A 576716-nucleotide genomic window follows, 5' to 3' on the forward strand; every position below is an offset into this window, starting at 1 on the left:
TTTTAAACTGCTTTCTGCATCTTTTTTTTTTTTTTTTCCTCCCTTCCATATTAAATTTCAAAGTACTTCCAGCAATGCTGACTAATAAGTTAGGATGCAATTCCCAGTGACGGCACGCCACTCCTCTGTACTGCTAGCCACCCTCTGCCTCCTGCTTTCCTTGCTATCTGCTAACCTGGTAAGCAGCAAGTCTCCAAGAAGCGTTTCCAGCTCTGTCATGGGCAGCTGAAAACCCCCCCGAGGCTGATCTGCTCTGCAGCAGAGCAGCCCTTACCACTCACTCACCGTGGAAAGAGGGGCACTGGCAAGCAAGGGCTGGCTGCCACTGAAGCTCCTGGGACTGTTTGGGTGGCAGCAGGGGATACCCAGGTTGTCCACCTCCCCTGGGCATCCGGCTGGGAGGCTGACACAAGGAGCGACATGACCTAGGGGCAAACCACCTATTCCACCAGCAGTTCAACGGCATAGGAGGAGGAAACATCATTGGACCTCTTCCTTCCTCGCGCCTCAGGAAAGATGCTGACAGCATTTCGCAGAGTTCTGGGGACATGGTGACATTTTCTGGTCTGCTGCTCAGTTGTCACCTGAGCCCCCCAGGTGCCCCCCGGAGGTGTTTCCATGCGGTCCCAGGTGCTTTTGCTGGGCGTTGCTGTTGGGTCTGAACTACACATCCACAGCAGAGGTGCCTGCTGCTTTCCAGGGCGTTTTCCCAGCCCAAAGCCTCCCGGTGTCCCAGTGAGACAAGGGAGGAGCCGGGGGAGCACGGCACCTTCCCTGAGAGCCACGCCAGGGCTACAGTCTCCATGGTCAGGGTTGGAGGGCTGTTCACAGGAGGAGGGATCAGGGACTCTTAGGAAAGCAAGAAAAAAAAGGAGAAGCAGAAGTAGTCAGGGTCACCCAGGCAGGGCAGGAACAGTGGTAGGGCTGAATGGTCCCTGCTGCCCCCCACCCCAACCATCCCTGCTCTCTGGGCACCCCCAGTTCAGCTGCCCCCGGCCATGGGTCCCTCTGGGTCAGCCCAGCAGGAGCGGGGCCAGCCATGGCCCCAGGGACAGGTTGCATGAGGGAAGTGACCATCCTCAGGGCAAAAGAAGGGTGTCGCTTTTGGGGGATGAGGCAAAACGTCTCCCCAGAGTGCACGGGCACTTTCCAGGGCCAGTCACACCAGGCACACGTGTGTGTGCTGGTGTGCCCTGCTGAGTCGGGCACTGACCGTGCGGGAGCCAGCGGCACACAGCAGCACCAAGGGCACCTCACGCACCTGCAGAGCTCTCACCCCATGCGCCCATCACCTAGAGAAAGCTCCAGTTTCACTGGCAAGGCTGACCAGCCTCTCACTACAAAATTTTTGCCGTTTCCATCCGTTACAGGAATTATTTCAGCAGCAGGAGCCCTCGTGCAGACTTGCAGCCCCCCCCCACGCCCCAGCAGAGCCTGTAGTGATACACGTGGCCCAGGGTACCGTGGAAGCTGACTTCCTGCATCAGCCCTTGTTTTCTCTACATGTCCAGGAATAAGGGATATGACATCACTGCACACATTTATGAGGCACCCCCTTCCTCACACACAGTCCCTGTGAATTACCAGCATGGGACGTCTGACAGAGCAGTGTACAACTGTTCACTGCTGCTTTCAGCCCGTGGCTTACACCTTCAGAGCTTGTTGACCACGTCCCATCATCCAGTTCAACAGAAGTGGGTGGAAGGGTGACCAGGAAGGTGCATCAGCTGCACCAGCCCTTTGCAGGGGTCCTGCCTTTACAGAAATGGCAAAGCCCAGTTATGGCCAACAGTGCTGGGGTCGGATGTGCCACTCGCTATGCACCGAAGCCACCTCTGCTTCTTCACGTTTGCCTTGCTGAGGTCACATCAGCCCATAAGGCCCCACCGCATCCAAGACTGCAGACATCAGAGCCTGCCTCCCCACGCAGCATCCTTCACCCCGCCGAGACCAGCAGCCCACTGCCACCGCCCTGTGCCGAGGACGCCGGGCAGCAAGTCGCTTGGGCACTTGCCAATCTTTTTAAACTTTGGCCCTGGGTCCTTGCCCTCCCGCGGGGAGGTGGGATAAGCTCAGCATGCCACAAACAATTACAGGGAGGTGAGGGAGAGACAAGCACCGCTCGGCTCTGTAGCAGTCAGCAAGCAGATGGCTCTCTCAGCTTGTTTCGAGCCTGAGCTCCACGGTGCGGAGGAAGGCCAAAACCCATCCGCTTTCTGGGGAGGGGGAGCAGCTGGGCTTTTGAAACCTGTGCTTTATGCACTACTGTAGTATAAATCTTAGACTTGCTCACTTTCCCACTTCCAGGCCAAGACCCCCGAGCCGAGCGGAGGCAGCCCCCTGCACCCCCCGGCATCCCTGGTACGCAGAGCCCAGCTAACACATCCCATCTGCCACAGTGAATCAGCAAAATCCATCAGTATTTCCCAGCAGGATTTTGGCACCTGCTCACAGAGTGAGTCGACAGCCGAACCTGTTATTCCCTGCTGCAAGAATAATAAGCTTGCATTTTCACAATGCTTTTCAGTGGAAAGTTTCCCAAAGCGTTTCGCAAACAGCACGAAGCATAGAAAAAGGGGCTGTTCCTGCCAAAACCTGAAGCACAGTCATTCTGTTCTGGAAAACAACAACTGCTAAATAATGAAGAGAAACAACACAGGGCTTTTTAGGAAGCAAAAACAAGTGGCTGGAGGAGCGTGGAAAGACATCTTGGAAACTTAGCTAGAATTAATTTGAAAAAAAAAAAAGCTGTGGACATGTAACTGTCTTGGCTTTAATTTTTATTTCAAAAGGCTTCCTTTTGTTATTTGTGTGCCAGTCATAACCAGGGTCCTGCTTCTTTGGAAGACAATCAGAAAAAAATTTTCTGCCTTTATTAAAATAAAACAATGGTGAACAACATGTAGATCACTTAGATGTCCTCCAGTCAGCAGAGCAGCAGGGTCCGATGAGCACTGCTCGAGGTACAGAAGGGAGTTTCTGGGGTAATCTCAGAAGCGATAGCAATTATCTTTGAGTGCTCACACAGGCACAGGGAAATTTCAGAGGCACAGCTGGGGTTCAGGTTCAGGCTAAGGTCTCTGACAGTAGGTCTTCACATCAGAGCTGGGTACCTAAATTTCCATTTTCATCAATGGAGAGACAGTCAATGGAGGGTAGGGAGCAACGTGCCTCATCCCACACTAGACATTTGATGGTCAGCTTAGATTAACTCCTCTCCAGATCATACACTAGTGTCTAAACTTGGACACCTTGTGCCATCTGGGACTCCCCGGGGTGTCCGGGGTGTTCATATGGGGCTGACATAGGAGACGTGGCCAGAGGTGCCTTTCTGGAGTGGCAGCTGGAAGCCAGAGCTGGACCTCAGGCATCTCAAAGGCCATGGGACAGCCGTGTTTGCCAAACTCCCTCCCACTTTGGATCCCCCCCCATCTGCAATGGGAGTGCAGAAACCTCATGCCTGCGCAGACTCCAAGGTGGGCGCACCTACAGTTCACTGCCTTCAGCTCAAGCTGCCTTCTATGCCTCAGTGCTGTTAAAGCTAGAAACAGAAGGACCTTAGTGGATTTTAAATGAAAAGCCCTACCAGCAGAAAAGGGCAAGGAATATCTGAACTTCAAATGCTCATGTGTGATTGCCGGCTTGAGCTCCAAGCAGGTAGTCACAATTGTCTGACACGCACTTGGTGCCTACAGAATAGAAGCACCGATGAGATATGATGGAACAGCGGTTACTGAAAATATAGCTGGGTTTGCCAGCAACTCCCTCAATTCAAGTAGAAAATATTCAATCATTCTATCATTATATATTTTCCAGTGAATTTAATGTCAATAATATCTCGTAGCACCTTGTAGGGGTTTTAGATTATTTATCTTTTTTTTAGCAGGACTGATGCTCCTGGATCTGTAACACTCCAAGAAGAGTCATGTGAGAACACATATTGAATGCATTTTTGCATTTCCTAGAGATTATCAGATTATAGTTATCAAATCACAGGTTATGATTTAATTACTTTTCATTATCTGAGCTGCGGAGCTCTTGAACCTGAGAAACGCACTCTTTCAAAAGCTAAACAAAAATAAATTGTTAAAAAATAGTATGCTCTGTAACCATTTCTATAAACCCTTCTGGAAAAATCCTCTGCATGCTCCCAAGGCTGCAAAATAAACAAGTTTTACTGTTCAAGAAAAAACAACCTATCTTTCTGAAATAAAATTCTGAGTTCTGTTCCGAGGCAGGAACTTTATCCTGAAATGCAGTGGATTTCCATACTTATGTGTAAATTTTTCTTATTTCAACAAGACCTCACCTTTAATACTGCAGTGGAGAAGGTACCTGGGAAAAGCTGTTTAATAACTGACAAAATGTCAAAGTACATTTCTGCAAAACAAAGAGATTTATAACAAAATGTGTGTTGCAGCTTTTATTTCAAATTCTTTATTAACATGTTCAAATATTTAAACTACTCCCAGGGAAGAAGGGGAATGGAGATTAGATGCCAAATTAATTGATTGGCTTAAAACAAAGACTACACTGAAAAAAATCCCTGTCACGTGCCCCTTTGTATGTTTACTTAACTTGTGTAAATAATTGCAGATGCAACTAATTAGCCCTAAAATATTACCAACCAATAGCAACAGTGGAATAGCAAGCATGCTCAGAGATAATGGTTTGAGATGACATCTCTTTTGGAAACTGCCTTATTTTGATTTTGTAGAGTCATACAAACGTAGGCTTAATTTAAACCTCAGGAGGTCAGCTAATTTTAATCCATTCTCCTGTCCTCAGGCAGGAGTGAACATCCATTACTGAGATGTGTTTCTTGTATAGCCTTAAAACACTCCACAGTCAGTCTCAGTAGCTCATGCCAATTCTTAACAATCATTACATTTAACCTAAATCTCTCATGTTGCAGTTTAAGCTGATAATTTCTTGTCTTGCCTTTGGTCATGATGAAGAAATGAGCATCATCCTACTTGTAGCAAGTTTATACATATTTTAAGACACTCTTGAGAGCCCTGTCGTCCCTTCAGTATTCCCTTTCAGGAAACAAAAAACTCAGTCTTCCCTCCCATCCTGCTTCCCTCCCTCCCTCCCTTCCATCCATCCATCCACCCATCCATCCAACCATCCATACACCCACACACCCATGCTGTATTTCCCAGATGTCTCACAGCTCTCTTTTTTTTGTCCTTTGTGTTCTCTGTAATCTGTCTGTACCTTTCCTCACCTGAAGCTCCCATCCCTGGAGACAGATTTAAAGTAAGTTTGCTAGCCAGATATGTATCCCTTTTCACGGACACCATTTAGCCCATGTCTCCCTAGTATTCTTATGAGCATAGATGCTCCCACTTATTTTGGATGGGAGACTCTCTGCTGTTTTCCTTCAGAGGCAGATGGTCTGTCTCAGCATGCACACCTAACTCCACACCAACAGAAAGGTCAGGGCTGAGCACAGCACAGTGTAGTCACCCATCTCCCCTGAGATGAACACATGTGCTGGCTGGAGGAAACAATCACAAACACAAACACAAACACTTGTTTGACAGTCTTGTCAGACCCATTTCAAATGCTTGAAGAAATCAGTGCTGGAAATAGAAGAGCATGAAAAACTTAACCAGGAGACAATGGGAATACAATGACCCCTTGGCAAAGAATCACACAAGCACGTCTGGGGAAAAGAAAGTCCTAGGCAAAATCAATAGTGGTGTACTGTGTACCTACCGCCATTTCTAATTGTTTACAACATTGTGATTCAGGTGGATTTTTCTTAAAGAGCTGCATTTACAAAATGATTCCTGAGGAGAGCCTGCTGGGTTATCTAGGCCAGATTCTGCTGAGCTATGAAACCTTAGACCTTATGAGAATATCAAAAGTTGGGTGTATGTGGCTCTGAGAAGGGAGCTACAGTGAATGTCAGGAAGTGGGTTTACATCTTTTGGGAAGCACAGAGTGACAAAATGAGTCTTCAGCGCAAGTGTCCTAGTTTTTTTTAGGAAAAGTGTAATTTCTTTATCACCTTCTCAAGGTCAGCGTAATCCCCAGAGTGTTCAGCTCAACCCATTTAATTTCAAAGTAATCTTTCTTTGTTTTGCATTTTAAAATCAATCCACTCTTTTAGGAAGAAGATATTCATGGAGTAGTCAAAAACAGGCAAGCTCTGAAGTACAGTTTCATATTGCAGTCTTGTAGGACTCAAATCTGTCTCCTATTAAAGTCAAGTGAACAGTAAGTTTAATGAGAATTGAATCCTGATTGTACAAGATCAGGATGGTGAAGTGAGGGCTGTTCAGTGTTGCTGAGCAGTTTGGCTTTAGCAGGCTCAAGGGCAGCCTTCACTCGCACTGCGGCGGTGAGGCATTAGATGGAAAAGCCGCAGGCTTGCTGCTATAGCAGGGCAGGGAATTAGCTTACCCAGCCCATTAGAAATGGAACGTCTGCTTCAAATGAACTTTCCCATCACCTGCCTTCTTCCTCTCCCCTGAAATAGATAGCCATTTAAGCATAAAAAATAATGTAAGGGAGAGAGAAACATTATGATTTAACCACTGGAGGCACTTATCTTCCCATGCAGTATAAAGTGCCTTAACAGTCACTTACACTAGACACCCACTAAAATCAGGCAATGTGAATCCTGTCATTTGTGCTTTCTTTTGCATTTCCAATTAAAAAACATGATGGAATTCCACAGCTTGATAAATTTTAATGGATCCTTTCCACAGACTCCAGAGGCTTGAGACAGACCAACCAACCCCACTGTGTGCCCCATGGCACACAACACCTCGGGCTGGAGCCACCAGACAGCTGTTCACCACAGAAGTGGCCGGTGGGCTTTAGGATCATACCCACTGAGTGCTAGAGGTGTGCCAGAGAGCCTGCAGAAGCAAAGATGTGAGAGCACGGGTAATGCCGAGGATAAGGGAGCCCAAAGTTCAGGGCTTTGCTTCACTTGATTCAAACAAGAGCCTTGAAACAAAGGATGCATCTATACCATGCCACAAAACATGGGGTGGAGAGCCCCAGCCCAACAGGATCTACCTTGCTGCCAGAACGGGTGGGTTTTACAGCTGTGTCAATAGAAAGCTGCACCCAAACTGCTGGCCCTGCTGGGCAGCAGGGCTTGCCAAGAGAGGCACATCAACAGGTTTGTGTTTGAGACACAGGTGTGCCTACAGCAGCATTTCAGACCGAGGTGGTCTAACTTCAAGCATTCTCATCAAAGTGTCTAAAAGGCAGCAAAAGTCTCCACTCTTATCTAAGCATTACTGCTCATTATCAGTGGAGATGCCATAGGGACAGCAGGAGCCCAGCTGTTTGGATTTTAAAATCAATCCACTCTTTTAGGAAGAAGGTATTCATGGAGTAGTCAAAAACAGAGGCAAGCTCTGAAGTACAGTTTTGTATTGCAGTCTTGTAGGACTCAAATCCGTCTCCTATTAAAGTCAAGTGAGCAGTAAGTTTAATGAGAATTCAGACAGAGCTGTGCCATGTCCAGAAGGGCACAGATCACCCACAGAAGCGTTGCCACCTCTGTCGGTCTCACACGGATGTCTCAGGCAACTTACGATATCACAAACGGCTTTAGACACCCTTGGTTAGGCAACTGTACCAGGCCCTGGGTCACCATTGATTAAAAATGGGAGTTGAAATATCCAGCTCGCATAGGTCTATGTGACAATTTCAAAGCAAGTCACACCTGCTGTCTCTACAGATACTCTGGAATAGCCAGTTTAGGATGGCTTTGGTACCATCTGTTGCTCACTCCATCATACCAACTAGAAATGACCTTAATCTCACAGGCTGTTGACCCTTCATGGTTTGGGCAGAAATTCCATCCCAGAAGTGGCAGATTTCACCTCCAGATCTTTTGTTTCAGCAAAACATTTCCTAATAAAAATTTCTGTAATTTCTATATCTGCATTTCCTTGGAGATACTTGAGAATGGCACTGATCTGTTAATGCAAACACAATTTTAGCTGTTGCCTTTTTAATTTGGAGGCTAGAGGCTTGTTTTTTTATAGATTTTAGAGGTTACTGCCCATGTTGAGATTGCCATCAGGATCAGTGCTCCATCCCTCAATTGCTCCCTTCACCATGTTGTTTCAGAGGGGTGCAGGAGCTGGCCAGAGCCCCGGGTCTTATCTTTCCAACAGCCCCTCGGCATCCCCCATGGGGGTAGAGGTAGGGGAGAAGAGACAGAGACACTGGCTGCTTCAGTGAGCAGGGTTCTCCTCGGGGACGAGAGGGGTGGCTTGGGCAGAGGACACAGACAAGGGACTTGTTTGAACAAGAGCTGCTCAGAAAGGGGTGACTCTCACACTGCCATCCTTGCTGAAACACCCAAGAAGTTTGCTTTTTCCTTTCAGCTGTAACCTGAGTGTTAACGTTGTTGTCTGCTAATGAACTGTATCTTTTTTCATCTTGCAGATGCCCGGAGATGTAAAGTTGCTCCTTAAACTGCTCCCGAATGAATAGGTTGGTAAGTGGTTACTTCCTTAGCACTTTACATTCCTCGGAAACCAATTATTTTTATTTCAGAAGCTGTGAATCCTAGAAAGCCTGTTCCTTGCTCAGAAATGTAGCTGAAAGCATCGGTGCTCTAAATTAGGAGCATGATCTAATTGATTAGTTTAAAAAAAATATGAGTTCCAAATTGAAGCAAGGTGGAAGCTTTCATTGCTTTGACTGCTTTAAAGCATGAATGTTTCCTTTTTAACATTGCTTCTCAATAAATATTCTTTTTAATGAATTTCAGTGATGTCTTGCGTATTGCTATAATTTTATCAGGCTACGCTGAGACATTTTTGTTTTTCTCCTTGGGATGCTGACATGGGTGTTCAAGGTATTTGATCTTCAGGAAGGGTGATTTGGGAGGCCATCTGAACTAATGGGCTGGGCACTAGACCAGGACTCTAAAGACCCAGGTGCTAATCTCCATTCCGTGACCTTGGGCAAATCATTTCATCTTCCTGCATTTCTCTCCTACCTTTTATCTTTCTTTAACACTCTTAATTAAGCTGGAGTGCTACAGATAATACAGATAATAACCAATTCTTCCCTTTCATGAATTAGACATGCTCCTCTTAAAATGCCACAGAGGTTGGACTGTGGTGAATGTGTGCAATTACTTTTAGTAAAGACAGTGGTTGTTGCACACAACGGCCCTGGATTCATATAAGCATCTGGATTAATTATATCCTGTCTTTGGTAATCCTCTGGAGAATGAAAATAATGAAGGGTAAATACCTTTTATTAATACAATTATGGAGTGTAATATGAAAAAAAGCTGAATGCATCATACATTTCAGTAACTACTTAATGGAACACGAGGATACAACTAGAACAAATACCCTGTCCTGAGACACGCTCCCCGCTGGGTTTCAGCCGATGGGCCTTCTTACAGGGAGGCAGAGCTGCCAAGCTTCCCATGCCACCAGCAGCACATCCCCAAACCCCACAGGTTTTGATGCAGAGGCACAACTGGGTGGGCAATCGGTGGGCCCTGTGACAATGAGAGTGTGCAGTGAGGAGCTGGAGCTGTGTGCCGAGCGAGAGAGGTTGTCCCTCACCTGCCACCATGCTTCAGATGGGGGGAGGACTGGGGTCTGCAGGAGTCCCAGAGGACCATGAAGTCTCCGTGAGCAGCCATGGTAGGCTGCATATTTTGGAGGGATGAAGGCAACTGCCAAGCTTCTAAGCCACAATTCAGTGGCTGAGGATGTGTCTGTGAAAGTCACTCAGCCATGATTAGGAAAGTAAAATTTTCAGCAGAAAATAATATCCCAGTTAAGCACTCTTAGTGCCTACAGTAAACAGTGACATCTTTGTATTAAAAAAAAATCAGTGGGAGAAATCTAACCTGTGAAAACCATCTGGAGGCACACAATGGAAAATGGATCACGACAGTCTGAGTGCAAGAGGATGTGATGAAAGGTATATTTTGTGTTCAAACAGATAAGGTAGATGAAACGTAAAAAATCCAGAGCCCTCTTAATGCAGCGCCAGTGCGTTTAGCTGAAGATCACAGCAGTCGGGCATTCAAGCACTCAGAGCCCCCCAGCAATGTTAATGCATCCTCCTTGCAGAGCCACACCACCAATGGTCAGGTGGTCCTTCCTTAATGCCAGCTCTCAGACAGGCACCGTACAATGCATGGTTATTACTTGAGAATAGCTGTAGCAGCACCTTAAGAAGCCACTTATGTAGGACATTATTATCCGGGAAAGAATTGAAAAAAGGAGGCAGTGTCTGTATAAAAGAGTCTGGAGCAGAGAGGCAGTTCTGCCCCCTGTCTTCAGTGCGGTGCTGCTCTGCTCTTTTATTCACTGAATACAATTTGCTGCATACAGTTTATGAGGAATACGTGTGCTTTACAATATTTCAAGGAATGGCTAGAATTCCGCCCTCAGAGGAATCTTTAGGACATAATAAGTTTTTCAGATTACAAAATGGGCTCTGTCTGCTTCTCGTCCTTCTGGTAGAAAGAAAGAAAAAGTAATGTATTTTGCAAATTGGAGGGGGGTGTCTTTCTTTTCTCCCTCTCAGCCCATGTATTGCTAGAGCTTAAAGCCCTGCAAGGTGAGAAATACACACCTAGTATCAAAAAAGCCATTTAAACAAGAGGATTGGGCGAGACAAGCTCCAGAGGTGCTGTCAAACCTCAACTATCCCATGATCCTCTGAAGAAGTGCACAGTCTTGCTGCCAAATAGGCCCCATAGCTTTGCTATCCAAATACTGCTATTCCCATGTCAGCAAAGCACATCAGACATGTAGTGTCAGTTCAGTCATCTCTGGGGGAAAATATGGTGCCTCTATACCGCAGAACCTGTTGTGCTGTTCTTTGCTTATTTTTTGGCTTCCTATTACCTGAGCAGCAATTAAGAGAAAAGGAATTAGCTTCAAGCCAGAATTGGCTTAAATACTTTACAAGGGAATCAAAAAGACCTTCAAAGTCACACTGACATGTCTAGCTCCAGCCATTGCAATGCATGCCAATATTTTACATGCTGAGTACTGGATGTAGCAATGGGACTGCTGGCTTTTATTTTTTTTAAGAAGCACACGTTCCCCAGCTCTGCATTGATATAAACCCTCCATGTCCATGTAATTTTTATTTTCCGCTCAATTAAGTAAAATGTAGTCCCCAGTGAAATATTCAGAGTGTTTGGACTGATAACCCCTTACAGAGGCAATCACAGCCTTCTGAAGACAGGGGAGGAGGATGTCTCCATGTCCTTCACCCCCCTCTGCAGCAGACAGGTCTGTTTAGTGCTAGTCCTCAATTGTCTGCTTCCCGGCCCACGTCTAGGCATCCAGCCCCTTCCAGTTATCCCTCCTGGTCTCTGTAGCCCTCTAACGTGAAATTTCCAGGTGTCTCACTCTCTAAATGCCTAAGGCCAACATGACCCTCAGGGGCAAGTAATTTCCCTGCCGGGAGGGTAATGCATGTTCACACACTATCATTTTCTTCCTTAGCCTATGCTGCTATCCTCGTCAAACATACACACACACACACACACGCGCTCGCACGCGTGCACATGAACTTTTTAAAAGCAACGTCAAGACTGAACGCTTCATTCACATCAAAGGACATAAAATAGGTTTAAAAAGCTATCAAAATTAGCATTAAACTGAACAGAATATGTGTCAAGGAACAGCTAAGGTACCCAAAAAATCCTAATTCTTACCCTGCTGAGAAGCCAGCCATCTGCCATCTCTGATTTTGTGGGCAGATCGCTGAAAATACATGCCACAAAACACTAGGTCTGTTTTTGTTTACATATATATATGTCTAGTCTACAGTACTAAATGTAGCACTTTGTCGTCATGCCAACCTTTGTATTTTTCATGTAAGTACTATAATTTTATGATCTGGGCCCATGAGATCAGTATATAGGAGAGCAGAACTGGCAATGCATCTAATGGCACTGGGTAATTCCCAGGAACAGGCCAGGTGCTTGGCAGCCTGGAGAAGCAGACGAGGAGGAGGAGAAAGTAGTACCTGCCTCCTGAGGGATGGGTGAGGCTGTAAGCCACTGGCTGGCCTCATGAGGAATAAATGCCACAGGTCCACACTCCCTCATGATGTTTTTGAATTCTGCAACAACCTCCACCTTTTCAATCAGACCAACCAGAGCCACACAAACGGCACATATGGCTTCAATGGAGCTGTGTCTGAAATGTTTTTCAGAGTTTAGATGGCAGTGGCAGAGAGAAAAGATCCAAAATGACAGACAGAGGACATAAAGGAGAGGAATCTGCAGGGTAAGGATTAGGCAACGACATATCAGAGACTCAGGTTCAAACCCTTGTCCTCCACATGGGTAAGGTGACGAGTCTGCAGACATCCGCACCTGTGCCTGAGCGCCATGCCTGAGGCCAAGTGCACTTCCCATCTTCATTGCTAACCTCTGCAACAGAGAGGCAACAGAGAGGGCCTGGCCTGAGGTTTGGTGTCCCCAGGGCAACCACCCTTTCAGGTGCAGGACATCAGTGCTCTTGTAGTACTCCCTGAGTGGCATGTGCCATCTCATCCAGAAATTCCCAGTCCAGAGTGGACAAATGGACCAAACCTTATCATGCTATCTGCTGCCCCTAGCTTGCATCTGTGCCTCAGCAGCACCGCTGTATGACTCTCAGACAGTTGCTCCCACAGCTTAACACCAGGGACTGGTCAGCAGCAAAGCACAACACACACACACACGTACAGGGGCAAGCATCACCTTGCAACAGACCCCTATCTCAACAGGGAAGCTGGGAGGTACTAACAAACCATGTTTGACAGGGGTATCACGGCCCTCACTGAATGTCCTGAGGCCATTTCCCTGCTGACTACCAGTTTCTGTGACATCCCAGACAGGGTTCAAAGAGCTGCCAGTGGGTGTGAGCCCTGCTACAAACTGACAGGAGCAAATTTTCCCAACCACAATCCACTTGGCCATCTGGGTTAGCTACTTCAGAGCAACAGGGTTGCACAGGACACAGTTAAGAGGAGTCACAGGCTCTTTCTGGATTTCATTGCCACTGCTCAGCTTCTGCTGCAATGACCTGCCATGCAGCCCCTCAGAGGTTCCCTCTGGCAGATGACACCCTTGCTTGGCCTCTTGGTAAATGGGAGGCTACTGACTGTCAGAAATGCCATTATCATTGAAAATGTTGGTAAGTGGCACCTTCAGGCAAGTACAACAGAACAGTAATGAGTGTCTTCCATACTCACATCCCTTCTGCTTCTCAAATACTACACATGATGCTCAAACAACAGGGGCTAAAACATGCCCCATGGCCAGAGCACCTGCACTGAACTCAGATATTTTGGAGTCACTGGGAGGTAGTGAGTAACACCACAGTGAGTAAGGTAGCTGATTAAGCTAACAACCCCATCTTCAAAATAACTGTGAACTATAGGCTGATGCTGTTTCAGACACACAAAGCCAGTCAAGCATCAGCTGTCCTCAGCAAAATACGAAACCCACTCACTCTTCTGCTATGCCCAGCACATTGCCATATACCTGTCATGAATTTTCCATACCCAAACTAGTCAAGCAAAAGCCATGACAGCTTCAAAGCCGCTTCAAAGCCACCCTTGTGACTTGCATTCAGTCTGTTTGTCATCAAGTTGTTCCCTGTCACTCCTAGACATGGCGGTGCATTCAGGATATATCTGGTGATAGAGGCATAGCCTCTGTCAGTAGGAACAAAGAAATACGTGATGTCAAGCCTATTGTTTGTCCCCTGGATTTCAGTCCACTCTGCTTTATATTGCTCTCACTGAGCAGACTCTGGACCACCTGAGGCCAATACTGGCAGCCCCCATGGAGGAAAAGAGACAGAAAGAGCTACCTAAATATGTGGCCAAATGCAGACGCCAATACCTATCGTCAGTAAATCGTTTCCATCCAGACCCTGGAGGTCTGAGGACACCCAACACAGCAAATGTGGAAGCCACTCTTGCTCAGTGAAATTCATGTCCGCTGGAAAAGAAGGCCTCAGCAGCCAGCATAAATCGCAGCAGCCCGCGCAGCCTGCATCAGCTCACACCAGGGAATAAGACCAAAGTATCTTGGCATAAATCTTCCCCAAGATATGCTCCATTGCTTTTCACTTGCCAACAAGGATGAGGGCATAGTCATTTTGTTATCTGTCATTATCTGTTTTCGTGTTCTCACAAACAAATGGGTAATATTCCCCCAGCAGGTAGCACTCTCCAAGGCTGGCCCCCGGGAATAGATGAATGCATTCATTGCGGGGACCTTTGCATTGAAACTGAACCCGGCTGATCTCTGTGGCGCTGGGCTGTAAAGACAGGCTAACAAACACAAAAGGGGTCAGTGAAGTTATGCCAAACATACGCTGTGTAATTGATTTCCAGATTTGGTTCGCTATCTGTATTACCAAAGAACAAAGGAGGAGAAAGACTTAAAATATGATGCAAGACATAAATATTTCTCAGTGGGATGTTTTTAAAGTTTTCTGTAAGGCATCATCTGCTCTTTAAGCCTTGACTATTATTCCATTTTCAGAATTTATAGCACAAATAATAACCACATTTTCTTTCTTTTAGAAGTATCCATACAGGTCCTCAAATAGTTGGCTATCAATCTGAGGAATGAACATCTTAGAGATGGCTCTCCCAGCCAAGGCCTCAAGAGATAAGAGGATAATAACACTAGGCATTAGCCCTAAGCGTTCCTGAAAGCCACAGTTCCCCCGCAGACCCAGTTACTTCCCAGCACAGGGTTAGTTTCTTGGTAGCTGGCAAAGTTCACTCCAGCAACTTGCGCAGCATTTCCTGCCGTCCCCTTCCCACTTTCTCAAGAAAACCGGGATGGAACAAAATAGCTGTTGAGGCCAGAGTCGATTGCCATCCCCAGATGCTTTACATTCAACATGCCATCTGTGTTTTGTTTTCTTGTTAAGAGGGTTTTGTAACAGTTTTTATTATCTACTGTAACTAGAAACAACAGCAGGAAATCGTGTAGTGCAAAGCAAGTATCAGGAGTGATTTGGCTGCACAATCACCGGCCATCAATCCTCCACTTGAAACCTCTCCATTGCGAGCCTTTTCCATCCTCCTTACATGTGTGTGTGAGAGAGAGAGAGAGGGTGTAAGCGTGGGGCAAAAGCATGCATTTGGCAGCAAGGCAGAAGAAGGGTGAAAAGGCCTCCAAAAAAATCTAAGGCATAGCAGGGTTTAATGCTGTTGCAAATAGACATCATTTGCACACAGCATGCAAACCGGTTTGCTCATTGCTTGTTTTTCTGAGGGGATCGCAAACTTTTCTGCATCTTTGGTCAGCCCAAGACATTATCCGGCTGTCCAATTTCCTCGGTCCTGTGCTCTCAGCAATTTGATTAACAGCTTCATTGATTAATAGTGATTAGTTTAACCAATGGAGTTAACCTCAGAATTAATGTGTGGTCAGTAATTTAAGTGACTTGTAAAAAAATCATCCTGATTGCCGTCTTGCAGCCTATTTCCCATTAAATCTTTCTTTTCATTTGTAACCTTCGGCTTTCTGTACAAACCCACCATCTCACACAAACTCCAGTTTCAGTGTTTGTACTCCTCTGCATACACTAAGTGGAGGAAAAGGGAGGAAGCAGCATGGATTATGATATCCTAGTAGAGGGTTATTGTGAAATTGCACTTGCTGCATACCAAGGAATAGGAAATTTCATTTTCAAGGGCTCCCTGGGGGTCTGAGATAAACTACAAAAGTCACAACTTGTCATAATTAAACACTCATGCCCATTACACACAAAGGAAATTATGCACATTTATCTAGGTCATTGAAACATTCATATGGCAATACTATACATGAATGTCCATTAATATCCTGTAAGAATTTAGTGAAAGTGTTCTCCCAGAAGTGATGCAAGGCAGACTCGGATGAAGGTGCCGCAATAGCACGGAGGAGAGAGGGGGAAGCATTGGGAATGGTTAATGTATTTCCAGCAGGAATGAGAAAGTGCTTAGATGGGTATACCCAGCATTCCCTCTCGGACAAGTAAAGCATAAATATGTTAATTGGATAAGCTTTTGATATTGTTATTTTGTATGGCTATCAAGCAACAGTAATGGGAGTGGTTTAAAGACAGATAGACAGCAAGCCTTATGCCATTTGAAAGTCAGCTTGGTTCACCTAAAGAAATTCGGTTTATTGGAAGTTGGTAGCTCTGAAAATATGTCCCACATCTTCTCTCAGATTTGCATTTTGAATATCCACTTGCTGTGGTAATGTGTGCGGGGGCTGACAAATAAGAAAAAAATTTCCTATAGACACCGTTGTAGTCATCCATATTCCCTTTATTCTTGTCATCTCCTCAATGGTAAACTGTAGTAATCTTGCCTAACCTCTGGTACTTTCCAAAACTAAAAAAAAATATGTTTTTTCCCTATTAAAAAAGCAGCAAGGATTGTTAGAAACAGCCCTGATGAGTTTGGCACTAGCATCTCCTGGGGAATTAATGGCCAGGTGTCGCTAATGGCTCTCAGCTTTGCGTCAACACTCCAAGTCACTCCTAATCCCCAGGACGGGTTCTGCTCCTTATTGCTTAATTAGAACACAAACAGCTCTATGAAAATAACACTGACAGTCTGACTCAAACCCACAAAATAAGATAAAATGCAGGAGTTAAGGGTTAAAAAAAATAAAATAAAATCCCAGAAGGACTAACACACAGCCATCTGTGTAAGTAGGTTTTGTTTTACAGCAAACACTGTTAATAGAAATGACTGAAAATGTATTTTTTCAGAATCTGATCTGTAGATGTTTTGCAGCTAAAAGACTTGCATTCAATTGCTTTTATTCCTAGATTATGTTTTATGCTATTTGGACCACTGCCAAGTATGTGACAACCCTTGTGTGGGAAAGTGGCATGAATTTTAAGAATGAATGAGTATTCCTCCAAGTGTTTGTGCCAGAAGCACCTCATTCACTAGTGGTGTTTCTTTCTTTCTTATATAAGGCATTTTATTTATCCAATCAGAAAAAAAAAAAAATCTTACCATATGACCCATGAAATTTGTGCAACACGAAGAGTTGTCAGGCAGAAGAACCCACAATTTTGATATTCCACCAAAATATTGGGTAAAACTTCCAGCCAATAAACACATTCATAGAAATCAGTAGTAAGTCATGAACCATTTTTTAATCCAAAAGGAAGGGAGTTTGTGATAACATTTGAAGAAATTTTACTTTCTTCTGCTTTCAAAATGCTTTTCAAGCTCAGATATGTACAATCATTTGATGTTTGAAGAAGTGTCCCATCCCCAGCTCTACAAGTAGAAAGGTAGATCAAATTAGCCATTTAAGTTTATTCTTCTAGATTCAAACTTTATTGTTGGAATGATCCCAGGGTCATGTTTGTGAATATATATAATTTTTTCTGTATGGACAAAGCAATCCAAATTAAGCCCCATGCTCTGTTTAAAATATAGGACTTGCAATGTATGCCTGACTGTAGGAGAAATTTCCAGACCTGTACTAGTAAGATCCATGTCTGGATGTAGATGCAAACACATGATTTTGCTTAAGACACTTTGTTCCAGCTGCCAAAGAAAGAATTTTTATTCTTTAGCTTTTTGTGAACCTGGATATACACCAGATATAGTCCTATAGTAAGTAGGAACATGACCTTTAGACTTTTATAGAAACCCAATGCTAAAACACAATTCAGATAATTGTTTTACAATGCATTAAAACAACCTTTCTCTCCCAAATTAGCAGACAACTCTACACTAAGTCACATTTCCTTCAAGAGGATGTTAGTGAAAATAAAGTATTATTTTATAGGTTTTCATTGGTGTCACTTGAAAAAAAAAAAAAAAAAAAAGAGATGCAGCCATCAGTACTTTGAATGCATTTGGAAGATGTGCCATACCTATTAGCAGTGCTATTATCCCTGTCGGCAGCACTGCTATGCTTCTGCTAAGCTGCCTTGGAAGGCTCACATACATACAATGTATCCTGTTTCCCCTCAAAAAAATCACTTAAGCTGACTTCTGCTAATCCCCCTGGCCACACAGAGCGGGCTCAGTCAGTCCAGGGAGCAGAGCCAATTTATAATGTGAGCTATAGTATCTCCTGCAAGATAGAAATTTAGCTTCATGTTTGGAAAGTGAGAGAGGAGGAGAGGATGTCCGAAGATTTTCACAGCTATCCTGGTAAGAAAATCTGAGCGAGCTGCATACCAGCAGTAATAACACAAAGCATTTACTGAGCAATGGTAGTTACTCTGCTTTTTGTGTCTCTGTGTGTAGCAAACTGGAAGTACAAGTTTCATCAATTCATATGTATTAAATACTAACAACTTTGTACAGGCAGATTCAGAACTTTTGAGAGATGTGTTGCTTCATTTCTTTCAGCCAGTTCTAGCTTTAGCTTTTTTTTTTTACCCTGAGATATACATTTTATATATTGTAAAGTACACCACAGGCTTGCACTATAAATTATTTCTCTAGGATTTCCCTAGGGTAGAAGGGTTGCTTTTAACAATGCACCTATCCAAATGTGGCTGTGTGCATTTATCAGTCCAGTGTTCAATTACTTGGAAACTCTTGAATAGCCATGTCGGACCTGAAGCTTTTGTCCAGCTTATCCTGTTTGGCTACATTTCATGTGTTGGCAAATAATTACTCTTTTGTGCAAGTGGTACCGTGTGAGCAGAATTTCCCCAAGTGACGGAAAAAAAATGAGTGCCCTCATTTTACGCTCTGTATTGTCACCATTTTGCTAAGCATGATGTGTTAGGTGTTGATCTTGCAGTATGTCTCCACGGCAAAATGAAGTTATGAATGTAGCATGGCTGGGCATTTCTATGCCTCATTGAATCTACTTAGCCCGGGTAACAAGAGGAATAAAAGGATGGTGTACGGGAATCAGAACGGCTCAGCAACCCAATTGCTCTCCTGAGATTTGTCATCGAGGCCTGAATCCTGTTCCACCACATCTTTGATGCTCTTGTACATCTTTATAATCACACCTATGGCGCCAAACCCCTAGAAAAGGAGAGAAGGCATGACTTGTTTCTCTCCTAAGAGATTAGGCGACACCACCTCCTTCTTCCTCACCTTTCTTTTAAATCGATATATGTATGGATAGGATTCTGTGGAGGAATATTGACAGAAGCAGGTCTTCGAGAAAGAAGGCAGCAAAACAGGTAAGCAGTAAGAGCGCGGTAGTATCCCGCAGGAAAGCTGCACCACAGCCTAATCACCAAGGACCAAAAGACTGTGGGGGTGACACCCTGGCAGCTGAGTTGGGATGTGCCTGCAGGGTGGAGGCCACAGGTGGACATCATAACTCAGACATACACCAGGTGGGAAAGAGCAGGGCTGTGCAGTGCTTCAAAAGTGAGTGTAAGGCAACTCCAGCTGAGAGGAGTCAAGAGAGAGCGGTGAGGACTGAGGCGACAAGCAAAGAGGACAAGCTTTGCCGCAGCACATTTCCCAGGCTGGAAGGTGCAGTGCCCGAGCTGCAGAGCAGTTGGTGCTGGGACTGGGATAGCACTGGGTGTCTGTTTTCCAATAGCATTCCCTGAGAGTTAACATGCAGTTATAACACATACACTTACATGCTTTAATACATCATCAGTTGTTTAAGTTATATCTGCATAAAATGAGTGTTCAAAATACTGAGCGGCTGTGTAACCAAGAGTTGAGCAGACCTAAACACTTCATGAAATACCAACAAAATAGCTGTAAATCTCAAGCTTAAAATGCTCTGGTCAATATGAGCACAATATTTAATCTTACTTTTTCTTCAGGACACACATCATTAACTGCTAATCAACTCAAGCTTCAGAAATCCCTGAGCAGTCTTCTCAGTTTTCAAAAATGCAGTCAAGAAACAAAGTACTTTTTATCCCACCCTCAGCAATGGTAACAGGTCCCAGAGGTGTCCAGGTGCACACGACATCACTGCGCTGCACAGCAAACCATGCTGAGCTGGACATACTTTGCCTGTGTTTTATAGGACTTGCCCAAAGCCCTCCAGGTTGACAAACATAAACTCTCCTCGGCACATGGCGTTACACACACCTTGGCTGTCAATTAGGCAGGGTTTGGGAAGCCAAGCCAAGAAGCCGGCGGAGCTCGCCTGCTCCCATGAAGTCTGGGCAGGCGGATGCAGGTTTGGTGAGGGCAGCGTGCTGCGCAGCTGCTGCGGCTGGGTGGGAGGCGGAGGAGGGTTTGCTTTGCTGAGTGAGCTGAGCTGTGGCATCAGGGGCAGAGCAGATCCCTGTTGCTGGAAGTTTTTATTTCCCTGTTGGAGTCTGACCTGGGAACGGTTGCCCTTTGTGCACAGGGGCTGAGCTCATGCACACGCACTGCAGTGCCCTTATTTGTAAGGGAGGGGTTGCTAGTTAATTAGCCCGGCGGGATGTGCTGTGCGTTTCCACAGAGCGAGAGAATGCTGCTTTGTTAAAAAGCATGCTTGCAGGTGCTAACAGGAGTAATTGGTGGATTCCCCCCAGCATAACGTTTCTGTTGGAGAATTTCTGCCCTGGATCCTGGAGCCTCTCACATCCCTGAATAACTGCACTGTGTGTGCCCCTCAGCCTTGATTGTGCAGGCTTTTACTCCGGAGTCTTTTCCCCATCTCTCTGATATTTTGGGGATATTTACATAACATGACCACAGTCCAGAAAGCAGGATGCCTTCATTTGAGTTCATGTTGTGTGCCAGAGACCTTGGCCACTTCCTTCCTCTTCATCTTCATCCTCCTGCCTTTTCTCCCCCAACTTTTCATTCCACAACTGTTATTACAGGAGGCTGTTGCTAAAGGTGCAGGCTTGGGAGTCAAAACGTGGCAAGAGTCTACTCCACCCAGTGCAAGGAGCCCCAAACTTTCTATGATGTGGTAGATAGATAGGCACAGGATTAGATATACAAGAGGGGCACTTGTGCCAGACTTCCCCAGCTCCAGAATCAAGCTTGGAGGAATTGCCTTCCCATTACCCCTATGTTAATAAATCCTGCCTAGTGGGCTCAGCTGTGTGGGCAGCACATGGGTCTGAGCTGGCAAACCTCAGCTTCACCATGTGGATGGACTAGCTTAGGTCTCCATGACCTCGGACATCTCTGTACCAGGCTAACACTCAGAGTAGATGTGCCTCCCTACACTCTGCCCACTGTTCTGCTCTTGGAGGGGTCTCCCATGCCCAGGATCCCACCTGGTGTACGCTCTCTCCGAATAGATAATCATAGAATCATAGAATGGTTTAGGTTGGAAAGGATCTTGAAGATCATCAAGTTCCAACCCCCCTGCTCTGCTAAGGACACCTGCCCTGCCAGCAGCCCCTGGCCTCCAGGCCAAGTATGATGCAACATCTTCTGCCCACACTGCTCCAGGTCGGCTCTGTCTGCAGCAAAATGGCTGAATCTACACTATGCAACACACCAGACTGTTCATCGTTATTACTGGCGTTGCTGGGGAGGTGGGGGGCAGTCTGAAGTGCACAAATCAGTGAGAGTTATGTTGCAGCCCTCCAGAACAGTGGCTTTGTAGCCTGGCTCCAAAGGGATGTGAGCAGTAGGGATGTGGATGTGGTGTGAGGGGAGGTGTAAGGTGCCAGGCCTGCCTGGGATGGCACTGGAGGACTGTGCAGCAGGGACAGACCTGTTACGGTCTGGTCCTCATAGCGTGTTACCCAAGTTTTGACAAGTTTCGAGAAAGTTCAGGGCTGGCTGACTCCAAATGAGTTGTCAGGTAGCAAACAAGCAGGAACCCCATGATGTCCTGGGCACCTGGCTGTGGGTTCAAACAAAGGAGCCAGGCTATTGAGTCTGATGTCTCTGCACCAAATGCTTCCCTAGTAATGGCTGCTCTGTTGCTCAGTGTGGAGGAGGCAGCAGGTTTCTGAGGTAAATTGGACCCAAATAATTAATGGCCTGGATTGATTAGTAACAGGTACTTGAACTGAACCCTCATCTGAAGAAGGAGCTAGTGGAGGGCTCTGGAGGGCTGTGCTAGTTCTGCTGAAGAGAGCTGCTTGGTGTGTAGCTTATTTGGGGCTAGAGGACATTACCATAGCTGGCTTTTATTTTTCCTTTCTAGAGGGACCTTTTAATGAGGAGGCTTTGCCTCACAGACATCCCCTCCTCTGAGTCAGTCTGGTGTAAGAGAAATAAGGATATGGCCCAGAGGGACTAATCATATAAATAAGATTTTAGGATCTGACTCAAGTAATAAATGAAAGACTAGCAATTTCGTGTTATGAAACCCCAGCTGCACGAACTCTCAACTCCAGCCTAGTGCCTCTGCCAGCTTCCAGCTGGCTATCAGAAATCGTTTCCACTTCAGCGGGACCAATGTTAAAACACCCCCTAATCCTTTTCCAAACTGTGCCCGAGCATTCTAGCCGTATTTATTTTTACTACAATTTGAGCAGAAAAGGTGGCCTGACGTCGCCCTAGGATAAAGCAGCAGTGTTGGTTTGAGGGCTTCAGCCCGGCGTCCGCCCTCCTTCCCGGCCTGGGAGGCTCAGGGCTCTGCACGGCCCTGCCCAGGCCCCTTCCTCGCAGCCCCGACCCACTCAGGCACGCCGCACAGGGGGGCCGGGAGCCCTAAAGCAAGAACAAAAAAACTAAAACCAGAATGGATTTAAAAAAAAAAAAAAAAGAGCCTATTTCACAGGGTTTTTTACCACCCATTGCCAAGGTTTGTGAGGTACGGCTGTGGCTGGGCCTTCTCACCTTTTGAGTGTGTTGCAGCTCATCCATCAGGGGAAGATGGCGGGTGGCCAAGGGGTAGGTTTTGCTGAGCCGCGTTGGCTCATGCTCACCGGCTGGCCTGCACTTTCTGGAGAGGGGGAAAGAAATTCTCCGCCATCCCCCCGCAGTCCTGTGAGCCCTGATCAGCGACATTTCAGCTTTCCAGCTGAGTGTGGCTTGAAGCAAGGAAGGTGGCGTGGGCTGGGTGCACAGGCACCCTGCTGCAGCTCCCTACCCCCGGCAAGTGCCGCTGGAAACAACTTTTTTTAGAAATTCCTGGGTGACAGCAGCTGCAGGACAGCTGCTCCCGAGGCGGCTGTATTTCAGTCTGTGGGGGAACCATACCTATGTAGGGGCGTGGGGAGAGAAGCCTTGGGGAAACCCTTTGGAGTGGGTGGCTCCCATGGCCACTGAGGGTGGCTGCCACTGCACAGGCCAGCATGGGCACCAGGCCTGCGTGCATGGGGCTGGGGATGCTGGGACCGCTGTCACTCCTGTCATTATTAATAATAATTTCATGTGGCCCTCAGTAATCTGGGGGAGAAGCCGCCCTTAGCGGGGTGTGGGGAGACATTGATGGCCAGGGGGCATGGGAAGGCTGGCCCCGCAGCACCCTTTGCATGGCAACTTGCAAGACTGGGGGCCTTGGCCAGAAGCCACGGCTGCCATAGGAACCTGCTGCTGGCTTTATTTTTAAACAAATAAACAATCCATAACTTCTGACGGGGGGTGTCAGTGCTGCAGGGGGAGGCTGGGGGGCTGGCACAGCTCTTGCTGGGGTGGGAACCGCTGGGCTGGGTGGGTGTGAGTGGGATCTACTCCTGCTCTGTAGCGAGGGCTGGGCTGTTTCGGAAGCACAGTGGTCCAGACCAAGGTCAGCTTGGTGAGCACAGGGGCAGAAGGGACACTGGCACCCTACAGCTTCTGCGGAGACTCATCGGCCCAGCCTCTCAGCAGACCCAGGCTTTCCAGAGAGGAGTATGGCTGCACATGGGGTACCTGTGGCTCATTGGGGCACTCTGGGTAGGCAGCTCTCTGCAGTCTTGGCTCATTTCAGTCACTGGGAACCCAAAATCATTAGTCACTTTTGAGAAGTTTGGCCATCGTGCATGGTCACGAATCAGTGTCAGCATATCCTCAAGTGCCAGTCCTTTCCTTCCCTAAAATCTGGGTCACAAACAGTAGGGTTTTTCAGTATGTTTTAGTTGGTCCACATTTTCCTTTTCCCTTCTCTTATTATTTTTCTTTTTCATTTCTTTCTCTTTCTTTCTTTCTTTATCCCTCTCTCCTCTCTCTCCCTTCCTTCTTTCCTTCCTGCCTGCCTTCCTTCTTTCCTTCCTTCCTTCCTTCCTTCCTTCCTTCCTTCCTTCCTTCCTTCCTTCCTTCCTTCCTTCCTTTTTCTTTTTCTTTCTTTCTTTCTTTTGTCCTTTCTTTCTTTCTTTCTTTCTTTCTTTCCTCCTTTCTTTCCTCCTTTCTTTTCTTCTTTCCTTTTCCTTCTTTCATTCTTTCTTTTCCTCCCTTCCTCCCGCCCTTTATTTCTCTCTCTCTGTCTCTTTATTTCTTTTTCCCTTTTTTGTTAAAATAAGAAGGGTTTCCTTCAGGGGCTGTGCAGAACTGGAGACCTGTTTGCAAACCAAAAGTGTGATACACTGGCAAAGTTGCCTGTGGAGAAGAATACACCATGAACACTCATATCATTGCTGATCTTTTTCCAGTGGCTATAAAAAAATCCTTCAGATCAGATAGATACTGCTTTTTACTAAACCAACAACTGTCTCCCCAAACAACCTGAAAATAATTCAGCCTCTTACTTCTGACAGGCTATCACTGCTGCGCACAGAAGCCCAAACATTTGCTGCTCGTGCACGCGTGAAGATGGCAGCACGGCAACAATGGCTGCACGGCCATGCCACCTGCAGGGTTTTCTGTACTGCTGTTCAGGTTGGCCTAACTTCGTGGTAGAGCTGCCAGCAAGCTCTCCTGCCAGCTGCAGCACAGCCCAGTCCCAAAGCTGTGCTGCAGCTCGCCTTTGAGCACTGTGACAGCTTCCCCTAAAATCGATCAAAGGATCAACAGCATTTTAGGAATGGTATTGTTTCTGCTGAGGGGAGCAATAGGCTATTTCACAGCACTCGGAACAGGTTCTCCTTCACCACCCTCATTATCCATAACACCATTAGCTACAAAGCAGTATCTCGCTAATAACTGGCTTTTGCTTATTACTATGAAATTATTCTTCTGTGCCATATGCCATCTATATTCCTCTTCCAAAAACGTGCTAGGGACTCCATTAGTGGCATCCGCTGTTTATTGGGATCACAGCAAGCAGATAGTGCTTGAAATGTTCCTATTCACACGGGCATATCACATTAGAATTCAGAATAAACTTCAAAACAGACAAATAAACAACAACAAAGGGGAAAGAACACTCCCTTTATGCTTTAGTATTCACTCATTGACAAATGCAAATTCATCCATGGTGAGCAGCCCTAAGGAGGCACAGCCACCAAACCAAGGGTACTAACACTAAACAGGAATTTTCCCTACCCTTATTTGCCTGCGACTAAGCCCTGCTAAAACGTTTAAAGAGCCGTAACCAAAAGCAAAGCCATAACCATTGTGGTGTTGTAAGAGTCAATATCTACTGGGCAATAAGGAGCACAAAGACATTAAAGTGATTCGATGCCAGGAAGTTTAAAGGGTCAGTACTTAAAAATTGTGACTCAAAGAAAAGGCTTCAGCTCTGATGCTCAACAACCAGCAAGGGAATTGTGAAACCCAGGAATGTTCTTCCGCCTGCGGAGGAGTTTGGGAGCCAGGCTGATTTACACCACAGCCCCCCCTTAAAAACAAAGAAGCAGATTCATTCCGCTGCAACACTGTATGGACAGAGCTGTTGTCCGCCCTATTTTTCACTGGCAGATCTCCAGGAGGAAATTATTGTGGGGATCTTTGATGCTATCTGGCATCTATACGTGCTCATGCATATGGAGAAAGCAAAGGGAGTGCAACCATTAAAATAGGAACAAAAGCAGGACGAGCCCTGAATAAACCAGGTGGGAGACTGGGAGGAGGATTTGGGTGGCAGACTTCAGTAGCATATGCACTCATTTTTAAGACATATGCTCACAAGCAGACAGACATGCACACACATTTATGAAAAAGAACTTTAACTGTAAGCTAATGAAGGTTAGGAGGATATGCCCCCCCCCCCCCCCCCCCAAGTGAGAGTTCCTGTACTCTAGGCCCTGATGAGGTGGACACACACTTCCTGAACATGTCTCATGCTCAGCGCATATGTCCCCACGCTTGGCACATGCATTTAGCCACCACACTTCCTTTGCAAACTTCTGCCCACCTAGAGGCAAGTACTGTCCTCTGAGGGACAAGTGAAGGAGCTGGCTAGTCTTTGGGGTTCTCCCAACTCTTTCTGCACAGCTCACACAATTCATAGGCAAGGGCTGCCTTAAGCCCTGGTAAAGCTCCACTGCCCAGCCTGTAGTTGGCTGGCCACTGAGCAAGCTTTGGCTAGAGCAGAGCAGCTTGACAGATGCTTAGGTGCTAACAGAGCCAGAGCAGCCATTTTGGTAGCTAAGTAGGCGTAGAGAAGTTTGGATTATATCTCATTTCTTCCAAATGACTCGGCCACCATCTCCCTATTCCTTTATTCCCAGAGTACAAGGCTGATGATGAATGGCCAAAACCCTTCCAAGGAGTCCACCATCCTGAAAGAAAACCATGTTGCTGAGCAGCATGAACGTAGTCAGAATGGAGATCAGAAGATGGGCTCTGTTTTTTCACCCATTATCAAGAGTATGGTATGAGATTTGCAAGCTAATTTTGTGCCTGGGATGGTAAGGTCTGTGGGAGCCTTCAGTACACACCAGAATGGCAGATTACTTCTTGTGAATGAGTTTGGGGGGCTTATTAGGGTGTAAAGATGAGATATTGTGTTATTTGTTCATATTTTCTATCATCCTGTGCACACACATAGGAATATCCTTATCTAATAATGTAAAATCTAGGTGTCTAATCTAACCTAAGAGTCCTGGTTCCCTGACTAGACAGTGAACAGAAACAGGCACCTCCAGAAGGTGACTCAAATCCCCTCAAACAGGTATTCACCAAGGAGCTGCTTTCTCTCCTTCCAGTAACAATAGAGGCTATTAAATATAAATAAGCAGTCCGAGTGCCCAGCTTTCAGATGGCTGAAGTGGTCAGACAAGGTGAATTCCACTCACAAGAAATAATATTTGTATTACGGTGGGGGCATGTGAAAGCATAACCATACACACAGAGTAGAGGGGTGGAATTACTGTGCAAAGCTAAGGCATCTCAAGCCTCCTTCCTCCACATGGGTGCTGGCCAAGGCACCCATCAGGCATTGAGGGGCTGTGACCACCCTGTACTATGCTGTAGACTTGGCCATAGAGGTGTTTTCCTGGTCTGCCTGAAATTAGCTCAGGGCCTGCCACAGGGACTCTAGCGTTCTTATTTTGAAATATTTTCTTTCTTCTTATGTCTTGGTTTTGTGATAAATCAAATTATTTGGCTGTTATCTCAATCCTTCAACATTAAACAATTCATTTTAGTGTTAGGCTTTTATGATCAATGGAAAGCTCTTAATCAGAGCTGCCAGCAGTGCTGCTTTTATTTAAGGCTAACGATGATTAATGAAAATGTATATGATCTCAGTTGTGCTAATTTTTGCTAGCTATGCCAAGTACTCCCAACAGCCAGGGAGGGTGACCGGCTCTAGTCCACTTTATACATCACCGTGGCTGTGCTGAGTGACTCTCATGGGCAAGGACATAGTCCCAGCTCCACACCCACCCATCATGTGAATGCAAGTACTTGATGAGGACCATGGGCTGTTGGGCTCTAAATGAAGCCAGGATCTGGCCCTGAGGGAACCCACATTAACTGAGGGTAAGTCAATAAACCAAAAAAGGAAACCCGGCTGGCAACCCAAGCCCAGGATAAGTTTGCACATCTGGTGAACAGAGTGGGAGTAAAAAGTAGTAAAAAAAAATTTAATTGGATTTATTCATATATTCCCATGGAATCCAGTGAGAGACTAGAAACGTGGGACGTCATGTGAGATAAAGCACATTGAGCCCATTTCTGCCAGCTTGTGTGGCAAGCAGCACTACTAGTATTAATAAGTAGAAGGTTCTCTCAATGTAACCCAAAATAGCAATGACCAAGCAGCTCAGAATAACTTAATACCTCTTCACTGGATTCTTTCAAGTGAAAATTCCAATTTAAATTTCACCTGTTTCTTCTCATCTTTGGGAGTAAGTCGCTGAGTACACAACCAAAGACAGAGAAAGATGACCTTACCACTGATTGAAGACAACGATAAGCAGGGCTGGTCCTGCGAAGGAGCCACCCAGGATGGGTCAGACCACAAGTTCACATACATATACTGCAGCTGAACTCAACTCCTGATGATGTTTGATGAAATTTGTCAAAATCTACTCTGGAAAGATGAAAAAATAACCCTGTGTCCTAAGAAGTCATTGAGCTTTGGGGAAAAAAACCACATTTGCAGCTACTGTGTTTGTGGGTACCCTCAGGCTTCTTGAGGCATTACCAGGTTATCAAGTTAAATCTGAGCACTTTGGCATGCCAGCACATGGTGTTTTGTACTGCTGCTGCTATATTTCCAAGGAGGCACACACTGCCATCCATTGGTATGAATCTATCACTTCTGTGGGATTCCAGCCTCATTTAAAAAATTTGAATTTAAAAGACAAAGATACAAGACCCATGAATGGAACAACATTCTGGTTTCCATTTAGATGACATCATCAACATCATCAGCTAAAAATCATACAAGAAATCAAGCAAAATCAGAGGCAAAAAGTTTTAGAACTAAGTGGCTGGGTAGCTACAAGGCATGAGTAGATGTCATGCAATCATTCAATGAAACTGCCATGTAGGTTGATCGGAAAAACTGGCAGGTCTTGGAGAAAAAAGGCTTCTGAAGAGAGTAACATCAGGTCTGCAAAGTGAGAGAGAAGATGGGGCTGTATAATACACAACGCTGACAGCAATTTGGGTATTTTTGTTTGTGCCAAAGAAAATTAATTTAGCTTATTCTGTCCACTGACTTCATAGAATGAGGAGAAAAAAAAATCAGTAGTAATTCCTAAGGAAAGACGATGATCAAGCATGTGAGTGGAAGCGTAAGTGTTATCCATGAAGACCCATCCCTTCTGAAAAAGAGTAGTCGTCTAATGAGTAAAAAGGATGCTTTGCAATAAGGTTATTAAAGCAAAGAGAGAGGAAAACTATTCTCTTTTTTTAAAACAGCTTGGCCACTGACTCGTTGTGTGGCCTCGGGCAAGTCCTGGGACTTCTTTGCATCTCAGCCACTCCAGCAATTCAACTGGATGAAAGCAGAATGGATGGCAGTATGCTCCAATATTCAATATGCTGCAGATGCTGCTGCTGAAAGAAGCATTCCTGGCTAAATAAGCTTACAATGCAAACCCAAAAGAAACCAGCGATAGCTGGGGGTACCAGTAGGAACAGCACTGTTTGTGTTGTCTCTTGAAGCCTTTGCGCTGTTGTAGGTCTTAATGGTCATACATGCTTAATAGCTCAAAGTGCAATGGATGCGATTAGATGTGATTGCTTCTATCCTGTTTTTCAGGTATTCTTTATAATAAATCCCATATATATATATATATATGTAAAATGATATGAAACTCTGATTAGTTTACTGTACATATAACCCCAGAATGTTTTGATGTGTCCATAGCCAAACCTACAAACATGCTGCTGCCTCGAATGGTCTTGAAGTGGTTAATCAAGACATTAACCTTATTTTTTTATATAGGTATACATAAAACCTTATTAATTATCCCTATCACAAAATAATTCTGCAAGTTGGAATCATTAAAATAGCACGTGTGACATATTTTAGAGTAAATCCCTCTTCATGGAAAAATATCTGTTAAAGTAATAAATATTCTCTGCACTAAACTGAGGTGCACAGTAGACAGAAATATAGGTTAAAATCCTGTACAGCGATGTTGGCTTTGGGACCCAGTTCAGCACAACGTTTAATTGTATGCAGGTACTTAGATCCTAATGCAGCAGAGCACTAATGCACATATTTAATTGCCACAATGAATAAAGACCTAAATAGGAATGGGATTACACATTTTTAGCATTCTTGGTAGTTCTTCATGTTCAGCAGATGTTTAATGCTCAATGTTTTACGGAGCTGGATCTAGGCTAAATTTATTAACAGAAAGATTTTCAATTTATTCAGGAAATTTCAAGCACCTTCCTGAGAAAGGTCAGAGTTTTTTAGCTTTTGAAAACACTGTGTAAATCCTGCAGATCCTCTGGGCTATGGCTGGAGAGCAAACTGTTCCACTGATTTTTGATTATGCTTTTGAGGCCAGCTTGCTTTGTAGCACGTGGAATCACTGCCACCTGATCACCTCCTCAGTGACTTGTCATTACGAATCAAGTGTCCAGGGAGCATGTACTAACACCACAAACTTGCAGCTTCTTCTTTCAGGACCAACTTCCATGAACAACCTCAGTGTGTGAATGGGCACTGGAGGACAGACTACGCACTTATCTCAGAAGATTAGCTTTCAGCAGCCTGAGAAATACACATTGTTAAGGCAGGGTGGAATAATTAACATTCTCTTGTGCTGTACATCTTCAGGAGGAATAAAGTAAGAAATGTTGGTGCAGAAATGAACGGAGCACACACATCATGGTTACCATATGCAGTTCTGGCAAGTCATTTCCAAAAGGCATGTGTGGGAATTAGCGAAGGTAGAGAGGAGGATGAAGTGAGTGATCAGAAGCGCAGGACGATGAAGAAGGACTAAAGAGACGAAGAGTCTTCTGTTCCCCTACAGCGGTAACAGACATGATGGAGGTAATTTATGCCTGAGGGCTATATGACCACAGATGGCATGGGGAAGGTGGGCAGAGATCAAATTTTGTTCTCTTACCACAAGAGTTAGGAGGCACCCCATGATATAAAGAGGTAGCAGATTCGAAAACCAACACAGAGAAGAAGCTGGTTTCATACTGTGCAGAATCACAGCTGTGCAACTCGTTGCCATAAATGGCTCAAAGCAACTGAAAAAGGGATTAGAAAAGTTTCCAAGGGGAAGTCTATCGGTAGTCTATGAAACTGAATCACAAACACAGCCTCCGGCTTGGGAAGTCTTGCAATAGCTGGCTGGTGGAGACTGAAAAGGTGTGCTGGGACAAGGGTGACACTGCACTAGCCTTTTTTTGCATACTCTTCCTAGGTGTCTGCTTCTGGCCACTGTGGGAGATCAGGTCTTGAACCAGATAAACCTTTGGTCTGGTACAGTATTTCAGGGAGGGAGTGGGAGTTAGGTCCGCATGCACTGCTTAGATGAAAAAGGATCCCACCTCCACTCCTGCATTGTGGGACCCTGGGTACAATGCCCCAAGAAATGGCAAGAGGTGGGGTTAATGCCCACGTTCTCCTCTTCTTTAATAAAGTCACTCCTTTTTCCTTTAATAAAGCCACTCCTTTTTTCTTTAATAAAGTTCCTCAAGAAACAATGTCTCCCCACAGGAAAAACACGCTATTGTATGACCTGTGGCTTCATTGTCTTGTCTTAAAATGGAGGAAAAAGGCAAGGCGTGCCAAATCATTGCCAGTTTGATGGAAAAACTGAGTTTACACAGACCAATAGCAACTAAATTAGTATGCTGTAGTCACTAACTATGGTGATTTGGAGGAGGAAGCTGGTGTCACTGACAGAGGGTCCAAGTGTCAGCCCATAAGGGACACAACAAGTCTTCTGCATAACTTTCTGCACACAGTCAGGTCTCAGAAGGACATTATCATTGCAGATGCTTTCTACTCTCCTCATTTTTTTCTCAGAAAAGATGCCATCTGCCTGTTTGTTTTTTTTTTTTTCCCCCAGTCTCTGAAACACAGGATTTTTTGAGGAGCATTTTATTAAAATTGTAGCAGCAATAGTACCCCAACTATTTGGGCTGGTGCAACCAAGAAACACAAATTTGAAATAGGAAAGCATATTGTGAAACCAGAAACTAAACTCCTGCCCAGGTAACAACGTTCTAATTTCGGAGGGGAGAGATGTGTCTTCAGTCTTAAGTCAAGGGAGATTGAGGGGGAGGGAGTGTGATGGTGGGAACGACTTACCGGTGCATTGATTTATTTGCAAAATTCACTAACATCTGATCTGAAGTCCCCATTCCAGCTTAGTTTCCTGCTCCTGCAACTGCTTCATTACCCTCTTCCCTCATTGAAGAGATGGGTATTTTGTGCTCTGCTGAACTGCTAAAGGACAGGACACGAGTCATCACGACTGAGCAGATTTTCCCTCTTCTTCCATTGCTCAGCTTTGCTCCGAAGGAGTGTTACGCCAAGAGCTGTTGACATTAAATCTGAAAACATTTTGCTGACTGTTGCAGAGTGCATGGGCGGCTGAAGCAGGCTCACAACTGCAGATTTGAAGAACAAGCTTAAGGGAAACCCTCCTTTAATCAAGAAAGGTGACTGCATACTCTGCATCTGATTTGAGCACATCGCAGGTGATTTACTCAGGCAGGACTGAGGGGACATGTCTTCAAGTGCACAGCACCTATGGTCAGGATGAGACTTTACTCAAGGAGCTCAGCTCCCACAGAGGCACCCAAACAAGTAATGCTCATGCTTTCAGCAGCGCAGGCTTTCACAGGAACCAAGCAGGAGAGGAGCCGACTCCCCTGGTGTTTTGCCCCCCCAAAGCCCAAGCCAGGGCCAGAGAAAATCCTCCTATTTGTTCAAAGGCCTGGGATCAGGTCTGATGGATATGCCTAGAAGGGACCAGATGTCTTGAATGTCTAGCCATGTCTGTGCAAGTTGTGCCAGTCAGGAACTTCTGTCCTGGTCTAAACAGTGTTTGCTGGCAGCAGAGTATGAAAGAGATGTCTCCAACACATCCATTGCTGCCCTGTTGCTGTCATGCTTCCTACCTCCCCTGCTAGTGTCACCGTCTTTTCCCCGAGACCAATGCATGTGCGGTCCTCCTCCCTGTGCTGACATGAGAAAAAGCCATTTAAATCCTCTGAAGACTGAATGAAGAGCATAGGAGCTCAGTGAAAAGCTAGCAGTTGTTCTTTGGCAATTACATTAACAGAGCCCGGTAACAGAAAAAGAAAGACGATGAAACATATTCTGATTAATTGTTCTGTCCCTATCCACAAGGGCAGCAATGAAACCTTTCCATGCTGCGGGGTTTGTGCTCCTCATGCTGTGACATTCCCAGACAATGCCATTTGCAATAGGGAAGAAGGGCCTTAACTTTGTTGGTGGGCCCAGAGGGAAAGCCGTGTTTCAGGAAGTGTTACAGGAGGCATCGTGATAAGGCGATGGTGAGGAACGCATGGTAAGACTCTCAAGCTCACAACACTCTATTTAACAGCCTGCATTCTATCCCAGCTTTGCCTTTCATTTTAACCGGAGATATTTTCTGTCCAAATGATATTGGTGGAGAGAGGCATAACAGATGAGACAATGCTGTAGTGGTCTTCTCCTCCTGGGCTAAAATAAAGTACAAAAGGCTCAGAAACCAATAAGGAAATGGGAAAGAGGAACCTCCTTCCTCTGTTTCAAATAAGCAAACTCCAGCAGTGCCGTGAAAAAACAGCAATTTGAGGGTCAGCAGGAGAGGAAGTGAAAACCCTTCCTACCCACAGATCTGAGGGTGATAGGGAAATAGGTCAGAGCTTATTGGTATCCCCCCATGGACACACGGCATGTACATTACTGAGCATGAAGATACTGCAGGGCTGGGGGGCCAGCATGATCATGGAGGAGCTCTGGAGCTGGGGCAGAGAGCTTGCCATGAGCTAGCAAGTGGGAACAGGGAGGGAGCATGCAGCAGCTCCTGGATCTGAATCTGTTTTCAGGGGGTGGACAATCTGTCTTCCTGAGTCAGGCACAAGCAGCACAGCTCCCAGGAGGAGCAAACAGAGAGCAAGCTTGCTGGAGGCAGGATTCTGAAGCAGCCAGGCTGTGATTTTAGCAGTGCTTTCTGCTCAACTAGGCAAAAGCACCTCTGTCACAGACCTGGATGGTAACATGTATAAGCACAGCATGTGAAGGGGAAGGTCGCTGAAATGGCTGCTGCACTGCTGTCGTGGTTTAACCTCAGCCAGCAACTAGGACCACGCAGCTGCTCACTCATTCCCCGCAGTTGCGATGGTGGAGAGAATCAGAAGACTAAAAGTGAGGAAAAAGTCAATTTAATAGGTAGAGCAAAAGCCACGCATGCAAGCAAAGCAAAACAAGGACTTAATTCTCTACTTCCCATGGGCAGGCAGGTGTTCAGCCATCTCCAGGAAAGCAGGGCTCCATCATGCGTAATGGTTACTTGGGAAGACAAATGCCATAACTCTGAACGTCTTCCCCCTTCCTTCTTCTTTCCCCAGCTTTATATACTGAGCATGATGTCATATGGTATGGAATATTTCTTTGGTCAGTTGGGGTCAGCTGACCCAACTGTGTCCCCTCCCAACTTTTTGTGCAGTCCCAGCATACTCACCAGCAGGGCGGTGTGAGGAGCAGAAAAGGCCTTGACTGCTTAGGAACAACTGAAAACATTTGTGCGCTACCAACACTATTCTCATCCCAAATTCAAAACACAGCACTACATCAGCTGCTAGCAAGAAAGTCAGCTACATAGTGACGTCGGTACTGGAGATGCCAGGATGGCAGTGTGACCTCATCTCTCCTCATCCTTCCACTGCTGACTTGCCATGTGGCCGTGAGTAAGCCCCACAGCTTCCCTGGGCCCCCAAGAGCTTCCCAGCTGAGCTGAGCATGCCCCCTGCCACCAGCAGATGTTGTGACTTAGTGGGTTTTCACGATAAAGATCTTCAGGCAGAAAGCCCTATCTGCTGCCATTGGGCTTTGGGTCCCAAAGGCAAGGGATTTAAATCCTGGATGAGAAGGTAGCTGCCTTCTGCAAGACTGCTTTTATAGAGATGCAGGAGGGGGCATCCCTATGTGACCAGACCGCCATGGGGAGCTTTTACTTGTTTGGGTTTCATAAGGTCCAAGAGAAGCATAAAAAGCAAAGCCATGTGTAAATATGCCCAGAAACAGCCTGCATTTTTTGTCCCCAAAGGCTGTGGGGGTGGGAGGCAGAGAGTGGTTTCTCCAAAGTTCTTTGTCCCATGTTTCTAGACACTTTGATGCTCAGAGCTCTTCAGTGGCTGACACACCACCTGATCTGACTCCACATAGTTTCTCTTCACTGTCTGTATTGTTCCATCTCAGATAATGGCCAGAAGGGCTGGACTTTCCTTTGCCAATGAATGGGCTCCTGGGAAAAGCAGACTCTCAGCTGGAAGAATCATTTTAACCAGCTGTTCCTCTGTCAGTCCCTTACTGGTGCATCTTCCCCCAGCTCCACTGCATGCATCCAGGTCCTTGTCCTTATGTTGCTTCAAACTGACTTCCCTTGAGGATGATAAATGCTCCTCTCCTTTTATGATGATGTCAAAAAAGGGTACTCCATATCCCAGATGTCTTTTAAGAAGTGCCAAATGGTCTGATAAAACCTGACCAGCCCTACTCACTAGTCTCTTGTCCTGATAACACGAGAAGCTTTAATTTTGGCTGATGTTACGTGGCACCTGTGGCCCCATCATTCATCCCAGCACTGCCCTCTTGCTTGGTAGTGACCAAGGTGGCTGCTCTTGTACCATCAGTGCGCTACACAGGCTCTAAAAGGGATAATTCCCCACTCAGAGGGGTCTCAATCACCTCCATTTCCTCTATCGTCTAAAATCAATAGCTGGGTTTCATGACGAGCAGGTGCCTGGTGTATTTGCGTGTGTGTCACCCGAGGGTGTTGTTCAAAGCAGCTAGGTAGGGGGGTGCCTGAGCTGAGAGCAAGGGGGCTGCAGCGATGTATCCCCGCAGGGATGCCCAGGCAGAGGCTGCTCTGCTCCGCTGTCCTTCGGGCATCTCTCGTTTTTATGAGCTCCACATTCCAGTCTAGCTGGCTGTCGTTGACCGCACACTTTGCTTTGTTTTATTTTTTTTTCCCCTTGCCAGCACACACAGCTTAGGCAAAACACTTGAACATTTTAAGTATTTACTTCCTCAGAAGCAGCCAGCCTGGCACCCAGTCAGATTCCCAAAATAATCCAGTAAGGACTTAAATAAACTGCCTGCAGGTGTTGCCCAGCTGCTTCATTGTAAAGAAGCCTTGAACTCTGCACCGGCCCCTTAGAGACAGGGAGGGATGGTGCAAGACTTGTTTTTTTGCCTGCCCTTACAGCCTGATGCTCTGCTTCTGTTCTGGGGCTGGGACAGGGCTGCCTAGCCCTCCTCCTTCTCCTCCTCCTCCTCCTCCTCCTCCTCCTCCGCCTCCTCCTCCTCCTCCTCCTCCTCCTCCTCTTCCTCTTCCTCTGACTGCCTGCTGCTGCTGCCTTTTTTCCACTTGCACTCTGAGATCATCTCTAGCATTGCCATCTCAAAGATATTTTGTCATCTTCCCCCACCGCAGACAATGGAAGAGGAAAATGAAGCATTTCACAGTGGTTCCCTCCAAAAGCCGCCCTAAGCGGAGGAAGGGGGCACAGGCACGGGGGCCCACGACAGAACCCTGGGAAAACCTTAACAACGGTGGGTTTTCACTCCAGGAATGAGCAAAATCCAGCCAACCAGGCTTGGCATAGCTGACAGGGGACAGAGTTTAGCCCCAGGTCTGGGCAGCCTGTAGCATACCCAGGGATACAGCTGGTACGGTGCTGTGGACCTATGCTGTGTTTGGCGTGCCTGGTGTTTGGCAGGGTGCTGTGCCAGCCCCGGCTCAGGCTCCATGCAGCTGTACCAGCCCGACCTCTTCCTGGGCTTCAGCTCACATCACCCGGCACCGTCCCGTACCGCCAGGGCTGGCGGTGCAAATTAAATCCGGGTTGAAGGAGAGCTGTAAGCTGCTGCAAACCTGTGTTCAGCCCCATCTGAGCTGTAAACCTGCTCCCGCTGGTGTTCATGGTGGGGAGTTGGGCCAAGGGAATAGTTCTGAGAGGCCAATCTCCAAAAAAGAATTTTTCGACATGAAATTTTACATGCGCCTGTTTGTGTGTGCCTGTGAGATATAGAAATAATGCTAACCTGTTCTATTTCTACGTGCAAATAATTGATGTACATGTTTTTTCTGCCTGTGCAGATACACACATCCATGCACAAACACACACACACACAGAGACTGGGGAGGGGCCTTGGATTAAACTGACTGCATAAACGTAAGAAGCAGATTTGATAATGACCCCAAATATGGACTCAAATGTTCCTTCTTCTGCTATTAATTGATCTAATGAATTTCATATTTGTAAGCAGGCAGTGGTTTGTATTGTAAGTTTCTTTTTTTTTTTGCTTCTTTAGAAAAAGTAAGAACTACTAGAACATGACACACACCATATTTGCAGATGTAATTGTCATGAAACACCCCCCCATCACCCCTCTCCCCCCCCCCCCCCCCCCCCAAGCAATTGCCAATAGTGGATTACAAATAGTTTGGAGCAGTTGCACTTTAATTTATGATGGCACACTCTGGGGCAGAAATCCTCAGTCACTATGTACACAAATACAATGATATATATGCATATTAATCTATTTTAACAGCAACATGATACTCTAGATCCTCAATCAGATGCACAGTACTGTCAGAAAGGAAAGCATGATTTGCTTTTATTTCGGGGTGGGGGAGTTTTGGGGGGAGAAGTGAGACAACAGATTAGTGTCTGAGGTGGGAGTAGGTCTGCCATCTCACTGGATGCACCTAGCTGCTGCATGGTCCTCTCCCTCTTCGGAGGAGCATCCTTGCCTTCCTCAGTAATGCTTCACTTCATCTCTGTCCATCCACACTCTCCCCCTTGCACATTGCTGTCCCTATTACTTCTCCTTTCCTTCTCCCTTTGTTCCCACCCAAGTTTCAGTCACTCTGCCACCTTTTCCACTTGAGGGACAAATTTGAGTGAATCCCTCTGTCTTTTTTTTGAGATTGCCAGGAACAGTGGGAAAGCTAATAACACAGCTGCTTATGCCACAGTTGTTCTGGCCACTTAAAAAAAAAAAAAAAAAAAAAATTGGATGCTTTACATCTCTCAAACTGGCACCTTTCAGGAGTGCTAAATGGTCTTAATAAGTAAATAAAATGCACGGTATTTATCAGAGAAATCAGAATGACACCTTTGCAGCTGTTCCTGTCTCTTGAGGAAAAAGCTATGATTAGGTAGATTATTTTTTTTTAATTAAAAACCCACTTAATTTGGAACCACTCCAGTCTGCTGAGTAAGAGTGTGTCTAGGCAACTTTAAAATACATTTTCTGTACCAGATAGATAGAAGAAAATCTCAGAAGAAGCCTCCCTGGTTTATTGGATGGGTGTGTGTTGGGACAGGTTTAAAAACGTTTTAGTGCAGCTGATGGACCATGACCTTTTAGTATCAGTTAAATCCAGATTTATTTTTTTAAGAGGTATGCTATTGAAAGGCGCTGGCAGCCGAGTTAGAGAAGTCTGCCATAGTATTTTCACAGGATCATTCCAAGGTATTCTGCTGCTCATGCCAAGCAATAAAACCTTTCTTTTTGTGTGCATTTCTGGACACTGCTGTGTTCTCAGCACATGCAAATTATCTCCAAAAGGTACTATTTCACAGACAAAACTATGTTTTAAACAATAAAGTTTTGCTTTTCCTTATTAAGATAATGAAACAACAAAAAAAAGATGATCGATTTACATGTGTTGTACATATAAAATGAGAGAACAGGCATGTACTCAAATATTGTTTTAATTATTTTTCAGTTGTAGTCCTCCATATGTTTGCACCGCAGTAAGTGAACAATAGAAGAGCTCTCCTGTGGTTAATTTTACACCTGTAAAGTCCCCTGGATACAAACCAAGATTGCGTGGCCAAGTGGATAAAGTATCTGGCTTATCTTGCCAATGAATTCATATGCTCCAGGGGGTTAGAGAAGATGGGGAGAATATAAGGAATTCTATTATTTTCAGTCTTCAGCAGATGTTCATTACTTTTACCCTTTCTATCTCCAACACCTGAGGAAAGACACACCCCCCAGCTTCAGGTCTTCAATGCAAACACTGGGAAAAATCCCCTCAGTGGCTCTGCTCCAGGCAGGCAACAGGGGAGGAATCCAGGGCTCCCTCCGTGGGCTCCCCCATGTTCCACACTCCATGCATGGGAGCGAGTGGATGTGCACGGGCAATGCCCCACAGAATCACAGAATGGTAGGCGTTGGAAGGGACCTTTGGAGATCATCCAGTCCAACACCCCTGCCAGAGCAAGTTCACCTACAGCAGGTTGGAAAAGGATCGCATCCAGGTGGATTTTGAATGTCTCCAGAGAAGGAGACTCCACAACCTCTCTGGGCAGCCTGTGCCAGTGCTCTGCCACCCTCAAAGTAAAAAAGATTTTCCTCATGTTCAGATGGAATTTCCTGTGTTCCTGTTTGTGCCAGTTGCCCCTTGTCCTGTTGCTGGGCACAACTGAAGAGTCTGGCCCCATCCTCTTGACAGCTGTCCTTTAGATATTTATAAGCATTGGTGAGATCCCCTCTCAGTCTTCTCTTCTCCAGGCTAAACAGACCCAGGTCTCAGCCTTTCCTCATAAGAGAGATGCTCCATGCCCTGATCATCTCTGTAGCCCTCCTCTGTGCTCTCTCCAGTAGTTCCGTGTCTTTCTTGAACTGGGGATCCCAGAACTGGACACAGTACTCCAGATGTGGCCTCACCAGGGCAGAGCAGAGGGGGAGGATGACATCACTTGAGCTGCTGGCCACACTCTTTTTAATGCACCCCAGGAGATAATTGGCCTTCTTGGCCACAAGGGTATATTGCTGCCTCATGGTCAACTTGTTGTCCACCAGGACTCCCGGGTCCCTCTCTGCAGAGCTGCTTTCCAGCAGGTCAGGCCCTAACCTGTACTGGTGCATGGGGTTATTCCTCCCCAGGTGCCCCAGCAGAGCCTGGTCCCAGCACAGCCTGGCCAAGGCTGTGGTGTCCCCCGGCTACGCAGCGGCAGGGAAAGCCACAGCTTGGGCACACTTCAGGTTTTTGTTCAGCCCCACCTGTCCCTTTGATACTGCTTCTAATGACCTGCCAATTATCATCGCTACAAAAGCAATCGAGGCATTCTAGCAATTTTTCCCTACCAGCACACAGGCTGAAGACCGCTGGGTTTCCAGGCTGAGCCTTGCCGCAGGCTTCAGAGTGACCCTGGGCAAGGCACAGAGCCCGCTCCTTACCTGGGCTAGGCTGACAGTGCTGCCTGTTGAGGACTGGCTCTTCTGCGCGTCCCTAACCTTCTGCAGCAGGCTCAGACCTCCGCTGTAGTCACTACACATTACCGTAATAGAAATTAATAGAAATAGTTAGTGCTTCACAATCATGCAGATTTAATATGCCTGGGAGTCTGACACCAATATATCAATAGCACAGTTTACAGTACATCGTTGGTATTCTTTGGGAGCTGCGACCTATATTCTGATATAAAGGATCTTCAAGGTACCTTTGCAAATAAAAGTAAATGTTAATTAAAGCACTTTTCTTCGAAAGGCTTTCTTCAAAATGACCTACAGTTCCAATATTTGTTTTACGGCGCGCACAGATAGGAGGATTCACAGTCTCCCAGGAAATGTCACATGAATGTTCGAAGAAAAAAGAAAAAAACCCGTAAGGAGCTTAATTCCCTTCTACAGCACATCAGGATACAGACTTTGGCGATGGGCTACAAGAAGGCTGAAGTGAGGAGGGTACCTATTACAGATGGCTGAAACACTATGTTTTTAACTGCGGAAAAGGTTTGCATCAATTATTCTTTTTACGGAAAGGGATGGCTAGGACACACAAAAATGAAATGTAGTCTAACATTTGCATTGCTTTCAAGATAGAAGCTTGGAGGTATTTTATTCTCCCTTTCATAAAATTTTCTCTCTCAAAGAAAATTCTCTTACATAGCTTATTTGAGGTTCTATCTTTCTACACAATCCTTTACAGTATACTTTCAGTCACATTCACAATGCACTTCAGAACATGAGATCACATACAAAATGCGGCGCCTTTTGCAGACATAAAAAAATGTTTCTCTTTTTGCACAGAACGATTCTTTTTTGTGCAGTCCTTCCAGTTAGAAGGCCCACTAAAGCTCAGCTAAAATACATGATCTCAGTGTAATACCCCAAGACATTCTGATCACCAACAAATGTTCTTGGCTTTATTAAAAACAAAACCAAACCCAAACCCACGGAGTCCCCAGGGAGTCAGCCTCTGCTATTGTTCTTCCATTTCTGATGCAAGTCAGGAGATACCAGACAATACAAATTACTGAGTCACCACTCCCGAAAGCTGCATTTGCTTAAACAACAGCTCTCCCAGCTGACCTTCCCAAGTTAGCAGAAAGCATACACAGAGGCAAAAGTGCTGAGCGTTCAAAAACCCAAGTGCTTTTATGTAGCCAGGTATGCTGTTGAGCTGGGAAAGAAGGGAATGAGACGGTCATCCCAGCAGGGAACCCCTTGGGCTGGAGCTGATTTGGACGGGTTTGTTCTGCGAGAAAGAGGGGACAGAGAAGTGTGGCTCCCGGCTACGGGGTGTAGGCAGAAAAGGGGGAGGCAGACTGAGGAGGCACTCGGTAAATAAAGGAAACATCTACATTCTAGCACATAGGATAGTTAACTCAGTCCTAACATAAGGATAAGCAGGGCTTCACTAGTCAACAGGCACATAGGACTCGGAAATTGATTCAGGACAAGGCGTACAGCCGCAGTTTGCTTCTTTCAGCACTTTTTCTTTAAATATCCTGGAACTCACCAAACAGAAGATAGATTACGCTTTATAATATAAGCCTCCTGAGGGGATGCTGCTAAAAGGCTGTCAGCAGAAAGAAAAAAAAAGTGTTCAAAGTGTGCACGTAGGGTTAGGGACTCCACATTTCAACTCATCTGCAGCTGGAGGTGAGATGCATTTGCATTTGTTCCCCTGGCTGCAGACCTAATATTCATTACAAAAGCTATTTCAAAATAGTTCTCACTTAAAATTTTTTATTCACACCTAACCCGTAAAAATTAAAAATTTTATACAGCTACACTTCAAACAATTGTGCCCACCTGCAGTAAGATCTGCAGAGAGATTACTTTCAGTTTTGTTTGGGTTTGAGTCAGGCCTTCGAAGAAAGGGCAGAATTCACTCACTGCAGCGCTGATGGGGTCTCTGCTCAGAAACCCCACTGCACAAAGCATCGTGTATAGAAATAAAAATAAAGGGACCCTCGGCCCAGAAAGCTTACTTGTCATGGTTTCGGCATCCCTCTGCTCTGTGAATGAGTGGCTTTTGTTAATGATCACTGCCGTTTTCCTGACATTTAACTAAATGGACTTTCTTTGGAGAAATTAAGATAGACCCGGGAAACATCTCCATAATCCAAAGCACTCAAGATGATGTTTCGGCATTTTTCAAAGCAGCTAGGATTCACCGGTTGCTACTGTGACCATATTCTTAGGTCCCAGTGACAGTGGGGAAGCTGGGGCTTTGGCTGCCGTTCCCTCAGCAGAGATTTGTGGTAGCCTAAGGCACTGTCACTCCTCTTGGTCTTTCTTTCTGCCTTCACAGAGACCAGCAGAAGAGCATTTGGGCAAGCATTGGCCATTGCTGTCCAGAGTCCCTGGTCCCTGTGCGAGCTCCTGCCCCTGCGCAGTGCGAGCTCCCACGCCAAACCATGAAATGGAGTTGGGCGACTTACACAGTTGCAATGAGGTCAGTAACCCTCAGGAGAAGGATGGAACAGCTAAATTTACAAAGTTTGTCTGAGCACCCACAACACCCATTTCCTACATTTGTTCCTTGTAATGATTTAATGAGTTATTATAATTTTTTTTATTATTATTATTTGAACGAAGCTCTTATTTGCTAGCCTAGACCCTGATCCTTCAACCATGTCTCCATATGTTAATCTTTCCTACCTTAAGCATAAATAGGATGGAAGCTACACACCCAGATGCTGTTTGCAGAATCGGGCCATAGGCTCAATTATCACTTTAATAAATTCAAAGCCAGGCAAAAGCTTGAATAGATCTGCTCCCAGACCAAGCAAGACTAGGTTTTGCCCACCATTTCTAAGAAAAGGCTTTCTTAGGACAAGTGCATATTTAAAATGAAATTGAGAAAAGACACAAAATACAAAAGGTCTCAATGCTTGGGGTGGTCTTTTTTTTCCCCTTTTATAAAAAATACGCAGTCTTTGCTGGCTTGTCATAGGAAAGGTATCTATTACTGTTGCTACAGTAATAAGAGGGAAAAAGAAATTACATTCCGAAGTAAGATCTCCATATAAAAACAACTCACTGGCTACCTGGAGGAAAGTGAAGAATTTATCTCTGTTTATCTCTGCTTCCAGTGAACACTGAAAGCAAAGCAATGAGAACCAAAGTAGGATGTGGTACAAAAACTGCTCTCAAAATCCAGATTACTAGACTCATTCCTTGCAGACCCCTACACATTCTCCAGTGGTAATGCAGACCTCAGAAAGAGAACTGATGTGTAACAAAACAGGCCTGCCTTTCTCACCACAGAATCATAGAATGGTTTAGGTTGGAAGGGACCTTAAAGGTCATCTAGTTCCAACCCCCCTGCCATGTGGGACACCTCCCACTAGACCAGGTTGCTCAAAGCCCCATCCAGCCTGGCCTTGAACACTAACAGGGATGAGGCATCCACAACTTCTCTGGGCAACCTGTTCCTGTGCCTCACCACCCTCTCAGTGAAGAATTTCTTCCTAATCTATTCTAAATCTCCCCTCTTCTGATTTGAAGCCATTCCCCCTTGTCCTATCACTACATGCCCTTGTAAAAAGCCCCTCTTGGCTTTCATGGTTTGCACAGGTGAGACAAAACATGGACTGTGTAAAAGAAGCGAACAAGGTAAATAATGTAATGTTGTATAGAAGTGGGTGCTTCACACAGCTAAGCAGGTAGGAAGCTCAGTTGACTAGAAGGGGTCTGCTCCAGATGATGTTATTCATGTCCTTCCACCAAACCCTCAAACAGCCTTCAGAGTCAAAGCCTTAGAGGGCAACTTGAGTAAGATAATGGTCTGCATTCCTACAGACACTCAGGCTTTGCCTATGTGCTCTTTAAAAGGTGTGACATTAGCAGGCATTCACTGGCCCAAGAGGAGCGTACCTCAAACAAGCCACGTTTGCAGCAACCTGAGCTTTAACTCCTTTGGCTTCAACTAACTAGAAGCATGGACTGCCTTCTGCACACTGAAAGGCATTAGTCAGCAAATATTGGACATTTTATTCTGTATTAGTCCATACAATACCTAAACTAAGCAATTTAGGGCATTCAATAGAAAAGACATGCATGGCATCCTATTAGCGGTATAGGTTTGCATCTTTGGTTGGCAACCTCAGCTCCCAAACAGAACATCTTGCAAAAGGTCACATCTAGTTAGGTCCCTTCCTTTTCTCAAGTCTTTTTGGCACTTACTCAATACACTTTCACTGCCACGTCCTCCTGAAGTCTTCCCGAAGCTGGAACACCAGTTTGTTTCAGCAAGTTTCACCTGTCCAAGTACTTTGGGATATAGTTACCTCCCGCATCTGAACCCCCCCCCTCAATTTGGGCTGGGTTTTTACTCTATGTCACGTAACTGCAACCTTCCTATCTCAAAGTAGGCACCCCAATGATATTTTTAAATAACTTCTGGCCTACAATATTGTTATACTGCCTTCTGAAACCTGATACTACAAGCAGAAAGATGTCCCCCTGGACAACCTGTGGTCCTTTCGCAGACTTTTGGGAATTTCCCAAGCCTCATGCACTTGGCTGCCTGCTAGTGGCTCTGGAGTTCTCTCCCTTGACGGGGCTTACGAAGCAGATGCCACCCTTGGAAATGTCACGTTAGCAGATTAAATGCCAAAGAATCCACTAAGACTGTGAGAAGAGAGGATACTGATCCCGGTGTTCCATCACCGGGAAAAACTCGTGGAAAAACTGGCTTCGCACGGCCTGGATGAGCATACGATCCGCTGGATCAAGCACTGGCTGACTGGAAGGTCCCAAAGAGTGGCGCTCAATGGATTTAAATCCAGCTGGCGGCCAGTCACAAGTGGTGTGCCTCAGGGCTCAGTGTTGGGACCATTTCTGTTTAACATCTTTATTGATGAACTCAATAAGGACATAGGGTGTATCATCAGCAAGTTCGCAGATGACACCAAGTTAAGCAGGAGTGTTGATTCCCAGGAGGATAGGGAAGCTCTACAGAGAGACTTAGATAGATTGGATCATTGGGCCAACATCAATGGTATGAGTTTCAACAAGGGCAAGTGCCAGGTCCTGCACTTGGGCCACAATAACCCCATGCAGCGCTGCAGGCTTGGGGAAGTGTGGCTGGAAAGCTGCCTGGCCGAAAGAGACCTGGGGGTTCTAATTGACAAGTGGCTGAATATGAGCCGGCAGTGTGCCCAGGTGGCCAAGAAAGCCAACAGCATCCTGGCTTGTATTAGAAATAGTGTGGCCAGCAGAATTAGGGAGGTGATTGTGCCCCTGTACTCAGCACTGGTGAGGCGACACCTCGAGTATTGTGTCCGGTTTTGGGCACCTCAATACAAGAGAGATATCGAGGTGCCGGAGCGAGTGCAGAGGAGGGCAACGAAGCTGGTGAAGGGCCTAGCAGACAAATCACATGAAGAGCAGTTGAAGGAGCTGGGACTGTTTAGTTTGAGGAGGAGGAGGCTGAGGGGAGACCTCATCTCTCTCTACAACTATTTGAAAGGACACTGTAGAGAGGTTGGTGCTGGTTTCTTCTCACAGGTAATTAATGACAGAACAAGAGGGAATGGCTTCAAGCTCCAACAGGGTAGACTTAGACTGAACATTAGGAAAGAATTTTTCACAGAAAGAGTGGTCGGGCATTGGAATAGACTGCCCAGGGACGTGGTTGAGCCACCATCCCTGGATGTATTTAAGAGACATTTAGATGTGGTGTTGGGGGATATGGTGTAGGGGAGAACTTTGTACAGTAGGGTAAATGGTTGGACTCGATGATCCCAAGGGTCTCTTCCAACCTAGACAATTCTATGATTCTATGATCACCTCTGCATTTTATTACTCATACAAAACTGTATGTGAACAGGTGCTCCATGTGTTAGAAGATGTACAGATGATGTTAAAAGTAACTAAAACAGTAACAGCATCTCACTGAACAAACAAATCCAAACTCAAATTAGACCATTTTAAAATGTAAAGACTTAGCTTAAAAGGATGAAGCTCAGCTAAAAGTGAAACTTCAATTGTTCAGTAAGACCACCAAAAGCAAATTCTCTGAACTGCATCATTCTGTCAGAATACTTAATATTTATTTCAGTCGGGGAGGATTTTGGTTTCTCAAAACAACTTTTGGCCTTCGGTAGGTGGTGCTACTGCCCTTCAATCTAACCAGGAGTAACAGACAGCCCTGTTTCCAGTGCAGAAGTGAGTTTCATGGAGTACTGTAATCAATGTCACCTCACCACTTAAGGGGGTGGGGGAAGGAAGGGGGAGGAGAATATGCTGAACTTTTTAGTTAAATACTTCCATAAGCTCATAGTTCAGATGGCATTTAAATTCATCAGTTCCCATCTCACTCCATGATATCATCATACCATATATTGAACAAAAGAAATCAGTGATTATACAAGGGAACTACAAAATTATCACATTGCCATATCTATGCAAAAAAAAAAAAAAGGACACAAGTATTTAGCCCTTTCTACATCACATTCTGAAATCCTATGAGCACTTCCATCAAATGATCTGAACACTTGAATAGAAAATAATGGTATTGATATTGTTCTCAGGCATGAGTTCTGCCTATTAAAGCTGAACATGTCTATGAGATAGGTTATATACGTATGTGCTGTGAAATCTGCAAAACTTACAACCAGAGCCCCAAGGGGCACCAAGAGGCCTCAGCCGCCCTGAGCAGCCTGCCCCCGTCCCTCCTGGCCCTGCCTGCATGTGGGTCTTGGACCTCCTGGCAAGCACAGCCCTGACCTTGTCCCTGCAGGGCTGTGCCACAGGTGGGCTGTGCCCAGCCCTGTCCCCTGAAGCATCCCTGACCAGGCAGGAAGACCAGGGCATCCTGGTCACAGTCACATCCCCAGTCCTGCCTGGCTCCACCTCCTGCATGAACCTCAAACCCACATCGCAGCAGCGTCTCTACTGCTGCTGACTGGACTCCAGACCTGACTTGCTACTCTGTCTCCTCTGGGGCTGTCGGTGGTCCCTGCCAGCCACCACTGTGGGGAAGGGGATGGTGCTGCCCGTGCTGTGGGTGCCCTCACAGGGGGAGCACCACTCAAGCTGCTCCCTGGCATTAAGTGCAATGAGTAACTGTATTCATTTGTTAGACAAGAGCATGCAGTGATCCATCTCAAATTCATAAAAGACATCCACGCTACAACAGACAGGTAAGGAAGAACAGAAGTATTCATGGAGACTTCTCTCCCAACTGCTACAGGAAACCCTCTGAGGGACTGCCAGGCTCAGGAAGACAATGAGTATGTGCTCTGTTCATTTCCCTCGCTCACATATCAACCTATCTTCTCCAGCAATCTGGGAGCAAGCGCTCAAAAGTCTGCTGGAAAAGTGTCTAGCAGCATATCTAATTTGAAGCAACACTGCTAGATCTGATACAGAGAGCTTATCAGTCACCCAACAGCTACTCCAAGGATCTAAACTTTAAAAAACAACAACACAAAAACACAAACAACCCACCCCAACCAAGCCTCCAACCTCTTCATAGTGTAGAAGGAAGGGAAAGGCACTCCCTTATAATTTTTTTCCAACTACTGTGGAAGTGCTATGTTGGAAACGGAATCATTAAGGTGTAGCTCTTGCAGGAAGATTTATGTATAGGAAAAAAGATCCGACCACTAATACGGCAAGAGCCAGTACTGCAGGTCTGGCAAACACAAAACTTCCGCTGAAATCCACAGCAGCTCCAAGTGAGAACTGGAGGTCGGGCTAGAATTTTGCCATAGTGTTTACTTCCATATCACTGCCGATGCCTAGGGTCAATCCTAAAATGAAAATTAATACTAAAGTATTTTAATACTTGTGTAATATACATATTCTTTTTGCATACCATAATGATACATGTAATTATTAAATTATTAATGTACCATATGAAAAGACTGTATGTACCACCACTCATAAGGTAAAAAAGCATATTTTATGTGATATCAGGAAACACACACCAGATCCTGGACATGAGCAGTTCTAGATTAGAGGGCTGCAAGGCTGATGCCAGACATACCAGATAAACTGTGAAAGACTATCTCAAATCCAGAGATGTCCATGGTGGATGAATAAAGCAGCCAAGCTCTTACGGCACAGAGGAAGGACTTGCATTGCATTAGGGACAGTTATTAGGACTACACAGATAGGAGGACAGGTGGTGAACTCTGACTTTCAAGTGATCAGATCACCTTCCAGTCCTGTTGTATCCCTTGAATAAGGACTAATACTTATTTTCCACTGTGTAAATAAGGCCTATTCTACCAAAAATGCACCAGTTTAAAGGAGTTTCTTAAAAATTTTACTCAACTCCTACCCTTATGTGGAAATCTCCGTTTCAGATAGCTCACACAAAACTGTAGCTGACAAGCGAAGTCCAAAAGAGTTTGCCTTGGTTTACTGAATCAGTTAAGGTAGTTTAAATTTGGAAATCATCTCACCTCAATCAGAACATCTCCTCAAAACCCTGGTTCTTGAAAGGAGACTAGAAGAATCTTTTCAGATTAAACTGTACCTGAACTGTAGATCCACGGTGCAAGAAATTTAAGACACATGTATGGAATCAAGGAGCTATATGCTAGTTTTATTTGTAAAATACTTTATTCCTAACAGCAAAATACTGTAATTTTATTTTATAAAAGTTAGCAAAAATTGATACATTTGAAACAGAAACAAGAAAACTATTTATATTTTTCTTCAATTCTCTTTTCAATATGGAAGCTATAGGTATGCACCACACTAACAGATTTCAGTGCCAGACAGGTCATTCAATAAATATATCATTCTACCATTAAATCTGTGAAGGACAGTGAAAAAGTTTCATAAAACTACTGAAAAAATATAAGCATTTTGGCTTTTTTTTTTTTTTTTTTTTTTTGGAGGTTTGGAACTAGTAATATCTACACACAAAGTTCTTGGCATTTACAAGAATATTGTTAGAACAGTAACAGCAGAATTTGTTAGTAGTAAACCAGAAAAACCAGATTTGCAGTACATTTCTAGTAAAAAAAAATAGTGAGAAATTCAGGCTATTTCTTAAATCCTACAGAAGACTTCTGCAAGGAGGTGGCGGGGGATTTCATATCTGATAAGGCCATTACATATCCTAACTTGCAATAAAAAAAGCTGTTCCTATATTTTATATAATAAACACTGCCCGTTTGTTATGAATAGAAGTTAAATTGAGAACAAGTACCTTCACTACTTTATCTTATTACTAACAAATAATCAAAACGATGAAACCTTTGCCTTGGAGGGGACAGATTTAGTTAAATCTTGTTCTGTTGTGTACATAGGCATAATTTTGGAAGCCACAGTTGTCATCAACTTTCAGAGGTGAAATTGGTTCCCTGTGTCAGCCTTCTAAGAAGCTTCTTTCTGTGAAAGAGTTGGACATCTGAGACTACGCTCAGACAATGCAAGTGGCATGGCAAGTTCACGCACCAGTTAGCCAATACATAGACAGCGAGAGAACTGTGGGACTGATACTGGAAAACCAAGTGACAGAAAGGCATAATACCAAATACTTCCTCTTTTGAGAGCAAACAAAACAACTCCCCCGAAAAACACAACCAAAAAACCCCAACCGACAAAGAACCCACCCAACAAAAAAAGTCATTAACGTCTGTACATTTACTGCTGTTGAATTTCAACTTACCAATGAAACTGAGTGGGATGTAAAAATGAATATAGATAGTCATTGATTTTTATTTATTTTTATGAGTTCAACATCCAAGTAATTTTGAAAATTTGTTTGTTTGGTTTTGGGATTTTTTTTTTTAATATATAATTCAGTGTACTAATAAATCTTCAGTGTTGTATGGGCAGCAAGGAAAGGCAAGGTGGTGAGTACTTATTATTGACAACAACTTCTTCCTCCAGGTGACAGAGAAGTCAAGGAGCCAACAAGGAGAGGTGCTTTGCTAGACTCATACTCACCCACAACGAGGGGCTTGTAGAGAATGTGAAGGGCAAAAGCAGCCTTAGCTGCAGTGACCATGAGATGGTGGAGATCAGGATCCTGAGTGGAGGGAGGATGGTAAAAAGCAGGCTCACAATCCTGGACTTCAGGAGAGCAGGCTTTCATCTCCTTAAAGATTTCCTAGGAAGAGTCCTATAGGATTAGAGCCCTGGAGGGAAGATGATACTTGAATTTTAACCAACTTTCTTGGGCCCACCTCCTTCAAGTTCCAGAGAGATCCATCTCAAGAAACAAAGAGTAAGGCAAAAATACCAGGAGACCTGTGCAGAAGAACAAGGAGCTTCTGGACACCTCGAACACAAAAAGGAAGCATACAGAGGTTGGAAGAAAAAGTAACCTGGGAGGAATGCAGTGACATTGTCTGAGCATCCAGGGTTGAAGTTAGGAAAGCTAAAGCCCAACTGGAATTGAATGTGGCCAGGGATGTCAAAGACAACAAGAAAGGCTTCTGTAAGTACATAGGTGACAAAAGGAAGGCTAGGGAAAACGTGGGCCCACTGCTGAAGGAGATTGGGGACCTAGTGACATAGGACACGGAAAAGGCTGGGGCACTTTTCAATTACTTTGCCTCAACCTTTACTAGCGAGACTGGCCTTCAGGAATCCCAGGGGCCAGAGACCAGGGAGAAAGGCTGAAGCGAGGAAGACACACTGGGTGGAAGAGAATCCCGTCAGGGAATACTTTAAAAAAAACTATTTTTTTTTAAACTAGACATACGTAAATCCAAGGTGTGCCCACAAGTGGTGAGGGAGCTGGTTGATGTCATTGTGAGGCCACTCTTGATAACCTTTGATTGATCATGGTGAACAGAAGAAGCGCTCAAAGACTGGACGAAAGCAGGTGTCACTCCTATCTTGAAGAAGGGCAAGGAGGACGCAGGGAACTGCAGGCCAGTCAGCCTCACCTCCATCCCTGGGAAGGTGATGGAGTGGTTATCCTGGAAACCATTTCCTGACACACAAATGACAAGAATACCACTAGGAATAGCCACAGCATGGCTTCACCAAGAGCAGGTCACAGCTGACCAACTTGATGAACTTCTATGATAAAACAACTGGCCTGGTAGATGAGGAAAGCAATGGGTATTATCCACCTGGACGTGAGGAAGGCCTTCCACATTGTGTCCCATAAGGTCCTCACAGACAAGCTCTTGATGTATGGGCTGGATGAGCAGACAGTGAGGTGGACTGGAAACTGGACAAATGGCTGGGCTCATGGGTGCTGATCAGCAGCACAAAGTCTAGTTGGAGGCCAGCAACTAGTAGTGTATCCCACGGGCCAATACTGGGTCTGATACTGTTTAATATCTTCATTAATGATCTGGATGATGGGGCAGAGCATACCCTGGGATGTCCTAGCGGACACCAAGTTGAACATAAGCCAGCAATGAGCCCTTGCCACAAAGAAGTCTAATGGTACCCTGGGCTGCATTAGGAGGATATTGCCAGCAGGTTGAGGGAAGTGATCCTTCTCCTCTCCTCAGCCCTAGTGAAGACACACCTGGAGAGCTGTGTCCAGCTCTGGGCTCCCCAGTACAACAGAGGCACAGACATATTGGAAAAGTCCAGCAAAGGGTCATGAAGATGAAGGGACTGGAGCACCTCTCCTGTGAGGAAAGGCTGAGAGCTGGAACTGTTCAGTCTGGAGAAAAGAAGGGTCAAGGGGGATCTCAATGTATACGAATATGTGAGGGAGGTTGCAAAGAGGACACACAAAAGGATAGAGCCAGGCTCTTCTCAGTGGTGCTCAGTGACAGGACCAGAGGCAACGGGCACAAACTGAAACACACAAGGTTCCCTCTGAACATCAGAAATCAGTTTTTTACTGTGACAGTGACTGAGCCCTTGCACAGGTTGCCCAGAAAGATTATGGAGTCTTCATCCTTGGAGATATTCAAAAGCTGTCTGGACATGCTGGTGGACAACTGGCTCTAGGTGGTCTATTCTGTGAATAATCACAATTCTCAACTCTGATTCAGGATCCAAATCCTGTAGATGAAAGCTGTAGCAGATTTGCATCTTGTGGACATCCACACTGGTGGATGAGACATATGCCACTGAACAGCAGACCAAGCCACTGAGGAAATACTTTCTTTAATTTTCATCAAGAAAAAACAGAACCAACCATCAGGCTGTTATTTCTAGATGCTTTTTTTGTGCTTTCATAGAACTAAATCAGAGCAAAGAAAATATTACCAACTGTACTTACATTGTCATCTGCCTCCTTCCTTATATCCTACAACAAAGACTGCTACAGGAGACAAAAAAAGTGATATAACGTTAGCTAGATGCAATACAAACATTCCCCCCTCCCTTTCTCTATTAGATATTTTTGCTTAAAATATCCAATTGTCAAAGCAAATTTAATTCCTCGTGCATAATGAGATAATTTAGCTGGCTAGGAATCTTCCTCCAAGAAGGACCATTCTTTCCTCTCCATATTTCTATGTGCTTCTGCTGACTTGATGTGCAGTGCATCTTTTCTAATCAGATTAATCTTTCACAGTCAATGAACCATGAGAAGAAGGTGCTTTTAGGGGAGCACACTGGACATGCTACAGGGAACAGCGGAAGTAATTTCTGAGGAGCGCAAATGCTACTTATACAAGGAGTTAAGGTTCCCAAGTCTTCTGCTAACTTCGGTCTCATGAAATAATACTATTTAGTGCTGCTGACAACTCAGTATAATAGGACAGTGTACTCATTGCAATAGGCTTCTACGTGGGATTTATAAAAAACTGCTAAATTAAGATTTGAGACAGATGTTAAAGAGCTTCAGTCTGTGAGATTGATAGTGTCACTTTCAAATGGCGTTACTAGAGTGGGACTCTGTGGAGGACTCTTTGCACGCAGTGGTGGCACTGCTAAGACTTTCCGTCGGATTCCAACTGTAGCCTTTTTATGATCGTGTCTGAGACTGCGGATTGTGCTGTTTATGGCAGCCACGCATGCCTTCCAATCATATCCAGTTTCCTTCAGATCAAAGGATGGATAATTTTCTTGAAGAAAGTCTGAAAATAAACAAGTATATAATAATGAATTATCAATTATTTATGCAAGCTATATACTCTTTTTGGATATAATTAAGCCAAAACAAGTGCATACTACCAAAACAGGACAGCTAGGCATATTATGAGGCTTGAAGAGCAAAGCTAGAGGGTTGATATTTCCCCCCACCCCCCTTTCTGTTTACTTTGAAAATGAGTAATAAAATGTCTAAGCATAAAAACAAAATATGCAAAGAAAGCATGTAACCATGTATGTGGGCTTGATCCCTTGAAGTGCTGAATAACTTCAGCTTCTAGTGTAGTGAACCAGAGCAAAGAAATCTCATGGTCCATTTCAGAATGACCAGTATTTAGCAGGACCAAGCCCTCCTTCAGAGGATCTCCGACAACTATATTCACTAAAATTAAACACAGCAACTCAACATAATGCAGCTGTAGAGGAACAACAGTGATAGAAAAACTGCAAGAGCTTGTTCCTTACCATACTGCAACAAGATCAGTAAACAAAATACTTGAGTTCAGTAGCAATGGGATATATAAGGTAAGACTATGGCACCTTTCTTCCCTTCAATAAGTAAAAAGAGTAGTTTTAGAAACAGATTTTATTTTTTTTTTTAAATCACTGAGGACTGATTATCCTTCTTAGCTTAGCTGAATGACGTTTTCTCTAAGCAAGCCCCTAAAAGGTTTAAATAAGCACCAAATAGGAATTCTTAGCTGTAATTTCAAATCAAAGGCAATACTATTTTCTACTTCTCCGATTAACATCTAGATTTACCTTAGTAAAATGAAAGGTATAGCTAGTTGATATTATGTCATTCTTCCACTGCTCTCACATATACTAGCAAGTAAAAATCTAATATGGTATCATTGTTTACAGTTGATATTTTAACTTGTAGTTCCAAACCTGGAAACCTATTTTGCCAGAAAAGCATGGGTCTCAAGGAAGAAAATATATACAGAAAAACTTGTGCTCTTGCAGTTTACTCTGCTCCAGGAAGGTGAGGCAGAGAGTGAGAGTGCCTTTGGTTCTTTCATTCCCTGGATGCTCCTGTAATAAGTTATGCTGACAAAGGATACACAAGCTGTTGGCTGAAATAGCAGCCAGGCTCTCTTCCCCTCCATGCCCAACAGCAAATTCAAGGAAATGCTTGGCCTCAGAGCTACAGCACAGAACAGGAATTCATACTACCAGGCCTACAGAGCCTTTGTACATGCCCCAAGAAACAGCTTTTAAATTATGCCTTTTCTTTCACAGAAATTGACCAAGTGTTGGGACTACGGTAAGGGTACACAGGGCCCCTTTCTGCTCTGTAGGGTTACATTCAGGGACACCCAATCAGGCTATGTTATGATGTTAAAGACGATAGGGCCAGGGACTGCTCTCTGGCCCCAGAGCCAAGTGCCACAGCCTGGCTGCAACCACAGCACAGAGGACTATCTCTCATCTGCTCTGGAGTCTACGTGGTGTTTCTGCAGCCCTAAGACACACTTAATACATCTCTTGAATGCTTCTTAAGCTCAAAGAGTCATGAAACAAGATATGTGTACTATGGGACTACATAGAGATGCTTGAAGTGGTAAAACTTCCCAGGCTCGTGGTGAAGGGATATGTACAGTTTGGAAAAGCCCACTCTTACATACAGTCTTGCCATATTGGGAATGGTTTCTGGCATGCTCTGTCCCTAAAGCCATGCCCAGACATCACCCCAGAGATCACCTCAGAGAGCACAAGTCCCAGCTCCATTTCATTTAGCACTATTGCTGTATCCTCAGAGGCAATCTTGCCACACCTGTGGAGCTGTTACGTTGCACTGTCCAGATCTTAACAACTCTTTCAACCTCCCTATACTCCAGACATGGAGGAGAAGCAGTTTCAAGATTTGTTAGGAGATGCACATTGCAAAAAAGTGTGATGAATCATAGAGTATCTCAAGTTGGAAGGGACCCATAAGGATTGAGTCCAACTCCCTGCTCCTCACAGGACTACCTAAAACTGAATCATAAGACTGTCGTCCAGACGAGCATAACTAGTCAAATATGCAACCTTACTAACCCAGTGAACACTATCCCACAGTGACATCATAAGGACACAGGAGGAAGCAAAACCCTACATCAAGCCAGTGGTGTTGGGAAATGCTGAAGGCACTCCACTATTACATTGCCTCCAGCCTGGGATCCAGCCCAGTAAATAACATCCCACAAGCAAAACTTAAGAATTCCTGGCGGAGTATTTTCTCTTCAGACTTCTCATAGAAAAAGCCAACTTTTACAATGAAAATATGGCAAGAACACAGAAAATTAAAGAAAAAGTGGAAAGATTTCTATATTGCAGGACAAAACCTTTTCAAATATGTTGAACTCTAGGATACTGCAATAGCCACGGAGCAAATGGCCATCAAAAACCTGCTGATCATTCCCCTGATACCTTTGTTTGTGCTGGCCATGCTTAAATCTTACCAGATAATGCCAACTTTTCTTCTGTGTGATAAGCCATACACCTTTTCTACCTACAACCTGCTTCACATTAGTCCTCACTTGCTACATAACTGTTATGCTAATTCTACTGTCACAGTTCTGCTTGCTTCATCCAGCCTTGCAGACCGAATGAGACTAACAGAAGACTCCCTCTCAGGAAGGAGCATGGATCAGTGTTTTAGAAGTCTTACTGCTGAAGCAAGAACAATGCAGAAGGCAAAACATCTGCTACAACTCCAACAATAACATACCCTCCCTCTGCTTCTGGAACAGCATTTGCAAATAGAGTAAGTAATACCAATTTCCTGAAGACATCCTGGATTCATGTAAGCTGAGAAAACTGCAGAACTGTCCATATTCATACAGTGGAATAGGCTGTCACACGTTGTTTGAAAAGACACACTTCAGTACAGATTCATTATTCAAATAGCTCAAACTGGTCCAGTTCAAAATACTGCCTGTTCACTTGGCAGCAGTCCTTATCCCACCTGTAGCTTCTAAACAACTAAATCATTTGCCAAGACCTTTTCTCTCAATGGAGCCTCTCAGGTGAACAGGGACAGCTGAACTCTGAGCCCTTAGAGGGGCAAGGCACTTGTACCTGCTCCTTTCCAATCATACTCACTCAGGCCATAAGGAACCTTGGGAGATCTCTACCCTAACCTTCTTCCCAAAGCAAGGATAACTCTGAGGCTGTTCAGGTTGCTCAGGGCTTTGTCCACTGAGGTGTGGAAAAAGAGACAGAGATGACACAGCCTCACAGGGCAACGTGCTCCACTGCTTGACTCTCCTCACGGGGAAAAGGAGCTGCTTATACCCAGTCTGAACCTCTCATTTCCATGTATGCCTGTGGTCTCTCATCTTCTCACATTCAATGCTGCAAACAGCTTGGCTCTAGAAGGAGTTTACTGAGAAGACAAATAGTGGCAGGCTGGTACTATGTCCCTTTGGAGCCTTCTCTTTTCCAGGCTAAATAAGCCAAATTTCCTCACTGGGCAAGTGCTCTAGTCCCCAGTCCCTTTGGGTGGCACTGCAGCTTTATTGGCATCTCTTTCTTGCACTAGAGGACCTAATATGGGATGCAGCAATCCAAATGCACACTCATAAGTTCTAAACAGAGGCAGATAATCCTTTCCCTTGATGTGCTGGCTGTGCACCTGTTAATAGAGACCCAGCTTGCTATCAAATGCAAACCTGGTGAGTGTTCTCCACTGTCTCCAAGTCATAGATATTAAACAGGCCAGGCACCAGGACAGACCCCTGCAGTACCCCATGTGTCGGTCACACAAGCAGAGCATGACCCACTACCCTCTGAGCACAAACATCCATCTAGTCCTTTAACGTTGTCCACCCATCCAAACTGTAACATCCCAAGGTCAATACCAAAATGTTGTCAGAGGCAGTGTTGAAAGTTTAGCTAAAAAAATAATCAAGCTAAGTGACAGGTGCTGCTCTCCCTTCATCCACAAATCCAATAATTTTATCACACAAGGCAATCGGATCAAACATGATTTACCCTAGGTAAAAACATCCTGACTGTTCCCAACCACTACCATCACCCAGAGGCCTGAGACACCTTCATGGTGAAGACTGAGGTAGAGGAGGCACCAAGCACCTCAGCCTAATCTGACTCTGCTGTTACTAAGTTACCTGCCCCATTCAACAACAGGCTCACTCTCCCCTTGCTCAGTCTTTTGTGATTAACATTGTGGTAGAAGCTCTTCTTGCTGCCCTTGACATTCCTTGCAAGTCTCAACTCCAGCTGAGCTTTGGCTTTCCTGACACCATTCCAACACTCCTTAGGCACAGCTGCTAAATTCCGCTTCACAAGCTGTCCTTGCTTCCAATCTCTATATACCACTTTTTTGCACTGGAGCTCAGCTACAGATTCCCTACTTAGCCAAACTTTTATCCCCATAACTCTATCAGTTCTCCTAAATGTCAGGATGGACTCTCTTGTGCTGGCAGAATGATGTCCTTAAAGACCTGCCAACTTTGCTGAGCTTCTCTCCTTTCCAGAGCCATCTCTCACAAGCTCCCACCTATGAGTTTCACAAATAAGCCAAAGTCTGCTCTCCTAAGCTACAAGGTCTGTACTCTCAGACCTTCTAAATTCTACTCAGGATCTCGAGGTCCATTATTTCATAGTCTCTATAAGCAATACTGCCAGCAATTATCACACCCCAACCTTTTTTGTGAAGGGCACCATAACCTGCTGTGCATTACCTCTGGTTAGCCTACCTAGTCCCTGTATCAGGAAATTATCCCCCAACATCCCAACTCTGGAACTGCTTCCATCTCCCACTGTGTTGGCCTTTGAAGCAGATGCCATGGAGACGGAGTTTCCTCATATGAGCCAGGTTTGTGATCTGTAGCTTTCCTTGAGTTGCCTAAATATAACTTCATCTACTTTCTCTCAACTTGTTCCACTACTTGCACTAATACCTGTCAAAACAGTTTCACAGACTTATTTCTGAAACTCCATGGTTTGCTCATAGGATACAAAAGTTAATCACTCTTGTTGATTTCCCCGCATTATCATTTGAACACAGATTTCCTTACTTACCTCTGAGAGCATTAATTCTGTTGCAGTCCAGTGGGCTCATGCCACGCTCAAGATTACCATATACATTGCTTTTTACCAGCACATCTTCAGTGAACATATGACGAATTAGGTAGCGAGCTGACAACTCTGGCCGAGACTTCCCCTTAGCTACATAAATGACTGAGAAAGGTAACTGAACGTTGCGCCATGGACTTCCAAGGAGTTCTAGAAAGGATGCCAGAGAGAGAGAAACAAATTTTACTTATCCAACACCGACCATGCTTCAAAGTGGTTGTGTATTACATTAAAACTAGGATGCAACAAGTTCTCCCTGAAACTACTGTACTTGCTTGGAAAGACCAGAGTAAAACCATAATGCTACAGCTAATACTAAAATGCAACATACTGCAGACAAATGTCCAACCAGCCAAAAAAACCCTGCCTGTTTTACAACAATGTAACATCACTTCCGATATGCTTTCAGCAATGCTAGCAATGTAACCTGTATTATTAATGATTGCTTCCTAAATTGTTTTCATCTCACGTGAAAAGATGATGCTATTCCAATTACATAAGTAAATATAAGTTCTGCTATTTCAATGATGCTTAGATCCTGTAAGTGGAAACTGAAAACCGGAGTGAATATTTTAAACTACTTCAATCTGACTCCACTGCAAACATTAAAAAAAATAAATGGTAAATGTATAGTAAATCAGGAAGTCTGTGGGATAAGACTAACAAATCTTGGGTGCAGGAGCAGATCTGATAGAGGCCCAAAGTGATACTAATCAAATAAATTATTTCCAAGGGCAACTAATCTCAGCTCATTTTCCTTGAAGCTCTCTAGAGGCATCACAAGCTGTACATGGAATTTTTTCCAATTCGTTTGAATATTGTGCATTTTTATTAAAAAAAGAAATTATAAAGGCTGCTCTAAGATTTTTTTGCAGCCTTTCAGTGCTTAAACGGGGCTCATAAGAAAGATGGGGACAAACTTTTTAGCAAGGCCTGCTGCAATAAGACAAGGAGTAATGGCTTTAAACTAAAAGAGGACAGATTTAGACTAGATATAAAGAAGAAATTTTTTACAATAAGGGTGATGAAACACTGGAACAGGTTGCCCAGAGAGGTGGTAGATGTCTCATCCCTGGAAACATTCCAGGTCAGGTTGGATGGGGCTCTGAGCAGCCTGGTCTAGTTGAGTATGTCCCTGCTTATTGCAGGGGGGTTGGACTAGATGGCCTTTAAAGGTCCCTTCCAACCCAAACTACTCTGTGATTCTATAATTTCTGTTGTCCTGAATTGTCAGTTTTACAGAAAGGTGTGCAATACCTTCTGAAGTTGCAATACCATTCAATAGATATTCTGAGCTAGCTTACTCCATTAAGGTCGAATATCTCCCAAAAAAACCAAAACAAAACAAAAAAAAACCACCAAAAAAAACCCCAGGGCAACTGTGAAGTAATCCCTGAAAAATAATTATTCAGAGAAACTGAACAGAATATCTTACAGCTGAACTTTCCAATCTTACAGTGGATATCCATTATGGGACATTGGTAGATACAAACACATGTTCTGCTAGCTAGATATTGTTCTTGTTTGCTCCCATGAAGTCTTACTATTATACACCAAGTGATTGCCTTAAGAAGAAAAGAATCACACAGTTCAGCAAATCCCTCTACTACACAATTTCACCTACAGTAGCATCTTCTGCCTCTCCCTGACCATTTAAAATATAACACACAAATCCAGAAGATGAAAATTTCTTAGTTTACCCATAGGCTCCAAAGACTGTGGTTTCTTGACCGAAGGTGTGTGGAAAGCTTCAGCAAACTTATCCAATCCTGAATTCTGCAATGTGTCAGTTACCGAGCTGGTCTTTTTCTGAGAGTTTTGAGAATTGCCTTCACTATCTTCATTATAATTTAAATCTACACAATGAGATGTATCTGGAGCAACAGCCGCTTTTTCTTTCCCTTCAGCTGTCTCCTGAAATATTAAATGAGGTTAGCACATGCACTGGGAGAAGCTTACCAGTTTTCTAATTAGTGTTCCAGTTCATTTCCCATTTAGTATAAATTAGATTCCAGATATTTACAATATAGTTACTTCTGAATTTTAATCATGAGAACCACAGGTGAAACAGATACTAAATATTCACAGATTGGCACAAAGCTTTTTAGAAGCAGAGGTAAATGGAGTTACAGGTGCTTTGGGAGTGATGCTTCAGTCAATGTAAAGTTGAAATGCATGGCTGGATATATCTGAAGGAAAGGCTGTGAAAATAATGCTAGCACCTACATGTTTAAGCTTGCAATCAAATTTGATGCTATTCCTGGGCAACATTGACAGTGCCTTCCTTTTAGTACCCTATGCTTACACATCTCTTAACTGAATGCTGGACAGAGGAGGAGGAAAAGGCAGAGCAAGAGGAAGGGATATGCTTCCAGTATTCCCCATATGGAACTAGTGCTGCAGTCAGCAAGCCTATGCTGAGCAATGCAAAGACAGAACTCAAGGAATTTCCAACTACAGCACTCATATGATAAGAAGTTCAAATAATTAATTTGAGAAAGAAGCACAAACTTAGTACTTAATAAATTACCACCTTGAGACAACTTACTGGGTTTATTTTTGTTTCAGAGCGTAAACAGCGGATCATAGCATTCACATTTGTGATACAGGTTTTCCAGTCTTTTCCATGCTCGCTCAAATCATAGTTTGGGAAGTTAGTTGCAAGAAATTCTGCATATAAAACGTAGAAAAGTTTTTAAGCTTCGTGACAGAAAGTGGTATTTAAAAGTATTCTAATTTAGAAAGAAAGAGAGAAAGCTAAGAAATATTTCACATTTACTGTTCTCCCTTTAGAAGCTTTAGATTTCCAGCTTTAATTAAAGAGAGATAGTAAACTCACGTTTTGAAGGTAAGCAGCACTATGAATTTAAGCTTTTGTTTATTGGAAGTTGGCAGCTTTTATTATCAAGCATTTCCTGGTACAATTAGGGGAAAGGTGTGATTTATTATGCTAACTTAAAAAAAATAATAAAAAAAAACGCAAAACAACCAGAGACACGGTAACGCTGATGCTGCAACTACTTAACATGGCTTAAACAATCTCCAACCCTTGACATAAGAAGGGGATGTAGAGGTTCACACATACGTGCCATGGGATCTGTGTAAATGGCTTGACATTTAAAAAAAAAAAACACCCTCCTCATCTTCACCATTTCTCAAACAAACAATAGTAGTGAACTTAAGAGTAGAGCATTTAAGAATCACCAGTTAACATTTGTCCCAAGTATACCACGGCCATAAAAACCCCAAGCAAAACCCCAACCAAATAAACAAAAAACCCCACAAAACCCATGCCACGCACAAACACAAAATAAATTGTAATGAAAAATTTAGAAACACTCAGCATGACTGAGTACACTAAACTAGGATAAATCAGAATTGTTTTATCCACACTGAAGAAAAACGAACACTGAAAATTACAAAGCAGGAATTTCAAAACCAAAAGACACAGCTGAGTGGAGCACATCCACTACTGCATTTATCAGTTCACCACCTGCTAGACCATGATTATCAAAAACATACAGAAAATGGCTCCTTGTAAGCTAAAAACTTTGTTAAATATTAAAGAAGTAAATCTGAGCATTTTGAAAGACAGCATACCTCTTATTGCAGCAATTTTGTTTGGATCCAATGTTCTACGCCCTCGTGCGCTCACTCCCATAATGCTGCACAATAATGTTTCCTTGGGGAACAAGACACGAACTAAGTAGCGTGCTGCATACTTTGGTTTAGTCTTTTGCCGAGCTTTCATCAAATAGTTTCCAAGAACTTTTACATTTCTCACTGGGTCACCAACAAACTCTTTTGTAAAACAAAAAACATTTTAAAAAAATTAAAAAAAAAAAACCCAAGCAAGTCGTTAAAAAAAGAACACTTTTTCAAACTCTCTTTCTTGACCTCTATGGTACTCTCAGGATATGTTCTCTACTACAGCTAATTCTTTGTATTATGTATCTTTGCTCTTACAAAAGCAGTTTTAAACTGGAATAGCAACAGAAATACCCTTGAGTCGCATTAACCACCGACATAACTAACTGAAATAATAACATCCAAGAAAATACATTAGACACATGAGAGTCCAAAAAGTTCAGACTGGCCTATTTTACACATGTGTAGATACCAAGTATGTTTTCAAGACTGATCCATGACAATGACCCATGAAAAATGGCATATCCATACATAGTACTGCTACATCATACACTGTTTACAAATTCACAGAGAGATATCGGAGTATCTCACCTGCTATTCATGCAGCTCTTCAGCTGTACGAATTTATTTTTTAGACCAAAAGCTATCAAAACTCGTAGCTCAGCTTTCCACATAACTCTGGGCATTTATACTTCAGAAATAAATGCATTAGTTTTTTAAAACATGGTGTTATTTTATACGTGCTTGTTTATTATAACACAATGATCTATGGAATTCTTCATTTTCTGTGGAATTAAGTATTTTGAAAGAAACCAAACACTGGAGGATTTGAGGATAGAAAGCATTTTTCACTGATAAAATCCTCCACAAAACAGGTATTTCTTTCACACAAATCAGGTAAGTTGCTTTCTTAAATGCAAAACATGTATACAGGCATATGCCTCACTTAGCTTTACTGGCAATCTCTTTTGTCTTTTTAAACATATGCATAGCATGCATACATTACTTATGAAATATTCACAGGTTAAAAATAGGTTACATCAACAGTATGAAGAGAGAAAAAGAGGGCCTAGCCTTAAAAGAACCCAAAGCATGTACTGTAAATCAAAGGCTTGTTGTCATCTATACAACTATATATACACCGCAGAAGTTTTTAAAGTCAGCATATTAAACGCTGATATGACCTTTGTTTCAAGAGTTTTAAACAGTATTCCATTATAGAAATGCTTATATGACAGCCAGTCCTGCTCCTTTACTTTTAGTAAATAACGCTTGAGATTTCTTTAGGCACATTTCTTTATACCTGCAGCAGTTTTTTAGCCTTTTATTACAAAGGAACTCACCAAGGCTAGGATTAATGGAGACTGAAGAAGATGGTAGTTCTTTACTAATGTTTACACTCCCAGATGCATTTCTGTAGTTCATCACTACAGCATTATTTCCCAAACCGGTCTCAGACTGTGCTGGCATTGATGATGACGCCACTGGTGAAGATGCAATGTTGACAGTACTTTCCACAACACCGGCTACAAGATTTGATTGTGGAGAAAGGTCAGGCATCCTGTTATTTGCTGTGTATGATGAATGCAATGAATGCGTAGAAACTATAGTGGGGAGGGGTGGGCTCTGCCTCTGAACAGGCTGCTGTGACTCAAGCTGAAGACTCTGCGGAACATGTTTTATTGTGGAATTGACCTGAACATGGCCATTTTGTAAAGCAACCCTTATGACTGGGCTATGCCTTCCCTGGCCTGGTGAAGACAGATGAAGACTTGATTCCTTTTCCATGGATCTTTGTAGTCTTATTTTTCCTTGGGGCAAATGACCAGAACTTCTGTATGTAAATCCAACTGGTTTCTGTAAATGTGATTCAGAAAACAATTAAAAGGTTAAATTACACCTATCTGGTTATTTTTTTCTTTTGCAAACCAGGAAGACTAGATTTTAGTAATTATGCGATTGGCAACAGACTTTTTACTGAAGCAGTCATTGTCATGAAGCCAGTGCTCCTACTTTTTAGCCTTCCCTCTACTTTCTTTTATTCTGACTTGTAGTTCCAACAGTAAGAGTTTATCTGGTTAGCTTCAATGTTTCTCAAGTTTTTGCCACCTGGGGTGCTGGCACAATTTCTTTCTAAAAAGCCAGAGAAATATATAATGAGAGGCAGCTTTGTAAAGGCTCTTAAAAAAAGCTCCATAAAAAAATTAGCCATTGACCCAGTCTGCTGAATTTTCAAGAGTTGTCTCCACTTCCGTGCTAGCTTCCTTTTAAACAAGAAAAAAAACAATTCACTTTCTCTCCTGGCTGCCTCTTCATTCTTTACTTGCTACATGAAAACATTAAACATTGGAATCTTCCATTGTAGATGAGAACTGAAAGAGACTAAGACAGACAAACTGAGAAATGGGCTATGCCTTCCACCATGTGGAGTACTTTTATTAAGAAACATAACCACCCTAAAGCATGTATTCTAGTTCAAAATACAAGTCACTGAGCAAGAGCTACCAAATGTAGCTGACATATGTGGGTTTGGTTTTTTGTTTGTTTGGTTTTCTTTTTGTGTTTTGGGTTTTTTGTGTGGGTTTTTGTTTTGTTTTGTTTACAGAAATCTGATTATATTCCACCCTTGTAACCTTTAAAAATCTATGATCTGAAGAAAGTTTTATGTGCCTGAAAGTTTGTCCATTTCTCCAGCTATTGGAGTTGAGCTAATTAAAAAAAAAAAAATAAAAAAAAAATCACACCTTTACAACCAAACTTTCCTTATTTATATCCTTAGCCCATCACAGATACAATAGTGATACAGATATAAAAAAATCTACAGCATTCCTGATGGTTTTAAAGATAAAGTTCTAGCAGAATCTAAGAAAATGGTTGGCAGGTTGAATTTGCTGGCTTCCCCCTCACACCTTATAGCAATAAAAGCCTTCTTCAAAACAAACAAAAAAAAAACCAACCCCAAAACAGTGCAGGTCACTTTTAATCTGAACATTAAAGCAGCTGCCATCCCACATGATCAGATGGGAGGGTATGAGCACAGAGGTCACAGGGTCCAAGCATAGCTGACAAGACCAGTTCGTTCCCTGAATCTCATATTTTTGGATGTGTGGACAGTATAAGCTTAGAGTTGTCAACAAAAATGCATTCCCAAATAAAACCTAGTATCCTACTGATAACTGACATGCACAAGAATGTCATCGCTTTTACCCACCCTTAAAGCAAATGGCCTTACTGATGTCTTGATATCTCCTGACAGCAGGATCACCTCTGCCACATTAAAAGCTTTGCGGTATTGTTGACAAGAAAAGATTTTATTACCTTCTTCAAAAATCATCTGTTTTCCTTTTAAAGAGCATTGTTACAAGTACTGATATTCCGTCTCTTTAGTTAACACCAGATTGACCATTTAGGAACAAAATGGATAGTGTGTACTCAATATCAAACCTTCTAAAAATTTTGAAAAAAGGAGTTTTATTAAAAAAAAATAGAATTCTATACCATAATGAATACGACACCACACTGCTGAGAACTAAAAATCAGTCAGTCAATTGAACTAGCCTATGTGAATGACGCCTAAACTCTCCTAAATGCAGACACCAATGGTCAATAACAACATAGCAGACTGAAGCTGGCGTATAGTAAGAAATCTAGAATAATTTAACTGAAGTGGATTTTAAGTCTACTACTATTAATCTTTGTGACAGGAGAAGTTTTTTTTTTTAAATAAGCAACAGAGGAAGTGACAGAATTAAAGGAAAAATGAACATCTCAGGTCTTTAATACTCACAGGTTTGAGCAACAGTGGCTTTAGACGAGTATGCTGCATTTCTGAGACCTTCCGATGGAGCAGGTCAAATTTTTTATCCAATTTCTGAATGGCATCATACATGGCCTGACAACAAACGTAAGAGTGAAAACAGTATTGTTTCACAAGAACCGATTTAAATCTGGAGAAATCAAGGAAGTTCAATTAAGGGCAAAATTCCCTCCTTAAAACTGAGTAAGATCTGCAGATAATATATACATTCTGTAACCATATTAAAGATCAACTTAGATACAAAATGCAAATAACAATGGTAGATATCACAATAAAAAGAATTCTCAGAGAAGCTTACTCTTGCAGCTTTAATGTGGCTGGCACTTAAAGGTTGTTCTTCCTGCTTCCAGCAGATATTTATTTTTACCTATTTGGTGTGTTTTGTTTTACATTGGAAAGCTACTGACAAGCTCCAAGGTAAGTTAGGTATTACGATATGCTATTTTAAGTAAGTTTCTAAGTATACAGGTAAAAGGCTCATAGGCAGCCACCAAAATATTGATCTCTGTATTACCAATGAGAAATATATTTAGAAAAATACTATCTGTAAAATAAAACAAGGGATGTCAAAGACAAGAAGAAGGGCTTCTGTAAATACATAGGTGACAAAAGGAAGGCTAGGGAAAATGTGGATCCACTGCTGAAGGAGACAGGGGAGCTGGTAACCCAGGGCACACAAAAGGCTGAGGAATTCAATGCCACCTTTGCCTCAGTCTTTATTTGCAAGACTGGCCTTCAGGAATCCCAAGTCCCACAGACCAGAGGGAAAGGCTGGAACAATGAATACACTCTGGGTGGAAGAGGATCTGGTCAGGGAATACTTAAGCTAACTGGGCATACATTAAGTCCAAGGGGCCTGATGGGATGCACTCATGAGTGCTGAGGGAGCTGGCTGATGTCATTGTGAGGCCACTCTTGATAACCTTTGATCGATCGTGGCAAATGGGAGAATTGCCCAAAGATGGGACGAAAGCAGGTGTCACTCCTATCTTGAAGAAGGGCAAGGAGGACCCAGGGAACTACAGGCCAGTCAGCCTCACCTCCATCCCTGGGAAGGTGATTGAGCAGTTATCCTGGAAACCACTTCCTGACACACAAGTGACAAGCCACAGCATGGCTTCACCAAGGGCAGGTCACAGCTGACCAACTTGGTAAAATTCTATGATAAAATGACTGGCCTGGTAGATGAAAGCAGAGCAGTGGATATTGTCTACCCGGATTTAAGGAAGGCCTTCAACATTGTCTCCCATAAGATCCCCACAGACAAGCTGCTGATATACAGGCTGGATGAGCAGACAGTGAGGTGGATTGGAAACCGGACAAATGGCTGGGCCCAGAGAGTGCTGATCAGCAGCACAAAGTCTAGATGAAGGCCAGTAACTAGTGTTACTGAAAGCAGCACAAAGTCTAGATGAAGGCCAGTAACTAGTACCCCAGGGGTCAATCTTTTCAAAAAATTAAGTATCTGTAGACAAAAGAATCTATAAGTCTTCCCAAAATTCAGAAATATCTCAAGGAAGCACTAAAAGACCTTAAATCAGTGTGGACAGTACAGGCATTATTAAAAGGCTTCATGTAGTCCTAGGGCAGATTTACTGGGAGAAAGGGTAACAGCAGGGTGAAGGAGATGGAAAGGGCCTAGTAGGCAGCAAAAGAGGCTATAGCTTCTCGATAGCAGTACTTGCTACAGCACACATTCCCAGACTAATGGTAAGAATGTTAGTCACACAATCTTATTCAATTTCTTTCCACAGCATTGCTGGATATATCCTTAAGGAGACTTAAAAGACATTAATACTTGGCTACAAACCACTCACAAATTATCCTCCTTTAGCATGGCCTGAATGTCCTTCACTCTACAGAATACTGTGACTCCAGAGTTACATAAGGGCTCACTGAATAAATTAGATGCTTTCAATTTTCAGTGCAGTGATTTTCAACCTTGCCAGCTACTGCTTCAGAAGTCAAAAGCAAAGAACTTGCCAAAACAACACTACCAGGATTTTGGCAAGCCTTGTGTATGTTCAAGAGCTGGGTGTGTATGACAGTCAGATCTTTCTCATGACTGTGAAGCCCCTACCAATAAATCACTACACTTTACATTTTGTATTAAAGCCAAATATTCAAAAAGTATTCTTGCCAGCTATGGTGTGAAAAATTCAGAGAATATGAAAAAGGAGATTATTTTTTCATCAAAAATATTGAAGTGGGCAACCAACAAATGAACAACTGGAAAGGATGAAGTCATAGTTTCACAAATATAGAACACAAATCTTGTGAAATTTAACTAAAATTGTTTAAATGCAATTTCAGAGATAAAGAAAAAAAAATACCTGGCAATAACTGAGGACCTCCATAAGAGTTTTCTGCTGATCTCCAGCGTAGGAAGCTTCAGTGTAGGAAGCTTCAGATACAATACTCCCCTTTTCATTAAAATAATAAAAAAAAGATATATAGACAGACTTAGGATATCACATTAAGCCAATAAATCCCAATTAAAAACCTCATGTGTTATTCTGATCTACCCCAAAACATGCACTCCCAAAGCAGCTCTTCAAAGTCAGTCAAACAAAAGAAAATTAACTTACACATTCGTACTCTGGTTCATACTCATAAATGACGCTGTCACTATCTTCATATTCTCCTTCCCTTGTTCTCATCTGGGAAATAACATAAAGCACTTTTAATGTTTTGAATAATGAAATAATTTGAAATATAAACTACAGAGAGAACCTGCTAGGAATCCAACTTGAACACTTTCAGTTGTAGCTATATTCCCTCCCCTGGCTACAAAAGGGCCCAATAAAGTGAGACTTAACACAGTCATCTCATTTATGTGCCTGTGGTTATATGAATACTCACCTCACTTTTGTTTTAAGAGTATCTTATTCTGGTTTAACATAAACCTCTTGCTAATTTATATAATAATAGGTATTTTTATTTGGTTATTTCTAAGGCCAGAACTTTCTCATCTAACTACATACATACTATATAGCCAGGCTTCTGTAATTATGAGACTCCATGTAGATTTGTACACTAATTTAAATAAATCAATTTGAAAAAAAATGTGTATTTATTTCAACAGGTATTACTCTGCACGCAGAAGCTGTAAAAATATCTAAAAGATGCAATTTTCTTATTGCTTGAAAAGTGCTTTTAGAAACCAATCAACAGTGCCACCACCTGGACAATTCTGGTATTTTTATTTTACTGGATGGAAGCAATTCCTGTCCACCGTACATCACGGATTTCACGAGTCTATTGTTGTTTTGTGTTTGGTGGGATTTTTCTGTGTTTTGGGTTTTGTTTTTTTTTTTTTTTTTTTTAAAATGAAGTCATCTTTAATCACGTCTTGTTTTTAAAAAAAAAGGAAGGTTAGAGGTGTGGCAGGTGTTGTTTTTGTTTGTTTTACAACAGGCAGAATTAAACAGAGTGGAACTCCTTTTATACCATTAAAGACACCCCAATTGCTTGAACTTAAGAATTAAATATGGTGATGTGAACTAAGTTTCAGACTGCCTCCAGTTAAAAATATATGTAGTCTACCTTTGGGCAGAATTGTTCACGGAGGCAAATCCTTATTCAACACGAAGTTTCAACTCTTATTATCCTAAATCGCACAAACAGATTTCTACTGAAGACAAAAGAGCATCTACATGGCAAATCAGTATAAGTTACTCTCTGCTGTACACTAGCTGTTGTTATACGCATGTACAGTATCCAGCACAAGTTTTTACTCTTGCTAGAAGCTTCCATGCACTGCATGGATATCCCACCCACACTCCTTCACTGGGACATCATCAAATGAACATACAAAAGTGAAGGAAAATTGACATTCCAAATAACATTGAAACTGGCCTCAAAACAAAGGGGTACTGTTTGGCAAAACATACCATGTTCTGTCCCACTAGAGTAGGGGCAAGTCGTTTTCTTTTATTATGTGAAAACACAAAATCCATTTTTTCTGGGCTGTGACCATTTCCTCTCTGCATACTTGCAGAATGGCTCATTTGTGATGCCACTCGTTCAGCTAGCACTGATAAGCCTTCGCTTCCTGTAAAAGTGGAGAGAAAGCAAAGCACATCAGCAGGTTTCCCATTGCATTAAACAGTTCACTACAAAAAACATGCGGTCACCCTTTTTTTTTTTTTTTTTCCACTTTCAAACAGCTCGGTTATTTGAAATTTGTTTAACAGCATATTATTAAACACTTATTAATCCAATTTATTTAGATATGAAATTATAAACTTTCTAAATTCTTTGTTCCAAACTCTCTCCAGCCTCCACTTCATTTGCCTTGTTTTTTACTGTTGATTCTCTGTTCTCATTTCCATGTCTGATTGTACAAAGTCACAGAATTCAAAACTCCAACAAAACCAGTTAACTGAAATTCAGGCAATACACACACAATGTAAAACACAATTTCCTTTTGGTTAGTCCTCAGCTGTCCACTTCCCTACTGGGGCTGTCCCCTGTTTTGTCAATGAAGCACTGTGCAACAAAAAAAGATTTGCTCCAGGTATCTCCTCTTTTGAGACAGTGTAAGTCAGGTGCTACCAAACACAAATGGTACACGAAATGCCTCCACCTCCTCATGTATGGGCCTGGCACACAGATAAAAAAAACATTACCACAGCTTATCACTGCTCTCTCCTAAATCCTAATTCTTTTGAAGCCCACAGGATTGCCGGACCTACCTTTTGAAGAACGTTAAAGGATTTTCACAGTTAAGAGAAAAGGCGTATCTTGTCTGCCTAATCTGCCTGTCCAGCATTTACAGGTTTCTACCTCAAATTTCAGGAAAAGGCTATGGCAGCTCTTTTAAAAAGAAATAAACGAATTCTTAAGAGAGGAAGAAGAAGAAAAACAACCTCAAAACCACCTATTTCCCCTTGAGTTCTATATATTTTAGCTATAGACAGGCCAAGGACTATACAGATAACAAGATATAGATAAGAGAAGATACTAAAAGACAAGTAAAGCTTAAGAAGCGAAACAAGACCTTGGAAAGTTTCTGAGAAATAAGGAGAAAGACTTAGCCTGCATAAAGAGGCAACACCAAGTCTCCACCATACTATCTGCTGTGAAGGCACTTTTTGGAGCTTAGGCCGAGCTGAAAAGGTATGGTAAGGAAGTTTTGTGGATACCTTCATGTCGTGGTTTGGCCTCAGCCAGCAACAAAGAACCACGCAGCTGCTCGCTCGACTCCCACAGCCGTGGGAAAAATCGCCAGAAAAAGGCAAAACTCGTGGGTTGAAATAGTGTAATTTAACAGAACAGCCAAAGGGAAGAAGAAAGAAAAACAATAACACCGATAAAGGAGCATAAGAACGCGATTACAGTACCGCTGCGCAGCGCACTAACGAGACCTACACCTCCACAACCCGCCCCCGAGTGGCGACTGCCCCCCTCTCCCCGGCTAGCGCCTCTTATAGCTGGGCATGGGTCACGTGGGATGGAATACCTGCCCCCCCCCCCCGCCGGCTCCTTGGGGAAATTAACCCCATCCCTGCTGGAACCAGGACACTTCAGTGACTTCCTCCCAAGTAAAAGGGGCTGCATGATGAGAAAAGTTACAAGCATACTTCATACTACTTTTGCAAAATAATGGAACTAATTTCATGGCCCAACTAGAAAGTAGAACTAGTATCTCAGAAATTAAGAAAGAGAAAACGAAGCCAATGGGTCAGGGACAAGCTAAGAGATACACTGACAAACAAAGACAAATGCTTTTCTTTTATGCATTAGAAGAGGAGGGGTGAGGGGTAGGACAGAAAAGTAGCAATATATTCAGTATCATAAGCCAGAAAATAAATATTTCTTTGCATTAAGAACCCAGACAAATGCTGTAGCAGAGCTGACAAATGCTACAGATCTGTGGTAAATTTAGATTAGTGTAGTTAACACCATTTTGAAATCACAATCAATAACTAGGTAATAAAAATACATATGCAACTACTTAATATTTGTTCTCTTAGGAGAAGATTAAAACCTACCTACCCTCCCACCCAACTCCAGATTTTGCTTCCTTTCCCAGATCACCTCATCCCTCTACCCCCACCATACTTGGTCTGTGTGGCTAGCACTCATCTAGCACTCATCTCCCAGCACTAAGCACCCCCAGAACTGAGAGCCTGGGAGGTGGCAGCATTCTGTGGGACCAACACCAACACAGGCAAGAGGACATGTTGAAAGCAGAATGGGTGCAGGGCAGCAGGATTAACACAATGGCACAATGTAGTCCCTCAGAATTCAGACACTTTTTGCAGCCAAATCAGAATGCCACTTCACCTGGAGAAACATTAGGTCATTGGTTTAATTACATTCTAAACACATTACGCTTATGTTAAACAAAGTGTCTTTCTGACTAGCTTCCCAAAATTCGATTTAGACACAAACACGATGACCAAAAAAAAAAGCGCCAGCAAAAGTGATACAGAGTTTGTGGGCATAAATGAGTAAGTAAAAAGCATAATATAAAGTGTTCTGCAGCAGGTGGGGAGAAATAAATACCTAGATCTGTATCTTAGTATGCTGAGCTTGCTCTGCCAGCTAAGTATCTGTAGGCAAGAAGACATGAGACAAAAGTAAAAGAAACTACTTTGGACAGACAGAATCAGATCTGAAGAAAAGGCACTGCTCTACAAGATACTGGCCTAAGATGATGGTTGAATAAAAACAGTCAGAGAGAATTTCAGTTCAAAGAGTCAATTTCAACAATATACTCAAGATAAATTTATGTCGTGTTTTGGTCATATGTCTCACTATACTCAATTTTAACTAGACAGTACCTAATGCTAACAATCTACAATAGAAGCTCTAAGCCCAAAGATGACAAAACCATCTTTTACCTTTTAAAAAACAATCATACACACTCATCATGATACCTGTGTTGATAATGAAATAATTACTCATGTCCTGAAACCAAGGTCAGCAACTGTCTATGACAGTTTCTTGGGCAGGAATTTTTATTTTTATTAAAAGCAGAGACAAAACCCAAAGTAAACCATCCAAACCATCCTCCTCTCCCAAACATGTTTTTAGACATAAATGTACAAGAAAAATACAGTATACTGTCAAGTTGAAGACCAAAAAGATTAAAAGTTCTCAGAAGTACCTAACAACACTAGGAAAGAGAGATGTAACTTGACTCTGCTGAAGAGAAATACTGATGAGAATCTCGATAAAGTCAACTGGCTGAATAAAAAAACCTAGTAAGTGCCATCACTTAGTTACAGTCATTTTCCTTGCTAACTTGGTAACACTGCCACTGGACTTACTGAATGCTCATAACAGCTATGATTAATTTTTGTCTGGGCCAATGGAGAATTGGGTAAGATTTCTGAGAGACTTTGATCTTGCACATTAAAATGAATACAATGAATTAAAGACAATCACCAATGGCTACTTACAGCTCATAATTTATCACCTTAAACAGTCATCTTACTATCACCGCATATCAGCATGCCCAGTGCTCCACTAAGTTACATTGTACAGTTTATCTGAAAACTTCATTTTTAGGTTAGGTTCTTCCATGACATTAATTTTCCAAATTGTTTATTAATTCATTCCTAGGTATGCTTACTTTATTAGGTAAGTTGAAAACTGTCTTTTAAAACACACTATTTCAGTGGGTTTGCTATTAATAAAGACCTCTAAAGTAATAACTAAAAATGTCCCTCTTTATAAAGGCATTGCCAAGCAATTTCTATAAAGTAGCTTTCCAATAAAATATGTTTTAAAGATATGAGTAATACAGAAAGCATTCAAGACAGCAGCACTGAACATACAGCATTAAAGCTAGCCATTACCTATTAGATGACAATAAAAATGAACAGTAATTACCATAGGCAAGCTGAGACACATGGTGAACACTGTTTACTTCAGAGTTTTGTCCCATTGACACGCAGCTTTGTGTGGACAGTCCATTTTCTCCATGGTCAATCATCACTGCTTCATCATCATCCTCAACATTCACAGATACATAACCTATTAGCATATGCAGAAAGAGAAACAGGTAAGACTAGACACCACTCTGAGTATCAGATGACAACTGTAGTGCTTGTATCACATCTAGCATTATCTGAATTGTATCACAGGCTAATTTAAAACCAGTTTCACATTAGCATCTAAATGCAAAGTCACTTTTAAAGACAGGCATTGAGGTTTTAACATACACTAGAAGGGAAGCAGCTTACTATTTCTTAGTTGGTGGGATTCCTGAAACTATTCAGTACCAACTATTCCTACAGTGTCCAGTTCTAACAGAAACAGTTATAACCCAGCAACAAGCACTTCTGAGAACTCCACTATTTACATTCAAGTGTATGACAAGACATATTAATTTTGCTTTGAAATTTTACTTTCATAAATAAGAAACGCTTAATACACTTGAAACAAATCAGCCTTAAAATCCTAACTGCATATTTGGTATTTAAACCAATCATCAGCTCCCAATGAGATGCTGTGCAGAAGCACTGAATGGCAAATCTCCAGTACCAGATTTTTTCCGATTAAACACACTACATCAAGAAAAACATGTCCTGGTTTCAGAATAACTGTAGTAACTGTAGTATAACTATTATAGCTAGTTCTGGTGGTTGTGTTTTTTTTTTTTTTGGGGGGGGGGGGCGGAGGGGGGAGAGGAAGAAGGGATTGGAAGTTATTCTCGATGAAACAAATAAATGGAAGGAATCATACCATGAACCATGAAAGTTAGGAAATAAAACTTAAATTCAGCCAGCGCACATGCATAATGACACACTAACTATACGAACACATGCCGTATTTTCCACAGAATCTCTACCCTATTCAGGGCACAGGATGGACTGAGCTCCGGGAATGAATCAGAGCTGTATGAGTGCAACAGTCATCTGGTTCTTTACTCTTACACAAACAATTCACTCCAAATCCTGCTCTCTTCCTTCTGTTCCAATTTCTTAAGAGACCAAAAGGTGGGAAAGAAGCTGAATTCTGCAGGTCAAAGTTTTCCCTCTGGCCAGTAGTCCCATCTAATCCAGAAAAAACAACACAGCACGGTTTGGACTTGGCTGTCATCAGATTAGGAAACACTTCATCACATTGAGGGCCTCTTCAGAAACTTCCATCGATTGCCATGTAGTCAATAGCTATGTTTATAGTAGTAAATGAAGCCAAAAAGCTAGTTGGGGCATAGTTGCCCCGCAAAAAGGAATTTAGCTGACTGGACATCAGCTGGGATATACCGCTTAGGCTCAAAGTCAAAGAACAGTTTGTGGCCAGTTTTAATTAGCTGTATAGCAGTAAATAACAGGACTACTCATGAAGTTAATTTAAGGACAGCTTTTAGCAAAACACTTCAGTGATGATCACTGACTGAAATTCATTGCCAGGCTAACATGAGTTATTTGCATGTGTCAAATTATTTAACTGCCTCACAGGCACAAATTTTTTTGTTGACATTAATTTAGTATTCTACCTACTTTGGAAGCAAGTTAACTGAGAGTCAGGAAAAGTGCATCTGCAACAAAGCAGGTGGGAACAGTATCCTCTCTGCCAATTTCCCCAACAAGTATGCCAGGTTACTGTATGGCCTGACAAATGCCCTACTTAGAGCTGAGCCTCTGCTACCCTGCAATCATCTTTCTACCCCTAACTAGAGGGAGTGACACAAGTTGCACGCTACCTGTGCAACCCTACAACACATGGCGTTTACCCGTATATTCGTAATCTCTGCCACGAATCTCATGCCTCACTGGCCCACAGGAAATAACACAGACAAATAAAGCCTACCTGACCAGCATGTCACTCAAACCTACAGCAGACAGAGCAATGGGTATAGAAGAGGGAAAATTCTGTGGAACCAACACATAGCAAAGAGAGCAGCTCCATCTGGACTAGAGGAAGGCCCGTATAATCAGAAGTCAGGAGAGTTTCTACAACTGGCTGATACTGAAAACAAAGCTCAGTCTTCTATACTCTCCACCACCATCCCTTAAATAAGTTCCAAAAATCAGAATTTCAACAGTGCAATGAAGTCTGGGCAGAAAGTGTTTCCAAAGTCTGTAGCTACAGCAACTCACAGCTGGAGGATAAACATAAAGCAAACAGGAAAATACAGAAAAGGGAGACATCTCACTTCCAAAAGACATCTAATTAATTACAACACATTTCTACAATGATGCTTGCTGCTGCATTGCTTCTACAATAGTCTCTCAAAGTTTTTAACCTCTAAGATGGTGGTCAGGATCCTCCTCATCCCCAGGGCTTTTAACCCATTGCTGAACATGGCTGCTCTCATACAGGAAAAGGAAATTACTCCCTCTTTAGAATGGCAGTCTAACATGGACAGCCAGGAAATTTTGAGATTAGACTGGTCACTGCAACAATTAGGAAAGCTGCTCCAAGAAATGCAGACCCATCTGCTTTAATACCAAGCACTTCTTCCTTTTCCTAATGTATTCTAGTTCCCTTGCCTCTGAAGTCAGTGGATCAATTTAAATGTTTTTGCTGTAGATTGACTACATTCATCACCAAGAGAATGTCTGCTCAAAAATATTTTGTTTAGATGATTTCTCAACAAATATTAGCTAGTTTAAAAAGAAAAGGGCTAGCAATATGGAATAATACCATATATGCATTAAACAATATGAAATATGTATCTGTTTCTCTCAAGTAGAAACCACAAACTGCCAGATCCCATCATTAATTTGTGGTCCTGAAAAAAAAAAAATTAAAATGAAGCCATCAAGATAATTTTACTTGTAGTTGCATCTTCATTCAAGTCACATTTCTTGTGCCAACTTAATAACTTCATTGCATTAATTAACTCCACTGACAAAAAAGATCAGGACATAGATATTGAGATGTCTCCAGTAAGTCTTGAAAGGAAATTAAAAAAATGTGATTAGGTTTCCATATTTCAAATAAGGCTTTTACTGTGAAGTGAATTGCACATTACACTAAGAGTAAATAGGAGAGTTTATTCAATCATTGGAACAAGTTATCTATCAGTTTAAGAGAACTCTGAATTTCTGTTTGAAAACTGAAGTGACAATTGTCTAAAATTAGAAAACATCACCAAACTAATTTCCTTCTCAGACTCAGTGCATGCTCTGGGTTATATGGTATAGACTATGACTTACTATTTTCAGTAAGGCAGCAGGATATTCTATATTATAAGGTATTTTTCATTAAAAAAAATGCACTGTACAGAAAGACAGTTGTAGACAGAGCAGTGCTGTGAAATGACCAAATCAGAAACCCAAGACTGGAGGTGCTCTTTCTAACGTAAAAGCTGTTCACTGTTCAGAATTCTTTCACCAGGAGCTCTTCTTTGCTTCTACACAAAATCATCAGGTAGCAGGTATTTGTAGAAAGTTAAAGGCACTTAAACTTGAGCCCCGCTTTCATAATGATTTACATGCAAAAATGTCCAACTGCGTGATCAACCCCACATCAGAAGTTACATTACTAAGTTACAGTTTTTTATGCAGCAAAGTAAAACCAAGCACCATAAAGAATTTATTTCCAATAACCAACAGAGAAATATATTTCAAAGTCATTATGACTTGAAAAGTTTCTCTCTTCTTTGTAAACTCTTGTCATTTGATCAACATACTCCAGCAACCTAAAGACTGCTTATCTTTTTACTACTGGTTGGTCACCTATCCCCAAATAGGACAGTGGTATTGGCTTTGGTGAAAAGAGCTGAAAACAGAAGAAAAATGTGGAACATAAGAATGAAAGACAAATAGAACCAAACTAAAAACCCACAACACAAAAACAAAAACCCAAAACCAAACATAAGCTCTTTCAAAGCCAGAGTTAAAAAGAAAAAACAAACACAAAAGCCCAAAAAATTCTGTAGCAGAGTTACATACCAAAGCAAATCAAGCAAAGCAGCCCTACCCAAACAAACAAAGCATATATCAAGGAACTTACCTAGGTTTAAACTAAGTCACAAAAGGAGAGCCAGCTAGCATTAACTTGGACCACAACTAGCTCCTGCTCTATTTATGGCCTGACAATTATACTAACATACACAAAAAAAAGGAAGCAACACAAGGGAGAACACAGGGACAGCAGTGTCATGATGCCTTTCAGGGGTAGTATCATCCCATCCCAGCTTCAAGTAATCATTTCCACATTAACGCAACCTTATTGCAGACATAAGAGTTTTAAGCATGTTTCTGCACACTATGATAATCAAAGCTACAAGCACAGAAATACAGCTGGATCTGATGCATCAGCTGAAGCCAAGCTGAGAAACTACTTTTCTTTCCCCAAGTATGTTACTAATTAAATATACCACATAAACCAGTGGGATAAGGAAGGACTTGTATGAGTCAGACATTACCTGATGAATGCTCTCACTTATTGAGGAAACAGAAACGAAGGTAACCAGGAGGTATGGAATGGTAAAGGGAGATGGATGAAACAGCTGAAAGCACTAAGTAGTACTAAGTCCTATCCCAACTTCTACTACAGAGTTCCTGGGGGCTGCTAGCAAAAAAACCACTAAAACTAAATGTGGTGTTTTTCTTCATTTTCTACAAGTTCAGTTAGATACATCTCTGTATGTCTGCAAACATGATCTCAATACTCCCAGGTGCAACAGACAGCCATGGCAGCTAAGAGTAAGACAAACCAGATTTTATAAAGATGCTTAAATGATGCACTCGGAAAACCTGGGTACCATCCACCTCAAGTATCATCCTTTAATTTAGCATACTTCTGATAATTTCGCCCTTAATCTAGATAGGTTGTCACAGATGAGAGACACCAGAATACTCTACCAGAGTTAAAATGCTTATCAACAGTCTCTGAACACTGAAACAATAGTTAATTTAGAATGCTGTAGTCAGAATTTGCACGACTGAAATTTGCAACAGATTAAGACAATGGGATCATATATTGAGCAAATACTAACCAATTACTATGGTGAGAAGCAGAATAAAGAAACCAGATTTCCTGTGGCTTTAGGTCTCAGATTTGGATTACTGAGATGCTAATAAGATCAAAACTCAAGGTAAAACAAGTCTCACAAACAGGCCTCTGATATTTAATAAGATTTGAGCTCATACTGCACCTTTTGACTGAGGAATATTATTAATGGTACCTCTTTCTATTGCCAAGGAATTTAGCACAGTTGTAATATTCGTTAAGATTACCAAGTTATAGACGAAGCCAGTCAACAGATCAAAAAATTGAGGACAAAGGAGAAGGAACAGACACCCAATGTGTTACCCTGTACATGTGCTTAATCAGGATCGCTATGCTCCTAGCCTTCCTACTGCTCAATCCTGCCCTTTTACTTCATGCTGACGGCTGTATCTGTATCTGCACAGTGGTCTCGCCAATGCCTAACACCAACAAAAAGAAAATAATCTTTCAGCCAGAAAAGCTCCCTGAACCATGAAGTCACGCAACAAAACCAGGCATCTGAGCAAGAGACAACTGGAACTTCTTGAGTGGACAGAGGTCTGTAACAGCAATGACAAGCTAAACGAGCTTAAACTGATGTGAGACTGTACAAACATTACTCCTTGGAAGGGCAAGGTGAAGCATGTAACTGACATAAATACACTTGTTTTGATCCTAAGTAAACGAAGCCCATATACCTCTAAGATACAGAAGTCACACTATGCATTATGTCTTTGAATGGAAAGATCATTAAGTCAGGCATCTCACTTTAGCAGCATTACTCATCTCTGCTGGTACTCGAGTTTTGTACCGGAGTTATCTGCAGCACTCAGGGACTTGTTAGGGCCCAGACACCACTGTTGCACAGCAAAGTCTCCCCAACATTTCGCCACTACCCTCACCCACCATTTGAAGACTGAGGAAAGTGAAAGCTTTCCTCACCGCAAACCATGCAACTGCCGCTGTCACCCTCTGGCCCCACACCATGAAGTAACCAAGCTGTGACTACTACTAACTTCACCGAGAGAGCCCTGCCGCCACCTCCACGGCAGCACAGCCGCGCACGGCTGCCCCCCTGCCCTTAGCTCAGCTGTGGAAGGGAGGAGCGTCGCTGCAGGGGCGCCTCGGGAATACGCGTCCCCGGGGAAAAACCGGCCGCCGCGGACAACCCGGGAGAAAGAGCCTGTCAGGGCACGTACGCCCGGCCCCGAGCGCCCAGGACGGAGGAGAGCAGCCTCCCCCTGCCCGCCCGCCCGCGGGGACCCTCAGCCCGCCGGCTCCGCGCCGCGCGCGGAAACCGTTAACGCTGCCCCGCCACCCCCACCCCGCGCAGCGCCTCCAACCACCCGCCCGCCCCTCCAGCCCCCACCGCCCCTGACGCGCCGGCGACGGACAGCAGCGACAGCGAATGGCGGCGTCTCGCCGCGCCGGAACCGGCGAATAGCGACGAGCGCGGTGGGCGTGGCTTGGCCGGCTCGGCAGAGAGCGTTGGGGCCGTTGCGAACGATGAGGGAGCGTTCTCCGCGCTTCAGCGGCTCTCTGCTTCCCGTCAACCCTCCCTCGGGGGAGCGGTCGGGAGCCTTACCCTCGGCGGACATGGTTCGCTGGGGCGGCAGAGGAGCGCGGGGTTCCTTCTCAGGCGGGTAGGGCGGCGGAGCGAGCTGGGGCTCCGGCACAAGCAGGTGTGGCCGGAATGCGGCGTTGGAAACGGAAGCGGTTTCTCCGACGTGAGCAACAAAACTGTTTTGAAGCAGTGCGGCTGCGCGCTGGGCATGGGGGCGCGCCTGGCAAACGGGAGCCGGGGAGGCGGGAGGCAGTGCCGCCCTCTCCCTCAGCCGACCCCCCCCGCCCACCGGGCCGCCGCCTTGTTGCTAGCGGCGGAGGTGCGATGCCGGGGGCCGGTTCTCGCGTTACGGAAAGTGACCCGGCTTTCTCTGCCCGCATCTTAGTTGTGTGGTGCTGCTGCGCTCCCTGCTAGCCAAGGCCTGGCTGAGGGTAGCGGGTTCAGTTTCATGCAGGCTTCTCCATCCCCAGGAGAAGGGAGGGCTGCCGAGCTGCTCTCTGAGTCTCTGCTGGAGGGCAAAGCTGTGGGTAACTTCAGGTCCGGCTTCCGTGATTCTCAAACTGCAGAGCCTCTTGTGTGTGCCATTCACAGCCCCAGATTTCAGCATGCAATAATGTCTGGTTATCTTACCACACCATCAGATTTGGGTTTGGTTCTTTGCAAACTACTCGTTGGAATGGGAGGAATCCAGTTACAGAGGAGTATTAACGGCTGCAAAAGGTTGTCCTTAGAATTTCTAACTGTACAGAATCAGGTATCAGGGCTGTAGTTCATACAGAAACACTATGGGCCTTTGGGAGGGACAAAATGTAGAAATTTCAGCCTCACCTACCTTTATAAATGATTTTTTACTTTTTGCCCTACCTCCTTTGTCTCTACACACCAAACTCCTTTTTTTTAATTCAGGGGTAGGGGTAGGGGGGTCGCCAGGGACAGGACATGCTGCCCAGACATCCCCTGGGTGTGCTCACACTCTCCTTTGGAGGGCACAAGGACATCTCGGGGGGGGGGGGGGGGGAAATATGTTTGGGGAGGGATTGGAAGATCGAAGGTGGTGATGGGACCTGCTCATGGCCTGGGGTAACAAAGTGCTCCGTGACAGCCAGCCTGTAGGATCAAAGCACAGCTCAGCAGCATTGTGGAAGTACTAAAGCAAGGTAACAAAAAGGCCGTCCCTGCAGTTCCAGCCAAGAGCCCTACCTACCAGTAGGTAAAAAAGATGTCTGGGAAGTGCTGCGCAAGGAGAGATGATGGTGTGATCCTCTCTGGTTGTATCTTTAATTGCATAACCTAATATTCCCCCCTTGAAAAACTGGTCTGCACACCCTCAAAACAGAGACAATGGCAGGGGGAGCCCAAATTCACACCCTGTTCTGGCTACTCCCAGGCCCATTCCAGGGGCCACTGGCCCATCAGAGGCCATTCTTCATGAACCCAGAGGAGCACAGGGGCGCAAAGGCAGGTGGGAACCTGAATTAAGGACTCAGAGGAACAAACACCCTGTTGGGGCCCCTCCCAGGTCTGCCCCAGCAGGGCCTCAAGCCCAGTGTCCAGGCGTGAAATCCATCAAATGAATCAAAACTAGAGCACTTTTTGGACTGGGGGGGTTGTTGCTGAGGGGCATGGGGGACATTAGGCGGGAAGAACATTTCAGGAGTGCACAGGACTTACTATGAGATGTTTAGGGGAGGAACTGGAAGCAGGGAAAGGCATGGATTGAGGTGAATTGGGGAGGAACAAATGTAGCATCATATTAAGTTTCTTTTCTTGCTCTTTCCTGGGATGAGAGTTCTGTATTCTGTGAATGTATGTGTGTATAGGGGTCTGAGTACAGCACTGGGAGTCAGACAACATGTCAGGGCCCGTGGTGCAGCAGCTGGAGCAAGTGCGGGTGTGCAAACGAGTGTGCGAGCACTAGCGAAGATCAAGGTGGACTGCCCACCTAGTAGGTGAAGTGTCCTTGCAGCCAGGGCTGTCTATAAAGGTGAGACCATGGGGCAGTTGGCTACTGGGGCCCAGGGGAATCCTGGCTAGCTGCCGGAGAGACCGTAGAGTCTGGGGAGTCTCACGGGGTGAGAGGGAGCATGCGTGTGTTTAAGGGCAAGACCAAAAGGTGGTGGCTACTGGGGAATCGGGGTGTCACAGCCAACACTGTGAGTGGCTGAGTGTCCCTAAGGATGTGGCCATGGTGGGGCTGGCTGTTGCGGACCAGAGGAGTTCCAGCCAGCGCTGCATGGTTGGGGGGGGGGTGGGGGTGGCGAGGGGCTGAGGTGGTCTGTGCCAGCAACTGCAGTGGGGCTGCAGCCTCAGGGACTTGTATGTGCCAGCAACTGGGGAGACTCTGTCTAATCCTAGCTGCTGGAAGGATCCACGTTGTTCATATGCATATGTGCATATGTGAACTAGTGGACCTCCAACCTGTTCAGCTGGAAAGGGAAGTAGGATGAGGCTGTTGGTGTTGTCTCTGTTTGTGTGAGGGATGTGTGTGTTTGTCTGTGATCAGTGTGGCTGGTCACGTATATATTTACATATGTGGCATATGTACGTGCTCTTGTGTGCGTGTGCCTGATGGGAATCCACCCTCAGCCTTGCTACTGATGGAATCTGTGGACATGGAGCTGCGTCGGCTTCAGCATTCTCAAGTGTTGGATCTGGCATGATACATTTTCCTCCAACATACATTCTGTTTCTAAAGTTTAAAGCTTTTATCTGAAAGATTCAAGGCAGACAGAACTACTAAAGATTTAAAAGCTGATAACTGTATTGGTGAGAAAGGCATAATGGCTATATAGCGCGCAGATAATTGCTTATCTGTCAGAAAGCTTGTGCAAGAATTACACACATATATAAGGACTATTTAAAGATTTAACCTTATTTCCTCACAAGCATTTTGAGAGAACCTGAAGAATTAGTCAATGCTTCCTTTATTACTTTCTAATCTTTAGCAGGTTTTAAAAGCCTTTACTCTGTTTGACATAGGTAGCAAGGTGGAAGACGAGCATCTACAAGCCCCATCTTGAACTGAATCAGTGCAGTACATCCAGTTTCTTGCACAAGTTTCTTCACCAAAACACATTGGAATTTTCTGATGTTTTCCAGTTAAAGTACTGGGCTGAAAGAGCACTAAGTAAGCTAAGATTTTCCATAAAGCTCAAGGTGATGGGAGAATGCCTGAGTACTAGGGAGCCCAGTCAACAGTGTGTATTCAAAATCAGCTTTTATCTTCCCTTTATTTTTTTCTGCAGAAACAGAGGAACTTCTTTTATGATAGGGCTACATTTTGTATGGATGTAAGGAATGCAGTTCAGGATGCAATCCCTGAATGATTTGGGAACAGGTAGGTCTTGGGTTCAGGTAACATTGAGAGGCCACAGAGGCTGAATTGGGGTACTGAGGCACAGACTAAGTAGTGAAGTACCAAAGTGAGGGATAGGGAATACTGTTGAGTGTGGAAAGGAAGTGCTCAGGGTAAGCATACAGAAGTGTTGTGTTTGAAAGGAAACTAGTTGAAAACATTTGTTGGATATCTGATTTCCATAGTCTTGTGGGGGAATGGTATTTGGAGGAGCTAAGAGAAGAAAGATATTTAAGGTACAGCTAAGAGGTGTACAGTCTTTAGGAAGTGAAGCTAAATTAAAATAAATGATCTGATAACACTAGAGGCCGTTAACTTCTCTGTTCTGAGTTATAGCATGCTGTTTCAGAAAGTTTTGTCTTGAAGATATAAGGTGGTAGGCATTCCTCTATATTTCTACAATTATTGTTTCAGTGGCCTACTAATATAGAAGGCGGGATGCATTTGAAAAGAAAACTGAAGGAATTGGAGGTAGGCGGGAGATTATTACAGGGAAAGGAGTCAGCAGTTAATGCATTTGAATGCAGAATCATAGTTTCAGCAGGGAGAAAACCTGATCTACAAAGAGTTTCATTTTCTTGGATCAGTTTTCACTGGAAATTTCCTGAAATCAATTTGTTGGCTGTCTTTCCTGGTACGTATGGTTATTGGATCAAATAAAATCAAAATACAAGTTTACCTACTTTATCCGTTTCTGTAATGTCTTCATTTCAGGTTTGAAACTTGGTATTTTGTAGTGTTGGGCATTTCAAATGACAAGTGAAGTTGTGGACTAACTCCATTTACACACTTGGTCTTCATTGATCCCTGTGGAAAAGTAACGAAAGATTGGCGAGGAGAATTGTAAACACTCTCAAGTGACTCACACCTGGGGTGCTGGACAACACATATATCACACTAATTGTTGTTCAGCCTTGTGTGCTCACAAGTAGAATATCCGCATTTAGATGATGTAAGCCTGGGATGGACTCAGGGACACCTTATCTAGCATGCATGGGATCACTGCCTTGTTGTTGAAGATCAAAGCACAGTGGAAAACTACGCCTGATTGAACCCTTGAAAAGCAGGCAAGAACAGCAAGTCAGAGCTCACACGCTCCTACTAACAAGGATTTTCTCCCGCTTGGCGGTGCCTGCATCCCCTGCTTGTGTCCCTCTGCCCAGGCATTGCTGCAGAGACTCCCCAATTCGCAAGGTATTGAGATTAAATTTGTTCTTTGTCTTTCATCCGTGGTCTTGTGGTCATTCCTGTATCCTGCCCGAGTCGGCTCACACAATCCCAAAACTTGTTTTGTGCATTGAGTTGAGGAAAGTAACAAAAATTAAAGCCTAAATTTACATTATCAGGATTCGTTTGATGGTTCAGCTGGCTTGGCAAAGTGAAATGCACAGAAATGGATCACAGTATTAGGATGATATGGTTTAGCATCAGTACTTAGAGGACATGGTCTCTATTTCATTCACTTTGCTTTGGGTCAGCTCTTAATTATCTACCAAATCCAAGAAAGCAGTGAAAGTGTGAAGCCCAATCTAGACGATTCATTTGTGAGGCTCTACCATTCTTAAATGGTCATAAAGCTATCTGTTTTCATTACCCATAATGAAGAAACTATGTGAGGGGTGTCTGACTGCTGCTGAGCAAGCCTTTAATGAATATCAAAAGGAGGTACTTTTCAATAGGAGAACATTGAAGGATGAACACTAAATACTAGTAATAATACAATAGTCCTGTGCCGGCCTTTTAAATATATAAATAAACTTGACCGCTTAGGAACTGAATGCCATGTTCCTACAGATTTTGAATGTCCTTTACTCATTAAAATGTTTTTATGAGATGTTATTTTTTCAGCCTTGGAGGCTTGTAATAAAACTAAGCCACCCGACCTAGATTCAATGTGACTTGTTAACAGACTGGCCAAGCCACAGGTTCAGTCATGTCACTTAATTTTCTGAGTCTTAGTGAAAACCATAGTGTGAATTTTCACAGAAAACTCATTGGATTAATGCTTATTTTGGAGATGCATGCTTTTTGAGTGATATAAAAAAAGAGCAGCCTAATGTTAAATCAAAACTATCGCAAGACCATTATTAGAGGGCAACGCTTCTCTTATTTGCTCAAGTGCCATAAGCAAAAAGGCTTATTTTCCTGCCTCATTGGTATCTCACTGCTACGTATGAAGAATGTTGCTGTAATATGGATGAACACACTGAATTAACCTATGAGTTGATCCTTGGCCTTTGTTATTCTTCTCTTGGGACTGAGGGAGCAGTTCCTGCCTCTGCTCTCACCCCAGCTGAAGATGCCAGTGAACTAAAAAGGGAGATGTAGGGGCAGTTGTTTCCTGACGGGAATAGCTTATGGTTTACAGCCTTTTTGTGAAATGGCAATAGTAAGAAGTATTTGTATCAGAGCCCGATAATCTTCTGTCAAAAAAGTAAAAATAAAGTTGGCGGCAACCTACTTAGAGTGAAAGTGCATGAGAGCTAACGCTCCTATCTGTGATGCTGTTACTACCATTGCTGTTTTGCAGAGCTTTTTAATTTATCTCTAAGAAATCAGTGAACTTCACTGGGAATGCCAGTGAACATCTGTTATAGGATAGATTTCTCTTAACATTCATTTTCTGATTTTCCAACTCTGGGGAAGTTTAAATGGCAATCCAAGTGAGTCTAGCGAGAAAGACTGTATTTAGCAGCTTACCTGATCTGTTGTCCTGACCTTGAGCCTATGTTGGAGGATATGGATTCCTTATGAATACATTTTCTCAATTTTCTCTTTGGGGAGTACAGATGATATGATTTAAGACCTCTTCCATTCATAATGAAGTAATTAAAGACAGACAGCTTTGGTCAGCAGAGCTGGATACCTTGCATTTAAGAAGTTAGGAGAGTCCATTGAAGGATTCTTATGACCAATAATGTTGGGCACTAGAAAAGTTTCATGAGAACGCTGATGTGCCAGTAGTTAAAAATACAAATGGGACAAGCTGGGTAATTAAAAACCTGTTAGCCTGACTTTAATCCCAGGAAACTATCAGAGCAGTTAATACATGCTTCTGTCAGCAAGTAGAGAATTAAAAGAGGGAAATATAATTAATGCAACCCAAAATAGGTTTATGGAAAACAAAGTCTGTCAAGTAAGTGCCTGTAGAAACGTGGGTAGAAATCAGTACTAGGATCGCAGTCAGAGCTTGGCTGCCCTCTTCCCAGGAAAGACGCTTGCCCCAGGGCCTGCCGGGCCCTGCGTCCAAACAAAGTCACCAAAACACCTTTCCTTCTCTTGCCCGGTGGCTGCCCTGTGCTGGAGGTTCTGTCACCTTCCCAGGCATCCCCACCCAAATGCCCCTGGTCACTGTGCATACCCTCAGGACTGCAGGGGCCTGAGGGGCCATCAGCCTGACTCTGCACAGCCAGCACTTCCAAGCGCCTCCTCTTACTGATGTGATAATGTCAGCACCCCACACTGGGAAGGCACACAGCCTGAATTGAAACCAGCGACATTGCAACATCAGCCCTGGCCATTGCTGCCCTTCATTAGGACAGCCTGATGGCCAGCAACCTGTGGGGGTGGTGGGGGCTCAGCCCAAGGGCTGCCCTCCCCGGGGGACAGGGCGGCAGCTGTCTGCGGAGCCTGCCTGCTGTCCTGCTGCCCACTGTGCAGGGCCGCACCAGGCAGGGGGAAGGGCCAGGTGCCAGGAGAAGAAGGTGGATGGCTGCAGTCCGGTGATCAGAGCCTGTACTTCAGAGGATCCCTTGCTTCCCAGGTTGTATCTGTGTTGCACAGAGCAGCAGATGTGCTCCAGCAGTGCTCCCGAGAACAGGCACTAACATGCAGTACTTGCAATGAATGCCTGTGCTAGTCCTCTCTCTGAAATGGGATTTCTGTGGTGGATCAGTGCCTCTCTATTTCCGATAAAAGCTCCAGCAAGAGATGGAGATTAAGATATGCTTCCTGCTTGCTGGCTCAAGGAGGACCCCACCAGGTTTCATGTGGGCCCGAGTTGCCAAGTCTCTGAGAACACTATAGGAAGAACGTATAGGAAGAGTGCATAGGAAGATTTGTTGGGTAGGGGTTGAATTGCACTCTGGGAAGAAGGTGCCAAAATTTTCAGTGTTGCGTCTAAGTTTTAACATCCACATACTTTATTATTCTCCCCTCAAAACACCAAACCCCGTAACTCTTCCTATGCCTGGTTATATACGTTCCTTATATATATCTACACAGCACAGTGGGATGCTTTGCTGAGAAGCAGGATAGTACAACCTGAGAAGAGCTTGTATACACAGTGATGCTACTTACAGTAGTTTATTTTATCACTGGAGGGACCTGACGGTGGTATGCCATGTACAGATACCCAAAGGTATGCACTGAAGCCTGGATTTTAGAGACTCACAAAAGCCACTGTCTTCACATACGTTGTAAATAGTTACAATGGTTTCACTTTGTATATATAAAAAATCAATGAGTATATTTTATGTAGTCTAATGTTTCATCTTCTCTTCCACTGAGCATGAAAAAAATACACAGGTGGACAGTGGGCAGATGAAAACCAGCTTGTGCCTGCCTCTACCAGCTAAGCTCTTCCTATAGATCTTATCTGTATTTCTGGATTGGGAAAGGCACACAATCCAACAGGAAATTATCTACATAATCTTTAACTGCTTTACCATCTGGTTAAACCAAATGTTACGTGAACCGATTCCACTCGGAGACTACTCTAGGACTGCACCCATTGGGGCAATCCTCATATCCTTGCAAAGTGTGATTGCAGATAGCCCAGTAGCACTCCCCACAGCTGATTTCTTCCACTCACTCTAAGGCACCAGCCCTATGCATTTCACCTTTATTTTTTCCATATGTGTTTTTTAAATACCAAGTGCAGTGTTGCAAAGCTACTGACAAAATGACAGCTGAAACCAGAGTTTCACAATGCCCATCTTCCCCTCCCCTTTTCCTGCAGGTATGCAATTTTCAGAGAGACCTGCAGAGGCTATCATTTAAACCACTTAGCTTCCACGTCCTGACTTCTCAACCTCCTGATAACCATTTTAAAATAGTGTTTGCACTTCTAAGTTTGTGTTCGTAATTTATGGCCTGCCTTTTGCCTATGGCTTGCTTTATCTGATAAGGTTTAGTCACTGGATTCTCTATGCCTTGGGTCTGAAGTATTGCAATTTGTTTTGTTTTCTAGCTGAAGATAAAGTAGCCATCTTGCCACCGGTATTCATCCCAGGTTCCTTTCCCTTACCTTTTTCTTACATGTAAAAGACGTGTGGCAAATTCAGCAGTCTTTATATTCTGGCAAAATTGTACTTGTGGGGAAAATTCCACTTAAAGTCAATGACAGTTTGGATACAGATTCCCCCTTACTCAGTTTATAACAAAATGTAATTTTAAGAGAAAACACGACTACATGGTTGAAATGTGTAATGCACTGAGACTTACCTTTGGAAATAGTGTATTCGTAGTCTGTAGATCAGACTTCACATTTCATTACAAGATAGGAGAGAGAAGGTGTGATTTAATTGCAGTCACGTTTATTTGCAGTTTCTATACACACTTTCTAGGTAATCAAACTTTTCCGACACATTTTTTGAGAGGGGTTCACAATGAAACTGTCACCGTTTTTACTAAAAATAAATACAAGACTTAAAGTGTTGCACAGCTCTAAAATATACAAAGGCTTGGATTTAATGTAAACTTTGAAAACATTTTACAAAAGAAACCATCTTTGCAACAATTTAAAAAGTTCGTATTTACAAATATTACAAAAATACAAAATGGATGCAAGTCCATAAACCATTGTCTTTTCTGCCAGCATGAACTGGTGCTAGTACCAAAATAGTTACACTGTAACCTTCTTAATTTTTTTTTTTAAATTCTTTAAGTCATAACCTACAGTATTTCTCTATCTGCCACCATTGCAGCAAATGCACTCAATTACTGACCTTTGGCAAAAGCAAACATATGCTTTATTTGCTACAACTATTCCATGTCCTCTATGCTGCCACAACAAAACAAAAAAAGAAAGAAAAAAAAAGGGGGGTGGGTGGGGGGGGAAATGTTATTTTTCAGAACACACAGCTGTATAACTTCAGAAATCATTTCCATAACATCAGTGCAAACAACGGAACAGTAGGTTGAAATGACGGTTCAGCAGTTACCTGATGCACGTACCGTACCCTGTCTCAAGAGGTGAGTGATGTTCCCTTCTCTCTACAGCTTGTCCTCCGGTGCCTTAATTGCACACCTGCAACACTATGGGAGTCCCTGACATTCGTTTTCCTCTGACTCCCACGTTTCTTACGAACTCTTTTCTTCAGAGTGGATTTAGAATCTGTCTTTATTTGGGTTTCAATCTGCTAAATATAAACTAGGAAATTAAACACAGGAAGAAAGACTACATTTTAATGGGATTGTTCTGTGGCCATTTCGTACATGAAGTATTGCCTCACCATTCTAGTCAAAATTTTTTTTTAGTGTGTATATATATTTATTTATGGTCTCTATGAAATCATTGATTGGTAATAAAAAGTGATATCGTGAAAGTAATTCAGCTATTCTCCTTACAGTTTTGAATGACTGTTTAACTCAGGACTATTAAACATATTGTAAAAGGGCTCCTGGTAAATTTTTTAAGGAAAATGACTGAAGATGACAAACTAAGGATTTTCTGCCCAATATTTAAACTTCCTTTACTCGTGTTCTCCAGAAAGTGGCTTGTTATATTATATGCTGAACGTTTCCTCTTAAAACATTCTCATTCATTCATTTCACTTGTGTTCAGACTTATTTTGTTAACTAACCTACGAATGTGATTAGCCTTTTGTTTCCAAAACTTTGCTCCCATTACCTTTTTGAAAACTATTTTAGACTTTTAGATTATTTAGACTTCCCGAATTTGCAGCTCTTCAGCTGACGGACCACCCCTCTTCCCAACGCACGTACCACATGCACAGCGACTTGACCTCGCACACTGAACGTAACCAGGCTACACAGGAGGACGGTAGGAAACCCTGAATAATATATTTCTTGTGGTAAGCGCTAGACAAAATCAGACGTGAACCTTATGGGGAATAACATTTGGGATTTTTTAAACCGTTCTGACTTGCTCAGACTCTTTAAAATCGTAACAGTTTTAGGTAGAACCTTCCTCTTTAAAACACGCTTTTCCCGCTTTTAAAAACTCTCAGCTTTATGCATTACATGATTAAAAGCTAAAAAAAACTAGTAAAAACCCATTTCACACATCCTGCTTCCCTATCCTTTACTTATGCTTAAAGCCAGCTTTTAGTTGATTTCTTTAGTACCAAAGTACGCTCTTTCTGCCATCCTACTCGACCTGTCCCACTGCACACCACATTCCTCCTCGCACTATTTTCTCTGCACTAACCTTTCCTCTACTCCAAACCATTTCCTATGGCAATCAACACCAACTGCATCAATTTTGGACAAAGAGGGCCTTCTTCTCCGCGTAGCACGGACGGGGCTACATCAATGGAAACCATGGTGGCTCAAAGCCCAAAGGAGAATCAGGCCTGTTAGTTTTATTCTGTTTAAAAATTAAAAGTATAAAGCGACTCACGGGTTAAGTTTTAAAAGTACACGTTCTTGCAGTTTTAAGACAAGAAAATTCAAGTAACTTCAAGTAATTCAGCTTTTATTTCCCTGCCTTCATTGGTATCAAAGCAGCTGCTTTGATTTGTCTCCTTTCCCACCCCACCCCAGTCCCCCACCCTGTTCCGCATTTCTGGTAAACCCAGACAAGATCCCAACTGTACGTGGCTGGCACAATGAACCAGAGCTTTCCCCTTCCCAGCTCAGCAATGAATATAAATAATGCATACACATACCTATTTCCCAGCTACGTTTTCACAGTGTCATTTTGTAAATATTTAGGTAGCATGAATCTCATCAGCACAAAGAGAAAGCTTCACTGAAAACTCATCGCGGATATTTACTGATAAATCGAAAGCGCTTCTTGCATGCTTATAATTTATTTGTTTCCTTTACAAACCAGAAACTAATTGTGTTTAAAGATTATAGTTACCAGGTTATGACCGTGTTATGCATCCCAATAGCCTAATAGGGATATGAAAGTTAAGTACTATTTCTTCTCGCCTCTCTCCTCTCTGAAGTGATCCCTGCTAGAATAAAGGCCCAGGGGAGGCTGTGGGATGGGACCCTTTGGGGCTTTGCATCAAACACGACTTTGTTCTGTCGGGAGCACGCTCGCCTTCCCCACCGATCCTCACCATAACCCTCCCGGCTGCGCTTTCCAGTTAGCTTCTTTGGAGCTGCCTTAGAAAGACAAATGGTTACTTTAATCCCATCAGAGTCAGCCTTTCCATTTCCTCACCTAAGGCAGAGAATTCCTCCTTTCCACTGCTCAATGTCATCTTTCGGGCTTGTCGCACTGAAAGTGGTTATCGGTGGCCATGTGAATTTTTTATGTTTGATATGAAAATGGTATTCACAGAATACAGTTATTACATTTGACTTCTTTTGTCTTCTATAAACAAAGTTGTTATGCAGTAAATCGTTTGCCACATGTCCACTTCTTTGATAATTCTATTTACAAATTTTTATCAAAAATATGGTATTTACATATGTTTTCTTAATTTCTTCTAAATTTTGTTTCAGCTCATTTTAGTGTAGAAAAATACCAATCCTCAAGAGCATTTTCTTTTTTTTTTTTTCTCCCTAGGGAAGCACTACAGTGAGGGATTTGTTTCTAGGTGGGCAGCTTTGAGAAAAAAAAAACACCCAAAAGTCACTTTTAACTCTATGGAACGTGTATAGCCTTGAACTCTACAGTGACAACAGAAATGAGAGTGGGACAAACCAAATGAAGCTAAAAGAAAACAGAGCAGACATTGCATATCTTCCTACTTTAGAAAATGTAACTTAATAAATAGCTACAGCTGTAGTCCTCTGTTTCCCCAGCGTCTTACAAACACAAACACATTTAAGCATCGATATTGCCCTGCAATTTTTTTCTTTTTCTCTTTTTTTTTTCTTTTTTTTGACTGCTACAGCGTTGGCCTCTTATATTCACATCCTTACAGAGCCCCAGTGGTGTCGGCAGCCTGGCCCTGGTGCCTGTGCAGCCTATGTTGAGCTCTGAGAAGACCGATCGTCGTGGGGGCTGCCGTCCGAGTTCTCTGTCTCTCCTTCGGAGATGGCCTGCATCGGCGTGTTGTACAGCCTGCAGCGCACGCTGTACCGGCTGCTGCTGGCTGCCGGTGGTGCCCGGGAGCGCCCCACCCTCGAAGATGCTGACATGGGAAAGCTCTTGGAGGAGAACCCTTCCGTGTTGACCCTGGGGGAGCAGGGGGAGAGCGGAGACAATGCATCGGGGCTCACCGCAGGGGGAGACTCCTCTAAGCTTTGAGGGGCATCCGCCGTCAGCTCTCCGGGAGACTTGGGCAAAATAGGACTTTTCAGAATTTCCGTGGCAGACATCCTGTAGCTGGAATCGGATCGGCTGCCCTTCTTAAGGAGCAGTAGTTTAAACTCCTCATTGGATGTGTTGGACTTTTTGGCATTCCTGTATATAAGCCCAGGGGACCTCTGACTGCTTATGGGAGTGCCCACGCTGCCGGCTGGTGGCACACTGCTGGTGGGCAGTGTGCTGCTGGCAGGGGGCTGGCTGCTAGTCCCAGATGAACCTCTTAATCTGTTCCTTACAGAAAGGTCTCCAGAATCTTTTCTCCCAAGAACTTTCCTTTTTGATCTGTAAAAACACAAAACAGCACTCCTTCATATATTATCTTTGTAGAATAACACTTAATGTTGGTCTGGAGTTTCACAGATTACCGTGCTTTCAAAGTAGTTAGAGTTCTCATAATTCCTCTATCAAATATTGGAGGCTAGCAGTGACTAACAGCACTTTAAGCTGTGATAGCTCTTGGGCAATGAATGAGGCACTGAGCCACACAGTCCCTCTCAACCTCACCCAGCTCTTCCAAAGCAATGTGTGCACAATCAGCTCTTTACAAAGATGACAATGCATACAGAGTCTTAGAATCACAGAATAGTTTGAGTTGGGAGGGACCTTTAAAGGTCATCTAGTCCAACCCCCCTGCAATGAGCAGGGACATTGTCAACTAGATCAGGCTGCTCAGAGGCCCGTCCAACCTCACCTTGAATGTTTCCAGGGATGGGGCATCTACCACCTCTCTGGGCAACCTGGGACAGTGCTTCACCACCCTCAGCGTAAAAAATTTCTTCCTTATATCTAGTCTAAATATTCCCTCTTTTAGTTCAAAGCCATTACCCCTTGTCCTATTGCAACATGCCTTTGTAGAAAGTCCCTCTCCAGCTTTCCCCTCCTTTTTCCTTAGGTACTGGAAGGCCACTACAAGGTCTCCCTGGAGCCTTCTCTTCTCCAGGCTGAACAACCCCAACTCTCTCAGTCTGTCCTCATAGGAGAGGTGTTCCAGCCCTCTGGTCATTTTTGTGGCCCTCCTCTGGACCTGCTCCAACAGGTCTTTCCTCTGCTGAGGGCTCCAGAGCTGGATGCAGTACTCCAGGTGGGGCCTCACCAGAGCGGAGTAGAAGGGCAGAATCACCTCCCTTGACCTGCTGGCCATGCTTCTTTTGATGGAGCCCAGGATATGGTTGGCCTTCTGGGCTGCTTTTAGGTAATAATAATACTCAATGTAACCTATTCAATATCAGAAATCTGTAATTTCAGCTGTGATTGCAAATTTCAGCTGAATACAAAATACTCTTACATTGAAGAGATGCCTTCTCATCATTCTCGCTACAACAACTCACTGACCAGAACAGAGCTAGTGGGCAGAAGGCAGGAACCACTGCGGGTAGTTTTCTTTGGAGACACATATGTTTATGTTAGAGAGAACGGCCTGATGTTGTTATCTGTAAAGCATCCTACACATGGCATGGGGATATACACCAGAATATAATAAAGCTGCCTTTTAGAAAACTAAACCCAATAAACTAAAGAAGGTAGTTTCAGGACAAGACTTAACCATCGAATAACCATCCTGCAGCTATTGTTAGTGGGCGACTGTGCAGGGCTGCATGTTACCATTCCCCATTGCCGCAGGGTTAGGTCACCTGTGAATGACTGCAAACAGATCCTCGGTAGTGCGGGGTTTGTTTGGAGACACAAAGACGTCCTCAGCATCAGCCTGCAACTCCTCACTCAGTGGAGACATGATGGACTCGTCGCTTGGAGAAGACTCTTAAACAAGGAAAGAGGCCACACCATGAGTCAGACCCTACCACGCTTTGCAACAGCACCACCCACACTAGGCTCTAGCTCCGTTCACAACCGAGCAGCCAATACCTCCGTACAGACTTCATCCTCTAACCTAAACATCATGTACATTGCATGTTGGAGCCCATAATGGGGGCACCGCTAGGGACTGAAACCAGGGTCTCCTGTTTACTGTGTGGCTGTGATAATAAGGCTCCTCTGTACCCAGGGTTAGCGCTCCTCCCTTTTCTCTTTTCATCTGAAATGCAGCACAAGGGAGGCAATAAACATCAGAGAAATACGCTCTGAATACACTGAAAGAGCGTAAAATATCTTTGGGCTGGCTGGCCAGCCAGCTAACAGATCGTGGCGGAGGGGGGCTCTGTCCTTAAACCTACATGTGGATTTGCACCTCCAGCCTGCTTCTTGACTCCACCACCGCTCACGCCTGAGGCCGCGTGGTTGGGTATAACACAGAAAGAGACCACAACTGACCTTTCAGTGAAAGCTCCTCCACGCTGCCCGCTGTCTCGTCCACCCTGCTGTCATCAGAGGCACTTCTGGTTGGGATACCTGATGTGATATCGTTTTCCTGCTTGCAACTCGCTTCGCCGGATGAATTCGCTGCCGCCGCCTCCGCTTCATAGCCGATATTCCCAGGCACATGGTGGCTTACATTGGGTTGGTGCTTAAGCTGACTGCTGATGGCTGCCCCCTCGGCTTCACCAGGGCTTTTGCCCCCAGGCCCAGCTTCCAGCCTCCCCTCTCCGCCTATGGAGAGCTCTGGCTGAGCCTGTGCTTGCAGAAGGTTGTGCTCTGTTTCTGTTCCCTGGCTGGGTTTCTTTCCTTCGTCGTCACCTGCGAGGACAGCTGAGCCCTTCTGAAACCCATCCGCAGAGACAGCACACATCTGATTCAGAGTGCTCTCCAGCAAGTGCTCGGCGGCCAGCTGTGTTTGGTCCTTCCTGGGTTTGATGTCAACCAGACCCACGTCCGCTGAAGCTACAGCTTCTCGCTCACAGCTATTCTGCCCACTGAAAGAGGAGCTTTTCTCTAAAGGCGGCTTTCCGGGCGCTGCTTCTGCTGGGGAAGCATCGATGTACGACATTATGGCCTCCTCTGTGGAGTACTGGCGCAATACTGGTTTCTTAGCTAAGAGTGGCCTCATTTTGCCCGGAGAAACGTCGGTCGCCATCAAGGCGGTCTCCTGTATGCATAGCAGGTCTGGGGCACTGCCTTTCTGTTTCCCTCCGTCAGGCTTGTTGACTGCCCGCAGGTGGACAGACTTGAGAACGGAGGGCGTGATGGCGAGGGCAGAAGGAGGGCTGGGGTGCAGGGCTTCACCGACGGCGCTCTGCTTGCCGTGGCTGAGGGCATGCAGCTGGTGCCTGTGAGCGAAGGGCTTGCTCAAGACGTTGTGAAGAGCACTTAGGTCGAGGTGAGTAGGAGGTATAATCGGAAGTTCGAGGTCTTTGCTCACCGAGGCGGTGACATCTTTCGGGAGCGGCTGCTGTAGCGACGACTTCCTCTCCGGTACTTTTGGCTTCCTCTTGCTTCCCCCTGGAGACAAGGGTCCCGAAAAGAAAGCCGTCGGAAAAGAAGAGGTGGGTGTCTCTGACTGGCTGGAGTATCCACTGGACGGGGAAGCTAACCCTGCCAGCTTCTCAGGGGAGGCCAGCTTAAATTCGTTATCAACAGAGGGGAGGGATGGGGTGGTAGCTCGTGACCCGGACTGGGACGTCTGGGATTCGGAGCTCTCCGGTGACTTGATGCACTCTATGACTGTAGTACCCGTAGCGGTGCTGGAATTGGACAAGGACCTGTAAGGATCGCTGGATTTCAAGTCGTTCAGAAGCCAGAGGTCTGCATAGTGAGGTTGTTCAGCACCTTCGTCTTTAAAGGAGGGCATATCGGCGGTGTCGAATGGAGTGTCCTTTAACCCGCCATCACCCTGGTTTGCCCAGGGCAGCTCCTGCTTGGCCGGCAGGTTGGGGCCTTCCACTCGGGAAGGTGTGTTTGAAAACTCAAGGGGCAGCTTCATCTCCCTGGTGGTGTGAGAGACATGCTGCCCACTGCCGATCTTTGGTTCTTTCTTGTCAGGAAGGTCGGTGCTGCTCTCTGATTTCCTCAAAGATGAGCTGCGTTTTGGTGGGGCTGGCTTTGCCTTTGGTTTCTTCAGCGAGATGCTCTGCCGTCCCTGCCTCCTGTGGCTCACGCACTCCTGCCAGGCACAGTCAGCCAGGCTGGAGGTCACACTGCCGGTCTGGCCGCTCTCGGAGCCCGCAGCTGCATAGTTGCAAATATAGCTTTTACTACCCTTGAGACCGCAGTCAAAGTGCATGGAGGTATAGTATCCTTCGGTATCCACAGAAAAGTGTGAGCTAGTGTCTGCCTTGTCAGAGGGGGTCTTTTCGAGGAAGCTGTCGTAGGTGGCCATGCTGGTGAAGCTGGGGCATCCCAGGCTGTCGGCCTTCGGGCGCTCGGGGCTGAAGTCCTGGCGACAGGAGGCGTCATGGTGATGGTGCAGGTAGTTCCACTCACTGTCACTTGTGTTGCTGTTGTTGGGGTCATCCAGTAAATCTGCCACGGTGGAGGTGAAGGAGCTTGCCCTGTGGCCCCTGACCTTGTCCACGTGGTCACCAAACTGCTCTGTGATGAAGACGCTGGAGTCCTCGTTGGCATTGGGAGCGGTGTTGAGCGACAGCTCGGAATCACAGTGCGAAGAGCCTGTCAGCGGAGGAGAGGCGGCAGGAGGAATGGTTTCAGACGTCTGGGAGGGACACGTGGAGCTGCTCCCGCTCCAGTTGCCACTGGAGGACTGGTGGTCATCTTTCTGGTCCATGTGGCTGCTGAGCAGCACTCCTGCCGTGGAGATAGAGTGAATAGGGCTCCCAAAGGTGTCCGAGTTGGACGAAATCTCACAGCTGCCCGAATCTGCCATCCTTGACAGCCGCGACCTCCCCCTCTCGCCGATGCTGTGTTCGGGGCTGTGCAGGTGCTGAGGACAAGTTAAACCAATGGGCTGGTGCTCTTGTGAACCCTGCTTGCTCAAGACCTCCTTCCCCTTTTTCGGGATCCTCTCCTGGCCGGCTAGGAAGCGCTCCGCTTCGTACCCTGCACTCTTGGTGGCGGCATCCTGATGTCCCTCACTGGCCCGGGCGCCCTCGCGAGGAAGGCTGCGCGAGCGGATGCGGTTGCTGACAGCGGCAGCGAAGACGGCATCCCCGTTGTCCGCCAGCACCAAGATGTTGCCGGCGGAGTGGGAGAGGGAGGCGACGACGCTCTGCCCCCTCTGGGCACGGATCCGCCGCCGGGAGGGAGCAGCTATCAGGATTTCTTCCGTCTGGCACTCCGAGTCCCGGGTCCCCGACCTCCTGCTGCTGGAGCCAGAGAAGTCTGGGTTTGCATGCACAATCACATTGCGCTCTCTCGCCACCGGCGACTCATCTGAATCTAGGACACACGGAAAGCCGGGTGAGCAGGGGTCAGCTCCACATTTCCTGGCGCGAGACGACCCGCGGAGCAACCCAAGAAGCATTATCTGCCGTACTCTTTCTTTTTTTAATCTTGCTGAGCATTGGACCAAATTTAACTTTGCTATAAAGGCAGACCTCATCCCAGTGAGGTGGGGAAATTCTCCCAGTCCTGCAATGTGATCTCAGTTCTCCTATTTCTGCAATGTGATCTCACACAGAACTGATCTTGCTGTGGTAAATATTAAGATAAATATTAAGTTTTCCGTTTTTGTCACTATATTTGAACTAGTTAAAGGCAGTTTTCGGGAGTGGCTGCTGGACAAAACACTCCCTGAGCTTCTAAAAATAATTCTATTTTGACCACCTGTCTGTTCAGAATTTCCATTAGCTGCTTCTTTACTACCAAGAATATTTGCAAGGCAACAGGATCTTTCTTTCATAGGTTCTCTGGTTGCTTATTCCCTATGACAAACACATTCCTTCTGCTTCCCATCAAGTTTCACAGCAACGGATCGAGATACCAGAGCCATCTTCAGGTGCAGATGAACGTTGAGAAATAATGATCCCGTTAGTTTTGTTTTGGGTTAATACCAATTTTACACTGGATTTGCCCTCAACCGAGTTGCTCCTAATTTACCTGGGACAAAACCTGAGGTAAGCCACTCAATTTCGGGCAAATATCCTTGGCAATAAAGAATGAAAGGAAGGAATCAAGGGCAAGTGTGATAAATAAAAGGAACATTTAGCAAAGTTTTCTGTAGGGTACCAGCAGCTGTTTGTAAGACGGATATCCAACTGCTCATCTGACTGAGTTATCCAGCTGTTGTGACAGCTCATCATCACTTTGCTGAGCAACATCTGTCAGTTCTTTACCTTAAGCTCCCCTCATGCAAGAAAAAACTTTCACTTAATCTAGTTACTTTTTATGCACGTAACTATGGGTTCATAACAGAAATAAAATGAAAAAAAAAAAAGAACTGATTAACATTTACACGATAAGAGCTGAACACGTACATCTATATTACTCGGTAAGGCCCCCGGTCCGTCAAGGCCGTATGGAGTAATATAGCTTTGCTTACTGTAGTAAATCAAAAAAACAAACCACATCATTCCCAAACTCCACAAGCATTTACACTTCCGAGGTTTTGTTTCTTTGGAAGGCTGGCTACCAGCTCATATCCCTGCAATTTAAGTTGGTTAGAAAGCTATCTACGGAAGATGTGTATTTATACTACACCTATTTCTTGTTGCACTCTTCTGGGGATGCCAGAGATGGTTTTCCTCCTCCTCAACTTTCGTCTCCGCTGTAGTACAGATTGTGAATGAACAAGAGAGCAGCGTATACTAGCCTCTCTGTCAAAACCAACTCCTGCAACCCATAAATAGGTCTCATTAGCCTTTAGAAATAGTAAACAAATTTTCATGGCTGGAACACAGTGGAGGTATGTGAGCTTGGATTAAGCCTGTGAATAAACATAAGGGAGCCCTTATGTAGCTCTTATGTAAATTATATCACAGTATATCACAGTTTTACATCTAATTCCAGCTCCCCCTCAGCAGCCTGGTCTGCCAAAAAAAACAGAAGGAGTAAAAAAGAAAAAAAAAAGGAAAAGAAAAAGAAAAGCAAATCAGAAAGGAAAATAGATTTGAGAGCTCTTGGTAACAGGGCATCTTTCTTATAGCTATTTATCCATCTGTCATAGCGACAATGACAGTAACTTGTCTGCAGAGAGTAATCTGTTCAGCTATAGCCTGACTTATTTCAAGCAACTAAGCGTATGAAAACAATTTAAGTGTATAACACCATATTGCAGTAGTTGGGTGTTTCTTAGGAGACCAATATGCCAAGGGGGCTAACATTTCAAAAAGGAAGGAGACAGCTAAAATGGGGCCAAGTCCCCGTGCAAGTTTAGAGAGCATTCTTCATGATGATCACACATGGCCGAGGGTAACATAAACGGGCAGCTGCTATTTATCTGCGTGCATCAGTAAGTGGCCTGATTTTCCCAAGTGCTCAGCACTGTGCGGGAGTCCACTCTGGGAATGGGGTCACGCAGTCAGTCAAGATCCTCAGTTTGGATTTAGGAGCCCAACTTCATGGGCACCCTTATTTATGACCACGGCCACACAGAATAGGCAGGAATTCCTCATTTTCTTTATGTTTCCATGGCATTAGCACAGGGAAGCGTCTTTCACTTTGTTTTTTACACTGTATTGCCAAAGCAAAGTTAAAAGGAGGCCCACCAGAAGACTAGTGCCCATCTGCGCTGGCTTTTCACACAACTGTACACCTGTGCTCTCTAAAGTTGACGTGGGACAGGTTGGAAAAAATGTGCCAGGTCCATAAAAACACTAACATAAGGATTGCTGGTACAGTGGTTTGTAATCTTAAGAAAAACAAACAAACTAAACCGAACAAAAGGAAAACAAAAAAAAAAAATCCTGATAAGAAGCTCTATTTTAATAGCGTATAATTATAGAAAACATAATTATACACAGACATACACATACATATTACACTACATAACAATGTAAAACATTAAAAAGTAACTTTCTTGTAAAAGTTCTTCTTGAAATCTACTACAGTGAAATAGAGGCTTCAGACAGATGTCCTGTAACCACCAATGCCCCTGGAATAAGCAGAGGAAGAACTTTCTTTAATATGGAACGAAAGTGCCGTAAACTCCAACAACAGTCATTTTCAAAAAAGTGAACATTTCTCAGGGTTGGGAGAAGCTTAAAAAACAAAAACAGAGAACTGAAAGCAAACTGTTTGAAACAAAAAAATCAATCAATCAATCAGCATCATTGCTGGTTTTCCAGCAACCGTGAGTTAGCCGAACATGCTCTGTGCGCCAGATGCACGGGGGTCATCTCCAAGAGGAAAGTGGAAGAGGGTATATCCTCCCCGTGACGCATACAAATTATTCCCATTAGTGCTAATGAGAATGATACACATAAACATCCAGAAGATTACATACCATTCTTGATCTGTAAAACTGATCAGTGGAAATTTGGTTCCAATGTATGGCAGGTGGAGTCTAGGCAAAAATGGCTATTACTGGAAAAGTTAACATTGGTCCCAGACCTAACTCTCCTCTGAACTGCATTAGGTGACATCAGCCATGTTAGAAAGCCTACAGCAGCGGTTAGGGTCCTATAGTCAATCTAGAAAGAGCATCATTTCAACACCAGCTTTACTTCATGGAAACGTGCCACACTATCTATGACTTTCTGTGGGGATTTCTATCGGCAGTGCCCAACCTGCCACCTCAACCAGCCGGGCTCCCCACCGGCAGGGTCTATGCAGGCAGCTCTGCTGGGTGGCCTCTTTCCTCCCACGCGGCCCCGGCTGGCCAGAAGCACCATCCTGGTGGCGGGGACACCCGCTCCTGGCTGCCACCTCCCCAGGTGGGCAGAGCTGGCAGCACGGTGTAATGTCACCTCCGCTGCTGGGGCGGAGGGCAACCAGGACTCTGCTGCTGTCACCAGGAGGATTCATGCAGCTGATGGGGACTTGTCACTGTGACGCTGTAGGACAGACGTGCTGCAAGCCCAAAAGCCCAGAGCCCCTCGGCTGGGGGTTGAAGCTGGACTGTGGGCATACAGCCCTCCCCAGCACCGCGGTGAACCCCGCAGCCAGTCTCGCAGGAAGGTTGGGCACCACGGATAGACACGGGAACAAGCAACGGGATGTGAGGGGTTGTGACCTCCACCCCCTCCCCAACCCCCCCCCCAGTCATTGGGAAAATAGAATTAAATGCAAATATTTTCTCTGGGGGATGAAGGCTAACTGAAAGCTCCCTGCTTTTTTCCTGATTGTTCATATTCAAGTCCATAATGGTGGAAATCAGCCAACTTTATGCTCTTACATTAATCAAAACTTGGTGCGAAATATTAGTGAGGAAAACTCAGATCAACTTTATGTTTACCATAGCCCTCTGGAAGGAGAGAAAGAGAAAAAGAGAAAGAGAAAAACAGCCTGATTTTTGATTCTGGAAATAAGTCATCTATCACATTTAATAAGTGATATACCTGCTGCTTCTATAAACAATTTCTCTTTCAAATAAATCTAGTCAAACGTATCCAAATGTTATAGAAACAAAAGAAAATGCCATTACTATACCTTCAGCATAGCTGCATGTAAAGAGATCTCAGAGCGATGGTTTGCATGCTACACAGTCATGCCTCACATGTTTAAAGCACTGCAAATAGTAGCCTACATTCTCTAGTTTCTCTTCTCCTGCTACACATGATAATCATATGATTAATTTTGGTGGCTTTCTGCATTATTTCAGTCAGCTACATTCAAAAAGTTATTTGAGGTCTTTGTAAACACAGACTGTAGGTTATATACACAACAAAAGTACATTGTTTATACAGGGAACCAGTGTTATGTTATACTGTAAAACACGACTCTGAAAATATGGGCCAAATTAATCCTAGATGCGGCTTCAGTGACTCCAACGGTCGCGCATGAGGGATGAATTTAGCCCACTGTCTTCCAGAAACTCAATCCTCAAGCTAGGGTCTTTGACCCCAGACTGCACAATCCCGTGACTTCAAATAAATTAAACAAAATAAGTACTTGACCTCCCTTGAACCATGCAATAAATACAAAAAGAAATAGAAGAGATTTGTACCAGTGACATTGATGGGGATAATGCAAGAAGAAATCACTTGGGCATCTTGTTTCATTTTCTCCTCTGGAGTTGGGAGAGGTAGTGCTTTACTCCAATTGGTTTGTTTATCCAGTGTAGAAGGGATATTATGTATTGGATTTTTCGGCCTCTGCCCTAACATGACATCTGTATCTTCGTCCTCTGGTGGATGGGACTGCAAATGAATACATTCAAAATCAGTGTCTCCCACTCCGGCACACAAGGCTAATTTTGAAACAAAGCAGACACACAGATCAGAAATCAATTACAGGGATGCAAGAAGGAACCGTTCTAGCTAAGTCACACAGCATAAGCTATTCTCCAATGGAAAAATAACATCCTGCTAATAGGAGAAAAATACCTCAACATACTGAAAACGAGTCAGCGTATTCACAGTGCCATTTATGGGACATCTCCTCCATCAGACGGGGCATGTCCTGCATTCATGGATAGCTGTTGCATGCATGCCCTCAATTACCATCAGCGTTAGACATGTGGGCCCTCATTTGCATCCGCAACCTTCTGAACACCCGAGTCCGCTAATTACTAGCGAGGACTGGCCTCATACAACCGTTCATCGGAGGACAAGCATCAGAAGGCCCAAAGTTTTAAAGATGACCCCTCCGTACTTCAGCAAACCATTTGCATTTCGTTTTTACAAACTCAGACCGTGAGCAGAGAGAAGTTACAGCCACCCAGCAGCTATGTGGTGGGAAGCGGCAGGCGTTAACAGTGCCAGGGTGGTGGGACAGTGGCCAAAGAGAAGAGTAGCCACCACCAGAAGAAATACAAAGACTTATTTAGAAACCATGCACATTTTTACAGCATGCTACGAGAAGCGCTAGATACAGAAGATAAAGAAATGGAGAGAAAAGTAAACGGCGTGGAAGAAACACAGATGGTTTGTTTTCTTTTGGAAGAAATAATAAATCCCCCAACAAAACCCTGTCTCGCAAAGCCGCTATAATTTCATCAAGTAAAAGAGAAATAAATTAAGCACGTTTCATGTGGCGCTGACTACCCGCTCGGGTTTGGGAGTCTCTTTGTTTGCAAAAAAAAGTTTCTGTTTTGTTTGGAAGGGATGGAGGGGAGAAACACTTACCTTTTTCAGCCTAATTTCCCTCCCTTTTTCCATTAATACATTCTTCTATAAGCTGTGACAACTCTTCGTCCAGCCCAGGACATCCGTCTGCCTCTCGGTTTTTAAAAATGAAGCGCAATCCCTGTCAGGCCGGCTTTCTCTTCAGTCCTGAATTCCCAGCTGCTTAACTACCAGCCTTCCCCCTCATGCCTGCTGTTTACACTTCATTTGCCAGTTTTAGTTTCGGTAGCAAACACGGCGAAGATAAAATATTGCTCCCCGGCTCCTTGGCAGGGCGTTGAGCAGGCGGGTGTTGAACACCGCAGGATCACGCCCGGGCTGCCATTGTACTTCTGCCATTCCTCCGCCTGGGCTCCTCACAAATCCCGGGGGAATTAACCGTCTCAGGCTTGCCAAACAGCATTTACGCCCCGGCCCCAAAAGCATTTAAGATCTTAACTCGGCAGCTACTATTTAAACGGTTGGAGGGCACTTACTTACCTCGCCAGCGTCACCTCCCGCAGCACCCCCAGACCTGAGACAACACACGCTTCCTCCTCCTCCCGCCCGCAGAAAACCCCCTTTTCCCACGTAGGATCTCAGTCAAACATCGCAGCCTTCTTTCTGCCTGCAGCTTTTGTGCCGATCCCCGGCAGACGTGAATAGCTCGTATAAACTTCAAGCACAAAAGACTTTGTTTCCTAGGTAACTCCCCCCCCCCCCAAAAAGTTTGATGCATGCATGCGAAAAAAAAAAAAACCAACCCTTGCACACACGCACAGACACACACACAGACACACAGGCTGCATTTGTTGCCGATTCCTCCCCTGGATGACAATGAAGCGCTGGACAAAGCAGGCAAAGTGACCCTGGCTGCCAGAGCTCCTCCTCTCCCAACAGTGGCATCACCAAATGGCCAGAGAATAAGTACCCGCTGTCGTGCTGGCATTACCCCAACGATTTCTTACCGTTTAGGTGGAAAAAAAAAAAAAAGAAGAAAAAGGGCACTTCGGCAAAAACATTGCAAGAGAATGAAATGCAATCGCTAACGCGATTGAGTCTGTCCCGGTTCAGGCCTTCTAAAGGAGGCGATAGGAGGAGGCGGCCTCGTGGCCACGAGCTCCTGAAACCCATCCAAGGTAAAGAATGAATGAGGGGGGGGAGGAAAAAAAAAGTCATTATTGTGTCTTACTGACATGAGAAAAACAGAAAAGGCTTCTTTTAGCACAGTAAAGTTAGCAAGTGAAAAGCAAGCAAGAGGCAGGGTTAGGATCTGGAAAGGAGAAGAGTGGGACAGGGCTGTTAGTTGAGGATTGCTTGTTTTTCCAGTACCTTTCTACTCCAGGGGGTCATGTGGCAACACTCAATTGGGGAGGGCGAACGGGTGCTGTTAAACTACAAACGTGAAATGTAAAAAAAAAAAAAAAAAAAAAAAAAATTAAAAACATACACAAAACGTTTCTGATAAAAGCACATCATTTTTGTTTGGATAAATTAGCATCAGAGGCAAAACAAGCTGAGAGTTCCACCCTATTTCCTACTGATGGGTTTGTTCCCCAGAACAGAAAACTTCTCTACAAAATGCAGTTCAAGCAACTGTGCCCACAGAGTGGTTTGGACCCCTGTGAAGTCTGTGCTGATTTTGCTTACTCGGATTAGACAAAACTGCAGTGAAATTGGTTCAATCTCCTTGTACAGACATGCTTAAATTGTCCCAAGAATGTCTTGTATTGATTTGGTAACTCGAACTGTGTACTGCCTGGAGCTGAAGCAGTGCAAAGTACGTATCCAATTACATTATAAATGATCTATTTCATAATATAAGGGAAATTTTTTGCATGAGGTATTTGAGCAATATAAATAATGCTGGTCCTGAGGGTGATTTATCAAATACATTGATTGCTAAGGTTTTCTGATGTTATCATTACATCTCTAAGGTTGCGACCGTTGTGTCAGGGTAACAACGGCCAATTGGCTTTTTGTCACTTTTTATAAGGCTTGAAAGGAAAAACAGTGATGCCCACAGCATCCTGGGTTTCGCTGAATCCCTGCATCTCCAAAACCCTCTGGTGAAACTGGGTGGTTTGCTGCAATGTCCTGTTTTCAAAACCAAGGAGTGAAGGATGACTTCTTTTGAAATGGGAAAGAAAACAGAAGAGGAGATAAAGAAAGCAGGCCTGTTGATCACACTGGAAAGCTCTAGCAGATGTTTCTCAGTGGGGGTTATTATCTCCCCCTGCATTAGTTAGCAGACCTGCCAAATAATCCTATGAACATTTTTCCTCTCAATCATTACCAACACTGACGTAATGGATGAACCCCAAACCTGTTTGAAAGACTTTGCATTAGATGGTCTTCTCTCTCAAACAAAACAAACAAAAAAAAGCTGTGGTGAATCTCAAAAGGCCTAATTCTCCATCTTGTCCTACTCTCTTCCTAGATAGGCAACACCTCCTACTTTGCCCTGGTCCCACGGGCAGGACTAAAACCTCGGGAAGCCTCCAAATGAGGTGCCCCTAAGCCTTACAGGAGAGCAGAGGGGGGAAATCAAAAAAGGTCTGTTTCCAGTGAACATTTCCAGCAGGTTAGTTTCTACCCAGGTCAGTACAAAACCAGTTCTCCCAAGCTGGGAAAAATCCTTATCACAGGAGAAACACCTCTGTTCATGCAACAAAGGCTGTGGAAATACTGAATACATCAACCAGTTCAGTCTACTCTTCAGATACCCAAGGATCATTTCACCCTTGGTCCTCTGGCCGAGTTTCCAGTCACCTGCTATGAGCAGATTGAGTGCAGTTAACGGGATCAGGATTTGAACTGAAATTCAACTTCCCCATGGAAGGTGTCGGAGGATCTCTGGGGAGGGTCAAGACAGGGGAAGACAAATGCTGCTGAGGTGACAAGAATTCGGGATACGAATCTCTTTGCCATGTCCCACAAAGGCCTGTGATGGTCCTAGTCAGCGCTCAAGTAGAAGAGGATGGGAGGGACCTCCCACCCCAAGCTCTAAGCACAGCTACACGCACAAGCCACGCAGGGGCAAACCTCCCCAGGAGAAACAGTGGGACCTCAGCTTTGGTCTCAAGCAAGGTCTGGCTACACATCTGTCTGTCCTGTCTGTTCAGGGCTTTCCTACCTCCCCTGCATGCTGCTCTGCCTGATGCCTCCGAGAAAACACCCATCTGGTTACACGTACCCCCGGCCATCACCTGATGTACCGAAGTCTAAGGTCCCTGTTTAAGCACAGCAGGAAAAACTTCCTAGCTAGGTTCCCACCATGAAGAGGTAGGACAAAAATGGAGGTGAACAGCAAAATTTCAGCTCCTGCTGTCACAGCAATGCTCCTGAGAAAGCCAGTGCCACCACTACCTTGCCAAGGGGTCCCGAGGTCACCTACTCCCTGTTCCTGCGTGGTGCCTGCTGCTGCGCAGCCGGGGCATGCTGGGATATAGCAGCAGCCCCAACATTTCGACACCTCCATGATGGGGGAGAGAGCGAGCTGCTGCTCTTCAAATGTTCTCATTCACTCAGAAGACCAGAATATCTCTAAATGTCCTGAGTAAACACACAATTAAGCAAGAAATTATTATTATATACCCAAGGCTGTTCTGGTCTGATGGGCAAATCTGCAGTTAGGCAGTTTTCAAAGTGAATTTCCTTTGTGTGGGTGTGCTTGGCAAACAGCAGTGGTGATAATCAATCTGTTAAATACAAAGCCAGAATACTTTAAATAGGCATTTTCCTTTAATGGGCTAAGACTGCTTTGAAACCAAACTGATGCGTAATTGCTTGAATAGGGATTTATTCTGCAGTCACTGACAAATGAGAGCATCTTTATTTTCTCAGCTATCCCATCAACTTCAGTTGCAGAGGTGCCATTGTGCTCGTGAAACTGCTTTGCAGTAAAAATCTTCGTTGCATATGCATGTGATCTGATTTCTCAATGCTCTGCGTCTCTTCAATGTGAAAGTCTTTGGTTTCTGTGCACTACAGAAAAAATGTCAGATGCCCAAGTCTGAACCAGTCAACAAGACTTCCCCCATAGAGGAAGAGAGAGCAGCATTGCCACAGGGCAATTCAGCTCACTTTCCTTCAGCACCTAACTTGGGGTGAGATGAAGCACCCCTGAACACTCTCCCCACTGATTTTAGGAAGAGCCTAGTGTTACTTGCAGGTGCCTAAGTCAGGACACATGATTCACCCTCCTAACGAATGAAAATCTTCAACACCACCAGTGCAGTGACAAAGAAGTGATTTAGCAGTTGGCAGCCTCGCCAGCCTGGCAATTTATGGGCCTGCCCCATTTATTGTCCCAGAGCTGAGATCCGGAGGAGGAAATGAATGCACCAGTAACAGGACAAAAATGCCACTTAAGCCCCTCTTCTGTTTTCCAGCCCCCAAAGCTTTGAGATGTTGTTCGGGATCTTCATGACATAAGGGAAGACTAGTGCAAGAAGCATCATTTGCGTTAAATCATGTACCTAGCCTGCCTTACCTATAGTGATAGCACTACTGGAGATACTGGGATTTCAAAGTTAGTCCACAGGGCGTATTGAACACAGCATAATGGTGAGGGGAAAAGCATAAACCCAAGAATAAAGAACAAATTTTTCTTCAGGTAAAGATGGCTTGAGAATGCTAAAGCCTCATCAAGAGCATTTATCCTCAAGATGTTTGTCAAATTTAGGGCTGGCTGAGTTGATTCCTTCCCCCTCAGCTGTGTTTGACCATGTCGGCAAGATGTTATCTCACAGGATGTCTCGGTGGCTGAGTCACAACCCCCAGCAGCACAGGACCGGTGCTGGCAGTGCCGACATAGCCTTGGCAAGGGCAGGAGGCAGCTAGCAGCACAGCGGTGTTCTCCAGAGGACTATTTCTGACTCCTGCTGCCTAAAAGTTGCAGCCAACAAAACTCATAAGGCATTGGTATTATTTCTGACTTCAGGCTTCTATAGCACCAGGTGGGGGAAATTTCCTTCCCAGGATGACCTCATGAATAAAATGGGTGATATCCACCCGAGCAGAGCATCAGCATGTAGCTTCAGCGTCAGCAAGCTTCAAATATGGTCCATTTCCAGCAGCAAACAGAACATATATATGCAAGATGCTTTCACCCTACATAAGCACAGAAATAGTATGTAGTTATTAACAACACATCCTGACTTCATGTTAGAAAGCAATCATTCACATACTGTAAAGGTAACACAGAATAAGTGTGAACTAGCGTTTAATCCCACATTCGTGTGAGTCAAGTACTGACTCCTTTCTGTGGCCCTGGGTGAAACCTCCCTGTTTCCATTTCCTGCTGCTTCATTAACTTGCAGGAGTTAAGGAAAATCGTATTGATTTACATGTTGGAAAAATTAAAGGTCTGGTAAAAGGAGAAGAAATACTAATAAAAGGTTAGCAGCTTTCTGGTGTTTTCAGAGCACAGTTGACTACTTAATTAGAAATTAAAATTTCTATCTGTATAGCAGCTTTCTTAGGCAGTCAACTGATGCTGAAGAGCAAACAACGGGAATACTTCTGGCCATGCTATTTCTGCTGCAAAACACAGCCCTGCTCACCTGCTTGCTCCCAACATTTATATTTCCATATATTTTATTCTCCTCGAGTTTTTGTTTTACCTGCTTGTAGGTGTTTTCTTTTCTTTTGGAGCATCACAAATGTGATCTGTTAAAATACTGACAATCCTTTAACGATTAATGTACTGCTCCAATGTTTTGACAAGATAAAGACCAAAATCAGATGTGTTTTCTGACAGAAGTCATACCACACACGGCATTCCAGCAGAGGAAGGCACAAAATAATAATCCCATGATACAGGGTAGTAGGTATTAGGCTCATTGCACAAATAGCACTATACAAGTTCATTCTGATGAATAATGCCAGGCAGGTTTTATTTTTAACAACTACGGGCGGGATTTGCTCACAGAAAGTACATAGCCCAGCTCGTGCCTGGCCCTTAACTCAGTTATTTTTTACTGAGGCTTTGTACAGCTCCAGCACAAAACTGTCTGAAAGTTAGTACATTCAGTTGTGTTCCCCTTTGCTGTACAAAGCACGCGAAGGCAGACCATCGAGAATATTTTTGAAATGGCAGGGAGATGGAATAAATTACCTGATGCGTTATTTTCTCTTCACGTTTGCTCTAGCTGAGGTCTCAGGGAGATGCAAAGCCCGATTGGAAAACAACCTCCTGCTTCTTGTCACTTAGATTTATCCCTGGTTCTTTGTCCCTCAGATTTCTGCTCAGAGTACAATTATGAACAAAGGGACACTGAACTTTGTCCAATTGTGAGTATGAATTTCCAAATATCATTAGTTTGTTGCCCAATCCCCCTTGTTTTATTATAACAGCTGTGCCAGGAGGGGTTTGAGAAAGTATCACCCCATGACATTCTGAACTTGAGCACTGAGATTTCAGAGCCTGGCTGGGTGGACATGGGGAAACCAGAGAAAGTAAAAATGCAGAGAAAATGAAAGAGAAGGCTGAAATGCAGTTGGAATGACACAGCATCTTCACACTCACTGACTGGCCTCAGCAGTGCTACAGGCAGGGTTGTCATGGGAACATGTGTAAAGACTATTTCCCTCATTTTCCCAAGTCCACACCTTCCTCGTACTTTCCTCAGATTATTTTTGGTTGTTTTTTATTTTTCTTTTCATTTTTTCTTCATTGGCAAAAATCCCTAAATGAGTGACACACATAAATGTGTTTGGTTGTATAGTTCTTCTGTGTAGAGAGAGACTAAGTATGCTAGAGTTTTTCAGCTTTAAAAATGAATGACTGGGATGGATAGGAAAGTAAAATCATGTCTTCAAATCATGTCTGCCCTCAGGAGAAAGGGAATGAGGAAGCAGTGTTCACCATTTCTCACAGTCTAAGAACTAGAAGGGACGTGGTGAAATTATGAGGTATCAGGTATGAAACAAACAAAAGATACATTTTCATACGGATTGTTGAAGTCATTGTCACAGGATGCTGTTGAGGCCAAAGGTGTAAATTTGCTAAAAAAAATGATTAAACAAGTCTCAAAATCAACACAAACAGGTTCCTTGGTGGCTGTTACTCTGTATTTGATCTCTGGCTCAGGAGCTCTGTAACCAATTTCTGTATGAAACTGGAAGGATAAATCATGGGGTAATATATGGCATAAATCCTGCCCTGTTCTTATACTCTTTCCTGAAGGATCTCCTTCTGGCCTAAGCGGACCTCTCATCAGATAAATCAGGGCAGTTCCTGTAACAAGAGTAGACTATAAAGCTAACTCCAAACTTGGCTTGCCCAGGACACAAAAGATCCTATGATACACAGTCATTTCTAGCTGTCTACTTCTTCTCCATCAAAAAATGACCTTGTGATGGATCAGTCCAAAATGGCCCTTCAGACCTGTTTACACTGGCGTTAGTCGCTTTGGACTTGAATTCATTTGGTCTCTCTTGCAATCTGTGGGACTTTGGCATCTTCCTCCCTATAAAAATAGTCATGCTTAAAAGTGAGTCTTCGTCTATTGTGGTTGATTTTCTCTAGGTTTACTCTACAGTATGCAAGATCTTTGGAAAAACTCATAGCCGCCTAATTGGTAGCAATAAAAACAGCAGCCAAAATGGACAAATGTGGAATCTTTGGCTGGTCTCAGACATAGGTGACCTGTTTTGCAGTAGCTTTCAGTAGTGATAGTTCTGACAGGTCTCACAGTAGTCATTTGAACACTTCTCAAAATCAAGCCACTTATTTCAGTGCCTGAATGCAAGTGTTTAACTTAAGACGGTCATATTGGAAAAGTCAGATCCTGTAACTTTAAAACAATTTCCAGCTTCTCATTGATCCCTTGCCTAATTTATAAGAAGCAATCCCTTTCCTAATTCTTAAGAAACACAGAAAGGGGCTTTTATTGTTGTTTAGTATTGCTTTCACCAATACCTTCCCAGTGCATCAGAAAAGTGGAATACAGAATAGACTGCTATGCCACGAATAAAAATTCTTGTGGGATTTAATATCTAGAGTTCATTGACAAAGAGATGATACAATCAACTGGAATCAGATATTGAACATTACCGACAGCCCCTGAAGCAGATATGCATTTGCAGATGTCAAAAAGCTTATGCCAAAAAAGGGTGAGCTAGCCAATAACAGCACTCTCAACTTTCTCTGGTAATGATATCATTAAGTCGTGAACGCTGGCACAATATCAATTAGTTATTCATTGTTGTAGTGTCTTGTAAAAATCCCTGATTAACCTTCCGCCAGACAGAGCATTCATCTGCAGCTTCATCGTGCCTTGTTCTCTCTTTTTACAGTTGCCCCACAACCAAGGAGTTCTCGCAGAAATGGGTCGAGGCACTTTGAAGTACTCTGGCCTTGGCGTATTTGCAATTACCAAAGCAGAACATTGCCAGATGCCTTGAAATCGATAGGATGACAACCTCCAAGCAGCTCTTGTTTCCTTCTCCTCAGGGGAACACTGAGCCTGGTCAGCATCCAAAAAAGGGCCCAATATGGGTGGGCACAAAGCTTAGTATTTTCCCTCTTGAAAAGGCAAAGGTGGACTTGCTGATAAAGCCAAGACATCTGCATTCAGCATGACTTAATTCTGCCAACTAATACAGGACTCAGAGGGTTGCTCACTATTTATTATTATTTTGTGTTCTGCAGATGGAAGTAATGTCTAAAACGTACTGGTTGTTTTCCAAACACAGCAAAGATTCAGGCCTTGCGCCACTGCGTATACAATTTCAAAAGACATGCCTCGCTCCCTATCTGATACTAACTAAGAGAGCTTTGTTCAATATACTGTCCAAACTATTGTCTGTAACTAACTCTGATGCATAACGGGGGGTCACCTCTCCTTTACCTTTCAATGACACTACAATAGCACTCGCTTTGATGGTGACTTATAAAGAAGTAACAGGTAAGCCTGTTTCTCCTTTCTGTCTTCCAACTCTTTTCTATCTGTCAAGAGGAAACGGGTTCGAGTTATGTCAGGGCAGGTTTAGATTGGATGTTAGGAAGCATTTTTTCACTGAAAGGGTTATTAAACATTGGAATAGGCTGCCCAGAGAGGTGGTGGATTCACCATCCCTGGAGGTGTTTAAGAAAAGGGTAGATGAGGTGCTTAGGGACATGGTTTAGAAGTGGTGGTGTTTTTATCAGGGTAGGTTAACGGTTGGACTTGATGATCTTAAAGGTCCCTTCCAACCTCACTAATTCTATGATTCTATGATACTTTCTTCCAGTTGAATCCTAAGGCCTCCAAATTTAACCAGTTCAAAGCCTGCAGTGCTGGTGATGCTTGCCTTGAAAATATGCGGATAACCAGCCAAAAAGCCAGAACAGTCTAACTAATCGAAACCTTGTCATGCATTTTATGCTTTCAAATGAGAAACAGAACTTTTTCTGTGGACTGACTAGCCAAAGTTTTGGTCCCAGGACAAGTGTTTTACGCTGTGACTCCTTCACCTTTACAGTATTTCCATATGGTTAACGTAATAGATTAGGATGAATGTACTTGGATTTTTAAGCTAAATAGGTGACGATTCAGTGGCTACACGCTTATACTGTGCTCACAGGTGTAGCATCTCTGCGGATGCCAATGTCCCTGTACCAGCAGATGCAGGACAGATCCACCCCTACGCTGAGGGCTGGCATTAGGCATATGCATCACTTACAAGTCAAATCCGGGGCTGATCTGTGGAGTTTAAACTTGTTTGAAGAATGCAATGGCTCTTAGCGCAGGGCAGAATTTAGCTGCTATGGCACTTTCACGGGTCAAACACCCAGGGCAACAGAGGTACCAAAGTCCCGCTGAAACTCATGGGAATTAGGGACACAATCGGAGATAAATTTCTGGGTCTGGTACGTTTCCTTTAACAATGATAAATACCATATTGTCAACACTAATTTGATTTCAAATTAGTGCAGCAGGGGCAAGTCAGCACAGACATACAGGACCAGATCTTCAGCTGGAGTTCCCGCTTGGCTGGCTGCAAGGACACGTGTGAGAAATGAAGCATCTGAAAAAACCTGCATGGAGGTGGACACAGCAGAACAGGACCATTGCCCATACATACGTGGAAACTGTAGTTCCCTGTAGCTGGAGAAATGCTGCTGAGCCTATCTGCGTTCACGTGAACCTCAAGCCAGCACTCAGAGCCCTTGAGTTCTTGGCTTCTGGCAATGCTAATGCCAGGGCTGAAATTGCAGCACTTACTGAAAATACAGGAGGGTCCTGGAAGTGCTACCTACAGCAGAAGTGGAGAACGTGATGGGCTGTGGAGGAGTGTGTGAACGACTGCATATGTGTGCTGGCCACGGGTGAAAAAGAAAAGGTTTATAAATGGAAATGTGCACCCTGGGACTGGCTGAAGGAAGCTGCGACCTGAGTTATGCTACTGATCAGTCTTTAAGGTCAGCTGTATTTTACCTGCACAGGTTGAGGCGGGGAGGTAGGGGCACTTGGGAAGCACTGTCACACTTATGTCCCACAATGCTGATAACATGCTGGTGTATGATAGCCCTAACAAAAGACTTACTGGTAGCAAGTGCCGGTCCTTTATCGCTTGCCTCTTTTGACTGCGGATCGCAGGGAAGGGAGGAAAGGGGGGAGCCACCACAGCGATGGGGCCTTGGACTTTTTGCTCTCTGTTATCACCTCGGCTTCGATGTTCTGTTTTGGAGGAGAAAGAAGACATGAATCTTTTAGAGTGTTAAAAACACATAAAGATCTCTATTATCAGCACAACAGAGATGCGGACAGGATGTGGACTCCAAAGGTGAAGGCCCTCCTTTTCCCCACTGACCAGTGCCCACCATGATCCCTGTTGCAACTGAAGGGGAGAGGCACTTCCTGGACATCCAAGCCCCTGGAAGAACAACGCTCATACAACACACCCCAGCATGTGCACTGAAGCTGAATTCCCCCAAAATGGGATTTATACCCTTTATCCCAGGTGACAAAGGAGCTACCTTCTAGGTGCTTGGGACCCGAGGCCTGATTCCCAATGGGAACCTACTGCTCCTGTTGCCCTGAGATGTCGGGATGCGGTAACACCTGCACTCTACCCGTACAAAATATACCTCTCTGAGGGGAAAGAAGGAAACACAGCCCAGGTAGGATTTCCTTCCCTGGCTGCATGGCAGCACCATACCCTCAGCATTGGCTTGATATCATGAAGGTTGTTGCAGCAGCAGCTCTGTGTCCTGGCATGGAGGAAATCATCCTGGAAAAGTGAAGATCTCTCCGCCCCAGGCCCAGAGGAGACTGACTTCCCCACAGGCTCACAATACTCAGTCCTTTTCCAGCATCAGTCCCGTCTCTGAAACCTTCCAAGTGAATGGGAGAATGCTCATGGACTTCCCATCTCTAATTTTAGGTGACAGTCAGATAATTACTGTTTGCAAAGAATGCTGCTGGAAGGGGATGATGGATTCACCTGATGCACACCGCTACAGTCCAGCCAACAACGTTTGCTGCTAGCATAGCTGTTTTCTGATCTAATGTTTAGTTTTAATTACTGCTGGTTAAAGAGATAAAGAGATAATGAAATTCTGATAGAAGAAATAGGTCAGGCGCAATAAACATGTTTAGGGTAAATTTCTGATTATAATTTCACTCCACTATACGCCGTTATTTGCAAAATAAATAAAGCAGCACATGCCAAGCTGCCCGCTGAACCTGCGCAGCTGCCATTAAATGCGGAGGGTGGGAAGTTGCCAAAACTGAGATTTGTAACTTTAAAATGATGAGGCATTTTCTGACAGCTGCCTTCCCATGCCGCTGTCAGGATTTCTCCTGCCCACAAGATGGCAGGCAGAGATCAGCCTGGTCCTGGGACAACTGCACAGCAGAACTGTCAAGAACAGAAAAGCCAACTTCTGCTCTACTCCCAACACTACTCTGATTGCAATTTGGCTGTATCGCTCTTTGCAGTGCTGTGAAGACATTCTGCACCCACGGCGTGTTCCTGAGCTAAAATCTGCAGAGAGGGTCAAATGCAGTAATTAATTGGAATGTTTTATCCAGCCAACAGATGCTCTGCAGATCCGCGTAATCGATTATTATTATAACCTGATAACAATAATAAATGAGCAAGGCAACGATAGCTGTTGGTGCAAAGCACTTCCAACACAGGAGGCTGCTGTTCAGCATTTTAAGGGTGACCTGCATCAATTTTCTCCTTCCTTATGGCACAGAAAAAAAGGTAGGCTTGTTTGTCTACTTTTACTTGCTTCCTGGTAAGAATTTTCCCTTGGCTAGGTTCTCAGTGAAAATGGACCTTTCCCCATCTGTTGCCTTCCCTGTAGTGTGCTGTAGTAGGACCATCCAGACGTTGGCACCTAGTAAATTCCCTTTATGGCAGGGATCCAGGAGCCTGGTTATGACCTCGATTCCTCCTGCTCCCTCCCTGTGTTGCGTGATCTGGTTTTGAGGCTACAGGTCTCCAGTTTGTTAGGAGGTGTTCCCTGGCCTGGAGCAGGGACACCTGCCTGACCCTTCTAAGTTGTCCAGGGTATCATCTGGCTTTCAGCTGCCACCCTTGAAGGATGCAGGTCTCCTCCAGTATTGTGCTTGGAAACCCCATGCAGACAGCTCAGTTTCTGTGGAGACTCAGTAATACCACTGGGCTCCAGTTTCAGCCCTTGGGAAGTTAAACCTTATCTGTCCTGGAGCTGAGGCATTGTTTACCATCTGTTTAGCGGAGGGAGACAAGATGGCCTTGCTGAAACACTCAGTGCCTCCATCCTTTTGGGGCCAGTGCAGAGATTTGCTCACACAATTGAGACATATCCACTTTAATAGAAAAACAGATAAACAAAGAATGTAAAAAGGAAGAGTAAGAAGTCCTTTTCAGCTCTACTCTAGTCTCTAGTAACCATAAACAACCCAAAGAGGGCATAAGTCTTCTCTACAGCTAAAATTGCATCTTCAGCTTTATTTCTTCTCCTGAGTCTCTAAGTCCCAGTGGAGACCAGTGCCTACAGCCCTGTGCCTGTGGCTGAGCACCCCACTGCTGCCTGGAGGGGACCGTGGTGAGGTGTCATGTGCGTGGAGATGGAGATGGAGATGAAGCCAGAGCGTGAGTGGGCACCTACCTCTGCGCAAGGCTCGCAGATGCTGCTTGGCGTGGTGGTGCAGCTCCTCCACACAGGGCGGTCTGGTGGAGGGGAGGAAGATGTTTCTTTGCTGATGCCAAGGTGCTCGGTAATAGACACTCAGTTTGCTCTCTGCATCCAGGTTGGAGACAGCTGTAGGATAAAACCAGAGTGGAAGGTAAGACTCCTAGCCTCTCTTACATCAACCTAGCCGAAAAGCAAAGGCTCTCGCTTGGAACAGCAGTGCCAAGAACAAGCACTGGGGATGTTACAGCACCTCTCCTCCCACCAAATAACAGTGACCATTATCTTCTCTGTGTTTTCACACCACATTACACCACTTAGCATTTAGACAATGCCCTTTCGCCAGATTGCAGATGGCTCTATAGAGGCAAGTAGGTGCAAGGCTACTGTATTGGTGTTAAATATACGGACTGAAGGGATAATAATTTTATAGATAGCAAAATGAAAAGGCAAAGAAGCTACACAACTTTCCCACAGTAACATTTTGAGCAAGGGCAGAGGGAGGAATGGGTCCCTTCTCCTGCCAATATGCTCTTTCACTGCATCATGTTACACATGACTAATTTCTGACACAGGTTGCGAGCTCGTTGCCTTCCAGCGCGTAACGACTGAGATTAACTGCCTGCCCTGCTGAGCAACTCTAACTGTCATCTATCAAAAGAGGTCCCCTTAATACACAGGCACTTCTGAGGGACAGGAAAACTTCAATTCCTCTGCAGAGAAATCCCAGAAGTCTGCCTCTGAAAGTAACATGAACCAAGTCCGCTAAATGTTTGAGAGAATATCTTGGGAGCACTGGGGCCTGGAGGAGATGTGCCCAACCTCAGTGTACACAGTAGCCAGATTTCCAAGGGACAAAGCGAGAGAGGAGGGCCATGGAGGAGGCCAGCACTCTGTCCTGGCTGGCCGCGTGAAGCAGGCTTGTCCCATCTAGGGTACACAAGAAAAGGGGAAGGGACATGCCGCTGTTGTACGACACCACCAAGAGGGAGGCCAAGCCAGAGAAAGGGGTTGGCAGCAGGATGTACACAGAAGTATGTTGTCTCCAGCCAAGGAACTAGCATGTTTTGGGGCTCCCATCTACTTTGCATGCTTTGCACTCTCTGACCTGCAGGAGCAATTGCCCTTTTTTGAGGGGGAATCAGTGCAACATGTCAGAGAGCTGCTCTCTGTTGGAGATGCTTTGCTCTTTCTCATTTTGTCACTTTCCTTAATGCAAAACAACGTTCACTCGGGCTGAAGGCATACCAGTGTTTTGTATAGAGAAAGAAACTGGGAAAGTACAGTAGGAGAAGAAGGAGGGAGCAGACACAAGGGGAGAAACCCAGGAACCATGCTGTCATGTGCGGGGTGCTGACAGACTATCAGTTTTCATAAGAAGAAAAAAAAAAAAACAGTTCACAAAACTTTGTGGGTGTCACAATGGAAGTGGTAGTATAACATGGTGATAGACTTGCTGATCTTTGGGCTCTCAGAGCTTCAGCCCCACTGAAGGGACCCAGAACTCTGTGTGCAGTAGGCAGCCTTGCAGGGTCTCTCAGTGGATTCTTGCAGGTGGGGTTTCACTCAAGTTACAGCGTGTTCGCAGCGCTGCTCCATGCGACTGGCCATGGTGTCAGTGCAAGGAACGGCACCAGACTGAGAAAAAAAATGAGTGATAGTAGGGGGGGTTGTAGAATGAATGATGGCAAGCTGTAGGTGTTTGTTCATCATGAGGATTTACTAATTAAATTATCGACATTGTAATAACATCATGTTGCCAAATCGCAAGCAGAGCTTTTGATGGCTTGTCTGTCTGTCACCACTGCAGTAGGTGAATATCTCACTAGCATGAGCTGATTTTTATATTTCTTTTACCCCTTGGGGGTAAAAGAAATATATGCACTACATCTATTTTGCAGACAAGGTACCGAGGCACAAAGCAACCTGCCCTGATCCTGTTCTGAGCTGCACTGCCTCCTTGGGAAGCTCATCTCAGGACAAAAATTTTTAAGTGATAGTAATGATACCCCACCCATTCTTTATATTGCTGAGGATATGTGATATTCATGATCACAAATTGTACCCTGGAGGCTAATGAAATGGCAGGCACAAGCAGTTCCTTCCCACTCCCAGAAAAAAACCTGTCTAGACTGCAGGTCTAGTAGTTGTCTGTGACAGAGCTCAGTAAGTAAGGCAAAAGTTTTACCTACTTATGAAATGTTCAGATACTTCATTAGACTAGAACAGATTTCGCTGCAAAAATTAACTTGTAGAAAGCTCTTCTGGCTTTGGCAGCGGTGTTTTACAAATAAGAAGAGTAGGAGTTGGGTTAATACACTCTGCATGAGACTTAGAAATGAAACCAAGCTAATACAATTCTGCTACGCACTTGCTGATGTAGACACACATTGCTGTTCACAGATAAACCAGCATGACCTCTTCGCCATCCAACAAGTCTCCCTTAGCCAGCAAACCCGGCAGAGCTGTGCATAGTGCTGTACCAGAAGAAAAATAAAGCACAAATACATTGCTTATCTTCAAATGATAGGGCACTAAGAAGCTTACAGAACCCTGTGCCACGGCCCCAGCCAGCGCACATCCATATCTTCTCGCCTTTCCCTGCAGGAACTCTGATTCACTGTGTCAGGGAATATGCCCCACTGACACCAAGAAAGCAGAAATATTGCACAATACGCCCCGAACTGAACGGTCCTTTAAAATACTCAAAAGCTGGAGTGGATTTTCTAGACGTTCCAGAATAGAAACTAAAAGAGCTGGCAAAAAAGCCACAAGGGCATGAATGTTCTCAGCCTGCAGTGGGGAGAAGCTCAGAAGGAGGGAGAAGTGCCGGGTAGGGTAGAGGACAATGCTGGCCCAAGGACAAATAAGTATAAACCCGCCGTGAATGCAATTAGGCTGGATGTTAGAAGAACAGCATCCCAGCCTCAGAGCAGCGAAGCTCTGGAAAAACCTCCCAGAAAGGGGAAAGAGAGGGAAGAAGCTCACCGGTAAATGAGTGAGCCTGCACCGTTTCTGAAGGGAACTACCAGATGCGATTGCCTGCCAAAAGAGGGACCACTTCCACTTCGTTCCTTGCACATTGTCCTTCGCGCGTGTCCCTCCATGTCCTTTGCACATTGCCTGTGCTCCTGCAATGGCATCTCGCCTGGCCCCCGCTCTTCGGGCATGCACCCCTGGGAGCTGGGCACCATTGCTACGAGCTGAAGAGGATGCAAGCGCAGGAGCGGACTGTGAGCTTTTGGGACCACTGCACATCTGATTTTCTGCACAGGGCTGAATCTCTTACCTCCACTAAAAGAAAAAAGCCAACCCTGTGGTGGGGAATTCATCAGTCAAAGACCACCGGACTGACAACCAGAAGACCTGTTCAGGCAAAGCTTCACCATGTGCTTCTGCTAAAAGCCTGGGTTAAATATTAAGACTCCCTATGTCTTGGTTCTGTAATAATGGGGATAAGGTATCTCTTTCAGCCAGCACTTCCTTTCAGTCGGTGTTTCACGCCGCAGGCTGTTTTTACAATGCCAAGCCTGTGCGTGGCTGTAGCCCCTCAGCATCATCATAATACGCATAATAAAGCAGTACAGAAACTGTAAAGCCACACTGTTTAAATTATTAACAGCTGGACACCACAGTGAACGGGAAAAAAAGCCTGTACAGATATAGGAAAGGCTGCATTTCAGGCATCAGATATAGATTGTTAATATATTTTTAGCGTGCGCTTTGATCAATTTAGAACATACAAGTGAATCATATAAACTATCGTGTTCATTTCATTCCCGAGTTAAAGTAATTGTTTTTTTGTCTTGTGGGATGACAAAACGACAAGAGACCATTTAAATGGATTCTCCATTACATTCTGCGGATCCATTAACATTGGCTGGTTTCCTGACAACCAATGTCAAACAGACATACACTAATGGCTGTTCTCATGAGAAGATTTTTTGAAGGTTTCCAAATAGCTGTTTTATCAAAGTTGATCATATTTATCATTGACAGACCCTTCTCATCTTCTCATCCTCTCATTCACTCTCCCTCCCTCGTTTAGCAAAGCAGAAAAAGGATCCTGCCGTAGCAGAGCTGGATGTGGATGCTTGAAGGTTGCGCGGCTTTAGTGCACTCAGGCGTGGTTGTTCTAATAATAACACCACAAAGGCCAAGCAAGAAAGATTTCTGCTCTATTTATTTGATAGATCCAGGGGTTTCCCCTCCCAACTCCGTCTGCTTCTCTAGACACTTGCCTCCCCCCTCCGCAGCTCCTTCTGCTTCTCAACTTTAATATTAATTTTTTCTATATTATAGCTGCCATTAGGTGTCGGGGGGCAGGGGGGAGAGATAATTTCTTATGTTTCCTGTTTCAAAGAGAAAACAAAATTTGGTGTAAGGTGTGAAAAAGTGTGCAGCCCGGAGGGGATTTGAGCGGCGAGTGAGAAAGGTGCCTACATGCTAAGGGACAAAGCCCAGAGCTGTCACACCGTGAACTCCTGCACAAGCGAAGTTGAACCAGAGGCTGCTGAATACTTATGAAAGTACCTGGATTCCAAAAGACAAAATGAACAATTAAAAAGGATCAGACTAGCGACTAAGCCTATTCCGGAGCCCAATTACTCTTATGAGAGGCTCTAATGACCCAAGCCCTTTGCGGGAGGCAGAGGAGCTGGGGGTTGTGCACCCAATGAAACTCCACTGCTTCTCCCCGCTACACCGCAGGGATGCAGGATGCTCTTGAAGGCTGCCGTGGCCAGCAGCACCGTGCCAGGCTCTGCTTGGGAATCCCTTCTTCTCCAGTGTTAAGGTGGTTGACCTGTCATTTTAGCAAATGCCATTTTTTCTAGCCATTCCAGGTAAAAATGGTGACTTTTTTCTTGCGTGACTCAATGTCACAAGAAAGCTGTATGTTCACCCAGTTTTGCATAAACAGGCCTATGCCAGCAGCAGCAGAGTTCAACCTAATCATACTCTTCCACACCTACTTCCCAGGTCAGCAGTGAGTTACTGTCTGCTAAGTTTGTGTGCAAAACATTGCAAGAAAATGAATTCTGAGGAAGACCAGATTATCTCAAAGACTAGGCAGTCTGGCAACACATCCAACTTCATCAGGCATTTTAGTGCATAAAAGTTTCATTGAGGCAAGTGCTGAGTCTGATGTGAATTTTATTTATAGCCCTGAATGTCTCGAATGTGTGCTTCCCCCAAGTACTCGTGTCTCCACTGTAACACCCAGGGGGCTTAAGCCTACAAGGCTGGTAAAAATCTACACTCGCTTCTCTGCTGTACATGTCCCACATTTTGTGCAACGCATCAGCAAGCTCAGTACTTTCAAAGCAGCTCCCTCTGCGGCTACTGCTTCGCAGTGATGGCACGCTGGGTGCCGGGGCTCACCCAGCAGGGACACAGGCGCCTGGAGCTCCTCGGAGGTGGGTCGATCACTCTGTTTTATACAACTGTGCTTGCTCCCGACCATGCATGCACCCAGACGTTTCCCCCAGTCCTGACCGATTTGCCAACGGCAAACCCAACCAACTGGAAATGCAAATAGCTATTTGGATGAGCTACCTTCCTATCTCACCTTTATTAAGGACTGAAAAATGCCCACACAAAGGGAGCGTGTCGGCGCGGCTGCTGCTCCTTACAAAGAATCGTGCTACTGGCTCTTCAGTATTTGTCACCCTGCTGAACAATGGCAACCTCACCATAACTTCAGCGACTGTACCTACAAGCACGGGCATGCACACAACTTCCTTCACACCTCTAGATAAAAATTTTCAAGTGACTGGAGCCAGAAACTCAGACAAACCCTGATGCGCTTGGGAACCCAGTTCACCCTGGCAGGGGCAGGATGCCATGCTCTCTCCCCACCAAGGGGAAGCGATAATTTCTGTCCATGTCAGTGCCACAGCAATACCTGACAGTGATGGCTTTCTCTTCTGAAGCCCTTTTGCCGGGGGGGTGCATCAGATAATGGGAATGGGACAGGTGCTCCTGTGCCTCGGCACCATGGGGGCTACTGAGGACCCTGCCTGTACTTCCCTGTCCTCCTCTTCCCAGGCAAGCTGGTGTGTGGTCCAGCTCCCACAGGAGATGTGAGAGCTGATGAAGGTCCCACCTAGGCCTTGACAGAGCTTTCTAAGCATGCTTCTCACATAAGACAAGAGATGCTCAACTCTCAGTGAAATAGGAAACTGCATACCAAAACCCCTGTCTCCTTTTCCTCAACGCTTCTGTGCATCTTTGGGATTTGTTCAGGATCTGGATGGGATTCCCCCATCCTTGGTCATGTCTTTTGTTACTCCTTTCCTGGTGCACTCGGACATTCGTGAGGGCACTATTCAGTGTGGACATTTCCCTTTCAGTCCTCGCAGCGCCCACTGTCACAGGGCCATGGGTGACTGAGGCCCCATTTTGGATGGTCTGTTGCTCGATTACTTCTCTCGGGGAGCCCACCCTGGACAACATGGTTTGTAATGGCTCTGCGCGTCATTGTATCTTATTATTGCTATTACCAGGGCAGAAAACCAAATGGTTTCTGAAGATTTTTCACCCTGTGCAACCTGAGTCCAGGATGGATGTGAGGAGCAAACTCCAGCAGCACAGACCCCGAGACATGGCTTGGGCGACCAGTCTGGACCACCACGTTTGCCCTGCCACTGGCGCTTGCGCATGCAAATCAAAGCCAGCGCGACTGCGTCTACACGGGCTGCAGCTGCCCTCTGGACAAACATGAGGAGAGACATGCCAAAACAAGTTAAGCCTTTAGCTACGTATGGGCAACAACATGAGCACAATTATTATTGTCTGCACTCATGGATTTAGCAAATTCTTCAAACTCAAGCAAAAAGGCAGAAACCTCACTGGCAGCAGAAACTGTTGAGAAAGACCATGATCTTTTATGCTCTTTGTATTGTTTTATTTCTTGACAATACAGTGAAAGTTGTCACATTTCAACCACGGTTTCTAAGCACATCCCTGTGACATTTTTCTGCCTTCCACTATGCCACACGTGGAAATATCAGCTATTCAAGAGAAAAATGGACAAGTGGACAAAATCCCATCCGTATTTGGCAGTCAGCTATCTGGAAAGATTAAAATACTGGAAAGCATATGATTTGAATGTCATTTCCATGTGCAGATCCTTGAATTTTGCATTTACCTGCTATTCAGTTAACTGGCACAACAACAGACATAATTCAAGAGGGCTGGGAAGTGTGTGGTTCTTATACACGTAAGAAGATTAGGCTGTTAAGCAATATGCACTTATGTGAAGAGTACCACATGCTAATCCTATTCTTGGCTTTGCTGCTTTCAATCACTGCTGGCGGTGTTTGAACATATTTTTAACTGCTTTTCCTAACTCTGTCAAATAAGTTATGGTGGCCAGAATGGGACTTGGTATTTCTAAGTATTTCAAAGCTGTCACTGCAGGATAGACAATAACCTCTCAGAAACACACAGTATTTCATACATTCAAGCCTTCATTCCTGTGAAGCTTCTCTCGCCAGCGATTTCTTCCTCTCCTTTTATTCCTGTTCTCCAGTCTATGTTTTACATGGCTGGAAGAGAAATATCTTCACGCTCTCAGCTACGAAATAGCAGCAAACATAGTGACAGACAGCAGGTTTCTGTTGGAGGGTTTCATTAATGGAGTTGCCCTTCTCACCCAGGAGAGGTGAACGGCATTTTTTTTTTAGATGCACATGTCTACGCATTATACATAGCCATGAATATGTGCAATTGTGCGTACGCCCCCACCCCATCACACCCAGCTCTGCAGCAAAGAAATCCCCCCTGGTGCACGTCTCTCCTAATGCATGGTGACAGAAAGTACTGGAGGGAGTGCAACACACTTATCTATTAATAAACATCTGAAATGTTCAATAATGTATGTGTAGCCGTGGTGTTTCTATGGTCCTTGTTCAGTCAGAGATAGCAGGAAGCCCATCAGGGAAAGCAGGTTAGTAAGCAAAAAAGAACAGCCCCAATAAAGTCGGCCTTTATTCCCAGGGCAGCTGAATACATATGACTAGACAAAAGTTTTCGCAGTTGTGTATGCGTAAAATTAAACATTTAATCCAATTCTACGTCTTCAGAGACCACAACCCAGCTGGGGAGTGACTCATGCCCCACCTAACTGAGTGGAAGTGATACAAAAGGCAGCATTGGTGTTGCCTGCAGGGCAATGGGAAAGAAGGCAGACAGCACGTGAGTCCTGCCTGGCAAGCTTAAGGTTGCCGTCAGGTCAACTGTTCTGCAGGATGAGTCCATATCCATTTCAGTTTGCTACCATGCTCCATGAGAAAACAAAAAGCTAATTAGCCAGTAAAACAGTGAAGGCACAAACAGTGTTAAAGAAAAACCCCAAACCCCAAACCAAATTAGTTTAAGGTTACTGGATCTACTGGTAAGGATGAATTGTTATAGCAGGGATGATAGGACATCACACACATGCACACACATACACGTGTTTGTGTAGGCACACCCCAGAGCACGTAACTGAAATCAGTGTCTCAAGAGAGCCCTTTCAATCCTACGTGCTTAATTAGTTGAAAGCACTTCTTTCAATCTGATGTATTGTCAGTGCTTGTCAACAGATTTCTTCCCATGTTGACCCTTCACATTACTCCCACTCTCGATAGGCAGCAAGATAAAGTCTCTTATCTCCGGCAGTGTAGTGTGTGGTCTCTATAAAACACTTTGTAAGCCTGCTTTTAGACATCCTTTGCAATTTCCCCTCACTGCTCTGCTATTTTTCTCCTGTACTGACTCGGCCCAAATCGCTACTAAGCTTGCCCGAGTTGCTCCAATGGGTCACCAGAACGCCCTGCCTTTTATCACACAGAAGTGTGCAGTTCACTGGGATGTTGGTCTCAAATCAGTCACCCTGATTTCATGTGCCAGCACTCAAGAACAGACCTTCCTCGGTTAATGCTTACCTTCAGGATCCTGTGAAAACAACACCCACGCATTCCTCGGCCTATAGACATCTTTGTGATAGGTCAAACAGTGTTTTGGCAGCGGTTTTAATACATCTGGCCTATTCTCTGACTCAAAACATTAAATTCCCCTGCATATTTCTATCTGAACATTTACACCTAGTGGTCATTTCTCAGTAACAGCCTTTTCAGTCTATGCTAAGGATCCTCTTTTCAAGAAGAGCCGAGGCTTGCGCATTGGAGCACCTATTTCCACATCAGCATCCACAATACAAACATCCTCTCCACATTTGTGATCGTGCAGCCCAGCTGTAAAACACTGGGAGCCTTGAAAAAGCACTCTGGAAGATGACACTCCACACAGAATATGCTGTGTTTGGCATGTTGGGAGATAAGATTCAGATGACTTATTCCAAGTACAGCAAATATATTTCCGTTTTCCTTTAAATCTTCATAAACTACAACCTTCCATAAAAGCTCTAAAAATTAGTCTCCATCAATTTCTGTGCCTTCTCCATTCGGCTCTCCGAAGTGGCATTTGGCATCAATTACACCAACGGTGCTGTGATACACGTGTCTGTCTCTTGGGCTGCAGATCGAGGGCACCAACTTATTTTACACAGGGCATCAGAAGGCCATCAGCGGGTGACAGCGTTTTGTTTACTACTGACCTACCCTTCATTCAAGGTGATAACCTGTAAGCAAAAAAGCCCTTTAGCCCCCCTGCTAAATCTTGTTAGTCCCTGATGTGGCTCCCCATGGGTAACGACAAGTCACTGTGTTGGAAGGGCAACGCATATGCTATAGCGGAAAAACACCACGAAAAGCAAAGAGCAAACCCAAACCAAGACATGGGTTACATTTTGTATCTAGGATAAAAGCATCGCGGATGTTTTTCTGTGAATGTCTTTCCTCACTGGCATGTGTTTGACCCTCTTGCCTTCACCAAACCGCATGGGGAAGCCAGAATCTGAGGTCAGAAGCTGCTCCCCAGCAAAAAACCAAGACCAAAGAGTTTATGCAGACAGCGAACAAGCAGGGCCCCCTCTTCCCTTCCGCTGGCACCGCACATAGGCTGAGAAATCAAACCCCCAAAAGTCAGGAACAAGCCATGTGTTAAGACTAGCGACGGTAGTTCATATTTCACACTTCTTCCTCCCCACTCGTCTTTTTCAGCGTGCTTGGCTAGACGCCCTGAACGCCGCCGCTTAACTGCAAGTTGAGGTAAGTAGCAACAGTTCCTTCCAATTATATTTAGTAAATACTATGCTACTATTGCTACACGCGTTCCTTCAAATTACTCACAGGCATCCGGGGGAAGACAGAAAGTCAATCATCTCAGAGAGACCAAAGGCAACTCTTTTTTTTCTTCCCTTGGGGAAATATTCTTGCCGCTCCTGCAGCTCCATCAGTCCTTTCTTGCAGAGGGACTGAGAGACTTGGCTCTGTCTCAGGTCTCTAATTGCTCTTGAGGTCATGCCTGCCCCGCGAAGCTTCCTCCGCATAATGGCGAGGCAGCTTGTTTCTTGGGTCAGGCAACAAAAAATCACGTACACGACTCCATGACGTTACTCCCGTGCCAGCCTGATGGTGGCCCAGGGATGGCTGGGCACAGAGGTGCGGTTAAAGACACGACCAGTTCACTGTGTAGCTCCTCCGGGTCCTTTCAGTAACATTCTTCCCCAAACTCAGTGAATATCCATCAGCATCCCTCTCAGATGTTTCTTCTGGCCCTGGCCTCCCAAGTGGTTTACTTGAAGCCCAATTTCAGACAACTGGCTGTGAACTGGCCTTGCGGAGCCCCCAGCCCACGAAGGGGCTCTGGGCCAGGAGGAAGGTCCTATTTCGGCACTGTCCAGCAGTATCCTTCTCCAGTCCCACTTCTGACAAGACACTTGGGTGAAACATTAGAGCCAACAGGGCTGTGAGGGTTGAGAGAGCCGTAACGAGGAGCCAGCTGGGAAGAAGTAACACGGCTAGCTGCCTTGCTGAGTTTCACTTGATGAAAAAATACTCAACAGAGTCCTCGGTGTTTTGTAAGAGGAAGGAGAGCTGCCCGAAAATATAGATTTCCGCCCCCTCCCCTTCTATACTTTCTCAAAGGAATCGATTTTAATGAAGAAACCTGCTTAGGGGTGGATTCTTGTTAACTTTGCAAGTCCCCTCCACCCTGCCCAGTGCTGCCCTGATGGGGGCTGCTGCACCGCTATGGTCGTGTCCCAGCACCATTCCCCGCTGGGGCTCCAGCTCCTACCCAGGTATTGCAGCCTCTCCCTTCCAAGTTTTAGGGCTCAAAATTAGCCCTTAATCCATAAAGCACACACATGTCATGATATATGGCATGGACTGTATTACTTACAGTACTTGCTATTCACGTGTATACAAAGCCACTGAGATACACTGGATTACTTTTTAGAAGGAACCCATCCAGATCATGTTTGGAAACTGTCTGTCTTTGTCAGCAATATTGTATACCTAGACTGCAGGATGAATAACTTATGTCAAGATAAGTTATTTTCTTGCTGTTGTTGTTATTCTCAGCTTGCTCACCTTAGGCATTAATATTTTTTCTGCAGAGTTGCACTGTTTTTTTTTCTACTATATTTCAGGTGCTTGCTTACCTAAAATGGTCCCCAAGCCTCAAATATTAAAAGCCTAGTTTGCAAATTTAACCGAGGTGAGCCCTGTTAGCTGTATCCCCTCGTATGTCCCCGCAGAGGATGCAAACCTGTTACCGTGTCAGCTCAGGAGCCCCTACAGCTCATGCCAACCCGCTAACCCCCACTTTGAATTGAGACATCATGGTTAAAGGCAACTAGCACACAAAATGCAGCATGAAAACATTCAAGCTAAAATCAATTTTAAAACATTTTCTTCTTGCAAAGTGTCATAAGGTGTTAATAAAGACCATAACATAGACTATCCTTTATTGTTATGGCTAGTGTAGCTTTATGAGCCAAAACCATATCCTATTGTTTGTACTCACATTTATATTACTAAGCCACATTATTTATGCAGAAAACCTAATTGAGTTCTGATGGGATTTCTGAAAAGCCACAACTGCTGAAGAGCTACAGGGTTTGTCAGATGCTGCAGGGGTGGGGACCACTCTCTGGCGAGAGTCTTCATCCAGAACATAATAGCAAACAGCAAATTCTTGCACATTTGTAACTCCTCTGTCTTTGTGCACGCATTGGACCGAGCACAAGGTAGTTTTCAACACGTTGGCTTTAGCACAGCAAATACAGGGAGCGGCAAACAATTGTGCGGTTAATGTACATATAAAATGATTACCTTTTAAGCGTGGGCAGACATTTTATTATGATTGTGTACTGACTACTGCACGTGAAGAAGAAAAACAGAAGGCGCAGCAAAATGGGTATGTTCTGCTGCATCCAGTCAAAACCAGAGCAGAAATGTCAAGTGTCAACGCCTACTGGTAACTATCAGAAATACCACTGCGGCATGGCACTGGCTGCAGCACTGGACAGGAAGCCTTCAAGCTCTCGATTGTAAGCAGTGATGAAAATAAAATAAAAATAAACTGCAGGAAAAAAATCCACAGGAAAAGCAATTAAACCAGGAAATACTTTCAGGAAAGGAAAAAGCAAAGGAAAGGAAAGAAGGAGAGGGGAGGAAAGGGCATCATCATTAAAATTATCATGCAGAAAGTGTAAGTAAAAAATGGGGCCGTCAAGTAGCAAACAGTGTTTGACCTTAATATATCACATATTGAGTGGAATGGTGAATCGAGGGAGAGAGCACTCCTGGGATGCTTGGATTTGTTCACGGGGAGCAAAGTTGACAATATTTCCAAGCATACAGAAGCAGACAACGGAAAGCAATCACAAAAGCAACTTTCCCCAGGAGAGATTTGTCTCCCTGGAGTGTTTCTGTAGCTAACAGATAGGCTTCTCGCTGATTTCTTGAGTAAGAACGAGCCTCAGAGAGCTACAAATACTCCTCTGGCAGAGCCTGTGCCCCTCTGTTCATTGTGGCAGGACCACGAGAAGGTGGACTGTGCTGTGCCAGCGTGTCCCAGCACCACTGGGCACCGAGAGGGGAGATGCTGCCTTTACAGGGGAGCAGGATCGCCTACTTAGAAACAAATGTGTGTTTGCAAAGCCACGGATGGGTTCCCGCTTTTACTTGTTGAATATATTTCATGGCAAAATAAAAAGACAAATTTGGATGACAGCCAAGCAAGCTAGCAAGGCATAAGGTGACTTTTAACTCAAAAGGTGAAGGACTGCCTGAGAAACTGAACAAATACATTCATTTTTACGAAGAGGGGGGTAAACACGCTCAGAAATGTGACACAGTAAGCCAGATCAGGTATCATATTTTGCTGTCCTTGCTCTGTCCTTTCTCAGTCGCAGCTCTGCCCGACTTCTCTGTCCCCTTCGGCTACGCTGGGACATCAGGTCTGGTCCTAATTACCTCCCTCCCACTTTACTGCCTTCTCCTCTCAGCCTCTCTTCTTACTGTGTGGATTTTCCAAGCGGCATTAAAAAAAGAAGTGCTGGAAGAGGTGCCAGACTGCTCTAGAGGCTGAGATGCTCTACACGCTGCACAGGGAAAGGCAGACACCCACAGATATACCCCATTCCTGATCTGGCAGGATGCTGTCTGGGGAGAGGTGGCAATCAATCTTCACATCTTGTCAACTCCCGTAGCATCTGCCAGCCCAGGGGGAGGGGGAGCCGCCCCAGCCAACTCTTTTTATAATATAGATATTGTTCGTTAAGACATTTTATATACAAATACAGATCAGTTCACAGCCATCTGCTTATTTTCTATGTAGTGTCTAAAGTATCGTAAGGGTGTTACAGAGAATATGAAAACAAGCTCTCATCCCTGCCACTGAGCTTAAAAGAAAAAAAAAATAAAAAGAGAAAAGAAGAAGAAAATATAGGAGTTGGTATGCAGCGAAAAGCAAAGAAATGAGACAGCATTTTCAAATGGTGGTTGCCTGGGCTGCTGTTGTTTGGAGATGCAATTTGGCCTGGTAGGCTGGCACATCCCCACTCTGGCCCGAGGCAAGTCACCTCCTGCCCTTCAAAGCCATCTCTCAGCCTTCCAGGCACCTCTTAGCCCTTTCTATCTTCTTTCCACTTTCGTGTCTTAAGGGCAGAAATCATCCTCTGCACTAAGAACTTACACAATAACAGGCCCCGCATTTCATGTGCTAGTCCAATAATATCTTATTGGTGGGTTTGTTTAATGTTATATTCTTCCAGATGAAAGTAGTCTTGCTTATCCCCTGCTCGGGCACGCTCCAAACCTTTGCTGATGAGCTGAGGTTTGTATTGCCCAGGCTGCGGTTTTCGACCCACAGGCACCCGCAGCACAACCAACCTCTGCCACGTACAAGCAGCTCCAAATCGCAGGACCGGATAAGTAAGAGGATGTTTGTCATTCAGAATTAAGCTGCCATGGTCCGTAAAGAAAAAAGAGCCAGCCTGATGCCCTGGTTGATTCCCACCGGAGCCCAGACCCACACAGCACGGGGAGACGCACGGATTCACTGACAATCTGCCAGATTCATTATCACTCAAGGTTTTTTAACCACTGCATTTAAATCACTGCTAATTCTGATAAATCAAGATTACTTCCCCGACTTGCCTGTTTGATAATTTCATCTTCATGTTTGTTCGTATTAGTAAGTATTGATTTCCTGTGGGATGCAGTACATCTTCACGTTGTGAGCGACGGTGAGGTCACTGCTTGGCAATGTTTCTGTTACGCAGAGTTATTTCTGAAGTTCGGGTATTGGCATACTTAACACACTTTGATTTTATCCAAAAATGGGATTCTATGCAACAGCAGAGAAGAAAAAAAATCTAAAAAGTGCAGCCACTACTTACCTATGAAAAAGGCACTTAGGCAAAGATTAATTTGGATGCTTTTCATTCGGGTTAGCCTTTTCCCCGTTTATTAGCATCCTGATTCCTTTTGTCTTTGTAATATTTGCACAATAGTAACATTTTACAAATACTGCAATGCTTCTTCACTTTACGAGGGCCAGAGCAGCCTCCCCACAGTTAGTACAACTCTCCTTACTTTCTGCAAACTTTTACACGCACTTCTAGGATGGAAAAGCTACAGCAAAACTTCAGCCTGTCAGAAGAAAACATCTAAACTTTGAAGACTGTCATTTTAACCCAGAAAACAATTTATTTTGCAGATACTTCTACAGGACAGTGGAATAATTTTCAAGCCTTTAGGAAATCCCTGTTCTATCACTACTGAAGTTACAGCCACATCCATGATAACTTAAGACCAAGGGAAATATTTCCTAAAGGGATGGCTAAAAGATACTCATTTTCCTTCCCCTTCAATGCCCTTCTATCTGTGGACACCCAGTGAGCGTAGGATGATGTTGCTCCAGAAGCAGTGCAGCTAGAACAAAGCAATGATAACCGAAGTGCCGCACATCACTCACAGAAACAAGCCTCGAAGTAGGGTTGTGGGCAGAAAACCCTTTCTCATTTCATTCATGACCCACTGAGACAGATATGTGCCCGGAGCTGAGCTTATTCAGCTAATCCTCAAGGTAACTCTTTGTATTCAGAAATTCTTTTTTGGGGGGCAAACTGAAATGAATTTGTTGCCTACTGCAGAGAGCACAGCTTTGCAGCAGCACTGTTGCTGCCTAGTCTGTGACAATTTGTTCATCCCAGGAGGGAGAAAAGTCTCTTCGTCCAGCCAAATCCCCACTCAGCCCAGACCCCCACGAGGCAAAGCCCCAACGAACCACAGCTTGAGATTTTCCAGACTTGTCTTTAGGCTGCCATCATTGCCAGCCGTGTCAATGGAGGCACGGATCACCAGGTAATTAATCCCCCTTCAGCATGATGAAACCAGGGAGACTTGGGGTGCACTGTCCATCAGGTACATATCTTAGTGGTACCTAACATTTCCAGCCAGGTGCCTAAGTAACGTAACACTGGTTTTACAATTACAGCTGATGATGAGCAGAGTTTCATCCTGAGTTTCGTATTAGCAATCTACCATGCAGGACAGATGATCATGGTAGGATCCTTCCAACTGAAAATATTTCTATTCTATTCTATTCTATTCTATTCTATTCTATTCTATTCTATTCTATTCTATTCTATTCTATTCTATTCTATTCTATTCTATTCTATTCTATCCTGTCCTATCCTATTTTTTCTACCAACATGATGCTGAACGGTCATGCTTCACGCTGCTATTTTTTCATCTAAGCTTCAAATTCACAATATCTCCCAGCCTGACAACTCTTCATGCAGGAACTCTACATGTAGGCGTTGGGAGGTCCTGAGCAGTACAAGGCAGTGTATTGCGCACATGAGCTAACTAACCTATGGAAATAATTCGGGGTCTAGCTAACTCCAGCTGTGTTACATGGGGTCATTTTCTGCTCTCAAACGATGAAGCTTCTTCAGGTTTTAACACAACAAAATGAGTTTTGTCTCCCTACAGTACATTATACTGGCAAAGCGGCTGCAGCCACACTGACAGAACTGCATTTTAGCAGTTAGCCTACTCCTCGCACCCCCACATTCATCAAAAAGACACGTTTCGCTGATAAATGGTAGTAATGGCTGTGGCTGGCACAGTTTTACTGGTCAAAGATCACACACACTTTTCAGAGCTTTGTCCCATACCTCTGCGCAAGCAGAAATGAGTAGTGAGGAAAATTAGGTTCAGTATGTTCATTCAGACTTGTCATGGGGAACACAACCTTTTAGGTTCAGGCTATATGAAAGGGATTTAAAAGTGTGAGACTCTGCTGCACTACGGTTTTTACTCCTACCTTTGTTGACTGCAATTTCATCCACGTTGATCCTTCACCCCTTGAGCTACTGAGTAAATACTACTTCTGCCCAGGAAGTATGAATTTCCACCCAGCAAACCTGAAACCCCTTTCCTGGGGTCATAAGCTCTTCAGGGTTGTTTTGTGTACCAAACCCTATTCTGATAGCCCACGGACCACAATTCATAATATAAATAATGTTTATTGCATCTCTCGGAGGTATCACGAACCGCACAGTGCCTCTGTTTAAACACTGGCTGCCAGTAGATGAAGGCAGGGCTCTGCCTGCCTCCAAAGAAGTTTCTGATAATCCCGAGGAGACTTCACCATGACGCTGGCACCAGACACAACCTGGGACCTGCAAGGTTACTAGGCCACAGAAACAACCATTTCCTTCCTCCATTTTTCAGCTAAGAGGATATGACAAGGCCACCCGCTGCAGAAAGCAAGACCACAAAGACCAAAATAGTTGCTCTTCTCCTGCCTGCAGCACCGCTACGACGCTTCTGCACCTATCACCCCTTCTGCTGAGGCTGCGATAAAGGTCTGGGTTCCTTTGCTCTTGCTCCCGTTCCTTTCCCAACTTGCTTTCCTATGGAAAATGCTTCAAGGAGCAGGCAGGGAACACACTGCCTGCTCCTGGGAGAAGAGCTGCTCATCCCTGGGCGCTGGGGTGGTTGGAGAGCCCTCCCCCACACCGGTGGAAAGAGCAGCTTGGAGACCCACCTCCAGCATCACCTTCCTGCAGAGGGGCTCAGAGCCTGCGATGAGGCCTACCCGGTGGGGATGCCTGGCTTGGAAAACGAGCAAGGCTGACTGAAAGGATCAGGGCAGAAAAGATGACTTTGTGAAAAGTTACCACTAGGTGTAGGTGTTATGAAGAGGCACCGTAGAGCACGCAGAAGAAAAACTGAATGAAATATCAAATTCACAGGTGCATTAAAAGAGATCCAATGCAATCTCAAGAGAATAGGGCTGGAGTAAAACAGACACATCAGCCAGCCGCTGAATAGGGCAACGCATCCACATTGGCTAAACACTTTTTGGTATGTTTATGCAGTGATGTACACCTTACAGGTTTATTTATTTTTTAATTTTGCCTCATATGAATAGGCCAAGGCAGGAAAGGTCAGCAGTCAGTCATACACTGACATAGAAACAACTAGAGATGAAAGATTTTATCAAACCTGGGAAAGTCAGTTTCCTCTTGGGTACTTGCTGGACTCCTCCAAAGTTGAAAGAATAAAAAAAAAACAAATGGGGGTTTAGGCTGTAAGACGGAGGACAGTCCTGGACTGTCCCCAAAGAAGCAGGACTCAGCCTTCAGTATATGCCAGAACTGGGGATCCCGAGGCACATTTCCAGGATGAACAACCTTTTCCCAAGCCCTGCAAGAGCCAGGCTGAAGACACCAAGACAACAACCTAGCCTCTTCCCTGGTCAGTCTCAAAGCTTACAGCAGGTTGAATTTGAGGAGACTAGGAGACTACCATTTAAGCAGTGCACACCTCATGCTGAAAAGACCTTTCAATGTATTACGGAAGGGGATGACTCGTTTGTCTCATATTACAGCGGCAGCGTCTCCCATGGACTCTGCCTTCCTAAAATACTCATTAACCCCAGCCTCCTGAATCACATCTGCTCCACCTGCCATTCAAAATGCACTGCCGTTAAGTCAAGTCCCTTTCTCACAGATCATGAAAAAACATCTTGAGAATAAAATTTAGTCACCAAAAACCCGGGAGGAATTCAGACCAGCAGGGAAGTAAAACCATTCACTTTGATGAAGCTGACATCCCACCAGAATTCTTTTTTTTTTTTTAAATTGTTATATGACACACTCACTGTTTCACAGTTAAGTGAAAAAAAAAACATAAAGTCACAGAATTGTTCTGATCTGTAGTAATAATACAACCATGTGGTACAATTAAGTCCCTAAACCACTGCTGAACAGAGTAGAATAATTCTTGCTGGCTGACTTAACATTTGGGGTTAGACATGGAAATAAAAAGGCATTGGTAGGGCGGAGGAAGTCTGGGACAGACTAAGTGCAAGGGAAAATAGATCTTCCCCGTGCCAGCCCCCCTTACCATGCCCGTATTTGAAGCAGGCTGGAGCAGAGCTCTAGCAAGGTGCTAACACAAACCACTCACTGGCCTCGCTGCTGGCCCGTGGCACAGCAGAAAGACCGGGAGACCGGCGTGGGTTATCGGCTCAGGGCTGCAGGGCGCCAGGAGCGCCGGAGACCAACCCCTACGAGGTCTGCAAGTGCTTCCACAGCACAGGCAGTAAATAATACCTTGTCAGCTGGCCACATTATTGAATAGCAATAACTTTCCGTAATAACTAATCAGTGTCACATAGAGACAAGACACTTAAAAGAGAGAAAGTGCTATAGCTCTTCTTCCTTCATCGGATTGCAGCGCTGAGGTCGGGCTTTACTCATCTGTGGGACTGGCACAAGAAAGTACCTGCACGTGAGCCAGGACCTTCCCTTTGGCAGCCGTGGGTTGAATCACACGGTTCGTCACCTCCCCTAACTCTACGGCGCCGTTACTTCTGTGGCCATCCTGCCTGGACAGCAAGCTCTGGTGTAGTTGCTTGTCCCACGCTCATCCCTGAGACCTCCTCCAGCTCCTGCTCCCCAGTGGGGACCTGGTTTTGTCGAAGGAGGCTCCCAGCAGCACCCATCTGGGGCTGGGCTCACGCCGCCCAGGAATGGGCTCACTCCTCCTGCAAAGGCTCCTTGGCATCCCCAAGACCTGGGGAAACCTCAGGAAAAGTTTTTGGCAGGGTCAATAACGTGGGCATGGTCAGCACTCTATTCCCCGACTTTTCTTGCGTATCAAACAGGGGGACATATCTGTGTCGCTCCATGTCGAGCATGTCGCCTTTTCATTCATAAAAGGCAGCCTGTATCTTTAATCACTTTGTCAGAATAATAGCAAAGAAACAAGCACTTGATTGCCTGTGTTATCAGACACTATTGGAAAAGTCTAGATAAGGATGCTGAACAACCTTGGCTTATTAGTATTCCACATGCAAACGCTTCCCCATAACCCAGAGTCATCTGTATCCCGGCAACCCTTAAAATTTCATTCTCACTGAATTGCCAGATCTTTATCAAAATATAATTACAGTCTTAATTTGGAAGATAAATTTTGATTGCCTGTGCTGTGCCAAAGAAAAAAAAAATTGTCAGGTACATGAGAGCTGAGGTACAACTGTGAAACGTGAATCTGCATATTCTGACATTGGTGCATCACCTTTCCTCTTATCAAAAGTTGAGCTCTGATAGCTAGCAGTGAGGTTATGTAGAGGTAAATAGGCAGGGACATGAAAAACCAGTCTTCTGATGCCATCAAATGAAATTTGCGCTAAAACCAGGGAGGAATTTGAAATCTGCAGCTGCATACGAAGATTATCACTATTATGAAGATTATATACTATTATCATTATGAGGTGAATGATGTGCAGCACTGCTGTGCAAACCTGGAAGAAAACACCAGCCCTTCCTGAAACGGGAGGAGATCGTGCAGAACTCGCCTCTTCTCCCGCTGCTTTTTTCCCCCCTCCAAACACTGGCAAAAACCAGCAGTGTTTTATAGTTATATCCAGAGGGTTCTCCAAATGCAAGGGTCACAAAATGGCTTCAGATTTCAGCAAATTGTTCTAGCGTTCTTCTTAACTGTCAGCTTCTAAAAGCACTCTTAAGAACATCCTTTGTGGTTGATTCATTCTCGTAAGATCTTCTGGCATTAAGACCCTGACTGTTACGAGTCTGAAAAGGGTGCCGTTTTCCAGCAATGATTGTAGAGTCGTATGTATATAGGCTGCCAGCCCCTAAACTCCTTGTGTCTGCACACTCCGTGGGGCACAAAATAGCTCTTCCTTCACTTACATGCCTATGTGAGCTAACATCTTTTATTCCTCAAAACGACTGAAGATATTAGGATTCATGGATGCATCACGAGAGACCAGAATCATCTGTTTTTACTATGTGCTCTTACAGTGGTATGTTATATTTGATCCCACTCCCACCTGCAGCAGATGCGGAATCAACCCCTACATACAATCGTATGAGGATACAGTTGGAAATCCCATCAATTCAATGGAGCGTTATTACCAAGGACATACCGCTGTGTGGGGAGGTACTCTTCTACCTTCCAAGAACTGATATGATTGCAAAGATTTTTCCAAACTTTAACATGTAGCCTAAAAAAAAGGTATCCCAGAGGAATGTAACCACTGCCTGCTCTACCAACAGAGGCCAAAGGAGAGGAGGCAGCCTGGCAGGCAAGCCATGGAGGTTACCTAGTTTCTGATTTATCAGAATACAGCAGTAGAAACCCACTTCAGTTTTACCCTGTTGAAATGCCAGGGGAAAAAGATAATTACTCGGATGACAATGGCATAAACGCAATTAGATGCTTGACCTTAGTGTTTCTTGGTCACATGCACAGAGTTGAACTCATTGCTAAATTTGGAACTGGGAAGTTCTTCTTCCCCCACCCCAACCAAGTTATTTGCACTTTCTCTGCAGCCCTGGTAAGGATCCTTTCCTAGGACAGACGTGATCTTATCCCTCGAAAGTGATGTTCTCACCTCCTGGGGGGGCTTTGGGTACCCAGCCTCAGTCCTCTCTGTTATCTGCTTCCGTAAATTTGATCACCATTGCACGCACCATAAAATACCTCTTTGACACACTTGTTAGCTTGAATTCACTCCCATGGAGCTTATGTTGTCCACCCCTGAGAAGACCATGCGAGGTGAGGACAACTGCAACAGTAAGTAAATTCTACCACATAAACATAGAGAAGGATTACACTGTAGATTGAAAGCCATACTGTGTTACAGTATGAAAAATGTGCTTCCTCGTGGGCAGTGGTAAACTACATCACTCAAGTGAAGTCTGTTTCCTTCATGCTCCACTGCCCCAACCCTCTCCAAGAGACCGCTCCAAAACAAGTGCATTTTTGACCAGAGTCCAGTGTAAGCAAACATAGCTGCTAACTAATGATAAGACCCAAAGCTCAGCAAAATCCAGAGAGATACTGCAGTCACTTCTGTGCACTGGTTACCATTTCCTAAAAATCATGTCCATCACTGACACAGCAGTGATGCTTTTGCTGACAGTAGCAGTAGGAAGTTTTATAGCTGAATGGGTGCAGGGACTGAACCACTCTTGTCACCTTTGTGGTAGGACCTCAACGGGGTTAAGTCATACTGCGGTAGAAATGGAGGGCAGGAAGGTACCATGAGAGAACTGTCTGGTCCATGACTTTTCCAACCCTGAAACACAGCTAAAATGCTATAAACAGCAAATAAGGCACCCACCCCCAGACACAGAAGATGCTTCCTATAGTGAATTTTGACTGATGCGTGACCAAATCTGTCCAAAAAATGTCAAAATGCAAAGCCAAGTGTAATTCCACTGCTCTGAAGTGGACTGAGCATTTCTAGTCCACCCCAATTTTATTCTTACTTGTTCTTATAAAGCCTAAAAAAGGACATCCCTTAAGCTCTGTAGGATGTCTGTCCCAGTGCTTTATTTCTCTTTGCACTTGGAAAGGTCTTCCTAACCTTCCCTGCTGCAAAGTCAGCTGGTTCCTAAGGGGGAAGGCTGCAGAAGCGGGCACACCGCCTGCAGTCACATGCAGCTCCCCTCTTCTTTGGGCAGCGGACTCCATCTCTAGTGCTGTGAATTTGCAATCACTCACCTCAGATGAACTGAGCTGAGACAAACAAGCCAGAACTAGTACCCTGGAATACTCCGGGCAGGGGGCAGGGGGAATATTTGAGCGCCCAAAGGAGGAGGATGAAGGGATGCTCACTCCAGATGCAGAGTTCTTCGCTCTCCTCTTTTAAATGCACTGATTTCCTGCTGGTGAAGGGTACCACACCAAAATCAGAGGAAACCCAAGTTGCCTACCCACAGTAGCAGATTCAGCCTAGCACTAGAGAGATGGAAAGCTTCCATAAGCCACGGTGACTAGTTCAATACAGCCTCTTATCCATCCCCTCCCCCTGCCAGGCACACTGCCCCCACATCAACACTATCAGTGAAGGCAAGCATGCATCTGGAGGAAAAGCACGCTGATATGAACATGTAGTTGGCTCTGAGTTACATATTCCATCACTAAGGCTAACATTGTGAGGACTGGCAGAAGAAAGAGGTTGCCAGATTTACTTTCCCTCTGCACCATGGTGTGTTGCAGGGGGAGGAGTATAAAATGGCCCCTGTGACAGCTGCCAGCATCTTCAGGACAGCTGGTAAAAGAGAGGCTTATTCCTCCCAGACACTCTTCACTGAGAGCTTTCTCAGGGGGAGCAACGGATTCCCCAAGCCTTTATCATCAGCAGAAACCTCCTGAAGGACCATTTCCTATGCAGAAGGTATCACAATGTTCCCGTTTCTCTTCTGCCTCTTTCATTCTCGAGCCCAGATCTCCCAGCTTTGAGCTCACAGTTGCCATGATAGGCTACAGCAGAAGGTATTTGGCTACCACATATGTGGCCCAAGTTCCTAGTAAGTAAAACTGAGGTCTGGCTTCCTCAGCTATCTCGGATGTTCTCCTGGTGAGAAGACAAGCAAGTCTCACCATTGGCAAATGGGAGCCTGGAGAGGATTGTTATGAGCCTTCCACAGCCAACAGAACTCTCAGCGTTACAGCCTTTGCCTTCGGACCAGGCAGCACCACAACAACCACAAACCTAAACCGTGCTAGTGATACCAGTAGCTGAACACTTGGAAATAGAAACTGGGGATGCTCTTCCCCGCGTGCCATTTTGGCGAAGACACTTTACCCTTGATGGACCTGCCTTGACCACCTTATCTATCTAAAACTGCCTTGACTGCTGCTGAGGCTCCAGGAACCATCGAGCAGCATAACCCTCTGTGCTGCCGACGTCCACGGTGCAGCCTGGCAGCCCACTGATTTCCACGGCAGACAGCAACAGGGCAAGAGGAGTGGAGGGAGCAGCAGGCAAGTGGTTAATGCATGCCGTGAAGAAATATACATGCATATACTGCCTCAAACAGCCAGATCCTCTCATGTTGACATTTTCCATTCAGTTCCACTAGAATTAAAGCGCTCATAATAAAAACCTGGCAATCAAAAGCAAAGAAATTGTCACCAAAGCAAGATTAATTTCTATCTATATAGTTGATCAGAAGTCTTTCTGCCTCCTACAAGCAATGCTAAATGCCACCCATTACAGCAACAAATGCCAGCCAAGTCCCTTTCTTTCCACCTGTAATTTTAAAAGTACATCTCCCGTGCAGAAAGCTGTGTGCTTGGCAACCTCTGCATCTCCCCGCCTGACAAGTAGCAAGAAATGCTGCATGCTAAACTCTCTCCTGTAATGACATGGATTCCCACACCAGCGACAAATTCTCAAACTACCCAGGCAAAACTTCAAATAACCTGCAAGGTATTTAACAAACCGGAGGCAAAAGCTGAAGTCAAACCCTCAAAGCATACAGAGAGAGAGAGAGAGAGAGAGAAAGAGAGAAAAGAAAAGCCCTCTGCTTGACCCAAAATAAAGGTCTACCAGAACAGTTCTGCATAGGAAAGAAAATGAATTACCATTGTGGGGACCCTCAGTCATTTAGAGTCTCCAGTCAAGGCTGAGAGCCATTCTGAGACTGCAGGTTTTTCCTCTAACTTCACTCCCCAGCTCTGTGAGGAACTAGTTAAAAATGACATCACTGCTCATACTACCCTCCTCCCCCTCCCCATTCACTTGCTAAAAAAGCTGAGGCTGCTCCTCTCCCCCTGCATTGGCTCCAGATTTGGTCCTTGATCCTTGCCAAGTTCCTGGTCTGCAGTTGACCGTGCCGGCTGGGTGTCAGTGCGGGACGGAGGATGCACCGTCTCTGCACGCTCTTACAGCATCCCCGCTGGCACCCACTTGAGAAATAAAATAGCCTTTCCCTTAAGAAATCAGAAGAGGTCTAACCTCGCGATGTATAATGCATTACACAGCCAGCTCCCCTTACAGAAGGCAAACAGTCTTCCTCTGAAGCAGGAGGGAGAGAGACCCTCCTAGAGGCTCTGCTTTTTCCCTCATCTTCCTTAAAGGAGAGGACCCTCTCTGTGGTTTGCTGCATCCTCCTTGCGTTAGGACTGCAATCTATCTTTTTCTTTTTTTTTTTTTTTTATTTCCCTCCCCCTGAGCGTGACATCATCAGACACCAACTCTACTTCTGTAATAAAAAAAGGATCCTGAGCAGAGCTACCTGGGACGAGGTCATCTGGAGGACCCAGGCGATGCTGGCTCCTGAGCAATTGTCGCTTCTTACAAAACCCTCCGCTCTTACACAGTGTCATCGGGATGTAATAACCCTGCGCTTGCTGCGGACCAGGACGCCCAGCGGCCGGGCTGAGATCACTCTCGTTACCATCCCCGCTGACTCCACCGGCGTCGACAGCTAGCAGGTACCTCCGGAGCGCTCCCCTGGTACCCACGACTCCCGTCGCAACTCCATTTGTTCCCCTCCCCTCACCGCTGGGAAGGATGCCGCAGCAGAATCCCTCGGCCAGCACTCCCGGCTGCTACAGAGCAGCCAGGCTGCGAGCAGGCAGCGCACAGCCTCCCAGCCCTCCTCCGCTCTCCGAAGGTCTCAGCCGAAAGCATCACCGAAGGGAGCCTTCTCAAAACGCTCTCACCCCTGACTGACGGCTGCGGGAGAGAGCAGCTCACAGCTGAGCAGGGGGGGGGGGGCAGCCCCCACGCAAGGCCAGTTTGCTGTTGAGGGCGCCCACCACCTTATTTTCCCTCCCTGCCTCTCCTCTCCTGGGGTAGTGCTGGGGCTTGTGCTGAGCCGGCACCGGGGCGGATGGGGTGAGCCCCGCTGCTGCTGATGGGGTGCGGGACGGACGGCGACCCCCTGGGCTCCGCAGCCTCCCTTGCACGCTCCTATGCTCACGGCGGCAGCCACAGCACTGGCAGGAGAGAGGAGTCTGTGTGTACGTGGATATGTGTAACATATGCCTTCCTATACCTATTATGTACACAGAGAGCTACATGCAGATATAAACACAGACGTGCATCCTGCATCTCTCACGGCTACCAGCAATGCTGCCGACGTATCAAAAATTGCACAAGTAAGAGGATTGATGGGAAAAGGCTGCATTTGCAAACATGCGCAGAGTCGTTTGTGCGCTACCTGTCCATAGAGGCTGCACACAAATACAACCCTTGCTGCTCTGTTGATTACAGGTGAGTATTTGCCACAGAGCTGTGAAAGCTTCACAAAAGTCATGCAAGCTCCTCCAAAAGGTATAGTGATGTGCAATACACACGTCATGTAAAGGTACTTCTTTGCACGCTAGAAATGTCTTACATGGGGGGACTGCAAAAAGTCTTTCAGCAATTAACCCCCCAGCAGCCCTCTGAATTAGGAACGTGCCGGTGCGTCGGGTGCCATAGGAAATCCCTGCTAGTGACAGGGAGCCAGCAGGCAGCTGAAGGATGTCAGTCATAATCCTGCCCCAGGGTTTATTCATAACTCCATCCCCCTTCTCTCCTTCTTCAGAGCTGTGTTTTGCATGCGGGCTGGTAACACATTCGTATCAAACACCAGAGCCCTTCTGAATGAGCCAGGGTTGAAAACCAGACATCTCCTGTCAGCTGGGACACAAGAACATTACACACTCAGCAAAGAGCAGGTGGTGTTACCCTGGGATGGGATTCCCACTACAGGGACTCTCCCTCTCCATCTTTTAGCAAGTGCACGGCCCTGCAGGTCCTCTTCTCCAAATCACAGCCCTGCCAGGCTGCACACATCTCCTCCGGGCAGGCAGCAGGCACAGCCCTCTGGCACAGGCAGGAAAGAGCCCAAGACTGAGGAGGGATGGCTCTGATGGATAGGGATGTGGGACCATCCTTGAAGCTCCTCCGGTGCCAACCTTCAGATGAATGCAGAAGAGCGTGTCCTCTGCCACCACTCATTAATCAAACCTCAGTTTGCTCACCGCTCTGATTGGGATATCACAGTCATTAGCAAAGGGGGATCCTACGTACACGTAGCAGCATCAATAACATCTCTGGAGTAACATCGATTATACATCATATACTAGATCAAAAGAGAAAAAAAGCAAAAAGTGTGCCAAGTCACCAGATAAATCTCTGTACTTCCCTTCTGAATGAAGTGTTTAACCCAGCTTCTTAAAAAAAAGCAAACCTGCTGCCTGTCCTCTGCACTCCATCCCCATAATTTTTGAGTTCCCTGCACAAATTTGCCAGAATAATTCGATTACGTTCTATATAGTTACATTCCTACAAATTTTAGGTGGAAAAAATAATAATAAAAAAAACAAATAACAGAAAAAAACCAAAACCCCCAAAAAACAAATCAGTGCTGTCCCCACTGAGGGCAGCCAGCTAAAATTCATTTATTGCACTTTCTCCTGGGAACGTACTGGCTTTCTGACTCTGGGCTAGCAGTGGTGCCCTTGCCCTGCGAGAGGGAAGGGTGTCCTGTGGCTCTTCTGAGAAGGCAGAGAGCATTTCAGACAGTAAAAGACAAGTTGACAAATTTACAGCAAGTCCTTACTTTTTGGTTTTCTTTTTAGTAATGGGACAATTTGTTTATTGTTTCTGTTTTCTCTTCCTAAATCTGCTTCTCCCAGGTGTATCAGCACTTTGGAGTTCAAATGCCTATGTACTTTATTCCCCGAAAAAAAACACAGAATGTCCCCTTCGCATTTTACTTTGGTTCTCCTAAGTGATGGCATTGTTTTAATCTGTAGCTGGGAATGTTCACAGACTGCCGACTGGTTATAATGGCTCCCAAACCCAACAAGTTCCACGCTCGTTCCTGGTCATGAGATGTTTTTGTAGGAAGGCAAACAAACCCATTCCTGTAAGAAGGAACAGGCTAACAAAGCGCGGGACTGGGAGGGTGGAAAGAACCCAACATAAATAAATGAGGGCTAAAACTACATCCAGAGCTCCCAAACCTCCCGAACAAAGAGGAAGAAAACCTTCCAGCCAGAAGAAAGAGGAGCTTGCCCACCTCTCCCATCATTTCCCCTCCTATTATACTGATATTAACTAATAGTTTCACTTGGCAAACGCAGATTGTTTCGAGTATTTGGGTGACTGAGTTGAAGATCAGTGCTCAAATAAATGAGCATCAAGTAGCAGCACTGCCTTAATGTATGCATTTCAGTGTACCTTGGGGTATCTCCAAAGTAAATGGGGCAGAATATCCTCCATAGTATATGAATTCTCTACTTGCCTTAGCAAACGCACCTCATTCAGGATTTCCAATATCCTCTTTAATCCAGCACTATGCCTCCCACGAGCACAGTTTAACAAATGTATTATATCATATAAATGGGTGTTTCTCATTTTGAGAATCATTCAGAGGTGAGCTGAGAGTCCCGGACTACTTTCCTGCTTTGACCAGTCTTTAAACGCAATCAAGTCTGGTAACAGACATGAAGAAGTCAGCAGATGAATGCCACACATCTACATCCTCTGCTATTTTTAACATTACAGAGTGTACTGAAAGGAAGAACTGACAGTCCTCTTCTTTAATGATGTCCCTACAATTTTCAAAAAAATTGTAATACTTTTCCATTTCAACCCAAACTGTTACAAAGTAAATTAAGGTCATGGCTGTCTGTCACTTCCCCAAATTACTCTTGAGTAAAGACTGCCCTCAGCCAAATAATATCAGTCTAAATAGGAACTCGGTCTCTCCTGTTTCATTATCCCAGGGAGGTTTCAATTTCAAAGCTGACTTGGACTACATAAAAGTTAGCTTTCAAGCAGAAGCAGTGTGACTACTTCTCCCTCCCCTCTATTTTACCTTCTCAAGGAAAGAAAGAAGAAAATAAGACCCAGTACCAGTTCTGCTGACCTGACACAAGAAGAGGAGGCAGAACAGCGTGGCATTCCTCTGAGACGAAATCTCAATGCCATTTTTTCATTGCCTATTTTCCTTCCTGCTCCACTTGGTACCCTTAAAACCAGGCTGCTCCAGCCTGCTGCTCCCGTTTCAGAGCGCTGTCCTCGGCGGGGGCAGCTCTGAGCGTCCCGCCATTTGGCAAGTGACGACAATTCCATTGACCGTGGAGATCCTTACCGGGGTTATGCTTCTTATTCGGTCAGTCCCTCATACACAGACATAGCCCAGCACGGTGCCACTGGAAAGTGAGAAATGGAGACAAAAAGGAGAAAGGAAAGAGAAATCTGGGAGGCAAAGACACGAGGGAGGAAGGAGGGGGGCTATCACCATTTTCCACCTTCCACATGCCCGCCACACGGTTCGAATGGCAGCCATGCACCGGGCACATGACACAGCTCATGTGTTCACCGCGTCACCTTTGCTGCACTTAATTCACCACTCAGTGACAGTCATACACCTAATTCCGGCCTCCAAGTCTTCACGCCAGGCTCCTTGCAAAGGCTGGTGTCAACTTTAACATTCCCCTTTTAAGCTGTTAAGACTCTTAGGGGAACAGCCCTAGCACAGCTATTCCCTCTTTCTTTTACTTGCATGCCTGAAAAGCCCGGCTGCATCGATGACCTGTCCCCATTTCGGCCCTGACAGCCCGACCAGGGGCACTGCAGCCCCATGCCGGGGTCTGGAAGCAGGACAGGACACGGGATCTGGAAGCAGGACAGGACACAGGAAGGCCTGTCTCACACTTCCCAGTTCCTCTTAACCCTGACCTTTCCTGTCTGTGACTGGACATCCCCATCTACACTCTGTCACACACTCTGGAGCTGTGAAATGACTGTTGCAAATTCAGGTAGCTGTTGACATTAGGAGAGGAGATGCAAACTGGGGAAAAAGAACAGTAACAGATAATTATACACTAACAAATAATTGTACTGTAATACAGAAAATGCAGTGTATGTTGGATGTGCCGGGCTGAACGTTTCTGAGGATGCAGGAGGGGAAGTGTCAGAGTTGGAGCAATGGGGAGGGACGACGGGAGGCAGCAAACACACTTCAGGGTAGCAGTATCATCTCTAAAGCCTTTCCTTGTTTGCAGTACCTGCGCTCTGGGCTAGTCTTCTAGCTGCCATCCTTGTGAAATGGGTGGTGCTCTGTCACAAACAACACAAAACACATTGCGGATGCTTGTAGCAATGGAAAATACGAAAAGTAAAGTTCAAGAAAATGCAAGTGGTAATAACTCCTAGCACGCTCACGCCTGGAAGTGAGATTGTCACAGCCCAGAAGGGTCCAGATATGCACTTTCCATCAAGAAAACCACTTGGCTTTGAGAATCTCAACTCCCATCTTAGGACACTAGGGTAGACGGAGGTCTCTTGGCATTTGGGAGGCAAGCAAATGGTATTTCGGAGACAAAACAGCTCATGTATTATTAAAATAATTAAGAAATAGAAAAGAATGCAATGCAACAAAGATGCATCTTGAGGTTTTGGGGGATAGCACTTGGAGTATATTGCCACCCAATGGGACTGGATTCCACTATCAGGTTTCAGACCATTCCCCATACCCATCTGCATTTGTAAGTATGTTCACGTGGCCACGGACCCACATTCTTACCCTCACTGAATATTATGTTAAAACCAGAAAGCATCAGACTGATCATCTCCTCATTGTGGTTCTGTTTTTTAAAAGGCTGCATCAAATAGCAGGCATTTTTCTCACACATCTTAAAAAATCATTTTTCAAGGCTACAGCATCATTGACTCAAGGCCCGTTCGTAACATCAGCTCACAAAGCACAACTCTTCTGCTCTTTCTTATATTCAATTATATGTCCTATATCCTGTCATTTCTCAAAACAGAATTAATGAGTCTCTGGTAAAAGACAAGTACTGTTCCTCCACCAGTTTTGATGCGTACCTGTCATAGGGGATGAGCACTGCCACCAGGAGGTAACTTTTGGCCGAAGCACCTGCAAGGTGCACTGCGAGCCTTGACACCACCTTCACAGCTGTCCTTCCTCGTATCTGCTCCTCTTTCTCCCCCTACACCCTCTTTTCCACAAACAGGGCCCCGGCACACAAACCAGACTCTGAGACTGGTTTAGACAATTATTCTCATTTTCCCATACTTTTAGCACTGGTTTTGCTACAGCGGTAGTAACCACGCACGTTGGAGCTAACAAGGGCAAAGCTTCCACAACTGTGTCAGAAGATTTTAAAACTTCCCGGCTGCTCCTTAGGCCAGTTTGCTTTGTATCTAATGCCGATATTTTTTAAAATTGGAGGCATGTTTGGAAATATCAGGAGGACACATTCTTTTTCCCCACCCGAGTTTCTGCATTTAAGTTGTCTACTATGTGTATTTTGGGGACTTGTGCAAACACTTAAAAGGTGCATCATTTCAAGTGTCACAGATACATACACATACACATGCGTATGTATACGCACGTAAAGGTACTACATTCGACTCGGTAGCGGGTCGCTCCAACACCGGGCGGGAAAGGATTGAAGCACCCGCTGGAGCAGGGGCTGTGGCAGGGCTGCCCCGGCACCCGCTGCTCTGCTCCCGCAGCCCCGGGGCACCGGCCTCCTGGGAGGATGCTCCCGTCCCGCGTTACATGGTCACCTGAGGGAAAAAGTGGCCCCTTCCTCTGTATGCGGCCATCCAAGCACGGGGGCCTTGGTGGCAGCAGTAACACGACAGCCAGTGCCTCACCTGTCCAGGGGACTCCTTGCTACCTGGGCTTCCTGCGTGGGGCTGTAAGGAGCATCTTTGAGCATCTTTTTTTCTCACTGCAGAGGGGAGAAGCCCTCCTGGATGCATTTCTCTGTACCTCCAGGCTACCTGGGTGCGCAGCCCCTGCGTGGCCGACCAGGAGAGACCCTCCTCGAGGGTTCCCCGCTCTGCCCCGGGCTGCCCGGCCACGCTGGCACCAGGGGGACAGGCGACAAGCAAAGGACACCAGAGCTACATCTGTTTGCACCTTGTTTATAAAAGGCCAGGTCCTAAATAAGCTGTATGTAGCAGCAGCTACAAATTATCAAGGTACTCGCTGGTGAAGATTATTACAGGTTTCTGCTCATCTTCCTACCATGATTACAGGGTGCTGCTCAGCCGCACACGTACACCACACAAGCAGCTTTTAGCCTCGTTTCCTACAGAAACAAGCAGGATGGGATCACGCTGCCTGCTGCTTGCCCATCCGCGCAGTTCCCCCCTCTCCCCGGCCACCACGGCCCCGCTTGCCAACCGGGTCAAATCCACACAGGGTAGGTGACATCGGGGTGCAAAATAACAATTCAGAAAATTCGTTTTTCTCACAGATTGAAGAAAGGATGGGATTTTTCATGCCACCCTCACCTAGTGAAAACTGTATTCCCCCAAGTCTCCAGCAGGGCAGTGACCATACCACTCTACCTAGAGCCCAGGAGACACGGATGCAAACTGTCCTCGGAGGGATGTGATGCCCTATTTCCTACCTATGAGAACAGTGTGTCATTCACTGTGCAATACACCACTGTGGCATTGGTTTTCAACACTGATCCTGTTTTGTGTTAGGGTCTCAAAAACTAGTACGAAGAAATAAAACTTTCTACCGACCAGGACATAAAGTTTCTTTCCCTTAAGCTCATGCATCAGGCTATGAAATGGAATGGAACCTGGATTGCCCTGGAACTGAAAAATAAAACCTTGAACTGAATCTTGGGTCCTTCCCCTGGTAACAGGGAAACTTTTAACCTGTTTACTAATCCCACTATCCCATTGCATTTCCATTCCACCCTGGGGTGAGAGGGTGTGCAACCCATGCTTTCAGAGAATTAGAATGGGGTTTACGAGTCTGATAATGATAAAAGATGTTGTAGCAGGATCAATATATTTGCCTGCTTTTTTTTATCATCAGGAGCAGAGCGCAAGTGTTTTTAAACAGGAATTTTACTTGTATAAATATCTTGTGTTCGTAATGTACCTTTCACTCGCAACTTACTAATTAAGAGATGTGAGTACGTGGCTCCATTCATTTCTACGTAACCCAGTAATGCCTTGACTGCCATGCTAGCTGGGTACCAACTACAAACTCAGGGTTGCAGAAAAGGATCCTCTCCCTTCTTTGGCCCAACAGCGCATCATTCGCTTTGTCTGTCTGAAGTCTTTGCTTAGCCACAGGTGATCGTGCTGGGCTTCTTAGAACGAAGCCCTGAGTTATGTGGGTTTTATTTTGCAACTACATTATGTTTATTGTCTCTCAGTAGCATTTCCAGCCTTCCCCATCCTTTTTCACTAGATTTTCTCCTTGCTTATTTCAGAAGAACTACGGACTGTGTCATAAATATTGATGTTTGACTTAATATATTTTGCTTTTAGCCTGGCAACTCTATATTTCTGCTTGCCAGGGCTCTGCTTTTCAAACAGCCAAAGACACAGTTGTTTGTTATAATACAGATTAATAACTGCTTGGAAAGACTGTAAGGTTTTTCAACATGAATAGAAATACAAGTCACATTCAAGTAACCTACTGCCTAAAATAGTAACCATGTCATCGTCGAAGCACAACTTGTATCTGAAAAGCCTGCAAACCATTGAGCAAGAACTGCCCTATTCTGACCTGTTATAACAAGGCAGAACTGCAATAAACCCATAGTATTTATCACGCGGTTTGCAGCAAGCTCTACCCGCAAACCCAAATAACAGCCTAGGGAACTATCACTCCATACTGACTGCGTTGGTACAAATCACTATTACTTATCTAATAATTAATATCACTTGATGGAAAAGGATTGAGGAGTCTGATTTTCAGGGCTATATTTTCAGTGCTGCCTTTTTGCTTTGATATCGAGTTAAACCCTGAAGATATATCTGCTGAATTTTACTGACAAATTACATTCATCATCTATGTGCCTGTCTTGTCAGAGTCTGAGATGTAATACATATTAAAATACGACACATGATTTTCCTGTTAGAGCACTTAGCACATACCACTCTTACATACTGTGTTTGATTTCCAAAATCCAAAACAACGCGTTTAGTGACCCCCAGGGAGAAGCCAAGCTATGGGATTAGTGACCTCTATAAGCAGTGACCACAAAACCAAGAATCCGACGGGAATTATCCCCAAGTGAGTTTGCCATCTGCTGCCCCAGGAGAACCACCCCAATTCCTTTCAAAACACACGGAATTTAAGACGATCGTGGGAAATCTATATTTATTCCTCCATATCTGTTTGCTTCATCTGTCAGCTACGAAGGAATCGATCATCATTTGCCCCATGAGCTAGGAGCGCTATATTTGTGCTACGAGCAGAAAAACACCAGCCTGCAGCAGTGGGGCTGAGCCATCTGTCTGGAGCTTGGGGCTCCGCTGCAGAGGGCAGCCGAGGCGGTGGGCAGGAGGAGCAGGGATGGACATGGTCATGGCAAAGGCCAGGGAGAAAAGAGCCCGGAAAGGATACCTGCGACCCCGTATTTCTCAATCTTATCGCAGTTGGCTATGTGTCTCTAAAAGCTATACCTGCGACTGAAATTTCCCTTCCAGACTGAAAGTGGGAGGAAGAAAGCACCTGAGAAAGTGTCTTTGATTGAGGGACAAGGTGTCTCTTCTGACAAGCTTTGACCGCCTGCTTCTTTTAGCTAAAAAATAACTTAAAAGGCCGGTGTCTGTGCTTGCCTCGGTGACAGTGAGAGGGGAGAACAGTTGTATTTCATCCCTGTCCTCGTCACTGCTTCGGGAAAATGAGGAGAGCGACGTACATAATCAAATGGGAGAGAGAGATGAGTTGAAGTAATTCCACACGGTGCCCGTAACAGCCACAAACAGCTCAGAGGAGGGAAAAAAGGAGGAAACCTTGAGCCTTCAAGTCCTGGAAATGAATGGCTGCTTTTTTTAGAGACGAGCTGCCTTAAGCCAGGCGCCTTCATAGGAAAGGAAGATGGGCCATGACAAAGCTTTCTCCGCAAGAGGCCCATGGTGGTCACCTCCAGCTGGAAATGGTGCAGCGGTGAAATCCTCTCCCAGACGGAGCCAACAGCAAGGTGCCCAGTTGCACCCGGGCGAGGCCAAGGCTGTGGACACCCCAAGTGCCTTCCATGTACCAAATGTCTGAATCGATGCTGAAAATGCTTAGTCTGGAAGACAGCAGCCTACTGGGGCAGGCTGGTGTCTGAGGCTGATGTGTGCAACAGCAGTGGCCGGGCTGCAATAAGCAGCGGTGGTAATCCTCTTTGTGGATCGATCTTTAAAAAGCCCCCCAAAAATGTTTGCACAGAGACGTGTGACACCATGACGACATGCAAGGGAATGTCATCGTGCAACCATTTTCCCAGAGTTTCATTAGACAGCCCTGAACCTTTTGGAAGTATTGATAGGTGAAAGGAAAAGTCCAAGTGCCATTTAATTTTGACAGATGGAAAAATAATGCCTTCTACAAAGCATAATAGCCTGATGGTCTGCTTTGTCCCTTTTCATCAGGGACCAGCTCCCAGAGGCAGTAGCCAGGATAAAGCACACATCAGATATAAGGAACCAGAAAGGCAGAGAGATTTTATGATTAAATATTTACAAGGGAGAGTGGAAGCGGGGGGGAGGGGAGGATGTACATAAAGTATATGAAGCAAATGGTGCAGAAGAGACAGACACGGCGATACGGAACTGCCTGATGTGAAACTGAAACCCAGGCTGCTGGGGAGGCATGACCTACCTCATTTATTCACCACAGTCTACAATTGGAAGTCATCCCAACAATTCATCTCAATTCCTTACTCAACTACATTGCTATTCGATAGGAAAATAGCTTCTCCCTGCTAGCATCTAGGGGACCTGGCTAAAGTCCTACTCATAGTAAATCTGGGACTAATTTTATTAAAGCCTTTCCTTGGTCATTGCACTCTTCCTGAAAAATACCGTGCCAACAACTACATAGACAGCGTTAGCTCATACAGACCTACTGCCTTGTGATTCGGTATTGGCAACAGGGACTGAAGCTGGTTAGACAGATGTGGTTGGGCTTTGCTGTTTGTAAATGAGCAGTGCTGCCGACTGACTAGTTGCTTTTCTGTTTCTGCCCCTCCTCCGCTTCCAAACACCCCCGTCTTCAGCCGCTTTGGCTGACTTCACATGGGTCAAAACCTGCCCTGGGATGGAGACCCGCTGAGCCGAGCCAGTCTTTGGCATGCTGCTCCAGCTGCATACTCTATCTGCTGTGCAATGTTATCGCACAGCCTCCGTGAGGTAGGAACACAAGATATCATGAATGGGAATTAAAAGAGGTAAAATCATTTCTCTTTGACAGCATTTAAAATCTGCTTCCCTGGCCCTTTGAAATATGCTTCTCACCAAAGCTCCCTGTTCAAACAAACCAGTGCACTGTACAGTGGATTGGTCACAGGCATCTTTGTTCTGCACCCACACAAAATTGGAAGTGACACTTTACTTCCACTGCAGGCCAGACATAAAGCGGAGTCGTGTCCCCACTTATAGTTTATTTGAAGCCACAGTTGGCTTTTTAGGGATCAAAGAGAAGTGGGCATGGGAGGGGGATGCTGTTCAGGGGAAGACTGGGAACAAACAGTACAGTTAGTCATACGTGTCTTTGACTGCTTCATGTTTGCTTTTTAAATTGCTGAAACGTACTGTGGGAACGAAATTACGCAAAGCACGAGACACCGAGTGGTGGCCCATGCAGCTTTTTCAGTTTCTTAGTACTTTGGCTCTCTGCAGTACTTGTTGCAAAGGCAAGGGATTAGAAGGGTGTCAATCAGTGCCGTCCCACTAAGGGCAGCCGCAGTGGGAAGCCGGGCTAAATGCTCAGAGGGCTTCACAAGCTGAGGGTACAAAGCACCACGGGGGTACAAAGCACGCTGTCAGCATCCAAGCCCTGGGACAGGACATTTGGAAAGGGCATGTAGTTTTTTTATCACGACTTGGACTCTTTCAAAGGATTCCCATTTAAACGTGCAGGGCTCTCTGCAGCTTGCCTCTCCCCAGATCGGTATGTCTGCGTCACCAGCAGCTGGATACCCCAGCGCTCTCCCCTCCCCGTAACTGGGTTTCAAGTTTACAAGTATCACAAATGAGTTCATTTCCCCTCATTAACTCTCACAAGTAGTCACTGCTCCTCTGAACTCTGTATTTCTCTGCCCCCAAATCCCTCGGGAGCTGCTGGGCCTGAAAAAAGCCCTTCTCGACAAGAACGGTTTCGGACGGCTGCCCAAACGAGAAGAACGAAGGGGGCCTCATTAGACCGGACACGGCACTCACAGAACGGATGGGGAAGGGGATTAAATCAACGGAGAAACTTATAAAGCAGAAATCTGACCAGCTTCATTTTTTCAGATAATTGTTTTCAGCAGGTTTCTTATTCGATACAAGCCTCAGCCAAAGTGGTATTACAAACTACTGATCTCATGCTTCAAAATTCAGTTTATACCTCTCTCTCCATCCCAGGTCTCTAATTTTCTCCCTTCTCTTAGCAGGCCAGCAAGTCCTCAAACAGGCAGCTGAGATCCTAGACTCTCCCCACCATCAGCTGTTGCTTCAAGTATGCAGCACCGCAATCTTTTTGCCTGCAGAAGGCCCTGCACTGAACGGCCGGTTTGAAAACCTTACTGCACCTTACTGCATGCACTTTTGGACTTTCTCGTTGACACTCCCATCAGGTCTTCTGCCACACGTGAGGCTGCTTTCCTGCATCCCACCTCCCCGTGGATTTTCTTTCGGTCTGGGGTTTCTCTCCCTCTCGCTTTGTCTCATGTGATTTTCGTACTATAGGCTCACACGGACATCTTCTTGAATCGCAGAACAAAGCAGTTAGGGCAAATAATGAGCTAGGGCAAGACTCGGCACAGGGATATTAAAACAGCGTGTGCGTTTCCCTCCAAAACCCAGCACAGAAGACACAATAACATCGAAGGCTGAAACAAAATACAGAAAGTATAATAAGGTTAGGTGAAAGGACTTTCGCCCCTTCCCTGGACATGATGCACACTGTGGAGAAGCATTTGTCATCCACTGCAAAACTTCCTTTAATGACCCTTGGCTAGTCAAATTACTCCAAAATGAGGAAAGCAAAAATAAATCCAACCAAACCCACCATATGGATATGTTCATTCCTGTGACAGGGCACGTTCCAGTGATCAAAATGCTGGATAGCACGTGAAGAGGTCTGGGCTTGGGTCCCAGCTCTCACAGAGGCTTTATATACGATCTTGAGCAAACCACTTAGGGTGGGATTCAGTTGCTTAAACAAAGGTGTCTGGTAGCATTTGAGATGCCCTAGGGTATCCGACACATCTGTAAAGGGCTGGTTGATACAAAATAGGACCCTGGGGCAGCAGCTGGAGGCTGGGAAGGGTTTAGACACCTGTACTGCATCCTGTGCCACTTTCTGAGTGTCTGCTACAGATACCTCATGCAGCTTTCCAAGCCCCACAGCTTCTAAGCTAATGCGCCCATTACCCACCTCTCCTGAACCCTGATGTCCTGTATGGCCAATGACAAGCTATAATAATGACCCATATGTGGCATTAGAATATGGCTCTTCTGGCCAACTTTTTCACTGAAAAAGCATATTTTCATCCCTCCCTGCCCACAACAGTCTGCTTTTTGCTCAAAAGGAAGAGTTTAAAGCTGGTTATGCTCTACCAGGATGGGCGCAGGCAGTTTATACCATCTAGTCCACTTACTTACACTTGGCTTTTGGACTCGGTGCTACAGCCCCTTTATTGGCCACGAAAGCTGTCGTCACCTCATGCAACGTAACAGCCCATTTCTTGTCTTTGTCACTGCAGTCACCCATTAGGCTTTATTAGGAGTGCGAGGCATAAGCTACAAAACCCCAAATGGGGACTGCATTGTGATGTGTGACGTTCTGCAGCATTTGCCAATCAACTGTGATGTCACAGTCTCTTGATATCTATAACATCATAGGTTGACCAGCCACTACATGGAGATGCTGGGCAAGCTCAGTGTGAGGCCCCATTCAAATACTGGTCTGTTTTGCTGCTTTGGGGGGCAGGAGGGTGGGAGCTCACACAGCCGCTCCCTACAATCCCTGTGCCATGATCTGGACATCCTGTGATGCTGGCAGAGCAACTGGGGACTAATGACCACAAACCCTTTAATGTAGTCCGGTTATCACAGTGCACCGAAAGCCGGCTGCCCAGAAAAGGATGGAATAGGTTTATGCCCCCATTGCTCATTTTGAAAAAGCAGCAGCAGCCTTGGCCACATTAGATAATTTGAACAGCTTCATAGCTTAGGGACCCACTGTTGCTCCTGCTGCTTGTATATTTGCTGAGATGAGTCTTAGATGAGAAGGCTGCTTTAAGTCTGTCTCACTGCAGTCTTCACACCTTGACAGGACACCTTTAAAGTTGCTTTTCTTCCAGCAGTATGTTTTTGGAACAGCTGGTGCCATATTTTAACATGCTGATGCCAACAACCGTCACAACAGCTATTATTTCAGTAAGTGACTGCATCTCGCTCACAGACTGCAAAACAGACAGAGAAACCCCATTTCCCATCCTTACAGCAGCAGATAACCTACCCCGTTATCTTCCCTTTCGGTTACCAGTGCTCTCCCTTGTCACCCCGACGGCCTCATTTGCCCTATTACCCTCATGCCCCAGGACCTGCTGCACACTTTCATATTCCTCATTGCTGGAGCTGTGTCACTTGGTAACAGCTGTGCCTGAAGCAAGCTCCAGCCAGGCTCTGTGCTCCCTGGCCCAGGGTACTGTTCCCACCAGGCAGCAGCTGGCGGGGCTGGGAACACCCCACAGCCCAAAGCCGGGGACTGCAGGCAGCAGGACTCACTCTCCCCCAGGGGCAGTGCTGCCCACAGGGTTTGCCCGCGGATCGCACCGGGACTGGAGTCGCTGTCAGATTTGCATTGTTTTCCCAGCACCTTCCGTACAACACCTATGTAGAGGCCCATGGACCCGTTTATTTAGTCCACTGCACTTCCCCCTCTACTCTGCCCTGGTGAGGCCACATCTGGAGTACTGTGTGCAGTTCTGGGCTCCCCATTTCAAGAAAGACAGGGATCTGCTGGAGAGGGTCCAGCAAAGGGCTACAAAGATGATCAAGGGACTGGAGCATCTCTCTTATGAAGAAAGGCTGAGAGACCTGGGTCTGTTGAGCCTGGAGAAGAGAAGACTGAGAGGGGATCTCATCAATGCTTGTAAATATGTAAAGGGTGGCTGTCAAGAGGATGGGGCCAGACTCTTTTCTGTGGTGCCCAGCGACAGGACAAGGGGCAACGGGCACAAGCTGGAACACAGGAAGTTCCATCTTAACATGAGGAGGGACTTCTTTACTTTGAGGGTGGCAGAGCACTGGAAGAGGCTGCCCAGAGGTGGTGGAGTCTCCATCTCTGGAGATATTCAAAACCCGTCTGGATGCATTCCTGTGCCACCTGCTGTAGGTGACCTTGCTTTGGCAGGGGGGTGGGACTAGGTGATCTTGAAGGTCCCTTCCAACCCCTACGATTCTGTGACTCTCTATTCCCTCACTACAGAGAAAGCCTCCAAACTCCCCAATACACTCAGCAAAGTTCACATGTCTATACCCAGGTGTCTTTACAGCACTGAGCATACAACCTCCTCCCAAAATATCAAGGCTTCATCCCTTTAGTGGCTTTCCAAGCCCAGCAAGGCATGCACGCATGGGTGCCACCAGCCCGGCAGCTGTCACAGGTGGCCAGGACCTGTGGACAATCTCCTCTAGCCACGGGCTGGCTGTTTGACTGCATATGCTCCGCACAGGCTTTACAGCACAACCACATTTCAAAATTAATCACCCAAGTCCAAATTGCCAGTGAGTCTTTCAGAGGCAGAAAACTTTGGCAGTTGCGGTTGCAGGTGGCCAGAGGCCATTCCCGGTGAGCATAACACAGACAGGGCATTGGCTCTCGCAGTGACTGACTGTGCACTCAAAACCTAAATCACAGCATCCTCCTGACCACTTGTGGATGTTATCATGTAAGAAGGGGAATGAAGCATTTCCATGGACGACTCCTTTCTCCCAGTTTGCAAAAACATTTGTTTTTTCCATCTTATCAAAGTCTGATATTTGCGCTCCACTTGAGCTGTTGAGAAATTGCGACTGGGTTTTGGAGTCCAGCCCAAAGCTGGGGGGACTCCTGCACACCCCTCTGTTTCTGTGCTTCTGCCTTACCATGAGGTGAACATGAGTACCGTGTCCTTTTCTGGTAGCTTCGCAGGGGGGAAAGAACATAAGCACCAGCACTCAGGATGTCCACCCACAGCCACTTCCTCCCAGGTCTGACACTGCTACTGTCCACGCTTCACCCTCGGGTTCGTGCCAACCTCTGCATCCCCCACTTTAGGTAAGTGGAAGCTGTAGCTGCGAACTACGGGCTGTAAAAGGCATCCAAAGGCCAGACACAAAGATTTCAACAGGTGAGAGGATGACTCCATTCTGCATTTACTGCTCATTTACGAAGGTGAGCACAGATCTGCCGGTCACAAAACTGAGACCATCGCTAGCACTCACCGGCTGAGGTGGCCCAAGCCACCAGCACTGGGACAGGCACCCATCTTCCTATTCCGCACCCAGCATTACAAAAGCTCCAGAGGGCACTGTGTAGGGCTGAGGAAACTGCCTCAAAGCCCCACGGAGTAAGAAGACCACAGCTGGGGCTCTTGCTGCACAGGGATTGCTATGAAGTGGAGACCTTCCTCCACACTGTCCTTTTCCTTGGATACCAGCAGAGCAAAAGGGTCCTGCCCATGCCCTGCCAGGGGTTGCCCGGGCAGCACAACCGCTACCCGGCTACTGTGCCTGAATTAATACAAGATCCACCATTACACCAGCTGCTACTAGCTCTCTGCTATCCAACAACAACCAGGATAGCTGGCAACAGCAGAGTAAAATATCAGATCAACTGTGTTTTTGAGGGACTTCATAAGAGGCCAACAAAAGCAAGGACGCTCAAAGCTCTCGGCTAAGCATAGCAAGAGGTCTCAGTGGAGCGTCAGATGACGAGAAACAGATTTGCTGCATTACATAGTTATGTCAAAGGGCTGTGCTGGAGCTTTAGCTGACGGCAAGTCTGAATTTCTTTGCACTCGCAGGCTTGAGCCAGACAGAGGACCCCGCAGACTCATGTTTCATATTTTCCCTATCTTCTTTCCTAATTTCATTGATCAAATTCTGATAGCTCTTTTACAAATCTTATCTTACTCCAGACTAGTCCCACCGTTTTTGCCATGGGGATGACTTCAGCACAACTCCTGGAAGAGCAAGGCATTTCTTGTTAGGATTAAGGGATAGTCCAGAGATCAAATTGCACCAATTAACATAAAGATACATTATTAAATGGTAGGTAGTCATGGTACAAACCCTTCGTGTTAAACTGAGATGCAGTTCTTGCTTGGTTTGGAGCAAAGTGATTTCAAAAGCCTGTTTTAATATGAGGAATTTGACCAGCACACGGTATGTGTAGTTTCCCGTGAGGACTCTCTATTCCATAACAAAAGTAGATTTATCCAAGAAGCACAATGTTAATCATTTCTAAAACCCCTATTTGTTCTGGAAGACAGTCCATAAAGGCAGCTACTCCAAAGTAGCTATCATCAAAGCACGGCTGCGTTCGCTATATGTCAGCTCCACTTCCTCAGGAGGACAGAACCTATCCCATTCCCGCTGAACCCAAAATGAGCTGCTAAAGAAAAATAGCTCAGTCTGTCTGTCCTAGGGTCTGCATCCCTTTTATGTAATTTTTTTTATAATTACTCCTTTATTTAGGTGAGAATATATTTTTGACATACACAAAGACTTAGAACTGAGCTCAGCTGAACCAAAAAAGTCCCTGTTACACAAAACAAAAGTGGCCTCACGGGCTGTTTCTACTTAGGGGCACACCCACAACGAGCTTGCAACGACTTGGCAAGCAATCTCTGCAGAGATGCTTCAGTGGGTGCACTACCATACAAATACTCATCCACACGGTACGTAGTGTTACTTATAAATCAGGAAAAGCCATTAAAAGAGGAAAGTTTTAAGCTGAGGTAAATGGAGACCACAGAACACAGTGATGTGGGGAGGTAGCTCTGCTGATGGTGGGGAACTTGGCAATTTACCATCATTAGACCTTGTCTGTACCTCCCTAAGTCCTTTTTTTTTTTCACGATTTAGGAGAGTGAGACACGTTTAAGTTGCATATTGCAGGTCTGTGGAGTCCCCGGACGTTGCTAGCAGGTGTTGCACACCATTACACGAACAGAGCACAGAGATTGCTCTCACAACACGAACCCATTAACAACAGCAGCAACATCTGGAACAGGACATTGTTTTCTGGAGCCACAGGACATGGTTAAGTTCGGGGAACTTGTACCATAATGCCAAATTGTTGAAGACATAATTAGAAGGCACTTTTTAAATTTTAATTACTAATTAGTAGGGGACCCAAATGTTCGGGGGAGGGACGAATGGGACGATTTCTGTAAAGAATGTACCCGCAAAGCTAGATTGCATTTTATAAGGCTTCATTTGCACAAATAAAGCACTTGGTTTCATAAACCTGTCAAGGAGCAGTTCTGTACGGACTTCAGTGAAATGTTGCAGAGCGCCACTGGGAGGTGTCACTATATAGCAATAGCGTCAGGCCAAAGAAAAGACCTGCGTGGAATACAGCAGAAGGCACATGCGTTATTTCCAGGGGGACCATAAACAGGGGGAATGGGGAGGAAGGGGTGTGATTACATCATTAACACTTGGATGCCTGACATTTTTGTCAGCAGTTGCCATCCATCCACTGACAATACTTTAAGATGACCAACGCTGGCCACAGAGCTAAGTGATATATGTTGTTGACCTCCCCTTTGATCCATCGGGATCAGCATTTGCCAGCAATACAGCTGCACGTGCATGCACACACATACACAACCCCCAAAGGCTTACACATTAGCATAATCTTTACCAGGCATTGATAGATTTGACACTAACGAGGTTTAACAACAAAACCAAACCTTATCCTACCGACCCTCCAAGTTACGGAGAAATCTGCCGAAAGAGCTAACTGCCTCGCTAAACACATCAAGCCTCATCCTGCTACTCCCTCTCGAGCCCTCTCTCCTCCCATCTCCCTCCCTCCGAGCATTTAGCTGGATCTCCCTTATTACACTGATCATGCATCTGATGCAAAAAAAAAATGTTTGACTGAATCTGCATTTTGCCCAGGGGCTTATTCACTTATTTATTTAATTTGGTGTTTCATTTGACAACAAAAAAAAATCCTGCCCAGTCTGCATTTTTTTTCTGCAAGGAGCAGACAAATAGTTATTTCTCCATGGTAGAAGAACCGAACAAATCAGAAAGGGTTTACAACCTTCTTCTACAGATTTTATCACCGAGCCAATTAGGTGATATCAGTGCTGTCATTTAAAAAAAAAAATAAATAATGGAGACCCCCACCCTGCTCCAATGGATGCTTTGCAAGGAGAGGAGAAAAAATAAATAAAAGCGTATCAGCTGGCTTTGAAGGCTGGCTGAATTTCAGATAAGGTTATTACACGAAGACCAGTCCCATCTTTCTCCACTGTCCCGTGAAGCTATCTGTAGCCGGTTAGCCGTGTTTGACAAACGGCTAACATCCACCCATTAACCACCAGCCCTGGGGAGGAGGCACAAAGCCAGCTAAGAGCCCAGTGCTACCCAGCTCCCCGCTCCCGCCCCGCAGCCCGCCGGCTGGCAGGGCACGGCGCCGGGTCCTTCATGAATTTCCCACTTGGAGAAGTCTCCAGGCCACATGCAAACAAAAAATAAAATCATACAAATGAGATACTGGGGCAGGCTTGCCAACAACTCACGGAAAGCAAGGACAAACACCGAAAAGCCTGAGCACTCTCTAAATCAGGTTTGATAAGAACTACCTGTTACTGAAAGTTTTACTGCATTCTTTGGCTCCGGAAATGGAAACAAAAAAAAAAAAAGAAAAAAAAAGGGAGGAGGCATCCTTAGAATGACATGCGACTCCATGCAGGAAAGAGAGCTCTGCTCCCCAGGAGTTTGGGGAAAACATCCTCCCTCCCCAGCGGTGCCCACGAGGAGCCCTGGTGGAAAAAGGACTCTGCCTGCGCTCTTCAGCCCACAGCAGCTCCGCGCCACGGCTGCACGCTCTGCTACGCCTCTGAACAAAGCAGCCCGGTGCACAAGGGGCTCCTCTGTCCTCCACGGCACCCACCGAGTCCCAACCACGCCGGGACACTGCGGTGCTCACCCCCGGGGAGCAAGGGGAGCGGGGAAACCCAGCCTCTGCCCAGCCTCCCTGCCCCCCTTCCTGGCACGCAGATGGTCCAACCCCAGGACTCGGTCCTCCTAATCTCCCCAGGAAGGCAAAGGGGAGTGGGGAGCAGTAATCCCCCTCCCCAGCTCCTGCTGGCCATCGCGGGAGGGGGTTAACGCCTTCCTGCCCTGGAGAAACTTGGCTTTCTTACTTGGGTTTTGCTCTGGCGTAACAGCAAAGTCATCGAGGAAACATTCCTGCCGTGGTTGGGAGAGGTGGGAGTGCTTAAGAATTAACCTGGCCAGCAAAGGGGAAAAATCACCACTGGTAAAATTTGCTAGGAAGAAAAAAGGAAAAACCCCACAGACGTGATTAAAACCAGCCATTCCTCGCCAGCGTGCGCTCAGCATCTCCTTCTGCCCCAGCCCGGCGGCTGCAACTCACTGTGCATTGAGCAATTCCTAATTAGAGCAGACACGTGCCGCTCTCCTGGCCGGGTCAAGGCCAGCAGAAGCTGACCCCACGTTGCACTGCTCACCCGGCTTGGCATTGCAATGCCGGACACGGAAACTGCAGCAAAGAGGGAGAAATGACCAGTGTCCCTCTGCAATACTTCCTTAGGTTTCCTGAGCATCATCAGCTGGGTACTTCCAGATTCTTAGTTTCTGATCCCCACGTCTGGAGGGGATGCTGTACGTAACAGCAAGGAGGAAAAAGTCATTTTCGGCTAAGGAGCAGTCCCTACCCCAAACCCACTGGCTGTTCCATAGGCTTCTCCATCACATAACGGCACCTCCAATGTTGTTATCACTGTGCAGCAGAGAGAAATGTTCTCCAGCAGCATTCCTATTTTCATTTCCTGTGGGTCTCCATTTGTTCTCTTAAAAGTATTTTTTAATAATAAAAAAAAAAAAGTTCTAACTGTCTCTTCTGGTTCACTGGATATGATCGTTGATAATAGTAACCGGGCTATGACACATGGAAACCAAAAAAAAGAGAAAAGCCGGGAAAAGAGATTTAGGGAGAGATTTCAAAGATTTAAAAATAACGATGACGACGGTACAATGAGAAATTTTCTTCCCTGCCTGGAGAACCAGAAAGGCTGTGATTAATGCTCGAGTTCCCCTGGTCAGGTTACCCACCTCAGCGATTACAAGAAGAGCTGAGTGATGCAGCTCGAGTTCAGAAGGGGAGCTGAAGCATAGCAGAGGCTCTTTGATGCATTAAGACAGCCCAAGTCAACAGCAGGTCTGGCTGTAAGGGAGGCAGCAGCCTTGGAGAACGTGACCTACATAGGGGCTTCAGCCTCCCAAGCAGCAGTGAGGGGAATCAGCGGCTTATACAGCCACGGACATTTCCTAAAATACTTGTAATTGTGGTACTCGCCGGCTGCTCCATCCCTTCCCTTCGTGTGTGAGCCCTGGCACCAAGAGGGAGCGGAAGACAGAAAAGCAGACCAAACATTTCTACAGGGTTTTATTGAGGTATGACTTATGAATGAGCATTTTCATTAAAAAAAAAAAAAAAAAGAAGAAAAAAGGTAAATTAATCCCTACATTTATTCAAATCCCCTGCTATGATCCCAAGTCAGGCACAAAGCAACGTTTCCTTCCCAAGCCAGCAATTTTTCCATAAAAATAACCTCACAAATGGAAGGAAGAGGTGCTTTACATTTTATTTTCTCTAGGAAGTAATAATAATTTTTAAAGGGGCGATATACCTCCAGCCCTGTTTTTCCCTTAAAATGACCCCAAGCTGCACAGGAAAAATATTTGCTCTCAGCGCTTGAACAAACCTCAGTGAATTAAGTTTTTGTTGTTAATGGCAAGGCTGCTGTTTATCTGCAGAGAATCAAACCAGATGTGGAAAATCACTGAGGGTTTGGTGGCTCGGCAGCTCACCCTTCCACCTCGGCGAGGAAGCCCACTGCCTAAACCTGGTCAAGGTTGCAAACAGCCCTAAAGCCTGGGAGATGGTCGGGTTCGTCTGCCGCCGCCATCGGTGCCTAGCCAGTTCCCACCAGGGGCTGGGGGGTGAGAAATGGGAGCCCCAGCTGGGCTCCAGAGGGAGCTCCAGAGGGAGAGCCCGGCGCTTTGGCACCTCCATGCCCTCCTCAGGGAAACCTTCACATGGGGCAGCCAGCTTTGAGCTTGTGACATTATTGACCTTAATTAAAATTTTTTAAATCTGTCATAGCGTTTCACTCAGTACGATTGTTTGAGCAAAGTTTTTTTCTCCCATCGGAAAATTCCCCTGGACTGGAAAGATTCAGTACCTGGAGAGCACTAATGTGGACACACAGCAAGAGGTGAGGGCGGCCACCAGTGCCACCATCCTCCCCAGGAGCTGGCTGGGCTCCTCGGCCGGGCTGCACCTCCATCACTGCCCCAGGACCGCTGCCGGGGGGGGTGAGGCTCTTGCTAACGAAGAGGGGCAATGCACATACCCCCAGCAAGCACTCAGCCAGAGAGCCTGCCCCGCTGATGCCCAGCAATACAGCTCCCATACGGCCCCGCAGCGACATTTCTGAATTTTAGCTGGAGATGCGTGTCAGAAAATGTTTGCTTTGGGGCTTTTACATTTGTGTTGAAAACTTTTGCAGGAAGACAAAAAAAAAAAAAACCAAACCAAAACCCACTCCACAACATTTTCTGACCAATCCTATTAAAACCTTCTGATCGCATTTTTGATGGCAGAAGCAAGAGGAAGCTGCATCCTTGAGGCGTTTCCCTATTTTGCATGTGAGCTCTTCAGACCGTCCTGACAAATGCCCGCGGCATGAACCGCAGCTGCCCAACTGAGTTGCTTGAAGAACAAGGAGGAAGCGGGCTGAGATGCTAACGAGGCAAACGTGGTTCACGCCAGCCTGTTTTTCCACTCCACCGCGACCTGCCTCGCCTCGCCAGGGACTCGCTTTCCCCTAAAGCAAACCCGAGCCCTGTGAAGGAAACGCCTAAGTGGTGGGGAAAGGTGGCCGTGCGGATTCATTAACAGTTCATTTCGGTAGCCCTGCTCCCTGCAGGAGATCTAATTGGGCTAATGAACATCAGTCCTCTTCAGGCGTACTGAACCCGGCCCCGCAGGAGGACCGGTGAGGGGCTGTCTGCAGAGATGCCCTGGGAGATGCTGGGGAGGCACGGGGCTCCCCACTGGCTCTGGCGGCTTATTTATACCTCTCACTGCAGACACCTCTGAGTGGGATGATCGACTGCAAATTTAGCAAAGGGCTCGCCCACCTCCCCCTCTTTCCCTGTGAACAGGTAACAGAGCTCTTCATTTTCATCACGGGATTACCGGCAGGTGCTGATGGTTTAACCCCACTGTTCCTTTATCCTTAAATACCCAGGCTGGTACTAAAAAAGTATAGTTTCTTGAGACAAATTATGTGTTTCAGACAAACGTACAAACTGCAGAAAACGGAGGGTGGTATTTCCATGCGGTGTATCTGTTGCTGCTAAGTAGTTTCCCCTTGAGTCAGTCTTGCTAGGCTTTCACATGGCCGAGATAAGGAGATGTACGCTCTTCAGTGAGGGACCAAATGCACCCCATGCGCCAGGGAAGCAAAGGCAGGAAAGTCACATTATGCCCCACCCGATAAGGCTGTACAAAACTTGCAAAACTGAAGAAATACCCTGTTGATCTAGTCATATTCGTCAGAATAGACAAGTTAGCATTAGAACAATGCACGTGATTTAAATATTGCTGCAGCATTGCAAAAAAAGCGCATGCAGGTGTGATGCAGATTTGCATGTGGCTGTCTGTGTGCGCGTATGGAAGAACTGTTGACTTATAAAATCAGGTTGCCTTTGTAATGCCACGCACAGATCTCCTTCTCTCCCCTCCCTGGAGAAATCAGGATGTGAAGAAGCAAAGCTTTCTTCCTTCTTGATGTTTCCTAACTAGGCCAGATCACTTTGGAAGATGGCCAAAAGTTAATTTAATATTCACCGCTGACCTGTTTTATTCCTCTGAGGTTTCAGCAAAAAGTTGGGTGAAAGCCTTTTCCTCTGTTTGTCTGAAAAGTGCGCCACCGTTAATGCCAATCCCCAAAGCACAGTCTGCAGTGCACACATAAATGATTTATTCAGAGCTACCGCTACTTACTTGCTCCATCAACACACTCCTGCAGAAACTTGCTAGCTGCTGCTCAGGTAATATTCGCTGGCAATCTCAGCAGCATCAGAGGAAAAAAAACCCAAAAAACAAAAAAAAACCCAAAAAACTGCTTCCTTTTCATTTTAACACCTTTCTTCATGTCTCTTCAGAGTCATGAAAGAGATTTAGAAAACAGGTAAGAAATACCAAGCTCCCAGTTCTCCTCCAGCTGACTGCATACATCCATCCGTGCGGCTTAGCCAGGAGATTATGCAGCCGCGTATTCTGCAATGCAAAGCTGCAACCCTCCTGCTAAACATCAGTACCTGTCTGCAGTACAAAGGTGCTGTTCTGGCTACTGGAAGTAAGAGAGGATAAGGGGAGGAAGCTGTGCAGAGGCAGAAGAGATTTTTTTTTCTTGAATAGCACATGAAAATCCAAGAGAAGCTGCAATAAAGAGCGCAAATAAATTTGAAGCGAGTGAAAATGGTGATTTTTATTTTTTTTTTTGCAGGCAGAGGGCATCGTGCTCAGGTGTCGTTAGTAATGCTGATCACAACTACCCCTACAGAAGTCTTTTTTTAACTGAATTAGGAATTTACAAATACTATACTCACATGCGCATGTGTTCACATGCAGGATCACTGATTCCCTGTGCAGCAGGTTCTGCTAGACAGACAGACGTACGTACATGACTGACGGCCATCAGTCCACAACAGCCGTACTACTGACTTTGGAAATTGCCCTAAATATCAAGCATATGTTATGTGTCGTTAATCCTCTTAGCTTCCATTTTCTACAATAGGAGTTGCGAGTGTTCAGGTCCTTCTCAGACCTGGCTATAGAGAATGTATCTCTGTGCTTGCTGCTACATGCCCAGATACCTAATTTCAGTTACTGGTTGTGACAGGGACATTGAATTTAAATTCATAATTCTGGATTCTGTCTTTCTTCAGTGGAGGGACGAACGGCTGTGCTGTAAACACTGATGTCCCAGCCAATAGTGGTCATTAAAGATCTTGATGATATGTCTCACAAAATGTCTATTGGCCTTTTTCTTTAAATCAAGCTGCCTTCGAAGAACATACTCTTCTCATTTTAATTGGAAACCTATGCTGAAGTTCCTGAACTTAAACATTGTTTCCAACGAGCCCCGGTACCTACGTCAAACAGCTGCGCAGCTACTCCTGCCTTGGTGGCCTCTCACTCGTGGCAGTTTTAGGCAGTGGATCACATTGGATAAAAGCTGCTGCAGAAGGTGACACGTCATACAGAATTTGTATCAGAGGCAGATTTTTCAAATGGACTGGAGGTGCATGCTGAAGGGTCCTGACGGATGCTTTAAAGGATACAAATATATACATATACCTATAGATAAATTCCTCTCAAAGGAAGCACAGATTTTCAGCTACCTATGTTTTCAGTGATGTTTAGGTGACACATTAGAGTGCTTCTGAAAACTCCTAAGAGGTAGATATACCTCCATGGGACTAAACCCTGTTGAAAATCTGCCTGATAGGGTGAAATTCAGCTCATTTCACACCAGTTGTCTAAAAGTGAAGTGCCTGCCCTAATCCAGTCATCCAGACTCCTCTGAGTAAACGGAGAGAGACAAGAACCCTCAGAGGGCAACTCAGGTGGCTTACCTTGGGCACCTCCATCACAGTGGAGCGAAAACCCACCTGTGAGCATCACCGCTCTGCCTTGACCTTGGAGCGAGCCCAGAGCACGCTAGACCAGGTAATTCGCTTTTAGGGAGCTGCTATTAGACAAGGTGAATCCCAGCCTTGGAAATTAGCTGGAGTGTTTTCCTCTTTCTCCTTGTTTTCTGGCAGCGATCCTTCTTGGGAAGGCTCTCAAATCCCCAGGCCCCCAATTCAGGCTTCAGGTAGGGAAGTGTGTGCTCCCACAGCACTAAGCACGGTTCCTCCTCCTCCCAAACCCATTTCGCTCTCCGAAAGATGAATTCAGCACCCAGAATGAGTAGCCAGGCAGAGCCTTTCGGTACGTACAGAAACTCTGAACTTTTTTGAGGGTCTTTTCCTCACAATAAATAAATAAATAAACTTGCAAGGCAACTTTTGCTGAAAAATGGAAACTGAAAACTGATGATTGGTCCGTTTTTTCCCTCCGATGAGACTAACCTTGACTCTGCATGCCCAACAACACTTAACCAAAGAGCTCCCCTGCCACATGCACGAGCTCTGGTCCTTGCGGGAGGGCTCCCAGCGAACGCGGCCTCAGCAGCTAACTTGCTGCTGACGCAGAGCCCAGCTCGCCTTTGATTTACAACCTCCTTACGCTGCTCCGATGCAAACATCCTGCAGCCCGATGTTATTGAATAACTCGTACGATCTGTCTCCTGTGATTTCCATCAAAAACACCTGGCCTAAAAGATTTTCCTAGATCATAAATCCAAGGTTTTATCCGGATTTCTCAAGTGATTGCGAGCAGGATGTTTGTACCTATGGGAGCCTGTTGAAAACTTCCTTCAGCAAAAGATGCTTTTTGAAAGGAATAAAGATTTTCTTGTGATTTCCAAATCAATACCATCACTTTGCAGCACGCTAAAGGGAAGATGTTTTGTTTCCACAGAAAATATTCCCTACTAACGAAGACATTTTGCTTTGTTCAAAAATTTCTGTGGATGAGAAACAAATGAAAACACTCTTATGTCATCATTACCTGATGTTTAATTAAGTAAAGAACCCTTCTTTACCAGAATGGCAGCAATCTATATCTTTTGGACCAAAAAATGCGGACAGTTCAATAAGTACAAGGCCAAAGCAAGAAACTGCAGGTACACAATAGCAGCTAGTGGTTTGTTTTTTTTTTTCTGCCAGTGGTGGAAATGTTTCCCTTCAAACATTAAAGAGTGAATTCACTTCTTAAGGTGAATAGTTCAAGCGATAAAGGCATGTGGGATGAGAAAGCAGAGGACAGAGAATCACGCGTGCACACATTAACCACAAATCGTCTCATGTAGTGTGACTTATTCATACTGTACATCAATAAAATAACAACTTTTAACCCACTTAGTGACTTTTTGTGTAGGGACAGAAAACGAGCACACCTAAGTAGGCAAGGAATATTCAGGTTAAACGTACAAATTATTTATACTACTTAGTTATTTTGGAGGAAGAAAGGTTGGGGGAGGAAAGGGAAAGAAGCAGTATGTACTTCAAATAGCATTATTTATCATTTCCTGACTAAATATAGCACGCATCTCAGGAAAAGATTGACTTGGGCTTTCCAGTCAGCAGCAAAAGGAATTAACTCATGCTGGGTTTGGCATAAATTGGTAAATCCTTCAAATATGATCCACCCCTTAAATTTAAGTCCAAGCTGTGCTGCTGGAACTGGATGTGATGAGGAACGTCCCCATTTCGATGACAGTTTTCCTTGAAAAAGCTATGATTTTCCCTTAATGCTTGCTAACCTCTGAGCATGGCAGGACCTCTGTGGTATGGGAGGACAACCCATCCCTTCATCAGCCATTGGCCAGCTGCGAGCAGGAAACCTGCATCCAGATGTGCCAAGGAAACCATCCCTGGATGATCACTCTGTCCTAAATCCAAACAAAAGTGAGCCTCCAATCTCCAGGAGACCCAGACCCAGAGCGGTGTGAGGCCCAGGAAAGAGCCTAACAACTAGACCCTGCCTTTGGGTAAATCTAGGATTTCCCCATTTTTTTGGTGGTGTCTGTCCTTTGCCTTGCCTGTCTAAGTAGTCCGAGAGAACAAAGTTGGCAGTGCTGTTCATGGGAAGGATTAAGCAGGAGCACTATTTCAGTATTATGTTCCAGCACTTACCTCAAAAGCTGTGCAAATGTGCAAAATAATATGTTCCATTAAGTGATGAAAACTCACATGAAAATTGAAATAATGACCCCTTTGGAAAAGCAACAAATACTTCAACCAAGCAAAAGCACACTCGCCTTTGCACTTCCAGCACCAGACTTATTTTACAGCCCTCAGAATCGACTCCGTCATTTATATTTCATCAGCTATAGCACGCTAGGGTACTATAAACATAATCCAAAAGAAGCTGCCAGCTCAGCTTCCAGAAAGCAAAAAAACCCCAACACACCAAACCCAAGCCCTGCTCCAAAGGGAGACACAGAGCAATCACGGGGTCTGCTCCTAACAGAGGGAGAGGCGGGCTCCTCCCTCCCGCCGGAGACAGCACCCCTTTCCAAGGATTTACGGATGGGTCGCTGCAAAGGTCGCAGGATGGGGATTGACGTCTCTGTGCTGCAAAGAGAAACAGGCAGACTTCTCAACTGCCTCGACCGAGGATACTTAGCTCATTTTAATCCCAAATTTATTCCTGGCCCCAGAAATCACTGCTGTTATCCCACATATGTTATTACCAGTTATATGCATCAAGCATGCTGAAATGAAAGCCTAAGGCTCCAGACAATATTCTTTCCAGTGCAGAAGTTGCTCCCATGTTATCTGAAATAATTTGTACGTCTGGTTTTCTGTCTTCTCTCCATTACCTCTTTGCCCATCAGCGCCGTCCGTGTTTGCATTGTGATAACTTGACAGATACACAAACAAGTAGCAAAAAAATCTTGAGTATTTATAGTCTTCCTGTTGTTCTGGTGTTACATTATCTGGTTTGCCTGCCTGGAGTAAAAGGAGGCAAGGCAGGCTGGATGTCTTGGCTAATCCTAACCTGCTATCAAGCTTTTCTTCTAAATCACCAGTTCAAATGCAAAGTCAGCAGTGACCGGCCATCCTTAGGACTTGCTCCAGCTGCCTCCCAGAGCTCCTGAAATGCCATTAACTCTTAAAAAACACACACCTCCTTCAGCAGGAACGCTGTTGCAGCCTGACTTACGGCCATAGCCCAGGGGCTTGGCACTGAACAGGCGTCCGTACCACATTGCTTCTAGATAAGGCAGTGGTTATCACCCCTGCAGGGCATGCAGTTTCATCCAGCTCTGGAGTCCTCAACATAAGAAGGACATGGACCTTCTGGAACGTGTCCAGAGGAGAGCCACAAGGATGATCCGAGGGCTGGAGCACCTCTCCTATGAGGAGAGGCTGAAAGAGTTGTGGCTGTTCAGCCTGAAGAAGAGAAGGCTCCGGGGAGATCTTATTGCGGCCTTCCAGTACCTAAAGAGGGCCTACACGAGAGCTGGGGAAGGACTTTTTACTAGGGCATGTAGCGATAGGACGAGGGGGAATGGCTTTAAACTGGAAGAGGGCGGGTTTAGATTAAACATTAGGAAGAATTTTTTTACTTTGATGGGGGTAAGGCACTGGAACAGGTTGTCCAGAGAAGTTGTTGAGGCCCCATCCCTGGAGGTGTTCAAGGCCAGATTGGACGTGGCCTTGGGCAACCTGGTCTAGTGGGAGGTGTCCCTGCCTATGGCAGGGGGGTTGGAACTTGATGATCTTCAAGATCCTTTCCAACCTAAACCATTCTATGATTCTATGATTCTATGCTGACCCTCGGAGAGCTTCCCCTCAGTTAGCAAGTGGTGCAGGGCAACGGGAGCTGATCTGCAGGCTGAAACATCACTGAGGACCTCATGTCCACAGGACCTGCAGTTTGGGTCTTTTTTGCACACATCACAACCACCCACCCCCCAGCTCCTCTCGCCTGTCCCATGGACTGAGTGCCTGCTAGCAGAAAAGCACTGGGCATCCTCCTGGGACAATTCTCCTGGTTTGGTTTCACCTGGAGGGTGAACTGCTGTGCCTGTCATGGCTCCACAGCACAAAGTAAAACCCAAAAGGGGACCGTGGGAAGTGCCCTCCTGGACCCACCTCTGGTATCCAGGACATGGGTTGGGGAGCAGTGGGGCATCTTGCTGCCCCCCATGCAGTCCACCCCACCCCACCACCTCCTCCCCACCAAGCATGGGGCTCGTGGGGAGACTACTGGGGCATGCGCCTGGCGAGTGAGAGCAGGCAGGTCTCGCTGTCGCTGCAACAGCAGCTCTGCCCATCTGCTGGAGCAAAGGCAGCCGGCTCCGACCCACCGCCCAGATCTCCAACGGAAACACAGTCACGTACACACGGATACCACTGCTACCCAAAATACGGCCATAAATAACATGCAGGCTACGGCAGGTGTGGCAGGCTGTTTTGCCATAAATAGCAGAGAAAATGGGTCAGGCTGTGACTCAGGCGTGCATGCTCACGCAGGGTTTTGCCCATTGAGCCTGGAGCCGCTCTAGTATTTTCAGTGGAGTAAACCAGAGACGGTACTGGCCTAAGAGGCTGTACGCACACTGATTTCCTTCAGTTTGTTGTGAACCACTCCAACAATCCTGCTTTCACCATTCCTTTTGGAAATTATTGCACAGCGCAGGAAAAATCAGGATGTTTTTCCCTTTGAAGAATTGCTGGTTACTACTGTGAGTAATTCTTCTCCTGCCTTGGTCTTTACATGTTCTGCAGGTGCAGACTATTGCATCCTCTCCTCAGCTGTGGCACTGCCAAGCAAGTCAGGTTTAATTCTTGCAAACCACAACCGACAGCCTAGCACCAGCTCCGTCTTTGCTGCCCTTTACTGAACTCTAGCCAAATTACCTCTATTTTTCCAGCAACCGAGGGATCAGAACCAACCCCAAAATTCCAGTTACAGATCGAGCCTCACAGAGACGGGAATCACCATCTCATTCCCTGGGACCTGAAGTCTCTCCATAACGCCTTATGTTTTAAACTTTCTTTGAAGCCAGTCAGTGAAGCGCTGCCCACCTTCCCACATGCTCCTTTAGCACAATTGTGTTCCACTTCAAAACATCAAAACCATGTTTCATGTTTTTCCCTAGAGCTTAAACTTGTGTTTTAACAAGTCAAATCTCACTTTGTTATTTTCTGCTCATTTTTCCAACCTGGCAAGGCCTGCCTGCCGCCCTGTTCAGTACTGCTCACGGTTCTCACTGGCTTTTCCAGTTCTTCCCAGGACAGTGCCACCTGCAAATTCCTCGACTGATGTTTGAGAAAGGAGCCTTCCTAATAATAAGTAGAAAAAGAACGGAATGGGAAGGGAAGGGAAGGGAAGGGAAGGGAAGGGAAGGGAAGGGAAGGGAAGGGAAGGGAAGGGAAGGGAAGGGAAGGGAAGGGAAGGGAAGGGAAGGGAAGGGAAGGGAAGGGAAGGGAAGGGAAGGGAAGGGAAGGGAAGGGAAGGGAAGGGAAGGGAAGGATCTGATGCAATAAGCCAGCAAAGCAAGTTGCAGAGCCAGTTCAAAGTGGCAGACTTTGCCATCTGTGTGAGCACTAACCAGACACAGGATAACATGAAGAACATAAAAGGATTCTTTTTTGCCTAGGCAAAAAAATTAGTTGAAGATCTCAAAACAAATGGTAATGTCTCTGCTCTTCCCAAAACCGGGCATTGTTCACCAATCTTTCAGGGAAATCAAGGCATGGAGATTCAAAGGGATTTGCCCAAGTCAGCACGGGAAAAAAAAATTACACAGAATTGTCCTGATTTTTGTTCTGTAAACACAAAACCACATTCATTATACAGATATATGTAGTTTGATTCTAGACTCTGGTATCAGTGTTCTCAAGCGTGTACTGCAGTTTGATGAATTTCAGCTAAAGGTTCAGGAAAAATGGATATCTAGATAACATCAGCAATAGAGAACCCACAATCAAACTCAGTTTGGTTTCAGAGAAAAGATTTCCTTGCAATGTCTCATCTTATTTCAAGCGATTTCACTTCTCTTTCTAATTGCTCTCTAGTTACAAAATCCCCACTCGTGGTACTGAGTCCTTAGCAAGTGCTTAATTAACAAAAACAAAATTTATGATCTTTCTTCCTACTCAGATTGCTGGGGAAATCGCTTCATTGACATATTTTCTAAAAATTATCTATTTCTGGTTGGCTGTGTCTGTGAGTAATGAAATAAGTAACTGCAAGGAATGTGAAGCAAAGCTTAAGAAAAGGAATCAGTATTGAAATTAATTGGAAAAAAACCCAACAACTCACCAATACTTCTTTTCATGTATGGAACTAAGAGCAAATAATTTAGTTCTGGTTACTGGGGTTTGACTTGAGTGCAATCTCTCATTATGAGTATGATGTATTTCAAAATAATGCAGCCAGTTTAAAAAAAAAATAACAACTACAAAGAGGGGTGGACTTCATTCTCTCTAGACAAAACAATCAAGAAGACCGACAGTAAGAGATTATTAATATTCCAGATGGCAGCATGGTCTATAATTAAAACACGATATGCCAAAAGATTACAGCCAAACAAGAAGCGTGCCCTCATCCGCTCCTTAGTATTACTAATTGTACCGTTATTAGGCCAAACAGTGGCTTTTCCTCATTATACTAATTCCTTTATTTGCTATGGAGTTCCTGTCTTAAAGCCCCAGACACCAGAAAACCACTTTATGCCACGAATAACCCAGCAGAGGAGAGGGGCACTTGTGAGTGACGGGGACAGAGACACATGGACAGAGGAAGTTTATGGCACGAAGTAGCACCTCATCACTTGTCCCTTCAAATCCCTTTCTTACAGCCACCAAAGCCAAGGCTTGGCCAAAAATTCTTCTCTTGGTGTCTCTCCCACTCCAGGGGTTGCTTCTTCATGCAGATGGGGGTCATGGACGTCAATTGTCTCGGGGCGGGGATGACAGCCCAAGGTCTCGTAGGGAAGCTCCTCCTGCAAGGAGTGCATGGTCCCACAGGTGTCTGAGTGCAGAGCTAAGGGGCTTACAGTGCCAAAAGAGCTCCTGCCTGCACCCCACCGTCATGGTTATCTTCTGCAGTGTTTCGCTGTAGCACTGAACTGGGTCCCATCAGTGCTTGGAGCTTGAAGTCCTGGAGCAAGCTCTCCCCTGAAAGTGCTCCAAAGTCCCCCAGCCACTGTACAGCAATGTAAAGCTGAACATTTCCATTCCACCAAGGCAAGCCTGACCCCGCACAGATGAACGAACTGGGACCTGCTCACTAAACATCCTTCCTATATCTGTACAGACGGACACTTATGTTTTCAACAGGCATCGTATGCGTGAGATGAAGGACGTGAGGCTGTTTGTCCACGTGGATAACACGCGTACTATTGGAATACACATTAAAAACATTTCCCCACTGGCAGTCAGCATTTTTTAACTTCAAACACATGCCATATCTAATCGAAACAGAGCTAAATGAGAATGTGAAGAATTGGATGTCTTTCAAAGTCTCAACAGCCCGGCTTTTCAAATCTCAGACCACCCTTCATCTGATTATTTGTGGGCCTAATGAAGTAATTGCAGAGTGGCGGCCTGACTTCCTTGCATCAAATGTCAACAGTCACCAATCTCCAGGAGTTTCCGCAGCTTGGTAACACAGTGACTCTGCAGCATGGGGGCCCATACATGTTTTTCGTATTAGGGAGCAGATGGAAGCTGTAATTCCCTCTAGAGCGGAGGGATGCCTTTCAGCAAACAGTAGCAGATGACATGCTCATTTCTGGAAATGTTTTCCACTTCTGTCCAACAGATCAACGGGTTGTGGTGGAGAAGGAGCTGAAACAGTCAAACATGGTTGGACAAAACACCACAGAGGGGATGGGCAAATACGACGACCATCTCATAACCTGCAGGACTCTATTTATCTGGTGCTCAGCGTGGAGACATACCGCTCTGCAATGCCAACATATTCAGTTATGGTGCCCTGGCAAAAGAGCTCTGCACAGCCATTTGGCTTTTAGAAATGGAGACCACGTTAGCACCGACAGCATCATGCTATTTCTCAAGAAATGCGCCGTTTGTCACTAGGTGGGCTTTACGGGTGATCTAACCTTGCTGTAGAGAAGACGTTAGCACAGCCGCTGCGGTGGCAGGGTGGCTGCGGTCTCTTTGCAAGTCTGCGTGTATTTAAAAGGTACAGAATTCTTTTTCTTGAAGTCAGAGGTTTGGCAATCCTGCCTGCAGTAGGGTCAAGCAGCCTGTCAGCTGTGTGAGGTGTGCTGCAAAATACAAACCCTGGTTACTCCTTTAAAATTAAAATACTCAGGCTCGCTGTCTTTTAACCCTCTTTCGGGCATGACTGTTGCGCCAGCAGCTCTGGAAGGCAAGGAGCACGGGGGGCTTAAAGCATCCTCGGAGCTTGGCAAGGAGAATCCCTCAAGAAGGAAATATTCAGGACTTTTGAATTCAGCCTTTGCAACCCCGTACCTGCCAAGAGTATTTCCCCACCCCTCTTGCCCTTACTCCTGGCAAACAGAGACCAAAGCCTGCCCTCGGGAAAATACACTGCTAAAATTTAGAAGAGCATGATCTAGCAAAGGGAGAATAACTGGAAGACTATGGAAATACAGAATAATGTGGCTTACGGTGAGATCTACACTGCTGTACATTTTTAAAAGGTGTACAGATTTGTTTCTCTTTCATGATGCCGATTATACACGGTCCCAGGCTCCAAGGGGCTGTTTAAAATCCCATCTACTGCATAACTTGGATATTTCCAACATCCTGAGTTTTCTGCAATATTAATTTTAGTGCTCGTGCACACCAACTTAGCCCATTTCTGAGCTATACAAGATCCCTCTGGCAATCTCTGCCAGTGTCTCAGCTCTGACCTACATCTTCTCTCGGATGCCGAATTCAAAGCTTCTCCTGCCCGAAGGTTGCCCATCAAAGCGTAGATGCCAATCTATATGCTAAGGCACAGAGAAGCGCTCTGTGACAGATCGAGCTCCTGTTCCCAGAGGTGGCAGGCCACCAGCTGGGAGAGCTGTCTTTCCTTCCTCTCTCCTGACTGACAACCGTCAGCAACTAGCCCTCTAATTCACGCTGCACCGCAGGAACTAAATAAACAACTGCATTTAGGCAATTACTGCAATAAATGCCTTCTTTCTTCCCTCATTTCCACTACCCATTTGTTGTTGGAGGCAAAAGACCACCTTGGTGGAGTGGCTTAATTTTTTTAATTGCAAAATAACCACCTCACTGACAGGTGGGTTATGGTACATGTTTAAAAATCCATTTAAATGAACATAAAGTCAAACGGGCTGTAATGTACTGCAAATTTGAAAGTCTTTGCTTTTAATTCTGCTGAGCTTTTGCCAAGCTCAGGCATCCTCTATGGCAAACAAAAGAACCTCTCCCGGGAAGCCAAAGTGTGGGGGGTTTTTTATTCCCTTTTTATCCCATTTTTATCCTCAAACACGTAAACTCTAAAATTGAGCTTGCCCAGCGTATTTAGGCACCCAGGAGTTTGCTGCTGAGGCCAGTCCAGCCTGCCCAGCAGTGAATGCAAGGAAGCGAACCTGTGACGGCATATGCGCTATTTAACTAGGCCCAGCTCTACGCTGTGCCTTTAGACAGAGGTTTGCCTTGGACGCATAGGTAGATCTTTTCCACGAATGGCATTATCTGATGATAAGGCCCAGACCTCATTTGATTACAGGAATTCCACTTGAAACTGGAAAATTAAATTCTTCAGGCAGTCAGAGGCAAAATAGCTCAGCAAGCTGACAACACGCTCAAAATTAATTCTGATTTTTAGAAGAGATATCTTTTGGCAAGGTTGATTTTCCTGCCATTCTGACATTTTTTAAACACGCAGCTCACTATTTATTGAGCAATATCAGAGGTTTGAAAAATCTACTGAATGCTGTTGAAACAATTGAAACATTCAGATACATGAGGAAAGTGTGACATGTTACTGATTTATTTAGTGTGAAAACAGATCTGTATCAAAGTATATGTCTACAGCTGAGAAGTCAAACACATCTGCAAATTTGCCCTCATTTCTCTTCAGTCACCTCTGTCTGCATTATAGGCACGTTTAAAAATGGGCTTGTGCATATATTTTACTTATATTTAATATATGTACAATAGAATCATAGAATCGTCTAGGTTGGAAGGGACCTTTAAGATCATCAAGTCCAACCATCAACCTAACACTGACAAAACCACTACTAAACCATAATTTCTCACTGTATATGTTTGTTTAGCTGTTTTCTCATGTATGTTGAGATACCCGTGCCACCGAGGGTTGACAACCCCCTGTTTCACAACCCCAGCCTTTCTACACATGCCACCCTGAGCTGCAGAGCATCAGCATAGAATCATAGAATAGTTTGGGTTGGAAAGGACCTTTAAAGGTCCTCTAGTCCAACCCCCACCTTGCAATGAGCACACTCTCTGCTTGGCACCCCGTGGGAAAGGCAGCTCTGAAATGAGGGGCCTGAGCCACGCAATGCAGTGTGCCCGAGAGGCACAGCCCCCCCCATGCAGTGCCATGAGTTGCCGGCAGCAGTTTCAGCACCTCCTGCTCCTGCCACGGGCTGCTGTTACCACAGCAAGGAGAGTCAACAACAACAAACTTGCAAACCAAACCGTTTGTACAGAAAGGAAAAGGAGAGAGCAGAGACAGATGTTTAAAAACTCACGTCGTATGGCCAAGGATCTGTAGGATTGTCAGTCACATCTGCAAATTCTGCATGGCCCCTCTCCAAACTACTGCCCTCCACAAGTGGATGGGCATTTGTATGAAGATGCAAGGCATGTCTTTGCCTCCTGTTGCCATTTTCTTGTAGTGTTTTCCACTGAGCCTGGTATATAAGTGCATGCGTGGGAACGCGTGCAAGTCCCTCAAGAAAAAAGGAATCCTTGGGGCAGACAGAGGTTTAAAAGTCTCCGGTTTTGCAAGGCACCACAGCAAGAGCAGGTGCTTCCACTCACACAGACAGGAGCTAATTGTAGGATCAGTTCTGGCCTTCAGGCTCTCTTTTTTATGGTTATGTCCATAAAGTCTTTGACTGTTCTCTGTAGTTAGTGGCCGCACACACAAAGAGGTCTTTCATTAGCAGTGCTCTATAGGAAGCCAGGGCACCGAGTAAATGACACCTTAATGTTCCCTTTCAAAGCCAGAGTGGTTTGACAATGACGCTTGTTAGCGTACCTCCGTAGGTTCCTTCTGCCCGCCGTCCTCCAGCTTTCAATTAAGCTTCCAAACGTCTAGTATTTAGCTAGCCTCCAAAACTTCGGTAGTAATTGCTTATGAGTTACTTTGGGAAGATGCAAGGGAAGAGCTTTGTTTGAAGAGCGTGGCTCCAATTCCATGTTACAGCAAGTGCTCAGCAACCACGCCACCGCTAAGAGAGGCGCGTGCACCCAACACCTCCAAGACCGAGCCCTGCAGCGGTGTGGTGGGCAGGCAGGAAAACCCAGCAAGAATTTAGGGGTCTGGTTATTTTCAGGGCAAAGAATCACCCACCCTTTTGCTTCTGGAAAGTCCAATGGGACTTTTAATATTCAGCCTTAGGTGTGATGCTGGTTTAAACCCGAGGCAGAAGTCAGTTCTGGCTATAGATCGCTGTTCCCACCTGCAATATCAATATCTGTGACTTTGTCCCAATGGAGATGGTGTTACTCACTCCTGTTTAATTGACTACTGCAGCTTGCTACTTCTGTACCAGAGGTTTCTGTGTCTTTGTTCACTTAAATGCGAAGCAAAGAGAGAAGCACCCACAGCAACTGTCACAAAATCCTATTTTTTCCATTAACTCTGTGCACTAAAATGAACTATCTTACTGACAGTTGATGGTGGAGAAGTTACAGGCATTATAGTTGAAAGTATCAGTAACTATGCAACTGAGCATTGCCAGAGCCTACAAAATCCCTTATGGATTCAAATTAACACGTTAAGTGATAGCATGTTAACTGGCAAAGGAAAATGTCCCATTTCTGAAAACGAGGTGGGGTTCTTCCCCATAGGAGCTGCTTGCCTCTGGAAAGGAATCTCTGTTTAACCACATTAGTTAGGACAGAGCTGTGTTTCAGTAAGTCAGTCCTATTTTTATAAGGAAGTCCTATTTTTATAAGGCACTGCACTTTTCAGAGACTTCATATCAAAATCCATCTTCTTGGGGGAGCAGAAGCAAAGGACTGCGTGAAAAACAGAAGGCAAGAATAACAAAGACTCCACTTGCTGAGTCATGTGCAAGGCATGTTTATAACAGCAGACCAAATATACCTCAATATTTTCATCATTATTCAATTTGAGGCTCTTCTGATATTTTACAAAATGCTCTTAGTTTTGACAACTGAGATTATTAAGAGGGATTTTATGTACCCGGCCTAGTTTGCAAATGACAAATGCTTGAAAACAAAACACACACACACAAAAAAGAAAAAACAGAAAAAGCCCACAAGTGAATACTAAGTGAACATATTTAAGCACATACTAAGTAAAAATATTTAGAACCATCGAAAAAGAAGGTAATTCTTCATCACTTCTTCCATGGATTTTAAGTTGCATCCTACATAACTGAAATAGTAATATAAATATTTTTATTCTATTTTGGGGGAAAAACAATGGTTTGGTTTTGATTTTTTTCTGAGCTTGCAAAATTAGCATTCACAAAGCGAGACAGCCAGGTGTTTTGTCTGTAAGAGATAAGCATCTCATCTTTCTCCCAGCTTTGTTTGACAGATGAGCACTATCCCATCACTTTCAAGGCATATCAGCCAAATTGAGATCTTCCAGCTGCACCCTTTGGAGCAGATCAGTAAAATGGTGCGTGGGAAGTATACATTAGTAAGATAGTTGTCTAAAGTATCATTGGAGATACTTATATTTGGGAAAAGCTAGCTACAAATATATGATACAGATCATCCTAAATAAGAGTTAGACTGTAGTTCCGTGGCCTATTTTCTGTATCAGCAAAGCCAGCTTAGGAAACTTGCTTCCCTTTGTCTTCCCCCATGTTCTCAGCAACATATATTAGGCTTTTTGACACCTTAGAAAGGCAATAGTCACCCTCTGGAAATTCTGTCCTTTCCACTGACCACAGAGGGAGCCTGGATGACCAGCCTGCGCTACGAGTGTAAGTGCCAGACAGTTAAAACGTGGTGATTATAGAAGAGATAAACCCTCAAAGGATCTGCTAGGCTATGAACTTCTGGTGGGTCCTTCCAGGTAAGCTAACGCTGTATCTGTCAGGCATTGAGGACTCAGTCCAGACTCTGACCTGAGCTTTAGTACCGCTGGCAGAAGCCAGCTGCCGGCACGCCATACTTCCTCGCAAAAGCTTTAGCGTGTGCAGCTCTGCTCACGACCCAGCAAGTAGATGGGAAACCTGGGAGATCTACTGAGTTTCAATGAGAAACAACAGGAACACCCATGAAATCTTTGTGCTCCAAGACCCAACTACAAACCACAGGAGACAGTGTTGTCTGAGTCCAGATGACAGAACTGTGGGTGACCTAAGTCCACGGGAGATTGGCTTTTGATTTCACTAGGACCAGGTTTTCTGGACTGGACTTCTGTCATGACATAACCAGACCCTATTATATTCCTTATAACTTTCCAGCTGGCTGTGCAACTTTTTTCCTGCTGAAGACACCCCAGAGCCTCAGCCAGGAGAAGGCATGATGCTCTGGTTCCACCCTCATTTGCACAGGCTCAACACTGCTCCCTAGTACGTCCTATTCCTCTGTCTCACCCTTCATCATTGTCAGGATGTTCCTCAGGCTCCTTTTTTCCATCTTATCACTTCCCTGCAAGCCTTGCCTGAAATCTTTATCATAACACCTCTTGACACATCTGGGCCACCATATTCTCGTCAGACTTTCTGGTCATCCAGAATCCGGCAACGTGTGCCACACTCCTGTGAAGCGACACATCTTCCATGTTTTGCTTTGACAGCTCGCCACTGGGCAACTGAAGTTTATTTTTAAAAGTGCTAAAAATAATTGTTCTTTTTGTTGTGAATATCAGGATTAAACTGCTCTTCTATGCAAGGAATGTGTAGGGTTTCCTGGAGGGGGTCAGAGACTTGCTTCTGCAAGGCTATTTTTAGAGCATCCAAGACAAGTTCCGTAAACATGTACTAAATAGCATTTTTTGCAAGTGGAAAGCAGTGCTTTCTAGCACATTTGGTCCCTTCTTTTTTCTAGGTTGGTGTAATTTGCTGTTGGAACTTTCTCCACAAAAGGGAAGAGATTGTTGGTGGCAACGAGTTCTCCATTGCCGCTCTGCCTTTTTTCCTCTACCCTTTGATGGCAAATACACTCGTCTTGCATTTTCAAAGGATATCCCAGGTCTAGATGTTATGAACTCAGAGCTACTTTCTTCTGGAGCATTTTTGACAGTCTGTTCCCCCCTGGGAATATGGAGCAAAAGGCAGTTGCAGACTGGCTGCAGCAGAAGCGACTGTACTGCTCTGCTAATACCCTGGTGAGCAAGGGGGGCTGTGATGCACAGGGGACCAGGCAGATGCCTTTGACAGGCTGGTGGGACTTTCTTCTCAACTTATTGGTGACTGTGAGAGGAATTCTGTCTCCTCCTCCTTCCCCACATCTGAACTATACCACTGTACTAAATAAATATCCCAGGGAAGAGCTGGAGCTGGCCACAAACATCTCCTCTACTCATGGGCTGATGCACCAAACGTCACTTTTCAGAGAGGGTACATACAGAGCTCGTCTATTTGCTCTTTCTTGGGGGGATATTTTAAAATTATTCTCCAGGCAGCAATAAAAGCAGTAGCAGATTGTGCTAGCCTCTAACTTAATGAATCCTGTGAAAGAGCCAAGTGGTTTGTCTACAAAATGTCTCGGAACTGGAAGCACCCAGCAGTACGTGCAGCTTAGAAGAGGGCTATTTTCCTAAGATTTCCCACGGTGGTGGTGTCAGTTCTCAGTGCCTTTGTATGCCCACAGATCTCCTTTGGTAACTTTGGCTCCCTCATGCTGCCATTCTCCCCCTGATGTTGCAGGCACCAACAGGGCGCCTTGAATACCTCAGAACTCAATGTTACACAGCATAAAACACCTTCACTGGTAATTTCCTTCGTGAGACAAGCTATTTGCCTGGCCAGCTGGGTGTGCTTCCCTCCAACACCTGTGGTACAATTCTCCTGCTGGTTGCAGGGTGCTGAATCACACATTTCAGAAGGGCAACTTCTGCTCTTGCAACTGGCCCAAACTCTTAGGAAGGATGCTGGTTATGTCTTCAAAGACAAGCTGTGAGGTGTGGAAACACCCTTACCATTAAATATTTTCCAATGCGGACATTTCCCTTCTAAAATGACCTGTTAAGATTAGGAGTGAGAGGTGAAGCGCTGCTCCTACGCAGAGACCTTATGGGTACTAAGGTTTTGAAAGCTGGTCATCTTTGCATCTGTAGTTCTAGTTTAAACAGGTGATGACTGCAGGAGTAGAAAACAGTGCTCAGTATATAAAAAAATAAATAGAGATAGCAGGGTGAAAAGGAGGAACAGAGCTTAGAAATGTCCACTAAAAATTTAGTGGCACTAGGAGTTGCGACACATGTAGGATTCAGGAAGACAGAGGTGGTGGAATAGCTTCTTATGGATGTTTTGACTTTTGTTAGTGGCTTTTATATGAATCATTAGGCATCATTAGGAAATTATGGGCAGTTTTCACATCCCCATGGTGCTACGTGAAAGACCAGAGCTTTGCTTGTGAGCACTTGCCGAGCATTTGAGGAAGGCTCCTGCTCAAGATATGGTACAAGTCAGAAACTTTTTCATATAGCTGCAAGGTACATTAAGCAGTCTGGGGACATCAGAGAGTGGGTTACTCTGCCTGGGCAGAAAGAAATGTTGTATGGTTCATGGAACAAGCCACTGGACTCTCAGACTCTTCCTGTTTACTGATGAGGAACTCAATGACAGCAAGCTGTATGACACTGGAATAAGCTAATAAAAAGATGGATGAGGGCAGCAGGAGGGCTATTCGTAATACCCACACTGTTCACTCTTGCAATTTTTTTCTCCACTAGTTAAATACCTGAATCACAAATAACGCAAGCCTTGGGTTGGAAGGTGTTGTTTTGGTTTTTTTTTTTGTTTTGGTTTGTGTTTTTTTTTTACATGCACACCTTATTTTCATTTTATTTTTTTTTTCTATCCAGCTCTATAAACTTTTCCTTTTAACACTTCTGCCTCAACTTTTGGCAACACCTGGATCGCACATTTAATTTGCTTTTTATCTCATCAGCTTGTTAGCTTTAAACAACTGACACACTCCATCAAACGAAGAGAAAAACCAAAACAAGAACCCTATTAACCTCTGTTACCCGTATAAACTAATTAACTCTAACCCCTCCTCAATTATCCCTGGAGAGGGGAGCTGCTTTTATTAGCTTCCTGCTCTTTTTCCTTCCCTTCTCCCTGTGGCTGCTTGCCTTGCTCCTCAGGAGTGAGGTGCTGACGTGCCCCCCATCCGCAGCTGTCCTCGCAGCCCCGAGGGCTCCCCAAGTGCCGGGCTGCTGCAAGGTGCCGAGCCCCCCATCCCTGCTCGGCCACGGCACCCGTCGGGAGCCCGGGGGAAGGGGGAGAGCCTCTGTTTTTCACTACAACTTCTGGTCGCACCTGGTTGTTCAGCCCACAGTCAAGGGTGGTGACCCTTAGCTTCTGACCTTGGATTGTGTTTCAGGTTTTAAATGGGCTTCCCGTCTGCTGATTAAAGCTTGTTTGTTCAAAGCGAAAGGATTAAAAAGAGTAATTATAAACCTGCTAATTTATGTGATTCTTCATGCTAAACCATGCCTGCGTGCACAGACATCTGTGAGCGCACGTGCCTGGGACGGGTTTTGTGTGCATTTGTTTTAAACCTGTGCCAGCAGTGAGGGAGACAATGATTATTAACTGGCTGCCGTTAGTCCTCTCTGTGCCATATATATGTCAACACACACGATCGCTCTTCCTTTTTCATTAAGAACTAACTAAAAGCAATGAGGCATTTCAGTATGCTAAGCTCTTGCTTCTGAATTGTCATTCAAGGAGTAACCTGATGTGAAAGGTGAGAGCCACTGTGGCTATCCTCTCTAACCCCATATAGCTTTTTCACAGAATCACAGAATTATCAGAGTTGGAAGGGACCTCTAGAGATCATCTAGTCCAACTCCCCTGCCAAAGCAGGATTGCCCAGAGCACATTACTCAGGACTGCATCCAGGCGGGTCTTGAAAATCTCCAGAGAAGGGGACTCCACAACCTCCCTGGGCAGCCTGTGCCAGTGCTCTGTCACCCTCACCATAAAGAAGTTTTTCCGTGTATTTGAACGGAACTTCCTGTGTTCTAACTTGTGCCCATTGCCCCTCGTCCTGTTACTTGGAACCAATGAAAAGAGCCTGGCTCCATCCTCCTTCAACCCACCCTTTAGATACTTGTATGCCATAATAAGGTCTCCCCTCAGCCTTCTCTTCTCCAGGCTAAAGAGTCCCAGCTCTCTCAGCCTTTCCTCATAAGGCAGATGCTCCAAGCCCCTAATCATCTTAGTTGCCCTTCGCTGGACTCTCTCCAGCAGTTCCCTGTCCGTCTTGAACTGGGGAGCCCAAAACTGGACACAGTATTCCAGTTGTGGCCTCACCAGTGCAGAGTAGAGGGGGAGAATGACCTCCTTCGACCTACTGGCCACACTCTTCCCTATGCAGCCCAGGATTCCATTGGCCTTTTTGGCGACAAGGGCACATTGCTGGGTCATGGATAATTTACTGTCTACCACAACCCCCAGATCCTTCTCCTCCGAGCTACTTCCCAGCAGGTCCGCCCCTAACCTGTACTGGTGCCTAGCATTCTTCCTCCCCAGGTGCAGGACCTTGCACTTTTTGGTCATCTCTTTCATCAAACACAACCATAATTACACATTTCCAATGCACTATGTACCGAAGACAGATACTGTGCATGTCAAAGCAAATAATGTGGACTAGTATCTACTTATTGTACGCAGACAAAGGGGCTCTCGGAAAGAGCCCAGTAAAGCTGAAGGCAGCAAGTAGGGGAAACTGATGTTTGCAGAAGAGATTGTCAACAGCAGGTCTGGGGCTGCAACCATCCCGATGAGCATCACGCAAAACAAGTGGATCAATTCAGAGCTCAAAGGGTGAGAGAGATATAGGGCTCTGGCCTTTTGGCACCCCACTCTCAGCTATTTTGTGCCAAGGAAGGTGTCAGATGAACAGCCCTGGAAACTCAGCTCTTCTCTAGAGCTGGGCAGGGTGGACAGCCCAATGCAGACCCAACTAAAACTCAAGGCATGATTTATAGTTACCCACAGGGGCTTTGGGTTAGATCCTAACTTGATTCAAAAGTTGCTTGAGGAACTTCTCAACACACTTCATGACCTGGGCCAGAAGAGTTGTTTGGATTAGGATTTGGTGAAGCTCCAGGTGAGCCAGTGCCTGGACTGGAGTCTGTGGTGCCTCTCCAGTACATGCCCACGGTGCACCTAGTGCTGCAGGGCACAGGCGAGAAGGCCCAGGAAGACATGGCCAAAGCACAGGTTCCAGTCAACCTCATCCTAACAGGGTCAATCATAAAAATATCCATTTCTCTAAAATATCCAGCTAGGACACTTTGATGGGCAACAGGTATTATATTGCTTTTTCTCCTGACAAATACTCTAGACAAGAAAAGGCGTCTGGGCAGGCTTTACAGAACCCACAAGGTTTTGCTTTTGGTTTTGTTGCCTTCCCATAACCAGCTGAGCAGCATTGCTGCAGAAACCTGCCTTGCTTTCCTTTCTATAGGGACAACTCAGGTTTATCCCATCCCAGGGTGCCTGACACTATACTATGACCACTTAGGCAACTAAAAAAATAAGGAGTGACTCTGATGTGCAGCCATTATAGAAGTGGCCCGTGTTACAGGGAGTCTAGCTTTGATGTGCCATCGTGGATACAGCAAGTCTCTACCCACTCCATCTGTGCTGGTGAATTTGAGCACTTGTCTTCTAAGGATGCAAAACTGATCCAAATCCAGGCAGTCCCTCCACCCCCCAGCTCACGTGAGAGCATCTCTTGGAAAAATAACTGCCAGCCCATCCTCCTCTTTGCTTTTTTTCCCTCTTGTCCATGTTTCCCCTTCCCTGCCCCTGGGACCAGCCTTGTGGTACTCAGCCCGCTGCCAGCCAGAGGTGCTGTGGGAGGGAGCTGGGTGGTCAATGGAGTGGTGTTACCACATAGGATGGCCCCGACTGCTCCCCATGGCACCTGCCCGCAGGAGGCTCGACGTGCTGGTGGTGCTGGGGTCCGGCCGAAGCAGCCCTGCTCCCATCCCCACGGTGTTCTCTCTCCCAGTGCATGGGCTTCCTCAGCCTGTGCCCGCACGACGCCTGTGCCTGCACGACGAGTGTCCCCATCTTTTGCTCCTCGCTCCGACTCCACGTAAGAGTGCAGCAGCAGTGAAATTAAGGCAGCAGATTAGAAATGCTAAAAATTTTCAGAGCTCCCTCCCCATCCTCCTCTTTGGGAAACTGCTTTCAATCACTTTATGTACTGAAAACAAACATGAAAGGGAAAACTCTCCTCTGCCTTCAGTTGTCAGAGCAAAAACTAGAATTCCCTGAGCTCTTTTCAGAAGTGCTAATATTCTCCCCTAGGCCTTCATTATATCGCACACAGATCTGCAGTCCTCTGCACACAGACAGGGAGGGAACAGCCTTAAAAAGTTGGGCCGCTTTATTTATTTATTTATTTATTTATTAAAAATAAAAACAAAAATTTGCCACTACCAGTGAACAGCAGATCGGAGAGTGGAATAAAAGGAGAGGCTTTGGTTCCAGCAGCAATCGAACAGGCAATGCTTGGTCGGTGTGATGGGTGTCCCCTGACCTGGCTTAGAGGGAATACTGCCAATGTGTCCAGGTCCTCATCCCCTACCCTGGCACTTGCATGGCTCAAAGCAACTGAATTATGTTTCCATAGGTATCCAGTTCTCCTTCCCTTCTTCCCAGTGGGGATCTCAAACTTCTTCCGCCTGCTGCGACTGAGCAAAATGGTGCGCTCCCTGCTACTTGTGCGAGATGCCCAATGCATAAATTTCCTTGCTGTTCTCCCAGCAAACCATTTCGATTTTACCAATGGCACTTCTGCTTTCAGGCTTAGGAATATTGTTTGATTGAAATTTGAAACTGAAATTTGTTCTAAGGGAACAAATAGTCCTAAAAGTCAAAATTCCAAGTGGGGGCTATTTGTGATATTTTTAAAATCTGGGCAACCCCCCCAAATCATTAATAAATTTTCCATTAAATAAAAAGGAATTACTTTCAGTTTGATCAAAATTCTGTTCTCACTTCAATAACAGTGGAAGTGCTTCGTTCAGGTTGCATGATCTTATCTCACATTAATTTAGAAAATGTTTCTGCTGAAAGGAAAACTATTTCCAACAAATAAAATTAAACCATTCAGTAAGACAAAGTTTAGAATGAATTTTTTTAAATTTACTGGAACACTTAAAAATTATTCTATAAAATAAAATTAAATTGCAATTAACAAATTTGGGGGAGACTTCAATTTTTAGGAAATCATCCCTTTTAACTGGAAAAAATATACTAGGAAATTTCTGAGAGTGCAGAGACAGCTTCATCCCACACTTACAGATCCAATTCTCTTGCTCATATAATTTTCCATCTATTTATAATCTGAATTAACCCAGTCTAGGCCTAGCTAAAGTATAACCTGAGATGGGAAAGAGAAACACATTCAACCTGAATGCTCTCTTTTCTCTTCAATGAACAGTTTTGACAGCCATGATGAAAGCATAATATACATATGCAACAACTGTAGATAATGGGATTGAAACAAGAAGAAATTATCTTCAGTGTTTCTTAACCTTTCACATCTGTGGTTTCACCTGTACTGAGCCTCCCACCTAATACCACTGCCCACACACTGATGTTGTGTGAGAAAGGAATTTGCTCTGTTGCACCATATAAGTTTACATTTATAACAAAGGGAGTTGTGAATCTCATCTGTGGCCAAAGGACTTGGAAATTCAACTTCAGACTTGACAAAGCCCCATTTTACCAACTTAGAAGTAAATTTCCAGGCCTACACAGACTGGATACTCTTGGCCAGGCCTTTACCGGTGTAGCTCATGTGACCTCAGTGGGAAGATGCCAGTTTTCAGGTTAAGATCACACTACAACTACTCCTAGTGAAAGGAAATCAAGGTTCAAAGCTAGGCCAAGCTCTACTGCAACACCTGAGAGAGAATGGTCTGATGGCACCTCTGGAGCCCTGGGAGGTGGGCAGAAGGAGACCTGTGCCCAGGTCCCAGGCCCGGAGGGGTATCCTGTGTGCCTGCCTGAGTCAGCCCCCCCTTCACCAGCGCCTCTGGAAGGCGTTTGAAGAGGGACCCTAATTTGAAGAAACTCTCCTTTGATAGTGAGGTACCCAAAACACAGGATAACTCAACCCAGTGGCAACTGAGGACCAGGCAATGGGATGAGCAGACAGCGGGTGAAATTCCTCACTAAGTCTCATGTCCTGTCACCCACTTTTGAGCCCCTGTACTTTTGTTTAGTGTACTACAATCGTGGGTATTGACTAACGGCGCGACCGCACTGGCAACACCCTCACTCCTGGAGTAACTCCAGCACAGAAATGACATTTATAACATGCTGCCAACAGCCATCCACATCAGCCCCCTCAGTTTTTAGATCACAGCTTATAGCAGATAGAGGTTTTTTTGTCTCTCACTTTATTCACACTGCCTAAAGAAGAGAGAGAAAAGGGGAAAAAAAAGCTCTAAAACATTACTGTATTCAGCCCCTAAAAAAAAAAAAAAAACAAACCAGCCATGAAGCACCATTCTAGTCGGGTTTCTCAAACACCCTGGGAAGACATTAACCCTACTGTACAATTGCAGACATATGATGTGTATGAAAATGAAGATTTATTTGGATTTCAACTGCTAGCCCAGAGCATCTTTTGGCTTTCTCCGAAGTTACGTGAGTTAGATGAGTCTGAAATGTCGGTTTCAACATTACAGCACTGGAAACAGCGACAAGAATATGTGAATTGCCAGCCTGATTTGAGCCAAACTTCGCAAACAAGACACACCATAAGATATACACCTATGTTCATAGCAAGGCACCTGTGTCAGGGCAATAACAGTTTCCCAAGCGCAGAGCATCCTTCAACTGCCTCTAAGAGCCCTGTGGTTAAAAACTAGATCAACTGCTTCAATGCACGATATAAACGCTAGGATAACAAACTGGAAGCCTATGTTTAGGGTGAACCTTCCACTCCTAAAAGTTGAAAGTATTTTTAGTGTCGTGTCTCTTGATACAGTTGGTTGTGCCAGTGCTGGAAAGCACTGGTTAATTCTAACTCTCCCCACATGCCATCCCAAAGGTCTGAGCCATTTGTCCACTGTCTGGGACCCAGGATTTGAGTGGTTTAGTATTTACTGCCATCGGTTCTTCTATGGCTCCACACATATTAGAAAGTATTAGGATAAATGAACTACTTTGAAAACTGGTATTTTGCTTACTGCTTGCTGCTGAGCATCTAATAAGAAAGCCAAGTTTGTTCACTTGCCTCACTGGAGTAATCCTGAGAAAATCAATAATGTAGTCAAGATACAGCCATGCCATTCATGTGGAAGCTGTAGTTCAGCGAGAAGTTGAACGTGGCATCCCTCAGGCTGTTTTCCAGGGCCAAAGGATTTTTAACCATCATTACAGCACTGAATGCATGCCATGCAACACATGTAATACACCCCCGCAGCCCCCCTTCCTTTTCTTTTTACTAGAGACAAAAATCTCTCTGAAGCTGAACAAATAACGAACTATATTGTTTTCTGATCTATATGATGCCCAGAATATTAACCCTCCAGCCTCAGAAAATATTCAAGACACGGGGCATCAATAAAACATCCTGCTTGTTTTGAAGGCTACTCTTTGGCATGACCACCTACCTAGAGAATTTGCCTCAAATGATCCTAAAGTACTGATTATAATTTTCTTGCTCTTCTGTTAGATCAATTCTGGCTGACAACTGCTCTCAGCTAGTCTCTTCAGCGCTGATTAAGTTTGCTCTTGTAGCTGAGATCCGACAAAGGTAAGGCTCACAAGGGGAAGTAATTTCTTTTCCTAGATGGAAGCCGTCTCTGGACCGAGGTGAAGTGGATGGTCTCCTAGGGCAACACGCTGCTTGCAGAAGTGAAACGGCCCCGGTCCTTCTACTGACCTTGCTCACGCCAGAGCCCTGCGTGGCAGGGTGGCTGCTACTTCAGAAAAGCAATGGGCAAACAGGTAAAGCATTTCCAAAGAAGGGAGTGGGAAGCATCTGCTCCCACTGGTGGAGTTGCTGCTTTCAGCCCTCCAGGCTCCACAGGGGTAGCAGATCTGCAGATCTCCCCATCTCAACTCTTGACCCAGCTTTGCCCCCCCTTTTTGCCACAAGCCTTTACTTTTGAAGCAGCAAAAATCATTTTTTGCCTGTGCTGCTGAGCAGCTTGAAACAGCAGTGTTAATTAGTCCCACAGACCAGAGTTAGAAAAAATGGACAAGCTTTCAGGCACTCAAGTGCTTCTTATTTGATTAAGCTATTTTCTGCAAGTAGAACACATTCAAATAACAGAATACCCTTTAAAATGGGCAACAAATCCAATTAACTGACAGGATCTGAAAGGACAGGGTGAGGAAGGGGAGATAAGGTAAAGTAATAAATTGTAAAAAAAGCCCTACATAAAATGAGATGGATTTTGTGTGTTTCTCAGTGTGAAAAGAGTGACACAGTGAATAAGAAAGGTTGCTCTATGTGTTATGACCCACTCAGTAAAAGCACTAGCTGATATCTATTTAAGAGGTACCAATGGCAAAGCATGGCTGTTCAGTGGGGTTCCAACCAGTCAGTATTCAAATTTAGAGAGGTGTACATCATCAAGGGTGGAAGAAGCTGAAGTTGGCTCTCAGAGTCAATCTAGCCTCATAGCTCATACAAACCATCTAATGTGCTATCAAACCCCCGCTGCAAGACGTAGGTAGCATCGCTGAGGCCCCGCTAAAAGGAAGCTGTATAAGCAATGCTTCAAATGCTGATTTTGCAAGGTCAGCATAGGGTAAGCTGGGGTGCAGCATGCACAGGCACCCTTACTGAAACAAAAAACAACGGACTTTCTTACTGCACATAGTACACCGCTTGCTACCCAAAGGGAAAGGTCAAAAGTCAAAACATGATTGATATTCTTCAAGGATGACACAAAGGAAAAGAGGCCCTGCTCTTAACCACAGCACCGCAGGCCCAGCAAGAAGGTTTTATTTTCCTGAGGTTGAGGGTAAGATAACTGTGATGCATCCAGCTGGCAAGGCTGTCAGAGAATTTCCCCAAGGCAGAGTCTGAGCCTACAGACTCCACTGGGCAAGATAAACAGATGTACCAAGCACATACTGAGATCTCCAAGAGTATACTAATCACGCTTTACACCATGTTGAGGAACAATCCCACTAAGGTTTATTGCGCGGATGCGATGACCTAGATACTTAAAAGCAACACGGTAGAAGGCAGCAGCACGATTCTGCTAGAGTTACCGGCAGGATGCCGCAGCCCTATGAAATCACCGGGTGCCAGGTACGATAAATGAGCCCGGCTCTTCACTGTTAGGTATAGCCTTAGTAGGGCAAGGGAAGAAGCACAGTGAAAGAGTACAGACTCGGGAGAAATACTAAAGGAATCATGTTGGTATATCTTCTTGTCCTCCTTATGCTAAAATCTCCTTCACCCTTCAGCATCCTTCTTCTCCTCCCCACCGCCAGCCACCAGCAGGGATGAAATAATCAGGTTTAGCAATGAGCTTTATTGCCAAGAACATCTGTTTGGAAGTGTACCTTTTCAGCAAGGCTAATTGACTGATTCTAGGATTGACTGCTTTTTAAAAGGAAGATGTGAATCTGATGCTAAAACTGAAATTAAAATAATTCACCTTTTATCATCTCTTAGTATGATGGCAGATAGGAAAACAACAGGGTCAGCAACTGTCTCCATACTGAAAAATTCATGTTTCCTGATCTCTCCTTTGCTTTTTACCTTCTATATACCTGATAATTCTGCTCAGGGTCTGCCGAAGACAGAAGATGATTCATCTGAAAGTTACAATCCCTTAATTAATGCTAATAAACACCCAAGAGGATCCCATCATCATAAGTGTGGCTCTGTTGAAGTACCGGAGAAAACAGACTACATGTAGGCTGCTGTACCATTGGATTGACAAGCAAGCTGCAAAACTACTTAAAAGCAGCATAGGGCTGAATCCTGCTCCACTTCCACTTATGTCACTCTAGTGATGCTACCACGAGGTACAGTGGTGTAAGCCCCATAATTCAGTGATGACTCTGGTTTAGTTAAGATTCTGATTTAGTTAAGACTCTATGATCTGAGAAGGCAGTTGTTCCTAAAACACCCCAACCCTTCTGGTGGGTATAGTACCAACTCTGGCGATACTGTACCAGAGTAGTACAGACACTCAATCTGTACCAGAGTAGTGACACAAAAACAAGCTGAGTTGTTCAGAGCCAATGTTGCACTTTCACTTGTCATTGATCTGCCTTTTGCTGATTAAACGCAATGCTGAAACTCATCCTGGTTTCCGTAGAACAAAATCAAATCTGTGTATGATGTGGCTAAAAAGCCACAACTAGTTGTCAGTGTCTATTAGTGCTACACAGTATCTACATGTAGGCAGAAATAGATTAAATTTTATTTTATTCTATGATACAAGTGCTTTGTAGAGTAATATATCCTCACCACTAAATGGGCTACCCCTTCAGTTCTGCTGCCCAGGGCAATAGTCAAATAAGCACAGAGAAGAGGTTTCCCCGGACATTAGATGCCCATGGAGTGAGTTAGATATGCTCATATTCTGCAGGGGATTCAGAGCACCAGGAAAAAAGCCATTCAGCATCCCAAATTCAGCATGTTTAGAATTCAAAAAGATTAAACCCAACAATGATAGACAGCTCCAATGAGTATTTTTAACTGGCAGTTTGCGACGCGAACGGTAAAGTGCAGATTTTATTAACTAATTTTTAGTTAATTTACTGTCCAGTGGGATTCAACAATCAAGAGACTGCTCTTTTCAAAAGTGAGTTAAAATACCGCACTGGCAAACCTTAGGTAAGCGTATTCCCACTGTGCCTTTTAACAGTGTCAAGCAGCTTGGGGAAAAAAAAAAAAAAACAACAAATAAAGCAGACTCCTAAGTTGTGTCAACCTTTGACTTTGCTCCTCAATCCCCCCTAAATGCTGTGGCTGAAATCCTCGCTCCCGTGGGAGCAAAAGAGCTCTTCATGGACTCCTGGAGTGCAGGCACCACTTGCATTCAGCAATACTTGCGCTTCCACTTCACTACCCCATCCTTCCTGCTTTTCTTGCTTTCTCAGTCTGCCTCTGTCCTCCCCTTTTAGCTCACACATTAGTGCAATCACTTCCAAATTAAAAATTAAAGACACTCAATCAATACAAACCTCAGAGCTAACAATCTGTGTCCAAGGCTCATTGTTCATTCTTCTGCCTTGCTTCTGTTCCTCTGGGCTCTTGCTTTTGTGGTTTCTACTTCTCCCATGTGGGGGATCATTTATGCCAAAGGTGCCAGATTATTATTAGGAACAGTACACCGGCTCTATTGGGAAGAGCCGAAGAACGAACTAGATGGCCTGTAAGCAAGTGCCCAAACAAAGTGCAGGACCGAGGAGGCAGCTGAGCTTTTCCTGTCTGTGCGTAGAAGTTCAGTCCCAAGGAGCGATTCAAGACTGTTACTTGACTGCATATCATATAACAAAAGACACAGAAGGACCCAAGCTAGAGACAGAAGAGAAGATTTGTAAGTGCTTTGTCAAGCCCAGACAGCAAAGAGAAGCTGAGGCAGTTTGGCTTCTGTTAACCACTTTAGAATGAGTCAATCTTTTCTATAGTACCTATCTGTAAGTGTATGTAGCACATATGTTACAGAAAGAACGCAAACTATATATATTTTATATAAACACAGTACATATATGAAACTATTTACGTGTTCTTAAAAAAATTGTCAGCAAACCTTAAATAATAAGGTCCAAACCTTCTACGTTTTTATTACCAAGAGTAAGGAGAAATATTTTTTTAAGACATAAAAGTCACGAAGGGTGTGCCTGTCTCATTTCTCTTCCGCTCCAGTTATACACAATGCACAGCATGAGGCGGTCGTCTGACAGTGAGATTCTTCAAGTCCTGTACACCACAATGGTGAGTTTGAAGGAGCATGCTACAAACAGCATGGCCTCAATTCAGACTTGTTTTACTAATGCCTTGTGTCTATTTTTACAGCCTATTTGAGAATTCCTTGCTCTACAGTGGTGACATAGTTTTAATTTACAGCAGCCAAACTCCTAGGAACATTGCTCCCAAGCAACCAGCATTTTGACCTCTGCACTTTCGGATGCTCATAAACTCTTAGAAACTTTAAAAAAACAAAACAAAACAAAACAAAACAAACAAAAAAACAATGCAAAGAGATGATCATCTGTAGAAGGGAAAACTGGAAAAATTAGGCAATGTCTGTGGCTACTCTCTCTGCTCTTGACTCCTAATGAATCTGAAAGAGATGCTGTTGGTGCATCTACATTATTATTTTAGCTCACATCAATTGTATGGTTTGGAAGCAGATCTACCAATCATTCTCACCTGTCAGATTTTGAGTCACATCACAGAGCGGGAGATTTTGAACTTTATGTTTTTTTACCTTGCAGCTAAATTGGAAGGTGTGCCCCCAGAGTGCACTACTCAGTGTTCTCCAACCACTAATGGACATTCAGCTCCCGGGTACAAAACTAGAGTTAATCCACAGTAAAATCCCAAAATATATATGGTGTGAAGATCAGTCCTCAGGACCATCTGGTCTTCTCCTCTTGCAGTGTACTTACTACTTGATAATGTAGTCACAGCCTCTGAAACTAGTTTCTAACTTTCCCTAGGGCTTTCTTGGGTAGGGTCAGCTGTGCCACTGCTGGGCAGCAAACCCAGTGCTCCATCCGCAGGTCCAGGGTGCAAAGTCACCAGCATGTGGAAAGACTGGATGGCCTCTTCCCTCCACCTTCCCTCACACTCCATTCCTGGTGAATTTGCCTCTCAAATCATAGCCCTTAAATATGACTTAATGGAAAGAAAGGTTTTGGAGTCTCCATCCTTGGAGATATTCAAAAGCCACCCAGACACAGTCTTGGCAACTGGCTCTAAGCGGCCCTGCTTGAGGAGGGAGAATTGGACAAGACGACCTCTAGAGGTCCCTTCTAGCCTTAAATATTCTCTGATCCTACGGCAACTATTCTTTCCAACTATACCATAAAACCAAAAATGTATAGCTCACACAGAATCAGAGGAACATGTTGTCATCAAGCTCCCCATGGAAAGGGTTTGAGGGTTCCTGGGGCTGGCAGAGTAACCCACCATAATTGTCATGAAAGGATGCTACTAACCCTAGGAGTAACACTAAGCTTGCTCTTCTACAGCTGAAAACATTTGTCCTTGACTGGAACATCTCCCAAGCCATAAAAATGCCATTTCCATAGAGACATGGTGCCCAGGGACCTCTCTAGCAGAAAATCAAGTATTGCAGCCACTGGCAAGGGGGGTGACTCCCTGCCTAGGGCTGGGCAGAAGCCTCTGCCAGCTCATGCTTCAGCTACTGCGCTGCCCTGGAGGAAGGGTGGGAGGGATGGTCGCACTGACCTTCCCTATCGCTAACGCTATAGACAGTGTGGCGGGAAACGGTACTGTAAAAGTATACGCACAGCAAGGTACTGAGGGGAAAATGCAGATTAATTAGATCACAGACAAAAAAGAATGGTGAGCCATTTATTCAGGGTCAGCATTTTTGAGGAAGGGAAAATGAAAGAGTTTTGCTTATGGTTCAGAAGAACGTAATGTAAAAGTTATTCGAGGTTTGAGGCTAAATATCTTCTAAAGTCACAATAGGATTTTTACAGAGGTCAAATAAATTTTTTAAAGACAAAAAGAAAACACGGGCTTCAACATTGCAGAAAACCCATCATTTTGACTAGTTACAGTAACAAATGCTGGGCTGGTGATATCCTCCAGCCAACTCTTTTTGCCAGAATTCACCATAAAAAGCATTTCAGATGGCCTCTCTGCAGCTTCAGAGAGCCTTCAACAGAAGCTCCCTTTTGTGGAGAAACATATAAGACAGCACAGCTGCCCAAGGAGCCACCCTTACCAGTCACACACTGATACATGGACAACACAAGACAGAAAGCTCCAAATGGCTCAAAAGCTATACAGCAAAAATAAAGGTTCTTTAAATATATGGAGAAGTGACAGAAATGGGATCTAAACCATGTGTTATAAATAAAAGAAACATAGAAATAAAGCACATCTTACCATGTGCTTTCACATGATGACTTTTACCATGAACCATAAAGGTTTGGTTGGGTTTAGGGTTTATTGCATGTAGTCAAGAACCTTCAGCTGGATTTGTAAGTGTGTCATGATGTAGCCAAGGCCTTCAGAGTGTTTTATTTACTAATTAAATGGACGCTGGTAGGCTGAGTGCCAGTCTGTGCCATTACACAATTGCATTAAAAGGTCTGGATGATGTAGAACTTTCATCACCCATTTGGGATTTTAACAAATCGTTTTGCTTTCTTTACTAGTATTGCATTATTGCAGTAGGTGCTGCCATTCGCATTCAGTCACCCAGAGCTGAATTTGCAGCCAGTTCGACGTGAGCATGTTCTGTTGTGTATTAATTAGGGGAGTGCTGAGTGCACCATGTGACCCATTTTCCTCAGCTCTGCAATTAGCAGCTTTATGAAAGTGTCTTTTGAGGACCCGAACACAAGTTAATCTTCTGGGGGAAAACAGCAAAAGAAACAATCAGCAAAACATTTCAAATGGGATTTAAGATAATGCTGCCTAAAACGGAAAGGTCTTGCATCTATGCGATTGGTTTAGGATACTGGCAAAGTACCACAACTTTGGTTTTGGAATAAAAATTCCAGCAGAGTACATTGCCCTTCAAGTTTGCATCTTTCTTTCTACATTTTGGAAGCTGCAAAATCTGACCCGGCATGTCAACATGCCTTATTATAGCATGACATCACCCTCATGGCTATAATTTGAAAGAGAAAACTTGTCATTCCCAGTCAGATACCCACTGCACACGCAACATTTGCTTCGTCAACCATTCAAAGACCTACTGAGAGCCAACTGTCTGAAGTTTCTCCAAAAGAAACTTTTTTTTCCACTGTGTAAAATATTCGAAATGCCTTTGCTCTGATTGGAGTTGGAGAGAAGTGGCCTTCAGAAGTTTTCAGTGATGTGCTTATTTCCTGTCTCACTAAAGGGCAGACTCAGCGAGTTCACCGTCCACTTTCCTCTTGCACTTGGTACCTCCTATGGCTGGGATGGACCTAGCTGATAGGAGACGGCAGGCTCGGGGACTCCAGCTACACTTAGTCTGTCTGGAATTGAACCTACAAACTAGATTTCTCCTAACAAACTCTTCTATGAAACTGGCTTTTTAGAGTAATTTTCTATCAATGATGAGGGAAGACGGTGAGGATCAGCTCAGGTAAGCATTACAATTTGGCGCCTGTCCAAATGAGATCAGACGTTTTGAAGTCCTCTTGTTGAAGCCTCTATCAGCTCCTGAAATTTCTGGCAGTTGCTTAATGCCTTCTGGCACTCTCCCCTTCATCCTCAAGCACACAATATCCTTGGGGCTTTCATGGGAATTGCTTCTTTCTAGTACACTCCCAGGACTACTATCTTTTACCCAAATGAGAAATACTTTGTGATGAACTTCTCCCTCAGTTCCAGCTGAAATCATTGAGCAATGATTGAACATAAAAACAATGCTTAAATCCAAAGTTAAATAATCTAGCTCAAGATTTCTGTAACAGTTTGGTGCAAATTAGGTTGGCTCCCGATTTTATAAAGGCTGGCTCGATTCCTAGATTTTACAGACACCTGTTAGCAGCCATTAGCCACATCTTTGGATTTTACTTCTAATACAATGGCATTATTCCAAAAAAAATTCTCCAGCAGGTAACACAGATGGGCAATCAGCATCTACCAACCAGATCAGTGTGAATACCATGTGCGATAACAGCTAGAATGAGGATTCACTGTGTTTATCTGACATGATATTCTAGCTGACATATCAATTTAGTTAATCTGACACTCAGCTAACATTTCCTGCATGAGAGCTGTTTACAACGGGGATACTTAAATGGCAGAAACCCCCGTCCAGATCCAGGTGGTAAACGAATATCATAGAATCATAGAACAGTTTGGGTCGGAAGGGACCTCTAAAGATCACCAAGTCCAATGCCCTGCCATGGGGGGGTCACCCAGACACTGCAGAGGTAACACAATGTTCCCCAAATTCCTGCAGAAAACTCCCCTTTCTCACTGCTCTCCTGCTCTCTGAGGAGTAGCTGCAGTTAGTCCCCGCAACCTCAGCTGTGAAAGTGGCATGAGCATGGGCAGAGCTAGAACCAGCATGCTGCTCCTCAGCCCCAGCAGAATTAACCAGAGCACTTAAAGTCAACTTTGGCGAACAGCCATACAGTGAAATCTCGGTCCCCTGTTCCTCGAGAAGATCTTGTTGGTGTCTAATAATATGCAGGAACAAGACCACACAAACTGGTATTCCACCTGTGTAAAACTCTTCTTCAATCTCAAATAACTTTACAGATGTTCATTAAGCCTCACTCCCCTCCCCTGACATTGGCTGTATGTCCATTTTGCAGATGCCCCAGATGAGGCATCGGTAACAGCTACGTGGGGAGCAATGAGCTGGGGGAAGAATCCTGATTTCAAATCACTCCAGTCACTCTCTGATATTCCTTTTCCTAGGAAACCTTTAAACTTGAGCCATACAGAGGTCAGAAGCATAAATTATCAGACTCGTCATTACTTCTAGGCATCTTTGCCCCCTCCCTACCCACCCTGGAAGCCACCAACAACACCCTACTGAACTTCATGAAGCCAATACTCTTTGCATTATCAATTATGATTGTCAAAGCTGCGTTACCATTAGTTACAGGAGGTTTTTTGTGAGGTTCAGACGTGTGCCTAAAACCAGAGACTTTTACAGATCACACTGTTGAAGACCAAGGCATTGATACTCTGTGGTTCCTTACATAGTTGAGGTGTTAATAAAAAACAGATAATGACCAAATAATAAATTATCTAGATCAGGAGTAGAAAAGCTGCGGCTGTGGAGCAGCTCTCATACCAACACTGTATCATGTGGCTGGTCACGAGGCTAAGTTGCTTTTGGGGCTGTTGGGTATTCTGAGTCCCTTGCTGTGACCAGCCTGAAGCCAATGGCACCAGGTCTTCAGCAAAGGTGCAAGATGATGCCCCTCGTCTTGCATTTGCTTTGATTGTCTTTAGCAGTAACGTTTGCCCCCCCTCAGGCAAATGTTTGTAGATCCATTCAGTGAGTATGTCTTCAAGGCAATTTGCTAACAGCCTGCATTTCCATAAACTGCAGCAAACATCCTCATAAAGGATTCGAAAGAGACACTGGCTATTCAAGATGTCTCTTGAACCTGAGCAATGGCTACAGCCACACAAGGACTTGTTCACCATGTTTTATCCATACTTTCTCTTTTCTAGGTTCTCTTGTTACCCATCTCCCCTTAAAACATCTCCTTTTCCTTTTGAAGAAATACTCTATTAGCTTCACTTTTAGCTTCACTTTTAGAGATTTTGGGCACCCATAGATATTGCAGACCAGAAGTTTTAGTTAGATGTTGAGCCCTACGCTGTAATGTTGCTTTATAAGAATAAAGTTGAAAACAGTCACAGAATCACAGAATTGTCAGGGTTGGAAGGGACCTCTGGAGATCACCTAGTCCAACCCCCAAGTCTACCAAGTCTACCAAGTCTTCTGTCCAGCTCACCACTACTACAGCAGTGTTCCCACTAATAAATTAACTTATGATTCCCATAATCCATTGATGAACTGTTCCACAGGGACTCAAAAAGGCATCTAATTGTAACATTTTAAATCTATACATAGATAGATTAGTATCACATAATATATAACCTGCAAATCACAGGGTTTGCCAACCAGCAACCAGTCTGGGTACCAACCAGTCTAGACACTGCATTCCCTGTTTTGGGCGGTAAGGGAGGCTTTCTTCCCAGGATGAAAAACTCTGTGGCAGTTAGATTTAAATTTTCTGAAGAAATGTACCTGAATACCAAAATGAGCTTGAATTCCCAGCTGGTATCTCAACTCAAGCTACCAGAAAGAAGACCATCAGTGCAGTAAAGCAAGGATGCATGCTGGCTGAAGGGCACATTTCCAAGGACATTAGCAGAGCTGATATTCAAATGGAATGGGCCTTACTCCCATAGCAACCACAATTCTTCTCTTGGAAGCAAGGAAGTTATCACTGTGAATGTTCTCCCTAGAAAAAGATTCTTCTAACCTCAACCAAGGGCCACCAAAGCCAACAGAAAGATTCTTCTATTGGTCAACTAGTTTTCTTATTTCTAAGGCTTTTTAAATACGCATTAATTTGCTCACAGCAGTGCTCACAGCTTTGTGGGGATAAGTTCCAGTCTGCAACCTATCAAAACCAACACATTAAAAGGAAGCATCTTCATCACCCACTGTTCTCTTATTATAACAAAAACCTGCCTGTGCATGTAGTTAAAATACTACCCATCTGTGGATGAGGTATGCCCCATTTTGCAAAATAACTTGTCTCAGTGACAACAGCTATGACAAAAAAAAAATAAATGTTCCAGGATGAAGGCATTTCCATCAGTGCTCTTCTATATAAAATGACAAAAAAGATTTTGTGGCATTGCTCTCATTCTTTCTCTCTCTTGCTCTCCCTGATCCAACTGCTAATTTGGGCTTCCCAGCAGGCCTTCAACAGAGAAAGCCAAAACCAGGGGGTAGATCCTCAGCCTTTGGATGTTGTTAAGAGCTCTGCTGAAGTCACTGAAGCTGTGAAAATTTACACCAGCTAAAGATCTGCCTGTAGGGCTCAAACTGCAGTCAATTGTTGTCCCTCCTTCCCCTTCACCACGCAAAGAAAATCTTATATATCTTGGACAGTAATTCACTCCATACTATCGGGAAAAGGAGAGAACAGAAGGGGAGTTCCCTAGATTAAACGTTTGCTATTTGAGGCTTGGATAAAAACCCACAAAACTGTGAGGAATCAGAATGCACCACATGGAAATGATGATGGAAAACCCCAGTGAATAAACATGCCAGCAAAGCCTGTCTCTAAAGAACATATTATTGTAGGGTTTCTTTAAAAAAAAAAAAAAAAAGAATTTATGGCTGTTGCTTTTTTTTTTAATAAATATTTTCTTAGTTTCTTGTATTCTGCCTTTTCTCTTCTCTCCATAAACTTCTCCCCTCCCTCTATAGTCCCATATGTTCAAAAGGGAGACGGCACATTAGCAACCGGGCCAAGTACAATTGAAGAAGTATGCAGGCGCACAGAGCAGTCTATGGGATGAATGCCTCATTTTTTCCCTTGTGGATCATCTGTTTAGCATTGAAACAGAGCTGATGTGCTGTACCGAAAGTCCCTCTCACGTAAGGGCAGGTTATAAAGTCACCAACCAGTGTAGCAAACTACAGCGCAGTCAGTCATCTATGGGCAGACCAGCTGATCTGCCTGCGCTGCTCCATCCCAGGTCCCATGGGAATTACAGGGCACAGACAGCACTGTGCGAACATGGCTCCATGCCTGCAGGATCAGGCCAGCCTCAAGTGAGACCCAAACCAGTTGCTGCCTCATAAACAGTGGGACTCAGAGTAATTCCTCAAACCCTGGCAACATCCTGGCTGCATGCTGGAGTGAGAGAATGACAAGTGCCATCTGACTCGCCACCCGCTTTTCCCTCTTCCAAGGTTCTGGTTTCTGAAGGAAGGAAGGAAGGAAACCCAGGTGTATGTGGGTACCCCTCCACTGGGGGAGACACTCTGCAATCTAATGCCATTCCTAGTCTGGGTCATCAAAAGACCAGGATCTTTGGGTGCACCACCAAAGGAATCTTCCCCATGTAGCAGCCATGGGGAGTCCTCTTCCCTCTGCAGAGTTTAGGTACCACAAAACTGAGTGAGCAGAAGTGATGGGATTTATTTCACCTGCCTAAAAGTTCAGCCTAGGTTCTTTCTGTAGTCTAGAGAGACGTACACCTCCCCAGCAGAGTTCATCCCACCTAGAACGGGCTGCATCACTCTTGAGAGGTACTTGTCTTTATCCACTCTCTCTAGAGGACATCTTAGATAGTTTTAGACAGCTAAGAAAAATGAAATTATTTCCACCCAGGTGGCCAAACTGGCTCCTTCCATTCTTGCAATTTGACTGATATGATTAATCAGTAGAATGAACTGACTCAGGATAATATTGAAGAAAAGGAATTAACAGGAGCCAAGACAAGATAAAGGAATCCAAGTCCTCTGCTGATGTAAAGGAGTGAAATTTATGGTTACTATCTGTACTGTCATTAGCAGAACATTATAATTCTATAAAGAAAGCTTTGTATTCCAATTCATGAGGTACAGAAAATGTGTCGATTGTGCCCAAAATGCCAGCCTAGTAATTTCCAGTCTGGTAGTTTTGACAGTCTTAATGAACAGGCTCAGCAAAAAACAAGGACTGGAATACAGAGATAGCTGTATTAGGTGGACTGACAGGGTCTTAGAGAAAGACTGCGTAGGACCTGCCCTAAATATTCTTAGCCATTCTGTGCTAGTGCTGCCTCACTTTCTTAAGCATGAAATTCACTTACATATTCTAAAAAAAAGAAAAAAGCGGGGGGCGGGGGGTTGAAGAAGAAATTGGCATTTTTAGTGTACAAGCATATTTACATAATCAGGGCAAAAAAATGCATTTTAAAAATGCCCTAAATACATATTTACATGAGAGAATGCAATGATTCCGAAGAGGCTGATAATATGCATTTTAAGGATAGCTAACTACATATTTACACAACCGAGACAATAAACCCCATTAAGGATTTTTTTTTTTTTTTTTTTTACATTGCCACATTAGAAAACTGAACAGTTATTAATCCGTACAACTCCACATTAACTTCTAGATACCGCATGTCCTCGGGGCATTCCAGTACTAGCAAGCGTAGGCTGAAGCCTAGAAACTTCCTCATGAGGAAAGGAGAGGTTCCCTCTCTCTCGGGGTTTTGCTCAATTATCAGTCGTCTTCCAAGACATCTCATGGAACCGCAGTTTCTCTGCTGCACGTGGCATCCTGCTCGAGTCACTGCTGAGTTGCCCCAAGGACGGGAGAAAGCACTTTTTAAACATCCCGATGCAGAATGGTATTATTTCTGAATGAATTGTGCCTACACGGGCACATGTCTGCTCGGCACGGTCATTCCTGAGCGCAAATGCACGCGTGGCAGGGAATCCCCTTTTCTCTTCTGGCAGGAAAACCCGCTCTCCTCGGAGGCTGTGACAAACAGGGAGCACACGGGAACATCGTGCTTTGGGTGTGACAAGGCAGGGGGAGACACGGAGACGGAAAGAACAAGAAAGGGTCTGTGCTGTCACCAATAACAGCCTCTCCTAAAGAATTTAACGTAGTGAATTCATGAATAATATGAAAAGGAAGCTCGCTTTCCCTCCTCCACACCTCATGAATTTTCCCCATCAGAAAATCCTATTGCATTAACAAGTTGAGCAGTATTTTTACGTTCTTTTTTATTTTCTCTTCCCTTCTCCCAGCCTCAGTTCCAGTGACACAGGTATCGATGAGTATCAGGAAATGAGAGACACTAGATTTTGTTTTCTTATGGCAAATCGCCGTCTACGATCAACGCAACTACTTCAGGGTATCTGTGGGCACAGCACTTTTTTTTAAAAAACAGGCTAAAAATAATAAATTATGAAACATTTTAAAAATTAATGCATGCTCCACTTTAAGCAGCTGTCAAATTCATCTGCTCCTCCTCCTTGCAGAAAAATATCTCTTCCTCAAAATATCAAAACCCTAAAGACAGTCAAATACAGAGCTTTGACTGGTGCGGAAGGACAAACCTCCATCAAAAGTACTGGTTGTCTTTCACATCTTTTCTGCATTATCCCGCTTCCCCACAACTTCCAGCCCTACCCCATTGGCAGAGCACCTGAACTGCCTCCAACTACGCATCCAGCAGCACGCGCCTGTCGTCTGGTACGTGTGCTTCGTCCTCCCCCTTATCTGCTCTCAAAGGGGAAAGCCACGCATGTAGTTGAGCATTTTGCTGGGTTTGGGTTTGGGGGGTTATTCACATTTTCAGATTTCCAATCTCTACACGAAGACAGGCCATCTGGGGACGCCCTTACGTGGGCAGCGCTTGGACGGGCTGGTGGAGGGGTCACTGGTATGCAGGAACCAGCCCAGACTAGCGGTGACACTGTTCTTGGGAACAGTCAACAACCTTATTCAGTCACGTCCATGATGTTTTTACAACACCTTTGTTTGCTGGTTGAACTTTCTTAAGCATTTACTTTGCATTAGCTGACTTTTGCTGCTGTTGTTCTCAGGCTCCTCCTAATACCCCTTGCTCTCACTTCCAGGCAAGGTTCTAGAAAAAGATTTCCTTCTCTGACCTATGTCCATCTTGTCCTTGTTCCCTTTATACTCCTTCGCATACTCTGCTATCATAGTGGGTCCAGCTCAACAAGCCCCATTTCCACTGACACCAATTTCCACTGATACAAGCCTTAGTCAGCTGGGAATCCAGGGAGAAAAAAAGATCAAACATGGGAAGAGTCATCATTTCAAGCTTATTGCCTCTTCAGCATCTTCAGCCACTGCCAGCGTACAGGAGGATGCTGGGGACACAAAACAAATTCACATCACCTACCTGAAAGCAGTATCACACTATAGTAAATAGCATCACAGGCCACTGGACCATGAAGAAGAGAACACTGACAAAAGGTTTTAAAGAGTTTTACCTCTCCCTCAAAAGAAGAATGGAAAAACAAGGAGTCTGGCTGTCAGCATCATCTATGCTGCCTGGCAGGCAAACATTTTCATAAACAGTTGTGGTGATTTCTTACTACTATTAAGCAAACAATAGTATTCACACGCACAAACACATGCATGCGCACACCCCTCTTGAGGAAACCTCCAACCTGTTGCTACCCCTGACCATTGCTTGCAGACATGAAAGCTGTTGCACAGCCCCCTTATGAATATTTCTGTCTGCCACAGACCCGCTGGCCTGAGCACAACCACAACATGGACATCAGAACGGAGACAGCACAGAAAATAACAAGCCTCAGCATGGTCATCAAGAGAAGAGATCGATCACGAAGAAAGTTAGGCAGCCAACACAAGTAGGCTGAGAAAGCAGTTGTACTTTCAATAGCATATGTTTCTTGGGCCATAAAGCTGACACTGGGACTGCACACTTGCATTCCAACACGACACATTTATTGGAGGAGTAGAAAGCTAATGTTGGCCTATTAACAATTGCTGTCCACCGTAAATCACTGCAGGACCTCCCTTGAAGCATACTGCCTCCCATTTATCTCACAGGCGTCAAGGAACCCTTTGCCCTCTTCAACTCATCATTTGGCCAATAAATCAAAACATTGCTTTTTGGGGAGACGACTGGTTCACAAAAGCCAGAATGGAAGACAGACAGCTCCAATACGAGGTTCAAAACGTGGTTGGAGGATGTATATGACTTGATCCCAACTTGCCATGAGTTTGTTGCAAAGATTTGATGGAATTTGATTTCCCTTTCTGGAAAAAATCAGCGCTCCTTAAGTTTGTCAGTGTTCTGGGAGAGAAAGTACTACAGAAACCAGTAGCTCTTCAGGACAGGATACACGCACAGATGTGCTACCATTTGAAACGAATGGGGATTAACAGTTTAGCATCAGTTTCCTATGAGTTGCTCAGATACAATTTTCCCTGCAGAGTTAATATAGGACTAGAATGGCAGAATTTAATGCTGTAATTATAATTTGCATACCTCTGGCTTATACTGAAAAATTGCAAGGGCGCTATTTTTTTAACTAAAAAGCGCCCTTTATAATTCCTGGATTACTCAGGGGAAGACAAACTGAAGAAGAAAAGTGTGGAAGCGTGGAAGAAAGTGCACTTTCTCATCATCTGGACTCCAAGGACATGGTCAAATACGTTCCCTGATAAACTCACTCCTTTTGAGTCCTCTTCCCCTACTGACAAGGAGCAAACGTGTCCCACTTAGTCACACGGTAGGGAAGAGCAATAAGCAAAAAAGAAGTGGCGAAGTTCCTGTGGGAGAACACAGCATTCACTATTCATACCCCAGTGGCAGTCCCCTGGCAAAAGTTCACCCAGCTGCCCACACCATCAGACAGGGGTGGCCCAGGTTGGTCTGGGAAAGGAGATGATTCCTCCTCAGTGCCGAGCAGGTGAGAATCCCTGTTCTGGGCACCCTCGCCCATGCAGGGGAGTATAAAGCCCTACAGCGTCACCCCAGCTCATACGAGAACGAGAAGGCGGCAAGAGCTGTGCTGTATGTGTAAGGTCTGAGGGCCGGGGCCAGCCGTGTGCTTAAGCATCCGTCTGTGCCGAGGTGCTGGAGCCGGACTGAGAGAGGTGGAGCAGCCGCCTGAAAGCAGCGTGTGCTGATGCTGGGGAAGGGGGGGTACCCGCAGATGCTGTCTTGATTTACTCGCAGGCTGCAAACATAAACCAGATATTTTTATGTTCTGTTATTAATGCTAACCACAAAACTAGAAAGGTTCTGCGCAGCCAGTAAAGATAGCAGTGCGAAATCCGGGAGGGCCAAGCCACCACAGAAATGTGAAGTTGTAGAAAAAGCTAATAAATTTTGGAGGAATGTTTCAGGCTTACTCTGTTTCCAAGGGATCTGGAGATCCCTGCGTGCGTAGCTCACGGGCCTGGCCAAAGGGAGCTTGGACAGACTTCAAGGGAAATCTGCAGCTATCTCTCTCTCCGCTGCCAGGAGAAGTTTAATGGTGCCGTGCAACAAAGCGCTGCTGTCGACTGACAGAGGGATGGAAAAACAGATCAGATGCACGCCTGCCTCGGGGGAAATGCGCTGCAATCCAGGAGAGCCTCCCATCATTGTGATAAAGCAATTCTCCTTTCAAAAACCAGTTTCAAATTCTTTTATCCAAGGTGGACAGGCAAAGACCTTCAACAAGGCCCAGTGCAGGGTCCTGCACTTGGGTCACAACAACCCCATGCAGCGCTACAGGCGTGGGGAAGAGTGGCTGGAAAGCTGCCCGGCAGAAAAGGACCTGGGGGTGTTGGTGGACAGCTGGCTGAGTATGAGCCAGCAGTGTGCCCAGGTGGCCAAGAAGGCCAACAGCATCCTGGCCTGCATCAGGAATAGTGTGGTGAGCCGGACTAGGGAAGTAATCATCCCCCTGTACGCAGCACTGGTGAGGCCCCACCTTGAGTACTTTGTTCAGTTTTGGGCCCCTCACTACAAGAAAGACATCGAGGTGTTGGAGGTGTCCAGAGAAGGGCAACGAAACTGGTGAGGGGTCTGGAGGACAAGTCTTATGAGGAACAGCTAAGGCAACTGTTGTTGCTTGGCCTGGAGAAAAGGAGGCTGAGGGGAGACCTTATCACTCTCTGCAGCTACCTGAAAGGAGGTTGTAGAGAGGTGGGGATTGGTCTTGCCTCCCAAGTAACAAGCAATAGGACAAGAGGAAATGGCCTCAAGTTGCACCAGAGGAGGTTTAGATTGGACATTAGAAAAAATTTCTTCACTGAAAGTTTTGTTAAGCATTGGAACAGGCTGCCCAGGGAAGTGGTTGAGTCACCATCCCTGGGGGTATTTAAAAGACATGTAGATGTGGTGCTGAGCAACACGGTTTAGTGATGGAATGGACTTGATGATCTTACAATCTTTTCCAACCTAAATGATTCTGATATAGTTGTGTTCTGCTGTGTCAGCTACATTGGCCTCGTGAAGTACGCTTTTATTTCAATGGACCCAGTAAGTCTGAAACCTAATGTGACGGCTACCTGTGCCATCATTGATCGTTTTAGCACAAGGCCCAGCTTGCCTCATACTTTTCCCAAGGCAGCAGTTTCCAACTTCTCTCACATCAAGAGAGTATCGCATTGTACTACTAAGGAGGTAGTTGTGGAAAGGGAAGAAGAAGAAATGAAGAGACTGGGTCACAGCTGGCCAAGCCAGGCCAGACTCATATTTACCTGCTCACACTCCGGGCCCTGGTTACTCATTTTATGGACACTCTGATGCTGTACACACTTGGCCTTGTTTTTTAAGACTGACATTTCTATGTGCTGTTGGATCTAATTGTCTGAAAAATTAATTACAAGTTTAGGACCACATGGAAACAGCACGGATCTTCAGAAACTACATTACTCAGAAAAGAAAAAAGAAATCAAATACTTAATCTTAGCAAATGAAAACCAAAATGTGAGCAGGAAAGAAGTCTGTGCTTTTGAGATACTAAAAAAGGGAAAAAGGAAATGATTAAAAAAAAAGTTATAATTTTCCTATTATTCATGCAATACAGCCAGATAAAAAGTTGTTTAAAAAAGATCTTTTAAATGACTTACAATGTGCATAGCTAAAAGGTTTATTTTTACCTTTCTGGTTTTAGATAAAACTTGTTTTGCTGATCAGAACAATTACGCTTATAATGGGGAATAAAAGGAATTGGTTACCTACAGATACACAAACCAGTGAAGCTGGAGGTACAGTCACTATGCAGCATTCTGCTACTTAAATTGGGTTCATCTGTGAATTTTATTTCTCCACAAAATGTATATACTTTTTTTTATTAGAGGTTCTTCACTGCCCTATGCAGTTTATTACTTATTTTTACAACTGTGGAACAAGCAGGAAAGCTTTCTGTTTTGGGAAAAAAAGAAAAAAAATAGGGACTACAAAAAGCAAAAGAGGGGCTACAATTTACAGCTAAAAAAGAAAAAGTAATATGAAAACTTGGGCTAAACACTGACTTTGCTGTTGCTACCAATGGGAAATGCTGTTGCACACAATGATTTGTGTTATGTTCATCTCATGATTTGTGCTGTGTTCAAACCCCACCAGTATCAGCTCTTGCCAGAAACAGGGAAGCAGATCACACACACTATTCACTGTCACAGTTCTTATATTCCTAGAAGATTTTATTCCATTGGTATCTTTGGAAACTTTTTACACAGTATCTATCCAGAAGGACTGCATTTTAATTATCCCTCAGAAGGCTGGCTGGATGTTGGGTGTCTCAGCAGTTTTGCTTGCTTTCTTAAAATTGCCTTATTGCTTAAGGCCGTACAGATCCCTTTGTAATAACTGAAAGCATCTAAACTATGGAAACATTATCTCTTGGAAAAGTAAAAACAAATCAAGATTTGGGTTCAGGATGGCTTAGCAGAATGAATTCTCATTCATAGTCTTCACATTCTTGCTGAGGCTTCAGTTTATTGAATTCCCCGACATTTTTCTCTTGCTCTTTGATTAGTAAAACTCATCCTAGGTTTCCAGGGCACTGTTGAAGCACATGTTCTCGCAGTATCCATGCCCAGCAGCATTACGGCATGGGGAGAAGAAACAATGAATGAGTAGAGCAGAAGAAAGAAAGGGGCGGTACAGACACACCAAGTCTTCCCTTGCATCTGAAGGGAAGTAACCTCTTACAATTAGATTGTCAAAGGACTGATCACACCAGTTTATTTTGATTTCTATGTCAAACAAGAGTCTCAACTGCTCCTCAAATAACAAGAAAGAAATGAGAAGGTAGTGAGTGAGGTAGGACTACCTGCCCTGGAGTTGGCTTTGTCTTAGCTTTCACAGAGCACGAGCTGCAGAAGTACTTTCTCTTTTTATACCAAACACGTTCCCCAAATGAAAATAAGTCTTTCCAATAGGTCCATAGGCTTGAGCAACTCTGGCCTGGTAGGACTCTGAGAACAGCAAGCAATGTGTGGTGATCAAGATCAGAGTTAGCCATGGTAATCTTAGGGGCATGTCAAAGGTGTGAGTTTCTTCACTTAAAAAAAAAATATATTCCTATTCCCCACAGTTGTAAAGGAAATATTTACAAACGAGCCAAAGAATAGGTGACTGCCTCCACCTGTAGGAAACCTGCAAGAAATTGTTTCACATGGTGTAAGCAGTCCCTGTTCATCTTAACCTCAGCCACAGCAAACGTGTGGGGATAGCAAAGGAGCAGGGCCATAGCGGTGACATGGGAGAAACGTGTAGGCTTCCCAATGCCTTAATTAATCTGTGACTTGTGACAGCAATTTAAACGTGGCTTCTCCAGCTCAGCTTACAATGTTTAGGCATGAATATGAGGGGACAATGTGTACTACCATAGCCAATGCTGTAACACCAATAAACCAGAAGACTGAACTTTCTGGGCTGTCAATTTGGTAATTTGTATTAACACTACATTCACTTCAAAATTAAATTGAAAACAAACACCCAGGTAATGCTGACTTTGGGATGTTACAGCTTATTAGAGAAAACTGTGCACAGTTGGAGGTCCCACAGGATCCCAAACCAGGATCCCACGGTGCTTTTTAAAGCAAATTGTTAAATCAGGACTATACATGTCACTACAGAGCTGTCAGATGATACAGCTCCCAGGTTTCAACATTCTCTCTCTCTTTTACACACAAGTACGTACACAAATACTCCCACAGATTCAACGGAGCTCCTGCATACACCTCTGCCAATCCCTTGTCTGCATATGTATGACTTCCACTAAAACTGGCATGAGTTCAGTGAGAAAAAGAATGTATTTCTCTCTGTGCCATAATGCATGCGGCAGTGCTTTCTACCATTGCCATTTGTTGTTTATGAAAAATTCATTCTGTGAAACAATTAAGAATGTTGAAAAATGAGAGGAGAGAGAACATCAGGAACAACTATATTTGTCCATGATCCTTTGGAAAAGTAGCATTTAGTATAAAGAACAACAATGCTCTCCATTCTCCACTTAAATGAGTCCATCAATCATCTAAAATAACAGTCTATAATTAATTAGTAATATAATGAATTAAATTATCATAAGCTAACACTAGAAAATTACTTAAACACAGAAACAAAACACAGAAGGGTGGGGAAGGGCTGTGGTGCAGGCAAACTGGCCTCTCTGGATGAAATCCCCTCCACATTCAGCAGCCTCCCACCAACTTCAAGGCCATGATTTCTCTCCTGGATTCTCTGCCAGGTTTTGCTCTCAACTCACTGTGCGAGATCAGAAAAATTCCCAACGCCTCCATTTCTGCCAAAGAGGGAAACCCATCACCAAATTCAGACTACTGTTTGATATGCTTTGATTTAGCACAATACTGTGGCATTGTGGTCATTTTTTAATGCAAGAATAAGAGTCATCCAGGGTATTTTTAGCCTCCTAGAAGGATGTAAAATACTTTTTCCTGCATTAAGTTGGAGGAAGGCTTGTCTTGCTGATGAGATGCAGCATGCAAATACCTGTGACCTGAGCTCAGTCCGTTAGTACCCCATCCTATGGGGAACACTGTTAACCAATAAGGAGAATACACCTTCTTTCTCCCAGTCTTGAAAGATAATGTCATTTTAGACTTTGGAACAGAATTAAGTGACCACAGCATGCATGCCCCAAAAGACACTGCCATATAAGGCCCTGTCATGATGTAAAAACATAAAACAATTTTTAAAACTTTGACAACTTCCCCTTAAAGGACAAATGTCCATATGGGTAAAATAGTGCTCTAAATACTGTGGGGAGCACTGCAACAAAAGAGAGGGAGATGAGGAAACTGACACCTGTACCCTGACCGACTCCTGCCAAAACTTGGTCTTGTTGCCCCACTCATGGGGATGGTCTCCATCAAGGTGGGGGCAACAGGGGGTGGGACAAAGTAGGGTAAAGGACCGATGCAACCGGGCAGCGGCAGCAGGCAGGAACACAGGGAAATACACAGGGAAAACAAACCCAGTGCACTCTGGACGATCACCGCTTTTTGTTCTTACAACAGTTTCCTGAGGAGGTGAGGTAATTCAGTATTTATCATCTTTGAAGAAGACTTCAGGCTGAGGGGCGGTTAAGTGAAACTGTTAGAAATGGCACGGAGTCCATACTAAGAGCATGAGGAGATGTCACTTGAAGAGGTCTGCTCTGCATTTGTGCAGCCTAGCTGTCACAGCGCAAGATATGGAAAACCAAGAAGGCGTTTTCTCTGACAACTGAGACCCCGTAGGTTTCATTTCTCAATGGTGCTCCAGAAACAATTCTTCATCCTCACTCGGGTTTAAATCTTCATTTTTTCCACACAATTTCCAGCTCCCCAGAGAACTTTGTCTTTTCAAATCCCTCCTTTTTTCATGAGGATTATCTCTCCCTTGTTGTGGTTTTGAAGGCTTTCAAATCCCAGATACATAGCACGGTGATTTGAAAGGTTACTTTCCTGTTTGACTGATCATTCTTGACCCATTACCCTCCCAAGGCTGCCCAGTGCAATAGCAGTAACATTTGTCAAAAATGGGAAAACAGATCACAAAACAAAACATAGATATATCTATCTGTAGTTCTATATCTATTATATAGATTTACTACAATGCAAAATAACTACCAATATAATAAGCTCCCAAACATAAATATAATATGGACATAAAATACACACCCACATATACCCCTCCTTTCTTCTGTGTGGCCACGTCGAATAGACTGGAGCTGGACAAAAAAAAAAAAAAGAAGCTTTTTTTCCTTTTCCTATGTGCAGTTTCCTCAAAGGTCGCCCAGCAGAGCAGCAGGGAGACCTGAGGAGTCGTGGCCAAAGGAATGAGGGTGACTGTGGCAGGGGGTGTTCAGAGCCTCATCGCCGCACCAGATCCCACCAAAATACACTGGCCCACTGCAGAGGGGACCTTTAGTATCTAAAATAAATTATAGCCACTGACATCTACTGCCGCCCTGCACATCTGAAGAAACATTCAGCAACTGACTGATCAGTTTTGTGAACTGGGACTTTATGTCCAAATCCATCTGACCTAACGTTAGACATCTACCTCATGGGCTGAGGTGAGAAACACAGTTAAATTGGTCCCTCCTGCAGCTGGAGGTGAGGCACCATCAGAAAGCAGCTCAGGTCTTAAGCCAAGGGTGACCACATTGCTCCTTTGGGGATAGGGATGAATTTAGGTCTTAATGAACAAGTCCCTTTGTGTAGCAGTACTTTTTGAAGCTCAAAGGACTGGGAAATCCTGGATGGGGAAACTGTAGCTCTGCACCAACCTAACATGAACATCCGGGATGCAAAACAACTACAGTAAATCTCTGAGGTTTTTGTTCCTTGGTTTATTCTTCTTGGCTCTGGTCTACATTTCTTGGAAAATTCCTCCATCTCTCTGTTGGCAGATTAGTTCTACACTTGTCACACATGTGCTGCTTTAGCAGACAAATAACTTAATTTTCCCCACAAGGCAGTAACGTGCTATAGAATGAACATTTCTGACTTTTTTAAGCAGGAAAAAATCTCTTATTCAACCTGTTTAATAGGTTAAGTGGTCATTTTGTATTACAAAAATAAGCAAGTATGCTTTCCTTCCTAATCTCTCTCTCCCTCTTTTTTAATCTGATGTTTTAACAGTTTCAGGATCAGGGAAGTGGTTATTTTTGGCATAATATTTAGAAAGACAATCTTGCAATAGTATTCTCTACCTAGTAAGTGCTCAAATGAACAGAGCTTATAAATGATTAATATAACAGCAGTGAGATAACCCTGACAAGTACATCTGGTGTTTGTTAACTGAAGATTATTTCTTTTAAAGTTTTAATTGGGCCATGTTAATTGGACTCTTTTCTTCAGTAGACATATTTCATATCACAAAGTTAAGCCAGGTTTTGCTCAGCAAAACCGTAAACATGCAATTAATCACAGAAAAACATGGACCCCTCCTTACACTTGGAACCCTGAAAGTAATTTTCTTGGGGCTTTACTCCCTAGAAATCAAGTGGGCTCATATGGCTGAGGTCTTGTCTACTGGTCTGAAAACTGAGTGATGCCTCAGTAACTACCACGAGCCTACACAGCACTGGCAAACCTGTCAAGAGCCCTTCTTGATACAAATACCCTGCCTACTTCAGCAGGACTGTCTCCGTGAGAAATGGCTGACAAGAACAGGACTGTGACAGCCATAGGTTTCCCTTGCCTGCCGGAGCAGAATATCACCTTGCCTGTGGAAAGGAAGGCAGCAGCTCTGCTTTTGTGCCAAGGGGGTCTGACACACTCAGGAATGGCTCTGCCAGTGTTTATGAGGAGTGCCTTCTCACAGCGCTGTCACCAAAGCCAAAAGGGTGTTAACACACAGAGGGCAAGAGAAAAGTGTACTACCATGTCACCTAGATTATTCAGAGTAAGATTGGAAACCACCTTCAGATAAACACTGCCAGAAAGTCTACACAGGTCCTTTCTGCGTGGCAGCTGGGTTAGTCAATGGCACAGGGACTGTGGGAAGTGACTGGGTCAGTGCCAGTCCCATCCACCCATGGAAGTCATGGGGAAATGCGAGAGCTTCCATTCTACTGTGATACATTCTCATGGGTTTGAGTTTCAGCTTTTTAGCTTATCACCCTTTCCTTCCTTCCTTCCTTCCTTCCTTCCTTCCTTCCTTCCTTCCTTCCTTCCTTCCTTCCTTCCTTCCTTCCTTCCTTCCTTCCTTCCTTCCTTCCTTCCTTCCTTCCTTCCTTCCTTCCTTCCTTCCTTCCTTCCTCTCTCTTTCTTCCTTTCCTCTTTTTTTTCTTTCTTTCTCTTTCTTTCTTCCTCTCTCTCTCGCTTTCTCTCTCTCTTTCTTTCTCTCTCTCTTTCTGTATTTCTCTTTCTTCCTCTTTCCAAAATTTGCTAAAACTATTGCATAGAAGACACATACATAGGCAGTTACAGTAAAACCACTCACTGACCCTTACCTATGGAGGCTTTCCAGACCTTTGTACAAGCTCCTTTCACAATGAGAGCACACAGTGTTGTGAAAGAAGATGAGGAGGAGCCACAAGAACAATATTATTTATGGAAACAGCTTCTACTTTTGCTTTAGAATACGAAAAGGTTTTAATCTATAGCTGTGATGTAGAACTACATAAAATATGTATATGTTTTACCCAGATACACACACACACTCAGCACAGACCAGAGCACTATCATTTTCTGGTAGACTGAAATTATGATTGTATACAAGTTCCTACTGCAGTGTGTAGGTATGATAATGCCTTTACGTGAGTGGCTACATAGCTATATGGAGAATAGCTATATAATGTATATTCTCATTACGTGGTAGCTGTAAAGCTCATTTGCACTGAATTAATTAAGTTGTTCCTGTTCCAGATTCATGCCAGCAGGAGTTATGATTGATTAAAAGTAGTTCCAGCCATGATCTCCTTGAACATGTGTCAAAGGTCTGCAGCTGAGTGCTCATGTGAATTGGAGTACTACAATTTGCCTTTCATTAGCCATCAGGTTTTGGTTTGAAATGCCCCCGAGGAAACTATGACCTACTCTATGATCTGTAGAAAACACACTTTACTCCTGCAGGCCCAGTTCAGGGCAGTGCTCAGCACAAGCCTGGTTTTAAGTTAGTGGATACACTGACTTGTCTCAGCAGAACTGCTCGGGAACTTAAAGCCGTGCTCCTGCACATAATTGCTGAACTCAGAGCTAAAAGCAGAACAGCCTGAGAAACCAAATACGTGCTCCGTGATTACTTTTGGACATCCAAAGGCTTTTTTTTTTTACATTTTAACATGGGCAGAAAGGCAAATGACAGACATTTTCAGGGGACTAAAATCCAGAATTACTTCATTCTCGATACACAGCATGTTTTCCAGATTTCCAACAACAGCCAAGATAACTGAGCACCAAGGACCTTGGGGAGTCACAGCTCTCTGGCAGTACCATGATGAAAACCATGCTAGGACCGTGGACATAGGAGTCCCAGACCATGAACTGGGTGGGGGACCCAAAGCAAGTGAGAAGCCTCAGAGCCCTTGGAGACCTGTTTGAAGAGCTGGGTCTGACAGCAAGGCTCCCTCCACAATGATGAAGATGCCAGAGGAACCAGCTGGAGTGAGAGCCTGAAAACGATAAGGTCCATTTCCTTGGGGCAGAGTATCCAGCAGGGATGTCCTGGAGCTGAAGGCCCCAAAAGCCCCTGCACTCTCCACTCTGACGCCGTCATTCAGAAAGATTTCTAAGTCGCTGGGCAGGTAAGCTGGCAGTAAGTCTGCAAGGTTTCTGAGAAAACCTGGCTGGCAGGAAAGTTTCAAAACCTGCCTGACAGGCAAGGTCTCATCGGAGCTTGGGGGAAAGAGGGCGACTGACAGAAAATCAGCTGAAAGGAGCATGTTTCCATATGATGTTTTACATCGGAAAAAATCAGCATATTCTAAGATAAAAACTGTCTTTTGGAAAATTTTTGTCACCTCTACTTAAATGGCTATCATCCACCACAAGCTTGCTTTCAGCCTTACAGAATTTGATTGTTGTTTGCTTGCTGCAGAAAGTCCTAATTGGAGTAATTTCTACAGCAGATTGTTTCTCCAAGCAAGCTTCATTTGGCCACAGAAAATGATACACTATTTAGCTCCACCACGGTGCATGCTATGTCAGATCAGAAATATGATAAAAGGAAAATATTCCCATAACACAAAATACTCTCTCTTGAAAACAAAATCTGTGGGATACGTGGGTTACATGAGGTATCCTACAGCTATCAAATAACTGAGTGGCAGCAGCTCTGAGATTCCACTCCACTACCTAAAGGTTCCTTTTTCACCATTAAGTTTTGCATGAAGAGCTCACCCTACCAGGTTGTAGCAGTTAAGAAATACCATTGGAAAGAAATCTGCCATCCAAATTTTAATAGGGTTTCAGCCACTTCAAAGCTGTTCATTTCTAACAATTTTAATCCTTTTCAGCCGCTAGCTGTCTCCCCGCCAAAGTCAAGTCAATTAGTTAAGAAGTTATTAGAAAAGCCCTCAGATATGAAAGCCATGCCTTAAAGTCCAGCTCTCTTGCGGCCTCTCTCAAAAGACAGGGCTGCTACTTTGGCACGGTTTCAGCTCCTTGGTCTACCTGAAACACAAATACAAAATCAGCCTGACTCATCTGCTTTGTCTGATTGCATCCTCCGCCACTGGAAGCGGCTTTCTCCCGGAAAGCAGACACACAAGTACCAGTAGAGCAGCAGCCATAGCTTTCGTGCCGGCGACTGAATAATGAAGTAGTTGCTTCAGCAGACCTGCTGCGACAAAGTCATGTTGGATTTTGAATGTCTTCAGGGATGCTGCTGTGCACTAGCCTTGCACAAAAGCCTTGGTGAGCAGTGGCAAGTTCAGTCCTAGTCTATTCTCCATGCCGTGAGTCACCCTTCACCCCAGGGCCAAATGGTGTGTACTGGTTCGCAACTGTTCTCAATGTGGGGTCCAGTGATTTCCCTGCCAAGAGAAATATTTGGCTTGTTTCTGACTGGAGCCCTGAATGCAAACTCTTATACCTACAGCGTGGGAGAAGAGCGGAGCCGTGCCCCAGGGCAAAGCAGGGAGTGAACCAACCTGACAGCACTGAAACACCCAGTGAAATTTATTTTCATTTTTGGCCCATCATCTCCAGTGAGTTTATCTCGTGTTGCCATACAAGCTGTAACTCATGCCAAGACTCAAAATTTTCACACTTCTAGGCTTGCTCTGAACAGAGTCAGGCATCCTGACGGCAGCAACGCCTGCCACCACGTGCATCGTGCTCCCTGGATATCCCACGGCCGCGACGTGCCAGCCCCAGCTGCACCAAGGACAGCTGGCACCGACACTGCTGCCAGGCTCACGGCTGCCAAACAGAAGGGGACCCCTTCCTCCGCAGCAGTGAAACATGGCATTTGCGGCTGACGTGTCCCATCCTCTCACCGAGTTGCACCTCGACGAACGGCACGAGGGGGTGCAAAGCAAATCCCATCTGTAAGACGCAGCCCTGCGTGATGCGTAGGCAACTGTCTACCAGGTCCTTCTACTACGCCCATCTGCATCCTAAGGCGGGCTGTCATCAAACTTGGCATTGCAAAACAGAAACTGGCAGGGACCAAAGGCAAGAAGCATGCGCCTGCTGCAAGTACTTCCTCACACATCCCCGCATTTTGCATTGCAGCACAGCAGCAAACAATTATATTGAGCCACCAAAAATTGCTCAAATTACACATATTTACCCCTACAGTAAGTCAGAATGGGAGTTGATTCACTCATCACTCCTAAGAAAGTGGATGGAGTGACTAATGCGGAAATGATCATAATTTTCCCTGCCCTTAATTTTGAAACTGAATTTAAAAACATACAGTCTGATGATGGCAAAAGATGGGTTGTAAATATTTTGATATGGCAGCACGAAAAAGGAGGCTGAGTGTTAAAAGACTTCACAGCAAGAAGCAGGAAGGGATGCTCTTACTGTACTTGCAATTTTCACACAGATTGTGCAGCATCAGAAAGATATTGTCAAAATAGAAGAAATTTGGTAAATAGCAAAATAAGCCAGGGCTAGAAGCAAGCTTAAGTGAAAAGACCAGAAGAGCTACCATTTCTGCTGCAGAAGTGGTGAAAAGATAAATCTTCAAATTGCAAGTGCTGTAAAGTGCGAGCAAAAAATAGGCTGCACCACCAGGAGCGGGCACAAAAACATTGCTCTCTGCAGCCTGACTTTGCAGTTTAGGCCAAGCAAGAGCCAATGGAGACAAACAAAACACCGAAGAGAAATGGAGCTGGTACAAATAACTGTGGCGTGGGGGGACGGGGTGGCTCTGGCTCCGCACTGTTTATCTGCCCCAGGGGATGGGGACAGCACAACCGGAGGACATGGTTGTCCCTGATCTTCTGGAAGATGAAAAGCCGTCGAGATGCAGGGAGAGGAGGCCGGGGAGGGGGGACGTCGCTTGCTTCTTGCCTGCTCTGTTAATCAAGATATCCGCTTCCCCAGCGCAGCAACCGTGACCATTCTGCCAGGAGTGATAAATTGGGGGGAGGAGAGCACCCACCACCTGGCCACCGGCGGCGCCATCCCCCAGGCCAGTCCCTCCACACCTGCAACGGCACAGGGCACTGCCAGGGCCCCACCAGCCACGTTTCGGCTCGCCTCCCTTGCCTTGTGCCGCAACAGCAATGCAGAGGGGGTGGCTTTGGAAGGAGGTGGGAAACTCCCTGGGCAGGGGTGGGCAGAAGGACACAGGAGCAGCTGGTCACTGGGGTGCTACACAGCACTTTTGGGCAAGAAATAACGCTTTGCACACTGGAGCAGCCTCGGGGAAGGGAGAGGAGGGAGAAAGGATGGAGCTTTCTCGCGCTCTCTGGCAGCTCAGTCACCGAGCACAACAAGGATCCATTTCCCAGGCTTTGAGGATCCACTACTAGGCTTTGGGAACAGAAAAAAACATCCCCTCTCCCCCCAAAATGTCCACGTGATGGTATTGGCAGATTTGGAAGAAGCAGGTAGAAAACGTCCTGCACGTGGAGGGACAGGCACCCACCATCACCTCAGCCGCACTCTGTGTGTGTGTAGTGGATGTTTTCCAGGATTCCCCGATGCCCAGAAATGCTAGGGACAACTGCTTACAGTGGCCATTTTGCCCTGAGGCCCAGGACAGCGTGTAGCAACCCCGGTGCCAGAGGAGGACACCGTGGTGCTAGCTGCTGTAGGACCAATGAACATATACCAACGGTGTAACACCCCGGTGATGATGTGAAATTCATCAGCCCTGTGCCCTGGCCCTGGGTTGTTGTACTGCTGTGGATGTACTTTGGGAGACGACGTAAGAATTCTATCTTTCAGATGACTCTGTTATTCCAACCAACGCCGAGAAACAACTACGGAGGGCACGTGGTTGGGATGACGGGTTTGCAGAGTTCTTCAAAGGCTTCACAATGTCATCCCGACCTGTAGAGAGCCTGATGTTTTAATGCCAACTTCATTAAGTGTACCTCTGTTTCAGATAAGCCCCCAAAACAATCTTTTTTTGTGTGTGTTTTAATTTAAGGGAAAAACATCTGGCTGCTAACGATGCTGTTGTTATTGGAAACATAATTAAGACTTTTGTTTTCGTAAACTAAAAATAATGGTGAGTGGTATTCAACAGCCTGAAATCTTTATGCTGTATGTATGAGAGTCATGATTTTTCTAACGAGATGGCTGTTTGAAGTATGTTTATATGTCTATAAAGAGAGCTAAATAGCACGTATTGATGTTAATTGCAGAGCTGACAAGTTGTTCTACCCTGTTATTACGCTGCCCCCTTCCACGTGATCCTAATTCATAAGAGAGCTGAAGAGTTGTTTTGTTTGGTTTTAAACAGATCTCCCTTGGTGGGGAAGAGCTCGCTGTGGTCTGCGGCTGACCCTGAGATGGAGCTCACTGAAGCCTGGCACTTGCTCATGGCCCACGTTTTGGCCTCAGAGTGGTTCTGGCATCCTGGAAGTGAAGCTGTAGAGACAGAAAATGCAACCCCTCAAACCCCTTATCTGCCCTGTGCAAAATGCGATTGGGATTTTGGGTCAGACTCAGCTCTTCATCCAGTCCTCAGAGAAAGAAAGGAAAGGGTTGGGGAGGTCTTGGGTTTTTACAGCCGCCACCACTGACTTCAAAAGCAATACAAACGAGGGGCTTTGCTCAAGCTCGGTCCCAGGCTCTCTACAAAATGATCTCTTGACATTGCAGCAACATCGTGGCTGCAAGAAGCCAGCTGACATCGACGGGTCTCAAAAAGACAGTGGATCACGGAATCATGGAATTTTCAGAGTTGGAAGGGACATCTAGAGATCATCTAGTCCAACTCCCCTGCTAAAGCAGGATTGCCCAGAGCACATTACTCAGGACTGCGTCCAGGCGGGTCTTGAAAATCTCCAGAGAAGGGGACTCCACAACCTCCCTGGGCAGCCTGTGCCAGTGCTCTGTCACCCTCACCATAAAGAAGTTTTTCTGTGTATTTGAATGGAACTTCCTGTGTTCTAACTTGTGCCCATTGCCCCTTGTCCTGTCACTGGGAACCATTGAAAAGAGCCTGGCTCCATCCTCCTTCAACCCACCCTTTAGATACTTGTATGCCATAATAAGGTCTCCCCTCAGCCTTCTCTTCTCCAGGCTAAAGAGTCCCAGCTCTCTCAGCCTTTCCTCATAAGGGAGATGCTCCAATCCCTCAGTCATCTTAGTTGCCCTATGCTGGACTCTCTCCAGCAGTTCCCTGTCCCTCTTGAACTGGGGAGCCCAGAATTGGACACAGTATTCCAGTTGTGGTCTCACCAGTGCAGAGAGGGAGAATGACCTCCCTTGACCTACTGGCCACACTCTTCCCTATGCAGCCCAGGATTCCATTGGCCTTTTTGGCGACAAGGGCACATTGTTGGGTCATGGATGGTGACAACCAGGGCAATGCATGTAGGTTTCTGGACCCACAGACAGACTAGCACTGGGGAGGGACTGTTTGCTCGTGGCCAGCTGCCTCTATGACAGTGAGTCAGATGAAGAGTGTGATCACACCCGAAAATCCACCCGAAGTCTACACCCATTAGAGAGACAGTCTGCAACTGGGAGAGGGCAAATGGACCAGCAGACAGGGATGGCAGTACTGCTAACATCTCAACTATGCTGCTGGAAAACCTGGAATTAGGAAGCACCATAGGTTCTGTGTTTCATCTGCATGCTGAAGAGCTGTAACATACGTGGGCCACATTTCCACGTTGAAAGCTGGAAGTCTCACCTTGTCACATAATCGCACAAGCTGGAGCATTGAGACATTTGTTGAATACCACAGGATTTGCAACTGGAAGTGCTGGCCTCAGAAGGCTCTTAGTCCATGCAAGAAAAGGGATTTTTAGTTCATTAGTAAGTAGCTACGGAAGAACTACTGAAGTGGGAGAATAATTGTTGGGGGAAAAAAAAAGAAGATGGCAAGAGGCCACAAGAGAAAAAGAATGTTTCCACTGCTGAGGAAATGGGAAACTAAGACTTCCTGCTTCTTGCTGGACCCAAAATATCACAACTTCTGTCTCTCTCAAAATATTGCAGAACCTGTGCATTTGGTCTTGTGTGGGACATTGTGTTGACAAAAACAACACAGAAATGGGGCAGCGGAAAGAGCCACCCACAAGTTTTTCATCATCAGACTGGTCTTGGCTGGGAGACATCTAGATGAGATGCTCCACCAGTGATTTATTTACTCCAGCATATTTGCTCAGTAACGCAGTTCCGGGAAGATTATCCTGCTAATACTGCAATGGCATTTTCCCTGGTTTGCCCATCCCTAGTACACAATCATAAATTGTCGATTATAACCATGCTCTATTTATAGGTCTCCCTGTACAGTTAACGGATGCAGACTGAGTGGGGTTTTCCTTTTCCTTCCCTTGGAGAAGACTTATTTCACAGGAATGTTTTCTCCTTATTCCTCTTGCCCGAGCATGAGGCTATGTAAATACAGATGCCGCTGCCCGGGGACCGCAGCTCTGACATGAACTCACACGCACCTCAGGGATGAGCATCCCTTCCCTCAGTTTCTTCGCAATCCCTGAAGAAATGGAGAAAACTCTTTTCTTAACTCTATCAAGACAGAGCATAACATCTACCATGTGCACCATCAAGGAAGCCTGTTGGTTTCATCCCTCCTCCGACACAAATGCAACAAAATACTGGAGAGGGTCAGGTTGCGCAGAGAGACAGATCACCCTGGGCTGCTGGTACAGTTATGGTGGAGAAAACACTTTCATTGTGTAGCCATATGTACAAAATCCCATGTGATCAAACCCCAAAAAACCCAAACAAATAGAACACAAACCAGCGGAGGGGCAAAGCACCCTGACTTGGTCTGAAGGAAATCGCTCTACTGACAGGGAAGCACAGAGGAGCTGGGAGCTTCCTATGCTGTTCTGGTGACTCCCTGTCCAGCTACGGAAGCTTCAGCATCCCAGCAAGGGCCACGCTTCTTTCCTTCTTTTCCCCTTTAGAAATGCTTAGACACTTTTTTGGCATTTGAGGAAACAAAAACTGGCTTCCACATGTGAAAGGAGAAGACGTACTCCTACAAAGTGATGAGCGTGTTCAATTCCTACTGACAGAACTGGCTTTTTAAATGATACACTATCTTTGCTGACTGATACATGTGCTGACAGGTTATATTATTTGAGAATAACATGCAAGGAAGTTTATTTAACTGTAATCCAAATGGACAGAGTTAAGGTTAAATGCTATTGTTTGGCTTTTGAGAGATTAAGTTTAGGAATTTGCCATTCTCTTGATTTCTTTATTTATATAACGTGTCAAACTGTAAAGCATATCAGTACATGCAGTCAAACAAGATACTCAGTGTACACAAGAGGGTGATGTTATAGCTTGCGGAGATGATGACAGTGTCATTTTTGTATTCAACAGACATCCACCCGGTAGCGCAGGACAGATCTTCCGTTTGTTCAATCAACCCAGTTTACAGAAATACAGATGAACGATGCCTAGCTGTAACCAAACTCATGCTATCTTCTATGGCAGAAGCCATAGCGACCACTTGTGTACTGACAAGTGTTTGCTTTAAAACACACACTGACACTCTGCAGCAGAGACCCACCAGTGGAAACGAATGTAACAGGACTCCCTCTCAGTCTGGGGAGAAACGTATACAAGAACATGACAAGGGCAGCCAACGAGGTGGCTTGACTCTAAAACTAGTTGACCTTGGGCCATGTCCCATTGAAAGGAAGGCTCTCCACAAGCTGTGAAAGCGATGCTCCTACATATGCCTTCTCCTTACGTACTTATGCCCCCTGGCAGAAGCCGGAACAATGGGGAGTCATTTGGTCAGGGCAACACAAAGGGCCCTCTGCCCTGTTTCTTCTGGGTCAGTGAGCAAGTGCTGTTGTTAAATTGGGGCTTAACGTATAAACTGCCACTCAGTTGTTTCTGATTGTCCAGAATGTGTCTTTGTTTAAACACGTAAACCTCCATCTGGTACCCATTACAAGCCCGCTTCTTCGTCTTGTGCATGGGTAACTTAACACAGAAGCTTGTAGGGAGGATGAGCTCGGCTTGTCCACATGGCTCTGCAGCTCCCGCAAAGAGCCAGCCAGGCAGCCACAACTGACTGCTCGCCCAGTCGAGGAATCATCTCCATTGCTAAAAGGGGACAACATGTTAACGTTACCAAAAGACAGGCTCTCCTTTGCTGAGGAAGCCAGATCTCCGAGACAGGGTTAGCAGACAGCGTGTTCCAGAGAGGCATGTTTTAGTAACAACAAGGAATGACCAAGGGCAGAATGACTGAAGTGGGGTGAGCCCAACCCAAAGGTTCAGATCCGCATTCAGAAGCCCCAAATCTGGACTGCAACATGTCTTTCGCAGACACCCACCTTTTCTTCTCTCACACGCTCATCTATAGGTGTCCACAGCTTGCACCATCATTGTAATAGAAATCCACATACTGTATTCTGGGTTCACACTCAGATGTTTGCCTGAACGGGCTAACAAATTCCAGCCTACAGTTCTGCCAGGTTCAGCAACCCTCCCCTGTCCTTTCAGAGGCTGCATTTCATGTGCCTGCACCAATTACTTCTGAGTTGACACAAATCACTGTCACAGCTATCTTACTTCAAGAAGGGTTTGTGGAACAAAACCCACCCCAATCCTAGTCTCACAAAAAGGGTTTTTTTCCTACCAGCACAGACTGCAAAAACATCGACCTCTCCTGATTATGCCTACCAAAAATGTCCGTCCATTGTAAAAGTGGCAAAATGAGACAGATCATCTCCATGTTCAAACTGATGCATCTCCACACATCTCTTTAAAACACTGCAGTTTATATATTTGTAACTAATTGTATAAACACCTAATCTTTGTATCCTCCTAAACTTTGAGCTGGAGTTCACGCTGTCCGTCCCAGAAGGCGAAACTCCTATTTTTCCTCTGGCCACCAGTGAATGAGGAGAGCTTAGAAAAGCTGGATGCTCTGGGACGCTGGATGCACTGGTGCCCCAGGCTTTCAGGTCCTGTTGGCCCATGAGACAGCCGCTTCTCTGAAAAGCACGCCCCTCATTTGGCTGTATCCCCACCTCCATTCCCCCATGGCAGGGGCGGACAGAGACCCACACAAAGGCTTTTGCAGTCTAAGTCCACAGGCTATTTCTAGAACTTCACAGTGCGTTTCTAGAGAGCGGCCACCACATTCATACTGGCGTGAAAAGGAAAACAGGGAAGAATGAAACTATTCAGAATAATGTGATTTTAAAGATAAATGACAAAGGGCAAAGCCCACATTTTTGCAGTTTGACGGCTGCTCGTCTTCCTAGATAAAGGATGACCACCATGTTAATAAATCACATTGGGCCTGCTGTTTCTTTCTCTTAGAATAAATTCAGTCCCTGAAATCCACCAATTTCTAAAGTCAAGTGAGTTTCAATAATCATCCCAATGCCGTGGATGGGGAGCTCTGTTAATAACTTCTGAAATGACATTTTGTATTTCAAAAATCTGACCCTAAGCATTCACAAGATTGGCCTGAACAATTCATAACGCATCAAGGTATTTATTTTATTTAGCTTCTATTTTTTTTAGACACTAGGGGATATATTTTCCAACAATTCTCTGCAACTTCAGGTGTCTAAAGAATTAGAAGAAAACTTTGATAGCCCTCACATTAGAAGGAGCAGGGGCTAAATAAGATTCATTGAAAGTAAGAACCCTCAGCAGTGTTGCACTCAGTTGTGGCAAAACGTGTAAGGCCAGGACCAGGGCTCTGCCCACCTGTAACCTACAGATTTCATTTGATTAGCTGTCACATATCGTTTTGTATCAAACAGTTCATTTGGCTATATTTATGGTGGCAAATGGACACCTGTGCACCAGACACTCCAGGCCTTGGCTATTACACGCTGTGAGTGTGAACACATGCCTATTCACACTCTGATGGTTTTCTTAAAGCACCAGTTCCTGGAGTCAGGTGATTAAGTCAGAGTCAGTGGTATATTTGAAGGAAAGCGAAGTTTTTAGCTTTCTTGGTTGCAGGGAAAAGCTTACACCAAATAAAGCTAAGAAATCCAAAAGCAAATTGTTTTGTAAAAAGTATATAATAACCATGGTAAATTTCTCGTCCTTGAATGACAGGTGTTGGCAAAACTGATGCAGCCAATTTGCTGGCAAGAATTCTGACTCCTGTGATGAGCTTCGTGAAACATCTATGGCCATCAAAGGCTGAAGTGATAAATAAATTTGCCTGTTAATACCCACCATGCACTTTCTATGAGATTCTGTTCTCCAATTCTCCACTGGCAAAGAAAATCCACCTGCTGTGTTTCAAACACTGCAGTGAGAGTAGGCACAATGCTGAAAATAAAGCAGAAAAGTCTCCCAGCTTGTCTTGAACCTGTCTACCCAGAGTTGCAGATGTGGGAGGAGAGGACATGCAGTTGGTGCACCTGGTGTGCCCAACAACGGGGACACAAGAAGCCATGCAGGAGCAGTCCTGGGGAGCCTGCCCCACAGCACCCAAGGTTGTCCGTGAGGGGGACAGGCAGTGACCCACATGCCAGCCATGCTCTCAGCCCCAAGCCCAAGCAGGTAGGCCAAAGGCACAGCTCTGCTCTGCAGCTCCCAACGCTTGGTGCCTTTCCTGGTTTGTACCAAGCCATGGCCATGTTTGATGACACATCGACCAGACTCAGTCCTTCAAACACCCGTGCCCCCAGCTCAGCAAGGAGCACGCAGGGCCAGGACTTTGTGTTTCTCCACACACCACTTACTCTGGGGCTGCCACTGGGATTCCCAGGAACCGAGGAGGTGGTGATGACAGACATATATATTTATACACACACACATTTTAGTCAGCCAAGAAACAACCACTGCAGAAAAGACCTGGTCTATTTTTAAGGTGTGCACTAATGAACACCCTTCTCCAGAAACCAATCAACAATACCAGTGGTTTTTAAGGCAACCTTTTGCCTTTCTGTGCGAAACTGAAGCTGTGGCACATTGTTCCCACAGAGCGGGGTTTGCAGGAAAGCTTTTATGGACTGGCTGTTTGTCAAAATGGTAGAGGAAGAAGAAGGAGGAGCCATGAAAAATACTCATTTCTAATAAATCCGAGATGCTTTCACATCCCTGAGGCAGGCTCATGTTGTTTTTGGCAGGCACGACATAAAAAAAACATTGAGTCTGTGACTCGTGAGCAGTTTCCTGCATGGACTGTGGATTTGCTTTGTTTTCTGTTATTATTATTATTGTTATTGGATGGAGGTTGTGGAAAAGAGCATAGGTGCGTGCAGGGGGGTGAAGGAGGAAAAAGTTAATCTGTTGTGTCATCACTCTTTTAATTCAAAGCATAGAAACTCGAGGGTTTTTATAGTGTGAGGTCTGATAATGATAATCCGGCACCACCTGAACAAACAGTCTGTGGGGCAGTCCATAGCACAGCGAGCGGGAAGCGAGCGATCCTCCGCTGGCTCTCTCCTCCTGCTCCGAGAAAGTCAGCCGTGCGAAAAAGGGGAATGGGGCGCACGCCGCAGCACTTGTCCCATCAGCTGGGCACACGGGCACTGGGTGAGCCCAGCATATAATGAAAAAGGCTTCCTTGCAGAGAAAAGCCTGCTGAAAGGCTTGCCCGAGACCTTGCCCTCTACCAGCCATGGGTCCTGGGGCAGCCTCCTCATTTGGAAGCAAGCATGTGTCTGAACAGGAACGAGCCTGTTAAAAGTGTTCCTCACATCAGCATTTACCAAAATAAAAAAAAAAAAGTCAGCAGCAAGAATGTTTCTATAACAACTAGTACCTACAAAGGGGAATGACCTCAGCGTGGGCCATGGAAAGACCAGGTTAGAAAGTACTTAAATGGACAGGTGCTCTTAAATCATGTGAGACCGAGGAAGTGAATCCAAAAGTACTCAGAGAAGTAACAGAAGCAATGATTAACAGGCTCGTTAGTGGTCATCTCTGAGAACTTGTAGATGGATGAAGGCCCAGAGGCTGGAAAAGAGTAAACATTAATCCTTGCTTTAAAAAGGGAAGGGAAGGATGAGCAAGGGAACTCCCAGTAACACCATGCTGGAAGAGGCTGCCTGTGCCCTGGAGGACAGGATTACAATTCAAGTTGGAAAAACAGCCGGAAAATAATACACTATAATTCAGTTTGGATAAGGGAAAGCTTCTACACAAAGGCTGGAAGAGTCAGCCCCGCTAATACACAACAGGGAATCACTGGGTCAGCAGCAGCTGTTCAGGAGGGGAACCTGTGGGGTATAGCAGACCACAGGAGCTCTTGTGTTGCCTGACTTTACCCTACTCTGATAGCTGATACAGGAAAGGAAACTTTTAATGGGGCAGAGATGCTTTTCCATTCACAAAGGAGAGTGAGTACGGGAGGAGAACACCAATGTGGGAAGATGGCTAAAGTCATCTAGACTCTGAGCCCAAATGTCACCCAAAGATGGACAAAAAGCCTGAGGAAGTAATGAGACAATAAAGACGACATCTCTCTGTCGCTGTTGTAACATAACCCCCATCTCCCCCTTTGCCTGCCTTCACTTCTGCCTCTTTCCTGCTCTTGCTCTCCACTCTGGATGCTCTTCCACAGCACTCTTACTTGAGATGAACTCTCCAGCCTGGTGTGTCACACTGTGTCCTCCATCTGCTCACTTCTGTCATGACCATTTATCCCAAAGGACTGTTCAATTTAATCTCTCTCTCCAGGATGGATGAACAAAACAAACAGGAAACTCAATAAGCCCAGTGCAAGCTAAACAAGATGCATGTTAACTTGATCACTCCATCACTGGGTTGTTGAGGTTCAATGCTTCTTTAAGCGCTCCATCCTTTAGTTATGTCAATCTACACAGCATACTCCTCAGGGCAAGTCTTTGAATTGGCCAGAAAAGCATGCTTTATGCATTTATATATCTGTATTATATCACTGACATCACTAGTGACATCGTTGTCCAGACATGTCATCAAATCAATACATTCTGGGATTTGGGGTTTAGTTGTTTGGGAAAGTGAAGGAGAAAAAGAACAGCAAACCACAAATGAAGAAAATGCAGTGCCTTGAAGGCTTCCATGGGAAGGTTTTGTCCAAGATGAAGGACCGAAGAATTAGTGGTTAAAAGAGGAATCTCAGAGGAGCAGCTGTGCCCTGTCATGGCAGCGTAGCTGCTGCAGACATCTCTGCAGCGCCGGCTGAGAAACAGGCAGCCTGCACTTCAGGACTCTACAGAAGGGGCTCTGCACCGTTTTATCATTCATGATGATGTGTCTGACGTGTTAACATGAACAGGAGCAGGCACTTCATAAACAGAGACTACTGTATCGCAAAGACTCTCCCCAGTAAATCACTGGCACTGTAAATTACCCCACTATAAAACCCTGGGGTTTTACAGGAGCCACCAAACCGATCCCATTCCCTCTCTGACTGCTAAGCCCCTCGTTGCTCATCTTTGTTACGAGGGGAAGAGAGGCAATACTGAGCCAATGTGGGTGAAAAGAAGTGATCCTAAGTTAAAGCAAAAAACAAACCACCACTCCTATAACTCAGACGTTATACAAGCGGAAAGCCAGTGCTTCTTTCACGGAGAACTAAAGACTGAAATACATAATACAGTCACTCTCCAGGTCACCCCACTGGTAGATCTCCATACCTGGAAACAAAACTGTTAGTAGAAAAGGGTCTGGATTTGTAGAAAAGCTCCATAGGAACTCTGTATTTGGGTGTGAACCTCACGGGGCCGAGGAACTGGGCAAACAGCATCAGAGAAGTTGAGAAACCAGGTAAAAAAATGCTTAATTTTGGTATGAAAACCAAAAGTAATGGTAGGGATGAAAGTTCCTGAGAGGTTTAATGGGACACAGAGAGAGCATAAAGAATCTAAAGCGTGAAAGCTCTCCAGATGAATCATAAAATTAGGTAACACATTAAAACGAGATACTACCCACAGACAGATGGAGCTAAAGGTGCACTCGGCTCACAGTCTTTCTGAAACTCCCCTTGGCACAAACTTGGCTCAGGTGGTTTCACTGACCCAGCAGAGATCCTTAGGTTATTGAGTCTCATCTCTGGTGCACCACAGGACAAGGAAAGCCATACAAGTGTCCTTCGTCTGGGATTGCCAAGTTACACCTCAAAATAAAACCAAGTCAAACCCCTAACTGTGTCTCTTTCCCTCTTCCATATGAAACACAAGACCTCTCACTACTGTTGAAAATGCAGGAATGCTTTGCTTCCTTCATTTTTTTTCACTGATCTATGACAGAACATGAAATCTGGTATTTGTAGCACCAACCCAAAAGTTGTAAAATCATTATCTTTTCTATGATTGTCATTGCACCTGGATAACCACCTCCCTACCACAGAACTTCTCTAACAGAGAACCATACCTGCAGCCATGTTACTACCCTCAAGTTGTTCTTCTTTATCTTTTGCATATGGGTATGGAATTCCTTTAAAGATGTAAGATTTTATTTATTTGCCAGGAAAGAAGCTTTTCCTATCTGCTCTCCAAAAACTGAGGAATATCCTTTAATTTCCACCGCCCCCCCGACATATTTTCTATGCTAAAAAATGAAAGCAATAGCTCTGATTAAACAAGGTATTTAAGAACATGCCTAACTTTAAGTACATTAGTAGTCTGACTGATTCCATTGTAATGAATTTTGGGTTCAGGACTGATCACGTACACCTTGATGAACCAGGGCTAAGAGGTTTATTTTGATGGGTACCATGCACGTGCAGACAAGTGCAGCTCCATACAACCAGAGATATGAAACAGCAGTCAGCCATTTTCACGATTCTGTATCTGTTAGTCAACTCACTGTTGAAGAAGACGTTTTTTCCCCTCTGATACAGGAAAAATCTGCAAGTCTTTGCAAACTGGTCCTGCATCAAAGCATGTCCCCCTGCCACGTTTTCCCCTCTCATCCCAGACTTACTTAACCCAAATATAGGTCAGCCAACAGGCAACAATGCAATCTTCCTTAATGTCACCTACGACTCAGGATTTTTTCCCTTTAGTTTCTTGATGATTATGGAAGCTTATCTGTGCATGGTCCTGGTTCCTCCACAGAAATTGTCAGCTGTGTCCTGCAGCCTATTTCAGTTATGATAACAGCTGCTCCTCTCCTCCCTGCTTCCCCAGCCTCTTCGAAACTGCAGGAAGGTTCCCGTGGTTTACTGGTTCTCCCAGCACTCAGAAATTGCTTTCACTGTCAGTGAGTATCGTGTCTAAAATCTATCCATAAAGAAGGAGAAAACGGGGAATGGAAGAAAACAAAGAAGAAACAAAAAATGCGGTTAGTGATGCTGCTTAATTTGATCCTCTCAGGAAGCGTCCTATCCTAGAAAACAAACCAAACCAAAACAACCCAACCCAGCGAAAGAAAACATTCATCATTCCCCAGATAAGATCACAAAACGTGGGGGAAGCGATGATGTTCCCTAGGGCGCAAGCTGCAGTCAGCTGGGAGGAGCGGGGCAGCGGACAGCAATACGGGGTGCGGGTTTCCCGGGAGGCTGGGGGTACAGCGGGGCTGAGCCGGCCGCTGTTTGCCTTTGCACCAAAAGCAGCCCTGGGGCAGCTGTGGGTCCCCGGCACCCCGTGGCCTCTGCACCCGGGGGTCCCCCCCGGGCTCCCTCCTGCACCCCTCCGCACAGCACGCTCATGCTCATCCCCGGCTGCTGGAGACAGCTTCGGCCCCGGGGGTTGTCCCCTGTCCCCAAAGGCACCGACTTTGTGGTTTATAGGTCTGTTTCAGGCTTGAGGGCAAATTTAGGGAGAAGGCCTACTTCTCCCATTTTCTTGTCTTTCTCCTCCAGCTTCTGGGGACTTGGAGAAAGAGCACCCCTCCTTCCGAGGGAAAGCCAGCAGAGAAAACGATACGATCTCAACTGACAGGGTTTGAAAGGCTCAGTCTTGGCTAAGAGACAGCAGGAGAGGGGAGAAGAAAATGGTTGCACCCCTGGATTTATAGCTTGTGCTAATCTATGGATACTCGTGTGGGGCTGAGCAGTGAATTACAAACATCTTTCCCACTGCACGCTTTCCAAGTCCTCCTATGGGAATAATGGGTGAGGTAAGGAGGTGAGGAAACAGCTACCAGAAACCTAACTAAAACTGCCCTAGCCAAGTATGAAAATTAAGCTTTCCTCTCCGCTGCTCACCTAGATGCTGGTTCCAACAGGATCTGGAATCATTATGGTCTGACAATTTTAAAGGAAATTGTTCCATTGTGGCCCAGAACACTCTGGGAGCAAGTTCAATGCCTGGGTGTCACATCTGCTGTTAGCGGAGTGCCAGAAGATTATCCTCTTGCTGGAAGTATGCTTCTCAGAGTTTTAAACGCCAAGGTCACAACCACTTCCCTGCCTTCCCCTCCTTGCCTAAAAAAACTAACGATTTGAAAAATGGTGTGGTGTGCTGGGAAGTGTTCCCCAGATCCCATCCTGGTGATGGGCTACATTTCATGGGTGAATTACCCTTGAACATGCACCCGGCAGCGTCCTCTGGGAAAAGAAAGAGACTGCCTTGAAAAATAACATTAAACATTTAAACATGCTCAGTACTGCTGTTCTGTTTCCATTTATTCCTTTCCCTGCTCTTCCTCTTACTTGTGCATGTCCATGCATGGAGTCGGCAAACCTCAGGATGGAGTCTGTTGTAATAACAGAATCAGCGCTCACCTTCCTCCCAACTACAGAGGAGACGGTATCTCCTTTGCTATTTCTTACCCCAAAGCTACCAGAACAAACACACCCACTCATTGTCTCCAAACAGGGCCAAAAAAGTAGTATGTAATCGTACACGCTGGAACTAAGTGCTCCAGGGGCAAATAAACAGAGAATTCGGTGCATGGCAACCTGGAAAGCAGCTGAAATGAAAAAGGACATTTGAAGCTAACTTCTGCTGTTTTCCCCCTTATCAGGGTTGGCTTGTACTTCTGCTGCACCCTGGGAGAAGCAGCTGTGCACCATGAAGATAAGCCTTCGTGACAGACCGACCCACGGCGCATACTCCCAGGTCTTCACAACGCCACATGAGCGCTGAGGAGCAGCACAGCATCTCTCTGCCTCTCCTCCAGCTTTAGCTGCATAGCGGAGGAAAAGCAAATTAAGGACAGAGTTATTGACTTGGTTTCACTCACTACTAACATTTTTACTACTTCCCGTGGAGTACCAGAGAAGGATTTGGTTGTCATCTATCTGTTTTCCCCCAAGTCATCCCGATGTCTCGTTCCCAGGTCATCTGCCCTGAGAGTCCCACATTCAACATGCTATTAATTCATCGAAACATACAGTAAAGACCCCTCTGTCACGCACCTTCATGGCTACAATGTCCCCTGACTGAATAATATGGCTGTCTGCTCCTCAGTTTCTACAAGTAAATGGAATCATCCCTTCCGGCTTCATCTCCCCACGCTTTCAGAGCTCTGCATAGCCACCATTCTGCTTCTGCTCTGACGCCAGGCCAGCCAATCCTTCAAAAAATCTCAAAAAAAAACCCAACTTGGACCCACGCAAACACACACTCACATAATGAATACTCACAGGTATGCTCCACGTATTCAGTGTCTTAAAATTCAGTCTCACATATAGCCAAGCTAAAACAGGCCAGTGCACCTCCTCCCTCCAACTCATCAACAGCGGCGCATACATCAAGAACATACATAGGTAAGGACGGAAATCAAAGCAGCACATCGTTTCAGAGAGTCAGAGTCTGACATATGAAAAACCCTGAACTTCGTGTATGCTGCACGTATCTAAACTCTGTAGGCTCTGAAGTGAGGAGGAACTGACAGAAAACAGAGCCCGCACCAGCACATTTTTTGACAGCAGTGGCATTTGTTTTAAACCTCACTGGATTTGGAGGCGGGGGGGTGAGGGGGGCGATGGAGGACAAAAGAGGAAGATGGGAAGGTAGAAATAAAGCAAACTGCTTGATATTTCTCTCCGGATCATCCGCAGTGTTCACATGTGCTCGGTGGCTGCAACATGCATGACCTACGTTATAGCACCAGGTGAGCGTCGGTATTTTCTCCTCCGTAGCAGGATGGAACACGCCACCCTTAGAGATCCCGGCCCTCCACTTCTGGATAAGCTGGGTGATCCAAGAGACGAGTAGTGGACATGCAAAATGCACGTGTGAATTTCTTGGCGTTTTTAAGGAAATCTCCTCTTCTGTGTGTTTCTGAAAGTATTATGCCTGACCAAGAGGGGTTGCACCAATGTGTGAATTCACCCGTTTCACTACAAGGGAAGAGTGTTAACTGTCAGTAACTCCTCTCCACCTCCTACGTTCACCCTCCCAGTGCCCCAGTTTGGGTCCCACCACAGGCAAAGGCAACGGCACCAGGCCACTGCAGGCAAGGCCCCTTGCAGTGGGATGGGTTCATAGCACGGCACCTTTGGTAATCGAGTTCTCGCACCCCATTTTTGGGCAGCTGGCAGGACAGGGAATGTGAAAAATAGCAAAAAAGCAACACCTAAACTGGAAGAAAGCTTCTGCACACAGAAACCCCTCTGGCAGGTGATAACCAACCCACCTGCAGACTGATGTGGGATACGGATTTGTTCACAGCTGAAGTTTTTAGCCAGGAAAAACTTAATGGCAACATCTACAAAAAGGATGGAAGGAAATTTTGTTAGAGGCATCCACTTGGAACAAAAGCTTTCTCATATTTACAATGGCAGTGGAACTAAACTTAAGGTTGTGAGGTCTGTGGATGAGCTGTGGCTGCCAGTATAGGTCATTCTTTGAGAAAAACCCCAACATCCAGTAGCAACTGTGAAAACCATAGTATGAGGATACTCACAGGGCACAATTAAATGAAGTGATATTCCTGGAGACCCCTGCTCTACAAGAGCAGAGAAGCCTCAATTATCTATATAAGGATGTGGTCAAAATCTGTGCCACAAAACCAGGCAGAATTTCCTATATCATATCCTCTGATATTTTATTTTCCAGAAATGAAGATAGAAAATGATCGATAAATGTCTTCTTGTCTGCAAAACTCACAGCTGCATTTTAAAGAATTTAATGAACGCCACATGTAAGTGTGAGGTGGTATGGATAAGAAATACATTCAATGACCGACCTAAACACTTGCATGAACCTGTCATTCATCCAATTTTATTTCTCTTCACCTAACCCCAGCCAAAAAAAAGAAGACTTCATATATCACAAAAAGACGTAGACTCTATTGCATTGGACTAAAACCAAATCCTTGCTTCTGTTTTGGTATACTTAGCACAGTTTAAAGCCTTCTTCTACGATTTTTCAAAATTCAGATCATATATTTAAATGAACACACTGTTTCGGAATTAAAGTTCGGAAACTTTTCATTTGGCAAATCTGAAAATGACATATTTTCATATTCAGAAAAATGCTTCAATGAAATGTTTTGACTTTGTTAAACCTTCACTTCCTCCTCTTTTCTGTCAAAAACACTAATCAAATTTTACCCACTTTCTAGAACAATTTCAGTATCTCTGAAATTACATTTTAGGCAGAACGAACCACATAATGATAAACCACCCCTTGCTGTATTACCACCTTTCTTAAGATAGTTCTGTTAATAACATAACAGCAGTTCACTTCATCCATATTTTTTTTTCTGGGTCTTTTAAAATTATTTTGATCTTCTCTAACTTTCATGAGGTACACCTGCATTTTTGTGTCCTGACCACAAGTGTGCTTTGGAAGTGAATTTCCTTCTCATTCCCACGCACCGTGCCTGGGTTCACATCGCAGAGTGCTTTGGGAGTGCACAAACTGGATTTCTTTCAGATAAAACCCAACTGCAAGATGTGTTTGAGGAACACATGTAGCATGTTCCAGCTGCTAAAGGGTGTTCAGTCCGTGGGGCTGGATCTGGTGAGCCCCTGCAACGCGCACAATGTGGGGACAAGTTCTCAGCCCTGACTTTTTCTTTTTTTCTTTGTGTGCCTACTCCTGCTGCCCTGCACTACTGCTGTACAGACCGAGCTCAGAGTCTCCCAGGGAACGGCTGTTCTCAGCTCTCACCATGCTTTACAAACCTGGCTCCATGTCACCATTCCCACTTTGCACATGGAGAAAGTGCGGCCGGCACAGCGCATTTATGGTCGGTGTTTTCACAGCTGCTTGCTAATTTTGCATATATCATGGCTGGCCAGGCACTGAGAGAAACTCATGGCAGGAATCACCGAACTTGGGGATTCTAAAAGCTAGACCTCTACATCTGAGCTGGTCAAGAAAGGGAAACAGAGACCTTCATAAGGTAATGCCTATCTCGTCCACCTTAAACACCTAGCATACAGGACAGGTGGCTCTTCCATAAACGGCCCCTGATCATAACAGAAGCCAGATAACCAGTTGAGATTCAGGTGTCTAACTTTTGAACATCAAGCAGAAGCCAGAAGGTTTTCAGATAGTCCCTTAGTCCCTCAGTCCCTCAGAAGAAAGGTTTTCCAGTACAGCGTTGATCAGCCACAGTGGACAGAAACTCTCTGGATCAGACTCACAGACGGGCCAAGGGTGGAGAGCACATCTGGAGAACATCCAGCCCAACCCCTGCTCAGGACTCTATGTCCAGTCATGTTTTGAGTATCTCCATGGATGGAGGCTACACAATCTCTCTGGGCAACCTGCTCCAGTGTTTGATTACACTAAATATACAAAGATTTTTTCTTATTTTCAGACGGAATTTCCTATGATTTCAGTTTGTTCTGTCACTGGATACCAATGAGAAGAGTCTGCAGCCATCTTCTTCTGATAGTCAGTACACCAGTGGTCAGATTAAATTGAGCAATCTCTCTATAAATTCGGGAACATACTCGTTTGCTCTGGTGATCGATAATTCCTAAATGAATACATCCCATCATATTTTTCTGACTAGCCCATTCAATTCCATGACAAAGTCAAATAACTATTTTCTCAAGCCTCAATATCAAGCTCTAACTGCTTGTGTTTAGAAATTTCACAATTATAATGTTTATTCATGTTTCATAACCTCAAATTCAGTGTTGAAAGATGCAATGAAGCACCAATAAACTTTTATTTATGCAGTTAAAAGTTTATTACATAACCAATTTTCATGAGATTTTTGCTCATAAATTTCTGCAATCCATTTCATCATTGATGTGTGTGCACAGAGGGAGAGAGAAAGATGACAGATAGACAGTAATTTTTACGCTTAGTCCTGTGTAAATGAAACCTAAAATTCAAATGGACTTTGTAGATGCAAGCTGAGATTCATGTTATGGTTGAAAATGTATATGCAGAGATACATAAGATGGTACAGGTGTGAAACTGTGGTGCACCACTGGACACACATTTTGAATTTTTATTTTCTTTCCTTTTTCTTAAGAGTGTAATTGAAGTTTATGTCCATGTCCATTCTTCCTTTGACAAATTATGATTCCATCAAATTAAATTGTGTGTGTGCATATTAATCTCTGTTCCTCTCACAAATTGCAATCTAAAAGCCTCTTTCTGAAGAGAAAGGAATCCAAAGAATGCCTGAAAATATCTCTCAACCAACAGGAATTTAAAATGTACATGAGGTCAAACTCTCGTGGCTGTAAGTACAATGATGTTGGGTGCTCGCCACCTAGTAGTAGTGATTTAAGAAAAGCAGGGGCAGAGGGGGTGAGGTAAAAGCCATTCTAATGGTTATAAAAAGGTCTCCTTTGCAACATGGCAGCCACCTGGCACAATGCACTCAATAGAACAAACTCCTTTCTCATCCACTGTCATGAAAGCCACTTGATTTCAACCTGGAACAGGTAGGCAAGTCTCGTTTTCCCACTGTAAACTGCAAGTTGGATCAATACAACAACATATGGACAAAATCCCAGAAAGCCAACCATATCCTTGGCTGCCTCAAAAGAATTGTGACCAGTAGGTCGAGGGAGACCCCACAGCTCTTGTGAGACCCCACCTGGAGTACTGCATCCAGCTCTGGAGTCCTTAGCACAGGGAAGACATGGAGTAGGACCAGAGGAGGGCCACGAAAATGATCAGAGGGCTGGAACACCTCTCCTATAAGGACAGGCTAAGAGAGTTGGGGTTGTTCAGCCTGGAGAAGAGAAGGCTCTGAGGAGACCTTATTGCGGCCTTCCAGTACTTAAAGGTGGCCTACAAGAAAGCTGAGAGGGACTTTTTACAAAGGCATGTAATGATAGGACAAGAGGTAATGGCTTCAAACTGAAAATAGGGTAGATTTAGATTTGACGCAAGGAAGAATTTTTTCACTATGAGGGTGCTCAGGCACTGGAATGGTTTGCCCAGAGAAGCTGTAGATGCCCCACCCCCTGGAAGTGTTCAAGGCCAGGATGGATGGGGCTTTGAGCAACCTGGTCTAGTGGAAGGTGTCCCTCTGGGTTTTGCCACTTCTACTAGGCTGACTGGGAAAGTAAATGTGGCAGGGGGGGTGGAACTAGATGATGGTTAAGGTCGTTAAGGCCCTTCCACCTCTAACCATTCTATGATTCTATGAAAATGAAAGATCCTCTAATATGAACATCTTTTTAAAGGATTAAAAGTTGCAACATAACTCCTGGCTACAGTTTCTGTGAAGGAACTGAACCTGCCAAGAGAAAACCTCTTCCAGTAACAGGGCAGGGTTCTTGCAGCCTCAGTACCTGAGACTGGGACTTCTGCCAGCACCATAACTACGTCAAACAAATGGATGGATTATTGACCATGCAACAATGACACAAGACAGGTTTCCCTAAGTGTTTTCCCTAAAGCTTGATGCTGAGTTGAGGCCAGAACCCTGTTTCAATGATCGAGCATTAGTAAATTAGCTTGGATCTGCAGGGAAAAGGTTGCACATCTGAGGATGCTCCCCACTGCCTGTTTTCACTCCATTTCTAGGCCAGACCAAAATATACTCTGTCCTGTTCCCTCCCTGCTCCTAAAACACAGACGTTCATGGAAAACAATGGAGCTTAGTCTGTTATGTACAATTATTTATGAAAATTAAAATCAAAGTAAAAATCAAAGGCTCGAGTAAGTCCACATAGGAGCTGAACTAACCCCAAGGTTCCTGTGAAGTCACATCTCTTGAGTAAGAAGACCTCAGAACCAGAAATCAATCCACTAAAATTTGCACAATGAATACCGGTTCTAGCTCTGAGCAAAAATGAGAGGAAAGGCTCTTCCACTTTTTTCCAACTCCCTCTTTTCTCCCTTTGTCTAAGGAAGCCCAGCCAGCTGTCAACAGTATTTCTTTGGCAATTCTGTAGTGAGCTCATAACCAAAAAGACAGCTAAACAGCTTAATGCTGGTCCTAATTTGCCAAGTCTTGGAGTGAGTGATAAGGCTGTTCTCAGCCTTCCCATGCTGAGGCTGCCAGGATGCTCAGCAACAGAAACAGAAGTAGCATTTTTTATCATTTCTATTTGCCTTTTTTTTCCCTCTGTCTTTCAAGCAAGACTACACTGTTCTCCAAAAAAGCAGCAGTAACTACTCCAGCTTATATTGGGTGACTTCACCTTCCAACAAGATGGTCTTTAATGCTATATTTAACACCAATTCTAAGTTCTCAAACTGGATTTTCCTTGTAAACCTCCATAGCTGAAGCAAAACAGAATGCACTTCAGAAGCAAAATGAGATCTGCCCATACAACACTTTTCAGATGCCTTCAGTTGCTCCCCTGACTTTTTATCTATATCTTTAATAACATAGTATTGTAAAGTGAATATTATGTGATAAAGTGAAGTCTTTGTAAGTCAGAGACTTTAATGGAAGTTGTTGGCAATATGCCCAAGCAGGCAGAGGTTTCTGTGCTCAAATTCTGAAACTTCACTTGACAATTAAACACCACGCCACGCCAAGGTCACATTAACACCTTCGACTCTGGAGACCCACCACATTCTGTGGAAGTAAGCGCGGCGTATCAATCAGTTGGGATGCCCTCCTTCTTCTCAATCTAATAGGTATTAAACTCTTGGCAACATGAGAGGCTTGGAGGCTTAGTGGAGAGCCCTTGGGATCACCTCACAAGAAAGTAGGAAGGGCTCTACAGAAAGCTCCTTGTTTGGTATGATCGTCAGGGGAACGGTATGGGCACATTACAAGCCTTTACTTCTGTTTTATAGAAGCACATGGACCTTCCCCATGATGCACAACTTCAGAAAGAAGCCCTTGCCTTACTGCCGAGATTAGTTATCTCAAAATAACTATCATTCTGTTTATAAGAAGATTTGGGACTAGAGACACTGATAGGAGTCTGGCAGGGCAAAACTCTCATAAAAATATTTAGGGAAACAGCACACAGCCCAAGCATCCTTCCACTTGGCCAAGTCCCCTCTCCTTGACATGACTACCATTTGAACTTGTGGGTAGCCAGCAAATGGCAGAGCAGATCTGAGGCAAGAGACAAACTAGATCTTGGTCAGCTTAAAGCTTAAGTACATAGCAGGAGCTCCAAGCCTACTTTTTGGCCCATATATTTTTCCACTGACCCTTGCAGAGCCACAGCGGAGGATCTCACCTTCTAGTACTGTTGCTTCTGTAAGACTCTAATACCCTGTTCTACCTTTTCAAAGATAAGATGGTTTAACTCTGGCATTCAGATGCAGGTTTCGAGATCCCCTGCAAGTCGTCTCCGCCCTCAAGAGTGACCGTCAGCCTCCGCTCCGCAGGAGCATCACCAGCCCAGCTCCTGAACGCAGGCAGACAGCAGCATCTGGTTCTTCTGGCACAGGCATTTCCAGCATCTCTCTGGGAAACTGAAGTGTGCCACAGGCTGGGTTCGGCATACTTGCCACCAGTCAAACCATTCCATTGTAAAAACAGAGATTAAAAATGCAGCATTTTTTACACACTGAATAACATCAGGTCACCCCGGAGACTAGCTTTGGAAGAAAATGGCCTTTGGAGCTCAGTGAGATGCTATTCAGTTTCCAAATGGAGGCAATATTAAGAAGAAGTATGCCTAATGCCGCATGGCAGTAGGTCTGAGGCTAGGAAGCACGCATCTCGCAGGACGAGGTAGGAAAGGACGGGTGTTTTCAGTGGCTCCTACCGTTTGCTCGTGAATGTATTTCTCTTCTATCTGCTCTCATTTTTCAACACTGCTTTAAAAAAACCTACTCCCGAGTGCCCCATCACTGAAGCCAGCAATACTCTTTGCAATCAAAATTAAAAAGACTACATGGCAAAATAGTCTGTTTTCCTGCTTGCCAGCACCAGCTGCTTTAAAGGAGTAACCTTTTTTAATTCCTCGGAAACCTTGTATCTCTGAAATACCAACTTCCCTGGAAACATTTTCTTTCACTTGCTTCTCTGACAGGGGTAAAATTACTTCGACAAGGATTTCTCTGTAAGAGATGAAAACTGGAGATCAGTGGGATTTCCAAGGCTGTATTTGGTGCCTTTTTCTATACTGAACTGTGATATATAATTTTGATCTGGGCCCCTCCAAAATTGCAAAGTTATTTGTGTTCTTTGATATAGCAAGGAGTAAAAAATAAATCAAGTTGTTCAAGAGAATGTAAGTAAGGACTTATCTGTACAAAAATGTGATACGTATAACAACTCGCCGACATCACACCTGAAATATGCATATGTGCATGCACTCTACATATTCATACACACATTTACTTTCCCAGTCAGCCTAGTAGAAGTGACAAAACCCAGAGGGACATAGCACTACAGAATCCCACAGTCCTTTTGGGGTAAGATTTCCAAGAATGCTCTTAAGCTAAACTCTGGAACAGAAAAACTACTAGGTACTGGGGATTTGTGAACCTGTCTTACAAGAGGAGGCTAGAAGACTTCAGCTTTAGTCTTGCAAAAGGCAGGCTGAGGGATTATATCAGTGCCTCCTCTAAATTCATCATGGAGATAAAAGCCAAAAACAAAGGCAGGCAACTGAAGTTGGTTCAAGAATAAATGGTTATAAAAAGGTCAAAATTAATTTAGGCCAGAAATTAGAAATTAAGTTTTAGAGTAGCGAAGTCCTGGAAAGTCTTCAAAGAAACTCAGAAGACTTCCTACATTGTTGCTATTTCCCTTAAAGTCATCTTCTCCTGGCCAGGGAGGGCCAACCCTTCCACTGGCAGTTAAAACCCTGACCCACGCATGACTTAATCCATCACCAGAGCAGAAGAAGATACCTTGCTGTCTTCAAAAATAAGGATTTTCTTCCAAGAGGAGAAAACATGTCTATGAAGGGCTGGGCTGGCCAGAGAATATGGCACCCCTCAGTTGTGTTCGGTACCTTGCTGCTGCAGTCCGGCAGCCGTGTCGGGGCACTTTGCTCGCGCGCCTCTGCCCCAGACCTGTGTGGTTTGCCCGCAAGAGGCACAGGTTCGCTCCCCGCATGCACCCCGTGCTTGGCTTGCAGTGGCCGTGGGCCACTCACTTGGAGCAGTGAGAAACCAACCATTCAACCTGCAAAGATGCCTTCTCTAACCAACCCTGGTCATTCAAAAATACTATTTTACCCTTGGAACAAAATCCCAAATTCCTCGCAAGCCAAAGCACGCCCACGGAGGCACAGGATTTGCTTCAGTGAAAATGGTGAAGGAGAGATCCTAGCCATTTCCCTGGGACCCTGTTATCCAGCGAAAACCTGCTCAGCTCATCACTAAACCCACAGAAGCGGCCAGGCAGGTATGAGGGCACCACCAACCCCCAGCGGGATTTGACCCTTTCGACATCAAGAGACAGTAGGCAAGCCACCTTTCATTCTCCCCATTTAAAATGAGGGCCGCGTCCATTCTCTGGAGGGACCGCAGTGGACGCTAAGCCCCGCTGGCTCCACAGCACCCGCGCAGGCAGCTCCGGCGGCGGCCCCGGCGCCTTGTCCTGCCCCTCTCCTTTCAGCAATGTGCTGGCGGCAGCTTTACTTTTGTTTCGCCGGCTGATCCCTCCATCTGCGCGGCGGCTGGGCCCATTCAGTGGCCGTGTGCCTGTCTCCCACTGCTCCCGGCCCCGGCCCCGGCCCGGCCATTGTCTCTGGAAAAGCGGTCAGACTCCCCAAACAAAAGTTCCCAGAGCTGAGTAAATCCTTCTGACATCAGCCCTGCAGCAAAGGCAGCTGAACTTGGATTTTCCCCCCACAGCCACGCTCTTTGGGACTCGTTCAGCATTGCTGACCTCGCATCAAAAAAGCACTGAAACAAAGAGCATTCTCACTCCAACGTATGCTTAAACGGCTCTACCGATCCGTGCTGGGACCCATCAAGAAGCTGGTGGAGCTCGAAAGCTGTTGCACCCTTCTGGGCTGTCTCAGGAAAGGCCCTAATACTGCCCAGGGGTTACACTCCCCATGCACCGGATGATCCCCACATAGAAAAATTTCTGGAGGGATTCCACAGTACCTTTACAACCGCGTAAAGGTTGTAAATTCCACAGTACCTTTACACCAGACACAAGAGGCACTGCACCCTGCCCATCGACATGCACACCCTTAAGCCACAGCAGCCGAAAACTGATCTACAGCATCCCGGCGTTCTCTGCAACCATGGATCAAAGCACAGTCACACAGCCTCAGTATGCTCATCCTTCACTTCTTCTCATCAATATGGAAACATGATGGAAGATAGGGGTCTCATTTGCAGACTGACGTTCTTCTTTTAAGGACAAAAAGAGAAAAAAAAATGTAGAGAAAGGAGAGATTAAAAGTTTTGACTGTCCAAAGGGATCTGGTTTTCACTTGAACAGAGAAGAGAAAAGCACTGAAAAAAGACGCAGGAAAGACTTATTCTGCATTACAGACACCTACTTGGACTTTTTCTGTTCTTGACTGGGAATTTTTGTTAACTTCCACTGTGATGTGATGTAGGGTACCTACTGATACCGGATTTACATCGCCAGTCATGTACAAATATATAATGATCACCTTGCTGCTGATAGGGGATTGAAAATTGAGGAAAAGAATGAATTTTACAGTGAGAAACAAGAATTTCCAGCCAAAATGAGATAAGCATTAGTTCACAGTGTGGATAGTAATAGCACCTGCCCTTACACAAAAATGTATAATAGACATCTACACATACAGCATGGAGATGGAGAGAGCCATTAGGCTAAATCTCCCCCGTCAAAAGTTTCCCGCGTGGCTCAGGACAAGTCATTTGTCTCTGCCGCATACGTACCCCTCCCCATCTCCCAGGACCTCTGAGAGATGAAAGACTTTAAGAGCAGCGATGTATTTGAAGGCTACAGCGTCAAGGGCCGTGGGAAGCACCCGGACCGTGTACAGAGCAGGTGAGGGCCCCAGCAGAAGGCAAGCCTCCCCTCACGCTGTGCCAGTGAAGCCTGGCCAGAAGCCTGAGAAGCTGAGCTGGCTTCCTCTTAGCCGCATCACCCCGCGCCATTTAAGCTCACCACAGGCACGGATCACTCACAGGTCTCAGAAAGAAGACAAGTCCTGAGGATCACCCACAGCTAGAGACGTTTAACTAGCACCTAACTAAACTATCACATTTACTAAAACCACTTCTACCCAGAGCCTCAGAACTCTGAAATACTCTCAAACTCCACTTCTACAACAGGTCTGTAAGATCTCCCATGACCACTGGCGCAGTCACCAAGGAGCAACTGTGATGCCTCTGCCATCAAAGGCCACCAGCCCTGTTATTGCCGGAGGAGGGAACTGTGGAAGACCCGAGCTCCCCTTTCTCCCGCAGACACAGCCTCACTTCTCATTTCAAACTGCCTATGGTGGCTGAGGAGCTTCTCTAGATATTTTTCCACTATGTGCACTTCATGATTGATAGCAAAGGCATGAGACAAATGAGGTTCTGAAGGGCCCAGGGATCCACTTTTCCATGTAATACATCAAAAACACAAGAAAATTTGAGCATCTTTAAGTGAAAAAGTAGTCACCAGCCTGGGTTTTAAAGAAGAAGAAAGAAAAAGAAAGAAAGAGGAGATTCATTAAATCAGACACATTCAAAACTAGTAAGGACCAAGACTGCCAAGTTCATATTATGCAGTACGGTTTGGTTTACTTAGATCCTATCATCTGCCACCATAGTCATTGAGATCGTGATGATACTATTCAGCCACGTTTATGAAGCTGTGATTGAGACCTAGGTAATATTCTCCAAATTAGGAGAAAAAAAAAATAAATTACAAAAGCCCTCATGGGCTCACTCACCTTTCCCAGCCAAGTACGCCAGTCACAAAAGCTTCTCCAAGCTGGTGACAGCAATAACTCGAGAATTCCAAGTACTTCATATTTACAAAGCGACAGCTTTCAAAAAAGAAACTTAGAGCCCTCCAGGGGGAGAGAACAGCCTGAAATATTTCCTCAATTAGCAAATTTAGCTTTTTTTTGACTTCCTCCTGATGTGGCCAATGTAAACTTTCCTGTTTTCTGCTATTATTTCTCTTGGAGAGCATCATGCCTGACAACAGAAACATGAAATTCCACGATTCCAGTTGCCATTGTGTTTGGCATCTTTTTTTTGCCAGGGGTATTCTTGCCATCATAACATGAAGCTTCCTACAAAATGGTGGCTTCGGGTCATTAGTATGCCAAGCATTTTTTTTTTATTTATTTTATAGACAGTTCACCTTCAGGTTTCTTGGGATTTTAATGCTGCTCAAAGGCTTCAAAGAATATTAGCACTTTCAGCATTACTTACTTGTGTGATTTGTTTTCATCCTCCATAAAGATGAGAGAGGACTTTGAGTGTTTTCTCTCTGTGTCTGACAAATGTTAACAATGGGTATTTGCATAAGAAAGGCTCGTGATTTATATTTTGATTTTCAATCTATAGTCAAGATAAGCCCAACCAGAGATCATTTTGGGAAGATAAACACTTATCCCATTTTTCTTTCGACAAGCTGAAAAACGCAAAAGTTCAGAATATATTAAAAGGGAGGGTGCAGCCTTCCCACACTAAATTTATAGACTATATTATCAGAGCTGGCCTTCATATTTCTTCCCCTCCTCCCCTGTTCTGTGCAGAAAATCTGTATAGCAAGGACCTTGTGCTCATGGTTTTTTTTTTTTAAAGCTCTCAGCACTCGGTGGTGGTGTCTGAATAATTAATCATACTACATTTGTATACGGTTATGCATGCAGAACTGTTTGTACCAGAAAATAACAATACGAACATGCACAGAAACCATGCACACACTTTCGAGAGATTGCTTGGCTAATGGTGGCAGAAACACAGCACTTGTGTTCAGTGTGGTCGTTTTACAAGGAGTAGATCTCTTAGCACTCAAAACCCTTTATGTGACAGTGGTATTGTATGACTGGTACCATAAACTCTACAAAGAGTTCAGACCCCACAAGAAAAAAAAACATATTACAGGCAGGATGATATCTTTTTTTTTCTCCAACCTTTCCCCTGAAAAAAATAATTTCGCAAGTCTTTTCCACCTATTTCATTTAAGAGATGTTCTCAGCAGATAAGGTTAGCACAGCACATATGTCCCTCTCCAAATCCTCACACATCTTCCTAACTAATCATACCTGAGATTCAGCTGGCTGGTCATGCCCAGCATTCATTCTCCATGGTTTACTGATCTTTGTGGAAACCACAGCTTCAAAGTCATTGTTCCTTATGGTGTTTTTTAGCTGCTACAGCATTTTTCCTGTGCCCACATCCTTTACCTACAGGGCTTTTCCTAGCAATTATGATTTATGCTGCTCTGTTGCACAGCATTTTTATCTAACTGTGGGATTTTGCCCTACCTCATTCCAAACGCTCAGTTCCTACCTTCATCAGTTATAACCAGCGTGCTGGCATCTCACCCAGCTCTTCATCTGACAGCCAAACTACTTACTCACTCGAGCTGGCACACACTGCTCCCAGATCCTGCACCGTCTTTAGGATATAAACAGCCATTCACTGGAGCATCCCTTGTTTCTCCTCTCCCCCTTATCCCGGCACCCCAGCATGAAGCTCATACTTGAGCGCTATTCCCGTGGGTATAGTGTTAAAAATCCACTCTCTGTCATCTTCCCTATGTGCCACAGTGGTTGTATCGAGGTTGCCTGGTAGGGCATGCCCCAGCAAGTCTCAGGGGACATGCATGAGATCTGCTGGAGCGATCTGTGGCTCCCATCCAGCCTGCGTGCTCTGGCTCCTCGGTGCAGCAGAGAACAGGAAAGGACGGTGTATGCTCCGGTCGTGCCCCAGCGTGGAGTTTGGTCACAGCCGTGGCGCACACCCAGGCACAGATGCTGGGAAACTCCCCTGGGTTCAGCAGCGCGGGCATCGCATCAGACAAAGGCTGTCACGGCATTTCATAGCTACTCTGCTTGAAAACACGAGGCACTGAAGATTATTAAATGCCTCTGAAATACGTGCCACCAAGCGTGGCATTCCTTACTGGCTGCCAGGAGAAACAAAACCGAGTCATTACATCTATATCCCCCAGGAGTGTTAGACATTGGCAAAGGGTGATGCTGGGGAAGGGGAGGAGGGGCTGGAGATGCAGACAGGAGGGAGGGGAGAAGTTTTTCCTTACATACAGAAGTAAAAGTGAAGTCTCAACCAGAGCTTGTGATGCTGTCCTTTCTGTGACCTTCTCCAGCCTGAGTTTACCAAGAGCATTGCGGAAATCACTCCAATTACTACACACTCCAGTAGAAGGTTTTCACTGGCATATAAACACACGTGTGCGAGAGATGCCAGAGTCACAGCTTTCCAGACTAATGTAGTTCTCAAATGTGCACATCACTGCTGATAAGGGGCTGAGCAGTGGGGGAGGCAAAACACAAGTTCTCACAATGCAGCTCCTGAGTTCTTCAGCCTGAAAAAGTGCAGTCTGTCTCGGGGTATGTTCCAGCAGAGCTTGAGTGTTTGGGTCGCTCTTCCTGCCCCCAGTCTCTGTTCCCCGCTCTTGCTGTGACTTTGGATGCTCCTGCTTGCTCTGCTTTTGAACGACTCTCTCCTCCCTTCCCCAGCCAGCAAAGCACAATCCACCGGTACCCTCTTGTTTTACAGAGCCCACCAGGCTCTGCCTTTATCACGCACCGCAAGAAGGGCTGTTGCCTCCTCTCACCCTCTTTCCAAGCTATGCCTTTTGCTTTCCCTTTTGCTGAGCATTTGCAAGTTGGAGGACCCCCTGCAAGCCACCTAAGTGTTAAGCGCTGTGGGCCCGAGGGGGCCGTGACCCTGCAGAGCAGCACACATCCTGCTCTGTACTTGCTCTGACCACCGTGGAGGTGGGTGGATTCCTCCAGGACTCTCTAAAAGGTTGACAACTAAGGTGGGAAGAGATAAGGGATCAAATTAAGGTCTTAAGTGGACTGTTAGATTAATTGGGTTACAACACAGAAGAAAAGAAAACCAAAGGCAAGCAATAAAATAACCTTAACTCTACTTAGGCATGATGCTCCAGAACCGACAGAGATTTGGAAAATCTGCAAAGGTACAAACGTGTGAGAGGGAGTGAGGTGCAGGAACCAACCTTCTAGATCCCCCTTAATGTCTCCTTATACTTATTGTTTGGCTACATATATATAAAAAAAAGAAAAAAAAAAACAACACCAAAACCCAACCCCAAACAGTCTGTTTAGTGAGATTTCATCTTTTCATTTCTATAAGAGTAGTTGTTATTAATGCTGGGGAATTTCTTCATATGAGGACTTTATCCTCAAGCAGAGGCATCTCTGAAAGAAAACCCCCTCACTTATGAAGGTGGGATGAGATTCAGTAAAAAACTATCAGATACAGATCATCCTTCCAGAAAGTATAGCTGGCTATTACTTTACTATTTAGGAGATATGCAGAGTTAGAGAACTAAAAATTTATGATGTTTTTATATAGGTGGCTGTGAACAAGTAACATCTTGCAAGTCTTAGAAAATTCCTTCTCCGTTTACATAAGTAAATTTCTAAAAGAGCAGCTTCATACACTTATTCTTTGGAAACTCGAAAACGAGGGACAGATTCAACCCATTCAATTTCATCAACCTATTGGAGGTATCTCCCATATGTCCACCAGAGGCCTGAATCTCTGCCTCTGTCCCAGTGGTGGTGCGAGGGGGAGTCCGACGATGGAGCCCAGGGCGATCTCCTTCTTCATCCGGGCTCTGCAGGGAAGCGTTACAAGTCAGGTCAGATCCACACCAGGTCCAAGTCTGCAAAGGCCTATTTGAGTAATCAGCCTTGGCAAAGGCAGCGAATGCAACAGCTCCACTGAAAGCAACCAGCTGTCCTCCGGGTGAATATCCCACAGGACCTGAGCAAGCGCGGCAGGATTTAGCCAAATACGAGCATCATTATTAAATCTTATTTACGTAAATATTACATATTACTTGCATAAAACTTTGCAACAACAGGCCTCTGGCTATTAGAACCTCTCTCCCTGTGCAGCCTACCCCCTGCAATAAACTTAGAAAAAATTCGTTTTAATACAGCACTATATGAACTGCCAAGTCCTTCCTCCAGGAGGTACTTCACATGTCAGAGCACTTCATATACTTGTTACCAACAAGCACGGGCCCTTTCAGCACAAGAAAAATACTCTGGCAATAAAAAAAGCAACAGGCAGCAGCTACAGACACTATTATTTACATAACAGTGACTTTGGAGTCACCTTTTGAAAGGTAAAATAAATAAATCCTCACTGCAAAGCCAACATAGCAAAGCATTCTGGGCTTTCCTATCTGCAGCGCCAGAGCAAGACTTGAGTAGTTTTGAGGCTCTGGAAAAGGAAGTCGCTGATAGATATGAAAGGCCACCAGACAAAAAATGAAAGTAGTCAGCGCATGAACTAGCAACAGAGGGAAAATGTGGGGATTTATTTGACAACCCTTTCTACAACACCCCAGCAATCTGATAAGTGGTTGGGACTTTCTTCTGGAAAAAAAAAAAAAAAAAAAAAAAAGGAGTTGAGTATGACTTATTTTTTAAGGATAACAAGAAACTAAATCTCTTTTCCTCAATATTGCCAAAAGCCCTGTTATGAAAAAAAAAAATATGCAGAAAAGCAGCAGCTATCTGTGCAGCCCTGCAAACACTCACTCCCTTACTCGGTGAATTTAAAAACTCTAAGCTTGTTTTCGTAAGGATCCTGCAGGGATTAGTCCGTATGTTGTAGGCAAGGTGGTCACACTTTTTCTTGGAAACCAACTGGTCAGCTCCCCTTTTATGGCTACGGCTGCAGCGAGAGGAACAACACACCATGGCCAAATATGGAGCCGGGCTGAAGTTGCTGAAAACATTTCTTTCGTTGGACCCCAGCCACTGATTCTGCTATTTTATTGCATGTTGCGTTCAGCTAGCCCAGATGTAATAAAGGCATCCAGAGGCAGGAACACCCGTGCCTTCCCTTCAAAATGTTTCCTCTGGAAGTATTGCACAGCCTAATTAAATAATGACATTCGCAACGGGAATGATAACGCAAAAATTAGACCAGCATTGCAGCTTACATCGCACCCCTCCTTGACAAGCAGCCCACAGTAGCTGCCAGTATGCAGAACGTCACGCTGTGCTAGAAGACCTGATGTGCTCAGAAAAAAAACAAAACCCACCCTCGGTTTGCGCTGCGGTGGAAGAAAGGGGCAAGGAGCTTTCCCGGGAGTCCCCGGACGAAGCGCTCCATCACCTGAGCCTGCGCAGCGGCGTGCTGAGCCGCCTGCCCGCCTCCCAAAGGCGAGAGCACCTGGCAGCCCTGTGGATTTAAAGGCAACAGCGCTGCTGAGAAATAAACGCCAAGCAGGCCACCGAGACGTTGTGGAGCTCTGTGCAGCCCAGTGCTAGTGCCCAGCCGGAGGCTGAGCGCTGGGGTTCGGCTGGGGCGACGAGGGGGGACGCAGCACTGATGGGCGGCAGGTACATAAGAGGACTGCTGGAAACGCACTCGGCCAAACTCACCAGGCACACAGAATGATAGAATCATAGAATCACAGAATGGCTTAGGTTGGAAAGGACCTTGAAGACCATCGAGCTCCAACCCCCCTGCCATAGGCAGGGACACCTCCCACTAGACCAGGTTGCCCAAGGCCACGTCCAGCCTGGCCTTGAACAGCTCCAGGGATGGGGCCTCAGCAACCTCTCTGGGCAACCTGTTCCAAAAGATTTTCAAAATTACATAATTAAAGGAAATATTTTGAAAATTTAATTACTTAGAAATGCTGAAGTACTATGTTCCATAATTTGACAATGCATAAACTGGTATATTTCTGCAAAGGAAAAGGTTCTAAGCTGCTTTCAAGCTGTTAGAAGTTACCTTTGTGTACCAATTGGTTATTAGACTAAGAACGTGTAAGTCAGGAAAGATGAATGTGAAGGTAACGGAGAGATACTTTTGATGACAAGGATCTGCTTGTATTTCTTTCAAAATATATGCCAAAATTTATGTTTAAATCTGAAGAATTTAAGTAATCTGATCTTGTAATGTGTTGATATTTATAACACTGCTTAGAATGAAGCAAAGTCCTTCACACCGGGGAAGCCGCTCAATAGTGAATTATATGAAGCTCTGGAAGCAAAATGCAGCGGCTAACAGCAGCCAGGCTCATCCAGAGATAACTTGGCCTATAGGTATAATACCTATCACCATTCCTTCACTTCTATAATCAGCCCGAGGAAGGGAATTTAAAGCAAACACGGAGACACAACAGCAATACATCTTCATCAAACAAGGAGAAGCCAGGGAGAGCAAGAGGCCACAAATCCACAGCTGCTTTTCCCTGGCCCCGCTTCTCAAAGACGTCGTTTTGTCCCTCTCCATCCCCGCCTCTGCTCTGCCTTGTGCTGGCACCGACATGTGCTCTGCTCTGCGGTGAGCCGGACCAAGGGAACTAATCCAGGCTGAAACTAATCTAGCAAAAATGAATTACAGCACAGGGGCAGGAATGCGCGGCCAGGGCAGTGGGAAGAGCAAAATCAGCTCTCTCCAGCAGCAGTAGCCCCGGGGGTCATCTTGAACCGGCTGCGAAGGATGGCGTTAGAGTCTGTACCTGCCAGTGCAGCTCCTATCATAGCAGCAAAAACAGTTCATGCGGCCACAGGCAGGCAGGGACTTTAGGCTCAGCGGCTGGGAAGCTTGCTGGCACCAGAGACGAGAAAGCACAGAGCTCAGCACACGCAGCAGAGCCTGCTTGACAAGGTGGGTAAATACTCAAGCAGTTAACGCTGCGCTGATGCGGCTACACAGTTAGCCGTGATTTAATGCCAGCTCCGGTGCCTTTGCATCCATCATAGTCGCCACAGAGAATTAAGCACTGCAAGTATAGGTCAAGAACTACAGCTGGCCCCGTTTCTTCACATTCAAATTGATGTTCCAAATGCAAAAAGCAGCAGGAATTTTAACATTGGGTTTTTTTTCCATTTCTGCCATTTGCAAGTAGCTTTTAGGAACATCGAAAGGAGCACTGCCTCCCCCAAAATCAGTGATCTCCCTGATCTCCCTCTCCAGGCAACTCCGATTTAAAACAGCATTCATTTGTGGTATAACCGTGGTGGTTACCAAAGAGTTACAGCAGAGATGAGTTAGACCCACCCGTAATTAAACATTGCACTGTCTCCTTCACTCCGCAGCCTCTCTGCCTGTGCCCAGCTCAGCTCTAAGCCGCTGCACTGCTTTCACCAAACCCGGAGCTGAACTCCTTGCTGGCAGAAACCAGAGCAAACTGGGGGCTGTTAATGAGTGCTGACTTGCAAAGGTTTCTCAGGAGCCATTACGTTGTCAAGGCAGATCCAAGCGCAGTGCTCTTCAGCCGCTGGAATGCACTATCCCTCGCCTTGACATGCTTCTTGTACCCGGGAGAGCCAGGAGGAGCTGGCATCAAGCTGGGCTGGCTCCATACCAGCCGAAAATACCCCGGAGCTAATATTCAGTTGCCCTGATAAGGGTGCATTTAAGACCCCTATGCGCTCCTCTAGCAGTTCAAAGGGACCTCAGCAAGAGAAGCTCACTGCAGTAAAAGTCATTGTCATCCTTGACAAAGGACCGGGGGGGGGAAAGGGGAAAGAAAGAAAAAAAAAATGAAGGAAGAAAGAAAGAGAATTAGAAAAATGAATTTCTGGTAATTAGTTTGCAACATGGTGAAAGTAAATGGTAGTTAATCCTAAATTAAATGCCGCAGAGTAGACAGGAATAAAAAGAGGCTGAGAAAGATGGACACACACACACGTGCAAAGGTTTGCAGTCAACTCAAAGGCTCTCTCTGCAGAGTCGCTATGGAAGTAACAAACACTCCTGCCACGCCAGGGGTAGATGCCATGTTCCTGCTATCTCCGAGGAGTGTTCTATTCTGCTATCAATTACACCACCAGAAACTTGGAGTAACTCCCTTTACAGCCGTGAAAATGAGATCAAAACCAGGCCCAAGGTCCCCGCTCCACAAAGCTCGCTGTGTACTGTTGACAGTTAAAAGATGAGCAAAGACATCAAACCTCAGGCAAAGAGGGAAAAAATAAAGGTGACCAAACAGCAGGAAAAGGGGGTGGGGGAGAAGAGACACTCTTAGGAAAGCAATTATAGCTTCTCTTTCATGTTGCTTTCTTTACGCTTAGTGGAGACCAAGGGTGTTTTGCTTTCAAAAGCCAGGTGTGGCAGTAGGAATGGAGAGAATCTGAGCAGAGATTAATGGGAGTTTCAGAGACAAAAGGAATTAACCGACTTTCCTCTAAAAGCTTTAAATGATATTCAGTCCAGGCCGGTTTCCTGACTTCCCGGGGTTGATACCAGTCTTTGGCTGGCAGGAAAGCCTGTGGCTGCTGTCCTACCCTGTCGCACAGATGAGGCTCTTCTTTTAGTGAAAGAGCACACAAAGGATACTACACAAAGGGAACCGGCGTCACCATGGCTTCTTCTTCAAAAAATCTTCTAAGCCTGAAAAATAAACCTAGGGGGTTGAGACGTACTTCCATTTCAAACTGGGCAGTCTCCTTGGGCAGGTACAAACTCTCCTAAACCCAATCAGCAGAGCTCTGCTCTGCCTATCAATAAAAATCAAAGAGCCCGTGTGCACCAATGACTCGGATACACGATTGAAAATTGATACAAAATTCACCTTGCGTATGCACACGTACACACATTTGCATGCACGCATCCATGTGTGTGTGTGTGCGCGTGTTCGAATTTCATTTTGGACAATAGCTTAACACTTCCAGCTGACCGGTAAAATAGCCAAAATTGGCAACTGCCAATCACTGGCACTAACTTAGAAATGCAAAATATGCCCGACACCGTAACTCCTGGCTTATGGTGCTGGGACTGCACTAGCTCTCTGACGGCGTGCAGGAATGGGCCAAAAATCCTCTGCAACGAGTAGGGAGTGGAGCCAGTGGGGAAGGCAGCCATTAGCTTTTGCTGGCAGCAGCGACACTCTCCTTCCAGATCATTTTCGGGCAACCAGGAACTCACCTACGAGGGGCTCTTTGCAAAGTGGCACTGCATAAATGCAAACACACCTTACCTTTCTGGGTGATCTCTAAGGTCCCTTCCAACCCTAACCATTCTATGATTGATTCTATGATTCTGCACGACGTAAACCAGCAGGGAGATGAAAAACCCGGCTCCCCGCCTGCCCCCGCTGCTCGCCTGGGGCTGCCCGTCCAGGGTGGCCCATGGCGGGCAGGGCTGAGCCAGCCCAGGTGGCTCCTGTGCTGGAAGGAGCCCATCCGTGTTGTCCCCCAGGCGGAGACCCCCATTTGCCGGGGCGCTCCTCCGGAGTGCTGGGAAGGGGCGGAAGGCTTCTACCACGCGATGCTTTTGGAGGTGCCGTTGAAGAAAAATGAAGGCTCTCGGTGAATTCTTAATCAACTGAGACTGCCGCATAAGGGGGGGCTGCAGAATTCAGCGTCGCTTTACCAATATGCTAATAGCCTTGATTAAAATCCTAGGGCGCTTTTTGTAGCACACAGGAGCATTAATTCCAGTTCAGTTAATTACCTGTGCCTAAAGAAATGCCACTCGCGGCTTCAGCCAGGCCTGAAGTTCTTTACCTCACCTCTTAAAAAAACGGTGCTGCACGCAAACACGCGGCTGCTCCATCTCCGTGGGATCTGAGGTCCTCTCTGCCCCTTCCCACTTCACTCGGGAGGTAGGATGATGCCTGCACGGTGACTCTAGATGCACGGATGAAAGATGCAATACCATTGCAAAAGATACGCGCTGCCTCCATGACCTGATTTTGTCCTTTTCCATTTATCAGACGTTGGGTTTTGTAGCTTATGGGCGTTAGGGCTTCTTTTGTAAGCACTGCATTTTTAAATGGGAACTCTCGACTGTGCTGCAGTGGCAGCTGCCATTTTGCATTCATGTGCAGAGAGCATGCCAGCGAAGAAGCTCTGGAGAAGAATTCACATTACTTCTTTTTTTCTCCTTGTTTTGCTGCTGCTTTTAAATATAAAATAAAGGTCATCCTGACTGAAAGGATAGAGCTGCTCTACAGAAACATATAATGAATGTGCTGGATGTAAAAAGGGCAAACGTCCTTTAAGCAAAAACACAATTCTAACTATATTTAAAAAAAAAAAGAAAAGCTTTTTCATCCCCAGACAGTTTCTTTTTGTTACTAGTGTGGGTCAAGGCTCGAGGAATTATGAACTCAGACGAGTTGCCGCAATCGTGGCAGAGGAAATACTTCCACCACACGGGAGCTGCTTTCATCTCCAAATTTCCCTGGTCACTAGGTGGGAAGTTTTAGGAGAAGACAGAGCTGTAAAATTTGGAGAAAAAAATTACTTTGGCATGTTACGTGACCTGTTTCAGGTGCTGCTCAGACCTAAAGTAATTGAGCCTCTCCAGTATTATCTATGAGGCTTACTCCTGTAAGGCTCATCCCCATTTGAAAGCTATGACAGTTCTAGAAAGTAAATCAAGAACAGCAAAAGGGAAGTCAGTGGCAGAAAGAGCTTCCTGGTGCTCCTGAATCCCAGCCTAGCGCCTGCTGCCCCACTGGTACTGACAACATCAAAGCTGCCCTAAAGAAACCACTTGGCCATTTTGTGTTTTCTGCCAGGTGAGCTCTGCAGGAGAAGGGTGCAGCCCACTCCCAGAAGGGGCACAACGCTGCTCCTCCGATGAGCCAACGACACCCTGCAGCCCTCTTCCAGCAGCTCTTCTACCCATCGCCACGTGCAGAAAACAAAGACTGTATCTGACAAGATACGATCCAAACCTTTACGATAAAACCAGCAAAGCTCTGCTGGCAAACGCCCAGGCTTGCAACACCTAAGTTGTTTGTGGTGTGGTTTCCCTTTCTAGCCTTCCCCATCCCATCCCCTCCAAAGACATTCCCAACTAAGCAGCAACTACTTGTTATGAGTCAGAAAACGTTGGTGCGACACAAATTGTGGAAATTGTAGCTCTGTTGGGTGCAAACGTGGCAACACATCCTTGGAGGCCTTGGGCCACCTACATGTTGCAAAATATATTTAAAAACCCAGTGTATACATGCGCTGAGTGGAAAAGCAAAGGTGAAACCTGATCAGTCCAGCTAAGAATCACCCTGGAGTTTGGAGAAACCCATTACAAAACTTGTGAGAACAATCACATCTAAGTATTATCATGCAAAACTGAGTTTTTAGTCAACAGATTATGACATCTCTTTCAAAAGGAGATACGTAAAGACAGGAAAAAGAAGGAAATCAAAACAAATGGGAGTGTCAGATCATAATAAGAGGCATGGAGGAAAAAGATAAATCCCAACTGGAAAGAGGTTTTGAAGAACGATAATAGTTCAAGTCCCATCTCTACTACCACTCTGGGGGCAAATCACTTAAATCTGTCTTATCAGCTACATAAGATGTACCACTCTTTTCTCTGTTGGTGTTTTCTGAGGATTAGTGTTTGTTAGATTCGTTTTCCATAAATATAGTGCAGTATCTATACACTCAGAATATAATCCAATTACTACAATCATGCATACACATAGCAAATGACTGGAAGTTTCAAAACACATCGACTATGCAGCGTTGTCTGCCCCAGGCAATCCAAGAACTATGACTTACACTTTAAGCAGGAATGGGAGTAATTTTAAAATCTCAATTTAAAAAAAAAAAAAAAGTTTGGAAAATTGTCTTGAGGAGATCTTAATTTATGTTCTGCCTTTTGAAACTTTAGTATTCCTATTTTCCAGATTTTCATACAGCCAGGAGGATTAACAGATGCTGCCAGAATCTGAGACTGAGAACTATGTCAGGAATTTGAAATAAATCATTAATCTCTGACAACTCTGGAAAAGGCTGAACTCAAGCGACATCCTCATTTATCTCATTTTAAATACATGTCACTCCCAGACCTCCGACTGGGTTTGTGCAGACCCAATAATCCCCCATAGGTGATTTTCCCAGTGAAAATGCAACACGCAGCAGACGCCAGGTACAAGTTTGCGGCAGTGAACCGCTGGCAAGCACCAAGGTCGGGGTTACTGCACCACCTCCCACCCCATCACTGCCTCACTGCGATGCTTGTTTGGACAAAGAGAAGAAAAAACCCAAAAAAAACAAAAAACAAAAAACCACAAAGCAACCACTTAAATTTCCTAAAACTAATTTTTGGAAGGGAAATAGGAAAAGGTCCCTGTGGATGCTGCCACAAGACAGGATGCTCTCCTGCTGGGGCTCTGCCTCCCTGAGGGCTTTATAATCCAAACGGGGTTTTTTAGTGCATGGTGGCTTCAAGTCCGCAGGCGCTGGCTGCGGGAGGGATGCTCAGCAGGTCGCTCCAGCGGCGGCAGCCCTTTCCTCACGTGCCAGCACTGGCAATTTGGGCAAGGCATCTCACTGCGCACAGGGGAAACATGAAATTTGGAGCAGCCTGGAGAAAAGGTCACTCGTGGAAGCTTTCAGCTTTTGAAGTTTTCAGCTTTTTGCCCCGAGGAGCAGGAACGTGCCGCTGGCCAGGCTGCGTGGGGGCAGTGGGGAACTCGTCGGACAGGGCCCGGCCCTCGTGCTGTGGTGCCCGAAAATCTCACGCCAGTGTCCCGGCGGGGTGCCAACGATGAGCTGAGGTCAGTGGGGCTATGAAAACATACAGCAGCAGAAAATCCAGCCCTCTGCCTTTCTCATGCCCACCTTGCAGCCCCACGATATTCCTCATCCTCTGCTTTGAGACTGATCTGGTAATTAGGCAGTTCTTGCAAGCTCTGCTGCCATCTTCCACTGAGTCAAAGTCCATGTGTACAATAAACAAACAACCAAAAAAATAGGTAGGACCAGATCTCGACTGTACATGCCACTAGCTGGGGAACCAGTCTTTTCAGTGTAGGTGATCTGTAAGCAGCACTGAGTAGGTTATTTCTGGGGGTGTGGAGAATACACAGCCTGCACTCGGAGCTGCTCACGCCAACACAGAGTATGGTGTTACTACTTCGAGAACAGCTTGGGAGACAGTGCTCCTTCACCTCCATCCCTGCAAATACTACTACCAGGAACACGTTACTCGGTGCTTCCTTCAGATTCACTCAATATAAGCAGTGCAAAACACACCTACTCACACACTGATAGGAATTTTAAATTCTTCAGCACCCTCTTAAGCCCTTAACTCTGCATCTGTCTGAAAGCATGAAGATTCGCTCCTCCGCCTTTTTTTTAAGCTGCTCTTTTTTCGTTTTTTTTTTTGTTTGTTTTTTTTTTTTTTCTTTGCTGCCTACAGATTCCCCCAATGTCTCCATTTATCAACAGCCCTTTTTCCTCTTGAGGGAGCTTTACGAAACTACTACTGCTGCTATGGAACGTGCAAGTTCCTTCACCGCTCATCCTGCAGCTCCACAATTCTTTTCCTGGGAAGAACCCCATCTGCACCGCTGCGTACTAATGTACGTCGGCCCCTGCCGAAAGCCTCAGGTCTTGGCATCACCTGATTGCAAGAGCCCCTGTTTTGATTTAAAACTAAGAATTTGTCTAGCTAATCTCACTGCAGATGAATGAAAAAGCCTTGAAACACTTCAAAATGTTTCCAGATTTAAAAAACAAACAAACAAACAAACATGAAAAGAAAAGTTAAAGCAAATCTCAGATGACTTGGGCATGACTTCTGACTACCTGGGGCTGCCAGCAGAGCGGAAGAGCTGTCTGCACATTGTCTCTGTATCACGGCGAGCGTTCCTGCAAGGCCCCACGAGGAAGGGAGCTCAGCATCGACAATTACAACGATTACAACTTTCTTGTGAAATCGAGAACCGGACAGAGGTACAAAGAGATTTAAATAGCATCCGATGAATCATGAGAGAAAGGTAGAGCCAAGCTGCGAAACATCCTCTCTCTTCTTGGCTCCCAGCCTAGGGGCTCAATCCTACCATAACAGTCCTTCCCAGATTATCTATCAGCAGAGCATATAAATCTCCTTTTATTTCAAAGCAGTAGGTAATCAATACCCTAAATAAGACAAAAACACGACTCTCTTTAGAAAATTGCTTTCTTGATAGAAGACTGGGAATAAATATTCCTAATAGGTACCTACTTGCTTTTAAATAATAATGGCATCAGCTCAGTAATGTGAGATGCCTCAATTAGAGCCCCATTGTGCTATGAGATGTACAAACAGGTCAAACTGGTTCAAGCTATTCTTGTGATAATTTCCAAAAATAAAGAACAGAACATGGGAAACCATCAAAATGCTGAATGTGAAACCTCCTATAGTTCTGTCAGACATCTTCAGTTGAGAAATCCCCAGGAAAAAATGAAGCAAACTGCTGGGACAGGCAGTCCTTAATAAAAAAAAATAAATAAATAAAATTAAAACCACTGAAAACTGATTTTATGTTAGTTCTTCTTTGATGGGTTGCAAGGATGAAAGGCAGCAAAGGAGTGTGATTGGTGAGGTAACTCTCTCTTGATAACGCGCGCGCGCGCACACTTGCACATACGCACACTTGCCCTCTTCCTACATACAGAAAAGAAAATCACTTGGCTTTGATTTTCATAAGTAATCAAATGAGTCACATCTAGCCATAAATTAACATGATTAATATTGAAGAGCAATCCACTACTTTGAATTTACCCACTGGCAGTTGCACACACAGATCTTTTCAGTGTTTTTTTAATATAATTTTGCAAAACCAAAACCATCTCTCATCCTTCAGCATCTGAGATATGAATGAGAAGTGGTTTGTGCCAGCAGCCTCCAACATTGCAAGACAGTGTTTCCCAGGTCACTTTAAAACCAGGTTTGAAATATGACGATGAAATGAATTTCCAAACCTCCTTTGATTTCGTTGCTAGTTACATCGATACTCTGACCCTCTTTATTTTCTCCAAAGATAGCTTTGCATCCCCACTACAGTAAGAGATGTAGAGCCTTCAACACTGCACAGCTATGTACAGCCTTCAACATGGCTCCAAAGCTCCTGGAGGTTTAAAATACAGCAGCAGCTCAGGGTTCAGCTATTACTATTATTATTATTATTATGAGAACTGATAGAAATTTTTCCTCTGGAAAACAACTCTGCAGAAATCTGAGTTTCTGCTTAAGGAATACTTTGTACTAAACTTCTGTTTTCTACTGGAAAACCTCAGCGCACTAAATCCCATAGAGTACAGGTGTTAAATGCCGCTGCAGTGAACCTGGGAAACTATTTCTAGGTGTTCCTCATGCTCTCGTCCCAGAGTCATGTCCTGCATCCCTCACAACCTCACGTTAGGTACCTGTCTGGGATGGGCTGTGTCCCTTTACCACAGAGGAGACATTGGTTTGACCAGGCTAAAGAGTCGAAGCCTGAAGCATCTATTAAGTATAAAACTCACAAAGAGCGCTGGCAGTGTTTCAGAAGCAAAATATTTAGGTGTTAGGGAACATATTTCATCAAAACCTCACAAACTTTATACAGGGAAAAAAATTCCCAGTTCTAATTACCGCCATGAGAAGCTCATGTGATAACAGCACCACTGCCAGGTAAAAAGCAGATAGGAGGACCTGCTCTCTGCCTGAGGGAGTTGGTGATCTAAGTATTTCACCACTGTCTGCCAAAGTAATATGCAAAGGTACGGTAAGAAAGATGTAAGCAAATGCTTCCAATTTGTAGATCTGAAATATTATTACGAAGTGCTGACTCCTCATCCAGTGCCTCTCAGCTGCGTAACTCTATGTAGAAAACAGGGTTAAGGAGTGTCTTCGGGGCCAGAAAAAGACTTTACTTACAGATCAACTGCAGATTTCACATCTGAAATATGTTTTGTGAAAAAAAAAAAAATGAAAAGTCTACTGGCAAGGTTAGCAGCGCTGGTGGAGCAAATGATTCAGAGGACAGTGTGGAAGAGAAGCATGCACACAGGAGTAAACCAGTAAGAGGATAAGGGCGCTTGAGCATGAAGTGGTGAAGGGAGGGAGCCATTGAGGGAGCCATTCAAAGTGGATGGCAATCTGGTTATAGAGACAGAGAAGAAAGAAGCATCACTGCGGAAGAATACGAGTAGGTTTTACGGAGACGGCGAAGTTCTGGGTGGGAGCCTGGCCAAAGCTTCTGCTGCGGATGGTTTGGGATGTGAGATCAGGAGGAGCCAAAGGTGATCAGGGGCTTTTGGCATGAGGGTCAGGCTGGCAGACACGTAGGTTGGTGAAGCCCAACCCCATGTTTCCAAAATAGCTACCTTTGTGGGGCAAGCAGGCCTCTGCAAAACCTATCTCCGGGTTTCCACACTGAGCTCAAGCAACCTTGGCTTCTCTTCAGCCAGACACCATCTGAGCTTCAGTTTACAATGCTGACACTTGGGCAGTTGTATTTGGATTGTAAGGTGATAGGAGATCATCACCGTACAGTCTCTATTGCTGAAGTCCTTGCAAAAACACCAGAGTTTTTCCTTTGCCCCACAGAATGCTTGATGTTAACTTCCATGCCTTGCAAAGGCTCTGCAGTCAGAAGGTCCTCTGGGTTACGGGGATCAGACCTACAAATCCTCCTCCTGCCCCCTGCCAGCAACCTGCCAGGAAAAGCCATGTCTCCCACCTAAAGACTTATTCATCACTAACTAGCACCTGTGACAAATGTGAACCACGCGGCTGGGCAGCAGAGAGCAGTGCTGACAGGCCTTTCGGACAGCGATCACCACAGGTTGGTGGGCAGGAGGTTCAGGAAGAAACCTCTGCGTTCCAGTGCAGAGATGTGCTGGGAACACATCCAACAGCCCTGCCTGCCACCTCAAGTCAAGGAAAGAGAGAAAGAAACACGTGGGTGGCGCTTCTGTTCGACAAGTCTTTTAAATTAAGAATCAAATTAAGAACTTAAGAGAACCTTGGGTCCAATCCTTGCAACAGAAAGGTCCAACTTAGTCATCAGATCTGGAGAGACTACAGCAAAACAGAAGCTGGTATTTTACAGAGGCATCTCCTAATTCCTGTGTCACTCTCTACATGTGCACTTAAATAGTTCAAAGGAGCAGAATAAACACAGGTGCCTTTGGAGAGGAACAAAATGACACCACCACCATGAAAAACCTTTCCCATGAGTGACCTGGTGCTTTCCTGCTCCCCGAGGAAGGAGGCGCTGAGCAGCGCTGTCGGAGCAACCAGACTATGTCACAGCTTTCTCTTCCATGGCTGAATTCAGGTCACGCCTCCACGATCATTAATCCTGGCTCTTTGCTCCCAGCACACATTTGATCTGGATCAGCCCAGGGCACATAATCACATTTAAGATGAATTAGCTAGAACACATGATACAGAGTTTATGCTGGCCCCAAGCCAGCTGTGGGAGGACGGACGACACTCGATCCCGCATAACGCCTGCCAGCACAAAGTTACCCCGGTGCTGTTTTTGGAACAAGCGGTGAACCGGCAGAGCCACATCGGTCCCCTGGAACCAGCCCTGCGCACAGACCGGTTGCCGCGTTTTTGATGCAGTTACTCTTAGTCAGAGGCAGACTGACTAAGTCTGACTTAATTACAAAGTCAGGGTAATCAGACTTCCTCTTAGTCAAATCGCGTTTCAGATCTTACAGCAGAGCCGGCCCACAGGTTAGGAGGATCTACATTTGCCTAGACTGGCTGTAAACAAACACATGGTGCCTTCTTAGCTTTTTCTCCTTCCTCGCTGGGTCTGCTCAGGGCACGTCCCGCTGCTCTCCAGCGCTGCAGCAAGCAAAGCCATGCTCTAACTCCTCCCTCTGCATTTTGGAAGCAAATTGTCTTACCCTTTTGGGTGCACAAAAGAAACTATGCAGATACTAGAAGACCATCTCTTGACACGCAGGTGATCTAACGTGTGACTTTACTGTTGAGTTTCTGCACCATCAGACTAAATATGGGAGGAGAAGGAGAGATGAGAGACCTCCTGTCCAGCGCTTACTAATTTTATTGCACCAAAACAGTCGCCGTCAGCTGCTATCTCTGCTTGAAAACATGTTCCCAAAACATCTGCTGCGCATGCCGGTGATAACCATTTTAAAATATCATATATTGTAAGACTTTTAATTGAGCTCAACGTAGTAGTTAGCTCAAGCATAGTAAACTGGCGAGTGTTCAAAAAGGAGCGCGTATATAGACAGACGACGCAATGCACTGCTTTCCTGCTGATGTCTGGGTGACAGTATCTATACAGGCCATTCCAACATGAGCTCGTAACCAAATGTTTTCATATGCAGATTAAAAATAGAAGCTGTTTTCTGAAGCAACAATCATTGCACAAGTTATCTTTTACTAGATGCCATTAAACTGTACTCAAACTTCTTGGATTGGATCCCTAGCAGATAATTAGGAGGAAAAGCATAAAGTTCTAGAAAATAAAAGATGTAGGTGCCTCACATGGGGATGCTCATAGAAGTAAGGCAGTTTGAGCAGGGCCCTGAAGAGCAATTCTGCCGTTCTCCTTGTGCAATGAAGGGAACAAATGGAAGAGAAGAGAGACAACCTGGCTCATCTCCTTGCCTCCCGCTTCGCCTTGTCCTTTGCCTTACTTTCCTTTTCCCTAATAGGTTAAATCATTTCTATCCTCCGTCTTGAACCACATAATTCTTTTACTTCTAAGGTGTGATCGCATTTCATTATTCCTCCCAGTTGTAAAAGAAAGCTTTCCGGGATCTTGGTGAAACATCTTCTGTTCTAGCCTAGCTGATTCATGAGATAATCTGTTCTTAATATATACAGTCCTAAGCCTGTAGCGCTTAAGTTTTAGATCAGCGTAATATTCATTCCTTGCTGTGACTCAGTGGAGGCTGCAAGAGATGTCAGAGGGGAAAAAAATAAAAGAATTTTTATAGCAGGTTATTTTTATTAGAAAATAGTGTGTTGTATAAAAGCAGCCTTATTGAATTGAGGTGTTCAAAGCAATTCCTGCAGAGTAAGATTATAGTGAGCAGAGTGCAGGTGAGAAGGTCAGAACTGCAAACTAAATGCAATTTATTCCACTGGTGCAGAAACCTAGGAATGTACTCCAAGGTAATCATAAACACGTGTGATACAAGTATCTCACGTGCATAGATGTACATCCCACCGCACAAGTCTTCAACTGTACTCAAAGGCAGTAACGACGACAAATATAGTAAAAAGTACAAACTTTTAGTCTCCTCACAAAATTGTATGTAATAGATAACTTTCGGCACAAGTGATGAAAACAAGCGCACGGCTAAAAAGACTAAACTCATCACATGTTTAAGCAAAGCGTTTGCTGGAAAAAGGAAAGCGTGCAGAAAAAAGGACGCATTTGGGTGTGTAGGCAAGTCCCTTTGAATCCACAGTAAAGCCAAAGACACAAAGGAGATCAGCTTGAAAATAAAACCCGGGCGGTACATTAAGGGTACTACAGGTAAAACAACAATACAGTGCAGTAGAAGTAAACAGGTATGGGGATTAAAGCCAAAGCAAAGGGGGAGATAAGCCATCTGTAAGCTGCCCAGGGGAAACAATGTATGAGATCATACTGAAATTTTAGCTGCTTGGACACACGGAAACCAGGTGAGCCATTTCTGCAGAAAGCATGAACTCGCATCTATTGAAGAATGCGCTCTCACTGTCCAGTGGCTACCTGCTCCAAGCTCATCTCAGATTAATGCTGTCGGCTACAGAAATGGGCAAGGCGATGTGCAAGGAGGGAGTCTCATTAAAAGCAGAGTTCATATGTAGCGCAATGAAAAAAGAGGGGATGGGGACAGCAAGAGAGAGAGAGAGAGCAAGAGCAGTACGCAGTTAAGTCACCGACCCACCTAGAGCAGCTTGTATTTAGCGTGAAGACTACACTGCTCTGTATGCAAAACCAAACTGCCCATCAGCAACTATTTTGACCGGTGGCTTTAATAAAATGCAGCCAGCCAGAAAAAACACATTTATATCTATTGATTCCTCAATAGCTACCCCAGATCGAAGCAAATGAAGATGGAGGGGCTGGAAAAACACGTTTTTCTCCTTTATTCTGGGGAAAAGAGGGTTTTCTCCATTATTCTGCGGCTCATTCTGCATATTTTCTGAGTGGCATGGTTTTGTCCATACCACGTTCTTGGTTTGTCATCTCTAGTCATGCTCAGCCTTACATTTCTCTAGTGGAAGTTAGATGTACACGTCTTGCCAGCATAGATGGGATACTCATCAGCAAAAGGCAGCATAGCTAGGTCCACTCCACTGGCATTTTATCACATTAAAATAGCTGTGAGCCGAAGAAATTTGAGAGCTATGATAACAAAAATATCAACTCACCTTTATTTTCCCCTGCTTTAAAAAGAAAGACAAAACAAAAAGACTACAGATGCAAAGATCAACACTGTAGAAAATAGGCCCAAAGAAACCCAACACGTGGTAGGTTTCTTGAAAGAACAATCCCTTTCTTTGAAGAGCATCTGTAGTGTAGTATGTCAGTCAGAAAGTGGAATTTCCTGCAATTAATCAATTTAACAAAAATAATTTGACAGCCTTCCTTCAAATGCTGCACATGGTCTGGATGCATTTCTGTTTCTGGATCTTTTGATCAATCAAGGAAGAAAACTGACTGGCAAGACTTGCTCTACTGAAAATGAAAGATGAACCGGGAAGTTCATTTATTTTTGTTGGAGAAAGAAACAAAGACAGACGAACTGACCAACCGGCCAAATCAGGCCACTGGCCAAACCAATTATTTGTGTCTTACCAGTCATTTCACTCCACATTTGTTCCTCTAACAAAACCTAGCAGCTCGCTTGCCCAGTTATTTGCCTAGCAATGACGAGGCAATCCACATTCTTCTGGACTGTTTTCAATCAAAATTTGAATACAATTTCATATTCTGCTAATTTTTTAAAAGAATTAGTTGGATGCTTTCAGGCCTCCACGCTTACTACTAGCTATTAAGCAACCAGAATGAAGCTGACTCGCAAGAGAAAATGTATTCTCACCTGATGGAAACATAAAATTTGGCATTTCTGGCTTGCGGTTTGAGAAGAAAGTAATTTCCTCTACAAATGATGCTTCAGATGTTCCACTGTCCAAAGCAGAACTACACAGTAAGCACAGGTAGGGGAATATTGAAGAACGGGACAAGATCCTACCGGACACAACTAGAGAGTTTGCACTTGATTTATGGTCTCACAGCCTGAGAACATACCTCAGTAGTGCTGCTGCTATAGTAACGAAACCAGACTGGTATGCAGGTTTGTGGTAATAATATTTGTTGAAAGAGTTTTCTCAGTTGAATATTCATGCTTCTGCCTTTTTTTCCTTTTGGCATATCTCTAAAGGAGATCGTATATGAAAACAAGAAATGCAAAATCCGAGGGGAAAAGAAAAAAGGTCTGTAAAGGCTGTGTAAGAGAAACACAGAAAACTCGGCAGTTACTACCTAAGTATAAGGGACGAAAATGTTAGCGGCATTTGGGACCCCCCTAGGCGTTCAGAGTCCCCCCCCACTTTTAGAAATACCAGCAGCTTTCTAGCTGAAGCAGCAGTGAATGGGAAGCGAGGGGAAGAGAGCAAGACTTGGTTTATTCAAGGCCAAGTTGATCCTACGGCACCAGTGAGTCAAACCCTTACGTACCCGCTTTTCTTCAAAAGCTACGAACCGCCCCCGCTCATGCAGTGAAATCAACAGCAAGACTCCCATCACCTGTATACATAAAGTTATCTGCTTGCTTTTGTTCTTGTGTGGACGAAGATTAAATCCCGTTTACCACACTGACCCACGGACCAAAAAGAAAGAGTCTGATGTCTGGCCGTGATTCAACAAATCCTCTTACCCAGAGATCTCCTGTACTTGATGGCAGTATGCGCTCTCCTGATGTGAGATCATAAAGAATACCCCGTAATTATCACAACATTAAGGGTATGGAGGTTAATTAAAAAGCAAATGAGGACGCTCCATAAAGGTAATTCCAGTTACTCAGATCTGTAAAGGCATGCAACACTTTTACTCTGGGTATTTAAAAAACCCAGAAAGCGGTTTAGTTAAATATTATCACGGCCTCTTTAAGAATATAACATTTAGCACAGAAATATAGGAGTATGCTTTCATTTCTAATGGAGCTAAAATGGGACCATTTTAATGTAATATTTCAAAAAGAGCCATGAATTTGGGAATTCACACAGTGAAGAATGACATTTGTCTTTACTTTAACGTTTTATAATGCAGATTTTCAATATTTTCTATTGCGAAATAAGATAATCTATCCGCCACTTTATTCTTTCACTTCTATTCTCTGTTTCTGTAGAGCCACAAGGAAGAACAAGGCCCCTCAACACCTACTCACACTAATTAACTTTCTTGGCGCTGATGTCTCACCCACAGCGGTAAGCTAAGAAATGTGAATCTTTTACTCACTGAAAAAAGGCAATGGAGACCCATGCAGCTGATCTTTGGTTCAGTTCCTCCATACAGGCCACCAGCCTAAAACTCAACCAGTGTGAAAAAAATACCTTTCATGGACTACAGATCATTAGCACATAAGAAGAGAGGAGTAGGAAATGGCATGGCTTTCTGGAGTGGGAAAATAATCTACAATCTGGCATACAGAAGAGGGAAGACTCATCACATACAGGACAATTTACCTTCTTCATCAAGAAGAAGTACAGTCTCTCCACTACAGGTCGTTTCTCCAGGGCCAAAATAAAGGGCACCAGCATTGTTCCCACCATCATAACTACCGCAATTCTAAGAAATGAGCCATCCACCAACACATCTCTCTGAAGAAAACCAAGGCACTCTATCTTGGTGCAGGAGGTCTGTGCCATTTCTTCAAGCTTTCTCCCCTTTAATAAATAAGGGCAACCACAACGTTACTCCATTTTGAGCGCACCAAGTTTGGCCTTTGGTTTTCTGGCAAAGCACCAATGTATCCTCTTGGTTACAAAAACTTGTCATGCCTCTGAAACACCAGCTGGTTTGGAAAGGTGAAGATGGTCTAAGTGCCCGTTAATGGTCAGCCCCCATTAATGAGACTGAGCAAGAATGGTGGTAACAGAGGGGGTAAGGAAGATACTGTACTAAAGTACCCTGAGCCTGGCAGAAATTTTTAAAGCTAAGAGTGGCACTCTGGCTTCTTTCCCCTACCCCCAAAAGAGGTCAAGAACCAAACCAGGAAATTATAGAGCAGTAGGATTAACATCTGGCACAGGAAACCTTTAAGGGATGTGACATGAGAACACCTGGAAAGACAGTTTGATTAAGGACAGCCAGCATACATTTAGACACAGGAGGTTATGCTTAACTAACCTGCTGGATATTTTTGAAGATAATGCTGCCGTGGCAGATAAGAAAAACATGACAGATGCTCTGTAGCACAGTGAGGTTAGATATTTCAAACAAAGTTTTTACAAGGTCCAGCGTCAGGGATGACTAATGGAGACAAACAGAAAGGTATGGATTGCAAAGTAAAAGGATGGGACAGTGGCCGTGGAGCAAGAGATAAAATCAGATATGGGGGGGGAGCTTTACAATGGGAAAAGGGTAGTGAGTGGAGGGGTCAAATTTACAAGGGTTTTCTCATCCCACTCACCCCAAACACTGTTTCTGTGTCAGCATCTTCATGACAAAAACATCCTTGTGACCTTTGCTACGTTCAATTAGGGCTCTTACATTTTGGCCTTTAGATTTGCTTTTGGTTCACAGTACCACGTTTGTACTTGTACACTGATGTCAATACAGAAACACTGAAAAGAGTATCTTCACACGGTGTTCTAGCCATCGTGGTAGGAAATAAAACTAGGCTGAGCACAGTCGATGCAAAAGAATTTGGTTTACTCAGCAAATGTAGCTCAACACAAAAAGCACAAAATAAATTAATCCCTGAGAAAGGAATTGAGCAAAGCTGTATATACTAAGTACCACAACGACATGACACTTTGTAGAGGTAAAGGATTTTAAGGGTTGTAGTGGAAAAAACATAATTAAAGCCACCAATATATGGCAGAACATCAGAGAAAAGGAAAGAAAAAAGAGAAATGGGATACAAACTTGTGTTAGTAGAGATACAGCAATAACAACGAGAAATCAATGGCTTGTTCTGGAGATGGAGACTTAACAGATGCTCTGTATTAGTCACTATATCACAGCAAGAATATTGTTGCCTCAAAGGGTGCAAGAGAAGGGCAACAAAAAGTGAAACCAGATCTTGCTCTTACCGGGCCCTAAATTATTAGGTGGGTGAAGTGAGGGCATGTTATGTTTATTCCCATTGGAAAAGAGAATACTTTGATGTGATTCAAGATTTTCAAAATCATGAAAGGGGGTGATCAAGGTAACCTCTACCAAGTTAGGGTGGAGGAGCAGGGAGAAGGAAGGGAAGAGATATCAAAACAGGCTGCAAACATTTTTCAAATAAAACAAGTGGGAGTAAACAGGGAAGTTGTCAGCCAGAACTGCTTCAGCTGAAGGGTAATAAACATGTGGAACAAGTTACCAGGAGAGGCAGCTGAAACAAAGGCTGTACATGAGCTCAGAAGACACCTGGACTTGTTTCAAGAGAAGAGAGGGATTCGGGGATTTTTGTGAAAACCAGAATGTTGGGATTAAGATGCACTGTAAAACAGCAGGTATGCCAAGCCCAGTCAGGGTGTCTAAAACCGTGCACGCTGTCACACACTGTAAAGCAAAATTCCCTGTGTTGCTGCCACACCTTTACCCTGGAGCCATGGTTAAGAGAAATACCTCCACGTAGCAACCCTCCCTCCTGCAGCTTCTTTTGGCCAAACCATTTAAATCGAGCTCTGCTCCCAAATACCTCAAGGCTACAAATAGCTCAAGGCTGTAACAAAGGCAGAAATGAGCTGCAGGAGTGTTACTGAGTCCCACCAGCAATGACCTCCCCACGCACAGGCTATGCTTGCCCCTGCAGCTGCATTGCTGCATGCCCACCCCAAAAAACACCAGCTGAGGTGCAGGAGGAAAGGAGTGACCAACCCTGTGCTCACTTTTCAGGGGGAACTTCCCAGGTCCTCAGCCTTTCAAGCCCTGAAATGGTCAGAGGTTTAAGAGGCAGGTTCCCTGCAACCCCAAAGTTGCCACAACCCCGGGTTGCCACAGACACAGCTGAAGCCTCCTAATGCTGAGGGGCGTGTAGGACTCCCCGCTGCTGAGGGTCCACTGCAGGGACCCCAACAGCTGTCTGTTTACCTTTTTTATTGCATTTCAATTTAAAGTATGGAAGAAAAAAATTGCTGTGTACATGCACTCTAGAAAGATACACACTCACCGCTCCCATCCAAGGCCAGGCTGGATGGCGCTTTGAGCAACCTGGTCTAGTGTGTCCCTGGCCATGGCAGGGGGGTTGGAACTAGATGATCTTTAAGCTCCCTTCCAACTCTAACCATTATACAATTCCATGATCCCGAGGCCAGGATCTGATCAACTCAGTGTTGGGCCTCAGCCCAGAGTAACTTCCCTGCAAAACCAACAGCTACGTCATGCACTTTGGAGCAGAACCATGCCAAGGTAAGCAGGTTAATTAAAAGTGAGTAAATAAGGTTCTTAACTCTTCCTGTTTAAATTCCATCCTTATTTTAGAATAATCACCTCAGAATTAGCTTCAATTTCGTTAAGAGGAAAAGATAGAGCTCCCTGGTTTAGAAATTTCCACCCACCAGTGTAGCTTCAAGCCATTTCTTGTGGATGAGATATAGCGTGCAGAAATAAGGTGACTGTTTTGGAAATGTTCGCATGTTTCTAATAGGGAATTCACCACCGTGGAAATATTTTTCACCACTTTATTTTTATATTTGCTGTTAGTTAGAAACATGTAGATGTTGGGTGTTAGAAACACGTAGATGTTAGAAACATGTAACCCTGAGACTGAAATGGGTGTTTTCTTCTGATATTTCTTCTTCTGTTACCTGACACCCTGATTTTACTCAAGCAACAATCATGGGTTCCTAGCGTTTATTTCATTTTAATGTCATAAAAAAAGAGCAAACATCAGAGCTGTTCAGAAAAGCATAAATAGCAACATGAGTATTGCAACTGCATACAAGAGGAAAAATAAAGTAGATGAAGAAACTGTCCTGTCAAACATGAGCATCCTGTCCTAGACACAGCGATAACAGAGACAGGATTTAGAAGAAGGCAGAAGGTAAAAAATACATTTTTTTTTAAATGTGTTACTGTTCCTTCGGACACAGCTTAACCAATGATGCTACCTTCAAATATCCCTCAAATAGGTGTGTTTATCTCCTTCAGCAAGCGCTGAATCCAAACAACCAGTTGTTCAAAAGGCCCGTCAGTGTTCTCCTTCCCCCTGCAAACCAGAGCTTGCTTTCCTCAGGGTGTCCACAGTATTTCTCTCCAGGAGGCCTGCTGTATAATTCATGTCAAGTGTGAAAGTCCACTGAGCTCTTCTAGTTTGCACATCTCGGGCAAGAGATTCTTTCCCCCTCCTGATCACATCCAGTTCCCCAGAAAACGCCTTTAACTGGCTCCAGTCACCACACCATCACTGACAGGGGTAACAAACAGAGACCTCTGGGGAAAGTTAATATTATTAGGCAGGATGTGAAAACAGTTAACACTACTTGGGGTAATGACAGACCACATTCCCCACAGGTGTAAATGGAGTTTTGACCATTTACGGGAAGAGGGAATTCGGGTTTTGGAGCATGCTGTCAACCCTGCCAGCTTCCTCCACATATGCTCCAGTACTTACTATGGAAACCTCAACGAAGACGATCTTTATTTAGAACTGTAGGCAAGTCCCATCCAAACCCATCTATTCTTTCATTAGAAAGTTCCCATCTGGGTGACATTACTGGGATCCCCAGACTAAATACACACGACTCCGGTTGCCTACAGAAAACAACTGGCATTACTCAGGCCAAGAGACAATTGCTAATGAAATCGAATGATGGGCTGTGTCACACACTCTTTTGCTCAAATGTGTTGCTCTGGAGTAAGCAATTTCTAGTAAAAATGTGTATTTTGCCTTTGTTCCTTGTTTGCGACAGATTTGCTTCATGTCCAAGATTTATTCCGGTTATGTCTTTTGATTGCAAGGACTGGGAGATTAATTACAGTTTTCCTGTTTCACTTGTCCACTGATAAATTATCTTGATAATCACGACGACTACACTGCGCTTTGCACAACCAGGTGTAGTCTGTGAAATGCTCCTTCTGCCTTTCTCGAAGTCATTTTGGAAGAGAAACGGGAAGCGTATCTCCAGTTTAAGCCACTGAGCAAAATGAAGGACATATAACTGACAGACGGACTGACAGAAACATTGTAAAACAAGATGAGAGAGATTAACTTTAAAACCACATAGATGGGTCATCATCAATTATACCCCAGGCTACTCTTAACAAACTCATGATGACCTGAAAACCAGAAACAGCTTGATAAACACTGCCGTGAGACAGGTGCCCAGGCTGGAATCTAAAATAATCAGATAATGTCCTCACTGCAATTTCCATCAGTAACAACCGCTTGTTTCCAAATATGTAAAAGTATAAATGCACATATGTGTATATATATAGTTCCAAACTATGAATCTATTTTGAAAAAGAGGAGGAACAAAGTTTATTGTTCCATATCAGCATAGCAACCAGCAGAGAAACACATCATCTGCTCCTCATGGCAGGAGCGCATGGAGCCAACCGGTTGTGATAGAAATAGGAACGGGGAAAGAGCCTGCTGAAAGGTAGTGTGGGGTTGGGAGGCTTCCCTTTCCCACCAGTCTCCACATCATTTGGTCCCAGCACAGTGAAGCAGGTTACAGGAGGATTTTTTTCCCCTCCAAAGCAGCCTCTACAGCTTTAGCAGAAAGGAAATAGAGCTTGGGTGAATTAGTATCCCCCCGGTGTACAGCAGAGCTGCAGAGTCATGGTTATTATGAACTGTCTGCACCAAATTTTTTGCTTCCCTACAGTAAGTGTCTACAAAAAGGTCTGACTTCCTTTGAAGGAAAAGAAAAACGAAGAGCAGGAAAGAATCTATTCTTGCTAAGATGCATGTGCAGGCTGATGGCCAAGAACAGCAGTGAGAGCAAAGGCCTTACCAAAGTTTAAAACAAGAAAGAAGTTAAAAAACCCAAACAAACAAACATATCCCAAGATAGACACTTAACTGAACCCGCTGTGACACAGTATCCGAGTTCCTGTCCTGTCCCACTTCCTTCACTGCTTATTTGGGGCTTGACTGTGCTATGGTCTTGCCAGTCCATCCAGGGGAGTCCCAGGGGATGTGCTTTCCTACTCCTCTGTGCCTGACTGGGAGAAAAAGTGCAGGAAAAGGAAAGCTGGAACCACTTGATTCCCTTGCAAGCCAGCAGGCAGCGAGGGCAGGAGGCAAGGTAGAGCCATTCCCTCTTGCCCTCTCCAGCCCACCACCCCAGGAGCTGTCTGGCCATGAGACAGAGAGCGGACACCACGCTTGGTGGCGTAACGTCCCTCCTCTCTGTCCTACCCACCACGGTGCATGGGGAGCAGGAACAGGAGGGCTGGGGATGTCCCCAGCTGCCAGTGCCCAGCTGGGGCTGTGCCTCCCAGAGCGGGAGCGCTCAGGGAACCATTGGGCTTTTCAAGGCAGAAACCTTGTACGGCAACTAAGGCACAAGCGGTATAAATAATCAATGTCCATAGAGGAACTACAAGGGAAATGTTCTGTTACAGCAAATCAGCACCCATGTCCCTCGTGAAAAGAGTGCGTGAAAAATATCTCCATTATTTCTTAAGGGGAATAACAAAAAAGTACATTTAATTTTCTACAGCAGTAAAACTAGCACAAATACATAGCTAACTGCTGCTATTCTCTCCCCATCTTCACAGTTAGCATTTTACAAAATGATAAATGCCGGCACGTCCCCTTCTCCAGCATGTCCCAAGAGATAGTTTAAGGAACCTTTTAAAATGAATATTTCTTCATTCATACACAGAATGCACATTCCAGTGCTGTGATGCCAAGAAACGACCACACAGTTCTCCTATTCAGGCTGCTTTTTTAAATGGAAAACAGAGGTTTACCCTAAAGTGTCTGCTTTTGGCTGACATTTTTCAATTTTCATAGAAATCCACCAAAGATATTCTGGCATCCAGAAAGCGAAACAATTCAGTTCTGAACTAAAAATTGAAGTTTTCCATTTGGAAAGACTGACAGATATTGTTTTGATGTTCTGATCCAAAACAAACTTTCAGCTTTCCTGCAACGAGACGTTGTTTGGTCTTGACTCTTGCTTTAAACCAGTTTCCTCCCTTCTTTGTCACCAGAGCAGCCCATGATTACTCAGTCTCTTTCCACGACTCGCGCTCTTTGCCTAGACTATGTAGCTCTGACCACACAGCGACACCATGCCATTCCCCTCGCGCACACGCAGACCGTGATGCACCAGGGGAGATGCAGGCCAGCTGGAGAGCCTGGTCAGCAGGCTGGAAGATATGGGAGAGGAGATCAGCCATTACCAGAAAAGGCAGCATGATTTAAGAAATTCCAGTAACTGTTCTGATTTTCTTGATGGAAACTGCTTTTATTCCTTTGGGGAAAAAAAAAAGGGGAAGCTTTCTTTGCCCTATTCCCTCTCTCCAAATGCTATCACCTCAGCCCAGAAAACAACTGTACTTAGACATCTGATTAGTGGGAGCTGGACATGCAAATATTTTCATGCAGCTGAGCCTATACTCTTAAGCTCAGATGCTGTGCTCCCCTTTATGCACATCGTATCGTGTTGCACTGTAATGGGTTAGGGAAGGGATTTCCAGATCTCCCTGAGAAACCAATTTAGTCCTGAAGGCAAAGAATCTGAATGAATTCACGTAACCTCAGACTACACTAATTGCATTAAAACCAAGGACCCAGTTAAGAACCACTAAGACACAATTCAGGCCTTCATGACAAAGCTGCTTCTAAATTTCTCTGCTGTTTGTACACTGCTATTGTGTTACTTCACCTCTCCCAGCTCCAAAGGAGGCCAGAAGCTGCTGAATGAGGTTACTCCAGAAAACTAGAGCCCACTTCTGCAGCCCAAAGTGACCCGAGTGTCCCAAGGAAGTTCCAGATCATACAGCTCATGCAAACGTTCAACTCTCATTAGATTCATTCATGGGGAGGCTTGACAAGCCAAAACGACAAAGTCTAGAGAACAAGGAAGGCTCAGTGTCCCCCTCCTCCTCTTCCCCCACTTGCGTCAGGCCTGCTCGGTCTGTCTAGTGGTGGCAATTAGTTTCACCAGCTGCGCCGCACACCCTCATGGAGGCAGGCGCTATACAAACACCGTGGGAACAGCTCTCCCCGCCTTTTAGGGCCCTGTGGCTTGGGATTGTATAAATGGGTACGACAGACCCTGCTGGGGGAAAGTGTAGAGAGGTGAACCAGACTGCCCAAAATGATGAGGTAAATCCACGGCTTGCCCAGACCCAGGATATCGGTCTCCACCTCCTGATGCCCTGACCACAACGGGACTGTACTCGCAGCAGCAAGAGAGCGTGGGGAGGGCAAGTGTTTCACAGGCCAGTGCACTCCCTTCCCTCCCAAAGCACATAATGTCTTCGATAAGGCCACCTCCTGTCCCAGCTCCTGTCCCAGCTGAGCCACAAACTCCAGGCTGGCCCCACGGGACCTGGACTCCCCATGGCAGTGGCAGCGCTGGCACTGCAGTGCCCTCAGGCAGCTGGGGCAGGTCCCTAAACCACTCTCAGGTAGGTCCTCTAGCAGCCGCTCCAGGGTTAACACAGAGCCACATCCACATTTCCTTGGTCAGGTCTTGCTTGAAATCTGGGCTCGTTTGGAAGACATTAGGATTTGGGTGGAGGTATTGCTTATGCCCTGGACCGGCACTCAGAGCTTTAGATTTTCATTTCAAACCTCAAAAAGCAAGAGAGATGGGATTTTCCCACCCCTTTGCTTTCCTTGTAAAAGTGCTTTCTAACGACTTTTGCAAGGCCGACTTTGCCTGCAACGTGCAGGTCTCCTCCCTCAGCCGTTTCAACACATGGAGAAGTTACGGCCCATCACCTGCTCTCACCCCACTGCCTGTAACATGCAGCAGCCGCCAGTGCTCCTGCCCCGCCGCCACAAATCTTTGGGGAGAAATGAGCCGGGTGGGAGCGAGGCAGCTGGAGATGAAGCGATGGAGATGCACCGTACCGCCTGTGCCGGAGGCTGTGAGAACGGGGTCAAAACCTGGCTGTCACGCACCACCCATCTGTGCCACGCAGAGGAGAGAGATGCGGGAGGCTTTCAAGGCCAGGGGGTGTTGCCGCCTTAGTGGACCGTGACAAGGGTGCTCTTTACAGGCTTTATTTCACAACAGCATAAAAGAAGCAGAAGGTGGGGTTAGAAAGGAGGACAGAAAAGCAGTAAGCAATCTTTTATTTACACTGAGAAAAACAACGAGAAGTCCAGAGGGGAGGATCCAGCCTTCCTAACACACATGCCTTAACTGCCTGGGGGGGACCGAGACAACCTCCCCTAGAAACGCCCACCTCTTTCCAATGAATATCCAAGGAGTCCAGGGGGACCGCCTCGCTATCTGCCTAAAATAGAGCTGGGTGGGTCGATGCCACTCTCGCGTGCATCTCCCAAATATCCCCTATAAAAGGCCTTTAGTCACACTAATCCTCCTGCACCAGAGCGCAACATCTCATCGTGTGAATGAAGACTGCAGCGTAAGGCACATGTCTGTGTTGGCTAAAATAAGGTTGCATGAACAACATCTGCTCTGGCGTTTTCCACACGTATTTTTTGCAGCCTTAATTGTATTCTTTCAACAAAGACATTTGTAGTTTTGTGCTTTCCAGAGTTTTGGGTTTGGGTGTTTGGGTTTTTTTTTAATATGTAAGATATTTAAGAATAGATGCCAGACAGGAGCCTCAATCTAATAAACTGATGGATTTTTTTTTGGCCGATACACAGATAACCACCCCCACCCACCCCCACCCCCATAGCTGATCAAACCAGAAGATGCAGAGAAGACCGGAGAACTGTCTGGCTTTCAGCAGAATCCTCCACAAGAAGAAACTTCCCAACAGGCTTCACTTTGGATCGCCGCAAAAAGCAGATCTCATGTAAAAGCTCAAAGCTTAGGTGGAGAGGAGCTGAGTTTGCTGCTAGTGAGTGGTGACACGGCGCTGAAGTGGTGATACACAAGTGACATTACCAGGTGGAGGAGAAGATTGAGACTTCCCCACAGGCCAGCGCTGAATATTAGCAGGCTGGTGTAACGGGGGTTGTTGTGCTCTTCAAATAGCCGGAGGGGCACACGGTGCATGAGATGAGTATCTTGTACTATATCTCAATACGTATTTTCCTTTACAAAACAGTTGTTTGTACAGTTTTCAAGGGTTTTTTTTGTTTATTCTGTAGGTTTTCTGGGGTGGCTGAATGGGGCCGGTTTACTTGTTTTTACACATCACGCTTCCTCTCTCTGAGTAAAGCTGGTGATGTTTATGACAGTGCTCCACAGGTTTTTAGCACCTTTATGCAGTGCAACAGGCTAGTGAATAATTTCCACATTGCTATGGTTAAGCCACTTCAGACTCTATCACTGGTTGAACTCCTGGTGAGACTTTTGCCTCTAAAGTGATAAAGTTTTAAAGCAAGTAGCTACTTGTGCTGGAGGAAAAAAAAAAAAAAAAACAAAAAAGAAACTCCAAATCCATCATCTTTGTTTGTCAGATATTGGTACTCTGCTTCATTTGATAGCCATTATGTTTTCAAAAAGTAAAACAAATAAAGGAGAGTGCAGTGAATGCCAAAGTCTAAAAGAAATCAACCTAAAGACCTGCCTAGAACAGACTGTGCATTATGACTATACACAAATGGTTTCACTGACCTCCCTCTCGAACCCTGTGTTCTGGTAGCCACCTAACTTAAGCTATTTAGAATCATAGAATCATAGAATCATAGAATCATAGGGTTGGAAGGGACCTCTGGAGATCACCTAGTCCATCCCCCCTGCCAGAACAGGGACACCTTAGAGCAGGTTGCACAGGAACGCGTCCAGGTGGGTTTTGAATATCTCCAGAGATGGAGACTCCACCACCTCCCTGGGCAGCCTGTTCCAGTGCTCTGCCACCCTCAAGGTAAAGAAGTTCCTCCTCATGTTTAGGTGGAACTTCCTATACTCAAGTTTGTGCCCGTTACCTCTTGTCCTGTCACTGGGCACCACCAAAAAGAGCCTGGCCCCATCCTCTTGGCACACACCCTTTAAGTATTTAGCATGAAAGTAAGCAGCGAATCAGTTCTTAAGCCACCATAAATGCATGCCAGTAGAAGAAAACATCAACAGTATTCATTCTTGACAGAAATCCTAATAACAGGAAGACAATATAGCAATGGCATGAAGAAACCATAGCAATGGCAGATTCGATCCCCTCATCCTTTTCTTCTCAGTGAGGGTGACAGAGCACTGGAACAGGCTGCCCAGGGAGGTTGTGGAGTCTCCTTCTCTGGAGACATTCAAAACTCGCCTGGACGCCTTCCTGTGCAACCTCATCTAGGTGTTCCTGCTCCGACAGGGGGATTGGACTAGATGATCTTTTGAGGTCCCTTCCAATCCCTAGCATACTGTGATACTGTGATACTGTGATACTGTGATCCTCAGACTCTAGAAGAGAGGCTTACAGGTTATCCCAGGTACCACTGGTGGCTTGTAGGACAACTCCCTCTGGCCCAAGTGCCCTGAATGCTTACTCGCCCACTGGTCCATCTCCACCACGCTTGTGACATAAGCGCTACTGCAGCTGGTCCACAAAAGTGTTCCCAGACCATCGTTTCAAATAGTGTAGGGTCTAGCTTTAAAAGTTAAATTTCAGCATCCATGTGTCCTGGCTTATCATTCCCTGAGAAAGAAGCAATACTCATGGCTGGCTCAAGCATCCATCAGGTCAGTGTGGGGTTTCAGACACAGCCTGGTGCAAAATGGGACACAGCTGCTGGTGTCCCAAAAGTTCAACAGCAACATTTCTTACATTAAAGTTTTCATTCTTCCGAATCACGCACACAAATCACAACCCACTGGTATACAGGCGAGCTTTAAAGCAGACAACAGAGTAACATTTGCACTGACTAGCATTTTAACCCAAAGGTGACAGCAAAATAGAGAATGTGTGTGTCCTATAAAGACAAAGATTACCTAGTAGGAGATGGAGAAAGGACTGTAAGACAGTGGAAAGCGTAGAAAAGATTCAAGCAGAGGGGAAAGAAGAGATAAGCTCTCCTTTCATCCCCTACAAAGGCAGCACATGCAGCAATTTCTACGATACAGACCAAAGGCTCTTCTTCGTTCACAGGGTTTGAAGGAAGGGAAGAAAGAGCCGGAGAAGAAATGGAGCTTCCCTAGCAGCTAGTAGTGCAAGTGTTATGCCAGGGTGCCTTTCAAGAGCTGCAGCACTGGTATCCAAGCATTAATTCCTCTTTGCCGCGTCGCAGAGAGCCAGTGGCGTCTCAGCAGATTCCGACTTTACCTTAGCCATGCCCAGCGGAGCAGCTGCACTCCAGAGAGCATCTCGCTTGCACATCTCTGAGCTGTCAGTTTGCAGCACATCACTCCAGCCATCCAAACGGGAGGCCAGCAGAATGGGGAAGACTCTCAGTGACCTGCCCAATAACATTTTCCACAGACTGGAAATCCCAGTCAAATCTCATCCAGTCCCATCGTTACCTCCTGCAATCAAACCTGACAAGGAAAGCCAACTACAGAATGCATTTCAAGCCTCACCTGATCTCCCAACAGTAGCTCTACATGCTTGAAGCATTTTGATAGACTTCTTGAAATGCTTGCCTGGCTGAAGTGACCTACAAATACCAATTTACAGCATATCCTTTATTCCACTTGCCTCAGTTTTGGAACACAAATGTTGTATTTAATGTTGAGGGGAGATCCCAAAACAAGTCAAATCAGGAAGAGGAAGTGGACAAAGGAAGAGCAGAAGAGCTGGGACTAACTACTAATCTATGGTAGAGGTAATTATTATCATTTGAAGAGTATGTTGACAAATATGTTGTGATGGGGACTATTAATCCTTAGAATCACCTATAAAGGTACCTCCAGAGTAGACTTGTCTTTACTCATTACCTCTGTACCTATGAACCTAAAAGAAGGGATAGGAAACAGTCAATTGGCAAAACTGTGCTCTCAGAGCTGTATAGCTGATCTCTGCTCCGCCACTGCCCAGGCCCACCTGTGTGCCAACACAGAGAGCAGAATGCTTTGTACACAGATCTGATCCTTAGCACAGTATTTTCTGCTAATAGTAAAGTAAGAGCCATTTGAGGACATTAAAACATGCCAATCAAACAAAAAAAAAAAAACTGGGCTCAGGTTCTCAGACACTGGAAAACAGTGCAGCTTCAGTAATACCAGTCAAGTTACAGCAATTTATTCCTACTAAAGGTCTGGTCCATTAAATGCTAACACCATCCTTGGATTTTACTTTCTGTCACTGGGCTCAGGGAAACAGGCTCGGGTTTTTTAAGAAGAACTTCTCACTGTCAGGCATCTGTGTTTGAATTCAGTGAAAAAGGAGCAGCAGAAAATACTCATTTTTGAAACACATAGCATGTGCAAAAATAAAAATATTAGGCTGTACATATATATATGTATGGAGAGATAAAAAATCATCCCATATATGTGGCATATGACATATATATGGCATATACCATATATATTTGCATGTGTACCACACGCACACATATATGGTATATACACATGCCTGCACGTTTGCATGTAGACACTCGTGGCACAGATATCTGGAGAGAGGGCAAAAAGAAGTCTTCACACAGTCCAGACTTTCTGGCATGGCCTCCCCAGGCACCAGGATAAATGTCTTTCAGTGACCTTGTGGAACAGAAAATATTCCTTTCCGTAAGGTCAACTATTGCAGAGCATTCAAGCGGCCATTTCCAGCCCGTCCACATCCTCCTGTAAGGTTTCCAGACGGAGCAGTTCTCTACTAAATCATACGAATTTTCAAAGTTCCTTCACTAAGGCCTGACAGGTCTCACCCCATCATATTTCACATGACTTTTTCCACAGGGAACAAGAGCACGAGAGCCACGGCAGCGCTCTCACTTCAGCAACAGCAGGTACACCTGAGCGGGTACACTGGGGGACAGCCGCAGGCCATCCTGCCACTGGAGTCTGGGTCACCCATTTTGCTGGTGCCACCACCACAGGCTTGCACGTCCCTCCAGAGTGGGGCTGGGCCAGGACTGGCGAGAGCAGAGGAGCAATACGGGGGCTGGCTGTGAGCACAGGACCTTACACTGACCCCCAGGTGAAGCAGTCCTCTGAAGAAGGAACTACCCTCAACAAATGTGCCCTCTAATTCTTCGTGATAACACAGCAAAATACATCCATTCGTGTGTTGTCAGCTGTTTTGAAAAGGAAGCGACAATTACAACCTAAGGATTTTCTTTCCCACCGGTAAAGCTGTTCTAGGAGAAGCAACGCAGTCTGGGGAATGATGGAGGCTCCCCATCATGTGTGCCTTTCACATCCATGTAACGGAGGCTTCCAGCACGTGTGCAAAAGTCCATTCCTTGGAGCAAAAGAAAGCCAGCTCCTGCATGCTTCCCTCCCCCCGAGTTACGCACAACTTGAAGCGTCCTCGTGCTGCAGCATCCCAGTGCAACAGTGCTCAGAATGCAAAAAGGGAATAAACACAAGGCAGTCGTACCCAAGGCACCCAAGCATATGCCCACACTGGAAAAGCCTTATCCATCATGCCTAAGAATAAATGCTCTGCTCAATCAATATTTAATAGAATATCTATTTTTTTTCCTCTTTCTTTTCCAACAGGAAAGGAGATTTGCTGCATCTGTTTTCCTAGCAGCCTCCTGCAAGCACCAGCAAAGGTGTCCCGGCTCGGGCAGACTCAGGTTCCCAGGGATGTCCCTCTTAACTCCCGCACAGCAAAGAGGCAGGAGAGAGCACCAAAAGAAGTGCCAAAGTTTGCCTTTTCCTTTTTCGAAATGTCAGCGCTCATTGATCACTAAATCACTTCAACGGCTTATTAAGTAGATGTCACAGAGAGTTACTACCAGTCTCCTATCAATTTAAAAATATGAATGGGGGGTTTTGGAGCATAATTTCTTTCTGAATGAAAAATGCTCCCTATATTAAAATGTGAACATTTTGGACCCCACTAGCCAGTGTGCGAGGCTGTTGATAATACAAAACGCTCATTTAGTAGAAATTTTAACCCTGCAATACCTTTTTAAGGTTGCTTTATAGCTTTCTTGTCTTATTTCTTTATCATTTCAAAGGATCTCCTCCCTTTGGTTTTTCTATTTGCAGACAAACTGACATTCTCCTGATAGATATTATTCACAGGTTCATGTCAATACCAGCATAAGCAGAAGCTATCAATCACTTCTCTGATGATAACAGTAAATAAATAACGCACACTTTAAACCTTCAAAGCACTGCATAAATATCAGTTTGTTTTCACCACATCCCTTTAAGCGTTGAGGTAAGTAGTTTAACCATTTCACTAGGCACTAGCTCAGATTCAAGAATGGCTTAAGACCCATATGAATCATTTTGTATATTACCCACAAAAGTTGTACGTTCTCATATATAACCTATATATAACAGACTAGGAAAAGCACATTTCTCCCCCCCCCCCCCCCCCAAAAAAAATGAAACCGAAGCAGACAATTTCCCATTTTAGAAGAAAGCCAGGAAGCGTTTCCGTAGCAGAACTGCCACGCGGCACTGCCGGGCTGTGCTACGCGTCCCTTTGGATACTGAAAGCTTCTGCTTCCCCACAAACACGAAGGAGACAGAGGACACCACTGCCTGCCTTCTTCTAGTGCCCTCTTTCCCGCAGGATGCAGGGCTGGAGCAGCAGCTACACATCTTTGTGGCTCCTATAGGCAAATGCTACGTGTGCCGTGCTACTCTCCCATTTTGGGACAGCACACGACTGCTGCAGGCAGGTACGTGCCCTGGGCGCAAAATGAAATAGAGGGAAAACGGGCTTTTTTTTATGGTGAGGGTGGTCAAACACCGGCACAGGTTGCCTGGAGAGCTTATGGAGTCTCCACCCTTGGCGATACTCAACACTCAGCTGGACACAGCTCTGAACAGGCCACTGCAGCTGCCCCCACCCTGAGCAGGGGTTGGGCTGGATGCTCTCCAGAGATGCCTTCTCGCCTCAACTATTCTGTGTCTTTTGCATTGTGGAGTTGGGATCCTTCATTTGGACTGTCACATGCTCATGCAAAATAAATACCAACGTTGGAGGATACCAAAGCATTTCACGGCCTTTTACTTTTCTGTGGGTACAGCTAGAAATGTCATGCCCGCGGCCGGAGATGTCGTTAACTACCCATTCCTGCAACAAATGCTATAGGGAGCCAGACACATTAAATGAAAAACATACACGGAGGACCAAACCGAGACATCTGATTCCAATATACCACTCAAGGGGTGGACGGGCATTCTCTGTGTTTGGAAGCCATTCAGCTCTAAAATAAAACTACTGTTTGTTCTCCAACAAAAGACTGGGATTAAGTATCCAACTTTTCTTTTTTTCTTTTTGTTCAACAGCTACCAGCCAGACTTTGTAGCATCCTTCTCCCACAGTTTTCCTTCAGAGATATAAAAGCTTCCTGCCCATTACATCTTTGGTTATTTCACATCCCATTGATCATTCTGCCAGTCCAGCCAGCAGAACAGCAGCAAATAAGCAAGCGAACTAAGATAAGGCTAGGTTTTTGCCCTGGAAAGCTGCAGCCCTGTGCTGCTTCCCCTGTGTTCTTCTCTCCCTTTCCACCTCCTTCCCATATCTTCTTTCATCCCGAGAGACATTTCCAATAGCAGATAAATCAGCACTTTGAATTCCTCTTCTGATGTTGTAACAAGCTGGCAACTGGCATGACATGTTGTAGAGAGACACATGTGAATACCTAAGTCAGAAATAATGAGATTTGTCTCTCATATTCAGCGTGAAACGAGAGGCAAATGAGGCAATATCACCACTGAAAACAGAGGAGTGCAAGAAGAGGTGTGGGGAACGGAGGGTAGAAAGAGCAGATGTCTAATCCATTTTGCTTACTACAGTGGATTTCAGAAGAACTGCCTCGCAGGGAGCATCCTGGGAAACACAGACTCGGAGGGATGGGACAGTCGCAGAGCACAGTGTCCCAAATCCAGGCAGCTCCACCCTATATCCCAAGGACACATCCCCCGTGGCCAGGCACTGCTGCGCGTTGTGGCCAAATGAACCAGCCCTTCAAATAAAAACATAAGAGACGAAAGGAGGAAACAAAAGAGAAAGGGGATAAAAGGTCCCAGTAAATCAATTAATGCAAAAGTCTGCTTCAGTTTATAGACAGCACTGCTAATTGCTGTGTGTGCTGCCTGTGATGAATAGGGGCTGGTTACCGTTGCACAACTCATCCTTCTTTGCGCGGCTGGGAACCGGCAGAACGCTGATCTCCGCTGAAAGTCTTTAATTATTGTTAAATTAATCAGGGCAGGGTGTCAGCTCTGGGTTCATGCCTAATTGTCCCATTTTTTCGCAGCCTCAGACTCCCACCTTCCTCCCTCATCCTCCCACCCCCTGCCCAGCCCCTGAGCATCCATCGGTTTGAGACTGGTCTAACACTGGGTCCTGTGCACACGGCAACGAGCCACGCAAAGATTTCTGAGACCCTGCATTTCCACTGCTTCAGGACTTTGTCTCTTTGAAAGCCACAATGTAACACAAAACGTTGGAAAGCAGAAGTCCAGACATACTTAAGACCACAAGACAGGGGGTGGAGTATTCTACCACCAGTGCAGAAGTCAGAGATATGGTTGTTGCTGTTACTACTTAATGATGGGCATGCAAACACTTCGCAGTCTTCATCTCATTCTCTGGGGTGGTAGGGAACAAGGGGCATCACCATCTTAATCCTTTTCATTCACATTAGGAATCACTTCACTGAACAGTTTTTTGTCTAAAACCAGCATAAGCAAGGTAAGAATCTGGTCCAAAATTTTGGTGTTCAGAGGGGAAGAGCCCGTCAGTGGTTAAAGATGACTTCCCCATCTTTGGAAGACTCCTTCCCAAAGTCTTAAGCCCCTAGTTTCTCTCTTCTCTGTCTCCCCAAAATGCCAAAGGATTAGTGGGAATGGACTAGGACATTCCCTGCAACTTTTGCAAAAAGATTACTGCACAGAGAAAGAGACTGTGCTCCTCATATAGAGAGGCTAGGACAAGAAGTAATGGGAGCAATTAAGGAATAATTAAGTTGTAGAAAAAGACATCTAGGTTAGCTGTAAGGGGAAAAAAGCAGTAAGTGCAGGAAAGGACTTGAATAAATTTCCTAAGGAGACTGGGGGATCTGTCACCGGGGTATTTTAGGATGCAGACAGACAAACAGCTGTCGGGAATGATGCAGACATAGCCTGAAGACACTGAGGGGGTCTGAACGACTTCTTCCAGCCCTACAGTGGAAAATCAGGCTGGGCTATGGGGAGGGTAATTACAGATAAGCAAGGCAGCATCAGGGATCCTGAGGACCTTCTCAAAATAAAACAGCAGTGACAAATGCAGTACTCAACGTCTGGCCCTGCAGAAGTCTGAAAATCACTCCCATCTGCATTCCAGTGTGGGTCCAGTGTTGACATACAACATAAATGTGGTTGAATTGTCATTGATTCTTATAACGCAAACATGTCATTTACAGCAAAGTCCAGAATAAAGGTTCATTAGATTGAACATTTTATTTATTAATAAAAAAGCGTCGCCTTCCCAGCAGCTTGAACCCACCACTTTCCACCAGTATGCAGAAAAGGTTAGTTACTTCCATAATGCAACCTGCATAACATAATCCAGCTGCTCTCCTTTCTCTCCCGATTAAATGATCCACACAGCAAGGTGACAAGGGAAAGGCCTGAACACCAAAGCGATATTTCACTATTCTATTTTAGCATAGTTTAAAGAAGACGTCGTAGAGATCGATGAGAAAGCTCCTTCACTATTTGTAGGCCATTGACAGGTGAGCAAGCTCACTGTTTTGAAGAATGTATTATCAAGAGATGCCCAACCTAAGTGATCGAATGCATCTAAAGAACCGTGTGGAGCTGCTCACAAGGAACTTGGCCGTGAATCTGAAAGTGGGAGAAAGACTTGAAATCTGAAATCTCAGGTAGGATCCCTCGTCATTTGTTCCTCCATATTACCATATGACTTCTTTACTTTGGCTTCTCACCAATAAATGAAAGCCTTCAATCTACTGAAGTTAGGCTGTATAAGAGTATATCTTGGCATAATTACATTTGATAAAGAATCACTTTAGATAAAATGTGCTACATTGATTCCTTCTTACTTCCTAAAAATGGAGACAAATTAGAAAGTCTTTATTACACTAGGAAAAGGCATCTAGTGTTTTATTGGCGCTCCTGTATTTGCTTGGCTCAGTTTTACACTCATCAAGGGTGACATCATTTACATATTTTTATTTGCATTGAAATGGCAATTTAGAATCACCGCGCAATCCCAGCAATATGTATCGCACTGCACAGCTCTCATCTCTCCACTGTGCTGGGAGTAAGGAATCTAACACCAACGTAAGTGATGCAATAGTTTATCTATCTTTACATAATTGACTGCTTTCAGCTCCTGATACCTTATTTTGGGAGGGCTGGGAGAAAGGAGATGGTGGAAAGAGAAGGACAAGAGGGAGGAAGAGAGACCACAGTGAGATTCACTCCCTTAAAAGAAAATGTCTTTGCTTTTTTATCCAGACATGCGAAGCTGCAGAGTTTCTTAGTTAAAAATGGTCTTTAAAAGATACGTTTCAGTCAGACAGATCCTTTTTCCTCTGAACGGCAGATATGGAATGATGTACTTCATAGAGTAACATGGCAGGGTCCCACCGTGGCAGACAGAGGGACCGTAGCAGGCACTCCCACAGCACTGTCTCATCTTTTTCTTTTCAAACCCAGAGTCACAAATTCCTTTGTTTTCTCTTCAGTCCCCAAACTGCTCTAGACTAAGCAGCCCAGACAACTCCTGGGCTTCAACTGCCTCATTATCTTGGCTTATTTTTGTTCCAAAGATACTTCTTCTGAGGAAGATGGGCCCCCATTGAAACAACATTACCTACATAATAACAGAAGCTTTCTCATATGTGTGCATGGTATATATCACCTAATCTTCCAAGGGTCATTACATGTCTTACCAAGAAAGGCATTTGTTGCAGGCTATCTAATCTTTCTTTCTTAGTCTTCTTCTATATACTAGAAGATCCCCCTATTTCACAGATAGTTGTAGCTGAGATGTTACTGATTACTTTTTATCTGTGTGAAACTTGCGTAACTAAATCACTGGGTTTCATACTGTCAGGAAAGAATGAAAGGACAGAGTGGGTAAAACCAATTCTAGGCACAGTGCAAACCAAATCAGGACAAGACTCATGAGTTTGCTGGCACTTATTATTCTGCTTTTCTTGTCCATTGTATGCATCATAGCGTTATTTCTGAAAAATGTTCTTAAAGTCTTTTTCTGAGTTTGTTTACCCCTGGGGCTAGTATTTTGTACTGGGATTTTAGCTCTGCCAATAGAAGAGTCAGCTAGACAGTGTGTTAACCAATCCTCGGGCTCCCGTGCTTTATTCCCAGATGCCTCTTTACACTGTAGCAATTCCTATGTTATTGTTAAATAATGAGAGGTGGGGAAGATGCGGGAAGGAAGAACAAGTTACATGTATTGGCTTCCATAGATGAGAAGGTAAAAGATAGTTAAACTTCTCCCAAATGGATAATTTCTTAATTATCTGTATAGATTTTCTGTCTGTCTTGCTATTGCTACCACTGCATCTCATTAGGAGTTGTTTAGCTTCAGACAGTCTCACAATTGTTGTTTCTAGATGCTTTTGAAAATTACTATAATTTGTTTGTTACTTGTGTTAAAAGAGGCTTGAATTATGAGCTTTTCCAACAAATGTTTACCAAGTATTACAGAATCTATAATGAAATCCCACTCTGTAACACTTGGTGGTTTTATTTTTTCTTATTATGAGGTTGTTTTTTTTAATAATCTGAAGCATAACAACTCTACCAAATAGTTAAACCCAAAGTAGAGCTCTTAAGAGTTAAGTTATGTTTAGCCTAGAGTCCTGGAAGTAGGACTTCATTAATTTCAGCAGTATGTTATTACAGCTTATACATAACAAATCATAGCCATTAGTAGCTGAAAGTTGTTAAATGAAGGCTAAGCAGGATCTTGCCTGAAACAAGATGACAGTCTTGCTTGACCTTCCAGGACCACGCGTCGCATCTCCATGCCACAAACAGGTTACATCCAGCATAGCCAGAAGGGAGGTCAAATCCAAAAAAAAAAATGGTTTTTCTGCTTCCACGAGACAAAATGTGCCTCAGTACTCTTGGGTTTGGAAAGTGGAAAACAAGAGACATGAAAAGGCCCTCTCCTGCCACCGCTTTTCTAAAGCGGAGCCTGAAATGGGGACCAGAGGGTCTCCACTGCCCTCTTTACAGCTGGGAGCACTTGTTCACAGTGCACAAGGTAACAATAGGTAATGCTGTAGATGGCCCCAACCTCCTCCTTGAGGCCAAGATGGATGAGAACAGCCCTACCGTGAAGTGCCTGAAGGGCTACGACCCCAGACCTTTCAGTGGGGAGAGAGGAGTTAGTTGTTGCATTAGAATATCACTTTTACTTCTGAGAGTACTGTCCCCATTTTAATTTATAAAAAAAAATAAAATCCTTAACACACTAGAAGGATTTAGCAAAGGTATCATTCTTCTCTGTTTTCAGTCTGTTTTGCTTGTGGACTTGACAACAAGAATCTGTGACTGGCCTTTTTCACTGCGTGATGGAAGGTGTGTGCTCTCCACAGGCTCTACGACAGGATGCTTTCCAGAAACAGCAGCAGCAAATCTGAGAGCAAAAGGCCCTCGGGAAGATGAGTAATGCAGAGAGCAAAGGGAGGGATTTCTGTGGCACAGGGCCCAAGCTCCAATCCTTTATGAAGATCAATTGGGTTCGCACGTTACCGAGCCTGAACGAAGAATGCCTCCGTGTATGAAAAAAGTGCCCGCCCATCACTCATCGCTTTCCCTCGGGAGCTAACTCAGTCATCGGGCTGTCCAGTGCCTCTGCCGTAGAATTTGGTGTCAAACCACATCAGCTTGAAAATTGTATTTCTGTAGGCTAGCACTGACATTCATAGTTCAAAAGGAAGAGTGCAGACCTGATTCATCCTCATTTTATGCTACAGCAGTTCCACAGAAGTCGACGGAGCTGCACCAGTGTGTACCTGGTACGGGCCCGCCTCAGCAGTCAAGAAGTGCCAGGCTGTCTCCTAGACAGCTTCTTGGGAAGTGAAGCTCCTGTAGGACTCATGTTCCCTCTGCGTGAGCAACAACGGTGCTTCTAAGAGTCTGCACATGGGATTTTTGAAAGGGAAAGATTCAGTTCTGTGGGAAGGATAAGCCCAGCATGAGGCCTTCACGTGGATATCCCATGCGGAAAAAAATATGACTGGCAGGGCACCAATTGACTTTAGATGCTAACAACATTGCTACACAGCCACTGCGTTTTGGTTGTGTTGTAGCTTCTTCAAATGGCATGTTCTGGAAATTATTTCCAGCACTGCTTTTCATGTCAATATTTCAAATTATCAAGCTAAGTACTTTGAAATCAGCTCTGCTGTGAGCTTCTGGAAGGCTTGACCAGGTGACCTCCAGAGGTCCCTTCCAACCTATAGTTTTCTCTGAATTCAAGATTCTGGGATTATTTACTTCTGCCGCTGCTTATTCTGCTAAAAGTCTGTTTCAAACCAGACTTTAATCAAGCTCTCCTGGCATAACCCTCTTACCACAAAGCGCTGACTTTCTAGTTACTGACACGCTACTAACTAGAGTAGTAGCAAGTTATTGCAAGATTATCACCAGCTCCACTCCTCTACACCAAATTGGCTTCCAAACCTGCTTTTACTGCTTACGTTTCTTTGTGCGTGTGAGGCCTTCATAATTTCTCCTTACTTAGACATTCCGTAACACCTGAGAAGTAACTGGGATTTTCCAGACTGCCCTCATCTGTTTCCCCTCTGCTTCCATATGGCTTTAACACCTCGCCACCACTGTTATCTCCTGGTAAATGAGGAGGGCCTGATGGCAGCCAGAACACTGAAATAAACCTCATTTTGTTTTGATTTTTCATTTAAAAATAAATACAGTTACACATTGGCACGGCCAGATACGTGGCAACGTCTCCCTCTGCTCCCTACAGTACATATGTCTATACACACCATGTCTACGTAGAGCCTGTGTAAGCAGCATTCTTTCCCAGGAAAAGCCAGTCTAAGCCCCAAACCGACACATCCTGTTCCTCCCCTGGATACACCACCCAAACACAGACAAATTACAAATGAGAAGGTGCTACATCATTCATGTCTCTCTTGGCGCTGCCAGAGATTTTTCACACGGCGTGCCAAGACTGCTTCTGCCCGTCAGCATCCAGCGCCGCACCACCACAGCAAACGCCGAAGCGACAGAGCAGACACAGGTGCATTGGGTGAGGATGGCAGGAGCAAGGGGCTAGGACAGGCTTCACCCCCTCCATTAGTACCAGCTGCCTGGCCCCCACTTCTCCAGTTACTCAGCTGTCCTCTCACCTCTACCACCCCTATTCATTTCGTCTCTGCAAACACCCCGGTGCTCTCCGAACGAGCTGCCTCTGCCTGGCGGCATTGCTGGAGCAAACCAGTTCATTCGAGCTGGTAAGCCTGTCAGTCACTATTTAAAAGACGTTCCAGTTTTGCAGTATATAAATTAACCTTGACACCTACTGCAGCAGTACCTTTACTCTCCCTGCACAGCCAGCTGCACTTGACGGGAGTTAATAACTGCAGGCAGCAAGAGAAGGACACTGCTTTCAGGAAAAATTGCGAGGAAAAGCTTTCAGGGGACATGAAGATGCTTCTCACAGTGCAGAATTCTGAAATTAGCTGAAAGTCAAATATCCCAAAACACTTACTTGTGTATCCTTTTGATCTTTGGTGCTCAGCCCTGTGGCTTGTTGGACGTGGCAGCCTTATTTCTGCTTGCTTTGTGCAGGAGTTGTATTTCAAGGCATCGGAGTGCTGAGGGATATTAGTAGAAGGTAGCGTTTGTGTGGCCCTTATCCTAATTAGCTGTGTTTCCACATGTCCTTTAATGCACCCAACTAATCCCAATGATAGCGTGACCTTTATCTTTCACCTCCTGTATCACATTCAGCAACTGAACTAGTTCCCCTAACCTAGGCTAACCATTACAAATAATCAGCCACAACCGAACTCTATAGCTTTTGTCTGCAAAATCAAAATAGCTTTTCTTTGCTAAATTCAAAGCAGAGCTATAAGCTAGGAACCAGCTTGTAATGTATTTGTAGCAAATATTTTATGCAAATTCTGGCATTGTTTTTTTAATTAAAGATTCCATCAGCTATTCATCAGTTATTCCAGACTTTGACTAACTTGACTATCTTATATATTTAAATATTCTGCAAACATTTGCCACAAATCATTGCATTATGTTTGAATGCAATTCTAATGTAAAAAGCAAGCTGGAAGAACGCAGCCATGTCACGGCCGGAGACATCACATTTGTACTGTGCCACCAAATCTAGCCTGTGGGAAAAAGATACAGCATCAGGTCAGGAGATTCTTCCCTATTTTACTTTGGTGCACACACAGCCTAGGTGGTATCAGCAAATAAACAGGAAAGATTTCTGTGCTTAAGCCCCGAGCATATCTCTTGTGTGGAATGAGAGCCGCAAAGGCAGAAAGCTCAGCAAATCTGCAACTTGGGTGTTATCTAGTTTACCCAAAAGAGAGGAGCCCAGATTTCTTCTCGGGGTAAGGTGCATCCTCTCCCAAGGAGACAGTCAAAAGCCATTGCAACAGTGATGGCCATCCAGCTGTGAGATGCCAAGACATGCAACCAGACCATAGGCATGCCGTTGCCGTGCATGGGATATAGAGTCACGAGGAGATGCTGTGCACCTGAGCAGAGGCTTCCTGGGGTCACCACCAGCAGCCGCAGATGCAGGCTGCCTTCCCCTGCAAGAACTAATCCAGCCTGGATTAGCTCCCTCCTTATGGGGGAGCAGACCCGAGGCCAGGCTGACCTCCGTGCGTGCTTGTATCTGCTACGTCGCTACGTATATGCTAGATTTTCCCCCATAACACCAGGTGTTTGTTTCATTGGTCTAAGCAAAATAAAAGAACAAAACCAAAAAATAAACCAATCAAAAACTCAAGAGCACCCTTCTTCTCCGTATTTGCCCAACAAACTTGGTGATTCACCGTGGCACTACACAAGATGGTGTCAATAGGACCAAAGCACAGAGAGAGCGGTGACCCACCTCGGCAGCCATCGGCCTGCCTTGCACGGCCTCCGACACAGGGATCCCCCGCTCCCGCGCAGCCCCGCTGCAAACAAGGTCCATTGTGCCTTTCCAGTGATCCATTCTGTTTGCTGAAAGCCGAAAAGGGGCCAGTAGCTTTCCCGTCGGCATGCCAGCCCCCTTTTCGGCTGTGTGCCTCGTTCTCCCCTCCTCCCCCCCCAGCCGACCAGCTCGCTTAAACAGCCAACAGCACTCATTTGGATTTATCGTGCAGTTATGGCCCAAGTCCAGACCCGAGCTGGCAGGATCAGTGGAGAACCAGCATCGTCCTATTCAGCTACACACAACCTACTTGTCATCCTTTAGGGAGCCAGTGACTCAGACGTAACTTTATTGCAGCCTGGCAGCTGGTGGGACGGGGCGAGACGTACAAAGAGAATAAAGCCGGCACCCACCGAGCCCCGGAGCGCGGAGCAGAAAGCCTGCCTGCAGCCCTCATTCAAGCCCTGGCATAATTAAAACAACATTACCATTCTCGGTGGCAGATTTTCACCTTCTGTAAACCCAGACTTTCTGCGAGTGTTTTGTTTTACCCGTTTACTATGTCTGAAAGTCAAATGGATTATAGAACAGAAAAGCAAGTCCTCTTCCTTTCTTTTGTGCTACTGCTATTAGCAAAACCACTGGAGCCTACCTTTGGGGCTGTGCATATGGTGGATGCGTGACTGCTGCCTTGCCAGCTACCAGGGAGACAGCAAATCAAAGTAAGGGTTTACTCTTTTGCAAGGCTCCAGAAGACATCTTTTTTTCAGATGCTGTCTCCAAAGGGGGCAAGTGAGAGAAATTTTTTGTTTACTACAGGCAGTCTCTCCCTCTTAGGTTCTGGTTTCAGAACAGAGCTGGGCAGCCCCACAGGCTCCCCGTGCTGCCACATTCCCTCCCGCTTGCCCGCTGCCTGCTCCCACCCACCGCAGTGCCCTTCCAGTCCTGCTGATACAGCTGGTTCTGCAGGCATGCCGGGACCCAGACCAAGGAACTCATCTGGATGGGTGAAGAGGGGAAAAAGAAAATAGCAAGTCACCCTGAGCAGAAAGCAGTTGCAGCCTGGTATGCCTCCACATGGCAGTGTTTTGTTCAGGGTACCCGCTCGCTCCCATAGAGCCACCCCTCACATTAACACTACAACATCCCTGTAATCCCCTCCAGAGAAGATGTCCTTCTGGCAGCTTTGCATATGCTCTGGCTAGAAGTCAAACTCAGTTACCAAAGATCCAGCCAACGCAGTATCTATGTTTCTCCCTAAATACAGATTTTAGCCCTGCCTCAACACTGCAGATACGAATAGAAGAGGATAAGGGAAAAGAAAACCTTTTCAGGGCAGTTGCAGGCGAGAAATTAAGCGCATCTCCCTCCTTTTCCCTTCCCAGGGTGCAAGACGATGCTGCTAACTACATCCCCAGATCTATTTACATGACCGTGCGGCCAATGCATGCCCCATCCACCTGAGGCAATGCCCGCTCCCGGTCTCGGCAACTCCAGCAGCTGATCCTCCTTCTCCTCACATCGCTGCTCCCTGTCCAAACCCATCCCCCAGCTTCAATTTTTGTCTGCTCTTCTAGAGGGAATAGCTCCTGCGGTTGTCTCAGCAGCTGCTCTTCGCTTTCCCAAGCAGCAGCAGAGCTAAATTGACCTAATTCCTGCTTGTTTCCCTGCCACCCACAGAATCTGAAATAGCAGCAGTGAAAACTGCCAAGGCGCTCGTCAGCGGCCGCTCTGCCGCAGCGCCGGGACCGGCTCACGTTCGCTCCATTTTCGGCAGGCCCCGCAAGGGTTGGGAACTTTTTAGACTGTAAGTTTCGAAACCTGCAAAAGCAGCAGACAATTATTGCCGACAGCTCCTTAGGCAGCCTCAAGGACAAGTGGATTTTTTTGTACCCTACGGCACATCCTCGGCAGCGTTCTTTATACTGCAAACATCAGACATATCTATTTGTAAAAATCCATGGATAAGTCTCCCAGCTGCTGTCTCACCTCCTTTTCAGCTATAGTTTGGATTTGCAGTCAGGTTTAGACTATTAGGCTGATTTTTTTTTCTTTTTTTTTTTTTTTGGGGGGGGGGGTGTCTATAATGAAAGCTTCATCAGTCTTGATCGTAACTTCAGCAAGAACAGGACTTGCATATGTATTTTGTGTCGAAATAGCCGTCACCTGCCAGGCAATGTGAGGGACCAGTTACTGCTTCATCAGGAGCAACCCCCTTTTGCTCAAGTCCACAGTCTCAGATATAAAAAAATCATACCAAAAAATCATTCTTTCTCTCTTCATGGGAACACACTGCCACAGCCCAAGCTGCACAACTGCCCCCAAAACTTAACAGGCTACACAGCAAGCAGGAGTGGGAACATTTATGTTAATTAGTGCGTGGAGAGGTAGCCAAAGATATGTTAAGATCTGATACGGCGTATGGCATCCGATAGCATGTCATTAGAGGTAGAAAGCAACCCTTCCCAGTGCAGCTTTTCAGTTGCTTATTAAGGCTTTCTGTTCAAACTTTTAAGCGTGCAGGCTGAAATTTTCCATGCCATAATTACTACTATTCTGGTAATTAAAGCTTCCTATATTGCAGAGACACAAGGGCATTTCCTAACTTCTGAGCGTGTCCCTCTGCAACCTTACTCAATATTTTTTTTCTAGTAGCAGCTGAAGGGGGAGGAAGGTTAAAGTCTCTAAGCCTGAACATGAGCGAGGCCGGCATTCCCAAACTTGACAGGCACCAGCCTGCATCAGACTGGGATGTAAACTTTACCAGAACGTATTTTCTGTCCTTGCATCTGCACCGAGGTTTTTTTTGTGCTTGAAACTCAGGGTAGTCCTAAATTTAAGTAGAATTCCTATATCAGTCAGACGAGAGACATCATAAAAAATAACGGTGGCCAATCACTCTCCGAATAACGCTCCTTCCCATACCTTTGGCGAGGGGTGCTTTTACCAGCAGAAAAAGGCTCATAACTTACCATAATATGAAACATCCTTTTGGATTCAAACGGCATTAAATGACATGCTGTGCACCATTAACTGGGTCTGCAAATATTTGCAGGCTTCATTCTAGCTAAACCCTGAGTCGTTCAGATTTCAATATTTAACTGAAGCTTCTGTAGGTATCTTGCCCACTTCCCTCTCCCAACCCTCATCAGCACAGTGACCAACGAATGTCATTCACTTAAAGCTTGCCAAAGCTTCGAGTAAGAAATTCTGGCACTGCTTAGACTCTTAGGAAACCTCAGAGCCAAACAGGCTGTGTAATAACTACGAAAATTGTATTATTAGCTTCTAAACAGAAGCAGCATGACACTCCTCAGAAGAAATATGCAGGCTGTCAGGAGCACTGAGAGGAGGTTTCAGCTACAAATTAATGGCTATTTAAACATATTATTTCTTCCAAAGTGTTAAAAATGAGATTTTTAACTCTGACGGCAGAGAAGGTGGTGGTGTGTCAAGTCCCACGTTGGCATGCCATCTCTCCCAGCTGCTGCTGCCAGCATTTCAAAGCTGCTGATTGGTACCATTTAGAGACTCCCATGGGGAAAGGAAGCCTCAGGAGAAACAAAAAGATTTTCCTTCCCTTCGGTTTAGTTGAGGCAGAGACATTCCAATTCTGGCTCTGCTGATAAACACACATGATTAAAGAAATGAAGGCAGAGGAACAGAGATCGACTTAAGTTAGCACAGATGGACAACTTGGACACAAATCTAGCTGATGGACTCCTATTCATTGAGAAACTGAATTTACAACTAGTTAGCTATGCGTTGGCTCAACTAAGCAGTGCAATGGGGCTTCCACATCCTAAACTCAGGGTACCGCAGATTTCCAAAGAGCACTGTGAAAAGAGAAAGGCCCTCGCAATCTGAATTTTTTACCGCTCTTCCCATTTTGCCCATTCAAAATTTACCACATCGAAGACGGAGAGCCTCTGATACGAAACAGCCTGGGAAAATGAATTGGGAAAACTAAAAGCCAAGCCAGCGGAAGGCAGAAATCTCCGTCTTAGCTACCATGCCAGCTCTTTTTTGTGGGGTGGGTATGTGTGGGGAGACGTGTGCTAACCATTGGTATGGTAGTGGAATTAATCCTACACGTGCTGCCACTGAAGACATTCGGGGAGTAGAGGCCGGTACTGCTACGTGGAAATACTACTGAATTTTTTTCACAGCGCTTGCAAAGAAAGAGAGCAAGCGTGGCACATACTGGTACCACACTGCCCACAGGTGAGGAAGGGACCATTGATTTCAATCTATTTGAAGAGCCATCTGTTGAATCTACTGCAAACATATTGATGGAGACTTGTAGGTCCAAGGTAAATGTGTTGCCACACCCAGCCGCAAGAGTGGGTCTGCACAGTGCTTGGCGTAGGCATGAAACACCCGTATTTCATGTCAGCATTTCTTGAAAATGCTTCCTGAGGGTCCCTGAGCTATGGAAGATGGGGGTGGGACCACTCAAGGAGGGGAGACATGTAGAGCTGCAGAGGAGTTAGGCTGGTTTCAGAGCATCCTACCACCCGGGTGTCACCGCAGCCACAGGTCCAGGTGCCTGCAAGACCAGGCTATCAAGAATACAGACCTAAGACTTCCCTGGTCCTGGCTCCCATGTGCCTGCTGGCTAGGTGGGGAGCTGGCAGGGAACAAGGCAGGTTTCAGATCTTGCACTACAGGGAAAGTTTTCTCGGGAAGGTGCCTGGTGTTTGTCAAAATCGCATCATAACCAGTGCAGTTTCACAGACTCTGATTTCAAGTTGGCATTGTCTGATGGAAAAAATGTTATCAGAATATGCCCAACCAATATGTCTGAATAGAAAATGATGAAGGACCTTTCCTTCAGTCCACTGCATCCTGGGGCAGGCTATCTGCAAAGTCTGGGCTACTCCACATATTTCTCAGTGATATTTTGAGTCTGAAATGAAATCCAATGCCAACTTCAAAATGCCAGCCTTTTTAAGCCATTTCTGTCTAGAGATCTAGCACCAATCTTTTGTGCTTATGGCACACCTCCTTTATCTGGTCAAACGCGCTAAAACATCACAGTATTGGTGCATCCCTGATTACATTGACACTATCAGCAATTGAAAATTAAAAAAAAAAAAGCACCACCATATGAACTCAGTATGCTATCAAACACCACACAGCAGCAATCCTATCCTAGTTTCTTACTCATTTCTCTTTCCGGTGAATTACATCTTTCCACAAAGTTGCACAAACCTCTCGCATCAACCTCAGACTCTTGCTAAATGTCAGTCCACGCAAAACTCGGGTGCTGGGAATAACTGAGCTCATGGGAGGATGCAATGGACTGAAGTATAAAAGAAGAGGGCCCGGGGATGAAAGGGGAGAAAAGCACAGGCAGCCTCACTGGCAAGCGCTCCAGCAAGAAATCACACTGTGGAAGTTAGAAGAAGGGTTTAAATTAGAGGAGGTACTGTTATTCTTAAGGTTTGTAATCAAAAGCCTGTGGTTCCAATTAGGAAAGCAGAGATGCCTGGCCAACATGCTATTACCAGCTTTTTGGCAGGCAAAGCCATTTACAACAACCAGGCTGCCTCTCCTGCACTGAAGTATTTGTTTTTACGTTCAAGCCTTCGCAGGCTCTATAGCTCTTGGAACAGACTCCAGCCACACTTGTAGAGGGCAAAGTCCATATCAGATGGATCGTCAAGCAGAACAAAGTCTTATTACTTTCTCAAAGTTGCTATTCAGTCACACCCCTTACGTTATTTCTGTGAAAATGAGGGAGTGATTTCAATTATTATAGATGGAAAGAAAAAGAGACTGAAAACAGGAGATGAGTTGTTGGGGGGGTGTTTTAACCTTCAAGGGTGTAGTTCATAGTAAAGCTTCCCAGAATAACACAAAGCACCTTCCTTTTGATTGTGCTCTTCCACCTACCGACCCTTGGAACATGTCTGGGAGCACCGCAGTGCTGCGCAGGTTGTTGGGTGTTAGAGGTTATACTGGAGCAGAAACGAGGGAAGGGAGGGATATTCACAAAGACTAGCATTTGCCTAGGGAGAACCAGGGCTCCTAAAGTCAGGCTCCTGCTCTGCATCAGCCACAGGAAGACCTCTTCTCTCTCTGTCTCTCTTTCCATCTTGATCTTCTTCTTGATCTGTGTCTTGATCTTCAGTGACTTGAGTCCCTTGGGTGATCGGTAGGTAAGCTCCCTTCAGAGTTTTGCTCTTCCACACAGTCTCAGCCCAATGCAGAACTGCTTGTGTTCAGCAGAAAATGTCCTCCACTTTTCCTTCCATGCTTATTTAAAGCTCCACTTCATTATATTTACTGGTATTCTGACTTTAATAAATAATAATCGTACGCTTCTTGGAGGCTCTAGGCATCTTAACGCATAATTAATCATACAACCAAACCCCATGAGCCTTCAAATCATCATTAGAAAGAAAATCTTCCAGCCAACCACCTTGGAAAAAAAAAAAAAAAAAAAAAAAAAGAAGAGATCCTTCCTCTCCCTTAATTGGTCTGGGAAGCACAGCCACAGCTCTCTTGAACAGACGTCTTCTGCACCGTACTCTCAGATCTGGGCTCAGACCAAACCAGGGAAATAAATTCCAGAGATGCACAGCCCCCATGGAGGCATGTCCTGCCAACCTCTGTCTCTCTCTGCAGCACAGTCTGTCAGGTTGAAGTGACCACGAAGAGAAGGAAGAAGGAGAGAAAAAAAGGGAGCATCCTTTCTCCTCGAGTCAAGTAAGAATAAATATGGAAAGTGATACTTCAGGGATAAAACACTACACATGGACATGGGCACCTTAACAAAGCTGCTATTAACTGATGCGCACTGATTCCTCCTAAAGGTGGAAATGCACGAGTCAGGCTTCAAAAGTGCTTTAACTCTTTTTCCACCCACCACCTCCTTAAATCTGGAAAGTTAAATTTCATCTAATTTCCTTTACAGTAAACGTCAGTCTTGATTACAGACAAAGAGCCAGCATGTATCCCTAATGACAGCAGAAGGTTGCTTCTGGTCTGCACAATAATATTAATCATACTCTGACTTAAATGAGCACCAGGGCCATAGGCTGAGGTTTTTCTCCTGCCTCAGCAGCGCTCCAGGTTAGCTCTGTCCCCGTGTACTGCGGTAGCTCAGGACTCAGGAAAAGCTTGGAAAACTTGAAGCTCTCTGCCGGCCCTGATAAGTGAAGAGAAAGTAAAACCATCTGGTAGCAGCGGCGTAACATCTCCAGTGGCCATGGAGCCCACAGTCAGGCCACCCTCACTGCACCTCCTGTGCGCATCCCCCAGCCGCAGCCATTGGCGGGTCCTCATAACACAGACGTTGTCCAAAGACCTCCAATTAGCGACTCTGCAGCACCCTCCCAGCTCACTTCATTCACCTGTGGTCCTTGTCATTGGCATGATCCCACCACAGCGCTAACCCCTGCAAACTCTTAGCAAGTAAGAGTAGACAGCTTAAAAGACAGCTTATTTGCTTCGTATTATTTAAATTCCCCTTCAGTTTTCACTTCTGCTACACAATGAAGTAAGGTCTAATATGTAATGGATTACCAGCAGGGCAGAGGGAGCAAATAGCTTACTTATTTGTTTTAGAGGGAGTACACAATAAAAAAAAAAGGGCAGTCTACTGTATTGTGCCCATGAACTTTATCCTTCTGACTAATACACATTGTCCAAGAAAAATTTCCTGCTCCAAGAGTCTGCGACCTGGGACCAGAGCCCAAAGACTCCCAAGAAGCTCCAGCAGCCGGTAACCAGCTGCACGTCTCGAGGGAATGGCTAACCTGGCAGTGGTTTCCCTTACACTAAAACCTTACTGCTTTAACAAGGTTGCCTGGAAGTGGCTTGAACAGAAGGAAAGGGAATGCTGCTCTGATCAAGTGACTCATAGAAAGAGGGAGGGAGGTCTTAAGATACTCTTTGGAAGGGATTTCAAAGCTGAGCATGTTGTTCCAGGAAATGTTTACAGACTGGAAAAGAGGAAGTTTTGACTTTCATTGGCTTGTTCTGTTGCAACACGGCATGTTTACCAAAAATCCGTAAAGAAAGGGAAAAGAAAAGCTCCCCTCTGAAGAAGAGTTGGGCAGGAGGCAAAAGGAGTGCACCTCTGCCAGTGCAAACTCTGCTTTAAAGAACCAGCCAGGAGGAGAAAATGAACTCTGTCCTGGCGCCGCAAGGCACGGTCATACCTCAGCCCCACAAACATCTCAAAAAAAGAACAAAACCCGGAGTACATCAGAAGAGGCCAAAGCACGAGGAGTATATTCTCACTGCAGTTTTTAGGGCCATACTTGCCAAATACTACTTGCTTTACAGACACCAGAGAAGACATTGCTCCTCCATGGAGATGTTCATGGTGTCTGGGAGATGGAGCAGTTAGAGAGAGACTGTATTTGGGTTTATGGTGTGTGTTTGGGTTTTTTTGTATTTTACAGATCAAACACATTCACAACAACCAACAGACAAAGCAGAACTTTATGGATGCTCCTGTGGAAGGGCTCAAGAAAATCGTGTCACATTTTAGGTCAGTGGCTCCTAATTGTTTTACAGCTGAGACTCCATTGAGAAACTGGGTAGAGACCTGTGCCTTTCTGTTTAGTCCTTCAACTCCTGCATTTTGTCCTGAGCCAATGTCATTTAATTCCCCTAATCCACTCGGGATGTCTCCTCCCACCTCCTACCAAGAGGCTGCAAGATCCTCCTTGTGCTGTCACTGGGTCTTTGGCAGCAGCATCACCCCAGAGGCAGAGCTCATATTCCTCTCTGACCTTGCAGAGGTGCCAGGTCTCAGGGCTGTAAGACAGCTGCACTTGAGCCGCTCCTCACCCTGACCGAGCTTCTGCCTCTCCAAAGAAGTGTTGTCCTCCCACCAGAAAGAGCTGCAAGAACAGAAGCCTCTGGAGGACTCATGTGAAAACAGCCCAGCAGAAAGAAAGGGCTGAGAGAACGGGGCGGGTGTCCCTCAATCTGCACTGTCCCCCCTGCTCTGAAGCCTCACAGCATCTCCTCTTTTTCTTCCCACCCTATAATCCTGGCTCCAAAAAGGACAGGAGCACTTTCAAATAGGCCCCAGAGCTTGTTGGGAGGGAGGAGAGCAATGAAATCAAAGGCTCATCATAGGCCATGACAGCAGAGATCAACCCAATACCCATCAAAGCTGAAACGATGTTCATTTAGAATGACAAAAAGACAAGGACCCTGATCCAGAAGGAGTGAAAGAAAGCTTGGGAAGAAGGTGAGCATTTCACTCCTGGAGATGTATGCTGGAAGACAACAGGAGATGCAAAAGTCATCTTTTTCATCCTTACCTCTTTTTGCAAACCAGATATATTAATTTTCTTGCACTGCAGGAAACCTAATGAGGAAGGAAAAAAAGGTATTTTGTTCTGCAAACCATTTTTTAAGAAACAGAAGTCCCTTAGATGTCAACACTACTCTAACCTGTGGACCCCTAGGTGGACGAGCTTTTGCTTTGGAAACGAAGGGTCCCTGCAGTTCGGTGACTTAGAGACATTTGGAAATCCTAAGCTATTTGACAAGATATTAGTCAAAAGCAGTGCCAGAATGTGTGAATTAATAGGACCCATATGTAACTGCTTAATAGTAAACACTTGCTTAATCCTGTGTAGCTAAATGGTATAACAAAAGAAATAGCCGGTGACATCCACTTAGGAAATATGATCCAATCGATACTATGATTTCTTTTTAACTGCTGAACTGGTTCTGACACATATAAAAATGTGGTTTCAATCAGACCAAATTGCGCCACAAAAAAGCCTTGTAAAGAAGCCCAGACCTGTGGGCTTTAAACAATGCGCTGAAGTGAAGAACATTCACAATGGGACTGAGACTGGGAGCACGGGGGGAGGAAATAAGTGGTCCCTCAGTCATTATTACCAGCCATGAGATCACACAGACCTTTCATCTTATATTATCAATCTCCCTTAGTGCCGGACTCACAATAAAATATGTAGTGCCGGGCAGAGCTGTAACAGGAGGACCAGTCAAATTCCCCTTGCTTTTCTCCTCCTGATTGCTCTCATTTACATTAACTCCTCAGCAAACAGTAATAGCTAATGGAGCAAGACTGTAACAGCCCTGGTTCAGTGACACTGGCTAACTGGGAACACTAAAAGGATATTCGATATTCAGAAACACAGACCAAAATGATAGCAACTGACACTTTAGCCTTAGGAAAAAAAAAAAAGAAAGAGAAAGAAAATAACCGCCCCAGACCAAAATATCCCCCACACCAGGGCCACTGCAGTGCGATATTTTTATGAAGAAACCCTGCTGACCAAAGCTGATCCGATTTTCTGTATGTCCAAACGGGAGCTGAATGAAGCTTCCGCCTGGCGATGGTCTCAATCCAAGCCCTCGACCCAGCAAGCGCCATAATTGTCTTGGCTCAGGCAAGACACGGCCCCTAAACAGTGTCCCACCTGCAGTTTTAAGATGGCATTTCATTAAACTGAATTATCTTTGTGCAAAACGTACAGATTAGCTCCCGGGCTAACTCATAGTCGTAAGTACACACAAGCACCGACAAAGCAAATCAGTTCTGATCCCATGCAGGGTTCAGTGGTAAAGCTGACAGAGCCCTCACGGACCAACGGAGAGTAATGCATCTCCTGGGCACAGAAAAGTCAAAGAGGAAAAACAGGGCCAGAAAGAGCACACACACTGAGCAGTATGGAGGACCCGGGGGGTGTCCATCCCTGTATTTGTACGCCTGCGTGCCTGCCCTCCGACTGTGTTGGCAGCCGATGGACAACAAATATGGTCATGAGCTTTGCATGCATACAAAGTGCTTAGAAATCGTAAAGGCTACGGGCAGTCCATGGGAAAAAGGGCCACTTCAGTTCTAGAGCTGAATGTACCGCAACGACCTCAAGAAATAGGCTGCCACATTTCCTCCAACAGTTACTACTTGTTTTACAGCTTCTGGCGTTGCTGCTGTTCCCCCCGGAACTGCCCCGATGGGTGCTGAGCCCGACACCTGCAGCCTTTTGAGGGGAGACAGCCCTGTGATGTCCTCAAGGTGCAGCTGCATCGCAGTCACTGCCCTGCCACACGCACGCCTCAGCAAGATTCACATTGACTAGTCTTGCCTGGCTTTCCTCCTCCTCGTACGCTGGTCGTGGCACCAGGGTGCTCGGGTGAAGCTCTCGGCTGCGGTATTCGGCCAGCTTCTTCAGGCTGTTTTGCAGGCCGCAAAACTGGGGTTGCAGCGGGCAGGCAGCTATCGATACCGATACGGCTAAGGACTTGGCTGTATTACAGTATAGTCCCAGCAGGCTCTGCAGACCGCGGGTGGTGCGGGCCTCCTCCTCCTCCATCCAAGTTAGTAGGTGAAGCAGTTAGCACTCAGCAGCTCAGCCTACCAAACATTAACTTTCCCAAACCATGTCAGGATCCGAAAGAGTTTCGTTAGAAAAATAACAAACTGCTGCTTTAAAAAGCTTTGAGTTTCTTAGCTATTTCCTTTCAAAGGTCACACAGAGCAGGTTTTAAGATTCAAAGAGCTGTTTTCCTTTCAGGATACTGCCTACTAGCTTCACAGCTGAGGGAGGATGGATAGACATGAGTGGGCTTCTTTGATTTGCTTTCTGAAATAAATATTCGTTCCCACATATCTAAGTCAAACATTAACAGTAATGCCTTACTCTAAGAGCCCATAACAACATGAAAGGTGAATGTGCAGATTTAGAAGAGTCAGCTTTTAGAAAAAGACAAGTAAGGCGATGCCAGCATTCTCTCAGAGAGGTCTTCACCCCTTTGTGCAAAAGAAGTCCCAGGTAACCCACCTCTGTACTATCTAAGAGCAAAGAACCACTTCTTTGTTGCTTTCATCTGTTTCTTTGGTGATACTGTTCTTTATTCATATGCCCCTCATTGGCCGTGTCAAGATGGCAAGCTGTCTGGAGAAGAAGGACATCTTGCCAGTTAGGATAACAAAGCTTTCACCAGAGGAAGGATGTTTACAGACATCAGTACAGTCCAAATCGAGCCCCTTCTCTCCAGAAAAAAAAAAAAAAAGGTAGGAGAATCGATGTTTCAAGAAGTGATTTTTCCCCTAACAGGCACATGTTTCCTCCACGCTCACGGACTGCCTGGCACAAAGCTGAGGAATCCCCACAGCTCACGTGGGAGGAAAGGACGGGGCTGGGGCACATCTCCTCCTGTGCAGGTACAACCTCATACAAGGGGGAGAGAGGGAAGAGGTTCTGCAGGTGGACGTGCCACACCGACTGCTGAGACTGAGCACGATGCACCAACTCAGCTTCACGGAGCTAAGCCAACATACAAATAACTACAGAGAACAAAAAAAAACAGTCAAATGTTTGCCAAAGCTCTTACAAGACGTAGGACCTGTTCCAACAAAGGTTAGTCCACAGCTCGCTCAGCCTAGGAGCAGACTGATAATCTGGTTAACTGCAACGTTGCAAGGACAATCCCTCTGTTTCTGAGCATGGAGTTACTAAAGCTCCTGAAATGGCCCATCAGTGAACCAAGACTGATGTTAACCCTGTAACAGCACCACTATAAATATAGATTTATATATAATAAATCTATAATAAAAATAGATTTGTATATCTAATTTTAGATATAAATAGAATAATAAAAATGAAATACAGCAGGAATATTAGCCACTATGCACAAAGGATTACAAAAGGGTGAAGAGCTGATGGATTTATTCGTATTTATTTTGGGTGAGCTGAAAGCAAATGTAAATTTCAAGCATGCTCCTCAGCTGCATTCGTCCCTTCTAACATTACTCATTACAAAAATCCAAATATAGTGTACTGAGCCTAGAACTTGCATTTACAATTCACTGGTCACTGCGTTAAGATCCTACATGCTAGCAGAAACTCATGCACGGTTTTATTCATCAATTTATACATTTCAGTCATAGCATAATGCTCGGAAGACAGGTACAGTGGGCCACAAACGATGTAGGGGGACATCTTAACCTCTGCCCAAGAGAGTGCAATGTACCACCAACAAATCCTGCAACAGTTTCCTTGACAAAAGGCAAGTATACGTGGTTGGTACATATTTAAATGCTCATTAACGTGTCTCAGTCCTTGAACAGCCATCTTCCCGTGGATATTTCTGCTTTTGGGAAAGGCCCTCTCCCATGGCTTTCATCCACTTGTCACCCTACTGCAGTTACCAGACACTCTTCTTCCTCTTCCCTGCTCCATCCTGAAAGGTAGGCAGCTCCCTGAATCGCTTCAGGCAAAAAGCAGCTGGCGTCATTTAAATAACTTGGCGGTTCAAGCTAAGCCAGTCCCTCTGGGTTTTAGTTCCTCTAAGACTTGTTCTACCCCAAGTTTCCATAAGGGTTTGACTACTTCTGCTGGGGGTGTGATGTTATGCCTGTAAAATTAAAGTGGTAGCGCAGATGTAGTTACGCTGATATAAAATATTTCACAACACAGTAATTTATTTCTCCTTTGTCCTGTGAGTACCTGCAGTAGCGGAAACACCTTTGCGCTAGTACAAGAACATCCATACCAAAGGGATGATGCCATTTTAAGACTACCGCTTTCAAACCAACACAATGAAAGCATTTTGTAAAAAAACAAAACACCTCAAAAAAACATGCCCTGCAAGCAGTCATGTCCAAATGCGGTCTGCCTCGGCCCTTTGTACTGCCTCCCGCTCCGTACTGCAGTCCCTGTGTAACTCAGCAGCTTCTTAAAATGCTCTCCCATGCGCAGCTGCAGCTGTCACACAGCTGGCGAGGCAAAGGTGGTGATGAGCCCAGGCGGCGGGAGCCCTCGCTTTGATGGCCTCCACCCCCTCCTCCGCAGCAGCGGGACCACAGCCCCGGTGGGTTTTAGTCAACGCAGCTTGCCTTTCCCCCCTTCCCGCATCCTGAGCAGCCCCCAGCGCAAACACGGGCAGCGAAAGAAGGAAGGGGCAGAGAGCAGGGAAACTTCTCTCCTAGGCTCCCAGTATCGCTTTCAGAGGCAACCTTTTTTGGGGACACACGTGAGCCCGTGCTGCTTGGGCCAAAGAGAAGTTGGTTGCTGCAAGCCGGGCGTGTGCACGTTCAATAAAACGAGAGCAAACCCCTCTGTGAAGAGCAGTGCCAGAGACGTTTGCCTACCAGCAGGCACGAGAGCGGCTCGGAAGGACGCGCTGGTAACAGGATGAGAAGATACTAATGCGCCATTTCAATCCTGGCATCCCCACCACGGCTGCCAGAAAGGAGCTGCCAGATGGGGCTGTGGGGAATGCGTACAAATTACAAATTTTTCTGCTGATTATCCAGACAAGACCACCCATCCATTTCATCGGAGGCTTCGCAGCCGACGCTAGTGACTTGGAAAGTAAGGTTATACATCCTAAGCCATCCAGTCTGGCTTTTAGGTTTTATAGTTTTTAATTTAGATTCTCTTGATTAATCCTTCCATCTTCCTTTCCAGTCCTGCTGTGCTGAAAACTGTAATATATCATGGGCAGAAAACAGAAGTGAGGGGGAGGGCAGGAAGGGGAAAAGAACAACAAAACTACAAAAGTGATCAGGTCGGCCAGAACAGGCAACAACAAGAAGAATATAAAAGGTCAGCAGCAAAAGTAAAGGCTGAAGGGACTGGCAGGGCAGAAACACTAGCAGTGGGATGCAGGAGGATTCAGCAGAAGATAATATTTAAAACAACAAATCAATTCAAGGCATTGTCATAAAATACTCCTTCATACAGAGAGCAACACAACCCTCCAAACATGGGTGGAGAATAACATCTTTGCTCATGCTATAGCTATAGTTACCCGTTAAGCTTTTCCACAAAGGACAGAAAGGGAAGCTAAACTGCCCAAATATTGGCAATGAGTAATAACTCCACCCTGCCTTTTAGCTATTGGCAAGGAAATGAACAGCCAGCAGAACACGGAGGATTTTTATCAGAAGCTATTTTTTCAATACATCTGCAATATTAAAAAAAAAGAAGAGATTTAAATTTTATAGTGGTAGAGACCACATTACTAATCAAGCTGGTCACCCTCCAAGAAAATCCAGTAACCACATCCTGTAACTTTATTAATTGCACATAGTGTTTTTCTTACAGCCCGAGCTCCTGGAGTCAGGTGATTGAGTGGAAGCTAAGATTATCATTTTAGTTAGAGGAAAGGAAAAAAAAAAGGAATTAAAAATTATACCTTTTATTTGTGGAGAAGCATTTAGAGATGAGCAAAAGTTTCAAAGTAGAGAAGATTGTATAATAAACCAAATGCATTACTATGTTTAAAATCTATTTGTCTTTTAAAATAAACATCACTGGTTTAAGACTAGATTTTGACTATCTGGATGTTGCAACTCACTTCAAATAGACTACTAAGGTCAAACACAATGAATCTGTTCCACTGAAATTCTTGCCTGCTTGACATTTCAGAGCACTCTGCACCAAACTTCAGTTTCAGTATTTGAACCCTCTGAATTAAAAGGAAACTGCAAGAGCCAATGTTTTATCCCCCACGCCTCCTTACAGACTCTAGGATAAGGGACCACTCTGAAACAAATATTTCCTGTGAATAGCCCAAAAAAGAGAAATGTAAAAGTGGGATGACTAAAAAAAATTACCTGAGAGTACAAAGTGAAAGAACTTGCATTGCTTAGTCTGAAGAAAAGAGGGGATGTGGGACAACAAGCTTCAAATACATAAAGTCTGCCATGGCAAAGAGAAAAGTCAATTTTCTACGTTCATGATGAACAGGGCAGTAAGTAGGGCTTACATCACGGAGAAGAGAATTCCAGTTGGATAGCTGGAGACACTTTCTAAGGATAAAAATAGCAAAGCCCTGGAACAGGCTGACCACGAAGTCTTCAATATCAGAGGCTTTTCAACATAGCTTAAACAAACACCTTCTGAGAATGACATTGGCACAGTTGATCCGCCTCAGGGCAAGGAGACGGATGGCATGGTCCTTTGAGGTCCCCTCCAGCCTGAGCTGTCTATGACTGCATGAATTGTTTATTAAACTAAAACTACTTACACTTTAGAAACTCTACGTTTTCTCTGCCATATAATATGAAAACAAGTTAGTTTGTGGGAGAAATTTCCTTTGCAAATACTTCCTCTTCATAAAAAAGGGGGAATTTTCTAGTTTCCTTCTTTAAACTGTAAGCAACAATATTTACTCACTGGTCTCATTCCTGTAGCAAGGTGAAAGGCCTACAGAGCATTCCTTTTAATGAAAACAAAAGCTTAAAGTGACTACTCTCTCCTTCCCTAATCTTTAGTCTGTTTTTCACGTCACATGTAGATGTCTTATTTGCTTTGCCTCAGATGCTCTTTCTCCTCACAGCAGTTATACTACAAGGGAAATCTTCTCCTTAGTTACATTTCCATCTCTCTGCTACACTATGATTGATAAAAAAAGCATATGTCCCACTTGCATACGTACCTGACCTTCCCCCAGCCTCACACCTGAGTATTGATGAAGCTTCTCCCTAAAACACTCTCTCTAGGTTTTGCTTCCATGGATGTAAAGGAGTAAAACCCAAGCAGATCATCCAGGCGGTGGTAAATGATATTTCAGAATGGGAATATGCTACAAACTCATCCCACTTTCAAGGAGACACTCAGGAAATGCCACAATACTCAAGCCGACAGTGATCTGCAATCATGACTCATTCTAGTACACAGGAGCATTCGCCAAGAGTAGCATGAACTGATGGCACAACACAGCAAAACCCCTCAAAGTTGGCCAAGTCTCCCTTTACAGGATTATCCCTCTCCTCCCCCAAACCCGACAAACAAATGAATCTGAAAACTTCTCTCATCCGTAAGTTCAGCTCAGCTCTGCAACATGAAAAGGACTGTACAACAAGCTGTCATTTTTCTCTCTTTTCTACTGAAAAAGAAATGGGGGCCCCAGGGAATCCTGTCCATCACGACAGACTGGTATAGGCAAGTGTTCTTCCCAGAAGTGCCAACTTTCTTTTAAACACAGTTGTGATGAGCAGTATGGGGGAGGATGCTCCTGGACAATGTGTCAGACCCAGCTCTGCCATCCCAGGCGAAGTTCTTGTGGGATCAGGTAGTGACAGTGGTCAACAAGACTGCCATCAAAATGTGGGCGGCATAAAGGGATGAGGGATCAAAAAGAAAGGACATTTGGAGAAAAATAGTCGTTTAACATAAGTAAGAAGAGAAGATGAGGAGCAAAAAGGTGAAGCTGTTGTATTCCCCGCCAGAGATGTGAAATGGTAAACACCAGCACCTTCACAAATTCATAACAAATCTTTATCTGGGAGCAAACAGTTTGAAAGAGAGTACTTAGAAGTTACAAAAATATGGCATGATGCGTGAGGGATTATAAAAGCAGGAGATCTCGTAGGCATCCACGCTACCTCCCAGCCAGTCAGGATTATTTCCCACCGTTCATCAGTAATGCGCTGCACTTACAACAAAAAATTGTTTAGAATACGGTTATCTTTATCGTAGGGCTCCGGAATAGCTAGGCTCACAGCGGAAAGAGTGAAGAGATTTAAGTGAATTAAGTGAGCATAAACTATTATAGTGGTTTTAAATTGTTATTAAAGACTGCTGCATCCTACTGTAATGGGCACATCTGATACCTGTGAGGCAGTCGCAGCTCTTTGGAGGATGGTACATTTTGGACAAATGGCGTCTTGAGGGAATATTGAAACAACAGACCTGAAACAGCATTATTGTGTCAAAGGCACCACACTGACCAGACAAACCTTAATGTTTTCAAAGAAATCATTGTATTCTTAGGTTGCTGAAGCATGCATGTTCTGAACAGGGTGTGCCCTTTTTGGCTCTAACAACTTTTAGAGAGTCCCAAGGAAGGTCTCATGCCTTTCATTTATATTTTTGTAGCTTTCTGATTAAAATACATGCCTGGCCTAAGGAAGCGACTAAAAACACCTTTCCCAATTAGTGTCACCTGCTAGATCAGCAGACATTACAGGTTATCAAATACTAAAACCAACCTTTTAGAAATGCAGAGTTAGCCCTATTAACCCTAGAGAAGGGAAGAATGTGTGGGTGAAGATCACTTCAGTGAAATAACGGGAGCTCGGCTTTAACTTCACGTGCTTTTCCCTGAAGCATTTCACCTCAGCATCCTTTCTCCATTGGCCAGTTACAGCACTGGCAAAGGTCCTGAACTGTTTCAGCCTTTGGTTTCTTTGCAGGCACTATCTCTTGCAGTGAGGCTGGCGGAGACAGAGGATGCAGACAGGTGCTGCTGAGCTAGTAACTAACTTCAGGGACAGTCAGTGCAGTCACGTACGAAGGAGAAATGCAGCTTCATGGTCTATTTTGCTGTTCTCCCACGTCCCTAGGTCTAGCTTATTAACACTCGCTCTGGGTTCTCTCTTATGAGAAACTTCACGCAGTTTTTCATGTCGTCCTCACGCACAAAAGCAAAATGCTACAAGTTGAGCATTATGGGAAAGCCAAAACAAGCTTCCTCTCTTCCTTACCCTTTACAGCAGCTTTGCTGTCTGCAGAATGGGGGGGGGGGGGGGGGAAGGTGGGGGAAGGTGGGAGGATTGCTCCCCCCTCTCGCTCTTGTTTTGCCTCAGGCCTCCCATAAGCTACCAACAAATATCAGATTGCTGGCTCAGCTGGAGCATTCGCTAAACAAGAGATAAGGATTACTTACATAGGAACTGTAAACCCATCATCAAAATGCCTATAATTGCAGGAGAAACCAGCTGTCCAAAATGGGGAGGTCTCAGCTGAGTTTTGCCCACAGCCACGGGGCTCTTGCTTTTCACCTCCCCCAGTACTTGCTCAAAGAGGAGAAAAAAATCCACTTTTAGCTCAGTGGGGGCCGTTTCCTCTGGTAGTCTATGTCTCCAAGTAAGAGAGCAAGCATCTGCCAATTAACTACATAAAGACAAGTACAAAATCTCAGATTGGGAAAGGCTTTCAAAGGTGATGCCTCTGGTACAAGCCTTGTCTCCCTCCCTACTTCTGCAGATCGTGCAAAGTGCTTCATCTCTCCCCTTTGCTCTCTAGCTTGGCTTATCTAAGGTCTACCAGACACATGCACTCACACGGAGCTTTTCATTAGAAGCGGGGTTTTTGCCAGGGTATGCAAATACAAGAGCAGACATAAACCAGCTTTTCCCCAATATCGCCTCATTGCGCTATCTCTCTGCCCATATTCTACCTTGCTATCTTTGCACCCAACAGTGACCTAAACTGTTCGGCTGTAAGATCTGGACAAGTATTTCCAGCAACTCATAAAAGCCAAAGTCAGGGAACAGCCCCTGTGCTTTGGTACGTCAGAGGTGCTTGATCTCGGTCGCACGCCAGCCCACCTAGGAGCAACAAGGACTCATTTTTCATATACTTTCCCAGAAAGGAGGATAAATGGAGGTTCACGCCTGATAAAGCAGCCATCTCAGCCTGTGATTGAGTCATGACGGCTTCTTCAACCATGATAGCATGGTATTAAGGAATTCTATTTCTATGCCTCTGTCTCTTTCCTCTGCAGTTTCATTTTACATTTCAAGCTCAGAGTTTTATTATTTTTTCTTTCTTTAGCCATTATAAAAACTATGGATCATTTGTACCTCTTGAAATCCCCAGTGACGGGTACAGTTTGTCCTGATCGATGTTGACTTTAAGTTGTTTTGCTGAAACTACGTAAATGACAGACTATGAACAGAAAGGGCTAATTAAAGGGGACTGAGAACCTCAAGGCTGCAAAGGTGGCCACTGGTCAGATGAAAACTAAATCTCCAGGTTTAAAAACATGCGTGGAAGCTTGTAATAAGCAGCTGGTTTATGCCTGACCTAGATAAGGGGCTAACAGACCACCAGCACTATTAGAGAGTCAAGTTTCGCCTCCACTCATCTGAAGAAAAGAAGACAGCGTTCCTGGCCAACAGTTCACTCCTTGTGCTGTTCAAAGCAACGACAGAGTGACAGAGCTGCAGTGCAGGTAAGCAAAGAGCAGAAAGCCATCCAGAAACAGCCAACATCCTCATACTGTACTGTATGCATCCATCGTATGGCAAGATCAGAAATGTAAAAGCAACTTCCCGTGCTCGTGAACAAAAATAGACATTTGAGTTCAGTTATTACAGCTGTAGTGTTCTCCCACTCTCAGCTCTGTGCCTTTTTTCCATACCACCCACAATACTTGGAACAGCTTCCAATTTCCTTTTTACCTAATGCCCTAAATCGCCACAGAACCTATTTTCCCCTTGAAGCCTTCCTACACCTGCCAGATTCGGCATAGTGTCTTTGCACCATTTCATAGCCAAATTGCTGTGCTGGTAAACTACCTGGAATAGGGCTGTATTTCCTCCAGCTTCTGTAAAGCTCTACATGCATTTATGCAGTGTTGTATGCAATAGGAATCTGAGAATGACTTCCCACATTACGTGCCGTCTTATAGCACGTGCTCTCTAGATTTCATTACAAAGAGCTCTAATCCTCACACAGTCATGCCTAAATCTGTCTGCCGCTACAGCTATGACACCAGCATGGCAATGAAACAGCTGGGGAGGCGGGGGGGGGGACAAAAAAATGCAGCAAGCTTCTTTTTGTTCAACACGCATTTTGTCTCCCCCACACTTATGTTACTTGCAGTAAAGCAAATAATTCATGGCCTCAAATATATATATGTTAATTTTGCTGTTAATGTTATTATTAATGTTTAATTAGTCTTTGCTCTGAAGATGAAAAACAGTGAAGCACATAAGTTAGGCTCCTGCAATTACTGTGATTGCGCTCACAAAACCAGCTAATTGCACTTGCAAATTACAACTTAGCTATTTGCACATGTACTTCCGCAGTCTGCCGGCACCACCACAATAACTGTGTAGAGAGCCTGGAAAAAAACTAGGGTGAATGATAGTAATTCTGTGGACCGTTACTGGGTCTTTATTTCACTTCCTACACACTAGGATCTTCTGATTCTGTTCCCGTGGCACAAGGGTTTTCAGATGATCGCATCCCACGATGCATGTGAGACCCTGAGCTGTTCCCGGGGTCGTGGGCACCAAGAGGTGCCGTTGCTGCGTCCCTCAGCCAACATGAGCAGAGAGAGGTCCCAGGTGAGGCAGTGGGCACGGGCCGTACCTCCCTACTGTCACCTCCCCACTGTCAGCTCTAAGGAGCGTTGCCTCCCCTTTCCAGGTGTGAACTCCAGCTGGCTCACCCCCTCTGAGGTGCACCCACACTCCCGGAAGGCTGCTGGCCCTCACCCTCTGCTTTCAATGTGCAACCGTTCCCTAGCATTGTGGTGGCCCAAAAGCTGCGTGTGGGCTGAACGAGTATGGTGAAGCATATACAAAGCAATACAAAGCTCTCGGACACGTCCTCTGCAGAGCTTCCTACCTTGGGCTAAATGACTGTTGCAAAATGGTGGGTTTGGCACACCCGTTCATGCTTTTCAATCCTACATGGAGCGCTCAGAAACCCCACTATATTTGTTAGGGAGGTGGTGACACTGAGGTAGCTTTGGCCCTTACTCCTCCAATCGCACCTTGCCCTCAGAAGAGAACCGAGCATTTGGACTGTGCACAGGTAGCACATCTGATTGTGCAGAGCTCCGGCAACACTCAAACCCTTCACGCTGTCACAGCGATACAGGAAAGACTAGACCCACCAGTAGCCTCCCTGAAGCAGCACTGGAGAGTGTCTACAGTGTCTCTGTGGCGCAATTAATTTATATTTGACCACCTATTTGACAGGACATTAATATAAGAGTTAATGGTTGATAATTTTTCCTCACGATTCCTTATGAAATGCACACGCCCTGGATGTCTGAAGGTTGCAGGAACACAAGGGTTGATCAAGACTCTTTTTCCTGACGAGCAGATTTCAATACGTCTGTTTTGCAGCAGTCGTTTTCTAACTGCAGCAGGGCCTTTGAATCCTTTCCCCTCCCCCTCACAAAATTAAACATTTGCTTGTTTTCCTAATCTTGCTATAGACAGCCTCCACAGGTCACGCACAGAAATGAGGACACGATATTAAAATCGATCTGCCCCGCATACTCATTTAAAGGGAGGGGAAACACCAGAGCCATAGAGCAGAACTGCGGGACTGGAATAAAAACCAATAAAGTGGCCCTTCTCTAATTTCTCTGAAGGTCTTTCTAGAGTTTTATTCCCAACAGTGCTCCTTAGATGCATCAGTTTGCCTGCAGAAACACTTGATATTTCTGTAGTGCAAATCAAAGTGAATTAAACATTAAAGCACTGTGATAGCGTAGCAGGTCTGCTGTAGGAGCCAAACTGGTTAACATGGCAGTGAAGTTTATGAAGCAGTGGACTGGACTTTCCCTGTCCTCCTCCTCCTTCCTCAGATGTATTTACTTATTTATTAGCTCATTCATGCATCCTTCAGCGCAAAGCAGAGAAATCTTCCAGTATAACTCTTGAGTTGTATTGGTCTGGCACTCTGAATTTTCTGCATATTGCATGACACAGTTACATACAGACAAGCTGTGGGACATGCTGCATTCTGATGGATCCTCACAGACGGTGCTTCCCAATACTCCCTCATTAAAAGGCAACATGTTAACTGAAGGATCCCAAACACACCTCAGAAGACTCTTCCTTTAATGGAAGGCCAAGGGGTGCATAAACACCCACTGCCTGAACACCATTACCACCAATCTTCTTCCATCACAGGGTATAAAAAGCATCAAAGAGATGTCTTATTCACAGGTGAGACCCCGGAGCACCTTGCACTGACTCCCATTCTCTTATCTGACTCACAGAGGGGCTGGCAAACTGACCGGAGACGGCAAGCCATTTTCTGCAATCAGCTTTCTGCTTGGCTCCTTCCCCTCCCTCTTGACCCCATGCACTCCCTGCTTGATTTCTCTCGGCCAACCCTCCCTGCAAGACTACAAAATGAGAGAGAAGCCAAGGACTTGTGAACACCAAGGGGAGCAGGCACTCGCACAGGTACCAAAGGGTCTACAGAAACCAACTCCACATTCAGACGTACGGAAGAAGAGTTTGGCATCTGCATTAAGAGATCCAGGAAACCAAATACAGCCACAAAAAAAGCTGGACCTTAAGGAATGAAATGAAAGACGTAATTCAAAGGAGCACACTAGACAGCCAGCAAAGAGAATTAATTCTTAAGGTCAAGTAAAGGGAGAGACTCTAGCCAGGGCCTTGACTTTCATGTAGTAGAAATCTGCACTTCAAATTAAGCCCAGAGGAAGTTTATCCACTGGAGCTGAATAATGAAACCATCATTCAAAATGATTTCATGTAACTTTTGTGGTTGGTTGGTTGTTTTGGTTTTCTTTTTTTTTTTTTTTCAAGAGAGAAGCTGCAAGGCAATTTAAAGCTCAACTGTATTAAGGTTCATGGGGGCTAGGTCATCTGGAGAAGCTCTGTTTCCCTCTGAGCGTTTTGATGATTCTGACTCCCCTCCCACATGTTTCTCTTTCCCTCTGTTAGCACATCACATCCACGGCTATCAAACCCCATGGATGGTTATGGACACTATCAAACCAGCGAGGTCTGAGCAGGTGAACATGATTCAGATTCCATCTTTATTCTCTTTAGAAATTTTTAGCCGGTTCTCTAAAAATGCTTTTGATTAATTATTATGCCGGACAAAAAGTTCAAAGCCTCCCTCAGCATTGGTGAACCCATTCCTTGCCCCGTTTTCAAATTGCAGACATTAATTTCACAGCTAACTTTACTTCAGAAGAATGATTTTGCATAATCAGAGAGATTGCTCTAAATCTCCATTACGCTCTCACCACCAACACAAAGAAGAGATGTGACATGTATATGTATCCGGGGCCATCACCAGCTGAACACCTCAGCCAAGTAACATTCAGCCATGTTCCTAAAGAGAGGGCAGAGTACTCATACACAGAGCCCCACTGTCACTAGGATCAGGCCTAAAGTATACTATTTAACACATGGCCACATTGGAAAGGAGAGGCGAGGACACACGAACATCCCAGGCCAGTCCTTCTTTTTATTTCAACAGATAAACATCCAGAACTGCACAGGCAGCAAGCCAGAAAGCTCATACAAAACCATGCTCAGAAACTGGCAGCTCAGGTTCCTTTTTTCCCCCATTATTATTATTTTGAGGAGAAAGTATTGTGGAGAGCCAGCATTGAGGAAAATGAGCATCAAATGTGTTGTAGTAGCTATACTAATGTGAAGACAGGATGGCATTTTATATCTTAAGTTCATCTATTCTCTTTCAAATATTCTGCATGTATTCTCCCTCCATCTTCACTTTCCTTTGAGAGCACAGCCACAGCAAGTATGCAGTATCAATTATTTATTAAAATCCTTGGCTGCTTCTGCTCTGATTTCTGACTATAAACATGAACGTGCCTAGTCCAGATGAATGGGTACATCATCAATTCAAACAAGTGCTTCTTTGATTGATCAGCAGCTTAAATGGCCTACTTATTTTGATTTACATTAAGTGCCCAAACTCCCCACTAATGTCAGGGCCCCTTCGGTCTATGTGTTAGCCAGTAGCTATGAAGAGTCTACCCCTCCCCTAAGAGTTTCATAATCTAAACACCCATGAAAAGCAGAGATACTTAAGAGGTGAACCACAGAGCTTGCCACTACAGAGCAGGCTACGAGCCAGGCACAGAACATAATCCGTATCTCCTGCCTCTCAACAGGGATGGTGGCACCTTGCCACGTTGCTGCAAGCTCTGCAATAGCTTTCACCAATACTGCTAGTGATTCGGGTTGACCCGGTGAGCTTGGCTCTTCTCCACTGCGTATGAGAAGCTGGAGATCTATTAAATACTCTCTTACTGTTTCTTTCTCCCTCTCACTTGTTGGCATTATCCCTCAACAGAGGTTCTGCAACCAACAAAAAAAATGTAAAAAATGACTATGTTCTATTTGCTTAAACAGGGGATACAAAAGTATAGAAAACATATATGTATAGTTGAGGAGAGCTTGTTTAAGCCTGTATCTTAGCAATCTCGGTATTTAACTTTGGTTTTGAAGTGTTCTCTCTCTGAATGAAGGTTTTTATTGACACAAAATGTTTCACTTTTTTCCCCTTAAAATCAATTCTGAGAAAAGCCTGTATACTCCTTTGGTAAACTGCTGATTTAGAGAGTAACAAGAGGATAATAATAATAATCTGACACCACCCTCTCTCAAGAAAAAAAAAAAAAAAAAACACTAAAAAATCAAGTATCTCCATTCCCCAAGACACCGATGTGCGTAGTGTGGCTAGTCCCCTCTTTTCACCCCTGTAATCATTGCCCTTCACAGCAGAGTCAAGGACATGAATTTTTACTCAGCACATTTCAAAAGGCCTCTAGATGTCCCACCCTCCTGAAGGGCAGCAGCTCCCTGCACAGACAAAATTTCTGTCAAAGCTCCATTCCAGCTATAGGTTTATGTGCCATTTAAATGCCTGCACCAGGACCTACCTCTTTTTTTTGCCCTCGGGGAGAACCCTGGGTTTCAAACTCTCCTCACTGCATTCCTCTTCCTTTCCATTGCTGGCATCCTAACCTGCCACATGAGGCTCAAATAATACCTGGTTACTTTCATTTGCAGCAGCAATGCTTCATTGCATGTTACAGCACATGCAGTTGAACAGAACTAGAAGGTCACTAATTGCTGCCAAGATTTTTTTCCCTTCGCTATAACATCACATAGGTGACTTCCATAGACCAAAGCACTCCACATGAAATAGTGGAAAAGCACCGAGAACAACTCAGGCCCACCTTTATCTCAGACAGGATCTTTTTTTGCAGTGGAGTTGTAGCATAAGTTTGAGTGTAAGATTTCTTACCCTGTTTATTTTCAGAAATTATCCAGCTATAAGGAATTTTATACTGGGGAAATCTAGCTTAATAATGGACCACATGAAAGCATCCTGTTAATACAGCAAAGGCCGCATTTTGCTGCCAGTAGTTCAAATACTCAGTGCAAAGGGACAGAAACATCAGAAGCCTAATTTAAATTGCCCTCTAGAGAAAACACCCCAAACTTGTTATTTAGCAACAGCATAACTGTGACAGATGATACACAAAGCACACTCCATGTTACAGTATTACATGAGCTAATGGAAATTATTTGCAGGAGTGATGGTGGAACTGTTTGGTCCATTGACTGGTACAGTCTTTGGCACCAATGCTTTCAAGTGCTGCAACTCACATTTAAAAATACAAATAAAACCATAAAGGGCACTAGATACACAAGGACCACCGTGGCAGGCTTTTATGATTGCAATGAGGAACGGGAAATTCTTTGGTAGGGACAAATCTGGGAGAGAGCAGAAGGAGAGTTTTAAATTGTATGCACACACTTTTCAGGGATGCAGACCTTCTTAAAGCACATTTCTAGCCTTCCGTTATCGAAAACCTTTTAAAATATTCAGACATGATAAGATCAAGCATTTCCCCACAAAGCCCAATGAATGAGGTATGGCATTTCAGCTGTCTGAAAGACATGACTGCAGAGTGAAGCCTAGGGGAGGAGAAGAGACTTTAAGCTTCACTGACATATACTCCATATAAAAGGCGTGCTAGGCAGACTTTTTGGGTCAGTGGTAATCAGCAAGAACATTAAAGCCTAGATGTACTGTAACCGTGGAAAAAAAAAAACTCTTTTATTCTCTAATAGCAAAAGCAGTCCCAATGGCTGGGGTGAGCAGCCAAGTGAGGGGCCACTTACTCTCCAGCCCTGTCCTACTGAAGCCAATGGTGCTACAGCAACTACGCCAGCGAGTAGAGTTGGCTTGCCAGAGCCCCAAGCCACCAACATGCTCCTAAGCCGCGCAGGCACGCTCTGGTTTTGCACCACCTGATGAGGAGCCAGCTTAAGCAGAGATGGATCTAATAAAAACGTTCCTCCTCACCAAAAGCATGCCAGTGAACATACAAGGGTGCTGATGATAGGTACCGAACAAACGCTTCACCAGCCCCCTGACTCACACACTAAGGAAAGCTGTGGCATTTATGAGGTGTTTGGTGTTGCTAAAATCAGCTGGCAAAAGGCTCGCATCCCCTGCTCGGGTTTGTATTCTTATCTCCTTGCAGTGTTTGAAATTCTTCATCTCTTAAAACAGTCTTGCTGACTGTCAAGTCATTCAAATCCCCGATTTCACTTCCTATTAAAACAGCACGTGATGATAAGAAGCAGGTCCTTATTTTACCCCAGCAGAGATTTTTCCTCAAAGTAATCATTCACGTTATGAGCAATTAAAGAAACTGAAATCTATATAGAGCACTTGGATAGATACTGCACTTGAGTACATATAAATAGGCTCCAGTGCTAGATGGTCTGCTGGTTGAATGGGATTTCAATGACCTTATGATCAATTGGAAATCTTACTTGGATGACATAGGGCCCTTTCCCAAATTTAAAACATACGACTTTAAAATGAGCTTCATTCCTTCAAAGTAGACCCCAAATAACTAGACAGAGCCTCTTCAGAGGTCACTCTTAGGTGTGGCTGGCTTAAAGAAGGTTTCTATCTCCATGAAACTTGCATTAAGAAACAAAATCAGAACTTCACCATGAGTAAGGCAGAACAGAGGCTATCAAACATCTTTCAGCAACACACACATCCTTGAAAAAAGTTTGGATTAACTCCTGCTTAGCCCCTCTGATCCCTGTCTGCCTCATCACTCAGTGCTACCTTAGTCAAGAGGCCAAATGGGCCTAAAGCAAGTTTGATTTTAAAGATTATTGAAGCAACCGTCTCAGGTGGATAATCAGGAGAAAACTTCACGAAGGGCTCCCTTGAGGAAAATCCATGAAACCTTCCATCACACGGTGAGGACTTGATCCCACTGAGTACCCGAAGGGTCTGGCTCCAAACCCTGCAAAGACCTTGCAAGACCACCTCGTATGGAGAGTCACAACTTGTGACTCCCCCAAAGCCCTCTGACAGGATGATGCTACAAGCGTGGATATTTGCCTGCTCGTCCCGCAGTCTTCACGATGGGCACAGCCACTTTGAGGAAGGAAGCAAGGAAGCAGTCACCTGGCACTCAGTGTGGGGGGAAACATCCAGGCAGACACACTCAGCTAAGGAACGCAGTAAACAATTCAATATGAAAAACAGAGGCCTGGGGTTTAGCCTGGACCTGGACCTCCCACAACCCAAATTCTAATAGCGCAGGCTCAAAATACAGAAAAGGATCACAGAAAATAACAGGAGAGAAATCCATTGCTTTGCCTCAATGAAAACATTTCCCTAAGTTTTAAGGTATGACAAAATGACCTATCCGCACTGCAATTAATGAACACCTTTCCTTTCCTCTGCTCCTGGAGCCAGAAAGCCTGCACACCATCACAACAACATTATAGGTCTCATTCTCTGTGTGTTGTGAGCACTGTTATGTAAGACTGAGTTAGCCATTCCAGCCTGGAAGTGCTCTGTGTTTTGGGAAGCTACCGGCTGGTGTTTGTTACCTGTCAGGACCAAGGTGTCAAGCACATGATGCTGCTTCTTGAGCAAGTAAAGAGGTTCTTGCTGGCATAGAAGCAAATGAGCAGCTTTCCCAGGAGTGTTTTTACAGGACACCAGCTCAATATTTAAAAAAAAATAAAAATAAGTCAAGGATTATGTATGATGAACAGCTGGAGAATGTTAAATATATTTTACTTTATGTTTGGCAGGGTTTAGTAAATCATGATTTAATCACACTCCCAGGCCATCGCTGTACGCAAGCTCTGGAAATGCTCAATAAGACATAAAGAAAGGATAAACAGAAGAATGGAAAAGACATTTTACCAGGAAGGACACTGCCATTTGTTATTTAGCTCTGGAGCGAAACAAATGTGAAGAAATCTCCGAAAGGAGAGATGAGAAGAGATATGAAAGAACACCATGTCACATTTCTCCCTCGATCACGGGCACGCTTCAGCTACAAACCTGGCTTGGACCTCTGGGTGGGTCTCCCCACCCCGCGCACATGTAGGGACGTACACACACATGCGCACACACAGAGCTGTAGGCTCCAGAATGCTTTAATGTGAACTGCCCATTCCTTACTGTAATAAGACTTCAATGTCAGGAAATGCTGCCAGCTTTTTCAATCAGCTAGGCAGTGCATAAACCCAGATAAATTAAAATTAGTTCCGTGCAAGTTTTGAGGAATACTGTCATATGCTTTACTGAAGATTAAGGGACAAGTCAGTCAAAGCTGCAAAACTGACTTCAGTGGCACAAAGTTTAGCTGTCTGAGCACTGCATTTACCTTATTTAAGCAATTTTAATAGTTGTTATAACTATGCCAGTGCTCTGATTTATTCTTTATTAACACCACTCACTCATTTTTTGTGGTTTCATTACCTCCTAGGAGCCAAAGATTTATAGGTTCTGGGCCAAATTCAGAAGCAAGGCTTGTAAAACTGATCTAAATTATACCTGGGTAAATTATATTCTACAGGATTTTCATAACTCCAAAAGAAATGGGAAAACAAAATGTTCTACTAGAGGTCAAAGTGATTAAGTGGGATTCATTGCAAAAGCCACACCATTGTCTGCCCTCCTGTTAGCTGCTTGAGTGAACCAAAGAATACAAGAAGATCCGTACTAGGTCAGGCCAACAGTCTGTCCAGCTCAGCACCCTGTCTCCAGTCCTTTGACTAGGCCTCTAGATTGCAGGACATCATCATTTTTTATGGTTGGACTCAGTGATCTTAAAGGTGCCTTCCAACCTAGATGATTCTATGATTCTCTCTTACATGGGACTGCAAGACAGCGTAGAAGCTTGCTCCGTCCACTCCACACACACCTGATGTGGCGGCACCTTCCAAAAAATAAACGGCACCAGCAGTTGACCAAGGCAATGTACAAGAACACACCATGACTTTTCTCCAGAGCACCCTGTTTCCAGCAATGTGCCCCTCTGGGATTTCCTGGAGCACAGCAGACGCCCCTGTATCAGCAGTCGGTAGATCTCCCTTCTATTAGTGGATCTAGTTGCTTTAGATTCCATGTATCTTTTTAGTACCCTAAAGTTGAGGTGAGGAGCTCCTCTTTTGCTCAAGGACCCACCTCACACAGTTTTGAACTTATCACTTGCTAGTTTGCTTTTATGTCCCCAACATCTCTCTACTGTACCCAACTCTTCTGGCTTTCTCGGCAACAAACTATAGTAAACCAGAGTTCCAGTGAGCTGATTAATAGCATAAATTTTACGCGGCTTTAAGTTCAACATGTCCTCCTTAAATCTTTTTTTTTAGTATTATTTTACAAGAAAATAGCATAAAATTTAAGAACTCGTTTTCAGAATCCATTTTTTCACATACTTAAGACTTTTACTTGTGACTTAAAACCTTGTTGTTTTCTGTTCTCCATGTCTTGGGTTTTTATAAGAACTTCACAAAAATTTTGAAGTTTTCAGTAATAACATTTCCGCTCTAATTGTCCAATTCTTTTTCCCCACTTACTACATATCTTTCACATTTCTTTGTGAAATCACTGCTTCCAAACTGTGCTGATATAAGTGAAGGAAGAAAACCTTACCTAGTGTCTTTTCATTCTCTGCTCTGCCCTGAAACAAACTCCTCTCCCTTGCTTAATCACGCGCTTGTTATAAAGAAGAAGAAATTTATACAAAATTTTACAATGCAAAGAAGTTTGCCAAGCATTCTGTTTTAAAGGATAGCGTGAGACCAAGTGGAAAACATCAGTTCTTACTGACACAGTTAAAGCTCCTAGCAAGAAGCTAGATTGTCTTCAATTAGATTTGTAAAACATTCATGCACAGCTGCTTGCTTGTTTCTAACGGTTTGGCCAGAAAGAAGATTGTTCTAAAAATCCACAGAAGTGAAGGCTTGAGGGCTTTCTTACCTATGTGAGAATGATATTTTCTCAAGCTTACTCTTATGATAGAATCATAGAATCATAGAATGGTTTAGGTTGGAAAGGACCTTGAACATCATCGAGTTCCAAACCCCCCGCCATAGGCAGGGGCACCTCTCACTAGATCAGGTTGCCCAAGGCCACATCCAGCCTGGCCTGGACTTCACAACTTCCAAAGCAAGATGGCACAGTTGGCAGAATACAATGAAACCAGTCAAGGAGGTCCATGCAAGCACAGTTCATTCCTAATGGGGACTGCAGATGGGCCATGCTTTGAAAATCAGACACTTGAAACTTAAATACAAGGAGCTTACAAGTCAGTTGTGACGGACTTGCACATTAGCAGTGTAACAAAAATGACACGTTCGCAAAATATTATCCATCTTGCCCCATGGAAATGCAGGTTTCTAAAAAACGAACAATCAAATGAACAATTTCAACACGCACTCAATTTGTCCTGTCTTGGGACTACTTGTGCTGAGTCAGATTCCTGCTAGGAACTGGCTGGGTTTCTGGAAGGAAGGTATTAAAAACTGCAGTGGAAGTTAATCCTTTTCATTTAAGCACGTTTTAAAGGCTGCTGCCAGCCACTAAGATATAGGACAACACATACCATCTTTTCAAAAGGGAAAACTGGGAAAAAATGTAATAAGGAAAGGAAAAGCCACAAATCACAGCCCCCGTGTTAATCGTACTTTGGACAGCAGTGGGAACCAGGCTGAAACATGAACAGTCTTCCTTCAGAATTAAGTCAGTTTTTCACTTCAAAACCTATACTTCAAAAATCAGCGTGCTTACACATTGTCAGGACCTAAATACGGTACTTCCTGCCATTGTGAGCACTAAGCGAATAGCTTCAGTTCAGGTACATAAGCTGAGACAGTGTATACTGAAGCCTTTCCTCCCGGCCCCATGGCTTGTGGTGGCTGCAGGAGCCCCGGGACAGAGGAGGTGACCTCAATGGATAGCTCTACCCCCACCACATCTGAAGCTGGGTACCAGAGGCCCACGCCACCCCACAGGAACAACTGCCCTTGTGGGACCGCTCCTTAAATCCTTGTGTATGGACAGTGATGAAAACGGCATCCCTGACAAAATGAATGGCAAAGCCCCTGCGGACACCAGTGAGGCCAGGACATCACGTGGGGTGCCTGGTGGGAGGCAAGACAACAGTGCCATTGCTTCAACCACCTCAGAGAGAGCAGAATATGCAAAAAAAAAAAAAAAAGAACCAAAAAAACTTAAACCAAGAGGGGGATTTTGCTGTGAGGTTTTAAATTAAAAGAAAAGAAAACTCCATAAGAGAGTGATAAATATCATTCGCAGCTTTTATCTAAGCATCAGCTCAAAGTATTTCCTTCTTTTCTAATTAAAATAGGGATTTGAGTGCCAGAACAATGATCTCTAGTCAAAGACTCTCACAGACGAAGGGATCACACCAACTCATTTCCTACTTAAACAATGAAATCAAACCAAGGTTTGGGAGACCAGCGTTTGTTGCTATTATTTGAGCTGGCACCACGCGAGCTCTGCAGTACTTTGATGTGGCTGCCTTAGGCAGCTCATAACAGGAGTACAATATTGTAAAATATAAACAATCCCAGTTAGCAGTTTGGGAAAGCAGTCGGGGGGGGGGGGGCGGACAGCCCGAAACCAAAACAGAGCCCCTGTTTTTGCAGCAAGGAGCAGCATACTGCCTTCTCCGCTTGCAGGGTCCAGTAAAACCAACCCCAAATGTTAATAGTGCCAAGTCTGTGCCCGTGAACATGATGGAAGGGGAGATCAGCACAAAGACCCCCTGAGCCAGACGGCTGTAGGCATGAGGCAGCCCCAGCCCTGGGCACCCCTGGGGATGGGGACAGGTCGAGGCCAGGCCAGGACATGGGCCCATGGTGGGTGCAGCTCGGCGGGGCCCATGGCCAGGAAGGGCAGGGCTGTGGGGAGCTGGAGACCGGCCCTGTTCTGGCATCGCTGGGGGAGGGGCTGATGGCTAGGGAGGGTGACATGGGGTCCTGGGCCCTGGGCAGGGCAGGGGGAGCCCCCGGGGCTGGGCAGGGACAGGCAGGGCTGGGAGTGCCCTCAGGGCCCGGACACTGGGGCTGCACACTTCAAACCCCACCGTTACCCCAAGCGTCCCCCTGACTGGCAGTTCAAGGGCTGTCCTGGTGACACAGGGGCCATAAAAACTTTAAGTTGCCAATGAAAGTGATAGTCACAAAAAAAATTAAGTGCTGAGGAAATATCGCTCACTTTCCAATGAATTCCTGACACATAGGAATAGATCATTTTTAAACTCGCTTACTGCTTTTTCAAGTGCACGTTGCAATGAAAGTGAAAAAAGTGGGCATTGGAAAGAGCAGCAGAGCATAGCTAATGGCAGATAAACCCACACATCCTATGCAGCCAGGCATCCATCCTCTTAAAGGAATGAAAAGCAAAGCAAAAATGCTGACCGCTTAGAAGTACCACTATTTTCCTGATTCTGAACCAGTTCCCTTTTCCCTTCTCACATCTTCTCGTCTCTCCTCCTTCCATTGCCATCCTGATCCAGTGCCTCTTGAAATTAGCGGGCTTCCTGCTACTGCTTTTAATGGCCTTCAGTCAGACTTGACAACACTTCAGGCCCTACCATCACAAGCAAACCCCACCAAGTAAGGACTTTCCATCATGAGACGGAATAGGCATGGGAAGGCACAGCCGGCAATGCTTGGAGACAAGGCCTGCCATAGTTGAGTTAAATCAGGAGGTGGAACAGAATGACTAAAATCACAGAAATCCCAGTTTAGCAAGGGAAGACATAGCCTAATCTTGAGATGGGAGGGCAAAACTGACTTTGTTTTAATAACTGAAGTTCTGCCAGGGACAGAAAAAAGCAGCACATGTCACGAAAGTAGAATAAAGTTAATGTTATTAATGCTAAGAAGCAGAGGGCTCTAACTGAACCCAAAGCGGTTACTGTTCTTCTACTATCAATCGCTGTGCTGAAATCCTTTTGTATTTTAAAGCCTGAAGCCAAGCTCACAAGCCTTAAGATTCATTAGATCAAAGGAAATGGTTTATAGAAAAACAGACAGATTTAAGGACATACCCAAACATATCTATTTACAGGTCTAATCCCTAAGGCATTGATTGCATTATTCAGTCTGTATGCAGACAATGGTATTGGTGATGGTGCTGCTCCAACTCCCTTATTAAAATACATTCAGATGGAGACCTACACATTAAGAGTTGTGTTTTCTAGAAGAAAATTTATATCTATTAAAACCAGACAGTACTCCTCACTTCCTTTATCACATTATTTCCAGATAGACGGTATGCATGATATGAAATGCTGGTGATAAAACATTCAACCTCTGAATCATAAAATGAAGAGTGGTTTTAAGTAAATCTATTCAGCAGCTTAAGAGTTTACAATCTCTAAAGAAGAGCGTTTGGGAAAAAAAAAAAGGGGGAAAAAAAGATGGTGGCTCCTTAGCATTTATCCAAATTCCTCTCATTTAGAAATTAGTTAGCAGGAGGAATGTCAAGAGAAAAGTATCTAAGCACTTTCATATGCATTGGCCAATTTTGAAAGAAAAATATCTCAATTCAACCAATTTTAACTGTTATTCTTCTATAATTTTTCATTTTCTTTACAAAAATAGAAGGTACTACCACTTCCAGATTAAACAGCAAAATCCACCAAGATGTCCTCTGTAAAAATAGAGAAGAAAAACTATGGAAGTACACAGTGAATGCAGCAGCAGAAATCCTTTGAGTAGGATGGAAAACTGCCTCTTTATTATACTTACGGAAAAAACAGCAATATGCCTATCAGGAAGTCCTCCAGACAGACAAACCACCATTTATTTATGTTTTGGATTTATTTTAAGGTGCTGAGATCAGTTCCAAGTAAGTTCACCTTAAAAGGGAGACCATATGCTAATCTCTGTCCATTATTGCCAAGTCCAAGTATTGGAAGACCAGTAGTCAAATGCCCTTGGCTCTTAAAACAGAGTCTGCATACATATCAATTAGACTGAAGTACCAGGGCTGTGTGTGGCGTCTTACAAATGGTAGTTTAGTGCTTTTCATTTACCTTCAGGGCTGTGAACCTCTAGAGTTCAAAATACTAATGTTTACAACCAGACAAGCTAGTAACTCGCTTCTTTTTAAACAGGGAGAGCTGATGCTCAAATGAACATAGGACTCTAGTTTTTGGCAGTCTAAGATGGTCAATAAAATCACAGAAGCTGGCAACACTGCCTACACTGTCAGCAAGCCATGAACCAAGGGCAACAGTTCATCTTCCACTTTACAAGGTCCCCTTCCATCAGTGTTTTTCTGAACAGCTACTAACAGCATCTCTCATACAGTACAGCCTATGCTAGCACAAAACTAAAAAGATTAATAAAATAGCTGTTAATTGCATTCAGGGACAACAACATCATAACAAATAAGATGAGGATAAAATGCTTTAGCTTCATTTGCACACTCAGCACAGTGTGCATGGCACGCTGCATTTCTCATATGCACAGCTTTCACTTAAACGCAAGGAAGGCCTTATAAAGTACCCTCGGCTTCAATGTTTCACTCATTCTCATCTTTCTGAGACCACAACCTATTCCTAGGCCACCCACTTTTTCTGTCAGGCAGTGACAAAGGGTCAGAAAACAATCAAACTGTAATTTCAATGCAGATGAGGCTAGCAGTAGGATTACATGCTGCTTTTTCACTACAAAGCAATCTCTCTTAATGCCTCAGTGCTTTTAGCACAAAACTGTTTCTCTCCTTGCAAAAGAAAACAAATATACAAAAAAAAAAAAAAAACAACTGAGGGGAGGTCACACCATAGGCACAGAAACCTTTGGGACTGTGCCATGAGTTGGGGCGTGGCCATACTGGTTCGCCATGCCTGTCCAATAACAGCAGACCTCTCAAGCATCTCCTTTCCCAACAAGTGGAAAAGCCCTGGGTCATGTCATAGAAAAGGAGATGCATCCCAGAGACTACATCAGGTGTTGGGAGAGGTGTCCCAGCCCTTGGCTCTGGTCTGCCACTGAGCAGACCCGCCTCTCATTAAAAGTCTCCTGTTAGGTGGTGTAACCCCAGCTGCATCACAGCAATCCCCTTCCACCAGACCCAACTGCTTCCAGGACATATGGTTGGTCAGAGGATGCTACTGAAAGATGTATGCAATACAGGCCCGAGTGCTCAGAAGCAGCAGGCAGAAGTAAAGCATAGGGGCTCAATGTAAGATGAGTACCGGTCTGCTCCAAGCTCAGCAGAAACCACAGAGTGCACTCAAACCACATTTTCCAAAGCCAGGATATTCAGGCTTTCTCCAAAGCAAACGCATTTGCAGCTAGGAATTCCACATCTAGCAGCACATGGTCCCTTCACCCAGCTTGGAGGAAGTAGCAAAGTATCAGTATTGGGAGGTACTGCAGAGCCAATTAGTTTGATGGCCTCACTCCTAAGCTAGATGACCTTAGCCATGAACACAGAACGCAAAGTAGAAAAGTTAGCACCAATTTTCTTGGCAGTCCAATACGAAACCATAACCACGCTAGTCTAGAAATGTCATCCAAAGGGGCCAGCTTCCAGAAAACAATGGCAACCCACACCAAACCTATACGGCCCTGTGCTGAAAGGCTGCTGCAGAGCTTCCAAACCCCACAGAAGCTCAGTTCAAGCCCTACCCTGGCTTTGGGCCTGCACTAGGATGCAGCCCCACTCCCCATGTTTGTTACCATATTCCAAAACTGGCCATCAGCCTTCCTCAGCTATGAAAATTTGCAGATGTTATCCTCACTCCCCCATCACTGCTGCGTGCAGCCTAAAAATTTCCCAAGCAAAGTTACCCTTTGGGGGCAAACCCCTCCTTCTGAAAGGCCCTGCCATGTGTCTCCTGTCATCAAAATGAGAAATCCTCACATGCTGGTGATTGACTGCCAGTCGGTGGCCATTCTGCCATGGGACGTGTGGTCTCATAAAGGAGTCCAGGCCATTCAGGCTCTAGACAAGCAGTTCCTAGCTGCACACTGCAGTAAGTTCCCACGTTAACATCGCTAACATCACTTTTGCCTCCATGCCAAGTCAGCACAGACTTTCTCCCTGCAGTATCTCCCCCAGTGTTTCAAAAGGTAGGTCACACTTAAGGAAATGCCCAGCAGAGATAGAACCCCTCTTTATCCAGTTCTGCATCAACACGGGGACAAGAACACCACTGTGAAACAGTTAATCCTCCCAATGTGGCTATTTTGCTTTATTTTACCTTAGCTTAAGTAGGGTAAAAGAAGGTAATTCTGCAGCACAGGTATATGCCAAGCCAACTCTACAAGGACTAAAGCATTTTTATCTCCCAATCATCCATTCCACAATATCTGTTTTCCCACATGCTTACAGTTAAGGTGATTTGTTTGAGCTTAGTCGTTTTGTTTTGGTTTTAACATGAAAAAATGCAAAATTGTAAAGCTGAAGGTTTAGGAAGTCATTTATATGAAATAAAGTATTCCGCACTATTTTAATTTTCTTGCTGATATTAACATGGCTTCATCGCACCACATTTGTCAAACATTGCCCTTTACATTACGGCTTTGGCAAGTACAATAAAATACAAACACAGGCTCTATAAAACTATATTCACAGCACAAATTTACATGTATAGCACTTAGTTTAATTAATAAAGAGGACAGCAACAGTAGGGTGCGTATAGTCTATGTTTTCCTTAGTTGCTGAAATTGTAGCAAGAGCATGGGATTTTGAAGGTCTGAGGGTAAAGATGTAAAGATTAGCCCCTTTGATACAGATAGGAGGAGGCTTGTACTCACAAACAGAGCTCGGAAGAGTCAAGAAGAAAATAAGTAAAATGAAACAAGTAGCCCAGTTTCTCAAGAAAAGAAAGATAACACTGTTCCCAAGCTCAGTAGCACTGATTGGCAGAATACACCCTCATTTACTGCTACTGTATAGCCTAAACATACATAGTCAAGTTCCATAATTAGTGTCCTCTGTTGTAAGGATAGAGTATACATTCATGACAGAATGGAGGGGAGAAGAAGAGGGGTGGGGGAAGATACTTTTTTCCATATAAAAGAAGCTACTGTGTTTCAGGGGCTCTCCACAGCCGGGTTCTGTAGGTGGTCATTTAGACAACAAAGGAAGTTCAAGGGTTCAAAATAGATTTCTGCTGCTTAATACCCAGAAATCTGCATTTTTAAACTCAGTCTCCCTGCTGTGCAATTATGTATGAATTTAAGACTAGTCGTTTTCTTACAAGAGGCTGTGTCGTGCAAGTGGGAGACAAAATCAGGTCACTCAATCATGAGAAGTAAATTTCCCCCACCAGCTGTTGTACTCCAGAGAGAGACAAAGAGGGAAAGGCAGATTGTATTCCCTCCTCAGACTAGTCCAATTTCTAATCATATCCTTTGGAGTTTTGAATACCCCTTCGCTTTCCCTTCAGACCCAGGGACTAACATGGGAACCTAATTAAACCTTAAACAGTGTGATGTAGAGACCAACACTGTGTTAAGACTTGACTGAAAGAAAAGATCAGCCAAGGCTGCCTCTGTAAAATACACATCCCCTGTTTAAAACAAGACACCTGCTCTCTCTGGGACTTCTGTATCTATTCCAGTCTCCCTCTCTTTCTCTTATTTGCCTTTGAACACTTCATTTAAAGTTGCTTCTTTCCTCTGAGACGTTTTATATATCTGCTCAGTGTGCCCACAATGGTCCGTACGCATTGGAGGTCATGCCCTTCCAGAGCAAGAAGCCTCGAGAAGAGACTAATCTAAATTGCTGTGCTTTGCCCCATTCCTCACCTTAGGAACCCTCAAACTGTCAGCAGAAATTCCTCCAACTTCACCATGGCTTTGCATGGGCAAGAGAATCCACAGCAGCAAAGCCTGACCCAGGATGCAGCCTCCCTCACCCGCCACCCCGTGATGAATGTCCACGTACACAACAGGAATATTTTACAACTCTGCAGAGAAACAAAACAACCTATCCCCTGGCACTGGACCAGAATTCAGTATTACTGAACATCTCTGAGACAAGATTTCTATTGCTAAAACCAGCTGATTTCTCATATGCTTTCACAAAGAGACAAACCAGTAATTAGGGTGAGGGCTTTTGCCAGAAAGACATGGCAAAGGAAGTCCATCAAGCCTAAAATATACAGCTATGTGTGTTTTTCATTTGCTCCCAAACATTATTTTCTGTGTTCTTCTGTTGTTTAGAAAAGCTGACCCGGGAAGAAATGACCTCCTTGACTACCTTGGACGAGGCTACACTCAAACCAGGAGGCAACAATTGCTTCTCTAGGAAAGATGTGACCCAGGTCCATCAGCTTTATTTATAGATGGCAGTTCTGCTCTGTAACCAGTTCCCTTACACAGCACAAATTCAGGGTGTACTGTCACTGCCTCACACAGGTTGACCCTTCCAGGGCTCCCAGACAGTGTCTTATTTGCTTTATGAGCATTCATTTCTTAGTTTCTGTATTAAAAATAAGTACTAACAGACATTTATATTTGTTAGGCATTTTAAAAAATATCTATTTGCAGTGACTAAATGTCAACAGCAACTATACCTTGTTAATCAAAGCCTATTTGCAAAAGACATTCCTGCTATACACTAGAGGTTACAAAGCTCATTCTGTTTAGTTCCAACATGTGCAATATACTGCGTTAGATCAAAAAGGAAAAACAAATCAGAAAACATGTTTTCCTGCTCTGATTCTCTAACATAGTCCACAGTTTCAACCCTGACCTAGTGTAGTTTAGTGCTGAAGAGCTGTGGACTAATTCATGGTTAGTGAGTCAAGCAAGAAAATCAATCACTGGATCACAGTAGTACTCTTTATCTGCAAATGAGAAATAGCCCGGGTTTCGCCCTTTCTTCCCATATGCAATAAAATACAAACGGCTGCAAAGAATCTTGAAAGAGAAATTGAAATGTGTGAATAAATCTAATAACTGAAGATAATACAGTTTAAATATAGGGATGGATAGATATGTAACATGCATGTACGTATCTATGGATGTTAGAAATCACAGCTAAGGTTGCCATGCTCATACTGTGTTAAAGACCACAGTCAGACAAGCTGCATGCTTTCCCAGCTCCCCAGCTCTTTGCTTTGCTGGGGTCACAAGGCTATTTTTTGTGAGAGCGGAGAAAGTAAAGGGAAGGAGAATTTTAAAAACAATATTTTTTTTTTTCAGCCTGATTTGCCACTTTTCTGTCTGAAAGACACACTAGTGAATGGTCTACTGAAAACAACCTTTTTCTTCACTAATTTTCTCCCAACTTTATGGAGGAAGTATTTTTCTGCCTGCACAGGGCAGGTATCATAAACCATGTCTGGAGGGAAGAGAGATCACAGGTAGCCACAGAAGAGCTATTAAACATTGGTGTATGACTTCTGCTGACATGTTCTCCTGAAATAAGAGCAAACTCCAACACTACAGGCCCAACTGCTCCTTTTTCAGCTAATGTCCCTGCAATGCTAGCTGGGGGCCGGCACAACAACTTCCCTCTGAAACCTTCATCGTCCAAGCACTTAGGAAGCCCCATTTTTCCTTGGCTGCTTATCAAGGTCTCCTCTTTTCCCCCCCTCAAAGTGCACTGGGCAGCTTTTCCATCAGCTCATTTTTGTAAGAAAATGAAAGTTACTCACCAACTACGTGTCCATCTTTTCCCATGTGATATGTCCTACTCCTGCTGAACTCAGTGATCACCCCAGCAGCGAGGGGACCTCACAGGTCAGATGCAAGCATGGCACAAATGAGGGGACTAAAAAATTAAGCTCTGCCAAACCTCTGCTAGCTTGGGGACTGCAGCACAAACACGCATCTTCAGACACAGAATCAGCAACATCTAGCTGGGCTTATTAACACCCTGGTGGAGCCAGCACTGCCAAACAAGTTGGATTATATCATCCCAATAAATGGTGAGCCTGAAGGATAAAGGAGAGCATCAGATGCGCTAGAGGCAGCTCGAGGGAGGAAATGGTAAAGCGAGGTCAGAAACTGGACCCAGCCAGGCCCAAGACCCACTCGAAGCTGTTCCACATGAGGCTTGTGACTGCAAAAAGATTGGGAAGTATCAGCCAGAAAAACGAAAAGCAAGCCCAGCATTAGGAGTTCAGATGATAAGTCCTTCCAGATGGGACCCGTGAACCACTGTTCTTTCTGTCCGATCTCCTGTTACAAAGGACTGAAGCCACAAAACTGCTCTCAGATCCCACGCGTCTATAGTGAACTAGCTCCTCTTTGAATTCAATTTCAGCAGGTATTAAAAGGAAAGGATTTCTCTTTCAGCTCTTGTTAGCATTTTCATCCCATTTTGGAATTTGTCTATCATTTTTATCTTTTGATTTAGAAATGTTAATAAAGATTGATGGTCTCCCTGAGGAAAAACAGGTGAGGAGATAGCACAAGTTGGATTATATCATCCCAATAAATCTTCCTTTCAAAACAAACACAGCCTTCTCTTCTTGCAAAACACTGCTCTTTAAAGACCACACTTTGTTTTTTAATAACGAAAAAAGTCTTTCAACTGTGTTAACGATTAGCAAATGAATATGGCAGCTAACCAAGATGCTCAGGCCTGTAGCTTTAGTCACTTATCAGATTAATACATATAAATGAAGTCTTCACTTACAATGGCTGAAGTCATTCGGATTAGATAGCACAGTGAGGAAAGGCTGCAGCACTGAGCCCGGAGAGACGAGGAGGACAGAGGGAGAAAGGAGCTCCCAGAACACATGCACATAAGGGCACTGCTGTCGGCAGCCTCCTTTGAGTGGCGAGCGACACAGAGAAAGAAAAGAAGAGTTCCAGAAACAGCTTATAAAAATAATTAGTGGCATGAAAAGATCTACAGATGGAAAGAGACTGAAGAGGTCTGATGTGTTTAATTTAGATATAAGGGCACATGAAAGAGGTACACAAAGTAATGAATAGCACAGAGAAAGAACTCCAGGATTCTTTAATCATCCAGATTTGTAATGCAAGAACAAGTGGGCATTCAGAGAAATGAAACCAATTCCAGAGAGTTCCCAGGCAATGCACAGGTAACCTGCAGAGCTGCTGGCCACGTTTCATCACTGAGGCCAAGAATTTAGGAAAAATTAAAAAAAAACCAAAACAACCACACCCCACCCCACTCAATTAATAGTAGCACGTGCAATGACAACATACAGAGTGAAAAAACAACATGTAAGAAACTGATGCTTCAAGGAACCTGTCAAAGCCAAGCCTTCTCTCTCTAGGATAAAGCTGCATGTGTGGGCAGTTGTTACTACTTTTTACTACAGTACTTCTTACGCTTTGCTTGAACCATCTGGTGTCAGCCATGACTTTTCTGATCAAAGCTACCTTCCTGAGTATTTGAGGGTTGCCATGAGGCTCATGGTAGAAAGAATATTCTTTATCCCCCCTTGAATATTCTTTATCCCCCTTGCGCCACCTCAGCCTGCAGTAGCCCGGGCCTGCGATGGGGGAGACCCTGGGCTGCTCCCACCACCGTTACTGCAGGAACACTAACATTGCCATTGTGGTTGCTTCCATGTCCCTGGAACACCTCCACAGGGGCGCTTCATCCCACCTCCAGCAGCAGCAAGGCTGAATACAACATCCCAAACCGGCTGTCATCCTCAGGCATTTTCACAACTGCTGGAGGGGGTGTGCATGGACACAGCTCCCCAGCTTTTCTTAACAGCTGATAAAATGGGGAAGCTAATGTAGGTCTCCTGCCACAGGCCACAGCTGTGGAGTCCTCCTCAAGCAGTAGCAGCAATTTAAAAAGAGTCTGGGTGGCCACAGGGCCAGTGCTCTGGGCTCATTTCCACAGTTGCAAAGAAAACCCAGTTCTCCCCAGGGAAATGGGCAGAGGAGTCAATCCCACATCAGCACCTGGGGAGCAGGGAGCACGGGGCAGAAGGGACACCCTTGGCACAACTCAGGCCATACGCAATGGGGCAGCTTTTGCCTCCAGAGGGCAGAAAACCGTTAATGGAAACAATCCAGCTTGCTGTGACTGCTCCACATGCTGGCGCCTTTTAGTGAGCTCCCTCAGAGAGGGAAAGAAAGAGAAAAAAAAAAACAACAGAAGTGATTCATGAGGGCGTGAAGCTTTGTCCGCCTGAATAATGAACTAACGGTTGGCCTTGCCGACAGCCCCGCGTCCTTTTACAATCTCCTCAGTCTGCGCTTTGTTCTCAGGCCCCGCTCAGCCATCAACTGAGGAAGTTCATCTGTCTCAGCAGTCCGCGGTAATGATAGCAAGGGTTAAATACCACTTACATGGAGGTACAAAAGGCCGGTATAATTTTATATGAGGCCAGACAGCTGGTTTGTATAATTCCAGTTTTCACAGAGCGTTTTCTTTCCAGTGCATCCCCTTAAAAAAACTTTTCCCCGCGAGTTAATTCTCTCACTGGAGAATGCCAACGCAGCTCCAATTATCAGTGACACAATCCAAAGCTAAGTTCGCTGTCAAGCTCAGACCCAGGCTAAGGTTTCAAGAGAAAAACTCTTATAAAAGTCCTCACCATGAAAGCATTTAAGGACAAGGCAGAGTTTGTTTTGTGTCTATCCTGTAGGGGTTTTTCCCAAAAAAAAAAAAAAAAATCCTTACCGTTCTACGTTTCTAAGAGTTTCCAGATAAGAACATCTGTTTTTAAATAATCTCAGTGCTGCTTTGCAGTTTCTACAGCGTACAATGACACAATCAGCTGCTTTTTATTAACTTATTTGTTTATGCAACAGCATTGGTGAATGTTCATCCATTCATCGCTGCACATCAAGCAACTGGGGCAGATCCAGTAGCAGGAGTGTTCAGTGCTTGCCAATTCTGGTACATCAGCACTAACTAGTAGCTGAATCATGCTTGCCTTGCCTGAGCAGGCACTCATTGAAGACAAACACACACATACACAGAGTTGCTTACGGAATCCTCTTTCCTCCATGTTTTAACAGCGAAAAAGTGAGCTGAAAACATAAGCCAACAGCAAGGCATTCAAGGTGCAGCTGAATCCTTCTTCCCCTGACTCCTTCGTCTCCAAGATTCTCCCAAATCATGGAAAAATGCCCTTTTCCAGGGATACCCCTGCAACATGAGTACAGGATGAAGCTGATGCTTGAGGACGCTTGTAAACAGATTTTAGACTATCGTGCACAGCTTTGTGAAGCTTTGAAATACCATCCTAGAAGCTCTTGGGATTTCTCGCAGAGTGTGAGCTAACAGTCTCTGACTGCCAAAGAGCTGAGGGAAGGGGGCAGAGCAAAGCCAGGCCCCAATTTGATAACATGCTGTGTGCCCCTCACCTCAGCTCACTGGTTGAAACCTTTGGTACGTGACTCTCCTGTTGAGGATGGATGGAGGACACAGGGCATCACTATCCAATCCACAGGAGGACAGGTCAGGAGCAATGCTGAGACTTGCGGGTGCAGGGTTTGCCACAGCCACCTTCAAGGACCAGAAATGAACAGTTTTATCATTTCAATAACGTGCACGTTACCACAAAAGGGAGAAAGCCCCTTCACCGCGCTTGGTCTGACTGACAGCCAATTAAAGGCAAGCGGGCTCTGTCTTCTCTGTAAGTCTTCCTAATGGCTCAGAGCAGTGGAACTGGTGCCTATCCTCTTAGAGGATAAATGAAAAAGCATGGTCCTTGAAGCTTTTAATCATGACACCTCAAGTTCTTAAATGCTTCAAAGACTGGATTATAGAGGGGTACACAAAAGAACTAGCAAAGCTCATAGAGTCCAGTCTGATCTCTGCGACTATATATTCTGTAACTGCCCCTTTGACAGCACTATCCGATCTGATCTGATTTGGACTCTTCGCAATGACTGGATGTGGACAAGCTGCTTGGCTGCTGTGAAGATACTGTGCATGATGGAGTGAAGGGGTGTTTCAGTGAAAGGCAGGTCTCAATTTGTCCTACAGCGCCTGATGATCTTACAAGCACGGATTAAAGGCAGTTTTGAAATGTCTGAACCAAAGCACTATTGCTGTCCCTGCTGGAAACAAAAGCACCTTGTAATCAGGCCACAAACCAAGAAGTTTTATAACAAGCCCTCCCCTCTACCAATCTCCCAGTGTAAATCCAAGAATGGGGATCTCCACCTCCACTAAAATGAACAAAGCTGTAGATCTGGGTTTAAAAGGTAAGGGAGATCTAATTACACTTTACAAGCCACCTGCAGACCTTGAGTAAACTACTATTTAATTGAATCGTTCTTCTGAAATTTTCTTTAAAGAAAAAGAAAGATACTGACTCATTATGGTTTCTTTGATCCTTTCCAACACAAGCAGCTATATGAAGAAAACAATTTTCCTCCCCTGAGTCCTCCCCTATTTGCTTCCCATCGTGTCAGCCTGCTCCAGCGGCAGTCCCTGCACGTGCCATAACACTGCTCATCCTGCCCACGACCTCTTTTAAAGAGGCAGTAGTTCTGATTAAATGCCATCAACACCACTAACAAGAAAGGTCTACTGTCATGGATGGGTAAGCCAAAATGATTTCTTTTGTCTGCCCAGGAACAGCAAAGAACTACCATGTCAAGACACTGCCTGTGACTCCCCAGCCTCTATTAGCATTTTGGGAACGGGCTGACTCCTAATACACCCTGCTCTGGCCACATCCCCTCAGGAATCCAAATCAAACTTATTGTTCCCCCAAATCCTTTTATGCTGGAGCATACCTTCCTTGAGAGACTTCATACTTACATGATCATTTAAATACTCTTCTGCAGGTCAATGGTATCTACACTGCCTCTACCGTGCTTATGAACTATGGAGGAAGAGAAAATATTAGTTTAATAATGCACTAAGGTGATAGTAACAAAAGCAAAGCTACAGCTTTCCATAACATTAGATTTACTACATTAAGCTTTTAATACTGCAAGAGATTAACAGTGACAGATTCTGTTGTAGACTAGCAAAAGCTATTGCAATTCTTGCAACTTTCACATTAATCACATTTAAACATGCTGCTAACAGATGGGCATCATGGAGCGCTAGGTCTCTCACAAGCCAGCGCTAACAAAAAGCATGTCTAGGAGATCTTCTGGCTTCTACAGTTCAGAGAGATTGTATATGCAGGCGCTGTGTTATTGTTTTTGTTGTATATTATCTATGATTATTAGAAAAGCTCAAGTTAAATAGATGACAGACTTCAGCATACGTGAGTGGGAAGGGAAAGGGAGAGGGGGAGAAAGAATCACAACAAGACCACCCACACAAAGTTCCTGTAAGTCCACATTTCACATGCATGATCATGATTTTTCCACTACACAGGGAAAGCCTTAGATTCTGTGCTGCAAGTTTTCTTCTGACACTACTACCCACACAAACCTTTTCCTAAAGCCCAGACGCAACCCCAAGCTGTGAAAAATGAGTTGCCAGACACTAGCCTGGCTGGATAGAGAATGACAGTCTGTCCTCCCCTTTCATTAGTGCAGATGTCAAGCTCAGGTGGCCCTTTCTGACTGAAGTTGGGAGAGCACCTGAAGAAAACTGCAGCATTAGCACTGGGCAGCCAGATAGAACATATTAGACATTTATTAAACTTCCTAGCACTGTTTTTTAATTAAACCAAGTCCCACGGTACAACCTCATCTTTACATGACTGTAATTAACCAGGACACGTTGTCTGTAACATAAGAGAGCTCAATCTCTTCTATCAGCCAGGCCTCAGAAGAAAGACTGGCAGCCGCAAACTTAGCTCAACTTAAAGTTGGTCCTCATGGGGCAAGAGCTGGAGTTCTCAGTAGCAAGAAATCCTGCTTGCTGAAGGGGCAGTCGAGAATCCCACCTGGGGGTACTGCCTTCACCAAGCAGAACTGCACAGCACCTGGAAGCTTTTGCCAATGAAGGACAGAAGCACTCTTGATGTAGAAAGGCTTCAGCCCCGCAAATTGCTTGTCATTTACAAAGCGGGTCTGGGTATGTGGGGTACCTGTACTGTATCTATCACCAGACAACACAGCTTGTCCTCACTGCTTGTGTGGTATCACCTCTGAGAAGATGGGATGGGCTGTCACCCTGCCACAATGCTGAGGAACAGAGGCGTACAGAGCCTGTGGTGGTACCCACTTCACCCCATGGCATTTAACAGAAGTTAAGGGACCCATCCAAGCATGCAACCTAGAAACTTTCTCTGCTCAAAAGCAAGAGACAGCCCTACAATGGGATGGATGGTGCAAAGTTTAGCGGGCTAAAACTTGCTGATCTGAATTCCACTGACAGCCTTCACCCAAGCCCCCATGAGAAGTCAGTGGATGAATTCAGGTCTTTTAAGCAGTAATATTCTAGTCGCTGGGCCCTCCTCCTCCTCAGCTCCAACCTGTAGAGCTGAACGTCCTCAGCCCACTCAGGAGGGACTCAGCACCTGGATGGGTCTGGGTGTCCTCTTCACATCTACCAGCCATTTACAGATAGCAGCTGAGTCCACCTAAAAGCTACCTGCTATGTTTTCACATAAGTGATGCACAAATGGTGCACACATGGCCCATAAACAGAAAAAATACTATCATTCCCATGCCGCTTTCCAAGCCATTGGGAGGCCGGCCGCCCCACGGGACCAGATCCGGGCAGGGGTGCTTATGAAAGGGGGTAAGGTCCCACAGCTACAGCCTGTCAGAGGAGTTTCTTCCAAACCATATCACACCCCATGAAACACAGTGGTTGCTCAGGACAGAAGAGATAAATTCCTGTCTGGACAGTTAGATGGCAATTCAATCTTTAAGCCAAAACTTATACTGTAAGACTTATTCCAAGGGCTGCAGTGATATTGAAAATGTTTCACAGGCTCCATCCTGGCCAAATGTGGCTGTCTGTGAGCAAGTTTCAGCATTACTCAGCCTGTAGCACCCTGCTCTAACACACGCCATCGTGCCCATAAGGCACACGAAGGAATGCAGTGCTGCTCCACAACAGACACCTTCCCTGGCAGTGAAAGGGGAGACTCTGGTCTCTAAATACCCACACGAGGTGGCTCTTCTCACAGCTGCTCCAAGGATAACACGTACTCTCTCTTTTCTTTTTTTTTTTTTTTTTTTTAATCATCTCCCCACTATGCATACACAACACCATCCACAGTATGGAAAAATGACTATCCTAACTTTAATGTTTCTTCAGCAGAAATGGAGAGCGAAGCAGAGGAGGGTATTTAGGGACCAGCAGAAAAATAACCTCCTTTTGGTGCAGCTTGTTCAGGCTCAGCCTGATCCTCAGATTCAGGCCCACTGGATGTACAGGTCAGAAACATCTAAGTTATTTTAAACAAGCCATGTTGTGCCGTACAGCTCCTACAAAGATGGCTTCAGCAAGTGGTCGGTCAGGAACGACAGAGACTGCTTCCTCACCCACTCCCTTCCCACTGCCGATTCCTCTCCCCCGCACCGACACCGTGGTGCCGGAGGCTGCAGAGCACCCAGGCAGAGCAGCACGAGCTGCCCACCAACATTACACAGGGGAACATGGTGGCTCAGAAAGCAGCTAGGTTGCAAAGAGGAAGCAGAGGAGAAACCTCAGCCGCTCTGCATCCCCGAAGCTGCTAAGCGGCATGACAAGGAAGGGGAGAAGAAGGGGAGGTGGGAGACACAATTCACTTGCTATAAATGGCATACGAAAGCAGGAAGGAAAAAGGCTGCAGGATGGCAGACAAGACCTCTGCCGTGGTTTCCTGGTTAGTATGAAAGAAGGCTCCTCAGACCCCAAACTCACAATGAGAGCTGCAGAGCCACTTCCTGGTATCCACAATGCGCTCAGCCAGGACTGCTCTGGCATGGGGGTTCCAGGGAGTGGGGGTTCACATGACACTTGCAACTGACCACCATGACTCCACAATGCAGCAGGAAAAGGGCTGTAGACATTTGAAAGAAGAATTCAGGTGGGCTTCCACAAGCCCTACAAGGTTGTAAAATGTTCCTGTAATGCTATCAGGACACCAAGTAGTAGAGATAGCAGATAAAAATATTATCGGTATATGATTTAACATCCTCATACCCGAGGAATAATATCTGAAAGAAAAAAAACAAGAACTACTTTGACACAGCAGATGTATCTTGGACAAAGAAATATTGAAGCGTTGGCCAAAGTTTGACTCGCTCAGCCCCAGCCTTCAATACTAGAGCACTTAATTATCCTATCCAGCATTTAGCTCTAGGGCTCTGTCCATCTGGCTCACACCACTAGAATCAAGAAGCTACAGAAGAGCAGACTGCAGCAAACAAGGTCAGTATGTGCCAACTTCTGCAGAGACATATTTAACAAGCCCAAGGTTGGACTGTTTCAAAAGGGAACGAAGGCATGGGAGACATCTCTCTGCAATAATAAATACAACAAATTCCTTCAGTGAATCTGCAAGCTACACTGTAGACTTGCATCACTTTACCTTTCACTTACCCATCTGTTCTCTTGGAAGAATTAATTTCATGAACTTGGCTGAGTTTTTCTACATTTTTATTTTATTTTTCAACTCTTTCTGTAATATAGCAAGAGCAATTAATTCAAAACCAAACAGCGTAATTCCAACATCCTCAAGCAAGACGTTCCTCACTTCTGGGGCAGGATCACTCATTACATCCAATAGAAGAGTTTCCATCAGTACCACCACAACCTCTCAAGTCCAAACCAATCTTCCACTGCGAGAGGGAGAGGATGGGAAGGAAGTTAACTCAACCACAAGTTTTGGATGAAGACACAAAGTCAAAACAAGGTAAGAACAAGAGACATCAATTACCTTCAATTTTTACCTTTGTAATGACAGCTGTAGTATTGAATATTTTCTTCCTTGTTTGACCAGGCTGCTGCCAATGTAGCTGTAAAATTCTTCTCCCCTTTGTTAAGCTTTTCTAACCTCAGTGATCAACATTATCTTGTCCAGTCTTTCAAATGGTCTTCCTCCTTTATCTAGCTATGTGTTTATATATATAGATATATAGAAAGGTGTTCTTCTTCTAGTGACATAGAATTTTGAGGAAGAAGGTGCTATCCAAGCCTCCTCTATTTCAATAATTGTTTATAAAGGTCTGTACAAAATTGGGCACGCTCTTTTATTTTATGGTAACAGAACCTTTTAGCCTCACAGTCCAAGATGCTGCTTATCAGGTCAGATCTACAGCCAAACAGGAAACAAAACTCTAGAAAGGAAATAAATAATCACCCCGAGCTGTGGGATTTTGCAGCTCCCTCTCATTTCATTTAACAAATTGCCATTCTGCTGTGTTCTTCAGTACAGCACTTAGGAACAAGCAGATAAATGAAAAATACTTCCAATCTACATTAATAATTTGTGTTAAGTTCCACTTGGACAATTTCATAAATGAATAGCCACATTATAACTGCCGAAGGTAGCTGTAACCCAGTCACTCACGTATAGACCCAGCGTTCCTCAAATCAGGGTGCTTATTTCCATACCATACCTGTAGGCAGATGATTTTATCACTGGATCTGATCTAGAATTGCCCTGTAAATTTTGCATGTATTGACAGAGGTCCCTAAAAAAGATGACAGTGCAAGCTGGGTAAATACCCTGGGTCATACTTTAAAGGAGGCCAAGCGTCAAGGGGAACTCTGAGCACAGCCTGCTTCAGCGTCTCTCCTCCTCCTCTGTCAGACATGGCCAGTCAGCCTCGTCTGCAGTCAACCCGTGGTGAAGGCTGCCATCCTAGCTCACCTCCCAGGCGCCCCAGCTAGCTTCCTTCAAACAGGTCTGGTCCAGAGCACCGCAGCGCCTGGTGCACGCGGCTGGCAACTGCGCATCTGGTTGCGCATCTGCAACACGGCTGTCTCACCACCACCCCGCTGCCTTGCTGTGCAGGGACGGGTTGCACGGCTGGCCGGTAGCAGATATATTGCTGCCTGGGTAGCCCCATGCCCCAGGCAGTGGCCCAGCCCTACAGCCCTGCCCTGGGCACGTCGGCTGGCCCAGGAGTGAGCAAGAATGAAACTGGAAGCATCTGCGCGTGAACTAGCGCTGCTTTGCCACTCCGGCTTGCAAAGGGACCGCTTGAGGGCTCTGGGCACCAATTCACACCAGCTAACAGCGACAGAGAATTAATGGTAAATCTTCAGGTGAGCCTCCTAAGTCTCCATTAGGAGGATTTTGTCCAGAACACAGCTCATCCAACCTCTGTCTGGGCACCAAGGCTGAATCGAGCCCGTGGCAGCTGTAACAGAGGCCAAAAAATATTGCTGAAGTCATGATGTAGTGGTACTTATTTTAGGCTATTAGCGGAGTAATGACAAGATGATTGCCACAAAATATACTTTAGCTAGAGTGCAATTTGAATGTAAAGGAACTTAAACCAGTGATTTTAATGTGCCAGGCACAATGAATGCATTTACAACATCTATTAAAAGCAGGTTATGTTTGGGGGAGGGGGTTAATTAAACCTTAGCAGGTTATCGGTAGTTTATTAACCGAACAAGACAGCATCACATTAAAGATAATCAATGGAAAATAAACCACAGTCATAAAAATTAATACTGTTCATTCTCACAATGAGGGGGGTTTGCCTTTGCCATTAAGGTAGAGGTAAAAGCGTAGCTGCATCCCCTGTGAAACCATCATGAAAAGAGGAGTGATGGATAGGATGGCCCAAAAGGAAAGTCATTCAAGGCGTAAGTTTCCAAAAAAAAAGATTCAAATTGAAAAGAAATAATCAGTAATTCTAGAGGGGAAAAAGGAATACGAACAAGCAGTTTTGCAAGCAGCGGAACTAATGAAGCCTGGTTTTCTCCAGCTTTTATGTCATGCGAAGGACTGACTTTCACACTGAAGAAAATGTGAGCTCCAACTGGAGCACTTTTTTTTATTGCGTTGGAACATTTATATGGGATTCTTTCCCCAGTGGATTTTCTAGTGTCTAATAAAGAACAAGCCTTCCTTCAAATGCAGCAGGAATAGTCTGTTCTCTCCTTTACCTGGCAGCCTCTTTTATGATTTCTACACCATGGCAATGTAGTTGCGATTGTAGTCGAATAACAGATACAAAATTTCTCAATGGCTGGTGTGAGAGACACAGGCCTGCCCACCCCCTCCCCTGCTATGCACGCACAGAGCGTGCTATTCCTCAACACTTGTTTCGATAAGAAACCAGGCTAAAAATGCTGTTGTCAGAATAACCCATCCTACGGGGAAAATTCGACTTCGGCATGCTAACGGTGTGCGAGACTTCAGGCAATTTGCTGCAGAGGCCAAGACTTCAGGTTCCTGCAGCAATACTTGTTGCAGCGAAACAGAGTCCATACGGGAGGGGAGGTGGGATCTCTTCAGCACGCTGAGATAGGAGCCTCTGTGACGCTGTTAGCTGCTGGGGTACAGGAAGGCCAGGGGAGCTGTGTTTAGCACAGCCCAAAGCAGCAGCAGTTGTGCTGTTGAGCCAGAAGAGGTTTTGGATAAGTATGAGAAATTCACCCCTTCAAAAAACAAGGAGAAAAAAAAAAAAATGCTTGCATTCAAAACTTGGACTGTGCAGAGCTACGTAGCTTCCAGGGTAAGAGCTGGGCATGTGAAAGTCTGGTCAAGCCACGATATATGCTTTTCTTTTTGAGAAATGAATTAATATACATCTCTTGACTATCCTCCTGTATGTAGCACTTCACCAAAAACCGCTTCACTGAAGAAAAGACCATACCTATGCCAAGAACTGGCCCTCTTTTTCCTGCAAGTAAATAAACTTTACAGGGAGAAAAAATGGAGCTGGGTAGTACCCGCTCTTTGAACCCATTCTGATTTGCACAATAAGTATTTAATTATAATTAGTCTCTCATTTCACTTAAAATGAAATCGCCCCTTGTCATATCTCACTAAATACTGGATGCAGTGAAACGTGTATACCATCTTAAGAAAAGTTTGCCTCGGAGCATCATCACAGTGAGTTACTGCTGCCTACCCAGAGCTCCATCACCAATAAGATCTGATTTCTGCAATCACAGGCAGTCACAGACCATCTGAAGAGAACACCACTCGGCAATACCTTTTTTTGGGGAAAAAAAAAATAAAATACAGGCCAAATGGAGCATGCACAGAGAGGCCAGTTTTGCCTTTCAAGCAGGTCCAAGGCCTGTGGACGCAGAGGAATTTTTCAATGCACCCTGCATATTTTACTCCTAAAAATGGCCCGATTCTACAGCCACCGATACACACATCTTCAAGGAGAAGGATTAGCACCTCTTCCCCTCAACTCGCCCTCTGTCCAGGCCAACTTAAAGGTCTTTTCAAACATCCTCAAGCTAACAAAAAAAAAAACTTTGAGAAGGCAGGGGGAAAAGCTGCAGAGGCCTGCACAAGCTATGCATATTTATAGCACAAACACACCGCCCTATGCTCGTTCCCCTTAATCACATGCACACGCTAGCACGACGGCTCCTCCAAACTTTCTCAGGGACTCGGTCTGAGCGGCTGTAGTTCAAAGTCCAACTGCCTTGGCAGCTGAAAAGAAAGAGAAAACCACAGTGGCTTTGTAAGATTTACAGTGATCCTATTAAAAAAAAATATGTCATTCTCTGCTGGGACTTAACATGGCAGTGCCACGCAGCACTCATTGAATCGAGCAGCATTTCAAGCACACAGCTCCTGGTGTAATTAAACCACAGGCTTAATTAGGTTCCCATCACTGTTGCTTTCTTCCTGCCTTCAGCCAAGAAGGTATAAGAAATGATTGTCCAATACAGATACTGCAATTTAAAGTCTTGAGTTAAGAACACAGTGGGTGTATATCTCCTATAAAATCTACCCTAAAAACATGCCAGTTGTTAAACTAAGCAGTGCATTAGAAGCAGTTAGATATAATGAGAATGTAAATGGAAAGTATTCTAGGGAGATATTTCAGCTAAAAACAGCACAGACTGTATGCTATCTTTTATTTTAATCATGCTCTAAGCCCTGCCTTTTTGAACTTTTTATAAATTCTGCTATCTCCCTTTGCTGTTACTTACATATTGGTATATAAATTCAAAGACGAGAAGCAATTAGGAATGAAGCAAAGACTCCCTCTCTTGATGCTAATACATCAAAGGAAGTGAAAAAACCTCCCTCCCCCCCCCCCCCCCCCGCGCACACACTGGGTAACACAGAGAGTTTCTGCTCTTCACAGCCTAATAGCTCAAGTAGTTCCAATTGAGAGTCTGATGTCAGCCTCCGATTACACAGAGATGCCAAGTGATTGGAAAGAACAGCTTTTGAAAATCCCAGCTCTCTGACTCAGACCACACAACCCTGCCACGATGCTTTTAAAACGTATATGTGTATTATTCTCATAGGCTGGTCATATTTTCCCCCCCCCACTTTGGGCATCCTAACATTCCTTTTAAGAGCTCCCTGGGGGTCCCCGCTTGATTTGGGTACAACACGTCGAGGCATGTGTGAAGGAAATGTGTCAGATTAGGGGCTTTTTAGAGCAGCTGGCGCTCCCCTGCACTCCATCTCTTTTGCTGCCCAGTTTGGAGGGAGGAAGAGCCAGGTGCTGCCCTGAAACAGCCACGCTTAAGAAGTCCGCCTTTGCCAGAAGGGAGAAGGAGAGGCCGGGACCCACTCACGCCAGGGACCAGTAAGGGCTTCTCCTCTTTTCTCCCCACCTTTGCATACCTCTGCCAGACCAGCCAGAACCCGATCCTTGAAACTCAAGCCACAGAACAGGTAAACCTACGTTAAGAAACGTCAACAAAACCTGATTCTGCTGATCCAGAACAGCAGTTGAGTGGCACCGCTACATGGGATATTTATATTTGCTTCCCACAAGTCCTTCCCTCAGTGCAAGGACATTTGAGAACTATGCAAGAGTTTTTTGGAAACACTCCAGCCCCTTCATCTTTCATAAAGGGAAAATCACTGTCTTTTATGCATGTGAATCAACAGGTGAATGACCTCCCTGTGCCCTCAGTAAGTTATCAGAGTCCGCTTATTTCTTAATCTCCAGATCTCTCCCGCATCAGCAGGGGAACTAACCAAGAGTAGGAATGACTCCATTGATTTCACTGCAACACTCAATCTTATGTTTCCATATGAACACATAAATTAAATTACAAAGGCTTTTAAACAGAAGCATGGAGTTTTAAAGGGGCTATGGGAAGTGTTTCTGTTAAACCATCAGATCCACAGCAAGTCTAAGTCTCTTACGGGCCTGATTCTATCTTCTCTGCAGTTTTACTCCTGTGTAAAGGAGACCTCGTTGGTCTTAAAGGAGTTAAGCCATTTCCACCAGGATTTCTAATAAGCCCACTGGAGACCCTTGCTTGGCTCTTGAGTATGAGCCAGAAATAAGTTCCACTAATGATTATGAGATTACACAGCTATATAGCTGCAGCGAGGTGGGAATCCAGCTCTGAATTTGTTTGGATATCAGCCCTTTTGACTGGCAGGCTCTCCATCTAGCAACAAAATTCCCAAACAGTTCAAACCTGTCACATCAGTTTTAGTACCAGTTGTGGGATGAAAAGCAAGGAACTACAGAACAGCGAAGGCCTTTATACTTTACCAATGGAAGACCAAGTAATGAGATTCGGCAAAATTTCTGAAGATTTACATCTATATAACAGGGGATGGCTTCAGAGGAAAGCCACAGCTGCCTGCTATTCATCTGCTACCAGGCTGTGACAGATAAAGGCTACTGAGTCCACCTGAGCAATGAGTTCTCTCAAGGCAAGAGCCTTCTTACAGAGAGTCTCACTGACCTCAGTGGGACAAAGAATTTTACACTCTGCTTTTATCTGCAAAGAGGCCAGAGTCTGCTTTCCACAAGGCAACGTGACTGAAGGTGACAACTTCCAAAGCATTTAATCCCTGCCAAAGCCACCTGACAAATCCCATCCTGTTACCTTCTATCATGTACTAAATGGATGAGAAAAAAAAATCTCTCAAGCCCAGCCTCTGAACGCTCGTGTTCTTGTGTAAAAGGTCTTCTATTGCTCTTCTGTAAACAAAGATAAGGAATCTTTCTCCTAAATGACGGTACTCTAGCTAATGGTGCTCTAGCTAATGTTAGGGTAAGATGGGGAGGGGGTCCTTATGCGAGCAGGTTTTTCTTCCTCTGTTCCTTTGCCGTTCTGACAGCAGTAAAGGTAAGCAGGAAAGCCCATGCTTTGGCCACCTGCTCCTTTTGACTCTGCTAACTTGCCATCAACCCTCTGCATTTAGAAGAAGACAAGCACTGAGGAAATTCTCCCAACTTCCCCACACCCACAACTTGGGTTATTTGCATTCATGGGCAAACTACAGTCAAGTGCACCAGAGAGGCGAGTTCTCTAACGCAAACGAGTACGCAGCAACCGGCACAACACCAAAAAAACACACCTGGCAAGTAAAGCCATAAGCTTTTCTCCTTTTCCAAAAGGACAAGTGGAGAGGATGTGTCATTCCATGTGGGCAGGGGCAGGACACAAAGCTGAAGGCGACGGATTACTATGTCCAGCATACAACTCTCCTTTTCTTTGGAGGTTCTATTCTGCACCCAACAGGGATTTGCCAATTAATATGATTTCAATATACAAAGGGAGCTCTGAATATATCCTTGTGCCTCATGTGCCCCCAGGCTACGCTAGTGTAACTACCCTTACGCTTCGATACGCTTATACGCTGTAAAGCGCTACAATATAGAGTTAAGGCAAGCTAGAAATCTGTTCTGATTTGTCTCCAGCAGTATCCGAGATATTTTTACATAAATGTATCCAACACACGGAGGTCTACAGTTGTGCCTCAGCACAACAGAAAATCCATACAATGCAAATTGCTCTTTAAATTCTCTATGATTTTGCGAAGCTGGAATAAAGTGCAGCACCTATCTACTCAACTTACACTTGCTTCTCTTTTCTTTCAAGATGACACCTCCTCTTAAGGTCTTATGTACCTGCCTGAAGATCTCTGCGAGGATGCCCACCAAGAGTTAGCCTGGGATGGCCTCACAATGCAACCGTATCCTGAGACGGAAGCATTAGAGTTTCTAGATGCCATTTCAGCAGCAATTGATGCTTCAGCCCGTCAAGTCAAGAAGGAGGAGAGGCATGGTCTGATGAGCTTTGGGTCCAACATATGTTATGTAAAAATGGTAGGATTGTGGCAGAAGGCACATAAAAGCCTTACAATTGATTAAACATTTCCCTGCAGTGCTCAAAACCCGAACAGAAGAGCAGTGTGTAAAAACAAAACAAAAAAAAAAAAACCAAACCAAACAAAATCAAAACAAAATCACCTAAAAAGCACAATGAAAGAGACTAAAAGCAAAAGTGAAACTAACCAGGCTGTTCTCAGTAACCAGCTTCAATCAAACAGAATAAATTAATGCAGAGCCTAAAATTATAAAGAATCCGTTCACAGCTGTCTTTTTTCTCTCAATACTGACACTTCAGGGAAGAGGAAAAACCTTTAGGGGAGCTCACTGCAGAGATCCGGGGGCGTTTGAAGAGCAGAGTAACACGGGAGATCCCCACACTTCTAAGCAGCCGTATCACTAACTGCAAGCACGTAGGAAAAGCAGGAATGGAAAAGCGGAGCAATGAAGATACAACAGGCAACTACTGGAAACGATACGGCTTTTAGAAAGACTGGCTACGGGTAACACATTGGTGCTTTCAGAAAAAAAAAAGCCCGGAATGTGTGGAATTCTCCGGGATGCCAGGGTGCAAAGAGGATCTCGTTAACTAGGGCTTTCAAAATCTGCTGCCCGGTCATTGCCGATTATTCAGAAAGAAAGATGGCTTACAGCATCAGTTTCTGAAACGTACAATATTCCACTGAGACTGCCAGATCTGTAGCTCCCCTACACTGAGAAATCATCTTTGCAAATAATAACGGAGGCACCGAGTCCCGAGTCTACACACAGATCCAGCACTTCCCCTACATTTCTGTATTACCAAGATAATCGAGCGTCTAATAATAAAACTGGGCAGTACCACACTGCTCAGTTCTCTTGCTGGTAATAAGAAAACGCCGAGGAACAGCCAGACTGACAACAGTCATGTTATTCCCACATGGTTCTGCTTTAGAAGCAGACCCTGGAGCTGCTCATGATGAAAAGCAGTAAAGTACTTGCAGTGGCAGAAGGGCAAAGTAGTTAGTTCAGGAGCTGAGCAGGAAAACATTTCTCACCCTTGTTTCTCTTCCAGTCAGAGGGTGGGGAAGGATTCATATTTGCAAGATGCTAGCTGGCCAGAGGCTTATAAGAAAGATGAAAGGACAAGCAGCATCTGGGAAGGCAGAGGCGAGGGACCTCGAGTTTTTGAAGATGACCTGCTTGCGACTGCCCAGAATCAGTCCTTTCTTGTGCCTAACAAGATTTTCCAATCACGCCTTCTGAACAGTGACAAAAACAAAGAGCAACAGACAGGTAAATAAATACCTTTACCAGTAGCTCAGCAGAGGAGTTTAAATACTTTTCCTAAAGCAAAGCATAGCCAGTCTTGCAAATGTTCACCACTTTTGATAGCAACAGAGCTGAAAATGTTAAGGCCTCATGAAAATGATAGTGGCAGTGATAAGCATTACTGGCAAAATGCTGTTTTTAATCAAATTAAATTTTCTGTTCATATTCCCTGAACCCAACATAGATATTATATTTGAAGACAACAATACATAATTTTCAATATAAAAAACATTATTACGCAAAATTGTACAATATACTGTTTTCAAGAGAGCTCCTTTCCTGCTCCCCTTCCCCTCGGTATCACCTCTGCGATTGCCAAGGAATGGCATTCTGGGCAAGGGATGGGGCCAGGGAAGCCCCCTGTAACTACTGGCTCCAGTAGCTCCCGAGATGGTGTTGGCCCATTATTTCCTTTTCCTCACCCAGACTGTGCCTTCCTAAGGGAATCTCAGAATCCAGCTGGCTTAAGAGGCATGGAGAAAAAGGCCTTCCAATGTCACAGCTCAGTATCTAGGGCACATCTGGTAGCATTATTCTCAAATCACTGTGCTGCACTTGGTGTTAGAACATCAAGAATGTCTCACTGTGGCAAGACAGCCTAGTAGTTTTGAACTGAGTACTTAAAAAACACGTGGCTGGGCTGCACTGTCATGGTGCTAACATACCAGCACACGGTGACTCTGTCAATGTGCCAAGCAGCCCAGCACCTCCGCACTCCCAATATGCAACCAATGAGACCATTACAGTCACGACAGGGGTGCAGGGGCTGCATGCCTGTCACCAACTTGCGCCACGTGGTGGTGCAAGTCCAAACCTCCAGCCAGTTCTGAGTTAAGTCTTAGATGTGCCATTCGGACTGGACAGCCAAAAGACAGCCATGAGGCCACCTCATCATACCCATGTCTGCTGCTGGTGGCAGAAGTCAGCATGCTTTAATGTGATGCTGGTAAGGTCCTGGGCAGACCTGTGACCACCTCCGATTGGTTTCAAAAAAACAACTGGGTGCAGTGAGTTGAGTGAAATACTGTCAGGAGTGAACTGCGTAGGTTCTTCATGCTTAAAACAAACAGAAGCATAGTCTTGCTGAAAGCAATAATGAAGGAGGAGGTGTCAGCCCAGAATGAAAGCACGCTATCATTATACACTACAGCGAGGATGGGCAGCTTCCTGCCAGGCAGTTTTATCTGGCCCTTGGGAACACTGAGCAGCCTGGAGGCCAAAGAGAGGTGTTGCTGTGGATAGGTATGGATTTGGGGGGATGCGCGGAGAAGATGTGCAGAATGGTGGTGTTCAGCTCCACGTCCCAGTTGAGATGTTCAGATGTAGCACTGTGCAAATGCAGCTGTGCTGGTCCAACACTGGATGAGCAGCTGGAGCACACAAAGAAGTTGACTGCTCACGCATACTGGGTTGGTATGGAGACTTTCACCTTTAAAGCAAACGTATCATAACACTGCATGGAGAGAAGCGATGAGGACTGAGCGACATGCCTGCAAGCAGCTGTATAGCTGGAGGCGAGGCACACACCTACTGGAGAATGGGTAGTGGCAAAGACTGGCATTGTGGAGGAACCCTTGGCTGGCCAGACCGAGGGACATCTGCAGCTCTACCAGCGGCACTGCGCTGAACATTGCACTGTATACAGGGGGCAGGAGGAACAGCGGGCAGACGCAGGGAAGATCATGACCAAAACTCTCTCCCCTCCTAAAAGAGAGAAGGATTTAAAAGAAAAGAGAAGAACACCAAAGAAGCAGATTCTGCATTTATCATCACAGGGGTAAAGCCAGACTCTCTAATTAAGCGTATGACATAACTGTGCTGTAATATCAAGGTTTTGCACTGTGATTTGAAAACAAGCTGCACTTGCACAATCCAGAAAGAAAAAAGCCATACAGATTAGAAAGGCTAAGCTCTGCTCTCACTTACATTAGTATATACGCACAGTTACTCAGCTCAAAGGACTTACAGATGAGAATGTGATACAAGGAGTTTCATTTCCTCAGACAGTTCCCTCACTACATCGGCAAAGCCTCCTTCTCACCGCAGTTTCCAATCACAGCCCAGCACTCTGCTCTGATTACACACTCGTCCTGAAACCACAGAAAGCCTCCCTTGGTCTCATCTACAGTTGCTGTATATTAATATATCACTAGCAAAGTCACTCTAGAGCTGCCAAGGATGTAGTTTAAATACCGCTGAATACTTAAGGCTTGATTCTGTTAATGAGCATAGCTTCACTGATCCTGGAAGAGTTACTCATTATTTCCACACCATTCCAAAGGGGAGAAAACACAAGAGCACGATTTTTAAAACAGCATGTTCATTAAAAACACCTAGAAAAGGGCATGTTCTCAGTTACCCCGGTGTAAATTCACTTCACTGCACTCACTGGAGGTACTCGGAATTTAGAGGGGAACAGCAGAAGGCAAAAACAAAGCCAAATTCCCCTTTGAAGCTATTGCTTTTCCAAAACCAGATATTAAGAGGACAGGATCGACACCAATCTCTGCTATTCCAGACTTCCAATCCACAGCCCTACCTATCAAAAAAATACATATTCACAAGTGCTTGGGAAGCATATGCACCCGTGAGAGTACAAAATCATTACACTGCTGTGAACACGAGCCACATTCAGCAGAAATCAGCAGCTGTTACGATTATGGAGCCTGTCACCGCTTTTATAGTTTGGGTGGAGAAGAAGCAGGATTCAAGCACTTACGGCTCATAACACCAGTCGCATATTGCCTTGATCTTTTTCCCTTCCCTCCCTTTCCCCCCCCCGGCCCCCCCGGCTCTTCAGGGCCACTCTTTAAACAGAAAGAAGTCATTAACCAAACGTCCTTATTTTATGGCCCCGAAAGTTGGCTAACGATGAAGCAGCTTTATTATTTCTACCTAAGAGCTTAAAATTTCGACCGGGAAGTCAGAGATACTTCTAGGGGGAAGGCAAATCTGTCCGGGAAGGGGGACAGGCCGGCAAAGGGAGAACACCCAAAGATGCCCGGGACGGGGGAATCACCCCCATCCCCACCACCCCCCGGGGGGCCCCGCAGACAGACCTCGGCCCCCTGCCCTGCCAAACCCTTGGCTGCAGAAGATGCGCCCCGAGATCCCCGCCAGCCAGCTCCTTATGTAAAGGCACAAACCACTGACATCATCCCTCCCGCCGGCACCGCCGCGGCGCCCGGCGGCGCCCACCGAACCGACCCGACCCGACCCACGCCACGCCACGCCACGCCACATCACGGCTCCCTTCCCACCCTGCCACCGGGGCTCCTGCCCCAAACTTTGCAGGGCGGGCTACCGGGGGGGTGGGGGCAGGGGTGGCTTCCCCCCGCCGGGCGCCCCGGGCTGCCGAGCATCCCGCGGAGCGCCCCGCGCAGCATCCCGCGGTACTTACGCACTGCCTCCTGCTTGGGGTCGAGGCCGCGCACAGCCCCCTGGAGCCCGGCGATGCGGCCGTGCAGCGCCCGGACGCGGCGGTGGGTGCCCTGGATGTCAGCCTCGACCTCCTGGAAAAGGGTGCAGGCGTGCCGGGCCACGTCGGAGAGCTGCCGGAGGATCCGCGACAGGGCCACGTTGCTGACCGAGCAGAGGTCCAGCACCATCAGCACCGCCGCCGCCTCCCTCTCCCCGCCGCCCGCCGCCTCCGCGCCCTCGCCCGCCGTCCCCGGCTCCTCCGGCGGCGGGTCCCGCGGCGGCGGCGGCGGCTCGGCGCCCCAGCTCTCCTCCAGCACGGAGGCGGCGGGCTGCCGCCGGCACAGCCGCTGCGGCTCCACGGTCCGCTTGGCGAAGGGCATGGCCGACCCCTCGGCCGGGGGGCTCTCCCGGGCTCCCGCGGGCACTGGCGGGGATCGCTGCCTTCCTCCTCCTCCTCCTCCTCCTCCTCCTCGCCGCCGCCGCCGCCGCCGCTCCTTGCCCCGCCGCCGTCACTCGCGGGCGGCCGCCGGCGGGCGGCTCATCGCCTCGCTCCCTCCCTGCGCGGGGCTCCTGGGCTGCCGACCGGCCGCCGCGCCGCCGAGCATCCGCCGCTGCCGCCGCCGCCGCCGCCGCTGCCGCCGCGGGGAGCCGGGGCGCATCCGCGCCGCCTCGCTCGCTCGCTCGCTCGCTCTCTCGCACGCCGTCCCGCTCCGGCGGCGGGTGTGAAGGGGCGGCCCGAAAACACGGAGAGAGGAATCCCGGCGGCCGCCAGGAGGAGCGAGCCGCCGAGCCTCCCGCCCGGGGAGAGCGGCGGGGGCGGGGGCCGGGGCCGGGGACCGGGGCGGTGCCGAGCGGCCGCCGCCGCGGGGAGGCGCTGCCGGGCCCGCCGTGCCGTGCGGAGCCGAGCCGGCGGGGGAGCCGCGGCCCCGGTGCGCGAGGGTCCGGGAAGGCACCGGGGGCTTCGGTCCGGCGGGGGCCGCTGCTCCGGGCAGACCGCGGCCCGGGTCGGGGCGACCCGTTTCTTCTGCGGTCGCCCCAGCCCGTGTCCCCTCCGGCGGGAGCGCTGCGAAGAAGAAGAAGAAGAAGAAGAAGAAGAAGAAGAAGAAGAAGAAGAAGAAGAAGAAGAAGAAGAGCAAAAGGAAACCCGAGCCAGCAAGGCCCGACCGCTGCAGGGGATGGTGCCTGCCCACCAGTGTCACCTCTCGGGGACACGGCACCCTCAGGTGGATGCACTTGGGCACCCGGTTTCTTAGAGGGTGTCGGGGAAAACTGGGTTCCAGCCAGACGAGGAGCACTGGTTCTGAGGCAGCACAGCAGAGCTTGCTTAGCATATGCTCCTGAAAGTTGATCGTGCCTAATGAGCAGGCATGAAGTCTGAACGAAAACTGTAAATTATTAGTGGTAAATACAAAGATACCACAGAAAGAGCTCCCGTAAAAGGAGAGCCGAGCAGCTGCAAGCGCGGGCATCCCACAGCTAGGAAACGTTAGCTTAAGTTTGCCCACTTGACCTTAGCTTGTCATCCCTGCACACGTGTGTCGTGATACAGTCTGTCATTACATGACCACATACAGGCAGCTTTCAATTACCACTGGTCAGACAGTCTGAGTTGCAGATATCTGTGCCGGAGACAGCATCCCCACCAGCCCAGTGGTACGCACACCCCGGGGCTCTGTGGGCACAGCAACCTGCTCACAGCACAAGCTTAAATCCAGAGGGTGGATACGGTTCCTTTAGCATAGCTCAAAGTCTGAGCTGATGAATTTTACTGGCCCCACCGCTGGCTTTTGGCGTGGACAGTTCACGTGCCATCAAGCAGTGCCTCTGGGAAGGAGAACGCATCACCGTGCTGAGTTAGCACGGGTCTTTGGCTCAAGTTTCTAACTCAGCTTGAAATGGGCAGCCCTGGTCCTGTGCTCAGAGGGGGAGGAGGGCGCAGAGCCTGCCCCTGCCTGCCCCAGTCTCAGCACCGCCTCCCCCCGCCTCCCGAGGGGGCTGAAGTTCGGGTATGACCCAATGGGAGTGGGTAGGGATGCGAGAGCCGTCACAGACCCAGGGGCAGTGCTCAAGCGGTACTAAAGTTATTTCTCGGCTCTGCTGTTAAAATCATTGGGGCATTTGTACCCCATACTTCAGAGTTTTTTCCGCAGCAGGGTGGCTTTCAGCCCTGGTAATGGAGCACGGACTGTACTGCTCTTCCCACCTGTGGGAGTCACGGCAAGTTATTTATAGGCCACTGAAAGGTATTTTAATATTTCACGTGAGATTCATAAGGGGGGGGGGGGAAGTGGTTAAGTTTTAATGCTCCAGAAAGAGCAGTAGCCATCCAAACTGGTGTGGGGTCACAAGAAAAGGACCACAGGAGTCAAAACTGTTGGAAACAGCATTACAGCACTCGCCAGGCAGGGGCAGGAGCAACCTCTGAGGAAAGCAGCTCAGGCACTCGTCCTGCCTCTCTCCCAGGCACCCCAATGAGCCACTGGGTTGAAACATTCATAACAGGTAAAATCTGCAAGAGGCAGGAATTTAGGTTGTGCCTTAGCACGGCCTCCCAGTTGCAACCACGTCTGACCAGCTCGGGCAGGACAGGAGCTGTGCAGCTCTCTTTCTTCCCTTAAAAACAATGCCTTGGTTCCTGCAGCGTATCCCTACTTGTCCTTAGCAAAGCGACCAGAAGCCAGCGCTTGCTTTTCCTTTACTTTTCCCAGTCTGTTATTACTACTACACATTACTGTTGGATCCGTGGTCTCTCTCTTTGTCCCAGAATTGGAAAGGTACAGCTCGCCTTAGGGACACTACTAGTCCCGTGACAATTGTGTGACTTCTGTATGCAGCAGCATGAGATGCGCCCAGTGCCAAAGCCACACGTGAGTGAACTTGTTCAAAGGAGGCAGGTCCTGCCAAGTCTGTGCATCTCCACCATAGGGAGCGTATCTTCACTTTGAAGGTCTCGTTGCATTTCTGTCCTTCCCTCCCTGAATGTTGATGTTGCCATTTTTCTTAGTTTTTCTTTGCAAAGAGAACACACTCCATACACAGCTGGGGTCTGGGGTGCCAGCTCTTTCCAGCAGGCAGGTGGAGATGACATCTGGGTTTCCTTTGGTCAGAACGCAGCTCCTATCACTGCAGGTGCTGGGGGGTCAGGTAACGCCTCGCCCCAGTCACACACCTGCTATATATTTTCCATCAGTGGTGCAAATCCAAGTTCAGCAGCTTCTCGGCTGCCTCCTGGGATTGTTCTTGGTGTGTCTGTTCAATAGCAGATGTAGTAAGTGGGGAGCAGTCCCAAAGGTTAACTTCAGCCTCACAGGATGGGTCTCTGGAGTCAAAGGAGAGGAAAAAAATCTTCCATGAGAGAATTTGAATGTTTAATGTTAGGCTTCAGCTCTGAAGTGCCCCTCGGAGGGGCCTGTCCCTCTTTGCTGACTGCGGGATAGCTTCCCTGGGCTGAAGTTAAACCTCAAGAGTATTTCCCGGGGTATTAATTTGTGAACGTATCAGCCTGGGCCAACCTTCCGCATCACTAGATTTCAAGAAGCGCTTACAGACCTTGGAGATTGAGACGTGTCAGGATGAATATCAGTCATGAACAGAGATAAGCATGTGAAACAGTTCCTTACGTATTTATTTATGGCAGGAAAAGCCTCCTGTTGGACCGTACTGCTTTCTTGCGCACGTGTGAGCTGTATTCCCTGTGTTGGTTGCCATAAATTTCGGCTGGGATGCTGCTGTGGATAGCATTGGCTTTCACCCATGGCAGTGAAAGGCCGCATGACAGTTTTCTTCAGAGATGCATATAATATGAGGGTGGAAGAGTGCGCAAAAAGGGGTGAAAGAAAGGTCCTGCTTGATCTCTGACCAGTGGTGCTGGTGGTAGGCTGGCATCTGCTCATAACCCACAGTAGCTGCTGTGCGGCTGCCCACCCCCGGGCGGCAGCTGTGCCCATGCCCTGGCTTGCATTTGCTGCTGCTATCCTTGCTGAGGTGTGATTTTTAGATCGATCCCAGCTAGGGGGATGTTCATGCTGCCGGAGATAGAGGGCAGGACCACTGGCAGACCAGAAGGAATCTGGCTCCCTGCTGCAGCGAGCTAAAGGAAAACAGGGAGGTGGGATTAGGCAACCTCAGCCGGTGTGGCGGGGCTGCTCTGGCCTGCTGCAGTATGTCTTGTTCTGCAGTGCCAGAAAGGGAGGAGAGGCTGATGAGTGCTGGAGGCTATTGTCATTTCCTCCTCTTTCCACGGCTGTCAGGAGGATGCCTTTGGGCATCATATTAATGAAGTTGTGGCCTTTTGACCATAACGTGGAATCTGTCATTGCTGGTGTTAACTGCCCCCCCCCCCACCCCCGCCCCAAATATATCGCTTATTTGTTCTCAGCAAAGATGTCACAGACAGAACATTACCAAACCTGTACCCACTTAGGCTAGCAAAAAGTATCCTTGTTCGGAAACTCCCTTCAAGGTTCAGCTGCCACTCTGCACTTAGTGACGTTTGTTGATCACACCAAGACCACGCTAAAAGTAAAAGCCCGTAAGGCAGGAAAGTAGCACAGTCAGGGCAGTTCCCTTTGCGTCTGGACCTGCTCATTGCAGACTCTCAGCACTGCCAGCTTGTTTCAGCAGGAACATGTTAAGATCATGTCCAAAACATGGGACATTAGGATTTTAGCTGGGAAATACTTTTGCTGAAGAGGCTCCCTGGGGTTTGAATGGCTTAGTCAGGCAACAGGCTGGTAATTCAGATGTCAGCAATATGTCCTACGTTCCCCAAAATACTCATCTGTTTGGGGGACAGAGGTGATGTCACCCTTCAATATGATGTGGCCTTTGAAGGCAACACTGCTAACGCACTGAAGCACGCATCATCTTCTAGTTCCTGCTTCTGTATGACTTTATTGGCACAAACAGCTATAGAAGTGTTTACAAAGCCTGCAAGAGACCACAAGTCTCTTCTAGGAGCTGCTACGTGAATAGGTATGGATAGGTAGAGGTATGAATATTCCCTGTTCATCCTCGCCCCTGTGATCACTCACAATACTCACAAATACACTGTTGCTACCATTTGCCATCACCACTAATGCTGTACTGAATTTTCTCTTGTCCTCCGGGCCCGGGCACCCTTTTTCCTCACTGCTCCCAGCAGAGCTGTTTCCCGCGCGCCTCCCGGTGAGGACACGTACGGGCATCAGAGCAGCGAGCATTTCTCTGCGTTAATCTCTCTCTCCTGTCTGACTGCATTTCCCTAGGCACTCCTGCGCTCACACTGATCCAGCCCGCTGCCGCTCTTTCTGGCGGTTGTTAATATTTGTATTGCCATAAACCTTTTCACTCTTAAACGATGACCCCGCTGTTGCAGCCACTGGTTTAAGCGTGGGAAGTGCAGGGCCCGCAGGAGCGCCTGTACCTGTAGCAAAAGGAATAATTGGACTCTACATGGTGCTACAAATCATACAGTGCAGGCAAAACTGAATTAAAAAACTGCAAGTGAACTCCCTTTCTCCAAACTCTCTTAATTATAGTTGTTATAGAGTTTACTTGTAATCAGAGTAGGGATGACATTTCAAACCAAAGAGGGATTATTAAATTGACACTTCCTTTTAAATGTGCCTGAAGTCAAGGCTGACATGCTAATTGAATTTTATTAGTAAGAAACGTCTGTTTTAATAAGGAAACTTCCTTATCTTTCTAGCAAGTTCATGTTAAGTGCACACCTACTGAATGTTTTCCATCAGTACTACCTGGCATTGCTTGTCAGAAAAAACCCTCATTGGAGCATCCCCCCAAACAGCCAATGCTGCGATTTCCTTTGATATCAATATTAGTTTCACATTCATACAATCCGTTGACTGCTAGCACTGGGAGATGTCGAGGAAGAAAAAAGGAAAGCTGTTTAAATACGGTTATCATTTAAGCCTTTAAAAATAATAATGGTTAAGAATATGCAATAAATCAAAGACCAAATCAAAACGAAGTTGGGAATTGCTGGCAAACTCCAGGGTCCCTCAAAAGACATTGAATGGTTCCAACTGCTGTAATATGATGAGTGTGAGTAACCACACCGTTATCCTGGAGAATACTGATTCTCAGTTTGGCTTCTCAGAAGTAGAGAGTTATGTAGAGGACATTTGGGATGCCTTTCCTAGGCTCTGTACCAGAACACAGCACGGCAGAGTAACTGCGCTGCTGGAGTGGCCTCCAGCTCCAAGCTGGACTTCAGGGAAGCTCGGCTCTACCACGTGAGCTCTGCTGCTGTGTTTTAGGAAAGGACAGGTGGCTACTTCTTCAGATGACAGAGCTCTCAAGCTAAAGTCAGGCTCTATTTTATATAGGAGAACTCTGTTGAGGGAAGCGTAGGGCAAAACTACCAGTGACCTTGGCTGGAGTGCAATGAAGCTTGTCTCCAGCCTATGCAGAGGAGCGGTTAATTGGATCTCTACAATACAGATTGGGAACATTCAGGATGACAAAAAGTTAACAAAGGTGGTTATACCTTAAGAAATCACAATAAAAGGAGAGCCAGACAAAAATAAACTGTGTCCTTTACAAAGAAATATAATCCACTCAAGGGAAACAGGAGGGAGAAAGAAGATGTTTTACTTCCAGTGTGAGATCCATCTACCCTCTTTGTTGCTCCGACTTCTTAATTACACTTGATTTGATAGCAGTGGGGGTTTAACCTGCATGTTGTGGGTATTTTCACTGTTCTCTTTAATTTCGCCTGCTGGCATCAGGCGGTTTGTGCACATCAAGCCAAGTCTGCAGTCTTGGTTCAGGACCCAGCTGAACTCAGCTGACATTTTGCCTGTATCAGGACAGTGGGAGCAACACTAGCCTCGAGAAAGGAAGATTTATTGGGAACAGAAGGTGAAATCCCCATCATCCACAGATGATCATTTGTTCAATATTAACAACATGCGTTTGTACACTTCCAAAATAATTTGGCACATGCTGACTGCACCTAACTCTCTATCATACAGTTTAAATGTGGAAGTAATTTCAGGTTTCTGTATTCTGCTGTCAATCCAGCTTGCAGTTCATGTCACCAAATCAAGGCCGGTGAAATGTCACTTCCACCCCTTAGGCTCCTGGTGAGGAGCTGAAGAAGAACCTACTCTGGGGAGGGCCAGGTCAGGGCAGTGCCTCCGCGCTTCCCACTGCTTCTCCCAGCAGGGAGGAACTTCGGTTTGGTCGGGTGGGTGTTCGCCTCGCCTGTACCTTTCTGCGTTCTGGCATGACCTTATCTCACTCGGCCCTGGATGCTCCCTGGAGAGCCTGGCTCACCGAGTAAGCCAGCTTTGCCTGCCTGAGAGAGGTAGGTCTACCTCGCGGGTTTCCTTGCAACGCCTCATACTGCCCATCCCCTGGTGGTTTTAGGCAAGTTCCTGCCGATGGGCTGGCTGGTGTGGATTCCAGTAGAGGAAGAGCAAAGCAGGCTGGTTTCACGCTTCCAGGCTCGTGAGGCAGAGCGTGTTAGGGTATTTCAAGCTCTGGCCTGCGGTGTGCAGGCCATATTCCAGCTCAGTGTGGCAGGAGCTTAATTTATCAGAAAGCCCATGCTCCAGGGGTCCAAGATAGCAAAAAAGGGAGCAAATCAGGTTTGAAGACCATCGGGGCAAATAAATGGAAAAGCTCATGCTGCCCTGCACGTACTCTTTCCAGCTGTATGATTTCCATTATGAATATAAGCTTGTCTGCCAGGAGTAAGTCTTTGATTTTGAAAGAAATCAAAATAACAAAAGATAAATAATTACTTAGTAGGTGGGCTAATTCCTTCTTCCACGTCTTTGTCCACAACGGAGACAAAAAGTGTAGCTTTACGCTCAGTGGCTTGGCAGTGCTTCCAACCTCCACCAACAGAAGGGAAAGGCACCCCAAACACTAATATTTTAACTCTTACTGTCAAGCAGCGAAGGCTGGCTCGTACCCTTGAGCAGGCTGAATAGTTCCTCCACGTGGCAGTACCAGCGCTGGAAGCAGAGCCAGTGGTCCAGCTTTTAAGAAGAATCTTCATCTGCTATAAATCATTTTTAGTTGGAGGCCACTTGTGGTCTCATCATGGCCGGTCAAATCGTCTTCCTGTTTTGTTTAACCTACAAGTAATACTTTAAGTGGTCTGAAAATGCACCATAATAGGAAAAGCCTGATGAAGTGATTACTGTTTCAAAGGAAAACAAAGTTTATAGAAGCGTAATTAGTGATCTGCTCTTAAACCAGAAAAATATGGTAGAGAAATTGAAATCTCTTTGGGGTTTTGGAGAGATGGAGAAACATGTTAAATAATGGAATGTCATTAGAGTCTGCATTTATTTTAAGGATAAACAGAGCTATTATACAGTTACCCACCTTTATATCTACTCTTTCTGTGTTCTGCCTAATGGGCTCTGTTCCTTGTGTACAGAAAAAAAAACAGCCCTATCCTGTTTATAGTTGAGCCGCAGTATACTTAAAATTATTACTTCAGATTTTGTGCATTAAGTCTGTCTGCTGGCAAGAGGAAAACCCTCTCATATTATCTAATTATGGCTTCAAGCAGCACTAATGAAGAAGTTGCGCAGGCTGAGGCCTGTTCTCTCTTCTCTGGAGGCGTCGACAGCGAGTCTGTGGTTGTGGTCGCACAGGAACGGGGAGGGAGGCTGGGGCTGCCAGGCACAGCAGCGTGCAGAGGGAAGTTTAGCACTCCAGAGACCAAACGCGGAGTCAGGTCCGCATCCCCGATGTAGAGTTGTAGCCCCTGGTTTGTGAGGCTGAGACCCCACCAACAGCTCCTTCCCCCTTCGCCCCGGTAGCCTCAGCTGGGATGCGTCTCAGAGGCGGCCGGGCTGGGTCGGGGATGGAGCCCTCCCTGCTTCAGAAAGGTGTGAGGTGTGCAGCCGTGCCAGCACAACCGCAGCACGTGCCTACAAGCATATTCATAGAATCATAGAACGGTTAGAGTTGGAAGGGACTTTGAAGATCATCTAGTTCCAACCCCCCTGCCGTGGGCAGGGACACCTCCCACTAGACCAGGTTGCTCAAAGCCCCATCCAACCTGGCCTTGAATGTTTCCAGGGATGGGGCATCCACAACTTTCCTGGGCAGCCTGTTCCAGTGTCTCACCACCCTCACAGGAAAGAATTTCTTCCTAATATCTAATCTAAACCTACCCTCTTTCAGTTTAAAAGCGTTACCCCTCATCCTATCATGACACTCCCTGATAAAAAGTCCCTCCCCAGCTCTCCTGTAGGCCCCCTTTAGGTACTGGAAGGCCACAATAAGATCTCCCCGGAGCCTTCTCTTCTCCAGGCTGAACAGCCCCAACTCTCTTAGCCTGTCCTGACAGGAGAGGTGCTCCATCCTTCTAATCATCTTCATGGCCCTCCTCTGGACCTGCTTCAACAGGTCCACGTCTTTCTTATGTTGGGGGCTCCAGAGCTGGCAGTGGGCTGTAAGCAGGGGCGAGGAGCTGCTGCCCAGCTTTGGAAAAGTCATGTCTGGTCGGTGGTAAGGCTCAGGTATATATCCCCTGGAATCACATGAGCTACCGATGTAAAATAAGGCAAGACCAGTGGAGACTCATGCTAGACAAGCCAGGCTATGAACTCATAGCAAGGACTGAAGCATGGCATGGAGATCACTGAGCTTGCTAGTTTAGCATCAACAGCAATTTAGCTGTAAGACCCATTGCAAAAGCCAAACATAAAAATCACAGGTGAGCTCCACGCTGCCATTCTTGACCTGTAACAGATTCCAAAGCTAACTAGTTTAAAGTTAGCTGTGCTGATTTTGTAAACACTGTTGAAACCGTGGCACAAGCATACATGTAGTCACCCCATAAAGAATATAAAGTAATGCAGAAAATAGGATACGAAGGAGAATCAGAAGAAACTCCACTGATAGCTGGCTACATGAAGAAAAAAGAGACCCAAACTCAGATATGAGTTAACTGGGATTTTCTTTTACATCTCATTGACTTCTGGGATCGAGAATCCAGCAAAGTTGTGATGTATTTACCATAGATGCACTCAAAAGATACTGCAAAACTTAGTGTTCTGGCACTGTGAAAGTTATTTGCAATAATTATTTTTTTTTAAATTCTTTGGAGGAAAGCGAGTGCACATTCCCTTCCCCCACCAAATTAAAAAAAAAATAAGAAAAAGAAATTGTAGACTAGCATTCAAAGGCTCATTAAAAGCAGCCAGGGAAAATAGATTACGGAGACTTCAAAGACTCACGATACTGGTTAAGAATCAGCTCTCTTTTTCAAAGAAAATGTTATTAGCTAATCCTTGAAATTTGGTTTTTGGCAGATGAGACAGTATTTCCTGCAGGTGCAGAAACAAGAGGGTATTAAAAGAGTTTTGGTAATGCGCAAAAAACTTTCCAACTAGACTTACAGTTCCATCTGTTCAAGCCAGCCTGAGTGAACTCCCTGATCCCTCATACATGTACTGAAATGTAATAGCATTACAGGAGACTCTAACCTGCACAAAGCTATATATCTCCTTTACTGAGAAAGCAAGTCTGTTAAGGTAATGTCTTTTTTTCTTTTAAGAGGAAAAATAATGCCTTTATTACTGCTATTATCAGTAATATCAGGGGAACTAACAGAAATGCATTGCGGGAACAGTGTCTACACCAAGGTTAACAATTGCACTAATAAAACACCACCAGCATGCAAACAAACATCACTCCCCACCACTTTCCTGCTTACATCAGTTTGGAGATGCTTTGACATATCCTGTCTCTTAAGGTCTTCTTTACAAGGTCCCCCATATGTGTGGTTTTGTCTGCTTTATCCATGGCTAATCCCAACTCCTCTGTTAGTTACAAGTCCCTGTTTATGGAAAGAGACAGTGCCAGCCGCATCTCTCCCAAATCCTTTGTTAAGCTGAGATCCTTTGGCTGTGTTTTAGAACATGGCTGTCTCACAATGATAATTTTCCCACGGAGACTTTCACCTAAAATTTGGCCCAAAAGATGCCCAAAGCTATGTCTTACCTGGCAACCAATTGCTTGAAGTCAAATAACTGGGCTTAAGATGCGCTTAGTAGTTAGCAACCTGAAAAGGAGCAGCTGCATTAAAAAGGGATGATGGAGCAGCAGCAAAATTTGCAAGGAAACTTATTCCTGTTTTCTAGCAATCCAAACAGTTGTTCTCTTGCTATTCATTTTGAGATATACTCTGAACAACGTTGATATAAATTCAATTCGGAGACATTCAGGAGCATGAAATTCAAGCTATGGCAAAACTGAGGTTCATGACTTGTAGAAAAGAGGGAGCTCAGTTCATTAAGTCTATTAATGATAGAGACCCGGGTCTGTGTGCATTAGGAGATACAAATGTTATAGGGACACAGCAAAGCTTACCACTTTGCTGAGTACTTCGTACCTGTCCTGGAGAAAGCATTTTGAAGTGTTCTTGAGATCTTGAATATGGCATGCAGACACTTGCATTTGCTTGTAAGAGACAACTTCTCTTATTACTTACAAGTTCATTCTCTGAAGTCTATTTTGTCCCCGTACGTGGCATCTGATATACGGTGTTGAGGCCTAATATCAGACCACCTGGCACAGTTACGGTTGTTATTAGAGCCACACGCATATCTACTGCAAAAGAGCCACAAGATATCACATTGAAGAGTTAAACTGGTTCAAAAATGACTATTTGTTTGTTTCAGATTTCAAATCAGTCTGCAATGAACAGAGAAGTGGAGAGACAAGATAAATATTTTGGCTGAGGTGACTTGTCTGTTTTGATTCAGCAGCTAGAATAACTAGTTATTTTCCAATACATATTTTTAATCAGAGTTCTCTGAACTAGCTGGGAGAGCTGGGGCAGGAAGTGGAGTATGGCTGATGACACCAAATGGGATTAACGCAGCATCATCAAACAGGCATCACCAACATTATATAACGATGTGTCAAAAAAAAACCCAACCAAACAAAACAAGGGCACAAACCCCACCTAGGTCCACATTTATGCCATTGCCTAAGTGTCTTCATTTTCAAAAGCTTCTCTTATAGGCCCTTATTGCTCTAATTTTATTGACATTTATGCAGATGTGTCAAAATTCCTGCTGGAAAGTTTAATCCTATATAATACTGTTCAAAGAACAAGAGGGCTCAGAAGATTTTTTATTTTTTTTTTTGGTTAGAAGAGAGGTTTAAAACAACATGGCTGTTACAGAATATTTATTGCTCAAAGGAAAATTACCCAGAAGTTAGTAAGTGAAATATATGTTTCTGGAAATAAAAAGGCTACGCCTTGAGTGCAGGGCATCTGAGTAGAGCTGTGTAACTTTTTGTACTTCTCATTTCCTTTGCATAGATTTATTTCCCCGTGGGTGACAATAAAATCATGTTGGATGTACTGCAGGATTCCCTGACACAGACTCTTCCCTGTGGGCAGAGGCCCTTGAAGGCAGGTGGGATAAGAAGCAGGGAGAGAGGTTGCAGAAAAGCACAGTTTGGGGGGCACTCTGACCCTAACATGAGTCTCTTAACTGTGATTATAAACATAAGAAAGGTATATCTAGAACCCCTGTACTCGCTCTTTGCTTAATGTTGTGGGTCAGTGAGTTGTTTGTCTTGCTAAGACCAGAATCATGCTTTTAAAAATGCCTGTGTCTGCTCCCGGTTTATAGAGACACTGGCTTCCTAGCTTGGACATCTCAGATACAAACCAGCATCAAGAGTCAGGTGGAATGAATCTGAGCCCCAACGTCTCCCTTTTGGAGCAGGATACGCTCACAATATGTCTCAACACCTTCTGTATTAGATTAGCAAGATCAGGGTTTCCAGTGAACTTCCCGGAGTCTCTTGCTCCTCTCATCTGGAAGGCAGAGAAATAATGGCCCCTGGAAGATTTTGAGGGAGCTTGAGATATATAGGGGGAAACATCAGAAAAGGAGAGCGGCCCCAGCAGTTAGAAAGTACCTTGCTGACCTTACCCAATCTAAGTAGGTAGGAGGAGTGAGCAGCATTACCAGTTTACAGGAGGTGGTACTGAATCATCATATATGATTTTTTGCTGCATGGAAACTTTTTTGTAAGGTACTATAGCATCTATTCATCACCCATTATGTTCAACAAGAAAGCACCTCCCTGTTCATCAACTGGAATTGGATACTCCACCTGTAAGAACGATGTCGACACCCTTATCCGAGACCATTGTACTGGAAGCATTGGCTAAGAGCTTTATGTGGATTTCTCCATGGCTGCTATAGTTTCTGTTATCAATTTTGGCTTAGTTAAGAACATTTACTCTTTTGCACCTGTCTTGACAGGAGCCTTGGCTGTGCAGGCAAATAAAAAGATTCTGAGTATCTGAATAAGAACCAAGAGCGCTCCCCCTGGTTCTTTACAGCGCAGCCCACGCTGCCCACACTAGCTGCCTTCTGTACGGGGCAATGATGTTGCAGTGAGGCTGTTGACTGGAGGATGTGTCAGGACACTGTTCAAATGAGTGATGAGAATATTTAGGACTATACTATTTTTGGAATTGTATCTAATCTCTTATTAAAAAAAAGCTTCGGTAATCAATCAATCAAGAGGAAGCAGAACATGAGGAAAGAAGTACATTTTTCCGCCTTGTTCCTACAACTTTACCTACATTTGTTACTATTTTAACATTTGTCACAATACCTAAAGTCTTACCACAGGCAAAATGTCTCAACAATATTGTTTCCACTTCAAAACTAGACGCAGAATTCCAGTCCTGTGAGTCTGCCTTGACAAGCATACAACACTGAGCAAAATCAAATTGAAGTGGCAATTCAGAAAAATCCATGTGCAGAACACATTAAAAATTCACTGCAACATCACTGATCAAGTAAAAGGTCTTAGGTTACATGAAATGAGTTACTAAAGCACAAATTGTTCTTGAGAGCTACTTATCTTGCTCTCCATAATTAATTTAATACCTTAGATGAAGAGAACAAAGGTTAAGGCTTACTCTCCAGTGGGGGTCACTGTTGAAGAATAGCCTCTAATTTTTCTTCTACGGAAGTTCAAACACATCCTAAAAACGCCGGGAATAATCCATACAGCTCATGCGAATGCATTACAATTTGATTGGAGCTGTTCACATCAACTGTCAAAGTGAATCCTGTGTAAAGGCAAAGTGTGTGGACTATAGGAAGTAAATTATCAGGTAATTAACACTCTATACGCATAACAAAGAAGTGAAACAAAAAGACAGGAGGGTGGGGAGATGTGTTTAACCTCAGATGAGGCTTGACCAGAACGCTCTGGTCACAGAATAAGGAGTTATGAAGGTCAACCAGCAGCCCTCCTTCCCTCCAGGACGGCATTTAGAAACCTTCAGGTCCTGGCTATAACATTTCATGGTTCTAAAGCCTTTTCACCCAAAATTGCCTTTGCTTTGAGTAGAAATGGAGAAGCGGAGGACCTCCAGGGAGCGGTCTGGAGAGGTCTCCACATGCCCCAGACCCTCCCACGGTGGGGTCCACTAAAGGAGTAATATCCCAGGGGAAGGAGGGAAGGATTTAGGAAACGGGCTGTGCATTTCAACACACACCTGACCCCTCATTCTGCAGCCTTCCTGGGGTTAACGTTTTCCCAGCAAGACCAAGGGCCTAACACAGACCTGAAGTGAGAAGCAAGTGCCAGTGTTTGGGTTGGCGTAAACTGAAGGGTGCATGGGGCTACATCCCTGTGTCGGTGTCACGTGGCTCCGATGATTTCACTTGCGTCAGGCCCTTCATCCCAGATGGTTGTCTGAGGTCCCCTTATTAAACCCTTGATATTAGGAGCTGGTAGCCAGCCACAAGGACTGGGGGGAAAGTGCTATGTCCCTGGTGGCTTAATGGCTGTGTTGTTAATAATGGTGAGCAATAAATGACATCAGTACTCTTGCCTTTCTATATAGCTAGGCTGCATTTGTACCAGCTGATTGGCCCATTGGCTCTGCTTTGGTAACATTAACGTAGGCTCGTATCTTCACAAGGATCACTCAGGCCCTTAATCGCACCCCTTAAAACATATTTACTACTATTCACTGTTGGTATTAGATTTCTTACTGAACCTGCCCTAATGCTTCCATTCTGGACTGAAAACTCCCATAAAACCGAAAATACCCCTTTAGAGCAGCACCACTGTTAGGGATATGTTGTTTCTTGACAGCATGATCTTTACACCTGGTTGTATTCAGATTAAAAACCTGCTTTTACTCTTTGCTTCCAGAGGACAGCAGCAGCAAGCCTCACGCCACAGGGGACAGATAGAGTCACAGGCAGCCCCTATGTACAGACATCTACTCTTAAAGGCATGGTTTTAATAGACTAAAATAACCACACGCACTGGGTCAGATCTTTTGCTCCCATAAGTCAGAGTGATGTCACCGGAGCTCTGCGATTTTTAATAGCTAACATCCAGCTTAGAAACTTTAAAGCTGAAAAACGGGGAGCAGTCAGCAATCCCCTCCACCCAGCACCAGGAGGAAAGAAGGGAGGAGGTATTCGAGTAGTAGTTCCAAACATGAAGATTTTAATCCCTGCCTGAAGGGATTACGGACTTCAGCTTTTTCCAGTTCAAGGAGCAGCTCCTACCACTGTTAATCGTCCCAAGCAACACTTCCCTGGGAATAGGTTAAAAGGTCTGTTGGTTTCAGGGCAGACGTACTCAGTGCTTCAAATAGTCCTCCCGAAGTTGGATGGAGCTGGAGACATCTGAAACGCAGACATGGCATTTCCTACCTGCTACAAACATTTTGTGTATTTTTTAGCCATTAGTATTTGTCAAAGTCCGCAAGTCCGCAATACAGAGGAGAAAGCTGGTGAGCAGGAGAAATGCAGTTCATTTGTTCTTGAGCTGGGACTGAGCTCTGCCTTCTGCACCGTGCTGGTTCGGCCCTGTCTGCATATGGGCCGTGCTTCCATCTGGTACCTGAAGAGGAGGCTCTTTATTAGCCGCAAGCACAAGACAGATCAGGATTTCAGGAAAACATTGAGAGATCTTTAAAAAAATGTCATCATTCTGAGAAATTAACATCATGAAGAATCAGGCATAAAACTGTCATTTTTAGAAATGGAGTCTCTGTTTAAGAGGAAAACTGCTGGCAAAAATAATTCAAAACCTAAGTATCACAGTATCACAGTATCACAGTATGCTAGGGATTGGAAGGGACCTCAAAAGATCATCTAGTCCAATCCCCCAAGTATGTTCATGTCATGCTTTGTTTAATGCTTTCAATCTCAGCATCTTTGCAACTGCAAAATACCGGTTCTTTCACACTTGTGCATACCTGTGTCCTTTCATGTCCTTGAACCTCCTTTCTCCATTGCATGTGACTAAGAACTGAAGTGTGTCAGCCAACGTTCACCTGTGATTAAATACTCTTGGTACAAAAGGGAACATTAATCGTAAGACAAAGTATTTTGTCTGGAGGACTTGGGTGTGGTGTAAGGAGAAGTTGTATATGACAAAGACAAAATGAAATGTTCCTTCTACCTCACCTGAACAGATGTAAACATGTGACTTCATGATGCGCTTCTGTTGCACTGTGTTATAAACTGAAAGTTGAACATTTCGTTCTGCTCCAATTTTAGCATCATCTCCACAGATAATATACAGAGCACTTCACAGACTTTTCGAGAACATTTTTTTTTCATAGTGTTTATGGAAAAAGAAATTTGTCACACTACCTTGCAAAAGGCAGTTTCTTTGTTGACCAGATGCCAAACTGAAATTCAGACATGGATGGCCAGAAATAAGATTTACTTTAATCCTACTAATCCTGAGCTGTTGATTGGTACAAGGCACCATTATAGCTGGGTAAGCTTCCCAGGCTTATCATCTGATTCTGTTTGGAGTCATGAGATCACTTTGAATTCCAGTTTTTCCCTTGTAAAGGAAAACGTTGCTGCCTCATGTTCCATTTTCTGCTATAAACAATAATGAGCAAAAGAAATCATGGACCTTTGCCAGCAGATGCAGAAAACTCAAGGCAGGTGGTGTGCTGAGCCTGGTGATGTCCTCTACCAGGGAGAGTGGAATGAGAAGACGTGAGCCTGTCCTCAAGGAGGTTAGCAGTCCGCCTGGTTAATTGTAGGGCCTTCTTATACTCACTTCAGTGAAGCTCCAAGTCATCTTCAGAAGCTGAAATCGTACTTCTGGCAGGAAGGCTTAGCTTTGTTTTGCTTATGGGAAGAAGGGGAGAAACCGGACTCCTGAAACACTTGCCGGTGGTTTTGAGGACGACCAGATAACTGGTGGGAGCCCATTGATACTCCTCTTCCATCTGGAAGCAGCCAACAGACTTCCACGGGTCTGTGGATTACAAGGTTGAAAACCACTCTAGACATAAAGCACTGACCCAGTCCCGTTAGCAGCAGCGGCCTGTGCACCCACAGAGGGGTACTGTACTCAAAGCCTGACTGCTCACACTACCTAGCTGAAGAATGAGCAGGGCCTTTACAGTAAGTTTGTCTCTTGACTCAACAATCATCTGCTTCGGTTACTTTTTTTTTTAATATACTGATTGCGTTATCTGTTCCAACTTGACAGAGCTGCCTCACAGTCTGAAACACCACATTTGGTTTGCTTTATGGCTCACTGGGATATTATCTATATATCTGCTGTTGGCATTTAAGATGCCCTGGAAAAATTCCTGCCCTTGAAGTTTATCTAGTTGAAGGATAGTTAGAAGGACACAGATCCCAATATATCTGATGTACCCCATGTTGCAACATTATCAAGGTAACACCATCACACCAACAACGCAATTTGAGTTGAAATAAAAAGATACATATTCTGGTTTAGGCTTAACTTTATCTAAGGACTTGTAGATAGAAATTGAAAGGACAGTAGATGAGTAACAAAAACCTTCTGAGTTGTAGTTTCACCTAGAAAGAAAAGGTGGAAGTTTTAAAGAGCTGAGTTATGTTGGTTTTTACTTTAAGATGTCTTCAAGGATTTACACCTCGGAGGGGTTTTTGAGACTGTGACTGTCTTTTTTTTTTCTGTGTTCATGGCATCCCTGCAATGGAGCTTGCTCTATTTCTGAGGCTTATAGGTGCTATGGTAATACAGACAATAGCTGGTAGTAAACAACACAACTTCCTACGCACAGTTTCTGTATAAAGCAGATGATTGAGAGGAGTTCTTATGATCCCTTTTAGCAGTGGATGCAATTAATTTGTTAACATTTCCCTGTAGTCTCACAAAGAAGCTGAACAACTTGGAAATATAAACCGGATAGTAAACGTACGTTGTTGATTCATCTCAGCCCTAAGACGTTATCCATCATTTATACTGAAAATCTTCATACATTTTAAGGGGGAGTCTCTTCTTCTGCGGGTGCCCAATGCATTCTTGAGACCATGAAGTCTATCCAAATGTATAAAACGTGTCACACCACTGTCTCCAAGGCAGAACTTAAGAACTGTGCAACGGAGGTTAACTGCTGTAGTGGTGGGATGCATTGAACAACATCTCTATTTACTGGTCTCCGGCTCCTGTCGCTTCCCAGAGGAAAAGGTATTGCTTTATCTACAGAAGTATTATTTGCAGAACTATTAGCTCGGGGACTGAAAGGTGGCTGGCTGTCCTCTCCAAGTCCTGCATCCCAGAGGTAGGTTGTGATAAAACCTGCCTTTGGAAAGTGCTACCTGGCAGAAATGTCAAATGGAAGCAAATGGGTGAGAAGCAGCAGCTCCCAGCTACCTCAGAGTTTGGGACACAGGAGGCAGAAATGCCTGTACCTGTGAGAAGCTGCTCAGAGGGAGCAAAAGAAAGTGGCATCCTGGCCCATGTATCTCAGCTCCCCAAATGTGGTGCATATCTCCACTGCAGGGAGTAGGCTCCTCAGAGACAGGCAGCCTACACCTGCTTGTAGGCCTGACTCTGTGCTGCTGAAGTCAGTGGAAATCTCTGCGTTGGTAAGTTCAAAGTTGATTCCAATGGTAGGAACTAGATGGTGTTGAAAAGACAAAGAGCATTTTAGCTGCTATGGTTAACAGAGCAACAGCAATTTTCACTATTAAGAGACTGCCCTATTACACTGGAAAAGACATCTCTGAGCACCCTCAGTTGCAACAGTATTGTGCTGGCAAGGAATTATTACAGTGGGATCAGGGAATCGCTCCAGCAAGTTGACTGAACTTCTTCTAAAATTGCTCTCCTAGCAACTTTACTGGTGAGCTCATTCTCCAGTTGGACAGTAGGCATCTCTGCATCTGTTCCCATCAAGTCACGGGCGGCTCAAAGATCCCTCTGATTGTCCTAACTTCTTGACTTCTGGTTATATACAGCTTATGCTTCTGACAGTTCACATAAATAGTCTTACTTAAAGCAGACCTGATGATCTCTTAATGCTTTTCTAGGCTAAGGTTTCGAAAGAGTTTTCTCTTTAATTTATTTTATGGCAGCACTGTATTTCACAGCTGCTTTTAATGTATTTTTGGAGACTATACGGAATCAGTACTTGAGTTATAAGGTATGTATATCAGATGGAGCCATAGCCACCATTCTCTGGCAAACTGTTAGGTCAAATGAGCTGGATCTCCTCTACTTTATTGCCTAATTAATTCTTGAACGATCACTGAATTGCAAGAGTGGGAAGCCTGCCAACTTTGGTCACACTCTGTATTGGGTTATGTCAGAAAGGATTGGAAAGTGAGGGGTTTCTTTCATCTAGGTTCACAGAGGGAAACTTCTAAGTAGGTGGGCAGGGGCTTCTTTTGCTTGCTTGCACAGTTGAATAGCAAGAGGAAGCAGCTCTTCAGCCGAGGGTCAAAATCTCCAGGGAGGAGCAGATCCCACTGGGGAGCAGGACCATGAAAGCGCTTGCATTTCTTAGTGCCAGCTTGCTGCTAAACAGGATGGGCTTGATTATCTGCAGCTGAGTCTTCCCTGGATGACTAGATCTTTTATGGGTTTTGCCAGCACTACCAGAAGTGGGACAGCAGATTAGTTAGAGAGGTAAGTCATGGGCTGCTGAAGATGGAGTTACAGCACAGAAAAATTTGTCTGAGAACTGACCCTGAAGAATTCAAGGAACAATGTCCGAGGAACAACATTGTTGCTGGCAGGGTCCATCAGTGAAAACCAACTTGTGTTTTCCTGGGGCAGCAATTTCCCATCTCTGAGGCTTTACCCTGATTTTGAGCATAAGGTGAAAGTTTTAGGCATCTGGCCACATGACAGGCTTATTGCCTCCACACTCCCTCTGTAAAAATAAAACCTATGCATTTATTATACAGCCATGGACCTTCAGGAGCACCTGACACTGCCCAGTGTGCACAGATGGAGGCCTCACTTCTGCACTGCTTTTCTGGGCCATGCTGATCTACAGGTGGTAGCCCAGAGGTCTGGGCAGCCTTGACAATGGGTGCTCTGTCTGAACAGAGGTGCAGCTAAGACACTGAGGTGCTGTGCAGGGTTGAGTAGAAGGACTGCTTTCATCTTTGCTTTCTGTGCAAGCCAGCCTGGGTACCAGAAGCTGTATGATCACATGATATTCCACCCGTGTCAGCAATGTGAGTAGCAGAGCACGTACTGCCTCGGGTACAGGAGTGACAAGTCCGTAGCTGTCCTGGGTGTCTCTACACAGGGCTGCATCATGTCTGTTAGCCACACCGTGAACATCCCAGCAGGAAAGGAATAAGAGCACGTGCAAAAACCAGTGGGGTCAGACCAGCCATTCACCTATGCCAGTGTTGTCTCCAGCAGTGACAATGGTTGAAAGTGCCAGTCAGGGAGAGCGTATAAGCCTGCCCACTTTCCCTTCGTACTCCCAGCATCCACAGCTCATGTACTTAGGATGCCAGAGGGTACATCCCAGCCTCCTGCCTTTACCATTTGTATATATAACTGCTGTCCGTGAATTTGCCCAATTTGTCCAAGGCAATAAGGTGGAAACATCATTGGCAAGGACACCAGTTTGTAAGATGCTGTGGATGTTGTGGCTATGCTTAGTCCCGAATGAAAGATGCAGTTGAAACCTTATGAATGAATGCCACCGCTTCCATTTAATGTGTAAATAAACTCAGGTCACACCTCACCGTGGGTTTAACTGAGGTCAGTGACACAATCCGTTTGTTTTAATGAGTGGAATGAAACGGCCAGAAGCTAATAGAAAACTCAGGATCTGAAACTTAGTGGCTGTTTTACATTTGGATAGCAGGCAATCAGCTTTGAACTGCTGTCCTGGGCCTTAGGGAGCTCTTCTTTTCCAGCAGACTGAAGCTGCTCCGTAGGAACCAGTTGGAGGTGTGGGAACTCAGCACCACAGTGAAGACCGGCAGCAGACCCAAGGCAAAGGCCCAGTAACAGTACTCAGGCAGACTTTGTTTTTCCTGTCTGTTTGTTGCGGTGCTCATTGGTTCCCAAATCATCTCCCTCCAAGTATCACCATCGTTTTCCCTGGCACTGGGCTTCGGTTCTTGTGCCAGCATCACTCCTATGCTATGCAACCCTCTGAGGATTTGATGGAGACCTCCTCAGAAATAACATGGAGTTTCTCTACGTGTATGGAAACGCATAACCTGGAAGATTAGTGCTCAGATGGCATGCATGCAATGCCTTCCTTCCAGTACCTTGGCTTATGTCTGCAGTGGTTCCCTGAGTGGCACTTTCTCTCAAAAGCTGTCTCTGATGGGACACCAAAGCAAGCAAACTTCTGCAACTAGCAAAACTTCTGTAACAAGCCCCACTGTCTTTTCTGGAACTTCATAAAAGGTAACAGCACATGTCTAAACACATGCTAGCAGAGTTAGACCCCAAACAAATAAATGGGAAAGATAACGTGGAACAGCACCACCTCATGCTGTTTACCATTATTGCAATGACAAACAGCTCCAGTAGCTTTTCACTGCTCTCATCCCTTCATGACTCCCACGAATCAGGGAAAGCCATTGAGAAAAACGAGCCTCTTTCTAAGTAAATGTGGCCGTAGGGATTTATATCTCCACTGGTCACATTACCCAGGGATCACAATCAAAAAGATGTTGAAAACCGTGGTCCTATTTAAACCATGTTAAACCTGTGCAAACCAGAGCTGCTCCAAAAGCCTCTCTGGCATCCAGAGGATGGGTGGTTATGGAGGGGGCAGACTATCTTGGTGATGATCTTCTATCTTGGCCTCTCCAAGGGCCGGAGGGAGGAGGAGGCTGAGCTCCCTGTGGAGCCCATGGAGGGAGCCCACGGAAAGGTGGATGCTCTTCGAAGTATTTTTGCCTGTGAAAGTGCTGCCTATGGGAGCTCATGGTGAAAGCATGAGCAAAAATATGCTTGTTATTTCACTGTCGTCTTGGAGAAGCTCTTTGTATGGTGGATCTAGGAAACATCTATTTCTCTTCTGTGTTTAGCGTACAAAATGAAGGAGAATGGCTTGTTCTTGTTTAAATATAGACTCACCAAAAATTGCCACAAGTGCAAAACACTAACTCTTCTGGTACTTTTGAATGTAATTGTGAAGTCTTTGCACAGAATTAATCCAGACAAGGACAACATTAAATTAATTCTACAAAATCACCTGTTTCTTTTCTTACCATATATATAGGAAGGTGCTAGGGAAATAACCACTCTCCTTTAAAGAGAAATTAAATGAACATAGCACTATTCATACGAATAATGTAAACCATATTAATTTACAGGGCTGCTATAATACTGAATTCATTTGTCCACCTTTCCAGAGCACTCAATAGCTTCTCAGTTCTTTTAACACTGCAGGTACTTAGGATAATTTATCCTTGGAGCAAGGCTTAAGGAGTCCCAGTTAGAATCAGCATCCAGAAGGTGAGGGAGAAATGGCCAGGGAGGGTGGCCAAGAGCTGCAAAGTGAGGTAATTCTGACCCCAGGTGCCAAGGGGCGGTGCTCTACCATGGTCTGAAGAAAAGCAGGGTAGAGGGAGGCAGACACGTTGTGCCATGGCAGAACAAGGAAGCAACACGGCGGTGGGCAGGGCTGCCGGCCATGCAGGAGACCCCTGCCTCTGGCTCCCACAAGCAACCCAAGACACCCCTCGTCCTGGATGACTACAGGTACTGGTGCAGCTGGTCTCATGCCAGCATCACAGAGGGAGGTGCCCAGGACTTGTTGCCTCCCCAGTAAGCCCAGTCCTCTGTGGTTTGCGTTGTGATAAACCCTCCTTGGACAGAACCACATGAGAGTCCCCTAAGTGAGCTGGCGCACAAGGAAAGCTTTCATTTGGGGAGCATTTATTTGCTTTGGCTGCAAAGCTCTCTCATGTGCCTGCAACGCTATAGCCTTCATCAGCAGATACAGATCAGTGTTTGTATGCTCAGCACCTTTGCTTGCATCTGAATTTTTTCCAAACCAACAAAGCTACACAGATCTGGCTGATATGTCTGAAGCTTACAAACTTCCTCTTTTCCCCTCCCACCTGTAATAGCTGGCTGCCGGTGATTAGTCTGCTAATTAGCAGGGGTGGACCAAAAAGAAAAGAAAAAGAAAAAGTGGTTTTAACGCAAAGGTATAACCCCCAGGCACATAATTCAGGGATCACCATCTCCTAAGAGAAGCTGCTTGCCCTGCAATACATGTATTTACATTTCACATGGCATGCCATCTCCTGCACATTCTTTCCAAAGAGTTAAATGCGGCAGAAAATTATACTTAATATTTTAATAACCTTTAACTGTGAACCCCTAGCTTCAATACCATGTAAAGGAAGAGACCTGGGAAAAAAAACACTTAGGGGGGAAATTTAAAGTAGCTATGCAACTTGCTGGAAATTACTGCAGACTTTCAGCTCTTTCATGAAGACAGGTTTGGTTCCTTGGGCTTGTTCATACAGAAGCAACCTGAAGTTATAAAGCTCAAGCAGATGCACACCCAGTAGCAGATGCACACCCAGTAGCATCCTTTCTGCCATACACAACCCTGCAGTGTCACCACAGCCTTCCACATTCATGGTGGCACTGAGCTGTATGAACTTCATTTAGTTTGCACCTACTTTCTCCCCTGCTAATGATCAGCCTCAAGATTGAAAATCAAATGAGAGGACCATCATACCCTGAAAAAGCTGCATGTCCCTTAATTACCTGTGAGAAGGACCCCAGATCACTTCTGTAAGGCTCTCCTCCTCTTCCTTCCATGTTCTAGCTAGCAGGAAATGCAGCCAGAACTTCATGGCTCCACGGAGACCATGTTAACCATGCATCCATATGGTGGATGAAAAGCTGGACATGAGCTGACCATGTGCGCTTACAGCCCAGAAGGCCAACCATATCCTGGGCTGCATCAAAAGAAGCATGGCCAGCAGGTCAAAGGAGGTGATTCTGCCCCTCTACTTTGCTCTGGTGACACCCAACCTGGAGTACTGCGTCCAGCTCTGGAGCCCTCAGCACAGGAAAGTCATGGACCTGTTGGAGCAGGTCCAGAGGAGGGTCACAAAAACGACCAGAGGGATGGAGCACCTCTCCTGTGAGGACAGGCTGAGAGAGTTGGTGTTGTTTAGACTGGAGAAGAGAAGGCTCGGGGGAAACCTTATAGCGGCCTTCCAGTTCTTAAAGGGGGCTTATAAGAAAGATAGGGACAAACTTTTTAGCAGGGCCTGTTGTGATAGGACAAGGGGTAATGGCTTTAAACTAAAAGAGGGAAGATTTAGACTAGGTATAAGGAAGAAATCTTTTACACTGAGGGTGGTGAAACACTGGCACAGGTTGCCCAGAGAGGTGGTAGATGCCCCATCCCTGGAAACATTCCAGGTCAGGCTGGACGGGCTCTGAGCAGCCTGATCCAGTTGAAGATGTCCCTGCTCGTTGCAGGGGGTTTGGATAGATGACCTTTAAAGCTCCCTTCTAACCCAAACTATTTTATAACTCTATTCTATGATTCTAACAAGGAGGCAGAAGTCATACAACAAGCAGCCACCATCTCTGCAGGACAGCTTTGGACCCATGGTGGAAAAGAATTTGTTTTTCCAGGGTCCTGTGGACTCTCAGGAGGACCACCCTGTGTCACCTCCTGGGTTCGGAAGTACAACAGCTCTCCATGCCAACTTTCCTTAAGAGCTGTGTAGCAGGAAGAGGATAAATTTGCTTTCCAAAAAAGCCTTTCCCTCCCCATCTTGGATAAGTAGTAAAAGATGCTGCCAGAGGAGCAGGAAGCAGAAGCTGTGTGGAGCAAAGGAAAAGAGTCCTTCAGCGGTGGTCACAAGCAAAGCCTAATGGGTCTGCCAGGTGAGTTTCAGCACTTTATACATTTATACGTCTCTCTCCAGGCTCTGCTCAGGGCCGTACTGAGGTCACGGAGACCAGCGCACTGCATCCACAGGGCTGCAGCTAACGAGCCACCCACTGAGCAAAATCGATTGTCGGCTCCATCCTTCTCATTTACATTAATGCTTTGTGCCACTACCAGGTCTAAAGACCCTCACAGGGAGATTGCTGGGCATAAGAAGGAAAAAAAATAAATTAAAAGAGCACCGTCTTTTTAACCGGAGAATAACGTACAGCCTCTACAGCTCCATGGGTCTGAGAGCTGATGGTGCTCAGAGGGCACAGACCCAGCGCACGTCTCTAGCTCCGGCTCCTGCTTTGGGCAGGAAAGATGCAGGAAGTACGGTTCCCATTAGCGGGGTACCCCTGGAGGACCACACAAGCACATTCCTCTCCATCCCCTCAAGTAAAAAGCGGCCTCCAGCCTTTCACTGTGTCAGCACAAAGAGTAATTCACATGCATATGAATGCATTTGGCTAATCATAGCGTAGGGATAATTCTCTGTATATAATTACATGCTGTACCAGGCAGTTAACACTGCAGGGATGTTAAGGTCTGCTTATATGTAGGCAGGGGGATGGAAGGTTATTATGCAATGTTCACAGGGCAAACGAGCAGTTTCAGACCTGCTGGTTTATTTTGCATAGTCATTGAGCCAAACTCCGTATCTAACTCAGCGCAGTCCCGATAAAACCCAAAAATAGCTGTTGCGGGTAAGATTCAATTTAAACTCTATCCCCTTATCTTTGTCAAAAACTTATCTCTTTGCATGAGGATCTCCATCACATTGATAGCCAAAGCTGCCTGGCTTGCTGGATTATTTAAAAGTCTGGTCCTACGCACCATGTTCACTGTCTCAGAAGTTTTGAGCAGCTGTATATTTCATATGCGACAAGGGATTAGCAAGCACATAGTATCCCTGAATATCATGACAGCTTTGTCTGGGGTTGAGGCTTTTCTGAAATCTATGAGTGAAGGAGAAATGTGGAGCCCTTTGAGTAGAAGTAAAATAATATAAATCTGAAAACAAAACACCCTTTTTCTTGTTTTGGTGGTTTTTTTTTTATATATATAGCAAGAAAAATACAATCCAAAATTGACGAACAGTTGAAAAAGAAAAGTAGAGCAACATCCTTGAATTAGGTATCAAGTAGAGGGTGAAGAAAGCAATTCACAACACTGGGGATACAAGACACAGGAAAACTCAGAACTATCAGCAACTCAACAGCAAGAGAGCTCCAAGCAGTCACAAAATACGAGGCTGGTTTCCAAAGCTCAGGAATAAGGCTAGAAAAGAACGAGGCTTTAAAAAAATAGAAATTTCTATTCCAGTTTCTAAGCCTGAAGAAGATACACCAATTATCTTTTGTTCTAAGCTATTTTTTGCTCTGCTGTCACCACAACTAGAAGCTTAATTCATACAAGTCAAGTCTGAAATTCTTGAACAATTAGTCGGCTTTCTAAGAGACGGCAAATATTAATAGACTCATGAGAAAGTCTTATGAACTGGCAAGGCTGAATTAGGAACCCCTAGTGTCAGAGCAAACCCAAACAGAGACAACATGAATTGCTGGCTGAAGCCGGGGCAAATCTCCCTATAAATCCTGCGTGAGCTAGTGATTCTCTGTGTGACCTTTGGCAAATCATTTGGTCTTGGTTTGTTCCTCTGTCTACTCAGCTGGAAAACTGGGTTAAAAAACCCCCGAAGAAGCGGGAGTTGACTGCAAACCAGATGCTGAGCATAAGCTAAGCCTTTCCAGGTAAATAAATTATTTTTAAATAATTATGATAACACAAGATATTTGGCATACCTCATTTTTTACTTTATGTATTTAATGCTGGACCCGAGCCCATTTACCCCAAGAGGATGAATATGACGACAATTGAGAGGAGGGATCTGGTGCCAAATCAATAGGAAGAGCCATCAATCCTTGCAGGGAATATCAGACTGCCAAAGACAACACTGTGACAACAGTGAATCCCACCCAGATTTCCAACCCAGCTCACCCAGCTCACAGCTGAGGCCAAGGCCAGATGGTCTTCTCCTACACAGAAAAGGATGAAGAAGCTACTGGAGGACCCAGGAAAGGCCCTGAGCTGGTCTCTATGGGGCTGGGGAAGACGCACAGGGAGCTCAAGGCAAGGTCTTCCCATGGGCTGGTTTGGATCGTGGGAACTGCTCCCGTGATTTCTGCCAGCCTACAGGTGGCTTTCCCTAAATCCCTCCTCGCTCCACAATGACTCGAACTCAATAACCTTTCAGAAACACACTGCAGAAGCCATTCATTAAAGCTAGTTTGGGGGGGAGGTTGGGCATATACTGCAGAAGCAATGGCGAAAAGTGTCAGTTGGTTGGGGAGGGGTTTTGTAGCTTTGATTTACTGCCCAAGTTCACTTACTAGCATTTATTTACTGCTGTTGGCAGGCTGAGCATGCACGCTGCCTAACAGATTTATCTGTAATACTGCTGGGTGGTCACTATTCTTGTGTTGTAAGATTAATTGCAAAGACTCCTAGGGCATTTGGTACTTGGAAGTTTAAGCTATTTAAGTAAAATAACAATGCATTTTTCTCCACGGCCCCATCCGTCTACACTAGGGAAGTCAGGGTCCGTGACAGACTAGTGGTGCAACTCCTCAAGCCATGGGGACGAGCAGTGGCTACCGCGGGGCAGAGAAGGCTTGTATACGTTATCAGCCTGTTCTCCAGGGTCAGCAAGGCAAGGCAGTGCTTAAAGTATGGAAAACTTGCCTTGCTGCTCCCTTTGTTCCTATGGGAACACCATGGCTATGGGCTGTAAATATTTCACTCTCGTGGGTCTCCAGACCTATTGGCTCTATTTAGCCACCAGTGAGCATGCAATAAGTGGCTGGCTTGGAAATATATATATATATATATAAGTTCTCAAAAGGATCTAAAGGATCTAATTCTTCTTTTGACACCTGACTGCTATTGATTCCTCTTAGTTTGATTTGGAGGTCAGCACAAAAATCCTGCCTGTGATCTGTGCTTAAAAGCCAGTGATCAATGAGAAGTATAGTTAACTCTTTAAGAGGTGTGATCTGAACCGAGCTTTTCTTCTTGCCCTGCCACTGTGGTGAGTGTGGGAAATGTCCACAGAAAGCGTTGAGTTGGCACTAATCCAGCACATGTCTCCGCTCCGGTATCAGAGGTCAGTGATTTGGGCTGGGAGGGAAATTTCTGGCTCCCACCCCTTACGGCCGTCCAGCGATCACAAACGGCTATGAAGTGGAAGCACAAGACTTTTGGTGCCCACGGCTTCTCTCCTTTGAGCTGCGAACAACAGCTGCAAAGCCAGCAGTGAGTGTTTGCACAGAGGGAGCTCCACGGGCTTCACAGCCTCGTGGCATCACCCTTACAGCCGTGGTTGTACCTGCCCAGTGGCAAGACGGGGGCTGCTGGGAACGCCGCGTGTGCTCACACCCGTGCTACCAGAGGTGAGTGTCATCAGTGAGGAGGGGTTAACGGGAGTCCCGTTCCCTGGCAGGGTGTGGTGGAACAAACAGCAGATCCGTACCGCAAAGTTAGAGCACCAGTCGTTATCGTGTTTGGTTTTTTAATAGTTCTCAGGGTGAGGAGACAACTCCTCTGGAGAGAAAATTTTTATACTGATACATTTTATGGATTTGCACTGAGTGAAAGTGAACTTATTTGCCAATTTAAATATCAATTTTAATAAAGCTTTTAGGACTTTGCCAGTTTAGGAACACAGGGTGCCATTTTTCTGGGGTGTATAGAGTGCCAGCTGGGACTTTTTTTCTTTTTCTACTTCAGTGACCCCTTTTTGGCATTAGCATCAGCTTCTCATTTCCTTACAACCGAGTGGGCAATAATAAGAGCTTAGACACACAGGGACTGCTGCTAAACTCACAGGCACACACAGCAAGCAGAAGTTTCACAGTAGAACGGCCAGACTTCAGACAGCAAATAACCCCCTTCTGGGTTTCCAATGCTCCAGCTACCATATGAAAAGGTCAAGTGCCACTAAAACCTGCAGAAATATCCCCTTTCACTTTTTCTTCCCAGTCTGAGCCTGTGTTACACCGTGTTTGTGCAGCAGCCGGATGAGGAGGAGGGGGAGCGCCTGGTTTGCCTCTGGTGGCTCCCCAAATTGCCCCGTGCCTGGGACAGCCCAGGCTCCTCCAGGAGCTGCAAGCTCTCACCATGTGGCTGAGTGGGAAGAGTTTCCCACCCTTGACCAAGCTGGCAGAGGCTCACAAGCAAGCACACGAGCTTATTTGCTCCTGTGCTGAACAAGCATCTCAGCATAGCTCTTTCCATAATTCCTCTTTCCAGGGACTTCTCCGGGTTTCTCTGCTCCTGTTCCCCTCTTCTAGCAGCCCCACAGCAAATTGGGTCCTTCTCTTTTGCTCCTCCTCTGCAGCGGTTTCCTCTCTCAGACTGCAGCCCTTGCAGCCCTCTCAAAGGAGAAGAAATCTTGCTCACTGTCCCTGCCGGTTTCTTTCTCCGTCAGCAAGGCACACTTGCCAACTTTGGGCAGGTTTGGTAGGCTAAACCTTCTCCTCCACAGCTGCCAGGCCAAGACCAGGATGACAACATGAAGGTTATCACACATGCACCACCCCTTTTTTTTTTTTCCAAATACATAAAACTTTTACTAGGTTTCAACACCTAGGAACCCATCTATCAGAGGCACCTCATGGGCAGGAGGGTGAGCAGGCAGCAAAGCACTGAAGCAACCGTCCTTTAAGCAGCCCTAGACAGCTATACTTTTTTCAGTCTGAAGCAGCCCTGGGTTACAAGAGCGTTTTGGAGAACTCTGAGCAGGAAAGCAAGGTGAGATCTCCAGCAGAAAGGAAAAACCCCTCAGCGGATATGCAGACTCAGTAGCTTCTGACTTGCTGGTCCATGGAAGGACCTGCCTGGTCCATTCCATTTGCCGTGGGAGCAAATCTTTCCTCTCCCCCTGGACAAACTGAACACACAGATTTTCTGCCGTGGGGCAAGATTGCCTCTCAAAGGTGGGAGAGACTCGCTGAGCCCCATGAAAACCCTGACAGTCCACCCAGGATTAGGATGCCTTAATTAGTGGCCACAGACTAGCTCTCCCCAGACTGTCATAGAAATACTGTCTGAGACCGTCCCAAGAGCAGCCTCTTCTGTACTACATTACTATGATCCCTCCCTTTTCTTCTTCTTCCCCATAGGCAGTCCAATCAAGAAAAATGGGGTGACAAGGGGTGCTTTGTTGTCTCTAAGTGACAGTCAATGCCATGCAACTCAGACCTGCAAGTCTCCTCCTTCTTCTTTTGTAACTTTGGACATAAAGGTTGAGCTGACTGGACTGTACAGGGTGAATAATCAATGGCTGGAATGCCAAAAAAAAAAAAAAAAGTTACAGAAAGCACTAGACTTTTATTTTGGTTTTGGTTTTGTTTTGTTTTTTTTTTTTTAATTACAAAATTACATTATTTGACAGATTCTTCCATGATTGCATCTTGCATTAATTTTAGTGAAAGTTTTGAATGAATGAGGGTTGCAGTAGCTGGCTCATGATAACCATTGAATATATAACAGTATTAGTGCCAGCAAAGCCGACACTTCAATGGCAAAGTTAGCAGTTCTCACCACAAAAATATGTAATTTTTCTGAAATGCATTTGTAAAGTCAATGCATGGTAAAGTTTCACTCTGCCTTTGAGCACAATGGTTAGTGATAAAAGCAGATCAGAAGGTGGGGAATACAGAACATTGCTCTGCAACAGCTCCACTCTGTTTTCCATTTCTTATTCTTCTTTTCCTTTTTTTTTTTTTCAGTAAAAGGAATAGATATTTTTCAGAAGCAGAAAGTTGCCGTAGCCTTTTTTTTTTTTTTTTAACAGAAAGGCCTTTTTGCCTCTCTCAGCAAAACTGGAGCATTCTTGTCTGTAAAAATGTCACATTTTCACCTAGGGCAAATTCATGGAAATTTACAAAGATTTACAACAAGAAGCAAAGTTTTAATTTTCATGAATATGCCCCAGGTGAAAATGTGACATTTTTACAGAGAGGAATGTACCATTCTCCTCAGCAAATGAGTATTTTCCTAACAAAATAGCAGTTCAATTTTAAAAGCTGCCTTCAATTACATTTTTTCGAGCTACAAAAGGAAAGTTTAATGCACCCATAAAACCCACTCCTTTCCCATTTTGCCACAAACAGGAGCTTCTCAGTTATGTCGACAGTATTATTTTTATCATCGTTACATTTAGGATCCTTAATCATGCATCAAGACCCTGCTGTGCCAGGCACTGTATAGAGGGAGAACATAAGGCCGGTTCTTGCTTCAAAGAGCCGAGCCCCCATGGCAAGAGGCAACAGCATGGGGGAGAGTATGGAAACGAGACAACGGATTATCGGCAGAAGAGGTTTCGAAGTTGATGTACCGCAACCACTTTGCCCCGTGCTGGGAGAACGGGGTCACCACCTATCAAATTGCAAAAGCTTTGAATTCGAGCTGAGGATTAGGGACAGACTTGGATGGATCTTGCTCAGCTGCGGCAGCCAGAAAAAGGTGAGGTGCAATGCCATTAATGCAAAATTTTCCGTTTGTCCTGCCGTCAGTCAGATAACAAGCTGCTTATATATGAAGACGGGACTGATATAAAACACCAGGACAGAGCACCACAAAGCAGAAAAGGATCCAAGGAGTGACTGTGGCACGAGAAGCCAACAAAGTCCTGCTACTGGAGAAACTGCAAGCATTGTGCTGGAGTACCACACCAGGACCACCATTTATAAGCTGTTTGACGTACCTTCCGTCTATTTGGTGCTGCTAATGCCTTGGCTGGAATAGTTTGTTTGGTTTCAAGCACATCTTAATTTTTTTAAGAGAATGAAAAAAAGCTATGTCGCAAATCCAATTCTTCAAACTAGCAAAACCAATTAGAGATCTAGAAAACATGATTTATGAAGTGAGACTGAAAGAAATGGGGTTGTTTAGTCTAGAAAAGACAAGACTGGAGGGAGACAATAACACTCTTTAAATACATGGAAGTTATCTGCAAATATGGGGGAATACTTTGGATGATAGGATGGGAAATAATGAGCTTTGATAGTTGCAAAAGAGATTTAGGATAAACAGGAAAAAAAAAATCTAATAGTAAGGATGATTAAGCACTAGATAGATTGGCTGGAGAAACTGTTACATCTCCATCATTTTTTGTTTGTTTTTGAATAAGAGCTTAGGCAAACATCTGTTGTGAACAGCTTAGGTACAAGCTGATCCCGCTCTTGGGCAGAGAAGGGATCAGATCTGCCGTAAGCCATCGAGGTGCTCTGAACCACACCAACCGCTCTGCCGGAGCTGCATTCGCCTGTGGGGCACAAAAAATCCCACGGGGACTGAGCAGAGTCACGGACGAGGAACTTTGAGAAATGCTGGGCAAGGCCATCTCTCACAAGCCTTTCAAACCTCGTTTGGATGATTTATGGCACACAGAGTGCAATATATCCTGTGGCATGTGTTATAGCTGGGGGCCTTCAGCATCTATGTACGTTGGAGTTTAAGGAACTCAGTGGTGATTCTGAGTGCTTCCAAGTTTGGTGCAATCCTGCAGCTTTTTGCAAACGTGATGAGCACCCGCCCTCTGGAAGCCAAAGAAAAGGCTTTTGGACTTTTAAAATTCTTGCTCCTCTCGGGCACCCCAGAGTCACTCATCTCCTCTGCAAGTTCAAAGGCACCTCTGCTCTGCAGTCTTTCCCAGACCAATTTGGGGCAAGACGTACTCAGCATTGGTAAAAAGATATGATTGCCCTAAGAGAGAGCAGAGTAATGGGAAGCAGAAAACGCGGTTACATACATTGATGAGAAGTACAACCAGTGAGGCTTGAGTACAACATTGAATCAAATCATAAAAGCGCACAAAGAAGAGATTCTGGAGACATGCAGAACAGCCAGGAGCTTGTGCTTTCCCAAAATTTGTTCTGTGGTTTGGAAATTTGGGTCAGACCACACAGATCAGAGGGAGTTTGAAATGACACGGGTGGGAAACAGAGACCCGCACCACAGCAAACGAAACCCTAGAAGTGATTTGCAGTAAGTGCCTCAGTCTTACCCGCCTAAAAATCCCTTTCAAGTGCAGCCGGAGGGAGAAACTATGGCTGCCACAGCATCCTGCTGCTTCAGTGGTGGTAGGTGCTGCTGCACAGCTTTGGAATGGGCCTGTCGGGTACTGAAGGCAGAAGCAGATGAAAAAGATTACCCAGATACTCTCCAGCTTTCTCCTGTGACATGTAACTTATCCTGCAAATGGGGCAGAAGGTATTTCACTGTTATTGGGGCCGGAGCACATGCACAGGGCAAGTACCAGGGCGAAAGACATGCTGCAAGATGTAGTCATTAAACCTACTGACACCTTGTCTGTTCCTTGCAGTAGGGTGGAGTATTTAGCTCCACAGTGCTTGTTTTTTTCTCTTTAAGCATTAAGACTTGACACAGGAAGACTTTGCTCCTTGGAAAGACAAATGGTCACCTTATGGTTCAGCACAGAGAAGGGATGGTCAAGAGACAGGTTGTGACACAGAAACCACTTTGGTTCTTGCCCTGCCATTCCTGCTGTGAGCTGCAGCTTGCTGTGGAGACAGTTAAAAGCAATAACTCATAGGCATCACACTTCTGCAAAAACACCTGCTCAACCATCCTGGCATCACAGATGTATGTGTATCTTCACACCTCTCCTGCTAACGCCATGGCATTTGCCCGAGACCAGCCTTGGAGAGTTGAAAGCAATGATGTCCCGTTGCCTCCACAAGGAAACGAAACATCTGGAGAACATGCATTCAACACCTCAGCCCCTCATCTGTAACGCTGCTCATAACCATGTGTTCCTCCCCAGAGAAACAAATCATAAGAACAGGTCACACAGCCAAATAAATAAATAAATAAAATCCTAACCCATCTCAGACCTGTCCCGCATCAGGAAGATGATGCACGCAGGAGCTTTCCTTGAAGGTGCTGCCTTTCTGTCCTGCGCCAACACAGCTCTGGTGACAGACAGGACAACCAGAGAAACATGAATGCAGGCAACAGTGGGAGATTTTCAGAAAGTACACCCACACAGGGACTAGGTTTCCAGCAACCAAAGCAAGAGCGGGCGTGCAGCGTGTGAAGCTGCACTGTGGATGCTGTCAAGTAGATTAGAAGCGGGTGGAAGATTTATCTCTGCGTACGCAGACCGTCTGAGTTTTCTTCCAAAATATTCAGGGGAAGTGTAATTCCCTACCTCTGAGGAAAATGAATAATTTCTACAAGATGTGTGTTTTGTGCTTGAGTTCCCTTCTTTCACATAAAGGACAATAATTTTTTCCCTTTCCAGGAAATCATCTCCTCTTTTTTTTTCATTTTCTTCTTTTTGGAGGATGTGGGGCAGTGCAGACCAGAAGTGCCCAGGTGAATGCTTGCACACCGGAGAGGAGAGGTCCCTACAGGAAATGCTTTTGTTACCAGGTGGTCTCCTGCTTCTCAGCTTTGTGAAACCCCTGAAAGAGCTGCATAGATGTGCCAAAGGTACACATATGCACGTGGGAGAAGGGGGTGAGTGGAAAGAAGGCAAAAGAAGAGAATACATTATTTTTTTTTTTGGAGACAGATTTTGACAGGAAAACACTCGGGAAGTCAGGTTGCCTATGGAGATTGATTCATTTCAGCTTGAAGCACAAATGTGGTTGCTAGCCTAATCCCCACAAAGCCACAGAGAACTTCCACTGAAGAGTTCATTAGGCTTTGACAAACTATATGCACCGGGCTGTGTGTGCTTGCTGGGCTCTCCCGAGACAGCGGAAAGTATTTAATACACAGTCAAACATCTTAGAAGGGAAGGTATCCTTTCCTCATATATTTCCACGTAAAGCATTTTTGAAAGATTTATTCAGCATAACCTGATTATTTCCAAGCTGCCATGTAGCTCCCAGGAACAGCTCTGACCTCGGCTAAGGGTGGGAAATCAAGGAATTCAGCTCTGAAAACAGCCTTTTCAAGCTGCTCTCAAGTTTGGTGGCGCAGTTCAGTGCCTATGGAGGGGAGGGGAGGGATGGAAAAAAAAGTACATTTCTGTTCACCAGCTCAGCCCTCACAAAGTATTTCTGTGTTTCCTTCCCAGGGAAGTGCCTAGGGAATTAAGAGCTTATTTTCTCAAGGGGTACCTGCTTCAGTTGGTTCCAATGATCTATTTTCACCTCCCTTTTAAGCAGGCTAATTCGCTTCATGCAGTGAAGGGAAAAAACAACAATCAAATTGGATCATATTATCAGCATAAGATAAAATAGTAGTGGTTTTATTTTTTTGAGCATTTTTATCTCAATGGCACAATTTGGAGCAAGTCCAAACACTCAGAAATTCTGTAAATTTGCTTTTAAGAGCCCAGCAGGGGGTTTTCATGGAAAGCACTCCACTATATGAAAGAATCTGTGAACAGCTAAGCCCATTTACCACAAATTTAATGTGATTTTTTGCAGTGTGATTTGTGGAAACCTACGTTTCTGGTTGCTACTTCCCACCATTATGTTTTCATAAAAAAATGCAGGAAAGTTTTCCTTTCTTGAAAAAGTTATTACACTAAATAGCAAAACAACCAAGCCTTTAGTAGGATTGTTGCTCTAGCTTTAAGGACTTGAAGCTTGTGGGGAGAGAAAAATCTTTTATTACAGGCCACGGAAAAACAGACAAGTCACTGGGCATGCAGGCCCTGTCTTCAGGCCTGAAGTAGTTGTCATCAAAGCCCAATTCTGTTTGGACTTAGAGAGCACTGCACAATAAACTATTATTTTGATGGAAAAAATTATCATCTCAGGCCCAACCAGGAGCTCCCGTTAACTTATTAGCAAGCTGTGATCTTAGAAGCTAACAAATCCCCCTTTTTTGGGCTCTGATACAACACAGCAAGCTTGCCCAACTTGCTAAAGTATCCTCAGCCACTGGCATGTCAACTTCAAGTTGGAGGAACACCAACACTCTCCTGCAGCAACACAGAGGAAGAGCTTTTGCAGAGGATGAGCACCACACAAAAGCCACGTTGGCCCACGTGCTGCAAGGCCATGCCCCTCCCTTGATTTCTCACAGCTTTGCAGCCGGTGGGTGGGCTGGACCTAACCCAGAGGGGTGGACATCTCGGAAATCCAGTCCTACTCATGCCATAAAACCAGGCAGCCAGGTGATGGAGACATGCTGGCAATGTGCCACTGAAGAAAAGGCTTTGCAGTCTTTGCTCAGCACAACCACAAATGCCCCGTACCCCTCGGTCAGGGGTCAGCCCCCACTGGGCACCAAAGGATTTGCAGCTCGGGCGTCTATGGGAAAGCATCCTAGATGAGCCCTGTTGGTCTCAGGAGCGCGGTGCCTTCCTATGCCTGTACCACGGGACTCTCATTCGGAAGTAGTCCGTTAGACACTACGATCTGTAATGTAAAATGGTACTTGGCTTTCAAACCTGGCGCTCGCCCTGCCATCCAAGCAGCACAGCCCCTCTTTTGGCTCCGCCACTGCACGCCTGTGGGAAAGCACTGCACAGGACATGGCCTCAGCAGTTTTCAAGTGCTTTTTGGCTGAACACCAGTGGATCATCACACTGCTGGTGAGATATGTAGGGATGGTGTAGTCTCCTTGAGGACAGTACGAAAGAATGCCTTTTCACTGCTTTTTTCCCCTGTATACACACATTTTAAAAAAAAAATCAATTGTTTTACATTTAAAAGAACAGATTCTTTTTTTTACTAAATTGAGAATGTTTTTTAAAAACATCATTACTTCAAATAGTAGAATAACAAATGGAATCACTGCTATGGGAGAGCAAGAACGATAATCTTCAGGCAGTGGAGAAACATGGCAAGAACCATCACAGGTTTGCCACAGTGTCTCTCATCAGCTCTCTCCAGCTGTCACCAGCCCTGGAAAGGGCAGGGAAAGAGATACAACCTGTCATTCAAAACATGTCTTTTACTCTGAAAAATGCTTATAAGTATTAGTGTCTTCAGATACCAAAACAAAATCCATCTAAGCAATAGCTTACCTTAAACTCATTAGTCACAAATATAAAGAAAAACTTAGCAAATAGCTACATTTGCCCTTATGAGGCTCTAGCTGGATGTTTTTCCCCATCGTTGCACACAGCTGGGAAAAAGCTGGGCAGCCCACCCTTTTTCGTGGCTGAGAATACTGCCAAAATGGTAACTTACCCTCTAGAAATTTATAAGGAAAAGGAGATTGCCCACAACTCCCTCCCTTATCTCTGTGCAAAGAACATCCTTCAGAAATCCTCCAGCGCTCCTGGCCAGGTCCGCATCCTCTCAAACACACACGCTGACAACACACAGGCTTCAGCAGCTGTGCATTGGGGCTTTTTTGGGACGAGGAGGATGGGGTGCCTGGGAGAGGTTTCACCCAGCCGTCCCGGCCAGGGAGCCATCAGGTCTCTCCTACTCCTCCCTGGCATGGGCTTGCTCTGCACCTTGTGGGGGTTTAGCATGCGGCTGAGGAGTTTTTAGCAATGTTTGCCGGGCTATCGAAGGCCCAAGAGCGGCCTAGCTGCCAGGGATGGTAGCCAGCTCTGCCACGCCAAGGGCCAGCTTGGCCATTTGCCAGGATCATAAGCAAAGCCGTTAATTTGCATGTAAATCGCTTAGGATTTTAATCAGAGATTAATAAACAAAGGTTTCGGTAATTATTTATAGAGATCACAGCAACAGTGCTTCACGCAACACAGCAGCCAGCATCATTTGCTCTTGGGGCTGCAGAGAAATATGGGTGGAAAAGAAAAACCCACTGCGCAGCTGGAGCCAACTTCTCCAAGCACGGCTCTTGCCTCAGCAGTGGCCGGAGCCCCACTAGAGCACAGGCTCTCCTCCTTCTTCTCCTCCTCATCCTCCTCCTACCTCACTGGGAGCCACCCTGCTTCAGCACGGCTCCGACAGTCTTGGGCTGCCGTCCAGACTCCCTGAATTGTCACGCTTGGACCTCCCCAGAAGGAGGTGACCCTGCTAAACAGCCCCCCACCGTAACAACAACCTTCACTGATGCTTCATATCACATCAAGAAAAAAAACCCCAACGCATCAGTCTTCACTGGCGAAGGATCGGCTGCCCACGCCGTGCCTTTGGCAGCTGGAGAGGCACCGGCACGGGGCAGCCACAGCCTAGCGCCCACCGGGGAGGGTGGAAGAGGGGAGACCAGCTCTCCTCCACAGATGCTTCATGCTGAAATAACACAGCAGCTCGGGGAGATTTATACTTCCCCGTATTAGCTTTAAATCCCAGGTTTGTCAGTTGGTTTGTCCTGTTGATACCCCCTTCCTCCCCCAACTCCCCCCTGTTATACTCTCTGGGGGTTTTGTCTTCATGCATGCATATGCTGCAGCTTGGTTAAAAAAAAAATGAGATTGGACTTCAAGTTCTCGCAGTAATCTCAACCATTTAGCTTTATGCTGCTATAGTTAGTCATATAAAAATAGAGGTTTTTAAGTCATTACTGCCTAGGAACTGCTGTTGCATACGAGAGAAAGGAAAAAGGATCTCTCTCATTACTTAAAGAAATGCAAGACCAAACAAAATTCCCTGGGCATGGAGGTGCTCTGTTCTGCACAGCCACATTGGTGCATTTAGCAGAGCAAGGTCAAGTGAGACTCCGTTATACAATCAAGCAGCACCTCACTTGTCCCTGCTTAAGGAGTCACATCCCCAGACGTTGCTTAAGATAAAGCCTGCTCTAGCAGGAAGGTACTGGAACACATCGCTGGCGTGAAGGACATGGGTGTTTTTCCAAGAAGCTTGAATTGGTCTGGGCTTTAAGTTTCACTTCCCTCAGAAACGCTAGGCAAGGGCAGGCACAGCAAGACTATTTTAGCTTACGTTCTGTTAGTGGCTTGCAGGCAGAAACTCAACAGCTTAACAGTTTAACACAGCTGGGGATATTCAGCTTCAATGACTAAATATGCCTGAAAGATGTCATAGCTGACTTGGAGGATTTTACATTTATTCTGCCCAAAGACTCGCTGTAACACTATTTGTCACTGCAGGTAATTGGCCCTGCTCAGTCTCTGTGTTCAACAAAGAAAGGCTCCAGATTTTCCTGTCCATGGGTGAAGGAGAGAGTGTTTTTCAGTCCATCTTGGTGGTGGCTTTCAAGATTTCTTTTCTAAGGAAAAGAAAGCAAATAGGTTTACAGCTGCTTCTGAGAAGGCCTCGCGTGTGGGTATGGATTCACAGGGGTAAACAGAGTTGGGGACAGGAGGAGAGAAAAAATTACTTTTAAGAGATTTGCAGCTTCTCTCTCCCATTAGCAAGTCCCTGTGCATGTCTCCCCTCCCCACTTCTCCTGACCTCTTGAAGTTGTACCTGTCCTTAGCTTCAGCAGGCACCTGCCACCAGCCCTGCCTTTTACCTCTGAGACATTTCTGTCCGAACTACCACCTCCTAGCTTCCTCCTAAGCTCCTCCTCCTCCTCCTAGGGTGCTGGAGGGCTGATGGCCCTTCTCCATCAGCACTTATTGCCCCATACCAAGCATAAAATAGGTCCTGGTTGCAGCCCAGGTGAGGATTGTTGCCGCTTCAGGTTACTCTGCTGAGCGAAAATCTCATTCATCTTTTTCACTTAATGTGCTCAAGGTACTGTAAAAGCACCCTCTCAACACCTTCCTCTAGGTAATCCTTTGCAGCCTGGTGGGGTGCTGGGTGGGGAGGGCAGAAACAGATGGATGAGATGAGTGGAAAAGAACAGCCAGGACCTCTGGAGGAGCTGTCAGAGGGACTGCTGCTTGGTACAGTTGAGCACAAGGGTTCCTTTCTCACTGCTGAATACACAGTTCAATGAAAACATCCATGCTCTGTGAAGAATTTTCCAGATTATAAAATTCCCCCAAAATTCAGATTGGAGGGCGCCTCAGGAGGTCCGCTGCTCGAAACAAGTCCAATTAGAAGAAGTTGCTCAGCACCATGTCCAGTTCAGTTTTGAGTCTGTCCAAGGATGGAGAACCCGTGTCTCTGGGCAGCCTGTTCCAGTGCTCAGTCACCCTCTCTGTGATAATTTTTCCTTGTATCTGATCAATATTTCTCTCACTGCAATCTGTCCATTGCCTCTTGTCCTTTCCCTGTGCTCCTCTGAGAGGAGCCTGGCTCCACGTCCTCCCATTTGGTAGCTTCAGACAGTAAATAGATCCCCCCATTTGCAGTTTCTTCTCCAGGATAAACAAATCCTGCTCCCTCAGCCTATCCTCATACAACAAGTGCTCTTTTCCCCTCTGTCTGCCTTGATGGCTCTCCACTGAGGTCTCTCTAGTGTGTTGACACCTTCCTCAGGCTGGGGGTCCAACACTGGAGACACAGTTCCTCCAATACAATCTCTCCATAGGTGGCCCCAGAAGTGCCAATGCCTCCATCATAAGGGGTTTTGCCACTCTGTGCCTGGGAAGGATTCTGGAGCAAAGAGAGGGCTCTGCTGGAGTCAGTGGAGATGTCCCTGGAACAGGCTGGAGGCAGCCCCCACAGGCTGGACACTGGGCAGGAGAGGCACACGGATAGCAGGAGCTCTGTAGGATCAGGATGAGAGGTCTCACCAAATGGCATGGGCTCTGGGACTCAAGGCAACCCTCACCTTACGGGGCCTGGCAAGTGGCAGAACCAGTAGTATCTGGAAACAAGAAAGCATTTTGAGCTATAGCAACAGAAGCTTGGCCAGTAGACCAAGAAAAGCTATTATCTCCCTTTAGTTTTCGCTTGCTAGAACACATCTGGAGTACTGTGTCTAGTTTTGGGGCCCCTGATTCAGCAAAGTCATTGATCACCCAAAGGGACTTCAGCAGAGGGCTACCCAGCTGGAGCACTTGGCTGGCAGGGAGATGCTGGAGGACATGAGTTTGTTCAGACTGGAGAGGGGACAGCTTCAGGGAGACCTTCCAGTACCTACAAGGAGATTACTGAGAAGATGGAGCATGGTGGGAGAGCAAAAGGCAGTGTTCTGGTCCAGCAGAAGCAGGTGCCACCACCTCCCAGAGGATTCAATGTGTGTCAGTTCTGGGCCTAACACCATTCGAGACCCTGAGGGAAGGAGAGCCTCTAACTTCCATTGGGACTCCTCTTACAGGTCCTGGCATCAAGGGTTGTTATTTTACAGTGTTTCACAGGGGAATGAGGGCCATTACGATCCCTGTGGCCAGGGAGAGGAGAGAGGTGCACCTGCCTCCCCAGGCAATGGGTTGTACCACGGACACTGAGGAGTTTGGGAGCTTTAGCACCATCCTCTGCTTACTCACATTGGTGACTGCCAGTCAGGGGGGACGCCTGATGTGATGAAAACTCTCGGTACACACACCATGGTTTGCCTCGTCCTCAACTCCAGGGTGAGCCATGCAAGATCTTCTTTGGGGATTAGGAAGACCGTGACTCTTGTGAAGGTGGGTCCCAAAAAAGGGACAGAAGAAACAGTCTGCAGCAAGTTCCTATACAGTTCCCACAAATGTTGAATGCACCACCAGCCCAGCCCCAACTGGCAACTTATGTGGCCTTTAGTACTCTTGTTCATGCCCGTCACAGAGAGGACTGACACATCAGAAAATTTCCTGCATCCTCACTGTAAAAATAGAGTCAAAGTAGGACATTTCCTCCTCTACTTCAGGGCTCATTCTTTGTTACTGAAGCACATCATGTAACAGTTTGCAATTAAAACCATCAACAGCATGGAAGGCCATACCACAATAGCTTTGTAGTCAATTATTTGATTTATAATTAAACATGCAGAATTTCAGCTTACTGACTAGAAAGTAGGACAAGTACTTTCTGTTTGCCTGGTTCTAAAAAAAAAATAAACAACAACCCAGGAATGCAGGCTGCAGTTTCTATAGCATGGATAATTTCTCTCCTCCAGCGTGTGCTGTCTAGACAATGACCAGGTTAGAACAAGGTAAGTTTCGGGATGCAAATTTTAAGTATTACCATAGAAACCCCCAAATAAACAGACAGACCGTGGCTATGAAGGCCCCTCGGCCATCTGGGAAGACAAACTGGGTAAGACACAGAGAGCACTGCAACACGTGGGTTGGGTTGGCATGCTCCCTCCATGTGGTGATGTTCTCCTGGATTCATCGATGCAGCCATCATCTGCCACAGCATGGTAATTTTGCACAGTGAGTCAGCGCTTCGAGTCGACCCTGAAGACAGCAATTTCCAGAAACTTTTTCACTCACACACCAGTGCCATGTTGTCCATCACTTCCTTCCGTCCCCACCCCTCTCAGATGGTGGGGAAGATTTGAAGGTGATTCTTGTGTCAGGGTCCTCCAAAGGACTCCAGTGGTCTAATGATCCAATTATGTGACCATTCTCAATCTGACTTACGCACTGAACTTTACTTTTTTTAACCCTCCAAATCCTTGTAGTTCATTGGCCAGCCAAATAAGTCTGGGGCTGTATACATCTCTGCTGAGCACATCAGGTACATCTCCTTGGTCGGACCCTGCAGTTCTTCAGCTGCTGTTCAGTTTTTATGCACATAAAGGGATATACAGCCTATTGCACAGGCATCCTGTGCACAACATGCGGTGTGCTAGGGCTAACAACAGTTTTTACCAGCTGATGAGGAGACCATTATACTGGATCCAGCCAATTCATGCTGTCTTCTCTGAGAAGCGGTAAGCATATCCTGAAGGCTGTTACGCTTTCCTAACCACTTCACACAATTAGTCTTGAGGGCCTTTTTAGAAAATGTCTGTAAAATGTACTCTCTCCACTGCTCTCTTGTACTCATTAGATTACATTTTTCTCTTCTGCAGCTTTGTAAGAGGCCACTAGAAACTCCTAGGCTCTCTGCCTCCACTGGGCATGCCAGGAGGCTTATGAGGGCTGCCAGCTCCCAGTTCCTCTGGGATTTCCATGCTCATGTAATGAGAATGAATGCTGAGCCACAGCACATTGTCCAAGATCCCAAACATCTGTTTGTGGGAAGAGGTTTTGTGTATCCATACAACTTATTCTAAAACTGACTTTCATGAGAACACAGTGTGATTTGTGCTCAAGACTTGGATGAGCACCATGTGGAGGGCCTATAGCATCACTGGAGCAGCAGAAAGACTTCAGGTTGTGAGTAGCCAAATGCATATATATATATGATGTGTTTTTCTTAGCCAGGGAGCAGACTTAGCTACCTATGTAGGCAAAACTATCATTATGTTTCACGTACTCTGGATTTTGAACATCTCTATTAGTTATTCTTGAAAAACATTCACCTTTAGGGTCATGATATACCACATGATATACCACCCTCACTTTGAGGGCGGTAAGGCACTGGAACAGGTTGCCCAGAGAGGTTGTTGAGGCCCCGTCCCTGGAGGTGTTCAAGGCCAGGCTGGAAGTGGCCTTGGGCAACCTGGTCTAGTGGGAGGTGTCCCTGTCTATGGCAGGGGGTTTGGAACTCAATGATCTTCAAGGTCCTTTCCAACCTAAACCATTCTATGATTCTGTGATATAAGATCTGAGTAGTGAATATCTGCATTTTCCACCCCTTGACAGTAGAAAAGAGGCTTTACTTGGTGATTTGTACATTGGGGCATTTGTACACCTGCTTGCCACTCTGCCTTCCTACAGGGATAGTGAACTGTTTTTCATAGACAAGACTACCTGCCTGGTCATCAGAGGAACCTGACTGTTTGCATGGGATATTTCAGGGATGTGAAGCAATAACGATGCCTCCCAGGGGCTCCTCTCTTCTCACCAGCCTATCCCAAGCATGGTTTCCAAAAGCTTGGATTATTTTGGTATCACAGTGGTTGCACATGCAGAAGAGGTAGATTCACATCTTGAGAAGGTTGCAGTAATTGGCCATATATCTGGCAAAGGTTCAGTGGAGCTCAGAGTTGTTCAGCTTATGGGTCAGGTTGCAAGACTGGAAAATCAGTGACATTTAATAAATGTCAAACAAGAAATGTCCTTTTTGTGGGTTTGTTGCAATTAGCACGACACTAGAAATACTCAGCATGGTTATAATTTTCATACAGAAAAGCAAACGTACAGAGTAGAAATGACTGGATCTAAATGCAAGAAAATAAAACAAGGAGAAATTGCCACCTATAAAAACATATATTTCACTTGATACATTCTTCTCCCACAAGCCCCATTCCTGAGCAGTGAATTTTTTTCCTATTTTCATGTTCAGTACTCAGAAACACATGCTCCGTGACCACAAAGATCAAATAGTAGAGTTCTAAATAAGGGTTATGTCCAGTATTACTACATCCACCAGAGACATCAATTGCTAAAAATAAAATTAAGGCCATTTAACTGTATTTTCCTTACTTTGTCATCTGGCCATTTTCCCCAGATTAACTTTTCAGCTGCACAGGGCAGCAGTTTAAGTATGAAGCAACCAACTGGGATTTTTGTATGACTAAATGTTTTCCCCCGGGGTCTGGGAAACATTTGCATCAGCTGTTGCCAAATCATGCCTGCCTCCCAGCTAGCGCAAGGCCGTGGCCCCTTGCTGGGGAGGGGAAGATGTTCCTCTGAGCCCACTACATCGGGCATGAGGTGACTCAGGGTAGGATGGGAAACTCTTCTTCCTCCCAAATCACTGCACGGGCCTAACACTGTGTAGTTATTTACCTCTCCAAAGCAGAAAATACTGATTTTCCATGCAGGCCTGACTCAGCGGACAGTGATGGTAACTGCAAAACGCAAGGCTGCTTTTTTAAACAGCTTAAGGGAGATGCAGCCTGAGCTGGAATTCAGGTCTTCTCCCCAGGCCTCTCCCTGGCTTGTGCTTCCTTGAGAGACAGGAGGATCCTTTTATTTTTCAGCCAAATGCCCAGAGCACCAGCCGAAAACAGAAGCCCCTGGCTGGATTTCAGTCTCTGGAAGGAGACCGCTGGCACATCTGGATTGTCCCCTGGGAAGGCTGGTGTGCTTAGGCAGGCATTTCAGCCAGGCGGTAAAGCTTCTGCCCGGCACAGCGATGTCACATCAGCGCACTGTGGGGACCATCTCATACACATCTATCCAAGCAGCAACCATGTGGGTTTTACTGATATACATTTGGTATGACAAGAAAGTCAAAGAGGGCTTGGAGTTCACCTCCCAGCAATGCGAGACTCTCCCCCACAGTGCTTCCTCCGGTGCTTCGTCCAGCCACGATTAAACTGTACGATCGATGGCACGGGACTGTATTGGCAGGTCAGAGCAGGGGTGCCCACAGGTGCTGACTGCGGCTAGTGATTCTGAATGCTACTAGCCACCACCATAGCACTGTCCTTTGCCATCCCCACACACCGCCACCACACTTCTTCCTCGCTGTCTTTCGGCTATTTTCTTCAGTAGACAGGAGTATTTTCCTCTGTTCTACCTTATTAATGCCCCAGCCGAAACACTGAGAGGTTTCCACTCATCACGCTTGCCATTTCACCAGCTGTAACCTGAATTCATGACCGCTGAAACGTTTTGGTTTTGCCCATTCACTTTCCTGTGGTCCGTAATTTCTCATGTGGGGATGGCAGTCGCCTTTTTTGCCTCCTTGACGGCTTCCCATACATATCTCTAGCAGGAGAGCTGGTTGCAGGCAATCTGTACTTGGGAGAGCCTAGGAAGACAGTAAGAGGTAGGCGGTTCCTCCCCAAAGCTAGCTATGTATTTTCTTTTCTGTGGCCAGCATACACAAATCGTTTCCCGTAGCCAGGTGTCTGAGTCTTACCCGGCGTGGCCTGGCTCCCTCCCAACAAGCCGGTGCTCTCATTTCAAATCTGAGGCGCAATTTGTCTCTGAAAGCGTGCAGAAAGCCCAAGTAGTTCTCATTGGTAATTGGCACCAAAAAACGGTTGTCTTTTTTCCACGAAGCTTGCTAGATCTCGTTACTGGAGCTTCATTTCTAACAACCACACTGTCAAACGTTGACTGGCACATTAAGAAGTATTAAAACTAATGTGGCAAGTGTCAAAATCCAGACCATGTCGCCAAGCCTCACACCTTGCTTTTTCATTATGTTCATTCAATTGCAAAATTCACTTGCTTATTTGCCGGGAGTGTGAGAGCCGTTAGGGAGAATTAAAGAGGATCTGCTGAAACTGAGGAAGAAAAGCTTAAGCATCTGCACAGAAGGGAGGGAGGGGAACTTCTGCGTGTTGGTTTAAGGCAGCGTAATTAGGACTGCACATACTCCTCGGAGAACAGAAATCGCCTGGAATACAAGCCTGCGGTCCGGAACCAACCTCATCCTGGAAATGCTGGTCTCTGCTGTGCGGTTTCTCAGCCACGGCTAGGGTAATTAAACCTGCAGATTCACACACATGGCGAAAAGGGGGAAGAATTTGTGGAAAGGAGAGAGCCGCTTACATTTTGTTATCGCTCGGCGGAGGTAGTGAGGGATTTAGGCTGATTACACGCGCTGCACCTAATCTTTCATTCCCCGGCACCTGCCTCTCGCAGGGGCTCTCATCAGATAATGAGGAGTGACACACGGTGTGAAGTGCCAGCTCTATCTAATCGACGCTGTCATCGCCACTGTCACAAGGAAGCACTATGGGAGATAAATTTAAGCCCGACTGGTGTTTAGAAGGATTCGGAGGCTGTTTGTTGCTATTTTTATGCAGATTCTCTAACAAAGAGGCTGGAGGAGAACTGCTGAGTTACTGGTCATGAGAAACAATTTCAGCTAATTAGTTTTTCTGACACATATTAGAAGAGCATGTTGGGTTTTTTTCCTGGGTGATTTTAAAATGTATCTTGCAGGCTTTAGTCTGATGTAGAGGACTTGCTGAAACTGCCAGACTTAGCATCTCACTAGCTGGTTTGGGGATCTGCTTTGTGCAACCCTTTTAACTGCCCGTATGCGGTTTTCCCAAATAAGCTTTGGCTTTTTGAAGGTCAGATATGAACTCCATTTCATGGCACCATCTGAGCTCACATGAACATGTACATAACAAAACAAATGCATGAGTGAGCAAATTTTTCCTTTAAGGACTAAAATTTCAGTTTGATTCTTCCAAGAGATTATTATAAATGACTGTGGGAAAATGATGAAAAAAGGCATGTAGAGTCCTTTCATAATACTTGCACGGGGAAATAGAATAAAAGGAAAAGAATTCCCCTTTTGTCTCTATTTTCTTGCATAATCCTTGGTGTTAAAGCTGTGATTGTATCTCTAAGCCCTTTTCTGAACAATTGCTAGTTATAATGCGCCAGCCACGTTTGCACAGATAATAAACTCAGACCTGGTCGTGCAGAGGTTTACACCCATGTTTAAACTCCTGTGCTGTGAACAGCCTCCTTGACTTAGAAGAAATGCTCCCTGTACAGAAAAGTTGAGCCCGTGCTTGAAGTCCTACAGGAGGACTGGAAGTTGTGACCTCTCGAGTGGTCTCATCCAGCTCAGCCCTACAGCACCGGCACAGAAACGTCCCCGCTGCCTGACGTTTGCAGAAGTCTACCCACACAAAAACAAATGGCACAATTCTGGCCTCAGTCCGAGGCAATTTAAGACAAAAAGTTGAAAATGTTTTCACATTTATTTTTCCCGAGCCAATGAAAGGAGTGTTTGACTGTGGCACTAACATTCATCAGCATTTTGGAGCATACACAGCCTTTACTTTGTTTGCAATGAGTGCAATTGTTGGTTAAAGGTCTGAGAAGCGAAATCCGTGGAAGCTAAACTCTGTGGGCTCTCTCCAGCCCCCAGTATCCCTTCACACGTGTCTGTAGGACACGATGCTGCAGCAGCTGTTTGGAGGCCCCTTCTGTGGGTTGCAGTGGGGTCACCCCACAAATGACTGGGCCAGCAGCGGGGTGCTTGCGACTGTAGGAACATTATGTCCATCTCCGCCCCATTGGGAGTGTCATGACTTGCAAGCAAGATCAACAAGTGAGACACCAAAAAGAAAGCCTTTGAGCCAGCCATGCTTTCCTAAGGGAAAGCAGCAAGGCCCCCAGTAAACTTAAAATCTGAACTGCAGTTTTTCCTGTAAGCAAACAAAGCATGTGCAGACCACACAGGTACCAAACAGGCTGAGCTGCTCCGAGGCCAACAACCATGCCCCTTCTGCAGCTGCAAGTCTGAAAGTCAGAAGATATTTTTTGGACAAGCAGAAAATCAAACCAGACTCTCAAGAGTGATGAAGTCTGTCAGCTAACCACAGTGTGGGGTTGAAGCCCTTTTTGTCATCCCCCGCTCTCACCTGCAGCATCCAGACTATGATTCTGGGTGGTGAAACCCTACTGTTGAGCTGAGGTCCAGGTCTCTCTGTAACTGAGCAAACGTTTAAAGACATGTTATCATATTTTGTTTCAGAAGAGGAAAACATAGAATGATTTTTGTTTTCTGAATGTTTGTTTTCTGTTGCTGCATAACATTTAAAAAAAATAGTCATAAAGTCATTTTTGGTAAATCTGTTACTACAGAAATTTTGCATAAAAACATCATGCCAGCTCTGCTCCCACTCACCCCAGTCAGTGACTTCACTGATTGAAGACAAAACACTGATCACCAGGTCGAGACCAACATGTGGAATTTGGTGTATTTCTTCAAAGACATAAATTACAATCAGATTACAATGCACAGACCCCACAAGGCCCATAAACAGCTTCTCAGTCTGTCCCTTGAGCAAAAAGAAAAGCAAAACTATTGTCAGAAGACTTAAATTTCCCATGCAGGGATCCCCACCCCCACATAAAAATCCTGAAGTTTCCAGAAGCCGAAATACTTCTAAAAAAAACAGCTTTAAAAGGTAGGCTCACTCTTCTCCCTTGTGTCTGGGGTATGATCTTAATTACTGAGAAATAATTATAATGTCATAAAGTACTCATCTGCATGCGGCGGAGAGGTGGATGATGCCACATACACTGCCAGTACTGTTCTCCTATCAGACGGGAGTCAAAAACATGCTGAGTCCTGTAGGGCTTACAGTACTGCAGGAGTCATGGCACCATGTGCCAGCGGCTGTGCACCGGTGGCAAAGGACCGTCTAAGAAACAGAGATGTCATTCTCACAGAGGTGGTCCCAGTGATAAATGAGGAAGTGGGGAAAAAATAGATTCAGATTAGTATAAAATTAAATAAACTCATTTTCAAAACTCTACATGACTTATCTGGTGGGCTCTCTTGTCAACTTCATCCAAGGCCTTCTTAAAGTTCGACCACCTCTTTTGCTACATGTTTCACATCTTTCTATTGGGAATGAACCTGAACTAAAGCCAGAGGTAGGATTTCTCTAAACATTGTTGAAATATGACTAAAGTTTATCCTAACATGCTCAACCTTTAGGAAAACCAGGTTCCTTGGCATTTCCTGCGACTTCAGGTGCAGCTATACGATTTTTGTCCTTCTTCACTATTTTTCCAGCATGATTTGACATAAACACGGATGCCTGCTCATCGTTTCCATTTGGCACATGACATCACAGGTGATCTCTACTTGTCGGTGTTCAGATACTTAATTCCAGTTTAACAAAGGTGGCCAAATCCTTGTTTTAATGAAAAATAGTCTGTACTTTCCAGTTTATCCTCAAAATCAGACTAGAGAATTAGGTCAGCACAGAGAAATGCATTTCTGACACGTTGTGTGAATTGTCAGCTATGTCTTGACCCATGCCCATGTCTCTACAGATGGAACTGCATTTGGGAAAAATTTGGTCTATAGCATATCACTTGCTCCTCACAGAGGAAGGAAAATAATTTAAGATGGAATCCATGCTTGTTTGTAAATGCAGCTGTCACCAGGTGGGGAATTCAACCCACGGCAGAGGTTAGGGCTGACCAAGCACTCCCCTCAAATACTGACAGGACAAAGAAATCCTCCCTGCCAGCAAACTGTTAAGAACCCCTAAACTGAAATCTGTGTGTGAGATCCCTTGGCCTAGACTCTTTAGAAAAACAAGTACACTGGTTACAGCTGGTTCCCTTGCCTTTTTTTTTATAAGCCCAACCAAGAGACTTGAGCGGGCAAAGAATATGAGCAGTTGCTTTGAACAAGGGGAGATCTGGATGGGTGCCTTCCGGCTATGGGGTACAAATAGGCAATAGTGGCATCTATGGCATCTATAGCATCTGGTACGAAACTAAGTTGTTATCAGCAAGTAGGAACATTCAAGCTATTCCCTTGGAGAGATAAGGAGCTGCTCCTGCACTCTCTTAGGCAGAAGGAGGAGCGTGATTTAGGCGCAGGGAATCCAGGTCCAGGCATTCAAAGGGAAAGACTGAGAATAATAATTTACCTGGATGTTAGCACACTAATTGGTAAGTGATGCTTTCAATGAACACAGTCTGGTTTAGGATCACAGATTGCAGCTGTGTATAGAGGATAAACTGAGGAAAAGGCAGGGGACTTTGGAAATAGCATTGCTCTCCCAGGAGTCTCCCCATGTTTGAGGACATAGTCACAGCATATTCCAGATGACCTCACCAAACCACCAAGTTGATCTCCTTCCCAATGCCAAATGAACAGACTGAAACAGGTGCTATACTTGTGTTGACATCCGTGGAAGCCTCATTAACTAATTCTTGTGACTGTCAACAGAAAATCTGAGGGTGGATTTTCAGTCCTCTGAAAAGGATTTTTTTCTGAGACACGTTCTTTTCCTCAGGTCCCTCCACTCAACCTCGACAGTAAAGCAAAGTGGATCAGACAAGTGCAGTCAGCTTCATGTGGTGCACTCCTACTTCTGCGGCAGAGAAAGAAACAAGGTTGTCTTGGCAAAAACTAAAACACTTCCTATCATCCCCTTCATCTTCTCATAACCTTTTTAAGACTGAGACTTTTGGCTCCCAAAGCTAGTTCACCTGCAGCACACGGTATGTCGACACATGCCGCCGGGTAAGCCCTGCCTCCTTGTCCACCTTTACCGAACCCTGCCTCCTGGGGACTTGCTGTCCCTATATGGGTCTTTTAGCAAACTATTTTTCTTCTGTAAACAATGAAAGGGCCAACAAGGTGAATGCAACATGGATCCCTTGTAAGGATGTCGTCACGCTGCTGATCCCTATGGAGAACAAGATGATAAAGACCGCCAGGCTCAACTGGAAATCGGGGCTGAACCAGAATGAATTGCAGAAGTGGGAAAGTGCAAAGGACATTATGAAACCCACGGCAGGGGTTCATCAGCTGTAGAAAAAATGAGTGCAAAAGGAGCAGAGCTACACTAATTTTGAGTCAAAGTTTAAAGAATTTCTCAGCCACTCGCAGGGACCAAAGTTGTTCCCTCTGCTTGAAAAGCTGACTCATCCCTGGGTATTGCTGGAGGGTCCTTTGAATGGAAGCAGCTCCAAGATTAGTTTCTGCAGGGTGAAACAACCTACAGCGGAGACACAGTGATCTGTATGCATAATTTAAAAGGGGAGATTTATGAGAGATTAGTGCTGTCTCCTGGTTTTACACAATGTATGCAATTAAATGTCAGATCTGTCAGTGTTTACGTCTCCATGCACAAGCAGAACATTGCTTCCCTGAGCTGCTCTTTATCACTCGTATCACACGACCATGATTAAAAACAATAACTTGTGGCTACCCAGGCAGCCTACTGGATCACAATACATTAAGGAATGGGGTCAGCCCTTTTTTCTGATATACCAATTGATTCCTAAAAAGGAATGTCTCACCCTACAGGGACTGGAGCGCAAATCAACAAAAGAACATACTCACCTCAAACAATACGTATGTCCTAAAGCCCTTAAATATAATTCCATAGAAACCTACATGCCCCCACTCCCCGGTGAGTTTAAATCTGCATGCTCTTACGTCCACTCTTATATGTCTCATCAGAACTCAATAGCTCAAACCCTACTGAGACTCCCAGTCTCCGTGTTCCCTTACTCTGTCTCTCAACTAGCTCTGCCTGGCATGCCTCAAGGAAATTTATGGGATCCAATCTGCCCCAAAATCAGACAGTGTGTGCAGCTGAAAATGACAACGATGTTTTACCCGGTAGCTGATGAATTACAGCAAAGGGTCACTTTTTGGCGACCACCCTCAAAATACTGGAGATCTGCATTCAATTCTGTCCTCAGACAGATTGAAGGAATTAAATTCATTCCTATCTTGAGATGAGAATAGCTCTTCACACCACAGAAAATTTGAAGTTTATTTGGCCAGAGAAAAGAGCATCCAGGCCCTGCTTCAAAAATTATCTGTAAATTTAATAAAAAATAGAGACTCCCCATGGCGAGGGGGGTATTTTTTCTTCTCTTCCTCACCTAATTAATATTTATTGATTACGTGGAAAGTGAAACTGATTCAAGCTTGAGAAATCTTCACTTGGAAGTGCTTTCTCACGGAGTGACTCAAGAATACTGTTGTAGTCTAAATCTCTTTAGTACAGGAGGGAGTCCCCCACCCTTAAGAAGATTTTCATCACCAAACATCTTCTATCAGTGATGGAAAGAATGATCTCTTCTTGAGTTTTGCAGAAAGACTTTCAAGCGCTTATTGCTAGAAGAAGGGATGAGGAGTCTCAGGCTGAAGGCTGAAGCAAACGTCTCTGAGAGGCAAGCGTAAGACTTGCCCCCTCCATCAGCTTTCCCACTGGCAAGAGATATGTCCTTTTGCTGATAAAAATCTGAGGCTGGAAACTGAGGGGATGGGTGTCAGTCAGTTGTCTCAGCTCCTCTGGGAAGACCTCTGTGTGCAGAGCCTGCGATGGCCTTCTGTGTCTCTGCAGGTGCTACGGACCAAGGTGTTCCTGCTGGTGCACATCACTGCTTAACTCACAGCTTTGGGCAATGCTATTACCTTTCCAAGCAGCCTGGTGATGGGGTGAGGGATGGGATTTGGAGTTTAAAAGACCAAGACATCCTTCTTCTTAATGTTCAGAGGTACTTCCTGAGTGCCTGTCCTGCTGAGGTGAAGAATAAGACACACGCGGCTCTTTATCAATGCCATTTATCCCATCCTGAATTGTCTGTTGGCCAGTGGGCTTCTCACTCTGTGATGTGATGGCCACCAACTTGGTAGCTGGTCCCTCCAGTTCCCTGCTTTGCCTCACTTCTGTACTCGCTACAGTATCCAGCAAGATGGGAGGCTCTTCATGCCACACGCGTATCACCTCAATGTCTATGGACTGAAGCTAGCAGAAAGTTGCCACGGGCAATAGGGAGGTTGCCTACATCTCCAGCTCCCATTTTAATGACCCACTTGCACAGAGGCAGGCACCTGGCCTGCAGGTGCCAGGTCATCTTCTAGGAAACTGCTCCCCTCACAGTAAAGGCGGCAAAAAGACACAGCAGCCTTGCAGCCCTGAGATACAGTGTCCTGGTACCAGCACAAGGCTTCTTCCAGTATCAGGTCTGGCTTTGGTCTTCCTTACCTAGAGGATCAGCCTCTAAACGTCCCCACAATGCAACTAGGCTCACATCCTGTGAGAAACGCGCTCACTGTATTGAATTTTAGTCTGGGGCAAATTCAGTGGAGCGAAGAATATTTATTACAGTGCTGGGAGTTACACAGGGGATTCCTACTCCTGTGCACAAACACTTGTTTTTATTTTGTATTCCTTATACTTATTCATGTTTCTTCTTGGAACACAATTTGCATAATCAATGAGTTTTCAGAACACAACTCACCCTCAATTACATAATCAATGAGTTCTTGGAATGCAACCCACCCCCGAGCACGCCCCCTCCCTTCTAGTGGTGCAGGTGATATGTTTCCTCAGGAGTCTTCCTGGTAGTCATTGGAGGGAGGCTTGAAGTCTTTATCACCATGTCCTTCTTGTGGCTTCTTCATTCTTTACACTCCTGTGATTATCTTAGCTAACTATACCACCCTTTGTTCTGCAAGTTTGGGTGCTTCCAACTGTTGCTTTCGTCTGAGATCTTATTTAACGCTATCCCTTTTCCAAACGCACAGCAAGCACACACCCATCTTAGCTGAAGCCATAGCAAGCACACATTCATTTTAGCTGAAGCAAAATTTTTGCCAAATTACTTATTACACATCCTAAAATGCTCCAGGGACACCAGTAGAGAAAGGATCACAAGGGAAACATGGATAAATACACAAAGTACCAACCAATGCAAATGCGTATTGACTAATTCAACAGTAACACACTCATATTCTGGACCGACTACATGCTGCCAGATGACTTAGTAATATTTTCATGTTAAAATCCTTATCTAACCTTGCTTAGCATGCTGTATTTTGAGAAGCCCTTCTGAGGTGCTGACCCTCCTTACGTAAGTTGCAGAAAACCTAATGTTTCCCCAGGATGCCCCCCATGTGAAGCTAACCCTCGGCCCTGGTGAACAGATGTGGCCAGTAATGTAGGAACCAGCTGCGGTGGGCTACGAGATACTAACCAGTTTCGTCCTCCCTTCCACCCCTCTCTTTCCATCCAGACTTTTTGAGCCTCAGCAGCAAACACGTCAAAACCCAGAAGGACATTCATGGAAGTCAGCGGGATCCACCGCGACCTCCTGCAGTGGTTTGTGCTGCACGCCCGTGCTCCTGAACGCGCCTGTGCTCTAGTTTGTGTGCTGGGATTGGGACAAGCGAGGGGTGGCCCGTGCCTGAGAAGTACCCGTTTCCTCCACTAACTGGAGCCTGGTGCGACTGGCTCACACCGTGGGCCTTAGTCTTTACTCATCTTCGGTCGGATGGATTACATCTGTGCTAAGTTAGATTTCTAGCCACGAATCGCTGCACAAGCACCAGCAGAATGACGATGAAGTGTCCCATTAACTCCAGCTGGAGTAACCACGTATTGCAAACTAGACGTGTGAAGAAATTGTTGCAGGGTTAAGTCTTGGGAAGCTAAAGCAATGTGGCCTGATTTCCCAGAGAGTCTGCCGAGCGCTCAGATCTCCTGTTGGATTCAAAGGAGCCGTAGGTTCTCAGCGCTTCAGAAAATCAGTTTGTGCCAGATTTTTATAACAGAATGATGCCATGCGGCACTTAAAAATAAACATTTCCCCCCCTGCCCCCTCTCTGTGTCCCATTTTAACTCACTATTTTTCCACCAGATTTTATCCATAGCTTTCTCAGTATGAGCAAAGGAAAGAAAATGCCTAAGTTTTAATTAGAAATTAATCTTTTAACCTACAATGTAAGCGAGGCTTTAAAATCCAGCAAGAAAATGTTGCAAAGCCTGTTATCCTTAGTTACAAAATAAATATGCAAACTATGTCACCATACTCTTCATAAATATCTTTCAGCTGTTCTTTTTAATAAAGAAAAATGTGAACCCTTCTGTATTACCCTGAGTTTAAAGCAGCTCAAATGTTTGGTCTACCAACTTTGACAATGTCCCTTTAAGTTTTCTGATTCGTGTGGAAGATCTAGCCCTGGGGTTTTTTGGCTTAGACACAGTACTTGTCAAAACCCTTCAGACTCTCTTACTGAAGTGGCTGAGACTGACTGGGGTTTTATTATTATTATTCTTATTATTTTTTTTCTTTTTTTTTTTTTTTCCCCAGAATGACCTTGTTTCCAGCTCCAATTTCATGAGAAAATGTGATCGTGTCAGAATTTTCCTTTGGAGAGAATTTTCGTTTTACGGATCTGACAGATTTTCAGTTTCATGCTTTGATTTGAAGTTTCTGTGATTCTTTTCTTCTTTTACATTTTAATCTGACATCCTGTAAGGCTAGGGGGACCTATTCTCCAATGGTTAAAGCAAGAAGTTTTGCATCAGGAGATCTGGGTTCTATTCCTGGTCTAATCTCCACACTTGCTATATAGTTTCAGCAATATGAATACATGAAAGTGTGTGTGTGTGCCTGTGTGTATTTTTCTGTCTTGTCCTTTAAATGCATAAATAGGCATTTAAATACACAACTATATGCACAGAAAGCAGTAATGCTTACCCATCATATTTCTGCTAATGCTTTTGAGTATTTTAAGCTTCTTGGTTGTGAAAGAAAAAAAAGATATCAATGCATGTGAGCATCATGGTATCAGTTAGTGTGTTCCCTTCAGCAGCTGAATTTTGACATATTTAAAACTGACATTGCATTTGCCAAAGTTTTGCATGTCTGCACATTCATGCAATATCCTAAACAGACTATTATTTAAGGACGTGGACCTGTTGGGACGGGGTCAGAGGAGGGCCACAAAGATGATCAGAGCACTGGAGCTCCTGTCCTGTGAGGACAGGCTGAGAGAGTTGGGGCTGTTCAGCCTGGAGAAGAGAAGGCTCCAGGGAGACCTTATTGCAGCCTTCCAGTACTTAAAGGGGGCCTACAGGAAAGATGGGGACAAACTTTTTAGCAGGGCCTGTTGTGATAGGACAAGGAGTAATGGTTTTAAACTGAAATAAGGTATATTTAGACTAGAAATTAAGAAGAAATTCTTTCCTGTGAGGGTGGTGAGACACCAGAACAGGTTGCCCAGAGAAGTTGTGGATGCCCCATCCCTGGAATTGTTCAAGGCCAGGTTGGATGGGGCTTTGAGCAACCTGGTCTAGTGGGAGGTGTCCCTGCCCATGGCAGGGGGGTTGGAACTAGATGATCTTTAAGGTCTGTTCCAACTCTAACCATTCTATGATTCTGTGATTCAGTGAACAGGTAGGGAGGGCTGCAGGCTGCATAGATGAAAACACATGACTTTTGCCTGCAGCTTTGGCTTCTGCTGAGGTGGTTCCTAAAACAAGTTTAGGCTCCCTGGTCAGTGTGGACTGAGAAACATCTCCCATGGAGGATCCAGCCACTGCCCAATAGGTGTCTCAGAGAGTAAGTGAATATTGCCAGTTTCCTATTCACCCGATGGAGAGAAGTGTAGGTGCTTCTGCTCTGTAGAGTGTATCTTCTTGTGATACCTTCAAAGGCATATACTTCTCTGTAGGGAACTGCGGTAGTTACTTTAAAAAGACTATTTCATTAGGTGCCAAAAATGTAGATGCAAACTACATGCTTATGTTGGCTAGATCCTTATCATAGAGATGTGAATATTTGGCTATGGATATTCAAGAGTCCTTCATCTGCTCCTCATATGGTGGCCATTTATATTTTTATATTTCTGTATTCATGGGTGAGGAATTCCTCCCTAAGAAAGGCTATCTGAAAATTTAAAAACAGAGAGGTCAGTCCAAAATGGATGACAGACCAAACTGTTGAAAGTGAAAATTGATTATCAGCGCTCCCAGCCAGACTGAGAAGCTCTGCGCTTGCAGGCTGTGTCATGTATTTGTAATTGAGCCCAATGCTTTCCTGTTCCATCTGTCAAATAGAACTGGGCAGGGAATCTGGAAAGCCATAATTTTGGTTTTGCAGTTCAACTATTTTCTTATTCATGAGTTAGATAGGAACTATGGGACTATTTACAATTTGGCTATTACCTGAAATGTGATCTGTGTAATTGGTCGTATCATTCATATTTATTCTCTCTCAGACCAAACAATTCCAAGATCATAAAAGAGGTTTTAGTCTTGTCCCACCAGCCTTGCCAGTGAGACTCCCCAGGTGATCACTATCAGATGTGTTTTCACATGATTTTCATTTTACAGATTTATTTTCTGGCCAAAAAAAAAAAAAAAGTAAAATTCATCTGCTTGAATGGTGGTGGAAAGCACATAAAAGGAGATCTGATATTATAAAAGAGAATTTGCTATTGTCTTCAAATACTGTTTTTATCAGTATTCGTTCATTCAGAGGCGATCTGTATCCTGCTCACGCAGAGCTTATCAGATCTGATGAATGATCTGATTCATTTTCATTCATATTCATTTGAAGGAGAATAATAAGAGTGTAAGAAGAAACATGGCTCTTCCATCTCTGGCTAAATACCCAAAAGAATAAAAGTTTGAGGGCAGGGGAGGGACTGGTTCAAGTGCTGTCAGGACCTGAAAGCCAAAGGAGGTCGTTCTCAGTCTTGTGGAGAGACAGTGAGCTCTTTTTGGTGTGTTTACACAGTGTGTGCTGTAAGGGGTTAGGGCATAAGGACAAATGGTACGCTGTGAGAGCCACGCTCCTTAGTGAAAGGCATCGCATCTGGAAAAGGATATAAGCTGAGAGGGAAATAAACGTGGGGAAGGGTGTGAAAAATATCAATTCACAGAAAAAAGCACGCTTTTTTTAAAGCTAAAAATGCTGTGTTTAAACTAAGATAACATGCACGGTTTCAATAATGCTCTTCTTTAAAAACAGACATTAAAAATGGCTGCAACACTGATAACCTGTTGCTAGTATTGGTCTCTCTGTCTCCTGGGGAGGGAGCAGACCCAGCAGCATCCTCAGCTTTTGGCAGGTAGGCAGAGCTATGGCAGAAGGAGAGCAGTATCATAAGCCCGGCCCTTGGGGGGAACTTTTTACCCCTCAGTGAGTGTGAGGAAGTTTACCTTCAACCGGGGAGGTGGACGCTGTCTCGCTCTTGCCAAATTTAGCATGGGACAAGGGTCCAAATATAAGTGGTTATTGAGAGCACATGTATCTCGTGTCTTTACAGTAACTTATTGCACTGTAACTTCCTGAATAGTATGCTGCATATGGTAACAGACTTAATTATGCTACTTGATTTTTCTTGAAATATAGTCTCTTTCTGGTTTTGGTTGGTTTAGCAGAAGTGTGGGGAGGTAGCAAGCAGGGATGGGCTTGCAGTGGGAGAGAGCTATATATGCATCTGATATTTTTAGGAATTTATTTCATCTTGCAACCTTTTCCTCATCCAGCTTTTCTTACTTTTCACTGAACTGTGTTCAAAAGGCCAGGTAAGCTGGATGTGAAGAATTCCCCCTAGAGATACTGCGGTTCCCCAGGCCTTGACGTGCCCCACGCATCGAAAGGCCTGGGCGCTCCGTGTTTGAACAGCACTGCCCACTGCAGGGGACACCCTTCCCTCCCATAGATGAGACCTTTTTAGTCTTGTATGGCACAGGAAACCCTTAGAGAGCCTTTTACCCTCCTGGCAATACAATTGCAATTTATTGGTCTCTGCTAAGACCGCAACGTCCCACAGAAAAACCCAGCAGTCTTTCAATGAGAGGAATGGCACACCAGCCGGCTCTCTTTTCATTTTCCCTCCAGTCCATTCCCTCTGCTTCCTCATCACCATCTAAACTCTGATGCCTTTGCTTGTGGAAGGAGTTTATCGGGTTGGTTTCTTAAAAAATGCACGTCTTCCAGGAAGGTCTGAAATCTCAGCCCATGCTCATTCCTCTGCAGCAGGAACTTCTGTGGATGAAGCACTGGCTTTATTGCCAAGGACAGACATCTTACAAGTGCTATTAGTTTCAGGAACAGAGTTATTTTAAGAATCAGAGAAATGCTATGTTGTAATGCTGTGAGTATGGCTGCCCCGTTATCCTTTTGGGTAGAGGTGGTATCACTTAACGTTCACCATCGGTAAGCAGGGTGTTTGCTCTGAGGGAGCCACGTGCCCTCTATGGTCAGTGGAAAGACGGTCGTGTGAAAGAACGAGGTCTCCTTTTTGCTGTCACAGCAGAGCTCTTACGATAGGACGCTAAGGCTAGGTACCGTGAGCCTGGGAGGTGTGTGGAGGTATGTGAGAGTATTAGGTCTGCCACAACAGGGCTGGAGGACCATCCCTGCAGATGCTGGAGCAAACTGTCCTGCCAGCAGTGACCAGCATTCCTCTTGAAACTCATTATGGAGGGGGGATCCCAGCATGGATTACTGTGCGGGCAGTGTGGGTGACAAGGGGAATGGGCCCCGCCAGCAAACTGGGAAGGGATGTGATTCGATAGCACAAAAGCACCTCAAGTTGTTGGGATGAATCATCCTTCAGAGGCATTTGCGGCTCCAGACACAATAAAGAGAGCTGAGACAGCCAGGCAGAGCTGTACACCCTGCTTTCAGACAGCTACGGCTAGATGAGAGGAGCCCCACTGGTGTCTCAACTCTTTCCAGCCTCCACAGGTTTGATTTCTACCCTCTTTTACTGTGTCTGCTGGGAAAGGAGCCAAAGCCACACAGAGCTGGATCTGCTCCTGATGTTCCTCATGTTCCCACTGTTCATCTCCAGGGCTTTGGGTTGGCCCTTCAGAGGAGCTGAGGCCAGCAGGGAAATTTGGAGCTTGATCAGCTTCCTAAAGAGGGGAGTTCAGATTCAGGGGGTTGTTTCAATCCCACCCCCACCAATGTTTGCTGAAATAATAAAAACTTATTGCTTTCCATTAGCTTGACTTGCATTTGCTGTGTTGGTGGTCTCTTTTTCTCCCCCTTTTTGAAGTCTTTCCTTATAAATTTAATCAAAACAAGTTTCCTAAATTTGCTGAATGATTCCATTACATGTCCTGACCGCTCTCTTTCACGTCTGCTTTACCTGTCTGCCTCAATTCCTTGCTGTCCTGCAGGGATCTTTAATACACCTCCCTGAACCCACCCAGCCACCGCCCTTCGGTGTTTCCTTCGTAAGCACTAAAACAGGCTGAAGAAGGCTTAATTATTTGACAGATTAAGGTTAGAGGGTGTCCTTCTGCTGCTCCAGGGGAAAGATCCTTTTCTCTGACACTCAGCTCTGATTTACAGCTCCTGTCCTACGTGACCAGCAGCTCCCCATCACCTCTCCCCTCTCTTCAGGTGACTGGTTTCCAGACAGCGGCTCATCATGTCTGTCTTGAGGTACCTTACAAACTAGGGAACTCATCGTGTCGTGCTGATGGATGGCGTTGGAGGTGGGAAAGGATGGCTTCCCCATGGTCCAAGCCCAGGTGGAGGTATGCCTGCTGTTCAGAGGTCGGGGTGCAAATTCCCCCCGGCACCCGAAACTCGCTCCCCAGAAAGGTCTGCGCCACTTCTTCTCCTTCCCTGGATGACCGTGAACTACCTTTCTGCACCCTTTTACTTTTCTCTCACGGAATGCCCTTTCTTAACCTTGCAGGAATGTGAGTGTGTACTAACCAGAGGGGATATATAAAACATGTCAGCCTGTACATAATACCATGTGAAGGCGCTTACCTGAGACATTGGGGCATGAAGACTACAGTGTGCTGCTGGGGACCAGGAAAATTTATTGGCGGCTTTAGGCTTGACAACCTTTGACGGCTGTCAGAGTGGCCGGGAATAGAGGCAGAGACAGATTTGTGCTTTGCCCCTGCCTTAACTACCAGGAACTTATTGTTCAATCATTAACTTCTTACATAGAACCTCCTTCCTCCAAAAGCTGCAGTTATTGGGGGGAGGGGGGGCAGGGGGAAGCCTTTTCTGCCCTTTCCTTGTTTCCTTTAAAAAAACCCGCAAGTTATATATCCTGTGGAGTGTTTGTTTTGTTTTAAAAGCCTCTGCATCAGGAGGGTAAAAAGTGTCAGAGAGAAACCAGTGGTTGTTTTTTGGTTTGCCTTGTTTCATTGTGTTCCAGCTGACCAGCTGCAAACTTTTTTTCATGCCTTCATTGTTGTTTTTACTGTCAGTGGTTTTACTGCTTGATTTCTACTCGGACATTGCTTGCAGGTGTACCTCCAGTGGTAAATCAAGGCTGCCCTCGGCTCTTTGATCTGGGTCTTCAAATAATGAAACCGAGCTCTTATCTCTCTCTTTTATCCAGGTGGCTGTATACTTTGCCAACGCTAATGAGTCCGGTCTCACGACACCGTGGAGAGAGGCTGTGGATAACTATTGTCCCCGCTAAAAGGGAGGTGCAGCAAGGCTCACCCAGCACGGCGAGGGAAGGCAGCGGTGCTGCCGGAGCAGCACGCCCAGCATCGACTGCCAGCGCAGGATCTCTAAACTGACTTCCCCTACTTTACTAATGACCCGGGGAGAGCGATAGCGAGCCCTGGCAGGTGTCATTGCTCCTTTGTAGAGGGAAAGACTGGTCATACTAATGAGAATACATCATGAAAAAGCATGCTTCATCATTAAAGTACTTTTAAAAAGTAGTTCTATAACTTCCCAGGTACATACTCGGCCCTATAATCACTGCTCAGGCTTACTGCGACTGCTTATCTGCTCTGCTCTCTTTCTAATTACTCCCAGAGCTCAGGACATTTTTCTTCTGGGAATTAAGGATGCGCATAAGAGACAGCAGGAGCAAGCCAAAAAAGAGAAAGGACTACAACATCTCCCTTTTACAAATTTGCCACCGGCATTGTGCCCAGCCTGCTGTATGTAGAGCACAGCCTGGGGAGCATCCTGGTGCACAGGAGACAGCAACTTCACGGCTGGAGGACACAGGAGGCCCGAAGGGGATGACCTTTCTGAAGCTGCGGGACAAACCAACCGGAGAAGTAGCCGGGTTGCTGGCCAGGGACAGGGCATTTTGGTGTAGCCGTTCAAGCTCTCCCACAGAAATGCAGGCTCAGGAGAGCCCCCCCCCCCTGAGAAATGACACAGAAGTCAGTTCTAAGAGATCACGCAACCTAGCAGCTGTTCAAATGCAGATGGTTTCAGATCCACTGCCGACATGTTTTTCCATACCCTCCAGAATCTATAATTCCAATTTTAAGAAATGAAAGGTTGTATACTTCTTCTTGTTGCGGTGCGAACTGTGCCCATATATAGCTTAACGTACAGCTGTGCTTTTAGCTGGAGGGTGTGGTTTCACAAGACACCTTGAGTTGAATTAATAAGTCATGGCTTTGCTGTTTTAGTGGTCTGAATTGGCTTATCTTGCAATCAGACAAGTGCCAGAACCGGTGCAAGGAGAGTCAGGGAGCTGGGGAGTGTGTGGTGCGGACTGGGATGTGGAGGAGGGTGTAGAGGGGACCCAGGGACGGAGGGGAAGGGGCTCTCCCCTCCTGTAGCAGCAGCGAGCTACTAATTCAGCTCATTTATAACCAAACCCTTACTGACCAGAGAGAGATCAGGCAGCAACAGTGTCTGGACAGCTGAGTCACTTCTACAGCTGCAGGGGGAAAGCTTCTGAAGGCTCTCATGGCAGGCTTGGTGCTTCAGGCCACCGTGGTGAGGGCTCAAACCGCAATCTCAAGAAAGGTGTCAGTTTGGAAGTCTCATTACTCAGGAGGAGACAAAGGCGGCTCTGCTATCAAGCTCCAGCACCAGTATTAGTATTAGACTAGTATTATAACCCCACAACAAGGGATGCATGTTTTAATGGGCACACTAAAAAAAATTAAGGAAAAATAAGGCAAAGAAAATATGCATTCATAAGCCAAGTGGTTTAATAAAGTAATAAATATTTAATGAGTGATGCTTTCAAAACAAAACTCAGCAGGATCACGGAAAGGCAGGAGAAAACGCAAGTACAACCAAAACTAAATGGATGGCTGTGAAATTCCTAAGCTGGGTCTGAGGAGGGGAAGGTAAAGGGAGGAGCTGGTCAGAAATTTCTACTGACTTCTGTCTCTAGAGTGTCTCATAAAAACCCACATAGCTCAAATTATTTCATTCCAAGACACACATTATAAAGACAAACCTGTTATTAATGGAAAACTTGCCTGATATGAAAGGCAATATGGGGTTGATCTTGTTCCTGCCATATGTCTTCTGAAATGACAGCTAAAGACGGCTGAATTGCCTCTCAGCGCTAGGCAGCAGTTACTGACTAAGGAGATTTTTTTATTGAGAAAATGATTATATTCCTTTCCGCGATAATAAAATTCTTCATGACACTCATTAAAAATGCTAAGACTTCCCAGGTAGCCACTGTGCCCTGCTGGGAACACGGCACTCTCCTGGTGTTCAGGCAAGCCCGAGAAATGTGGAGAGCTGGTTGTATATTTTCAACATCTTTGCAATCCTCCTTTAAGAACTTGTGATTTGAATAAGCCCAGGAGTGTCCTGATGCTTCTGAGCTGGTTCTTTGGCTGCTAATCTTTGCTCCACTATTTTTAGATAATTTTCCAATCTGCCTGCTTTTCGGTTACGCATTTGCTCAAAGTGACGGCTTATTTATGTGGTCCGGGAACGTCTCCTATTTGCCTCAATACGTCGGTCTGAGCCCTGCCAACGCTTCCTGACTTAAGCGAGCTCTAGTTCCCCTTCTCGTTTGCACCCTGCCGTGGGAGAGGTCCCTTCAGGGCGCACGACCACCCACCCACAGGGTGCTGCAGGAGGATGGAGGACCCCCTCCCTCATCCCCCGCCACATACCCCCGCTGCCCGCCGGTGTAATAATACTGCTGAATAAATAGTAGTCTTTATGATTTCAAATGTTTAGAAATAATACACGCTCCTAACAGCAAAAGCGTGACTGTATTGCCAGCGGACAGCAGTGCCCCCCAGCCACGACGGCAGGAGGTCCCCATGGCACCTGCCAGAGGCCAGGGAAGGTGCCCTGGAGCAGCTATAAGCTGGGGTTTGCCATGTGTTGCCCGAAGACAGGCATGCAGCTGAAGCCAGTGGAGGTTTGGGGGCCCAGATCTACTCAAACCCACATTTTTTGCAGCTGTGCAATAAACTGCAGCAAGGAACGGGGCAAAAATTATAATTTCTTTCCAAATCTGTTTCACTCCTGTCCGCCTTAAAAGAGCTGCGAACCTGAGACCGATGGGTGAAGTCTGGTGGGTACAGGAGACAGGCTGTCGCATCCTGGCCTCCTGGGTGCTTTGGTGGCTGCATGGGGACCCACTTCTGCTCTCAAATGGAATAAAAAACCTCGTCAAGACCAGCAAGCCATCCCACTGCTAGAGCCTTAAGGGAGGGAGCGGGGACATGGTAGGGGGAATGAACCAGGGCTGGGGGGGACATCTGTTATCATTTTCACCATCCAAATTGCTCCGAGACCAGGAAACAAAGCTTTATTACATTTAAAGCTTTATTACCTTAAATAGTTGGAGGGATTCAGGGCTGCCTTCTGGGTTTGAAGCAGGGGCTCCTCATGCTGCAGCCAGCACCGGGTACCGAGAGAGGTCAACCTCGGCAGTGCCGCTCGCTCGTTGAACCAGCACGTGAGCTGCCAGTGGTGGGTGACATCTGGGCTGCCACTGAAAAGCAGGACTGCCGGTTTGCTGTGAAAAAAAGCAACGTTGCCTTATACAGGCAGTAAAGTTTCACCTTGACTCTAAACTAGGACAGCTCGCGTGACGTTTGCTGGAGGAAATGCAGTGAAAACAAAGCCGTGATGGCAGAGAGATGGGCTGGATGCTTTTTGCCCCCATCTTTTAGTCTATAAGAGGGAGGAAATCTCACTTAGGGTCATATCTGAGCATCTCCGTGGATATTCACAAAGCTGTCCGGTTCTGCTCAACAAACAGCACTGCGTTGTTTGGCCGAGGCGGTTCAAACCCTCCCTCCTCTTGCGGTGAAGGAGCTGAGAAGCAGCGGAGGGCCAGGGGAAGCGTATTTCAGCTACAGCGCAGAGGTTTGTGCTTCACACTCTCATACAAACTGTGGGGGTTTGCACTTTTGGGAAGCGGGGCTGCCCTCGAGGAAGAAAGAGAGGTTTATCTGAGCTGGCGCTGTGAACAGCACTTGGCTGCTATAGCTGCCACTTTCATTTAAGGCCAACGTGAGCTCACGTGCTTTACACAACTGTAGATGCTGTGGGCGTTGCAAAAAAAAATCAACAATTGCTGACAACATAGCTACGGATAAGCCCGAACCCAAGCTATCCTTTGAACTTTGAACACTGAACTCCACTGAAGTGCCAAATGCTGTTATACAGGATACAGGCAGAATTTTAATTCTGAGTATTCTTACAGCTGAAGACTTGCTTAAAAATGGATCCAAAGTAGAGCCAGTTAAAACCCTTCAGTAATTTGTTTATTTTGGGTTTCTTTCTTTCACATTTGTGACTCAACAACCTGGCAGCAAAAGGCCTCCGTTATTCTCATTATACAGGGCAGCGTGTTTAAAGAAATTGGACCCAATTATGTCGGTTATGTTGACCTTGCCGAACTACCTCTTCCAGCAAGAAATTACATAGCCAAGATCATTTCTGGGTGTTAAATATCTCTCATTTCCTTCAAAACCACAAGTGCCTTTTGCCTGGAGAAGACTGGCTAGACCAGCAGGATGGTGAAATAAGTGACCCTCCATCCTTTGACCCAGCAGCCACCTGTGTCCCATAGTGGGCTGCCTTGGGCACCTGTCCCCATTGAGGACACCCAGGCCACCCCTTGCCGTAGGACCATGATGCCAAGAGGGTTACACAGCCAGGGCTCACCACCCACTGGGGCCTGACCTGTGCCTGACTGGAGGGCTGGGTGCAGCCTCCAGGAGCACCAGTTTCCCATTTGGTGAAGTAGAGGGGGTAGAGCTTGGTTTGTCTTCAAGACTGCTGGGTATTCTGGTACTGTTGTGGTGGATGTCCCAGGAGCAGATTATATACAGATAAAAATTTGGCTGTCTGTGGCATTGCCTCCTATCTCTGCCATACACAGGTACCCCCAGACTGAGAACAGGAGCCAGCAAAGACATGTGAAAACCTCTGAATGGTTTTACCTCACCAGTAAAAGCCAGTGCTTTACCACACCAAGTCAAGCCAATGCCAGCAACCCCCTCCAATCGAACATGACGGGTTGAATGACAAAACAGTGTTGCTTGGTGTGTCCCCTATATTTTCATGTCCATGGATCAGGGCTTAACCTCCCCATGTGGAGCTGCTCACTGGAGATCACAGACATGCAAGCCAGTTTACTGCAGACCCCTTTTGTCCCCATCTCCCCTCTGTTCAACCCTTGCAGCCTCCTTGCTCTTTGCCTGGTAGCCCCTTTGTCACCTAAACCTTTGCAGTCTGCTCTCCCTGCTCAAATACCTCCCGCTGCCTGCTCCCGTCTGCACGGCATGGGGGCTGCCTCAGGCTTTATTCCAACAGCAATACTTCTGTCAAGGTGTGGTTGATTTGGGAAGTGGGTTACACATGGAAACGTACCCCAGAGAGCAGAGTTTCTTGGTTTCAGAGCATGAACGTGGCTTCAGAGAAGTGAGGTGGCCCCTGACATGATGGAGATTTGTAGAAATGGGTATGTGTTTTTAAAGAGCACAGAGGCTGTTGGCATTTTTGTTCCCTAATCCCATAATCCCATTCAGGGATCATTTTCGTCTTTGGGAAGGAAATCCCACTGTGGGAGAGGCTGTGACCTGTTGAAGAAGAGAGTTAGAAGATGTCAGCTCAGCCTTGCCTCCCAAGCATCCAAAAAACCCAGTTTCCAGAAGGTGACTAACCTGAGGAAGGTTAGTTTTCAACAGAAGAAAAGAGGACCATGAGAAATGATGCCATCAGGACACTTCAGTATTAATCAGGGGGATTAAGGAGTCAAAGAAAAAGATAGCAATGTAGACAGCTGCAGAGGACAACTGCTGTCAGCTGCCAATGCCAGAGGTCCCCAAGCTGGTGGCCAGTAAAGCACCATGCCACTCCTGAGAGCGTTCTGTTGCAGGGTGGTAGGCAGCGTGGTCAGCCCTGGTTTGAAAGCACTGGAGGTCAGGAGCTACCCTCGAGCTCACACACATGTGCACACACTTGAGCTCGTTTGGCCATTGCAGGGTCTTGCAATGCAGACCTGTTGGGGTGGTTGCAGGAGGCTGGGGAATGCAGACGGGAACTTCGTTTCTGTCTGTGGAAAACAGACGTAAGGGAGGTAGATGAAATGGGGAACAGGATGCAAGCTGACATTTCAATCCCTGCCAAAGTCTCAGTCTGTGGATTCAGATCCAGTGCTGTCTTCGATTACTGCAAATCTTTTCTGTCCTAGTCTCAGTTCTGATGTAACTGAAAGGACATCATCAACCACGCTTCTTTGCCAAGATCTCTCTCCTCTCCTCTCCTCTCCTCTCCTCTCCTCTCCTCTCCTCTCCTCTCCTCTCCTCTCCTCTCCTCTCCTCTCCTCTCCTCTCCTCTCCTCTCCTCTCCTCTCCTCTCCTCTCCTCTCCTCTCCTCTCCTCTCCTCTCCTCATTTTTGTTTTTTGGGGGCATGTACTATTCAAAGGCTTCAAGGCTTTCTAAGTTTCAGTTAAAACAGATTCTAATCCAAAAAGTAAAATCTCCCTATGGATTTATAACTCTAATAAAGAAAACAATGGAGCACCCTGAGCCACCAAACCCTGCCCCGTGTAAATATAGCTTACGCAGGTAATTACTGACGGTTCATCAGGATCGGCAGGAAACGAGCAGGTGAACTGGGAAGTGGCAGTGTCCCATTTTCACGTGCAAGCTGAGAGAAATGGAAAACAATGTCAGAAAAGAGCATCAAGAATGAGGAACTAACAAAACTTGAGCATCCTTTCAATAGGCATGAGTGGGGAAAAAAGCTTTTTTAACTCCATAGTGACCTTTTGGGATATCTATATCAAGAGCAATGAGGGGCTGAGGGCAGGTGGTGGGGCAAGACAGCGATGGACCAACAGGCTGATGGAAAGGGAATAGCCATGAGCCTGCAGAAGATCATCAAACTCTGGCTTCACCCTCCATATCTGTTCATGTAGACAAACCAAAAGCCTTTTATTTTCAAAGCCTCTCAAATCCAAGTCTCTTTAAGGTGCCGCATATTGAGCAGGCAAAATTGAAAGAACTTAAGTCACAGGCCACTTCTGGGAAAGCTAGACCAAATTTATCTATTTTTCTAAAAAGAACTTATTTTGACATTATCTGTAGTTTCACCTACTGAGATTTTTTTCTAATCTTTTAAAATAGTCATGGTTTGCATTTTTGGAAGAAACAGTATAAATTGTCTTTTTCTTCAAATTTGGAAACAAAATGTAGCTTTCCTGGTCCTCCAGTCAGCCCTAAATCGAGGAGGATTAAACAGTACACAGTGCATTTCTCATTCATGACCACTGGGCCTTTTTTTTTTCCCCTAGAGGTTATGGCCTCTCCTCTTGAGCTGACATTGCACACCAATCATCACCATTGGTGCTGAAAGCTAGGCTAACATTTGTGGCAGCAGCTACTTCTCAACTAAATCCTCATGTTTACCTTGAAAAACGCCAATCACCCTCCAGTCTCAGTGCCCAAACCCTGCGAGGCTGCTTAATGGCGAAGGTTACCAGCTGCAGCAAAAGCATCGGCTCAGCAACCTTCTTCCTGGAGAGTCAACTCAGACACGTTACAGCAATGGCAACCCATGGACCTCCTTTCCTTACGGGAGCCAGGACAGCCAGAAGCTAAGCATTGCTGGGGGGAACTATTTTAAATCTGGGGACACCTGACCTCCCGGAGCCTCACTGAGAAGAGGAAGTTACTGGAGGTGATAACAGTCTGGTTGAGGTTGTTGCTGGTCTCCTGTCATCTCAAGTTTATAATTGAAAGGGGAATTGGAGCTCTGTCTCAAGAGGGTTGTTAGCTCAAACTAAATTTTCCAACAAATCCCCCAAGTTCTGCAGAGCTCCAGCATAAGAGCTTGGGAATTTGTCAGCTAGCTCACTGAAGTGAAAAAAAAAAAAAAAAAAAAAAAAAAAGAAAAAGAAGAAGAAGGGGTTTTAATAAATAAAATACAAACCAGAGCAATAAAATCAGCATGGTAGAGTCAGTGTTATTTGTTTTTATATTAATTTTATGCTGCACCCACAAATTCAATATACCACAGCTTTGTATATTAAGAAAACATGTGCAACGTGGAAAGTATTAAGGAAGTGTTGTAGGGGTTGCGTTAGAGGAGGGTCGTTAATTTTGGCTGTCTGAAAAGCTGTCTGGAGTTGAGGAATGCATGTGTCAGCTGATTAAGACCACAGAAGTGATTAGCGAGGGAACCATTAACAACGCTGCATGTCAATGCACATCTTTAGGTTAAGGAGTTAATTGCCTCTCTCAAAACTGTGGTTGCAAGACTTCTGTAGACCTGGGAAGAAAACCCAGTGGCAATTTGCACTTGATCCACATTTTTCAAAATTCATTTCACAACTACAAAGGCTAGATATGTCGCCTTTTAATTCCTGCTGAGCATTTTAATGTTGAGGCAAATGGCTAATTCTGTGAAAAATGAGGTAGCCATGAACTACACGAGCATTTACCCCATCACCTCCCCTGTTTGCTACTGCTACAACTGTTTGTTTTCAGGGAAGATTTTCTTTGATTTATGAAGATTTATGAAATGCTGTCCCCACCCCTGGGAACAAGGACTTGCCATTCCTCCCTTTAAATGATACTCTTCTCGCCACTTACTCGGAAGCCTGAAGGAATAAATATGGTCCAAAAATGACTAGATCACAGAATCACAGAATGGTCAGGGTTGGAAGGGACCTGCAGAGATCATCTAGTTCAACCCCCCCGCCAGAGCAGGGTCACCTACAGCAGGTTGCACAGGATGACGTGCAGGCGGGTTTTGAATGTCTCCAGTGTGGGAGACTCCACAACCTCTTTGGAGTCAAGATTTTATAGGCTGAAGGAAGAGAAAGACCTCTTGTTGAAAATGCTGTGGTGTCTTCATTTCATTTACAGGTGAGAAGCTGAAGAACCTCTGCTTGGCAGCACCACCTCTACCCACTCTGGGGTGCACTGGATGCCCTCCAGTCTCGCAGGTGCTGCCCGGTGAGCTGACCTGGGGGGCCTGGGTGCCCCTGGCAGCCTGATCTCTGACCCACACCACACCCAAGCCACTGCTCTTTGGCTGAAATGCTGACGCGTGACCCCATGAAAAAACTAAGTGGTCTTTTCAGCTTTTAGAGATTCTCCAGAGCTGTGCCCAGCTGGACCATGGAAACCAGGGGTGAGGCATGGGTACTTTCTGGATGAGATGTACCCACACAAGGTGACTGCTGACTGCCGTCCTCCACTGGTGTTGCTGGGAGGACTGCACTGTGCTAACCCAAACCAGGGGTGCACAGGTATTGATCACTGCGCCGCAGTCCGTAGGCAGATTAAACCCAACAAAAGTCCCAACTGAACAGAGGAAAAATAAACATTTGCTCAGGTCAGCTGCTCTGATCCGCTCACATTTTGCTCAGCTCCCCACACTGTGCAAGCCAGAGTCACAGATGACAGACATAATCTATAACCAAGTGGGTCTTTTCCTCTCAATAACACGCAGGCACAGTCAATCCTATCTTGGCCGAGGCCACCTGGCTCTGGCTGAAGCCCTCGCCTCAGCCAGCCTTGAGTAAATTACCTTCCCCTCTCCCTCTGGGACCGCAAACACCGATCCGTGCCCCTGCGCCGTCCCGCAGGCTGGGAAGCAGCAGGCGCAGGGTGAGCTAACAACCTCGGTCAGTGCCTGGAGAGAATCGGTCTTTTCAGCTGACAGATGCTGCGAGTGACGGCCGTGGCTGCGGACACATTGTGTCCCTGCCAATAGCTGCTTAACGCTACTATGAGTTCTCGCAAGAGTTAGGCACCAGCAGATTTAAACGATAGGCAAGGTCCTTCACAACCTCAGCTAGATCTTTAACCTGAGATCGGGAGAGCAGCTTTGGTTTGCACAAGCATCTACAGATTCAGATGTTTCTTTCAGTTTGTTTTGTTTTGTGTTTTTGGTTTTTTTTTAACAGCTGGGCTTGTCTTCTCTAGATATGAGTTTTTCTTGAGATATTCTGCATTTAATTATCAGCTAGGATGGAAAGCTTACAAGTACAGCTGTTATTGCAACATTTCAGGGCTTTGACTTTCAGGCCCAGATGGAATGAACTGTGCAAAAATGAGAAATCGGGAGTAAAGCAAACTTTCTCAAACTTTCAAAACAATCCGATGTGAGAAACAGGCTGGGATGGATTAAGCGCACACAGGGACCGGCTGAGTTGCTGTGGTGATGAGTCACGGTGCTACACTGACGTGAGAGCATGATTCTGCAGCAAAGCTGAGGCAAAGGGCTCCTCTGCAATGTGCGGCTCAGAGCCCCGGCCCTGCCGTAAATGTCTCTGCACTGCTGGGCGAGGATTTGGCTTTGCGCTTATTTGGTCAAATAGCCCTAATTCTTTTCGTGGCTGGAGCCCGCCACAGACAATGATGTTATTTGCGGAAGGAGGTATTTGGCTATTGAGTCTAGAAATGGGGGACAGCATGGGCTCCTCGGCTTGGTTGCCAAAGCAGTGCCATAGCCACCACTGCAGGCAGGCCTGTGTGTGCACATGTGTGTGCACATGTGTGTGCATGTGACACTGTCCCATGCGATATCCTGGCCACTAAACTGGAGACACATAGATTCGACAGATGGACCACTCAGTGGATAAGGAACTGGCTGATGGTCGCACACAGAGTTGTGGTCAATGGTTCAATGTCCAAGTGGAGACCAGTTACAAGTGGTGTTCTTCAGGGGCCAGTACTGGGACTGGTGCAGTTCAATATCTTTGTTGGTAGACATGGACAGTGGGGTTGAGTGCACCCTCAGCAAGTTTGCCAATGATACCAAGCTGTTTGGCGAGGTAGACATGCTGGAGGGGAGGAATGCCATCCAGAGGGACCTGGAAAGGCTGGAGAGGTGGGCCCAAGCCAACCTCATGCAGTTCAACAAGGCCAAGTACAAGGTCCTACATCTGGGTCGGGGCAATCCCAAGCACAAATACAGGCTCGCTGCCCCCAGCCAGCGGTCGAGACGCGCCAGAGGTGCAGACGCTGCCAGGTCTGGATTTACAGGTGGTGCTGATGATGGTTTTGGTACCATCCTTCACCTGCAGTGAGCTTGTCCCAGGCATTCCCAGTCTGTGTCGGTATTTCAGGACCTGGAGGGGGGGGCTTTCCTTTCCCACCCACTCCTTGGGGCACCTGCTTGCCACCACGCCGGAGCAAGACCTGTCCCTCTGGCAGCACACGCATCCTCCCTTTGGTGGAGGGAAGCGCTCTGGGCCGACACAGAGAGGCTGGTGATGGGGCTCACCACATGCCAACCAGTTAAAAACCAGGCATCTATTTAAGGTGCCCATTTCTGGCAGTCCTGCTCCTCCACATACCCACCACCCCCACCTTGCTTCCCACCTCTACCACCCTGGTGCCAGTACAAATGGCCTCAGCGCAAGCCAAAGAAAGGAATTGGTTTGGGTTAAAAAGACATGTTTTTTGCCAGGTTGGTGTTAACTCGTCTCTCTTCCTTGATCCGGGTGGCAGCAGGACTGGCAGGGCATTGCCAGGGCTGGAAGGAGAAGCCGTGGGGCTGGGATGGCAAGAGGGCTGCCCTGCCGCAAGGTGGTTTAATGCACAAGTGTGACTGGTGAGGTGCCGGGAGCCCTCCTGTTCCTGGCTCTGTGCTCACCAGCACCGTGGCACTGCAGGAGCCGCCCTCCAGAAGCGCTCTTCCCCCCCTCTTAACGCAGAGGGAGCCCAGATGACTAGCTGGCAACAGAGCTTTGACTCTTCCCCGGGTGGAATCAAGCAAGGTTAACCCCACCTCTGATGGCTTCCCGAGGATGCAGAAAAGGAAGAGAAGGCAGAGAAGGATTTGAATCCAGATTTCCACGGCTCGTGCCCTAACGCCTGGACGATCTTTCGTCTCTGGGGGCAGGCATCTGAGAGCCAGGCTCCCCTCTGCAGCGTCAGCCGCAAATAAGCAAACACCATGACAGCAGAGACAGCCCCAAGCACTTCTCCCTCTCAGAATTAATCAGATTATTTCCTCGGGATAATATTTTATTAATGTAACTGTAACCCATTCCATTAATACCTTTATTTACGAGCAGCCGCCTGTCACAGGCTTACCCTGCCATGCACTGTGCAGGGCACTGGCTGGTGAGGTCCACCGCCTGTCCCCAGTCAGTAGCATCAGTAGAGGTTTTCCAGCTGTCTTCACGCTAATGCTGGATAAAGTCTAGGTGTCCCTGTTTCCTTGTCAGCTGGTGACAAAGACGGGGAAGGGTGTCCCGGTTCCCTTTGTGGGGGCCAAAGAATCCAGTCCACAAGCTTAAAGGAGTGGATTTCTAGGAATGCAGGATTTCAGACAGCTTTGTGGAGCTCTCCCCGTTGCATGTGCAAGAAAATAATCTCTTTGGCTGGCTCATCCCGTATTAGCTTCCCGATTCATCCCCCAGACTCTTGAGCCAGGGCCGTCCATACTTCATTAGTTCACTGAGCCCTGTTGCACCTGCCGCATACATGTTACTAGGTCACTGCTGATTAAATAATTCAGTCTCTCTGAAATGACAGCCCTCAAAAAAGTGGGTTATGTACTGAGGCCAATCCTGTTTGCCTCAAGGAAGGCTGGTGGTACCGGCCAACGTTGTTCGATTGAGAGAGGTTTTTGATGGAGGAGAAGGAGTTGCAGTAACAGGCTGGCTTTGTCAGAAATACAGGCTGTGATTTTTCTGCCCCCAAAGTGTTTTCAGAACAGAGATCGCTGCTCTCCTGCCCCTCCAGGGCACAGAACCAGGAATTCAGTTTCATGAATTTTCCTTGTAGGAACACTCAGCTGAATAATTATGTTTAGGCTAAACACGAGATACGTGCGGGCTACAATACATAAGCAAAATACAGCAAGGAATGTCTTCTAATTTCTTTTATAAAGCTGTATATATGGTGGTTAATATAGATGTGATGTTCCCATTTCCAATGGGACAATATTGACCTTGTAGTAATCATAGAATCACAGACTGGTTGAGGTTGAAAGAGACCTCTGGAGATCACCTAGTTCAACCCTCCTATTCAAGCAAGGCCACCTAGAGCTCGCTGCCCAGGACCACGTCCAAGTGGCTTTTTGATATCTCCGAGGATGGAAACTCCACAACCACCTTGGGCAACCTGTGCCAGGGCTTGGTCAGCCTCACAGTGAAAGTGTTTCCTGAAGTTCAGAGGGAACCTCCTGTGTTTCAGTTTGTACCTATTGTCACTGGCCCCATCACTGGGCACCTAAAAGTCCCAAACTTCTCTGAGAAGGGAAGCCTTGGTGCTAGAGGAAAATACAGTTCGTGTATGTTTAACTCCTTTAGGGTACACCTTTGGAAGTCACAATTACTGAAATCCCCGCTGGCAGAAGGACCTTTAGAAGAGAAGCTGGAAATGCTCCTTCTACTTACAGCAACAGGAACTCCCCATCCAGGCATGTCAGTCCGGCCGCTTTCACACTCTGCGCTTCATACCACAGACAAGACAGGTTTGAGTAAAATATTAGCCATTTTGACACTTCAGCTGTTTTGATTTAGAATAAATAAAAACTGTGTAAAATGATGATGTACTCCCTGATTTTATTTTATTTTTTTGGAAAAAGAACAGGATAATACTGAAGCTGTTTGAGGTTTTTTTTTTAATACGGCTATTACTTAGACATGAGATACAATGGTTTGGGGCGGCAGCAACGCTGTCATGTGTGTATTGACAGCTGAACACCACTGCTGCCCATTCGCTCTCTCCGAGTATTGATGCTATTTCTTAAAGCTCCAGCTGCTGGAAGCAAGGGATTAAAAAAAAAAGTAAGCTTAGCTTTAATTCTGAAAAATCTGCGGTCAGGCATTAAAAAGGTGCCCTGAATAAAGATTCAGGAGCCAGAAGTCACATTAAACAAACTTCCCGTTCAATTTTCAGTTCTCCCTGTTTTTAAGCCCACCTTGTGATTTTGAAAGCTGGATTTGTGCATTTGAATGACCAGGGCACGTAACACGTTGGCCAACATGACACCGTGCAAGTGAAGATCAAATCCTTCAAAATAAAATTGGTTTTCTTACTAATTTCTTAAGGCCCGGAAGAAATTCTAAAATTTATTTTTACCACGTATGATGTGCATTTGGTTTTGCGTTTCACTCAACTTGCACAACGAAAAGAGGTACGGTGGCTCCTGTGACCTGCAGAATTACTGCTTTAAGCCTTCAGCACCTGCCTACAGCAACCTTATGTATACAGCGAGAAAATGCACTTTCCCCTATATTTCACCCACTTCCCATTGTATTAAAAGATACGTAATGAAACTATTGTCAAAAAATAACAGCTACTAACACATACATCTAGGTTGAGGATTAACATACATAACTTGTGCCCTTCTAACAGATGAGAGGATTATATGGTAGCCTATTGTGTAGGCAGTAAATAATCGACCTGATTTTCTTTTTAGACAAAAGCTAAATTTGAGGCCTGAATTATTACTTCTTCCCTAATGATAAGGCAGCTGCATAAGGCGAAATGTGCAGTGATGTCTGAGCACAAAAAGGAGAGCAACTCTCAAAAGGCTTTGCAAAATTCAAAGCGGAGCAATAAATACACCTATTTAAGGGAAATAAAAATCGAGATATTTATTAATACTATTAGAACCAATTTTGATATCTCATTCCTCTCCTGCCTTTGATCCCGCTTCTTCTTCTTCTTAAGAATAAATAGATTAGACTGCTAATGAGACACCTCAGGATGCAAATTTACCTGCAAAATCGTCCTCCTCCATGGGAGCTTCCCGAGCCCAGGCTCAGAGTTACCATTACCATAAGCTGCAAAGCAACTCCTGAGTTTGGGATTTGCATTGTCAGGAGATGCACGCAGCGATGCTGTTATCTGAGGGAGTGGAAATCAAAGTGCACAAGGTCAGGGGACAATTTTGATCTGTCTGCAGAGACACCTTTTTTTAGCACTGTTCTTCAGGGAGATACAGGCTCTCAGTCAGCTAAGGCCCGAGTTTCCCCTCCAGCTCGTGCAGAAAGTTTTCCATGCAGTTCTCTCAGAAATGCACACTTACAGAGCTAACCTGCTGCGGGGCAGGGTGGCTCACACGCGTTACTGATGGTTTTAAAAAAAAAAAAATAATTATTACTTTAAAATGATGCCTCAGGTTTGATTCAAGCACCAGGAAAAGAGAGTGAGAGACAGAGATTCACACCTTCTTTTACTGACTCGTACGGTGTTATTTACAAATTCTCAACCCACGAGGACGATCCCACCATTCCAGGATGCCAGCTGATGTCTGCAGGGCTGCCAGATAGAGGAAAAAGGAAAAAGAAGTATACATTCCTGTGTGTCGTGATGCTCTATTTTACAGAGTCACTGCTTTAGAAATGAGGTGACAACAAACTGGCTTCAGTTTTGGCTACTCCATTTAAAAAAAAAAAAAAACCAAACAATAAAAGGAAGGAGAAAAGTCCCAGGGAGAGGCAGCAAAACCAACTAGAGACAAAGAAATGTCTGGAAAAAGACAGGCTGGACAGATGGGAATTCCTCTGTCTATACTGGAGAAAAATAACACAGGAAATGATAAAAAAAAAACCCACATATCAAATAATGAATGGCCAATGGAAAAGTAAAGCAGAAACTTCTGTAAATACGTTCGTATAGAGGTTATACCGCTGAGTGTGTATTACAGGTATTCTTCTGCCTTGATTTATAGAGAAGAGAAATTGCTGTGGTCAAAAGTGAAGCAGCTGCTGGCCTCGAGCAGACTGCAGCAGTCCGTGCTTCGGGTTCCAGAGATGCCAGAAGAAACATCAGCATGTCAGCCAAGGCAGTGGTCATCCAAAGTCTATTCACTGAACTGGTTTTGACAATTCTGGGTTTCTTCCCTTTTCCTCCAACACTTTTTTGGCACTCCCCAATGTCAAAGTGACATCCTGGATGAGACTGGCCAACCTGGAGCAACAGCTCCACGTGTTCTGCGTTAGTGTTGCGATTAGTCTCAAATATTATTTCTGTAACTTTTCCCAAACTCTGTCAAGCACCCTCGGGTTTCTGTGCTCAGAGTTTGAGCCGAGCGCAGGTTTCCACAGATCGTTTTGATATCCAGTTTGTAAAGCTGCAAGTCCACGACGAGACGATCTCCACCCAGCCGCTACGTCATGAAGAGGCCCCTGTGATTTGCCACCTGCAGCCAAAGCCACCTCCAGAATCAACCAAACCAAAGCCATAAACCCAACCAAACCTTTGTACGTGAGAACAAGAGCAGGCCGAGTCCCCCAGACTATGACACCAACACCCATCACACGTTACTCTGGCTTGGACATAGCTCCATGTATGCTTAGTGGCCAGCTCTAATTGGAGCCCAATATACCTGCAACAGAAGTTTGAAGGGCTGCAAGAATAAATTTATGGGCTTAAAAATACATGTTACTATTTGTAATAATGCAGGTGATTGCAGTAAATAGGTTGGGGAGAAACACAAAGGCCAGTTCTGATTTGAATCCCCTAAAAGTCCTGGGATGCCTGGATCACCATTCCCAACTAAGGATTTTTGCAGTAACAAATTCAGAAAGATTTTTCTTTTTTAATTATTTTTTTTCCCATGTGGTATGGTACTAAGCACTGGAAACAAACTTTTTGCCAAGGAGGGCTCTTTTAATCCCAGGAGACAGTTTGGCTGATAACTTCAAGTGACTGATGACCCTGGCAGCACTGGTTTCTTTAGTGTCCAAGCTGAGACACCCAGAAGGGAGTTGCTTTTCTGTTGGTGGAGGATGGTGCCTCCCAGCACGGCTCCCCCCAAGAGCTAATTGCTTTTGGAAGCGCACACCTCCATCACCCAAGGTGATTATTCTGAAGGGAAATTGCTGTAAGAACTCATTAATGACACAGGAAGCCATTATTTCTCATCGAGTATATGGCATCCCTTAGGAACAGCACGGCGCTGCAAAACAAGACGCAGGTGAGATCATGTGCTGGCTTTTCCCTCTCGGACAAGAGTGTGAAAACTGCAGGGAACAATGCATGCTTTGTATCGGTCTGCCGAGCACCAGTATCGCTGGCTTAACGCACCCTAAACCTGTGAGAGAGAGCATGAACTACTGAATTCCTGAAGTGACCTTGGAAAGGAATAGCTCGTCTATCAGGTGGCAGTCTACACACAAGCCTCCTGATAGCGAGGTGGCCAGCAGAGCTTTTTAAAGAACTTTATTCTGTTGTGTGGGGATGGAGCAAGGTGGTGGAGATACAGTGACTTCCCTGCCACCTCAGAAGCACGATTACTTCACCTATTCCGAAGTAATTTTTTGCCTCTCCATCCTCGTCCCACCAGAGCTGACATACTGCCTCCTTCCCCGCATCCCTCCTTGCTGGGCTCTGCGTGCCGTTTGCTGTCATGGGGCTGGACACGCCATCGCTGCTCCACTACTGCCCACCTCCGCAGGCGACGGAGGTCCTGGTGGAGGGCCCATGGCAGAGAGACCTTACCTGTGCGTTTGCCAGCTGTTCTGTCCATGTTTCATTGCAGACCACAGCACAGTGATGAGTAAGTTCCCTACGTGAACAGAAGCAGTAAAAAAAATGACGTTTCTTCTGGGAGCAGCCTAGCTAAGGGAAGAATCCACCTCTTCCTCCCTCCCTCCCTCCCGCAAAAACCAGACTAGATGCAATATATAGCCTTGGTCTCGTCTAGCTCATCACATTTCTGATGCATAAAGCATCCTCAAAATGTCCTCAGATAAGACATTCTTCCTGGCTTGTGCTATTTAAGTTAACAATCAATAAACGTAAACCAAGTCAGGATTTAACTGGGAATACTGACACAGTATTTAGCAGGGGGACTACTGGGATAACACAGCTGGGACACAGCTAATGCTGCTGCTTCCAGACACGTGCCCAAAACGATGGGCTCTGAGGGAACACTGGGGACTTGGGAGACTGCTGCAAAATGCCCACGGGTACCCAAGGCCTCTTGTTCCAAAGTTAAAGGGCACACAGTGCCCGGGGGGCTGGCGGGGGAGGTAAAACAGTAGACGGGATGAGACCACCAGGTGAAAGAGCTCAGACTCAGCTATGGGCTATTGAAACCCAGGGATTTTGTTCATTTGTTAATTTTCCTTTGCTGTCCTTTGCTGCAGAAGCCACGTGAGCATCCCATCTAAGCAGGCACGCTTGTGAAGCAGCACTACCTTAAAAACAGCAGAAAGATAAAAAAGGACTTCTGAAGCTGCTTCTATCTCTTTTCTTTCCCGCTTCCACTAGCAACTATTTTACTAGAGTAGGAAGATGCATCTTTTTTAAGGAACATTATCAGAAACATGAATTTAAATAGAGAGCTGATCTAGAATTGCATGAAGGCACCCCAGAGTACCATCTAATTGTAAAAACTAAGAATGGAAGAGCCATCTAAATCCATCCCACTGCCGATGCAGAACAGCTCCCTACAGGATATTTACAAGTTTTTAACGCCTTGGCCTTGTGCCTCACGTGCACCAGAGACATACTTTTAGGCCAATAAAACATCCCTTGTCATGGCTTAATGCTGTAAGAATTAATTTATCACTAATTATTTCCTCTTTTAAAGCCTTGCTCTTTGGGTAGCTGTGACATAATTCTTAAAAATCACACTAGTTAAAGAGCAGATGTACACCGGCCCCTCCAGCTCCCTGCCCATGAAGGCCAGGTATTCAAATGTTTTCCTTTTCCCAGTTCAATTTCAGATCTTGCAGTCCACGAGGGGCTGAAAACCCCAATCACCGGGGGTGGGGGTGGGGAATGGCTCGTGTCCTCTCGCTGCTCCTGCACGGGCACCCTCCCACCAAGGGTCTGCTGGCGACTTGGAAGGGCTTTTCCTTCGTGGTGGTGCCGCCCAGGTTAGAAAAGGGTGAAGCTCTTCGGGCTTCATCACGGAGAGGAGTCTGACTGCGGACAAAGCAAGGCCTGACAAAGTAAAGGTGAAGTTTTGACTTCACTGAAGCCTAAGGAAATATGATTTCACTTTAAGTCTCTCTCTCTGTCTCTCTCACATACACACAATCCCGACGTTAAGTGATTTCATCTTTCATAGCTGAAGGTCAGCCATTTCAACGCTGTATTTTTTCCAGAGCGAGTCACAGTTTCTGCTCTCCTGGCAGATCTGCACAATCGACATCCTAAATAAACCACAAAAGCAAGGCGATTGGAAGTTATCGGACGCTTTTATTTTAATGTAGCACCCAGCTTTGTATCACATACATTTTCCAAAATTAGATGGGCATAGTATAGAACACTATACATTTTGCAGCTTACCACGTGGACAGTCTGCAGCTGTGAAAACAAATTGCTTAAATCTGGCTATCTACTTTGTAAGTTAAAATTCAAATATATAATAGCCTCAGGGTATTTTTTTTCTTAGATTAACAACGATAATGCTTGCAATATGATTCTTTGTATCAAAAAAATCCGCAACAGAGTAAAACATAATGCATATGTTCACAGCACATTATCATGAAGATAACTGAAAAAAGCTTCAAAATATATCATCTCTTCTCAAAGGTACTACATCACTTCCCCCCCACCCCCCCAAAAAAAAAATACTTTTACTCTTTCATCAACAAATGATGTGGCTTCACGAAGGCCTCTTTTCCTTCGTCTATAACCCCATGTATTTTCTTGTCAAGGACTCTGCGTGTGCTGAAGGGCTGATGGCGCTGGGAAACGGACAGCCCTCGTTCCCTCGCTAGCAACTTTTACAGGCTCTCCTTCTCCTCATCTGGAAGCTCAGCTGGGAGGAATGCAGCTTATGCACCACCAAAAGGCAATTTTCATAGCAGGCCCATCCCAAATGCTTCCTGTGAAGGCTTCCAAGTCCCAACCATCCCTTTGGCCTTGTTCTGCCGTGCAAGTCATCACCACCCCGCGCGCTGGTTAGCCCTGGCAGCGTCAAGCTGTGACTGTCTGAGTGAAAGGCGAACGAGTTCCTCTCCCCAGTGTGGATACACAATTCCCAGCAGCAAAACTACTGCCAGGCATGTGAAAACAGTTTGGAGATAATCTTTCGAGTTAAAAAGGATATTCACCAACTTACGAGTAACAAGGCCCAATCCACTAATCGCTGGCATTTTTGCTCCGTCAGCAAAACTCTCTGGAAGAGAGAACTGAGAACTGTCTGGAAAGAGGTGGTAATATTTTCACTGCATCCTGGTATAAATTTAATAACTAGGAGAAGGACATTGATCATTAAGGATTAATGTTTGTTCACAGGCAGTTTGATTAAAGGAATGCCTCTGAAATGGAAACTCTTCGCCTTGCTTAATTGCCAGGTCATTATTTATATTTAAAGGCTCGAATAAAAACGGCTTCATCTGCAAAGGCAACCAGTCACTACACTTAGCTGGGCATTTTTGGTTTTCGCCACCGAATCACCATGTATTGAGACACGTATTTCACAGGAAGGTATCGTGTGAAACATGAACAGATCCGTAACAAATGCATGATCTAAAGGAAGACACGTGAGTGCACGTTTTCCCCCACTGAGGAAGATCCTCATCTGGGACGTGGAAGAGCCTGTTTAAGACCCTGCTCTACCTAGTCTTGTCCTTGGACAAAAACATTTAATTGTCCAAACTGGCATAGCTGCAGGAAATTGAAGACTTAGAAAAGGGCAACAGGCTCATGGTCTGCAGATCCTCTCTGATGCAAGGAAGCCGTGCTCCAGCTCCTGTTCCCAGTTATCCTCTCTTGCTGGGCATGTTCTGCTCTGCATAAATACCTACAGAAACCACAAACTGAGGAGAGTGAGACCTCACACGTGGGAAGCTGCTCACATTCCTTGGTCAGGCTGTAAGCTGGGACAGGCAGATGCTAGTTGCTGTCCTGGGTCAGGCGCATCAGGGGCTTAAAGCTGATTGCTCTCCTGTAGCTCAAGAAAGTGCCCTGAACATTGAGCAAACTGCTTGTGAGGTCTCCCTTTCTGACCAGATGTTCGCTCTGGGGTCTAGGAGCATCTCCCATCCAAAGTTTCGGAACGTAAAGGTTTCTGCAAGAAATGATGATTTTGCTGTACCCACATTTTGCTAAAGGAAAAGTATTTTTTGAGAAAATCTGTGATACTGGATTTAGATGTGAATTTTGACCAGCCAGGGTCTGTTAATAGTAGCCATGAGCGTGGCTGCACGGAGCAACTGCCAGAAGCACTGTCTTACAGCTTGACGATGACCTCTCAAAATAGTAACAGCTCCCCAAACTCAGAGACACTTGCTCATTTTGCATGAGCTATCATGAATGCTTAAGTACTCAGACATACAGAAGAATAACTTCCTGCATCATATGTAAAACACCAACATTTCTCCTTGAATATGTCACTTTACTCTCTATGTGAAGTAACGTATCATCATCACAGCCAATGTTTCATCAAACAGAATACAAATTAACTCACACTCTAGCTCTTGAAGCTGAGTGGGGCATTTGATTGCATCCCTTAAAATCTAACCATCCCTGCAGTTTTAATTTATTGAGTCCTGTGGTAAAGTTAACAACTGAGTAAATATTTCATTGTTGACTAACCAAGTATCCTGATTTCCAGTGAAGGAACAAAACCTCTGTACATTAGAAGGAAGATATCTGAGAAAGACGTATAAACTAGACTTTTCCACTCTTCCTTTGAACAGCATCTATTCCATGAATAACCCAAGTGAAATAAATGGAGGATTATTCTACAGGAAGCTCCTATCAAACATAAGAAAGCCATCCACAGCCTTAAAAATGCAATGTGCACATTTCTTTGTAATCATTAAAAAGCTTTCCTTAAAAATCACGCATAAGATAGAAAACAAAGGTGCCACATGATTATTTTCTATTGAATAGTAGAGGTTTATTAACCAAATGACAATATAAGAACTAAAAAGCAAAGAAAGAAAGAAAGAAAGAAAGATCTCAGGAATGACTCAGTGTTATGAGATAAATGACGATAACTTCTGAACAGTACCACTACTAGCAAGAGAGCAGCAGCTGCTTTGCAGCTTCCCAGAAAAGTCTGCAGTTCTCACACTTTGTCACTGACCAGGAATGACCGTCTGACCCCAGCTAGGCAACAGTTGCACAAAAGAAGTCCCAAATCCAGAGAAATGGTTGTTGCTTGTTGACACAGTGGTATTTAGTTGAATCGAAACCAAAGTGTCATAAAAACCAACTTTCAGTAACAATTCTGCAAATGCTTACTTTCTCCTTCAGACTTCTGGATCCACGTCCCACATCCACATCCCTTCCAGCAAAAGCAGGCTGTTTCCTCATCACTTCAAACATTCCCATCCATGTCTGTCTTATCTCTCAACAAAGCATTCGGCTACTCTGGCGCCCTCTGATACCCCACTGCAGCCGCTTCATGATACACCTCCAAGGGGGGCTACCCAGCTGCTTCGAACCCGCTTCTCCTTCCTCTCAGCCTGAGGGCCATCCTATAGCTACATGTAGGGAGAAAGCATGCCACCAACAATGGTAAAAAGCCTGCTGCACCGTTTTCCCAAGGCAAAGGCGTACGCTTGAATTAGCTCAGTGAACAACAGGGTATATGAAACACGTGCAGCGTCACGTTTAAGACAGATAACAGGTAGGTGACGTTCCCTTGCAGCGAAGCACATCATATCCACGGAGGGAGCAGGGCTGGTAACGGTATGTCTAGAAGTCCCCCAAGAAATAAAGCAACATTAGTTAGTCAGCTTCCATTGTGAGAACTGAGACTGAAACCAAAGACCACAGCATCCACAGGAAAATTCCCACTGAACTCAGTTGGCCACGGATCACACCCAGGTCAAAAATTAATCTTTGCTTCTTCATTTAGAAAACACATGGGTATTAGCAGCTTCATCCTATCAGTAGCATCTCCAGTGAGGTGCAAAGGAACCTTAACGAAAGCCCGTTGTAGAAGGCAATTATTCCCATCACAGATTTTGTAACCTCATATATAGCTATTTTGCTGTCTTCTTCTGGAAATACAGTTCTTGTACACATCCTTAAAACAAATCAGCAGCTATTAAGACAACAAAGCAGACTAATACAAACGTACATAGAACAGCTTTTATAAAAATGCCCCCAAGGCATTTTTAACCTCTTGTTAGAAATACATTGTTGGTTAAAAAAAAAAAAAAAAAAGAAGGAAAAAAGCTATAAACCAGTGATCTCAAACATGCTACAAGTATGCAGAGATACTGGCAGTTGCAAGCAAGTGATCAAACACTGGTGATAGGAAACAGTTATAGCTCAAAAACCAGATAATTTTTTTTTGTAATTTCCAAAATAATTAGATTTTAGTATTTTTTACTGTTCTCTCATATGATTTGAACTTATAAAATACAAGCTCTCTAACATCAAAATACATCCGTGATTGCATAATAAACAGTGCTAAGAAAATAATTATCTGACATGATTGCGGATAAAGACCCTGTACGTCTAGTGAGTTTTATTCTTGTAGTACATTAAACCCACAGGTACTCTACCGTGATACAATCCTACAGGAATCAGTAACATCCAGAAGCCCATCTCAGAGGATGAGTTTTAAATTTAAGCAAGAATTCAGGAATGCTGTACCTCTTAATGATCGGGCAGGAGGTGCTGCCAGAACGCGTATAAATCAGGAATTCTTTACATAAATAAAATACTCTCAGGTTATTAATTTCAGTGATAAACTGCATTTACACATTAGGCTGGGAAGAGGGAGGAAAGAAGGCGAAGCATCCCTCTGCAGTCAGATACTCGTTTTCTGTACCTTCTTTACCTGCAAAGGCAAAGGTGTGGAGCGGGGTGAGGGGAGACCCGACAAACTGGTCCTCCCCACCGCCACCACCTCGGCAGACACCCTGCCCAGCCGCGCCGTGCTCCTCTCCTTGCAAGGCTGTCGGGACGCAGATACGTGTGTTCCGCTCTTGCAGCTGCACGGCGGTGCAGGAGGTCACAAGACGGTGACGGGACGTAGCTGCTCCAGCTGCGTTTCCAAGGCAATGCGTTCCTTGTGAACCTCCTGCAGGAGGGAGAGAGATGCGCCGTCACTTTTGGGATGTTCGCATGCACCACCCTGCGCCCGTAAAGATGAGCCAGGCAAACTACTGGCGTTGACCGGAGGCTCGGGGCTCTGCTGTTTAAGTAACTCTCCTTGTGGTCTCAAAACAGCGTACCAACGCCATGCAACCAGCCTGCACAGCCATCTACTGCCTCCTTCTTACAGCGGGGCAATACGGAGACTCAATCACTTGCCTGGGTGATCGTGGAGAGGAGCGGTCATCCACTGGCTGGCAGAATACCTTGGGAAGCAGTGAAACTGGCCACTTTGGCAATTTTACCAAAGAAAATCAGGTTATTTTGAAATCCCATTTTCCCTCAAAGCTGCTTTTTTTTGAAGAAGAAGAAGAATTTTTGGTTCACACAACTTTTGGAAATGAAGGAGACAGCCTTTCTAAGACGACACGGGCTTTGCAATCTACCTTTGACAGCTGCGGCAGGAAACTCATCAGCCTCAGTCAGAAACTAACTGTGAAGGCTTTGGGGATCAGCAATTCTGGGAAAGCCTCTCCTGGTCTCGAGGCTGCCCCTGCGCTGAGGGGCACCCAGCTCTCACTCACCTCCCATCAAAGGGCTCCCCAGCCCCCCTGGGAGTGTGACTCCTCCAGGCTTTGGTACCCCATTTGGGCACCCCCAGCCCGGGAGCGCACCTGAATGCTCCCCACACCTCGGTGCAAGCTGTGCCTGAGGGGTACCCGTCATGTCTTCTGGTCCCCATAAAAACATAAAGGCTCTGCTCCATCAGAAAGCTTCCAGGCAGCAACACAACTTGAAGGACAAGTTCAGTTTTCTGCTCTTGTGTGAACTCAGGCAAATCTCTCTGTCTTTACGTGCTTCCTTCACCCTGCCATAAAATACAGATAACAGCACCGGCCTGTTTTGTGCAGGTCGGGGAGTTTAAGTATGCTGAAGATAGGGCATGGAAGCAGATAAGACCTGAGCCAAGGAATGATGGCAATGTGTTGTCATTAAAAGCTTTCACCCCCGTGCTTATTTCAGTCGCCGTTCTATATTTTGCTATGATTTCAGCACAAGGTATCCAACCTGCATTTCTCTTGGGAGATCCTTGAAAACCAGTTAAGAAATTATGTTAAAGCAAAGTTGAACATGCATTCAAACTTTCACCTTGACCTTGACTGAAGAGAAAGTGTAACTGGGGGTTCTCCGCCCTTTCCAGACGAGTCTGTTCATAATACGCAAGGAAGAAAAAGCTGTAGCAGGTGAAAAACTAAAGTCTGTACTACCTTCGGACTGAGAAGACAGGAAAACCAGAACTGACATTTGTAAGTAAACAGCTGCTTGAGAACATGTTAAAAGATAAGTCAGCAGACATTAAAAATCAGAGTTAGATGTTCACATAAAGCATGGTTTAGCCAGGCCACGTATACCAAATGCCCGACTCCAGGAGACAGTTAGGTAGCACAACTGATGAGACGACAAGAAAGCTACGATTGAGTTGGTCTCCTGCACTAGGCGACACCGTCACGTTATCAAACTTTTCAGAAAGACAAAGTTCGCCCTTTAGACTTACTCTACCTGCCAGCAGAGCTGTATGCACATAGGTTATAGCTTTTCCCAGAAATCCTTATCCTACCCACTCATACAGTCTAGCTAACCCCTTCCAGAAAGCAGGAAATAACACAGTAGGTTTCATCTGAGAGGATGAACAAGATTCTCTGCTGGAGGTGACACATAACTGATGGCCGGGAGCTCTGTCACTGATTTTCAATGCATTCCTTACCTTCAGCTGCTGTTGGAGCTCACTGTTCAACCTGGCGAGCACAGCGTTGGCTTCTTTGTTTTTTCGTATAGCGGTCTGAATAGCCCTTTTCTGCTTGGAAGACTGTCTGCCAGACAGATAAATACAAAACGTTTCAATTAAGAGCCTCAACCGTGGCTGATGCCAGAAGACCAGCCATCCGTTTTGCGCGTCTGCACTCTATACAAACTGGACTACGCTTCAAACACAAGGTACAAACCACACATTTAAGAGAAGAAAAATGTAACACCGAAATGAGATGTCTGAATCAGGTAGACTATTTGAAAGTAAACCAGTAAACCATTGTTAACCTGAATACCAGAAAAAGTAAACCAGTAAACCATTGTTAACCTGAATACCAGAAACATTTTAGGCCACCTCAATTATCTAAAAATCACCGCATTCTGATTCAGCTTAAGAATAATCCCTGCATAGCTGTACTTAATTGCAGCACCTTTGCTTTAGCTGTTTTCAGACACTTGTAGAGTTGAAAGATTCATGAGTGGTTAACAAAAAATACAAGAATCATCCTATGCGGAAAGAAAGGACATCTGCATGAAAACACTTGTCTCAGATTTTTTAGGGCACTGCTGCTTCTGATGTTTCTTTACTCCAAAAATTAATCTTTCTTTCATTCAAAGCAGTCATTTCCACCAAAACCATCTGATGGCACAAACAGGAACAGGTAGATGGCTTATGGCCTTTCCTCATCTCTTTTGCTACTTAAAAGATTTCTCTTATATTATTATTATTACTCTATAGCCCATGGTAACTGACCTGGAGGAAATTACAGCTAGGTAAGTACAAAAGGAGAAAGCTCTGTACATAAGGACCAAACTATTCCAAGAAACAGAGGTAAAAGGAAAAAGGGAAGAAAATACAGAAAACGTTGCCTGAATATTCCAAGCCCCTTTCCAAATAGATTATTTAAAAGTTTTACATGAGGCATCAAGAGCTCTTTAACGACAAAGTTGATCTAAAACAGATGCTCTATTTGAATAAGGTCCATAGGGGTACACAGTCCCCATCAGCTCTTCCTCTTAACAGAGCTGATGGCACTGATCTTTGCAACAGAACCTGTTTGGCAGCACAAGCAGGTCTTTATGCTGTTATCTTCCCGTGAACTGTCAGCTTTCTTCTTCGCGATTTTGCTTCAAACTACTCTCCATAGGCTATAAAGTAATAATGGTAGGAAAAAATAAAAACCAGGGAGCTATACCTCCGTGGTCATTTGAACATTTTGAGGAAAGATATAGACAAGACAGTATTAAGTCGAGATGCTAACAAATGTTGTTATCTTTCTTTGAACCGCTACAGAATATGCACTCCCAAACCACAAAACAGCACTTTCAGGGCACCCTAGGAGTCTTATTACTTATTCTAATCTCCAATTATGCAGCACAGATTCAGTCTACTGATAAACAGTTTGCCAAGAACCGCTCAACTGATTTGGGCAGCTCGGTTTTGTTTCAGACTGAGCCAAATGTCTTTGCAAGGCTTTGGGTGAAGGCGGGCTATAATGTTTGCACACTGTTCCAGTTGAGGGAGATGTATAGACCCAACAGGGCTTCCAGTGCCTTCGCTCACCGTTTGGTACAGCCCCTTCTCCACTGCTATTAAATATAGTGAAATCCCTGTAAGTCTTTGTTGCTGACAGCTTCAACAGCTATATTTATGACAGCAAACAACACATGCTGGGTTTGGCAATTATCGGATTATCACAAGTGGTTCTATGGCTCAGCTCATACCAGTGGCGAGCTCATTTCTAACCTGCCTCGCGATGAAGAAATATCACAAGGATATGACCAACATCAAGCATTTCATGACTCAATTTCTTGGGCATTTATTTAGTCGGATCTGTCCACATGAACGAGCAAAATTCCAGAAAATATGTGTAAGGCAAAACCACGCACACCCACAGAGCTAAAAGAAGTTGTGTTAGAGATGCTGGTTGAACAGCTAGGCTTGCTCTTCAGATACAGAGGTAGGACAGCTCTGAAGAGGCTAGCGATCAAATATTATCAACTTACACAGTCACTACAGACTTAGTCTACATCTGAGAAGACACGCAGGTTTCAGAGACCCGTGTCTTGTGAGGCATTCTCAAAACCAGAGCTATTAAGCACAAAATTACGCTAAGAGCAAACGCTGCCACACCAGATCTCATGGTGCAGTTTAACATGCTTGGTACAGGTTTTTACTTTTGGACTGGGAGGTGAGGCTTGACTGCTGGCAGGGAAGAAGTCACATGTATAGTGGGAGAAAGCTCGGGGGTCTCCAGCCCCTGCGTCTCCGTCCGGAGCTTCCTGCGGGCAGGTTTGGAGGGCGGCTGAGCGAGAACAACCTCCTGCAAGGGAGAAGCACAGCAACATTAAGTCAGGCCACGTGTCTCCCGTCATTAGGCTGGGGAATATTTGTGACACAGAAATTGCTGACAGCTGGCCTAAGATTTCATAACTTAAAGAGGTACAGAGCTTAATTCAAATTTGGTAATAGCCTCTCAGGTTTCCAACTTTGAAAAAAGGAACAATAACTCCTGCAACCCCTTAATGAATGAAATGATTATACTGGTGTTTTGTCTTCATCTGGATGACAGGCTCTTCAGAACTGGACTGTATAGCTCTGTATGCATTATGGGGGGGGGGGAGGGGATGCAGAAGGAGGAGTACAAATACAAATACTAGCCCCCAGTTGACCCAAACGCATTAGAAGCAAAAAAAGATTTATTTTTAATTATGCTCAGTTGGTAAAAATCAATGATCAATTACCTGCATCCCAACCTACTACCTCACCCCATCTGGCATTAAGTCACTCCCTTCTCCTTCCCTCCTCTCTTACATGAAACAACACTGAAAATAGCTTGTATAAAATTATCCATGCAAAATTAAGATGTTGGAAGTGTAGGACAGTTACTTCGCTTGATAAGTTACATCAAAGAAGTAAGTCTGGTTTGTAGGTAAAACAAAAAGTCTTCGATTTTTATGCCTTTAACGGTAAGTGTTTCATTATTTTAAATTAAGACATCCTTTCTTTTGCAACGAGAAGTAGTTTTAATGACTTAAAGCTGTTTAAAATCTGAAATATATCATTTTCAGTGCATTTTATTATTAGATCTCTTTCACAAGGGATATAACTGTTACTGCCTGGTTTCATGAATGAGAAAGCTAAGACTCAAAAAGATGAAGTGACTTGACAAAGGTTATACATTCAGTGTCACCATCAAGATCAGAGACCAAATTTTATTATCTCTTCCCCACTGCACATTTTACTGGGCCAGAACTATCTTCCTTATTATGTTTTGGCCAAATGTTAATAAAATAAGAAAAAAAAAAAAAAAAAAAAGAGGAAGCATTTAATAACCCAGCAATCATAAGAAAAAAATAAAAACCATGGTAGTAAGCAGAAGAGACAACTAATGGTGATACAGAATGAAACCAACCTAAGACCATCAACAGTTAGTATTAGAGGAATTACAATTATTAGAGGAATTAGAATCATAAGGGCACAAGGGGTTTCAACATTAAAAAAAGAGTTCTGCCATTACAGAAAAAAAAAAAAAAAGATCTAAAAATATTATGAGATTTTTTTGATAAGGACGTCAGCACATCAGCACTGCACAGATCTCAGATAATACCATGCCCTGAAATCCTGTGCATACGCGCAGCTCCCTGCAAACATGGGAGGTACGGCAAGCAAGGAACTAGCGTGTGCCTTCTACAACTATAAACTGCTGGGACGCCAAGCGCACGATCCCAGTCTACCTTGAACTGCCCAAATCCTACCAAATCCATAGGATAAACCCCTCTTCCATTTCAAACGCGATACAGGACAAAATGATCCAACACCTAAAAGCAGAGCCCTCCGCAGGGCTCTTTCGGCTGGCGGATGTTGCACCAGACCTTGGAAGGTGGGTCAGAACTGCGCCAACGACCTGCTTCCCGCACCCCAAAGCCTGGGGCTTCTCTGTATTTTAGGGAGCCAGGTGGGACGAGGGCAAGCATGAAGTAGGTGGACCACAAGGATTTCACTTCCCCAGCAGGGCTGCAAAGCAGAGTGAGGAAGAAGCAGGGCTGGGCTAGTGGCACCATGTGGTGAGCACAAGTGGAGCGAGGACAGTGCCTTGAAAGCCCTATAGTAAAATATATATATATATATATATACACACACACACACATATCTATATAGCAAATGACACCAGACATTTGTCTGTGCTCCCTGTTAGGGTAAGAAGCGTGATGATGCTCCCTGGGCAAGTTACACAGTAGGTGCAGCACCTGCCAATAGTTTTGGGTTGGGCTGAGCAAAGGTCTTGTGGGTGGTCCCTGGCTGCAGGAGGGGCCGGAGCGGGGAGGATCGGCATTTGCCCCCTATCAAAAAACCTCTTCTGGCTGGGGCTGGTGGAAGGAGGCAGTGGGAGTGTGACCAGGAGTGGGGAGAAGCTCACAGCCATTGCTAAGGCCACTCCATCCCTAAGCAAGGCCCTCTGAAGATGCCGTTGCAATTTCAGTGCTTACTTTATATAAATGATATATTCATGCAAAAACATATTAGAAACTGCACATCTTGAGCAAATCTCTCCCAGCCTATGTACTTTTAGCAGCAGATTCTGACCTCCAGCAAACAGGTGTGGTTACATCAAAACTGAATCCTCAATATCTGGAAGCAAGCAGCGCGTCACGATTTGGAAGAATTACAGCGAGACAGGGGTCAAGTACAATCAAACTCTTTTTTGTCTTCCCTAAGGCTCCACAAGCCCCTATTGATTTGAAACAAATGGCAAGCTGCCTCTCCTGAAGCACGTGCATCAATGTGTATGTACTAAGAGCTTTCTTAATGATTTATCTGAGCTGATGTCACACGCGATCCTGGTTCTCTCTAGTGTCTTGACCTCCAGAGAAGGTAAACATGTAAAAATGTAACCTTAACCCTCCATTTAATTGCTTTAAAACTTAAACCAACCACATTTGTTGATGAAGGCAAATCACTCCACAATGGTACAACTAGTGCAGGTCTCACCTTTTTTGCTGAACTGTTTTCTTCTGCCTGCGACGGGGGTCTATTCATCTGAGGATGTAATTCAACCTCAGATACTTGCTCTGTCTGCAACAACAAATCAGTCATTGCTACACCCAGAAAACGACTAGCAGTCACATACAGTAAAGTCAAGGAAAGGAAACGTTATACACAAAAGAAAAGTTACTTTAACAATTCAACAGTAGGGGAAATAGGGATCCAGGGTGACAGCTGAACGGATGACATACGTCTTTTGCAGATTTTTAATGAAACCGTTTTCTTGCACTTTATTGTGCTAGGAAAACAAGAGAAACGTTTTTCTGTGAAGCGTCAGGAACCATGTCTCTCAATGTAAATGACCTAGTAGCCAGAATTTCTTCTAGAGTTACCCTTACAGCCTAAATACTCAGAGAAAGACTAAGGGGGGGTGGATAAAAGCTAGAGAGATCTTGGTTGTGCCCTGTCACCTTCTCATCTCCTGAAACTGATGAAAATTCATCAGAGTAAGCCTCTGTCTTTGAAGTTTGCAAGGCTGGAGTGAGAAAGTCTGAATTATATAAAAAATCCCAGTAAAGTTACTGGAAACACAAGTCTTAGAAGAAGCCAAATAAATCTTCTTCCCTCCTCTGTTCTCACGTTTCAAACCCAAACCCAGCTGAGCACTCATCACGCAGGTCTACACTTGGGCAAAACAAAACACCCTGCCCCCAGCACATCTGACCCAGCAGCGAGTTAAACCACAGAGGGTTAATCCTTTTCTTCGCCTCTCCTGAAATCTTCCAGCATCTTTTCGGTTTGCTTCACCGGGACAGGGCGAAGCACAGCACATCAGCTAAGGGAGGGTGGCAGGATTTGGAGCTGCCCGCCCCCGGGGAACGCTGCAGCAAACACGGTATGACCACGGCGTGGCTGTTTTCTGTCCAGAAGGTACGGGCTGGCTCTGCAAGGCAGGCAGGAGCGGGGAGGCTGAGGGCACTTGGCACTGGCAGACGGCCTCTTCGCTTTCCCAACTTCTGCCAAGTTGGAGCCAGGCTGACAACAACCCCCCGGCAGGACAGGCAACATGCCATCCGCCTCTCTCCTCAAAAAAGTCGTTTCTAGGCAGGTGAAAGCTTGCATTTCAAATCAAGTTCAAGGCAAGCCTCAAACTTTAGAAGAGCCAGGATTTTAGCCATAAAAATAATAACAACAACAACAATAATAACCCGTCACACACTGAAGAATCTAATTCGCTGCTGCCAAGAGGTTTCTGCACAGCCCCATCAAGCTCTGTAGCAGTCACGAGTTTCCCAGTGCTTAACTGTAAGTTAAATAAAAATGACAGAAAGCACAGAATTTGGTATATTTAAAAGGGAGGGACTTCTTCGTACCACTTCCACTTCTTTCATAACACACTCAATAAGAGCTGTAGAGAAAGCTGCAGGGGAAATGCACTTCTGTCAGGTTACTGCCGCTCTCCAACTGTACGGTGTTGAACATGTGCACAGAGGAGGGAGATTTGTCATCCTTTTTTAAAGCTCATGTGAAATGCCTCTGGAGAGGAGGAAAAGGTATCTCGGCTGACAAGATTTCTCTCACCCCCTCTTCTAAGTATGCTACATCTGTGGCGTTACCTGATGGTTTAAAAAAAAAAACCCCATAAAACAAACCCACCCTGTAATTTTTCAATATTATTTAAGTATTAATACCTTAAATATTTGGATTTTAATAACTATTTGATACTAACATTTCAATTCTAGAAAGCTTTTCATGGATTTAAGAGCTTCTTCTGTAACAGCAGATTTCTGGTACAAATAAGAGAGTGAAATGGAAAAAAGCAATCTTTTTTTCTGTCTACAAAAATCAAAGACCTTTAAAAGTCCATTTAATGCAACAGAGCGTTTCTTTATCAGCAAGCTGAATAGCCCCTAACCTCCCTGATTTCTACAACCACTTTTTATATACTTGAAAGAAATGAAGGCTCTAAGCACCGGTGACAGTAGTCTGGCCGAGTCCATGAATGATTCAGGGATAGCAAAGTTCAAATACCCAGCAGAGCCACATGATAAATTTGGAACCGAATCCCATCACTTTGACAAATCATTCATTTAGGGACAGCAAGAGTAAATGCAGTCTTTCAGAGAGCCATGTAATACATAGACTATAAACTGTAGCTTTGCTGCACAACCCGGAGCAATGACAGAGGTATACAAAAGCCAGTTCTTAATGACCCGTCTGGGACAGGGAGCACTAGATACCCCCCAACCTGGCCAGGCAGGCAGTTTCTGGTGCTCACACTTTTGTTGGAGTCTCGCTTGTGTCAAAAGCAAGAATATAGTCACTTATTCCACAGAATGCAAAAGAAAGGAGACCAACCTCATGTTCTTTATGTATAGATAAGATGCAGCTTTTCAAGAACCAAGGTGTTCAAACAGCGTAGAAGTAACTAAATAGATCGGTGCTCTACAACATTCATCACAAATAAGCAGGAAAATTGAAATCACAGTAACATAAAGGACCTGGGGGAAGGAAAGCCCCAAACTTTTGCAGAACCCCCCATTTTACTTTATTTTTTAATGGTCTCATTGCAGAAGAATGCTATTTTAAACTGAAGGGAACTTCAAAGGGAAAAAGGGGTAAACTTTGTTTCCTGGTGGAAACAAGCAAAAATTAGAGTGCTGATGCCAAAAAGGGTAAGATTTCAAAATTTCCAGCAGTTCAGTATCACAGTTCCTGATGCAAGACACATTTTTTTTACTAGCCGAGTGCTGTGATGTGGCTGTCAGCCGAACAGCTGTGGCAACCGCTGTGCTGCAGGGCCATGGTACCCACTGGACGAGGTTGGGCCACTGGGCTGGCCACTGCTTCCCGCTGCCTGGACGCGACGATGGCAAAGCTCAGCCGCCAGCAGGACAGGGACTGGCTGGAGCAGGCAGGTGGTAAAAATAAATAAATAGTTACATTTGACCGAAAAAAAAAAAAAAGAAAGAAAAAACAAACAAACAAACAAACAAAAAGAACTAGTTCTGGTGATGCAGCTCGTGCATAATGAATAAAACCAAGTGACTGCCGTGTCCCTAAAGTGCCACCTAGCGGCACGTGGGACAGGCCATTTCTGAGTGTTTTGATTAGAGGAGAGTACCAAAAAACAGCTGTCTGCGTTATTCAGAGCCTGCAGGTCCAGCACGGCCCGCAGGGTGGGCAGACAGCCGGGCTGGGCACCGAAAGCCTCCGCTCTTTGGAGGGTCTCCCCTCCCTCTCCTGCAGAAGCCAGGTCTACACAGCAATGATCTGCCGGCAGAGCTGCGAGTCCTCCTCCTCTACGAAAGAGCTCCATTCCTCCGAGCGATGTGCCTCTGACACAGGTGCCCAAGCGTAAAAAAATCGGTATGCTGCCGCAGGGGATTTTGTTTCAGGGACTGACAGCATTGAACCCAGGCAAAAATCTTTTGTTTAGCTGCAACGCGCATCGATGCAAAGAAGGTTTGCCGATTCAGCTAACCCAACAAAGTCCTCCAGGCAAGGCCTGAGAGGCTTCACAAATACGTTTGCAAGCTGATGTCTCCCCACACTGGCCCCACATGGATTTTAAAGGAAAAATAACTCCTGCTTTTTCTTTTGGCAGAGGTATTCTTCACAGATTTCCTCCTCTTCACTGATTTGGACATGGGGTAAAAGCTAGTCCCTGTAGCCTTCTGGTCATGGGCAGAGGAAGACCGGATCCAGGATACTCCAGTCCAAGCTCCTATAGCGGAGTGTAAGGAAAATGTGATCCATCAGGAGCAGCTGAGGTGGGTTCCTTTTAGTTCTTCATTGTTTTTATACCATGCTTTGCATAGTCTTTGGGCAACTCAGTTCTCATTCAGCATTCCATCACAGCAATAAATGTCGTAAAGTTTTCCCACATTTTGGAATCTTCTCACCACTATATTAGGGTTTAAAATTCTTCACCACTGGTTTGTATATACAAACGGAGAGATTATGCATTATGCAATACAGTCTTCCAAAGACAAATTCAGTTACAGTAGTGTAAAAGTGCACCTCATTCATGTCCACAAAATGGAGTAAGCTACGGACATCAGAAGTGCTGCTGTACCGCTGTGACTGGGTCCACATCCAGGGTTATAGTAGTTAGGCAAAGAAAATCCTGCTCATGTGTGCTACCAGCAATGCAAAAGAGAGTTTGCGGACCAGGCCTAAGAGCATCTTGATTTTGGGAAGAAGAGTAAGTGACCACAGAAAAGAGCAAGACAGTGCTCCAATTCCAAATCTCCTGAAGAGCTCCTCTTTGCAAAGACCAAAGTCCAGTTATTAACAGGCAGTATCGCCTTTTTCCCCAGCGCAGTCTCATGTTTTCTAGGAATAGCCATACCTCCTCATTCTTCCATGCAGCAGACAAAACTGGCCAACAAAGTTTCTGTACAATGGCCACAGCCAGAGACCAACCCATGGCCTACAGCCAATATGGAGCATTAGGACAAATAATTCCTCATCGCTAAGGAGGGCATTAGGAATCGCAAATGCTCATTATTTCATTGCATGATCCTTGACCAGCCATTCATAATCTCCCCACTGCTCCATGTGACGATACTTAAGCAGTACCTTTCTGAAAGAATATGTAACGCTCACTTAAGCACAAAGTGTTTCAAAAGCCTCAGATGAAAAATTTTCATAACTATAAAAGAACACATTACCTTAACAACTGGTTTTTCGCTTACATTTCCAGTTCTTTTGTTTTGCAATGCTGGATTATATGTAGATTTCACACCCACTTTTCAAGACAATCCATAACTGATCTTCCAGAACAGAAGGTCTACGCGGAGCTTTCATATTTTTGTTACCTGGGAGCCTTTTTGCAAGAGGTGAAGTATATATTCAATCTTTCCCACAATTCAATCTCGCCCACTCTTACGCTCCAGGCTAACTTTACACATGGAAATAGTCCCATTGTAGTCAATGGCACTACTCACAGAAATGAAATTATCTCTGTGCATTCATTGGAATAGCCCATCATCATTACCTATACAGCGCCACTGCTTAGCTTTGCGAAAAAAGTATTGAGAACAGCTTATCTGTAAGAAAAAGTAAGATACTAAATATGCTTAACGCTCAGTATGTGCTCATCGCAATCTTCTATCATCTCTACGTAAGTTCATTTAAGAGGCATTTTGCTTCTTTCTAAACATTCATATTTTTGTGCTTAATGCCAGTTTCTAAGAAGTCAAGATGTCTCAATTCCAGTTTCTGTGAGTCTTGTGCATCCCATCCTGAATCATCAATTCTTTTTATTGCTTGTTACAGAAACTGAAAATGATAAGACAGAAAGAAAACCCACAGGGATGCAAATGCAACAAGCTGCCAGGGTCTTAGTGTGCTGCCTGCTTTCTCAGCGCTGTGCAGCCCTGAAGTTTTGATAAGCTTTTTCTTTCCCCGAGCTATCTGAGGGCTGGCGATAAGGTTGAGGAAAAAGGCAGTAAATACAAACAAATTGCTGCAACGTTCAGCCCATTCGCAAGGAAAGAATAGGACCCAGGTGGAAGCATTAACAATCTGCTTTAATACTCCACTTTCACAAAACCAGATTAACGTAAGCTAGAAAGGGGTATGTGCATTCCACTAGAGATACAGGCACTGGATCCTCAGCCTTTTGTATTGTTGTTTTTACAATAAACGTGAAGCCAAATTCAAAACTTATTACAACACGTTTTAATTAAGATACTCACCCTTCTTCTACTCTCCCAGAAACCTCTTTAGAAAGGATTTTATGGCATCCATCAGCAATTCCCTAAATTCAATTTTAACTGTGCTACTTTCCACCACTTCTTAAACCGTAATTTATTTTGTCTGGCCGTTTTAGATTTAATATATAATTTTCATGAGAGGAAGATAATCCACTTGGTATTATATTAAAGTGGCAGATGGCGAAATCTTTCCTGTTATAGAAGACTCTCAGTTTTATTACAGTTATAGGTTTCTTCAGTACCTATTGCACTGATTATACAACATACATTATTCTGAAGCCAAAACCGTGGCAGCAGAAAAAAACACCTCTTCTTGCACAGGGGTTGTAAATGCAAGCTAAAAAAAGGTATTCCTTTGGTTCAATATAAAATGGTTGTCTGGGAGAATACCATCATGTATACAAATAGCGTGCTGCCAAAAGCAAAATCTTTACTTCTTCTAATTTCTGTGACAAGAAAGTTCCTTCCCATAAAGCTCCAGGTGTCCTGCCAGCACTTGAAATTCCTCACATAATTTTACAGGGTAAGAAGGTGCCTCAGTTGGCAGAACATTTTCTCCAAACAGCTCTGTGACAGAGATAAGCAAACCCTACCTCACCCTCCACATACCTCGGCTTCACCCAAAGATGTTGGCTGAGGGGGAACCCCCGGACCAGCTCCCAGCATGGAGCCCACATGCGGCCATCCCACTCGGGAGGCCGAGAGGTTTCAGCAGGATGGACGGGCGCCCTTCCCATCTCTTGGCCTCTGTGCCGCAGACCAGCGTGGGGACGCGGAATGGCTGGTTACAGACCCAGCCCTGAGCGTACCCCACGCTCACGGCTCTCCGTGGATTCCACAGAGCAGGGAGGCATGTTAGTAGAGAACTTCTTGAACTGGGTCCCAGTTTTCACTTGCAATTCCGCATGATGAATGGCCAAAACGTTTCAAGGAATTACGAAGTATCGAGTAACGTTTGGAGAGCGGAACATTCGATATGTTGAAAAGAATAATATCTTCGCTTTCCAACAACACCAGGTGCCTGTGACTGGGCAGGGAGACCCACCGTCATCCCTCACAGCACCGTGTTTCCATGATTTCACCAAATCAGTAACATCTAATGGTAACGATGGCCACTAAAGCGACAGCCTAATTCTGAGCTCGTATAACACAGTGAGATTTTCATCTTCAGAGCTGCAATGTACTCAGGATACTTCAATTGGATAACGTTAACAGCTGCCTACCTACTCCGTTTCACTTGAACACTTTGCCTTCACCCATAGTTTTTCCAGTGCCTGCCAAAACTGCCAACATGGAACCAGTGGGAAAACCAGATCACAGGGTCTCCAGAAATGAAGGTCCAGTACAAACCAGTGTGAATTTACAAAACCAACAAGCTTAAAATTTAGACTCTGGGAAAAGAGACTAGGAACATCAATTTTTTTCAGCCAAGATATACAGGGTTTTCTTCCAGTCCCGCTGTTTTCAAATCCCCTCAGACAGCAGAGGCAGGATTGAACATACGCCTTCATTACTGGACAGGAAGGTACAGAAATAGATCAACGTTCCTTTATTTAAATTACTCTAATTGGGCAATGTTGCAGACAGTGAGCTGATGTTGGATAAAATCCTAAAGTTATATTTGCTCTTCAGTGTTCATCTGTAATTCCTATTAACATAAATATGTTACTAAATCTCCCACAGTAAGCAGCCGTGGTAAATGACTTCCGTAGGCTTAAAAGCCAACAGTAATAAAGTATTACTTTGTTTTCCATTAAAAAATATAACAACAGTGGCTTATATGAGACATGCATACACATGTTCGGTTCCAGTGGAGTGTTTTTCATGAGCATCCAAAGTTCTTTCCAATCAGAAATCTGTGTCACTGCATATCATCTATGTATGCTAAGGCCTTCCTATCGTGATTCTTGCGGCCTCCGAGTCCCATAAATTTTCTAAGTACAGCTCTGGGTCCACACGAAAGTTTTGGTGCCACCTTTATGCCATTTCTCCTGGATGGCTTAAGTTTACCATGAAGTTAGGAACACAGGATTAGGAAAAATTACCCAAGCCACTGAATCCAGTCCTCTACAAGCCCAGAAGAAAACACAGTAGGTATTTCAAAAAGCTACAGGTTATCTGTTCTATATACCACCACTCGGGGTGGGGGGATGACATAAAACCCCCTCAAGACTTAAAAAAAAAATTTTAAACCCCCAAAAATGTTAAAAAAAAGAGTGGAAAAGCCGTAACTATGCATGTCATGAGAATAAGCAAGAAAGGTAAGGCACTGCCAGTGTCCTAACTAGGTCTGTACAATAGGTTGCAGCATATTAAATACTTATGGTCCAAAGAAGTAGGAACACTGATACAGGTAAAATGATCCTTAAATCCAAGCAGCTACTGCAGACTTGCTAAGTGCGAGATGTGCTACTAGGGATTACAGAAGGTGTCAGTGAAGTTACACACAGGCATATACATAGTAGTAAAAGGAAAACCCTTCAAAAGAAGATATTCTCCAAAACAAAACTCAAGTCTGTGTATAAGCCTGATTCTGTACTTAATCCTTCCAAGCACCCTTTATGGAATTTAAGCAAAACTTGAATTACTTTCTTTTTTTAATAGGAAAGCAACATGAATTGAGGATTCTAATAAAGCATTTCATACTGCATTTCACAGTGCTTTACTGGAAACATCAATTCAAAATGGCTTGCAGTGTAGAGAGATCAGAGTTGAAATTTGGGTTAAAAGATCATAAATTGGAGATAATGGTGTATCCACAGTACGTAAACTTGTTTTTTGTCCTTCTTTATTTATTAAATTTATTTACAGTCACCATAGAGACCTCAGATGAAAGCACCACTGCATTAGAGAAACACCCAGTGAGAGCTCTGAGGAAAACTTGGGTACAGTTCATGGACTGATACAAAGTAGTTACAACGCTGACTTTGGCAACGGAGAAAAATCCCAAGGAGATGGAGCTACCATAGCCTTTTAGAGGCCGGCAATAAGAAAGAAATGCACAGTTAATCCACCAACGGTAAAACTCGTCGTAGGGGTAAGAAGAGACGCAGCCGCGCCTGTAAAGGCGTCTGCCCATGGGAGGCGTGGAACGGCATGGGCTGGCAGCAGCAACCCGGAGCAGAGAAGCCTGCCCCACCGCTATTTCCCCATAAACCGGCCAAGTCCTCGCAGGACCCCAAGACTTGAACCTCTCACAGTAAGCCTTCACATCCACTCGGCTCTGGAGTCAGGGCCACAGCAGTATTAGCTCTAAGTTTTACCTTGTGCTGCGCTCACCCAGCGATACAGTCCCTCTCCCTCACTATTCCGCTGACAGAGCTATGGAGGCAGAGTTGGATGTTAGTAATTTAGTGGATGGATAATTTAGTAAGTTTGTGATATGACTAGAGACGTTTGGCACACTCTCAACTACTGAACTCAGTAACTTACTGAGCTTGATTACCTTGGAGGTTCTGACAGGAAAAATAATGTTTTCCTAAAGGTTGAAACAAATTCTACTAAAAAAAACAGCAACCCAGGATCCAAGTCAAGATGTCATTTCTATATTGCTATTGATTAAGCTCACAGAAGGACTTCTGCTCCGCTGCAACGTAATACCTACCCCCTGATACCTCTCTTTTATGCATGTCGGCCTTTACATCCCATGAGCCCTTTAATCTCACTCTAAAGAGCCAACTGGTCCAGGCTCCTTCTCAGCCATCCATAGAAAACCGTAGTCCTCAGAAGAAAGGATTTCCCTCTCCTCCTCCATCAACTGATTTCCAAAGCTGAGCCAAAATAATCACACCACGAGCATACTGACATGGTGCACAGCCACCCGAAATATGTGGGGCACACTTCATTTCCAAGCTACATTTGTCATTCACAGTGCTTAACTGCAGGCATATAGCAAAATGTTACAGCAATAAAAAGGATTTTCAATAACATTGTTGAAAAATAAGTTAAAAACAGAAATTTAAGAAGTGTTTGCTAAATCCTGAAACAGGAAAAAGCTGAATGCGTCATTTCAGCATCATGGCTTTTCTTCAGTTCTTGACCCTGCCGCAGTTTTGAAAGCAGATCCCTCCTTCCAACTTCTTCATGCTCTTTAAATTAAGGACCCCGCTGGACTAATATAATCCATATGCTTACCATCGCTTACAGGCTGTTCATAAGGGTCAGCTCAGCTGAATTACGACCCCACCACACATACTTCCCTACTGTCTGTTACCTCTCTATCACAGAAAGGCACGCTCAGAGAAAAAATAAACAGCATGTGATGCATGTGAAGCTTATTACATTTTCAAGAATTGGTTTTGTGTACAGTTTTGCTAGACATCAGAACAAGGATATTTTGATGAGATATTTGATTAAACATCTTTTTAAATCATCAGAAATAAGTAAAAGTAAGTTACACATGCAAGCAAAGCATCAGCTATATGTTCATTATTGAGCAGACACTGAAGCCACTTTTTTTCTTTCTTTCAGAAAACAAACTTTTGCATTGGAGAGGACTGGCTCAAGAATTTCACATGAGAATCTTGTTGTGTTTATTGTTTTAGAAAGGTCTTATATGCTGCATGGCCCAGTATAGGATGAGTAGTTGGTTCAGTATTTGTGATGTGGTAAGTAGGGTGCTGGACATGCATAAATAAACTAACATCCCTCCTCACTGCCCTGATGAAAGGACAAGAAAACGAACAATTAGCAGAATCTTGCTGGAAAACAATGGGGTTTTCCCTAGGAACTGTATTTGTTATATTTACTGCTTTTCCTGATGGCTGCGACAGAACTTGCAGTGCACGGAGCCGGCACGCTGTGGCAAGTCTGGTTGAGGGTAGGATGGCTCTACAGAGGGATCAGGACGGGCTGGATGCATGGGCAAAGGCCAGGGGTGTGAGGTTCAACAAGGCCCAGTACCGGGTCCTCCACTTAGGTCACAACAACCCCATGCAGTGCTACAGGCTTGGGGAAGAGTGGCTGGAAAGCTGCCCAGCAGGAAAAGGACCTGAGGGCGTTGGTGGACAGCCGGCTGAACATGAGCCAGCAGTGTGCCAAGGGGGCCAAGAAGGCCAACAGCATCCTGGCCTGTGTCAGGAACATTGCGGCCAGCAGGACTAGGGAAGTGATTGTCCCCCTGTACTCGACACTGGTGAGGCCCCACCCCGAATACCATGTTTGGTTTTGGGCCCCTCACTACAAGAAAGACATTGAGGTGCTGGAGCGTGCCCAGAGAAGGGCAACGAAGCTGGTGAGGGGTCTGGAGAACAAGTCTTAGGAGGAGTGGCTGAGGGAACTGGGGTTGTTTAGCCTGGAGAAAAGGAGGCTGAGGGGAGACCTTATCACTCTCTACAGCTACCTGAAAGGAGGTTGTAGACAGGTGGGGGTAGATCTCTTCTCCCAAGTAACAAGCGATAGGACAAGAGGAAATGGCCTCAAGTTGCACCAGGGAAGGTTTAGATTGGATATTAGGAAAAATTTCTTCACCAAAAGGATCGTCAAGCTTTGGAATGGGCTGCCCAGGGAAGTGGTTGGGTTGCCACCTCTGGGGGTATTTAAAAGACATGTCAATGTGATGCTGAAGGACATGGTTTAGAGGTAACTTGGCAGTGCTAGGTTAATGGTTGGACTTGATGATCTGAAAGGTCTTTTCCAACTTAAACCATTCTATGATTTTAAGTCTGAGCAGCAGCAGGAGGGCCAGTGTGGGTTGCAGCCGCAGCTGCAAGGCAGGAAGCCACACCATGAGATCGGGGGAAGCCAGAGGGAAACACTGCTCACTGCACAGGGGAGCATTGGACAAAGCAGGAACGCGATGGGTGCACTAAGGAGCGTGTGGTGTTAGCAGGACAGCTAATGCCATAGTGAGTTGGGGGAAGCACACAAGCTGAAACCAGAACGCTCTACAGTCCTCAAGGTAGAAGACAGCTGCGCTCAGATGCTGAAAAGCACTGGGGAGGGTAAGAGAGCAACGAGCTGCTGGTGGAGCTGGGGGTGGCAACAAGCTTTTTATCTCTTATCACAAGCACTGTACAGCAGGAGGTGCTCAACAGCGGACTCGTAAGAGTAGATTCAAAACTCAAACGAGGAATTTTTCTGGTCCAGTGAAGGTGCCTCACCAAGTTTTCATATGTAATGGGCTCTTAATTCCCCTGTGGACTCATTTTCTATTATACACCTCACCTAAAGGAGTAATATACAAAGCATACTGCTGCCTAAGACTTAACAGAGCCAACAACATAAAAAGAACAAGACGCTGATCCTCCATCATCTCCTAAAACATGAAGAAGCATCTGGATGCAGATACATATGATTTAGTTAATTTGCATTGTGCTGTGGCTGTGTGATGCTCTAAAAACAAACAAAACCCCATCCAGAAAGCAAAACAAAAGTGCATTGCTAATGGTTTGAAACTTAACAACATAACTGACAGGGCATTCGCTCCCCGTCAGGGTTATTTTTCAAACCCATGGGTAAAATATACTCTTTCATGCACTGCTCCCTTAGTAGATGCCCTCCGAGCATTCAGAGCTTAAGAAGCAAATAGCAGGTATCAAGTCTATGCCTTTCAGGCATCAAACTCTTTATTAGTAGACTAGCCTTACTAGCCTGCAATTTACAGTGTTGTCTACTGGGTGCATGTCAGCTCCAGTACAAAGAGATTTAATTAGTCTGTAATTTGACATTGCAGCACACCGGCTAGACAGACCAATGAAGACAGACTTGTATGGAACTGCAGAGCAAACTGTAGATCTGCCTTAACTTGGAAGCCAGAACAGCTGCCGTGTCCAAGCCAACTTACGCTAACCACTGCAACAGTAATGTAAATAAACGAATAATACACAGCAAAGTATTAAACATTTTGTCCATACCTGAGGTACAGAAGGTCGAGGGGGCAGTGCAGGCGGTGGTGGGGGCAGCCAGCCAGACCTCACAGCTGAACAGTGAGAAAAGAAGAAAAAAACAAAAACAAAAAACAAGAAACAAAACCACATTAACTTAATTCCAAATAAAACCAGGATTAATTTCCATGATGATTCCCAGCGAAGAGGCAGAATTCAACATTTTAATAACAGAAACTAAACTTGATCTTTATTGAGCAAACCCTGTTTGCAATAACTTCATGAGTAGTGAATGAGCAGTGATTTAATTGCTGCAAAACCCCACAATGTTATGATAAAAAGCAGAGTTGGAAGCCAGTCAGCCACAAAAGCTGTAGCTAACGCAATCCAATTCCAGTTGAAGAACCCCAGAAACACGGTCTACTTGTCTTTGAGACTTTGCTCTTTGTCATTAACATTATTGGCTTTTTTAAAAGTGATGCTTTAGCATCCAATGTAGACATTAGCGTTCACTCCAGATAAAACACACTATGTGAAGGAGTGCAGCCTTAAAAAGAAAACATCTGCCATGGAATTAATAGGACAAAAGCCTAAACAAACCAAAAAGAAATCAGTTTCTTTGGCTTTAACTTTTGTATTTGCATGTTATTACTCATTGGAGGTATTTCAGAGGGAGGAGGAGAAATAAGGGAAGGAAGACAAACCCTAATGGTCAGTTCAGGCCCTTTAACATAATGCAATGTCAGCTTTTAGTTTGAGCCAGCACAAAGGGAGGGTAACAATCACGTAGGTCCAGCCACTGTATCTTCCAGTTTCCCTAAAATACCTAAACCCCCTTTTTGCGGATGAGAATATTTGACACGGTTATGATTTAGCAGCAGTTCAAAATTTATTAATGATTTGAGGTAGATCGAGAGGTTGAATTTCAGCAGCACTTAATCATTAACCAATTTAAGCATTTACAAAGTTATTCAGTGAAATAATTAAACAGAGACTTAATTACAGGTTTGAAAATTACAAGATTCACACTAACTTACCATAAGGTATCCTAAATCTCTCTCTATATGTATGTATAAACATAAAACTTACAAACACACCCCATTCAAGGAGCCACACACCATCACCCGAGTCTTTAACTGCTAGGACAGCTGCAGAGAGGAGGACTAGGCTAGCACAGAGAGACCAACCAGGAGTGGTGGGAGTCCTTAGGTGGGTTACCCTCCCCAAGCTCCTGTCGCACTGAGTGCTCAGCGCTTGCACTGGCAAAGACACCAGACAGTCCATCTTGCACTGTATAGCAAAAAACCCCAACAATATTAAACTTAGAAATGCCTTTTACCACAATAATGCTAAGCAAGCAATTACTTTTAAACACTTTTTATTTCCATGCACATTTTGAAAAGCCACAAAGACCATTATGAGCCCTGTTACAGCTTAGCCATTTACATATTTTATACACGAAGTCGAGAAAAAGCTACATGATTGAAAACACAGAAAAAAAGATATTGACCATTAAGGACAACAGTGACGTGAGAGTAAAAATGTGTGGGTGAATGCCATAGGACAGGGGGTAATGGTTTTAAACTAAAAGAAGGTAGATTTAGAATAGGTATAAGGATGAATTTTTTTACAATGAAGGTAGTGAAACACTGGCACGGGTTGCCCAGAGAGGTGGTAGATGCCGCATCCCTGGGAACATTCCAGGTCAGGTTGGATGGGGCTCTGAGCAGCCTGATCTGGTTGAAGATGTCCCTGCTCATTGCAGGGGGTTGGACCAGATGACCTTTAAAGGTCCCTTCCAACCCAAACTATTCTACGATTCTATGAAATCATTGAGAACAGTCATCTTGACTATATACAGCTCCAGAGAAGCTTATAATACATCAGGGGTTTTTTTACATCTTCTGTATCATCATCTCTTGAATCAGAATGAAGCCTAATATCACTGCACACAGTGCCAAGGAGAGAGGTAGGACAATTAAAACACAACTTAGGTTAAGCAAGGGAGCCACTAACACATCTACAGGTGTAAGAGAAGTTTGAAAAAAGCATGGTCATTAGGATGCTTTCTCTTGCATTTAATTAGTTCTGTTTGTAAGGCTACTGCAATACCAGCATGATGTCGTCACTACATTCTCCACCCCTTTCTGCACAACTATTCTTTAGAAAGGAACTGCGGAATAAGAAACTTTCCTTTCCTTTAGTCTGAACTTCAGGTTATTATTTCCTTTATTATTTTTATTCTTAATTATTATTATCTTTTATTATTATTATTTCATTATTTTCATTTATCTGAGCACTGGCAGTGGCTTTGGCAATTACAGCTAATAACAGTATTTGAAAATACCATCTAACTCAAACACCCGCACTCTGTTGGGCCAATCAGCTGCTCGTGGTAATAACAGACAAGTGCATATGCCCAATGTGATATGCTTATCTTCAGGAAACCTTGTGGGAGCTGTGCTGCTGTGCTCCATGGAAAACAACTGTGTGCACCTTACCTGCCCACCACTACCGGTAATGAGCGCTGCTGCAAAGCTATCATCTCTGCTCTCCAAACAGCTCTAATGTCATGGGGGAGCATGAATCACGCACAGTCCCTAACAAGTCCCTGGCAGCCCAAACGTGAAGCTATGGAGTGCACTGCTGCCATGAGCATGGGGGGCACTGGAAAGGGGCACTGGGGGTCGGGGTCAGTGGTGCTGCAGGTAGGCACCGGCCCCAGCAGCTCCCTCCGCCCTTCCAAATGTATGTAGCCCTCTCCAGGGCTCTTTATTTTGGTATGTGCTGGCTTCGGCTCCAGCAGGCCCTCAAAAGCTTTACTGCAAGAGCTGCTTCCACTGAGAATCCACCTCAACTTCAGCTCCAGAAGATACAGCACTTGCTGTCCTCGCTCCCCGATTCTTCAAACCCAGCGATATACCCAGGAAAGCAGCAGTGTACTTTACACAGAAAGGCGCTGGGCTTGCTGGAGAAGCACCTGCTGAAGTGGCCGCACACACTGTCAAACTCCACATTTCTCCTGGTTTCTCCTGGGATTTGGCCCACAAAATTCCAAAGGGAAGAGTAATTTTTCCATAAGATGGTCAAATTAAAAAAAAAAAACAAACAAACAAACAAAAAAAAACAAACACAAAAGAAAACACAAAAAAACCCCACCCCCAAAAAATGCTTCTTCAGCTTTCAAAATACAACATACATTAATTTAGCATTAAAGAAGTTAGATGCTTACACTACGTGCATTTGACCCAGTTTCCTCTTTTTAATCCTGCAAATTCTAACTTAAGCTACTCATGAAATATTCATAAAATTCCTGCTGTTGCAGAACATCTTCAGCCTGTTGTTAGAAGGAAATCATGCTTATGTGAGCACAATTGCGAGACAAAAAGTTAGTTGACTTTTGAGGACTCATAACAACTTATAAAAAAAAAAAAAGCCTCACTTTTTTTCTCCACAGGGCAATGAAAAAAAAATTCATGACAAGAAGCTGCATGCTTCAGCCTTCTCTAGTGTCACTACCCTAGAAAAGGGCAATGTTAACACACGCTCATAGGTTTTTATGCGTATCAGGAGGTGACTTGTAATATTAGGCTATTCCGGAATGCCTGCCTTCCTGGGAGACTGCCTCGCACAGATCGGCTCTTGCTGTTAGCGATGCCATCACTACCTGAGCTCTGAAAGCGACCCCAAATACAGGGTCTGTTTCCAGAATGAAAGGAGGTTTGTTTCCCAAATGAAAGCCAGTACCCCGGGACTGAGCAGCAAACAGACAACTGTCCTATTTCCAGGTGTACACCCCAGAGCTTGGACAAGCTGAGTGCCCTCGGCTCTTCGAAAACAAGTCTTCACGCTCTGCGTAAAAGCAGAGGGAGCTGGAGGGAGTGGGACGGGCCTCGCACAGGTCGCCTTCTTACTGAGCGGTTCGGTGGCACTCACAGCAGGGTGAGCCACGTAAAGCCAATCTCAGTGACAGCGCCGTGGAAAGGCCATACAAGTACCAGTAAAATAGATTTAAGTATATCCAGTATCCATATCACACGTATTCCTGTAGATGATAGCATTTTCACGCACTAGTTACTCCCACAAAGGTAGTGATAAGGCTTTCAGCTCACAAATCATGGCTCTTTACTTAGCATGCTCGCACTTTAAGGTGGATTATCTGCATGGAAAGCTTCCAGAACCATTTTTCTGCCCTGTTTTGGCAATCACAAAGCACGAATAGGACACCACACTAGATAAAAAAATAGGGTTTCCAATCTGAAGGTAGATTAATATTTTAAAACAAACACCAGGCTGTAATGCTACACTCCAAGAAGAGGCCATGCCATCCTCTGGGGCCACGGCGTTCTGCCTCCAGCCTCCCTAGCAGACAACACAAACCCTCAGTGCTTTCATTACTCATGGCAGTGAGAAATATCAATCATGGTGACCATACAAGTAGCTCCTTTACTTGACTTATTTGATCTAGGAAGAGGAGACCAAAGAAAAACATTAAATTATCATAATCCGGTCAGACCCACGGGAAACAGGTCTTTAGCTCACCAGGCACAGCAGCAGGGCAAGATGCCAAAATTAGGGTGGAACAAATTTGGGCCTTTGGGATCCTTTAGAGTAACCTGTAAGAGCAACATGCTGCACCTCTCCCACCCAATGAGAGCCACCTGTCTTCTTGTTTCTTAGTACTGAAGGAAACTGCCATACTACACTGAGCTGCTGGACACATGCTGGTTTTTATAATTAATTAATACTAGAACAACAGCGTACAAAACTACACATCCTGAAACATTTCCATGTCAGGTATTTATTTCATTTCCGTTCTTTGCAGCTGTCCTCCTTCTTGGTTTTACGTGTCTACCACCTTATCCTTGGTATCACCACAGACAAGTTAAAGCTTTGGCTGAAAAAAAAAAAAAAAAAGTACTCCTTTTTCTCATCTGTACTGATAACGTACATAAGCACTGCCCTGAAGGAAGGGTGGTTTTCCTGGGTCAAGGGCCATTTTGTGCTTTTCTAGCCAAAGTGAAACTAGAAAGCGCCTCCCAAAGGAGGCTGACCTCAGCTCATGTCAAAACCCTTTACACTTTTCATCCCATGACCAAAAGGGCACCCAGAGTTCGGCCGCTCCTCATATTTCTGTCACCATTCCCAAAGGGAGAAAGGGCCCTGTGTTTTTCCGATCCCACAGAGGGTGCAGTCCTAACCAAACCCAGCCTATATCCAGGTTGCCCTGGACATAGATGGCCTAAATGCAGGTTCTTGCTTCTGTTCTGCTCCCCCCGCCCCACCCCTTCTGCAATTGGGTGAGGACAATCCAAGGACTTCAACTGGGAGAAAACTCCGATAGGGCTCCTCAGTAGAGTCTGCTTGATGTGTTTGGTATTTTTCCAGTGGATGCTATGGGCCAGCCCACAGCACGACCCCCACCGCTGGATGAAGGGAGAGGCTGATTGCATGGAAGATTTATATCGACTTACGCTGCTTCAGAGTGCCAAGCTCCCACATCAGGTTTAACACAAGACCAACCAATTAATTTTATCAGGAAGCAAAGGATCTGCAATACCGAAAACAGTTCGAAACAGATAAGCCAACAGAATGAATTATTCTTCAGTTCCCCAAACCACCTAAGGCTTCGGTTCCTTAGGTAGTCTGGGAAGCTGGCATTTTCACCCTTCCGCTCTGATACTATTTTGAAGAGGTTTTTTCAGATACTTTTCCTGTTTCTGCTGCCAAAGGCAGACCACAGAAAGGTTCTGTGTCTAAGCTGGTTTCTGGTTACTTCTGTCTTACAAAACTTCCCTTCTTGTTCACTGAAATTGCTACTTGGATATCCCATAATACTGATACCGTTCTCTGCACTCTTTCTTTTATTCACATTCCTGACAAATGTGTTAGTAAAGTGATTGTGAAATAACTGTTTTTCAAGAGATCTGATTTAATAATTCTCACTACTATGTCTGCAAAAAGTCGCAACAGGAAAAAAACCTTAAAGCTGTAGCCAGGAATGTAAATTTAATGAAGGATTCTAGTAAGGTGGTTGTGAAATATCTATTTATCCAGGGATCTATTTCAATAATTCTTACTAATATAAGTTCCATTTACACAAAGTGTCAAGGAACAGTTACACTTGAAAGGCTGATAAGATTTACCCCAGTTTGCACACAAGTACTCTCTGGACTCAGCCCTTAGAAACAGACATAAAAATTTAAAAATCTGAAAGCATAGAAACGAGTTACCCCATCAGATTCCTATCATGTAATAACTATTCATTCATTTATGTCCTCACTATTTTCTCCAGCCCGTTCAACCTGAACTATATCCTTGTCCAGTTGGGCAAAGAAATAAGTTACATAGTTGTAAACACATAAATCCTTCATAAAAAAATTCTAAAAGGCTGAGAGGAATAAAATTCAAATCAGAGGGAAGACATTCATATTTTACTCAGAATAAGCTCACTTCAGTGATCACAGATATTCTGAAGGGGAACAGGACTAGAAGGAAGCAGCAGCTCCAGTAACCGACCAGGAGCCGAGTCGTGTCCGTCCCCCCCCCCCAAAATCTATTCTCTGCTTCAAATGGTTTTGTCACATTTATGTTAAGAAAGCATTTCCCGGTATTTTCACTGCAGCGATATAGTGCGGAGAACAGTATGAACAGCAGCTCAATTTAGTGTCTTCTTCAGTTTACGTGTAAAAGACCTTTTTAATTTAAGTGATAATTGTTGTTACAACGCTTACAACCAAAGATGTTAACTGGACTCTGCACTCTCAACTCGATGAACCTGGCAACATTAGAGCTCTTGTATACTGTGCAAACAATATTCAGCAAAATTATATATTTTGCTGATGCTATTTGCCATTATCACTCTTCTAAACTAAAGGTCCTTCAGAATTGTCATCTTCCTAATTTAATGTTTTGGTCTGATTAATAAACACAACACAATAACATGCAAGACAGCATGAGTAAAAACCAGCCCTATTACCCAAGAAAGTAGCTGGATTTTACTAAATCAAGACCAATACAAGAGAGGAAGGGGTCTTGAAAATTAGTTATTTCATTAAATTCACTGCAATCTAAATTAAGCATTAAAAAAGGACATTACTATTCTAGGTTCCTCTTGCGACTCCAGCTTTGAACCAAAAAGTTAGCTGAGAAATCTGTATGGTAACACCAAGAACATAACCCCCTGCATAACCCCTTAAAAGCTTGCCTTTAGTAAATAGATACAGATATTTCCCAGCAACTACAATTAAGCATAAAAGAATACAGAAGATAATGCAGTAATTATATTTATCTAGGTCAAGTTTGGCAGCTTTTTCAGTCCCCAGTTCCATGTGCCCAAAAGGGAAAGTCATCTGCATTTGGCTCACTAAGCTAAAAATATGATGTAGCTGCGAAGAGATTGCTGAAAACAGCTGGAAACAGTATTAGGGTAACTATTTGGACTAGTTTGTATCCAAATGTGTATGACAATGGAGCAACAATCATTTTAATTCTCCAAATTTTCTTTCCTACTCAATCGCAGAACTGTTTTATTTGCTATGTGGACTGAAAACATTCAGAAATACGTTAAATTTGGCTGTGGTTGGGCAACTATGAGAAAACAAAGACATTTCAACACACACTTACTCTTCAGAAATCCCCACGCTTGTCAAATAAACCCACCACGCCTGTACGTTCAAGTAAAGTTTGTGCTAATTGAATGAAGTAATGAAGGTCTGATGAAGTAAAGAAAGCAATAAAGAGCCTTCCTTTTCAAAGGTATGAAAAAGAGGGTAAAACGTGGCTGGCTGAACACCAGCCTTCCTCTAGCGCTAACGGAAATGAAAGGGTACGGAAAAGAAGTTTGGACTGACTGAGCCTCATGACAGAAGTACCACTTCACACTGCGTGGGAAATGTGCATATGAAGGAATACAGAAGCGATGTGGAGACACATTTATATCACTGACGGGAATGCTGATGCACACCAGTAAACCTGTTCCATTGTTCCTTTTCTATGAATACTACACTGAGAGCAGAGGGGTTTTCTTGTTTGGCAGCCATCACTAGCCCAGCAGAGGTAAGCAGAGGTTACAGATGTGACTGTAGTTAGGAAAACATCACCCATAACAGAAACCACCACACTTACAATAAAACACTAGTGCGTTTCCCCCTTACAAAGTGTGGTACTTAAGACCTCACATCTTAAAAGAGAAAAAAAAAAAAACACCAAATACTAGCCCCACACTGCTGGCTAAAACCAGCACCCCCAAGGAGCAAATGCAGGTTACAGTAAGTATTTTTCTTGCGAGCCCACATAAGAAAACGGTGCCTGCATTCCACGCGTTCTTCACTGCAGGGACAGCCGCAGCAGGAGGCAAGTTTCAAAAGCAAATGAGCACTGAAAACCTTCAGTCAAAAATTCATTTGTAAACAGTTATATAGCTGTTTTGATAAATTACATAGAGACATTCAATCTTTCTGCCGTATCAGCATGAAACTAGACTGTTTATGACAATTATGTTGTTTCATCAAAGCAAATTCCCTTTTCCAAACAAGTATCCCTGTAGAACAAGGATTCTTTGTTCTACAGAACTGTTAATTAAAAGAAGTTATGCAATTCAGAAAAGAAACAAAATGGGAAATAAAATGTATTTCAAAGGCATCTATATCAGTCCAACTAGACCCAGATTGACGTCACTGCCTATAATTGCCCAGAAGTAAATTCTTTATTAGTTGTCACGGGCAGAAAACGTAACACAGCAGAAGGCCAGAAGATAATGGGTACATTTTTGGATTTTAATACTTAAGCCTCAGTCCCAGAGTTATCCCAAGGGGGACCTTTGCTTACTGCTGCCGTTGAGGGTAAAAAGGTGGCTGGGGGGGACCTTGCCGCAGGACTGTCAGGCTCCGAGCTGCAGCAATTTTGGCCTCCTCAATACCTGCTCCCTCGGCCAGATCGCGGGACAGACAGAAGAGAGCAGGAGGAGTCCAAGAGAGCATCTAATCCTGCAAACAATCTTTGTGAGCAGCGCAGGAAAGCTCTGCGGGCCACAGGCTCCCAGGTCTTACCTCTTGGCTTGCATCTGACTAGAGCATGGGCTAGAGAAGAAATGAAGAAGTAAACCAGGTCATGTATGCATTTGAACTGACATTTTTGTTTGTACTTAAAACCTGCTGTTGTCTTTCCAGGAATGCATAAAACCCAGCCAAGTATTTTCTTAATATGTACACAGGCCAAATGCCAGAGATTATATATTCAAAGAAAAGAAATACATGGAGAATCTAGCAGCCTTAAATTTTTCTCAGATGCCAACACAAAGACTACATGATTAAAAAAAAAAAAAAGAAAAAAGATTTCTGTCTCTTAACATCTCTTAACAGAAATTCACATATGGACTCACAGGATGACCTGGTATGCAATGATTTTTCTCTAGTTAAATTCACTAGCAGCCCCATACACGGATACTGTGGGAAAAACTCTTCAGGGATTAGTGGGGTTTTGAAAATACTCTGCATCAAGGCAATGAAACTTTCACTGCAGTATCTTGTTTGTGCACGGCTTGAGAAAACGCGCATCCTTCAAACCCAAGCAAAAACAAGGGGCATCCACAACAGTTTCAGGAGAAGAAAAAGAGTTCTGGCAACAGGCACGATGTTTTGATGCTCTACTGATGCCACTATTCAATAACCTCAGAGCTGAACCCTCAGAAAGAGGGCTGCTTAACATTAAATAAGGCCATTCTACCATATATGTTTTCTCAGCCACACCGTACTCTTAGCGTCACAGCTGAGAAAAATAGGTCAGTACATGACAAAATGCATCCTTATAGCTTGTCACATCTACAGTGCCCTCCAAAACTAGTGTCATCTCAAATCATGGCTTTGATGAACAGAAATAAGAGGTGGTGGTTTGTTTTAATACATCCACATATACACACACAGAGATATAGACAGGGCTATAATCCACTTGTGTATATTGTTAAAATGTCTGTCTAGAGCAGTTCCATAATTATGGCGGATCTGAAAAAGGTGGTGCCTTTCAATAAGTTCTCTTGGTTTTGTATGTTTTCCCTGGGTAACACAAATTACAGTGTCCCACAGGAGCGCAGCTACGGAATATGAATGAAGGCGCCTCCTTCAACTGCAGTTACGTCCCAATTCAACAGTTTTAAAGCACAGTTTCCACGGCTAGTGCATTGCTGGGCATCCTAGCCAACATGGATAAATGTTACCTGTGTGTACTTGCCAGGAGAGGGGCATCATAAGACGAGTGGCAAACATAATGTAGCAGCAGTAAATGAAAAACAAAACCACTTCCCAACAAACCAGGGCCCACAACAAGGATCTGCCACAGTCTTTGGCTGAATTTACCTGAAGAAAAGAGATTTTTATTTTTCCGCACTTTAAAAAATGAACAAAAAAAACCACTCCAAACCACTGACGGCTTTACAATTAAAGTAGTGATACCTATGGATCAACATGACCAGAAGGAACTGAAAATAAAACTCAATACTACTGAGCGCCCCTTTGCAGATGTGGGAACAGATTATCCACCAAACTCACAAAATCAGGATTATTTCTGAACAAGAACTAGTAGGAAAAAAAACTAATGTGCCAAAACGGGACTATTCTAATGAAATAGGATATACCCTGAAAGCTATTAAAATGGTTGATTTAAGAGTCTGATTTTCTGTACTGACACTAGGCAACACAGTCGTGCTAGAAGGGATGGTCATTCCAGCTCATTTTTGTGGCTCAGCTGCAACGATAAGGCTATCTTTGAAAACCTAGGAAGGAAAAAAATGTAAAGCAAAGATTCAGTCAAGAGTACATCAGGAGAGAAAGCAATCAACTAACTTGTGGATAGAAGCACATCGGGTTCGATATTTATGTCAGGCTGCATTATTCCGATAGCCAAGAAACCTAAATAGTAGATTGCCACTACGTCATCTATATTGTAAATTTGCAACTGGATCTTCTGATGGCAGATGGAAACTATTCTAACTTCATTTTTATACTGTCAGCAGAAATAAGAATACAGCTTGTTATTATACAACTGGGTGTAATTTACTTCACACAAACACACACACATTATTTTTGGCGAGGCTCTTCAGTTTAAGGCGACAGTGCTCAATCCTTCTGCTCTCCTGCGAACCGTCTTTTTAGATAGTGCAAAGTGCACCTCGGTAAAGAGTTCGGCTCCAAAAAAAAAAAAACCAACCACTCCCTGAGGAAGAACTGTCTGTAGATTAAAAAGGTATCTGAAAATTATGAGATTGAAATTTCTACTGAGAAACAAGATCAGTAGGGAAAAGGATGAAAAAAAAGTGAGGTGATCAAAACAAGAGAAGCGGAAGAAAAGAAAGCAGCTGTATCCAAACATATTATCAATAGGATGTTGCAGAATAACAACTATTTGGGGCTTAATGACAGGCAAGAGCATGCACACGTTTCTTCCCAGAATGAAGAACTGAAGATATGACTTCCAATGGAGACATTTTACTTCAAAGCAGAGCAAGGTAAACGCACCACGGTTCTTGGGCGTGCTGGGATGGGTTGATTTAATCCCCTCCTTCTGATGATACACATTTATTTGAACGGAAGCTCATCTTCGGGGTGGGCTACAAATTGTTTAACAAGTTCTTCCTTAAATCCTCCAAGGCTACAAATCCCTCCTTATTCTTTCACAACCGGTATTTACATTTTTGACACAAAATAGAACACCTTCATTTGAGGAAGACGACCAACCACAAATATTTAGCATTGCCACCAAGGGACATTCAAGATAGCAAAAAATTACGAGCCAACACTCTGAAGCTAGAGGAGGAAGCTGAACCTCTGGGAGACCTTCCACATATCTGTAATTTGGTAGCACACTATACTTCAGGTTTTGACAACCTAGAGCCAATTTTTGTTCCAACTATTAACAGCCATATATTTGAACCAAATATGATGAACAGTTTTAGGATGACCAAAGCGCTTGCTTTTTTTGCAAGCAATCAACTGCCTAACCTTACTCAGTTGCCCCATTTCCAGTGAGGAAACCCTCCAAAAAGTATTGATAGGACAAGTTACCTTTTCCTGTACTCACTGTAACACTGTCAGTATGTTAAGTTGCCCAGAATCATTATGTTACGTTACTTCAAAAGTAATGCTGACCTTCAAAACGAACCTTTTCAAAAGCAAGATGTTACTTTTTATTCACAGAATGACTTCTTTGAGAATTTATGTTCTCCTTTCATTTGTGTTCCAAGAGAAACTTAAATCCTAGCTTACTTCCTTCCAGTCATACCTTTTATCTGGATTCTGAGAGGATTTGCTGCCTTAGAAAATGTGTACTTGGCACTGTTTGGGGGTTCGTTTTGATGTATAATGAAATCAAAATTGGAGGCAATAGATCCCTGAACAGGAACCACAGTGAAAGATCAGGAATTGCTTCTCTGTGTAGGGCAGGAAAAAAAAAATGTTTACTCCTATTGAATTTCAGGGTTCAGCACACATAGCAGGGCTCTTGAATTCTCTCTGGTGCTTGAACAAAAAAGAAGTCCCATACAGCACAAGGTGAAACTCTTTCTTTTCTACTCCAACAACCACATTAGAGAGCCCAGTTAAAACATTCCTTGACACAGCGACACCTTGGCTCTCTTGTGAAGCATAAACATGACTATGTTTAACCTAGTCCTTGAGTCAGATGACTGGTGTGCCGGATCCGTATAAAGCTCTGGCCTGGTTCAAGGACACTGCTAAAGCCCAGGGATGCTGGGTCTCTGCTGCCTTGAACAAGCCGCTCCTCCTTCCACCTCTCACCGCGTGAGGCAAAAGGAACACTCACACACTAACGCGCTGGAGAGCCCTTTTCTTTGAGTTCACTCCAGCTACTAGTCTACATTTTCTTTCTCTCCCCTCAACACGCACCCGCGCCCAATGAAAGTACCCTTTCTTTTTACTCAAAAAATGGTTTCCGATTGCCCCCAAGCATATGGAAGACTTCAACATCAAAAATGTTTGCACACGAGAAATTTCACTTTCTCCCAGTTTAAACATTAAGGGTTTTCTTCCTGCTTCTGAACTACAAAAAATAAATAGTAATAAAAATCAAATATATTGTAGTTACTGATGAGAATTGTCTAAACAGCCAGACTAGTTATAAACAGTCAGTGATGACAGACTACCATATGTTAAGCTTCCCATTATCATGCCAGAAAACATTATAATCACCTCAATTACAGCAACAGTGGTTTTTTTCCCCTCAGTGCCCATGTAACGCAAGAAAGTGCAACTTCTTCTGTTCTGTAGCGTATTGCTGCCTATAGCAAAGCGAGCATATGCACATACTGTCAAGCATTTGTGCAAACAGACCCAGTTGCCAAGTATGCAGCTAACCTAAATGGTCTCAAAAGGGGGAATCAAAGCAAAGTTTACCTTGTGTGTTTTGTTGAAATATTTTGTTTAGATCCAAAGAGGAAGCTCTGGAATGTGATTTCTGCGGCCTTGGAGGTGGAGTAGGGGGCTCTTCTCCCTTTTTCATAGCATCTTCTATTGATGTGCTAGAATAAGACCTAAGGAAGAAAAAAGCAGAAAAAGTTTTACTTCAGAAATTAATTTGAAACAACTACAGTGAATAGTAGCTAAAAATACACTGACCAGAACTCAGGTTCATGGTGGAAATTCTTTGCCCTAATGACTAAAAGTTCCCCCTTAGAACAAAACAGATTTATTTGGCAACAGAGGAACCTACACATCTGGGGAAAGGAACAGGTCACGCTTACGGGGGTTGTATTTTTTAAATTTATCACAGCTTCAGGCGTTTTTTCATAACTTTAACTGTCAACGGGATAAATGTAGCAACTATTTTGAATAAACCCGAGTAAAAAATTTTTCTCCCCCTACAGTTTCTGTTGCCTTTCCCAACTGTGAGGGTAGTGTCTATACAGGTACAGCTTCAACCTACCTCTTGGAAGTGTCTATTTTGTAATTTATAACATTCTAACTATCAGAATAATTTTTTTCATAGCAAACAGTCACCAAATTCCACAATATCCAGAAAAACTGAATGGCTCCAAAGTGACCAACACTGGTCAAATACATGTCTCAGTACATCCTTCTAGGCCTTTCCACAACCCATTAATCCCAATGCAGGGCATTTGCTAAGAAATTTGATTTTGCTGAATAGTGTCCAATATTTTTCAGCTGTTGTAGTTACCAGGTTTTCTGCAAGACAGAGAGCTTTGTTCAAAATGAGCACTGACAATGTGAGATGTTACACTTACTGTAACACATTACGCATGACAGGCAAGACCAAAAACACATTCGAGTAGGACAGAAATAACTCCCACTAATGGGAAACGGATCGGAGTTTTTTGCCAAACAGGCTGTTGTTAGAAAACAGCTCTTTAGCGGGACAGACATTTGGCAATGCTGATCCCGTGCTTCTGATGCAAACTTCAATAAATACAGGAGTGAAAGTCGCAATTGCTTCAAAAGTGACATGTGACACAAAAACCTCTGCTGATGCTGAATTTTTTGTCTTGGTAGAGTTTTGTATACCGTATCCAACCTAACCCAACCACCCTGAAATAAATGGGAAAGTTTTGACCCAGGATCTTAAGGTTTTATGCTTTTACTTTCCACGTTATGCAGTGTATATTTTACTTGTATTACAACTGCGCATCCTAACAGTTTGAGAATTTTAATTTTATTTTTTTTTTTAAGATCGAGTGAGATAGCAGCTACCAGGCAAAAATATGCCTGCCCCAGCAGTACCACCACAGAGCCCTGTGACACTGAATTGTTGCTTGCAGCAGGCAGACCCAGCACCTAAAAGTCAGTTAAGAGTGAGCAGCTGAGAAACTGCACAGCTTAGGCTAGAAAGGCGGGCTCCAAAGCTGAGAGCTGTAAGAGACTCAAATCGTAAGCTCCGGTGGTCAGGCACAACTGAAGACAAGAGACCCTCGAGGTTATAGAGCCCCCCAGGCTACGCAGGATGAGCGAAGCAGGTGGTCTGAGTTCCAGGATGTGCTCAGGAATCTCTAGTCCCAACTTCTGCACTGATGTAGTGACATGCAGCCATATGTGAGACAGTAGTCACATTCAAGTGACTTTTTTCGAACTTGTTTAAGCATTTGCTATTTTATGCATTTTTGTGTAAAATCCTTTTTACACATTTTTTGCATATTTGCAATTTATGATTCAGTAACACAGCAAGAAAATTTAAAAAAGTATGAAAACTAGAAAGCTTTGGCTAGCAGCAGCAAAGCAACACACAAGGCATGTTCAGTCTTCCTGGACGTAGGTCCTAAGAACAGAGGATTTCAATCTTCATTCATCATGCTTATAGCTGATCCTCTCTCATTAGCAGCCTTAGACAAGCCTGTAAGGAGGGAGCTCCTGATTATACTCTCATTACCTAAGAAAAAGAAATGAAGCCCTCTAACTAGCATTAAAACAAAAATAAATTTTGAAGGTGAATGCATGATATGGCTACACACCAGAATGGTGAACAGTCAAACCCAACACAAAATGCATTTATACGCAGTATTTTCCTGCACATGTTTCCCTTTTCTTTCAAACATCCAAATTCAGCAGGTGTCATTTCTAGCACACAACAGTGTAAGCCCGTAAGCCCTTCCACCACACACCAACCAGGCACAGTCAAGTACAGGCACACCAATGAAAGGGTCCACTCACCCACAGCCGAGAGCTGAGCTACAACTGCTGCTTCCGTGGGACTGTGCAGTGTCTCCCTCCATATGCAACCACTGTGCAGGTTTCAACAGCATAAAATTGCTGCGAACCTTCTCCTGCAATGGGGTGGTCCCCGCTGTCCCACCACGGTGCTCCTGGGGCAGGGCTGGGGACAGTCACCACCCCAATGAGGCTGAGGGGCTGGACATACAGGCAACAACCCAGCACCTTATAACCAGAGATCACAGGGCTCTAGGCAGTACTTAACACAGGGTCTATAGCTTACAGATCTCTCCTGGCAAATCTGTCTTTTATCTGAGCTGGATTTCCAGCACAACACCGATTAAATAAAAAATTAAAAATGCTACACCAGTTCTTGCGCCTTGTGTCTATCACCAGAGGAATGTATGCCTTCTCCTGAAATAGAAAAGAAAGCAGTACCTGGATCGGGGTCTGGCTTTAAGTGCATTAGATTCCTGAGCAGCTGAAACAGAAAAGAAAAAAGAACCACTAAAACATCATATTTTAAATAAACTCCTTTAACTGAAGGATCAGTGTTCATTAAAAACATGAGCGTTGCAAATGTGTAAGTGAGAGTGTGCTCATCTCACATGAGCAATGAGGACTGATTTCTCACTTCTCCTTCCCCTTTGTTTTTATAGTGTGTGAAGGTCCTACGAATTCAAAACCCCGCATGTAGTCAGACCTTCACCTTTTAATTTGGTTACCAGAACACAGGAAAAGCAATAGGTCTGACAGCACTGACCTGTACTCTTGGATGTAGTCGTGACAAAGCAACAAAGGAACACCATAAACTTTCCACAGAAAACATCTTACTCCTAATCCAGATCTCTATGAGTTGCCCAGCTTCCCAAAGCATGAAGGCTTATGTCCTTCCAAAATACTTCAACTAATAAGTATAAACGTATCTCTTCTTACCACCACACATTAAAAGAAATGAACGCATCAGGTTGAGACTACTTTGACGTTGGGAAGGAAAAGTATTTGAAGGTAAAAAGCTTTAAAGGATAAGTGTTGGTCAAACACATTTCTATCAATGTAAAAGTTGGTTTCTTTTATTTGGATGAATTCCCAAAATACTGCCACACGCAGGTTTTATGTGATAGGAAAACAACAGTGCTGACTTACCTTCTCTGAGTGATTCCTCGAGGCTGTTCCTTGGTTTACATAGTCTTTTTGTGACTTTTCTGTTACTCTCCTTCCTAACATCAGATAATTTTGAGAAAACGCATCTGTGTGACTGCTTTCAAATTCAGCCCACTGAGATATCCTCACTGTACCGCAGCAGCACCAACGGTCCCAATGCACACACAAAGTGAATCCTTGTACTTTTCCCAGTTTTCTGCTAATCAAGGTACAACACTTAAGAGAAGCAAGTAGGTTGGGGAAAAGAAAAATAATTCCCAGAGTTTCTAGCTTCCTTCAGATATGTGCCTACTCCGAAGTCAGACATTTATCACCAGCTACTCTACAGCACGACCTGGGAATACGACGGATCCTCCAAAACACAGAGCAGGAGCTACCTGCGGCTGCAGCTGGCAAACGCTGACTTTACAATGGCTTGCATTGTACTACCGCATATACCCTCCATAGGAGGCTTTAGGCTCTCAGAAGGCAAGCAGCAGCATATGGCACATGTATAGCCACACACTATTTCTTCATAAAGGAAACTGCTTTAAAGATCACGCAGTGCTAGTTGGTGCTTGGGATGGAACAAACCCAAATGTGGCTGGCAATGACACAAAAACCCACTTATAAACCAAGCTCTAGTAGATTATTGTCACCACCACACTGGCTCACAGACATTCCAGATTTCTGTGCAACAAACTCTTCCTAGCAACTAAAGGGGAGAGGGAGAATTATTATTAGAAATATGCAGTGGTGATAATCCTCCCCTCTCTCTGTGTCAAACTCCCAGAGAATACAACTTTAGAAACCGCTTCCCTACAGCCATATGACCCAATTTTTCCAATGCTGCAATTGCCGATTATTAAATTACATGCACAATTATTAAACACATGCCACTTAGAAATAGGAAGTATAAATCCTTTCCAAGCTAAGCCTTGTTTAAGAACCTTCAAATTTTTCTTCTTTTATGAAGACCATAATTCCGGTCGTACTTTTAGAAAGCCTTTCTTCTAAAAAGCTACAGGTAAAACTGTCATTCAAACTCTCTCAGGACATCTTGTTGAGGTAAACAGGAAAGCACACGAGGAAAAGAGAATCCCAAAATAACTACTAATAAAAAATGATAGCAATATAATACTACTGCCAAGGAATTTTTTTTAAGCTTTTGAAAAATCAGGAAATTCAAGGCTACAGTTACACAATACCCAGACTTAGCTTTATCTTTCAGAAGAAGTATAATATGAAAAATATTATAAAGCAGTTAGTTTGTTTTAGGACATACAAATAATTGTGACAGGATTTCCACATAATGTGCACATCAAATGTGCGTTATTTTGGTACACTCAGCCTCTGTGTACTTTGTGTTTGAGATGCAGGTTTATACACACCCCCACATAATCACTCAAGATGCCAGAAAACTATTTATCCAGTTCATGAATCTTCTATATTTCTATAGGCCTAATTTACATGAAACTGACATAAAATTAAAGCTGTTGAGTAAATTAATTACATTAATTATTTAAAAGTTTGTATGATTCCTGGAGTAGTACAGCCTGATGAAGTGAACAGCTCGGTCTGCACTAATCAAGATTGTACACGATGATGAACTCTTATTTATTTATTCACGTCACAGGAGAACGTGAAGGTTCCTGTTTTGGGTGCTTAACTGCTCCCACCCCCCTTTGCCAGTACAACTTCATTTAAATGTTCCTAAAGATGCAGGCTCAGTAACTTTTGGCTGTAGCCTGATGGCTTATACTCAGTTGGTGCCTCCTTGCTTTACAGCCCGATTATCAGATGGAAAACTGTACCGTAAAAGGTGCAAGTTTGCTACACTGCTAAGGAAGACCCTAAGAATTCCCCACGAGTTTAAATCACCCACACTGACTCATCTATTACCTCTTACTGGTGGCCTAGGCAGAAATACGCAATTTAAATGCTCACTAATTTGGCCCTTAATCCCTTAAATGTCCAAGGCCAACAATGATTTTGCTCTTAGGAGCCTAAATAAACTGGCCAGATATCTGGAGATGCTGAGCGTACAAGGTTTTTACTGACTCCACATTTCTAGTCCTCCTGATGGCAAAGAAAACTTTCCCATAATGAACAGTGTTATATTTCCTGAAGTTCCATAAACAGTCCAAATGGATAACCGAAGGAGGATGTAAAATTCTGCCCGTTTCATCCCAACTGAGTTTTCATCCTGAAGGTTAATGATTACGATGACCTTTCAAGAATGATGACTAATTCTGAAATAACCACTCAATTACTGGGCTGTATCTAGCCCACTGCATAAATAAACATTTTTACTTCTAACATCAGTCGTATCGTGCAACCGGAGAACGTGCTGGCTCAAACCCTCAAGGTGCAGGACAGAGAGGGTGAAACCTCTACAGCGACAGGACTCATGACAATGGGGTGAAACTCTGCCACCAACTCCCTTGGTATACAAACACAGCAACGCTGCTGGAGGAGCACAGCAGCATCCAGAAGACCTCCCTGACTTGACGATGAAGGACACGGGGGAAGGAGGACAGTGGCACAGGAGATGTGCAGGTGACAATAGTTTTTTTTCCAAAGTGTACCCAAGATGGAAGTGCTGAAATGAAAATAAAACTGCCTGGGGTGCTCCTGGGTGAAATGGCGGGGAAGAGAACAGAACTGAAAGTCTTGTGACCACCCTTCTCTCGCCTGGAGAGGGAAGTGTAAGAGTGTGTGGGTGTGTATGTGTGTGTGTGTGTGTGTGTGAAGGAGCAGCAGCAATCACTCAAGAATAGGAGCTGAAGATAGGAAATCTGGCAGCTGCCAAGTGTTTGAGAAGAAGCCAGGAAAAAAAAAGCTGGGAAATGAGGCATGCAGCTGTTGAGCAGCCATGAATAAATCAAACTATAAGACAAAACTGCTGTGACAGACACGTTGGGTCGGTTTTCTTAACCAACGATATCTTCATGAGTAAAAACATTTATGCAAAAGGAAAAAAAAAAGCAAGTCCAGATTTCAGCTTGACTGGGACCAGGGAGGGCTTGAAAACAGCCTTACCAGTCTAGGAAAATGATTAACAAAGAGAAAGGCAAGGGAGGCCTGATGAATTGAACTGAATGCATGGGAAGTTTCTGGAGCATCTAAGCAATTTTGACAGACGCTGTTCCAGAAATAACATTTTCCAGTATGATAGGAACAAGGAGTGAATGTTGGAGCTGGAGAGAGAACAATCAGGGGTGGTTTCAACAAAGAACCTCTTCCCTAATCAAAAGCTTATGTGAGTGCTGTAAGTGCCACAGGTCTGTGTTTCCAAAAGGCTATTGACCCTTAAGCTCCTTGACAGAAAATATGAAATCTCAGTTTTTTACAAAGAAACAGGCCATTTCAGAATAGTTACTGAATACTTACTCCATACTTCAGAAGAGCTTTTATCAAGAGGTACAATATTCGTGCATCTCGTTTGTAGTACAAAAAAAAAACAATTCAGACTCCTTACAAAATGCTACATTAAAAACATTTCCCACACATGGAGAATGCACATCCGCTAACAACCAGGGAAAGAAAGCACGAAAACCTTTCAACAACCTGAAGTACTAATTAAGATTAATTTTGCAAGTAGTAGTCATTATGAGATAAAAGCTAATTTCAGTTGTAAAATAGTATGAAACAAAATGGATCTTAACAAAAAAATTAATCAAATTACATTAATTTAGGCTTACTGTGATATAGAAATATTTGATCAAAATTCTAATGGAAGTAACACGTCATTTTTTTTATCCTTACCTGTTTTCACAGTCAAGTGCTGAAATTCCTTTGGTATCGTTTTGAGAGCAGTGCTTACTTTAAGAGCTTAAAAAAAAAAAAAAAACAACAAAACAAACAACGAAAGTTAGTTTAAGTATGTGCAGGTAAAATCTACAGGTGTCAACTCAGAGAAAGGATCATCTAAACTGGTATTAGAATGTCTAATAATGCTAAACCTACTTGAAAAGAAAACAGAAGTAGCCAAATACCCTCAGAACACCCAAGCACTCAAAAAACCTAACAATTTTTAAGAGCACAAGAGTCAAGAACAGGAAGGCCTACACCCAGGCTGTCAAATCATCCTGAATTTTGAGAACTTGGGGGTTTGGTGCCTAAATCCACAGCCTTCCATCTCAGAGATGTAGCGCTGTCACAGAGGCAGCAGCTGGTGACACCTGGCAGAGCTGGGACTCATCTCTCCCCAGGTTACAAACCTGGAAAGCCAGGAGGGACGGGCTGCTTCTGGCAACTGAAACCTCACCAGCCTCCCCCAGGGAACGTCACACAGCATCCACACAGCCAGGGTTAAAGTTCAGGAAATCCCAATCTTCATGCTTATTCCCCTTCCACTGACACCTACGCATCCTTTATTAATGACTTTCTTAAGGCATTCTTAATGCATTGTAGTCTATTTTAATGTACTGGAATACACAGGTGTCCTGGTTTGAGTGACACAGGACCAATTTTCTTCTAATGCTTGGGAAAAATGCACTTTTAGAAGACTCTAGTGTCTGAATTGGTGAAAATATTTACTTTATAGCCAGCTACGGTATGTGGGTTTCAAGGTCTCAGTGGTTTTGAGTTAGCCAGGTGTGGGGATGAGGAAGAGCGAGACCCGGGCACTTGACCCCAGCTGGCCACCAGGGTTATTTCACACCATGAACGCCACATTCAAAATTAGAAAGTTTGCTGCCCTCTCTCCCTTGACAGCAGCGATCCAGCGAACTTCTTGCCCCAGTGCCAGACCCAAGTCCTTCCCTTCCTCCCGAAGCCATAGCGCTCACAGTGTCTGACATTTGCTGTCCACTGCTGGGAGTGCACAGCTGCCTACTGATAGAATTGGCTGAGTGTAATCCTTGTATATTTTATTTTGGTCTCGGGATCAATACTGGTTCTTTAGTATTTTCAATGTTAATTATCTAACCTTATTCTACTAAATTTGTTTATATTTCAACCCTCGTGTTTCTTTGTTTTTCCCTGATTCCTCTTCCCAGGTGGGGAGGGGCCATTGGGTGATAGAATGATTGTCTAAACAACAATAAATTGTTATGGGTTTCTCAAACACTAACAACAGTATTATAAATGATCACTTGAAATGAAGCTTCCCATCTCCATCTGCCTTTATCAAATAAAACATGTGGGAAAAGTCTGGTTCTTGTGATCCAGTTCTATTTACATTATCTTCCACATTTAACTATATTATAACCTGACAGAGTGGAGCTAATTTACTTGTATAATTTTGAAAATGCAGGAACATTTGCTTCTACAGTCCTGAACTATGGGTTCTTGACTTCTGGGGAGATACCCTCAGTCAGGAGAGCAATCTGCTCTTTCGTTTGTCAGAACAGCAAAAAATGGCAGAACAAGAGCATCCGTCCTTTGGCTGAAAAGGTAGGAATCTGTGTCATAAACACAGCAAATCTTCAGCCCTGAAGGACTGCATGTACCAAAGCAGCTTCCCATCTGATTTAACATATCAGCTACCAAAAGCAAAGCGCAAGTTTTTCACTTACACAGGAAAGAAAAAAAAAAAAGGTTCCTCAAGTAAAAAGTAAATCTTCCCTAGACATATGAAAGCAATAACCTTCAAGGCTCAGGTCCTGCTCTTGTCCATTACGAATTCTATGACAAAACAAACCTTGCCAACAAAACATGAATTTCTTGGAATACACTGACTTGTCAGAATGTTTTACAAACACCCATCAAATCTGACACCCTATCTCTGAACCAGGGGCACTGGGAATCTGTCAAACTCAGTCACACCTGAGTGTGGAAGGGGATTCGGGAATAAGAACTACCAGGTCTCACAGCTCTGATGCAATCTCAGCATGTGGACAGCTGAGAGGTCAAGCTGTCATTTTTTTTAATTAACGTATAATCCACAGCTCTGAAAATAAGGCTACAAAATACCCACAACCGTTTTGTTTCCATAACTGAGGGACTGAGAACGTGAAAGGGCATATAACAGGGAATGACTGTGTGATGATCCATCACCCGTTCTGGAAGCCCTAGTAGCTGCTGAGGGGAAAAAGAAAAAGATCACTTCAATTTCACATGGCTTGCTGCTGGCAGATTTCAAGTGAAAGAAATGAATTGAGTATTTTCAATTCGGTTTGTCTAAAACTTTTGTTTTGAGAGAAAATATAAGGACTTTTTTTTTTTTTTTAACAGGAATAAAAACTAAATGTGAAGTGTTGCTATTTCCTGCAAAAAGGGAAATCCAAGATTTGGCACAACGGAGTCTTTACTCTTTCAAAATTCCTGATAACAGCACTTACAGCTTTGTTAAAATAAGAAGTGTGACATTAATTGCCTTACAACTAGACATATTTTAGAAGGTGCATTTCATACCATTCACATATGATAGAACTAATTTTGAAGCAAACACATCCATTATTTGTCTTCAACTCGGCTTCAACAAAAGCAACGTCTTGCTTTTAAATCTACAGCAACACACACCCAGATTAGAAATTAAAAATACCGTTGTTTCTGTCAGCAAATATATGGAATTACTAATAACACACAGAACTTAATCCATAACAGGGGAGGGAAAAAACAAGTGATTTCTTTGAATACCTTGTTTGTCCTCTTTCTTTCCATCTTGTAACAGGGCAGAGTTATCGGGTACCTCTTCAGCTGATGCCTTCTTAAAGAAAGATGTATTTATTATACTGATTGGCGTAGCATCCACATTTCCACAGTTAAATATTTAAGAATACAGACCAAAACAAATAGAGGCGATTTTCTCTCTTGCACCACGATTTGCTTTGCAAAATAAAGAAGCAGAGAGGACCTTCAAAAAGACAACTGTAACTCTGCTTTTCAAGGTACACCAGTTCCACACCTGAAATTAGTTTGAGAAGCACTTAAAAAGTGACTCACAAGGAACTAAGGACTATATGTAAGGAGAGACTTCTCGAAACACAGCAATGCCATTCTGTGTTTTCTTTTCTTTTTGTGTGTATCACCTGTTTGAGGGTTGAGAAAACCTTCTCCAGCCCCTTGACAAGAACTAGTCTCCATCAGAACAGCCTCTCTAGCCAAAACTCGAGCTGTACTGCAGAGCCCAGTAGTTCTGCATCTAAAGTCCTATGGCTGAGGTGGCTGATCCTTGGACTACTCTTTTCTTTCAACATGCAATCATGGAGATGGGAAAAACAAGTTTCATTAGCATGTCTGCTGGAGGCCCATTCAAGCCTCTGATAGGAAAACAGGGAACTGCTCCCCGGCCTTATTCCTTAACTTTTCTTTACTTCAGCAGCAACTTGTAATACAGGTATTTCTTGTTCTTGTAACTTCTGCTGTGTAGTTCACAAGAAGGAACCAGGAACAAGGTCTACTCTGCAGCCAAAACAACAATAAAGCAAATGTCAGAAACCCCAAGCTTCCCTAAATATTAAGTGATGCTGGTTGTTTTTTTTTTTTTTTTTTACCAGTGAGCATGGAAAAGGTTACAATCCATTAGGTCTAAAAATAAATAAAATTCAGAAACATAGATTTTGCAGACATTAAAAGACAGCAAACAAAATCTCGAAGCAGTAATTCAAGAAGGCCAAGTCCAGAGTAAAAGGCAACGACATCTATTTTACAAAGTTGCACATGGGATTCCCTAATGCTTCTGGGGAAGCAACATAGCAAAAATACAGCTTGAGGACTCCAAAAACATTTAAACAAAACACGCCACATCCCTAGCTAGCCGTGACACTCTAAAGAGCATCAGACTAAAGGCCTAATTCAGTGCATGCTTGAATCGATGGAATGACTCTCACAAATTTCAATGAACTGTGAGCATGACATTTCTGAGGGAGTTTAGAGCAGCCCCAGCCAGTCATTTTATGTATGTAGCGTGAAATCTTGTGTCTTATCTTTAAGCTTTGGGCAGCAAGAAAGCTTGTGGAAAAGAGCCAGAGGAATGGAAATGAAAAATAAAGAAAAAAAGAAAAAATAAAAAGGAAAAGACAGACCAGAACCCCAGAACCAGAGTGGGAGATAAAAGCTTGAGGAAAAAATACAGGAAGACAAAACCTCCTCAGTTAATAAAAAGCAGTCACCCTTGTCATTCTCGAGCATAACATTAGCAGTCTCTGTGTGTTTTTGCAAGTTTAACAAAGCCTAGCATTCAGGTGACCTGCCTCCTGCCATTATTTTCTTTATGGATGCATTCAAGAACTGTTTCCATTGTATTGCAGTACTGTAGTTCAGCAGTCACAGTAAAAATGGTCTTCTGAAATTCAATTACACAGCTTGAATGGATGATAGGTGGAAAGAGACTAAGACATGGAGATAACGCATAACTGATTGCATTGATAATATATTTTTAATGTAGTGATCAAGTATCTAAACTATATTTCCTCAAGTAGCCAAGCTACAAATTAAATTGCAACAGTGAATTACTGCACTTCCCACACAGGGAGATGGAATGGGAGATGAATTACTGACCTTCCAAATAATACTCATTCAGTGTATTAATTCCGAACATAAAAACATCCATTGAACAAAAAAGAAAAAAATCAAGTCAAAATCATTCTCAAACCCGTTTTGAGAAGAGATTTTATATTCCATTAATCTTGGATAACAAAGGACCAAAATAACAAGGCCCTGAAACAAACTAATTGAGAGCTTTGCCCTACACGTCTAAGAGCCAGACAGTGAAGAAATGGAGCAAAACCACTCAAACAATTGTGACATAGTCAGGTAACACTATCCGTGCTTAGCCAGCGGGCAATAGTGCTACGGAATTCTTCTTCGTTTTCAACCTAGCTACAAAAAAACCTAATTTTGCAGAACATCCTGCCACCTTGCAGAACCTAGGAATGGAGCAGAAGATCCAGCTGTTTCCCCAAGAACATTATCTGGCTACAAAGGCAGCACAGTAATATGCAAGTTATTGGCAGTTATGGTGAGAATGTCTCAAGGAGGAGAGCGCAGAGATAAGGCAGAAGAGGTCTCAAAGCTTAACTGCTGAAAATTAAACATAAAATGGGAGACTTGTTGCTTGTTTGTTTGTTTGGGTTTTTTTTTTTACATTTTGTGCTGTATACCCTCTACAGCTATTTAATTATTACTATAATATTCTTATTATCATCTCTGATGCAGCAGAAAAATCTAAAAAGAAAGAAAACATACAATGTTATTGCTTACGAAATCATCTCCTCCCCTATTTATCCCTACTCTGCACACACGTTCAAGGACCACAAACAAGAAGAGCCTAAGACCCAGGTATTTAACAAGATTATAAAACTGTATTGGTTGGGTTACTGAAATGACATTTTATTTCTGAGAAACACAACTCTGAAAGCAAGATTTCTGGGCTTTCTGAAATATAGAATAGAACGTTCTAACCTCACAGCCCCAAAGCCTGGGCTACTAGAGAGCACACTTCCTCACAACTCTGCAATAACCAAAGACCACTTTGCGTATCTGGGTAAGCACTTGCGAAGCCAGTATCCTAAAAAAAACAAGGGCTCCCTAGGCCACAGAGACACTGAAGTAGATCCTGAAGACAAGAAGTTATATAAACGGAAGGGTTTTAATTATGTGTATAAAAGATACATAATTATGTGCTTATTTATATTTTAATATCATTTAATTACATATCTCTTTTTTTATATATGCACGTCTATTTGTATACGCACATGAAAATGCGAGTGGAAGAGAGAAGCTGACCACTCGGTGGTCTTGCCTACCGACAAAAAAATCATCCCAAGAGGGATGTGACGATTTTTAAGCAGAAAACAAATAATTCTCTCTAAAAACAAACAAGTATCTTAAGCTGATGCAGTGAGTTAACTCACTCAATTGACTCTTACTGCAGTCTGGAAATGGAGTTATGTATATACATACATACACACGCCGACATCAGCGAATGAGTTTTCAAACACAAATCACCTTGAATTTTGCCTCTTATCCTTGTTTAAATTGCAAAGCGACACGCATGTGTGCTAACGAGGCACCCTCTCAAGGGGCTGCTGAGCTTTGCCACCGCACCGCGCAGTGAAGAAGTGCTCACCCAGCGTGGCCTGTGGCACAGTCTCGCAGCCCGCTGCGAACCACTCCCCCCAAAACAAGGCCACATGCAAGGGAGAAGGCTGCTCTGCCACGGCAAAGGACCTGCCTACGCTGCCAACGTACCAGCAGCGCTGCTTTCACGACCCAGTTATGACTGCGGCACTTTTGGCCGAGCTGCTGCACAAAGAGCAATAGCACCCAGCGACAGCACTGGGGAGACCGCATATATTTTAACAGCTCCAGAAGATACACCGGACGCTCAAAGCGTTGGCTGCAGCATTGCCCAAAGGGAATGCTGTGCTCCACAGCAGCTTAGGAGAGACTGCTTGGTGGTGCCGTCTGACAAGGAAACAGCTGGGTTCTGACCCGGGGCCTCCCCAGGGCAAGACACAGGGAGGAAATAACTGGAGAAGGGCCTTGCTGAGCTGGCATGACATACCATTACTTTTTAACTTGGAAGCAGCGCCAGAAGGGCTCGTTCTTGCAGTCAGTCTCCCATTTGCTTCACTACCTTAAATATTAAACCCTTAAATCCCACAGCATATATACTCAGAGTTGCAATATCCAGGCACAACTCACTGGCCATGGTTAGTTCAGCATCAGAGGATCTTTAAAGTTTCGGTTTTTAACCTGAGCGATAAACTCTTCTCCTTAATTTAGTTTTGCCTGCAACAGTCTTCCATCACAAGCTTGTATCTGTTGTGATATTGCTACAATGGATCTCCATTCTTCCCTCAAAACACTCTTCCTGGCTCCTTATAACTACTACCTAGACCTTAGATGGTAGTTCCTTAGACTATGTCAGGGCTGGATATTAAAATGGAGACTGAATCACCAACAGCAGAACTATACATGACCATACTGTACAGAGTCTGGGATAGTTTCAGTCTCCAAAGAAGTAAAGTATGAGAAATCAGAAGAAGCCAAGATATTTTTCTTCTCATCATCAAAACTGGGGGAGACGAGTATGGAAACGGAGCACGGTAAATAGAAGGAACACTCAAGAGCCAGATGGTCTGGAAGTGCCCGACTGGAACAAGGTCTGCACCCGAAGCCTGACATTTTCAATCAATTCCCATTCAGGAGATACTTCACGTAAGCACTGTCCTTGTGCCACCACCCCTCCTGCAGCATGGGCTTTGACCCTCGTCCCTGGCTCCCAACGCAGGAGGGCTAAATGCAGCCCAGCGGTACACAACCAGGTAAGGCACATTTCTCCCCACAGACTCCAACAACACACCAGGCTGGAGTCCGTGACTACTGTGATCTCCACTTTGTAGGAATATCTTTTGAAAAGCCTGTCAGCCCTTTCCACACACTGAACAAACTGCTGAGAGAGGGGGCTGAGACAGCTTAATGGTGAACTCAGAGACTCCTAAAGTCAGAGAATCATAGAATGGTTTAGGTTGGAAAGGACCTTGAAAATCATTGAGTTCCAACCCCCCTGCCATAGGCAGGGACACCTCCCACTAGACCTGGTTGCTCAAAGCCCCATCCAGCCTGGCCTTGAACACGTCCAGGAACTTCTCTGGGCAACCTGTGCCAGTGCCTCACCACCCTCAAAGTGAAAACCTTCTTCCTAATATCCAATCTTAATCTACCTTCTTCCAGTTTGAAGCTACTCCCCCTTGTCCTATCATTACATGCCCTAGTAAAAAGTCCTTCCCCAGCTCTCCTGTAGGCCCCCTTTAGGTACTGGAAGGACGCAATAAGGTCTCCCTGGAGCCTTCTTGAGTCCTCTCAGTTCTGCTGCTATGCATACCACAGTCATGGTGAAGTTGGGTTATTCCTCTGCACTTGGCAAGGTAACTACCCTGCTCACCCCTTCTTACCTCCGTCCGACTGAAGTCCCGAGTCGGCTGACCACTTGGCAACGACTCAGAATAAGAATCAAATAGTGTGCAGTCACGCAGGGGCTTCAGAGAAGCTGCAGGGGGGAAGAAAAAAAGAAAAAAAAAAAAGAAAATAGGAGAGGAGAGGAGAGGAGAGGAGAGGAGAGGAGAGGAGAGGAGAGGAGAGGAGAGGAGAGGAGAGGAGAGGAGAGGAGAGGAGAGGAGAGGAGAGGAGAGGAGAGGAGAGGAGAGGAGAGGAGAGGAGAGGAGAGGAGAGGAGAGGAGAGGAGAGGAGAGGAGAGGAGAGGAGAGGAGAGGAGAGAGAGGAGAGGAGAGGAGAGGAGAGGAGAGGAGAGGAGAGGAGAGGAGAGGAGAGGAGAGGAGAGGAGAGGAGAGGAGAAAAAAACAACAGAAAAAAAGAAAAGAGAGACATGCCAAGTCTTTGGTTAATACAGACTTCTTAATAAGCTGTTCCAGCATGATTTTGCCCATTGTTTCTACATATCAAAACTGATCTATAAGCCACAGATGACAAAAACCATGAAGAAAATCTTTCTAATTGGAATAATTCAATGAAAGGGATAGCATGTATACTTTCCATTGTAGAAATAACTGAAATTTGGGAAAAGTTATTGTTAGTAAACATTAACTGCCAAAAACCAACTGTTTATTTGCATTTTTCCTCCTCACAGTCTAGTATCAACTTAGTTGGCCTTACAGTTTTTACCTTGCTGGCTTAGAAACGTTAAAGGTACTTACCAAACCTTCAACTCTGATTTTTGACATTTTGAATACTGGAAGTATAGTAAAATCTACATTATACGCTAGAATTGAAGGCCAGCAAAAAGCAAGGACATAGAACACGTAGTTGCTGCAGTATATACCACCTGTGATATTCTTTAACTAAACAGTACTGAGAGCAAGGGGAAAAACGGGGGGGGGACGGACACCAAAACTCAAACTTCTCACAGCAATATTCACAAGAACCTCCTTTCTATTCCATAAGCTGAGGTCCTTCTGCTGATACAACCTAGTTGTTGTATCATTAGTTCCTCTGACATAAATCTGTCTTCAAAGCTGGAAAACAGTTTTTCTTTAAGATCAATTTATTGAAAGGCAGAATAACCAGTTCTCAGGTCAAACGTCTAGTTTCTGGCTAGCATCCAGTTTCTCTGAATAAATTAAGCTCTTTCAAAATCTGTCTTAATTTACAATACAGTGGGTTACATACAGGTCTTTCCTGCATTTTGTAAATTTGTTTTAATAAAAACTTTCAGAAAAGGTGGTGGGTCAAATTGTTCATGGAGCTGTGCCAACATAGTACTTGGCCCTGTGATTGTAGTTTATGGAACAAGCCATAAAACGAGCAAGATTAATTCGTCTTACACTCCCAGCCACTTTATTTGAAGCTTTAACACTCTTATCAGACACAAATATTTCACTTGAACCAAATTCTTCCTCATTCTGAAACTAAAAAAAACACCTAATGAAAATGAGTTTCCAGTAATCTTCAGCAGGTTCTTAATAAAAAAAAAAAAAAAAAAAAAAAATCACAGAAATCAAATTATGAAAACATGAAAACAAAAACTTTCTCTAGAAAATTTCTTTTGACATTTTAGGTAAGCGTATGAGGCACTTGCTTACTTATCAATGCTTTCATTTCAGAAGTTGATACAACCCCTCAGTTGAGGAGGACCGTGTCAGAGACCACTTGGCCAAGCTGGACATTCACAAGTCCATGGGCCCTGATGGCATGCACCCGCAAGTGCTGAGAGAGCTGGCGGATGTTATTGCTAGACCACTCTCCATCATCTTTGAACGGTCATGGAGAACAGGAGAGGTGCCTGAGGACTGGAGGAAGGCTGACATCACTCCGACCTTCAAAAAAGGCAAGAAGGAGGACCCAGGGAACTACAGACCAGTTAGTCTCACCTCTGTCCCTGGGAAGGTAATGGAGCGACTCATTCTGGATGTCATCTCCAAACACGTTGAGGAACAGGAAGTTATTGGAAGTAGTCAACATGGATTTACCAAGGGTAAATCGTGCTTGACCAATCTGATAGCTTTCTATGATGTTATAACTGGTTGGCTGGATGAGGGGAGAGTTGTGGATGTCATCTACCTTGACTTTAGCAAGGCTTTTGACACTGTCTCCCATGACATCCTCATTAGGAAGCTGAGGAAGTATGGGCTAGATGAGATGACAGTGAGGTGGATTGAGAGTTGGCTGCGGGGCAGCACTCAGAGGGTCGTGATCAGTGGCACAGAGTCTAGTTGGAGGCCTGTAACCAGTGGTGTCCCCCGGGGGTCAATACTTGGTCCAATTTTGTTTAATGTATTCATTAATGACCTGGATGAGGGGACAGAGTGTATCCTCAGCAAGTTTGCTGATGATACCGACCTGGGTGGGGTGGCTGACACCCCAGAGGGCCGTGCTGCCATCCAGCGTGACCTGGACAGGCTGGAGAGCTGGGCAGAGAAGAACCTAATGAGGTTCAACAAAAGCAAGTGCAAGGTCCTGCACCTGGGGAGGAAGAATGCTAGGCACCAGTACAGGTTAGGGGCGGACCTGCTGGGAAGTAGCTCAGAGGAGAAGGATCTGGGGGTTGTGGTAGACAGTAAATTATCCACGGCCCAGCAATGTGCCCTTGTTGCCAAAAAGGCCAATGGAATCCTGGGCTGCATAGGGAAGAGTGTGGCCAGTAGGTCGAGGGAGGTCATTCTCCCCCTCTACTCTGCACTGGTGAGGCCACAGCTGGAATACTGTGTCCAGTTCTGGGCTCCCCAGTTCAAGAGGGACTGGGAACTGCTGGAGCGAGTCCAGCGAAGGGCAACTAAGATGATTAAGGGCTTGGAGCATCTGCCTTATGAGGAAAGGCTGAGAGAGCTGGGACTCTTTAGCCTGGAGAAGAAAAGGCTGAGGGGAGACCTTGTTATGGCGTACAAGTATCTAAAGGGTGGGTTGAAGGAGGATGGAGCCAGGCTCTTTTCAATGGTTCCAAGTAACAGGACGAGGGGCAATGGGCACAAGTTAGAACACAGGAAGTTCCATTCAAATACACGGAAAAACTTCTTTACGGTGAGGGTGACAGAGCACTGGCACAGGCTGCCCAGGGAGGTTGTGGAGTCCCCTTCCCTGGAGATTTTCAAGACCCACCTGGACGCAGTCCTGAGTAATGTGCTCTGGGCAATCCTGCTTTAGCAGGGGAGTTGGACTAGATGATCTCTAGAGGTCCCTTCCAACTCTGAAAATTCTGTGATTCTGTGAACCAGGGTTCTACGCTTTCTTGTGATTGATATTACAGTGTGTTGAGATCTTCTGCTTTTTAGTACACAGAATCACAGAATGGTCAAGGTTGGAAGGGACCTCTGGAGATCATCTAGTCCAACCCACCTGACAGAGCAGGGTCACCTACAGCAGGCTGGACAGGAATGCGTCCAGGCGGGTTTTGAATGTCTCCAGAGTGGCAGACTCCACAACCTCTCTGGGCAGCCTGTGCCAGTGCTCTGACACCCTCAAAGTAAAGAAGTTCCTCCTTACGTTTAGATGGAACTTCCTATGTTCAAGTTTGTGCCCATTACCTCTTATCCTGTCACTGGGCACCACTGAAAAGAGTCTGGCCCCATCTACCTGGCACCCTCCCTTTACATATTTATAAGCATTAATAAGATCTCCCATCAGTCTTCTTTTCTCCAGACTAAAAAAACAGCCTTTCCTCATAAGAGAGATGCTCCAGTCCCCTAATCATCTTTGTAGCCCTTTGCTGGACCCTCTCCAGCAGTTCCCTGTCCTTCTTGAACTGGGGAGCCCAGAACTGGACACAGGACTCCAGATGCAGCCTCACCAGGGCAGAGCAGAGTGGGAGGATGACCTCCCTCGACCTGCTGGCCACGATCTTCTTGATGCACCCCAGGATGCCATTCACCTTCTTGGCCACCAGGGCACATTGCTGGCTCATGGTCATCCTGTTGTCCACCAGGACTCCCAGGTCCCTTTCCCCACAGCTGCTCTCCAGCAGGGCTGCACCTAACCTGTACTGTTGCATGGGATTATTCCTCCCCAGGTGCAGTACCCTACACGTGCCCTTGTTGAATTTCATATGGTTTCTCTCTGTCCAACTCTCCAGCCTGTCCAGGTCACACTGAATGGCAGCACAGCTCTCCAGCGTGTCAGCCACCCCTCCCACTTTTGTGTCATCAGCAAACTTGCTGATGGTACACTCTATCCCTTCATGCAGGTCATTGATGAATATATTGAACAGGACTGGACCCAGTACTGACCCCTGAAGGACACCACTTGTTACTGACCTCCAGCTAGACTCTGCACCACTAACCACAACCCTCTGAGCTCCATCTGTCAGCCACTGTTCAATCCACCCCACTGTCCATTCATCTAACCCACACTTCCTAAGATAAGTCTTTCAAAAGATGGATTTCTGAATCCTGACTAGGCAGCAGAACAAGCGCGAGACATTGTCAGACCATCAAGCTAACCAGAATTAGCATTTAGCTGAGGTATTTAGAGGGTCCACAACAAACAATTAGTCCTTTCACCTCTTCCACATAGATTAGCTTAATATGCTTGGTTGCATGCAACACATGAAACAACTATCATCTAAGAAAATGGTAAAGACCCCACTGCTGAAAGGGACAAATTATGGAAAAAGAGAACTCCCAAGGAACAATCACAGCTTACCATGCTCTTCCTCCCATTGACATAATGATTCCTTACTACTGGAGACAGCTATCTCCATTGCAGTCTTACCCAGAAAGGCTTAACGTGAAGACACGCCAAAAGAACCTGCATGGAGGATCTTACAAGCTCATTTATGATGAGAGCAGGCATGAGAGTAGTGAACAAAGTGGTGGTCCTGGAGGGAAAAGGGTAGTTGTAATTATGACAAGGGAATGTAATTAGAGAGACTAAAAGTGATGAAGACTTGGAAGTGCAGGTTTTACAGGAGCTTCTCTGCTTTGGATATGAAGATAGTGGATTATAAGGAACATGACTCCACCAGAAATTACTTCACAAATCTGATACAGGGTGAACATTTAATTCTCCTAACTACAGCTTGATTTGCTCTTTTCCTGTCTTTTAATAAATTCAGTGTCATCAAATTTAATGGAGATTTTATTAGGTCTTAAATATTATCCCTTAGCACTGTAATTATCATCTGTGATTAATCCTCCTTGCCCTAGAAAGTCATGCACATTTTTTAGATGGAACAGTATATATTTCAATGTTCATTCATAATTAAAAGAGACATAACTGAAGAGAACAAATGAAAGGGCAGGTCTCTCACCGCACATTGTTATGGAAGTACGTTATATTTTGGATTAATTTACCCTTGTGCTACACAAACTGTTGTAATCCCCTTGTCATTACTGCAAATTACTTCTAGAAGAATCTGTGGATTACATAAAATGAATTACAGAAAAATTCAACCTTTGATACAACCGGTAACTGCATCCAACAAAACGTATTAGCATAGTAAGTTCTAAAGCAGTCCAGTATCATTTTCAACACAGCTTCAAGAGGGAAAAATCACCAAAAGAGTTAAAAGCCATATAAATCTTGTTAGACTACAGGTTATCACCTGCCACTTCAGCTGTAACGATACCTGAAGCACTCTGGAGCAGAGAGGCAGAAGTTAAGGGGCAGGTAACTACTGCAGGAACTACTGCATCACTGTTTTGTGCTTTTACACATTCCTTCTGCGGCAATCACCTCGTAAGCACAATTAAAAACGCATGTGTTAAAAAGCAACCAGAGAGCCATTACGCAGCGTAGAACCCCGTCCTACCTGCAGGATGGGAAACGAAATCTGTCTTAACACGCATGTTGGAAGCCAACCTGCCACAGGGACATTACCTGCTTGAAGGTACTCAGGCAGCAGCGTCTCGGGCAGCGTCTCCGGCAGCTGGTAACCGTTCTTCCTCGCAACCACAAGGTGGAAAGCGGCACAAAACTCCGGGAGTGTCAACGCCCCGTCGCAATCCACGTCGCTCAGCTCCCTGCGAGTACGACAGGCACACATTTTCCAAGCCGTTACCACAGGGAAACAAACATAGGTGTGCAAACACGGGGAGACAGAAATGCAACTTTGAGAAGGGATATTTTAATACAAGACAAGCACCTCTGTCCTTTGCACTTGATCCTAACTTGTACATTTGGCTCAGGGAAGACGAAGCAAGCTCGTTTTCTAATACTGACTTGTCGCTGTCTTCTTTTTTAATAAAGTACATTTTTTGTTATACATCGTACCATACAATATGATGGTATTTATATATTATAACATGAAATACATATCCTGTACTTCCAAGGGTGAAATCAACTTTCCAATGGTTGGAAGAACTTTTGGCCAATCCATGCAGGATCTTAAACCAGTTAAAAAAGAAAAAGTTAAAAATGGACTTCAGCACTATTGATTAGTCTCAAGAAAAGAGCTAAATTAATGCTTTTGACAAGTTTAAATGTTATTGTGAACTTCTCACTAAAGCGGTTCTCTCCTTAATTCTAGGATGCTTCTCAAACACTAAGACTGGACTTCAGAAATTCAAGAAATTAATTTTATAAATTAACTCTTTGCAAGAATTGAGTAATATTTTATCATGAGCACATGGAGTAAAACAAATAAACATATAACTTCCTAGTCTTTGAAAGTAATGAGCACTTTTCAAGCTGTTGGGGTTACAGTGACAAAGACTGAAACATCCCATGTGTTTAACACAGCAATACAACCTGCTAAATCATATCATCAGAAAATTACAAATATCTACTAGAAAGGAATACGTTTCTTTAAATCTTGCATAGAAAGCAACTTGTGCCAGCAATAAAAATAAAATGTGTTTTGTTAACATATTGGATTAATCCATTCTTTTTCAGTAATCTTAAATATAAATTCCAATATTCACCTCCCCCAACACTATGTTTCTTCAGCTGTTTTTTTTCGTTTTCAAAACTGATAATCCACTTTGAAAAGATTCCAGACATATTCTTTGACCCTGACAGATGTTTAGGCTCTTGCAAGCTTTTCTTCTCATCTCTCTTCATAAAAGCATATATAAAAGGAAAACATCTATCAGCATTTCTGATCAACGTTTAAAACTGTTTGTTCTTCCTATCTGAGATGCAAGGATGACACTGAATTACAAAGCACCATGTTGTTTATGAAAATATAATAGGACCTCTGTCAAATTTTATCATGTACCGTTCCATCCGCAATCGTTTCTAAATAAGCTCATTAAAAGTAAGCGTGCTGCTTCATTAGAAAAGCATTGATGAATTATGTAGTTGTACTTACTAAAAATTAGGCATTAATTAGGCCTCCTCTGACAAAACACAGCCTGAAACATAAAACCAACAACACATCTAAAACATTCCAGAGGTGCTTTTCCTCTGCGTCTTTTCAAGAAAAATGTCAGTTCATTGGGCTAATGATGCTGCTTACAATACACTTAAGAACAGCTCTCAGTTTTATTGCTGTTCAAACCCTCCCAGTCCTGCTGAGCAGGCGAACATCTCTACAGAAAACAAGCGTGTCAGGAAGATCAATGAGCACCCTGCTGCTTGGGCCCGAAAGTGATTCTGGAGATAAGAGCAATAATTATAATTGAAGACACTTTTCAAAATTTAACAAGAACTCTTGAATTAAGCATTTTTTAAAAAAAACAGGACACACATCCCCAACGCTGTTACAGTACTTACCAGATGTGAGAAAGCTCTGGGATGGGCAGCTTTGATTTTGTGAAGAAATTCTTTGCCACGGAACCTGGTGGGAAACCGTAGCTTATCAACCATTGAAAATTAATCCTCCAATTATTTACCTTTGGCCAGGGCTGCCGCACCAGAAGCAGCTGGTTACTTTACATCCAAGAGATGCTCAGATTAACTGGATGCTAATATAGCTGTTGGACCATTTGCCTCTTGGTGAATAAGTGACAGAGAAAGCCAGACAGAGCTGTTGACCTCATTTCCCCATTCCCTCCATATGGGAAAAATAAATAAATGGAAAACACACTTCAGTACTAGTGATTCTAACCAGCATAATTAGTATGTCACCAGTGATGAAGTAACAGACACAAAGGGCGCTGCTGCACCCAGAAGCCATGTGCACGGCAATACAGCGCTGTAGTGTCTGCACTGCTCTCCCAAGATGCTGCTTCAACCATAATTTTACCCTGCAGTGGCTCAAATGTTATAAAAAAAAAAAAAAAGAAAAAATCCCAGGAGATTTGGACAGCACATCGCTACTCTCCTGCTGCAGGCATCCTCACTCACCACCCTGCCACACTGCCCTTCTCAATTTTCTCCTAGCTAATAAATCCATTATTTCGCCATCCCATACACACTGTAGAGGCAGCACAAGGTCCCTGTACCCTGGAAGCCCTTCCTGCATACAGGCTTACAAAATTTTAAGGTAACGTAATGCAGAGACTTCCAAGGTCTATACCACCCTTCCCCTTGTGCGTTCAGGTCAGATCACCCACCGCAGGGCATAAGAAAAGCTGTCACCGGGGCAGGTCCAAGACTCACCCAGCGCAGCATGTCCTCTCCAACACTGGATGCCAAGAGAGAACTATGTGACCATGACAAAGCGATGTGATAATAATGTAGCTCCTGAATATCCCCCAACCTCTGACCACTTGCAATTCAGGAACCTTCTCAACCAGGGGTAGCACTTAAATATTCAACAACTTCTGAGAGATTTTTTCATCACAGATTTCTCAAATGACTTCTTAAAACCTTGGCAAACCTCTAGCATCTGTATCACCCTGCAGCAAGGATTTGTACAGCTTAATTGTACATCCTAAAGGATGCTGTGGAAGCTCAAATTTACTGTTTATAAACAGTAATTTTGGATGTGCAAAGACTGCCTGAGAATCTTGCTCAACATAAAGGGAAATGCACAGCTACCCGAGAGGCTGTATATGCATATATATATATATATACACATACACAGTTACAGACATACTGTGAGGAAATGTCTGTGAGGAAATACAATGTTGTTGAACAACCGTTTTCTCTTTTGTGCAAATTATATGAAGGAATCTTAACTGAGGCAAAGAAGTGGTGAAGCACTGATTTCTGTCAGCAGTAGGTAATTTATTTAAACTTTTGGCTGGATCTAAGCCTCCTGAACCCTAGTAATAGAGCAGGGCTCAGTAAAACAGCCTCAATTTGAAGCCCGCGACATCTTCCTTGCCAGACCAGCTGTCTGTACCCACAGTGACTCCTCTCATGAGCAGCCTCATCCTCTTAGTCAGGATGGAAATGCAATCTCAATACGCTGTTAACAATACAAAATTAAAACCATGTGTCCTCTTCAGGATTTGCTTTTGATCACCTGAAGGTCCAAATCTCAGTCCCTCAGAGCCATAAACACTCAGGCTTGCCCACACAGGACAGGTAACTGCATGCTTCACTTTCACCACATATGGACACTGCCACATTTCTGCTGGGAAAGCAAGCGTAACCCTAAGGCTTTTTACAGCTCAATATACACTGCAGGTGGGATGCAGAAATACAGCGCCTCAGAGTGAGAGCTCACTTGATTTTTTACTGAATCACAACACTTCTCTTATTATTTTCCTAAAATCAGGATATTTAGGAAGAAACACAATGCCTACAATGTTGGTTTGCTCTTTGAGTTGGTTGCCTTTAAAAAGCAAACGCAATCGACTCTCTCTCATCAACTCACCCCAGAGAGAAGAAAGAATTCATTTACCTACTTAACACTTCGCACCTCTCAACCTGCGCCCTCTACTCGACATGCACCATCTTTGGTAAAAATTACCTGAAATAAAGGAGTTCAGGTCAGGCTGCAGGGACCTGAACTGGTTGATGTAGTAGTCTCGCTGCTCCTCCGTTATCCTCCAAGGGTCATCCGAGTAGTGGGCACTGCTGTCTGGCTGCTCCCGCTCCACTGAAAGAGACTGAAGGGAGGGAGACTGGCACCGGCCGTAGGCGGGGGACCAGAAGGGCCAAGCGAGGCTTTGGTAACCTCAAGAAACCAGATTCGCTCTCTCCTATTGGCAGACACGTACTTTAAAAAGACGAGAAGCAGAAACGGCCACGCTGATTACCATCCCACTACTCATCTGTTAAAGCTGAAGCTAGTATTAGGCATCTTTACCCAGGCAATTAAAGGAAGTTTTGCATGACTGAAGCCAAAATAAAAAGGAAATCTTACTACTGCTGACCGCAAACAGGAAAAGTCCAAGTCATACTTTATGACCCCTAGATTCATTTTGGCTGCCATGCATTACAACCCTGAACTGCACACTGTACACCCGAAACAGATGGAACCAGTAAAGGACCTAAAGCTGTATTTATGCAGCTCAGTGCATGAAAATTTTGCTTTGCTAAGAAACTCTGTATTTAATCTAGGAGTGGTGCTGTAATTACGGAGCTGTACCATTTCTGGACCCTCGGCTCATGTAGGTAACTCGGCACACATTACACTGAGCCAGCGAGACACGCAAACCTCTAAAGACCTCCTTGACCTTCTGTCACTTCTCACAGTTTAAGGAAAAACACTCCTTCAGGAAAAAGAATATTCTGGAGGAGAAGGACATTTTATTCGTTTATGTCTTTGCTTGCTGATTGACTTGTTTAAGGGAGGTCTGTATGTTTGGTAGGTTGCGAGGTGGTGTTTAGAAGGGGGCTACTGGTACAATTAGTGTCTTCGTTAAACTGGAATGACTTAATATTTCAGATGCTTTAGGCCTGGATGACAGCTTTTAAAGAGGGAAGGCAAGAATGAGCAATAACCAGCTCTGCAACCCTTTCTCTAACATACATGTCCATTTCCTAACAATCAAACAAAACACCGGTTCTGAAATACATCGAAAGATCCCTGAAACAGGCAGTATCATGAAGCTGTAAATTAATTTTCCTTTCAAAGTGCTGCACAAATGCACCCAATTTCATCTCAAGTTAGCACAAACTGAGTGACACTACCTGTAGATCTTTTCCTGAGGCTCAGGTGACATTTCATTATGGGTGTGGGGTGCTAAGCACTAGGGAAAAGGTACAGAGTCTCCAAGTCTTACTTACTTAGGAAAAGCTCCCCCTTAGGAGAGCTTTGTCCTTCCTTAGGGCAAACTACCTGTCTGCATAAGTGCACAGCAGGTGTACTGGAACATCGGAAAGATCTGCTTTTGCAGCCAGCAGGAAAACATAGGACTCATCTCATAAAAGCAAACAAATGTCCAGAAATTCATTTATTCTGTTTGAGATGCAATTTAACCAACTGGGGTAAAAAACAAGAATACGCAGAATATTAGGCCATAAATTCTGTGCATGTGTTACAGATGGCATTCTAAATCAAGCAGGAATCTCTGTGAAACCTCATATATTTTAAGTGAAAATGTTTGACTTTTGCTAGAAGAACCTCATTTTGGGTTTTGGTTTGTTTTGTTGGTTTTTTTTTACTTTTGAACTGAAGAGTTTCAGTCTAGTTTTCCTATCTATGCTGTTTGGTGCTTCTCATTCTATTTATCATCAGCTATTTAATTAATTGTATTATTTATTTTAATTTCTCCTTCCCATCAGCTTTGTTTTTTATTTTTTCATATACTAAAAAAGCACACTTCATCCTCTAGTCTACAAACACCATGGAGAACGTTTTTACTTTTGAAGTGAGAGGAGTTCTGCCTTTTTTTTTTATTTCTCTATTGTTTGGCAGTAGTACTATTAATGATAAACATGCAATTCATTACCCGATTAAGAGTTGAACAGGCGAGTGCAGGTTTGGCTCCATAATTCCCTGATGATGGCCCATCTTGCTGGTGAGTAGAGTGTCTGATTTCATAAGGAGCTACAGACATTTAAAATAAAGTATACAAATGAAAGGATAATCAGAAAGATTCTACTAGGCTAAAGGAAAAAATTAAATAGGACAAAGCCAAGAATCTAGCTTGTGAACCTAGTATCATAGCATTAAAGTCCATTTTGTCTTCTGCAACAAAATTCCAGCCGCATACTTGTCTTTCACATTACATCATTCTTCTTCAGACGTTACTGACAGAAACTGTCAGTTATGTATTACCAGATAACAGAAATCATTGTTCATCATGTTGAAATATGTATTTATATAAAATGTATAAATTTGTAAACAGGCTTATATACTTATATACAGCAAAAGAATGAACTACAAATAAGAAGAAATAATTCAACTGAACTGCAAAAAAACACGCTTTGACAATGCTATCAAACAGTAAATCACTAATTTTCCATACACTTTTCTTTCCCCTTCCCTAATTTCTGTTGAAAATCAAAATACATGACTCCCCACTTCACATTCTTTGGAGTAAAGTTAGTAAAGAAAAGTAACAATTACTTCTTCTTTTGCTGAAGTAAGTCACTTACGTTCCACTGCAGCAAATATAGTAAGCGGTGACATAACAGCATGTTTAAGAACAATGTTTTAAAAATAGGTCACGTATGGAAACAGAAAGGCAACTCACTTGCAAACCCTTCCAGAGCCGAGAACTTCTGCTGCCAGCCTATTTAAAATGTACCCCTACAAAGGCAGTCTTCACAGACTTCTGTCTTAAGACAGAACTTAAAAGACTCTTGATGAAAAGCGAGACCAAGAAATCTTAAAAATTTTGAGCTCAGGAAGACCTTAAAAATTATACCCCTAACCCCCTCGCTTTCCTGAGTGGTCTTATCCTGCAATGGTATCTGTTTTTATGCCTGTGTACGTAACTTCTAATTTCAGAAAAAAACACAGGAAGGAAGTTGCGAAACATACAGATGCCCTTGGAGAGGAGATTTAGGCACAAGGCCACACTGCTGTGTGGTTTGCTAGCAAGAAAAACTTCCAAAACTGTCAAGAAAAGAGTATACAGTCATGTTTGCAGTGCAGAAGGCTGCCCTTGAAGACACACTGTCCAGTTTCAGGGTCAGACTTGCAGTATGGAACAGCCCACCCGGCTCAGCGCTGTGGCGCTGGCACCTCCTGCTCCACCTACACAAACGCGGTGGCTTTCAGACCCATGTTCCGAGTGCTCTTCAGGAAACTGGAAGGGTCCTAATCTTAAAGGCCAGGAAGAACCAGTAGGTCACCGAGCCTGGGACTTGGTACAGCATGGGACACAAAATGTTACCCGCTTACTGCCACTGAGAACATATTTGGCCGAAGTATCCCCAGTGGCACTAAAATAGGAGAAATTCCCTTTCTGGAAAATAACCATAGCGTTCTACACCTCTTGGATTTTATCTCCTTAAAAATTCAAGTGGTTGAATAATTAATTTTAGAACAAGATGACAGCTCGATTAGATGCTACTGCCTCTACTCACTTTGCACAGCCGCTGACTCCATGAGAAATTTCACTAGAGTTATGATTGCAACCAAATTCAGAGGGGAAAAAAAAAAACAACACTAAAAACACACCCGCGTCCTCCCAAAGCACTGACAGATCTGGGACAGAGTCCCAGAAAACAGCAAAGTTCACAACATGTAACATGATCAGCTGTTCCCAATGGCTGCCTCCTGCCCCTCTCTTCAGGGTGTATCTGCCACAAGCCTTCTTCACTGGAGCAGAACATGCGTCATACCAGAAGACAACCTCGCTAGTCTTGCTTATTTAAGAAGTCAACCATCACTGTTTTGATCAGTTATGCCAAGGGTGGGGTGGGGAAAAATCCCACCTCTGAACAAACAGCAGTCTACCTAACCAGCAAATGAGTAGCTGTGACTTTCATGTGAAGGCCACTTGATATCATTGAACACATTCTTATCATGGCTGTAGTGAGTTTCAAAATGTTGTAATAGCTCTGGTTTTTCACTCATTTGTAAACGAGAACAACAGCTAAAGGACTAGCCATGCTCCACTCCTCACTCACTGCAAACGGAGAGAGATGGAGGGACGATATACACCAACGCCCACTCTTGCCACCATCTTGGTCACCGGATGTTGCCATTAGGAGAGCACAGGCAACTTACTATTAGCAGGAGCCTGTACAGCCTTAGTAAAACTGGCTTCTGCCCCACTACCCTCTTACTAAAATCAGAGTGTCTGGCCACCTACTCTAACAGCAGTGAGATCAAGGACAGAGCACCCATGCAGTGCCTTATTTTTGTCTGTTTTGCCTAAGTTACATTGTAGGATTGTTTTTATATTCTCGTCCTATTGTTATTTCCACTACGAAACCAGAGAGATTATTATCTGTTCTTGCAAAGGAAGGTTCACTGTCAATCTGAAAACTAATAGAGCAGCTACTGAAATCAGCAGCGGGCTTTTTTCCCCCTCTAATGAAACCAAATACTCAACTGAAGATACTCACTCTGAAAATACTCACAAACGCTCTGTCACTGGGATATATTGCACATAGTCTTGTCAGAGATTAGGTATTAGCATTTATCTGTGAGCAGTGACACATAAATCTAACTAATTTACCAGAAAGCGAACAGGTTTGAACAATCAAAATAAAATTAGATTGAATTGTTTTCCAAAATACAGGTCTAATTAAATGTTAAAATCATTAGGCTGATTGTCAGTTGCATTTGAAATTTGGATGCTTCTGAGAAGAAGAAAAAAAAAAAAAAAAAAAGAAAAGAATTGAATACAATGTGCACATCCCAATTTTTATCCTACCTCCATGCTGCTGCTCCAGCCCACTTCTTGATTTCCCATATCCGTAACTTAAAGGTATTCTCTGATAAGTAGATGGAGAAGCAGGAGGTGAGCAGATTGGAGACATCGGTGGAGACTTGGGTTCCTATTTCAAAAACACACCAAAACAAAATGGAATTCTGAGATGACAGCAAAACAACCAAGTAATCCTGCATGGGGATGCGAGTGCGTACCACATGATGGACAAAGAAAAGGCAAACGCTGTAGTTCCCTGAGGCCCTTTATTTCCAAGAAAGGCTCCTTAAAAAAACAAAAGTTGGTAAAGACAGAATTTGGTATTGAGCCTTCTAGGGCTAAAGCATGGCAATGACATTAGCAAAGCTTTACAATGAACAGCTTAAGGTATTTTACTTCCAAAAGACGTCTGAAGTAATACAAGTAGAATGCTTAATGTGAGCGAGTATCTTTGAATTTACATAACACATTTAGTTAGGGCGAGTGCATTCTTTGTGAGAGAGCATTTTTCATATAAAACACTTACAAAAAATAAAATAAATCTCCGAATTGATATTTTAAGCACTCTGTGGATTTGTAGGTGTTACTGAGTATCTATCCTAGAGTGTCCTCTTTACCTTGACTTACAGATTGTTTAAGAGGCTGTGATCCTGAAACAGTTTACTGTGTAAAAAAGGAAAATACACAACAACACAGATAACCTAGATGGAGCCAGGGGTTTGAGGGCAGCACTCTGCTTCAGTGTCAGTGCATGAAGGCAGATAGGCATACATGCTCTTCTTCCTCATCCTGTTATTCCACCTGTGTATCTTGTCATCAGCTCATTCCTGTTGGTTGACCTCAAGCTGGGAATGCCATTACTCACACCAACGCACCGTGTGATAAATGTGTGCGCACATTATGGGACGATAAAGCACCTGCCATCAGGCATTTACAACATGACCTGATACGGTACCAGAAGAGAAGGTGTCAGGCGTGGAGAAAATTATGAAAATCAAGGTTGCGCTGTGAAACCGCCTGTATCTGAGTAAGCGCTTTCAATTCTTCTAAATACAGGTAGTACAAATCTCCCTTAGACAGCTTTATTAAATTGGCAACTCAGAACAACAGACGCTGGGACGACATTCCACTGAGGACAAAAGAAAAGCAGATTTCTTCCAGACTGCTCCTGAGGGAGGTTAGAATGGAAGAAAACCCAGTGGCCTTATCCCACCCAGAAATAGCAGCTCGTGATTCCACCTTTTCTCCAACCAAACATTTCTGTAGTGACTAAGGATCATACTGGCCATGAGAAATCGCTCACTTTCCTGTTACGTTTCACAGAAAGATTTCTCCTTGCTGCTCCTCCCCTAGTCCTCTCCAAGAAACAGAGTTAGACTAAGGAGGAGTACAACACTGAAACAACTTATGCAGAATATTACAGGGCTGACAGCTTTATACAAGCACATATAGAGAAATTCCCTTCAGGGATGCAACTGGGATGCATCAAATCAGAGCACAGCCCTGACAGGGATTATTTGCACACCAGGAGTTTATCTGCTGCCTAGTACCGCTAAACTGATTAAGCCCACATGAGTGTAATCATTTACAGGGCTGGACTCACAACACAGATGCTTAACAACATATTGGCCTGAAGGAGATGAACCTGTTACCTGTTTCTCCCCTTCATCTGTTCTTTTGTAGGAATTTTTTTCCAAAGTTGCATGTGGAACCTGGAATTTAACTCCATGGAGTTCTGCTGGAGTCCCATAACGTACTTCACTGTCATTTTTCAGCGCCATAAACCGGGGCAGAGGCAATTCTTCATTAAAAGAGAGAAAAATTCAACTACAGACTGCAGAACATTAAAAGTACTTTAAGCAGTATCATCTTGTAAAACCAATGAAAAGTTTATCTATAAAAGAGTACTATTTATATTTTGTAACATTTGTAAGTCTGGAACTCCTACGATTATTTTACATGTTAATAAAAATGTGACTGTCACACAAAGCTACATTCACTAGCTTAATATATAATCTCTCCATGCAAAGAGAAAGAAATAACCCCTGTGCATGTTATTAAAGCAAGTGGCAAACTCATTTCCTGCCTTCAAAACGTTGTCTGTAATGAAAAGAATAGTTTCCCACAGAAACTGTGGTACTGATGAATTAATCAGTCAGGATCACAGTATCCTCAACACTGCCATCATAAAAAGAACAAATTAAAAATGGTAGGGTTCAGAGGTCAGGCCAAGGCCTGGTGAGATGACCATGTCAAAAGGTCCCATGTCATGTCTCCTCTGCAGAGCAGAAGAGTGACACTTCATCACTCTTTGAGACGATTCAGAGAAATTTTGAAGAAACACCATTTATTTTTGTGCGCAGTCGCCCTGAAAGATCAATACAATTAAAAATAATAAATGCTCAAAACCAAGCGAAGCCATACATCACCTCTGTAATCATTTACGTCTACATCTACTACCAGGAAGAAAAAGAAATCAACTGGAGTTCAGTGGATGTTACTCACCCTGCTCTAAAGGCACTCACACATTTCAAGAGAAAACGTGATTAACACTGGAAGCGTTTCAGTAACAGTGATCGGGATATCAATACAAGGATTGCAAGTACCCTTCTTCACTCAAATGTGTGGATTATTTCATACAGGATCACAGAATTTTCAGAGTTGGAAGGGACCTCTAGAGATCATCTAGTCCAACTCCCCTGCTAAAGCAGGATTGCCCAGAGCACATTACTCAGGACTGCATCCAGGCGCGTCTTGAAAATCTCCAGAGAAGGGGTCTCCACAACCTCCCTGGGCAGCCTGTGCCAGTGCTCTGTCACCCTCACCGTAAAGAAGTTTTTCCGTGTATTTGAACGGAACTTCCTGTGTTCTAACTTGTGCCCGTTACCCCTCGTCCTGTTACTTGGAACCATTGAAAAGAGCCTGGCTCCATCCTCCTTCAACCCACCCTTTAGATACTTGTACGCCATAATAAGGTCTCCCCTCAGCCTTCTCTTCTCCAGACTAAAGAGTCCCAGTTCTCTCAGCCTTTCCTCATAAGGCAGATGCTCCAAGCCCTTAATCATCTTAGTTGCCCTTCGCTGGACTCGCTCCAGCAGTTCCCAGTCCCTCTTGAACTGGGGAGCCCAGAACTGGACACAGTATTCCAGCTGTGGCCTCACCAGTGCAGAGTAGAGGGGGAGAATGACCTCCCTCGACCTACTGGCCACACTCTTCCCTATGCAGCCCAGGATTCCATTGGCCTTTTTGGCAACAAGGGCACATTGCTGGGCCATGGATAATTTACTGTCTACCACAACCCCCAGATCCTTCTCCTCTGAGCTACTTCCCAGCAGGTCCGCCCCTAACCTATACTGGTGCCTAGCATTCTTCCTCCCCAGGTGCAGGACCTTGCACTTGCTTTTGTTGAACCTCATTAGGTTCTTCTCTGCCCAGCTCTCCAGCCTGTCCAGGTCACGCTCGATGGCAGCACGGCCCTCTGGGCTGTCAGCCACCCCACCCAGTTCGGTATCATCAGCAAACTTGCTGAGGATACACTCTGCCCCCTCATCCAGGTCATTAATGAATATGTTAAACAAAATTGGACCAAGTATTGACCCCTGGGGGACACCACTGGTTACAGGCCTCCAACTAGACTCTGTGCCGCTGATCACGACCCTCTGAGTCCTGTCCCGCAGCCAACTCTCAATCCACCTCACTGTCACCTCATCTAGCCCATACTTCCTCAGCTTCCTAATGAGGATGTCATGGGAGACAGTGTCAAAAGCCTTGCTAAAGTCAAGGTAGATGACATCCACAACTCTCCCCTCATCCAGCCAACCAGTTATAACATCATAGAAAGCTATCAGATTGGTCAAGCACGATTTACCCTTGGTAAATCCATGTTGACTACTTCCAATAACTTCCTGTTCCTCAACGTGTTTGGAGATGACATCCAGAATGAGTCGCTCCATTACCTTCCCAGGGACAGAGGTGAGACTAACTGGTCTGTAGTTCCCTGGGTCCTCCTTCTTGCCTTTTTTGAAGATCAGAGTGATGTCAGCCTTCCTCCAGTCCTCAGACACCTCTCCTGTTCTCCATGACTGTTCAAAGACGAAGGAGAGTGGTCTAGCAATAACATCCGCCAGCTCTCTCAGCACTCGTGGGTGCATGCCATCAGGGCCCATGGACTTGTGAATGTCCAGCTTGGCCAAGTGGTCTCTGACATGGTCCTCCTCAACTGAGGGAAAATCTTCCTCTCCCCTTTGCCTTCAGAGTATGGGATTCGTGAGGGACAGCTTTAGCAGTGAAGACCGAAGAAAAGAAGGCATTCAGTAACTCTGCCTTCTCTGTGTCTTCCACCACTAGGGCACCTGTCTCATTCACCAGTGGGCCTACATTTTCCCTAGTCTTCCTTTTTCTATTGATATACTCAAAGAATCTCTTCTTATTGTCTTTAACTGCCAAGCTGAGTTCTGATTGAGCTTTGGCCCTTCTCATTTTCCCCCTATTTGCAGATGCTGGACTTGTAAAACATACACATTAAATATCACTTAGTTTAGGTTTCTAATTTAATGCCAGCTACATCCAGTCCCCTCCACTTGGTGGGGAGCTCTGCACCACAGGAACTCAGCTCACACAGGTCTGCACGTCCTTGCCAGCCCGGCTTTCCCCCTCCGGGACGGGGCAGACCTTGGAACCCCCTCCCCATGCCTTGCAACGTAGGCGAATTTTACATTTCACTGCACTTGGTAGGGACAGCAGGAGCAGAAGCTGCGCTGGGAGCAGTGACCCCGTAGCGAGGCTATGGGTATGTCCTGACTTTCCCACCTCCTGTCCCATCTCCTGGCTGGCTGCACTGCTGCCTCCAGCAGGATGGTGGCAACCACTCCGCCCCAGGGCATGGCCTCACAGCATGGTTCAAACGCCTGTCTGTGATGTGGGAGCTAAGAGTTTGAACCTGTTCAGGCTCAAGCCCAAGTGAAAAGACATGTGTTTTGAAGGCTGAGCCCTGCTGGGGCAGAGCATGCATCACCGAGGCAAGAACATTGAATTCCTTCTGTTTAGTCACTATCAAGGTTTTGCAGCTAAAAGGGACCTGGCTCTCTCTCTTCATCGCTTGAGTTTGATAAGCCTCTTTTAAGAAGCATTTTTCTCCATCGAAAAATGGTACATTTAACATTACTGTCAATTCACTGGGAAGAACAAAGCTCTTTTAAATTACATCTAATACAAGTTTTCATACCTACTGATAGGAAGCGTGATGATTTTTTCACCATTACCCGTTCATTTCAGCACGATTATTTGCTAAAACAGATGAGCGTTGCAAGCTACCCTACATAGGGGGATCCTGACCTGCCCACACTCCCCACAACACGCTTCCACCCAAAGCAGCTATCAGCTCCCACTCTGGACAGCTGTCAAGATCAGAGGCTGAAGGTGAGAGAGAAATGCATTACCAGCACCAACCAGCTGTCATTCCTGCCATTCCTTTAGTAATGCCTTTTCCAGAAGGGGATGCCATCTCAGCTTCGCCATACATGTAATTCACTGCAATTTTCTACCAGTCACTTAGAGAATATAACGTTACCTTCTACTCTTTCTCTACTCCTCCAAATACAATTGTTTCATAGGCACTTTAGAAAAAAAAAAAAAGTTTACCACCATGGATAGCTGAGAAGCATTAAAGAAAGTGAAAAATAAAGTGCATGGCGCTGCAAGCAAAATTTGCTACTTACCATTCTTAATGCTCTCAATCCGTACTGGGAACCCTGACTGCGCTGCCGCAATTAACTTCAAAGCAATATAAAATTGAGCGGGACCAAAATAACCCACACGCTTGGCTCCACAAACTTCTGTAATCTAAGAGAGAAGAGACACATTGTTGGTTAAATGCATTCCACACTTCCAGGGAACATAAACATCTCTACGTAAACAAAGAAAAAATTATTTAAAAATGCAAAATGCCTGTTGCATTTAAAGTTTTCTATTAAGCATATTTGTTTCAATTCAGGACTGTCAATTCATGCTGTCTGATCCCCTAAGCATATCAGAGACAGGTAGGCAGTTGTTAAGCTTTTCAGAAGCTTTGCTGGGTAACACTGCTATCCTAAACCAACTTGTGGGTTTTCATACTACACAGGATTTTAATAGCAGGTGAAGCAATAACCTGATAAGTACACAGTCCAGAAAAACATGTCCATCACAGAAGCTATGGTATTCACAGAAGACTGTACTTAATATTAGCCCTTACAACGACAGCTCAGACAATTACTGTAACTGGAACATAAACACAACACAAGAAATACCCCATCGTGCCACTTGAGCGGAACACTTTATGAAAAGTTAACACAGTCTCTGCACTAAAGCTTAATTTCTATATACTCTTCACCATTTGCTTCACTCAGCCACCTCTATGAAGCAAACAGCTCCACATTCACACGCTCAGACAACAGCTAAACAGGAACAGCTATCAGCAGGTTTTATACACATGTACCAATTCTCCTGTTCCTGGAGCTCCTAGATGTTCACAAGCTAACCTCAGCTGGGCTAAGAAACCCCATCCACCCAAATGTAAAGGGAAGCTCCAATTAGTTTTCCTGAAAATACACCTAGATTAGCAATGGCTCCTGGCTGGCGAGGTGCATTGCCTGTGTGATGGACAACAGTAGAGCTGTGCTGGTTCTTCATGGGTAAGTGCTGCTCTCTGGAACCCCCCCCGCCATCTGTGGATCACTCCCAAGCTACAACACAGCATGACAGAAACCATTCCCATGTCATGTGTATAAACAAATAGCACAAATGAATTTTTTGTAATTTACTTTTATGTGTACACATATAGATATACAATAGACAGAGTGGCAAAATGTCAGGTGAAAACTACTGAAAACACAAATGTTTTGGAATGGTCATTCTTACTAATCAAACAAAATTATCTTCAAGTGAACTGTCTTCTCTGGATGTGGTTTCTGCTTTGACTGAATGAGCTCTGGCTTCCTTCTCTTCCTGCGAGTTTTGGAGATGCATGGCTTAATTCTTTGATCACAAGATGTATCAAGCAGCTTTCTTTTCTCTTACTGCCTGATGAAAAGAGAGACTGATTCTTTGTACAAGGATAGGTTCAATTAATCAGCGTCATTTGCCATTCCCTTTCCTCTACATATCTTTTTTCTGAAGTCACTCTGGCCTTTTTTAATTTATTCCCCCTCCTCTGTCGCTAGCCTTACTTTTTTTTATTTTCCAGTGGGAACGCAGGGCACTTGGCCTGAGATGGATGGTTCCGAAGCATGATTAGAAATGGGAGTGTGCTGGGGAGAGAGGAGGAGGTGGAGGGGAACTCCTTGGAGGAGAGCTGTGCCCCGGCCGGGGTGCGGGAAGGAGCCAAGCACATCACATCCACCTCAGTAGATCACAGTATCACAGTATGCTAGGGATTGGAAGGGACCTCAAAAGATCATCTAGTCCAATCCCCCTGTCGGAGCAGGAACACCTAGATGAGGTTGCACAGGAAGGCGTCCAGGCGAGTTTTGAATGTCTCCAGAGAAGGAGACAGATGGTACGATGCAGTCCCCAGCATTGCAGAGGGCTCCCTGCTGCCATAGGGAGCAACACTTTCCGGTGTAGGGTCCCGCTGCACGAGTAGGTCCCCCAATAGCAGCCTACCAGGGTCCCCTGGCAGAGGCTGACACCACAGGTGTCAGGGCACCCCTGTGCTGCAGGAGCAGCTCCTGCCTGCAGCATGGGCATGCTGCTGGGACAGCTCATCACAGTACTGACACTGGTTTGGAAGGGCGGGGCAGAGCATCGGTACCACTTCTGAGCTCCAAAGCAGGTACTGGTTTCACAGAATCGTAAGGGTTGGAAGGGATCTTCGGAAATCACCCGCCCTGACAAAGCGGGTTCACCTACAGCAGGCTGCACAGGATCGCATTCAGGTGGGTTTTGAGTATCTCCAGAGAAGGAGACTCCACCACCTCTCTGGGCAGCCTGTGCCAGTGCTCTGCCACCCTCAAAGTAAAGAAGATTTTCCTCACGCTGAGATAGAATTTCCTGTGTTTCAGTTTGTGCCCATTGCCCCTTGTCCTGTCGCTGGGCAACACTGAAAAGAGTCTGGCCCCATCCCCTTGACACCCACTCTTTAGATATTTATAAGCATTGATGAGATCCCCTCTCAGTCTTCTCACCTCCAGGCTAAACAGACCCAGGTTTCAGCCTTTCCTCATGAGAGATGCTCCAGTGCCCTGATCATTGTGTTTCCTTCTCCTCATCCCTGGATGCTCCTAATTCACTCAGTCCTGCTTCCCACATCTCCCACTCCTGCACGGTCCTCTCCGCCCAGCAGCCCGGGCTCTGCCCGACACAGCAGTGCAGAGCACAGCCCACCAGGTTTGACCCAGGATGGACACGGGGCCTGCACCATGGCTGCAACCCAGCCAGCTCCCCATGGGCACAACCACCCAGGCTCGCCAGACCCCAACAGCTCTGGGGACAACGCCACCCACCATGGCAGGTATGTAGGAAGCCACCAGCTGGGGGTTTGCTGTGAGTCCCAAGGACACAAATTCAACAGCCTGGGGAGATGCAGACAGAGAATGGCGGTCAAACACTGGAACAGGCTTCCTAGAGAGGTGGTCGATGCCCCAGGGCTGTCCGTGTTTAAGAGGCATTTGGACAATGCCCCTAACAACACGCTTTTACTTTTGGTCAGCCCTGAAGCAGTCAGGCAGTGGGACTCGATGATGCCCGGGATGGCAGCCGCTGTGGCGCAAACATGGCACATAAAATCCCAGGAAGTACGAGGAAGGGGTGTACCCTCCAGGGATTTTTCTCCCCTTGGGCTCCTTCCCTGCCATGGCATCCGACGCTCGCTGGCACAGAGCAACGGCGTCACCATGATCTGGGTTTCCTCTCTCCAGCCGCTGGCAAGAGGGAACACCGAGCAACTGGGACTTGCACAGGGGGATATGTGATGCTATCAAGTTCCTCAAAATACGCCGAGAGTTAATTTTCCATAGCTTTTTTCTATACTTTGAAACATTAAGGTCACTGAAGACCGTAAATGCTCTCCTTGCTCCTGACATGGAAACATGAACATTTTAGTCTGATCAAGCAGACTAAACATTTTAATCAAAGATACATTGTCTCTCAAAAATACAGTGTTGTTTCTCAAGCGCACTTACAGTCAACCAACCTGAAACTCTGTAATTTTGCTCTTCGGTGGCAACAACAAAAAAAAATATTATGTAGGCACGAGCTCATCCATGTTATTTTTGCAACTAAATCCTGATCTCTTGGTAACAGCCCAGAGTAACAGATGCAAGCTGATCACAGAATTGTCAGGGTTGGAAGGGACCTCTGGAGATCATCTAGTCCAACCCCCCTGACAGAGCAGGGTCACCTACAGCAGGCTGGACAGGAACGCATCCAGGCAGGTTTTGAATGTCTCCAGAGTGGCAGACTCCACAACCTCTCTGGGCAGCCTGTGCCAGTGCTCTGACACCCTCAAAGTAAAGAAGTTCCTCCTTACGTTTAGATGGAACTTCCTATGTTCAAGTTTGTGCCCATTACCTCTTATCCTGTCACTGGGCACCACTGAAAAGAGTCTGGCCCCATCTACCTGGCACCCTTCCTTTACATATTTATAAGCATTAATAAGATCTCCCATCAGTCTTCTTTTCTCCAGACTAAAAAGACCCAAGTCCCTCAGCCTTTCCTCATAAGAGAGATGCTCCAGTCCCCTAATCATCTTTGTAGCCCTTTGCTGGACCCTCTCCAGCAGTTCCCTGTCCTTCTTGAACCAGGGAGCCCAGAACTGGACACAGTAGTCCAGATGTGGCCTCACCAGGGCAGAGCAGAGTGGGAGGATGACCTCCCTCGACCTGCTGGCCACGATCTTCTTGATGGACCCCGGGATGCCATTGGCCTTCTTGGAGTAGCCAAATTTATTACATGATTAATTGTAGGTACTCACACAGATTAACTGCAGGTAGAGGCCTTTACTCTTATCAGGTTCCCCATACATTTAGAGGGAAGGGATTTGCGTTCCCTTCCAGACAGCATTGCACACTGCCTACACCAGGACCGTGCTTAGAGCTGCTAACAGGAGCAGCCCCTCTCTCCATCAGCCACAGAGGTAGGTGGCAGATTATCCCTTGTCCAAAATTAATTCCTGCTGCCTGCTTAAATTTCTACAGCAGCTTAAACTGAATACTGCATTATTTTTTTGTTTCCTGGTTTTACCTTTTGCAGGGTCAGTGCACATAGCCTCTTGATGGGCAGATTACATTTAGTGATACGCAATACTGAAGTTAAGCTAGTGTGTACAACATGCTATTAAGAGTCTCCAAGATCCATCTGAATTACAGGCATTGTATATGAATGCAATACAATACTTTTTTCAAGCTGAAACTAGATTCTCTAATAAAACAGAGAGCAATTTGGAAGTAAGATACATGAAAATATCCCCTGAAAGACAGGGGAGACATCAGTTCTGCTTTGATTCAATTGATGTTTAAAAATAAATTCTTCCTGTCCTTTCCTGTTGTCAGTTTGGGTTGCATACTTTTCAGCAAGCTAGCAAAGAAAGAACTGTTATTTTCTATTTGTGCACTGCTAAACTGACATACATATAAATCAAAACAACTTACATACCGTGATACTTCAAGAGACTTTAATACAGAACTATTGACAGTCAATTTTCATTGCTTTTTTTTTTTTTTAATTCTTCACCAGAAAACTGTAATCCTCCAGTGACAGCCAAATATTGAAGAAAAGTTTAATGAAGAACACGTTAGAAATAATTTTTCATGGCGGCAGGTCACAGATGTTGCCTGCCAAATCAAACCTCAGGATGATAAACAGAATTAGTCAAAAAATGATCTATTCAAATGGTTTGCAAGGCAAGAACACAATGCTGAGTGTACTAAAACTGTGTTTAAGTTTATTGCAAGGTTTAACCACTTACATAAAATAGTATCACAGGTCATTTTCCAATTAAGGAAAAAAGTTCATTTCGCACAACATGCAAAACCAACGTTTCTCAGAGAAGGATGGAAAGCTCTAGCATCTAATCTCCTGTTTGTTCTCAGTCTGTCCTGGAACAGCACCTCTCAGTTCAATTGGATTTCAGCAGGCAACCTTAAAACACACGTTCCGTACACGAATCACACCACATTCCCTATCAAGCAGCCGTAACAAGGGGAGGAAGAGCAAGACCTAGATGCCTGCACACACTTCTGACAGGCCAGAAGTTTTTTTATGCTTGTAAAAACACATACCTTTTTTAAAACAAAACAAAACAAAAACAAAAACATACCTCCAACTCATCGACATAAAAATTTTAAATGTAGCTATGAGCTGTTCAGAAGAGTGGCTGTTTTAAATTACTGTTCTCCATGCGAACTTCTAATAGAAAAGCTTTACATCTCGAGATGCTGGAACACAAAGCAGATTTTTGTATTTATTATCCACTCACTGCTCTGCTCTATCGACTGACAGCAAGTGTTATTTTTGTAATTGCTCCTTGAAGACATCCCACATGAAGCAGCTTTTCCCAGCACAATCTGACATTGTTCCAGCTCTCCCCAGTTCTCTCCAAACAAGTTTCCACTGCAGTCTCCAAGAGCACTGACCTCTCAAACACCCTGGGCAGGTCTAACTTAGATTGCAAGAGCTAAACTTCAGGAACTGAACATGAGCCTAAAGCTGAAGTTTGTTTTCCACAAGTAGAAAAAGAGGTAAAAATCAGAAACAACTGTTCCATAATCCTATGGAGAGGCTGAGATGACCATCCTGCAGTCTCAAGGGAAAGATTTTTCAGCTCCAAGACAAAGGTAGAGCTGGGATTTTTGCTTTTTCATGTAGCTATTAATGCTGCTACGGCATCCTCTGTATCCAGCTGATGCACAGTTTTCTTCTGTTCTGCCCCCCTGTTGCTACCTGCCATGTAGATGGTCACTGCCTGTCATTTGTAGGCAAACCCAGCCCAAAGGTGCTCAAATCTCTGTGCGGGTTGTGAGACTCTGCGAGGAACACGCCTAAGCTGAATGCACATTCAGCTCATTTGAAAAGAAGGAGAAAACGAGCATCACTGGCTCCTACGTTAAAGGAAATTCTCTCCCTGCACCTCCCATCTCAGCCCAACCCCAGAAAGCACTATTTCTTTACTTGTCCTTGCTCATGCTATAATGAGGTAGAAAGATTTTCCAGTTCATCAACTGCCTCCCTGCTTTAAGGAACATGTTGAAAAACTTCCGCCGTTAGCTGAGACACACCGGGGCCTGCGCTCGCTGGAGGATGACTGGCCGGGACACCACAGCTCAGACCTCAACCCCGCAGCAACCCCAGGCCCCCATCTGCATCAACCACCCTCTTATAACTGTTTGAATTACAAATATTTGCAGCAGTGGCTTATCAACAGCTTATCTCAAAATTGTGTCATGCACCTGACCCGCTTTACCCTTTTATTCCCTTTTTTTTTTTTAATTTGTGCTTAGAGAGTCTTTGATCCACTTGTTACAGACGAGTTTTGCTACATTCTTAAACAGGTATTTCCTTCTGAAGGGATGGTTGTTCAGGTATCTGTAACACTACCTGGAGCCTGGGGCTACATATCTATCTCTTCATTATTTAAAGCGAAGTAAGGAACACCGCATCCACTGGATCCAGGAGGATTACCGCCTGGGAAGGCAACAGGAGGAGGAACGTGCCGGAGCAGTTACGTACCCAGCCATACAGAGGAAGAGGCTCTGCTATGGATTAGGTTCTCCAGCTCTGCTCCTTCGGACCAGTGGTATTTCTGTAACTATTTATTTTATTCTGTTGTCTTGTCTTTCAAAGCCAGATGTTTAATCTATTTTAGACTTTTTCTAAGCATCACCTGAAATACTTACTAAAATACCGAAATACTTACTAAAATCTAACTATTCTGAGCAAGCATGGCTCCATCAACCAAAACAAAAGGAATTAGGCTTAGTTTATGGTACATGAGACACCACATACAAAGTGTATTTTTTAAGACCTAACTACAAAACACTCTCACCATTTAAGCACTGCATCATCATCGCTTTACATTAAACAATCCCATAATTTTAAGTTCCAAAGCAAGCTACTGATATACTGCCAACCTCAATTAACACAGGGGTAAAAGCACCAGAAAGCAACCTCATCTCTCAGGCAAAAACCTGCCGACAACACGGCCAGGGCTTCCCCAAACTCCCTCCTCCTGGCACAGCCCAGAACCGTCCACATCTGTGTGCACCAGTGCCCCACGTGCCACCGCACCTGGGCACATCTAGGGGGAAAGCACTTCACTTCAGGATGAGAGAAGCCTTTTTCCAGCAGCTCCAAGCAGAACATTTTATACCAAGATGGAGAAGTACACGGCTTACGACTCAGTGCACACTCGTGTGCACACGCATGTGCAGCTGTGGATAGAATCATGTGAAAAAACACTAAAACCATTTTCAAACGACTCTACGCCTCACGTTGAAGACTAACAGCAGAATTATTTTATATACTAGAAAAAGGTGACTCCTGAGCAGATGTTAAACAGAACAAAAAACCCAAACACAACTATTTTCAGCCATTAAAAAGAGTCTTGTGAGCGGGCAGGGCAGGAGGAGGGCAGTCATACTTGGTCAGCTCAAGGCTCAGTCAAGTCCTCTCTCTCCTACTTGACCGCAGTCAGCTGCAGATGCCTATAGAAACTCAAGCATGTGAATGATGCGGTACTTCTCTTCAAGTAGGGAGGCCGGCAATGCCAGCATACCGCAAGTGACAAACAATATCCACCTGAATTGTGCAGCTACCAGGACATGTGAGTCAGCATCGTTCATCAAAAGATTTCAATTATTAAGGAGTGCTGGCAAGAAAAACTCTGCCAGGGAATAAAGGCTGCTGATGCATGCTTATATTTTTAAGCATCAAAGTGTACCTGAAAGAAATTCCATCTCCTATGCTCAACCTTTTGTCTTTAATACACAAACTCTAATGAATCTTTTATCTGCACGTGACATGGAAAAGGTGGACATTTTCATGTAATGTCAATCTAATTGGGAGGTTTAAGAATCACCTTTCCTGAGAAATATCTGGAAGTCTCCATGCCAACTAAAATATTTTCACGACAGCAGTGCCTACAGAATTAGGTCAGAGGTTGTTATGTACATTTGCTGATACTTCGTTCTGTCTTTCCCTTGAAAGAAAAACCTAGCACCATCTTCGCTAAACACATGCCTTTAGGAGCGTGTAAAATCCTGCAGGGGTGAACGAGATGAAGCAAAACCTTTTCAAAACCTCCTTGCCTTTTTCTTCTTAACTATTTGGAAAATGAATGCTCAGAGAACAGCATTCATCCACCTAGAACTGTTCTAGATGTGTTTCATGTTCACTAATTTGTATCAAATTCATACAAAAAGCTATCCAGGTCAATAAATACAGCTTGTGCCAATAAATTTGTACAGGATTATGAGTGAAATTTTAATAAAGCTTATTACACTTGGAACACAAAAATAAAAAGCCTGAAAAGAGGTTACTCCAGATTTACTAACTCGGCATAAGGATTCCAACAAGCAGCATGGATTTTTATAAAAGTATGAGTCTATATTCACTGAAATGCTTCACATTCTTTGTAGGTAATCAGTTCCTCAGCGTCTGAATATGGAAACGCAGATATTCAGCAGGTCGCTCTCTGAAATGCTGCACACACAGCCTTGCCAAAATCACTATTAGCACCTGAAATCCCATGGAAATCTGGAGAGTACATAGAATTGAGTTATGGATTTTATATCTGCTTTCCAAATCTTACTGTGGAAGCAAGGGAGTAAGCATAATGGCCCAAGTAAAATGACAAATACAGAGCTGACACCACCACCCCACCCCCATTCAAACAAGCAGATTGAAGGAAGCTTCCACAGGGCTTATCCACATTTCTTCTGATGCACATTTCTGCCAAGAGCATTTCATTCTCTTGGCCACAAGACGCGAGTTTCATAAAGCCCATTCTATAGATGGTTAATACTATAGATTTTATACATTGCAAACACGCCTCTTTAAAGGCACTAGTCATTCCAAGGATTTCTGTTCATTTTCCTGCTCACCTCTTCTCTTCCAACAACGTGCCTCGGGACATTACACAGAGAAGGTCCGGGACGTGAGAGATGAGAAGCCTGATCCTCCAGCTCTTGCCCGCTCAGCAGAGACATTACCCTGCACCCCCTTACCCACAAGCAACTGACGTTGCAGGAGGAGCTCGACGGAGGCAGGATATAACTATCCACACTGGAGTTTGGCCAGGGCTGGCACCGAGCCAACTGACATACGCATCCGCTCCCGAAACTTTCATTTTCTGGAGGCTGAACCAAAAATAGCGTCTAAACCTTACTACTAGTGAGAGTGAAAGAGGAGCTCCTCTCACACTCAAGTGCAAATGCCACGTGCTGCACAGGAGCTGCACCAGCACCCTGTGGGAATCAAAATACAGGACGATCACAGGCACGTTAAAGGGCAACACTATTTTATCAAGGACAGATTTTAGGGAAAGGTCGTATATCCTTGTGTTTTTAGCATTTTAGACCACTTCAGCAACCAAGTTGTTAATTATTTCAAAGAACACTTTACACAAGCAGCATTTTCATTAGCATATTTTCATCCTGAGAGTACATTTTCACTGACTTAAAATATGACACTCATTTATAAGCTCCGGTTCATCATTTAGAAACACATTTATTGTGAACTCCAATGTATTTCAATATGCTTATTTTTTCAAGTCCATTAAAAACACTGTGTATATATATACACAAAATGTAACTTGAAGCTCAGCCTTAACAATCAAACCTTTGTAGGAAAGGTTTCTGCAGTCTATCCAAGCCTTTTTTATAAAAGAAAGAATGGTCTCTCCATTGCTGCAGTTCAGATACGGATTAAAACACACACCCCGAGCATAAGATTTAAAAACACCAAGGTTTTAAAAAAAATAATAATTTGAAAACACTGAAATTTTATAACAAAGCATGAAGCCGTTTATAATGCAGGACTCCTCAAGACTGCATTTGACTAAATCTTGCAGTTTGTTACTCATACAGAGAATCCTTATCTTACCTTTTGTCAAATTTCAGTCTCTTAACAGTGCACCACAGACCGAGAAATCAATGATTTTTTTTTAAACAAAGAAATCCCCACTGATCTGGGTTGAATTCAAAATTCAGTTTGAGCATCAATCACACAAAACAAATGTGTATTAGAGAAAAATCCACTTCATTTTTATACATCATGAAGTGTTGCCTGACAGGATTTACCTTACCCTGTGAAGAAGCTAACATCAATTCTTCATTACAACTTACTCTTCAATAAATGAGCTAACTTATGTAGCGCAGCAATACAATTCCATTTTGTTTTCATGTTAAAATATAATCATAAAAAGCTTCAGTACAAGTAACAGTTTGTGAAAACACCTCCCCATTACCCATAAAGAAGCTCACCAACCTCACCTAAGTCTCAAAAAGTAACTTGAAAAAGCTGAAAAAGTGACAAGCTTTGAGCTTAGCAGTGAGGAGGTAACATCTCCTGTGGACACACCGTAACATTTTATCAAAATATCTTCTCAAATTCAGAGACTCTTTTAGCACCTAAGGAAAAACAATGGAAACAACTGCTAGATAAACGCTAAAGTCAAAGTACAATAAGGAAAATGTGCAGCAAGGCTATTCCACAATTTTTGAATTTATAAAAGTTAACTGCTGTCAGAAGTTTCTTTTGATACTTCCACTGATACACTCAAGCCAAGGCTACCCAAAACATGGACCTTTTTGGTTAAATCTTTCTTTTCTCATTCAACGGCAATATTTAAAGGCTTCATTCTGTCTGAGTACACTGCATTGCTAGGGGTGGATTCCGAAAAACAAAGCTATTTTAACTTGCCGTCACCATCCACAGGTCCACGAGACTGCCTACAGACGGTACTGTAGGACGCTGCGGCTGCAACAGCTGCCTTATTATTTCCACATTTCTTTGCAACTACAGCAAGGAAATACTTCAGGAGTTTCACTCTCAGATGCTATGCCAGGATAACTTTACGATCTGTTCCATTTGTAGGCGTTTTCACAGCTGAAAGCATACCAAGAGCAACCGACAGTAAAAAACCCCGTGGCAATTACTGTTATCTTTACATATCCAGGCAAAAACATTTCTCTACTTATCTTGGAAGGCGAACAACCTTTTCCTCTCAGTGAGTGCACTTCTACTTGTTGATGGGACACAAATTCCCCGGCCACCATCACGGTCCTGATGTGCCCAGTTGTACATCTCAGCCGAATTAGATGTAAATAAATTCTCCATCTCAGACCAGAACCAAACAAGGCACCTCACCTCCCCTCTGCATGCGACCAAGACACTTGGACACTGAAACCCATGGGCCACGGTTTAATTCACCGTACCGCTGTGGGATCAAATCAGCTGTAGATGACAAGAGACCGAACGCAGAGGCTACCTAAAGTTGACCAGAAAGGTTATGGAAAAACATCTAACATTTACGTTTTTACATTTCAGTGGCAGCTCAAATCATTACGGTACAAGGCCTGTAAGGAAATTCAGAATCTTTTGGCTTTGAAGTTTCTGCGTAAACATGAATTTCTGCTGTTTGAGATCTGGTACACAGGATTTTACCCCAAATAACAAGGTAGTTCGGGAAACTAAAAAGCCATAGGCAGAGATAGCTCAGAGACAGTCACTCTGGCCACTGGGAGAGACAGTAACGAAAACTCTCCTCTCGCCATCATCAGTATTTTACCTCCTTTTGGCCGGACTCGCTCAGCCACAAGCAGCAGTAGCAGCTCCGACTGGTTCCTGCGCTTTGAGCTGTCCTTCAGGGAGCTCTTACAAAATCCTTGTCCAAAGCCCAAGAGATGCCCGCTTCTTCCCGCTCCAAAGCCCTTCCTTCCACACTGCCCGGGGCACCTCAGGGGACCATGGGCAGGGCAGTACCCAAAAGTACCTGCCTGGCCACAGACCTTCCTCCTCTACAGGCTCACGCCAGGGGGTGAGGGTTTTCAGAGAAGTCTGGAAAGCCCCTGCCTCGGAGACACACAGACAAAGGGTTAAAGCAAACGCTGCTGAGCTTTGGTCTAAAATAATATGAGATTAATTGATTCAGGTTTCCCCTGACTTTTGGGACCAACCCTTTAAAAGGCAGGAGAGGTTTCTTCAATAAGTAATGAAAGAAATAAGAGCTGTCTTTAAAAATAAGCAGAGGTGGCGACTCTAAACTGAGCTGAAATTTGAATTTTCTGCAGCCGCGCTGAGCTGTGGATAAGTTGTATTACCGCCACTGGCTCCAGCTACCCACGGATCAGATCCACAGGCCACCCTGCCGAAAACCCGCTCGGCAGTGCCACAGCTGGTTCCCAGGGAAGGCAGGTGGCCCAGGGCCAGGGGACAGGCAGGCTCCCAGAGCAGCTCCCAGTGCTTCCACACATGGGGCATTCCCAGGGCAGCCACCTGGGAAAACGTTCCCAGACCCCCACCAAAACACAGTGCCCCAAACCCAACCAGTGACTGATATGTAGCAGAGCTGGCCCAAAAAAATACAGCAGCAAAGTTATTAACTTTTGGATTTCACTGCAGAAAGTCTAGCACGTGGCTCAAAAAGCAGGACGGCCTCTCCCAGACAAGACTCATAGAAAAACCTTGCTGTGAACCAAGACAAAACTCAAGTTAATCCCTGCGGAGGTATTTGTTTTCAGCGGGCCTTGGTTCCAGTAAAGAAAAATAAGAATAAAGTTTTTCTTATACATTGATGTCTGACATACAAATTATATCAGTCACCTTTTATCACCAGATTTTTTAACTCTGGCCAGTGCAATACAGATGAGCGCCTAAACATTCAGTTCAGCAACACCTTTATGCTTGTTTCCATCAGCCTTTCCTCCCTAATCTTTAATTGCTTAAAACAACTGTAAGACCCAAATATCATACAATGCCACTTAAAAATCACAGCTCTCTTGCAAAATCTTCCGTAGAACTACAGAGATTATTATCCAGCATTAACTTTTAGCAGCATAGGTTTAACGATTCATCAAACTATTTAGCAAAACTCCTCTCACTTTTTTTAATCCAAAACCACTTATAAAATCAAATTCTGTACATTAAAAAAAGGAGACCAAAAGTCATATAGAGTGCTTTAAATTACGTCTCTTCCAAAGTCCCAGAGGGAGCAATTGGTGAAGCTTGTTTTCCAAGTCTTGGTAGCACAGTAACGATTTGTGCAATTTCAAATTAATTGATGTTATTAGGAGCATTGCACTCAATTGAAATGGGCATAATTCACTGGCAGAAAGGTAAATCTGAAGTGAAATGCTGTAAAAGGATTTTTTTTAACCACCAGATCTGTGGCAATTTGTGAGGAACAGCTGCGGCTGCTGGTTCACTCTGGAAAGACAAAAGTCGCTAATGGCACAGCTCATTTCTCATCTATCCCAGATACAGCATCATCCACCACACATTGCTGCCGCAGCGATTTCTACTCAACCTCTCTCTCCCATCCTTAGATAAAGATACTGCCAGCATAATTTGCGCTTGCCAGAGAGACGTCAAAAAGTGCTTTCGACTTCTAAGACTTCAATCAACTACTGAAAGTATTCTTATAACAGCCTCTTCTCCACGCAGGGTATCTGCTGCACCGCACCAGGGAACTGCACAACTGAGGGGAACGAACCCATGGCAGAGATTTGCAATAGCCATGCAAATCCCTGTTTAATTTCTAAGCCCTTGGCACTTTCAACAAACATTTACGGCTCAAAACAGCAAATTAATACAGAAGAACTTAACACATCGGGCAGAGAAAAGACTGCTGTTTTGTTTGACTCTGAAGAGACAGGTAAAACGGAGAGTGCTCCGCCGCTGGTATTGCATGCTGATTTTCAGATCTCCAGAGGCTCTAATGATCACTGCAGGAGACACATACTACTATCTGCAAAGCAAGAAGGAAACGGCCAATAAAGTCTTAGTTATTTTCTTCTAGTAGTGGAAGTCACACACACACTGATTTTAAAGACTGTTTTCTACACAAAATACTATAACTGTTTCAAAAACAATCCCTATGTCTACGCTTCCTCCTCTTACACATTCACAAGTAACATTTTGCTATTTTTGCACTAAGCAAATGAAGCTCTATCCCTGCCTTTCATTTCCACAGGCACATTTTATAAGGACACGAGCACAGTTATTTGTCATCCGTGTCTCATTTCACACAAGGTACATGGGCTACAGTTTATCTCTAAGCCTGCAAGAAACCCTCCTACAATCAAGCGGGACAATTCACAAACCCAGCATCACCCATGTTTGGGTAATGTCCTAAAACAGGGCCATAAATCTGTGTTTGCTTTAGGAAGACAGCTCCACACCTCTCTTCACAAAGCCTGTTGTGTTGCATACTCAGTATTTACAATCTGCTTTAATGATGGCTATATAAAGCAATTATTCTGCGTTGGTCCACCGCTCAAGGAAAAGGAGCTCGGCAGGGACGCACTGGGAAAGAGTGGGATGCACTGGGAAAGAGTGGTCGGATACCAGTTCCGCCCACAGCTGCCGCCAAAAGGCCCTCGCTAGCTCTCAGCACCGTGGCGCCTGCAGAAGCTCACAACATATTCGAAATGCTAAATTTTTTAGAGTTTGTAATCTCTTTGGTCTTAATGCAACAACTACCAACATGCTTATTTTAATATACCTCCATTATTAGGACAAAACACCACAGCAGGCAAGGTATTTAAAAATATCAGCTGCAAGGCTTTTATGACTCTTTCACAGGACTTTCCAGAGTTAATCTAGAAAAACAAAGAGACATCTGTACACATTACTACATATTAGAATAAAAGGGATTTGTAAAAGCTTGTCACATGCAGCTTTTCTAAATATCTGTTCGTTTTTAGCATTACTTTGCTTCAGTATTAAAAATAAAGCCTATGCACCAGTACAGTGAATGAACTATTCGGCAATCATTTCTCCTTTCAATTGCTTAATTTTCTTTCTTGTTCTTTTAACATTGAAAATTTTTATATTTAGGCAGAAGTCTTTAGGCGAATTATTGCTTAAAGTAAATGAAAGCTGGATACCAAAACCCGAGCTTGTGTTGCATGCCAATCCACGTCTTAAAGGCAGCAGCCTCTTTTCCTTCTCCTAACCCGCTGCCTTATACTTTGCACAATTTCTGCACTACATGAACCCGGAGTCCTGCAGAGCAAATAGTTTATCGTGCAATTAAACCCTACAACACATTCACAAAAGGGGGCCAAAATGCAGCAGCTTTAAAAAGAGCAAAACCACACAAGACTTTTAATAAATTTATATATTAGTAAGCACATACTCTTTGTATGACTGAGTTAGAAATTCGTTGTTTCCACAAGAGCTGTACAATTCAAAAGATTTCTCTCTCTGAGATTCACATTAAACAGCCCCATGTGAATTCACTAGGAAAGCTCATGGGCTGAAAACCCCCAAGTTTATTAACTGCTTTGTTAGTTTGGAGCCTAACTGGGAACAAGCAAAAGCATTCGTACTTAACAAACGTATATTATTTCCCCTATTTTCCTTGCCTAAACCATTTAAACTCCTGAGAGTGCAGGAACCGCTTAAGCTTTTAATTCCCTCGGTGCTTTTGCACAGGAATCTCTTGGCTTAGTAGACTTACAACAACCACTTTGTTAAGCATGAGAAGCAAGATAACAACCAAAGTTGTTATCCTCACGCTCCCCTTCATTCCGGTCCCACCTAAGGAATATTGCTCTACCTACCTGCAAAAGTGCTGCTACAGAAAGTGCCGTCAACCTGGGGTGTCTCAGCTTGTATTCTACAGTGGGAAGTTAAATTTCAGCTGTTTTTATTATTGACAGCTTACAGAAAGCAAGTTTAAACATAACAGAAAAATATTTCAATAAAACAGAAAAGGCATTATTGCTACATTTCTTCACTTGAAATCTTTCAACTGTGGCTTAGTTTTATTTTGCTGTTGAAACTAGGTCTTCAGTCAAAAAGCAGGAGGGTTTTTCCACACTCGTGTGAATACTTAAAATTAAATTTAGATTTCATTTCATCACTGGGTTTGGGGGTAGGCCGAGGGGAGGATAGAGGGGAAGAAGAGTTGAGATAAGATAATTGCTTTTGGTTTGGGGTTTTTTTTTGCCTTACAAGTTGCTGGGGCTTGTATAGTGGTGGGTGAGAAATGCCAGTTTACGTCTGTGCTCCTGTACGGCCCATCCACCAAGTAACCAAAAAAGTGCCTCCATCAGTGACCTGCTTCTCACCACAGCTGCAGGCTCACTGCTGACCAGTGCGAACAGGAGTTTTGTCCTTCTTCAACTTCTTAGCCATACTAACTTTCTAAGAAAATTGTTTTATAACACACATACAAAGCATTTCAGCCTCTAGAAACAACAATTGTTTCAAGCAGAAAGAAGCTCAACACTTTGACCCACAAGCACTTTTTCTTCTGAAAACAAACCAGTGTATACATATTTCATAACATTAGCTATCTGAAAGACTCTCAAGATTTTATAGGAAATGCTACATCAAGGTAAAATACTTTTTAAAATAATCTGTGCTACGATGTTAGTCCTGAACTAAACCAACTTGCCTGCTCTAACTAGTAACAATAAAATTAAATACAGAAGTGTGCATTACACAATTATAAAATGTAAAGCTCCTAACTCCCTGAAAACTTCTGGTGAGTACAAATTGTTGAAATATTGGGCAAGGCTGGACAGGGGACCTTCTATCAACAAGCATGGCATGTATGCATAAACTCACTGCATAATCTCACCACAATTTCAAACCAGGACACCATGTTTGGGATTGATGTCACAAATAATTCTGAATCTCTGCACTGTACGTACCTTACTAGCACAAAGGAGGTATTTACTACTGATAGATAAAATACAGCTTTAAAGAACTGTCTGCCTGTAGATTCAGGTGATCTTCCAGAAGTATATGTAAAACCAGGATGATTTTAATTCTGACAAATGAAGACAAACTGTGCTACCTTTTTCTCCCAAATAAACAGCAAGAAATATGCAAACCTAGTGTTGATTTCTGTCTTCCTAGGCAAACAATCATGGGAAAATTGTGACAATTGCAAATGTTCCATTAAACAGCAAAAGCATGCTAAATGCCACAAAAATAATACAAACAGTTTGGGATCAACAATTTAAAAAATTATTTTTCAGAGAAGTAACTCTGGTTTGTTAAAATAGCCGTGCCCTTTCAGAATCCCATTTGCTTACGTGTACGTTACATTCTTCCAGATTCAGAAATATGGAAAATCTTTTGTTCACAACCAACAAGTCATGCAAATATGATCCAATTAAACTACAGTTGATAAGGGAATATATTTGTATTCTGTACCTTTCTTTTTAATGTCACAATATTTGGGTACTATACCCTCGACTCTCATTGTTTTTAAATCCCTCAGGATTGCTTTCATAATAATTCTCACAACACTGAAAATCTTTGGCCCCATACTTCAATGTCAAAAGGTATTAATTCAACCTGAAAGAATACAAAATCTTTTGTCCTTTTAAATAAGAAAATTTAATGAGGTACATAATTGTACTTATTGCACATCAAGTGTACAAATTTAATTCGGATTGCATAAGAATACCAGATTTTTTTGTTTTCCAGCTTGCTAAAAAAGCTGGAGGCATTTCCACACAGTATTAACCTTAAGAATCTTGACACTCCTCACAGGAAATTGATTTTCTATAAAAACTTTGGAAAGGATTTGACTTGGATTCCTGCGTAAGATATTTGCAGCCTGTTTAGGTCCAAACCTACAACAGAGCCCACAGATGAGAGCACAGCATATAAAAAAACCAACACATTGAACAAGTTGGCGTTGAATGAAACTTTGAGAATAAAAGTCCCACAGAAGCAGAATGGAAGGTAACAAAACAAGCAATTTAAGAGTTTAACATTTTTTCTAAAGTCTCCTTATTAAGCATTCTGTAATGAAATTGTTTTCACGGTAATTGCTGGTCTTCTACAAGTCTTGACAGACACACAAGATGGCAACCATCCAACTTATCTTGCCCCCATGATCTTGGTATATGGCTTATTTTTCAAGGAATGAATAAGAAACATTTCCTACTCAACAAGAAGTTTACTGCGAATTCAGTCCCTTAGAGAGGGGCAAGGGTTTGGGGGGGGGGGGGGGGGTTGGTTTATTTTTAACCGAGTGGTGCCAGTATTTCCAATGAGGGCCCTTTGAAAACTGGCCTCTGGTAACAGGCTGCCTTTTCTGCTCCATAACCAAGGTTGGTTTCAGGGGCAAAGAGTGTATGTGACCACAAGAGGAAGCCACTAGCAGTAGGAACCACTAGCAGTAGGAACCATGTTTTTACAACTAGACTTTAAAGAAAAAAACAAAAAAAAACAGTGGAAAACACACCATGCAATACAATCCATCATTTCAATGCTTCTGTAGGAACTGTAACTTCAAGTATGCGTTGGTGGAAACTAAGATGTTTTTATGAACATCAAAATCTTCATGAATTTGTTACAGATTAGTTTGTTGGTGTGAGGGGACGGTCTCAGGGTGGTCAACAAACCTGGACATAATGCACTGATAGACGGCAGAGATCCTAGAATCATAGAATCATTTTGGTTGGAAGAGACCTTTAAGATCATCAAGTCCAACTGTTAATCTAGCACTGCCAAGGTACCACTAAACCATGTCCCTCAGCGCTGCATCTACAGGCCTTTTAAATACCCCCAGGGATGGCGACTCAACAACTTCCCCGGGCAGCCTGTTCCAATGCTTGATAACCCTTTCAGTAAATAAATTTTTCCTAATATCCATCCTAAACCTCCCCTAGTTCAACTTGAGGCCATTTCCTCTTCTCCTATCGTTTGTTACTTGGAAGAAGAGACTGCCCCCCACCTCTCTACAACCTCCTTTCAGGTAGTTGTAGAGAGTGATAAGGTCTCCCCTCAGCCTCCTTTTCTCCAGGCTAAACAACACCAGTTCCCTCAGCTGCTCCTCATAAGACTTGTTCTCCAGACCCTTCACCGGCTTCGTTGCTGATGACCCTGCAGTTGGTCAGCGCATTTTGGCTGCCGTGGGGGTTGTGGTCAGCAGCACTATCCAGGCCCACAGCAGACCCCTGAGCCGGCTAGCAGAGCCCTGTCCATAGGGAGGACATCCCCTGGCACCGCAGCTGCCCAGGGGCCCTTGAAAAGATACTGGCGTGTCTCAGGCACAAGGGGGTCCCCGCTCAGAGCCCAAAAGAAAGCTGCAGTGAAATTCCCCCTTCCCTGAAGGATCATAACCGTATGGCTTTTATTCTTATGTTTGATGTGACCACTTGCACCTTTATTGATCTTATTAGCAAATGTTACTTCAAGATTTTGGGGAGAAAAATTTTCCCTGCTTTCATTTTCCCAAGACTCCCCACAGAAATGTCCAAACGTGTAAATGACAGACAGCAACAATAAACTAAAAGGAGGCACGGTAACAGTTGGCTTGAAAAGGGAGAAGAATAATCTGTTCTTCATCTCCTCTGTAAACAGGCCATAAACAACATAGAGCTTAAAAAACCTCTGCTTCTTAAATCTATAGATAAGGCAGCAGTAAAGTACACTGCCTACAAAAATTACAGAGTTATCTATCACCAGGAATTAACAAATTGCCCAGGAATGACAGAGAAACAGGATTTTGCCGTGGACAGGAGAGGCTGTCCAGGGATGGCCCGAGGTTCTTTCCACACCTGTAGATAATCCAGCTTCCTATAAAGATGAGGCTGACGTGATCACACTGCACCAAACCCTCTCCCCAACACTTTTCATAGCCTGTTAGCTTTGGTGTCCCTTTGGTTTGAAAGAAGGGCAGAGGTGTCGGAGAGATGCATTTCCCAGCCTCTGATCTTCCCGGCTCTGACCAGTACGGCTGACGCAGCTCAGCTCCTTCTCCGAGCTGACATGGCCATCAGTGTAACTGGTTGAGAAGCAACCCATGATGTTTGTGCTATCTCAGGCCCATGGAAAGCGCTATGCAGTGCTCACCCTGCCACTTGCCTTTTCCCTGTGGAAAAGGCAGCATGCAAGGCCAGGAGCGAGGGAGGGACGGTGCCTCAGGGGCAACTCTTAGGACAAGAGTCCCAAGTACTGCAAGACAAGGCTGTGTCCACTGGTCCCTACCCTCAGTTGCTGTTTTATGAAAAAACAAACAAACAAAAAAAACCAACCAAACAAACAAACAAAAAAAAAACCAACAAAAAAAACCACCCTACAGAAGCATCATTAATTTTCAGTGGCACCTAACATCTACAAAACCCTCAGAGATGCTTTTTGCTGATTAACCTTTCTTTTGTTCCCTGTTAATGCCTTCGAAAAGTAAGAATGACAACCAAAGTCCCGTCTCACCGTGCAGCCTCTTACCGATGATCAAACCCTCCTCCTTTTGTGTATTAAAAAGATCCGGGACCACTCCAGGCTGGTGGCTCCTCCCCATCAGTTTCTTGCTCTGAATGTAGCAGAGTCAGTAACGAAGCAACGTTCAGACGTGGCTGACTGGGGTGAAGGTGGCCATGGCCCATTGCTCTTGTCCTGCTTCTCTGCAGGTCAGCCCTGGTGTTTTCAGAACATGCACGGAGCTCGCTTTAGACTGGGCAAGCTGGTTAAACCCAAGCACACAGGATTTCACAACTTCCTAAGAGACCGACAACGTATCTCTTAAGAGTGTCTTTGACTAACACATTGCTGCAATTTCTCATAAAATTTAAAATCTTGTTCATCTTAAGCAAAAGCATATAAATTGAGTAATATTCCTCAAAACCCTAGGTAAGAATGTTACAAATAATACATCATTTCAGAGATTATTTTGCGTTCCAAACAGGCTTTCAAACAAACCACATCACAAACGTTTTGTGTAGCTTGAGACCTCAAACACGTTTACAAAGGTACGTGGTCAAGCAAAGTTTGGCTCATAATTAGATATTGTTGAATAATTTTTTCCAAGATTTAGTATCAGCAGAAACACCTCTGCAGCGAGATGAATGGTGGCGTTTGTTATTTTTAAATTCCACTGGAAACAGTTGTGCAGTTTTTGTACAAGTATTTCCCTGCAAACATTTCTGCAACTAAAGTTTGAAAATAGGCAAGATTTCCTTCCAAGTTGAGAAAAAACAGAGACATAGCAAGAAATTAAGGAAAGCCCACTACTCGTTTTTACTCATAATAAAAATGATTTAATTTTGTAAAGACAAATATGCACAAACAAAAACCTGTAAATACTTTCAAAAGGTGACACAATCCTCTCAATTAATTAATTAAGAATCGGTAGGGAGATAATTAATGAGATATATCCCCGGCAAGAGAAGTATCTTGTGTTAAGACCTAACCTCGCCGTGACGGAGAACCAGGCGCGCTCTCCCACGCGCCGGCGCAACAAGGGCAGCTCCTGCGCCGCAAGCACTGAAACCTCCAGAGAGGAAACCAGCGCTAAATGATCCAGACTTGTTAGACACAGCTGAAGAAATTAATGCCTTCTTTCGCAAACAAATGAGGACCGAGCAAATGGCAGTGAAGTGTTTAATTTAGAAGCAGGTACCAGTTTGCGACATGCTGAGCTGGTGCATTGCGCGTCAGGGGCTCACCTGCTTGTTGTGCCGCGTACAATCCACCCCTTCACCTGAATCCCCAACATAAGATGAGATGTCACTTGGGGTGACAGGAACACTGAGCCTAAGTACAATTAAAATAAAAAGCAAAAAGAAGGAAGGGGCATGTTCTTTCTAGCTCCCGGGCAGCCAGCAGCCACAAAGGTTGGAAACACTAGGAGAAAGTACTGGCACAAAAGGAGCAAAAATAGTGCTGGCATGTCGTCTTCAGCTTCCTGGGGAGTTAGAGGGAATTTATAGGACAGAGAGGCAAACAGCTCCCAAATCCCCACAGCAATGGAATTTGGGCTGCAGCTACCTGCCGGCGGGCAGGTGCCGGCCACCTCGCAAAGCGGCTGAGGGCAAACAAAAGACAACGCCTGGCAAGCCCTTAGGGCGCTACGCTAGACCTCTCAATGGCAACGGCATGTTTAATAACCATATAAATGAGAATCCATCTCCAGCGCATCAATGTCGAAGCACTAGCAATTTTCTTAATGCCAGAAAACTAAGGAGGCGATAGGATTCAGCTCTAGTTTCAAGGGAATTTTCGCACAGTAATACATTTTTGCAAGACATACAATTAAAAAAAAATGAGCCCTAAGTAAAGCTGACAAAAAGAGCAAGAACACATCCCTTCCGTTTCCCTTCCCACTATTTATTTATTTCCTGGCAGATGCAGAGGAGTGCTGAACCAGCAGCTCTCTTGGCTGGTGGAAGTCGCCAGCTGGAACCAAGGGGAACAAAGAGCAGCGCAGGTGGAACTGCGTGGGAAGAGGCGGAATGGGGCGGTGGGGAGGAGGGGGGGGAGCAGAGAGGGGCACAAAAATAGCGATACACAGAGCAGACACGGAGAGACTCGCCTTACCCTTCTGCTCTTCCCCACTCCCTGTCACAGTAACGTTCAGATGCTGTTCCACAACCGTCTTTTATCTCATGCCCACACCACTGTTTAATAACTACATCGGTTCTAATAAGAAGTTGTCTTTGAGCAGCAGAACCGACAAATCCCAACTTTCTCCAGACGCTTCTCTGGTGGTGACATTCCCCTACGGACTCCTTAACATTTAACATGGGTTGAGTTCACACTGGGACCTTCCCCTCAGCAGGAAAATTAATTTAAATAAAATCCTTTTACCAAATTACTTGGGTTTTTCACGTAACTCTTAGGAACTCTGCAAAGTCTCTCAATTTTCTGCGAAGTTTTGTTGAAATAGTTAACAGATTCAGAAGCTATTACTGGGCTGAATTAACACATTATTGCCCAAGCCTCATTTCTTTCGAAAACCAGGCCAAAAGAAAACCCCAACCCATGAACATGGGAAATTGGCAAATTTTAGATTACATTAAGAAAGATAAAGTAGAATAAGCAGCAATAAAGGAGGCCACCTCATTTCTGTGCTCATTTTTGAGCTGAAACCACACAGCTGTGTAGGAAATGGCAAGACCTTTCAGGAATATAAGCTTGTGGTTAGCCATATAATGATAAGAAGACGACCATTAGTTGGTACACCATTCCCAGCAGGAGATGAAACTTTGCATTGCACAAAGAGACGGGCAGTACGTTAAGCAAACCCCTAACGAAGAACCAGAGGAAGGATGCCTTCCCTGTAGCATACGTTACACATTCAGAAACTCAACTGTGTCTTCAGCCATTTGACCATTTAATGGTTAACGAGACTGACGGGCGTTCACAGAAGGACATAACTAGCTTTCATACTCTGCCTGCAGCCTTGGTGATAAATGAGCTATTGCTGCTACGAAGGGGTAAACGGAGCGTTCCTATTGCAAATGAGTACTTCTAGTGCTACGCTGGTAGCAACCCTCCCGGAGGGACCACAAGAAAAGGCTATCCCAACAGAGAACAAAACATATCATAACAAGGCATGAACAGCACAGACAGGCAAACTTCTAACAGAAGAGCAACATCAGCAGCAAAGCAAAAGAAACATTTTATATTTCACAGGACTGAAAAGTTATTTTAGGTTAAAATTCTTTAAGCATTAAGTTTGGGAAGTGGTTCGCTATGGCAATGTCTATTAGCTTATGATTCAAACCCATCTTTTCCTTGGAACTACACAACTCCAATACACTCTTTCGTTATAAAGCTATAGCCCTGGCCATTTTACAGCGATAGTGAACTGGTTTTGAAATGGCTTAATGCTCGTCTACAAATGAAAATTTGCCGTACAATGTTGCTTGCAAGAGGCATTGTCTTGCAATAGCCATCAGGAAGCAAAGCAAAATTTCAAGTATTTAGAGGTGGCCCAAATAATTCCACTGCTCCAAAGTTCTTCTCTGTGCTCTACAGAGTCACGTACAAACCATTCCACTCAACTAGACAGTGCTGTGGAAACTGTAGAAGTGCTATTCTGGGCAAATAGCAATTAAACCACAGGATGGTCCTACAACTGTGTATTTAAGGCGCTATATATTACCAGAATTCTCCATATGGAAGAGAATCAGGAACATTGAAAACTAGATAGCACTACTCATCCATTTTTTTAAATGTATTTCACATCCACATCCCTCTACGCGCAGTGCTCCTCTTTCTCTTCATTAAAATGTCAAACACTCCTATTTTGAAACTTAACTTACCCTGAGTGACCAAGTTACTAGAAGGAAAACCCAAGTATTACTGTGCCTGTCTCAGTATTAATTTGGTTGTTACTAATATTTGCACTTAGATATTGCCAAATATTTTAAATTATACAGTGGGGGGGCAGGGTGGGGAAATCACAAACTTATCCTCCACTTTTGCCATTTTGGATGTTTCCCCTACTCAGAAATATTGACTTTAAGACCTGTCCTTCAGTATCAGAATAGAAGACCTTCACTCCAATTCCAGAGTGCCCTGTTTTGTTGCAGGGCTTAAATTCAGTAGTGCCTTGCCAGACTTGACTTAAAAGCTTTACCTCTAGCACACTTCCCTTGCAATCAAATACACATGGTAAATAATGCAGTCTAAAAACAGCTAGTGAGTATTTCCTAAGGAAAAATATTCCTTTGGAGAATATCCTCCTCAAGGACAGACCTGATTTAGATTAGATCAAATAAAAGATATAATTACTATAATTTGACTTGGGGGGGGGGGAGGATGTGGACATAGGGAGAAGGAAAATAAGGGACTGGTAAGTGGATGTAAACAACATTAAGAATCATTTTCCTGCCGACAGCAGCACTGCCCAGTGCTGCTCGTTCTTGTCCTGAAACAGTATCTGCTCTGGCCAGTGACGGCGGGACCTGTCACACCATGAGGTACCACCAGGTGCTGTAACATCATCACACCCAGGCTCCCCATCCGGCTTCCTTCCTCTCACAACGCTCCAAACATGTCCTAACAGGCACGACTTCACAGCTGTATTATTTTATAAGTATACTACTATACCTTCAAAATAATAATTTAGTGCTGTTTTTAAAAAAGCCCACGGTTAAGCGAGGGTAGCAGCAGGTTACAATACAAGTGCAAAAAACCCCCAAGCAGACTCTTTATTACAGCAGTACACCCCCTATCACAATCAAGAGAGCCGAGGCTCTCTTCTGACTTTGGTGGCATCTCATGAGAAACTCAGCCTAAAAACCAGATAAGATTTTGGCTCTTTAATTAATTTTTGTTTTGTTTTGGGGAGGTTTTGGTGGTGGTTTATTTGGGGGTGGGTGGGGAGTTACAATCGACAGGCTTTTCATGGGGCTACTCAAGGACTCTGTAGGAAGCTTCAGACAGCAGCACAATTTTAAGCCTTACATTATCCCTTTTTAAAGGCTACCAGGTTCCCCTTCTATCTATAGCAGACATTTGTATTTATAACCTGCTCATCACCATGGTATCTAAAGCATCTAACAAAAACCAGAAACAAGCAGCTTCCTGGTTCCTGCCTTTTATTATTCGACAACAGAGAACAGCAGTTAAAAACGTAATTGGGATTTGTTTATTTTTTGCCTTCTGATCTTCTCTCAAACCAGATATCCCCCAATACACACACTGTCCACCCGGCTGACTCTTTCAAGCTGCTTCTCCAATCTCGTTTACAACCACTGCTTGTAAAGAGATTCACTGCTGTCCTCCTTCTACTACCTCCCAGCTCCCCCATCCTCAGGTAGGGTCTCCACTTGTCTTACATTCTTACAATGGGAAACTTTTATGGGAAGGTTTTAGCCTATATGTTCTTTATGGTCCCAACCAGAACCATAAGGGATCCCATATAAGTACCAGAAGCACAAAAAGCTCGTAGAAGGCAGGAACGTCGCAGTTATCAAACCCAGAAAGGAACCCGGCCAGTAACGCAGAAGTCAGCCCGCATTGACCCACAGAAACGTAATTTGGAATAGCCCTGTATTCAGTTTCTTCCTCTTACTCTGTTTAAGAAAGGAATTACTGTATTTGGGGTCTAAATGAAATTTTTTGGGATCCCTTTTTACCATTAATACTGAACTCAGTGTTTACAGAAGTGAAGAACAGATAGTCAGGACATATAGGACACATCCACATAGCTAAATAGGAGAACAACTCTAGCAGCTACAATTATCTCGATCTTCCACAACTTCCAACAATGATAGAAAAAGCTCAGGAATGAGAGACTTAAACATTTGCTTCTCAATTCTCAGAATAAGAATTAATTGCAGACAACTCTGCATGGCAGATCTGACACTTGGTGTCTCCCAGTCCTCATTCTGAAAGCAGTGGCAGAAAGTGCTTCAAGATTCTAAAAATCACAGGCGTTAGTATCCAAGAAGTGAGAAACACCACATGTGGAAACCCTGACAAATCCTCTCCAGCTAGATCACAGCCACCAGACCTAGTCATCTTGAACCAGACTAACTGAAAATACTGCAAAATCTTGAGTTTCTTCCTGAAAAAAAAACCAAACAAACAAAAAAACAAACAAACAAACAAACAAAAAACTAAACAAACAAAAAAAACAACAAACAACAAACACTCAGATCTCAATAAGCCTTTCAAATTGCTGCCAGGAAATGAAATATTTTGTTCCAGGCTGCCTTAACACAAAGGTACCATAGAGTCTCATGGAAGCTGTATTGGGATGTTTCACACCCTTGCGGTTCCTCAGCAGATGACGTTTCTAAGGCACCACAGCCTCCCTTCTGAACAAGCTGCCTGGCCACCATCACTGCTATGCGTAACAGCAGAATTAGTCTAATGAACAGAAAGGAGCAAGGGATGATGTACATGAACAACCTCTTTCCCAAAATTTAATTATTTAAGACGTCACAGTGCTTTAGCACGTCAGCAGTTCAAAACAGAATGTTTTGATTTAGTTCAAGAAAATACAGGTTTTTAAACATTTCTAAAGCAACTTCTCTTGCAAACATTTCTCACAGTTAACTTTGCCCTGGAACACCAGAAAAAATTCTGGCATTTCTCATAAAAATGTAATTCTTGGCTTTGTTCCACTTTGCAGACAAAACGAGACCCAACTAACACAGAAGAAAACCAAGACTCTGTGACATAAGATGTGGTTTTGCCACAAACATAAATCTCTTACAGACTTATCTCCCATTTCATCAAAATAATTTTTTTCTAAAATGAGCTTCTCTCTTCAGTAATTACTGCGATGTGATTTTTCCTAGACTGGCAACCCCAAAAATGCTCCCCGTACCCATCCTATTTTATCACATTTGGCATGCTCCCAAGTTCATTCCCCTAGCACTTACAACCACAGCAGGCAATGCAGCAAGCACCCAAAACACGATCCTCTACAGTTGTGCAGTTATCTTAATCAATATCACAAATTAAAATCATTCTTTACATGTGAGTTGTGGATTTTGACACCTGAAGAGGTGTCAAAAGACTTCTTAAACCAAGGTGTACCGTTGTAGCTAACTCCATTGCAGATGGTGTGTGTGGAGACACTTCCTGCCCTGCCTTGATTTTATACCCCATTTACGTCTGCTTTGAGTCAACACATCACTTGGAAAAGCAGCTTAAACGTTTTCTCTTCCACATCACTAAACACAACCTTAAAATTATCACCATTTCACCCAACATGCTTGCACCTTACGTGTCGAAATGTGTCACACAGCCAGTGAGAACCTACTTCTTTGTGTCTAAACCAAGCGTCCGTCCTCAATCCAGCTAAGGAGCACAGGACTTCAAAGCAGCAACAAGACAACATTGTCTCCAGTGCCCATGCACAGTACACCAATATTTTATAGCACATTTTCTATCACGATTTGTATTTGCATTTCTATCTATACATAGTAAAGGAAAGGCAGCCCATGTCTATTAAAACATACAGATGGTTTTATAAAGGTAGCAATTACTAAAAGAGGAGGGAAAGAAAAAAAGTAAATAAATTCATAAATCATGCTATTGAGTCAGTTTCGCCTCCCTTCCCATTTATTTTTATTTTTGGCATTTGAAACCTTCAAGTACTTCACCTTTTACTGCACCACTGCTGTTACTGTTGGTAACAAAATAATTCCGACTGTATTTGTTAGCCCATTGCAGTCACCATGTCTTGCAAATGATTAGACACATTGTTTTATTCTGAAAGACCATCATCTTGGCTTCCATAGGACATCATCATGTAAATTATGCCAGAATTAAATAATGCATGAAATGTGAAATGTTACCTATGCCAAAGCTGATCTAATGTTTCTTGGTGTGGAAAGAGAAACTTTAAGAAGAAAAGGATTAAAAAAAAGTAAGTAAATTTGAAAGGCTCATGCCAAAAACACTTGAAATTTATAATAATAATAATAAAGCTAGAGACATTTACTATTGAAAGTAGAATTCAGCTTCATGACTCATACCGTAGTGAGCGAGCAGACACCATGGGCCATGTTCAGCCAGCCTAAATTCAAGCCAGCCTAAATTCAAACTTTAAGAAGAAAAGGATTAAAAAAAAGTAAGTAAATTTGAAAGGCTCATGCCAAAAACACTTGAAATTTATAATAATAATAATAAAGCTAGAGACATTTACTATTGAAAGTAGAATTCAGCTTCATGACTCATACCGTAGTGAGCGAGCAGACACCATGGGCCATGTTCAGCCAGCCTAAATTCAAGCTCAGCCAAGTGTTTTCCATTAGCCGACTCCAAAGTTTCAGTGCCACCAAGCCAGCAGGAATGGCGAGGTCCGAATCCAGCGTTTCAAGCATGGCCCTGCTCAGAGGAGTAGGTGCCCACCACCTGCTCTCAGAGAAGAGGAGCAACCGAGGTGCACGTTCAGACTGCAGGACTGCGCAGATGCAAGGGTAAGGCACTGCAAGAATCACTTGCCGCTTTTTTGGATGGGGGGAGACCGCTCAGGGCAGAAAAAAAAAACAAAACCCAGAGAGATCAAAAATAAAGCAGCAGAAGAAAACACCGAAGATGTGCTTTGGCAGCCAGGCTACCTAAAGTTTCTCAAGACCTTGTTTTTATAAAGACATTGGCTGATCGTGCTGCTTTAAGTAGGGCACTCCTGCAGCTCTGCTCAGTAATTTCCACTCCTGAAGGCCACTGAATTGACTCACCCAGGTACAACGAGGATGCAACAGGCAGCGTGTAACCTTGGGGTAGATTTAAGCAGGCCTGGTCCCACCAGGTGAGAGTCCACCGCATACGGCAGGGGCGCTCTCCACAGGGTGACAACCTGCGGCGGGGACATGGGGCGGAGATGGCTTCTTCAGGACAGCTCCAAACACACTACCCAGTCTAAACCAACTGGCATCATCTTAACCTTTGCAAGGCAGACTCATGGGAGAAATAAGTTATTTAAAATATTATTTAGGTCCAAAGAGATAAGACCCTCATTTCATTGCTGGTACGTATTGGAACTATCTGGTTATTTTGCTAGATAGAGACCTGTCTCATCAGTTGGTCATCATTAAAGCAAGATTATTTTTTTTTTTTTTTAACATGGTAACATTTCTGTTTTCACTAACACATAGCATTTTAAAACATATTTAAGCAACTACATAGCTTAATATACACCTTAATTTTTATTTTGTAAGAAATTTGCTCCTTTATCATCTTTAATAAGAGATACACCGACTTGTGTAGGTACATGTAATATATGCAAAGTTAAATTTAGATGAAAACTGGAACTCATTTAAAAATACACAGACCATCTTCATCTGCTAGAAAACGGAAATCACACATTTCTTCCGTATGCAAACATTTGGTAGTTTATAAAAACATGTTTTGTCTTTCAAACACTTTGGTAAATAAACTAAGTATAATTTGCAGTTAGTGATTTAGCCGATTATTTCTGGCCACTGTGTCCTACCAGATGACAGGATGAAAGGATCTCACCCCACCACATCCTTCCACCTCGTCATGGTACCTAAACTGCAGGGGCGGGGGGAAGAGTTCTTCTCAACAGAGTTCTCAATTTTATGCAGTGGTCACCAAATAATGCTCCTGAATACACTGGAAAAAGAAAATACTCCCTCTGTATGGGAAGAGGGGATTACTATTTGTCCACTGTTGGTTTTCTACTTCAGCAACCTTTTCTAGTTAATTATCCACTAACCCAGCTGTTCAACTGTTTGACCGCCTTCAAAAATTAAACTAGTATATACTGCTCATTAATGTTTTATTTTGCCATAGTGTTGGTATGGTTAGATGTTAATACATCAAAGAATCTTGCTTTACAAATATTATAGCAAATGTATTTCTCAACTCGTAATATTTTAAATTTAAACAGCTTATTTATTCTGATTCCTTGGCACAGAAATGCTTGTTCCATCTTTCATGAATCCACCTCGGCTAAGTTTTTCAGCTCAACTAAATTCATGTTTTCAGAGTTTATACCAACCTTCTCTTGCGAGGGGTGTCTGTGCTAGATTCACCCACTGAAGTAGGGGAATTCTGTGTGTAATGTCTCCTTTGCAGAACAGATTGTGGACAACATCAACCAACCTGTATGTAAACATCACGATACTGACAGCCTATTGCTGTACATACGTGCATGAGTAGAGAAGGTTATATTCAACTGTTTGGTGAATCCACTGCACTTAGGTAAGTACTACGACAAAACCACTTATTAAAAAAAAATAGTAAAAGTCATTCTTCATCATCACTGCTTCACGCTGTGGCAATCTCTCATGAAGAAAGTTATTCATTTTCATCCCAATGGATCTTTTTCCTCCATCCCTTCTGTAGGGTTATTTTAAATTACTGGCAGAGCAAAGCATTATTTTATTGGAAAATAAAATAATTAATTCATACTTGGTTGTAATGAGTGTTAATTACCGAAAGCTGCAGGCTTTGACCAGGCTAATTCTAACCATCCCACTGAATATCTGTGACAAGCAGGTCCAGGAGTCTCTGGTTTTACAGCATGATTTGAAATGCACTTGGGAAGGAACAGCTTCTGCAAATCTTCTACTGTATATCTTAATGATGAGGCACTCAAAACTATTAATCTTGTAAGCAGTGACTACTAAATGATAGTTTAAATGATAAACAATAGCTTAAAGATGTACTAGGACCTCAATTTTTTTTCATGGAATATATCATCAAGATTGCGTCAGGTCAAGTTTTATCTTTTATTTTGGTATAATTTAGTTTTGGGGGGTTTGCTTTTGGTTTTGTTTTTATAAATACTACTACTATGTTTTTTTACATCTGGATTTTGCATGTTCCTACTTACATTAACACAGGTTTGCCTGTGACTCTAGAAAGGCGATGACACTTTGGAGGACTGTGGCCAGAAGTACTGATGTTGAAATGTCAGTTTTCCTTTCCTCTTCCTGCTGTACTGCTCACATTAAGTTGTACCTCCTTTTTGTTTCTTCTTGACTCTAAGACATTGGTAGGATGTAATTTCTCCACATGTCCTCTAACCCAACATCACTTTTTGATGGACTTACTGTTAGTCAGCTAAACTGCATTTGCAGCACTAGCATAACGCCAAATTCTGTCAAGGGGCACAACAGAGCGAATATTATCTTTTATAAAGTAAAGGTCAGTCCAGACTTTCCTCACTCAAAAATATCCTATTTTAACTGCCACAGTTCTTATTCTTTTCTGCCTGTTTGAGGCAGACAGTTAATCCCACCCCGGCTATCATGCAGGTACTAATTCATGCTTATAGAACAAAAAAAAGTATGGGAAAGCCAACCCTCATTGGCCTTTTTCCAAAAAAGTATCATCTTAGCAATTTTTTTTTAATCTATTCACACTTCTGCTTTTTGAACACAAAAGTACAGTTAACGGTAGAGTTGTAACTATAGAGACAAGTCACGATAAACACAAATTAACTCACGAAGCCTGTGGAAGAAAAGCAAGATCGCTGGTCTGCGTTCCCTATTCACACAGAGCTGGAAGGAGAGTCCCAGCTAAAAAAATGCAGCGTCTGTGCAGCTCCAGCATCATACAATTAGTACTTGTCATCCTCGGAGCTCAAAATAACACAGTGTTCATTTGCAGAGGAAAGAATGCGTTTTCTTAAGAAAATTGGATCTCTGTGCTGATAGCGCAAGTCCGCAAATAAGATTAAGGTTTATAAAACTGGGAATTAAAGATACCATCAGGCAATCAAGTGAGAATTAATCAAATAAGTCAAAAACTGATAAAAAGAGATAAGCATTTCAGTGTAAATCTTGAGTCCAATCCTGCTCCATAACTTCTCAGATAAAAATCTTCCGAGACCACAGCAATACCCACAAAGAGTAAAACTAGCACAAGGTACCTCTCCTTTGCTGATCAGTGGGTGATGACTATTTTATCTGAAATCCATGCAGATATCAGCCCGTTGGCGCCTGGTACCCACAACGGATGCCCTTTGGGGTCCCAGACTCACGGAGCAGAGGCTGTACTCGCTAGAGGCCAGCTTCAAAACGGGGTCACAAATTGACGGCCTGAAAGGAGACATGGCAAACCAGCAATCGTCGACACCTTGGGGCACAGCGCTTGGTGCGGGGGTAATGACATCCCAACTCACTGAGGGAGCAAAAATGTAACGAGCCCTTACCGACCTGCCAGTCTCTACAAATAGAGACCTTTGTAGAGACCTCCCCTAACAGATCAATACTGAGCTACATAACAAAGCAGGCTGCGGGACCACCTTTGCTTCCATGATGTTTTTGTGGCCCCGGTGAGTTCAAAACATTTATTTTTTTCAGGATGTTTTTTTTTTTTTTTCTTTGCACAAATTTGGTTCTTCTTCCCTTTATTTGGAGCCAAAACACAGGGAACATCATTTTCAACTTGACCAACATGGGTAAATATAAATCTGGCTGATGCTGTTTGGTTTCTTCTATTTCTGACAGTCTCCATAACTGCAGGGCACATGACTAGTCTGTTCCTTCCTCCTTTAACATAAATATTGTAAAAAATAAAAATAAAACCAATCCTAACATGCATCTTTCATGCAAGAGATTATAGACATTTTACAGAGTTACTCTGAAAGCCCCTGGTGAAAGATCTGCCCCAGGCTCTGTGTAAACCTAAATAAAATCTTGATGGTTCTGCCTTTACCCACACTATATGGCTAGCTGAAGACTTTCAGTACAGGGGGGAGGTATGATTATAGAATCCACAAAAACCATGCAGTCCTGTCCCTGTTGTGCCCTGCTCCATCCTGTGAAGTGTGTGACGTTTTGAATTTTAGTGCTAACTTCAAGCATTTTTCCAGAACTGAAATAACTCTTGCTGAGCTCATTCTTCGATCCCTTCTTTACGGAAAGTTATATATGTACAACTTCTGCTGTACCCTAATGCCCAGCAGACTGGCTGGCTTTAATGAGCCTGGGCGTGATGAATCTGTGTCCAATCACTTAATTCGTAGCAAGACCCAGGACCCTCGGGTGCACACCATCTGCTCCTACTGACCCGGCTGCTCTTGGATTTTTTCCATTTATTCCAGCGTTTCCTCTTTTGGTACACGCTGTCATGTTCCCTACTTGCTCTCTATTACCTAGCCTCTCTCATCTATATAACCTCTTGGATCAAGCTAACTAATCTTTAAGCCAAACAAAACCTTTGCCTCTTTGCTGTTTGGGAGCACACTTCACTGCTTTTCCCACAGGAATTGCCATATTCAACAGCAATAGTCCAACTGGGATACACCACCCACATGATTTTTGTCTAGATCAAAAACCCTGCCGTTACAGTTAAGGAAGGTGGAAGGAGACTTCCTGTGATGCTTGTGAGCATCTTCAAATCTCAAAAACTGTATAAGGAAAGGCTCCTTCTTTCTCAAAGATTTAACAATTTCCAATTGTCAGACTGAGAGAGTCGGGGTTGTTCAGCCTGGAGAAGAGAAAGCTCCAGGGAGACCTTACAGCAGCTTTCCAGTATCTGAAGGGGGCATACAGAAAAGCTGGAGAGGGACTTTTTACAAGGGCACATGGTGATAGGACGAGTGGTAATGGCTTCAAACTGGAAGAGGGGAGATTTAGAATACATTATGAAAAAATTCTTTACTCTGAAGGTGGCAAGGCACTGGAACAGGCTGCCCAGAGAAGTTGTGGATGCCCCATCCCTGGAAACATTCGAGGTCAGGTTGGATGGGGCTTTGAGCAACCTGGTCTAAGTGGAAGGTGTCCCTGGCCATGGCAGGGGGGCTGGAACGCGATAATCTTGAAGGTCCCTTCCAACCTAAACCATTCTGTGATTCTATGATTTATCCCACTTATTACACAAGTACAAATGCCTGAAGATAACGGCACAGGTTTGAGACTTTGTCGTGGCACAAAATGCCAGTTCTGGAAGCATAGTGATCTGTAAAACCGCTCCTCAATAAAAACCTTGAGAATAAAAAGCTGTAAATTGCACATTGCTTACAAAATGGTCCATAGCTGCCTCTTGTTACAGCCCATGCAAGGGCCAGGGAACAGTGTTGAGTACCTTCTGGACTGTGCAGGCTCTGCTTAGTAGAAATCCAGAACTGGTTTCCAATCCAAACCTCCCCATTTCTGACATGGGAAAACTCAGCATGACCATTTCTCCGTCGGCCAGTAGGGATGCCTGCATACTAAGCACTAATTTTCACAGATGCATTAAAAAAAAAAAAAAAACACGAACTTTCATGGTCAACTATTATTTCAAAGAAAACACGTTATCTTAACCCAAACGAGCTGCCTCTGTTTAAAATGGGTGTTCCCTGCACTAGTAGAAAACATGTACCAGAACCTCTGTACCTTGTTCCCGTAATTGTTAGAGTGATATGGTTTTTTAAACAGAAACTATTAGATTGCATTTTTGGAGGATAACAAAAGACAAAATATCTCAAACAATGTTGTGGGGTTTTCCCTATCAAAACATCCACATTTCCTTTTTTTTTTAAACACATGACATTAATTCATTTTTTTCCTTAAGTCCTTGTAAATGTTAGTAAGAATACCTGACAGCAGTGAGTTTTGAGGACAGGCGCTCTAGCCGTAGAGCAGAACGCCACCGTGATTAGTGCCATATAAACAAGAGGGGGAAAGCAAGAAGGAGGAAGAGAAACAGCCCCAGATCCCCCAGGCCTTATTATCTGAATATTCCTGAAGCCAAATACAGGCTTGTTTCCCAATAACATTCTCCTCACAGCACAAATATACCTGGAAATAATCTAAAATAGTAAAACAACCAGCAAGAACACTAAAAAAAAAACAAACCACCAAACAATGTTTCCAGGCTTAAGTCACACATTACTATCAAAATGACCCCCAAAACAGACTATGATAATAATATGGTAATAAATTTCACTTAAATGATAGGGTAAGGAACTACATAGCAAAAATAAGAGGTTTTTTCCATACTTCTTTGGCAAATTAAGTGACTAATACCAAAGTCACACAAATTTACTAACAGGGCTTTAACAACTTTCTTAAATATGCCTTCTTATTTGAAATTAAATGCCCTCTTCTTCCTCTTCGTGAAAGATCTACTCTCAGTGCTAGATCTGTGCAAAATCTCTACTTTCATCGCTCAATCCACCTGCCAGATGACCAAGGCCACAGTGCGGCTCAAAATCAAGTCACACTACAGCCCTCGGTAACATTTTTGGTTTGGAGATCTGGCAAACAGCGCAAATAAGAGAGGAAAAATAGCCTTGAAATATCATCCTTTTTGTTTAGAATCACCCATGTAATGTGAATTTATATACGTCGCTATGAGATGACCTGACAGCTATCAGGAAAGAAGCTGAGGAGTTTAGTGCCCTCAGGCAGTGCCCAGGTATAACTATACTGCGGCTCAATTTCAACATAACTTTTTTCTGCTTGATAAGTAAAGACTACCAAAGAACAGAACTCCTGTAAATAACAAATAAAAAAAAATAAAATAAACAAACAAAACCAGGAATAGCCTACATCTGTTTAGTTTATTGTCAGAAGTACCGTGCAACTGCAGTGCATTAGTTAAAGTACTAACCCACAGGTGGAGAAGACCACAAGTCCGGGTGACCTGAAGGGCAGCAGGAGCCTTCTCACCCCCCGACCAGTTCCTCCTCAGGGCTGAGGAGAGCTTTGCCCCATCGCCTCCGTCGGGGACCTCTTCTGGCACTCCGCTGCTCTGACGGTGCGAGAGCCTCTCCCTCCCTACCTAAACGCATTCACCCGCACCAACAGACACACAAACACCACCGCAACGTCATTCCACCTACAGATATTTTTCTTTTTTCACTGAAACAACACTTTAAAGGAAAATAAATCAGTGTTAAGCCGGGAATTAAAACGCATCGCATGTCCCTCACAGCCCTGACAGCACAACGGTCGTTGTGACACTCGGGGGCTCCTTTTTGAGGAAGGCAGTGGCATTGCCGATGGGACCGGGGAGACGGCGGACGGAGGCCAGAGGGCTGCGGACGGCCGGACGCCCGGCCCCAGCGGCTCCCTCTCGGCAGCCCGAACCACCAGGAGGACACCGCCTGTCGCCGACACACCGACGACACTCGGGCAGGCAGAGGCGACTCAACGCTGCCCGTACTAGTAGCAGCCGGGCTGGTTAAGAGAAAAGGGGACGCCACAACAGCCCCCCGACACCGCCGCCCGCCCCGCTGCGGGGACAGCCGTGCCGCCCCCGACGGAGCCGCCGCTCGTTCCGGCCCCCCCAAACCGGCCCAGGGCAGGTCCGCCGCGCAGCCCCTAACTTTCCGGCGGAGGCAGCGCTGAGGGAGCGGGTCCCGTACCGCGGCTGTCCCCGTCCCCGGTCCCCGCACCCCGCAACTTCGGGGCGAGCCGGCCTTCGTCGTCGCGTCGTGTCCCGTCTCCCCCCCCCCCTCCCCGCGACCCACCTGGTGCAGCGTGTCCGGGGGCAGCTGGGAGGCCCGGAACAGTTCGCCCACGCTGCTGCCCCCGGCGGCCGCCTCGGGGGGCGGGCAGCACCGCGAGAAGAGCTCGGAGTAGCGCTGCTGCTCGCTCTCGCTCAGCGGCAGGAGGAGACCCCCGGTACTGGCGGTGGTGACGGCGGCGGCTGCAGCAGGAGGAGCAGCAGCGGGCCCCCCCGCCGGCCCCTGCTCCATGGCGGGGCGGCGCAGGCAGAGCGGCGCGGCGCGGCGGGGCAGCGGGAGCCGCGCCGCCGGTGAGGGAGGGGGGGCGAGGGGGCGGGCGGGAGGCGGGGCCGCGCTGCGGCGGGGAAGGTGCAGGGACCGCCCCCCGCCCGGTGCGGTCGCCGGCTCCGCAGTGCCTCGGCCGCCCGGAGCAGCTCCCGCCGGCCCCGCCTCGACCCGCCGCTCCGCTCCGCCCAGCCGCGCCGCGCCGCCGGCGGGGAGTCCCCTCACGGGCCACCCCACGCCCGCCCCGGCCCTCCGCTTTTTTCTTCTTTTTTTCTTTTCCCGAGTTAATTTGGTTTTGACTTAATTACCGACCACCGGCGCCTGTCACCAGCCCCGCGACCCCCGTGGGACAGCGCAGCCCCGCGGGGCGTACCCCCGCGGGCGGCCCACGGGGCCCAGCGCGGCCGCCGGGCGGGTGCGGAGGCGTCAAACCCCGGCAGGCGGCTGGGTGGGCCCTCTGGGCCCGGCCTGTGCCGTGGCCGCCCGGTTGCCCATCCTCACCGTGGCCCTGCCAGCCCTCCCGAACTCCCTGCTCCTGCCCCGCTCCTGGGGGGACGGTGGGGGTCCCCGAGCGCAGCAGCGCTCCTTTCCAGCCCCAGAGGAGGTGGGCCCTGGTCAGTGGTGTTTGCCGGAGTACCACCGGGCTGCTGATGGCGTGGCGTGGGGGCTGCAGTGAGGAAACGCAGCGATGTAGTTTCCTGAAGGGAGTCCTCACGGATCAGCCGTGGCAGTTTGAGAGAGAAGCATCTCACCGTGTTAGAATCATAGAATCACAGAATAGTTTTGGTTGGAAAGGACTTTTAAAGGTCATCTATCCAACCCCCCCTGCAACGAGCAGGGACATCTTCAACCAGATCAGGCTGCTCAGAGCCCCGTCCAAACCTGACCTGGAATGTTTCCAGGGATGGGGCATCTACCACCTCTCTGGGCAACCTGTGCCAGTGTTTCACCACCCTCAGCATAAAAAATGTCTTCCTTATATCTAGTCTAAATCTACCTTCTTTCAGTTTAAAGCCGTTACCCCTTGTCCTATCACAACAGGCTCTGCTAAAAAGTCTGTCCCCATCTCTCCTGTAGGCCCCCTTTAAGTACTGGAAGGCTGCTATTAGGTCTCCCTGGAGCCTTCTCCAGTCTGAACAACCCCAACTCTCTCAGCCTGTCCTCATAGGAGAGGTGCTTCATCCCCTCTGATCATCTTTGTGGTCCTCCTCTGGACCTGCTCCAAGTCTTTCCTGTGCTGAGGGCTCCAGAGCTGGACACAGTATGTTCTCTATAGCTTTTGCTTTAACACGAAGGGCAAAGAGCTTCTTGTTGATGGAGACAAGATTCCTCTTTATTACCCCCCCGTCAGCAGCGACACTGTAAATGTTCCCATCGCGTGTCAAGCACCATCTTAAAAGTCAGGCAGGTCATGACCCAAGGTGGGAGGGCTGAGTACATCCCAGGGAAGAGATTGTGGTTCTTGCACTGGTTTTCAGAGCTTTTCCTCCCAGAAGTTCTCTGGGGCATTTCAAGGAATAAGGTAATCAACCTGAAGGTGATTCTTACGAATGCCAATGACCCGCAGCAGAGCCAACACCTCTCTTCACAGCAGCTTTGGTGCTGAGATAGAGCCTGGCCCAGGAGAAATCAGGTTACCCGCTTGCAGTCCTGTACCATTACCAACATGTGGCTAATGTTGCTAGACGTGTTCCTAAACACAAAACATATAGAAATTCAGTATGGTTTAATTTTTATATGCTTGTTTACTATTAGTTCTGGCAAAATATAAGATCCAAATGTAATTTTACATAATGTTTTTACTAGAAAATATTAGGTTTGGGTTAGTGCAGTTAAAATTGCTATCAGTTTATGGTCTGTAAAGCGAAAAAAAAAATTACTGGCTCATCACCTCTGTCCTTATTAACCAAGACCTGTTATCTCTTTTTAAAATCTTTTTACAACTACTTTATCCTCTCCATACCATGCATCTGTGCCTCCTCACCTGCACAAAACATGCAAACCTTTAATTCCACTAATCTGAAATGAAGATCTATGCCTGTCTCCTCAGTGTGGAAAACACTGAATGGGTTGATAGTCGCAGTTATTGGCGGGTGAATAATTGATGATTGTGTTCAAAGATGAAGTGTTACAGAGAAATCTTTCCTCCTTTAGGCATAGTGGATTATCATGGTATTTTCTCATTTTGAAATGCACTGTTTGAAAGGAGGGCCAGTATATTTTACAAACTGAATCTTGTAGCCTGACGTAAAGCAGCAAAGACCAGTAGCTCAGAAAAATTCTGTGAGTCCTCTTGAGAAGGCTCTGCAGAGCCCTCAACCACTAGGTTCTTCACTTGGAGGGTCCTGAGGTGTCACTGGACCTTTTCTGTGTCTTCAGTCAGGTACAAGATACTAATCAGAGGACATGGCACCAGCAGTGTGGAGATGATGTAGGGCTTTACCTAACTATTGCCATATTTAATTATATGACTATCATGAAAATAGAATAATATCTTCAAACTAACTTATGGAAGAACAGCTGTCTTACAGCTGAACTTGAACAAGACAGATGTTATGCTGACAAGCGAAGGAAAATACTGTCAACAATTTATGCTAATTATGCATTTTCCTGTGCCCAAAGATGCTCACTGATAACTGACCAGCTCAGTACTGGTGATGCTAATGTCTCATCACAACAAATACTCCCTTCTCCAACACCTCAGCAGACACCGTTTGACCTTTGTTGATGTGTCAGCCTCAGTTTTTCTAAGTATTTCTGAAGTGGACCATGGCAGGAAGATATTGGAAACACCCACTGTCCCAGAACACAATAGTCTGTCTTACCAGCCACATCTCTTACTGCAAACAAACACAGCTGCTTTTTTTGGTTTGGTTTGGTTTGGTTTTTACCTTTGGACAATTTTCTCTTCTTTCTTGACCGGTAAAACTTGCATTCCTCTCTCCATATAACCCACTTCATCAGAAAAGACAGAAGTCTGTGTTCAACATCATTCTACCCTGGTATTGTAATCTGCAATGTGTCACCTCCAAGACACTAAAGAAGTGAACCCCCACAAGCTGAGGGGGGAGACAGGGAAATCCGTGCCTCTTACTTCTGCAAAATAAGTGTGAGCATATAGGTGCAATAGGTGTGACCTGAACACCCTGTGGGCATGAGCACAGAATCACAGAATGGTAGCAGTTGGAAGGGACCTTGGAGATCATCCAGTCCACCCCCCTGCCAGAGCAGGTTCACCTAGAGTGGGTTGCACAGGATGGCACCCAGGTGGGCTTTGAATGTCTCCAGAGAAGGAGACTCCACCACCTCTCTGGGCAGCCTGTGCCAGTGCTCTGCCACCCTCAAAGTAAAGAAGATTTTCCTCACGTTGAGATGGAATTTCCTGTGTTCCAGTTTGTGCCCGTTGCCCCCTTGTCCTGTCGCTGGGCACCACTGAAAAGAGTCTGGCCCCATCTTCTTGACAGCCACCCTTTACATATTTACAAGCATTGATGAGATCCTCTCTCAGTCTTCTCTTCTCCAGGCTAAACAGACCCAGGTCTCAACCTTTCCTCATAAGAGAGATGCTCCAGTCCCTTGATCATCTTTGGAGCCCTCCGCTGGTCTCTCTCCAGTAGTTCTTGAACAGCACACCTCTGGGGAACGCAGGGAGTGCTCAGGTCTCTGCCTGCCACCTCTGCATTGCAGGTGTCCTTCAGCACTTAACAGTGCCAACCACACCGACTTTATTCTTCTGAACCCAGTACTTAGGGGGAGCTTTAATCCACCTTGGGTGCCTGAGCCACTTTCTGTACAGCCCAGTGTGCCTTATGCAATGGCATTGGCGGTCCTTGCGTGCTTTAAAGTTCTTGTGAGGGTACAATAGTTCAGACCGAGAGGCACCTCATGACAACAGAAGCCATACAAGTATTGTAGGAAGAGAGTTTCAAACTTCCTGTTTACAGGGAAGCCGTGATGCCATTACAGGTTACAAAACTTCCCTACAACTAAGAAATGCTACATATCAGTATATCAAAACACTTCAAGTATTTATTGTTTGCTGGGAAAAAAAGAAGTAAGTCAGTAATGTAAACTGGATTGAAATCTGACTTATCAAAGTATAGCTCAGATCTGTGTGTGGTCCTCCTTTCCTCCTTCCCTCCCCACCCAAATAATAACGCAATGACTTACTCTAAACCCAGCCAGCAGCAGTCCTGCAAACAATTGTGTGATCACGTGTGGGAGGGAGATTGAAGTCATAGTAAAAAAAAAGAATAAATACTACTTCCAAAGACGTACTAGTAGGAACAGTAGTAATATGTATGATGGGTACATCTTTCTTCAATATGAAATCATCTGTATAAATTGTCAGGTATCATATTTCATACAATACATAATCACCGGTAAAAAATCCCTCCCAAAATTTTAGTATTTAGGGGATCCTGGGAACTATTTTTATTTGAGCAGTACAGCCAAGGACCAGTCACTCAAATTTGTACGTTAATTCACTTATCTTAGGGTTCAGATCATGCCAAACTTGCCCTGGCCCAAAAGGCATGAGACCTGTCTGGCAGCTGCTTCCCATTGACGGTGAAAACATCCCATGTACCACCCAGTGAGGCTGTGGAAACACAAGCAAATGGTTGGCTGGAAAACCATAATGTAGCTTTTCCCAAATCAGTTCGTGTGAATCTTACCCGTCATTCCTAATAACAATTCATTTACTCTCTTGGCAAAATCAAAGAAGACTTTGATGACAAATGACCGGTGGGGCAAGTTTCCCAGCTGTGGCTTCAGGCATGCTTGCAATATAATTAACAAGCTTGTAGATCCATGTATCGATTCAGTGTGCAAATACTCTTATTATTCTTTGCATCATTGCTTGCATGAAGATACTCCCATCTCCAAGAAAAACAGGAGAAATTGTTGGTGAATGGTAAAATTTGATTTCCTGTTTTCCAGCTTGTTAACACCTCTAATGCATGAAAAAAAAACCCAACCAAGAAATAGTAGCTGCTTCCTTGCTCTGACCTATTCATTGTTTTCAAAACTTAGATGGCATCGTAGGTGAAAACTGACATCTCTGAGCAGATTGTGGAAGATGCAGTTTATGTCAGTTTTTTCTGTAAGTAACTGAGTACATAATAGAGAATAACTATCATAAAATATTTGACAAATATCCATATATTTCTTATTTGTGCAGGAAGGAAATGAGGACCACACACAGATCTAAAATACCCTTTTATAAGTTGAATTTCAGTCCAGTTTACATAACTGAAACTATTTTGCTAGTAAACAGCAAATACTTGAATTGTTTTGATTTATTGGCATGTACAGTTTCTTAGTTATAGCAAATTTTTGTAACTTATAATGATATCACAACTAGTTTTGTTTAGAAGAGTCTTTTTATGAAGTCCTTTCACAAAAGTAGTGTAGTGTGAGCTTTATGGCCTGTGGCTATGCCCATGCACATGTCTTTGTAAGAGCAAGGCCAAAAATAGTATACTGCTTTTTAGGTAACTTTCCAGGAAAGTACAGACTCATTTCCATTAATTTCCATCAAAGCCCCTGGCACTTTATTTCTTTTAAAATAGTGGCTTCAGGTAAAATTGAAAAAAAAAAAACAAATTGTTATTTTATTAGGTTTTGTTTTGAAAGTTTATCCACTTACTTTTATATTCCATAGGTGCAAAAGGTCAATCAACAAACCAAGCATTAGAAAAAGTCATTCCTCTGTCATTTGTGCTGTAATTTAGGAATTTCACAAAGCCTTCAGCAACTATCCAAACACCTGGTTTCAACCAGAATACACCCAACCTTATCGTATTGCAGGGCAATGGTTCCTAAAGGTCATATCATCAGCACACTTGAAAGCCTGAACCAAGAAATGCTGCCAGGAGAAGATCTACTTGATCCTGGAAGTCACATGCAGGAAAAAATAAAAATTTTGAAATAATTAATTAAAGAGGGACCTATGATTGTCTTCTCCCACAGACACAAGTTAAAAGACAGATCTTGTAGTATATCCTGGAAGTTAACTGTATTCTCATGGACATGGAGGGAAATGCATGTTAGGCAAAAGGGATTATTACAAAAGCACCTATTATAATTAAAGAAAATGTCTTAGTGCTTGGTGGGGTGGCTAATGTTCCATCACTTGTTTCTTTTAACAAACTGTTACTGGCAACCACAGTCTTAAGTGAAAAATAATCACAGAAAGGCACAGAGACATTAGTCATTACAATGAAGCCGTTAATGCAAAGCAAAATGCATATTTTCCATTTGAAGAAATAACAATTAAGTAAAAAATCACTGCACGTTCACTCTTCTATGTGTCCTTCAGCTAATTTACCTTTCAAAAATTTTGCCTTCAGACTTGGAAAACAATTCTAAGAAGTGCTTGGTTATGTGATAACCTACTGACCAAAAGGGGCTTTCAGTGCTGCTACTGCAGTCTCATGCTTTGTGTGCAGTTTTAACCTAAATAAGTTCCCTTTAAGGCAAGTAGTATGCCCTTATGCCATTTTCCTAGTTACATTTTAACACAGCAAATGGTCCACCTTGTCCTCTAGTTAATTCATGAACTCGATATAAAACACAAACAATTCAGCTGCAATACACTACGGCTTCTGCTGTTAGCACACACGGTGGAGATACACCAATAATAAATTTTATTTACGACTGATTTTCCCAGACCAAATACAGCTACAACAATGTCATTGCAATTGCAGAAAGTATCATTGCGGGCATTTTCTGCGGGAACATGCTCTGTGCCATAAAGCTTGTAATCTGCACGTGACAAAGCTTTTCATTCAGCATCAGTTTGAGCAGGGCTGTACTTTGACTGCGTGCCTCGTTATGCAAAAGCCGCTGTAACTGAAGCCTGGTTTGCAATGTGAGAGCAACCTCAGATCTCACATGCAACGACTGACAAGCACACAGCTGGATCATATTCCCCAGCACCCAGAGCTGCCTCTCCCTCATCTGCAGCACCACGCCATGGCCTCTCTACCTCTTCATAACCTCTCTCACAAGGTAGGGTTCGTCTGGAGCTGGGCAGCTGCGCCTGGCGCAGGGTGGTGGAGCAAGTGCTCAGGCAGCAGGCACGGGCTGGGTGGCACAGCCTGGAGATGTGCCAGCCGCAGCCTGGTTGCACAGCCACTACACTATCATAGAATCATAGAATACCAGGTCGGAAGGGACCTCAAGGATCATCTGGTCCAACCTTTCTTGGCAAAAACATGGTCTAGACAAGACAGCCCAGCACCCTGCCCAGCTGCATCTTAAAAGTGCCCAGTGTTGGGGAATCCACCAGTTCCCTGGGGAGATTGTTCCAATGGCTGATTGTTCTCATTGTGAAAAAATTTCCTCTCGTGTCTAACTGGAATCTCCCCAGGAGTAACTTGTACCCATCACCCCTTGTATCTTCCATGTGACTCCTTGTAAAAAGGGACTCTCCATCTTCTTTGTAGCCACCCTTTAAATACTGGAACATCGTGATAAGATCTCCCCTAAGGCTTCTTTTCTCAAGGCTACACAAAACCAGTTCTCTCAGCCTTTCCTCATACAGCAGGCTTCCCAGTAATTTGATCACTTTTGTGGTCCTCCTCTGGGCATTCTCCAGCCTGTCCACATCGTTTTTGTATAGAGGGGACCAAAACTGAACACAGTATTCCCGGTGTGGCCTGACAAGCGCTGAGTAGAGTGGGATAATGACTTCTTTACCTCTGCTGGTGATGCCGTTGTTGATGCAGCCCAGCATCCTGTTGGCTTTCTTTGCCGCAGCAGCACACTGTTCACTCATATTGAGCTTATTCTTCACCAGGACTCTCAGGTCCCTTTCCACAAAGCTGCTCCCCAGCTGAGTAGACCCCAGTCTGTGCTGCACTCCTGGATTATGTTTTGCCAGGTGCAAGACCTTACTCTTGTCCTTGTTGAACTTCATAAGTTTCTTGTTAGCCCACTCTTCCAACCTATCCAGGTCTTCCTGAAGGGTGGTTCTCCCTTCCAACTGTCCATTTCCCCATCCAGTTTGGTGTCATCAGCGAACTTTGTCAGGGTGCACTTGATCCCATCATCAAGATCACTTATGAAGATATTAAACAGTGCTGGGCCCAGTATCAACCTGTGACAGGTTGCCAGTTTGAAAAGGAGCTACTTACCATGTGGGAACCCCCTTTCCCTTCTCCCACTCCTCCAAGCTCACAACAGATACTTGGGATATTGCTTTCAAAGAAAACAAACATGAGAGACCTGAGTGGTGTCAGTTTGGATCAGGCATTGTTTCTCAGCAGCCCAGGAGAAGGTCTTCTCATTTTCTGGTAAAGCCCTCCTATAGCGGGGTTAGCCTCTGACTGTCAGAGCCCCTGAAGCCACAAACAGGAGGCTGCACAGGAAAAATAACATAGACCATGGCTGAACTCTTCATTAAGTCACTGCTAGCCCAAACATCATCACCAGCCTGTTTATGGTCAGCAATCAGCAAGCAGAGGAAGGGACCACAGAGGTCATTTATTGCCCTTCTCTCATGTAAAAGACAGAGCTGCAGAGCTGAACACAGGAAAGCCCACACAGATTAGAGAGCTTGACCTGGGCCACAATAAAGACAGAGCACAAGATGGTTTACAGCATGTCCCCAGGAACTACTCTTCCCTCGGAGCCTCTTGCAACGCAGAACAAGATGCTCTTCCCAGAGCCCTCTTCCAGCTTTGTTTCCTGCTTGCAGACTTCAGGAGGGCATAGGGCTGGCTGACCACCTCCTCACAGAGTACTGCCACCTTGTTTCCTCACTCGCTGCCCTTTGCTGGTGCCACAGCAGCTTCGCCGAAGTTACCCTTCATTTACAGCAGTGTGGGAAAAGGAACGGCTCGTATTCTTCACAACTCAATGTGGTTAAAGTCTATAGGTTTGCTGTTGAGGTATCTAAAGCCAGGATTTGAAATTGGAATAGGATCAGACCTAAAATAAAGGTTAGTCTGTGCATATGTACATACATATAATGTTATTGAGCCAACATCATGTCCGTTATTATATAAAATTATACATTTTTAGTTACATGTGTTCACATTGCTAGTATTGACTGGCAAAGATTAAATATTGTTAGAATACTATTTGTTTGCCATTTATACATGTTCTTCATTTTTTCCCCCTATGCAAGAATTCCAGTCAGTTGACAGCTGAGATATTATTATTCGGTATGGAGATCGGATATTAAATCTCATCACGGTGGAGAGGGAAGGTGTGTGTAAGGAAGATAAATTACAGTCTTGTGACTGAGGAGTGTATCTTAGTGAGACCCAGAAAAATCTGGTACTGCCCCTACCTTCGCCCCATTTGCCATGCGACCCTGCAAGACGTTCTTTGTTAGTAGTACAAAGAAAATATTTTCTAATCGCACAGCGGTGTTGTGAGATACAGGCAACATTTGTAGGGCATTCAGGTACTCTGAAAGGGTAACGGGGAGCAAATAAACTCAGTGAAGGACTTGCGATCAGGACTGACTTTGGTGTGACTTGTGGTGTGAAGACAGTGACTAACAGGAACTGAGTTGGTAAAATGCAGGATTTGATTACATGGTTCAGAAGCTATTTCTGTTTTCTGTGCAGACAACCAGGCTCCACAGTACAGTTCAGTTCAGAGACCCCATGCAGGAGCCAGACTCGCTAACTTGCAAATCAAACTGGTACAGCTGCCCGTGCCTAAGCTGACAAGCTCCGGTGAAGGCTAATGGCAAAGTCACCCTTCTGGAGTCCAAACTACCACCTGTGAACGGCACTGGGCTGGCTGTGATGACATACCAGCTCTTTGGTGCTAGCTACAGGATTTTCAGTGCGTCACACAGATGTGCATCAGGAGTAGATTGCACACGGGAGAAGCTTCTTATGGAGCTTCCCATGGAGAAGCACGGGAACACAACACCTACAAGAAGAGCTCTAGATGGAAGAATGATCAGTGGCACAGTAAAAATGAGAGATCAGGTTTTAGAAGCATCTTTCAAATAAAAGAAATAAAGAGCATCTCTCAAGCTGCCCCTGCCCTATTTCACCTCCCTTCTTTGAGTGATCCCACTTTTCCCTGCCCCTGGCTGTGGGTGACCTGGGACCCTTCCTGTCATCCCTCTCTCATCCTCCTTGCCAGTGATTTACCACTGTGTTCCCTATCTTCCCTTGCTAGGTCTGCCCCTGCAAGGTGCCTCCCCTCCTCTCCCCTCTCTTTGCAAGTGTTAGAGGACTCTCTTCGCTTCTGTCAGAGGATACAGCCCCTTCGACTAGAAAATCCTGCTTTTGTGCCTGAGTGCAGCATCTCTACAACTACCTGAAAGGAGGGTGTAGAGAGGTGGGGGCTGGTCTCTTCTCACTAGTAACAAGCAATAGGACAAGAGGAAATGGCCTCAAGTTACGCCAGGGGAGATTTAGATTGGATATTAGGAAAAAGTTCTTCACAGAAAGGGTTGTTAAGCATTGGAACAGGCTGCCCAGAGAAGTGGTGGAGTCACCATCCCTGGAGGTGTTTAAAAGACAGGTGCTGAAGGACATGGTTTAGTGGTGGTTTTGGCAGTGATAGGTTGATGGTTGGACCTGTTGATCTTTAAGGTCCCTTCCAACCTAGATGATTCTATGTTTCTGTGATTTGGAATCTATGACTGACACGACCTTTGAATATTCAACTCTAAATTGCAACAAATTTGTAACACTGGAGATCAGCCAGGGCAGGGAAGGAAAGAGAGAAGGAAGAAGGAAGGACATGGGGGGCTGGGAGAGAGAGAGAGAGAGAAGGCGAGAAAGAAAGAAAGAAAGAAAGAAAGAAAGAAAGAAAGAAAGAAAGAAAGAAAGAAAGAAAGAAAGAAAGAAAGAAAGAAAGAAGAAAGAGAAAGAAAGAGAGAAAGAGAGAGAAAAAGAGAGGAAGGAAGGAAGAGAGAGAAAGAAAGAAAGAAAAAGGAAGAAAGAAAAAGAAAGAGAAAGAAAGAAAAAGAAAAAGAAAAAGAAAAAGAAAAAGAAAAAGAAAAAGAAAAAGAAAAAGAAAAAGAAAAAGAAAAAGAAAAAGAAAAAGAAAAAGAAAAAGAAAAAGAAAAAGAAAAAGAAAAAGAAAAAGAAAAAGAAAAAGAAAAAGAAAGAAAGAGAAAACAAAAAGAGAAAGAAAAAGAAAGAGAAAAAGAAAGAAGAGACTGAATGGCAGAGGTCTGTCTGAAAGGACATCTATGTAAAGAGGTGCAGGCAGCGTTCAGGCTCCATGCCTTTCCCTGGTTAGCTGGGCACGAGGTAGTTGGTATCAGGGAGCTGCATAGGTGCAATGGTGCATCCATCCTCCTGTCCGCTGTCTCGGCCAGCTCTGAAGACGGCACAGAAGAAGAGGTGACGCCTGACTGCATGGATCCACCTGGACGTACTCAGTGTCCCCCCTCGTCACGCAGCGCTGCAGAACAAAGCCATGGATGCAGCCTTTCCTGTTTACTCCTCTGGGTGTGGTACATCAACCACTCCTGGCCCTAATATTAGCAAAACAATCAGAGCTGGGCCACAGGATGTGTAGCTACTGTCTTGTGTGTGGTCAGTTCGACATTTTACAAGTATTTCCTACAACAATGCTCCAATTCTGCTCATAACTGTTATTGCAATCCCAGCTGTTTGAGGGCAAGAACATGGCAGTGAAACTCAGGCTTAGTCTGTCCTAAAAAAGCACAGCTAGGGACAAAAGGTTTTACAAAATATTGCCATTCTAAATTAAAACTCCTGGGGATGTCTGGTGGTTTTACTTTAACAAATGAACTGATTAAATGGTCTATGTCTTGTAGCCTTGGGTAAGCAGTAAAGGGATCTGGTGAAGCCACAGAAGAACCACTTTGAACTAGGACTCTTCAAAAACGAAGCCCTCACTACTAGAACACCTCGGTTCCTAATAAATAGGTACCCTCTTTTTTCTTTAGCAAGTATTTTTGAACAAGTATTTTTGAACATTTGCACTTTTGAACACTGTTGTACTTTCCCCGTAGTTTAAATAATATACATTTGGCAAGTGTTGCCTTCTTTAAAACTATGGATGGCTTAAGGGAGGAACGTTTCCAGTGTGTCTGTTATAATTTAATGAGTGTACTTATTCAAAGTGTAATTGATTTGAAGCAGTACGAATTGCTCAGAGAGGTCCTGGGCGGTTTTTGTTCTTCTTTCTTCTTTTTCGGTTGCTAATTTATTTTTCTTTTACTCATTCAGGGTAAGCAAGATTATTTTTTATGAATTTGATATCCTACTGTAGTTACAGATGAGTGTATTAATTTCTAAAAAATCTTATGCTGTCAGTGTCATATTTATTAACTTATTGTGATAAAACAATATGAAAAAGTTCATAAAGTATGAAGATCTACAGTCAAAACCAGAGTTATGGGCTACACTGAGTTATGGGGGTAATTTTACTATGCTCTGTAGCATTACTGAGTCTTCCTTGTGCTGACTCTTGCTACAATAAACAGTCAGGTAATCCCATACCCTGAGGGTCAGATCTCTTTGTACGTGCTTAACTTTAAAATCCATGAAAGAACACTGAATTTACACAGGGCTACCCACTGTTGCAAAGTTAAGTGTGTGCAGGATAATGGCCTAAAAATTTACTGCAAGATAGATAGCACTACAAAGATTTCCAATAAATGAACGTGCCAGATGAGGCCTGATCTCAAACATTAAAATATAATTTTCTATTTTAGTGAACTGTCATCGAAGCTTTAATGGAAGAGTGCATCGTGAACAAGGATCTAAATGAAACTTCATCATCTAAAAAGTCAAACAACTTTTCCAGTTACAAGAAATTGCATGGAAAGAAAATTAAATACAAAGAAAAAAGAAAGCTAAAAAGAATAGCTAAGCAGGATGACTGAGTATGAGCTTTGCAAAATCCTTCAAGATTTAAATATATATGTAAGAATTTATCAGCTTTCAGACAAATATACTTCCTCTAAATTATCCGCATTAAAAAAATTTCAGCAAGGGGAGCAAAGGTGCTGCTGTTGCACTGTAGTATTAGAGATGCTTGAAATCTGCAGTACAAAACCAGCCTCTCCGGGACATTCAGTGAACAGATGTTCAGAGGCAGTCTGCTGCTTACAAATCAAGATGCTATGAGAAATGTTATAGCTGCTGATGTTGACAAGAAGGACAGATTCTCTTTTGTGGATTTTTTTAATGTCAGCTCTAGTAAGCCTTGATGCTCCTATAGATTCAGAAAAAAATCTTAATGACTTATTCTGAGAAAACTCAGAAGATATGCAGATGGAAAGCAATTTAGTTATCAGCATTCCTAATAAAAAAAAAAATAATTGTGAGAAGCAGAGTTCCTGAAGCATGGTTTTCCCACAGTTCTCTCTCGTCCGGATACTTGGGTGCCCACAAGGGGTTAAAGGAACACCGCAGACTGTCCCCAGTGAGGGCACTATTTTGGTCTGTCTCTACCTTCACAAGGCTGGCAGACAGCCAGAGACAAAAAGGTTCTTCTCTTCTGAGGACTTGAAGGTATTGGCATTACCTTTTACTTGGTGCAGTCCCTCAAGCCAGCGCACAGCGATCTCATAACATCATTACTGAAACATTTTTTTCTTCCTTGATAGATCCATCAGTTTTCTTTTGCTTTCTGCAGTCCAGATGACCACTGATGGAAAAGAACTGGCCCATTGCTCCCTCTTTCCTTTCCTGAAGTTTTGTCCTGCAAGCCGGGCAGATGCGTATTGCCCAAATTCAAGAAGCACTTGCTTGTAGCTTCTTCCGATCATCTGTGAAATTTAGCATCATATGTAATGGGGAGAAAAGGCACTACAGCTGCCATACTGCTATTAGCCAAATCATATGTTATCAGTTAAATTAAAACTGAGAAAAAATCTTCATGCTCAGGAGGAAGAAATTAGCATCCAGTTGGCAAGGCAGCTATATTAAACCAGATACCAATCTCAGCAGCACCAGAATTAATTAGGAGTAATTGCAATCTACTTCTGCACTGAAGAGAGTATTTTTTTTATGGTTATGTATTTTCTTATCTTTATGTTTGAGCCTTTAAGATTATGATCACATTTTGAAATGTTACTTTGGTTTGATAACTGAAGATGGTATCTGAGGATAGACGCCGTTGTATTAGGATTGTTCTAGATAAAACATCCTACACAAAAATAAATATTAAGATTAAAAAATAAAGTGCCCCAAAATTAGGGAATATCACAAGTAAGATAGCCAACACAATGTTATTTGCCTCCTGTTATGGGCACAAAGGCTGATAAATGAAAGGTGAAAATGAATTCTTTAATATTCAGCTATATTTGCTAAATAGTGATGGAATGTAGCAGATTATCTGCTATTTGATACATGTGACCTTACTCTGTAAAAATATGCATAGGCACAGAGGTGTGCTTTTTTTATGATTAAATGATTGTGAGAAAACACTCAGCAATAAGACTGTAAAGAAGAAGAGGTGAAAGTGTAAATCATGGTAACTTGTCTTTTAAACCAGAACTCTCTCCGCAAGGTCGAAGGATGCAGCTGCTGAAATAAAGGGCAAAAGCTTGCAGTGCGCCTGCTCTCACAAGCCTCTGGAGCGCTATAGCAAGTTCAGCAAGCTGCTTATGTGTAGTCTGGGCTGACTTCTAAGGATATGGTGATTTTTTAACTGTATTTCTAAATAGAGCTTACTTGTACTTCCACAATGCTAAAATACCAGCAAGAAAAAAAAAAAAAAAAAACACAACAACTTTTCTTTTGTGTCGCTTTTGCACATCTGTGCAAATTGAAATAACTCTGTAGTCAGTGAAGGAAAAGTAATGTCCACAGTTGCTGCAGTGAATTCTACTCTCTAATTGAATCAGCGTATGTGCCTCTCGGCTCTGAAATTAGATGAAATGCAAAGACTGTTGTGCTCAGGTATAGCCGTGCTGACTATATTGGTTTCCTCATGAGTAAAGATACATATCAGCATACTGTGCTAATGGCAGAGCTGCTCTGTAATGACGTACCTCGCAGTAAGGAACAGTCACGTGTTAAAGGAAGGGGAATATAGAAGGCAAATAAGCTCAGCTGCTCCATTTTCCCAATACTGCTCAAGACATTAATTGCAGAAAATGAGGTACATAAAAATATCTGAACATAGATGTCCTCACAGTGCTGATGTTCTCAGTTATGCTGGTTTCCCTCCAGTGTATCTGTTTGCCCACTTCTGTGGGTCTTTTACTTCTGCCGCTCGACAGTAGAAGCTGCGGCTGTTACTGTCTCCCAGTATTAGTTGGTAAACAGATGCTTTTCAAAGCAACAGCTGCACTTCAACAGAAAAACTTCAATTTACTTTTACAATTTTACAATGAGATAAAGCAGCTGGAATGCTGTGGCAATAAAGGAACTCATGAATAATTCACTTGACACCTTTACACTGAAATATGGCTGTCTTCATTAAATAAAATTGCCTCCTGTCAAGGCCAGTGAGAGGGTCTGGGGAGGAAGGTAAAGTTGTTTCCACCTGAGACCCCAGGTAATGATACTTGGTGGCAAGGCGGAACTTAATGTCTGTATCATTTTGCAACTTTTTGTTTGTCATTACCCTTTAGATCATTTCAATATACAAATCACCTGGGTTAAATACTCTGGAAAGTAATGCAAAGGAAAAAAACTTCAGCAGGTATATAGATTACAAATACGGCCAGCGAAAAAAACATCACACAGATGGCTAAAATCCTTTTTTTTTTTTTTTAGTAAGCAGCTGGACACCCTCCCCGGTGTGCTTGGGGAGGCCCTGCTGGTGGCCTGGGGTCCCCCAGAGCTGGACCGGTGGCCTGGGGTGGGGGGGTGCATCTCAGGAGCTGCAGGTCGTGAGCAGCTGCCTGAGCAGGGCTTTGTTAGGAGCCAGCCGGATCCTTGGCATTCTTGTTCCTTCCCCCGGCAGCAGAGCATAAACTGCAGGCATTTATCGCCCTCGTTGCTGTCTCAAAGTGCTGGCAGCATTATGAGAGATGCCACTTGGGTTAATTACTGCCGAGCAGGAGTGCCGGTCGGGCTCTGGGTAGCACGGGACAAGGATGGAAGGCGTGGGATCTTCCTCTGGAGGTGGAAAAAGGCTGCGGGGATCTGAAGTGAGCTAAAAGCCTACTGCTGTCCTCCAAAATACCGGCCTGCTTGGACCCAGAAACAGATTTCAGCTCTCCAGCAAGCCCCTAAAGCTCATCTAGCACAGGAATGTTACTGCTGGCAGGTGTAAGGGAGCAGGCAAATGTCTTAATTGGGCACCAGATGATGTATCTAATAAATTACACAGACAGAAAAGCTGGGACAGGGCCTACAGCAGAGAATGGTCCAGCAGAAGAGGCACAGCCCTTCAGTCAGGGTCTGCCAAGAGGGAGATATATGGAGGAAGCCATATCAAGGTATTTATGAAGAAACTAAAAAGTTTTGGGGAGCTGGTTGAGAAGTTACAGTGAGCTACCTCCTTCCAACCAGGGAACCTGCAAACGAGTCTGGAGTAAAAGAGGGAGAATCTGCGGGCTAGTTCTTCAGAGGAACTCCATGTGTGGACAACTACTACTACAGAATTATGAATGCCTTGCTAATGTTGTATTACTCACCAGCAACGTTGAATAAACTAATGCAGAAAAGGGCACTCTTTGTTCCACACATCATTTCAGAAGAATCCTGTGTCAACAGAGTCCCCTGTGGAGAGGATATAAAATCCTCATGAACAAATAGTTTCTGATCGCCAGTCGACTCTGATGAACTCATAGAGAGCTTGACCACTGAAAGTACTGAGTAAAATAGAATACGTGCCCATATCACAATCAGTATATGACTGCAGCTTGCGGGGGCAGCCTGGAGTTAATCTATGGGCAGATGATTTGGAGAAAGATGTAGCAGCTTGGCGTGGCCGGCTATACAAGCTTTTACCTGGATACGTAAATAGGCTTTGCAGCCTCTACTGACCTATGTGGCAACACTTTCTATAGTCTCTCTAGCTAGCCTCAAGCTAGCTTCAATATATCTACTTAAGTTATATTTATGTCTTTGCCTTCAGGGTAGAGGTGCCATGAGCTATGTCACCTGGCCATGCTCCCACAGCTGGTGAAAGAAAGGTGAATACAGTGGCTACAGCACCACTAGGAATCTCCCACTGAATACTTTTTCCCATTTCCACCCTTGATGGTGCGTACTTGTGCATATTCCAAATAACTGCACCCTCCTAGAAAAAGCCACTGCGTCAAAAAGAGAACTCGACCCCAGCTAGATATAACAAGCATAGCTCTTCACACTGGGCAGCTTTTGGCCGGCCTAAATGATCTCTCTTCTACTTGCAGACACTTTCTGATGACAGGGCATCATTGCTATTTTGAGTCCTCTGCAGCTTGGTGCACTGTGAAGAATTTTGCTCGCAGTGATTCAGCTGCACTGTTGTTAGCAGTTTCAGCATGGACGGTGCTGCCAGCAGAAACCTCAGGAGCACGGATAACTGACATGATACCAAGAGCAATGCAAAGCTGTTAACAAATACATCTCTTAGTACCACTGGCTGCGCTAAACAAGGGTGGAAAACTTCCTTTCAGCTTCCTTGGGACAAGTGTGAGTGCAAAGTCATTCCTTGGGTTTTCAGATTGTCTGGTTGAAGCAAAGAATGCTATAGGAGGCTGCTGAGTGATGCTGTCTGGCAGTGTTCCCACGCTAAAAATACAGTGGAAGATAACTTTTTTTCAGGAGAGTTTTCTCCTCAGTTTTCTGTGGATTTTACGCTATGCATACATAGTGCTGAATGGGAAATATAGCACCTCTTATTTCACTCCAGCTTAAAACTTCTTTAGTCTGGTGCCTTTTTGTTGGTGAATGGTTTTGCTCCTAGCTGCATTTCTGTGAAGGTGTTTCATGGCCTTAGGATGCTGTCAATTACAATTTATTAAATCCTAGGGAGGCCTTTACACATTCTTCTACCTCCCACTGAGAACAATTGACAATTTTGGGGAGAAAAAAATAGCACCTGTTAAATTTTGGAAGCAGTGAACTTCTAGCTTCTGTGCTTCTTCTAGCACAGATTTCCTAACTCAACATTTTGAAAGCTGCCTTTCAAGGCAAAAATCAAAAGGTATCTCCTTTTCGATACGGCGGAAAAGCCAAACGTTTTCTTAAAATGTCTCCTGAGTGACTAATGGCCATACTATTGGAACAAATGTAAGTGAGCAGCCTATCTATTCTGAACATTCTTATCGGCACTTCCAAGGGGTTTGTAAAGGACAAAAAAAAAGCCATGGTAATTACTGTGATGGCAGACTAGAATTCCAAGGCTGGTGTGCTTTTTCATTGAAGAAACAGTTACAGTGATTTAAGATGTTGCCAATCCCTACTCCCCTCTTTGCCCAGCCCCAGTTATCTTTTCCAAATCTCTTGCAAGTGATGTTTAAGCGTTCCTAAGCCAATATCATACAAAACCTGGAAGCTCAGCATCTACTGCCTCTCACAGTAATTTGGGTTTGGTTACTAGGCTACTAGATTTCACACCAAACTGGCTGAAGGACCATTTTGCTTTACTGGTTCAAGAGGGGAGGATGTGGAAAATGTGGGTTTGTTCACCTATGGCAGAAGTACAACAACAAAGAGCTGGTCAATAACAGCATATATTGTTTCAGCTATTTCTTTACTGAACGTGTATCTAAGACCTAAACTACAATTTTGCAATGCCAAAGGGAATAAATCCAGAGTTAAACTGATCACCAAGTTAGTTACTGCACCAACATTTTTTTGAGTGCTATGTAATTTTGGTGACTACTAACTGGTTGCAAGCCACTCTAATAAACCTAATCAAAAAACCCCAATAATTTGTAAGAGTCATAAAAGAAAAACTATTCCTTTTGGCTCCACAGTCCTCCATCCGTTACTTGGCTAGATGCATTTGCTGAAGACAGAGCTCTACTAGACTGATTCAAGCCAGGATGACAAATTCCATATTCCAGATGACAAAATATTCTTCATCAGGCAAAGAAATTATATAAAAAAAAAAAAAAAAGAAAAAAGGATCATTATTATTACCTTTCAGAGATATATCTTTTCCATATTGGTGACTCCAGTCTTGTGACTACAATTTGTTGGAATTTGAACTGAATACTCTTTATTTTCAGAGTGTTGGTTTGAGCTTGCCAATATCCTCTAATAACTGAAAAAGCATCAATACCTAGTGTACTTAATGTTAGGAGAAAATAAAAAAGGATAGATTTTAGAAGGTCGTTATCAAAATTTCTTCACACAGACTAAAATTGGACAATTTGGAAAAAGGTATGAAAGGTTTCATTTTATTCTGCAGATGACCTGGCATAGTACATCTGCACCCCTGAATATATGCATCAAGGAGGAACATCTTGGCATACCAAGTATTTGCAAGACTTATGTTAATTATCATTAAAGCGGCTTTGTACCCTAAGTCACCTGCTGAAAGAACTTTGAGCTTGAATGTTTGTCCTTTTTTCCCTGTTACACTATAAAAAGTATTGCTTCTTCATATAAGCTTTGTATCTTCACAGAAGCTGTGAGGCATTCCCCAAATTCATTGTGATATAGGGAGGAGTAGTGGTTGGCAAGCAGGAGTAGTGGCCTTGGGTCAAAGGCACGTATCCAGGTATATGAAATGACCTTCAGCTGACTTCATTGCAGAGTGATAATTATTTACCCTCAAATAATGTCCCTTGAGGTAATGCACTTGAAAGCAACACTGGCGTGCAGCACCAAGATTTCTGGGATCATACCCCCAGATTCTCAGTACTCTAATAAGCTGAGATGTACTGTGAGTTTCTTTCCAGTGAACGGTGGAAAATCTTGTTTGCCGTTACAGGGTGTAAGGGAAAGTTTGGTTAGAGGAGGTACAGCATTTTGTGTCACTCAGTGGTCCAGAATGGACAGAAATGACACGGTCACAGTACTGATTCTGTTGGTACTGTTACTGATAAAAGCCATTATACTCTAAGGCGAAAAGATTGCACCTGATGTAGCTCATGGGAAGTATAAACTTCACATTTTTAAGCTAATTCTTCATTTCATTTCTCTTTGCGTTATCAAAACAAGGAGCAACTCCATCTGCGAGTCCCTGAGTAAAGGAACACCCCTTAACGTCTAATTAAAGGTGCTGAAGGACAGAGTCCCTGGATGTAGCTGAAACCATCTGCCAGAACCAGAGAGGGAAGGGTCCTTACTGAAAGGTAGGTAGAGAAGAACAAGAGGAGAAGACCAAGAGGAAATGAACTAACTGTATCAATTGTCGACAACCTGACAGACAGCATCTGCAGTGCATATCATTTGCTTCAGCATCAGACTCCCAGTCCTGTTGGTCCCTGTTGCAGGATAAGTCATGAAGAGGATAACCTTTGCTGGCCTGAAAGCTACCAAACAAGATGCCTGGGAAAAACACAGTGATTACATCAATCTCTTGCCTCATCTTTCTGCTACGCTGCTTTCCTCCCTCTCCTTGCTAATCTAAATGCTGGTAGGAAGCATTGCTGTCCTTCATTGTGCGATATTGTGTTATGGACTCATTTAACGAGTTTGTATTTTTCTTGAGCAAAATGGCACAGAAATTCTCTCCCAGTTCACCCTTCAGCAAACAAACCGTAACTTGGGACATAACAAGAGATAGCATCTTTTAGCTATGGGAGCTGGGTTTCTTCCACATTACTTGTTCGTTCCACATCTGCTTCTTTTCGGGGAGAAATGGACAATTTTGCTGGAAAGCAATGCATAGACACACACAAATCCAGATAAACCATATCTTAAAAAAATCTAGAAATACAGCAAATTGCCCGCTTCCACAGAACTCCACAGCACTTGCTGGTGTAAACCGTGGTCAGGTATGTCTTCACCCAGTTGCAGGAGGCACAGATATACTCTGTGCTTCTAGCCTTCACCTTCCCGTGAGAAAATTAGTTTGCAGCATGTAATCCCTATGTGTATTTCAGCATTACTCTATGCAATAAATGAAATGTTAGTTGCTACGCAGCATATTTACTAACATTTGTAAAGAGTCTCCTCTTTTTCTTTTCTCTTAGCACAGCAGCAGCAACTGTCCCAAAAAGGGGTTGGGTTTTTTTCCTCTTTTAACACAAATTCTTTTTGCTGATTAGAATTTCCGAAGTGATCAAACATGACCCTGTTAGCAGAGGTTGGGTCCAAGACCCATTGGAAGTCTGTGGCTTGTGTGGAAAGATCACCTCGTAGGCATTATCTAGGTCCTGCTGCATTCTGAACACAAAGAAATGAGAATCCTGAATAGTATTGCACCTTCCTCAACTGCAACAACTCCCAAACCAGCTTGCTGCCCAGCGCTTGCAAGACTTTAGTGGGAGCACCTGATCACTTGCTTTCCTCTGAGCCAGTAGATACTATGGCACTTCTTCAGGCTTCCTGCAAGCTGCTGTTATCCCAGAAAAAAAGGGGCAAGCTGATGTTGGGAAAAAAATGGCATCGTGGCATATTGCCACATGCTGCCCTACCCCTCTTGGAACAGGTCTCTACACAGACTTAGTTTTGAATTGCTATGTGAACAACACACTTAATGCCACTATCAGTTGCTTAGAAAAATACTACTCAAATGTAATGCACTTTGAGGATTCTATTCTATTAAAATAGGTTTATTGTCTTCATAGCGCATTTTTTAAGTCCTTTTAAGAATGAATTACGAGTGTGACCTGACACTTGTAACATGCAGTTTGGTATTCTTTTATCCCTTCTTAGGGGAAAGGTTCTGCGCTTTTAATTTTAGCATGACTTTTTTTTTCCTTGCTATTAAGTGCCTATGTTGCTACTTATTTATATTGTATTACAAAAACTTTGCTGAATATATATGCCTGGGATTTGTGGTGACAGGTGGTGAAATCGATTGCCCTTAATTCTTGTAGGAGTTCATTCCCAGTGAAACTGGGATTTTTCTCTGACCGCCCCCTCTGACCAGACCTCACACATATATAAGCTCCAATACACAGCATTACAGGGGAGGCTGTGGGTAGCTGTACCAGTCCAAGGGAAGTCTGAGGGAAGAACCAGGTTTCACCTCTCTGGGGCCCTCCTTTTCCCTGTGGTTGATCGTGAGAGTGTGTTACATTACCCCTTAACAACTTGTGGTAAATTCTTCCCTTCCCTCTCCCTGAGAGTATGGAGACAGGGGAATGTTTCCACATTTCTGCCCACTACTTCATCTCGTTGTGTTCCACATCTTAGCAGAATATTTCTCTTCTGAACTCTTCCGTGGGATCTGAAAATGTACTAGGCCTTAATAAAACACATAGAAGATCAACAGTATACTGCCCCTAGATATTTCCATTGCGGAGCCAAGTAAGTGGGGAGGAGAGACTGATGAACGATTCTATGGCCACACATGGGAAAGAGGGAAAAGTGTTTCCAAATGTTCTGTTAAAACCTCTAATATATTTTTTAGAATTCTCACATTTCAGGTCAAAATCCCCTGAGACAGAATTGCTGACCTTCACTATCTTTAACTGTTTGTTTCCATATGTGCCACTGCCAAAATGCTGAGTAGGCATTTGAGATTTACCTTCAATATGCCATTTTAGCTTACAAGATGCTTACTGTGAATCTAGAAACTTTGTCCTGAAATAGGTGCATTTTCACTGCAAATACTAAGCAACGCATATAATGCTACCTGAGCAAATGCCACTGAGTTGTTACAGATGATAGGATATCAGCATACTTAAGAAATATAAGCAAAACCCACTTGCAAATCTATCAAAAAGCTGTATTCCTTTAAAAAACAAACAAACAAACAAACAAACAAACAAACCAAAACTTAAAAGAAACAAGATAATTTATGTCTATACTGGCAAGTAGTACCATGCAACTGTAGTGGATCTGTAGATTAAAGCAATTGGTTTCGAGGACCTTGACTCCATGCTAAATATATTTGTAGGTGTTTTTAAAATTATTTTAGATTATCTCTTGTCTGGTTCTATACCTCTGACCCCCTCATTTGCAGATGGAACGTATTGCTGATTTAGTTTCACTCAAAAAGAATCCAGTTCATGTGCTCTGTGACCAGTCTGCGGTGTAAACCAATGTGCACTAAGTGGGGACAATCAGAAGGTTTGCTTCAAACATTCAGTCCTGGTCCAAACTAATGTTCACCCCAGCTAAGGTTCACCCCAGAAGACTTACAATGAGGGTTCTGGAGCAACTCTTTTTGAAGGTAACGTAAAATAAAAATTAAAAAAAAAAAGCATTATCTGAGAAGTTGCCTATCACTTTTTTTCCTACTTGCTTGCTTCACCTGGGCCCAGTTCTCTCATAAGCATTCACAAAGCCACTTTGTGTCTCTTTCAAATTCTCTTTCTATATTATCTCTGCTACCAGGGAGGTGCAACCACGAGAACCGCTTATTTTGCTCACCAATAATTGTGACCTTGCACACTCCCATCTTCCTCTGTGCAACTGTCTCATTCTCAAAATCTATGAGGAAGACAGATCTTCCAGGTCAACAACTGACATCTTCCTATGGTGTCTGCAGAGTGCTGACAGAACCAGGTGCTGACCTGTGCCTGTGCTATGCAGATGTAATGATAACACAGAACTAATAACAAAGTTGTCCTGACATCCAACATACTGCATCTGCGTCACTCTTCCAAAAAAGAAACCAGGTTATTCGCACCCTCCTTAACCTCCCATGTGCAATGTTTTTTAAAGTGAGGGACAGCCAAAAATGACTTCTCACACAGAAATATGTTATCATGTAGTTTGTACTTGTCTCCCTAAGCTTCAGCAAAAATCGTGTCCTTCTTAAGAAAGAGGGCAGAGGTGTTATGTTAACAGTCTTCACTGCTCTACTGTTCCCCCAATGTACCTCACAGCAGAGACTAAAGGAAAAACACAAAACAATAAAGTCAAACGTTAGCATTCCGGGCATGTGGCTAGAAACTTGAGCTAGGATAAGCAGTCAGCAGTTCTGATTCCCTAAGTTACTTTGGCCAAGTCGCTTAGACCCTGTTTACATTACATTTCTAGCTGTATGGAGAAATAGTTCAAATATGAAAGCCTAGATTTTTCTAAAGCCCCCAGTGTTAGGGGTTTCCTCAGTTGATGGATGCTCAGTCTCAGACACCTTTTAAAAAGGCTTTCTGCAGTATGTCAAATCACAAGATGCTTTTAAAATTCAGGTTTTATTTAATTTGATCCAGTTGCGCTGCCTCTCAGCAAAGCAGCAATTTTGTTAAAACCTTTTTCTGTTAAAAAACCTCTTTGAAGAATATTTTAAATGCATGTCAAATAAGGTCTCAATGGTGTCCCTGTACTCACGTTTAGCTCAGTTGCCTGCCAGTGAGTCCTAGTTATATATCCCATTTATACCAGTAACTAAGTAGGAATTTTAAAGCTTTCTTCCCATGCCAGCAAATGAAAGCGTGCGAGTGGGGCGTTCACCTTTTTTCTCGGTTTCCTCATCTGCAGAAGACAGACAAGTGGCAGAGAGATAATACTACTAGCTGGCTGTTCAGGGAACCGTACCCTCCAGACACGGCAATAAAGTAGCAGTAAATTGCTAACACTATTGACTTGTGGTGCACTCTCACAATTAGTGCAAACTACTCGGAAACCAGAGCCTGAATGGAGCTGTCCCTGCTCTTGCATTTGGCCATGTGCTCCCCTTGGTGCCAGGTGTAAGAGCAGGAAGACAGGCAGTGAGTGTGCTCAGCTTCATCAGCTGGCTGAAAACCAACTCTGCTAAAAAACAAAACAAATCAGTTAGGCTGGGGACCTGATTCAGCTCCCCATTGACCATGCGAATGTTAGCGCTGACACAAGGGCAGGAGCAGAAGAGTGGCTAGCAAGAGGCGAGACGAGGTCTACTCCTTTTAGCATTATTATGGTCTTAGACCAGCTTCAGCTGTGCATAAAAACATATTCTGAAATGTATTGCAAAATGACATTAACAGCATGATGAACTTTGAATGGGCACACAGGGAACATAAGACAGACTGCTAATTGCAGAGCATGTTCAAGTACAGTTCTGACCTGAGAGGGCAGTGCTGCTATATTTCTTTTCTCCCGTTTCTGAACATGTGGCTATGCTGCTTTATCTGCAGACACCACTGGAAGTAACTACCATAAACAGCAGCAAAGTTTATTTGCTGGATACTCCTAAGACGCTTGGGTACCCACCAGGTTAAGAACTGACTGCAGAAATGTAAGCGGGCACCAACCTGGTCTCAGCAGATCTTCTATTTGCCTGTTCCTTCTTCCCTTATATGATGTCCCTAACACACTGTGAATCCACAGTTAATCTTGTCCCAGCCTCTGCCTCCCAAAGTAAAAAGATGTACAGCCCTCTGACACAACACCTATCCATTACTACACACTCTGTGCAGTACTGTGGTTCTCAGTATTCAAAACATTTAGAAAGAAGAGGGCATATAAAATTCAAGATCTCTAGAGCTTCTGAAGACTGCACCTGAGGGTGTCCTGCCATAACGACTGAGTAAATCAAACAGAACAAACAAAATTCTTCGTTACCACAGAAATTGATCAGTGAGCTGAAACTGCTTGGCACGATTCCTCAGTGGATTCACCTCTGAGATATCCAGAACCTTGAAGATAATGCCGTTACTAATTGCTTCAAGTCTCAAAAGAGTAAGAGTGAAGAACAGAGAAAGAAACCATACGGTGGCCTCAGAGAAGTCTCTGAAAAAAAAAGGCCAGGCAGCTCAGGTGGGGAGAGACATTCCCAAAGATTAGAAGGCAACAGCAGAGATCACTTTCCTTCACTGAAAACTTCTAGAGGCTTTTAAGCCCTAGAGCGGAAGATGAAGAGGAAATGGATTATAATAAACATCTGCCTTTCACCTTCTTTGGCACGGAAGGCTTAGTCTTCCCTGTGCTTTACAATACTTCAGCACATCGTTGAGAGCAGCAGTTTGCTTTGACTCCATATAACTGAAAACAGCAGATTCCAGATTACAGTCTCCTCTGGTTCCTGTGACCCAAACACAGGCTTGGAACTACCCCATTCCTGCTCCCCAAGTTCCTCCGAGACCACAAGCAGGGAGGCCAGAGCAGCAGGCAAAGAGGAATTCCACTGAGCCAAATGCTGGAAGCTTCAGATGTCTCCTTCCATTTTATTGAAAATCCCCCTATTGGCACTCATTTAAGCATTTGTACCTTTAGGATAATAGCTTGTTTGTTGAACAAATTTGCACGTCTGTTACTTCTGACAAAAAGCCAAAGTATTTTCTGCCGAGCAAAATATTCTCTGCCATGTCTTTTAATATCCTACAGGTCTGAAAACTCCACATATGGGCAATAATCTGTCCAGGCCTGTAGGCTGCAGAACTACAGCAAACTATATAATGAAAGCACATCTGACATCCCCTTGGAAATGTATAGCATGCAAAGCAGCACATGTTGCAGCACTGATTCATAAGATGATCTGTTAAAAACTACTCACATATTCCCCTGCTCCTCAGTAATTCCACCAGTTCCTCTACTCTGTGCAAAATTAATAAAGTTGTACCAAGCCAGTTATGTAAATGTTGATATCTACTTCTCAAATAATTTACCTGCCATTCTACATAGAATTATTTAAAAAATGCATTGAAAATGCTAAGCAAGTGCTGCAGAGCACAAAAATAGCCCAGCAAGCCTAGGTGTTGAGGGAATGCTGCCATGTCCGTGGCAAGCAACAAAAAAGTGTTCAGCAGGGCTGGATTTATTAGTCTGGGCTTAGTGCAGCGCTAATGTTATTTCAGGAGGGGAAGGGGAGGGCTTGTTATATGAGAGCAAGCTTAGTTTGTATGTTCCAACATAAACATATTCTACATCAAAGGTAAAACACTGTATGTTCCCGAACACTGAAGGAATGCACAAGACTTCCGTAAGATTCCTCCTCATTTGCAGCATGAAGTTCAATACAATCTACAATGGTTAGCTGAAAGTGTGATAAAACGGTGCTAGTTACCCAAAACGTGCAGATGGTGACCGCTACAGCACCCCAACAGTGGGAACAATCCCACCTAGAAGGTGCAAAAGGAGTATTTGTCTACAATGCTGGATATAATCCGAGTGGGTCATGCGTTCCCCAAAGTACTGACGTTCCTACAGAGGTACTTTATTCGCTGCAAAGCGAGAGCTATCATTTGCCCACGGCTATGCACCGTACATATGTTGCATATCAGGGCAAAACACAGCCAAGCTTATTTAGAAGTGAACTGCCAGAGACATGCTGTCATTAGACAAGTCCCAAACTGCATGCCACAGAGAGCAAGAAAGTCCAAGACACTGCTACACTGCTACAGCTCGAGATTTTCTGTGACAGCAGGGTATTGGTTAGGTGTGATTTATACTGGGATGATAATAATTGCTAGGAAAATACAAAGAAATATTGGATGAGCGTGGGGAAAATAAACATGGTCACATTTCAAGAAATTCCGAATGGACGTTTGCATCAATGAAATTGCAGTGTGCTTTTCTTATCTGCATATTTCATGAAAATTATGCTTTATTCCAAATGGGCTACTGAGACTGTGCAATGATAACAAATATATTAGATAATAATAAATGTTGAGACTGCTACTTTACCTTTCCAATGGGCAATTTTGAGTTTTCATGCTGTCCATGGTTTCAGCCGGGATGGAGTTGACTTTCTCGCTGGCAGCTGGTATAGTGCTGTGTTTTGGATTTGGGATGAGAACAGCGTTGATATTGCATTGGTGTTTTTAGTTGTTGCTAGCAGTCAAGGTCTTTTCTGCTCCTCAAACCACCACACCAGCGAGTAGGCTGGGGGTGCACAAGATGTTGGGAGGGGACACAGCTGGGACAGCTGACCCCAACTGACCAAAGGGATATTCCATGCCACATGATGTCATGCTCAGTATATAAAGCTGGAGGAAGAAGGAGGTAAGGGGGAACATTTGGAGTGATGGTGTTTGTCTTCCCAAGTAACTGTCACAAGTGATGGAGCCCTGCTTTCCTGGAGATGGCTGAACACCTGCCTGCCCATGGGAAGCAGTGAACAAATTCTTCATTTTGCTTTGCTTGCGTGCACAGCTTTTACTTTACTTATTAAACTGTCTTTATTTCAACCCACAAATTTTCCTTATTTTTCTAGTTCTTCTCCCCATCCTACTTGGGAGGGGCAGAAGTGAGCGAGTGGCTGCATGGTCCTAGTTGCTTGGCTGGGGTTAAACCACGACATGTGCAGACTTGATTTTCTTTGAACAACTTTCTGATTGAGATGGTCATTCACAGTAATACCTACACCTACTTGCTGAGTTGTGCTATGAACATCCATCAGCTCTGCATAATGTATAACAGACATAAGCATCAGCAAGCCAGCTAATTCTTTGCAGGGTAATAAATCAGCATACGTCTTCAAGCCGAAAATTAATAAGTGCATATAAATCTTCATAAAGTGTATCAGCTGATTTGAAGCATGACGCGGCACATACAATTGAGGATGCAGGAGACAGATATTTTTTATTACTGAAATGAAAATGCAGTATTTCATGCTTAGGTTTGAAGGAACTACAGCTTAATAAAATAAAGCTTGTGATTCAAGTCACTCTTTTACTTCAAAATAATTTATTGTACATTTTACACATACTGCAAGTGATGAACAACGGTCTTGGATAATTACATTCCTTACAAAGTGTGAGCATCAAAGGATATGTTTTAGATGTGTGGTCATAGATATGACCATGCTGATGTATTGCAAATAACCAAGTTATTTGCAATAGAGTTGATGATGTGCCTTCTTTGATAGCTGTGTTGTTTATGAATTGTCTTTTCCATTACAATCTCAATGGGAGAAAAGCACTTAATAATTGGATTTTTTTTGTGTGGATTTAAGTTCAAACAAAATTTGGCTGTGTGCAAGTATAACTGCTCTTGTGCTAGCAAGAAGAGGAGAACTGTGCGGTCGCTTATCAAATATTTTGATATATTGGCATGACAGGTTTTATTCACCAAAGTCCTGGCAGCCCATTAGAATCCAATGCAATTTGCAGATCCTTGAACAGACCCTGCAAACATTTGTGGAGGGTCGGGGAGCAATTCCTCTCTTCACTTACAGTTCAGCCAAGCCCTCCATGACATCACTGAAGGAAAATTTTGTTTATCATTTTCCAAAATTAAATCACATTTCCCCCATCATATTCCAGGTAAGCTGTGGCAAAAAAAAATACTGCTGTTTATAGCAAAAGGCACAAAGAGCAGCACACCCAAATGCTCATACAGCCTTGATCCTTCAAAGGGCCATGTAATCACCCTTCAGTGAAGAGCTAACAGAGGTCACTTAAAGCCAGGAAGCCTGACGGAGATTTCCTTTATGCAGTATCTGAGGTTTAATTGATCAACGCTCTGTAACAACACACAGACTCTGAAAGCTTCAGTCTTCACTCTCCAACGTTTTAGGAAGGCCTCAGCACTTTGCGGGAGTAGACACATACTTGGCAGCATATACCAAAACAACTAGTAAGCGTTGCCAAAGGCAAGCTGGTAAAACATCTTGTATGATCAAGGCTGTGTTAGCACACTCACTCGTGCACTCCTATGTAGTGGATTATTTCACAGCTTCCAATTAATTTAACAAGACTCCCGTTTGGAATAAGTAAGCCATGCATAACTTTAATTCCAATTTGTGCAGGTTCGAGAGGAAGATTAATATATTCATACAGATATAAATATAAATAAATAAATTATATATATATATTTAGCTTCTTCACCAAAAGACTTCTGTTTTTCAGCACTCTGGCCAAAAAAGCAACAGTCCATTAAGGAAGGCTGCCTGTTTGAGGAGCTGGCTGCCTACCTCAGCCTTCTTCCCCGGTTCCCATGCTGCAACCTTCAGCTGCTATTACCAGCCGCTGACTCTCCAGCCTCTCCCAGACATAAACATTTTCCATAACTGGATTCCTTGTTTGAAAAACTGAGTCCAGACCGTAGAAGGCTCAGCCCATTAAGAGTGTCCTCACAGAGGGAAATTAAAAAGTGCTGGCTCTTATTTGGCTGCATGTTCCCCTCTCTCCTGCCACTATCTCTGGCTGAGCACAGTGAGCTCCATTACAGAGCTAATTTCCTCCCCTTCTGGGACTCAAGGCATATGAGCCTTACTGATACAGGATTCAGCTCCCTCAGTTTAGTACTGAAGCAAGAATTCATCTGAAGACTCCAAATCACAACACGCTAAGAAACCCCAAGCAATTTCAAGGAAAAAGTTCCTTTGAATGTTTAGGGGGATTTAGGAGAATCTAACCTGATTCCTAACTGCCTCTATTTCCATTGTTCTGCTAGAAAGTGTCATCAGCTGCCAGAAAGATCTACCCTGGTTAAGGCTGTGGCAAGCACTGTTCATTCAAGCTGAACAGAAAGCAGTTAAATTAAATGATCTTGCGGTTAGTGATAGCTGAAACAGAGAAGAACAGAAATGCTGGGCGGGCATGGTGGCAAAGTCATACGTTTGATTTTCCTGTGACTGCTTAAAAGAAGCTGTGTCGCTCACCACAGTAGTCAGACAATACCACTGACCCTATTAGACAACAATAGGATATAAAACTTCTGTAAGACTGACTGATATTACATGACTGAGGATTCAGTAATGCAGTTCAGTGCCGTCCATGACCTAATCGCAACTAATAAATAGTTCAAACATGCATTTATTCTAGAAAGCTAAGCAACATTCTGTTATTTTCCGCACCATTGCCGAAAAAAAATTAACTATTCAGCTGTTGCCTCTGTAACCATTTTTACTTACAGATTTCTTCACTCTGAGTGTGGTGAGGCACTGGAACAGGTTGCCCAGGGAAGTTGTGGATGCTCCATCCCTGTAGTGTCCAAGGCCAGGCTGGATGGGGCTTTGAGCAACCTGGTCTACTGGGAGATGTCTCTGCCCATGGCAGGGGGGTTGGAACTAGGTGATCTTTAAGGTCCCTTCCAACCTAAACCATTC

At 44.6% G+C, this 576716-nt stretch overlaps 2 protein-coding genes across 2 annotated transcripts; both read right to left on the bottom strand.

Annotated features, from left to right (window-relative positions):
* Window positions 1-92009: 92009 nt before the first annotated feature.
* NHS (NHS actin remodeling regulator) lies at window positions 92010-355165 on the bottom strand (the record flags this gene model as incomplete). Its single annotated transcript, XM_082485623.1, has 9 exons — window positions 92010-93167; window positions 94517-94643; window positions 95154-98111; window positions 99372-99503; window positions 102778-102970; window positions 105209-105271; window positions 114413-114546; window positions 116973-117125; window positions 354766-355165. 9 exons carry the CDS (start codon window positions 355163-355165, stop codon window positions 92543-92545), a joined length of 4785 nt encoding a protein of 1594 aa, XP_082341749.1. The 3' UTR covers window positions 92010-92542.
* Window positions 355166-439992: 84827 nt separating this feature from the next.
* REPS2 (RALBP1 associated Eps domain containing 2) lies at window positions 439993-545792 on the bottom strand (the record flags this gene model as incomplete). The annotated part of the gene is made up of 18 exons (XM_082498509.1): window positions 439993-440159; window positions 441939-442044; window positions 444158-444303; window positions 446973-447056; window positions 459544-459608; window positions 472917-473053; window positions 475620-475662; window positions 480093-480158; window positions 482910-482979; window positions 488174-488268; window positions 494046-494188; window positions 495882-495945; window positions 497971-498109; window positions 499898-499995; window positions 502781-502904; window positions 504427-504575; window positions 508492-508615; window positions 545565-545792. The coding sequence occupies 18 exons, from the start codon at window positions 545790-545792 to the stop codon at window positions 440091-440093; spliced, it is 1950 nt and encodes a 649-aa protein (XP_082354635.1). The 3' UTR covers window positions 439993-440090.
* Between the last annotated feature and the right edge of the window lie 30924 nt (window positions 545793-576716).

This window comes from Vanellus vanellus (genome assembly GCF_965231255.1).
Source record: "Vanellus vanellus genome assembly, chromosome: 1".
Taxonomy (NCBI): domain Eukaryota; kingdom Metazoa; phylum Chordata; class Aves; order Charadriiformes; family Charadriidae; genus Vanellus; species Vanellus vanellus.